Source organism: Hirundo rustica, chromosome 15, assembly GCF_015227805.2.
Source record: "Hirundo rustica isolate bHirRus1 chromosome 15, bHirRus1.pri.v3, whole genome shotgun sequence".
Lineage (NCBI taxonomy): Eukaryota > Metazoa > Chordata > Aves > Passeriformes > Hirundinidae > Hirundo > Hirundo rustica.
Genome location: NC_053464.1, coordinates 2218457 through 2758941, shown reverse-complemented (window position 1 = coordinate 2758941; position 540485 = coordinate 2218457). Strand labels below are relative to the sequence as shown.

Genomic DNA, 540485 nt, shown 5'->3' with positions numbered 1-540485 from the left:
CAGGGACACCGGGAGCGGGGCTGGAGCGGCACGGCCCGTGGGCTGGCAGGGACACCGGGAGCGGGGCTGGAGCGGCACGGCCCTTGGGCTGGCAGGGACACCGGGAGCGGGGCTGGAGCGGCACGGCCCGTGGGCTGGCAGGGACACCGGGAGCGGGGCTGGAGCGGCACGGCCCTTGAGTGGGGCTGGCAGCTGAGCCGCTCTCCCGGTCCGTGCGCTGTTAATCTGAGCAGAGGCCGAGGATCGCAGCGCAGGATTAGTCCCTTCCTGGGAGCAGGGCCCCAGCTGCAGAGGATTATCGCTGCTGCTTACATAAAGGAGAGGGGGGGGCCGATGCCCAGCAGCGCTCAGCCCTGGAGCCCAGCCCTCTCCACACGTACCCACACGGCAGAGCTGGGGACAGCCCCACATGGACAGAGGTGCCATCCCGTATCCCGGCTAACAAACGCCGGGACGCTGGGAACGGCATCCTTCCCTGCGGCAGAGCCTGGCACAGAGCAAGGGGCATTCTCAGCGCCGTGCTGGGCCAGACAGAGCGCCCTGGGGCAGGGGAGGCTGCTGGAGCCTCGGTCACAGCAGGGAGCTTGGGCCCCGGGTGCTGGCAGGCACCGGCAGTGACAGATGGGCCCGCGCTCCAGGAGACAGCGCCTGCCACGCGTCTCCCTCCGGCTTGATCCAAATCCAAACCCCGGCATCAGATTTTCGTGCTGATGGACTGCAGCGGGAATCTGGGGTGTAAAACCAGGTCACAGAGCCCCAGGTGGGGTACAGGGATGGGCTGGCCCAGCCGCGTTATCTAACTCCAGCCTCTCTCCACACGCTCCCTTCTCCCTTTTCCTGGTCCATCACCTCCCCACAGCAGGCAGCACGACAGCTATCAAAGCATCACCAGGACTCCTGGATCCCTCCCAGGGAGCGGGGTTCTGCCTTGGGGAGGTCACTCAAAGGGCTGTCAAAAAAAATCCCAAAGCCTTGCGTAACCTCCAACATCAAAGCAGGGCACCATTTACAAACAATGCAAAAGAGGATTTATTGAAACCATCCCGGTTAGAGCAAGTCCTGTGCGGCACAATTTGCAATAAGTTAAACCACCAAACCAAACAGTCTCAGTGTTAAAAACCACACTAACACATAACACAGTGATATAGCCATTGCCACCCAGCTGAGTTATTGAATCAAGGCACAAAGTCATTCATTAAATACTGAAGAAAAAAAAAAAAAAAAAATTACACAGGAAACAAGCTGGAAAACAGACTGGTTTTGTTAAGAAGGTGCTGGTTTGGCACGGATGCATTTAATTGAGCTGCCATGGCGAAATCTGCGTTTCCCAACTGTCCAGAATCATTACTGGAGAACTTAAAGCCAGAAAAGCTCCCCAAAGCTGAAAATCCAGCTCTCCTAAAGGTACATTCAGTGTGCCTGTGGGAAGGTCAGGTCTGGGTAGGGATCTGAGGAGGGAGAGTGTAGTGAGAATATAGCCCAGGCACCTTGCTCCCAGCCAGGGGAACCTCAGCAGGAAACAATCCACACCCAACACTCAGGCTGGACTAGAGTGCAAGCCTGGGGGTCCCCTGCCCTGTGCCCTGCCCCACTGGCTGAAGGGCAGCCTCAATCCAGCCCTCTTACGGCTGCAACATTGGCACAGGGACCTGGAACACTGTCAGGCCTACAGTCCTGAGCAAAGAGGAAACCCAAGCTGGGGGACACAGCAGGGGAGCCTCCTTGCACTCCTGGACTCCCTCAGAAAACAGCTGGGAAGAGAAGCAGAGGGGCAACCCCACCATTTTGAGCCCAGGGTGCTTTGAAGGTTGTGCAGAGGTTTCCCTGGCTTCCTGCACAGCTGGGACACCCCAGGACTGCCTCCCTTGACTGCCCTGGATGTGGGTCATGGGGCAGAGGGAAATAGGGCACCCTTTAGGTAGCCACTGGCCAGCTGGAAGCAGGAGGAGTCCAGGCAGCCCAGCTCCCTGTGCCGCCAGCCTGGGAGAGCTGGGGCTGTGGTGTGAGCTGGTGACAGCAGCTGCCCAGTGGCACTTTGGGGCTCAGCAGGGGCTGAAGGGAAGAGCTGATGCCTGATGCTGCACATTCAGACCCTACAGTGTTTCTACACAACCCCCAGTGTCAGACTCAGCAAGGGAGGGAGGCACTGGCCAAACCCCCTCCAGCACTGCAGAGCTTGAGAGAGGTTATTTTTAGGCCTATTTTTATTTTCAGGACTGAGCAGCTGGTTCAAATTGTTTTCAAGGCTGTGCACCTTGTTTCTACAGCCTGCACTGGCACCCATCGGGACAGAGCAGAGCAAACACCTCACGGCGCTACACGAGTCTCCAGGAGAAACGTCACCTCCACACAGCAACCTGCCCATCCCCTCGGGACACCAGCCTGGGCAGAGAGAAGAGTGCTCGAGGATCCTCACCCAGCATCACTTCAACTCCAAGGGCAGGGAGGCAGCATGGAGCTCCTGCCCAGCTCCTGGCAGCAGGGACAGCGCTGGGAGAATGCTCCTCAGCAGCTGCAAGGCTGAATGAGCAGGGTGCTGGCACTGCCACTTGGGTACAGGGCTTCCCAGAGCAGCAAGCCCAGCTCCCAGAGAAGGTTAAAGTGCAATTCTACCCAAGCCAGATCCCCTCTGGTTTCTTAAACCTGGAAGAGGTGGTGGTGGTACCTCCAGAGACCAGCCGGCCTGGGCTCAGGGTGGATCTCTCACCACCTATAAGCAGACTGAGGGAAGGGAGGAACATTGATGCATCCATCAGGTGGGAGACCAGCTCCCCCTGGGAGTCACCAACACTGCACAGCCTGGCTGGGAAGGAAGCAGCAGAGGACACAGACACAGGTAGGCTGGTGGCTGCAGAGTAGGACACGTGGGGCTGCTCTTGGGAGAAAAGGCCATCTGCTAAGTAGAACGACGCTTTAACCTGTGCTTTGCTGGCCCAAGTGACACCAGACATGCCACAGCCACGGCTGGGGTCACCACACACCCCCCACCGCTACTGAAGCGGGGCCCAAATCCAGGAGAGGGTAATTGCAAATCAACCTGCAGCCAATCACCTCTCCCCAGCCAGGAGAGCTGACTCAGAAAGGAAATCTAACACCACACAGCGAACTCCACTTCTCAGACATCCCAGGAATCATCAACTCTGGCATCCCAGCAAGCAGATGTTTTCCTCCAGACACACTCCTGAGTCAGCACAGTTCCGCGGGCACACAGGGATGGAGGGGAAAGCCCTCCTTCCCGAGCTGGTGACTCTTCAGTGGTGGCCAAGCACTGAAGTCCCATCAGCTCTGAGGATGGACACTGGCAGCTGACCCCACAGCCTGGGTGGCCCTAGACACTGGGGGGTGCTTCCCTGCCAGCCACGCTTTGGTTTGTGGATCAAGAAAGGAATCCAGGCTCTGGGCTCATTGGGAGCAGGGCTGCAGAGCAGAGGCAGCCTCTCCCCATTCCTTAGCAAGCTCAATCTCGGCTCTGGAATCGCATCCTGTAGAGGCGGTCCCGGACGTGCTGCTCGTTGTCACCATCCGTGCGGCGCAGCCAGATCACCCTGCTCACCGAGACATCCTCCTTCAGCTTCCTCTTCATCAGGGACACGGGGCCTGGCCCCTCGCCGGGCTGCGGGCCCCGCAGCAGCACGTAGCAGGCGTGACGGCTCCGCTCGAACAGCGCCGCTGCAGCACAGAGCGCACGGAGATCCGGCCTCAGCCTTCTGTGCCCGGGCTGGCCACCAGACCCACCGCCACCCACAGGGGACAGGAGGGACCAGGAGGGACCAGGAGGGACCAGGATGGACCAGAAGGGACCAGGAGGGACCAGTGTCCTCCTGCAGCTCCTCGCTGGAGGGCTGCGAGGAGAGGACTTACCAGTGAACGCAATTATTTGGTCTGTGCTGTTGCGGAGCTCCAACAGGACATTGGCGTAGGAAGGATGGAAAAGGTAAAGCTTCTGGAGAGGAGCTCTGTGTATCTGCAACCAACAGGAGATGTCAGGACACAGACTCACACGTTAGCCCAGAGACAACACCGGTACCAGGCTCAGCTATCACTCACACTCGACAGGATACACCAGCCAGACACTGTCCGTGTCAGCACAGCTCATCCTGACCCATGCCATTAGGACAAGTGCTGGGATTTTGCTTGCTGCTCTCCTTCCCACCCCAAGCCTCCTTCAAACAGCTGGCCTGTCTGCTGCAGGCAGGAGACAGATTTCTGCCTCAGGGCTGGCAGAGCAAGCAAGGAAAGCAGAGGAAGCTCAGCTGGTGCTTCAGCAGCCTCTGAGACACGAACTGTCACCAGTGCTGCCTGTCATTGCCCCGAGGGCTCTGCAAGCAGCTGAGCTGTGCACTGAGGCTGCCAGAGGCTGCCTGGGGCACAGAGAGGATATTCACGTGGCCACAGAGATCACTGCATGCACTGCTGCCATGGGAGGCTCCCAGGGAAACAGCAGCAGCTCCAGCAGCACCAGGCCAGAAGCCTCCCCCTCACCTAGAGCGCCACACCAAGGCAGGGCAGCGACCGCTCACACAGCCACCAAGTTCCTTTTCTCTACAGAACCAGGATTAGGGTGACAAAAGCTGCCAGGGCCACCACCACCTGCAGGGACACGGCTGTGGACACCGAGCCCACACCCGGTGCGTGAGGCACTGATAGATGGGAGTATCTGCATTGTGAGAAGGGGGCAACTCCACCCAGTTCTGGCACAAAGCCTGAAGAAGAGCAGCCCTCAGCAGCACCACTCACTGTCTCGTTGCCTGGCTCCTGGTAGTCTCCCCACATGAGGAAGGCAGAGCGGTGATCCGCAGTGGGAAGCATGGCTGGGCCTGGGCTCCCCGCTGCCGAGTTCAGCTTCAGCTCCCACTGGACTGCTCCAGATCCGCTCTCAACAATCATAACCTAGCAGGGAAGAAAGAGATGGAACCCACGACAAACGCATCTAACAAGCCACGAAAGCAGTCAGGTCAGCTGTCTCTCCCCACACTGTCTATGGGAACAAGTCTGTGACACATGGGAAGATGAGGAAATACTTGAAGCAGAGCATCACAGAGCTGTGAGACCTGGGGTTGGCCATGTTAGAGTGAAATCACAAGTTTTGCAGTTACTTCAAGGGGTTCAAAGTTCTGTCATAGAAGCCTCTTGCTGAGAAGAGAATTAAAGTGCCTGAGCTGGCTTCAATAACCTGTTGAAAGAGCCTTTCACAGCTTAAAGCTTCCTAAAATGAGCCAGAGGGATCACATCCTACCAACTGTCCTTGACTCAATTCCTGCTTGAGCTTTGACATACAGAGAAATGGGAAGTTAAAAGGAAGAGATTTCAAACCTTCTTCCTGTTGGGTCCAATTTCACTCTCCAGGACAATACCATGGACATCAGGTTTGTAGTAACCGAGCAGCGGCTCACTGAGGGAGAGAAAGAGCAGGGACAGATCTGAACCCACCCTGATGGTTGAGCATACTTTGCTTTCCCAGTTTCCTCAATCCTCCCACAACTGCCCCAGTAAGAGACTTGACTGCCACAACATTGGGTTGGCCTGTGGTGCCACCCCAACTCTGAGCCCAGCCGCATCACAGCAGGCACAGAATGAGGAATTCAAAGCTTTGTGCTCCTCCGTCCTGAAGCAGCTCCCAGCATTTGACAGAGGACAAAACGCAATAAGCAAGATCAAGATGTGACCCAGGCAAAACAAACAAACAAAACAAAATGGCATCTGCCAGGACACTGCTGCTGCTGGGAACCTGGAAATGCCACACTTAGCCCAGACTGAGAACACTACCTCAAAGCACGGGACACGTTGAGGGTCCACACAGTGTGGAGATCTTTTGTGTTGATCAGCGTGGCCATCTCCGAGCTCAAAACCAAGATGTCGTCGTGTGACTGCACAAGAACTTTTGTCAGGTAGCGAATGTCTCCAAAACTGAACAAGGACAGAGAAATTATTAAGCTTTTTAGACTATGGATGGTTTGGAGTTCTTTCCCTGCACAGTAAATCCAAATAGGAAACCCCAACGTGCTTTCTCTGCTTTTCTGTGAAGCCCTGATGAAGCCACTAGCACCAACGCTTTTCCTGAGCTTTGGATGTGCTCGTAGTCCAAAAGCCACAAAGCCAGGAGAGAACAAAGTCCCACCAGGCCATCCTGTCAGGAACACCAGCACCCCCCACTCCAGCAGCCTGTAAGACATAACCTCACACCTGAGAAGGGATAAGCGGTGCGTGGCAGGGTCAATGTGCTTCTCCCAGTGAGAATCCGGCTGGAAGTTGGGAAATTTAACTTCTGTCCCAACCACTGCACTGCACAGATCTTCCAGGGAATACGCATAGAGAGAGTTCTCTGTGCAAAAATAAATTTAAAAAAAAAAATAAAAAGCAAGAATGAGAGAGATAAGTTATCCTGCCCTTGCTCTGAACTCTATGATTTTCCAGACCTGTCAGACCAACTACATTTTTAGGGTTTGCATCACAGAGTTGTAGTGGCATTTTGAGACTCAAGCCTGCTATTGAATGCTTTTAACATTTTATCTGTTCATAATCCAAGTGTTCCACAGTAATCATTTGCTATAAATGACTGCCTAATCCTTACATGCTTGACATTTGTTAAATAAAATCACTACAGTACATAACAAACGGCAGCTTAAGCAGAACCCCTCCCTTCTCTGGGCCCTGAACAGCTCTTTGACTAGGTGAAAGCTCCGCACAGCTTGTAAGAATGCAAAACACACTCTCAGATGATGTTTACTAACCCTGATCTTGGTTACAATCACTCTTTCAGACTGAATCCCCAAGCAGGGCTGTACCTGTGTAGAAAAGGAAGTAGGAGGAGGAGCGCCGGTTCAGCCTGACGTAGCGAGCGTTGCCATCCACGCTCAGGCTGTCAGTGGAGCCAATCTGCTGGCCAGTTTTTCCTGAACAGATGAAAGTCTTAACCTATGCAGGCAAGGGATTAAAGACAAAAACCAACAAGGTTAAAGCTGGAACCGAACAGCAACTGAACGGGAGCAGCACAGGCTTGGACGGAAAGTCTCTCCTCGGTTTTGGAGGAGAGGGCATGAGTTCGGTGATCCCTCTGCTCTGAATTCTTCTGGAAGTTTGAAAACCACTTCCAGCATAGCCACCTGCTCTGAGAATTTGCTGCCTCAGTCACCCATCCTCCTTACAGGCTGGGACTGTGGAACAGCAGCCCCAGCTCTGTAAGGACAGCAAAGATCCATTCAAGCCTAAAATGGAGATTACCTAATCCCAGCAACAATGCAGCATATGAACATGGGAATCTTGGCTTCTCATGGCAGCTCTGCTAGATGTTTTAAGTGCTCTAATCTACTCCTCCTTATGGTCACGTGAGTCCAGAGAAGATAAAAGAGCTGAAAGGTTTCTTTCTATTCTTTGTGCAGGGTAACGAAATCCACTAAAAACATTTCACCCAGGAGAATAAAAGTTGAAGTCAGGATCAGATTCAAATGTCTGAGCAACAGCCAGAGTCTGGGGAGTGCAATGGACTCTAGGGACAAGTGAAACATCTGACCAAGAGAAACAGCATCCATCAGAGATGCTGAGTCAGGCAGGAACCTGAGAGAGAGGGACTGGGAAAGCAAAGGAAATCTGCTGCTCCCAAAGCAAATCTGGAGAGTCTGGAAGGTGAAAAAGGGATAGAGTTTGCTGGGGAGAGTGAGAACACAACTGGAGAGGGAGAGCAATAAGTCCACCAGCTATTCCCAGCCTCCTGCACTGGGAGGAGACACAGCCGCTCTGGTACATCAGCTGCACCTTTACTGGCAAGCACTGGTCCAGTGGCTGCCCTGGGACAGTGACAGCCAGGGGTATTTACACAGGGAGTGAGAAAACACTGCATTTTCCTCGCTGCACTGCCAATCCCTCCATGCTGCCACAGGAGATGGATCCCAAAACCGGCGCATTTTCCAGGATGTGTTTGTGCTGAAGCTTGCAGCAGGTAGGGGTCGATGGGACTCTGGAAACGCTGCCATCTAACCCCCTGCACACAGACCCTCCACAGACTGCTCACAGCTCTGTCCTTTCAACTGCAGCCCTTGACAGCAACAAAACTCCTCTGCTTGAGTGTTGAATCTCCCTCCTGACCAGCCCTTTCCAAGCTGCAGAGCTCCACTCCAGCTCCTACATTTTGCGTGACTTCTCAAAAAGAACATACTTTTCCTTAAAGTTGGCGGAGTGCTTGCCAAATCCAGAGGGAGGGAGGGATTTCATACCAAGATAGCAAGAGAGCTTAAATGGAAAACATATCAAAAGGCAGTCTTGCAGATCAGAGGCTACATTCAAACTTTTCTTGGCCGCCTAAGAAGTCTTGAGATAACTGGGATAGCAAAAGCAAGGAGGAAAGCAAAGAGAGAGAAGTGTAGGAGGTGGAGAAGATAGAATTTCTGATGACTCTGGCAACAACAATGCCTTGGACAGCAAAACCTTATTTTCTTATGGAGGATATTGGCCAAGAAGGCCAATGACACCTGGCTTGTACCACCATAGGATGGCCAGCAGGGCCAAGGAAGGGCTCCTGCCCTTGTACTGGGCACTGGTGAGTTGAGTGCTGTGTCCAGTTCTGGGCCCCTCAATTCCAAAAGGACACTGAGGTGCTGGAGCAGGTCCAGGGAAGGGAACAGAGCTGAGGGAAGGTCTGGAGCATATGTCCTCTGAGGTGGAACTGAGGGAGCTGGGGGGGCTCAGCCTGGAGAAAAGAAGGCTCAGTGGAGACCTCCTCACTCTCCATAACTCCCTGACAGGAGGAGGCAGCCAGGTGAGGGTCAGGCTCTGCTCCCAGAGAAAAAGGGACAGGACAAGGGGAAACGGCCTCAAGCTGTGCCAGGGGAGGTTCAGGTTGGACACCAAGAATTTCTTCCCAAAAAGGGTTGTTAAATGTTGGAAGAGGCAGCCCAGGGAGGTGGTGGAGTCACCATTGTGGGAGGTGTCCAAGGAAAGCCTGGACGTGGCACTCAGTGCTCTGGGCTGAGTAACAAGGTGGGGATGGGTCACAGGTTGGACCTGATGATCTCAGAGGTCTTTTCCAACTTCAACAATTCCATGACTCAGGTGTGAGGACATGGGGCTCCCACTGCTCCCATCAGACCCACAGGGAGCTGTAACTTGTGTGCTTTGAACAGGACAGGCTGGGCATGCAGACAGCGCTGGGCCACTCCATCATGGATGTAATGTTTTAGCAGAAAAACTGTTCTAGCTACATGACTTTCCCCCTCTCAGAAATGGGAGAGGCAGTATTTGGAGAGAGATACTACAACCAGCAGCTGTTTCACTAAACGAACTCAGATCAGAATTAACCAGCACAGTGACACTGGGAAGAGCAGTGCAAAGCAGACCACAGGCAGAGAGAGGGAAGGGATCAGAAAAGAGCAGTGCTGGTACAAAAGCACTGACTGTCAGCTGTGCTTTGATCTAAGAGCCAAAGCTGTCAGGGTTTGTTCCCTTCCACTTCTCTAAGCAGAGAAGCAGAAAACTGCAAGCTCATCTTGCCCCAGCTCACTCCCTAGACAGCACAGGAACATGAAGTGAGGAGAGCACACTGAAAAGAGGGAAGGATTAGCGCCCAGCTCTTTGATTTATCTCATTTTTTTAAACCATAAAACATCTGTGCTGATTTGGGAGGACATCTCTGGAGAGTGGGAAAGAACCCACCCCAAACCCACAGAAACCAGGGGCCTCTGGACACTTCCTCTGAGAATACAAGGTGGAAATAAACAGCATTCCTGTCATCCCCTGTGGCAGCCACGGGGGTTTGCAGAGCTTCAGGATGATGACATACCTGGCCTTCTTTAGTAATAAAGATTATCAGGTCCTGAACTCCATCATTGTCCACATCTGGAATCACTGACAAAGGAGTCAGCACAGTATAATTAGCTCCAAAGTCCCTGGATTGTCTCCACAGAACTTCCCCTGGAACACAGTGGGAAACAATCATTAAAAGGCATCTTAGGCTGAAAGGTTATAAATGCTCCTGTTCCAGCCCATCAGCACCACAAACCAGCCACATTTATGCTCATCATGAGGCGTTTCCTTGCCATTCTGCATTCCCAGTGAATCCCAGTATCCACAATTTCATCTTACATTGGAAAGCAACCCCAGCTGCCTGCAGGAAGGCACCCAAACAGCCTGGCACAAATAACAGCTTGCTTCCCTTGTGCCTTTGGTTAATAAGCTTCCCGGCATGTTCACGGCATGGAGAATCCTTTGTTGTGATCCAAATCCCTGCTGCTGTGCACTTAAATCTGCACAGACATTTTGAGACCACAAACTGCTGAATTCTGACCAGTGTTGCTGCAACTTGCCTCCTGCAGATGTTCCTGCAGATGTTTCCCCACTGACATGACCACAGCCCAGGCCACATCCCACCTCTCCTTGTCTGAAGAACACACACAGCCCAAAGTTGTCTGTAAACTGAAGGAACAAAGCTTTGCTTTTTAAAAAACGGGGGGTGGTCGGTGTGGGTTTCTCTCCGACAGCTCCAAACCAGTTGAGTGGCTCTATCCATCCACTGCCCAAGGCTGTGGGCCACTTCCCAGTCACTGACCACTGGAATTTGCAGTGGAATCTGGCAGGGAGGACACTGCTGGGGGGGTTTTCTTTCTCATGAACGCTTCAGTGTCTGATTAGGCCCAGGGCAAATGTTTACCCTCCCCATTACCCAGCATCACATACAGCAATTATCATTTCAGGAATGCAAAGTAATCATCTGCTCTTTGTCAGGAAGGCAGCTGGACTGAAAGCCAAGGAATTACTACTTGATGCTGTCTGCAATAATTTAAGGCAGGCTGTATTTCTAGTAGGATTGCTCCAAAGCTTTTACTGCAACGCTGAAAAAAACCACTTGGATTTGTTACTATGACAACAGATGTGAAGTGAAGAGAGCAGATTTCCTGGTTTCCTTAGGAAATCATGGGAAGGCAAAGAATTTTGCCCTCGAAGAAAATAAGCAGGCAGAGGAAGAAGAGAAGTTTTAAATTACCACATTCTAGCTTCAGGACTGCCCAAAGGTACAAGAGTAAGACCAGGCTAATGAAATTCACTTGTCAGTGCAGAAGGCGCTACTCTTTGGTGGTTAGACAGCAGACAGAGTTCGGGAGAAAATATCTTATTCTCTTCAAAGAACAGTTCTGAGTTAAGAGAAACAGGTGACACTGAGCTGGATTCAACACCAAGCACTTGAGAAGGTTTCCATGCTCTAACCCAGTGCACAGAGAGCACAGGAAGCAGCATCCCCTGCTCCATCAGCAGGAGATGGGACTGTCTGTCTGACATCTGCAGTGCCACGGCGCCTCCTCAGAGCCCGGGGTCACAGCACCAGCACAGCAAGAGGAGCCAAGATGGAAATTAGGCAAGTGCCTAGACTGCAAATCTAACCTGGGTGAAAGGGCTGGATTTCTTTGCTCTGGAAGGAATAATAAAATCAGAACTCAGAAGACTGAGTTCAGCTCTCACTTCAAGCAGACTCAAGAGGACACAGAGACTTTTCTCCCTGTCAGACATTCTCCAGGTTGGAGTTCTGGAGTTATTTATTTAGTGATTTCTCACACAGAAGCAGTTCCATCATCTGATCAACATGGTGCCCTTTCTGCCAAATCCCTCAGGAGACCAGAACCACCCACAGGGCTCACAGTTCAGGCTGCTGGAGGATCAGGTGAAGAGAGAAGGTGCAACAAAACTCTTACTCCTGTCCTCTTCCTTGAGACTCTGCCTCAGGCTATGGCAGAGATGGAATAATACACAGCTACAAAGACTTTTGCTTTGACCTGGAACAGTTAATCTTAAGCTCCTACTTAAGTGTCCCAGTTTGCTGGTAAGATAAACATGCAGGAATGTTAGATGTCCCACACAAACAGGAGCATGCACTCCTACTCCTTCCCTTCCTCCCCACTCGGTCACTTCTTGTGGCAATGAAGAAAGCAAGATTTAACCCAGCTTTAACTGATAAAAAACCCACTAACTTTATCAGCATTTAAAGATCAAAACCACATCAGACACGTTCAGATGATAATCTGCCTATCTCTCCTTCAATCTCCCTACAGGCAGGGGCTAGACAGTCTGAGAGCCCTGGAATCTCACCAAATCCTCCACGATGATGAATCATTAACAGCTAAAGATTGTGCTGGCTACTGTTTTTAGCACACTGTGATGTAAGTTAGACTTTGCCTCTTTGAATACATTTAGCCTATTTAAATACATTTTATTCTACTCTGCCCTCCTAACCCCCACTCAACTAAGCTTAGAAATCATTTCTAACCTACTTAATAGCAAAAAGGCATCGAATACATAAACTCCTGGGTTATTCACTTTTCTATTTAATGCATTTTTTCCTCTCTTGCCTTGAAGTTATCTATAGAATGTTTTCTTTGCTGCATTGCTGTGACCTGCAGCTTAGCCTGGCTCCTTCTCTCCACACTTGCCTTTATGGCTGCCTTTAGTTACAAGCCTTTGTCTCCACAGCCAACTTTCTACACTTTGACCTGACAGTAACTACTTCATTAACAGTCTAAAAATAACCTGTGCTAAAGCCTACACGTGAGGGAAATGGTGCTAAGATATCTCTGCTGGTACAGAAACTTTCTAGCTCTGCGTGTATCCACACTTCCAGCCATACACTGGAAATGAAAAGCTACACTAGATTTTCCTCAGATTCCTCAGAGCTGTACCTCTTGCTATTTCTTTTTTCCAGTTTTTGGAAAACAGGGTGTGAGGGGTTCAATACCAGACACAAAGGATGGGATCCTAGGGAGAACATGTATTGTTTAGACCTATGTAACAGTGACCTTCAAAATGGAAATGTATTTTAGGCTTCACCAGCACGGAGGGTTCAAGGTGCAGCAGATGCTCACTGTTTCTAAAGTAGTACAGGCACTCTTTACCCCCACCCACGTTAGGCAAGATGATGATGATGAATTTTTCCACCTCTAAGTTTAGAAAGGAAGAAACCTTTCCAGAGGAACTAGGCAGAATCACAGACTACTGAAACAGACTGGTAAGCAATTCTCCTAAGTGCTCTCCTTGACAACTTTCAAATGGTAAATGCCTACAACTCCCACTCCTCCTGCCGCAGCAGGCACTCCTGGCACGCACACACGAGCAACTGGGAAACGTTGCAGGCGCAGGTTTGTGTCTAACCCTGGAGAGCACAAAGTAACATTCACAGCTAGTGACTGCTCCTCCTGTTTCAAAAGCTGTTGGAACACTGCTCTTACGGAACAGTGGCTGGCACAAACCCCCACCAGAGCCCAGCCTTTGGAACAGTGAGGCTGAGAGCACGTGCTCCTCAACGCCCAGCAAGCGGCTCTGGCAAGGCTTCCAGGATAATAAACACCCAGCGCCCATTGTTCATGTACCAGCCAGTCACGTCCCCCCAGAGGCCACCAGGTGAGGAAAGCAAGGCTTTGTCTCAGTGACAGAGTGTCCAGGGCTCTGCTGGCACTCACCTGTCCGCAGGTCGACTGCTGTAAGGGACAGCGGCTTCTCCACCACGAGGCAGCCCGGGGCCTTCGCCGTGCCCAGCTGCTGGATGCCACACTGCAGCCACTGCACGTCCTCTGCAGCAGGGCCCTCCCAGAGCACGCTGCCGTTCGTGCCAGACACGGCAGCAATGAAGGCACAGGGAGACGGCAGCCCTGGGGAGAAGAGGCATCGGATGGAGCTGTCCCTGTGCACGCCTCTGCTGCCCTGCACCACCAGGAGCTGCGACTCACCCAGCTCCTCTCCCCACCCAGTTTTCTCTCCCAGTTTCACTAACTGGGACTAGAAGAGAAAGGAGAGCCCTCACCAGAAGGTGTTTTTGGATCGGGTACCTTTATCCAGACAGGACGTGTTGAAGCGGCCGCTGCCGTTGCTGGATTTGAAAGCGAACAGCACATCTTGCACTTTGTCTTCATTCACATCTTCCATAGCAAGGAACGGGTAGGGCACTGCAAGAGAGCACAAGCCAAGCTCTGGTGAGGATTTTCTTAGCCCACAGCAGACAAAGTTGGAGCAAAACACAAATTCCTAGAGACCTACTCACTGCCTCCATCCTGGACAGTGTAACATCAGGACAAATTGGCTTTTATATTAAAAAAAGCCATGTACACAAGTACTAAGGACAGGAAGTTAGTGCCAAACAATTTTTTTAATTTGCTATCCCCCAGAGGATTTGTCTTTTTTAAAAGGCAAGCAGCCAGAATTTGAACTATGCTGAACAAAGAACAACTCCGGTCTTGGAGTGGGGTTGCTATTCTCAAAGTATGAAAAAGCCCCACCCAAGCCCCACAAACCCCAGACACTCCATTTTTCTACCAGCTAAAAGCAGCTTTCCTGAGCTCAGAGTAGCAGAACCTGGGATGTCTGCAGCACCACACGCAGCTCAGTCCCTGCTGTGAGCACTATCTCTGCATTTACAGCACATCCAGCACAACCCACTGCACACAAGATTAAAGAAAAGCTCTCCCAGAAGCGACTGCCGAGCCACTGGGGAGCAGGACCCAGGCTAAAGAGCCAACTAAAGCAACCAGAATAAAAATAGCAATAGGAACTATAAAGCAATTTATTAAAAAAAAACAAGATGGAATTATTCTTCTCCCCTTCCTGTTGGCCATGGGGAAAAGGGAGAAAGTCAAAGTGACAGAGGAAAAAATGCCTAACTGCCTCCAACCTCAGCTCGAACTCCAAGGGAACATTTTAAAGAGCAAGCTTCAGCAGAGGTTTATTCCCAAATACCCTTTCTCTTTTTTTAATTTTTTTTTTTTTTTTTTTTGTGAACGAGGCCAGCCTGCTACCTTGTTAGCACTTCAGAGCAGCATCTAATCTCTCCACTAGATCCTGTAAACACCTCCTGGAAGGCCACTCCAATTATGATGGGCCATTGCTTATCCAGGTCAGGTATGCACGGCTCTGGCTCCCAAAGGCTGCAGGGACCACGTTGTGCTTAGGCAGAGGCCCACAACCCAAATCCGTGGCACAGAAAGGAAAAGAACTCTTGGTAAGTATTTGTTCTGCTGCAGCAAGCTCACCTGCATTGTTGTAGTACTGGAACCACGTTCTTTCCGAAACTGGCCTCTCTGGACAGGGAATGATAAAGGAGAAAGCAAACACAATGATCAGGCAGAGGAAGAGGGAGATGAAGAAGGCAGCAGTGCGCCACCGGGACAGCCGGGACAGCCCTGAGGACTTGATAATCCTCCTCTCCACAAAGTTTTCATGGTTCTCCTGAGCTTTTACATCCTCCGTCTTCAGAGGGTGGATCTCAGCTTCTGAGTCCTTGTTATCCATCACAGCTCATTCATCAGTATTCAGACACCCTTCTCCCCTGTCACCTGCAACAATGGAAACAGAAAGTAAAATACATTTTGAAATGTACTTTTAAAATATTCCGTTACTACCTGATATTCAGGGATACATTTAATGAGAGGTGAGCAAACCTGTGTCTTCTCACAGAGCTGGATACAACACCCTGCTGGTGCCAGAGGTCTCCCACACAGAGCAATGGAGAGAGCCCGTGGAATGCAGAACAGCAGCAATTCTTCTCCAGAGGAGGAAATCGACTCTACTAGAGCTGGACAAAGAAGGCTACAGACCCCATGCAGAAAGGACTGACTGGTGTGCAGGTCTCCCCCGAGAAAAACACCCCCAAAGCTCCTTTTGTTGCAAAGGCTTATTGTCACCTCCCGTGTATGTCAGCCTGACTCGCAGCTGGAGAAGTGAAAGGAAACACTTGTGACCTTTATATCCCAACATAAGGCTGTCCTCGGCTGTAATGTGCACTTGAGCTTCCCCAGGAGAGAGAAACAAACACCAGCATATTCTGTATAGCAGCAAAGCAAAGCGATTCAGCACCTTCTTACATGAGAAACCACGGGGTAAGTTCAGCAACCCAGCCCTGCAGAAGGCAAAGGAGTGCTGACTTCCCTCCCTGGAGGAAAAACAAGGCAGGAGTTGAGACTAAAATCAGACAAAATTGATTTCATCAGACTGGAAGAGCTAACAACTGCTATTTCAGCTTCTCCTGCTACAAATCATAACCTTGGGCTACAGCTACAATAAACAGAGGGGTTCTGTACTAATTTGCTATAAAAAGAGGGTGGGAAAAGAGCCCTAGTCAGTTAGAGGAGCCTGTAAGTCATTACCCACAACAACAATAAAAATCCATGTTTTATACAGATTCTCTGATAGTGCTTCTTAAAAAAAATACCTCAAGGGAAGAAATAAAGAATAACAAATTCCAGTAGGCTTGGAAAAAGCTGCTCGACAGTGTTATGAAAAGTTATATCAGAGCAAATAACCAAGACAACCAACCCAATTTTCCATGACTGTGCCCCAGCTGTCACATGTCTTGGTTGTCCACTGCAGCCATTTACTTCCCCAGCAGAAAAAAAAGCTTAAAGTCAGCACCAACACAGAGCAGATAGCCTGGGATTTCAACTCCAACCGCAACAGAGCTCACTGTGTCTCACGTTTCTACCCAAGCTCATTTACAGGTTCTGTGAAACACAAGATGAGTCGCCCTGGGGAGGCTCAGCTTCTTCAGGCAGCTGTGGCCCCCCAGGCTGTCCCTGTCCCACTGCAGACATCTCTTCTCTTCTGGGTACAAATCACAGGGGGACAGATCCCTGGCAAGGCAAACCTGAAGCACAGAATCAGCAGATCAGCCTGGCACTGTCAACCCTTCAACCTCAGAGCCTGCTGGACTTAGGAGCACTCACTCCAACCCGAGCACTCTGGCATTTGTTCTACATCAAGTACAGGATCTCACTCCAGATAATTTAATTCAACCCGCACAATGCCACACAAACAAATCAATAATGCAGAAGTTGTGTCTTATTCCAAAGATCTTACTCCCAGGATCTCATCCGCCCTTCTCATCAGCCCACCAGCCACACCAGGGACACCTACACGAGGCCGGCTGCTCCCACACCAACAGCAGGCACCTGATGAGTAGGAAGGCTCCAGATGGAAGGGGAAACAACAGATCAAGTGGTGCTTTCAGCCTCTGCCCCAGCTGAGCATTGCTCTTTTACTGCACCAGGCCTTGAGCAGGTTCAAGGTACAAGGCCCCAGGCACAGCCCGAGCAAGTGATCTACTGGTGTGGAGCAGCCACAGCCATGGGGACAGCGGCAGGAGTGAGTTATGTCACCTCCCCTGTGCTGGGGCTCATGTGTCCCTGGAGTGCCCATCTCCAGCAGCAAGGAGAGGGGGATCTTCTCAAAACCAGCACCCACAGCAAGGCTGCAACGGGGCTCCAGCACAATCCCACCAGCCTCCCCAGCAGAGCCTCCACAGGCTCCCAGAACGGAGCTGGGAAAGATCCAGGGCACACCAACACCAGTGAGACTTCCCAAAAGGAACCAAACCCAGGTTTGTCCCCTCTCCACCCAAAAGAGACGCCACCTAACACCGCATTGATGGCATATTTTTATGACTCGTTATAAATCTCACCACTCTCATCTACACTGGGATGAGAACAATAAAAAAGCAGTAATTATCCTGACAACCCCAGTAATTCCCCTCTTTTCTGAAGCGATGACCCTACGGAGCCACAAAGTACAAAGAGCCCTCAATGCCTTTAAAGCAATTCTCTCTCTTCTCTTTCAGGGTTTGAATAATGCCCTTTGCACCCCTGCCAGAGCAGAGGCGGTGCCAGAACGAGGATCACGAAGGTCAATGGCAAAGGCTCACACAATGCAGGAAATCCCAGCGCTCGCTGCTGCCAAAGTACACGGCTGGCAGCATGTGGAATGGCCTGAGCTGGGAACAACAAAGAGGGCCGGTAATCAGTTTAATTGAAGACAAGCAGAAAATGATAGCCTGCATCTGAGATGGTTTTACTGTCCTCTAGCAGCCGACATCTTGTCTCCTGCTGGAAGAGGTCACAAAATAATTCAGCTGGGAAGTTAAAAGCATCCAGACACCTTCCGAGGGAGCAGGCAGTGGCAGGATTCTGCACTGCTGCAGTGTAACACACACTACAGGCAGCGGATCTGGGCACGGGAGAAAGCATGGGAGAAAGACCTTACAGAATGAGAAATAATTAGAAAACAAATGCGACAAACCCAAAGTGAACCCACACAGGCCAGGGAGTGTGGCAGCACAGCCGGGATCTGCATCTCAGACTCCAGGGTTCCCAAGCTTTAAAGGCTGCTTCCACCAGCCATGGGATGAGCTGGGAGCAGCCCCAGTCGAAGCTGAGGGGGAACACCCTTTCCTGTACCACAGTAACAAGAGGGACAGGACAAACAGCTTTACTCACCTTCACTGTCCAGTTTCCTGAAGCCACAGTGCAGATTTACAGATCTGATCTGCTTCGCACAGCTAAACCCAAGTGACAAACCGTCAGCAACAGTCAGACAGAACTGCCTGACAAGCACAGAGAACCACAGACAGTCAGGTGGATGGAGACTGGTGACAGAAACCATTTAAGGATCATGCATTGGAAAGGTTTCACTCATTTTCCACTCATAAAACACCAAACCACAGCATCTGGAATGTCACCAGTGACCAGCTCTTCACAGAAAGCAGCAATATACCACAACTTAGATTTGATGTTTAACACGTTTTTATCTTCCACAAAATGATGAAATCAGGTTCTGACTGGACATTTTAGGAACACAAACACAGCATTTGGCTGCTTTGGCTCTGTTTGGTTGGTTACTTTAAGCACCTCAGAGGTTTCCTTCCTGTCAGCCAGAAATTGTTGAAGCCCCAAGCTGCACTCAATAAAGAGAAAACAGCCAGGTTTTGCTCTGAATAAGATGTAACATTCCCATCACAGCCATTTTCCATGAGCAGACTGTTGGGTTTTGATCCCATGCACAGTGTGACACTGCAGCAAATTCACTGGGTAGTCACCTGCTGTGACATTCACCCTCGGGTCATTTGTTCCTTTTTCTGCAGTCCCACTTACATCAGGACAAGAAGAAAAAACATGTAAGATTTCCCAAAATCAGCTTTGCTCTCCCAAAGACACTCAGGCTGCATGCAAGCTTATCATTTTGCTGGGTCATGTGCGGCTCACAGCCCTTTCTTGACATCAGGTCACAGCCAAGGGCTGGCTGGGGACACTGACCCGAGGAGACCATCCCTGTCTGGCACTGGGGCACCTGAGGCACATCCCTAAGGCCTTTCTAAGGACAGTTTGTAATCCAAACCCCACCAATGAGATTAGTGTGGCCCTGGCACAGGGTGCCCAGAGAAGCTGTGGCTGCCTCATCCCTGGAAATGTCCAAGGCCAGGTTGGACAGGGCTTGGAGCAACCCGGGATAGTGGAAGTTGTCCCTGCCCATGGGGAATGAGACGAGCCTTAAGGTCCCTTCCAAACCAAACCATACTGGGATTCTCCTGCTGGAGCTGACCTCAGGTTCTTCTGAAATGGCATTTAACCCTCAAGGGCAGACACAGCACGTGCCACAGAGCACTCACAGCAAGGGAATTAGAAACTCTTCCAGAGCACGACCACCTTGCAATGTGATACATCTGTCATTTGTAGGAGAAAACTCTTATCCAGGGCAGTTTCCACTGCAGACAGGAGTTCAAATACTGAAACTCAAACTGTTTAGGGAAGAGCAAAACAAAACCCAGCACTATTTCCATGAGAGCAATGGGAAGATCAAAAGTCTTAAGACGAAGAACAGCATTAAAGCTGCGTGGAACCGATTACAGGTCAGGGCAGTAATAACAACTGAGCTGCAGAAACACCAATCATTTCTCATCCCTGCGCTCACAAACTCCACTGCGTCCGAGCCACACCCCTTGCCAACTGTTGCAGATCCCTTGTGCCAGCTCCAAGGGTAGCTGTCAGCGGGGTGCTTGAACCTCCCACGTCACTGACAATCCTACCTCACCCTGACACTCCCACCTCACACTGACACCCCCCTCCCCACCACTCCCCTCCTGCCTCAGAAGCACAGTGACATCCCTCACTGTCAGAGAGGGAGTGCACAAGGGACTCCGGAGAGATCTCTGTGCATGAAACCCCCCTGGAAAAGGCTGTGATCATTTCATGTGGGTTTATTCAAAAGAGAGGAAAAAAGCACATTTTTTAGGCAGAGCACTCACTGCACAGGTCAGAATTCCGTGCTGTCTCCTGCACAGCCTAAAGAGATTTATGGCAGCATGAAAGGAGTGTTCAAAGGGCAGGCTGGATGGAGCTTGGAGCAACCTGGTCTAGTAGAAGATGTCCCTGCCCATGGGACAACATGATCTTTACAGTCACTTCTAATCAAACCATTCCACGATTCTATGAAATGGCCTTCCTCCAGATGCCATCATACTTCACAGCCACCTTCAAGGGAAACCACTTTTCTCCTCCCAGAAGTGGAATTTTTCTTTCTGTCACTTACACACACACGCGGCAAAGCTCCCTCACAGGCCACTCCACCCACACACACACATCCCTGGGGAGTCTCTCAGCTCCAGAGGCAGCCCAATCCTGCCCTGCTATCGGGCAGGGCTGGCTGCAGTCCTCCCTGCAGGGCAGGCTGCCCCTAGTGCTCCCAGCCATTACACAAGATGTTTCTGCCTTACAAAATAAGGAGAACAGGCTGGAAATGAGGTGGGAGTTGAACACATTGCCGTATTTTTTTTTCGGCAAGAAACCCTGTAATTCACGTCTACAAACCAGGCTCGTGGGCTCCCGAGGGACAGAGCGACAGGACTTTAACCCTCTCCAGGAAGAGCTCCGAGGCTCGGGGTGTGCTGAGCTCTGCAGAGGCGAGGGGCTCTCCTCGACTGAAGCACAGACCGCAGTCCCAGGTGTTCTGTGAGCAACTCCCCGAGCCCCTCGCAGCCGCCAGCCTCGGGATAAAGGACCTCTGACCAAAGGGAGCAACTCGGGCTTTGGAAAAAAGGATTCAGTTCTTTCCCAGGCTTCTCGCTGTGGTTTGGGGGCACTTCTCGAGCTGCTCAAGGCGGACAGCGAACCCCTCCGTTTTAGCGGGGAAGGCAGCAGGGCTGGAAGCGCTGACAGCCACGGGCTCTCACGGGCCCGGCCCCGCGGCCGCACCAACCCCAGCGCTGCCCCTGCCGGCTCCGTTCCCCGAGCGCCCCCTCACAGCGCGGAGGCGCGGCCCGGGGACGAGGCCGCGGTCTCGGGGCGCAGCCAGGGAGGCGTCAGGAGCCCACCTTCCGCCGGGAACGGCCCAGGGCCCCCCCCATGCCCGCCCGCGTCCCCCCGCGGGCCCGGCCCGGCCCCCGCCCGCCCCGCTCCACACTCACCCCGCGCCGCCGCCGCCGTCACTTCCGCCTCCATCCCCCGACCGCCCGGCGGAAGTGACGTCATCACGCGGGGCGCGCTTCCGCCCGGTGCAGCGGGGCCCGGCCCAGCCCGTCCGGTATCGGCGGCGGCGCGGGCGGAGAACCCGCAAGAAAGAGTCCGGGCAGCAGCGGGAGCCACAAACACAGATCTTTAATGCGCTCAGACCGCGGGAGAACAGCACAGGCACGTACAGGCACCCCGAGCGCGCGCCCGCCGCCCCCCGCGCCCCACACGGAGGTTACAAAAACACGTGAAACCGCGGAATTAATTGTAAAAACCGACAGGGGAGGGGAGCATGCACTAGGGACTGACACCGGGGGAGCACCGCGGCGGAACCGGAGCCGCGCTCGGGGTGAGGGGGAAAGAGAGAATGGAGGGGGGGGGGGAGCGCCGGCCGGACCCCGCCCTTGGGAACGGCAGTTAACGGCGATAATTAACCACCGAGCTAACGAGGCCCGGCCGCTGACAAGGGCTTCGCTCACACCGTTCCCACAAAATGTCGAGCCTTGGGGTCGCGGCTGGGGCTGGCACAGCGGGAAACAAACCCGGCTACAAATCAGCGAGTGACAGCAGGCAGAGGCCTCCCACAGGCGTGGGGACACGGCCGGTGCCTCTCTCCCAGGAGGGCACACACTGGCACGGGCTCCAGCCCGAGTCACCTCTGCCCCGCGGCACGTTCTGCCTGCCCGGCCCTGGAAAACACAGCAGCGCCTTCTCGGCAGGTCAGAAAGCCCCGCGGGTGAGCTGTGACCGCAGAGTGCACAGGAAATAGGCAGAGGAGCTGTGGCTGCGCTTCTCCAGAGAAGAAATCAGCCATGTTTCCCACTGCTTTGCTCACACCAACTATCTGAACTGTAAAGGTAACTAAAACCAGACTCGAGCCCAGCTTAGAAATGTGTTTCAGCTCATTTGCTCATCCTCAATACGAACAGCTTTCAAAATAGATCAGGGCCAAGTTTTGTCTGTTTTGCCTTAGCTGGGCAAGTGAGGCAACTCTCAAGTGCTGGAGACATAAAAATGAGGTGGCTAAGTACTACCAGGAAGGAAAAAAAAAATCTGAATTTTCTTTTAACATATATAAACAGAAAGAAAAAATAGAATTGAGAACGAGTGCTACTGGTGTGCTCACAGAGGGTCAGGTGGGTGTTTTGGAAAGGGCTGAAGCGTTACAAAGGTCAGGGCAGCTCAGGGCTCCAGGCACAGCACAGCCCCGACCGCTGCGCTCGCTGAGTCAGGACAAACACGGGGCATCCACACTGGCCTGGACTGAAAACCATCCATCCAGATTTATTTATTCCTACTAAAACAAAATCCTGTTAAACAGTACGTAACTCTGTGTCTCTACAAACTCACAGCTATCTGCCAAACAATAAAAATCCCAAACTACAAAAGATGAGTTGTATTCAGTAAATATAAATGGGAAATTTAGGCTTTGTGTAGAATGTTTATCGGACTATTTACAGTGCAACACAGATCGTTTGAGTTCAGATCTCGCCAGCTTCTCTCTCTTCTGACCTCTTGGAACGAGATTTGCCATTTGTGCTCTCGTGCCGCCTCTCAGAAGAGCTCTTCTCTTTCCTCTCTCTGTCTCGGGACTTTTCTCTCGAAGATCGATCTCTAGAAGATCTGAAGTACAAAGTAAACCACTGCTATCAGCTTCACACCTAAAAATTGTCAAATACCACCAAGCAACACCTTTCCCTAGCAGGGCTGTGGGATGCGAGGTCCGTGCACGAACGCGCCTGGGTGCTGTGGCACGGGGAGTGGGTCCCTCATGACAGCAACCGTGGGCCCTCTGCAAGGTTCCTGTGAGGGAACGTCGGCTCTGCAGTGCTGAGTGCACGGCACAGCCTTTGTTTCTCCTTCCTCTGAGTGATCCCTTTCAAGCTGTTGCCACAGGGGCTCTCCCAGGTCTTCCCTGTGCCCCTTATTATCTTTCTGGGCCATCCTGAAGTGCCTACAGTTTCCTCCTGATCTCTGACTCAGCTCGGTTCATGGCTTCCAGAGCAGTTTTTCATTATGCCCTAAGCTAGTGGCTTTCTGCTCAACTGCTTTAAATACCAACTGGATTCTCTGCTGGCTCAGCCCTGGGCTTCTGGCTTTGCATCCTGACAAATGCTGGCTTTGGCAGCATCCCAGGTTCAAAGTCAGGATGATAGAGATTTATATTCACAGCCCACAGCACAGGCACATCTTTTCACAGCCACACATTTTCAGCAGCACTTCCCTGTGTCAGCCCACACAGAATTAAACAGGAGGCTTCACATTAGGTCTAATCTGAAAGTTTGTTTCTCGTGTGATTCCTGCCAGCTTAGGGAATAGCAGGATTCAAAAGGAGCCGATCCTGAGTGAGCTCAGCGGAGCCTCCTATATTTTACTCCAAGGCTCAGTACACAGGGGGTTTTTACAGTCACAACAGAAGGTACCTTTAGAGGTTCCACTTTCATTCTTGTTGATTTTAAGGTTTGAAAATGCCGCAAAATTGATATATCAAAACCCAACGGGCATTTCCTTTTCATTAAGCTGTGTCATTCAACATCAGTCTGTCTGCTGACATTAACTCTCTGCCTTTTCCACAACAATGCCTGCTGCATGCAGACCTCCTACCCTGACATCTCCAGATCCTGTGACACTCCATTTCTTTGAGCAAGTCAGACCTCAGATCAGCAGAACCCGAGGGCAGATTTCATTAACTTTCAAGGAGAAAACAGAAGCTCCCCTCTTTCAGGAAACAGGGCTTTGCTGTTTCTTCTCTTGTTTTTGTTAGATTTTCTTAAACTGATCCTGGCCTGTCCCCAGCTCTCAGCAATTTTGTGCAGGTGTGTCAGCTGGCCAATCCCCCTGCAATCTCAATGGGCTGGTTTGGATGTGTTCAAGGGTTCCGAAGTAATCCCTTACCTGCTCTTTAGTAATAGTTATTACAGGATCTTCCTCACTTCCTAATTGTCCAAACTTCTTTTCTTTATTTTTCATGTTCAAGACAGATTTAAAAAAGCACTTTAGTATCTCAGCCATTGGAGAATCAACAGTATTTACACCCCCCCTCAATTATAAACAGATTTATTTTTCAGACCATTATTTCCCTCCCCTTCACCAGGGATCTTGAAAAGAAAAGCTGTTCTCACCCCTTAGCTAAACTGACACAAGACACACAATAGGTTTGTTTCTAGAATTGTACTTGAGTGCTGGTGCCTTATCAGGTGACAGTGCTAAAGCACTCCCCTATTGACCAGGAGTCTTTAAAAAAATCCACATCTACACCTCAGCAAGCACCTGGAGGCAGACTTGCTCCTGGGCTTAGAAGGGCTCTAAGGGAACACAATGATTCCAGTCAATTTTTCTAATACTCTGCACACACTTGCCTCATCCTTCCTCCAACACAGGCTGTTTTGCTCAGTTTCAGAAAAAACTTTAAGCCCTTCTTTGGACTATAGTGCTTCTCCTCAGAGACAGAAGAATGGCATACTCCTCCTGTATTTCTTTTTCAGGAGGAAAAAGTGCTGATTCCTAAAGAATTCTCTCTCTCTCTCAAGCAGCATTCTAACAGAAGACTCCCCTCAGATCTCATAGACTCCTTCCCAATGCCAGCACTGAGAGAAGGAAATCTGGGAAGCAGAAAATAACTACAGAAGTGTAACATCCAAACTGCCTCTCAGGCACTTGGCTTTTACAGGCCCAGGGAAACTCAGCTCAGGGAGGCTTTGTGCTGCTTCCCACCCAAGGAGCATCTCGAGGCTCAGCACTGCAAATCAGGGAACCTGTTCTATCTCCTAGACTCTCCTCTCAGCTGGGATCTTGCTGTACAGCTGCTGCCCTCACGTGAGGCCCCTGGGAAATCCTGCTTTGGCCCAGGAGCTGGCATAGGCCACCACAGCTGCTCTGGAGAGCCCTGCCACACTGACCGACACACAACCCTGCTGGCTCTGCGGGCCTGGGAGGTCGCTGTGAGCCAAGGAGCCCCCTCTGCAGAAGCACTCCTGTCGGGAATACGTACTTGTGTTTTGAGCTCCTGTCTCTGGAGCCCCGGCGGTGGCCTCTGCTGTGGCTGCGGGAGCGGCTCCGGTGGCGCCTGTGTCGGTCCCGGGAGCGCGAGCGAGACTTCCGCCGCTCCCGGGAAGCTGATCTGGAGCGTCTCCGCCTCCGCTCCCGAGACCGTGATCTGCAGGGAACACACACTGTCTCAGTGCCTCGCATCTGCACCCCTGAGCTACCTCTCAGACCCTCCTGAGTAACAAACACAGCCCACCCCCTGACCCCCTCATCCCTGCTGACACCCAGGGCTGATCACCCACACCGTGGGCAGCTGCCTCCTCCTGGGCAGATGCTTTGTGCTACCAATAAAATGCTACTGGGATATTCAGTTTGCTGGAAAGGTTACAGAAAAAGCTCCCACCATTACTGTAAGCACGTGGCAAGGGCCAGAGCAGAGCTTACAACCCTGCATCGCTCACAAGTGGGGCCCTGGTAAGTAGGAGAGAGGCCAAAGGAAGTGATCTGTGAAATTACCATAACCCTATGAAAATCTTCCTTGGGAAAGTCCTGCACTTTAGATTTGTTTCACTCTGCTCTAAAGAAAGATGCCAAAGGAAAGCAGTAGACAGGGAGATCTCCAGGTCCATTATCACAGAGAATGTTGCCATAGCATTAAGGCAAGCTCTTCCCACAGATGTGGGGGTTTTAATCTCAATTCTCTGTATTTTCACATCTGGGGTATTATATATATAACAGATACTTCAGACATTACATCATGGAAGCATATCAGGTATTTAATGAAAGAGGCCTCCAGGATATTCATGGGCTCACACTCTGGAGCACATAGAGCCCATCCTAGCCAGGCTACTGCTATAAACAATTTAAAACTTGGGTGGGAATGAGTAAAAAAAATTTAATTTGAACTCATTAAAAATTATAAAGCAAAGGGGGGAACCCATCCTGGCCAGGCTGCTCAGCACCTGCTCTACAGCCCAACGAGCCACACCAAGCTGAGCAGCACCCCTGAGGTGCCCATACTGCACTTCCCATCTCCTTCAGGGAGCAAAGCAGACACTGAGGCATTGAGTGAACTCCACTGTGAGACCCAGGAAAAACCTCAGGAGCTAGAGAGAAACACAAACAGGCATTTGGGAGAACTGCAGAACTGGGCACTCACCTTCGACGATCTCTATTTCTTGATCCAGACCTAGAAAGAAGAGGAGAGTTAAGTTAGAGAAGTTATGACACAGCCAGTGGGTTTTCAATAGGAAAATTGATCCACCCTGGCAGCTCTTTACAGGAATGATCAATACCTCAAGTGATATATTAGTTAAAAAACAAAACAAAACCAAAACATTTAGTTAGCTTCAATTTTAGGAGCAGGAAGAATTTGTCAAAAACTGGAAAACATTAATCTCTGCACATTGAGCTTCCTGTCACTACAGAAAAGGTCTAGAAACCAGGCACTATTCACAAAGGACCCCAATGAACCTTTCCAACTAATTTTCTGTGCATGTGTGTTACATACTCTTTACTCCCCGCAGTCTAACACCAGCTGGATCAACTCTAACATTTTCAAGAAGTGCCACTCTGCAGTCAGAAACACATCTACCAGTTTTCTGATTTTGGCTCCTTTGAGGCAGTCACATGTCAAAGGAATTTTAATAAAGAAAAAACAGCCTTTTCTCACTCCTTGTATTTGTTTACCAAACATTATTGCATCAATAATTTTTTTTCCATTTTGGGAAAGACAACTAGGAAAAAAGAAGGGACACAGCCACAAGAGAAGAGCTATTACTGACAAGTGACAGATAAAGTGAAAATCCTTAGAAAGCACTTGAGAAGAATAATCCAGGCCTTGCTATCCTTTCTCACATTCCACGAGCTTCAGAGCTCGTGTGTGGCACTCTGAGCTTACTGCTGTCGGCATTAGCTCCTGACAGTGTGTAAATAACAACGGCAGAATTCTTTCAACTTCAGCAACACAATTACTCAGCACCACTTAAAATACCTCTGCAAATGGAAGCTACACCCTCCCTCTGTGGCCACGTTTCAGAGCCAGCTGAACATCACATGCTGTCTGAAGAGTCTTGTTTTGCTTTAATTAACAAGTGGCTCCTCTCCCTGTTTAGTGACTTAGAGACTCACTCCTGTAACTGCTCCTCACTGCACACAGTCTCACACAGAGGTTCCATTTACACCCCACAGAGCAATTCTAGCACCCTGACATGAAAGCTACACACAGACAAGAATTTAGGAAGCAAGAGAGAAGCATCTGTTTTAACAACATCATTTAAAACCACGTCTGGATGAGACAAGATTAAGAAAATCTATGTTATCTGACATTTCTTCACAGTGAAATGGGATTGTTCAGTCATGCTAGAAAGTAAAAAAAGCCCCCAAATTTAGAAAGGAATTCAGATAAGGACTGTAAACAAAGTGGAGGTGAACTTGGAGTCTGCAAATGAAACATGCACTGTGGCAACAACATATGACCAGGTGAAAGAAAAGCTGATAAACCAGGAGAGCGAGGCAGTAACCACACACCTCCATTCCCACGTTAACAGAACCTGACAGAGCAGCAGGACCTCCTGTAGATACCTGGCAGGCAGCTGGATTTTTTTGGTGGTTGTAATTACTCCAAGTTCTTAATGTTCTACTTGCTCCTGATTGCTTTATTCTGAACCACCAGTGCACACATCTACAAAAGCCCTTCCACATCCCCTGAAAAGCCTGGCTGCCCTTCCATGCCTATCATCCGAGCAGGAGTACGCACAAAAACCATCTGATAATCCCTCCCTAGAACCAAACCTGAGAATTCAGGAAGTATCCAACAAAACAGCACTGTCCTTACTAGCCTGAATCATTGGACAGCAGGAGACAAAAGAAGACTGCTGTCCATAGGAGCAAGGGGCTGAGCAGGTCTATTTTATCTATTTATTCCTCTTTCTTTGTCCCTGTACCACAGAGACAGACTTTCTGCTGAGTTTCATAACCTGTTTTTTGTCCAGCTTAACACAAAGGAAATCCATTTGGCACCTCCACCAGACTTGTTTGCTGTTGTACTCTGGAAGCAAACACTGAGGTCTGTACTTCCCAGCATGCCAGTTCTCCACAGAATTCCAGTCTTAAGGGATTGCTGGGTACCCAACAGCCACCAGCAACACCACACAAGACTCGTGTTTACTACCACTAGGGTGGCAATCCAGTTCACTCATTCCTACATGGAACCACAGTTTATTGACAAATTAATTACAGCTGTCAGAGGCAGAGTTTCACAAGGGAATCCACAGGTCTCCAGGGCTGTCACAGTGCCTGTCAGTCACCAAAGACTCCTCAAGTCAATCCGTACTCTTTCTCTTACTGAAGTAACACCATAAAGGTGCTGTATAGGAGGGTATGACAAGAGATCTGAAGGAAATGTTTCCTGTGGTTCCTTAAAGTACCAAGCTCTAGAAAAGAGGCTGTCTGGAAGGTGGTAGAAGTCACCAGTTGGGTTTTGATGGAAAAATGTCTCTGTGAGCACGATGTGCACAACTCCCAGCATGTAAGTGACTGAGAAATCTGGACCCTAACCGCAGTTCTGACACCGAGTGTCCACTGGGAGAACTACTGTCCTCCCTCTGGTCAAGGTTTGGAGCAGCAACTGATTTAACCTCTTCTGTACGGCACTCCTGACTCCTTCTAACAAGTTTTTCTGTGGAGCACACAGGAGCCTCTGCACAAAGCCACAGCAAAGGCCAGCCACAGTCTCTAAGTACTGTCTTATATGGAAACAGCAAGAACTCAGACTTTAGGCCAGCTCCACGCAGTTCTTAAAGCTTTCCTATCTTAAGCCTTCAATAAACACTCAAAAACAGCTTTCAAACTCCCTCATCAGATGCATCCTACCTGTGAACACAAGAAGCTCTTTAGTTCCCAAGAATGGAGGGTTTGGGGTTTTTTTTAAAAAATCACTACAACAAAACCATAGGCACACCACAGGAGGAAGAAAACCAGCATTTTGAGAAGATGTGGATCAACAAAGAGACCCAGAGGGGTCTTCCTGAAGGCAGCTCTGTTGAGCAACTGTCACACAGAAATGACCTCCAGGAAGAGGAGACAAAGTGAGTCCATGTTAGGGAGGGTCCTGCTGTGGGTCTGCCATGAAACAGCTGCATGAGAAGACACTTCTCATTTCACTTCCACATCTCTGACCACAGCAGCAGCAACAGCAGTCCATTTTGATTAACTCCTGCATCATCAGCTGCTTCCAAATCCTGCAGCTCCCAAACTCAGCATTACAGTTGCATGGATAACAGAAAATTGTGAGGCCCTCCATGAAGTGCTATAGTTCAACAGAAAGCTGTAGCATGAACTGCTCTTTCACATCACATCAGGTAATCCCCAGAGAAAACCCACATAAAACACCCAAACTGGAGTTATGCATAAATGCACAAAATAATATGCATAATGAATAACAATCTGGGCTTCACATCTTCATAATACACTAAAATCACCATGCTGCTTCATGCTGGTGTTTGTCAGCAATTCCAGCAATGTACAGCCAGAGCCAGCACCATCTTAGAGCACACTGCAGTTATGAATCTCATATTCCTCAGACAAACTCACTCTACAGCTGACTCTTGAGTTTCAAAAATAACTCTGCACAGGCAGCAATGTTGGGGTCTTTTTGATGCAGAAGTACATGAGGAGAAACACACGAGGTAACCAGGGAGATGCTGTGACAATCAGAACAGCATTCCTACCCAGCCACTTCCTCTGCCTGACCCCTGCAAATAACACCCTCCCCACACCAGGCTGTTTAACTGAGCTGTTTACAAACAAGATACCTCTTCAATTCAAGTACAGAAGAAATTGTTTTTCCAGTTCAGCTGGTGAGATGCAGAAAAGCTTGTCCTGAGAAAACCAATATTCCAGCCCCTCCCACTGCTCAGGAATTACAGACATCTGAGCAGAAGGTGACACACGTAGCTACAACCACCAGAAGCAGCCACTCCCTGGGATCCCTCGGCTTCCTTAGGAAATGCTGCCAAGGCTGTGCCAAAGCACCTCACTTACTGTAGAAAAGTTACAGGCAGTCCACTGTTTGGCTCATGGACACCAGCCTGTTGTCACCTCCAAGCAGTGAGGAGGGCTGTCCAGGGAATTTCTGCATGACTACTGCCTTTTGAGCAAGCCTAGTCCTCACTCTTCTGAAACTTTCCCACTCTCATGCTCTGGATGAGGGTATTTCATCCAGATTGAGATTCCCTAAAACAGGGATTAGACCAATGGTAAGCCTGAAGGCTACAGGGAACTCCCATCTTTCAGACACACAGTGGAGGTATACAATGTATACATGTATAATCACTCTAAGGTGGAAGAGTGGAGGATTTGTGCATTGTTCTCATCTTTTACCAAATCCCAAGATGCTCACACAACATCTGGAGCACATCCAACAGCCACTCCAGAAGCAGCTGCTGAATTCCTGCAGTGCACATGTACAAGGAATCAGATACTTCTAAACTTCACGGGCCAGTTCCCAGGTCCCACTCACCGTCTGCCCATCCTCTCCTCTCGTTCTCTCTCCTCTCTCCGTCTCAGACGATCCTGGTTTCTCTTCTCTTGCTTTTCTGCCACCGTTTTCTAGGGGGAAAACATAAATCCACATCATATTTCAGCCATCCAGTAACAGGTCAGATCTGCACGAAGACCATTCCAATAGCAAGGCAAAGAAACATTTCAGTGCATTTTATGTGCTAAGTTAAGATCCCTATGAAGGTTCTCATTTTTCTCAGTTGAGGCGCTGACCTCAAAGCACTGTGAGTGAGGCACAGGAACCACAACTCTTACTCAGCTAAAGGTCTCTGTTTGCAAGCAAGGCCAGTACCACAAATCATTTCAGAAAACTCCAAATGGCTTCAGCCATTGAACCATGACTTCAAGATCTTTTCACTGACAGAACCATGTGAAACTTCAATTCAAACATTTCATTAAGAGGTTTCAAAGTCAAAAAACCCCAGAGTAACAAATCTCAGTCATGTTAATGGGAATGACTGTACCAAAGCTCCAAGGAATAAATTACAGCAGGGCTCTGGTTTGACTGATTCTGAGGGTACATATTTAGTTACCCAGAAAAGAGAGAACAGTACCCAAGACAAGGCTAAACAAAGCTCCGTTTGATGTTTTAGGGATTCCACAATCGGAAATTTCTGAGCTTTTACAAGCCCTCTGCAAAGAATTCTGTATTAATTTAATGGAACTGTTCAAGGTCTTCAGAACTACAAAGAGAAGGTTTAAAACAGAGAGGATTACCCTCAGCTGATCCAGTTTCTCACGAATCTGAATGAAACCCAAGTGTAATTTTCCTCCAAAGTGGTCAGCAAGACGCCGGTCGTTGTCATGGAGACCCAGATATGCTGAACAGACTTCACACACTCGCAGCTTCTGCTGCTGGAAGCTGGATGCAGGCATTGAATTTCGGTACTCTTCCTACAGGGAGGCAAGAAAACCCACACAAATGTCAGGGAGCCCTTACACAGACACAACCCTCCAGGGAAACCCCTGCAAAGAATTGCTTTGATGAATCAAACCCCACCCTCACACAAAGGAGGTGCCACACAAATGCTTTGTGGGCACAGCTAACCCTACCCCTGGCGAGGGACTGGTGACCAAATATTTCAGAGGACAATGCCTTTCCCACCCCAGTCAGCTCTCTGCACTAGAGAAAAGATTCTAAAAATGTTTTCATCCACCACACTGCCACCTGTTTGCTGGCACATGGCTGGAACTGCAAAAGGAGGTGCTGGCACACAGAACAGAGACAGAAACCACCCAGCCTAGTCCAGGCTCCTGTGGCAACACAGAGGGGGCCAACACTGTACCTCTGCCTCTTTCTTTTTCGCTCGGACTTTCTCCACTTCCATCAGGATCTTTTGAGACTCATCAACATTTCCTTCAGCTCCCAGCTGTTCAGCTTTGGCTAGGAGTTTTCCAATATCTTCATTCAGCTCATGTACTTTCTCTGCCTGAAGAGAATAGTTAGTTTTTAGTAAAACGTGATAAAGCCTGTAGGACAACTTTTCTCTTTAAGAAATACTGTGTAATGAACTCTGCTGTTGGAAGATGACTGACTGTGCATCTCCAAAAGTCCCTAACAAAAGGGACTGGTGGACCAATGTCAATGCAGTCACAGACACGGCAAAGAGAGAAACTGGATGTGAAGCAATTGTGATCTGCCAGTCATTTCTGACTTATAGGTCAGCATAAAGACCACAAAATCAGCTTCAGAAATATCTTGTATTTGCCCAAGTAGGCGAGTTCCCAAAAAGGAAACTCCGTGAGTAACAACTGGTAACAAACTCCATTTGTTAAATGAAAAAACCATGGGATGAATGGACTTACTATTCCAAATTATTATGGTAACATTTCATAGCATGGGGAAGAAACCAATATGCTTTATTTCCATGCTAAAACAATCCCTTTTAGAGTTCATGGTGCTCTTTAAGTTTGTCTCCAGAGTGGCCAGAGCAGCCATTTGAGGAGGATGACTGGAATCCCCAAATTCTCTGGAGCCTAACTTAACAGTATCACTGGTGTCAGAGAAACAGAGCACCAGTGCTCGCACTGAGACTCTCAGAACCAGTGTTTAATGAGAGGCCAATACCTTTGCAGACACTTCAGCACTGATCTCTTCCTGTGTCTCAGCCAGGCGTTTCTTGGCCAATTCTGTTCTCCTGTCACACTCTGCAATGAAGGATTCCAGGTGATCCATTGCCTGCATGATTAGACAAAGAATCATGAATGAAGGTGCTCTCCATGCCAGATGTAGCTTTGACAGCTGGCAGCTGCAATCCTGTACAATGCACAAACAACCTCAAGAACAGATGCTTTGAGAAAAAACCCAAATGACATTCTGCAGAACAAGTTACATTTGCCCCCTGCCCTGTAAACCTGACCCAGTTCCTTTACTCTGACACATCACAGGATGCTCACATCAACACAGCTTTGCACTGGAACTTCCTTCCTATGCAGGACCAACAGGCACAAAGACAAAAGCACTGGGATAACATGAAAAGGAAAGACAGAATTGTGCTTTCCCTTGATCTGTTCCATCACAGAAAGGTGAAATGAAAGCTAAATCTGACAAAAGTTAAAACTACTTGAGAAGGCGGCTTTTAATGTTAAATCTCTTTCTGGGACAGGGCATCAGGTTACAAGAACCTGGTACAGAGCAGCAGGTGTGGGATCTAAGGAATGCCAGGGAGCCTCCCAGCTAGCTGGGCTAATGGGGTGGCAAAGGCCATAATTACTTCTACATTCTCAAGCCAGCAGTCAGGCTGACATTCAGGAAGGGGCTGCACATTCTGGACAGGTAACACATCAAGGAACAAGATGAGCCAAAATGGCCACTGAGTTCTACTGTTTAGCCCAGTAACTTCAAGAAGCAGTTTTCACAAAAGGAACTAAAATTTCTCCATACTTACATCCAGCTCAAAAAACAGATCTCTCTCTTTACTTGCAATCTCATAATCTGCTCGCAGAGCCAAGTCATGGATCTTTGTACATTCTCCCAGGTCCATTCGCTGTTAAAAGAAAAAGGAGAACCCACATAAGAACCCTCAATTACAGCAACAAGCAGCAGGTATCTCTTGTCAACTGCGTCATATCAAAATAAAGTCTTTTCAGGAAAAGCAGCTTCCTCTTAACCTCTCAGTACCAGAACCAGCCAGAAGAACCACATGCTTGCCACAACTCCTTTCCCAGGTGTCCTGGGAACAACATTAAAACAGCCCAAATGCTTTAAGTCTGGTCCTATTCCAGCTCCAAGTCCCAGGACATCATCAGAAATGGCTGAGAGGGAGGTGGATCCCCTTCAACAGGCACCAACTGCAAATGCCTCCTATCCTGGAGCCACAGCGCAGTAAAACATACCTGCACCCCATTTAAAGCTCCTCTGGAAATGCACTTCTGTGTCAGGGTGAGCCCAAGTAACATATGACAAACCAAACTGTAGGATACACACAGAATGCTTCCCATCAACAACAAAAGGACTTAAAAGGATTAAGGGCTACAGCCAGTAGAAATGCACAACCCCACACTCAGCAACAACAGAGTGTTAATTCCACAGCCAGACCCTTCCCACATCCAGCTGCAGCTTGGAATTTGAAAAGCTGCCCAGCAAAGCTAAGTCCTACACATAAGCATGTTTAATGAGAGACTTAAGAGCATCTCCCTTCCCAGAAAGCTGCCCTTTCCCTCCCAATGCACTCCACGCCATTTGAATTTGTTATTTTTTCTCCCACCTAGCAGCCACAGGAACCCAAGTCAGTTATACTCTTAAAACATGGAAGCTGCATTTCAGCATTTTCAATTTTTAACAAAGAACATTTCTCTTGTTCTCAGAATAGAAAAAGAAAGCAGCATTTTGAAAGCCAAAATAATAAAAGCCCTAACTGTGAGCCACTGTAGGAAAGGCAGGGTACATGTCATTGTATGAAGGAACACCCCAACCCACCACCCTCTTCTTTCACTGGCACCACCAGTCCCCAGGAGCCCAAATCTCAACATGCACAACAGGTATCAACTCAGTGCACAGAAGAGAAAGCTGAACTGGGATAACGCTGAATCCCTGTGGAATATCACGGACTAAAGCTGGGGACGCTTACATGAAACAATCCACTCAGACAGCAGTGTTTAGAATGAAGCAAGGCAACTAAAGCAAACTCTACCAGTTTATGCTCAGTTTTTCAGCAGGTGCCTATTACTGGATTTTTACTTCTAGGAAAAAAAAATAAAATAAAATCCAGATGACCTGCCACTATTTAGCCCTCTTCATTTTGCTCAGATTTACCAGAACCCAGAGGCCACAGGCTGCAGAAACAGACACTGCATCCAGAATACTCCCGCTGAGCTCTCTAATGATAGAAATATAATGCCTAACAAAAAAGCACCTTGGTACTTTTAGAGCTTGATCATGCTCAACTTCAGGCAAGCCACTTCAAAGAACGCTGGAGAGTTACCGTTATTTTACCACAAAAATAACTTTCTATGATGTGACACATCTTTCATTCTTCTGGTCATTCCGCTGAGATCACTTTCCAAGATAGGGAGAAAATAATGGGATTGGATGTGACTGTCACACATAAATATTCTTATCTGAGCTCTTCCTGCAAGCTGAGCCACTAACCTCACTTGAGAGACGGGGCTCTAACCACTTTAGAACAGCCAACAGTGCTTGTTCTGAAGCTCCCGACCCCCCCCCGCTTGTTAACACGCAACAGCTCCCTCAACCTTCCTCAGGGAAGAACATTCAGTTCTCACTAGCTTATAAACCTCAAATCTTCCTCCATGTCCTTTGAGATGTTCTAGTGCAAGGAGACTTCCAAAGGAATTGCTCACTCAGGCTAAGACCACCAGCCCTTCTGCCTCAAAGCCTCCTCTGATCCCAAGGAGAGCTGTCAATGAACACTCACCTTTCACAAAGACCATGAGCTGCTCCAGTCAACACTGACTGGTTTAAAACACAGCTATGGGAGACAGGCAACCAGCAGAGCCTGAGCAAAGATTTAACTCCCCACCACACAAAAACTGAAGACATTTAGATGTCACTGATAATTAGCCCTGCTCACATTTGCTGAGAAATCCACACTCTGACATATTTCTTATGATCTCCACTGAACTGGCAAAAACAAATTTCCATAAAGAAGATGCTTTAACAGCGATCAGAAATGGAGAGATTCATCCAAGTGAAAAATGAAAGCACAGACTCCCACTCAACCCACAAGAAACAATTCTAGAACCTATAGATTTCACCTCATATTTCCCAGTAGGGACCACAATTTATTGCCTGGATGTTATTTCCAAGGTATGTTCAACCTGGGCAACTTTGAGGCTCATCTGTCCACCTCTTAGTGGAGCTGAAATTCAAGAGAATTGCCAGCTGATGCCATCTCTCAATCTGCTACAATACTTTCACTAACAGAAATATGCTTACCATGAGCTGCAGAGAGAACTCACAAATGCTGTGGATGACAAGGGCCCTGGTAACAACCCATGGGCTCTCAAAACCAACTCCTGTTCTCCCAGAATGTTCCTCCTTACCCCCAGAGACCAAAGAGAACCACTGCAGGTTATTTGGTGGCAAGTTTAGACAAGTTTCTGGGGCCAAAAAGAGAATAATCACAGAAACAAAACAACTTTAAATGACAGCTCTTACGGTCAGGAACACTGGCGCACCTAAACAAAGCAAACATCAATGGGCTTCCTGCAGCTCTCAGGAATATTCCAGAGCTTTGCTTACAGTCTGGACTCCTTTCCTTACTCTGCACCTGAAGGTCAGTGAGTGAGACTCCATCACATTTCACTGAGCACAGCTCCCCAAGAGATCAGCTTCCTGCTTGCCTTCAATCAGCTTCCACTAAGGAATAGCTGCACACATGGAAGATGCAGCAGTAACAATGCCTTAGGGGAGGACGCAACACAGCAAGCACCAGAAGGCTTGGAGCATCTGTTGGAAGTTTCCAAGAGGTCCAAGGTCCTGATTTCTGCAGTAATACACCCAGAGACGGATTATACCCCACCCAGCTGAGACAGATTCACCCATACAGCTCCTCCTTAGCAGAGCACTAAGGTGCCAGTGAAGCTGCCTGAGATCACGAGGAGGGATTGCACATTCCAGCCAAGTTTCATTCTGTACTGGCAGCAGTGACAGCTGAAATGCTCTTCCTGTTCTGGACATCACATGTTCTTTCAACACAGATCTGCAGCACCAATACTTGCTCTGGCCCTCGGGAACCTGCTGACAGAGGTGTAGAGCTCCCCACCCACTTGAGGGCCACCACACAATCATGTGAGTGAGCCACAAGATCACTTGTGCAGGAGCAGTCTTTATTCCCGCTCCTGCAGTTTCTGAGCACAAACTCCACAGCGAGAGGGAAAGGACAACTCAGTCAGAACAAGTAACAACAGGAGCAGAAGAAACAAATTCCTCAAGCTGCTCCTCTGCCCCAGGAGACTCACAACCCACCAGACTTCCTCCATGCTTTGGCATCAGCTCACACACATCACTTGTGTTGAACTGCCCCTTCAACTCACCATTTACCCTCTTTAAGAAAACCTGCCAGAAGAGGTAGAAGGCAGCCTTCATCTTCAAAACACCCTTTGGACCCCAAAAAACTGTTGTAGAATCTCGTGTCAAAAAACATAGCCTGACCACAGTGACCTATACAAAGGATGGAAGTTTAAAATCCTGAAATGGAGGTGAAGTCATATGGAGGCTGATGGAGCAATTGCTGAAAACCATATCTGAGCTTCAAATGAATTTTTAAAAATAGAGGTACAGAAATTGGTATTCAGCTTTTCCAATCTTATTCTGCAAAGGCAGCACTGAGAAGCTAAAGGCAGCATGGAGTGCTCAGAGCAGAGGCAGCTTTTGCTACAGCTCTTTCTACCAGTGCTGCCACACTCCTGCTATGGCAGTGACACAAGCAGGGGCAGCAGCGCCAGCCCTCCCTTTGCTGGAGACCCACTGTGTCCGGCCAGCTCCCTAAGGAGCAGCAGGATGGGCTATAAATAACCACAGCATCTTTCAACAATCTGGTTAAGTGAACAGACACTGTGAACTGCCACGGTTATTTCATGCAAACAGCGAGGGCGAAGGTGGATTCCAAACGTCCTTATTCACCTCCATCCTGTGACTGGTGCACAGCAATGGCGGCAAAAGACACCGTTTTCTTTCCAAAGTCAGCCTGCAGCTTTTATCTGGGAGCCTCAAATGAACACTTACTTCATGAGAGCTCACTGTTAAAAGCCCACATCACCTTCTGCTGTCAGAGGCAGCACGTGAGCCAAACCTCTGAACGCCGGCCAGCTCTGTTCCCACAGGGAGCAGCGAAGGAGCTGAGACAACTGTCTGAAACCAGTGGGGCAGAGTGACACAACCAACCAAGCAGCTCAAACGGTAACCAACACTCGGCCAGAGATGTGACCTGCCATCATCACCCCAACAACGACAGAAAAGCTGCTCTTCTATCAGGGTTGGGGAGAGGAAACTGAAAATCTCCAAGGATGAGTGCAGCTGCTAAGAAAACACCTGCTAACCTGAAGATGCAGCAGTGAACCAGGGCAGCAGCCTAGCTACAGGCTTGGAACCACCATAGGACAAGCTGCAAGCTCTGATCATCTCAAATTGCTAAAACAGAAATAATTTTGCAACTTCCCATGGGATTGTGAAAGAAAAAGCATTTCAGGTGAATTTTGAGAGCTCCTGGTTTGGGTGTGGGGTGGTTTTTTTTTTGGGGGGGGGGGGGGTGTTTTGTTTGTTTTGGGTTTTTTTTGGTGTTTTTTTTTTTGTTTTTTGGGGGGAGGATTGGTTTGGGGTTTTTTTTTTGAGAAGTGAGAGCAGTTCCATACACAGATCACAGGAAGTGGAATTAGGATTGTGACTGCTCCCTGAGCACAAAAAGCCTGATCTCTCCTAGAAGTGACCCACCCTGCACCAACATCCTCCTCACCAGAATCCCTTATTCCAGAGGACATACTTACTGTTCCAGCCAGGATATCATGGGGACAGCAATCCAGAAGGTGGCTCTTGCACACACGATCATCTGTAAACTTCACCCTTTGTCTGGTTTCATCTCCTGAAATTCATGTGTGGTTTAAATAAGGACACATTAGAACACCAAGAGAACACAGGCATCAGCATGAACATTTCACCTCAAAATGCAGATTAAAATACTTGGTGCTCCTGCTCCCCAAAATTACTCAAAAAAAAAAAAAATCTTAGACGGTAACAGGATATTCTGGAACACTTATAATTGGCAACAAACACTATTTCAGCATTTATTCATCCAGGACACCATGTTAAACACAGTGCTGGCGAGCCAAGCAATGTCCAAGGCCTGTCATCCACATAAAGAAGCAGCACAGCCAGAAGAGAAAAGGAGACAGACAGGCTGGCTCCAAGCCAAAACCTGTTATTTTTTCCAGCCTTTTATTTTTTTACTGTGAGGAAGGGGCAGGAGATACCAAACCCCATGCTATCAGATCACAAAACAGGGCTGTGCTGGGCAAAATTTATAGGCAACTGCTCTTTGCTCAGGTGATAATTGAGCCATCAGTCCGTTTGGTTTGAAACCCCACTGTGCAAGGTGTGCTCTCCCAGGCCCTGCAAGGAAGGAGCTGGCAGGTCCTGGCCTGGATCACACCACGTTCTTCCCACCCACAGCCCACCCTCAGAGGACATTTTACACTCAGGAGCCACTTAAACGACACAATATCACAAAACAAAAAAAAAAAAAAAAAAAAAAAAAAGAAACAAAGTTAGTCAATACACACTGCGAGCTCCAACACATACTATACCCATCTGCATTCTTCAAGACCTCAGCTGCAGAATTTTATGCCCATTGTTGAAAAGTTTTAAAGGAAAAGCTTTCTTGCCCACACCTGCAGTAAGGAAGTCAGGGGAATGATACATAAAAGTAAAGGCAAAGTGGTAATGGTATGTGACAATTTTAAAGCTCATCTGTGCATATGACACAGGTATGTGTAATACTAAAGTATGAATATAGTTTAGGATTCACAAGCATCCAGGAATAATGTCGTGTCTACTGAATTTTTCTTTTTTCTTTCTAAGCTACACTTTTAAAGTTACTTGTGAAAAAAAGCAAACACTTTTTTTTTTTTTTTTTGTTATAACAGCTTTAAAAATTGGTTGTGACTCACGGCTCGATGAACATGAGGCTTTTCTGCAACTCCCTTGCAGATTGATGTAGGCAGGCAAAGATACACTGAACCTTTATAAATAAAATAGAGGGGCCACAATTGTTCAGTTTGTATGAAATAAAAATATGGGAAGCAATTCAATAGCAACTCAATACACAGAGAAAGAAAAGCACTTATTCACTTACGAAACAAAGTGCAAAGTGCCTGGACAGCCCTGTTAACGTGCCAAAGGGAATTTAAGTACCCAGCGAGTCGCAGAAGGGAGACAAAAACAGCAGCGGGACCGTATTTTGCACGGGCTGTCACATTTCTCGTCTCGGACAGCGCCCGGCGCGGCCGGCGCTGCAGGCACACCTACCTACGCGCCTCTGGACGTGCGGGCACGGAGCCGGCCCTAAGCCTGTCCGCGGCAGCCGGGGCCCGGAGCGGCGGGGCTGGGCGGCGCCGGGCGCTCTCTGGGGCCGGGGGCGCGGCGGGATCGCCGCCGGCCAGGCGCGGGCCCTCCCGGGCTCCCTCCGCCCCAAGAGCGGACAGGCCCAGGCCCGCTCCGCCGCTCCGAGACCGGAGCCGGCCGGGCGGGGGCGGATCGCGCCGCAGGTCCGGAGCGGCGGCAGCAGCCGGGCCGGGCCCCGCGCGGTGAGGCGGCCTCCAGGCCGCGGCGTTTCCTGCAGGCCCCGCCCGCCCCTACTCACCGTCCCGGGCCGTGCCCATGAGCTGGTCAAGCAGGGCCCGCATCTGTGCCTGGGCCGACATGGCTGGGCCGGTCCGGAGGCGGCGGCTCCGACCGAGACCGGGACAGGGGCCTGGGGCGGCGGCGGCGGCTCAGAGGCCTCAGCAGCGGCGACGCGCGGCCAGCGCTGAGCGGAAATGACCCCGCCCTGCGCCGCGCTGCATGACGGGAAGGGTAGTCCGCCAGGGGGCGGGGCTGGAGGAGGGGGCGAGCCTGGAGGGCCTGGTCTGAGGGAAGGGTGGTGACGTCATACGGGCGTGACTGGACCGAGAGGGCGCGGTCTGCTCGCCTGGGTTGTGACGTCATGGGGGCGTGGTTGCGCTGAGGGGCGGGGTCCGGTGAAAGGGCGGGACGTCAGGGGGCGTGGCTGGGCCGAGGGGCGTAGCGCAGCCAGGGGCAGCCCCGGCCCCGCCCCGGCCCCGCCGCGGCGGAACGGGCTCCCGGCCCCGCCGCGGCGGAACGGGCTCCCGGCCCCGCCGCGGCGGAACGGGCTCCCGGCCCCGCCGCGGCGGAACGGGCTCCCGGCCCCGCCGCGGCGGAACGGGCTCCCGGCCCCGCCGCGGCGGAACGGGCTCCCGGCCCCGCCGCGGCGGAACGGGCTCCCGGCCCCGCCGCGGCGGAACGGGCTCCCGGCCCCGCCGCGGCGGAACGGGCTCCCGGCCCCGCCGCGGCGGAACGGGACCCCGGCCCCGCCGCGGCGGAACGGGACCCCGGCCCCGCCGCGGCAGCCGTCCCGGGGCTAGCCCGGCGTGGGCACAGTAGCCAGGCCGCAGCGGCGCCCCGGGACAGGCTGGTACCTGGAGCAGCCCGGGCTGTGCTGGCTGCCGGCCCCACCGCACTGTGGCAGCACGGGGCCACCGTGGGGAATGTGGAGAGGGGCAGTGTGGGGCAAGGAAGGCCCCTGCCGAAGCTGGGGGGCTGATAGGACACATGGCCGGGGCAGGCGGAAGCAGGGTGGATGCATGGGCAAGGGATCGAAGCCCCTTGCACACGGGTACAGCCAGGAGAGGACCGAGGCCAGGGCAGTACAGGACTGCACAGTCCGTGGCTGCTCTCCCAGCTGCTGGGGGAGGATGAGGCCGTGGTTTTGCAGGGAGCTTGGGCTGTTGCAGAGCTTTGCCGTGTGCTTCGTTCCCTGCTTTCTGAGCTCCAGCTCTCATCACTCCCATGGATTTTACCTCTTGTCTCCTCACCTGGAGCTCCAGGCCCCAGCTGCCCTATGGATGCTCCCTGTGCTGGAGAAATCTGCCTGCTCTTTTTACTGCCACAGGGCTACAAAGGCAGCCAGGACTAGAGCCAGAGCCTTGGTGCAGGATGCTCCATTTGCCATAGCCATGTCTGGTTTTCCCCCAAACTGAAAACTCCGTTGGCTTTCAGCGAAATGCGGCATGAGCCAGCCCCAGCCAGGGCTGTGTTGCACCATCCCGGGTGAGCAGAATCAGCCCCACCTCAACGTGGGGTCTGTGACCTCCCTGCTTGTCTGCAGGGGTCTCTGCAGACAGGAAACCCCTTCCCTGTGGGACAGGGGCTCCTCATGCCTGGCCCTGGCAAAGTTTGGAGCAGGGATGGCCACCCTGGGCACTCCAAAGGGTGCAAAGCCACATGCCCAAGCCTGCTGCAGGAGCAGTGGCGTTGCCTCTCCCTGCTGCTCATCCTTGGAATGGCTCTGCTGAGCCCTGGGTGTTCCTTAAGTGCATTATTCCATCCCACAGAGTTCAGACACCTCCTCACTCCCAACTCTGGGAGCCAGCAGCCGAGTCATGTGCTCCCCACACCTTGTCCCACACCTGGACCTCCTCGCCAGCATGCCCAGACCCTTCCCACCTGGACAAAGGAATAGTGCAGCCCTTTCCTCTGGCCGGACTGACCTGGAGGCTATGGGAGCTTCCCCATCTCCTGCACCGCAGGAAGAGGGCCTGGGGCGGAGGTGGCCGGGGACACCGGAGGAAGTCGCCTTTCCCTGGGGATCCTGGGGGGTGGGGATCGGGGCGGCTGTCCGGCTCCCGGGGCTGGCTGCATTGCAGCGGAGCCAAGCTGTGCCAATGCCGAGCCGTGCCGGGCGGGTGGGTGACAATGGCGACGTCAGCGAGCAGAGCGGAGGGTGCCCGTGGCTAATCAGCCGTCCGGCAGTGCCTGCCTGGCTGCTGCTCCCGCTCGGCGTTGCCACTGGGAGTGTTTGGAGAGAGGAGAGGGAGCTCTGCGGAGCCGGGGTCGGTGCCCAGCCCTGCCCCTGCAGGGAGCCCCAGCGCTGCCGGCCCGGGGAGCGGGTCCGTGGCAGCCCTGCCCAGGCTGGGACACTCTCCTCGCCAGTGCTGCACCCTGCCAGGAGCTGGGGACCCCATCTCAGCACTGCGGACAACTCAGAACGCGGTGCTCAGGGCAGGGGACGGGGAGGGAAAGACCAGGAGCTGCTGTCACCCCAAAAACAGGAGAGCAGGGCAGCTCTGGAGCAGGACTGTGGCTGTCCCCAAGCCCAGTGGCTGGTGTCCCACTCTCTGAGTGTCCCCAACACCGGTGACAGGGTCTGGGTGCTGTGTCAGACCCCTGCCATCCGGTGCCCTTCAGCTGTCAGTGGCAGGCTGTCCTGTGTCCTGTGGCCGTCCTGCGTCCCTGGTCACCCTGCATCCCCAGCCATCTGTGTCCCCTGGCCCTGTTCTGTGCTGCCCCAGACGACCCCGCTGGCACATCCTGCTGCTAAGGCAGAAACAGCTCCTCTGGCACAGCCTCTCTGGGGCCTGAGCTGATTGTCATTGTCCCTGTCCTCACAGGGGATGTGCTGCGTGGGCCATAGCACAGAGTGAAAATGCTGTCACCCAGATTCGTCCCTGCCAGAGGGCTGGCCCCACACTCTCCACATGGCATGTCCACCTTTGTATCCACAGGTTCCAAAACCCCTCCCAGGGCTGGTCGGGGAGCCCAACATCCATCTCAAAGGGGCACAAGGCTGGATTTGAGTGGTCTGAACCTGCATGAGGGTGCTGCAGCGCCTGGGGGCACCCCACGGGAAGGCTTTGCCCACTGCAGCGGCAGCCCCTGTTTGCAGAGGCATCGCTCGATACGCAGTATGTTCTTCAGAAGATCCCTACTCCAGGAGTCAAAATAGCATGAAATTTAATTTTACGCTTATTTGACAAAGCTTGATTTCGCCTCCAATCAGCAGGGAGATAAGAGCCCTCGGCACAAGTGTGCGGGCAGTTTGGCAGCTGGGGCTGCCGATTTAATAGGTGAATTTACAGGGACAACACTTGAAAATCCCCTGGCTAGTGAACCATTAAGGTGAGCCCTGCCTTCCGTCCCCGCGTCCCTCCCCGCGCCGCTCTCCCGTTGCTGGGTGCTAAAGCAAACCCCAGCTCTGTTTACCGAGTCTACTATTACAATACGGCTACCAAATATTTGCCAGCCGTCAGCTCGCTGCTCCGCTATAAATACTTCAGGCCCAGGTGGAGGGACGGGCAGGGGGAGCGGCGCGGGAGCCTATGCATGGCCGGGCGGCAGCGCCAAGGTGAGTGCGGAGCGCGGCCCGGGCGATGCCCTCCTGCCCCGGGGCTTTCTCGGGCTGAGGGTGGCGGAGGGACAGGCTGCGGTGACCCCGCTCCCCTCTCCCCGCAGCCCGGAGCTTCGTGAGGCTGAGCCCCCCACAACCCACCCAGGGCAGCAGGGAGGCAGCGCCGGGGGTACCGCGGTGGGGACGGCACAAAGAGGGACACACAGAGATGGCAGAGACAATCTCAGGCAGCATGCTTGGTGTGGTAGGAGGAGCAGGTTTGGCTCCCCAGGATTGGTTCCTGCCCTGAGACCCCCTGAGCACGGCCAGGGGCACCCTGCAGCCCGGCAGGGCTGGGGATCCTTCAACACAGGCAGCACGAGCTGCAAAGGGGACACATGCTGCTCAGCAAAACCCAGCTGTGGCCAGAGCCCATCAGGGCAGGGAGGCGGTGGGGACACTCTGTCTCAGGGAAACCTGAGGCCATTGTGTGGGCAGGGCACGGGGCTCTACGGCACTGAGCCCGAGTGGCAGGGAGTGCTGAGCCCCATTCACCTCCATGCACAGCCCCGGGGTGAAGGGGAGCATCCCTCTGCCCCACAGCCTGGAACACATCCCCGCTGCCCTGCACACATCCCACGACTCGCTGTGGACATCCATGTCCCACGGATCAGTGCAAACATCCCTGCAGCCCCACGTCCCACGACTTAGGGGCATTCCCATTGTCCCACACCCCGTGGCTTGACAGGGAGATCCCTGTTTGCTTCATGTCCCAGGGTTCAGTTAGAATATCCCCACTGTCTCATGTCCCGTTGTTTGTAGGGGAATGGCATCTCTGCTTGCTCCATGTCCCACAACTCAGGGTTATGCCCCATATCCCATGTTTTGGTGGGGACCCCCCTGCTGCCTGCTGTCCCAGGGCTGAGTGGGCATGTCCCAGGGAGGATATCCCTTTTGCCCCCTTTGCCATAGCTCGGTGGGGACATCCCCAGGGCCCCACACCCCATTACTTGTGACGGATAATCCTGCTGCTCTGTGGCCCCACCTTGGCCATGGTGTGGCACAACACGGTCCCCCGCTCTCTCAGGGCTGCTGGTGGCGGGTCAGGGTTGCTGCCGGCGTGTGTCACCCTGACCCCGCTGTCCCTGCCCGCAGGGTGACTCCTGGGGGTGCCTCTGAGTGCTGACATGGCTGCGGGTGTCATCCAGCCCCTGGCTGAGCTGCGGCTGCCCTCGCCCTTCCCACACGGCCTCCTGCTGCCCATGCACCCTGAGCCCGACTTCCCCGACCTCTCCGAGGAGGAGGAGGAGGAAGAAGAGGAGGAGGAAGAGGAGGAGGATGTGGAAGCAGTGGAGGAGAGCGTGAGGCCAGAGCTGGCCGGTGTTTCCAGCACCGCCGAGTCCACCCTGCGCCTCCTCAAGTTTTCGGAGCTCATCAGCTGCGACATCCAGCGCTACTTCGGGCGGCGGGGCCGGGAGGAGGCCGGGAGCCGCGCCGTGCCCGAGGACTGCGGCTCGCCCCAGGGCGCTGAGGCCGTGCCCGAGGCGGCGGCCCCGGGAGCCACGCACAGGCTGGGGCCGCTGGCCGAGCTCTTCGAGTACGGCGTGCACCGCTGCCTGCCCGCACGGGCGGCCGGCGGCAAGACGCAGCGGCTGGAGAGGAAATACGGCCACATCACCCCCATGCACCGCAGGAAGCTGCCGCCCTCCTTCTGGAAAGAGCCGGGCCCGGGCCCCGCCAGCCTCCTCCACGCGGGCACCCCTGACTTCAGCGACCTGCTGGCCAACTGGACAGTGGAGCCAGGGCCAGAGCTGCCAGGCACGGGGCGGGAGCCGCCAGGCCGCCCGGGGCTGGAGGCAGAGCCCTTTGCCGGGCTGTGACCCCGCTGCGGCCCCGGGGGCCCCGGTCCTGCCACGTGCCACCCAGTTAATGATAAACCTGGTGGCCCCAGTGCCAGCACCGGGGCGCTGGGAGCCGCCGGCTCGAAGCCGGTGATGGGACGAGTGAATAAATGACTCCCGCCAGGCACCAGCGTGTGCGGTGTCCTTTGCCACCCGCCACCGCGGCGTTCCCTGCTGCCAGAGACAAAGGGCTCGGCATCGCCCTGGGGGCTGCTGCCTGCCCCGGCAGCCGCGGGAAGCGGAGGGAAGCGCGGCGCCGGCAGGAGCCAGCAGCCCGTGTTTACTCTGCGCCCCAAGTCCGTGGATCCCATGCCCTTATCTCGGCCGCGCCGGGGCAAAGGGCGGCGCGGGGCCTCGTAAAGCACCCGGCTGTCAGCGCTGCCCCGGGCACCCACCGTGCCCACAGCTCCCCTGCCCCGTGGCGGGACCCACACGGGAGCGCAGGCCTGGCTCCTCTTCCCCACTACGGCCCGACCTGGCTGTTACCAGGGCCCAGCTGAGGCATCCTCTGCTTTGTGCTGGCTTTGTGTTAGTGTTGAAAGGGAAAAGAAGCCGGGAAGGGGCAGCCAGCCCCTGCCTTAGCCCTGCTGGGGGGCAGTGCCCTCTCTGCCCAGCCTGCGCCCTCCCAGCAGCAGGAGCGGGGACAGGGCTCGGTTCAGCCCCAAGGGGACACCTGAGCCTGGACAGTGGCCCCAAGAGAAGAAGGGAAGCAAGAGCCAGGCAGCACCACAAGAAAAGTACAAACAGACTTTATTTCAGCACAGATCCCGCAGTCAAAACCTCTCCAGGCACGAGGCTGCCTGTGTCCAAGTGAGGAAGGGGCAGGCCCTGGGCAGGGCAGTGCCCAGGAGAGGAACAAAGATGGGGCAGATGGGAGAAGTGAAGGGCCAGGGCTGGTTTTGCTCCCACCTCCAGCCACATCCAGGACTGTGGTGGGGTTTGGGGTACTTGGAAGGGGCCCAGGCTGCTGGAAAGGGCCAGAACAGGCCCCAGGAGTGACTCTGGATCCCAGTGTGGGAGCACTGCAGGAGTGGCAGAGGAGCACAGGCCACAGGAACAACATTGCCCCAGTGCAGGCAGCTCTCCCCTCCCCATCCCTGCCCCAAATCCCAGAGGCATCTCCCCACATTTGGAATGGAGGAGCCAAGAAAGAGCCAGAGGCAGCAGCTGCAGAACCAGGGGAGCCCTTTTATTGCACAGCCAAGCGGGGCACATCCACCGCCTCAGTCCCAAGCAGCAGGGAAGCAACCCCCGAGCTCAGCCCAACCCAGCAAGAAGGAGCACAGGGGAAGGGGGGCCTGGGGGCAGGAGGGAGCCCCATCACGTCCCCTCTGCTCCTCTCACAGGCCCTGCAACCGAAGCCAGAGCAGGGCTAAGTCCCAGACAGCCCAGACTGGGTGGATGAGGCAACAGAGGCCATGTGCCGTGTCAGAGGAGTGTGCCCAGCTCAGTAGGGCAGTCCTGCTCCCCATGGAACACTCCAGCCTTCACCCAACCTTCAAGGAGAGCCTATTCCAGGAGCTAACAGAGCCAAGGGTGAATTCTGATCCCTCAGGGAAGCAGAGGAAGGGGTGACAAGAGGAGGCAGTAGACGTGGGAAGGCAGCAACAGGCAGGAGGGCCAGGGCAGCACGGCCATGCCAGTGCTCCAGGCACTGCGATGCCTGCACGGACTGGCCCAGTCCTCTCCCCACCTCCTGCAAAAGGGGGTCCCCAGCTCCGAGGGGCCGGGGCACGTCGCTGCTGGGCCAGGCTGGCTCACGTCTGTGCCAGCGAGAGCTCCTCCAGGCCCTCCTTCCCCAGCCGGTACCTGGCCAGGTCCTTGCGGGTCACCATTCCCACCACCTGCCAGGAAAGGGACAGGGTACAGCCCAGCGTGGGCACAGCGTGTCCCTGGCCCCTGGAGGAGCCCAGGCTGCCTGGACAAAGCGAGCAGCGACTCACCTCGTTGCGATTGTCCACGACCACCAAGTGCCGCAGGCCCAGGGCTCGGAAGAGCTTGAACACCCGCGGCAGAGACGCCTCCTGCAAGGCAGGACAGGGCTGGGGGGGCTGCAGCACCCCCAGCCAGCCCCTGCTGCCCACCCTGACCCCCCTGGGTGGGTGCAGAGGGCTCCCCGGCCATTACCTGGGGCACGGTGTAGGGCGAGGGGTTCATGAACTCGCTGAGGTCAATCATGCACTCGCGCTCGTCCTGGGAGACGTGGATGGACTGGATGGGGGGGAAGCGGGGGTAGGCATCCCGAAAATCCTTCAGCTTCAGCCGCCGCTGCACCACACTGAGGTTGGCCCTTTCCATAAAAACCTTGTGGGGAAAGAGATGGTTGGGGAGCTCACAGAGCTCACAGGCTCCAAGACAACGCTCGGGGCCAGGGAGGGAGAAGGGTGCAAGTGTGGGACCGATTGGACCACCTGCAGAAGCACAGCCTGTTTCCCACTCACTCAGGGTTTGTGAGCCCAGTGGGGTGCGGGCTGATGCTGGGGTAACCCCAACACCGAATGGCAGCACGCACCACCCCCTGGATGAGCTGAGGGAGGTGACAGGAACCCTCTGCCAGCTCCTCCCGAGCAGGGCCGGCAGCAAGGGGCCTGAGACAGGACTGGGACAGCAGACACAGCTCAGTCTTCCAGGCAGCATCACCCACCTTGTGCTTCAGCAGGACGATGAGCTGGGAACGCAGGATCAGACCCCGCAGCCCGGCCACCTGCAACAGGGCACCGCGTGTGAGGGTCCCCCGCTGCAGCCGGCCCCGGTGTGGCCACCCCGGCTGCCTCCCCGCCCCAGGGGCACCCAGCCGACCTGTGTGGTGTCAGGGTTGCTCTCCACCACGGGGAAGCCGTTGTGGTTGGAGGAGGTGTCGCTGAGGATGTCCACGACCGTGCCCACGCGCTCGATCCTCCGCAGGCAGGTGACAGGAGTGCTCATCACCTCCCTGCAGGGAAAGCTCGGGGTGAAACAGCCCCACGGCAGCACACGCTGAACCGTGCAATCACACTCTGGTTTGGTGGGAAGGGACCTGTGAGCTCATCTCATTCCAAACCCTTTCCATGGGCAGGGACACCTTCCACTAGCCCAGGCTGCTCCAAGCCCCATCCAACCTGGCCTTGGACACTTGGCCAGGAATGGGGCAGCCACAGCTTCTCTGGGCACCCTCACACCCTAAATATCCCCCTCGACACACACTCCTCAGTGCTGATGCCTCCTCTGTCCCCAAAAGCTGCCAGGGAGAGAGGAAGGAGCACACTGCAGATCACATCCCTGCTGGGGAAGAAGCTGAGCTGTGGTACCGGGAGACAGCAGGCTCCTGCAACCAAAAGGTCACCACCTCCACTCCCAGCTCAGGCCAACAGTGTGGTCCAAAGGATGCTGCCACAGCAATGCCCAGCCCACCTACCTGGCTGTGAGGGAGTGGGATGTCACTGGTGCCTCCCAGTGCAGGAAGGGCACACTTTGCAGCTGGATGTGCATGTCGTACAGTCCCTGCAACAAGAGCCAAGCCGTCGGGAGAAGCCTGGTGAGGTGCCAAGGGGCACAGCCAGGCAGCAGCTCCTCCCTCAGAGCGAGCACGTGCCTGTCCTGGCCCCCCATGGCGCCCCAGCCCTGGGGAGCACACCAGCCCTCACCTCCACAAAGTAATCTCCCACAATCTTTGCTGTCATCAGCACCAGCATGATGGGGAAGCCATAGGTGACGTTGCCTGTTGCCTCCATCATGATGACGGTGAGACTCAGCGTCATCCGCACTATCCCACCTGCCAGAGGGGTTTGGGGGTTTAGAAGGGCAAGGAAACGCAGAGTGAGGGCATCACAGAACACCTGAGGGCCCTGAATCTCTCAGTGATCCAGGACTGCCCGCCCAGGGGTGCCCTGGGTGAGCCCAGCCCTCACTGTGCTTGGCAGGGTGATTAGGAAGCTGACAGCCAGGCTGGGCTGGAAGCTGTCAGCACAGCAGGGAGTGCTTTTTCCCATGATATCTTCACTCCAACCAACACTGTGCCGTGGGGAACTCACCCAGCTGTGCAGCAGCTCCCATCAGGGCATACTTCCCAGGATCAGCCCAGATCTGAGCACAGGAGAGAGAAGAAGCCAAATCACCTGCTGGCTCCAGGGCATTCAGAGAGAGTCAGCAGAGTTCCTGGCTCCCAAACCCCCCTCCAAAGTGGGGAGAAGTGCCTGAGGCTGCCTGAAGAACCCAGCTGCTGGCAGGGCTCCACTGGGACGTGGGGTGGCCCAGACCCAGCTCATGAAGACATCAAGGGAGGAGCCAGCTCCAGGCACGCTGCCTGAACACGCCACCAGCCCAGCAGCGAGGCAGCAGGGCTGGGTGCCAGGGCTCCCCAGGCAGCACTCACCGAGCCCTTGGTCAGGTAGGACAGGGAGATGCCAAAGAGCCTCCCCCAGGCCGCCCCGATCAGCAGGGAGGGGATGAAGACCCCTGCAGACACTGTCAGGCCGTAGGTCCAGCAGGCCAGGAAGAAGTACATCAGTGTGAACATGCCCAGCGTCATGGGGTTGTAGGAACCTGGGGTGGGGACAGAACAGAGTCAGTGCTGGTCCCACTGCCCAGGGGACACTGCCCAGGCAGCAGCAGCCCCACAACATGCTTCCAGTAGTGAGAGCCCCTCTTCTTGGGCTGTGCCTCCTGCCCTGGCAGCACAGGCCTTTCAAACCGGCTCTTCAGGTTATTTCTACCCCCTCCAGCACCCCCCACCCAGCCAGTGCCACCCCAAGCCCTCACATCCCATTCCTCCATCTCGTGACTCGTCTCCTCCCAGCCCTGTGGTTCCCAGACTCCCATAATGAACTTCAAAACCCCGAGGGAGGGACGGCCAGGGCTGGAGGACAAGGTTGGGAGGACAGAGGTCCCACTGCCAGCTTTGGGATCAACTGAGCAGGGCAGGCCCTGCACACTCCCTCCCATCTCGCAGCTCTCACAGCGGCTCCAGCCAGTGCCATGCTGTCCCACAGCACAGGCTGTGCCATCCCAGCGAGACCCTGCTGACCCCACAGCCCAGCTAAGTGCTATTTTGGGATTGCTGAGCAGCCCAGTCAAGTTTAAACAAGTACTCTGCAACCCCTCCTTCAGGCAGAAGCCTTGAGCCAGGGAGGAGCCAGCACTGCAGGGAGCAGCCCCAAGACACAGGACGGTCATCTCTCGGTGGCCAAGCTGCACCCTCTGGGCTGGGGATGCCTCTGTTCCCCACCCACGTGCAGCTGGGCACACAACTCAGATTCCACAACAGGCAGAGGAGATGCCGGGGTTACACCAGGTCCAAGGAAAATGGAGCTAGAACCTGGGGACCAAACTGCATTTCTCAAGCAAATCCAAACCCCAAGATCCACCTCCACAACCTGCCCAGAAGGTAAAGTCATTATGGGGCAAGTGGCCCTGCTAATTAAAAAAACATCCCAGCAACATTTCCAGAACAGACTTCAGACAGACAGCAAGGGTCAGACACACTCTCACACAACTCAGAAGCAACACAGCCTGCAAATGGGCATGAACAAAACCAGGTCCTTGGCCCCAGAGCCTGCCAACAGCAGAGCCCTTTGGCCGAGCTCAGAGGTGCCACTGGGCACAGCACCCATCCCTCCTCCTTCCACTGTAGCAGTGTTTTGTGAAGCCCTCATGGGCTGATCATCCTCTGCCTTGTCCCAGGAGTGGTCAAGGAACACCTGGACCCTCTCTGCTCCCGTTCAAGGCCTCGCTGCTGGGTGCACTGACCTGGAGGGTCGTGGAAGAGGTTGACGACGCTCTTCTCGGGGGTGTTGAAGAAGGCAGTGGCCATGGAGTTGTACTCTCCATCAGCACAGAAAAGCTGAAAAGGCAAGATAAGGATGAGTTAGAGGTGGCAGGGAAGGCTGGGGGACATGTGCCAACGAGGAGACAGCTCTGGGCAGAGAGGACACCGACAGCAGCCTTGGGTCTCCAGCTCTGCCTGCAGTGGAGGGCATCGACTGCAAGGTCCAGTGTCCCAAACCCAGCAGGGTCCTGTCTCCCTGCTGAGCCCCTCAGGCTCAGGGTGCCCCCCACCCTGAATGCTGTTCTGCAGCATGTCCTACCTGCAGGGGGTATGCCACGGAGCTCCCCTGGATGGGCTGGCAATCTCTTGAGCAGTAAATCATGACAAATCCCACGGTGGCCGTCACTGCTGCCACCAGCATGGCCTCAACCACCTGGAGGCAGGGCCGGTGGATGTACCTGTGAAGAGAACAGAGGAGTGAGGGTGGCACCCAGGGGCGCAGGCAGGATCAGCCCCAGCCTGGCTGGACATGTCACATCAGGCATGATGTGCTCTGCTCCCTGCCCAGACCCTGCCAGGCTGTCCTGCTGCTTCCAAAGCTGGTGACAGGGATTGGCTGGGCCAGACTGGTCTCAGCTGGTTTTAACAGCTCTGTCCCTTCTCTTTGTCCTCTCAGAGCACATGACAGTCAGGTCTGCAGTGTCTGCACCTCTCTGGGCCCTCCAGTCACTGGAGGGAAGTACTTGGCAGGGTCAGAGCAGTGCTGGGATGCTGTGGGTCACAGCCACAGGCAGCGAGAGGCACGTGGCATCTTTCAGGAACTGCTGCTGCTCACGTTAAGTGAGAGAATACATCCCTGCTCCATCTGGGAACGCCACTTTGAGGGAATGCAGCAGGCACCAGCCAAGCCATGTCAATCCCCTTCACTGCCTGTGAGCTCTTACCTGATCCGGAACATCGTCAACCAGTAATTGAGGGCATTGAACAGGGCTCCGAGGATCCCACCTGAGAATGTGAGAGGGGAAAAGCTCAGCACGCAGGGCCCACAACACAGGGAACCTCTGAAGACCATCCACGACCCATCCAGAGCGTCCAGCAGCCCTGGGACATGCGGATGCTGTCCCTGCAGGCAGCCAGGACCTGTCTGGCACCAGCAGCAGGTGGCCAGGGGCCAACGTCACAGGCAGGCAAAGGACAGGCCAAACCCATGGGGATAAGGGCAGCAAGGGGCTGCACTGACCCTGCTCAACGGGGGTTAAAGGGGCTTGACTTTGCTACTAGGGTTGGGCCAGGATCCAGCTCTCATCTCTGCATAAACCCCACAAGCAGCCTCTGCTCCAGAATTTAATGGATTCCCCATTTTCCCCAGGAAACTGGATGCCAAAGCTTTTTAGACCCAGACAGAGAACAGAGGAAATTATTCAGACTAATCAAATCGAAACAGCAGCATTCTCTTACCAACCACTCCCATAAAGATGAAGATTGGAATTTCCTGGATTGTGTATCCCATTTTCTGCAAGGGAAAGAAGTGGGTTTCAGATCTCCTGGCCCATCTGCAGTCCTACAGTCAGTCACTGACTGCTGGGACAGCACAACTCTGTGCAGGCATGAGGCTTCCAGAGCTGCCCCAAAGTCTCCCCTGAACAGCCCATCAGAAATTCCTTCTGCTGGGGCTGGCGGAGCCGAGATCTGGCCAGACCCCACAGCCTGCTAAGGCAGAGCCTGCCTCAGCCCCTGGGCGAGGTTATCGACCAATTGATGTCCCCAAAGCTGCCAAGGGCAGTTTCTAACCCCTCAGCAGAGCCCCACATGGGGAACACCTGTGCCTACCTCGCTATCAAATCTGCCGAAGTTGATAAGCCCAGGGCTGGAGAGATCCCAGGCATTGCCGTGGTAAACGCTCAGGACAGAGTTCAGCGTGAAGGTGGAGATCATGGAGGCAAAGAACTGGAAGGAGATGCACCCAGAGTCAGTGCCAGATGCCTCCAGCCCCATTTCCTCACCACATGCCCCGTGCACTACCCCAAACCACGCCCCAGGCCCTTGGGCAGGGCTTGGTGCCCACGGTGTGGTGGGGACAGCAGGTCACATTCCCTGTGGCTTATGCTGACCAAGGTCTCGCTTCTCCTTTTGCCTCTTTGCTGCCCAGGGGCACAGCCCAAGGCAGCCCCCTTGGAAAGGAGCTGGCAGCAAGATGGAGCTCAGCCAGGCCCACATTCAGTCCCTGAGGAGCAGGGCACAGGAGGGGAGCTGGGATGCTGCTCCCTGGGATGGGTTACACCCCCGGGTCCTCGCTGGAGCAGGGGTGTCAGGAGCCTGGGCGCTGCAGGGCACCCAGAAAAGGCAATGCCTCACACCAGAACCAGCAGCTCTCCACTGCTTTCCAGCACTTACGATTCTCCACGTCAGGAACTGGTTCCAGAAGGAAGCTCCTTCCTCCAAGCTGAACAGGACACCCCCTGCAAACACAACACACAACACCCTCACAAGGGACACGTGCCACAGCCCCTTGGCTACAGCACCAGCCGAGCACCCACGATTCACCCCAGGCCATGTGCCCACACTGCCCAGACCCTCTCACAGGCAAACCCACCAAGCCAGCAGTGATGTACTGACCACAGCAAAGGCCATTTTCCATCCCAGGGAGGCCACGTTTGGGATCTGAGGCAGTTGAGCTCCTTGCCCCTGGGCAGGGCCAACGCCTGCACGGCACGGCAGGAGAACTTGGAACGGCCCTGCCCAGTGCCCTGTGCAGATCCCAACAGCTGCCTCCCGAGGAAACCCACGTGCAGGCACTGCTCGGTGCCAGAGAGCCGAGACACACACCCACAGGGGCACCGAACGCGGCCGAGACGCCGGCGGCAGCTCCGGCCGACACAAAGTCTCTCTTCTCTGTGTCTCTGCGGAAGTACTCGAAGATCTGAAACAGAGCAAAGGCAGCTTTAGGGCTGGCCACGGGCTGGAGTTTAGGCGAGGGTATGAGGTGGATGATGCCAAGCCACCAGTGGGGACAGCCTGGTCTGGCGCAGAAGGGCACCTGCAGCACGAGCCCTCGGACCTCAACACCAACCTTGAAGTCTCGCTTCAACGACGTGGATCTTCCCTGGGAGATCCCGGCAGCAATCACGGATCCAGAGTGAATCATGGGTCCTTCCTAGGGGCCAGAGAGCAGAGTCAGACTGGGGAAGGAAGAACAGGGATGGCTGAATCCTGCTCACCAGCTCACAGTCCTGAAGCTGGGTGGGAGTGTTCCCCTCAGGGAAATACAGACATTGGTATTTTTCCCCTTCCCACCCTGGAGGTGTTCAAGACCAGGTTGGACAGAACCCTGAGCAATCTGGTCTAGTGAAAGGTGTTTCTGCCCCTGGCGGGGGTTTGGAACAAGATGATTTTTAGGATCTCTTCCAACCCAAACCTTTCCATGGTTTAATGAAATCCTTATTCTAGCACGTGCCTTGCCCACCTCCTGCTCCCACCAGCTGAGGAAACAAGGGTTTCCCTTGCCCGCCTTCAATCCCAGCAAACCAGAAAGGTCCCGATGGCACACCCAAGTCACCCCCATCTACTGTTTGCAGGGACAACCACTGATGGCCAGAGGCTGCTGCCCTCCTGCCCTCAGCCAAGGCACACACAGACTGGCACAGTGCCACCACGTGCCCCAGGGGCTCCCCAAGCTCGGCAGTGCCGCAGTCACCTTGGCCAGCAGACACCAGGGAATAACACTGGGAAGTCACCGCAGGGCCCCCAGCACCCCGTCCCCGGCACAGGACCGGTGACAGGCTGTGACACCAGCGCCAGCAGCAGGGAGCAGCACGTCAGAGAGCTTTGTGCACATCACCTTCCCAACAGCCAGGCCGCCGACCACCGAGAGGATGACCCCGCAGACTTTGATCACCAGGGTCTGCAAAACAGAGAAGGGCACAGCACGTCACAGGGTGGCACGAGAACACGGAGCCACAGGGGACACAGACACAGCGGGCCCTGAGGCATGGGAGGAGTCAACAACCCCGGGGAACTTGTGATTCTCAGCCCCCTGCACTGTGGCAACAGGAATGGTCAATTTTCTTCTTGGCCAGAGCAAAAATCTTCCCAAAGCTGCTCTTCCCAGTGCCAGCTGTTCGTCCCAGGGCAGGAGATTTAACCTCTGGGCACTGGGGGGAACAGCTATGGAGCTGGGAGCTCGTGCCAGCTCCTGCTGTGCCACAGTGTGGGCAGGGACCACACCATGTGCCCAGGCCACCCCACCACCTCCTGCTTCCTACCTTGAGCCGGACAACATGTGGAATCTTCACGCCATTGAGGTAACACTTGATCTGGGGAATGCCACTGCCGGCTGCCACGGGCTGCAGGGAGCAGGGAGAGCTGTCACACACAGGTGGGGACACAGCAGCCACCTCACCCCTGTCTCTCAGCACAGGACACACACAGCACACCCTCAGGGTGGCTCTGAGATGAGGCCAGAGCTTATCAACAGGCTCTGTTGAGATGGGAGATGGAGAGGGGCTTGGGGGAGGCACCCACTTCCTAAGGGCAAATGTGCCAGGGAAAAGGAGCTGGCTGGGCTCTTGGGGACACTCAGCTGTTCCCCCACCCCATCACTGCTGCAGAAAGGTCACACTTGGTGGCCAGAGAGAGCAAGGGCAAAGCCACAGGGAAGACACTGTGGATCAGAGTGATCCATAGGGAGTCCCAGTCTCTGGCTTGTCCTCCAGAGGCTGTCCCTGGGGCACCCAACCAGACCGGTCTCTGCTGCTACTCGGGTACCCAAAACAGGGAGGCTGAGCTAGGGCCAAGGCTTGGGAGAGCTGCACCCCCACGCAAGGCTGGAGCACAGCCTCTGCCCCAGGCTGCCAGCACATCCAGCACTCTGAGAGCCCCACAGAAACCCCACAGCACAGCTGGAGCCAGTGCCAAGGAGCTGGTGTTACCAGGAGCCAAACTGGTAGAAATACATTCACTGTTTACCAAATTTTGTGTGTTTTCTGGAAATGTGACCCTGCTTTGGAGCCCAGAACAGTTCCAAACTCTTACCTCTATGAAGGCAACGATCAGGGAGCCCACCATCACCACGCTGGCATTCAGGGTGGCCCAGAGTAACAGGGAGAAAGAGAGGCCCCCTTTGGCTGTGAACTTGTCAATGTCTGTGGCAGCAGCTCAAGGAAAGGCCAGTATTGCTCGGATACCGTCCCTCCCACCAGAGCATCTCACAGAATCACAGGATGGTTTGGGTTGGATGCCACCTTAAGAACCATCCAGTCCCAACCCCCCGCCATGGGCAGGGATGCCATTCACTAGACCAGGTTGCTCCAAGCCCCCTGTCACTTAGGGCAATTCCAGGGCAGTTGAAATGAACCTCTTCTGTTATGGGAGTGCCCAGCCACAGCTCAGCCCAGCAGAGCAGCTGGGCAGCACAGCCTGTGCCCCCAAACTGGAGCGAGGAAGCGCTGCCCTCTTCCCCCTGACCCCTCTCCCAGGAGATCCCAGAGCTCCCAGCTGGCCAGCAGCCACTGCTCTGTGAGGATACTGTCCTTCACCACGCGGTACTTGAGCCCAGCCAGGTTCTCCACCACGATGTCGATGAAGCAGGCGACGAGGCCGGTGAGGATGCCGATCATGGCGCAGATCACCCAGCGCTTGATCTCCACTGTCCGGAACGCCTGAGGGGCAGACTGCAGTCACAGCCTGCTGCCCTCCAGCCCGGCATCGAGGGGACCCCAGCACACCTGCCACCTTCCCCAGCACAGTCCCAAGCCTGGGAAGCTCTGAGGAGAGCCAGGGAGCACCGATGCTGGCTGACCCGGCCGAGCCTGAACACAGCTTACTGATTTTTAAGCAGTGCTCTTGTACCTCTGTGGGATCCCCAAGGTGATTTTCCAGCTTACCTGCCTCCATTAGGCCCATCCTGTGGGGATTCTTGCTGTGGCACTGATTCCCAAACCCTCCAGGGTAGATGTTTCACATGATTCCAGAAGTCCCCATGTTAGGGATCTGCCCCACACCACCAGGCAGTGCCACCACTTATTAGCTCCCATTAGCACCCAGATTAGCTCCCATTCCAACCACCTCATGCTAGGCCCTTGATGTGGTTTCACAGCTTGTCACAAGCTGGGCAGTGCCCATAAACCCATCCCAGCTCAACCTAGGTTTAAGCACAACCTCCTCTGGTACGAAGAAGCCCCTCCAGCATCCGGGCAGTGGGAACAGCTTCCCTGTTCACCCCACCCGAAATGATCTGTGGGCAGCCCAGCAAGACTCACCGCATGGTTTATCCTCCTCTCCTCCTCCAGGAATAGCTGGTTTTCACTGTTGTCATAGTCCAGGCTCTGGTTTGGGAAAGGGAGATGCTGTTATTGTCTACCAGGTGAAGACACCCCCATGCTGGGGAGTGCTGCCCTCAGCCCCTCACCCAGCTCCTGTTATCATTTTCCTTCCTGGATTCCACTCCTTCCGCACTGAAACCACCCTCACAGGGCAGCTGTGAGCTCATACCTGACCTGCTGCATCCCAGAGGGCAGCAGGGGATGGGGCAGATGGGCACTCACCTCGTACTTGAGCGACAGCAGCTTCTCGTTGTGGGGGATCTCGTTGGGACACTGCCGAGGGACCTCTGTCTCCTGCGGGATGTGAGGCACAGCTTAGGATGGCCAGGTTGGAGTCCACCCTCCCATCCAGGTGCAACTGTCAGTTTAACTCCTTTGGATGCTCAGGAGATGCACAGAGGACTGCAGATGCAAGCTGCCTGGCAGGCAGGGATCGAGATGATGCCCCACCAGTTGGTGGATGTGTGGGACTTAAGGCAGCTGGCCCAGCAGTCAGGGTGCACCCCCAGCAAGCACCCCTCCACCCCCAGGCAGGATGTGTCCCCAGGAGCAGGTGGAGGGTTTGCCCAGCCAGCTACCACGCTGCCACGTTGACCTGGCACTGAATCCAAGCAACTCCATGCCCTGGTGGAGGGTGACCTTTCACATCAGCAGGAAATTCCTTAGGCCAGAAGCAAGGAGCTATTTCAAGCAAACCCATGTTTTTGGGCAGAAACCAAATTCTGTTTCCCAAACGCCTTTGACCGCGCAAGCCGTTCCCAGCTCCGAATTAGGGCATTTACTGAGGATGCCGGAGGGGCCCCTGGGGCAGCAGCAGCTGCCCATGCCACAGAGGTCACCCAGCCCAGGAAGGAGTGCTGGAGTCCTTGTGGAACAAGCTGAATGCGAAGGAAGGAACAGCAGCAGCTGTTCCTGGGACAAGGGAAGGGGTCACGGGCCCCTCTCTGTGCCGCTCACCAGCTCATGGACATCCTCGTTGAGGTCCACATTGCTCAGCTGCCCGATGCGCAGGAAGGAGGAAGGAGTGAGCTGAGGAGGGAAGGGGAAATGAGGTCAACTCCTGAATGCTCCTCAGATCTCTCAGGAGGGAGAGATGCCCGTGCTTTGCCTCCCTTGGCAGAGCTCTGCCGCTGCCAGAGCCCCCCAAAACGCAGCACCCTGCTCTCAGAGGACGCACTGAGGAGCTGGGACCAACACCCTGGAGGGAATCAGATGCAGCAGTGGCTCGCCAGGATTTGGACGAGCTGCTGCAACCTGTCAGCTGGCAGAGCCAGCTCACCTCGGGAGGTGCCAGCCGGGCTCACTGGGGACTCGCCGCCACCAGCCCTGGCACGGAGCCGACAAACCTGTGCTGAGCAGCACGTCCCACACTCCCCTGGGGCTGGGGAGGGACACAGCCCCTGGACAACGCCACCTCCACAGCCACAAGCTCACCACGACGTGCCCTCGGCCGCCAGGCACAGCCAGCAGCAAGGGACAGCTGAGGGCACGCCTGGCTCTGCCATCTGCTCCACAGCAGCGGTTCCCAGCCGGGAGAGGAGCACGTCACCTCAGCCTGTTTGTCACCCCCCGAGCAGCTGGGACCAGAGTGACAGCCAGGCTGGCTGCCAGCCAGGAGACACAGGAGGAAGTGGGCACACTGCTCCTGCACAACCTTGGGGACTCTGGGGTCTCTGAGCCGGCCCCAGTGTGATGCCGTAGCAGCATTTGCATCTCCCTCTGGGGAGCAGGTTCTCCTTTCACTGGTGATCCCTCGGGCTCGGTACTGGCAGCACAGTTGCATGGCACGGGAGGTTTTGGACTGTTTGGGGCACCTCTGTCTGCTGGACAAGGCAGGCACGGGCTCAGGCTGCAGCTGAGCAGTGCCACAAGGGGCCCCAGCTGGAGCAGGCAGGCTGCTGTCAGCCCTCCATCGCTGTGAAACACAGGGATGGATGCACGAGGATCCGAGCGCTGCCCCTAAGCACAGCACAAACACCGCTCCTCAGCACTAAGATCTTCCTCTCCAGAGCCTCACCCCTCCCCAGCTGCCAGGCTAAAGAACTGGAGGATACAAGAGGAATGGTGAGCAGAGCACGTGGGTCTCTCTCTGCTGGCAGGTCCCAGATTGAGCCCCTCGCTGCTCTAATCCCACGATCCCGTCTGGAACATGCAGGCCAGAGCTGCTGGGAGCCCCGCACGTCACTGCAGAGGAAGAATATCCCTTTGTGTTTGCAGCCTGACCTATTTTCCCATTTCTCCCTCTGCTCCACATTCCCCTTCACTCCCTGACCTGCAGATGGGTTCTGTCCCAGCTTCTCAAACCCTCTCTGGTGCCCTTTAGCCCCCAGCAGCCCCAGCCCAAAGTGCTCCATGCTGCCCTTTTCAGACACTGGTTTGGCAAAACCAGCCTGGGCTTTGTTTCTGGTCCATGGTGGCTCCACACTCCCAGTGGAAAGGATCCAGGTGGACCCTTTTCCCAGCAGTCAGAGCAGATCACTGAGGATTTCTACGAGCTGGGCGCACACAAAGCTGTCACCTCCCTGGGTAGGAACTTAGAGTCACAAGACGGACACAGGAACTGCCTGTTCCAGTGCCTGCCAGTGTCCAGCTGCTCTGGTGGCAGCCTGAGGTCCAGCCAGGCCCCCACCATCCTGGGGAAGGGGAAGGACACATTCCTTGCCCTGAAATCTGGAGGGACAAAGCTGACACCTTGCAAAGGAACACACCCCCAGCTGGACTGGGGAAGCACAAGGATTTAAGGCTCCCACACACCTAGCGCAAGATCAAGGCAAGGAGATGGAAAATGTCACTCATGCCATGCCCCTTGTGTAAGACCTCAGCCTTACAGGGAAAATTCTCTTTCTGTCAGCTTTGGGGTCTGCAGGCAGACTGAATGTGAACCAGTGACACCCCCCCTTCCCTGTGGAGAAAGCAGCCAGGGCACAGCAGCTCCATTCCCCATCGATTAAGCACCAGCAGGACACGAGCACAGACGAAGGGTAAGGAGGTGCAGTGGAGCCTGAAGCATTTTTAATATCCTCCCCCCAAGCCCTGGCACCCCTCTAGCAGCTGCAAGCAGAGGCTTGGCTCCTGATCACATGCCAGGAGGGCAGGAAAGAGCCACTTCCAGCAGCACCCAACTATGATAAGAGAAAAAGAAGAGATTGAGGCAGCCTGGAGACAAGAGAAAAGGTTATTTGTGCACAGCTCAAAGATTCACTGAGCAATGCCCTCCTTGGGATGTTTTCAAATTCAGCCAAGGCAGCTGCTGATCCTGGGTACGTGTGATGTTGGTGTGACTGTGCTGTGATTATCTCCACATAAAAACATGCACTGCTGCCAAAATCCAGAGGGCACAGATGGGTTAAAAGCTCTCCTGCCCCAGAAGAGGCTCTGGGACACGCTCAGCCTCACTCTGCCAGTGGCACACGAGCACCCAGCCCTCAGCCCATTTAGGTAGTAAAGTTAATTTCATTCTGAACTCTGCAAAGAGATGTCTGGAGCCTCGGGCTGAATCAAAATAAGTTATCATCAGTGTTAGTGGGCAGGAATGTTGACAGGCAGGGCTGCTCCTCCAAGGGACACCCCCAGGCTGCAGGGAAGCCCCCAAATTCAACAGAGGCAAATACAAAACCCTGCACCTGGGATGGATGAGTCCCAGTGGTCAGAAAGCAACTTAGCTGGAAAAGTCTTGCAGTGACCTGGTGGGCGAGTGAAGAAGTGTCAGTGGCACAGACCCGGAGTGGAGGTGGTCAACCCCCGCCTGGGTGGTGTAAGACCACTGCCAGAAGGTCTGGGGAAGGGATCCCACACCTCCACCTGGCACCTGCACCAGCACACCTGGGACTGGGCATCCAGTTTGGGCTTCCTGGGACAGAAAAGGCACAAAAAGCAAGCTCAGCAAGAGAGTTGGGGGCTGGAACACACAGCAAGACAGACAAGGAGATGTTGGTGCTTCTCAGGGAGTTCATGCCATCTCCAGACACCCAACAAGAGGTTACAGACAGGACAAAGCCAGACTCACCTTGAAGCTTTGCACTGATGGAACAAGAAGCAGTGGATGAACTGCAGTAAGGGAACTTCTGCTTAGGTATCAGAGCCAAACGTTCACTCTGTGGCTGGTGACACACTGAACTTGGGACCAAACTGGGTGCAGAGTAGTTACCCAAAGCTCCTCTGGATGTGTCCCTCAGGGATCTGCTCTTGGCAGGGGCTGGACTAGAGCCTCTAGCTCCCTCAGGGACCCCTGAGGCCCCCTTCCCCTTTGTCATGCTGGCACCCACTCTGAGACCAGCAAGAGCAAATAGAGGATCAACCACAACATGAAAACAATCTAGCAGAAGATCTCAACCACCACCTTCTACCCATGCCCTGAATGCATTATCTCCATGATCCATCCCAGGCTGTGTGCACAGCAACCAAGCTGTGTGCCCCCAACACTGCTCTGGAGAACCATCAATGGGGAATGCCTGACCCTGCTCCATAGCCCATTTCCACAGGGATGAGCCAGTGAGGCTCCTCCCTGCAGGACATGGCCCAGCAGGAGGACACCCTGCTAGGCACTGCCCCTTGCCACCAGCCTGTGCTCTGTAACGAGCTGGCAGCACGTGAGTTTCCATTATCTACAAGATAAAGCCCAGCACAGACCACAGGAGCTGTGGGAGGGAAGGAAGAGGATTTGCAGCCCCAGGGCCTCAGAACACTCTGCCCCTCAAACCAGCCTGGGTGGAAGACTCCAGGCTGTGTCACCAGTGTGTCACCAGCACGAGAACCCTGCAGCAAATGGGGGAGATGAGCTGCAGGGCTTTGGGAACCCCCCCCCTCCTCTGACACAGCCACAGCTGAGACAGGCTTCAAACCAACCCAGCATCACCCTCAAAATGCTTCATTTTGGAAGCAGAGAACGGGGCTCCTCATCTCCTCACAGGTTCATAACAGGACAGGAAAGCACCTGGACTCTCCACGTGGCTGTGTTTTTGCTCCCAGGCTCCTGCTGCTATTCCCAGGGCACAGCTGCTCCTTGACCCTCGCCTCCATGAGGATGGGGAATGCTGTCATTGCCCTGGCCTTTCTCTTGGCACAAGAGCAGCACAAGGGTGAAGCACTGCCACAGTCCCCGATGGCTTGAGCAACCTGCAGAAAACTTCCCGAAGTTCCCGTGCCAGGGGAAGCTCCTGCCACCGCTCGAGAGCAGTGGCTCTCCAGGGCAGTGCCCTCCTGGCTCACAGGAGCAGGGACAAGCAGCCTGTCTGCCAGTAACCTGGGGTGCGCAATCTGCAGCCCATCTGCCAGGAATCAGGGCTCACCCAGCACTCATACTTCCCTTTTTCTGCCTCCTCCCACCAAGATTTCTTGATTGCAGCCTGGACAAGTTTTTGCACCTCATTACTTGAGAATAAAGAAAATGAGACCAGCACCATCCAGATATGCAGAATAAACACACAGGGGCTAAGAAGGACAACCTGCCCAGCAGCAGCCTGGTCTTCATGATGGTGACCCCTTGCTCCAGGAACCCCTTGGAGCAGGAGCATTAAACCAATCCCAAAGTCAAGGCACTTCAGCACAAATATCTTACAGTCTATCTTTGATGGTAACGAAGGAGAAATGTTCTTCGACAAAAAAGGTTTCATGATGGAAATTGGCTGCTCTTAGTAAAATTTTCCACCCACCTCCCAGCCCGAGAACCGACACACATGGCTCGAGAACACAGGAAAGGGACGGCCCACGGCAGGCGTGATGCTCAGAGGTGCAGGCTGCCTTTCACTTCTTGATGTGCTCGAGGCACCAGAAAGCCCTGGTGAGCTCAGCTGGCCCCAAACCAGAGGAGACCTCAGGGACAGCCCTCTCACACCCCCTCTGCAGCCACAGGTGTGTTTAACCGGCCTCTCCTCGCCTCCTGCCCCCCAGAACTCGATCTCAGCCCCTCACGGCTGTCAGCTGAGGAGCTGCAGACCCGTGTTTCCTCTGGTCACCTTAAGATCACTTTCATTTCCATTCAACAACCACGTGAGAAAGGGAAGAAGCTCTGCTAGGGGACACTTTTATTGTATTACCACAACCCAGGTTTAAACCTCCCCTAAGCTAAGCAGCTCCAGCCTCTACTTATTTCTCCACCAAAGCTGTCCTGCCTTCCTGCTTCAACCCACACGACTGAAAGTCAGCTGGGACAAAGGGAGAGGCAGCTGCCCGACACCAAAACACAACCCCAGCCCTACAGTGACAACCCAGCTGCCACTGCCAGGGGCACGTGTGGTCTGGAGCTCCAGTGAGGTACTCCCTCTCCTCCTTGCCAAGGAAAATGCCACCTCACCAGCTGGGACCTGAGCTGCCTGCACTGACTGTGAAGGGACACAGTGACAAGAAATCACATTGGTGGGGCTGGGTGTCCACCTCCAACCGCCCCCTGCTGCAGCAGGCCTCAGGCACTTCTCCCAGAAACCCTTTTTTAATCACTCCCAGCCATGAGATCTGGTTAATCCCCATTCTAACACCCTTCAAACCCGCAGAATTCCCTATGTGCTGTAAATATACAGGGTCCTGTTGCACTGCCAGGGAGAATTACTTTTATTTTCACCCCAGAACAGCTGCCATGGCACAGCTGCCATTCCCTGCTCCCAGAGCACCACACAAAGCTCTTCCAGCCTAACGAGCTCTGCATTTCCCTCTAATTAGCCCGCTGTTCTGACTTGCCCGGGAGCAGGGCAGCACAGAATCGTGCTGGGCGAGACATCCCTGCTAAGAGCTGCCAGGATCCGGCACTGCTCCTCCCTACCTGAGCTCAAGTCTCCCAGAAAACTCTCCACAGGAAATTAAAGGATGCCACCTGGAAGCAACGCCTGTCCCACTTGGTGCTGGCACAAAAGTGCTCCATGGTCCCACGCTGACATCCCATCCACACCACAGCCCAGCAGAGCCCACCCGCCCTCAGCTCCACTCTGGAACGGGTGCTGAGTGCCTCAGCTTTCTTCACTGAGCCGCATGTGGGGGAGAGACCGTCAGGCAGGCAGCCTGAGGGTACACTGGAGAGAAGTTCTCCTCACTTAATTACCCCAAATTAACTCGCCAGAAGGAACTAGCCTCCCTCTGTAACATGGCCCTCCTCGAACCTGCTTTTTGCCAGTGTAGCTCCATGCATCCCACAGGACACCCTCCACCACTCCTGTGTTAGAGGCTCTTGTGTCTGAGCCCTACCTGTTGATCTGGGCAGCAGCAGCATGTCAAGCAACAGGCTCCCAAAGAATAACATTTTTAGCAGAAATTCATTCAGTACAAATTAATTTCTCATGGACAGATACAGACAGAGCAAAGGGGGAATGGCTTCAAGCTAAACAAAAGGAGAATAGATTAGATGTCAGTAAGAAATTCCTCCATATGAGGGTGGTGAGGCCCTGGCACAGGTTTCCCAGAGAGGTGGTGACTGTCCTGTCCCTGGAAATGCTCAAAGCCAAGCCGGACAGGGCTTGGAGCAACCTGTTCTAGTGGAAGGTGTCCCTGCCCACGGCAGGGGGTAGAACAGGATGGGCTTTAAGGTCTCTTCCGACCCAATCCATGCCGTGATCCTCTGAATGAAGACAGCAGCCCCAGCGGGCAGGAGCAGGGCCCTGCTCAGCACAAGGTCCTGCGGAAGGGACCGTCCCACGGCGGCGGAGCAGCGCCCCAGGGCAGCAGCAGAGATGGAGCCGGCCCGCACCGCTGCCGGCTGGGCACTGACTCAGTGCCACGCTCAGTTTTTCCCCCGCCCGTGCCCCGTGCCCCGTGCCCCGGCCATGGCTCCCCCCGGCCCTCCCCGCGCCGGCTCCCCACAGGTTCTGCTTTCCCAGCCCGCGGGAGCCCGCAGCGACCCCGACCGCCCCCGCGCAGCCCCAGGGCAACGAAGGCGGTGAAACGCGGCAGGGGAGGGAGAGAGGGAGGGAGGACGGGGGACACAGACACGAGCCGGCCCCGCGGCCCCAGCACTCCCGGTGCTCCCTCCGGCGCGGAGCCCCCCGCTCCCGGGGGCGGCACCCACCTGCCGGGCGCTGCCCGCCGCCCCCGGGCCGGTTCCGTTGAGCAGCGGGGTGGTTTCGCCCGCACGCCCGTCCTCGTCGTCGTCGCGGCCGGACCAGGACACCTTCTTGGCGACGTTGGCCATGCGGGGCGGCGGCAGCTCCTCCGCCGGGCCTGCCCCGCCGCTCGGTCATGTGATCGCCGTCACGTGCCGTCGGGGCGGCCGGGGGCGCCCCGAGGCACCATGGGAGTTGTAGTTCCGGCGGGGCCCTGCGCCCGGAGCCGCTGCGGGGCGGGACGGGACGGAATAGGATAGGATGGGACGGGCTGAGCGGGACCCCGGTGGCGGCGGCCCGAGAGGTTGCCGAGAGGCTTTTCCAAACCCAGCCGGCAGCACTGCCCCGCCGTCCCCGGGAACACGGGGCTCTGGGAGCACGGGATTCCGGGAACGGCGGGAGCCGACGCTGCTCCAGCTTTCCAGGCACAGAATTCCCCAGAACAGACGTTCGGGAAGGGAGTGTGATTTGCCTGAGCCCCCTGGAGCAGCATAGCTCGGCCCAAAGCCCTGCCCCGCCAAGGAGCCCCGCGGGACCGGCGGCGGCTGCTCTGGCAGCGCCTGCTCACCGCGGTCACGGGCTGTCCCCCCCCCGGTCACGGGCTGTCCCCTCCCGGTCATGGGCTGTCCCGTGCTCCGCTTCCCCTGCTCTGACTCAGGGGCAGGGAACGAGCAGCGTCACCCGCTCCGGCTGCCCGTGCTGAGCAGCTCCCGCTCGGCTGTGAGCGATACCGAGCGTTACAGTGAATGAGCAGGACAGAATTCTGTAAATTAGGTTTCTCTAATGTTCGGAGCATTTTAATAGGAACCATGGGCTGTACATCCTCTGGGAGCAGGCGACCTCTGGCTTTGGTCCCACCTCTGCCGCACTGGCTGCCAAGACCCCTTTCCCCCCCTCCGGCGGTGCCGGTCCTGAGACGCCATCCCTGCTGGGGGTCCCATCACCCTGGGAGAATTCAGCTCATGTCAGGAGCGGCACCATGAGCCAGCCGTGACCATCCCGGCACCGTTCCTGCTGTCAGCCCCGTCAAAGGCAGCGCTGGAGGCAGGGACACGGCACCCTCCGCACCCCGCCCTGCAGGGAGGCATCGGCCAGCGTGAGGAGGGGGCCACGGGGCATCCCCCGCCCGGTCGCCATTCTGGCCACCTCCCCGGGCAGGAGAGCCCGTCTCCAGACAGCGAAGCCAGCCAGGTGACCCACAAAAGCTTCTGCAGTGCCCAAGTCCGTTTTGGGGCCGTCCTGCCGCCAGCCCAGCACCAGCGAGCCACCAGTGGGAATTTCATAGCCCTGCTGGAAGCCGGAGCCGGCAGCCAGCAGCCTCCTGTCCACGTAGAAGCGGTGCTGGCCCCGGGCGGAGGACCAGGTGAGGCACAGGTGGTGCCATTTGCCATCCAGGAGCGGCACTACCGGGAGCTCCCGAAACTGCCCGTCCCCCACGACGAAAAGTGCAGAGCCAGGGCGATCCCCACCGCGGCCGTGCACGGCCAGCTCGCTGTGCCCGTCCTCGGTGGCGTAGGAGAGGAGAGCACCGAGGCGAGGGGCTGGGGTGGCCAGCCAGGCACAGAGGGACATCGCCCGCAGCCCCCGGTGTGGCCCCAGCTCCAGGACGGCCCTGTGCTCGGCGGAGGTGTTGGAGAAGAGCAGGACGGCCCCGGTGCGGCAGGCGGGGGAGGTGGGCACCGGGGCGGGGGGACCGTACCTACCCTCTCCCGGCTGCTGGGGGGCTGGGGGCTGCTCCCGGGGGACCGCGGTGACGGTGGGGAGCGCCGGTGCCGTGGTCCGGGGTCCTGGTGCTGCATCACGAGGGGTCTCCTCATCCTCCCCCGGCGCTCCAGCAGGCCCGGCATCAGCCGGCAGCCAGTGCCCTTCCTCCTGCCGGTGCTGCTGCCACCGCCTCGACTTCGGGCGGCGAGCGCTGGGGCTGCTGCCGACAGCCTTGCCCGGTGGCTGCTGCTCCCGCTGGCTGCCCCGGCTCCGGGCAGTGTCCGGCAGACCGTGCGGTTTGGTGCCAGCCTCCACCAGTGCAGAGGGTGGGTGGGTGAGCAGGCCGTGCGGTGGGCTCAGGGCACCCACCGTCCCCTCCAGCCTCTTCAGCCTGCGGCGCAGCCGCCGGCCAGCGGTGGCCAGGCGGGCCAGCTCGGCACCCAGGGCGGCCCGGGCGGCGTCGGCAGCCTCCGCCTGCTCCGCCAGTGCCTGGAAACGTCCATCGATGTTGTAGGAGATGTTGTAGTTGCTGGCGATGCTCTGGAGATGGTTCAGTGTCACCTCCTGCAGCCGGAGAAACTGCAAGGGAGTGCCATGATGTGGGGTGAACCCACGTCCCCATGCCGGGTCCCCGCCCAACCCAAAATGCCGAGCACGGGCCGGGCAGCACCCCTCCCCGCCCCGGGCACCCACCTGCTCCTCCAGGCGCCGCAGCCGCAGGAGCAGGGGGCCGGGGCGGGCCAGGGGCCCCGGTGCCCGGGTCAGACCGCCCTGCAGGGCGACAGCGAGGATCAGGCAGAGGGGCAGTGCCATCCCCGCCATGCCGCTGCCGGACGCTTTCTGCCTGCACGGCAGCGCCGGCCCTGGCCCCCGCGGTGTCCCCCCGGGCAGCCTCCACCATGATGAGATCCGCAGCCACCGCTGGCACGGGCCAGCGCCGGGGCTCCCAGCGCCCAGGCCCCGGGCCAGAGCTCTGCGGGGGCGGCTGGCACCGGCCCAGAGCTCCCGGGGCGCCGGCGGCAGGGGCCGGGCCGGGGATATTCGGCTGTGAGGTGAGGAAAGGTGTGGGCCTGGGCACATGGGTGGGTGCAGGACAGGGGGAACAGATCGGGCAGCGCAGGCAGGGCAGGGCAGATAAGATGGAGCGGTCAGTGCCGGCAGTTCAGGTAGTATAAGATGGAGCGGGCAGTGCCCCCAAGTTCAGGACAGGACAGGGCAGGGTGGGTCGGTCGGACCGGTCAGTACCCCGAGTTCAGGACAGGGCAGGACAGGGTGGGTCGGTCGGAGCGGTCAGTGCCCCAAGTTCAGGACAGGGCAGGGTGGGTCGGTCGGAGCGGTCAGTACCCCGAGTTCAGGACAGGACAGGACAGGGTGGGTCGGTCGGAGCGGTCAGTACCCCGAGTTCAGGACAGGACAGGACAGGGTGGGTCGGTCGGAGCGGTCAGTACCCCGAGTTCAGGACAGGGCAGGACAGGGTGGGTCGGTCGGAGCGGTCAGTACCCCGAGTTCAGGACAGGACAGGGCAGGGTGGGTCGGTCGGAGCGGTCGGTGCCGGCAGCGCAGGTGGTATAAGATGGAGCGGTCAGTGCCGGCAGCGCAGGGCCGTGCGGCAGGGCCACCACGAGGGGGCAGCACGTGCCCGCCGCAGCGCCGCCGGTGGGCGGGGCTTTAGGGCTCTGGGCGGGGCCCAGCGGGCGCGGCGGGATCCCGCCCTTTCCACAAGCCCCGCCCCAAGGCGCGCTCCGTACCCTTGAGCCGGGCACAAGATGGCGGCTGCCGCTCTCGCCCGCCGGATCGGCCGCTCAGGTGCGCCCGGCCCCTGCCCTGACCGCTCCCTGCGGCGGGCTCGGCGTGTTCCCGAGCCCCCGCTGCCTCTCTATGCCCCTTCCTTATCGCCAAGGTGTTCCACGTGTCCCCCTGCCGCGGGTTGGGGTGTCCCCGTATCCTCCCTGAGTGGGGCAGGGTGTTCCCGTGTCTCGCCCTGGCCCTGCAGAGCGGTTTGAGGGAGCGCACCCCACACCTGTGGGGACTGTGCTCTTCCCGTCCTTACAGTCTGTGTCCCCCAGGTGTGCTGCCCCTGTGCTGCCGGCTCCCGGCGTGGGACAGGGCCACCCGGCCGCCCCCCAGCCCCCTGCAGCCCCCTGGCCTCCCGCTCGCCCCGTGCCGTTCCTTCAGCAACAACAAGATCCAGGTGGAGCTGGACGAGAGCTCAGGTACGGCGGGTGGCACCTCTGCGGTGTCACCTTCAGCCCACGGGCACTGTGGGGCACCGGCAGGGTCCCTTCCACCCCTGTCCCATGGCACGTGTGGCTCTGGGCACGGAAAGTCACCAAAGCCCCGGGTGTTGCAGCTGCAGTTGCTGAGGAGCCTCAGGGAGAAGTGTTTGGGGTTGGGAGTCTCACCTGAATGGGCACTTCAGGTGGTGCTACAGGCAAATCTTGGCTGTCATTGTCCCCTCCCTGTGCATTGTCCCCTCTCTGGGGGTCCCTGGTTTGGGCACCTGGTAGAGTGGCAGTGCTCCATCAGGGAAGATGTTGGGAATGTCTGTGACTTGGCTACCAGGAACAGCTGTCATGAGGCCGTGTGCCTGCACTGAACAAAGGTTCCTCTTCTTGTGGCCTTCAGGTGCCTGGGTGTGTCCTCGTGCTCTTCCCAGCTGGGCATGACTGCAGCACCCAGGCTGAGCACTCAGAGAGGACCTTTTGGGTAGCGTAGGGTAGGGTAGGGTGGGGTAGTGCAGGTTGGGCAGGGACCAGGGCTCAGAGCCCTTCCCGAGGTGCTGACAGGCTCCAGCAGGTGTGTGACCCCCTGGACCCAAGCTGTTTGCTGTGACAGAAGCTGCAGGCTTGACCTTCCCCATGGAGCCCAGAGAGAAGGGAACTGCTGGGCTTTGGGACGTGGGGTGCCACCATTCATGGCCTGGTCTGTGCTCCAGGTCCATCACCTTCTGAGTGACCCTGGCTTGTGGGTGGATCTGGGCAACGACAGGACTTTGCTCTTGGCTCTGCTGCTCTGGAAGCTTTTAATTAGCCATGAGTGCTCTTGAGTGGTGGTGGGAATACACAGCTTGGTGAGGGAGACAGGGAGGTGGGTGAAGCTCCCCTGGGCAGGGCAATGTGAGCTGCTGTGGGAAGGGGTCTGATGTCCCTGTGTTTCACCTGCACAGGCGTTGCCATGATGAAGTTCAAGAGTCCCCCAGTCAACAGCCTGAGCCTGGAGTTCCTCACTGAGTTTTCCATAAGCCTGGAGAAGCTGGAGAACAACCGTGCCTGCAGGGGTGTGATCATCACTTCTGTAAGTGTTTGCTCCTGTTGGGGTCACTGGCACAGGAGGGTCCCCAGGCACCTGGGATTGGCTCTGAGAGGAGGACAGGGGACTCTTGGAAGGGCCATGACCTTTCTTCTGTGCCCTTTTTTAGCAGAAGAATGACAACCAAGTGTTGTTCTTTGTCATGAAAATCAAATCTGCTTATCTGCCAACCTGACACATCCTGTGACTTCTCCTGGTTCACAGGGAGCTGCTGGGAGATGCCAGTGCTTATTTTCAGATGTGGTGTGGGGACAAAGCAGTGCCTGAAACTGGGACAGGACAGGTTTTGTGCTTTGATTGATGTACTCACACAGGGACCCTGACAATGAGACATTGTGTTGCAAACAGAGGTGCAGCACTGCGGGCCATGGTAATGGGATAATCCAGGCTGTGGGAGATATTTTCAGAACCCCAAAAGACCCTGATTTATATCACATCCTCATCACTTTCCCTTCCCTCAAGCTGCCAGGCCGAAAGCCAAAGGGTCCTTCCTTCTCCGTGACTCTCAGTGACATCTGTCTTTTCCCAATTCCAGGCTCTCCCCAAAATATTCTCATCTGGCCTGGACATCACCGAGATGTGTGGGAAGAGCATGGAGCACTACACCGAATTCTGGAGAGCCGTGCAGGAGATGTGGCTCCGGCTCTACGGCTCCAACATGGTGACAGTGGCTGCAGTCAACGTACGTCCTGTGGGCCTGCCTTCCTCGGGCTGGGACTGTCACCTGCTGCGGCTGCTTTGGACTGTGTGGGCAGGGACAACTGAAAAACCAGGCTGAGATTCATCCAGGGGTGTATCTGTTGGGGTGTTTGGGTGAAATTCACGTCTGTCAGTTCTGTGGGCTGGGGGAAGGTTTGGAAGCATGGGATGCTGCAGGCACTGCCTGGTTACGGCAGCATTTCAGCATTTCCAGCAGGTTTTGCTCCTCCAGCCGGGGTTCTTGGCCAGCAGGGAAGTGCTGCTGGAGTCTCCGTGTCCATGGATGGGTCATTACATTTTTGGTGTCTTGTTTTCATTTTCCAGGGCGGTGCTGCCATAGCAGCTCACGGTGGTGTCTGTCCACAGCCCCCCATTGAAGGCACTTGGGTTTTCTCTCAGACATCCTGTGCAGGGCTGAGCAGCACTGAGCCATGGAAAAGATGGTCACAAATGGAAGGGAACTCTTCCCTGTGAAGGGGGGTGAGGCTCTAGAACACGTTGCCCAGAGAAGCTGAGGCTGTTCCATCCCTGGAAGTGTCCAAGGCCAGGCTGGATGGAGCTCTGAGCAACCTGATCTAGTGGATCATGTCCCTGCCTGTAGCAGGGGGCTTGGAATGAAATGGGCTTTAAGGTGCCTTCTAACCCAAACCCTCCTATGAAACCCTGATAAACATCAGAAATCTTCTTTAGGACTGTATCAAATCAGGTGATCAGAAATTTGGGGGACATCTTCTCTGTCTTCTTGGTGTCTTCCATGCTCTGGAGTGATCAGCAAGGCTGTGGGGTGTTGGTAACCATGTCCTGGACTCACTCTGTCCTTCTCTCTGCCAGGGGTCCAGCCCGGCCGGGGGCTGCCTTGTCGCCCTGTCGTGTGACTACAGGATCATGGCAGAGAACCCCAAATTCAGCATCGGCCTGAACGAAGCCCAGCTGGGCATTGTGGCTCCCTTCTGGTAGGCCAGTGCCTCCCACTTCTAGTGTCATGTGTAGGTCTCTGGAAAGAATTCCTCTTCAAGGATGAGCGCCAGTTCAGCTGCTCATGGCGGTGTGGTTTGTGTGTCAGGGGTCAGGCATCTGCAGCTGCAGGAGATGACACCTCCTTTCTGTCCTGTCCTGCACATATCTGAAAAGCTTTCAGGCTGCAGAACGTCCTCACATCCTGCATCAGTTCTGGCCCTGCAATTAACTCCAGAACTAGTGCTGGGAGATCTCATGGGTCAGGCTCAGGCTTTTCTCTGGGTACACGCTGTGTACCTACAAAATCCCGTGGTGTGGAGATCTCTGAAAGCACAGGGGCACTGAGATACTGACACACAGGCCCTCGTTTGCCCTAGGAATGTACCAATGTGCTGTTGGGAAGGAGCTTTCAGTCACAGCAAGTGCGTACCCACAGGCACTGAGAGTAAAAAGAGCAGCTTTTATGCAGAGGAGAGGGAACTCTCTTGGGGTACTACCAAAAATGGCTCTGCTCACGCCATTTTCACACCGTGACTGAGCCCACAGCTGCTGTTCAGAGCACTGAACCCGAGGAGTGGGACCAGGGTGCTGTCAGCTCTTGATGTCTGCTCTGGGTGAGCTGCCCTGAGCGTGGCTTTCCCTCCCGTCTCTTGCAGGTTTAAGGACACGTTTGTGAATGTTGTGGGACACCGAGTTGCTGAACGCTCCCTCCAGCTGGGCTCCCTTCACCCTGCACCTGAAGCCCTCAAGTTGGGCCTCGTGGACGAGCTGGTGCCAGAGGAGAAGCTCATGGAGAAGGCTGCAGCTGTCATGGCACAGTGGCTGGCCCTTCCTGGTAAACCTCTAGCAGAAGCTGAGGGGACCTGGTCTGAGTGGGAAGTGCAGACGCCAGGCTGGTGCCTGGGAGGTCTGTAACAGTTTCCATTAAAAGGGGAGGTTTGGATGCTGGCAGGTAGGAAAGCTCAGCCCAGCAGCCTTGGGCTAACGGAGAGAGACACTGTGCGAACGTTCAGGGCACATGGCTTCAGTTCAGCTCGTCCTGCCAGCCCTGCTGAGTCAGTCTGGAGGTGTCTGAGCTCCTCAGACAAACCCAATCTCTGTCAGTGGAGGTGTTAGCCCAGGAAAGCTGCCATGGAGCTGGGTGAACAGACTGGGTGAGAGCGTCTGGGTGGCTGCCAGGCTGCTTTTGTGGTCTGAATCAACTCTTGGCACTCTGGAAGGCAGTGATGGGGGTGTGGATGAGGACAGGCAGACAGCACAGGCATCGTGTGTTTGGGCTGCTCCGTGACTGCAGCACAAGGTTCCTGGGCTGGGAGAGGGCTCTCCACAGATCTGAGCTGTCCCAGCCCATTCCACCTCTCCTCCCTGCTGTCCTGGTGCTAGAGTGACACCTCACCCCCCAGACTGGGAGCATGTCTCAGCTGTGCCCTCAGGTCCCATGCAGATCCTTCCTCTAAATCAGAATTGTCTGGGTGGAGATGGCTTCAGCACCCGGGTGCTGGAGCAGTTCAGGGTTCAGCAACTCAGTGTGTGCACGGAGGGGGTCAGTCCTCATTGTCACTGAGTGCACGAATAAAACATCTGTGCAGCACGTGTACTGCCACATCACTGCACCTGGCTCTGTGAGGGTGTGAGCAGATGTGTGCTCGAGGCCTCAGTCAGCTCCTCCAGTCCCTGCTGCTCCAGCAGCATCCACATATCCATGTGGAATGGCACAGGCCCAGGGATGAGCTCCAGGGACATCTTGCTGGCTTTCGTACAGCGTGGTTGGCAGGAGCAGACTGTCTTTCAGGGTTTGGTTCAGGAGAGCTTAGAGCCACAGCAGTTTCAAGGAAGGAATTCTGTTTGGTTACTGATGTGTATTGGAGGTGGATATTGGGCTCTGTAGGGCACAGAGAGAAGGAGGAACACAGCTTTTTGTCATCTTTTCAAGCAGATCAGTCATTTCTCCACTGAGCAGTACAACCATAATTTATTGTTTGAGAATTTATCCAGTTCGGCTCCCGGCTGGTGGGGTTTTCTTACCCCTTTCCCTGCTGCTTTGCTGTGTGATCCCTCCCCATTAGACCTGCATTTGGTGGCATTGAGAGCTGGTCAGGGGTGAGGACAGTTCCTCACCCTTGCTGTCCTCTCTGCAGACCACGCCCGCCAGCTCACCAAGACCATGATGAGGAAGGCGGTGTTGGACCGCCTGGTAGCTCACCGGGAGGAAGACATCAAGAACTTCATCACCTTCGTCTCAAAAGAGTCCATCCAGAAGTCCCTTCGCATGTACATGGAGATGCTGAAGAAGAGGAAGAGCTGAAGGTCCAGCTGGTCCCTGGGAGGTTGAGTCACCCTCTGAAACGCTGCAGTAGCTGTTGGTCTCACGGCGAAGCCGCCTGCAGTGCCAGCGATCGGTGACGTGCCACCTGGTCCCACAGCAGCCCCAGCTGCCCCTTCCCTTTGTGCCTGTAGAGTGCCTCACACCACTGCTGCCTTCCCCAAGGGCAGGGAGAGCCCACACAGCCCCCCGAGGAATGGACAGGGACAGGGTCTCAACACGCTGTGGCCTGAGCCTGACGGTCCTTGGATGTCCTCCCTCCTGTCCAACAGTTAATTGTGAAATGAAGTTTGTCAATAAATCTTCAATGAGGAAGGAGATTGATGCTTTGTTCCATGGCTTGTCTGTGGTCACAGTGTCCTGGCTGGTGGCCTGTCCCCAGGCTCTGGTTCATGATGGGCTGGGGGCCTGGGCACAGCCGACTGCCATCCTTCTCCGGACTGGAATGTGGGGCAGCCCGTGCACAGGACTGGTGGATGGGGCTGAGTGGAACACCTTCAGTGGGGATTGGTGGTGGGAGCTGGAGCTGGATCCTGGTCTGTGGCTGCAGGAGGAGCTCAGGCTGCCAGCTTCACCTCGACCGGGTAGTGGTCACTGACTGCCAGGGCCTGGAGGAGGGCGAGAGGTGGGAGATGTTCAGTGAGCCACTCACCCCTCGCTGTGCTGCTGGGGCTGGCAGGGCAGTCAATTGCCCTGCCAGAGCCTTCTGCCTGCTGGAGGGGGCACACCATCCCCAGCCCCAAGACACTTGACACACGAGGATCCAGTTTTGGCACCTCTCAGGGAGAGGTGCCCAGGTGTGGCTTGGGGTGGGCACTGGCAGAGGGACACTTGCCCTCCAAGCCCCATGTCTCATCTGGGGGCTCTGTGCCAGTGTTGAGTGGTTGAAGGTTGGCTTGGTTTATCCCATACCTTTAGTCCTGCCCATGGAAGGCCGTAAAAACCCCTGTGCATCCCTCCTCTTCCCAATAGGGACAGGGAGTGACCCCAAATCCCCTGTCCTGTTTCCACCTTGTCACACTGAACCCCACAAAGAGACAAGGGCAGTCCTGCAGCCTGGGCCAGCTCAGCTTCGGTGCCTGCTAGAGCCCCAGATGTGTGATCCTGGCTCACCTCCTCCTGGTCCAACCGGAAAGCGCGCTGGAAATTGTAGATACCAGCTGAGTTGGACACGATGCTCCTCCTCAGCTTGTTGCCACACACCACGATCCTGCAGGGGAGATGTGGGTACGTGGTGGTTGCCACTCCTGCCCCTGCTGGCAGTGCAGGGGGTGCCAGGGGTGCCAGGGAAGGGTCGGTGGCGCCGTGGTGGCAGCGCTCACCTGTCATAGGCACAGTCTGACTTGCCCACGGTGGTGTCGGCGCTGTCGGGGATCAGCCACTTGAAGACGTCGCTGGTGCGCAGGCGGATGGATGACCAGTCGCTGGGCTGGACGTAGGAGCAGTCGGCATTGAAGTCCCCCAGGAACATCATGTTCTGCAGGGAAGATGGGAGGCTCGTGATGCTGGTGGTGGGCTGTTCCTGCCCCCAGCCCCGCCGTGGGGGTGGCAGGGACCGCCCTGTCACGGGGCAGGAACGGGGTTCCCGCCCCGCCGCTCCTGCTCCGGCTGCGCTCGCTCGAAGCAGGGTCCCAGCGGGGGTCAAACAGTCCCGGGGGCTCAGTGCCCAACCTCGGTGCCCCCCCAGTGCCGGTGACACTCACATCAGTCCCCCACTTGTTGATGATGGCCAGGTAGACGTCGTAGAGTGCATCAATCTCAGCGACAGCGTCATGTGGGGCTGAGTGCAGGGGCACCAGGACAAACTCCTTCACCTCTGCCAGGGGAGAGGGATGTCAGCCCCACGGCCACCCCGTGCCACAACCCGTGGCCACTTGTTACCCCCTTACTGGTGCTGGGTACTGAAACCCTCAGGATGAATGGCTCCCGGCTGAAGACATCCTGGGGGTCCTCATATTGGTAGGTGTCCACCACAGACACGACGTCTGTCCTGGGGGAACGAAAGGACTGTAACCCTGGAGTTTGGCGCAGCCCCTGTGTCCCCTGTGTGGCACTGGTGGCCCTGCAGTGCCATGGCACAGGCAGCAGCACTGCCAGCCCCATTACCTGTAGATAAACAGGTACATCTCCTTGTAGTTCTCCCGTCCCAGGGGACCACTGATCTCGTAGTCGTATGAGGATGTGGATGCGCTGCAGAGACGAAGGCAGGACAGTGGATTGGCTTTGGCATGTCCAGGAGCTGGGTGGCCCCAGGGTTTGCACCAGCTGGTCCTGCTCTACTGTCCCCATGGGTCACCGTGCCCAGGTTGTGGGGTGACATGAGGTATAGCAGCTCTGAAGCCCCCAGTGCCTCCCCCCAGGTGGCTCCTTGGGCGCAGTATGACATGGGGCAGCTCCTGCCACCCTTTCTCTGCAGGGACGTTCCTCACCTCCATTTGCAGCAGAGCTAAATTAGGTCAGTGAGCAGCCTGGGGCTCTGCAGCGCTCAGCGTCACCCTCCCTGCCCTGGCTGCTTTGTGGCCATGCTGGAGGGGACACGGAAGGGGTGAGGACGTGGGCTGGGTCACCTGCTCAGGAGCACTAGCTGCCTTTTGACACGGCAGCAGCGGCTTCCGCGTGGTGCTGAGCCCTGCCCTTTCCTGAAATAGGGTCAGCACCCAGCAGGTGCAGGGGCTGCCACCCTGCTGTGGTCAGCTTTAGCCAACTCCAGCAGCCCCTTTTCCTCCTAGGGTGCCAGAAACACCCCCCTCAAAGCATCATCCACTACTGGGTCCATCCTGGGGTCCCCCTGCCGCTCACAGGGTCTTGGGGTGCAAGACCCTGCCTGTCCCTTCCTCCCCTTCCCTTGCTTCTGCCCTGTCCTGTTGGATTTTGGAGACAGAGCTTGCCAGAGCTGTAGTTCCATTCCATTCTGCATGCTCTGGTGAGCGTACAGCTTTCAGAAAGGATTTTTATCACCTATATCCCCATTCCCTTCACTGGGTTATTCCCAGTGTTGTTTCCAGTGCCTCCTCCTTGCCCCAGCACATTTCTCCTATTCTTCTTTCCAAAAATAAACTCTCTGTTGGTGGACAACTATTTTTAGCTCTTACTGCTCAGGCAGCTTGGCTTTCCCTGCTGGTCTCCTGTACCTGTTGAGCTGCTCCATGAGCTCGGTGACGGCGCTGAGGTCGGAGTCGCGCACCTCCTGCACCAGCACCACGTCGTAGCGGAGCAGGACCTGCGAGCCAAGAGGGGCAGCTCAGGGCCAGTCCCCACCCATCTCCCAGCCAGGCTCATGGTTCTGGCTTCAGCACCACGGGGACTGGCGTGGCCCTTGGTGCCAGGGCAGGTGTCCCCAGGGAGGGCTCAGAGGGACTGTGGGTTGTGCCTGACACCCCGGCGAGCCCAGGCCATCCCAGCGCTGCGATGCCATCCCATCCTCAGCCACATCCCCACGTCTGTGGCACAGGAGCCGTGCTGGGGTCTGTCCCAGCGCACAGCCCATCCCCACGGCGCGCCGGCTGCACTCACGTTGATGATGATCTCTGCCACTTCCTTGTTGGACATCTTCGTGTCACCGAAGGCCTGGATGTTGAAGGCGCCGATGCGCAGCGTGGCAGTGGCAGGGCACAGGAGAGCCACAGCCAGCAGGGACAATCCCAGTGTCACAGTCCCCATTCTTCCAGGACTGATGGTGGGTCGCAGGGATGCAGAGATGGGAGATGAACTTGGAACACTATTTTGGATTTGGGGTAGAGGAAAAAACATGTAGGTCCTTCCAAAGTCCTGGTGTGTGACAGTGTGTCGTGGTGGACGTTGCCCAGAGCAGGCTGCAGAGCTGATGTGGGCAGTCTGCCAGCTCACCAGTCCCAGAAGAAGGTAAATCCTGTCCCACTGCTGTGAGTCTGCCTCTTCCAGCTCCAGGGATCACCCACCTCCACTCCCCCACCAGGATGTCTTCACCACCCACCAGCCCCATCCACCACTGCCAGCATTCCAGGCACCCCAGGCTGTTCCATATCCTTAAAACTTCACCACAGCCCCCACTGCTGGGGAAAGGAGCAGCTCCTCACCCCAGCTCATCCCGGTTCATCCCAGTCCCACCTGGTTGGCAGTTGAAGGCGCTGATCCCGTCTGATCCGTCCTTACCTTGCTGAAAGCGCAGCACCTCTGCCCTCCCGGCAGCAGGATGGGCGGCTTTATTCCCAGCGGAGGTGCCGGCAAAGCAGGATGAGTCGGACACCCCCGTGGGGGTTTTGGCATTACTTTGAGCTCCTTCCCACATTGGGAAACCAAAAATCCCACAGGGCGACAGGGTGGGGCCAGCCCAGCCATCCCTGTGCTGACACAGCAAAGGGCAGGCAGGGAGAATTGGAAATGCTGGGGCATCCCTGTGGGACGGGACGGGTATGTGGGACTTGGGGGGCTGCCATCTAGGGTGGCACCTGGATCACAGAGTGGGCACGGTGGCCGGGCAGGAGGTGAAGGGCGCTGGCGTAATTAGAGGGAAGATGGTGTAATTAGAGGGAAGAGAAGGAAATGGCCGGTGTCTGGGTCAGGCAGGTGAGCGCCACCAGCCACAGCAAGAGGGGATGGCTGCGAACCCCCACAGCAGCCCCAGTGTCACCCAGAACAGCCCCACTGCTGACCCAAAGTAGCCCCAGGAGGGCTGGAATTCCCCGTGCCAGTCCATGGCATCGCCATGGCCCATGGCATCACCCCAGGATGACAGTGGAGCAGCTGGCTCTGACGGCTGCTCGTGCCAGGACTTGCCGGGCTCTCACGTGCACCACCAGGTTTTGCACCCTCACACCCAGTCTCGGGATGAGTCCTGTGTCCCTCGGTGCTGTGTCGGCACCGAAACCCCCTGGGAAGCACCAAGTTCCCCCTGGGAACTGACTCACGTCCTCCCCGCACCCTCGCTGTCAGCGCCCTGTCAGCAGCCCACAGCCGGGCGGGCTCTGTCAGGATGTGAGCACCCTGTGGAAGAGCATCCTGCACCCTGGAAAGCCTGGAGCACCCCGAGCCCTTCCCTCAGTCCTGGCTTTTGCCACCATCAGCTGAGAGGGAAGCAGAGCTCACCACCCCGTGGGTCCAGGTCTCCTGATGGCAGGGGGTCCCCCAGCCTTGGGGACCTCCCTAGCTCTCTGGCATGGGGCTGAGGGGCTGGGGCACCAGGGGCTGCTGGGGGGACCAAAGGGACTTCTCTTCCAGAGCTGCAGAGGCAGGAAAAGGCTCATTTTTAATGGAAGCAGAAAGCGTAACACTTCCACAAGAGCCCAAGAACTCCTTGCGGAGACAGTGGGAAGCTTGGCTGGTGCAAGTGGCACGTGGGTTCCCACGAGGGATGTGTGCTGAGGTGTCCTGGTAGCCGCTGGTGCAGGGACAGGCTCACTGGGCTTTCAGGATCACCTCCACTGGGAAATGGTCGCTGACAGCCAAAGCCTGCGTGTGAGGGAAAGCAAAGTCACCCTGACCAGAGTCAACTCATAAACCCTGAGCTCATCTGGGCCCACTGCCACTGTCACGGCTGGTTGAGACACCAACGCTCCACTCTAACCCCAAAATTTAGACCATACCCTAAAATGCTCAATGTAGAGGGTTGATTCGATACACCAGCTGGGGTCAGGCCGCCCATAGGTGCACCCCTGGGAAGAGGCAGCCCTCCCACACTCCCAGGAGCTATGGTGGAGCAGATCCCAATGCTGGTGGACTCGTGCCCTACCCAGCCCCTCACTCACATCCTTGATCTGGAGGTGGAATTTCTTCTCGAAGTTATTAACAGTGGCGGAGCCAGGTTCAACGTCTCGGCGCAGGGCGGTGCCGCAGGCGACGATGCTGCCGAGGCATCACGGGGGTGTCAGTGCCCGTCACTCCTCCCCACGCCAGCCCCGTGCCAGCCCTGCCTCGGCACCCACCGGTCGTAGGCGCAGTCGGTGGTGTCGGCCACGGTGGTGTCGGCGCTGTCGGGGATGAGCCACTCGCAGGCGCTGAGGGAGCGCAGGCGGATGGACGGCCACTGGGAGCTGGTCACGTAGGAGCAGTCAGCGTTGAAATCCCCCAGAAGGATTATGTCCTGCAGGGCAGAGCGCTGTGTCCCTGCCCATGCACCTTACAGGGCAGGGAGGGCTCTCTAAAATCTTAAGGGGTGGCTACAAACCCCTCCTGAGGTGACCCAGTGTGAGGCAGGAGGGCCATCCACAGCTCCCTGCCTGGAGGCTGCTGGGGTGGCACCTGCTCTGATGGGTACAAGAGGCCTCCCGTGGGACACGTTCACCCCACCTGGCTGTCCTGGGGAGGAGCCAAGTTCCCCAGCGCCGCTTACGTTAGTCCCCCACTTGTTGATGACATCGTTGTAGACGTCGTAGAGCGCATCGATCTCCTGTGCTGCGTGGCTGGGCTCGGAATGCAGGGGCACCAACACGAACTCCTGTACCTCTGCCGGACAGCTGACCATCAGCCCCTGAGCGGGGAACGGGAACCCCGGGAAACCACCCCGGGCCAAGCCGCAGCTGCTGGCCAGGAGAAGCAGTTGAAGGGAAAGGGTATGTTGAGTTTGGTGCTCTGCCTGTCCCTCAGACTGGAAATTCCAGTGGGGAGCTGCATGCCTTTGTGCATTGTTCGGGGTTTGCTGCCTGTTTCCCACAAGCATTTCCAAGCCAATATGGTTTGGGGCGGGAGATGGGATCGTGTGTGTGCCCTGAGGAGGTTCTCAGGAGGTGGAGGCGGTGGCATGGGGTAGGCAGGGGAACAAAGTGGGAAATGGGACATGATGGGAGACAGAAGGGACGGGGGATGACAGGAGATAGGAGATGGTGCATGATGGGAGGTGGCCCCCAGCCAGAGGAAGCAGATGGTGGGATACGGCACAAGATGGGAGGTGCACATAACGGGATGTAGGATGGGAAGCAGCTGGAGATGTGAGATGGCACACAACCGGAGAGAACTCACGGTGGGAGATGACAGGTGATGGGAGGTGATTGGTAGGAGATGGCACATGGACAGCAGGCACTGCTGGCCATGCTGGGCAGGGACATAGCACCCCTGGGTATCCATGGGTGGCACCCTGGGGGAGGCTTGCAACCCCCCTGTGTCTGGCAGGCACAGAGCACAGATCTGGGCTCAGCCCTGCGTGGAGCGGACCCCGTGCCAGGCCTGGGCATCCCTGGGCTCTGCTCACGTGTGGTGGGTGAGGAGAACTTCACAATGAAGGGCTCCCTGCTGAAGGTGTCGGTCCCACAGGCTTCACAGCCGTCATCGTAGTAGTAGCTTCCCAGCACGGAGACCATGTCTGACCTGAGGGAGGAGAGCAGGGCAGCCCCCAGCACTGCTCCTGCCACAGCCAGGGCCCCCAAAGGTACCCATCCCCTCTGGGGGCTGCTGGGGAGGGCAGCAGGTGATGCCTGGCAGCATCCCTTACCTGTAGATGTAGAGGTACTGCTCCTTGTAGCTGGTCCGACCCAGGGGGATGCTGGCCAAAAAGCTGTATGGGTGCCCCCCAGCACTGGGAGCAAGTGGTGGAGAGGGTGAGAGGAGGCTCCTGGTGCTTCCCAGCATCCATCAGGCTCTCTCCAGCTGAGCCAGAGGTGTCCTGGCACGGCTGGAATCCATGACCACATCCCCTTTGCGGTCACTCCCACACCAAGCCATTGGGGTCACCTGTTGAGCTGGTCCATGAGGTTATTCACAGCACTCAGGTCGGCGTCCCGGACCTCCTGCACCAGAATGATGTCGTACTCTGACAGGATCTGGGGGGACAAGCTCAGAGCTGCTCTCCCCTGGGCAGGAGCCGCTCTGGGGGGCACCCCTGATTGCCTGTTCTGGGCTGCAAAAGCTCCCAGGCTGGCACTGGGAGGGCAGCAGGGACCGCAGGGCCACGGAGGGGACTCCTGGCTTGGAGGGGTCCTGTCTGTCCAGCACCCACCGACCCAGCAGCTGCTCCAGGGGAGGAACCTGGGTAAGAGCAAACATCACCCAGCCTTGACTGGGGACCAGCAAGAGTGGAGATGGCCTGAGGTGGGAGATGGTGATGGGGGAAGAACAGATGGGGGGGTAGATGAGGGCTTGGATGGATGGATGGATGGATGGATGGATGGCTGGATGGATGGATGGACGGATGGATGGATGGATGGATGGATGGATGGATGGATGGATGGACGGATGGATGAAAGGATGGACAGATGGATAAAGATATGTATGAAAGGAGGCATAGTTGGATGGACAGGTGGATGGATGACTGAGGGGATGGGCAGATGGCTGGTTGTGTGGAGGGATGGAGGCATAGGTGTTGCATGAGGAGATGTGGACAGGTGGACTGGTGGTGTGGGTGTATGGATGAACACTTGGGTGGATGGAACGGACGGATGGATGGATGGATGGATGGATGGATGGATGGATGGATGGATGGATGGACGGATGGGTGGACGGAGGGATGGATGGATGGACGGATGGGTGGATGGACGGATGGGTGGACGGAGGGATGGATGGATGGACGGATGGGTGGATGGACGGATGGGTGGATGGATGGATGGATGAGAAAGCAGGTGTCCCACTGCCCAAGCTGACTGCATCCCAAAGATCAGAGCACGTCCAGGCCTGCTCCTCTCCCCCCCACTCACAGAGACGATGATATTTGCGACGGTCTGGTTGGACATCTTGGTGTCCCCAAACGCTTTGATGTTGAAGGCGCCGACCTTCAGCGTGGTGGCCACGTGCAGCAGCAGAGCTGCCACCAGCAGCGACAACACAAGCCTCGAGGCTGCCATCCTGTGCAGAGGTGCAAGAGGGGCTCAGCCCTCCTGGCTGGGAGAGGGATTCGGGACAGAACAGGGATGACCAGGGTGTTCCCACTGGCCATACTGGTTTCACTGGGAGGCGTCTGTTTCCTGGTGAACCACCAGGATCCAGGGATTGTACACCTCTGTTGCATGGGGCCTCATCCTACCTGTCCCTCCTGGAAAGAGGCCAAATCACGCACGAGGCTGGAGTGGAAAATTCCCTGGCAAACAAGTAAATGCCATTTCATGGTGACACAGAGCAGTCACTTCCTCGTTCCCCATGAGGAAGAGCTCAGCCTGGACACCTCTTCTGGCCTGGGGCTGGTGGCAGTGGCTGGGGACCCTAAAATCCCTTGGCTTGTGCCTCTCCTACCTTTCCCTGGATCAGCGCCAGAGACCCCCAAGACCCCACAGCAGCTGTGCTGGTACAAGAGCAAGGGATGGATCCTCTGTGACACCCCTCCCCACCTTCCTCACTGCCTGGACCATCCTCACCTGGGGTAACCTGCCCCTCCCTTGCCCTCCGTCCCCCAGCAATGCCCCTGTCCCATCCTCACCTAGGCTGGCTCCCTCAGGACCCTCGGCAAAGGCAGTGCTGCAGCTCCCACCCACGGGGAAAGGCATTTGGGAAGTATTTCCCGTGGCACTCAGCTGCCTGGGGTAATATTTCACCAGCGTGTGGGATCTGAGCCCTGCCCAAGGCTGGGTTCCTGAATGCCCGAACTCACCCAGAGCCTGATAAACGGGCTGAGAGGACAAGCAAATACTCCAGCTTTGGGCACACCAAATCTCAGCCTGAGGAAGAATTTGCTGGCCCCAGGCTCACTTTTCTTTCTGGGGCAGCTGCTCTGGTTAAATCCTCACTTTTCCCACTTGCACACTTGCTGCTAACCTCCCTCTAACACCACAGTCCTTTCAGCTGATAACGCAGTGATTTGGCAATGCCATGATTTGGTATGCCAAAAATTGCCCAAAACCCTGTAAATCCTCCCCACTCCTGGAGAGCACAGCAGCCTCTGGACCTCCCAGGCAGAGGCACCTACAAGGGGCAGATCCATCCCTGAGCTGCACCCAGGTTTGGCCCAGGAGAGCATTGTGGTAAAACTGAGCTGCAGGAGGTGACGCTGTCAAGGGGAGCTCCTGGGGGGTGCAGGATGAGAGAGGAGCAGGACCTACCTTTGATGTCGTCCAGGGACTCTGGAAGGGGAAGGATCTGCACCTGCATTTATGGAGAGGGACACTCTCTCCTTGCCAAGTGGTTGCCCAGCCAAGGATCATGTGAGGCCGCAGGCTCCATATGGCATTTTTCACGGAAGCAAAGGTCTGCTCAGTGAAAAAGGAACCCTTTCAACCTCTGCCAATGCTTCCCATCACAGGTAAGGCCGAGAAGGGATTAAAATGCCAACAAGAGCTCTGCAAGGTGAACCGAATCCTGGAGACCTTCTGTGGGGATCAACATCTTCCCAATACGTGGCATGGGCGGCACGCAATCATCATCAGATACAAATATTTTTAAAAAGTGTTTATTTCACCAACACGAATCATTCCCATCCAGCACCCCACATTTCCAACAAGCTGTGAGTGTGCAGGGGGCCAGCAGGAGCCATCCCAGCATGGTCTTTTGGTGCGAAGCCAAAAGTCCCAAAAGAACGACAAATCCCTGCCACGGTGCCCATCCCCAGACCCAGCCCAGGAGGTCACCTGGCTCAGGCCCGTCCCTGGGAGGGCCATGGGGTGCTGGGGGGTGGCAGCCCTCCACTGCCCCCACTCCCACAGCTCCCACAGCCCTGTCCCAGCGGCCTTGGCTGATGTCCGGGCGCTCCAAAGGCAGCTGCCGTGTTTCCCAGGAGAGCCTCTGCAGCGTGCAGGGATCCTTAGGGGCCATGCCAGCCCCTCCCCTGGAGACAAGCACCCTCCAGAGAAGGGGTGCTCCCCACTGTGGGATCAGGGCTGGGCCTAGACGCCCCCAAAAGGCTTCCCAGGTTGGACCCAGGGGCAGGTTTCCCCAGCCAAGACCCTCCATGGTCAATCCCTCTTCAGATCAGGAACCCCCCCCAGGGGCCAGACCCAGGACCAAGACCCTCCTGAGCCAAGGTCCCCCCAGTTCCTGTCCCACCCAGGCTAAGACCCCCTCAGGATAGAGTCCCAGGGCTTAGCACCACTTCTGGGCCAAGACCCCACACAGACCAGCCCCCTTTCATGCCAAGACCCCCAGGGCTGGACCACCCTCAGGGCCAATACTCCGCCCAGGGCTAAGCCCCAAGACCACCGCAGGGCCAGCTGTCCCCCGAGTCAAGAGCCCCCGAGTCAGCCCAAGGACCGGCCCCCAGGGCCGATATCCCCCCGCATCCAGACCCCTCCAGGCTGACACCCCTTGACTCAACCCCGGCACCAGCCCCTGGGGCCAAGATCTCTCCAGAACCAAGACCCCCTCAGGGCCAGGCTCCTCCCGAGGCTGAGCCCCCCTGTCTCAGTCCCTCAGGACAAGCTCCCCGCCATGTCCAGGTCCCCCAGCCCAAGCCCCTCTGCCCGTCCCCGCTTCCCTCCCGGCCGAACCCCCCTCAGCCCCACAGGCCGGCCCGCCAGGGGGCGCTGCCGGCGGCGGCAGCGCCTGACCGTTTTTGTCCTGGCCGAGCCGCCGTAGCGCCCGCCCGTCCGCGCCGCCGAGGGGAGGCCGCGCCGAGCGGGGCCGGGGCCGGGGCCGGGAGCGGGCCGGGCCGGGCCGGGGCCATGAGCGACATCCGGCACTCGCTGCTGCGGCGGGACGCGCTGAGCGCCGCCAAGGAGGTGCTCTACCACCTGGACATCTACTTCAGCAGCCAGCTGCAGAACTCGCCGCTGCCGCTCGTGGACAAGGGCCCCACCGATCTGCTGGAGGAGTTCCTGTTCCAGGTCCCCAAGGAGCGCGGCGCGCCGCCCAAGGTGCGGCACGGACACCCCGGGAGCAGCGGGACGGGCCCGGGAGGCGGGGGGGGACACAGCCCCGGCGAGTGGGGACGGAGGGCAGGCCCCAGGAGCTCAGGGCAGCATCCCTGCTGGAGCCTGAGGCCTCAGAACAGGACAGGCTCCCTCCGGCGCGGGCTGCTGCTGGAGGCTGAGGCCTTAGATGTGCAGGATCGGGTCCCTGAGGCTCTGCTGCTGGAGGCTGAGGCCCCAAGACAAGAGCACGGGATCCCTGGGGTGCTGGTGACAGGTTTTTTGGCAGGGAGGGGGCTGGTGGCAATCCCTGGATTCAGGGCCCCGAGGAGGTGTGGTGGATTTCGAGGCGCTGGGGCCTGCCCACAGCCCTCGAGTGCTGCAGCTGGGCCCTGCCAGGGTTTTTGGGGGGCTCAGAGAGGAGCAGCCAGAAAACACAGCTGTTGGTGACTTTTGGGGTACGTGGGCCTGCAGCCCTCAGTGCTGCTGAGTCCAGCTCTGCCTCCACAGCTGCCCAGCAGTGCCCTCAGTGTTGTGATTTGCAGAGGGAGGAGATATTTCCCCTCATCCAGCAGTCAGTCTCATCTCTAAGTTGGTGGGCAGCCCTTGCAGTTGCAGCAAGCACCAGCTCTAGGTATCCAGGTGTTCACATGAAACCTGGAGCTTTTCAGTGTCACCAGATAAGTGCACACTTGAATATGTGTGCTGTGCATAACGATTGAGTCCCTCAGCCCAAAGGGAAGCTGTGAGCTTTCACTGTTCCTGTCTTTTCACTTGGTTCATGGTCCTTCAAGAGGCTCAGTGCGTTTTACAGCTTTGCTTTTGTTTTCTTGCAGAGACTGACCCCACTTCAGGAACTTCAGCTCCTTGAGATCATGTGCAATTATTTCCAAGAGCAGACCAAGGATTCGGTCCGGCAGGTCATCTTTTCATCTCTCTTCAGCCCCCAAGGGAACAAAGCAGATGACAGCAGGATGGCTTTGCTGGGGAAGCTGGTTTCCATGGCAGTGGCTGTGTGCAGGGTTCCTGTGCTGGAGTGTGCTGCCTTCTGGCTGCAGGTACAGCTCCTGTGCAGGCAGGGATGGCTTGGGAAGGGCTCAGGGGGTGCTCCAGGGTGGGCACAGGGAGCTGGGGCACAGCTGGTCACAGTCAGCTGCTCCTCCCTGACAGTTTCAGCTGCCCCCACGTCTGCTCATGTTCATTCCTGTGCTCTGCCAATCCATTCATGTGCTGCACTGGAAGAAAAAAATTCTTTGGGTGTTTTTTTTACTGTCAGTGAAAGTTTCAATAATCCCCCCCAAAACCTGCATATTGAAAGGGGTCATTGAGGTGTTTGACCAACACAGGGAACAAACCTTGGCAGTTTTGGTCACATTGCCTGAAGAGTTTGGGAAATAAACCCTTCCCGATGTGCAGGTTTGTGTGTGCAAGAGGCAAACCCCTGTCTTGAAATCTGGGCACAAAATACCTGTGTCTGTCTTCTATGAATGCAGTAGGTTGGGGCTCTCCTCTGTTTCTCCTTTCCCACTGAGGTTCCCCACTGAGGGCTTTGGGAAGTGCAGCTTTGTTGCTGCTGCCCTTGTGGGGTGTGCAGAGGTCACAGCTGACACAGGGGCAGGAGCAGGAAGGGCTGCAGGAGCAGGAAGGGCTGTGCTGGGAGGGAAGCTGGGAGGAGGCAGACCAGCCCTGTGTCCTTGGGGTCCCTTTTCCGCCACATGGAGAGCCCTTGGGAGGGCAGGACGGGATGTAACCTGGGTAGCAGGAGAAGATGTGTTTTTATTTCAGATGGCAGCTTTTAAATGACGTGAGGATTCCACAGAATATTTTCCATATTAAAAAAAATCAGGCATGGCAGCTGAACCAATTGCACTGCAGACCTGTGTTAGAATCATGGAATCCCAGAATGGTTTGTGATGGAAGAGACCTTGAAGGTTATTCCATTCCACCCCCTGCCATGGGCAGGGTCACCTTCCACTGTCCCAGGCTGCTCTAAGCCCAGTGTGGCCTTGAACACTTCCAGGCCAGGTTGGAGAAGCCACAGCTTCTCTGGGCAGCTTCTGTCAGGGCCTCACTGCCCTCACAGGGAAGAAATGTTGCTGAAATGTTGCTGAAGTAGTGAAAAAAATAATAAATCTCTAAATCAAAATATTGATCTAAAAGGTTTCAATTTTCAGCCACAGATACCATAAACTCAAAATATCCCCATCTATTTTAATAATGCAATAGAGTGATTTTCTTTCTGTGAGAGTGGGTGTTTGATGTGCTGAGAGAGAGCAGCCACAGTGCCATGTGGGGAGGGGACACAGCCCTTAAAGCAGCCTGTGACAGGAGTAACCTGGTGTCCCCTGTGTGCTGTCCCTGCAGCGCACCCCGGCTGTGTTCTGTGTGAGGCTGGCCCGAGCCCTGGTCGATGATTACTGCAACCTGGTGCCAGGCTCCATCCAGACCCTGAAGCAGATCTTCACTGCCAGCCCTCGCTTCTGCTGCCAGTTCATTACATCAGTCACAGCTCTCTACGACCTCTCTTCAGGTGAGTGTGTTCTGGCTGTGTCTTTTCAAGGAAGAGGTGCAGTGTAATGCACCATGAATTAACTGTTGCAAGAGGTTTAACTGCTGGAATCCTAAAGAGGTGTTGCCGTGTAATTATTGCCAGAAGCAGCTCAGGGGTGTGGCTGTTGCCTCATCTGGCACTGGGATGAGAATAAAAATAACCACTCTGGCTGATTTAGAATTGCAGCGTGGTTTGGGCTGGAATGGACCTCAAAGCTCATCTTCTTTCAACCCCCTGCCATGTCCAGGGACACCTTCCACTATCCCAGGTTGCTCCAAGCCCTGTCCAGCCTGGCCTTGGACACTGCCAGGGATTTGGAGTCCACAGCCTCTCTGGGAAACGAGGGAGAGTCTTTGCTGGAGAAGCAGCCAGGAACATCTGACACAAAGGGTGTTGTCCTCCACAGAGGGCAAAGGACACGGGACCTTGTTGACTGAGCAGCTCTGGGAGTGAAAGTTGATCTGTCTGGGCTCAGTCAGCCCTGAGGGAGACTCAGGGCTGCCTGTCAGTCTGATCCCTTCCAAAAAGGAGAGAAACAAGTTCTGAAGGCTGGCAAGCTGGAGCAGGATTTCTGTGGAGCAGTGGCGACAAACACAATCAACAACATCACTCCAGTGCACTCTTCAGCTGTGTGTGTGACCTGCCAGTGGTACAACCTGTCTCAGGCTGTTTCTCAGACACTTGTAGGTGACTAAAATAAGATGGATTCAGCTCTACTCAGCCACAGAAAGCTCATGGTAGACCAGAGAACAACCACAGACTAAATACCAATACCACCTATAATCCAGGAAAGCAAATGCTGTTATTGATAAAGGAAACGCTTTGCACGCTCTTCTCCAGATAAACAGCTTGGCATTGCTGAGAGTGACAGAGAGGTTCAGGCTTAGCCTTAATGTTGTTTTTACAAAGTATTTGGTAGAGCTCAGAGCATATTTTATAGCCCATCATCATGTCAGAAAACATGTCAGAAAGGAAATAACTTGAGTCATAGGAAGTGATTTTTTAATTCCTTAGTTTATTTGAGATGTTTTTGGTGACACAAGAAAAGGGAGCTTGCTCTTCCAATCCAGCATTCCACCTGTGACAGGATGATGTCTCACGGTTTCTCTTGTCTGTAGTCAAGTTCGTGATCATCTTTCACTTCTCACCTGAGGCTTTACATAATCTTACAATCCTTTACCTGTCATGTGATTGTGTTGTTGCATTGTGTTTTTCCACAAGACGTGTTTGTTTAGGTAAGTGAGTATTAAAAGAAATGAGTTAAATTATTGGCATTTCCTTCTCTTCACCCAACGAGTTTTTCGTATTTCCCTCGCCCATTGTACTTCCTGTGGCAAGGGATAAGTGGAGCCTGAAATTAGGGAAAAAATGAGCAGATGATGGGTGGCAGAGAAGAAAATGACAAAAGAAGCTTTGCTGGGAAAGGGAATAAATATCAATGTTTGGTGGTGTCTTTGGAATAGGTGGGGAAGGTGAAGGTGACAGGAGCATAATTGTGTCTTCCCTGGAACACAGACTACCTTTGGTGTCTTGGGGAAAGCAGCAGAACTGGGGAGGTTCTGGAATGGTAATTGGGCCAGTATAGGATGGGTGTGTGAGAGAGACTAATTAGAGCCTAAATTAAAGCCCTGTGCTCAGCTTACCCAACCATAACTTTCCTATCTCCAGATGACCTCATCCCTCCCTCGGATCTGCTCGAGCTGATCGTCTCCTGGATCTTTGAAGACCCTCGCTTGATCCTCATCACGTTCCTGAACACTCCCATTGCAGCCAACCTGCCCATAGGGTTTCTGGAGCTCACCCCGCTGACCGGGCTGATCCGCTGGTGCGTCAAGGCTCCCCTGGCCTACAAGAGGAAGAAGAAAGCCTCTCTGTCCAATGGACACGCTCCCAACAAAATTGCCAAGGACTCGACCTCAGGAGAAGACAGGGATTGCCACCAGCTGTATTCCAAGCTGCATCTGAGCGTCCTGCAGGTTCTTATGATGCTCCAGGGGCATTTAACAGAGAAAAACCTTTATGGGCGCCTGGGGCTGGTGCCTTTTGACCACGTGGTTCCTCTGGTGGAGGACATCAACAGACTGTCTGATGAACTCAATCCTCTCAATGCGTCCAAAGAGATTGAACTTGCTCTGGACAGGCTGGCTCAGGCTTTGCAGGTGGCCATGGCATCAGGAGCTCTCCTGTGCACCAGAGGTGAGTTGTTTGTGGGGCTGGCAGTGACCTGGCGTGGGATTCTTCTCCTCTGGGGTGCAGAAGTTGTAAGAGGCAGTTCTGGGGTGAGGGGAGTAAAGATCAAGGTGTTCACAGCATAATTAGTAGTTTGCACCTCTTAGAAAGTGATGGTACACAAATAGTTGAGGAGAAATATCTGGATGGAGAATAAGAGAAGAGAGATCACTACTGTAGGTGGGTCAGGCATTGCTCTGCAGAGCTGGGGCTGATCCACAGCCCCGCACTGTGCACCAGGGGTTCTCTCTGGGTGTCTGGCATGGAGACAATTTGTTCCCCTCAGAGTTGCCTATAGCTATTTAAAAAGCACTGTTTGATTTTGCTTCAGTTTAAGTTCTCTGAGTTTGCCTGCTGGAGGAGACCCTGGGTGGGTGTGCTAGACAAATAATTTGAAAAGCAAATAATACCTCTTCAACTGAAACTTCTGGGACTTCAGCTCACCTATAATGAGACCTCATTACAGCATGTCCAAATTCAGTTAAACACACCAAAAAAAGGGCTGCTAACTTGGCTTTTGTCTGGCTTTCCTGTCTCCAAAGCCAGTTCTTTCCAAAGACATGCAGAGAGATAAAAGGGAAATGGCCCAACACAGGGCAGGGTCAGACTCTTTTCTTGTTATAGTCTCTTGCAAACAGGCAATTTTAGGTTATACCAGAAAGCTTGAAGCTCTCCAACAGCTGGGACATTTAGTGCAGACCACAGCTGCAGAGAGTGGCCTCTGCCTAAGCAGGGATCGGATGCTTTTGTCCTCACTAAACCAGTGCTGCTGGTCAGATTTCAATGTTCTTCTTCCTAGTCGTTTATAAAGTAACTCTGAGTGTTATAAGAACAAGCAGAAATAGGAGGTTTTTGATCTTGAGGGCTGATTTCAGCTGTGTTTGTTCTTAGCTGGAACATTCTGAGAACTTGCTCTTGTAATTCAGTGTAAGGGGTTGCTGAAATATCAGATATTTCAGTGTTTTGGGGTTGTGTTTGTCTACAAAGGCAGGACTTTGTTCTCAAGCTGTTCCTGAAAACGCTTTATCAGTGGGATATGTTCTTAAATTCCTCAGTTCTAGCTGTCTGCTTTAGCAGGAGTTTGGAGATGGTAAAAAATGTGCAATTTCTAGTTGATAGGTTCCAGCAAAAGAACCCTCAACCCATTCTTTACAGTAGGGTCACACCTTGTACTTCCTGTATCTCAGTTACTTCTTGTTGATGTGTTGGTACTGCACAATCCATCCTAAGGCTTGTCTGTCTTAAATGTCAAACTTACAATAAAGGGGATGGTGGGGAAAGTTGGTGAAATGGAGAAACATCTTCTCTCCTGTGAAGGTTTTGGGCCTGGGAGAGGGATTCTGGATCTCTTGCTGATGATGGTGACAGATTACTGATCATTCACTAAACAGTAATTATTCACTAAACTTACTGATTATTCAGTAATCTGACCTTCCTAGAAAGGAGAGCAGAGAGGAAAACCACTCTAATTCCTGCTTTATCCTTATTGTTAATCTTGTGTCCTCTTTCAGATGACTTGAGGACCGTGTGCTCCAGGCTGCCACATAACAAGTAAGAGACTTTTTGTAGCTTTGTTGGCTTTCATGCATGTTCCAAGACACTCGAGGGCTGCTGAGACAAAATCTCCTCTAAAAATCTCTTTGTGGCATTTGGTCTTTATTCGTGTGCACTTTAGCACAAGGTTGAAGGTGACACAGTGCTGGCTGCTGCTTCTCTGGATTCCTGACAGAAAGGGGCTTCAATGCTCCCACCTGTAGGTGATCTTGCCCAGCCTGTGTTATAACAAGGGCACAGGAAAGGGAAATTAAATTCCAGCAAGGAACCTGCCCCTAAATTGTCCCATCTCTAATTCCCCGCTGGTTTTACCTGACTCTAAGCTCAGTTGCTTCTTGCCTTTTTGCAAAAAGAGCAGAGCTTAAAAAGAAAAAGGGAGGAAAAGGAGAAAAAAAAGTCTTCTGGAAGCTGTAAAGAGCATAATTGTGTCACTGTTCTCTCGGCTCTCAGCTGTGAGTTGGGTGTGAATTTTCCTTAGAGCCTCGACAAAAGCTCCTCTAATAACCTCCCTCCTGTCTGAATTTCTTTCCACAGCCTGCTCCAGCTGGTGATTTCAGGTCCGGTGCAGCAGCCGACCCACGGGGCTCTGCCCCCAGGATTCTACCCCCACATCCACACCCCTCCCCTGGGGTACCCCGCGCACCCGGCGCTGCCCGCGCACCCCGCGCTCCCGGCTCACCCCGTGCAGACCTTCATCCCGGGAATGACATTCCCGTACCGGCCTATCCGCTAGCCCGCAGAGTGCCCCGGCTTCCCTGACTGCGAGGGGCCTCGCAGACGCACACCGAACGCCTGGGAGCCGCCTTTTCCTCTTCGGAGCCAAGCTGAGCTCCGCCCGCGCCAGGGGTGGGCCCTCGGGCGGCGCGGGGGGCTGCGGTGGCTTTGGATGTGGGATGCGGATGCTAGAGCAGATGACAGGGACAAAAGGAGGGGATGGGAATAGCCAAGGTCAATTCCAGACCTCTGCAGCGCGTGGGAATTGTTTTGCTCCGGGGTGTGATGTTCCTCAGTGGTGTTTTGCGGCAGCCCGGAGCTGTTTCTGGCTGCTCTGGCTGTGGGAGGACCAGAAGCGAAGGCCTTGTGTGATTTTTTTTTTCCATGCTATTCCACTCCAGCCTGCTTGTTTCTTTGTAAATGTTTGTATCTATAGCTACAGAGTATGTGTACACTGTATATTTTTGGAAGGCAAACGTTTGTTTCGGAAGCACAAGGTAGAGTAAAGCAGCACTTCCTATTAAAGGAAACAATTTAAGAAGCATAAAACAAATCTGCTGCTTTCTTTTTTTAGAAGAGTTAGAACAATTTCAAACAATTGGATTATTCTCTTTCCAGTGATTAGAAGGTCCAGCTTGTCAGGCCTGTGCTGGGGTGGGAACAAAGCCCATCTGTGGCTGCAGTGACCCATCGACCTCCCTGCTGGGGAGACCTCACCTCAGTCGGTGCTTCTTGGAAATTTGGGGTGAGATCTGGGGTGTTTTGTTAATACTGGCTGGAAACCTGGCCAAAGGCTGGCAGTGCAGTGCTGTGCTGAGCTCACAGTGCAGCACGGGAATGCATGGAATCATCCTGGGAAGGACAGCAGAGCTTGGCAGAGGGGATGTCCAGCCCCTTTCTTGCTGTGCTTCTCCGAGCCCCCCTCTGCAGGATGAAAAAGCAGGAAAAAAGGGTTCTTCAAGCACTTCAGGGATGGTGACAAACACCTCTGCTGCTGCTGTGTGAGGAGATGTGGCACCTGCGGTTCCACACTGGCTGCAAAAAAAAAGGGCAAATTAGCTGGAAGGTGGTAAAATCTGATCTGAATGGAACAGCTGGCAAGAAAGCTGTGGAAATGGAAGGTTAATAATAATCATGGAATGGTTAGTGTTGGAAAGGACCTCTGGAGATCACCTAGTCCAACCTCCAGCTTATCTAGTTGAACCCATAATAAAAATAGTATCTTCAACTTTTGGTCAGGTAGTTGGACTAGGCAATTGTTGTAGGTGCTTTCCGACTGAAATATCCAGCTTCATCTCACTTTTTAGAGCTTCAACAACAAGGAAAAACCCTTAAGATCTTCTAATTCCAGGATAAGAACCATCAATGGCATCAAGTCCTTGTATGTCACTTCTGCCTCCTATTCCTTTGAAGGACTGAGGGAAACTTCCGGCCAGGTGACCCAGGGGCGTGACCAGCCCCATCTCCTGTTTCCCAAGCGCCTGCGCTCAAGGACACTCCTTTAATTACCGCTCCCTTAATTACGGAGCGCGGTCCCCGCTCGGTGCCGCCCACGTGGCCTCAGAGGACCGGCGCGTCTCCGTGCGCATGCGCTGCGCTCGCGGTCACGTGTCCCGCCGCCAGCCAATGGGAAGGCGCGTTACTGCGCGGTGCCCCGGTTGAGGAAGTGCTGCCGGTGTCGGTGCCCGGCGCTTCTCTGTCCGGTTCCGCCTCCCGGGATGTGCTGAGGGCGCGTCCGCCGCCCCTCCCAGGTGAGCGGGGAGGAGTTTGGGGTAGGGGGTCTCTGCGATGGGTAAGGGGGCCGGCGTTGCCGTGGCGATTTCGTCCGGGACGGGCCCGGCGCAGTCGCCATGGCAACCCCGGCTCCCCCCGCCCTTAGCGGCTCCGGGGCCTTCAGGACGCGCTCCTGTCCTTCCCCAAAACCGGAGAATTCCGTGCCGCTGTTGTCGCCTGCGTCCGTTTCCTGCTCCGCGGGCGAGTTCCCCGCGGGAGGGCCGGGCTGTGTCGCGGGTGGCCGGATCCGGCTGCTCCCCCGCGGCGAGAGCCGAGTTGCTCGCGTTTGCTCGGGTTCGTTTGTTGACGCCTGGGCGTTTCTGAGGGCTGTGTTGAGGCCACCGGCATTGCTGTATCCACCCAGGAGCTAAAACGCATCTTGGACAATCCATTCTTGATTACAGGCATCAGATTGTTGTCGTATCCCACTGCAAGCTGTCTAAATGTGTTACCTGTGTTGAGTTTGAACTCGACCTGCTCTGTACCTGTGGGTTTATCCCGATTTTGTTGTGCTACAGCAGCTCCCAGCCCTTCCTGGGTGAGCTCCTGAACCTCGGCCGCGCTTCCTTCCCCTCGGGCGTTTCATTGAGACACACGGAAGCGTTAAATATCAAACCAGACTCTTTAGAGATGGGTCTTTTCTCCTCTGTTCTGACAATTCCCTGTGCCCTCCTTTGCTTCTGGGCCACAAATGTGCTCAGGGAACTCACTGAGAGCGTGGATGCTTTTCCCCCTTGCAGTGGTCAACGCAAATTGGAAATGTTTGCATTCCTTCGAGCTGCGTCCTTTTTTTTTTTTTTTAATCTACCAGCTTTTACAGTTTTACTTGGCTTTTGCCATTGTGGGAGCTTTCTGCAGCTGCCAATAACTTTAGATTTTACCATCCTGGGAATCTGTGCCCTGTACCAAAGGATCATCAGCCAGTTTTGTTGTGTGTCTATTCCTCTCTTCTCCCATCTAGTTATTATCAACCTGCTGAATGGACTCTCTTTTCACTGGGATTCATCCTAGATGATTTTAGTCTAATTAATTTTGTAATTAGTTTCTTCTAATCTGCCACAGCCTCTCCTTTGTCCAGGTGAGTATCCCCAGAAGTCTTTATGGAGGACACTTGCTGGGAGCATTCTGGGAGCACTAGAGCATGGTGTGTTTTCAGCTTATCCAAAATAGTCTGTTGGAATAAACTCTAGCAAGGTGTCTCACAAGTGAGGTGGAAAAAGCAAACCAAAAAAACCCCCAGAACCCCAACTGCTGTGTCTGTCCCGGTGCGTGATAATTAACGTGTGAGCTCATTTACGAGACAAACCTGAGCAGCCTCCCTCCCTCAGAAGCAGTGACAGGGGTCAGGCCTTTAAAGCACAAGGTTTTCTCTTGCAGGTTACAAAGCAGTTCTGTTAAACTGCTCTAATTAGTGTTTGCACACCTGGTGGCAGAGGAAGAAGCATCCAGAGGATGTTTTGCTCTCTGAAGTTGCTGCTGTTTCTCTCAGCAGGTTGTTTGATGTGCTTAAGGTAAATTGACTTCTCGTGTCCGACCAGTTGGAAAGTGGCTGTCCTGTAAATGCCTCTTAAAACCTCTGGCATTCTTAATTTTCACTTCTTTTCTAAACCAATATCAATCATCCAGACTCCTGGTATCCAGACTGGAGCTGGATGTGATGAAACATTGTGGGAACTGCAGTAGAATTCAAAAAAAAAGGTCTTTAGCCAAAGAGCCTTTGACAGAGCGTGTGCATTTCTTTTTATTTACAAAGTCTGGTGCTTCTCTCATATCTGGAGTTATTTCTTTCCCACTGAGGATGATCTTTATTTGCATGTGGGGATGAGGTTTTTTGGGGGGTGTTATGAGTACAGGGTTGGGCCAGTGTGGTTTGAGTCAGAGCCTGTCAGCTGATGGGAGCTGGTCCTGCCACCCCAAAAGCCACTCTCTCATTTCCTGCCTATTTTCCACCTTCCTGGCTCCCACCCCAGCCCCTCCCAGTGTCATTTATGGAGTGAGCAGGTGAAACTGTGGTTGCAAAGTCTGACGCTGGGTGCCAGTGCTGCTGTAAATACCTGTGGAATTACAGGTGCAGGGATTACAGCTCCTGGCAGAGCTGATTCAGAATTCCTGCTAGCTCTGCCTTCCTGCTGATCACACACTGCTGGGCTGGAGGCAGCCCCGGATCACGGACAGGGATTCCCTTCAGTGACGTGGTCAGGGGCTTTTAAAGAACCAGTTTGGCTTCAGCTGTTCAGAGTGACAGCAGAAAAAGATCTGCCTTGGCTGAGCACCTCATCTACAAACTTGGAAGCCAAGTGCTATCCAAAATCGTTCTCAGAGTGTGATCACTCCCACCTTCCTGGTTTTTAACCAGTCACAGCATGTCTGGTGGCTTAATGCAGAGCGTTGCAAAAAGACTTTGAGCTTCACGTCTTGCTCTGTGTTCCCCCAGCCACTTTCTTCCCTGCAGAGAGGTGGGAACAGGAGCTGCTCCGTTTTCCAACATTAGCTTTTAATTAAGTTTTTTATTTCTGCTTCTCAACTTATTGCTGTGGCTGTCAGAGCAGACACCTAATCCTAGAATCCATTTTAAATTTTATTAGTTTAAAACAGCAGCAGTGGAGTTTTTGAGTTGAACCCAAGTGTCTCATGCTTGGAAAACTGCTGAAAAAGGAAAAGGAGCCATTTTGGCTCAAATTTTAAAGTGGGGATCTTGGAGAGGTGTTAAGTTTGGGGCACTTGTCTGACCAGAGAGGAAGGAATGTTCTTTTCAAGCTTTTTCAAAATTTAGTTTATTTATTTATTTATTTGTTATTGTTTGCAGTAACCTCAGAAAAGTTGTGCTGGTGTCTTCTGTGAGGGTGCAGGTGGAGGGGCTGGGTTTTGTCAGTGCTGCTCCATAATGAGGACAGAGTGTAGGAAATGGAGGCAGCCTCAAATTCCCTTCTCCAGGGGCTTGTAGGATGCATTTCTGGCTGGTTTTTTCAGTCACTACACACATTTCCTGTGTGGCTGTTTATTCTAATTCAGAGAGGGCAGCAGACCTGCAGGTATGATGGATTGTTAGGAGTTTTTTTGTTTGTTTCCTGGAGGAAGCGGTGCCTGTTGGAAACTTGCTGTGTATTAAATCTCCCCTCCAGCGAGGAGCTTGTTGCCAGTGTGCCTCTTCTCTGACCCTTGGGTTTGAGCTCCCCACAGTGCCACTGTCACAAAGCAGATTTTCCCTTCCTCATCTTAACAAGAAAAGATTTAACAGCAAAACCCTCTTAGAGATTCTTGTTTGCCATTCCCCTGAGGAATTGCTGTATCTGGGGCAGCAGGAAGCCAGGCCTTGTGCAGTGTGCTTTAAAGACACTTTATTTGGGGGCTGGCTCCTGTGAAATCCACAGCTCCAGTAATGTTTCCAGAGCTGTAAGGTGAAACAACAGCCCAGAAAGTGACCCACATGCAAAACATTCATGTTTTCTGCTGCTGGGAGTCTGAAGAGTCCAACTCGGAGTGTGAGGAAGATCAGGCGTACGAGTTTAAAAGGATTTTCACTGACAGTAAGTGTTCTTTATTTCTAACAAATAACCACTGCTTGCTACACAGGCAGAACTGCATTTTGCCTTCTCACTTCTTACTGTCCTTTTGTGGACTGTTTCAAATCCTGATCCTTCTTGGCAGGAGGCCAAAGTGTTAATGACAGTGATTCTGGGTGTTTGGCTTGGAGGCTTTCGGTGCTGTGGTGTGCACACCTCGATGCAGGGAGAGTAGAAAATTGTGTGGAGCTGGAGACAAGGCACAAATGTGCTCTTAGAGCAACGTTTTCAGAATTTCAGAGCTGAGGAAAAATACTCTGAGCTGTCTGGTGTGAGCCTTTGGGAGGAGGGCTGATTGCCAGGATGGTTTATGACAGTGCTGCCTCCCTGGCTGTCAGAGATCAAGGTGCTCTGGCCAAGCTCCTGTAGCTGTTCCACACGAGGAGGGTGTAATACCCAATGTACTATCCAACTGACTTGTTTGGTGTATTTGGTGTTAGGTGAGAGTCTGATTTAGCAGGGTGATAATGCTGAAATCCCAGCAGAAGCTTAACACAGTGATGGCAGTGTATGGTTGGATCCAAATCCAGGTGGTGCCTGTTCCTGGTCTCTGTGTGCTCACTGTCAGGGTGCTCAGGAAGGAGTACACAGCTTGAAGCCTGCTTTGCTTCCTTCAAAATTTACTTTTAATTGTCCAGTTTTTATACTTTGGTCTCAGCTGTGTGTATGTTCCTCCCACGTTGGTGTGGTTCTCAGGAAGATGTGATTCTTTATTAATTGGCTCAGGGCACCTGACCATTCACCAGTGCAGATGTCTTATCTCAACCCAAGGTTACCCTCCAGCCTCCCCGGGGCTGAGATGAATTCAGCTTTCTTTACAACACAAGAAAAACTTCCTTTTCCTCAAGCTCACTGGGTTTAGCCCTTCTCCACTGTGGGGTGCTAGTCAAGCACACTGCCCTGCGTGGATTTACTGGACAAGAAAGTCCGGGCACTGACAAACTCCTTTCTCCAGAGTGATGTCCTCGAGAGAATCCCATTAGTGCTTGTGCTGTCTTTGGGGGCAGATGGGATCCACATGGCAGGGCTGGATTAACCTGGTGTGCTCCCCGTGTGGCAGCCTGGGTGCCAGGGTGGGGGCTTGGGGACGGCAGTTTTCTGCACAGAAAGAAGCTGCTATTGAAGGAAGTTAAATATTGAGGAGCTCCAAGTCTTGAGCTGCTGCACACCCCTGAGTGACCTGTGGTCCACGAGGGGCTTTGAGGCTCAGTGCTTTTGATTCTGGTAGAAAAGGCAGAAAAATGTGGATCAAAAGGTGTTCTGGGCCGTTGTAGAGTCACGTAATCGGAGCCTGCTTCCACCCACAGTAATTGTGGTTTTTTCAGACCAAGGCACGGAGTCAGTCATTTTGTCCTAGATTTCTCATTAAGAATCTCACTCATTCCAAGCCTCTGCTCGTGTAGGGAATTAAGTGCTGGCAGTTTTGGGCAGCGCTCCTGTGGGATGTGATGGGTGTACAGGGGTGGAGGTGAGACCGTCACCGAGCAGCGTTCAGCTGTGACCATGAGCTCCAGGCTCTCAGTTTGCATTACAAAGTGGCACTGAGGGGAGCTGTACCTCCTGTACAGCTTTGTGTGCTGCCTGTCCCAGATGAACTCGTGTGGCATTCCTCGAAGCTGCAGGAGCATTGCATGGATAAACAGAGTGCAACAAACGCCCTGTCAGCTGTGCTTGCATTGCACACAGGCAGAGCTGGGGGTGTTGGTGCAGGCAGCACATTTGATGCCCCAGCTTCCTTTAGATCCAAAGGGAACTGGTCTAATTCCACGCAGGGTGAAGAGATTTGCTCCTCACTGATGTTATATGGGCCTAAGCAACCGGATCTAAGTTGGGTTAAACCCAAAGGGTCTTTCCAATCTATATTTTTTCATTATTATTCTATGACCATCCTTGAAGTAGTACCAAGGAGCTGTCAAGCAAAATATTTAAATATCTTAGAAAATTTGGCTTCTGTTGCCTGGATAATGTTGCCCTAAGTCCTGGAAGCACCTCTTTGAGATTCTCAGTAATGAATTCACTGTATTTTGAAATCCAGTTGCACTTTCATTGTATTCAGTGAAAGGAGCTCGGTGACAGAGGTGTCTGTGTGGAACATTCCCTGTGAGACCAGTAACCTGAAAATTAAATGCAGCAGGGAAATCTTTACTGCTTTGTGGAATTAAACTGGTTCAGACTGAATGGTTTAATGTAAATCAAATCCCCAGTCCCAGATGGCACAAGGTAGAGAGACTTATAGCTGTGAAAATTCCTGTTCGTGTTCTGGAAGATAATAGCAGACTTCGTGGCTGTTTTGGGTACTGTGGTACACAGTCACAGCTAAAATCCTGCATTTTGGTAGCTTTAATATTCTCTCTGGGCTTTGTTTGATCCTGTTTACCTACAAGTGAGAGAGGATGCCAAATGTTATTAATTTTTCTTTCCTGGAAATCTTGTGTTACTGCGATCTGAGGAGTGGCCAGATTGCCACTGGAGTTGCAAATGAAGATCTGGTGGTGACACTGGAGCAGCACCTCTAGTGTGAGGGTACCAGGCACAAGGAAATCCCTCTGTGTCCCTGTGTGCAGATCCCCCAGGGAGTGTCTGTCAAGTGAAATGGAGCCACTGTCCTGTCCTGCAGTGCTGGGCAGGAGCTGCCAGGACAGGGACAGCCCCTTCCTGGTGTGTCCTCGGGAGTCATCTGCAGGAACTTAATCTTTTCCTTCTGTGGAAGGAGAGCAGATAATCCTTAATAATCCAGCAGGAGTGTGCTCAAAGTGAACACTCAGAATTCCTGAGGTGAAAATCTTCACCCTGAGTGTTTGAGGAGCTGCCCTGTTTAATGCTGGAGCTGTTGGGACACCAGGCTGCCTGAATTATGGGATCCAGTTATGAACACCCACAGCCTGCCAGGCCTTCTCTTTATTCTTCCCTGCAGCTCTGCTGCTTTCTGTAGGATGAATTGATCTCAATTAGCTTTAAAGTAAAGTAAAAGGTATTGATGAACTTCGATCCAGCTTTGTTTCTGCAAGTGAAGAAGATTCCTTCATGTTGGTTTTTGTGTGAACACTAAATTTGAAGTCAGTACATCCCTTACTGGGAATTAGAGTTGTAAACAATCCTAGTTACTATTTGTATGACTTGAGTCTTAGATTACTTTAGAGAGGCTTTTATTTAGCTAGGAAATTCAGTGATATTTGTTGCTAGATGATAGATTTTTTATTTGGGAATTTAATGAGCTTATCAGCATGGAAGCTAAAGTCAAAGTTAATGACATCTTGTTCACTGGTGAAATCCAACTCATTTTTGCAGGCTGCACAAGGCAGAAACATTGTTAAAACATGTCTAAGGGTGCTAAACAAGGGAAATCTCAACTTGTAGAACCACTTGGCCAGGTTTTTGTAGGTATGGAAGTGCTCAAGAGATTTTCGAACACGCTTAAGCAGCTGCCTGCCAAAGCATCAGGCTTTTTCCTGCATTTGAACATCCTGCTGAATTAAAAGTGCTGGTTCTGTATGGCTGCTTGTCTCTAGAAATGGGATCTTATGTAGATTTTATTTTGATTTTTTGTTTTTTTTTTTTTTTAATACAAGACCTCTAAGAGGGAATGAAAACCTCCTTGAGAAAAGCTTGAGCTGAGGTGTCTTAGCTGTGTAATGTAAATAAACCATTCCTGCACCTGGCTCTAAACAGAACTGCTCCTTCTCGATAGGACCTGGCAGTGCTGGTGGTGGGAATGTCAGTGCCTGTACTCGGCTCCATCATCTGAGTGAGCAGGGACAATTCCTGGAGGCCCAGCCATGGCTTGGGCCAGTGCTGGAGCCAAAGGCTCTGCTGCCTTTTAGACAGAGCTGTGAAATGCTGTTCTTTAACTCGTTATAGCTAGACCTTATCGATGCCAAAGATTTATGACATCATTTATAAACAGGAAGTTCAGGCCTCACAATGTACTTTAATTTAAAATTATGTGTCAAGTTGGCTTATTTAGTAATGCATTTACTATTTCTTTTCATCCAACTTCCATTACTGCTAAATATTTGTCATAAGAATTTCACTGGTTCCTCTGAACTACCCAATACACTTAAGGCCAAAACATTTTGCTAGATTTCAAGAGAGCAAGGCAGAAAACTAGTAAAAATGCTTAAAACCTTTATGCTTTCCTGTCTTTTTGAAATGAATTTCTTATGCATTAACATCTGCAGGTTTTAGGTAAGAAAGGGAATTAAATGCTCAGTTTCTAGTTCTACTTGCTCCTGACTGCAGTATTTTGTAAGAGGATGTCCTCGGAGCTTTTACAAATGTTTATCTGCGCTATCCCTTCATAAGCATGAAATGTTACATAAAATATGAGATGTTGGCTCATTTTCTAATCCTCCTGAGCAAGTGCTTCCTGTTTTGACAGAAGGGTGAGGTCACTGTGCCCCCTGGGAGGGGAGGCAGTGGGCGATGTTGGCCATGTCACCATGTGAACCAAAGGCTGACACCTGAGAAAAAGATATTAAGAGAAATAAGATAACTTCACTTTGGTTTCCCAAAGTGGCCTTGAATTAACCACACGTTCTTGGAGCCTGCATTTGGCTTCACAGTAGCCACCATTTGGTCTCAGAAGTCAGAACTTGTGTTGTCAGAGTTGCTGCCTCTAAACCCTGAAGGCCCTTTTAACTTCCAGGGTTTTGTTTTACACTGATACTGTTTTTGTTTTATTTTGTGCTTTGAAACATGTATCTTGTCCTCTTAAGTTGACTTTAAAAGTGATTCTTCAGTCACTGTGTTGGCTGAGGCTTGAGTTCAGGGCTTTGGCTGTGCTACGGAGCGCATTGCCATGGGCTGTGCCCAAGGCCAGGACCTGTTCTTGGGTGTTCTTCCAGGAATCTCAGAAGACCCAGAGGCTGTCACCTGGGTATGAAGGGAATTGATTTGAGAGATTTCTTCTCTCTTGGTCATAGCAGCCACTTAGCACAGCTCCTCCAGCAGCAGCGATGCCTGGCCAGGGAGGAAGGGGCACAGATCTGCTCTCCTAAACCCCTGTGGCAGGACACGGTGCCCCATGGGTGTCCCAAATGTCCTTTAAATGTGCTGGAGCATCTGGATTGGATCATGTGATGGATGGAGTGAGTCCCTGCAAACGCAACCAGCCGTGGGTGTCTGAATTTCAGGGGAGGGGGATTATCCTGTTCAACTAAACAGTCATGGATTACTGTTTTGAGGCTGGCTCCAGCGACAGGATAATGCGTAATGCTTGCCCAGCTCTGTGAGAATATGGTGTTAAATACACATGGACTAATCCTCACAGGAATGTGTTCTGTGCTGGCTCTGCCTCTCCTGCTGTGCCTGCCCTGCCTTTTCTACTCATTAGCAAAACCATGGCTCCGGCGTGGTGGTTTCGTTTCTCTCTGATTTATTAATGCTGAGAACGGATATTGCCTTACAGGAGCATTGCAACTTTGCAAGAAAAATGATCCTGTGGTGTGGCACAGCTCTGAAATAGCACAGGGCTCAGCAGGGCTGGGCGTGGGACTGGGGTCCACAGCATCCAGAACCAGTGGCGTGGATCAGATGAGCCTCAGCCAGCCAATGTTTGCCTTCAGGGTCCCATGGGGTGAAGCTGAGGCTTCTTAAAAGGTCACCAGCGGCTGGGGGTGGGGAGTGCACTGCCGTGACAGGGAGCAGATTCCAAATCTGGCCTCTGAGGGCTTGAGCCAGTTCTGGGAGTGTAAAAGAAGTTTGAAAGGCAGCAAGGAGTGCAGGCTTTGTAGGTGTTTAATTGTTTTGAAACTGGCAGCTGGACTGTGAGTGCTGTGGGCTGCTCAGTAAACATGCAGCCACAGTCCTAGAACAGGCTGGGAAATAGCTGTGATGCTTTTTAAGGAATTCTTTGGAAAGGAATAAGTGATCCAGTTCAGCACAGTGAATGTAACTGGCAGAGTAGAATCCGACTATGCTGAAGGGAAGGGACCCATCAGGATCAGTGAGTCCGAGTCCTGACCCTGCACAGGATGGGGGAGGAAACCTACCATGTGCTTGAGAGCTTGTCCAAGCAAGTTGAGTAACTTAATAATTTATAATTAATTGCTACATGGTAAGTTTGGCAACTTAAAATTCCCCTAACTGGCAATTGTAACTCCGCCAGTTACAATTTTTGTGTTGAAGCTGCTCAAATGGCATATGCAGTCCAATGAGGAGTGTGTTTAAATGTGTTCCTCCTTGAGCTCTGAGCTTTAAATCAAGAACACTGGAGAGCTGAGCATCCCTTTTCACAGGAGGGCATAGACAAACATTGCTCTGTGCAGCTTTTCCCTTATAACTTAGTGCTTTGAAACCAAGACTTGAAACTCTTAAAACTGGGAAAAGAAAGTAAAAATTGTAAGTCATTTGTTTTTGTTAAGGGCGGTGGTTTTGGTTTTTTTAATTTGCATCCTGGTTTGGTTCTTTTACCTGGGAGGGTCAGAGTGAGAGAGATGAAGGAAACGACTCCTTCTGTCCCCACTAATCTTGTCTGTCCCACGTGGGGCTTTGTCCTGCCTAAAATGTGTTCTCCGGTCATCCATCAGTGCTACAAATGCTTTTACAACCGCTTTAGCTATCACTTCTTCTTTCCCTCTGGTGCTTGTTAAAAAAGGCTGAAGACATTGCAGCAAGTATTCTTTTTGTGCTTAGCAGATCGTGGCAGGGCTATGCAGAAAAGGTGTCCTGGGATTTCTGTATCTGAGCGCTCTGTGCTGGCGGGGAGGAGCTGTGGCACACAGGAATGAGGGGAAGTGAAACTAGATCTCATTTCACCAGCACAGCTTAAACAAAATGGACACATTAAAGAGGTGGAATCCTCTGCATGTACTCACTGGAGATGGCAGGGTTGTGCCAGAGGACTTTCTAAATGTTCCTCTATCAGTGCTTCCTTTTTAAGCTGTTTGTTCAGTTTTGTTTTAACAAAACGTTGGTGCTGCACAGACATTTGAAGAGCTGCGTGTAACATAAGGTACACTTGGCACACTGTTGGCTCATTTAATGGCCTTTTTGGAAGGGCTGGTGGTCACATGCTTCTTGCACACAGAGTCTGTGCTCCCAGGGGTCAGGATGGGGCTGGATGTGGGGATGGGTCAGGCTGAGCCGTGGGCTGGGCTTGCCCCGTGGCCAACACAGCTTTGAGCCCCTTCTCAGGTTAATGTTGGCATGTTTTGCTCCATCTCCTGCAAACTCACTTTCCTGGGAAAAGCAGCTTTATCCATAGCAAGGCCCTGGTGGTGCTGTTGGATGAGACCCCATGTTCCATCATCCTCTCGTGCTTCCTTCCCTTGCAGGCGTGAATGACAGAGGAGGTGCCGCCGAGCGCACTGACGGATGTGAACCTGCGCCTGCTCTGCCACGATGACATAGACACGGTGAAACAGCTCTGCGGAGACTGGTTCCCGATAGAGTACGTGACTGCTGCGGGGTGGCAGCTGGGCACCGTGGGACAAACGGGCTCAGCCTGCACTGCTCCAACTCTGTGCAGCCTCGGGGCTGCTGCCAGGACAGCAGCAGGGTGGGAATCGGTGCGCTGTGGTGGTGGTGTTAAAGGTCCTCTGCTGCCTGTCCTGCAGCGTTACCGGAGTCATCAGAAAGCTCCTGTGTGCGGGTTTTGGCAGGGGAATGGGCTGTGTCAATGAAGGCTGGATCAGCTTCTTGAGAAAGACTGAATGAGATGGGGAAAGGAGGACACCTCCAGGAAAAAGGACAGCATCCCTGTGCCTGTGAAAGGAAGTTGTGTCCTGGAGCGTGGTGCTGGGCCAGCACCCTCAGAACTGGCCTGGAGCTGTAACTGAGGGGCTGCTCTGAATGTCCCAGGGGAACTGAGCAGGACTTCCTTCCAGGATCGCTGCTCCTCCTGTAGGCTGGCTTAAAGCTGATCTCAGCCTGGCCCAGGCCAGCTCCCCACACCCACATTTGGTAAATGCCCGTGACTGCACAAGCACAGGAGCTTTTCTGGGGGACACTGACAGATTTCTGGCCTAAAACATCCAGGGAAACCACAGCTGTAGACTTCATGGGTTTTTAACTTTAGCTTCACAGGAAAGGTTTATAGAGGGTTCTAGCAGATTATAATTAAGACTGAATAAAACATAACAAATCAGCAAAAGCATTCATAATATTTTGAGTTTGTAGATTTCTTTTAAAAGCAAAACGTGCTGAACTCTCACTTGGAAATAAATGAACATATATTAGTTTCCCTTTAGTAGCTGCAGAAGGAGGAGGAAGCTGGAGGCTGGTGGTGTAGGTTTTTTTTTTTCCCTGTCAATATGCAGCACTTTTTTACATGTGTATCAAATTAATGAGATCCTTACTCTCTTAGATGAGGGCAGATGGATCTTGCATTTAAAAATAACTTGCTAAAAATGGATGTGAAACCTCTGAGCAAAGACTATAAAATGAAAAAGTGATTCTCTTAGCAAGGCAGGAGGCCATTACATGATTGAAATGGGGTGCAACAGCTGTTTCCAGTTGAGGAGCATCTCATGCCTGTCCCATGGGCTTTGCATCCACAGACATTCCTGTTTCTGGTTCCTCCCCAGGTACCCTGACTCATGGTACCGAGATATCACTTCCAACAAGAAGTTCTTTTCCCTGGCAGCCACGTACAGAGGCTCCATCGTGGGGATGATAGTGGCAGAGATCAAGAGCAGGACCAAGGTGCACAAAGAGGTGTGTGACTCCCTGGGCTTCAGAGGGACAGAATCCACATCCACCCCCTGCCCTGGGGAATGGGAATGTTTGGGGTGGGGTTTTTCCCTCCCCTATTCAGACATTTGATCCTGAGTTGATGTGAGGAATGAGGCACTTGCTGATTTCCAGCCAATGGAGCAGGGGTGGGTGTGTGGTACCACAGAGGCTCTTCCTGCTGGGGCACGGTTCCATGGGGAGCTGAGGGATCAGATCCTGCAGGCTAATCCCTGGCCAAGGCTGGTATAGGAGCACAAACCTGTGCTGGGTGAGTCACTCTGGTGACTTCTGCAGAAACTTCCCTTTGCACAGTCCCTGTCCGAGCCCTGAGGGGAGATAACCTGTCTGCAGAGAGCTTGGACTTCAGAGATAACAGAGCTTGGAGGCCAGGGGAGACAATCCAGTGCAGCAGGGAGAGAAAGAAGAGATGGTCAGTGAAGACAGCATGGGAGAAGAGCACTAAGAAAAAGCAGGGGCAGTGCAGGGAGTGCTTAATTCAGCTCCTGGAAGGCCCTTGGTGTTGAGGTTAAACAATAATCCCAACATGCACAGGAGCTGAGAGCACAGAGTAGCACATGAGTCTCTTCACCTCAGCTGTCTGGCGTAATCTCAGAGCTCATCAAAGTCAGAAGCTGCATCTTCAGCAACTTCTACAAAAGGCTCTTGTTCCAGCCAAGCTGAAAGCCTAGGATTTCAGGCACTGCTGTGGGCAGTTGGGCCTGTGGAACGTGCTCTTTGTCCTCCCCTGCAGTGCAGGGATCTCCAGCTGACACAGCTCAGGTGCAGCCTGCTGGGTTGATCTAAACACTGCTGGTGACTCCAGAACTGGCACTTTGAATCCTTCTGCTAAAGAAAGCAACCATGTTCTGTCCCTAAGCCCACAAATAATGTACAGAGGTAGGAAATTGCATGGTTCTGCCTCTGGGAGGATGATGTGAAAATAGGAATAGTCCCATGCTTGGATATTTTAACTTCTGTTCCAAAAGCTTCAGCTAAGACTCTTCAGTGAAGAGAAGTTTCCTGCTTTAGCCTTGTTTTTGGGTTCTTGCTTTCTCCTGTGCCTCCCCAAGTACCCTGTTAAATAACCTGTCCTGTCTCTACTCAGGATGGAGATATCCTAGCTTCCAATTTTCCTGTGGACACTCAAGTTGCTTACATCCTAAGTCTTGGAGTGGTGAAGGAGTTCAGAAAACATGGAATAGGTAAGATGCTGCTAAGTGCCAGCTGTTGGGTGTGACTGAAGGAGCTGCAGTATGCCCCTGCAGTATCCCTGTGGGAAAGGCTTACCAAGACTGCTTCCAGCAGCTGGGATAGTGCAGGTGCACTGGGAGGTTTTTACTGGTGTGGGCACAACACAATGCACAAATATTTCCAAAGAGCACAGACCTTTGTCAAACACCAAGAACTCACACTACTGCTGCTGAGAGTGTCTGAAAGTGTAAGAACTTCACCCAGAAGCAGGGTTTGAAATTATTTTCTTTCTGGGTATCAGCAGTCTGACCTCTGAGGCAGAAAACAGAGCTGCTTTTAATCTTTCGGCTTCAACAGATAGAACGAACTGTGAGAAACCCACAAAGGGAACTGGAAAACAGCGTAACTTGTGCCTGAGCAGATCTCAAATGCCCAAGTCAGCTCTGATTGTCTGCTGCCACATGCAGCATTCCTGGAAACCCTGGAGTCAGAAGGGCTTTCCCTCTGTGTAGAGCAGTTGTGTTCTGTCACCAAGTGCTGCCCTTGTGCTGCCGTTTCATGCAAGATGTGGATCCTTGGTCTGCAGAAGGGAATGGGCCGGGTTTGGCAGCGTGAGCCAGGGGTGCACACCTGGAGTCTCTTCAGTGGGTATAACTCAGCACCTCCAAGTCCTCCCTTTTCCCCAGGCATGTTTGGACAGGTATAAACTTAGAGGACACATAAAGAAATGACCAAAGAGTCCTTGGTGAGAGCAGTGTTTAAACTTTCCGTTAGAATGTCACTGCAGAGAATTTTCTGTACAAAAAAGAAAGTGGTAGCACAGAATGATGTTCACAGAGGGTGGTAAAAGAGGTCTTTCTGTAAAATTATGGTGGTTTTCAGTATCCTCTTAATTACCCATCCTAATTTTTTTTTTCCCAGTTCCATCTTGCTGGAATTTTTTCCTTTCAGAGTCAGTATTTCTTGTATCCATTCCATCTGCACAGCATGTTGCCGTGCTCTCTCAAAAACTTTGAGCTTGCACCTGTAGCAACACAACCTAAAAAAAGCAGCTGCTGCTTTTTCTGAGACCTTTCTCTTGAGTTTTTCTGGTGGTGTTTGAAGCTGTAGCCTTTCATGCAGGAGGCTCTTCACTCCAGCCATGCTTCTGAGCACTAAAGCTGTGATTTTCCTCTGATTTTTGTAAAAGGGTTTGGTTTCTCTAGTTCTCTGCTGTTGAACCACAGGACAGCTGGATTTCTGTGAGATAAAAGACTGGAATATCTCATAACAAAATTGAACTGCTCTGTTGTCGATGTCTCAGTGGTTTTTTGGTCTTGGCTGATACAGATTCTCTAAGTGTCAAGAGAACATGAAGTCAGTGCTGTTGACTTCTGCTCTGCAATCCTGTGCGTCCTCCAGGGAGTCCTCCAGCCCTGGGGATTGTGAAACAGCAGCAGCCATCTCCCCCGTGAGTTAGGCTGATTCTTTAGCCTGGTGTTACCACACCTGTGGGGAGAAGTTCCCGTGCAGGTTCTGCTGGGTCCTTCATGCCACATTGAGGTGGTGTGGATGAACTCCCAGCTCTTGTCTCTTGGGGCTGGAGTATCCTCTGACCCTTCTCTGGTTTCTCCTGCTGGCTGCAGCAAATCCAGATTGGATGAGGCTGTCTCCACTCCTCCTTAGAGGGCCTCTTAAAATCCCAGCAGTTCTTAGATTTAGATTCAGGTTCAGCAGACACGATACAATAACCTGCATGAAGTCCTGTTTTGACACTCTACTGTATCAAATGGCTTTAAAAATAAACAAATGTGTGGAGTGGAACTGGTATCATTGAAAATGAGTCACCGACCATCCCCAAAGCCACGAGCTGCTCTGCTGGGGATGGGCGGGCAGTATTGTCAAAGTTCTGCCTCATCCTTGTGATTATTGAGTCAGAGGTTTGTGTCTGTAAAATCTCAGGGTTTGGAAGCTGTGCTCATAGGTGAGCCCATGTATGAACACCATGTAGAAGGTCCTGTGAGAACTGGGTGGGATTTGGGGTCTCCAGGTGTGTGCAGCAATCCCTGGTGCAGGAGGGCTCAGCTGGGCCCCACACACCCTCACACCGAGATCCTGCTGCTTTCCCTTCAACAGGTTCCCTCTTGCTTGAGAGTCTGAAAGATCACATCTCCACCACTGCCCAGGACCACTGCAAAGCCATCTACCTGCACGTGCTCACCACCAACAACACAGCAATAAACTTCTATGAAAACAGAGACTTTAAACAGCACCACTATCTCCCCTATTACTATTCCATCCGAGGGGTCCTCAAAGATGGCTTCACCTACGTCCTGTACATCAACGGCGGGCACCCACCCTGGACAATCTTATATCCTTTCCCTGCAGGCTGCTGAGCAGAGGCCAAACCCTGTTTTGGGTTAACAACAGCAAAGTGTGGGTAGATGTGGGAACTGAAAGCTGCTCAGATGTGGGTTTACTCTGAAATCAGAAGGCAGGTGATAGAGTTATTTGATGCAGGATGGTTGGAGCAAGTTAGATGCCAGTGAGAGTGAGTGCTGCTGTGAGGCCAGAGTGCTGGGTGTGCTTTGGCTTGGAGGGTGCAGGATTTGGCCACCAAGAGGGCAGAGAAACCCTTGGTCTTGCTTCCTGTGGCCTGGGATCCCTTGTGAGTTTGGGCTGGCCTGGATCTCAGCAGGCTGCTCCCACACTGACTTAGGGGGTTTGTTTCAGGTCAAAGGATCATGGAGAAGAAACTTGATCCTTCCTGAGTGTAGCTGGTCAGTTCCAACCTCCCTGGGCAGGTGGATGGGTTGCTATCCTCACAGGATCTTCCGTGGCGTGCAAAGGGAACTGGCAGCTGCTTAGAGGAGGTATTTCCCACACAAGCTGGAGCTGCCATTCCCAAATTGCCATCCTTTACAGGGCAGAGCAGACCTGCTTTTGATAGAAAGGTGGAGGCAGTGATTGCAAGGGGCAGATCTGACTGAGCCCAGCAGCTTCCACTGTGCCAGGGGTCCCTGCAGGCAGGGCGGGTCCAGGAGTGATTTACGTTCTTTGCTAAGTTGCAGTGGAAGTGTTGCTGTCCTTAACAGGTGGCCACTGACTACCTACAGCACATTGGCTCCACACTGGCCAGCCTGAGCCCGTGCTCCATTCCCCAGAGGATCTACAGACAAGCCCAGAGCCTCCTCTGCAGCCTCCTGCCCTGGTCTGGCATTTCTGCCAAGAGCAGCATCGAGTACAGCCGGACAATGTGACAGACTGGGGGTGCACAGGAAGCACAGGTGGGTGCTGGGACAGCTCCCTTCCCTTCCCTGCCACGGCCACTGTTCTGCGACAGCGATGCTGCAGTGAGCTCGTCCTGCTGCTCTGGAAGGTGTCTGGGCATGGTGCTCCAGCCAGCAGCTCAACTCCTGGTTTCACTTGAAGGGAAATTAGTCTCTGACCTTGTTTAGTTGGGTTCCTTGGGAGCCCAAACCCCAACAGCAAGGGAAATGTGCTGTCCCTTTTCCCAGCTGCTGGAGCAGGGTGCAGCACTCCCAGTGCCTGAGCCACAGGAACTGGAAGCCCCATTTGCTGCCAGTGTCTGACATTTCCAGGACAGTGGCTCCCCAGCACACTTTCCCTAAGTGATCCCCTAACACATCTGCCTTCTTTTCTTTCCTTAGGATTGTTTCTCCTTCCACCTGATACCTGGCTCTGCACTGGTTCCAGTGCCCCAGCCCCCGGATGGGACTCCCCGTTCCGCAGGGACTGACCCTCGGTACAGCCTCCCCCTGGGCCCGCGGCCCCGGCTCCCCGCGCGGGCTGGGCGGGCCCGGCTGTGCCACCCCGGTCACCGCTCCGTGCATGTTGCACCGTCCCCTCGCTCCTCCCCACGCTGCGGGGTTCAGCTGCTGCTCCTGCTCCATCCGCAGCTGCTGAGAGCAGCTGAGGGAGGTTCATGGATCTGCACTGAGGAACCATTTACATGAATTGGGAGAGCCTCAGCAGGCCCCGGCTGCCACGACAGTCAGTCTGCCCTTGTTGCTGGGGAAGGGGGGAATGTGAATCATGTTTAGGTCCTGCCACAGCAGCTAGCTGCTGGTGCGTCCTGTGGGTAACTTCCAGGGAGAGCAACTGCCTCGCATGAGAAACTACCCAGCCCCACTAGCCCCCTGGAGTGATGGAAAAAGAAGCATAAAATTCAGGATGCATAAAGTAGAAGGCAGGGAATGAAATTGCTATTTCATAGTGAAATATATATGTATTATACTGTATAGATCTTTCTGCCTTTGTCCAGGATGGAATGTAGCAGGGGAGGGGAGCTGGGAGTGTAGAATCTGGTCCAGAGCCCTTCTTGGCTCCAGGCTGGATTTTGCAGGATCTTGAGGGATGGGATACGTGCAGAGATCACAGCAGCTTTTGCTTGCTGAGGATCCTCCAGCTGCTCAGTGTCGTGCCTTGGGCTGTGGTCTGGGCACCTCTGGGCTGTGCTGGGCAGTCTCTCCTTGGCTGCCCGTGTCCTGGCACTGAGTAGCTCGTGTGCAGCCAGGCCAGGGGCAGCCAAGGATTCCCACGGCAAATCCCCTTTCCCTGGCCAAGGCTCTTCCCCTGCTCGGCACCACATTCCTTTTTCCCACCTCATTTTTAAACTGGGAATGGAGCAGACGGATCCATGCCAGAGCAGGGCCTGGAGGGGCTGGCACTGCCAGCTCTGGCAGGAGCTGGGGGTGACACATGGCTCAGGCTGGGCCTTGGAAGAGCCAAGGAGCACAATCTGACCTTGCAGGGCACAGAAAGCCCTGTCAGTGCCCAAGCCCCTGGGTGGGAGTTCACCAATAAAAGGATGCAGGAGCTGAGCTGCTGTGACTAGTGCCAGGCTGGAGAGCAGGCAGCCTCAGGGACGGGCAGGTTTGGTGTCTGGGAGCAGCACCAGGCCCTTCTGGGAGGTGCTGGTCCTTCTGGGCCTCAAAGACATGGTAAGGAGGTGTTTATGCGGGGTCAAACAGGGCACTGAGGGAAAGCCCAGCCAGGGCTGCCCTCAGAGTGGGCCTCTTCCATCCCGCACGATGCCTTTGGCTCCCCTCTAGTTCAGCAGTGCCAGTGGCACGGGGCAGGCAGCTCCTCTCCCAGCCCCACTGCTTCCTCAGGGCCCCTGACACCCTTCCAGCCTCAGCTGTTACCTCAGTTTGGGGTATTTTTGCTTATCCACTTAACACAGCTGTTGGTTGACAGTTTCTTTAGCAGCCCAAGCCCATTTTTTCTCAGCACTTGCTTTCTCTGGACCAGAATGAAGCTCTTCTCTCCCGCTTGCCTGGGGCTGATGTGTGTCTGTGTCACCAGCTGCTCTCCTGCCCCTTACACAACCCAACTCCACTACTTGAGCACATCCCAAGGGAGCTGTGACTGGTCTGTGTGTCCTCCTACCACACTGTCCTGAGGTGTCAGCCCTGTCCTCACCATAGCCCGTTATTTATTGAAGAACCTCTTGCTAAACATCTTCAATTAAACCAAACCTCTTTTTTGAGTTGTCTGTCCCTGCAGAGAATCCGCCTCTGAGCAGCTGCTTGTGCTTTGCCCCAGGTGAGGTGACCACAGACCCTTTTCAGTGGGGCTGGGGGGGGATCCTGGGGGCACTGCTGCTGCTCCAAGCCAGGGATGAGCCTGGAGCAGGCAGAGGGGGTACAGGGAAGGGGCAGCAGCTCCTCCAGGGCTGAGCCTGCCCTTCCAGCAGGACTGCAGGATGGGCAGATGTTCCTAAGGATGGGGCTTTGCGCAGCTGCAGCGCAGGGCTCCTGCCTGGCTGTCCCCACTTCAGCAAGCACCAAGGCCCCTCCTGCATCTGGGACAAGCTGCTCCCAGCCCCTGCCTGGAGCCCTGGGGAGCACAAGCCATTCTGGAGCAACCCAAACTCTCAAGGGCTCTAGTGGAACAGCACCTGAGCCAGCCCACACCTCTCCTGCCACTAACAGCTCCAGCCCTTTGGCCTGTGTGCTCCCGCAGCGTGCACCTCCCCAGCTCTGGGTCAGCACCGGCTCTGCACCAGCCCTCAAGAACAATCCCAAGAGTTAAACTTTCAGCAAAGCCATTTATTCCACGTTCCTGTTCCCACAGATCTCCAGGTAGGGACCTACATGAGCATCCCCAACGCCCCAGAGGGAATTCATGGCACGGCTGCCCCATTGTGCCAGCAGGCCGAGCAGGAGCCCGGCCACTAACATGGGCAGAGGTGCTTGACCAGAAGCCCCAGGCCTCAGCTGTGCCCAGTGCCAACACAGCCGCGTCCATGTCAAGACAGGGCATTTAAAAAATTAGATGTTTCGTTCCTTACGAATGAAAAGGGGACCTGACAGCAGCAGTGCGTCCCTGAAATCAAAGCATAATTCTAAGGCTCTGGCGTCCTCACATAAGCACATGAACTCTCTGCAGGGGCTGTGCAGGTTGATCTGGGAAGCTCGCTAGGAGTTTAATGGCCATAAAAATAAAATCGCTTTTCCCTGCTTTAGACAAACCCAACCCCTCCCAGCTGGGCAGTGGGATCGCGTGGGCAGCCACTGCAGCCAGCCACGGGTCGGAAAGTTAGAAGTCTCTCGGCTCACCCACTTTTAATTGAGCGCCAACACGGCGGCGTCACTCCATCACATCAGCCACCGCCTGCTCCACCACGGCATCCGCGCCCAGCCCCACCGACTGCTCCAGCACCTCGGCCCCCGCCAGCTGCTCTGCCAGGACCTGGCCCTCCAGCCCCACCAGCTGATGCTCGGCCCCCGCGTGCACCATGCCCGGGTGCTCGGCCCTCTCTCCCAGCTCGTTGCCCGCTTTAGCCAGCTCGTTGCCCGCCTTGTGGGCAGACAGGTGTCCTGCTGCCCCTCCAGCGTGGTCGATGGCTGTTTTCTTCGGCCTCTGTGTGGCGGCCACCGCCTCAGCCAGCTTCTCCTCCGGCACCATGTTCAGGATCTTCAGGGCAAACAGGAGCTGGAACTTGGCAGTTCCCACGAAGGAGTTGGCCAGGAAGTTGGGCAGCCCGCCCATGCGATCCTTCTGGGTGTAGAGGGGGACACGGACCATGCCCATCACCTGCAACAGCACGGGCACAGCTCAGCAGGGGCCACGGCAGCACCAGCCCCCCGCCCCGCACCCCCTCTGCCCCACACCCTCACCCGGTGCCCGCCAGCCCTTGGCCCAGGCTCGCCCTGCCCCTGTGCCAGGTCCTGCCCCTCCCTCCCACACCGGCCCCTGCCCTTGCCTGCCCTCAGCCCCACTGAACCCCTTCACTGGCCCTTCCCAAATTCCCCCAGGCCCCTGCTCTCCCTTGCCCAGCCCGGCCCTGGCTCTGCTCCCCCTTCTGCCCTTTTTCAGGGATCCCGCTGCCCCAGGCCGCTATGGGGAGTCCCACTTTCCCCTCCAGCCCTGCCCTGCATGGGGACACCATGGCTGACCCACGAGCCCCCCTGAACCAGGCCACAACCCAGAGCCCGCTGCCTCTGCTCACACGGCTGCTGACACCCACCGAGCGCCCCGTGGGCGCGCGGGAGGCCCCGGCTCTCGCGCTCTGCCCCGGCCATCAGCCAGACTCGGCTGCCCGGGAGCAGGAAGGTGCCTCCCGCATGGGAGGAACTCGGGTCACTGCGACATCACCACACCGAGGTCACGGTCCAGTCCGGGGCACTCAGCCCGGGGCAGGGGGAAATCCCCCCCAAGCTGCAAACGGCCCTCGCCCGCATCCTGAGGCCGAGCGGTAACACGGGGCTCATCCCTGCGCGGGTGGACACCGGGAAAAGCTGAAGCTCAAGCTTGCTACGCTCTGGAGCCTGCAGCACGACCCCAGCCACGGTTCCTAACGCCGATGCCACGGGCGGTGCGGGCACCTGCCGCCGGCAGCTCTACCTGCGGTGCATTCCCCGGCCGGGCTGGCCAGGGCAGCCCGGCAGACCCAGGAGGGAAGCGGCGCCTTCCCTGGGCTAACTGAGAGCTCGCACACCCCTCCCGGGTGTCCCACCTCCATCCCGTGGTCTCGGGAATGCACCGCGCTGATCTCGATGGTGTGCAGCTCCTCCAGGGTGAGCTGCCTGGCGTAGAAGTGTGCCACCACGCGATGTGGCCCCTCTGTCAGGTGCGAGCACAGATAGTCAGCTTCCGTCAGGCGCACACAGCCTAAACCCAAGCCCAGCACCCGATTCAGACCGTCCTCCAGGGACCAGTAACGGCGATCCACGAACCCCCCGGGAAAGCCCAGCAGTCCGTCAAATCGCATCTGCATCTGGAATAGAGGCGCAGGGTGTTAATGGGGCACGGCGCGGCCCCCGGCGGGGGGGCGAGGGGGCGTCACGGAGGCCTCCGGAGGAGCCGGAGGAGCGCGGGAGGCGTCGCGGCCGCTCCGTCGCGGCCCTACCAGCTCCGGCGCATCCAGGACCGTTCACCGACAGCGGCCCGGCCGCGGGGGCTTCCCCGCCCCGGCCGGACGAGCCCGCGGGCCCAGGGGCTCCCCCCCCGGGCTCGGGCCCAGCCTGATCCTACCGCCCTGCACGGGAACTACCGCGGAGCCACCGCCCCTCAGCCCGCCGCCCCCAGAGCCCGCGGCCCGACCCAGCCCAGTCCGCCCCGATCCAGCCCGAGGGCCCGCCCGCCGCCGCCCGGGTCCCAGCTCCGACCCCGCGCGGCCTCACCCGCCCCTCACCAGCACGGCGTAGCGCAGCGGGATGCGGCCGAACAGCATGCCCGGGTTGGGCGCGTACAGCATGGCGTGGCACGAGTGGCTCCAGCCGGGGCCGAGCCGCATCGCCTCGTACCGCGTGAGCGGCTTCAGCTCGGGCACGCCGGGCACGCCGAGCGTGGGCAGAGGCGGCAGCGCGCCCATGGCGGGCAGCGGGCCCGTGGCCGCCATCATCCCCACGGCCGCCATCGCCTCGCGCCACCGCCGCCCGCTCCGCGCAGGCGCCGCGCCCACGACGCCGAGGAGGCGGGACCGCCGCCTGCCTCGGCCAATGGGAGCGCGCCGCGCGCCGCAGGGCCAATGGGCTCTCGGCCGCTCCCGCCAATCCCCGCGCGCGCCGGAGGCGGGGCAGCTCGCGGGCGGTCAATGAGGGGAGGGCGCGCTGCGCGCGCCGCTCGCCTTATTAGGGCAGCGGCGCGCGCGGGGGCCGGCGGCGCGCGCGGCCAATCACAGCGAAGCGCGGGGGGAGGAGGGGCGCCGAAGAGCACGCCGGGAAGGAGGCGGGGGCGGGAGCGAACGAGCCCGCCCCGCTCCGCCCCGCCGCGGCCACGCCCCTCCGCGCCAAAGCTCACCCCATCGGCTTGGCCCCGCCTCCCGCGCATTAGCCCCGCCCCTCACCCGGCCCCGCTCGCGGCCCTCAGGCCATGGCCCCGCCCCTCCACCCTGGCCCCGCCCCCCGCCCCGGTCCCGCCCAGCGTGGTCGCGGCCGCAGCCCCCGGCTCCCCCCGGTGCACTCGGACTCGCCTGGCTGCTCCACGGGTTTATTACTACAAACATAGACGGGGAGGCGGGGGGGATGTGCCCCGGGACCCCCCGCAGAAGCAGAACAAGGCACACGGCGTGGGCAGCGCCGGGCTCTGCGGGAACGAGGGGCGCGGGGGTCACCCCGAACGGGCTGGGACCGGGCTGATCTCCGTGTCCGCCCCTGCCTCGGGGTGGGCCGGGGCTGACCCCCGCACTCCCCCGCTCCCGCGGAGCCCCGCGCCCCGGCAAGGCAGGGAGGGCCACAGCTATGTACAGGGGCAGTGACAGCAAAGGGCTGTGCTCGGTAAGTACAAAATATACATCGGTAGTGTCCTTCATCTGCCGACTCGAACCCCGAACGCCCCGCCCCGGCCCCCACAGACACGTCCCAGGTAAAAACACGACACCAGCCCCTACCCACCGCCAGGAAACATGCACAGGGCTGTGCCGAAACCGCGTCGGTGCGGGGCCCCGGGAGAGCCCGGCGGGCTCCGGCGGCACGGGCAGGGTCCGGCCCCGCTCACGAAAGGCTCTGCTCGTCCTCCAGGTGCAGACGGGTCTGCTCGAAGAGAAGGGGCTGCGTGGGGCTACCGGTGCCGCGGACGGGGAGCGTCTTGGTGAAGTCAGACGAGCCTGGGTGAGGAGAGGCAGTTCAACCTCAGTGCGGGGAGCCCTGGGGTCAAGGAGCCCTGGCAGGGTGCACAGCCATCCCTCCTACCCTGGACTGACCACAGGAGGTGGGTCTGGAGCCAACCTGTCATCCCCTCAGATGCAGGACACCGAGGTGGGACAGTATCTGCCACAGCCTGGGAGAACCAGCGGGGGATGGATGCTCGTGGTGCCCGGGAGGCAGCAGAGCCCACACTAGCAGAAGGCAGTGGGGAGGCGTTTCTGCTGCCCTGCCTGGCGTCCTGGCACTCAGGGGCAGCAGGGATGCTGTGCCAGGAACGGGAAGGGACTGAGGACAGAGCCAGCCGTGCAACCTGGCGGGTTTGCTGCCCCTCCTTCCCTGCCCCAATGGCCAGGACCGGCCCCATCCCCGCTCTCTGCCAGCATTCCCAGGAGGGCCCTGCTGCCCCACACAACAGGGGTGCGTAAGAAGAACAAGAAGACATACCAGCTTACTCCTCTATACCAACAGAGCAGGAATCAGGACCCAGTGCTGCCCAAGACAGGAGGGAGGAAGGCAGACAGAGAGGGAAGGAGACATTAGAGAGGTAACTCAGAACAGACTGCGACTCTACGGAAGAAAACAGGCTGCAACGACAACAGTCAGAGGTGAGGACGGCGCAGTGTCCCCCAGGCGTGCTCAGAGCACGGCACACCGGCACCATCCCCGCAGTGACAACACTGCCCCAGTCCCCCAGCTGCTGGCCCAGATGGTTCCCTTCCCTCACCCAAAAGCAGGAGCGCATTTGGGAGCACATAGGAGGCCTCTGTCACACAGAACTGTGCCAGGGAGTGGCTGCGGCCCAGAGAAGAAAGGAGGGGAAGGACAGAGACACAAGGGTGAGGGAGGAGGAGAGAGAAGGGGGCCGAGTTCCCTCTGTTCTGTATGCCCTCCCTGCCCAGCACTCACTCTGCCCACTGGGAGAAACGTGAGCCCATGCACCGGGCAGGAACGTTCCAGTTCCATCCTAGGGCTGTGGGACACAGCTCCACAGACGGCCCTGGAGCCACGGTGCAGCTCCGGCCCCAACAGCGCGGCTGTTACCTGGCAGGAAGACGTCGACCGGGGGGTCACTCTCGGAGCGCGTCAGGCTCCGGCTCTCGCCGCAGCCGCCGTCCTGCAGCACATCCTCCACCGAGGGCGGGCGGCTCCCTGGAACAGCCCAGAGCGCGGCCCCTCAGCCCCAGCACGGACCGCGGGCGCTCACGGCCCGGGTGGGGCGAGGTCTTCCGTGTGAGGAAGCTCCCGGGGAACCCCAGCCCCAGCGATGTCCCAGCAGCGCCGCTCAGACTGGCCCGGGTCACAGCGCCGAAGGGCCATCTCTTCATCTGCAGCCTCGTGGCCCAAAACGTGCCCATCGCTCCTGTCTCACCCCATCCTTGTCCCCTCTGGGTGCTGAGTGAGCACCAGAGACCCATCCCAAAGACCCAGAGAGCCATTCTGTGTGCCCAGGCCTGTGGGTGTGCTCTCACCAGGGCCCCAGTGCTGTCCTCACTGGTGCAAGGAGAGCTCATAGCACGGAAGGCTCTACTTGAGTATAGCTCACAGCAAGGTGAGCTGCTTGGCAAATAAACCAGGGAGACCTGTGGATTTTGCTCCCTCACCTCCAAGGAAAGACTCTGGCACTTTCCCTGGTGAAGAGCAGAGCCTCAGAGATGGATTTAGGGGCCTGGATGTTTCTGAGCTCAATTTGTTCATTCCCCAGTTGTCCCTGTCCCACCACAACAGCCCTGAACACCGAGCCGAGGCCTGGCTGCACCCACACCTACCCTGCTGCACCGAAGAGGCCTCCTCCATCTCTTCCCCTGCCACGCTCTGTAAGGAGGGACAGCACAGGTTACTTCTGCAGCTGGAGGCCTTTGCTGTGCCATTCTCCTCCTCTGGCTTTCTCCAGGGAGCTGTGCTCGGGGCTAGGGCTTGTTCCAGGGCAGGGGCAGGGCTACCCCAGGGCTGTAGCACCACAGGCTGGGATGGAGGGGTCCAGCAGTGAGAACTGGAAGGTCCTAAGGCCCAGCTCCCACCCCAAACTCTACTGGGCTTGCCCAGGATGCTGGGGAAGGTCAGTTCTGTCATGGCTCCAGCCGAGTGCTTTTCCCCTCCCAAAGAGGTGTCAGGAGCATGGGGAGTGGCTACATCCTTCCCCATGGAGCCCTAGGGGTAAATAAAACAGCCAAGACTCTTGGCTCTGGGCAATGGCCCTTCAGGAGGCACTTCCCATGTCCCAGAAGCACCCCCAGAAGAGCTCTGGTTCAGAAGCCTCCCCAGCAGAGCACACACTTACCTCTGGAGAGCTGGTCTCCCTCAGGACCAGCTCACCCCCACTCAGCACCGCCTGCGAGTCAGAGTCCTCGGAGAGCTTCTCCTCATCCTCCTCATGGATTGGGGATGAGGGAGACCGTAGTGTGCTGCAGCAAGAGAAACTCCATTTGCAGGGAGCTGCCAGCACCCCGGGGCCTGGAGGACTTGGGGGCAGCACAAGCCAACTCTCATGAGCAGGAGCTCACACTGGGGAGCCAAATTCACCAGGGCCTCTGGTATCGGCCACGTGGAGAACAGCAGCAGGGTGGGACAGAGCCAGGTGGTGCCAAACTTCAGCACGACAACGAGAGGCCCGGGTCCCACGCTGCTCCTGATGCTTTCAGGGCTCTGCCCAGGTGAAAATCTGGGCTGAAGCGCAGTGAGGAGTGCCAGGAACAAACCCAGTGTGATCTGATCTGAACAGCCCCATATCCTCACCTAAACCCTCCATCACAGGGCCAACAGAGGAGCCTTCAGACAAGAACTACAGGATCTCAATTCAGCACTTTGTGCTCTGAAATCCAGATCACTCCTCTCCCCATTCCTTTGCTTCTGAGGAGCTCCATGGAAAGCTGAAATCCAGTAAGGTTTGGACATGAAATGGAAATTCTAGGACTAATTTCATTGGGAAGGAAACATCTCCATCTGAAGTCTTCACTGTAAGGTGGTGAGGCCCTGGCACAGGGTGCCCAGAGCAGCTGTGGCTGTCCCTGGATCCCTGGAAGTGTCCAAGGCCAGGCTGGACAGGGCTTGGAGCAACCTGGGATAGTGGAAGGTGTCTGCCCACAGCGGGGGGTTGCAATGAGATGATCTTTATGGCCCTTTCCAACACAAACCATCCTGTGATTCTGTGATTAAATCCTCCTTGTTAAAAATCCTCTTTCTTTTGGTGACAGAGCCAGCCCTTAGGAGACACAAGAGCTATAACCTCAGGCTGAACACAGGGACATTATCCCCGTTCTCTCCCTGGCACAAGTACCTGCTGACCTCCTAGAATTCTGAGTCAGCTGTGCTAGCAGGGATGGGACCAGCCAGAGCCCTATCCTGGCTCTCAGGGCTTGCAAGAGGAGTGAACCCCATGCCCTGCTGACCTGTCTGGAGACTTGCTGCACTTGCCCTTTTGGTGGCCGCCCTCCAGGGCTCTGTCCATGCCCACGAGCGGGCGGCTGGCGGGAGGAATCCCGTCCACCACCCCGGAGTAGCTGATCTCGTCGTACAGAGGGGCCGAGGGGATGGAGGGCGACACGGAGCGAAGGCCGTTCAGCGCTTCCAGCAGCGAGATGGGCTCGTAGCCTGGGGGGATGTTGTCAGAGCTCTGCGGGTGAGAAAGAGGGGGGATGTTAGGCAAATATCACCAGGCTGGAAGCCCCCTGCCCCCCAGGCAGCCCAACCCCACAGCCATCTCTCCAGGACTCCTTGGCTCCTTCCCTGGCAACAGCCACACACTCCCCTCAGGGCTGCAACGCTGGTGATGCTCCAGGCAAGTTTCCAGAGCAGTGCTTGGGAGACTGGGCATCCCCCTGATGTGCTATCACAAGCTGGGCAAGGAGGGTGAGAAGGCAGGCTCCTGAAAAGCTGCTATAAAACACGTTTGGATTTTTTTTCCCCTGAAAGCTCCTCCAGTGGTTCAGAGACCCTTCCAGCTCAATGAACATCCTACTTGTGCTGCCAGCCACGGAACATGCAGCTGCTTCAGAGCACCACCAGTGTCACCGAGGCCAGCTGAAGGAGGGGAGCATGTGTGCACCAGCTGAGAGGTGGCTCTTGAGGCCTACCCCAATTCCACTTCTCCCATGTCCTCTCAGCTGCTAACACTGGCTCCATGCACAGTCACCTCTGCTAAAAGGCAGGAAAGGGATCACAGAACCACTGACCTCGTAAGGAGGAAGGAAAACCACACTAATTCCCATTCCCTCCGTAAATCACAAAGCTGACAGTCAAAGGGACCCTTGCAAAGCCATCAAATCAACACTGGTTTAACCCCAAAAATCCTCCTGATCATAAAGAGCCTGTGGACACAGAGACAAATGGGGCTTATGCTGCAACCCAGGAGGCCACAGGCAGCTCAGCCCAGCCTGATGCAAATCAAGAGGCGACACTCCCACAGTTCAGGCTACATTAAATTGAGATGTTTCAGCCCTGTGTCCTCAAGGAGGTGGTTCTAACTTGTACAGAGGATGGCACAGTGCTGCTAAGCCTGGCCGTGAACCTCCACAGCTTCTGTGTGCCCCACGTCCCACTCACACCTGCAGGTGAACCTGCTCAGCAGTCTGATTCAACACAGCCCCATATCTGGTGTGAGCTGAGTGCTGAACTGACTCACCTGTGGTCACAGGAGTTGGGTCTGATGGGCAGGGATGTCTGGGGTCAGTCACCAACCCACATGCCACTATTGGACCTGTGAGGGTTATGAGCTTTGAAGATAAACAGCTCAGCTAAACAAGGAATGGGTTCCCAGCTGCTGCCAGCTCTAGGTGGTGGGGCCAAAAGCCATCTCCAAAAAACTCTTCATCTGCAGACTGCAGCTCAGCTGCACTATTCTGGGTACAGAAAAGTCAGGGAGACAAACCCCCCTTGCATTCCTGTTTGGGACTTTTTCTCCTGGCTGTGCAAAGCAGGCCCTGAGGGTTCAAAGGCTGCCCATTGCTGTGGTGACAGCTCAGGTTGCATGGCACAGCTCAGAGGCTGGAGGAGGATTTCCCAGCTGATGGCTATGACACCCTCAGAGTCACCACTCCCTTCTGGGACACTCACACCACACCCCAGGAACACCGCCAGTCCCTGTGGGAGGCCTGCAGAGAGCCAGGTCATGCCAGAATGGCTTCAAACCTGAACCAGCACAGGGTTTTCTCCTGACCTGACAAGCCCAGCAAGCCATGTTCTTACAAGGCCGAGCATCTGAGCTTGCTTGAGCAAAAAAAAAAAACTGTGACCTCCTTGACAGAGATGACAGCCACAGCTGCCTTTGATGGGAATAAACAAAGAGGGCACAAACAGCCTTCCTGCCCTGGGGCCTCCCTCACCTCTGCCCTTCCCAGCTCCTGGACCCCCACAATTGCCATTCATGCTGTCCCCAGCACAGCACTCCCATTACACAGTCCCAAACCAACTCAGAGGGTCCCAGCCAAGACAAGCTCCATCCTTCCTGTTCCTGTAAAAGCAAACCAGCCAGTGCTCCTGAATGCAAGACCAGCTCCAGCTGCACCTCTACATCCCAGCACCACAAACCACACTGAGATGTGCCCACACCAAACTGCCAAGGGGATGAGGTAAGTGCAAGGAAGCTCTTGGGTGAGCTGTAGGGACTGCAGCTTGCCCACAGTCATATGAAGCTGTGAAAACATCTTGGCCAGGAACCATAAATCAGCCAGGGGACAGTCCCTGAGAGTCAGCATCACACCCCTGTGCCAAGCTGCTTCCTTCTTGCTTGTTCCTGCACAGGCAAACCAGGGATGTCAGTGATCATCTGTGCGGGGTGTGAGCATCTCACTGCCAGTGTGAAGGACGTGGAGTGTCAGAGCCTGGCAGGGGCACAGGCCAAACCCAGCGTGTCAGCAAGCCCTCGTGTGTAACACTGCCACGTGCAGGTGACGCTGCTGGCACACAGCCGCCAGGTGCAACCAGCAGAGTCCACTTACTGTTCTTACTTCCCTCCTAGGCTTCCTGCTGGGCAGGGAGACAGAGCTCACCTTAAGGGGTTTAAAGGGGCGCTGTCAAGAGAAAACCATGTTTTAAAGAAACTGTTTCTTGAGGTTAGTGACAGGAAGAGACACAGAGCATCTCCTCACCTCGCTGCAGGTGACAGCATGTGCGTCCTCCACACACCATGCTCTGCTTCACAACAACCCTTGGGGCTTCTCCCCCACCCTACTCCTCAGCCCCAGCTGAAGGCAGCAGAGGGCAGATGGATAAACCCAGCCTTTTTCTGTGACCATATCTGTTCCCATGAAAGTCTGTAGGATTATCTAGCTGCAGCTGTCCTTCTCATTTTAATCTCGGTGTCTCACCAGCTGTGCAACAGCACTGCTCAGGCAATGAGCTGCTTCCCTTTACCACGCTGGGGCTGGGGACGTGCAACTGGGCCCTGAGGCCACCAGCACAACACTTCCCATCCCACATTCCCTCAGATGCATGCCAGGACACCCAGGGAAGCTGCCACAAGGAGGCCTTTCTACTCCCCTGCTGGGAACCCCAGTGCCAAGGGCATTTCATCCATGTGCTGCCACAGAGATGTGTGTGAAGGTCAAAGCGGAACCCCTCTGCCCTGTATTCACAGCTCCCACTCTGTCGTGCCCAGAGTCTGCCACTTTTCTATTGGGCAACAACTGGGCAACAAGAAGCCTTCTCATCCTGAGATTTCTGTGGATTTGTTTCCTCCAATCCAGTTGTGTTGCTAATCCAGCAGGTTGATAAGAAAAGGCAGCACCGCTTGGGAAGCCCTCGGTGGAGGGTCTGACCAAACCTCCTGAGGCCCCAGGGCCACCAGCCATCAGTGCAAACAGCTCAAGCACCCACCAGCTGCTTGCTCGGGCTGAGAGCAGTGGCCAGGCTTTGCACAGGGCTCTCCAGGTACTTACAGAGTGCTCATCATGGTCCACGCTCTGTGCCAGGACAGGGCTGAACGACACCGGCGACAGAGCCCCCGGCTTCTTCCTCACCGCCCGGATCTGCAGCAGGGCACGGAAGGCTGCGAGAGAACAGGAGGTGGTGACTGCCCAGCCCAGCAGGGCCAGGCCCTGCCAGAGCTCCTGGCCTTGCCACAGACACACTGCTGGCACGAGGGAGCTCCCCTGTGCACGGGGAGCGGGGCCATGATGGGGTCTGGCTTCCAGTCCATTGATCTCCACAGGGAAGGGATCTGCTGGCTGAAAAAGTCTGGGTGCACAGAGCCCTCGTGGAGAACAGGCACTGCCTGCCCCAGTACAGTCATGGACAGGGTACTTCAGCTACTGTACAAGTGCAGGGGCCCAGGAAAGTTCCCCTTAAGGGTCGGTCACAACAACACAGTACAAAAAACACGAGCTCGGCCTCAGGGGTGCACTGCATGCTGCAGGTTGGGTGGGGGACTCACTAAAACCCCTCTGGGTTCCTTCAGACCCCACAAACCTCAGCCTTGGGGTCCAGCTGTGGTGGTGAAAGGCTCCAGCTGATGTGTTAGTGGCTGTACTCCTGCCTCCAGCACAGCCACCCCTCAGTCCTCCCACCACCACAGCTTTGATCTCCACTCCCTGCAGATCTCTTCTATCTGCAGATCTTTAATATTGCCTGCTCCTCTGTGCCAAGGGCACATACAAATGAGCCAGACATCTGTTCTGATGCAGCTGGGAGAACTTGCCAGGCATCTCCCTAGTTTTTGTTGCACCCAGTCCCTTCAAGATCAGCCTAGAGCCAGAGAACAGAGGTACAAATTTATCCCTGCTGCCTCTGCACTGCCCAGAAGCAGATTCCCAGGAAGTCTGAGATGGGGGCGTTTTCCAAACAAATACAACCTACTCCCCTACAGCCTGCAGATGAGACAATGCTGTTCCTGTGTTTTCTGATGTGTTACTTATGGTCAAAGCTGTCTGGCACTTCCTCTGGTGAGATCTTGCTTTTGGTCACTCTTCTTTGCCATGTTTGAACTGTTTAGACCTAATTTCTCAGGCCAAACATCTGTCTTAGCCTCTTTATTTCTTTCCCTGAGAACTGTCAGTTAGAAACAATCAAATATCTCAGAGACCAGGGGGTAAAACACACACTCTGCCCCTTCCACAAATTTCTCAAGGGCCTCCTGTGCCTCTGTGCTTTTGAGAAAAGACACAGAATTCAGCAAATGCTGCCTGAGTGTCAAAACACGTATTTAAATTTTTAGATCTTTTGGGAGCTGAACAATCCAGAGGTTAAGCACATCGTCATAACTCCTGGCAAAGCAAAAGACTCCAAACTGACTGTTTCACCCTGCCTCCTGGTGAAATCTAGGTAATGTTGTCAGAAGATTTGAAAAAATCGTGCTAGGTACTTGGACAGCCCTCCAGTGGTGCTGGCTGCTCTCTCAGCCAGATACCCTCAGGGTAAAGCCCCTCCATCCCTTCCTTTGGGGGGTTTTCCATCATCTTCACCAAAACACAAGGACTGCCGACATGGCACGGCCCAGAGCACCTTCAGCTCCACCCCAGGGAGGGGGTGAGTGGCCAGGGAGGCGCTGGGCAGAGAGCCATTCTCCTCTCCTGCCTGAGGACATTTATTCGTGGTGCGGGGAATCTCCAGCCGCCAGCGAGGGCAGCAGCAGCGCGATGCTGAGCCTTGGGGCGGGGTGAAAGAGGCTGCTGAGGCTCTGAGCCCCTCCAGGAGCCGGGGCACTCACGGAGCCGGCAGATGGGGCAGTTGTTGGCCTGGTAGCGCAGGGTGTCGGCGCACGAGTTGCAGAGGCAGAGGTGGCGGCAGGGCAGGATCAGGGTGTCCCGCAGGTCCGACAGGCAAACCACGCACTCGTTGCTGTTGTCGCTGTTCTCGTCGTCTGAAGGCTGCAAGGAGAGGCAAGGGGTTGGCGTGGGAGTGCTGGGGGCTGTGCCAAGCTGCCGAGGGACGGGAGCCTGGGGGAGTTTCCCCACCCAAAAGTCTGGAAATTGTCTTTTTGTAGCTTTCAGCAGGGGTTCCTCAAGGAGAGCAAACGGTAGCCCACGCAGCCCTGCTCACACTCCTTCCTCTCAGGCCGCTGCACTGTGAATTCACGGCAGAGCTGTCCTTCCCCAGAGCCATGTTCCATTCAGAGGGGACTCATTTTGGGGCAGGGATCCCCTTGACGGAGGCTGACCAGGAACAAGCTCCTGCCTCCCATCCTGGTGGCTCAAGGGTCAATAGGGAAGCGAACTCTTTGGCACTCTGGCCTTTCTTCCCCACAGACAGAGCAGCCCCAAAAGGAGTTGTGTGCTGCCTGTCATTCCAGCCATGTCTAGCCCAGCTTCCACAGGTCCCCTGAGCAAGTGAGTGGTTCTCCTGCATCCCCTTGCTGGCACAAGCTCTGATGCAGCTGCAGGAGAAGCAGCCCAGGGCATTCACCTGCCCACAGCTACCCTGGTAAAAGTGTGCACCCATTCAACATGAACGTGCTCCACACCCATCCTTCTCAGAGCCCTGCAAATTGGATCACAGCCACTGAATGAGCTGGGAGAGAAACTCACTCTCCAGCCACAAGACCGGCACCAGAAAACTCCACAGTCTCCCCGGTGATGTCCCAGGAGCTGTGCCAGAGCTGACCCAGGATGGTTACCCTCCACCTTCACCTGGGGCTCCTTTGGTCACCATGGCTAACACGTGCCAGACCATGGGCAGCCTCGGTGTAAACAGTAATTGTGCCGCTGCCACATGCTCACCCAGCCTTTTTTTGGAGGAAGAGCAGGCTCTCTGCTGTCCCACTCACACAGTTTGCTGAATAAAGAAGAACAAAAATGGCCCCAGGCCACTTGTCTGATGGGCCAGGAACATGGATTGCTGGATCACGAGAATCATCACAAGACCCTGGAAGGCCCAAAAAGAAGCCCTCAATCCTGTTAATTCCCTCCCTCAGTCCTGTGCAAGAAAAAGCTTGGAAAAGACTTCTCGCTCCTGCCTCTTCAGGTGCTACCTGTTGGCACAGGCAGAGAGGGATCACAGGATGCTGTGGGCAGTGCTCTGAAGAGGAAATCCTGCTTGCCTTGCTCTGGGGCTACTCCACTGTGTGCAAATCATGGACTCCACACCCCGGAGCGGTGTGAGCCCAAGGCCAGCACTGGGTGCTCTCCACAGCCCAGGTGGCAGCAAAAGGCAGCTCTACAAAGGCTAAAGGAGGAATAAAGCAGTCACACAAGCTGTGCAGCAGGCTGGGACCCAGCAGCAGCTCCTGCCTCCAGATAGGAAACGTTTCTGGTTATGGTATTTGCATATACATCCCTTAGGGGTGCTGTGCTCCCTCCTGCTGGGGAATGCAAGAGGAATGTCTCTGGACACTCGCAAACCCCAGAGAGCTCACTTCTCTGAAACACTACAGGGACGTGCAGAACTCCCAACCAGAACATGAAGGAGCCACAAGAGCAAAGCACAGACACCAGGCACGACTGCCTTAACTGCAGAGACAGCAGCACTGGCTCTCTACAAGCCCTAAAACCCAGTACTCTAACACACCCCTGGGGCACTGCTGCCCTTCTCTCCTAGCAATCCCAGCCACAGGGAACATCCTCAAGAGCCTCACTTAGCTGCCTAAAATTACCTCAGCACAACTCCACTGACTGTTTGGGCCTGACACCAGGGATGATCTGTCATCCTTGGGCTTCTTGGGTGCCTGCAGGAATGACACAGACTTGACTCTGGGAAGCACCTCCACATTGCCCTGACAATCCCCATCCTCAAAAGCAGAAGGTGCAGGCTGGAAACCCCCGGCTGAGGGAGCCTCCTGGGCACTTTTACCTTGGTCTCCTGGTTGTTTTTGTTCTCGATGCCGTAGATCTCCTGAAGCAGGTAGCTCACCCGGTCAACCTAGGGGAGAACACCACAGCTGGAGTGACAGCTGCTCTGTCCTTACTGGTTTATAACCACCTTCCCTCCCTCCCTGTGTCAGAATTAACACCCACAGCTCCCCTACAGTGACATGAAAAAGGTAACAGAAACAAAAGAAAGGACAGCTGCAAGAATGAGTCTCTCCTTGCTCAAAAGGCAGAGCCTATCCTGCCTGGTCTGAGCAGAGAGTAATAAAAGTGGCTAGCTGGGCTATCAAAAACATCTAAAAACAAGCACTCTGCTTGTCCAAGACATCAGGAACACACACCCACAGCTCAAATAATCCAGAGGCAATCAGCCTGCTACAGTCCTCTCCTCTGTGAGGTCCTGCTTAACTTCAACCAAGATGAACTTCCACCCATTTTTGCAACCTCAGAGGACGGGCTGTGCCAACAGCTCCTTACTGGCACACCAGTGGCAGCACATCACCTCCCTGTTCACCCCCTGGCAGAATAAGGTTAAGCTACTGAGGACAGACAAACCGTGTCCCTTAGCATGAGAAGCACTCAAGGAATAACTCTGTTAGGGCAGTGTCATTTATTGCCATCCCCAGGCCCTTGGTGGCATCTCTAAATTGGGGGTGTGGTGGCAGAAGGTGCTTGAGGCACAGGTGGAAGTTGCTCAGAGCCCCAGCCTGGGATAACTCCAAGCCATGACTTCTGCACACCAAGCAGGTGAATTACAGCACTGAGGGAGTCAAGATTCAGTCCTGTCAAACATCTTTACTGATGATCTGGATGAGGGGACCAAATGTACCCTCAGTAAATTCACAGACAACGCTAAGTTTGGTGGGAGTGTTTATCTGCTGGGTGGTAGGAAGGCTCTGCAGAAGGATCTGTAACACCAGGGGAGGCTCAGGCTGGACAGCAGGAGGAATTGCTTCACAGAAAGTGTTGTTAAACATTGGAAGGGGCTGCCCAGGGAGGTGGTGGAGTCACCATCCCTGGAGGTGTTCAAGGAACGACTGGGCTGGGTGGCATGGTGGTGATCAGTCACAGGTTGGATTCGATGATCTTGCAGCTCTTTCCCTAAATGATTCTGTGATCTGGTGCTACAGCAGCCTCCCCAGGGAAGGATGTGTCCCTCCACAGAAACCCTCACGACAGGTAAAAGGTGAGGGGGTTGCAAGGTACCAAACAGGCACATCTCACAAAAGTGGGAGGAAACACTTTCCTGCCATCTGCAGTAGGTGCCCAGCTCCCAACATGCAGTGAAGCCAAGCCACCAGCACCCCAGTGCTAAAAAGAGCTCGTCAGTCCCAGGGCCTCTGTAATTTCCGTGTCAAACTGGCCTCTCCTCTCCTCTTGTCACCACTCTGTAGAGCAGTGCCTTTGCCATGGCATTCCAGTGCTGCAGAAGATGACACACGGCAAGGTGGGGGCAGGAGCTGGCTGTACCCAGCCCATTTGCCAGTTCAGAAATGCCCTGAGCTGGGACACAGCAGTGATAACAAACTAATTCCAGAGCCTGTCCCCCTGTGTAACTCAGTGTGCAGCTCACAGACAATCTGTTCTCAGCCTGCATTTCATGGCAATGAGATCAGCTGTTGGGCTGCTGAGCAAAACCCTCTGCAGCGGCTCACAACTCACCCAGGAAGTTCAGGAACAGTTATGTGGGAGATGTTCTTTTGTAACTTGGCATTTCAAAGAGAGCCTTGTTCAGCATCCTGACTCCTCAGAGGACCATGATGAGCGACTGTGAGTGCAGAAGTTGTCAGCTCAAAGCACAGAAGAGGTCAGGAAGAAAGAGGCCCAAGTCTCTGCAGGAGTCTGCGTTCCTTTTGACTTCTTCCCTCTCAAAATCCTGAGGAGTTTCTGTCCCAGCAGGGAAAGGGTGAGCAGTCCAAAAAACTCTTCCTGGGAAGAACTCTAGCTTTTCAGAGTGGGAGTAACTCAGAAGGAGCAGGTGGTTGTACACAATGCTTCACCTTCATGCTTCTCCAACCCATCCCACAGCACGTCACCCTTCCAAAGGCTTCTGCTGCTATTTACAGCCTCAGCAGATGCACACGGAGCCCCTGGCCAAGTCCAGGTCATGGTTTTCTGCTGATCCATCTGTTTGTATTCATCCATGCTGACTTTCTTCAGACAGGTTGGTGCTTACACTACAACTGATCTCAGCGCAGAGCAGTTCAGCTCATGCACTGCTGCTTCCTGATCAATGCCCAAAAAGATACCCTGGCAATGGCAGGGAGGGGAAGGCAAAAGAAAAGCAGGGATGATAAAGAATCTACAATGTTCTACAGATGGTTTACTCCAGACTTAGACTCTACACCTCTGCTCTCCTAAGGGTGCAGATGCTATCTCAGTTTCGGTGGTGCTGTGTGTTTTTCCAAATGCCATCTTGAGCTATGATTACTGACAGTGCTTGTAGCTCTTTTCTGACACAGGGACTGGAATAACATCTTAGAGCAAAGAGTGTCTTGTTAAGGCACTTAATGACCTTCTTGGTAGCAAAAGGTACTTAAATCAGAAATCCCTAGCTATCAAGTAAGCAGATGAAGTGAAACTCATTTAAAGCTAAAACACAGAACACAGCTGAAGTTGAAAGGGTCGACCATCAAAATTTCATCTCTTTCTTGAAGACACTTCAAGCTGATCCTTGCAGCAGATTCACTACCACATTTCTTTTCAGAAGCTGAAATTCTTGGCAATCTTAGCAGTTTGCAGTTGCTTATGTATTTCTGGCTATGCAGGACTGGATGCAACTTCAATCTTGCTAAGACACTATCCAGCTTCTGCACACCAGGATGGGGGACAAAACGGCAAAATTAAGGGTTTCCAGCACCTCTCTGCCTTTGCTTTCGATATCTGAGCTAAGAAGGTGAGATCTCAGGCTCTCAGTGAACACCAAACCTTCCCACTGGGTACCTCCAGGCACCTGTGGGACACCAGCAAGTCTTTACCAAGAGTAGAAAGGAAACAGGTACTTACAATCTGCTTCTGTTTTAGAGGTTTCACGGAAAAACTGCCATCAACGTGCTAGCAGGAAAAAAAATGACATGAAAGCATTAAATAGCTGCAGTGTACAAATCAGAACAGGCTCATTTTAGAGCTGGTTAAGGGGAGAGTGGGGTGTGTATTAGCAGGACGGTCCCTCCCAGGAGAGATAGTGGAACAGGGTATTGGAGAGCTACTGGTCTGCTCCAGTGCAGAGCCAGGTGGACTTGGCTCAAGTTAAACTGGGCTGAAGTGGGTCAGAGCCCACACACGGGATGCTTTCAGGTTGCAAGCAGTCCAACAGGGTGCAGACACTTCCTCAGCCAGTGCAGCAAGACTTGGCAGGGGATATTTGTTCACACCCTAAATAACACAGAGGGACAGAGTCACTCGAGGCCAGAGCCCTGACAGAGCAAGGGGCTGCCATGAGGCTGAGAACGAGGTTTGTCCACTGGATGGAGTCAGAAACAAGTCCCATGTGCTCACATCCTCCGAGCTGAGAGCCTTTCATTTGCTCAGCGGCAGCAGGCACAGCTGGAACAACTCTGGCACCTGGTGCCAGAATTAGTGATGGGAGCAGCGTGCCAGTTCTGCTTTCCCCATCACCCACAAGGGCCACTAAGCTGAAAGAAACCAACTCCCCTGCCACAGCCTAGAGAGCAGCAAAGGAGACTCAGGGGATGCTCCAGCAGGTGCTGTGAACAGCTGCAGATCTGCATCTGTTTGCTGAAGGAGTCTCAGAAGGAAGGGACAACATCGCACCACAGACAAAACAGGCCTGTTCTCAGGCAAACAAGTTTCTGCCTTTGGAGGAGCTGCAAGGTCAGACTACACACAGGATCAAGGTTATTCTTCTGATCTTAAAGATACATACAAATAGCAAGTTACAGAGTCCTGCTGGTCTGTTTTTCCTCTGAACAAGCTCTGGGGATCAGCAGTGCTCATTTATCAAGGACCTCCCCTGGATTTATGGACCTACACTTCAAAAGCTGCAATTACTTTAAGGATGGGAGAATATATTTTAACCAAACAGGGAGGATGAGGAACTCAACATGTACTTTGCCTTGTGACTGTTCATTAAAAGGGAGATTTTAATCTTGTTTGAAGCATTCAGTGGAAGATGAGAGGTAAGAAGTGGCTGAACTATGACTGAAGGACTCCAGTGTGTTGTTTTTTCATATCAGCCAGAGGAAACTCCAATAACATTCCTGCCCTGGTCCTAGGGGTGTCGCAGCTGACTCCAACTCATTTCTGACAGATGCCCAATTGCCAGGAGTAAAGCTACCCACAAAGCCAGTGCTCCGAACAGCCTTCCTAAAAGGGGAAAACTCGCTTTCTTCACAGACCAAGTCCAACAAAAAAAGCAACCTAGAACACTTAGAGCATCTTCCAGCCATATGCTTCCTTAGGACTGACTGTGCTTGCCATGCCCTCTGACTCAGCTTGTCACCATCCCCACTATCCACCTCGAAGGAGCAGAATTAGCACCTGGCAGGAACCAGGCAGATTGAGACACAGCAGTCAGCCACCTGCCAGCTGGGAAGTGGGGAATTTCCAACAGCACAGCACTGATGCTGCTCCCTTTTACATTTCCAGCTCTGCTCCAGCACCTCTTGCCTCACCTCAGCATGTCACTACACGTATCACCTGCCCAGAAAATGTGTCTGCAGTACCACCACAATCAGACACAACAGGGTTATGCTATGGATGGGTCCAGCTATGGATATTGGAACTGTTTTCAGGGTCCAGCCACCAAGGGAAGAGAGTTTGTTATCAAGGCTTGTGCACATGGCTTGGCGTTACCATGCAGGCAGGGTCAGTTACATCAAACACACCGCTCAAAAGCGGTGGAACTCAGCCTTTACACAGGATGCATCCCAATCCCTCCAAGAGGGTTTGGTCCTGTGTGTAAACTCAGGCCTAATAATGGTGCAACAGGGTCTGCACACAGCAGATCCAGCTCTGCAAAAATCATGAAGGCCTGGGAAACTGCATGGCAACAGCCACGGCCAACACCTTCCACGCTCTCCACACACAGGAAACACCCCTGCTGTTCCCTGAGTGAGCAGCTCAGGTACAAATGATAATTACAGGCTGCACAGGAGCTGCTGCAAATCATTCTCTGTACTACAGCAGCACCCAGGAGCCCCAGTCACAGGCCAGGACTCTGCTGCGCCAAGTGTTATATAAATACAAACTAATGACCTGTGGAAATGTTTACATACACAAGAACAGGGACAGAGGAATTAAAACAAACCCTCATTTACCTTTTCAAATGCAGCCAGAAGAACATGGGCATGACCAGTGACCTCAACCACCACTGCAAAAAGAAAAAGGGCAGAACTGGTTAAACCTCTCAAGCAGCACAAGCATTAAAGTACTCTGAGTTGAATTTTAGTCCATTTACAATTTCTGATTTTACAATCTGTTCTATTTTCACCTTCTCCTGAATTTAGAACTTTTCTTATATTGTCATCAGGTTGGTTCAGAACAGAGCAAGAGCAAAACCCTACTGGGCTCTGTGGTGGGCCCTACAAAACCGTGCCTTCATTGTCCTGGGTGCTCCAAACTATCCCACTTTGTTAGCAGAGGTTGGAAAGGAACAGTAAAACAAAGCCCTCAGTGGGATTCTCCTGTCCCCTGAAATTCCTGGGCTCAATTACGTGAATTTATCACAGACCTATCTGGTTTAACCAATTGGCTGCATTTCCAGCCCTGTTATGTGTAATTTTATTTCACTCTAGTCAGACATGCTTATAAAACCTTTACTTCTCATAGCGACTTCAGACACTTCAGAAACATCTCTGTCCAGCTTTCCCCAAAGACAAGCATTTTCCCTCTTCCAAACTTGAGGGTTCCCTCTTAATCCCACAGCAATGGGAAGGGGCTGTCAGAGGTTTCAGGTCTGCATTCCTGGCTCCTTCAGCAGACAGAGAGAAGAGGAGCCGAGGTACAATCCCAGCCTCTCACTCAGGACTCTCAGGGTCTGTTCAGCTCCAGCTGGTTGGATCCTTTTCCTGAATCCTGTTCAGACACATCATGTGGAAATGGGAGACTGTGATCGCCACACGCAAAGCACACGGAGACGAGAGATTGGCAGGGCAGAGAGTTCCTCCGAGAGAGCCCAAGGCTGAGCCAAGGCCGAGAGCCCCTCTGCCTGTTTATTTCTTACTTTTTATACATTTGGGGGTCTGGCTGTGGATTGGCTTCTGGAGTTCTCACCTCCCAGCCGAATGGCCAGACCAGCTGTCAGTTATGATTGTTTTCAGGTTAGAAATATGCAAACAAAGGACAGGGAATGAAAAACAAAGGATTTGTTTATGTTACACGTGTGAGAAAAGGCAAAAACTGCTCCTAATATTGTACAGAAGCTAAAAAGACTGACTCCATCTTATGAACAATCAAAGGACTTTAAAAAACTCAGAAAAACAAGGTGACAGGAGACAAGAGTTTGTGAAGGAGTCATAGAGGGAAGGGAAGGGAAGGGAAGGGAAGGGAAGGGAAGGGAAGGGAAGGGAAGGGAAGGGAAGGGAAGGGAAGGGAAGGGAAGGGAAGGGAAGGGAAGGGAAGGGAAGGGAAGGGAAGGGAAGGGAAGGGAAGGGAAGGGAAGGGAAGGGAAGGGAAGGGAAGGGAAGGGAAGGGAAGGGAAGGGAAGGGAAGGGAAGGGAAGGGAAGGGAAGGGAAGGGAAGGGAAGGGAAGGGAAGGGAAGGGAAGGGAAGGGAAGGGAAGGGAAGGGAAGGGAAGGGAAGGGAAGGGAAGGGAAGGGAAGGGAAGGGAAGGGAAGGGAAGCTTCCTGTGGGCTCCCAGAACAGCAGAGACAACAGAGGAACCGTTCCCTGGACTACAGCACACAGAGCATGTTTGGAAACAGCTGTATGTGAGAGGGGAGATTTGCCTGCAGATTTGCTGGGTAACTCAGGCTGGTCATGGCAATTTGGGTGGAATCAGGAACACAGCGAAATGCAGAAAAGGGGGTTCAAACTGAGAATTCATCTGTTTGCTCCTCTCACTGCCAGCCAAGAGCAAGGCTGCCCTGTCTCTCAGGCTAAACAAAATTCAGGTCCTTTCCCTCTGAACGGACAGGGAAGAGGAAACAATTCCTATCCTCTGTGCATTCCAGGAGTGTGTGTGTGGCCAGAGTGGTGTGACCTGCTCTGTGCAGCACCTTTCCTTCCTGTGCTGTGCCTCTCCCTGGGAACAATCCCACTGGCAGCAGCGGGGCAGGGCTAACACTGCAAGCCATGGCAGAGTTCAGTCCAAACCAGCATCTCCCTGACTGCTATTTTAATTTACATTCAACCTTATTTAACACAAGTGGCTCCAGGCCAGCTGTAATTTTCCAGGTGCTGCAAACACACCATGCCAGCTCCCTGCAGTCCCATTAGTTAAAAAAAAAAAAAAAGAACCAAAATACACAATTTCCTCAAATCTCGCTCAAATGTCACACATTTTTGTGCTGAAATTCTTTCCAGGAGAGGATTTAAAAGCAGTCGGTTTTCTAGGTTATTAAAATAGATGGGAGTACATTATTGGCTAAGACTGGGCACGGTATGTGCATAAATGTATGCTTCCCATACTGCCTCCTGTTCTATTTTTGATCCTTCTAGACATGCCCAACATTAGAGAGTATAAACACCTTGCCAAAAGTTCCATAAACAGAGGAAGCTGGTTTATATTTATGGTCAAGAAATACACATATATGTCGATTTTACTAATGGTGCCTGAAATCGCTAAAAATAGACACACTTTAGAAGTAATTTCCTTTATGTTGCACTGTGCTTTGTTAGTCACACTTTAAATTGGCTTATTCAGTTCTATTTCTGTCTGCTTGGAAGGCTGTAAAATAATGTAATGAGTTTCTGGGCTTTTTCACATCTACAACGCAAAAAACTGAGCAAGCGACTGACCTGAACAATGTGATCAACAATGGATTTTTTCTTTTCCAATTATCTCAAATTTTTGTACAGAAAGTTACAGAAATGAAATGCTGGTGCTGCTGACTATAAAAGTCCCCAGTTTCAAAGAAAATGTTACTTTCTTGTGCCCTGTTCATTGCTGACACTCCAGATGAGCCCCAAAGCACACATCCCCAAAGGGAAATACCATGTAAGGTGAGTAATAATCTAAAAATTCACTAGACTACCCTCTCCAAAACAGCAGTGTGCTTTAAAAATAATAAAAAATTAATCATAATTACAAATTATGATTAGTTATTATTTTTAAATAATCAACAATTATTTCTCCTGAAAGGTTATGCTCTTTTATTATAACCATTCAACATCCTCAGAAAAAGCATAATTTCAAACTGCTGAATGAAGCTGCAGTTGGCTGAAGAGTGACCTGAGTATTTTAATGCCACCTCCTTTTCTCTGCCCATTTCTAGGTTTTTAGGAAGACAGCTGACCCTTCCAAAAGGGAGAGAAGCCCAGCTCCACCCTCCTTGGGTGACCTATCAACTGCAAATGCAAAACCCAACAAACAAGGATGGAATTTGCTCTAACTTGTGCCTGACACTGGTGGCAGAGCCAGGAGCTTTCCTAAACACTATTCCAACACTAAATACCTGGCCATTTTTCCTGTAAAAAAAGGAAGACTATTTTTGAAAGCATGTTTTTTATGTGGCTAGCTTGGCCCTTTTAATAAAGGGAAGTTATGGTGAACTCCTGAAATATTTTTATCCTGGAAAGGCTCCCCAAGGAGGCCAGTCCTGAAAAGGGTCACATAAGCTCAGGGAGAGCCAGGAGAAGACCATGGGAACAGAACATCAATTCTTACCATCCCCTTCATCCACCACTGCCCGGATGACCACAGGGAACACGCCACGGTCCAAGTCAAAGTTCAGCTGAGGGAAAGAAATGAGCTGAGGTTACACAATTCACACCAGACTTGCCTGAAGACAACACTGGAGATCATGGTAGCTCAGTGAAGGACCCTTCTGACAGACCCCCAGCTCCTGGTCTCAAAAGGACACGACAGAGCAGGAGGATTTAAAATTCCAGGCACCAACTTGAAAAGGGAATCAACTACAACATACACACACTGGCATTGAACACCAGCCAGGCAAGGCAAAGGATCTCTGTTCGAATTCCAAATGGTATTTAATTCTAATTAATTCACGTGTCCTCAAAGCCTTCTGAGTGATTTGTAGTAGGACGAGTTTCTCAAAATACATCCAGTGCCACAATTTTGCCTACATAGGACAGGATATATTGGCTTTAGCACAGCAGCACATTGTGCTCCCAACACCACAAAGTGACCCTGGCTCTGGTATGAAGTTCCTGAAGCCATCAGAGGAAAATCTGCAAAACTTCAAGCTCACACAACACTTTAAGGAAACACCGGACTGATTTTCATCTCTCGGCACGTTATGAAATGCAGGTCCTTGAGCTTCTAATTGGTGAGAGTGAAAACTGGAGTGCAAAGGAAACAGTCTCAGTTTCCCCCTTTGCCCTACACTTCATTAAAGCACATCAAAAGCCCCGTGTCATCCCAGAAATACAAGGAAAGGCAACCTTACAAACACTGTCCTAAGCCAGGAATGGAAGTGGCTCAGGGACTGGATTTCTGTTATTTTTTGTTAATTACCAACTTGGATGTTCTGTCTCATCTCTTGCCAAGACTGAAAAAAGAGATGTTATTAATCCCTGGTGCTCCAGGTAATCTGTTTTCAGTTTCTCCAGGAAAACTGAGCCCCAGTTGCAGGTGCTGCAGCAGCATTCAGACGGAGCTTTGGGGCTTCCACCACTTTGCCACAACTCCAACATCATTTGCAGCCTGACTTGCTCCAGACCCTCAAAAGATAAACCATGTGAAGGGAAAGTCACATCACAGAACTGAGGCTGCTTTACCATATAAACTCCAGGGCTCTCGAACAAAAGGCCTCTTTAAGGCACCATTTCACATTTCCATTTTTAGGGCCCTGAACACAACTCACTCGACACAAGCCACTCCATCATTTCCAAGCAAATCAGTAAATGAAGAAGATAAAATAAACTTTTATAAAGCTTTTCACAGAGCAACCCAACATAACATCAGCTTCCCTTCTTCCCCAGTCAAGACCTACGTCATATCCGAGTACTACACTCAGCAAAAATATGAAATAAATCTGGGGGTTTTGAACAACACCAATAACAAAGCTGGAGAGAAGTCTGAAACGTCAGTTGTACACAGCTAAGACACTGCCAGCTGTCTCAGATAAAAGTGCTGCATTTTGGTGGCCAGTTAGGAAGATTTAGGAAATGGACCAGTATGTAACACAGAGCTGACATGGGAGGGGAAACTCTTTGGAATCACAGAGCTTGTTCCACATTTTTTCCAGCTCCCAGTAACACCAATGGAAAAAAGAGGAGACAGAGGATGCAGCAGAACAAGCAAAAAGAGCTGGAAGGTCACTTTTCCTTTAAGCTGTCAAAGGGATATGACTTTAGTACTTGAGTTAAAACCTTGCTGACAGGAACAAAAGTGAAAATTAAGCTTCTCAATTCTTTAAGAAGAAAGAGAACTGAGCTCTCAGACAACAGAAGGGATTGAAAAGCAGCTCTTCCAGGCTTTTGTAGGCTGAACTTGTGAAATCATCTATTGGCAGAGAAGCCAAGACATCAGGAGACCAGACTCTGCAGGCTCTTGGTAACCACCACGGCATTTGTTAAGGCACGGGACTGATTATAGTTTAACTGTCACTTCAGGACAATAGCTATTCAATCTTTCAAATACATGAAAGATTACTTCCCCCCCCGCCTTTTTTCCTTCTTTTCTATTTCTCTTTTTTAATAGGTAGAGTTACCTACCAAGGTTCACATACACAATACACTTTCACAGGCTTTGGTCAAGAAATGAACACCATTATCAGTGTGCACTTCCTGGGAGAGGGGTCCATAGAAATAAATATATCAGCAGCAGCTACAGAACAACTACTCTGCCTTTGAAATCTCTTACCACAATTCTCCACAAGGCTTTCCTTCCCTATGCCATGTGCAGGGGAAGCCCTTGGGCCAAAGTTTTAAGGCTCAGAAACTGAAGACTTACTGCCCATGTTGGAATTTTGCAGATACCAAAGATACCAAAATTAACAGGACTCCACAAATCTTGGTATGTAGAAAAGCCACAAAGCTTAATTAAAACCAAGCCTTGGTCTATTTGCAGTTATGGGTTAAATTAAGAAGAGGAAAATCTTCCCTTATTCAGCATTGATGCCCAGAAGGAGAATACCCCTTCACAACACTGCACTGCTACAGATAACAGGGCAGGATGTGGCCCTTTAACAGAACAGGACTCTTCCAGAGCAGTGGTCTCCTGACTATTCTGACTATCCATCCCATCAGTAATGTGTTTTGAGCACATATTCCCAATACACGTGTGTTTATCATCTGTGGGTTATGCACATGTATTTCTGAAGTCCTTGCCACACCTCGATGAATTGTATTGCATGCACCTCACTTTGGAGACCATTGTTTTAAAGGAGCACCCAAAAAACCCCCAAAATCTTAAAACTAAAACCCACAGAAACAGAGATCATGACAGACATTTGTTCCCACAAGTTCTTTGGCTGGCAGGGAGAGGAAGGCCAAGGAAAGCAGGTTTCCCAGGAAAAGCTCCAGAGTCAATCTCTGCAGCCTCCCTCCGAAATCAGCTGATCAGTGATATCAAAAGTCCCTTCTCCTGATTTCCTCCCAGCTGGCCTGACCTGCCTGCCAAGTTCCCATACTGCTCCTCCCAGGGCAGCACCTACAAAACACACCGGAGGAGCTGGGAGAAAGTGTCATCAAGCCACAACTTCATGGCACTGAACAGAGGCCTCTGGGACAACAGGGTGCGGAAAGAAGGGGACACTGAGCAGACACTTACCTCATCGTCCTTCCACTCGGAGAAATCAATCTTGAAGGAAGGCAGGGAGAACTGCTGGCTTACCCCTCGCTTGTAATGAACCGTCTCGGACTGCAGAGAGGGATTCTTTGTGCTGTAGCTGAAGGAAGGGGGAAAAGAAAACTGGCTGTAACAAATGGCTGCTCCCTGCTCGGCTCTCGCTCGCTCCCGCCCGTCGGCCTTTCAGGAATCACAAGTGGCAGCTCTAAGGGCAGAGCTGGCAGGGGCTGGCAGCCATTCAGTGGGGACACAAAGAGGGAAGGGAAAGGTCAAAGCAAGAAGGTGAGCACAGGAAAGAGAAAGCAGCGCAGACAGGCAAGGTCTGATTGTGTCCATACTGACCTGCCTGGTGTTGGAGTACAGGGGGGTGCAGCAGCTTGGCAAAGGCCTGCTCCCTAATTCCATGGCCTAGGCAACGCTGGCTATAAGCCCAGCACAGTCCTGACTTCTGCAGGAAACCCTGGAAGAACGAGCTATGACCTAACACTGGGAACGGACAACCCAGCATGGTTCCAAAAGCTCTCCTGTGCCTCCGTGGGACAGCTCCACAGTGGGAAACCCTGCTTGGCTTCCACCATCCTGCTAAGCCATTCCAATCCTCTCCTCAATCCCTCCTGTGCTTCCCCAGCGGTGTTCCAGGGCTACCAACACCGCCCCAGCAGCCAGAGAAGAGCCACTGTCCCAAAGCTTGTCACTGAAACACCAGCACTGCCAGGCTGGGATAAACCTCTGCAATGGGACCACAGCTGCATCCACCACCTTCTGCACCCTGAGCCCACCTGCTGCTGTCCTCCCCAGGAGACATTTCCCTGCCCACTCCCCGCTTCTAGAGAGTGATGTCTTGAGCTGGATGTGCACAGCTTCTCCCAATTCTGGCACAGGAGAGGAGGCAGTGAACCCCAAAGCAGGGTGGGAACCGCTGAAGCTGCCTTTACCACCAAAGCCTTTCTTGTCAAATTACCAACTGCGTTCAGAGCACACTGACAAACTGGAGAGAAGGTGAGAGAAGCCCTGCCCAAGAGACACTGCAGCAACATCTTCCCTCAGCACAGCGACAAGACAGGCTCCAGTTCTACAGGAAAATCCTCTGCCTTTCTCTGGAAAGCTACAACAGCTCCTGCACCCTCTGAGGATCCAGAAGGTCAAGGGTCACAAGATCCACGTTAAATGCTGGAAGGTCATGACAAAGGGCAGGTTCACCAAGCGCACTCTGCTCCTCCTGTCAAGGCAGGTGCATTAAGATATTTATGACAATACCCCCAGAGCCCATTCTGTACCATGCTGAAATTGTGCTGCTTTACTAGAAGGTCTCACTCCATCCTTTGCATTTCAAGCATGGTGTGGGGGAGATCAGAATGACAGGTCTTTTATATGTGAATTACAGAGCGAGCAATTGAGTGAAGTTTTATTTACTGAGTTGTCAAGCACAATGAATAGAGCAAGCCTGTATCTAGCTCCTTTTGTGGCACTCTCAAAGCTTCCCAGCTCTGCAGAGAGGCACAATTCTCCCTCCACAGCTGGGAAAGCAGGGGATGGAAGAGTGACTTATCTGAGGTGACAGCAAGTCAGGAACTTACTGGAAATAAAGTGCAGAGGAGAGAGTGGAGGCGGGAAAGGGGTGTAAACATGATGCCGCTGAGTGCCAGGAATGCTGGAGGACCTGCATTTACAGCACCAGAAACCCAAACTAGTCTGCAACAGAAAAACAAATACCATTCTTCCAAGGAGGACAGGGCAGAATAATACTCACATTGACTTGCTGCTCTCACCGTCCCTGGGAAAAGAAATAAACCAGGCACATAGATTTTCTGAGCTGAAGAGTAGGACAAAATTATTAAAGAGGCTTCCCCAAGCGAGCTTTATGCCTCGGACTGTGTGACTGCCTGGCCCCCGCTGCCAAAACACGTCAGACTTGGATCTGAACACCCAGATAACTCTGAACACCTCCAGCCAGTGGGCTGGTGAGTTCTCTGGAAGTCTGATGACCCCTGACTGACTCACAGAAATGGATCACCCTTCCAATGTGATGCAAAGGCTCTGCACAAGCCAACACTCCCTGCACTACACAGGAGGGAAACCTGACAAGCTGTTTCACAGCAGATCTCCTGCATATCAGGGCCTAAGGGGCTCTACCCCTCCCCTGCCCCTTTGGCTGGCATCTGCTGTATTCAGTCATCCACTCCCTGCCCCTGCTGCTGCGGGCTCACAGCAAACAAGAGCAGGGAAGCTCTGTAGAGCTGTGCAGATGTGTTACAGAAAAGGAGAGCACATATCAAAAAAATAAAGGACAGCAGAGAAGCAACACGCTGCCTCCCTCTGCATGGAGTATGAAAGCTGAATGTTTGGGCTGCTGTTGCTCAGACTGCTCTGGGCCAGGCTCCATCCACAGGAGGACAAAACCACCTTGTGACCACGGGCAGCTCAGGAAGGTGGAGGAGTGAGAGGGGTCTGTCCTATAAGGTCAGGATCAAACAGAAATCCTCGGTCACATTATTTTAAACCTGTTTGTTTGCTCAGGTAGCCCTAGCAGCATGAGAATCACAAGCAAGCCAAGGCACCCCACTGCTGGCTGCAGCAGCAGCCCCCAGCTCTGTCCTCAGGGTTCATGCAGCCCACGTTCTCCTGTGAGCTCCGTGACACACCTTTACTCACAGAAAGCAAACTACACTCTGCATTGACTCCTTCTTCCCTCACGTCAAACCCTTCTACCTCCAAAGACAGTTGTGCAACGGAGAACCAGGAGATGAGAGGCCCTGTGACTACTGCAGTGATTTCTGACAGAACAGGAACAAACTACAATTATTGCCCAGTCTCACTCTTCCTGTGTCAGCTGAGAAGCACTCAGTGCCTGCACGGAGAAACTTGGACTGTGGCACCTGCAGACCCTAAGCAGCTCCACAGACAAAAGTTCCAGGCTAGAGTTTGCCTAAGGAGAGTTCAAATTCTGTTGCTGTCCCAGCTCCTGCAGATCTCTTCACTGCTGTGCTCCCACTCAGCTGTGCCTGGCACTGGGCTGTCTCAGGCAGTCAAAGGTTCCTGTTCCCACAGGCACACTGGGACCTCTGACTGAGAAATGCCACATGAGGATCCTTGCCAGGCTGCCTGACTTACACAGAACACTGTCCAGACACCATTCCTCAGGAAAAGCAGGATGCATAGAGCATAGAGCAACACTTTTTTGACTAGAAATGGCTGAGAGAATCTGTGCTTTGAATAGCCTGTAGACAAAACAAGAGTCCTCTTTCTTTAGTAGCAGCTAAACATGTTTCACGGCAATCTGTAGTGAACCAAGGACAAGGAGAGCTTCAGAGGGTACTCAGGAAACAATTCTGCCACTGCCACAGGCTGTGACTACATGGCAGCTCCATGTCCTCTCACAGGTGATGAGGAAGGAGTCAGTCAAGTTCTGCTGGTGTCCAAAGGGGACAGGAGGTGATGTGGAACAAGCATCCTCTCCTCCTCTCTCTCCCACCTGCTCATTCCCCTTTCATTCCGAGGCAGGATCCCACAGATCAGCTTTTGGGGAAGAGGGAAGCTGGGCAAATGTTTCAACTCTAAGTGGCTACTGATCAAAGAAACACCACCAAACTATAGGAAGGCCACAGCCCTGGGTCTCAGTCAGAATTAGACAAGATCCACCCCAGAGAGGCTCCCACAAGGAGCTTGGAGGTTACCCAGGTGCTAAGGCATTGCACTGCAAACTCTGAGAGTCTTCTCCTTCCCTCCTGCTTCCTTCAGGACCGAGTTTGCACTCCAAGCCAGGCACAGACAACCCCCTCCCCATGCTGAAAGCCCAGTGCCCACGTTCCCCTGCAGAGCTCTGTCTCCAGCTGCTGGGAGCACCACGCTCCCAGCTCCAGCCAGGCTTCAAAGCTCACACAACAGCTACACAGAGAGGCACAAAGGCCACAACTCTTAAGACAGACAGAGGGTTTGTCTGCTTGCTGAAATCTATAGAATTTGGCTCTCCAGCCTGTGAACCCTGCACACTCGAGTGTTCCCTTGGGGACTGGTGTGTGCCTGGATCAAAGCCATAAAGGCTTGTTCCTAGCAAAACCCAGCATTTGCCTCTGATTTCTTCACACAGAAGACATCTTTGCACAAAGAATTCATATTAATTACCACAGCCAAAAGCAGCAAGAGCACCTTTCAGAGGCCCTGAACAGACAGAGGCCAAGAAATACCCAAAGGAATATCTGAGTGCCTCTGTCCCCCACACGAGCTTGAATGAAAGCAGCCCTGTGCTGAGCTACCCATTGGACTTCATTTTGTGACCCAGCTCTTCAAACTTCCACACACGGACAGAGCAGGGAATCCTTGCAGTGTCATGTCCCCCATCAGCTCAGAAGGCTGTGGGAGGACGTTTGGGATGAGTTTAGCAGGCATTGCAAAACAAACAAGGAAATGGGGTTTATTTTTTTAATAAATCCGTTTGCACATCAGCAACACTAACAGCACAGGGCCGGAAATGGCAAGGATTGCAGAGCTAGACTGACCTATTTTCATTCTGTTTTCTCTTTATATTGAGAAAATAGAACTTGGCAACGGCACTGGGATATGGGAGAGAATCGTTTCTGTCCAAAAAGGAAGATATTTTTCATAAGAATGGGCTGCAAGACTCAAACCTCTCACGTCATATTTATCATGAGTTCCTGATCTTCCTGGATTGCTCATGCCTTCAGATCTGGCTCTTTTAAGTGCTTCCAGCTACAGGCTTGGTTTGACTTCTTCCCCTGAGGAAAGAACCGCTGCTGTCATGTTTGAACTGTGCAATCCTTCCTGCTAGTCAGCAGGACACCTACAGCTGGAAAAGTCCCAGGGGCCCTCCCAGGAGCAGGCTAATGGTGTGCACATCCAGGATTTTGCCAGACAAGGCAGGGATGCATTCACAGGCAGCGGAGCACTCAGAAAAAGAGAATACAAATGTCTGCAGCCTGCTCCAAAAACACACTTGGCTCCCAAACCAAGGGTATCTAAGGTACAAACACATGAACCAGTTACTGCAGGAGAAGGCAGGCTACAACTGGGAGTCTTTTAACTATTCTCTATGAGCTGCTGCCAGCCCCACAATAGAAGTGCAATGCAGAGCACCCTCTCCTTTATCTGGAGGGAAATTACACTATGGGCAATCACTAGTGAGTAGCTGAGGTACAGCTCACGCATCTCCATGTTTCTCCCGATTTCCAAAAGTAAAAAAAATGGACACAGCCAGAAAAAGAAATAAAACTGAAGATACTGGGGGTCTTGAGCTGTTCAGAAGCAGGTCAGTGCAAATTCCTTGGCACTAAAGAGACTTGGGCATAGACAGATCTCTGTTACCCTTGGGGTCATGCACTAGCTCATCCTCTGGGAACTGGTGTGTTTAACCTTTAGAGTGAATTCTCACCACAAAGTAACTAGGCAAAAGACATTTCAAAGGTGAGAGGAGCAGTCCCCTCCAGATTTAGACTAATTTCTGTTTCATCCAAAAGGCTTCCACAGATATCTGCACTAGCACCAGAAAGCACAGGGTACCTTCCCCTGGGCATGGGGCTGCAGAGGTGAACACACCTTTATAATCACCAACACAATCACCTTCACCAGACCTTGCTGGTCATCTGTGGCCCCACAAAAGTGATGACACAGCTCCCCATGAGTTCAACAGCTCAGGACAAGAGGCAAGCAGCTGCTGGGAGCTACATGTTCCCAGGATCTTGGCTAGGAAACATTGCAGATGAGCCTATCTCCCAGCACAGTTACCTGGGAAAGTCTGCTGAACACACTTTGAGACAGGTTAGGACAGGACTGACAAAGCCACCAGCTTTCTAAATGGAGCCCAAAGAACTCCAGGAGGGAGCTCCCTGGCTTGCAGAAAGGCTTCCCCTTGGTCATGGAAACCAGCTAATCCAAGGCCAGGCCCAAGACACAGCGCTGTGGCTCTCAGGTGAGCAGAGGCTCCACAACGAGCAAAGCCACTGCTCAGGGAGAGCCACCTTCCCTTCCTTCCCTTCCCTCCCTCCTCTCACCCCCAGCTGCATGACCATAACCAGGCTCCCGGCAGGAGTTTTGCAGGAGGGCTGATACCATCGGGATCAGTGGCTGTTCCAGCAGAGAAGCAGGAATAACTTGTTTAGCGCTTCTAAGGAGCCATGCTGCAGGCTGAGAGCTGGGAGAAAATTCCTGCTTTTCACAGGGGGCCAGAAAGTTTCTCCCATTTTAGGGTTCAGCGTTGATTCAGGAGAGTGGAAAAAAAAAAAAAGAAAAAAAGGTGTTTTGTTTTAAAGAGCATTTTAAAGAGCATCTTCATCCCAATCAGTTGCAATAGAAGAAGTTTTGGATTTATGCACAGGACAGCTTTTGCACATGCTTGTTCCATGAATGCAGCTGTTAGCACCAAAAGAGATTGAGGAAAAGGAAAATCCACCAGCCCAGGCAAGGGAAAGCTGCATTCCTGTTAGTGCACTGAAAATGCACTCGCTCCACTCAGAGCTCTAAGAATGCAGCCCAGATTTTTTTTTTCCACTAGAATTTGAAAAGAATAAATCAAAGTAATTACAGCACTACCCTTACAGAATTGCTTTGCAAAGCTGAAATCAGAGCTTCAAAAGGTTTTTACTAGCAGCCAGCAAATCCAGAGAAGCAGAGATGCCTACTTGGGCAGCTGCACTGGCCCCAAGACGTGCTGCAGGAGCCACTTCCACATGGGAAAATAGCCTGGGTTGAATTAAAGCAGCTTATAAAGTCTATATTTATATCTGACTTCCCCCCTACACATCTGCACGAAATCAGGACCATGCCTTCCAAAAAGTTCCCTGGCTTCTGGTGCAGCCCCTGCACCCACATTTACATAACATTTATTGTTCAAGCACCCCAGAGCAGAAACGGGCAGTTCATCATTCCTGTATTACGGAGAAATGAAAATGTGATTTATTAAATGAAAGGCCAGAAGTGGAAGGAAGAGCTGAACATGGGTGCTCTGACCTTTTAGAAGGTTTAGTGCACCAGGGACTGCTGCCACACCAGCAAGACAGCACAGAACCACTGGCTGATTTTTCATTAGTGGGGAAATCACTGCTGATCCTGGTTTCATGCAGAGGGTTCATGAACACAGGCTTCAGCTCTGCCCTCTAACAGAGATCCCTCTCTCACTGAACTATGGACAGGGTGGATTAAAAAAAGTCACATTAAAAAAAATTCTTTGAAGTTGATAGCTCTGTTTGTGTTCAGAAACTCTACCTAGGAATTGTTCAAATTTAATTTAAAAGCCATTGGGTTGTTCATGTTTGCTGCACAAGTTTCAAAGGACAGATAACAGCACTGGTGACAGTCACTGGCTCAGTGCATGGCACTGAATTTCAGAAAGCAGGTGTTCTTAAGTGAACCAAAACCTGTGTTTTCTTCCTCCAACCAACCAACCAACCAAGAGGAGAGCTACAGAGCGCTCAAAACTCTCTGTCCAGAAACAGTTGGTTATATTTGGTAACTAAAGCAAATCTATTAAGCAATTATTCTTCAAGGCACAGCTTGACGAGAGAGTCTTTTGAGAACCCAACGTGAGCAGTTTAACCAACAAGAACAAACATTGCTGGTTTTGGTACAATTCCAGGTACAATTCTCAGGTACAATTCCAGCCCAACAGCCAGGTTCAAGATGTGGGCTAAAAAAAAAATAAAAATTAAATGTTTCTTTTTAGAATAACTTTGGGTTATTGTCATTTTGGCATAAAATGCAAAAGTGGGAGTCTGAAAAGTAGATTTTAAACTAAGTGGATATTCTTTACAGACCGTGGCATAGAAAATACAGCACAAGGTTTGATATGAAGCTCACTGTGCTGTAGATGCAGATGTTTCATTGCTACCGACCAGTGACAATGAAACTCTCCTTCAGGGTAAACCAACAGGGGAAAACAAGATTAAAATCAATGATTTAAACCAAGCCTTACTGATTTAAGCCACGGCTTAAGTCTGGCAATGTAAATACATCCACCCTGGCCATAGAGGCCCTCAGCTCTCCCCATTAGCCCAGGGATGGTTTCCTCCTTAGGTCAAAACCCAAGAGCACTGCAGGGCAGCACAAGGGACACTGGCCACCTCTCCACGTTGTACCTGTGATAGGGAAAGAGGACTTCAATCTCCAAGGCTGCCATTCCAACACCTTCACTAGCACTAAATTCACGGGAAACCTAAGGACCTAAGAGACAGAACACGGAAACTTTATCAGGATTTCTATGGCATCCCGCTGCATTCAGCTCTGCTCAGCAAAAGCTGGAGCTAAACAGAAAGTGTATTCAGAGTTTGTTGAGAGATAATTTTCAAGCACTTTAAAAAGGAGCTCATTTATTACCTCCCCAAAATAAAGGCAGCCATAGGCTTCAACAGAAGAAGGGAAAGGGGCCTAAACAAAAATTCTGGATCAGGATGTCCTCCAGTTTGAAGGAATGCATAACTAGATTGGAGAATTGAGCCATTCTCATTTCCAAAAATACACTATTCATTGATCATCAGTGGGATGTTTATACTTTGCATAAAACAAATAAGCCCTGTTATGGTTTGTCAGAGATATTTCTCTCTGCTGAAGCCTCTGCAGGTCCTTTCAACCAAAGTAAAGTTTAGCCCCAGCTCCAGAGCATCACTGCAGAAGCCATCAGCACTATGTCCAGGAGCCTCTGGTCAGCCAAAAGCCTCTACTAGAGGAAGCCAAGAGCTTCTGCAGCCTGAATCTTCCTTTACCCCTGGAGCCAAAGGAATTCTTTGGCCCATGGCCATTGGAAGTGCACCATGCCATACCAGCAGCTCACCTGTACCCAACTCACACCAGCTACCCTTGCTCTGAACAGAGAGGAATTTTTTCATAGCCTTTTGGGATACTGTGTTGACTGGAATGGTTCAAATGTGCTGATTTAGATAAAAAGGTTTTAAAACCTGGAGGGATGTACTATCAGGATATGAGAAGGTTCCCGCAGATGACATTTTGGTCATTCTTTCCACAGCTAACCAAAGACTAATGTGTGCATGGCAGGAAACACAGACAGGGTTTCAGGAAGTAAATCCTCTCCCATCTACCAACAGCCAGTGCTGAGCTGGGCATTTATCTCAAAATGGGCTTTGGGTGGGCCCCAGTTTCACAGACTGGCTCTGTTAATGTCAGACTGAACTTTACTTTGGTGGCCCATATGCTCCTGTCACAGAGAACACAGAAATGCAGAGAATTGGGTGATCTGGGGAAAAAAAAATAGGTAGTATTTGAAGGGAAGGGTGGTTGGTTCTTTTAATTTCACAGAACACATCGTTGACAAAACATACAGCTGTGAGTTCCTCTCCTGTGTTGCACACAGAATGGTTTCCCTACACCCTGAAACCAAACCAAAAAGGGAACAAGAGAAGATATTGGCTATGTGAAGGAATTGAAAGTAATATTCAAGTTATCAGTAAAAAAAAGAAATTTCCCACTCTACCACGTGTGGCAGCACTGCCTCAGGGGTGATTAATGAGAGGTGTTTGACAGCTCATCATCCCAGCTCCTGCGCCCTCCACGTGCCCACAAGCCCAGGACTTACACGGCCATGCCACCAACAAACTCCTCTGTAGCCTGGCAGTAGATTGTGATGGCAACACGGGCATCTGCATCAAAGGTGAACTCCAGGCTGTACAGCACCTTCTGCTTCCCATTCTCCTCAGTAGGGCTGTCAACATCATCTTTATACCTGAAAGACAAGGCCAGAGGATGAGAACATATCTTATGAGATATCAACAAGATCACTCTGGAAATAAAGACATGAGTACTCCAGCCTTGGTGTTCTGGGCAGGCAAAGCAGCTTTGGGCTTCCCAGATTTCCATTCTTCCTGAGGAAGGTTCTTCCAAGATCTGACTGAAGTTATTAAAGCGAATTAACGATGGTGCTGCGGGATCTCACCCAGCCTTACAGTGCCAGGACACAGAATGAGACAAGAAAGGGAGATCCTGAACGTCAAATGCTCAGGAGAAGAAACATTCTTCCTTTTAAATCTTCACATTAGGCTCAGTATTTGGGCTAAAGAAACCCTGCACGGACTTGAGAAATCCAAAGTGTAATTCTTTTCACTCTGCAATGAAATGGTGCGTGACAGGCAAAAAAAAAAGCAAAGCTTCTGTAACACAAAGAACTCCTGAAGCTCAACAGGAGGTACCTCCAGTGTCACACAGAAGATATTTAGCTCAGAAAGCATCCAGACATAGGAACTTCAAACACCTTTAAATGTACAAATGATCAACTGAACCTCTGGTGCTGTGAGGGACTGGAGCCTGCAAGCATTTATTGTATGAACAAAAATTATCACATCCAACTGCAAACAGACACATGATAACCAATAGAATGAGCTTGGAAGTAATTTCAATTAATGTAAAAGTGAGCCCTAATTTGGCTATTTGCACAGCTGGATCCCACTGTAATCACCACTGCCAGAGTTACTCCTTTTCCCTACTGCAGGAAAAAGCACAGATCCAGTGAAGACGTATGAAGCCAGCTCTGGGGCAGTGAGCTATGGCCATGGGGATTTACAGTGTGCCAGGAGGGGCCACAGAAACCAGCAGATCTTGGAACAAGCGGCCAAGACAACACACCACAAGGAAATTACAGAATGACCGAATATCCTGAGTGGGAATAGACCCACAAGGATCATCGAGTCCAGCTCCTGACCCTGCACAGACACCCCAACAATCCCACCCTGTGCCTGGACATTGTCCAAGTGCTCCTGGAGCTCTGGCAGCCTCGGGGCCGTGCCCATTCCCTGGGGGGCCTGGGCAGTGCCAGCACCCTCTGGGGAAGAACCTTTTCCAGCTATCCAACCTAAACCTCCCCTGACAGAGCTCCAGCCATTCCCTGGTCCTGTCCCTGTCACAGAGAGCAGAGACTGGAGCTGCCCCTCGGAAGGAGCTGCAGCCCCTGCTGAGCTCTGCCCTATCTCCTCTTCTCCTGAACTGACCAAGCCCTCCCTGCCTTGAAGAGTAAAGTGACAGAACAAATGGATGTGATTCACTGGCAGGGCAGCAGCAGGTTCTCCATAAATTCAAATCCCAGGACCACAGGTACCACTGTGAGCTCAGGCACTGTGTCGGAATGGTGAGGGCACCAAGGCTGCCTTTGAGAGGTGTAAGAGCACTGACCTGTCACCCAGCTCCAGCCTCACTTGTTTATCAGTAATACCTTAATTGCCATGGTGGCTGGGTCACAGCCAAGCAGCTGAACTATTCAGGAAAAGCTTGGCAACGTCTCTGCCTTCACAGCATCAGCCTCTCCCCTCACTAAACAGCCTTGATGAATATGCTCTACTGTCAAAAATAATCAGAAATGGGTCAGACATACCTCCATAATTCAATCTAAAAATTGTCAAGGGAATCCTTATTTACCAGCTTCACTGATATACAACTGCTGCCTAATTAAGAGGGCTCCAGCATGAATCTTATTTAACACCACACCGAACAAGTATGAAATGTTCAGTTCCAGTAACTTAATACAGAAGGTGCAAAATAACATTTAAGAGTAGTATAATCAAATACCTAACACATGTACTTGTACTAATGTAACCCCAGTGAGCCACTACAGCACACACCCGCATTCCTGTCTGAAGGGCTTGGAGAGGCTTTTGCCAGAGGTTCACCTCGGTCAGAGCAGCAAATCAAGCTAAAAACACCCAACATGCAAGTATGAAAAAAAACAAATCCCAAGAACTGGAGTCTTAACATCTGCAGAAGCCTGGACACAATATTCAGCACAGAGCGAGATGGTAATTTCATACAAGCTATCTGCATTCAAAGTGAAAATCATGGCACTTGAAGGCTGTAAAGAAGAAGCACTGGGCAGAAGGGCAGGTTTGCCTAAAGAACATGGGAACCATCAGCATTTTGTGCTGGACTGACCCAAGAACACAGATGGCAACAATCCACTCAAAATTGTCGTGTGTGTCCATGAGAGAAGCAGCACAAGTCACCTCTTGCTGTGCTGCATTCTGTGGATCCGAGGAAATAAAGGGTCCAGGCTATGACAGACTTGCCACTTCTTCCAAAAACAGCAGGGTGGGAGAACCAGCACCTCTAGAGGCTCCTTCAGGCTCACCTCATGCACAGGTAGGTATTAAATAGAGATGCCCAGCACATGTGAGAGCTGCAGCACGGACTGAGACACCTGGGACAGTACCAAGTAACAACAGGGACGCCTGGGCTGGGGCAGCTCACACGCAAACATGTCACTGGCACAACCACTGCCTGCTCTGCCTTCTCAGGGAGGCCACAAAAAGCACCCCAGATCACCCTCCTGCTCCCAGCTTCACCCTGCACCTCTGCCAGCACTCAGAATGTGCTTCCACGCTTCCAAGGAGATAAGGGGTTAAAGCTAGGCTAGACTAGATCTGTTGCCCCGGGAAACCACTGAGGGGCCACTGCAGTGCCTGGAGGGAATGCATCTGCGGGGGAGGAGGAGAGGCTGAGCCTGGAGCCTGGAACAGCACCACTGGAGCAGAGGACAAGGTACAAGTGCCTGAATGGTAACAGCCACAGCAAGGCTGTGCCCTCCTGCTGTAACATCCCTGCTGCTGGAGGCACAGAAAATCAGTCACAACCTTCCAGGACCTGAACGGTATAAAAAGATGTAGAGACTATGTAAAAGAGCCTGAAGTGACAGGACAAGGGGGAATGGCTTCACACTGACAGAGGGCAGGGTTAGATGGGATATTGGGAAGGAATTCTTCCCTGTGAGAGCAGGGAGGCCCTGGCACAGGGTGCCCAGAGCAGCTGTGGCTGCCCCTGGATCCCTGGCAGTGTCCAAGGCCAGGTTGGACAGGGTTTGGAGCAGCCTGGGACAGTGGAAGGTGTCCCTGCCCACGGCAGGGGGTGGAACAGGATGAGTTTTGAGGTCCCTTCCAACCCAAACTAATCTGGGATTCTATGATCTGCTACAGAGCCAAGACTTCAGGTGAAAAAAGCCTGCACAGATGGTAGCTGGTCCAAGGAACAAGCAAAGATTACTTTGATGCATACTCTGAGAGGCAGAGACATCTCATGTCCCTCCTTAAGGTGTAGGAATGGTGGGAAGTAACATCAGGGAAGTAACGAGACAAAAATCACACATTTTGCATTCCTCTGTCTTTGAAGGGGACATGGCAGACAAGGAGGTGGTTCAGGAGTGGTTCAGGTGCTTCAAGAGCTCGTCTGTCTCCACCTGAACTTGATTTTTACAGTGCCCATTTAGCCAAGCCCTACAGACAGTGTCCATGTGGGGGTGGCCACAGATGCATGCACAAATTTGGGAACCAGTGACTTTGCTGGGTGTGCTTTTGGGTCATGCACAGAGGTGCATCACAGAGCCTTCACAATCACAGGTACAGAGGAAAAAGACTGACCACCTTTGAGAACAAAGCTGATCCAACGTTTTGATGCAAAAGGCAAACCAAGGGAGCTGAGGCCACCTGGTCTGACATCACTGCTGGATAAAACAATGGAAAGGCTGGAGCTTTTTATTGTCTGTTAAAGAATTAAAAGATAAAAATATAATTAACACTAGCCATGACAGTTTTATAGAACAAGGTTGAGCCAAACCCAATTTCATCCTTTGAGGAGATTCAAAAGTCTGATGAATACAGTAGTTAAGTATCCCTTGACTGAGTGCTGTGAGATCTGTATTTACCCAGTGTTTGAGCAGGCAGTAAATGAGAGCAGAATTAGTAACACCTCTGTCAGCACTGACTTTCACAAGGGAGAACATCACCAAACACAGGGGTTCTGCTGCGTTCGGGGTTTCTGCAAAGATCTGTCCAGTTTAACACCATCCAGGGCTGCAGAGCAGGCAGGCCCAGCCCCTCACCACCTCCACCACAGGACAAATAGATCCAAGGACCAAGGTCAGGCCCCTGTGCTGGAGAGGGAAGAGAAGGGATTTCCTTTCTCTCACTCCCTGCAACTCACCTGTCTCTCCTCAGCCCCCACCCTCCACCTCCCTCAGACCCTTATCCAAAACACTCAGGGGTATGATACTCCTGATGCTTCAGACACATTCCTGAACCACCACAGCTGCTGATTCCTTCAATGCTTTTGTTCCATGATGCTATCCAAAGCCCAGAAGCCGAAGCAGAGAAGCTGTCACAGGGTGCAACAACAGACATTGTCTCCTGAGCTGGTCTTCCTCCTGGCAGGGTTAGATGGGATATTGGGAAGAAATTCTTCACTGTGAGAGCAGGAAGGTCCTGGCACAGGGTGCCCAGAACAGCTGTGGCTTCCCCTGGATCCCTGGCAGTGTCCAAGGCCAGGCTGGACATTGGGGCTTGGAGCAACTGGGGTGGTGAAAGTTGTCCCTGTCCATGGCAGTGGGTTGAACAAGATGGGCTTTAAGGTCCCTTCCTACCTAATCCAGTCTGGGATTCTATGAAAAACAAAAAGCTTGTGCGGGTGTTACCATCAGAACATACACTTAGAACTTTACACCTGGACACTTGGCTCAGTATCCAGTGTATTTGGTGGAGGATGTGGTAAATTGACCAGTTCTGGAAAGAATGTGCAAACCTCAAGCACTGGTTGTGAATAAGCCAGGCTGGAGAGGGCACAAAGTGTCCTTTACGTGCACACAGGGAGGAAGACAAAGCCTCTGGGTCAGAAAAGTAGAAAAGCACAAGACAGAATGTACCCTTGGGGACTGCCAATTAAAAACTCATTTTGGGTCTGCATCAGTGCAAAATTCAATAGAATCATGTTGGCAGTATTGTCGTCAGCACTGACACAGCAGAAGCAGCACAAGAGCCTGTGAGAGCTCATGAGGCAGAAAAAGAACTGCTAGTACCAGGAATTAGATGGATGAAAACCTAGACACTGTCAAGGTGCATGGACACCACATTCCAAATAGCCCAGAGCTGCAGCTCTGCTTGGGGAAATGGGACGTGCGACCACAGGAAGCAGAATGACAGAACTATATGTACTAAACAACACCAACTGCTCCACTCACAGCCAGGCCTCTCCCAGGCAAAAAGCCACATCCCATTTGGCTTATGCTCCCTCTCTTTTTTCCTAGAGAAGTACTTCACCCTTATGCTGAAAAACCAAAGTGCTTTCAGAGCAGTTTACCAATGGTCACTTATTTGGAAGCTCAATCAGCTTTGAAACCACGGGTTTTGCTCATTTAAAAAGAAAACACAAAACAAAGCAAAAAAACAAAAACAAAACAAACAAACAAAAAAATCCACGTCTGTTTTCACATAAAAACAAACGGAGGGTTTTTGGTTATGACTCAAAGTGCTCACGTTACACCACACTCTCAGAGCCACCTTGGCTGGGAGCTGCAGCTGGACCCCTGCCAGCGCTCCAGCCCCGAGACGCACGATCCGGAGCGACTCCAGCCAGGATCGTTGGGAAATGCTCTGCCTGGACATCTGCCCAGTGCTCAGACCCAAACACAGCACTGAATGCTGGGCCCTGTACCTCAGCCATCTGTTGGAAAGGGGACAGCTGCAGGTCTGAGTGTGAGCCAGTGCTTTAATCCAGTTCTGCTGGTTCAGATCTCAGCATGGAGCAGTGAAAGGTAACATCTCCATGACTGTCCTTCCCCCACACGTGGGACACAAGCCATCTAAGCAAATGCATAACACTAGGACCAAAGTTTATCTTGGCAGCAGGAGAAACCCGAGGAATCAGTTCCACTCAAGACCCATCAGTCTTCCTGGTCCATGACTCGCACCAGCATCAACTCCTTTCTGGCTTCTCCTTGCACAGGAATGCAGGAAGGAATCTGTCTGTAAAGTTTATTGACCTGACTAATATCTTCCGCTCATGTTAATGATTTCATGGCTTTGTTTACCACTCCAGCCTGTCCTGCAGAAACAGACACATCACTGGTCCTGTTTGGAAACACAGATTGTTTGGATAAGGAGCGTATAAACCACTTGAAAGCTCAAAAGGAAACACAAAAAGCTCTGGACATATCTAGCAACAAGGATCTGGATCTCAGCCATTCTCCAAAACCTTACCAGTACAGTTTGGCTCTGGCTGACAGATCACTGCGTTGGGTAAAATGAAAGGTTCAGGTAATGGCAGTACCTCACAAGTCGGAGAGAGTCTTTGCGGATGTTCACCAAACTCCTCAGTGTCTTCACTGGCTCGTGTGGAGCTGGAGTTATATAGGGAAACTGGAACAAAGAGGCAAGTAATTCTTCTGTTATTACACCATAAAAGGTAGCAGGATGTCTCCTAGCATGCAATTTACCCAAATCAAGAAGCATGTCGCTTTCAGGGTACTCAGTATGGCAGCCACAAGGAACAGCAATAGCAAATTTTATTTACAGATAAATCAAGCATGTTTCCGGGTGAAAATCCTGCCCTGGCCCAGCAACAGCTCATACTGGAAATATACACTTTAAGGAAGGCATTTTCACGAGGTCTTTCTCTCCACACTGAACTCTCAGCCAGGAAGAAAGCTTGCTCTCCCAAGCTTTTATTTCCACTAAAGAAACCACCTCCAGCTCGAGCAGAAGAAATGCAGCTCTTTCATGTGTATTACAGCATGCAAGCAGTGATCTGACTGCTAATCGGCATGCTGAAACCCCGGATTATGGGGGAAACTCTTTTTATTCTGAAACAATGGGGCAAATGTTCTGGGAAAGAAAAGAGACAGGGAGAGGGGGCCTCATTCTATTCTACAGTCAAGAAACCTTCTCTCACAGATTGTCCTTTAAATAGGGACAATAATGCTTCAGACTGCAATTCTCTTTAGTGGGCACAGGATCTCCAGTGAGAAATGCAAAGGAAACTGCTCATTGTGGTGATCACAAGCTGTACAGCTGCAGACCTGCCTGCTGGGCACCAGGGACCACCAGCACACGCTTCCTGAGAAATGAGGCAAGGCCTCAGTTACTCCAAAGCAAGAACTGGACCCATGTCCAGAAAACAGTGCTGCTGCTCTGTGTTTGAGTGTTTTGTTGTTTTGGTTTTTTTTTTTACCTTGAAGATTAATCAGCGCTGACAAAGGGCTTTAACTTTACATAGGCAAACTATATTCCACAACAGCCTCCTTCTCTTAAACCTACTTGGCAAATGTCCCACGGTGTTAATGGCCTCTCACCCACTCCCCTCCGGAGAAATGATGAAACCCAGTGCTGGGATGTCAGCAAGGAAACCCAGGCTGAGACATGCAGGTAATTTCACTCTGCCAGGTCAGCCCCTACAGGGAGGGCCCTGTCTGCAGATGTGGCACAGGGGATGTGGTGAAGCACCCCTGGGCCTGCCCAGCACTGACACAACCACAAATTCCCAGCTCAAGTCCCTCCTTCCTAATTCTGTTGCCCAACTGCACTTCCTGCTTAAACAAAGACTTTCCAGATTCCTCCTTGTCCATCCTGTGAATTGAGTGTGGTTCTGAAATGACCAATGGCACAGCCTGAGGAGAAATTCAGAAAGCAGAACGTGCCTGCAAATGTTCCAATTCCAACTTGCCTCAGTTTCCCCCACCTGTAAAACCAGGGTGATCCCAAAGTGGCACCAAGCACCATAAACATGAATTAATTAATGGTCACAGCTTTTCTGATTAAGAGAATCACGACTTCTAGCTCTCATTTTCATGATTGGAAGAAACAACTAGGAAAACAGTGAATAAAGCAAGCATCTCCCCCCTTTCCTCTCCAGCACTCAGAAAACATTTCCAAATGGCTTCTACTTTGTTACCTTTTGGTTCTTTTTAAGCAGTTCTGAGATGCAAGAGAAATCCAAAACATAATATTAGCATTAAATTCCTGTTTTCCCTCAAAACATCATTATTCCCTTTTCAAAAAGAAGCCAATCACTTGGGCAAGTAGCTTTTCAGTGTCTCACAGACACCTGTGGGCCCAAAATTACAATTATGTACCAGTTAGGAAAAGAGGAGGGACTTTCTGAGCAGCACACCTAGGCATAAAACCCACAAAACGCCAAGGTGTGTTTAACACTGCCCTACACCCGGTCAGGCCACTCATACACAGAAAACAGCACGTGTTGAGCACTGGCTGGAAGTCATCCAACATGCCCAGCAGCCTTGGGAAGTTCAGGCTCTGCTTCTCAGCCTTCTCTGCAGCATGTTTTACACTTGCTCAGGCAGGCAGGCAGAATTAGTCCCAAATTCTGTGCTCCTGAATCCCTGTTCTTCTTCCCCCACCACCAATTCCTTCTGTCCTGAGTGAAAATAAGCCTCCAAGGTGAATTCATGTTCTCAGGAAAATTCAGTTTGTATCTGAACAGGCTGGAATGACATTCCCCAAGCAGTGAGGACCTCTTAGGTCTGTGCCACTATCCTCTGCAAACCCTACACAAGATTTTCCAAAACAGGCAAGAAACAAGAAAGAATAAAACAGACAGAACATAGGAACTTGCCTGAACTGGTCTATTCCCAAGGAAGTTTAAGTCCATGTTTTCACCAAAAAGGTAACCCTCGGGGTGAGGGGTGTCAAACTTCTCACCTCCCATAAAGAAGTGACTTGCAAAGTAGTTTCCTAGAAACAAAAAACACGAGAGAATGAAAAAACCCTCAAAATGAGTGCTTCCGGGAGAAGTCTGTGCAGTTTGAAATTCACAAATATAGAAGAGCCACAAGACACAGAAAATACTTGCTTATTCACCTCTTCCTGTAGTACTGAGGGCCACTGCCAACAGTAGGAGAAGAGAGGAAACAAACAAACAAAAACAAAAACCTGGAATAAATATTACAGTGGAGATAATTCCATTTCAACTTTTTTTCCAGAGAAGGGACAGGGAGCAGGAAAAGTCAGCTCTTTCCAATATTGCTACATTCTGGTCAATTCTTCCTGTTTTCTCCACCTCCCAATGTGAAACCCAGTCCCACAAATGGGCCTGCTCAGAGAAGGGAGAGGCTTCCTCCCACTGCAAAGTTCAGCACAGCCAGAGGGTCTCCTGTTAGGCAAAGTTTGCCTTTCATCCCCTCTTTCACTCCCATATCCCACACAAGAACCTCCCCAAACCTTTACTGGGAGTGCTGGAGACTGTACACCTTGATGCTGATTTAATTAATAACTCTGATGGTTCTAAATGCAGAAACACAGATGTCTGGGAGAGAAAACAGGGACTGACAAAGTGAACATCAGCTCTGAAAGTTTCACCATGAATTTGTTTCATTCATCTTTAAGGAGACAGATGACAGTGCAAATTCAGGACACAAAGCATGGTCACTGGGATTCTGGAGCATGGAACTGACAGTAAAATGAACAGAATTAATACAGGGGTGTGAGAGCAGCACAAACATAGCTCCCTCCTAGAAAGACTTCAGGAAAACACTCTCCAATGTGAACTTCACAGAGTTACAGTGCTAGAGAAATAAGTATCAGGACAGAGCTAAAACAAAAGGCTCCATCCAAGCCACTTCCCCTCAAGTTTCAGAGTGGAGGATGAGAGGACTGAGCCAAATGTACATTTGCTTCCCGGGGTGCAGTGCATAGACAGCATAAATTTATGTTAAAATGAGTCACTCCAGAAGCAGCAACTCATCATCTGAAAGGCTGTGGAGGCATTCTGGAGGGATCTGCAGTCCCTCTAGCTAAGAGCAAGCAGGATTTACTCTGAAATGGAAGGGGTTTCGTGAATGGCCCTGTTTTTTCCATTAAGGCTTTTTCCCTTTATGCTTCAAGAAAGGCTCTTTTCACTCTGTACAGATGGCAGTGCCTTAATGATGACGGTAGGGCTCAGCTATTGCTGAGCTCAGCTTACAAGCACCCAGATGTTTGTAGTACTGAAATACATCCTTCTTTCCAGATACAACAATCATCTTCAGCACAGGTCCAGCATCTACTTAGAATCTGTCCTACAGAATCAGAATAACAAAATTGCAGAATCATTTAGGTTGGAAAATCCCTCCAAGATCAAGTCCAACCTGTGACCTATCATCACCACCTTGTCAACCAGATCAGAGCACTGACTGCCACATCCAGTCATTTCCTGGACACAAATGTAGGTGCCCCAAATGACAGGGAACCTTTTCCCACTCCTCCCAGGAGCAACAAATTAAAAAACTAATCTGTACATAAACTCCAAGCACAGCCAGCCTGACAATGCCTCTCCACCAGAGACACACCACAGTGGTTTGTGTTTGCACTGAGCTTCAGAAAACCATGATGAACGCTGGAGTTTAGGAACAAATTTCATATTTTATGTGGGTCAAAGTAGGATGATGTTTTGGAACATTTTATTTGATCAACTGTGAAGACAATGCTTGTTCAGGACGTCTCAGTACCACAGCAGCTGGTTATCTGATATCAGAGTCAGAGAATTGCCTCTTATCCAGTAACTGAGACAAAATTACAGAACCATAGAATTTCCTGGGCTGGAAGGGACCTTGGAGATCACATAGTTCCAACTCCCTGCCATGGACACTTTCCACAACACCAAGTTGCTCCAAGCTCTGTCCAGCCTAGCCTTGGACACTCCCAGGGATCCAGGGGCAGCCAAAACTTCTCTGGGCACCCTGTGCCAGGGCCTCAGCACCCTTGCAGGGAAGCATTTCTTCCTAATATCCAATCTAGCCCTACTCTCTGTCAGTTTGAAGCCATTCCCCCTTGTCCTGTCACTCCTGGTCCTTGTAAAACATCTTGCCCCATCTTTCCTCTAAGCTCCCTCCAGATACTGGAAGGCCACACTGAGGTCATCCCAAAGCTTCTCTTTTCCAGGCTAACAATCCCAACTCTCCCAGCCTTTCCTCCCAGCAGAGCTGCTCCATCCCCCTGATCCCCCTGGTGCCTCCTCTGGCCTCTCTCCAGCAGCTCCAGATCCTTCCTGTGCTGGGCCCTGGGCTGGAGGTGGGGGGACTCACCTGACAGGGACAGAACCTCCCCCTCTCCTGCTGCCCACGCTGCGGGATCAGCCCAGGACATGGTTTGACAGCATCTCCAGAGATGAAAAGGGTCTCTCTTCCTCAACTGGAACAACACCCAGACACAAAACCAGCACCTTCAAGGCACCTGCCACACTGTCACCATTCCACTAAGGACTACTTTTGGCATCTCTACCAAGTTGTTGGGATTTCTCACAAATACAGGAGCTGGAATCACAGCTTCAGTTCCACATTCAGACTGAACTCTCTCCATCTTCCTGCTAAGTCACTCCTGCAATGTGAAGGAGAGGGGCTTTTTTCCCCCTAGGCACTTTCTTCAGAAGCAAACAAGAAACGCAGTGCCAGGCACGAGAAGCACGGGCAAAATCACTCTGAGGTGCTCAGAGGGGATCGCACTGGAGAGCAGAACAATCCCCCAGGCTCTGCCACTGCTGCTGCACACACAAAAGCTGCCACACACACGAGATCTCGACAGACAAACAAACGAGAATGGCAGCAAATTGTCTCCACAAATTTATAACACAGTTTTCAGCAGCTAAAAAAAGATACTGGGTTGCAAGCTTTCAGAAACTACTTGCTACAATGACACCCGAAGTTCAGAGCTCTCAAGGTAAGACCAAAGTTATTCATTAATCCTCGCAACCACTATCACAACTACCTCAGAGCTGGCCCAAGCTGGAGGCAGAACATTTTAAGAAAGCATTTCTTAAATATCACACCAAGGACTAAAACTAAAAGGAAACTTCCAGATGGAAAATATGAGGCATCTTCTTTTGCAGTCTCTGTGACATTTAGGATTTTTAGTGTCTCTAACAGGCGTGCATATATTTTCTATGCATTAGAATCCAAGGTTCCATTTCCAAATCCATTACAAAGACAGCTGTAGGATTTCAGCCAGGCTATTGTGCCTCTTGAATCCTGTTCCCTTTGTCCCTCCAGCCTATAAAACCACCTTAAGCAGGTGTTCCAAGGCCAGCTTCACACAGAGCTCTGTAGCTATGGGCACAAGGAGGATGCCAAGTGCCATCCTCTTTGGCAGGAAAAAGGAAAAGCAGAAAAATCTTTGGATTAATCCTCCACAGAACTGCTACTAACAGAAACCCTCCAGGAAAATGCAGTCACACGCTGACCAGGAAAGAATCACACATAAAAAAAAAAAAGGATGGAACAGGATAAAAATGGCAGAGCAAAGAAAAGCTGTGGCTTTACTTCCCCAGAGCATTCAGCACAAAGCACAGAGGAGCATGAGATACAAGAGAACATGACCAAGCGACACTGCTGAGGTAGATGAAGCCCAAGCAGTGGTTTTAAGAGAAATTGTTGTGGCGGAAAACTTTAGAGTGGCTGGAAAAACTGGGACCTCTGGGACACCCAGAACAGCCAAGCCTGAGTCATTTGTTTGTCCCATGCAAAACCAAACTGGATCCCAAGACTCCTCCAAGGCATCAAATGACACCAAAATACTTTATATTTAGTACAACAAAGTGATGGGGGTTTATTATCGTAATTGTACCAGCATTAAGCACCAGACTGCTCCAGTCATAATTACCTCTCCCTAAGCCAGCATCCTAATCCCATATCCATGCCACACATGGATGCGATGCACAAGAGACACAACCTACAAGAGGCAGGAGCACAACTGTAATCCCATCAAAACATGGGCTGTGCCGTACAACGTTCATTAACAGAAAGCAATTAGGTGTCCATTTAGGCTTCTCACCATTAATACAATTAACAGTGAAGTGACAGAAATTGAGTTCTCTTTAATTACTTAGCCAGACAGCCACCACCACCACAGCAGACTGACAGCACAGTCCCAGGCACAGCCTGAACCAGCAGCAGTGTGTGAAACTGTCATGGCACACAGCAACACAGAGATGGACTGGGTGTGACTCTGGATACTCTTCTCCTATTTAAAACTGCTCTTTGTTTGATTAAAGCCTTATTCCCAAACAACAAAACAGTTCAGCTTTGGAGAGGAGCAATCCACTTCCTCTTTTTCCTCCCAGGGAATTCTCTTCCAAGAGCCTACTCCAGAGGAGGACAGCCACCCCAAGGGCACATGCTCTGAGCTGCAGAGGAGCTCACGGAACAGGAGCAGAGTTGTGGGAAGCACTGTGGTGTTACTCACTGGTTCTAAAGCAATAGGGACATGGGAGACCCTTTCACTGCTCTAAGCACTGATGCACCACAGAGATCACAACTGTTCCCTGCTAAACAGGGGAAAAATACCCATTTTTAGCCTGTTTCACAGAGGCACTTACTCTTCCGTACAAACTGAGCCTTCCCAACCAGTCAGGCAGGCACAACTCCAGCACAAGCTCCATAAAGCAAGAAATTTTGGTTAAAAGGTACCAGCTAAGAGGGGTCAGAGAAGGGAATTGGGTACCACCTTACAGCAACTTCAGTCATCCAAATGCAGGAGGAAAAACGTAGACGTATCCACCCAGAGCCTTGGAGGAATAAGCAGGGCATTTTCAGAGGATTTTTGACTACAAAACTGCACGCAATTTCCAACAAAGCTGTTAAACAACCTGCTTCACTGAGGACTGGCTCATGCAGACCAAGGTGGATTCCACAGCAATCTGCTCCATCCTCCCCAGCGCACGTGACTGACCCAGCAACAACCACATCAAAAGCCAATAAAGGAGAAGTGAATATTCACCTCTGCCTTTGCAACCAGCTGTGACTCAACAAGGCACAGTGCCAGTGTCCCTCTCCACAGGCAGGTTGACACGCAGCTGAAATCACAGCCAGAATACCCGTATTTAGGGTTTATTTCCTGGCACAACGTGTCCTTGTGAGGGGGTATTTACTCCCCCATCAAACACAAGCCCTCATCCCTCAAACTGATACCAACCATGGGCAGCAGCTGAGCAGACGTTTGTAGCAAGTCAAGATCTGTTGAAAGCAAGGACAAGGAGGGATGGAATGGAAAAGAAGGACAGCCCTCGGTGCAGCACACAGGATGGGTGAGCTCAGGTAATGCTCCCTCACCGCTCATTCCAGTCTTTCAGGGGTAATCTCGGAGCCAGGAGTGTGTGTCAGGCTCACTCTCCAGCACACACTCACACACCCAACAGAGCCCATGGAAAAGCAGCTTCTTCCAGTCAGGGCTCACAGCAGCAGTGTTGAGTTAGAAATAATTAACCATCATTTGGCCCAAGAACATTTTGTACTACTTCCAGCTTGCTTCCTGAAATCAAACCCGTACTCATTCACTCCCAGTCATCCTCACTGTCAGGTTTGGTACCAACCTTTCCATCTCCAAGGCAATCACTCTGAAGGTGGCAGGACCTCAAAGGACGCTGTCCCTCTGAACATGCTCCACCTGAAGGAGGGAGGGGAGCTGCCACCCTAACAGCCCTCACTGTTCTGGGCTTTGAACCTCCACCTCACAGGTGTTCACCACCTCTTCTGCCTAGAGCTTGAACAGCTCTTCTCTCTCCACAAAGTCAAGAGGACCCTTGTTAGATAAACCCAAAGAACACGAAGAGAAAGCCCTGGCTTAACACCAGCTTCCAGAAAGAGCACAAGAAAATGCCACAGAGAAATAATTAATAAGCCTCTAATTGCATCCAGAGCCTTTGTAGGAAATACAAATATTTTTATTTAACCAGCTGCTTGAAAGCATTGGATCTTCAGTTCTACAGGGGAGGTATCACACATGGAACACTCTTTGGTAGCGTTATCATAGAGACCTCCTTCCAGGGAGCATGGAAACACACAAACCCAACCTCGGGTGTGTGATGGGGTTACCTTGACAAGCCCAAAACCCAGCACACCATTAACCTCCAGTTCGACAGCACAGGAACAACAGGATGATGATGTGAAAGAAGTCTAATGTCCATTACATATGGTGGTGTTCATTAATCCACTCCTTATCCAAAATGCTTTCACGCACAGATCCTGCTGCAGCCAAGCTGTGACACTTGCCTTTCCCAGCTGCCCAAAAAACTAGCTCCAACCCCCTAAAAAAAAGCAGGTTATATTTTCTAAGAGAGCAAACACAGCTGTTGGATTTTTCTAGGCGGGATTCACCCTTCCACTTTCTCCATACCACCATTCCTGCTGAAGGCCAACCTGCAACAAGACAAGGTGTAATGATGACAGGGCTCTATTTGAGATGATCCTCCAAAATAAACAGGGGTCCTGGCCCCCTCCATCACACATCCCCAAGGATGTCACAGGCAGCAGGTCACGGACATACACAGGACTTGAATCTATGTATCTGAGAGTGAGGAGACCCAAACTGCTGCTCTACAAATTCTTCAGCCTGCTTGAAAAAGCCCTGACAGAACTGAAACCTAGAAAAAATTGTAAGCAAATGGATATTGCAGGGGAAAAGAGTACCTGAATTTCCCTGACCACTTGTTTTCTCAGAAGGATAAGTAAAACACTTTGAACGACCAACAACTTGCTGAGGCTACATTTCCATCGTGGGGAGCGCTCCTCGTGCACCCTCAGTGCCCCCAGGGACCACGGGCGGTGCCAGCGCCGGGCGGGCACGGACAGCGGGACAGCTGAGCCCTGGATCGAGGGCACGGAGACACCCGCACCCCTGAGCCCCCGGGCAGACCCGGCCCTGTGCCACCGCTGTGCCCACGGGTATCCGTCCACGGCCTCTCCGCCAGCGCGGGCACGCTGGGCCGCGGGCAGAGTCGGAGCTGGAGCCAGCCCAGGCCGGTGACCGGCAGTCCCGCAGCCTCTTCCCCGGCGGCCCCCCTCGGCCCGGGGGACACCAGGCCCGGCACGGCCTGTCCCCCTCCCCGGTCCCCGCGGCCCTCACCGGACTTGGGCGGGTAGCGGTAGGCAGAGTTGGCCTGGATGTCAATGTCCTCCACGCCCGCGATGCGCCGGCTGAGCAGGGAGCCCATGGCGGCCGCGGACAGGGCGGGCGGCCCGGGGGCGCAGAGCGGCGGCGGCGGCACCGGCACCGGGACCCGCACCCACGGCGGCGGCGCGGGGCACGCCGGGACAGCGAGTCCGCCCACCCCGGGACTACAACTCCCGGCAGACACCGCGGCGGCGCCTACCAACGGCAGGGCGGGGAGGCGCCGGCACCTACCAATGGCGGGGCGGCGGGGGGGGGCGGCACCTACCAACGGCGTCCCACGGCCTCCCCCGGGGCGCGGCGTGAGCTCCGCCGGCAGAAGGCGCTGCGGCAGGAACGGGGATGGGAACGGGGATGGGAACGGGGATGGGGATGGGGACGGGGATGGGGACGGGGATGGGGACGGGGATGGGGACGGGAACAAGGATCGGAACAGGAGTGGGCATAGGGCACTGCATGGGAGGGACCCAGGCATGGACATGGAGATCACCAGGGGCACCCCTTAGATGGAGAAGCCCTTGGGAGCTCACCCAGGGATGCACAGGGAGGATGCTCGAGGACATATTCTGTACAGGGGAGCACAGGGAGGATGGATGCACAGGGACACACCTTGCACAGGGATGCACAAGGAGAATGCCCAAGGTCGTGCTCGACACAGGGATGCACAGTGGGGATTCCCAGGGACACATCTAGCACAGGGAGGCACAGGGGAGATATCCAGAGAGACAGAGCCTGCACAGGGCTGACCAGGGACACATCGTATGCAGGGATGCCCAGGGAGAATTATCCAGAGGTGGGACCTTCTACTGGCTGAGGCTCAAAGCCAGCAGGAAAGGTGATCAGCCTCCCATGGGGAAGCCTCTCCTTTCTGGGTTCCTCCCCTCACAGGTAATCCACACATGAAAGCAAATGGAGATGCCTGAGGGATGTGAGAACAGCCACGGGCTGCCTCACATGTGGGACACAACAGCTGGAAGGATGGTGTGGGGGAAGAGGTGCAAAAAAGCCACCAATGTCCCAAGACTGAGCCCTGTCTCCTCTGGCACCAAGGAACAGAGAAAGCTTTTCTGTGATGGGAAGTACCTTCCTGCATATATGCTGCAAAGGAACTGGGGACCCAAATTCCCAGCAGTGGAGTTGGGAATCACTGGGAGACATGAAGGAGCTGAGGTGGCACTGAGGTGAAATCCCTTAAATTGGCCTTGGGAGCAGGGAAGAGGGCTAGGTTTCAGGGAAATGGGATGGAGCAGGGAGCAGAGCCTGCCAGCACAGAAGGGTTTTGTGATAGCAAGTGAGCAGGCAGTGGGTGGAATTTGCTGGCTGTAAACACAAACTAAAACACACCCAGCGGGAATAAGCAAACAGTACTGAGGAGAAACGTGCTTCCGGACAATTATTGTCCTTGCAGCTGTTGTGGCCACACGAACACAGCCAGAGGGGCTGTAAGAGGCACGGGAAGCAGGGGAACATGTGCTGGGGGTGAGGACAGAGCAGGAGCAGACCTTGCCCTTCTGCATCCCACTGTGCAGCAGGGCTGGGAAGGAGGACAGGGAAAAAATACGGAACAAGCAACAAGTCCTGCTGGCCAGCTATGAGAGTTAGTGAAGCCCCAGGCTCTATCTGGCAGTGCCTTGGCAGTAACCATGTCTGGGAACTCTCTGCTGGGTCCCCCAGGATCCTCCTGGCACCTGGAGTGACAGTGCCTCTTGCTCAAGCAGCCTCTCCCTGCAAGGGTTTCTCATAACAGAAGTTGCATGGACAGGGAGGGCTGGAGTCTGCTGACCATCACTGTGACAGGGATGGAGTCTGCTGACCATCACAGTGACACATGCACCGGCCCTGAGCCTGTCCAGGGCTCCCTGCCTGCACAGCCATAGGAACAAGCTCTGGGCAGTGCCCTGGCAGCAGCAGGGTGATGTGAACAGCTCCTCGTGTGCCACCAGCAGCCCCAAACTGGGCAGGGTGAGTCCACACACCCCGAGGCCTCACTCTGCAGGCCAGCAGCCGATTTGGGGCTCAGCGCTGGAGCAGACTGGGCACAGCAAGGATCAGTGGGTCCATCTCCCTGTGCCATCCTGAGAACTAGTGGCCAGCTGGCCACAGCCTGGGGCAAAGCAGAGCAGCGTTCGCACCATGAGGCAGGCAAGGAGGGGAATTTGCATACGGACAGAAGATGAGAGTCCCTCCCCCTTTCCTCCCACAACCTGAGCACCAAGAGCATCCTGCCCTTCTCCAGCTCAAAAAGGCACCCAGCGGTAACTGCCCCAGAGCTGTTCCCCGAGCTTTTTTGGGGACTGAATTATGAAATCCTAGAATAGTTTGGGTTGAAAGGGACCTTAAGGATCATCTCTCTCCAAAGCCCCATTCCCCGGGCAGCGGCCCGCGCTGCTCACCGGGAGCTCGGTGCCACGCGGGTTAAGCGGGGAGAGCCAGGTCCCGCAGCCGCGGGGTGTTGGCTCTGCCCAGGAAGCTGCGGCAGGAGGTCTTTTGTTCGTGCAAAACCTCCTCCAGCGGGAAGGTCCCTCCCGCGCCGCCCGGCTCTCCGGAGCGCTCAGAGGAAGCCGTCGGGCCCCATGAGGGTTGTTGCCATCTGGGAGGGCAGGGGCTTTTGCTGGAGAGAATCTGTCCCGGAGGGCCCTGCTCCGTGAGCAGACAGCGACAATAGCAGCAGCGTTCCGTGGCCGGGCTCAGCCCTTCCGCCCCAAACCCCAGGGCCCGGAGCGAGCGGAGCTGAAGGGCAGCAGCTCCTTTGCAGGCTGGCACGCACAAAGGCAGGATATTGCACCACGGCCTCCTCCATCCCACCAAGGGCCGCTGCCAGCAGTATGGGGAAGGAGAGTGGATGGCTCAGGGCAGGGAGCGGGGCTGCCCTGCCAGCCCACGCCAGGGTCCCACAGCTCCTCGGGTGGGTCCCGTGGGCTGGAGGAACAGCACTGCCCCCAGCCCGGGGTGCTGTGGCAGCTGCAAGAAGCCCCACACACTCTGGTGGTGCCACCTGAGTGGGTTTTGCACCTTTACCTCTGGCTTCCCTGAGATGTATTTGTCCCCATTTTGGTGCTGCCAGCCCCAGGGTCTGCTTGCACCTTGAGGGAGGAAAGCCACAGACAGGAAGTCTTCTGTGAGACAGGGATGAAAACACTTCCACAAGTGGAACCTGAGACCCTGAGTGCCATCATGGTGTGTGGTGAGAGTGGTCAAACTGGGGAGGACCAGGGTGAAACTCGACCAGGGTTCCTGCCACCAGGAGCCTGCAGAGGAGTGCTGAGGAGCTTCTGCACTGCCTTCCAGCTTGGCAAAACCCATCCAGGAAAAGATGATCCTGGAGCCATTCTCCGGCACAATGTGGAGAAGAGCAGCAGTAAAGAGGAAGGATCCTTTTGGACCCCAGGAAGAAGAATCCAGAGCTGCAGCCTGGAGGAGGCAGAGGGGCCAGAGGGACACCCACCCTCCCACTGCCACGTTTCTCCAGCCACCCCCAGCTGCCCTTCAGGAGTCTCCTTGGACGTCTGCTAGGGAGGCAGCTACGAGCACACCTGTGTAAACAAGGAAATATGTTTCCCTGCAAAGTTCCCAGTCACCAGAGCAGCTCATCCAAAGTCCAGCTGCTTGCGGGTTTATTACCCAGTGAGGCAAGTTGCTTTGTCTCAGCTGTTCCCACTGCCACTCACTGTGTTTGTCTGGTACTTGTAGAACAACAAGGTTCAGGAGCCCTGGAGACAACACACGGGGTTACAGCTCACCAGGAGTGGTGAGCCCATGAACTTTGCCTCCCTTAAACACTGCCCTTCTCTAGAGGGCTTACAACCCTTCCCGAAAACCCTGCCAGGGCAGGCCCAACCCTTCCCCCTCCAAACACCAAACTGCAAGGTTTCTAAATATGCCTGGCTCTCTCTGATTAATGTAATTATTCGGGAGATTTTTTTTTTCCAGCTGTATTTATGTATTTGTGGATATTATATCCCTGTGCCACTTCTCTCTGGGGGTTGTCTTGACCATGTAAGAAATGAGAGGTCACCTTTTGATACGTCCCACTGCCACAATACAGCTGCACTCTCACTTGGATTTAGGCAGTGAGATACATAGAACAAGAAGGAAAACCCCTTGGCCCTGAAATTCTCCAAGGCTTGGAGAGGCAGAATGGTTGTGTAACTCCAGAATGGTCACTAAAGAACATGTGGAAAATGGTGACTAGCTTTGGACAATACCAGAGCAATCCCTGTCCAGGCAGCGGAGGCTGCAAACCCCACAGATCAAGTGCATTACCTGCCTGAGCTTCAGCCATTTAATCCTCACGGCTCAGAAACACCTGCAAAATCCCAGCCAGGGTCAGAGGTGTTAGTGAACAATCCACCCACGACCAGGCCAAACCCCTCCAAACTGCAGGAAACAGCCCAGAAACACGGCTCAGGAAAGGTGGAGGCGGCTGGAGCCGGCAGATCCCTTCATCTTTTCCCTGGTGTTATTACCCCGGCCACTCAACCGCGTGTTCGTGCCTGCTTATCCTTAGCAACACCACTGTCTGCTCTCCCGGGCCCTGCAGCGCCTGCCTGGCCGTGAGCTTTCATCTGCTGTGGCAATGCCGCGCTCTCAAAGGAGCCTTTCACAGCGCCGGGAGCCCCCCGGCACCTTCCAGAACCTTCCCTCTCCGCCGCCTCTCCCTTCAGCTCCTGCCAGCGATGGACGGACACGCTGTGGCTGAGGGAAAAACGGCACCAGGAAGGGGTGGGCAACCCGCCCATGGTTTATTAGCGCCGGTGGAGGGCGGGGGCCCAAGGGGCTTCTGCTCCACCGCCCCTCGGGCTGCGGAGCTGTACGGCAGCTACGAGTTTGGTGTACACCAAACCTCCGCAGGCTGCAGGAAGGTAACGGCAGAGCCTGCGAGGTTTTACGGCGTGAAGGGCGGCGGTTCGGTTCGGTTCGGTTCGGTGCGGTTCGGCTCGGCCCAGCCCCGCCACTCCCTCACGTCAACAGGAAACCGCACGCGGCCGACTGTAAACACCGCCCGCGCCCACGTGACCGCGCGGCCCGGCCCCGCCCCGCTCGCGGCCCGCCCCCGCCGCCCTCCCATTGGGGGCCGCGCCGTTGTTGACCATATACGGTCAGGTACTACCGAGCCGCGGGCGGCGGTTGGTCGGCCCCGCGCGTCGCTCAACGCGCGCCGAGCTCTCCGCAAACAAAGCGGGGCCTCCTGGGAGTTGTGGTCCAGGCGGTGGCATGACGACGGGACGGCGTGGTGAGCGAGAACTACAAGTCCCAGCGGCGCCGCGCGGGCCGGGCCGCGCCGCCCCGCCCCGCGCGGCCGTGGGCGGGGCTGGGCGGGCGCCGTGAGTCAGTGCCCGGTAAACATTGGCGTGAGCCGCCGGCCCCGCCGTGCTGGCGGCGCCCTGAGGGCGGCGGGGGCCGGGGCCGGGGCCATGGACGAGCTCAAGCACCAGGTGATGATCAACCAGTTCGTGCTGGCGGCCGGATGCGCCGCCGACCAGGCCAAGCAGTTGCTGCAGGCGGCCCACTGGCAGTTCGAGGTGAGGCCGCCGCCCCGGTAACGGCCGCGGGCTGGTCCCCGCGTGGGGGCATCCGGGAGGGCTTCGGGCAGCGTGGATCGGTGCCCGGCCCTGCAGACGCGCCGCTGCCCCTCCGCCCGCCCACATCGGCGGCGGCGGTGGCGGGGCGCGGGCCGGGCCCCCGGGGGTGCCCGAGGGAGCGTGGGCGCCACGCGGGGCGGGGGATCGGGAGGCCACGTTGCGCGGGGGGTGCGCGGAGAGGGGCTCGCAGCCTGCCGGGGCCCCACGCCGGACCACGGCCGGGCCGGGGCCGCCGAAGCCGCCGAACCCTCCTCCCGTTCCCCCCCGCCCCAGCCCTCCCGCGTGGCCGTGGGCTGGAAAGCCCCAGCGCAGCCTTTCCCACCGCCCTGCCCCGGGGAGTTTGAGTTCTTGGGCAGCCGTGGGAGAGCAAACTTTGTAGGTCAAAGCTTTTCTGGCTCTAGAAGCCTTTTCCTCTCGCTCGCGGGCGGGGTACTCCGTGACATTGACAGGGGTTAACGCCGCGCGTGGGGCGGGGGCTGCCGGGGGAGCTCCCCGGTGCCTTTCAGGGCGCTCCGCTCCTCCGGAGATTCCCGGACCTGAGGTGCAGGGAGCAAAGAGCAGTGCGGTGGCTGTCGCCAGTAAATTGCTGTCTAAATAAGGGGTTTTTTTCCTTCCCTTCTGCAGCTCCCTAGGCCGGAGCTGATGGATTTGACGCTAATGGCACCTCTGTAATTGAAGTGCCTGTGCTGTGCTGTGTTGCGGGAGCAGGTCTGAGCCGGGCCCCGGGAGCAGGAGGCTCCGTTTGTGCCTCCTCCGTGGCCGGGGCACCTCTCCTCCCGCCGGGCTGTCCCGGGGCCGTTCCGTAACGGAACAGCGGCCGGATGGACTCGGCACGGACTCCGTCCATCGCCGTGCGGGCACAGTATTCCCAGATGCTCTATCACAGGCCAGGAGGCATCCCAAACCGAGCCGTGCGTGGCCGGGGAACGCGGGGTGGGCTCGCAGGGATGTGCGGAACACCGGGCCGGCGATCCCCCCCGCCGTCCCCGGTGAACGGGAGCACCGCTGGCGTGGGATGGATTGCGTGTGTAACGTGCTCCGGCGTTTGTTTACTAACACAGCCTGACAGTGGCCCTCTGGGACAGGCGGGATCCTCTTCCACCACCTCCATGCGTGTCGCAAAAGAGCCGGGGAGGGATGACAGGAGTTTTAACGTGTCTCTTCAAAAGGCTTTTTTTGCAGAACTTTGCCACCGTTTGGCGAGTTGCACAAGTACAAACAGCCGTCTCCTGCCGGCTGGGCACTCACATGACTCAGAGGAAGCTGGGCTGTAAACAAACGCTGCCGTTACCATGTTCCCACTCACTTTTGGTGCAACGGTCAGATAATTCCCTTTGCAAAATGGCCGCTGGGCACGGCTCCTTCTGGGAGCCACGCTGGGGAGGGATCACCTCCCCATCACTCCAGCCCGCTCTCACCTCTTTTCTGGGATACTCCCGAGGCTTTTGTTATTCCAGTGCAGCACCCCTTTGCTGGCTGGTCTGCATCTGCAGTATCAATCGAGGGAGTTCAGGCAAGTTCAGTACGAGCGAAGGCAGCATAAATTAACCATCCCTTGGAGTAAAGGCGCTGCTCCAGGGGCACGGCGTGAATTCCATCAGCGTGCTTGTACATGAGGATTCTGCTCCTGCCTGTAAGACCACCACGGGGAGAGGTGTTCTGCACAGGGGAGCCAGGCTAGCTCAGTGGCCCAGTGACACACAGCAGGAATTGGGTTGTCCCAGCTCTGTGCCTCTATCCTAGCCAGGGCACTCCTGGCATCCATCTGCTCTGCCCAGGACCTTTCCTTTGTGGGCAAGTGTCCCACTTGCTGCCTGTGACAGCTCCTGGGGTGTTCGTCACCAGCAGGAGGGACAGGGAGGCTGCTGTGAAACACGGACAGCTTTGGGATGCTGGTGTTTTGGGACCTCTTCCCTGGGCTTGGGTTGCTGCTCAGGGTATGTAGGAAGATGAAGTGAGGGCTGCAGAGCTGGTTTGCTCTCTGTGTGTCTTTCCAGCCCAGCTAGACCTGGAATTTTTCCGTGCCGGAAGGAATGTGAACCAGGACAGTGAGCAGGGTGGGAGGTCAGCAAAACATTTGGGATACAGTCACGTTTGGCTGTGGTGTGAGCTGATCATAGTCTGTCCCATACTCAGGGGGTTGTCTAAGGTGGCATTTTTTTTTCCATCCCATCCATCCCTGGGGAACAGGGCAGTTCATGGCTAGGGTGTGGATTGCCTCTCCCACTTGCTATGACTCCCCTCCTGTTTCCTAGGGACCCTGGGCAGGCTTTCTTTTGTTGTGCCCAGTTTAGTTTGCAGCTCTCGCAGCTCTGTGGGCCCTTCCATGCTTCCAGCGACGGCTACTGTGGGTGCCAGCTGAAATGGTACTGCCAGCCCAGCCCTCCAGCAGCTGGAACAGTGCCATGGCTGATCCCAGGGGGAAGTTTACAGGCCCAAGAAAGCAGCTTGGAGTGTCTCTGGGTGAAGGCTGGCACTCGGCCTCCAGGGCCTGGCTTTTTGGGAGAAGCCAGGGAGAGCAGCTCCTCCATGGCTGGAACCCAGCAGGTTACCAGGCAGACATTTCAGAGTTTGCAGAGTCTCCCACAGGGCTGGGCAGTGGATCAGGCTCCTTCTCTGGTGGGAAGATATTATTTGGCTTTATGTGCTCATTGCCCTTGGGGCCATTTGGAAAGGATAAGAAGAAACTGCTTCTAAAAAAATCCACCCGTTCCTTCCTTTTCCTGGTGCTAAGAGCCTACATTCAGTGTAGAGAGCTTGTGTGAAGGGAACAAGAGGAGGAGCAGGTGTCCGGCTTTGCTCGCTGTACCCATGGCTGGGTTTCATTTCCTCTAATGTATTTATGTTTCATGAAGCCCCTTCCTTGGTGGTTCAAGGACAGGGTGCCCCCAGAGTTGCCCCTGCTGCTGGGTGCCCCACGCTGGCAGGGCTCACACCTCCAGCCATCCTCTCTCTGACTGGGTCACCACAGGTGCCTCTTGGTGCCCTGGCAGAGTCCCTGTGTGATCCCTCTCCTGTGAAGCTCCTGGTTTTGCATCCTGGGAGAGGGCACGGTGGCCAGGTCACCTGCTGAGCATGGCCAGGCCGTGGGTGTGGGGCTGCCCTGCTCCCTGGCACACCAGGGTGACACAGGCAATGGGGCCTTTGCTCCAGGGTCAGAGCTGAGCTGGGCTCAGGCTCCTCCAGCAGAGGAGCCTTAATTTGCTTTGCTGTTGCACCAGTCACCGTGGCACTTGTGACGCTGTCTGGAGACCAGGTGGCATCAGTGGCTTTGGCTACGTGGGTGTCCCTGGCCCCCTGTGGCAGCCAGGGGAGCATGGGGCCCTCGCTCACCGGGCTGGGGCTCTGCAGGTCCCTTGGGTCGTGGGCTTTGTGCTGGGCACAGGGGCTGTTTCTGCCCTGCTTGGAAAGGGGCAGATGGAGGGAAAGAGACACTGTTTTAGGCAGAGGGGCCTGCACTGGCAGAGTGCTTCCTCTGCCCAGTCACAGCTTTCATCCCAGTGCTGGCAGGGATTGGTGGGCAGCTCAGGGGGACAGCATGGACCTTCTCTGTCCCTGTCTGCCAGTGGCACAGTCCCAGATATGAGGCCGCCTGGAAAACAGGAGCACAGAGCAGATTTAATCAGCTTATGGTATCTGGCTGTGCACACCCCTCTGCCTGTGTTTCCCGTTTGGTGTTACCCCTCTCTTATCAGATCTGTCAGCGATAGGGCCTGTGGGTGCTGACGTCCGACCTCACCCAGGACGAAGGGTAGCATGACGGTGGGGTGTCACTGCCTCAGAAGTGTCTGTGTCTCTGTGGGACATTTCCTTAATTCACAGCTGTGTGCTGTCATGTCCAGAGCTCTCTCCAGGGCCACAGACCCTATTCCTGCTGCATGTCTGTCTCTGGGATCTGGTGGGTCCTGCCTGCAGGAGCTGAGGGCTCTGAGCTCGCAGTGTGGCTGGGTGCAGAGTTCAGGTGCTGTGTTATTAAATGCAGCTATTGCAGGGCCTTGCCAGCCCAGCTATTGCACACTCCCCCTGAGGTCTGGGAGCTGCCAGACTCTGCAGCAGGAATTGCTTCCCCCACCCAGGTCTGGATCATTGTTTGCAGACATTGCTCTGGCTGCCACCTGGTTGTACCAATAGTTTTCTGCTGTTTAGCCGGGAAACCATAAACCCCTTCGCCTTCCCAGGACCTGCCAGCCTGGATATTTGGGACAAAATTAGTTTTCCCATTGGATGGGCTGAGCTGACTTGCTGTCATTCATCCTGGCCCTGGGAATGACACAGGACACTGGGATGGGGAGCATGTGTGGTGGCAGGACTGTGGCAGCTGCAGTTGGGCAGGGTTTGGTACAACCTCCCTGTGCTTTTTCCAGGTTTTTCTGCCTTTTTTTTTCCCCAGCAGCTTGAGTAATCCAAATCCCTGACTTTCAGGAAGGGAACAGAGTCTCAGGTAGTGTGGCAGCACCTGGCCACAGCCCCGTACCTCACACCCTGGAGTGGAGACCTGAAGGCCCTGGGGAGAGGCCTGAATGGAACTGAAGGGGGCTTTTCCATCAACCAGAACTGAACCAAAACCAGTTCTCTTACATTTCTATCAAGTCTCATCTACAACTGAATCAAAACATTGTTTTCTAGCCCTGACTCCGTTGAAGCCTGGCACAGAACAGTGGTCACCATCATGGAATCACAGAATGGTTTGGGTTGGAAGGGACCTTGAAGGTCACCTCTTTCTATCCCCCTGCCATGGACAGGGACACCTTCCACTATCCCAGGTTGCTCCAAGCCCCATCTAACCTGGCCTTGGACACTTCAGGGATGGGGCAGCCACAGCTTCTCTGGGCACCAGGGCCTCATCACCCTCTCAATAAAGAACTTTCCACCATTCTGGCATCAGCTCAGTGCTGTGCACCCCCAAACCTCCTGCTACCTCTGCTCCTCCCAGACCTGGGCTGGGTGTGTGCCCTCCTGACCATCCTGGTACCCTGACCTCCCCCACCTGCAGCCCTTCTTGTCCTCTCACATGGCTGTGGCATGTGACATTTACCAGACTATTACTGGTTTTGACTGGAAGCTACAAAACAATGTCAGTCCTCATTGTGCTCTGTCTGCAACTGAATTGGAAATGTTCTGGCATATGGGGTGGTCACCTGCTGCAGCCCCTGCCCTGGGGATCTCCTGGTGGGAATATGGGAACTGTGGAGGACACGCCTTTAACTGGTTCCTGCTCGGGTTAGATTTGGTTTCCTTTGTTTCCCGGCACACGATGTTGTGAAGCACCTGCTGGGCTCTGCCCCAGCAGTAGCTGCTTCTTGCAAGGATGCTGGTCCCAAATACACATGGTTCCCACCTGCCCTGGTGTGAGCAGATGGCAGGCGCAGGTCCCTGCTTGGGGACAGGGAGCAGCTGTGCCCTCAAGGCCCCCCAGGGCATGTTTTGGATCATCTTTAGGGTCTAGTAGTGTGCAGGGGTGAGGTGGGTGCCTGGTTTGGATGCTGCTGGGTGCCCACTTTGGATGAGGGTAGTAACATCATCTTTCCCTTTTTTTTTTTCCTTCCTTTCAGACTGCTCTCAGTGCTTTTTTCCAAGAAACAAACATCCCCTACAGCCACCACCATCAGATGGTAAGTGCTTTTCCAGCTCCCCAGCGCTCTCCCAGGGCAGAGCACCAGCTGGCGGGTGCTTCAGGCTGGTGCTCACGTCCAGCTCGCTGCTTCCCAACTCCAGGAGTACAGGCAGGGAGGTCTGGGCACTGCCAGAGCTGCCTGCCAAGGAAGGTTTTCCTGGAGAGCAGCTGGTGGCATAGCCTGCCCTATGCAGTGGGACAGCAGAACCCTGCAGATGGTTTGGGGCTGCTCTTCCAAAAGGGATAGTCTGAGGGAGGACGTTTTGGGCATTGTGGTCCCCACCAGCCCGGCGTGGCAGAGCGAGCCTGGAGGAGCCTGAAGCACTGACCTGTGTAAACACACTCACAGATACGTGGTGCTTCCCATCCTGCAGCAGCCACACACATGGGTCCTTGTGCGCTCGCTGGAGCGAGCAAATTCCTGGAGCACTGCTGGAGCGTGGCTCTGGTGCGGCGTGCAGAGCATCTGGAGGTGTGTAAACACCCACACGTGGGTGCTGCTGCCTCTGCTCTCTTCCAGCTGTCCCCACACACGGTCCCTTAATGCTCATGCCCCGGCAGCCCGTAATCTGCTTGGGCAGATGTGTCTTAAGGATTTACTGGCTGCTGCGGCCTTGTTTGACTCTCTGGGACAACTGGGGATTTGGAGCATGCAAAGCAAGTGCCCAGCAGGGCTGGAGCGTGCCCAGTCTCCTGGGGGGTGGGAGCTGAGCCTGAGCCTTGTGCCCACAGAGCCAGAAAGCTGCAGGCCCAGGGTGGCACCGGTGGGTTGTGGAACGGAGGAGGTGCCTGACTTGGCTGGGCACAGGGGTCCTGTCTGGGCCATCTGCTCATTACCACAGCATGAGCCTTCAGACCCTTAAACAGAGCTGCTCGTGGGCAGCACAGTCAGCAGCGCGCGGGTCTGGGGGCAGAGGGGTCTCGTGCCACGCCCTGGTGAGAAGCAGAAGGTGGGGACTCCCCTGACCTCGTGTCTCCTTCCCACAGATGTGCACTCCCGCCAACACGCCGGCCACGCCGCCCAACTTCCCCGACGCCCTCACCATGTTCTCCCGCCTCAAGGCTTCCGAAAGCTTCAACAGCAGTAGCCCCGTGGCCTCCATGGCGACTTCCCCGCCGCCCCCGGCCCCGCCGCTGCCCCAGCACGGGGCCTTCAACCCCGCCTGGCCCACGGCTTCGCCGCCCGGGCAGCAGCAGAGCATGTGGACTCCGGCCGCGCCGGCGCAGCCCGCGGGCTGGCCGGCCGCCGTCTCCCAGCAGGCCAGCGCGGAACAGAAGGCCAACGTGACCATGGAGGCAGAGAGATGAGGCCGCGGCGGAGAGTGGATGCGGCGGGGACCCCTGCGTATAAAATATATATATTTTTTTTTCTCCCCCCCTCCCCAAAGAGGAGAGGAACTCCGCTGCCAAGGGCGTCTGGCAGCCGCCGAGACACATGAGCAAATAGCTGCCTTGCATGGGTTTGGTTTGAAGTAGTTTTTACTTGTTCTCGAGCTGAATGGAGCTCCCCAGAGACAGCGGGAGGCTGCGTGGGACCGGTGCCGGCCTCTGCCTGGGACCCTGATGCTGCCAGACTCTTGGGGAGGGAGCGCCCCCTCCTCTCTTGGGACACCGGAGTTTGCATGCCAGTGACATTTACAGAGGAGGTCCCTTCCTCATGGTCCCCTGGGCCACCCCACCAGGCAGAGTGGGTTGTGCCTGAGTGTTTCCCCTGCCCCATCCCTTGGCCCCGATCAACTGGGTGAGGGGCAGACACCCCATGAGGCTTGTTTTTTGTAAGGGGTGGACAGAGCAAGGGCTGTTCCTGTGCCACCACAGCCTCCACCCCACACACACTGTCCTCGCTGGTGAGCAGGGCTGAGGGACACAGGCCCTTGGGGAGGCGTCTGGCCCCTCGTGGAGCCCCGGATGGGGAGCAGGGGCTGAGCACTGGTGGTCCGGCTGGGCCAGCACACCCTCCCCTCAACCTCCCTGGATGGGGCTTGCCCCGGGGCTGTTTTGCATGACACAGTGTAACCCTAGAGACTGGGATCGTTTTTAACCCCTCTGTTCTTTTCTCCCGGCGGCTGGAAGTCTCTCCGGATGCACCGCAGCCGCTTGCAATACACGCTCTTCTGCTTTGAACCCGTGTCTTTGCTTGGTTTGCAGCAGCGGCGGGACGCAGGAAAACACTGAGCCTGGAGTGTTTCAGGATCCCCTCTCCCAGTGGCTCAGTGCATCCCAGGAGGGCTGGCTGCATCTCTGGCTGCACCAACACCCCGATGCAGCCATGCAGTGACTGCCAGCTGCTTTTGGCTGGGTGCATCCAGGGCTCAGCCGCAGAAGCCCAGCTCTGCCCGTCAGCTGTGGTGTGAGACCCCAGCAAAGCAGGGCTGGCTGAGTCCTCAGGATCCTCTGTGACATCCATAGGTCCTGGGTGTTTTGCTGTGACCTGGCTCCTATCCCTTCTTCTCCAGGTCCCCTGGAGGTTGCTGTCCCTGCCAGACCCTTTCCCAGCGAGGCTGTGCCCCTGCTCTCCCCAGTCAATAATTAATTTCAGTCTCTTATTTGTGTTGCTAAAATAAACAATGTAGGAGGGATGGTTTCACCCGGGGTGCCTCTTGGACAGCCTGGGCAGGGCCTGGGAGCAAGGGCTGGAGCTGGGGCTGGCCCTTGTGAGCTTCTCTGCATGAAGCTGTGCTGGAGCTGCCGTCTTCAGTCCTGCCCCACTGAGATGAAATGAGCCAAGCTGGTGGGCCCTGGAAGGCTGTGCACCTTCTGTCCCAGCTGTGGTGGGCACATCTGGGCCAGTGTGGAGTTCTGCTGGGAGCGGGGGTGGTCTGTGAGGTGTGGGGGGCAGCACAGAGCCACCCAAGGCACACAGAGAAGGGATTTGTCCCCAGCCTTGAAGAGAGACAACTGCCTGAGAAACGAGGTGAAGCCACACTGAGACCTGGGTGGTGAGGAGGAGAACCTGCCTTCGACTGTCCCAGGGCTGCCAGGAACCACAGGACTGGAAAATCATGTGCCAGACTACAGACCTGTTCATCTTATCTGGTCAGAGAGCTGATGGAGGTGTGGCATAGCCCAAAAGTGTTGCATTCTGGATGACCTGTATGTCCTCAGGAGCTCAGGGACTGTGCAGGTGAGGCAACAGAGGAGGGAGCATCTGGCCTGCAGTGTTCCCTACCCCGCTGCGATGAATGGGTGCCAGGGCAGTGTGACCCCAGCTCCACCAGTCCCCCGAGGCCAAGAAGCACAGCCTTGGTGCACGTGCCCCTCCCCAGCCCCCCGTGCCATTTCACAGCCCGCTGGCCAGCCTGGACACCTGTGAGCTTAGCACCAGCCCCACAGGAGCCTGGCTTTGTCACCTGTACCTGCAGTGCACAAGGACAAACAGCCTTGTGTGGGATATGACACCCTCAGCAGCCCCCTGGGGAGCGCTCAGCAGCAGCACTGCCCACGTGGCAGGGCCGGTGGCCCAGGGGACACTCAGGACAGGCACCTGCGTGAGTACTTGGGGTGCAGCACATCCCTGTGGTGTGTCGGGAGCTGGGAGGATCTTCATTGCTGAAGGGGGAGAAGCAGAAACAGTACAGGGGACAGCCATCCCCTGCAGACCCCTGCCCTGCCGCCACCCCAGTGCCGGTGTTTGTTCACAACACCCAAGCCCTGCTCCATCAGCACCTTGTTCATACCTGTGAGCTTTGCCATCCCCTGACCTCCCCTCAGCCTCCTCCGTTTGTCCCCAGCTCCAGCAGCATGGCATGGCAACAAAATCCTGGCACCCTGAGCTGCTTCTGAGCAGGGATGTGCCAAGTCAGGGCAATACTGTACCCAGCCTGGTTCATGCACCAGCCATGGCACAGGTGGCTCCTGAGCTGTGCCCAGAGCCTGTCCTCTCCTGGGTGTCCTTGGTGTTACCCCACAGCTGCTCTGCAGCTTCCTGCAGCCTCATGCACTGCTCCTGCAACTGGCCCAGCACCTCCCTGCCAAAACCCAGCCCCTGGGGAGGACGTGTCAGCCTGGGTGGCTGCAGGGAGATGTGTTTATGGTAGGTGCAGAGAGAGGCTAGGGAGCACATCCTGAGAGATGTCCCAATGTGTTCCTGGTGAATGGAATGTGGAGTTGCAGCCCCCAGGCCTTTGGGCAGCACCTCCTGAGACGATGGGCAGTTGGGCACCTTCTACATCCTGCAGCTGCTTTATCTCACCCAGCACCTTCTCCAGACGGGCAGCCACATCCTCCGGGTCTCCGGGCTGGCTGGGAACAGACACCAAAGCTTTGCTCTGGGCAGTGCCAGCTCCTGCAGGCCCCCAGCAAAGCAACATCCCAAACCTGGCCGGACTTACAGTAGTGACCCCCTGGCTCTGCTGCCAGGCCCTGGGCATGGCCAACACTGGGGTGCCACAGAGGACAGTGACCATGTGCCCCCGGCCATATCAGTGCATGAGGCAGAGGGACAAGGGGGCTGCAACGACCTGGGGACTCTGATGGGCTGAGTGTGGCCCTGCCATTCACCTGGCGAAGGTCTGGTGGCACAATCTGGCACAATGGCCTGGCATGACAGAGGTGTCACTGCCCACGGAGCTCTCGTGGCTGACAGGTCCCTGTGGCCTCATGCTGCTCCAGCAGTCAGCCCAGCCTGGGTGGGGCTTTGTGGGCCAGCACTGCAAGGCCTCAGGACTGAGCTCCCAGCCAGAGCTTCTGAAACCAAACAGCCCCTGAGGTTCTGGGGAGAGAGAAGAGCCCCAGCCAAGCTGGAGCCAAGGGCCATTGCCAGCAAAGGAGCCTGGCACCTGAGAGCCTGCAGCACCTTACCTTACCTCACAGAGAGAGCTCTGGTACAGCTCCTGAGACACCTCCTCTGTGACCAGGAGAGAAATCAGCCCTTCCACCCTGCTCCAGGAGGGGAGAGCCTGGGCAGCCCCTGGGATGGGGCAGGAGACTCCAAACCTTGACACCACCCCCAGTACCATCCCACCCCCAGTACCATCCCATCCCCACCCCTGTGGGTCTCCCAGGACATCAAAATTGTAGAGGGTAAAATCCTCCTGGCACTGCAGGAGGGACAAGAGCAGTGGAGGTGGCCAGGACACTGGCAGACCAGGGATGGGTGGCTACTCCAGTGGCTGTGAGGGTGACATGGACCCAGGCAGGTCACTGCAGCCAGGGCAGCCTTTAGAAGGCTTCAGTGCATTTTCCATAAGGATTTGTGAAAATTGTCATCCCAGCCACCCCATGCACCTGTGCCATCCATGCAGGTCCCTGGGGAGCCCAAGCTCTCTGCAAAGAGCTCTCCAGTAATGGACCCAGCTCTGCTGCGTGCACCTCCTGGAAATCTGTTGCAGCTGGGAGCCCTCAGCAGTGGTTTCCAGGGAGCAGATGGTGGTGATCATCTCCTGCAGCATGTCTGTGACCTGAGGAACATGGGTTTGACTGCTGGTACCAGGTCCCCACAGGCATGGGGACATGGAAAGAAGGGAAGCTAAGAAATGTGTGGAGGAGACCAGGCCTTGGGAATGTTTCTCAGGGACCCACAGCATCAGCCAGATCCCATAGTGGTGCCCGTGGAGTTCCCCCAAACTGAAGTGAAAGATGTCCAAAGGGGACAAATGTCCCAGCTTCAGCTTTGTCTCGCTGGCAAAATGCTGTCGCTTTTCCCCTTTGCTCTGTGGTTGTGCTGAAAGCCAAGGTCACAACATGGGAGGTGGGACTGGCCTGGGGCTGCCAAGTGCCAAAATTGCTGCAGGCCAGCCCTGTGCTGCCTGTGGAGAAGACAGGAGGGCACAAGGCCACCACAACACATTCCTGTGCTGCAAGGTGTGAGCGAGGCAGGTGTTTCTGATGTTACGTACAGCATTTCCCACTCAGAGTCTAAACCTGAACTTGGTGCTGTGGCAGTGTCTCCCATTAGAATGTGCCTTGACGTGGGGACAGCCTGCCTGTCCTGCTGTCACCTGCAGCTTGGCCACTCACTGTGACACAGGGAAGAGGGAAGAGGAGCCTGCAAGGCATGCAGCTGTTGCTGCCTGGGAAGTGGGAGCTGTGTGCTCCAGCCCAGAGTGACCCCAGGCAGAGCTGCCAGGGCAGGATGGGACCCAGCACACCCAAATCTCAGAGCAAGTATCTCTGGAACCCTAGGGGCAGGTGAGAAGTGAGTGAAAGCACCTGTGGCTGTGTTAGAATACTGCTCTTTTAATTAGTCCCTGCAGTGCAGCTAAGACCCCTGGAGCCAGGAAAGTGCCGTTGTGGTTCCACAGGCTGCCTGGTCCCGGGGCAGCCAGGATCCATGGCATGGGCATGTCACCGTGTGGGGCAGGACATCGGCCAGAGCAGGGCATCATGGTAGGGAAGGCACCATGTGCAGGACAGGGAAGAGATGGCTACAGGGAGACCTCAGAGCCCCTTCCAGCACCTACAGGGGCTCCAGAAGAGCTGGAAAGGGACTTTGGGCAAGGACATTGAGTGACAGAACAAGGGGGATGGCTTCAAACTCCAAGACGGGAAGTTAAGGTTAGCTATACGGAAGAAACTCTCCCCTGTGTGGGTGGTGAGGCCCTGGCACAGAGTACCCAGAGAAACTGTGGCTGCCCCTGGATCCCCGGCAACGTCCAAGGCCAGGTTGGACGGGGCTTGGAGCAGCCTGGGATAGTGGAAGGTGTCCCTGCCATTGCAGGGGGTGGGACGGGATGATGTTTAAGGTCCCTTCCAGCCCAAACCGCGCTGTGATTCCCTGAGCCTGCGGCTTCCCGGAACTGCCCAGTGCGGCGGGAGCAGGCCCGGCCCGGCCCCCGGCTGGCCCAGCACGGCCCAGGCCCGCCCAGCCGCGGCACCGCCCGCCCAGTCCGGCCCGCCCCGCCCGCCGCCGCCAGGTGCCGGAGCCGCCGCCGCGAGCCGGTAGGTGCCTGTGGGCGGTGGGGAGCGGGACCCGGGGGCCGCGGGCCGGGGGCCGCGGGGGGAAGGCGGCACGGGCCCCTCAGACCCGGACAGGCCGCGGCGGCCTCCCGGCAGCGGGGCCGGCTGGACACACCGGAGCGAGACACCGAGCACCGGGGGGGACACCGTGCATGGGGGACACTGAGAACCGGAGGCGGGATACCGAGCTCGGGAGGACACTCGGCACTGGGGGGACGCTGAGCGCTGACGGGGATACAGGCAGGAGAAGAGCAGCGCTACACTCTTGGGAAGAAAAGGGATGGAAATCAACCCCTGGTTAACTCTGTGGGGAGGAACTAGGCCGAGGGAAGGGCTCGGTGCTCGGCCGTGGCTGCAGCGTTCGCTGCGGAGCCGGGGACGTACGGCTGGATGGGGACATGGGCCGGGAGAGGGGCGGGAGGCAGCCCTGGCCTCGGACGGGCCTTTAACGCTGACAAAGTGTCGCAGGGTACTGCTAACATTTTACAAGGCTTTAGCTCTGTGTCCTCAGCAGTGCCAGGAAGGGTTGGGACGGGAGGGTTGGGATGAAATTTAATCTGGTGGAAAGCGAGGTCGTGTACTTGGGAAAAGACTTCCCGGTGTAAGGCGAGCGCTGCTGCCCGGCCGAGGTCATGAGCTGGCGGGGGCTGCAGGGAGGGCACAGCTGGGAGAGGAGCAAATGTGATCCACACAGATCCCGGGAGAGCAGGGAAGCAGGCCTAGGAACGAAGGCGTGCGTTTCCAGTTATCCCTGCTCCGGAGAGACTAGCTCGCCCAGGGATCAGGGATGATGAACACATTTTAGAGGAGCCGGAAGAAGCTGAGATGTCCTGACGAACAGGAAGAGAAATGGGTGAGGATGATATTGGCACATTGGCAGTGTGAAATGAGGAGAGCTCCTTCAGTTAGTGCACAGCAACAAACACCAAGGAATAAATATTAGTGTGAAGTTGTGGGGGTTTTAACCATTAGAATGGTGAGATCTGGGTTCCCCCTCCCAAGGGGACTGGAGAGGCAAAGGGTAGCTGTAAGGCAGTGTTCGGTGTCCTTAGGAAAAGCACGGTGGGGGTGATTGCTGCTAAACAGAGGAATGAGGTTGGGATCCTGGGGAAAGCTCCAGGGCTATGTAGAGGAGTGGGAACATGCAGGCAGAGATGGACACTGCTGTGCCAGTGTGCTCTGGATCCTCCACATGAGCCATGCTCAAGGTTAAACTTCTCCAGGTCCCTACAAGTGTAGGTTTGTGCCCCTTGGCCCAAGGAAAAGCTGCTCTGAGGTGGTCTCCTTGCACCAGTGAGAACTGTGGAGAGGGCTGGCAGTTGTCACATTCTGGGCTGAGCCTAAAATATCAGGTGGTAGAGATGAGATCAGGTACAATGATTTTAAGTAGAAATGTTTTAAATTATAATTCCAGTGAGTTTGGGCTGTATGTAGAACTCTCTGAGAAGCTCTTTGGGAGTATGCACAAGAGCCTTCTGTTTGTTCCCTTCACCCAAAGTACTTAAACGGGGCTTTAATTTCTGCTGATCTCAGAGTGTGACCAGAGTAGGCAGCAGGGAAAACTACAGTGAGTATTACATAGACAGAGTGTGGTATATAACCACAGTATGTCATCCATTCATGTTCAGGAGCTAAACAAACCCATGTGGAAAGCACAGGCTGAAAACTTCCCTCTCCCAAAGGCTTCTCTGTCTCAATGTTGTGGTGACATCCATGTGCCCCAGGAAATCCCTGGAAGTGTTTAGCCATGCTCCTGCTCTGTTCTCCTTAGGTGTTACGTGAGGAACTAATTCCAGCTCGGAGGTAGGCAGGCAGTGACTTCATGTCTGTAACAAGGGCAGGGGGATGGAGCAGTGTCCCCAGATGTCCCCAGGCAATGCCAAGTGGAGCAAACGTGCTCGGTCCTGCCCCGCTGCCCTTGCAGGGGTGGTGGAGCTGCGGTGGCCGTGTGTGCTCAGGGCTGACTCGGGCTGGTGCTGGGAATGTGGATGTGTGTGTTCCTACCGTGTACCAAAACATCCTGCCATGGGTGTCGCAGGGACAGCTAACACCGAGGGAGCTTCTCTGATTTCAGAACCCTTCCTGATAAGGTGGGAGAGCGTGCTGAGCTGCCTGTGTTCCCTCAACAGGTCTTGCACCTCAAATTCAGTTCTGAAACTCACTTCCTTGTGTTCCTGTTCTGCTCTGTCTCAGCTGCAGATCTGAAGGGAGGGAGAACGTCTCCCTCAGCACCTGCTGTTGGATTATGGCATGTTTTTGAAGGTCACTTCCAAATCAGCTCTTTCTGTCCTGGGAAGCCTCAATAGGCACTGTTTTCCTTCTGGATGAAGCACAGGTTGCCAAATGTGTCCTGAGAGCACAGCTAAGGTGCTCCTGTAGCAAGGGATGTTCAGGCAGGGGCCAGACTAAAGCCTGTCCACAACTTCTGTATGTTTTGGGGGGAGTTTGGGTCCTTGTCATGGTGTTGGCACCTGAAGAAATGTTGCCATTGCCAGTCTTACTCATTAACACAGCCAAAGAAGGGATGAAAGTAATTTTATAATGTAAAAGAATATATTTTTTCCCTTTCAGATGTGAGTTTACCAGCTAAATGCATGTGTTTAAAGGATGTTTTTGATCGTCCAGTATGAGGATGAGTGGTTTTGGAAGGAAATACACAAACTTGTTATTATCTGGTCTGATCCAAGACTTGTTTGCTGCTCGTGGGTAAAGAGAAGCATGAAATTCAGTGTTCTGTGTCTGTTTGGGGTACATTGTAAAGCCCTACATTTGATTTCTTATGATTGCTTAAATCAGGAGAGAATACCCTGGATTGAAAGAAGCTAATTTTTTTTTAACTAGTGGGTTTTGTGGTGTCTGCAGTGGGGCCGGTGCTTCGCTCTTGCCACTATTAGCAGGGCTCTGTACCATGTAACAGCTTTCCTGTACCTTTCCAGGAAAGGCTGATGGCTGCCAGGTGAGCTAGAGAGGCAATACATAGCATTTACATAATATGGAGATTAAAATAATGGCAAAGGCAGCAGGACTGAATCTGTCTGAGCTTCTAGACAGGTGTGCCAGCTTCTCAGAAGGTGTTCTCCCAGAGTGAGCCATGCAAAGCTGCTGAACACAGGGTGGGCAGGAGAGTCAGGAAACAACAAATAAATGCTGATATGCCTGGTGGCTCTTAGCTGCACTCAGTGATGTCTTAAAAGGAATTGTGCACTACTGTTCCCTTTTCCCTGATACAAGAACAGTAATGGTTTGTAGTGGGAACTTTAGTATTTCTGCAAGATGCTGGAGGTTTTTGGTTGGTTTTGCTTCCAGGACCTGATTTTGCAGCCCTTATGCAGACAAAGGACTCTGGCCTGGAGCAAATCAGCTCTCCTGAAGGTTTCACAGCAAGACACCTGCACACACAAGTGTGCAAACACAGAGGTCTGTGTACGCTCTTTCCTTCAGAAAACACACAATGAGCAACTTCTGCCTTGGGTTGTGATGTTCACCTTGCTATTTCCCTGCTGTTCCCAAACAGCACTGGGTATCCATCTCACGGCTGGAGAGAAGCAGTGCCACTTTCATGAGCAGTGTCAGATCTTTACCTGCTCTGCATAGGACCTGTCTGCTCCTCTGATCAAAGGGAATGCAATTGGAGCAGCTGCTGTAGGAAACCACGATCCATTTTCTCACCCGAATAAAGTCTCTGAGGCAGGAGGAGCTCAGATTTTATTTCCGGCGCGAAACGCTCAGGGAGACTCTTGGCTGCTGTTACAGTTTTGCTTTGGGCCCATTCGTTCTGAGCTGCCTTGTGGCTGCAGTCTTAAATTTGTGTGTTTGTGGTGGTAAGAAACAGCTGTTCGAAAGCAGCCCTGTTCTGGTCATTGACTTGGGTGGAGGATGAGGCAGGAGCAAAGTACTTCATGCTGCACGTCTCCACGTGAGGCACTTCAGTGCAGCTGTCTTTAATCTGGGCTCTCTTAGCAGGCCTGTGTTTAGGGTGAGAAAATAAAATAAACAGCCCCAAAAGATGGCAATGTGATTAACATCTTAGGAACCGTGCAGAGCAGCTGCTGGCAGTGCACGTTTGACTTTGTACCACTTGGCATGATGGACACTGAGATGATCAGAGAATGAAGAGCTGAGCTGGAGCTTTCTGTGCAAATTAAGGAATATATTTCATTGTTACTGTGGTTAGTAAGGTCACTGTGCATTACTATCCTTTGCCCCCTTTATACATAAGAAAATGGAATATTACCCAGTTGTCCTGTCGATTTTAGGATAAAGCATTTGTGCTGAGATGGGGGTCCCACTGCCCCAAACTGTCTCTCCTGTGTATGTTCCTGAACCTTCTTTGGTACCTAGTCTCTGCATTTAGAAGGAAACCCTTCCTTACCTTGCCCTAACAGCCTGGTTCCCTATGAACAGTTTTGGAAGATGTTTTTGGAAGAAGTATTCTGCTTTAAGGTTACACATTTACTGTTCCATCCTGCATTCTGTCTTTCAATCCTAAATTCCATCCATCACCCCTTGCTGTGATGCATGCATATGAGCCCATGCTGTAGCTGTAGTTCATCTTTATTTGCTCCTTGCATTGCGTGGTTGCAGGGGAAAGGACTTTTACTCATGATTTGAACCATGAGAGCCTGTTTGCTTTGGGACAGTTTCCTTGAGCTGTCATTCTGCAGTTAGTGTCAAGGTTGGGTCTCCATATGGAGGGCTTGTGGTTTTCCCAGCCATTCCCAGAGCTGGGAGGAGGTGAGCACTTACACCTGAGCACAGGGGATCTGTCACAGTCTGGGGACAGCAGGCTTTGTCTTGACCCACTCCCACAGGCAGCAGCTCTGAGGGGCTTCCCCCTTCCTCCCTTTGCATCTTCCATCTGACAGTACCTCACGGGGCAAGATAAAATTAATTAAAAGGTGTTTTTCCAGATATGTTTAGAAGCATAGCTGTTTGACTGAAAAGACAGACACTCCCCCCCTTCCCTGATTTGTGAGGGATCATCAAAGAATTGTGTGGAAAATAAGCCCCTCATTGCTCAGAAGTCTCTTCCTCCCAGAGCCCCACAGCTGGAGAGCAGGTGTGATCTCTCAGATGATGGGTGAGTGAGCAAGATTACTGTCTTGGGGAGAATTATTGTACAATTGATTTCATTTAGGTCACAGAACAAAGACTGTCATGTGGGAGGACTTTTGCTGGGGGCCAGACTGGCAGTGCTGAGGCTGGATGTGAGCTGGGAGCCCTTGGCTTTGGCTCATCTGTTCAGTCTGTTCACAGAGTTGTGGGAAGCCCATCCAAGTCATGTTTTACTTCGTGCCCTTCCACTGTGGGGAAGGGAAGTGGCTCCTCACGCTCTGCTAATAGCATCCCCGAGATGGATGTGCTTTTCCGAAGGGATAGCACTTGCCCAGCCTGTAAACCTTTGGGATGTCTGGATGCTAATGCTGCAGAGGAACAAAAATCAGGGCACAAACTGGGAGTTGTTTGTGTCCTGGCAGCTGTGCGTGGCCGAGGGGGTGTTGCAGCCAGGGGCTGGTGCTGGGAAGCACCAGCAACTTTTCCTGGTACAACAATTTGCTTCCCACAAGTAAGAGGGAGGGTCAGCTGCATTTTATGGCAGTATAATTTGTTTGCAGAGCTTTTGAAAATAAAGATTGACTAATATTTTCTGGGTTGACTTGTTCATATCTCCAAGACCCAGAACAGCTCTTGTCCCATGTTTTTTCTCCTTCCCTTTTGGACGGGTTTGTTGTGGGTTATTTCTTCTTTTTTTTCCAAATGGCCATGACTCAGCCCTTCCCCGCTGCTCTCTGAGTTTCCTGGTTTCTGAATAGACTATTCTTGGGACAGCAATTCCTGACAGATAGGAACAAGGGGAGTCTTGTGTTGTTTTCTTCTCAGTTTCTTCTGTGGCCTGCGTAAATGCTCTGCTTCCCTCTGATTTTTGCCTTTTTCCCACATTACTGAATCGTCCTAAATTGCTGGATGTCATCTGGGGCGTGTTTTTGCCCTTGTAGCAAAGGAGCCCTCTCAGATATGATCCAGGCTTGCACAGCAGCAGCTTTTCTTTCCCAGCAGGATGGTGGTGACAATCCTGAGCATGGATGGTTAGACTGCTCCAGCTCTGTCTATTGTAAAGCTCAAATCTGCTTTTCTGTAGCCCCTCTGACCCCAGGGAGCTGTGCTTGGCTCTCCAGTGATCTCCTGGGCAAGGGGCAGATGGATCCAGGTGAGGACCAGCACGTGGTGCCATGTCCATGGAGGATCAGGTGGCTCAGACTGGCTGTGGGTACACGCTGCCTTTGTGTGTAGTGTCACAAGTAAAGGGAAAATACCACCTAGAGTTTAAAAACAATGGAAAAAACTTTCTGATGGCTTATTTATTGCCCCTCTGCAGATGGCAGAGACTGGGAAGCTGAAGGATGCTCCAAGACACTTCATGGTGTAGTCACCCAGCCTTTTTTAAACAAAAAGCTTTTGGATTAGCCCTGAAGTTTATTCCTCTGTAGTGTGGAAGGTCACCTGCTGTGGCAGGGAGCACTCCCAGGCCAGGTGTGCTGGCTGCTGCTCTTGATGTGCAGTTGGAAGTGAATGAGTTGTCTAATATTGAACAACCTTTGCTGGATTTTACTTTTATTAAGAACTCAGCTATTTCTGTCAAGACACAGTTGTATGTGGGGGGAAATAGCCTAAATTGTTGTGTATTTTGCCTTGAAAATACAGTTGGCTTTTTGAAAAACCAGAGGGACTCTATGTTTTCTCAAAGCCTGTAGTTACCAAGAGAAATTTCTCAGACTAGAGGGCTCAAAACACAGGGGCAGTGTTCTTCCTTAGCATCCCTCCACGTTTTTGGATATGCTGTATTGTTGTTAAGCCAACCAAGAGAAAAGCCGCTCTGTGTGAGGAGGCTTTGAGAACATTCAATGCCAGATTAAATTAGCCTTTCTGAGAATAAATTAGTCGTTGTGATGCAGGCAGCCTCGCTCTCTACGGCTGTAAAATCTGCGTGTGCTGGTACCCGCAGCAGATAAATGATGTGTTCAGGGCTGTGCTGTTAACAGGAGATTAGATTTCTGGCTGGGGATGAATGAAAAGCAGCCTGTTAGATTTTATTGATTATTTCTCCAAATGAGAAGCAGGGCACCCTTTTAAAGGAGGGAAAGGAACCCGTAGGATTCAGTGCAGCTCCATTTTGGGAGGAAATCATGGACTAGAGCCAAAGCTGTACCCCTGCTGCAGTGACTCCAACCTGGGATGCTTTTGAGGTCCTCAGGGGTCCCAGTCACCCAGCTCATGGCAGAAGGGGAGCTGGATCCGTGTGTTGGAGGGGAGGATAAAGCCTGGGATATGGAGTAGAGGAGTGCAGTGGGGTTGGGGTTCTGGCTGCTGCCCACTCTTCTGGGCTTGTGTTTTTAGCTGAGCACTGGATAAAAAGCTGCTGCTGGTGTGTGCATGCTGCCCTTTTCTTAGAGGCATCTTTGGTGTGTCTCCTAATTAACTTAACGCCTTCATTCTGCTTTGTGCTATATCAGGAATTGTGTGCAGGAGGCTGGGCCTGTGCTGAAGCCCCAGCTTGTCCTTCCCACCTGCGCTGCTGGGACTGCTCAGCTCCTCCAAAATCTTCACGTGGTCTTGGAGCAAGCGGGGACCAGGCACCCTTTCCACTGGTGTAAAATATCAGCGCTTTCCCTGGGCTTGTTGCAGGTCTGCCACAGGGATGTCATCTGCAGCCTATTTGTGTTTTGGGAGCAGAGGTTTCCCCCAGAGTTCGCGGCTGTCGCAGGGGGTGTAATTTAGCCTTTCAGTCTCTCCTTGCCATGACTCAGGATGGTTTATCGTGGTGGGAGCTCAGTTTGGAGCTGCCTGCTGGGCTGCTCTGATGTGAGAGAATTCAGTTCCCAGCCGGTTTAGTGTCGTAACTGTGGCAGCTGCCGCATTTTCCTGGGGCTCAGGAGAGGATTTGAGCAGCTGAGCTATTTACCTGCCCTGAGGGCATCCTGCTATTACAGGCTTGAATCTTCCCTGTCCCATCCTGTGCTGTGGGAGCAGTGACCCGGCCCCGGGACTGTTCCAAACCCTCTGACCAGCGATGCTCTTCATGGAGCAGCAAAGCAGAGAGGTGTTGCTGTGACAGAGAAAGGGTTTGGAAGAGCCCAGAGCAGGGACCTGGAGAGGGGTGTTCTGTGTTTTGGGGCTGCTTGGAGTCCAGCTCTGTCCTACATTTTCAGTAGGAGCTTTGGGGAGGAGGATATGAAGGAGCTGGCAGGAACTGGTGCTGCAAATTGAAACCACAGTCATGCCTGGAGTGAAAATGACTATTGGACCTGGAAGTCAATGTGTAGCCAAGTCTGGTGGGAACTGGAGGAAGAATTGGGGATGGCAGGAGCTCTGTAACTTGGGGGTGCCCAGCACTGGGCACACTCAGGGGCTGTTGATTAATCCAAGGGTTGTCCCCTCTCGGGCATCATCATCTGTCTTTGAGCAGCCCAAATGAGTTGGGCTTGGGAGCAGGGCAGTGCCAGGTACCCTCCTCCTGTCCAAATGCCATGGGACAATCCAGCCCCATGCTGGTGGCCCATGGCAGCTCCAAGAGAGGTCCCAGTCTGGAACTGGGAAGTTCTGTGGAAGCAAGAAAGCGAGTGTGGTAACACGGCCTCAGCATGGAAACGTTCCTCTGGTGCCCATCTTGGCATATGTGTGGGTCCTCCTTGCTGGCACTGGGGCTCAGGAGAAATCTCAGACCTTACACACGAGATCCTGCTGAGCCCCAAACCACACTGCTTTGCAGAGCGAGCCTTGGCCTTACATAAAATTGAGTGACACAGAGCACTTCACACTAATCCTCAAAAAAAAGTGCAAGGTGACATTGTACCGGTTCAATGTGAATGTCAGCAGCTTCTCTGGCGCCGAGGCAGGGGGATCTGTGAGCGTGGGAAATGCTAATGCTGGAGACTGGAGCCAGTCCTAGCAAGCTGGTGCTCTCCTCGGGTAAGGAAACATCAGTGCCGTGGCATATGTTTTGTACAGCGCTTGAAAATGGATCTGGAATCACCACCAGTGTATTCCAAATGATTTCATTGTGTTGCAAAATCTGCAAGGGAATTCTGAATACGCTCTTGGGCTCTGATTAATTCTGAAATTGAAATGCAAAAGTGCTGATCATCTCTGATTCTAATTTCTTCCTCCCTTGGAGCTCGCTGTGTCATTTAATGGACGTCACACACGTACTCAGTTTGATTCAGCAATGATGTAGCTGTGTAATTTCACTTTTCTCTAAAAAATTCTATAGAAGGAGGAAGAAATGAAAGAGTGAGTGCTTAAAGAAATAAAATATTTTTAATTTGGCATTGGAAAGGGAATCTATAAACCCCTGGGCTTTGCTGTGAGACATAGTGGGTACTCATTGTATATTCACCTTCTCTGTGCTGCTGTCCCCCAGATGAGAGGCAGCAGATGCTGACAGCAGCAGATGCTTTGTTGTGTAGGTCACTGAAGAGCAGTACTTGGTGACTGGGAATAACCTGGGGTGCTCCATGGAGAACCTCCAGGCTGCCCAGTCTCCAAAGCCATGACTGCTGGGAGTGGGAGGGACTGACAGTTCTGCCTTTGATCCCTTCCTAACCCATCCTTAAGCCTCTGTTCTGGGCTGCCGTCAGAGGTGAGCTCGGATCTGTGGCTGTGCTTAAGAGCTGTAGAGCTTCTCCCCACCTCCTGAGGCTTCTGCTTGCTGTTAAGCTTCTTGAGCTGGGGTATTTTTGTTTGCTTGTTTAAATGAACAGCTATTCTTGTGGCACGGCTGTGTTTGGTGCTACGTTAAAACAGTGTTGCGTTTAATTGCTTGAGATTCTGGCAGGTTGTGTTATCACCATTATTAACAGATATCAAAGGGATGATGTAATGCAGGATGTATCCTCTCTGGGGGAAAATTAAGTAGATATAGAGCACTGGAGGCAACAGCTGCTGCTATCACTGGATGCTTTCCCATGGATGTTATCAAGTGTTAGCGTGGATTCTTTGTGAACAGCAGTGAAAGTCTCATGGAAAAGCTCTCTGCTTCCCCAGGGATTTGGCTTGCAGCACCCTCCTTTTCTCATCTCTCTGGAGCACACTGGTAGGGTGCAGAGGAGCTCAGCGTTATCTTTAATGTTATTTTAATCACATCCATGAGCACACCTGGTGTTTTGCGGCCTGTGCAGCCAGGACACCTGCTGGAAAGGGCTGAACAGTGAGCACATCCTGAGTGGGCGAGTGGGTTTCCCAGGGCCGGTGGCAGCCTGTGGGGCAGCCTGGCTGCAATGTGTCCCTGCTTGCTCCGTGTTCAGAAAACTGGCTTTTGGGGGCCGAATTCAGCTGCCCTGGTGGTGCAGAGTGCTCTGTGTACACCTCAACTTTCCCCAGCAACATGGAAGGGCTGGGGTCCAGTTTTGGAGTGTAGGGTTGTGACCCCTCCTCCCTTTCATCCCCTCCTGGCTCCTGGGTGTCACCGTGAGCTCTGCTAGCACGTGATGCTTCCCACAGCTCTGTGCCACATCCTGGGAGCCAACAGCAGACAGAACGACCTACCTCAGTTTGTTCTTTTCATTTTGGCTGGTTTGTCTTTAAAGATTCAGGTTAAGCAGGTCCTGGCAAGGCTGTTTTCTGCAGCCCCAGTGTGAAGAGCCAAGAGCGCTTGGTCAGCCCATCCTGAGGCAATAGCACTGGAGAGAATCCCAGAGGCGGCAGCAGGTCCTGCAGGAGCTCCTCCCGCACGTAACCCTTTGTGGGTGTTGCAGATAAAGCCTCCTTCTCTTAAGCAGGGAGGATTTTGTGTGTGGTTTTCCTGACATCCGTGCGGAGGAGCTGCTGGAAGCGGCAGTTTGAATCTCTGGCCAAGGACAGCTGAGCCGGGGCTGCGCTTGGAGATTATCTGATTGTGCCTTGGATTTAATGCCCTGGGAAATCTTGCTTTGGATACAGCACCTGGCTGCCGGCGAGGATCCTGCTCTGAGGTGATTTGTCTGCTGGGTGATGGTGGCACACAGAAGGTCAAACGATACGTCCAAGGTCCCCAAGTAAACGACAGCAATGGGGAAGCTCCTCCAGAGATTCGCATTCTGGAGAGCAGAGCAGGGAGCTTTGGCTGTCTGACATACCTGGTTCAAATGATGAAAAACCTTTTTCTCCGGCATTCCTTTGTTTTAAAGGAGGGCTGCTGGCCTGCCTTGCCAGCTGAGCTTTCTGTGCTGGCACTGAAGGAACAGCCTGACCCTTCTGGAAGAAGCAGTTTTCTGCAGCTGAAATCTTAGTGCAGAAGTGTGGAAGAAATCTGCTGTTCTGGGAGCAGCCTGGCTATCCCTGAACAGTGGGTTTATGCTCCCTGGCAGTGACTTAGACTTAGGAAAACACAGCTGAGTTGCTCAGAGAAAGAACAGACCTTTCCTTCAGTCCTTCACTTGGGTTTCCGTTTCCATCGGTGCCTTGCAGAGCGTTGCAGGCATGCGCCCTCTTGCTGCCTTGTCCAAGACCAGGATGAGGAGTTGAGGAGGTGCTGCCAAGGGTAACAGCGGGTAAAGGAGCGGGTACATGGTCAAGAGCTGCCAGCACATCCTTCTCTCTGAAGGAGGCTGAAGCACTCTGTGCTGTTTCTTCCTCCCTCCCGGTTCTGGGGAGGTGGTGTGCAGGCTGGGGGCAGCAAATGCGCATGGGAAGAGCAAAGCTGAGGGGGAGCTTCGGCTCGTTTGCAGGGAAAACATCTTTTTGTTGTTCTGCATAAAAACCGGGCAGAAATAACCACTGATCCTGCTTGTTCAGCAGAGATTTATGCTGTCTTTCCTTTGGAGGTAAGAGCTGGCCGGTGGGATTGCGCGTGGTGGGAGCTGAGCCGCATCCCTGCAAACCGTGCGAGCGGGCATGCGCACGGAGAGGGCAAAGCCCTGCGAGCCCCGGGCACGGCACGGGCAGGGGGAACATCCCGGTGAGCTCCAGGCACAGCTGTGACCCAGGGAACGTGGGGAGCACAGGGAACATGCAGCTCCAGGCTGGCTTTGGAGGTGCCCTTCACAAGTGCCATTGTGGAGGAGAGCGATTGGGATTGGGATTGCCAGAGTTGGGGTATGACTCCGTCCTCCTCAGCACACCCTGCTCGGTTTAGGTTCTCACTCCTTGCTGCCCCTAAAGCTCCTTTTGAAGAGTAACAGACTTTGGCTCAAATGAGATTTTGCCAGCGTCTGATGGGCCTTTTGTGCCCACACCCTTCCTAGTCTCAGTATTTCCCAGTTTCTGGAGCACGTAGCCTGTGGCACACAGGTATCTTTCCTGGGATGGTGTTGGCCACAATCCTATTTCTAAAGGAAAGGTGCTGGGCTCAGTAAGGGCCCAGTGTCTTCAGGACTCTTAGCTTTTAAAGCTGTATTTCCAAAAGCCTGCAAGCTGGAATCTGCATCTCTTTGATGTGTGGTGGAGCTAAAAGTGCTCATATATTTTCCCTTGTTTATTAATTGAATTTTAGTGTGTTTTTTTATTTTTTCAAATATCAGAAGGTTTTTTTTTTAATGGAGGAAGAGTCCAAAAATGAGCAGCAGCAGTTTCTGAAGTGTCAGTGTCACTGAACATGGTTGAGTATGAACAAATGCCGCTTCCTGTCTCAGTGGCTGGAGCCACCGCTCCCATGGAGGAAACAAAGCTGAATTGCTGTGCATCTCCGTTATGAGTGCAGCAGGAGCAAGGACGGCACAGGCTGTGGGATGGATCTCAGTGGTGCTGTGAGACTGACTCAGCTGCCGGGGCCAGCGCTGCACCATCAGGGCTGGCACGTGAGCTGGACCTGCCAGCATCTGCTCTGCCCTTGCCAGGTTTGTCTCACCCGTGGAGATTTTCTCACCCAGGAGGAAGCAGCTTGAAGCACACAGACAGTTGCTGCCAGGGAAGAATGGCATTAGCAGACCAAATCTGAATTATCTGTGTCCATGCTCTTCATGGCATTATCTGTTTAATGGTGTTAGGACCTGTTCAGGTGGGACAATATTCCCTGGTCCCACTGCACACCAGTTGTTTTTGATGAGTGGTGCCCTCCTTGCCTGTTGGAAAGCAGGGGGATGTGCAGACCTTTTCTCATGCCGTATGTGAATCCCAAACTGTTTCTGCAGTGATGTAACAGAGGGAAATAGAGCCAGCATGGGACACTGGACCCTGACGCATCAGCTCCTCTCATCACTGCTGGGAGTTGCATTGTATCAGTTTTGAACATGTCAGTAATGGGAACCAGGGGCTCTGAGGTATTGATCTGGACAAGGGCCTTGAATAACAGGACACGGGGAAATGGCTTCCACTGCCAGAGGGCAGGGTTGGATGGAAGATTGGGCAGGAATTGTTCCCTGGGAGGGTGGGCAGGCCCTGGCACAGGGTGCCCAGAGCAGCTGTGGCTGCCCCTGGATCCCTGGCAGTGCCCAGGGCCAGGTTGGACAGGGCTTGGACCCAGGGATGGTGGAAGGTGTCCCTGCCCATGGCAGGGGGTGTTGTAATGAGATGGGCTTTAAGGTCCTTTCAAACCCTTCTAGGATTGTCCAATCCCTCATTAACTGGATTGGGAGCTGCTGAGCACAGGAAGGAGGCGGATTAGAAAGCATTGTGTTTCCACAGGCAGGGCTGAGTGCTGCCCACGACACTTTGGCTGTGCTCGCTGTGTGAGAGGCCTCAGACAGACCTCTTGGGGCTGAGAGTTACACCTCTGATCTGAACAGGGCACCTAGAAATCTTCTCACCCAGAGCTGCCTGGAATGAGATCAGGGAGCACAGAGCCAGGGGAGGATTGAGGCCATAGCCAGGGTGGGCCAAGCCCTTTCTGCTGGGAGGCTGTGATGGAGCTGTGCTGTCCTGGTTGTATCTGTCACGCTACTGTGCCCCAGCAGGTTAATAAGAATATTTTCTTTTTTGTTTTCTTTAGCAAATATCAATTCCTTGGGGGCGTGGGGGTCCTTTGCCTCTCTTCTGTGTTTAACTGAAGGAATTAATGCTTGTGATGATTCTGCTTCCATAGTGGATTTATCCTCTGTAGTTTGCAGAGGAAACCAGTAGAAGCTGATCTTCCAGTTGAGAAGAGCTAATCTGCATTTGTAGCTGGAAATAGCATCGCCTCTCTCCATCCTTCTACAATAACCAGATCCTTTTGAGTCTTAGGATCTTGCAGTGTGTCCTTGTTCTGAAGGACCTGCACAAGACATTGGTGATTCCATCAGATCTTGAACTTAAACCTGGTAATTCTGGAATACTGCAGGGCTGTCAGTGCCAGGGTGGTGGGCGATGCCCTGGGGCAGCTCCTGCCCAGTGCCCTCTGGTTTCCCACGGAGCTCTCCGTCAGAAATGGGCCAGGTTTTGTGCTGCTCACATGGAGATGAAAGAAAGCACAGGAGAGAAACAGCTTCTAAGAGGCTTAAAAGCAACAGGCTTTCTTTTCCTCCTGGGAAGGGCACACAGCCAACATCTTACTCTTTACAGATCTCTTTTAATAAGCAGAATATTGCATTAGGAGCAACTGAGCCTGCCAAGTAGGAACAGAACAGCCCTGCATCCCACAGCTTCCTGCATCCCATGCACGTGTGGCTCTGGGAGCCGTGGGCTGTCACCCTGGTGGCTGTCACTCCCTCCTGGCCAGGGTGGCAGCATTGGTGGCCAGCTCACCCCAGGGCTCTGCTTCATCTGATGGGTGTTGGTGGAGCAGCACCCACCTGCATTTACTTCCCAGCTGCTTTGATGGGGGGAGTGAGGCTGGGGAGTGTTGAAAGATTATTACGGGAAAGCAGCATCTGAGCAGGAATGGGAGGAGATGTTTTATGTTAGGAAAGCTGTGGGCACAGTTGGCCTGTGAGGGCAAGGAAAGCTCCCTGGCAGGCTGGTGTCCCCAAGTGAGGATTCTGGGATGCTCCAGTTGGGCTAGGCTCATCCAGAACCCCTGCAGGCATGGGGACAGGAAGGTCTGAGGCTCCTGGATGTGCAGGGTTGGCTGCTGTGAAAAGAATAAATCCTCCTTTTCTTCACATCCCCACTGAGCTAAAAGGAGCACGGCCCAGTTTGTGGCTTTGTAGGTCACTGAAGGAGAAGGCAGCTCTGCTGTGTGCCTGGAAATGCTCTGTGCCATGGCAACTCTGCTTCCCTGGGCTCTTAAGGAGGAAGACGACCCCCAGCTGCCCTGGTGTTACCCTTTGAAGCTGTGTAGCTGCAACACTGTTTCAGACCTTGGGGGAGGAATTCTAGTCAGGAAGTATGGACAATCTGGGGGAGACCCCGTGTCTGTCAGGAATCTGCTCAGCTCCTGGGGGGATCAGTGTGCTTCTCCGTGAGCAGCAACAGCTGATGGTGCTCCTCCAGGGACTGATTAAATTTCCTGCTACCTTGCAGGAGGCTGCTCAGTTGCAGGGAGCGTGAACTAGGAAAAAAAGAGTAAGGTAAAGCAAAGCCATGCAGATGAGGGAGGGATGGGTCTTCCTGCCTTGCTTGCCAAGTCTTAGGCTCTGCTTGACCCGCTGGAGGTGGTTGAGCCCCACAGGCACCTCTGGGCACACCTGCAATGCAGGGCTGGGGCAGCACTGGCTGCCTGGCCTGGTGCCTGTGCAGGCTGTGCCCTGCTGGGGAGGTTGGTGTGCTCTGGGCTGGCTGCCCAGCACGTGGCACTGGTGCCAGCAAATGGGACAAGGAGGGTCAGGTTTGCTCCTGGCCCGCTGGGGTGAAGCATGGAGCTCCCAGCACTGCTCCCTGGGCTCTGACAGCAGTGTCACCGTGTCCCATGCCTGATGGCAGCTGTCCCAAGCACGGAGTGAGCAGCCTCTCACTTGTATTTCCCAAGTTCGTCAGCTATAACTGAGCCAGTGGAAATGGGGAAATCAGGTTTCTCGATGTTGTGGCACTTCCTTGGATCTCAGAGAGTGTCAGTGGGGCTTTGCCATGTGCCAAGGACACAGAGCCTCATGCCTGCCATTGAGGGGGCACATGGGGAGGCTCCTGCCCAGGGAAGAGAAGGGGTTTGGTGTGGCATCCAGGACAGTGCTGCAGCTGTGACTCCTCTCTATTTCTGTAATTCACTTGCTGTCTCCTTTTACAGAGATCCAGTGGAAGAAGCCGCCTTCCAAACTACGCTGCTCAGAGGAGCTGCTTCTCTCAGCTGTCAGGGCCTCTGAGCTGTTGCTGCAGGGAAGAGGACAGGTAAATTCTACCCCATCCAAAATAACAGCTCCAGCTGTTAAATTGAGTCTTACCTTAACTCACTGGATTTATTTAGAGACGCTCTGTGGGTTTGCACCCTCTGTACCGGGGTTTGCACTTCAGGCTCAGGGCAGAGGTCCTGCCATCCCTCAGGGCACAGCACTGTCACTGAGGGTGGAGGTGGGGGGCTGTGGGCAGCTCTTCCCCACCTTTGGTACCCCAAGGGTGCAGCCAAGGCTCTTGGCACTGCATGTTCCAGCCCAGCACTGCCCTGGAATATGGCCATGCAGACCAGAGCTGCCCCGATGAGCTGCTGTGCACCAGGTGGCCTTTACAGGGAAGCCCCATGGAGCTGGCAGGAAGATTTTACACCTTGGAGCTGCTGCCTGGTCACATCCAGTCCAGCTTTGGGGCCATACCCCTGCCAGTCCAGCTTTGGGGGCATACCCCTGGTCCTGCTCTGGGGGCGGAAGCTGAGGCTGGTGCAGTGGTGGCACCAGCCCCGGCCTCCTCTGTTACCTTTCACCTCCATCCCCAAGCACCATGCCAGCTCCTTGTGGTGTCACCTAAAGGCTTCTGTCCCTGCAGGGCTGCCTGGAGCCATGTCCAATGACCCACCCCCACCGTACCCGGGGGGCCCCTCGGCGCCGCTGATAGAAGAGAAGCACGGCCCACCCTCTGCACCAGGTACTGGGGCTGTCCCAGCTGCTCAGGGGGGACACTGCCAAACAGACAGGACCCACAGAAGGGGGGGTTCTCTGGGACTGGCCTCTCCTCCACAGCCTGGGGAGGGTGGTGCAATGCCTGGCTCCATCTGTCCCATGTCACCCTTGGGGGAGGCAGGAGTGTCCTTGGAGCAGTGATGAGCAGGAAGCACTCCCAGCTCAAAGCCTGGGACTGCTCCCCGCTGTAGGGTGAATTTGGGTTTCTTGTGGCTCAGAAGATTCAGCTTAAGGGGGTACCCCCACTTCTTGTCCCTCTTCCCTCTTGGGGTTGACACCCTGAGCACACACCCCATCTTCCCCTCAGTTCTACTGCCTCCTTGGCTGCTGACTGTTTCCTTCCAGAGGGGGTGACCCCAGTGGTGGGACAGCCCCAGGGGGTTCCCATTCCCCCTCCTGAGTTCGGACCCCCCCCGTATGAGCCGCCCTCGCAGCCGGGGTTCGTGCCCCCGCACATGCCCACGGATGGCTCTGGGCCCTACGTGCCACCAGGTGAGTCCTGCAGGGAGCTGGGGTTGGCAGCAGCACAAACAGCACCAGTTTCCTGGTGCCCTGGGGAGTGGGGGGGCACAAGAGGGGGTTGGGGCCATCTGGAGCTTGCAGCGAGGTTCCTTGGGATGGGCTGGGGGCACAGTGCCTGTAGCAGGGCTGGCCCCAATTCTGTGCTCCAAGGCTGGGGCTGCAGCAGGGTCGGGGCCTCCCCAGTAAGGATCTGGCCTCTCCTGCCATGTCCGAAGGTGCTCACTTGTTTGTTTCTCATTCACAGCGGGATATTACCCACCCCCAGGCCCCCACCCCCCCATGGGCTACTACCCTGCCCCAGGCCCCTACCCCTCTCCTGCTGGACACACAGCCACAGTGCTCGTCCCACCGGGAGCTGCCACCACAGTGACAGTGCTGCAGGGAGAGATCTTCCAGGGTGCCCCCGTGCAGACCGTGTGTCCCCACTGCCAGCAAGCCATCACCACCAAGATCTCCTACGAGATTGGGCTCATGAGCTTCCTTCTTGGCTTCTTCTGCTGCTTCGTGGGGTAGGTGCTGCAGGCAGAGCTGGGGCCTCGTTTTGGGTGTGCAGCGTGGTCCTGCGTGGCCCCAGTGCCGGTGGCCTTGGCTGAGCTGTCGGGCAAGGTGGGGACCTTGGCACAGAGGTGGCACTGGAGCAGCAGAGGGGTTCCTGGGGTGACAGCCCCTACAATTACTCACATCTCTTGCCCATGGCCCAGAGTGAACCCCACGCCCAGGGGCTGCCCCAGCTGAGCATCTGCCTCTCCCTGTGCTCCAGGTGTGATCTCTGCTGCTGCCTGATCCCCTGCCTGTTCGATGACTTCAAGGACGTGACGCACACGTGTCCCAACTGCAAGGCCTACATCTACACGTACAAGCGCATGTGCTAACGCACCCGGGAGCCACTGGAATGCACCGGCCCCGCCCCGCTCCGTCCGTCTCCGCGTGTGCATCGCTCCTCGCTTCCCCCGCCGGTGGTGTGTATGTGTTATCCCCGGCTCCCTCCCGCAGAGCTGCCACCACCTGCCCCCAGCTCTGCTCCTCACCGGGAATAGTTGGATTGGTGACGCTGGTGCACAGGGGAGGCAGGCCAAGGCCCCAGACGCTACGTGGGGGCTGCCCTGCAGTGCGCAGGAGTGGGGGGCATCACTCTGCACCCCGTTACGCTCCAGGGTGTGAGCGAGGCCCCTCTCACCTGGAGCAGCCCTGGCAAGAGCAGCAGCTGCTGGAGGTGCCCACCCCAGTCCCAGAGTGCAAGGGGTGCCCGGCTGCAGGGATGTGCTGGGATGGGAGCCCAGGAAGGGACCCAAGCAGCCCCTGGTGCCCTCAGGGGATGCAGCACAGCCTTTGTGGCACTTTCCGGAAGGGGCTCAGTGACAAAGAACAGGGCAGTGCCACACACCGGGTTTCCGTGTGGTTCAGAGCGCCCCCCCCGGCCCCGAGGGGAGGCAGAGCTGCCTGTAAGCAGGGAGAGGGGCCCGGCAGCAGCACCGCACCCTTATCAGCACCTCCGTCCTGCCCGGTGGCCACTCCAGCTGCATGCGCCTCCCCCCAGCCCCGCCGTGGCTCTGGGGGCACGGACAGCCCCAAGCAGCCCTCGCCCCCACGGCAACCCCAGAGCCAAAACCACACCCGGCATGTCCTGGCTGCCCGGCACGTAGAGTAGAGGCGTTTGTCACCAGGCCGCAGCTCCGGAGCTGCCCTGGGCCCGGCGGGGGCTGTGGGGTTCTCCTTGCATGTGGTGTAGGGGGTATTTTTAGCTCACTCATGGGGGGCAAAAGGAAGGGGCAAGCAGGCAGCGACAGGAGCTGCCAGCAGCACTCCCACAGCAGGGGCGAGAGGAGCTGGGAGCCAAGTTCAGCCTCTCGGGGCTGCTCCTCCCTCCCCTGCCCCTGCAGCTCCCAGAGCAAAGTGGGGGGTGTCTCTCAGCACACAGGTCTGCAAACACAGCCCTGCACAGGCAGCTGCTGTTTGCCCGGGGTGGAACTGTGGCACTAGTCAGTGTTTTTATGTAAATAAATAACAGACCCTGAACTCGTGTGCATCTTTTCTTCTCTCCTGCCTGCAGGGGAGCCAAGGATGAGGGCAGGATGGGGGGACAGCAGTACGAAGCATGGGAGGAAGAGCAGCAGCTTCCCTACCCTACCAGGAAGCCCCTCAGCACAGGAGAGCCCCAAGCCCTGACAGCACCTGGTTGTGTCCTCTGAGCAGGGCAACGAGCTTCCCTGTGTGGAAACCCCAGGGGAAATAGCAGGGACAGTGGGGTGCTAGGGCAGGAGATTCTCAGGGACTGCACGAGTCAGAGACAAGTGAAACAGTGTGGGACTGCACTCCCTTTCTCCCCCTCAACCCCCTCCTGAGCCTCCCCCTTTTCACAATGACGTGCTTTGGGCTTGCCCCCGCTTACGGCATCGCAACTTTTTATTTCAGTCAAGGCTTCAGGGAAAATAACCAACCAACCAACCCTCAACCCCAAAGTTGCACAATATACATCTGTCACCTCCATACCCCACCCTGGTCCTGCTCCCAGCCCCAGGGAGCTCCCTCCAACAGGAGTCAGACTTGGTTCTTAGGACGTTGCACCAAACAGGACACTGCTCTGAGCTAACAGCCCCATGGCACAGCCTCAGCTTCTCAGGGTAGGAAAGCAAGTGCCCGCTGTTTGAAAGGCTGATTACATTCTGTGGATGCCACACAGGGCAGGAAACCCCCTCCAGACACTGCCTCTGTGATGGGGATGAAAAGCCAAGCATGTGAAGCCTTTGCCAGGACAGGACATCTCTAGCCTTAAAAGCTGCCCCAGCCTGGGCAGGGCAGCGCTGCAGTGGAGTCCTCACCCCCTGGCACCAACCAGTCCCGTGCACTAGTCAGCTAAAGACATTGTGTTACAGCGGTGTGCAAGGAGGCTGGGACAGTCCCGCAGGATTCCTGTTTATTTCCTTACTCCCACTCTGCAGCCAACTCACCACCAGCAAGGGAAAGGTCAGAAAACGGGCAGGGCACATCTCTCCCCTTGCCCCCAGGCAGAGCCACGCTGTGCCCGTCACAGGATGTACCAGGCTGCAGCTCCCGCTGCCACGGCCATGCAGGCTGCCAGCACCAGCTGCACCAGGGGCTGCCTGGCCAGGCCCACAGCAGCGTGGAAGGGGCAGCCGGGGCTTGCCGTGCCTGCAGGACACAGAAAGCACCGTTAGCACTGCCACTCCTGTGCCACACGCCCACGGCAGCCCGCCCATTGCCACCACCTACCCAGTTTGTCTGCATAGTAAGGGCATTTGCGGATGTCTCCTTTTCCGTCGTGGACTGGAAAGCCGCCATCTTGGGCTGCTTCTGGCAGCGACCTGCCGATCTTGTCCAGCTCGTCAAACACCTGCAAGTGGTCACAGTGAGCATGTGAAGCAGGCAAAGCCAGGCAGCTCTCAGCCAGACCCCTGGAATCATTGGGGAACAGGCAAGCACCACTCCTGTCCTGCCTTCCTGTCCCCAGACGCCTTTTGGGGCATCCACTGCAGAGCTGTGGTGACACCTGGCACACGTTGCAGCTCCAGGAATGCAGAGCCCATCCCGAGAGCGTTCGGTCAGAGCCAGGAGCAAGGCAGCACCACCCTGCTGTGGGTGGGAGTGTGGGGCAACAGGCCCTCCCCTCCCTGCTGCAGAGCCGGGGAGGATCCCAGCTCCTGCAGTGGTCAGGCAGCCTCTCCCGCTGCCTTGGGATTCCATAAGGATCCTGACAAATGAGCCAGCCACACCTCACCCTGTTTCTGGCCAGTTTAAATCACACTGACCTGCTACAGACACAAGATTAAAACTTCCATCCAGTAGCTAAATCTATGTTCATCCCCTGGGGCAAACAGCAGCTCAGTCAGGTTTGATGAGAGGCAAATGCTATGGGAGGAACAGGAGGCTCCAGACATTTTTGACCATAGGGCAACAAGTCAGACAGGAGACCAGGGTGGTGCAGCACGCTCAAACTGAGGCTGTCTTGGCACAAGAGCTCTGCTCTCCTCACTGCTTCATAGCCACAAAGCCTATGGGAATCTTGAAGTCATATTAATTTTGCCTTAATCAAAGGGCTTGGCTGTCGTGTTGGAGCATGGGAGGAATCCCAGCCTGGCACCAGCGCCAGAAGCTCGTGAAAGAGCTAGTTCAACTAGAATCCAACTCCCTCAAGGAGGGGCTGTGGTGGTCTGAGCCCCAGACGACTGCCTGGGTGAGTGGTGTGGCTGAATTAACCTGGGCCAGACCTAAAAGCTGCAGCACCTACATATACAGGAGATCAAGGGATTTGTTTAGTACCTGCATGTTAAATCTGAAGGCTTTGTTGGCCTCTTCCACGATCCTTTCCTTGGTGTTCTTGTCCAAGTCCAGAGCATTCATTCTTGCTCTGTAAAGCTGCTTGAACTGTTGTGCGTTGGAAACGTTGTCAAAGACGTAAAACTGGATCCCCTCCTCAGTACTGGGCAACTTCAGGGCCCTCTGGGCTACCTTCTTCAGCACCTGGCCACCTGAGAGGTCCCCCATGTAGCGTGTGTAAGCATGAGCCACCAGCAGCTCTGGCTCGTGTTGTCCCACATGATGGATTCTGTCCACATACTGCTGAGTTGCCTCTGAACACTGGATCTTTTCTTTCCAGTCTTCCCCATAGAAATATTTGAGGTCCTTGGCCAAAGCTTCTCTCCGGTGAAGCTCTACGGGGAAATACAGAGGAGCAAAGACTGGGTTGTCCTTGTTGCGATCCATCTCCTCTTCCAGAGCAGAGTAGGTGAAGTAAAGGGCCACGGTGGCCAGCTACGGACAGAGCACAGCTCACGTGAGAAGCTGCTCACTGCATGGGCACAACTCATCATGACTACTCCCACCTACATGGAACTGGGGTAAACACGGGGAAAGCCCCAGGCCTGGCACAAAACCAGCCTGGAGAGCCTGTACCAGGCAGGCACTGCTTGGAGGAGCAAAGGCTCTGCTCTATCTACCACCATAGCGCACCCAGGGCTGTGGGGCTCTGCCTTGGAGTCTGCATCAGTCACTGGGCGCATCAAAGAGATGAGGAGCAGAGCAACACTCACCTTGAAGAGCTCCTTCTTGATGCGGCCCTTCAGGAAGTCCTTGACAAACTGGGTGTTCTCCGCACGGTCGTGCGATTCCTTCGTCCCCTCCTTCAGCAGCTCCGAAAGGTCCATGGGGCTGCAGGCAAACAGGAGAGCTCCTTTCACCCCACTGCCTCATGCAGCAATGAGCTTGTGCCTGCAGCGTTTGGAGGGATCCCCCACTGGTTTAGCTGGTGCCTGGAGGAAGCAGCAGGGTGGCAGCAGCCCGTGTCTCAACCAGACTTGCCGCTTACCAGGGGCTCTGGCCCAGGGTGCTGAAGCAACAGCCAAGGATCTGCTGATCCCTGCACCATGACTTTTGCTTCTCCTCCATGTGAGCCCAACAACAGCACACAGGGAAGCCTTGAGCATATGGGGAGCAACACTCAGGGCAGGCTAAAGGGCATGGGGGCCTTGGTGGTATCTTCTGCTGGAGAAGAAAAAAGGCTCAGGTAGGTCCCCAGCTTTCCCAGTTGGATATCCACTGTTGGAGAAATGAGAGCTGAATGGCAAAACAGGGCAAGAACACCCTTGAAAAGTTTATTTTTCCTGAATTACACTGGTTTTTAAAGTTTCCACAAGGTGTCTTGTTTTTAAAAAGACCCAAAACATTAAAATCTATGATTTTAGGCTACAGTCACTGCATTTACCTGGACACAGAATCACAGAATGAACTAGGCTGGAAAAGACCTTTGAGATCATCAAGTCCAACCTATGACCCAACACCTCCTCATCAACTAAACCATGGCACTGAGTGCCATGTCCAGGCTTTTTTAAACACGTCCAGGGAGGGTGACTCCACCACCTCCCTGGGCAGACAATTCCAGCCCACAGTCACTCTTCCAGTGAAGAATTTTTTTTCTGTCATCTAACCTAAACTTCCCCTGGTGCAGCTTAAGGCTGTGTCCTCTCATTCTGTCAGTGGTTGCCTGGAAGAAGAGACCAACCCTCACCTGGCTACAGCCACTTTCAGGTACAGGATCAGGACACTGATACCAACACATACTCACTCAAATCATGCCAAAGTGCACCTTAGTTTTTATCACTAGTTGGCTACAGCTAACACATTCATGTTAGCACAAAGAGAGACCCTGAACACTCCAGACTCACTGAGTGTGCCAGCAGACATTAATTTCTCATGAAGCTGAGCTTGTCAAGTTGAAGAAGTCGACCAGCCTGTCTAGGTCTTCTAGGAAGCACCTAGTCACCCTTCCTGTTTTCCAAGTCTGAAGCCTTGGCTTTTAGAATACGTGTGTGAATTTGTTTTCTAAAGTAACCTCCTAGAAAATGTCCTTGACTAGACCTGGGTATTCTGCAAAGGCAAGAGCTCAGCAGAGCGGAGTTTACGTCTAGAGTCAATTTTCAAAACAAGAAGCCTGCCCAGCAAGCCATGGAAAACTGGCTCCCCTTGGCCAGGAAGACACAAACACAGCTGCCAAGTAGTCAAAGTGTTTCTGAAATGTGACTTTCATAGCAGAGACTTAAAAAACAACTTGTTTGTCAGCCCCGCCAGATCACTCTTTCCCATCCCTTCCACCCTTACAGTACAGTTTGACTGAAGAGATTTCACAGCACATGTATTTGATTAATCACTTATTGGGGTCCCTCACTTCTTTCAGATGAGAAGGATCACTCCTTTACCTGGAAGACCTCTTGCCTTGCCCAAGGCTGTGTCTGTGCCATTGTGTGGCACAGAACTCACCTGACAGCGTTATCTTCCATTTCCTCATAGCGCAAGATGTCCTCCTCTCCCCCCTCCAGGCTCTCCAGGGCTGATGGCATTGTGGTCACTGCTGGCAATCAGTCTGAAAAGCAAAATCAGAGAGGGGTTTTCAGGGGAAGCTGCCTTAGCAAAGGGATGGGTGTGAAATGAACAGTCCAGCAAGGAGCTCACTGAGCAGCTCTACCAGGCAGGGCAGTGAGGAGCAGCCTCTGGCTGTTTCCACCTCACACCAGGCACTTCCAAGGACGCAGATTTGCCTGTTCAGTTCAGCTACCTCAGGTGAAGCTCAACACTGACACCCACTTCAGAAAACATTAACCTCTGAGGAGTCCTACAACACAGCAGACTGCATTCAGCATCCCCAGGATGGCTCCTGGCTGGAGATGAGATCTCCGTGTTGGGAATCTGCACCAGTCTTGTGAGCAGGCTGCTGTCCCCTGGTGCTACCAAATATTTCCCCCAGTCACACTCTGAGCAGGGTAACTGGAAAGCGAAGTCCCTCTCCTTCACTCAGGAGGAAAAAACAAGCTACATTTCCACACCACTACAAAGCTTCCCTGGAAAAAAGCAGTGGTGAATTAGGCCAGCTGAGCTCTGAAGCCAGGCAGCTCACAGTGGAAACAAGAACATTCCCTGTGACACAACAGAGGAACTCCCGAAGCAAAGGCAGATTTCACTGCTCTGCCTTTCCTGGACCACTCTCCCAGCAGAGCGAGCTGCAGACAGTTCCTGCTCCCACTCACACCCTCCTCTCCTGCCTGGCAGAATTTACTTCAAATCCCATAAGTAACTGAGTCCCCCTCACTCGCAAAAGGAAATAAAAACTTGATGTAACAGGATGCACAAGCCTTACCCAGGAGCAGGAACAAAGCACACCTGGATTACATCGGCTGAACACAGAAATCCAGGCACCTCATTTATAAAATGGACCTGTAATCAGCTTTGTGCAGAGCAACACCACCACCACCTTTCAGGCATCTCCTTTGGGAGAGGAGCAAGGGGCTAAGCTGATGCTAGCTCTTCAGAAAAAAGCACTCACCAAGAGAACCATCCTTGTGCTCCCCTTCAGGTCAGCCCCCCTTGCTGGGCTGCATCCATGGATTCACTGCTCAGCCCACGGCTGGGCACTGGGAGAACCAACAAGCAGCTGCCTCGAGCTGGTCAGCACAGGGCCAGCACTCCAGTTCCTCACCCCAGAGTTTGTAAGCCCTGTTTCACAGCTACCCTCAGTGCTCTCCACACTCCAACCAGGAGCCGGGGCTGAGCCCCACCCGCAGGTGCAGCACAAGGCTCCCCCCAGCTCAGGCACAGCTTTGGGACTCATCATGAGGCTGTGGGACTCATCACCAGGTGAAGGTTTCCCCTGTGATCACAAAGTCTTTGCATTCCCCGGGACAGAGCCTTCTCCAGGGGAAGACTGACCAAATGCATTATTTTGTGATGCCAGGAGCCCAGGGCTGGGACAGAAGTCTTTAAGGGTCACATGAGGTGCTACATTCTCACTACCCCTCCCCTGACATGGCACGGTGCAGCCTCCCCACCCCAGGATAAAGGTCTTCAGGTGCTGTGCTGTCTATGTGATCACTCGCTAGGCAGCTCAACACAGGGACCCATCCTCACTCCTCACACAGCTTCAGACATTGGGAAATGCCCACTGTGGGGAACGGACACCAAAGCACAAAGGCAAATGAGCCACCTGACTGAGCCAGGAGCGTGTGGCACTGGAGGAACAGTGCACTCGCTGCCTGCCAGTGCAGATCAGCTCTGTGACACCCTGCCTGCTCTGCTCAGGCAGCCCAGGACTCCTCAGGAGATGCAGGTTCCAAAATGAAACTAGACAAACTAGTCCCAATTTATCTCATACTCCCAGAAAGCCAGAGTCCTGGAGATGAGGTGTGCTGTCTCCACATGCCTGCAACAGCCACCGGTACAAAGCAGCAGGTGAGAGCAGAGCTAGAGAGCATTTGAGCTGCATTCATCCCTTGGGAGAGGCCTGACATCAAATCCAGTCCAAAGAACACACCAGGTCAGGCCTCAAAAATTAGTGATCAACAGCAGCAATGGCTCAAGGTTCCCAATGGCCAGACAAAGATGACCCTGAGATCATCACACTCATCAGAGCCTCCACACCCTGAGCATGCTCGTGTTCCCACAGGAACTTGGTTCTCCGTGTCACACAGAGAACTTAGTGGGGTCCCAGCAGCCTTCGCCCAACCCTGCTACCAGTGTTGTAGAAGCACAACTAATGGGAATGGTGAGTGACTGCCCCAGGAGCACAGTCTGCTGTTGGGAGCTGGAGTTATCATGCAAAAAGTCATTGAAGGCCTTTGGTGCATTCTCAGACTTGGATTTCCCCTGGCAGGTTCGCAGGGCTCAGCCTGACAAGTTCTGGCAGTGGCAGTGAGCAGGGGTAACACCAGTCCCTGTAGCCCCAGGTGAGGGCAGAACTCAAGCAGGAAAACGTGGAAACTGAGATTTTTCCCGATACAGTCTCTAGCACTGACACCTCCCCAACAAGACAAGTCAGCACAAACCAACCCCATCGTTCCCTGTGCTGGGTTAATGCAGAACTGGGAGGAAAGGCAGTCCGAGACACTGTGTCTCATACCAACACACACCACTGCTTTGACTCAGAAACTGGCAACTGCAAGCCCCAGTTTGTGATCACAGTCCTGGTTTCTCTGCTCCTCAGAAAGGGGGCACCTCCCACATGCCAAGGAGGAGGCTCAGGCAGTGCCACCTCCTCTGCAGAGGCTGGAATGTCATTTCATCTGCTGCAGGGAGCTCTGCTCAGCCAGGACCTGGCTGATGTTCAGGGTACCTCCCAGTGCACAGAGCCTGCCTGGGAGCAATCCAACAGCTACCAGTTGGGACAGCAGGGACAGAGCATGGGGAGGAGGTTTGGAACAGGACACCTCAGCATTCCAAACATTTCCTCCCCAATGACAGGGGCTGGGTGTTCAAACCCAGCGAGAAAACACCTCTGCCTCATCTAGATGCGTACAGTCTGTCCCTACCCTATCTCCTCACCAAGCTGTACACCCCAGACGCACAGCTGTTCTTCTCAGGGTTGGAAGACATTCAGTACCAATAATCCGAAGCCTTTTGAAGGAAGAAGATACTGCTGCTGCAGGGAAGGAGGACTGGAAGCCCTAGATTTGCTTGAGCACTCTGGGAGAAGTTCAGTAACTCACAAACACCCAGGCAGTACAGAGTTCCTATCCTGCTGTTTATCTTACATGCAACTTCAAAGCATTTCCCCACACACAGCTCAGAGTGTGGCTGGACCTACCAGCACTGCAGCGGAAACAAACCTCAGAACCCCAGGCCTAGAGGCTTGAAGAATCATCCCAGAGGTTACCTGGCAATCCCAGCAGGAGAGATTCTCATTTCCATCTCCTTCTGGGGAGGGATTTGACACTGGCTCCTGCTGGAAATGGAGCCTCATGGACTAAATTACCACATTACATGATCCCAGGTAGGTTGAAGATTTCACCTGCCTAAATTGAGGCAGTAATTCAAGCTCCAGACACTTCCAGCAATGCCCACACAAACGATACTTCTGTCTTCTAGATGTGCAGCCCTGCACCTCAACAAACCAACCAAAGGAAGCCCCTGGTGAGCTCAAAGACCTTGGCCAGTTCTGCCCTTTGGTGGTGGCCCTTGTATCAGGCAGCCCATCAAGAACCTATTTTCTTACCCTGGCCATGGGAACAGTCAAGAGGAAAGTCAGGGCTGGCTCTGGGCTGAGAAAGAGCACGTTGTGACAAACACACAGTTATACCAAGCAGCCTTTGTTCAGCAGAGAGCCAGTGCTTGCCCTGTCAGCTGTCAGACGTGCCTGGGACGCACCAAGCAGGGCCAGTGATAGGCACTTAGGGCTGATATGTGCAATGTAGTGCTGCGTGTACGCGTTGAGGCACGAACAGAACAGTTACCAATAACGGAAAAGGAGAAACAGCAGGAGACCTTCGTTCTCCAAGTGCTGCTCTGCGGGGCCAAGGAAAGCCAGGCGGCCCCGTCGCCACCGGGAGCAGGCAGCGCAGGGCTCCGGTCCCCGAAGCCCTAGGCGTCGCTCAAGAGCAGCCGTGCAAAGTCACTGCGGGGCTGAGCACCCAGCGCTGGCACACGCCGCGGGCCGCCGGGCAGGCGCTCGCCTGTGGGGACACACGGCAGGGTCACGGAGGGCTCAGAACGGCCGGCCCGGCGGGCGGGCAGCGCCCGGCCTCGCACGGGCACACGGCTCGCGGGCGGGCGCATCGGCCGCGACAGCCCCGGCGGGCAGGGACACAGGGCTCTGCGGCGGTCCGGGAGCGGGCAGAGCCCCGCGGTGAGAGCCCCGAGGGAGGGGAAGGCCCGCGGGCTGAGGCCCGGCCGCGTTGCCATGGGGACGCGCCGCGCACTCACCGCTGCTGCCGCCACGCTCGGCCCCGGCGCGAGACAAAGGCCGCGCACGGCCGGCCCGGCTTTATGGCCCAGGGGTCACCGCGCGGCCAATCGGGAGCCGCGCACGGCACGCGCCGCCGATTGGCGAAGGCGGCCGAGACGCCGCGCGAGGGCCCCGCCCCCCTCCCCCGCGGAGGCCGTCGGCGCGCGAGGCCGCGCACGCGCAGAAGCCGCCGATGGGCTGTGTGTTCGGGAGTCACGTGATTGTAATGGCCACGCCCCCGCTCACCTGTCCGGCACGGCCCAAAGCCCCGCCCCGGGAGGAGAGCAAAGCCGCGCATGCGCAGCACCGCCGCGCCGCAGCAACTCCGAACGGCGGCCGAGAAGGAAACATGGCGGCAGCGCTGCGGTATCGGCGGCTTTATTGGCGGCTGCAGCAACGGCACCCAGCGCAGCTGCCGCCCCACCGCCCCTGCAGGGCCGCGGGGACACACGGGTAGCCAGCGCAGGGGGCCGAAGGCACCAGGCCTTGGGCTTCTGTGGGCTGAGGGAGGGAGCTCAGCGCCTCTGAACACAAATCAGGAGCCTTTGTTGACCGAGTGTTGCAGTCTCCAAGATGGTCCGTGTGCTTTACTGTGTTAATTGTCTACATGTGGGCACAGAGTCATTACCTTCCTCTGAAATACACGAAGCGCATTCCAGCCTTTCCAAAGCACTTCCTTTCTCTCCCGAGAGCTTTCCCTCTGAACGCCACCAACTGCCCCTGCTGTGTCCACGCTCCTCTCCAGACCTGCAGCTCTCCGCTCTGACTCTCCCCTGTTTGCATCTCCGTCCTTTAGGAGCCGCTCTCCTAAAACAAAGTGCCTTCCCCCTCGGTGAGCCGGGCAGTCCCTGGAGAGCACGGGATCCGAGCCTAGGGCTGCCCCGCCCTGTGGACGCGCCGGTGCCGCAGCAGCGCGGAGCTCACGGCGAAGCGCCTCCCGCAGTCGGCACAGGCGTAGGGCCGCTCTCCGGTGTGGGTGCGGCGGTGCTGGCTGAGGTGTGCGCTCTGCCTGAAGCTGTCCCCGCAGTCGGTACAGGCGTAGGGCCGCTCCCCGCTGTGCACCCGCCGGTGCCGCAGCAGGGCCGACCTCCACAGGAAGCTCTTCCCGCATTCGGTGCACTGGAACGGACGCTCCCCGGTGTGGAAGCGGCGGTGCTGGATGAGGTGGGAGCTCACCGTGAAGCTCTTCCCGCACTCGGAGCACACGTACGGGCGCTCGCCCGTGTGTAACCGGCGGTGCTGGATGAGGGCCGAACTCACGGTGAAGCTCTTCCCACACTCGGAGCACTTGTACGGCTTCTCCCCGGTGTGCACCCGCCGGTGCTTCGTGAGCTCGGAGCTCTGGCCGAAGCTCTTCCCGCACTCGGCGCAGCCGTAGGGCTTCTCCCCGGTGTGGACGCGCCGGTGCCGCGCCAGGGCCGAGCCCACGCTGAAGCTCCTCCCGCAGCTGCCGCACGTGTAGGGCCTCTCCCCGGTGTGCACCCGCCGGTGCTGCACCAGTTGGGAGTTCCCGGAGAAGCTCTTCCCGCACTCGGCACACCTGAAGGGCTTCTCCCCGGTGTGGGTCACCTGGTGCCGCAGCAGCTTCGAGCTCACGCTGAAGCTCTTCCCGCACTCGGAGCACTCGTAGGGCCTCTCCCCCGTGTGGATCCTCTGGTGCTGGGTGAGATGGGACCGCTGCCGGAAACGCTCCCCACACTCGGTGCAGGAGAAGGGTTTCTCTCCAGTGTGGATTCTCCGATGCTGGGCGAGGTTGGAGCTCACATGGAAGCTCTTCCCGCAGTCCCCACATATCATCAGTCTCCCCACAGAAGAATTTCTCTGCTGGATAACATCTGGCAGCTTCCTGAAACTTTTCCCATGCAGCATCACTCGGCTTTGCCTCTTCTCCAGAGGTCTCTGAACTTTTTCTGACCTCTTTGGGATGACTGGGTCCTGTGCAGGACTCTGGGAATTGTTCTCCTTGGAGAGTCCTGAGAGTAAAACCTCAGGCTCTGCTGGCCCAGAGATGCCTTGGTGGGGATTCTTCTCTTTTTTGCTCACAATCCCATCTTCGGCTGCAATAAAATGAGAATCTGGATAGAAGTCACAGACAGGAAACTTTAGACAAGAGAAATCAAAAGGGATCAAATTCTGAAGATTCATCAGATTGACTCTTATAAAAAGTTCTGATATTTCAAACTACACAGTGGATTTCTTGGTATGTTCACAGGAACAAACCCTGGGAACAGCCCCGTGTGCTCTGACAGAACCTGAATACACTGAAATTACTGGCGTATTAAAGGTAAAAGTTTAGCGCTTGAACAGGAAAGATGTCTGCTCTTCTAGGATATCTGAAAAGTTATTAAAAGCTGAATTGAGAGTCCTGGAAGTGCCACGAAGAACTGTCCTAGTCAGCAGAACAAATGCAACATCCCTGATCTGCTGCTGCTGGTGCTGCAGAGAGAGGCACTCCCAAAGGAGGCACTAAGGGATGAAATCAGGCACCTCAAACATGGCTTATGCCAGTCTCAGAGACAGGAGAACGTCAACTTTATGCTCCCATGGATGCATGGGAGAGCATGCAGAACTGGGATGAGGAAGGGCTGTCCTGGAGCAGGAGAGGCACTGCACAACTAAGAAAGGAAGGAGAGTCCAGAATTACAGCCCAGATGATATCTGATCTTCCTCCTTCTGGGCAATGTAAGAAAACATCACAATGTGATTTCACAGTGAACTCCTGAGATGCCTTTTACAGTAGCTTGGCATGACACTGACACTTGATATAGTTTTCCTTAAAATTGTTCCATGAGAGCAACAGAAACTGGAACTTTGGTAGCCATGTGTCTGCAGCTACTCCATCCAGGTGGGAGGAGAAGAGAAGAGGGACATCCAAAGACAGGATAAGGTCATTTGTGGCAGCCCAGCATGAAGCCCTTGCCCTGTGGGTCAGATTTACTGAGCAGACAGTGGAGCTTGGGAAGTTGCTCTGTTGCTGTTGTCTGTAAAGGGTTTGGTCAAACTCATGACAGGACCTCACTGTTAGCGTTTTAAGTGAAAGGAGAATAAGTTCACAATACTCAGGAATTCATATTGGAAGTATAAGACTGAACTGGCAAAAAAATGAATAAGCAAGCAAGAAAGGAAAAGTGTGGCTCTTCCTCAGCTCATGCCAATTTGGTTGACCTCAAGCCTCTGATATGCCAGTGCTAAGATCCGAGTCAAGCTCCAGGTAAGCAGAGGAAGTGCAGACACTGGGAAAAAACCTAAATATCACCTTAAATGTACCCTTGGATCTCTTTCTCAACAGAATCCACCTGGAGTTCTTCAGAGATGTCACCAGTTTTAGCAAGAGGAAGATCTGCAGTCCAAAGGCATTCTCAGAGACATTATTCCTTCACCAAAACTGGTAAGGAAATCCAGCTGCCATGGGATGAATGACCCTCATGAGGTGGGAAGGAAGGGAGAGGGGAGGTGCTTATGATTCTGTTATTCAGACACCAAGGCTGACTACAAACTGTGTCAGAGCCTTATGATACTGACCAACCAGGTGACAGGGGAATGGCAAATGATATTCACTGCAGGTAAACGAAGTGCAGAGGGGAACAGGAGCTGGTATAGAGGGCTCCTCTGTGAATGGGCCTAGGATGTTCTTGATATCATTCTGGAATAGCCCCTTGGAGCAGATGGATGAAAACTGCAGCTCCCAGGCAGACAAAACAGCTGATCAAATGTTAAGGATTGCTAGGGAAAAAGAGAGAATGAACAGAATGTAATTGTGCCCTTGCAGCTCAAACCCTACACTTGACTGTGTGCAAGGGCAGGGATGGATCCTCCATTTCAGAGAAATTCCAATAGAGCTGAGGGAGATACAGAGCATGACATGAATAATAGAAGGCACAGAACAGTTTCTGCATTGAAGATAAATGGTACAGCTGACAGGGGTATTGCAGAGGACTATGAAACCACAAGTGGGGTAGGTGGGGATCCCTTCTGCATCACCTGCTCTGAATTAAGAACAACTGACATGAAGTGAGCTATTAGAAAGCAGCTTCAAAGCAAACTAAAGAAGGCAGCAACTCACAAAGCAGCTGAATATGCTATGGAACTACTGGCTGCAAGCTGTCGTGGATGCTGAAACATGCACAACTTCAGACAGCAAGAAAATACAGAGAGAGCTGTGAGATACTGAGACATTGCATGTCTGCTTAGTACTTTTCTAAGTCACAGAAACTGGGGGCCTGGGAAAGCATCCAGGAACACTCCACTGCCTGTCTGCCTTCTCTGGGACCCAGCACTGGCTGCTGCTAGGGACCTCTGGAAGGACCACGGTCCATCCTGGTATCCCCAATCCTATGCATTCTGGTAGGGTCTGGGAATCCTGGAGCAGTTTTTCTCGCCAACAAGTTGACAGATGTGCTGGGTTAATGGTCAGACTCCATGATCTTAGTGAGCGTTTACCAACCTTACTGATTGTATGACTGTACCATCCCCTTACCTGCACAAGTGCTGCTCAGCACTGTCTCGGACTTCCCTCGGTAGACGCGGAGGTGGGAAAACCACAGTTCCTCTTTCTGATCCATGTGGGAGATCATTTCCAGCTTCTTTCAAGGGACCTGCTCCGGGGGGAAGGACACGGGCCGGGATTTACCCGACGGAGCAGGGGTGGCTCTGCGGGGGTGCACCAGGCCCCTGAACCGCTGCGGACCCGCGGCAGCTGCGGGGCTGGGGGTCTGCCCACGTGAGGGGCTGCCAGCCGCGCCCGTGTCCTGTCCAGGCCCACCAGGGGTCCCGCCCCAACCCTCTGGTGTCCCCTATCCAGCCCCGCCGGTATCCCCGGTCCAGCCCCGCCGGTGTTCCCCATACAGTCCCGCCGGTATCCCCGGTCCAGTCCCGCGGGTGTCCCCGATCCAGTCCCGCGGGTGTCCCCGATCCACCCCCGCCGGTGTCCCCGATCCAGCCCCGCGGGTGTCCCCAGTCCCAGTCCCGCCGGTGTTCCCGATTCAGCCCCGCCGGTGTTCCCGATTCAGCCCCGCCGGTGCTCCCATCCCAGTCCCGCCGGTGTCCCCGATTCAGCCCCGCCGGTGTCCCCGATTCAGCCCCGCCGGTGTTCCCGATTCAGCCCCGCCGGTGTCCCCGATTCAGCCCCGCCGGTGTTCCCATCCCCGTCCCGCCGGTGCTCCCATCCCAGTCCCGCGGGTGTCCCCGATCCAGCCCCGCGGGTGTCCCCAGTCCCAGCCCCGCCGGTGCTCCCATCCCAGCCCCGCCGGTGTCCCCGGTTCAGCCCCGCCGGTGTCCCCGATTCAGCCCCGCCGGTGCTCCCATCCCAGTCCCGCCGGTGCTCCCATCCCAGTCCCGCCGGTGTCCCCGATTCAGCCCCGCCGGTGTCCCCAGTCCCAGCCCCGCCGGTGTCCCCGGTTCCCAGTCCCGCCGGTGCTCCCATCCCAGTCCCGCCGGTGTTCCCATCCCAGCCCCGCCGGTGTCCCCGGTTCCCAGCCCCTCACTCGCGCTCGGCTCCGCTCTGTGGCTCGGCGGCCGCGGAGGCGCGGTCACGTGAGGGCCAATGGCGGCACGCCGGCGCTGAGGGCGGCCCGGGATGGCGGCGGCGGCGCTGAGGTGGTGACGGTCTCGGCCCCCCTGAGGGCTCGGTAGCCGTCACCCGCTGCCCGCTCCGTCCCGAGCCTTTCTCCCGTGTGCTGGGCGAGCCGCCACGGCCGCCGGGTTTCCCTTAGCAGGGCTTCAGGCGGGAAGGGAATGCCTGCCCCGGGGGAACACGGAGCCTTCGCTGCAGAGGCTCAGGGAACAAGACGCGATGGCAGCTAGCGCTTTCAGAGGGAAGAGAATTTCCAGATGACACCAAAGCAGAACTCTGGAGATCTGTATGGGGGCTCCATGTCCTTCCAGGACATGGGTGCCCAACCTCGGTACTGTCAGGGGCTGGAGCCACCCTGGTCTCAAAAGTACTGTGAAGGGAGCAGTGGGATTGTGCTGACCTTGGGCATGAATCTAAATTCTTAGCAATCACACATGGTTTGGGTTGGAAGGGACCTTAAAACCCGTCCTATTCAAACCCCTGCCATGGGCAGGGACACCTTCTACCATCCCAAGTTGCTCCAAGCTCCATCCAGCCTGACCTTGGACATTTGCAGGGATTTGGAGTCCACATCTTCCCTGGGTAATCACAGGGATGGCTCTGCCAAAGGCCGCATCACCTCTCCCAGGCACTTTGTGTTCCATTAGACATCTGACATAAAATACCTCCAGAAATAATTTTATACTGGAACGATGTGGAAGGCAAACCAGCACATTTGAAATGCATTTTCTGAGCAGCTCCAAGTCCCCTTGAAGAATGGTAGGAAGGATCGTTCTCGGATTTATCCCTTCCATATCTATCCACTGGCACCATAAGTGCGGATCTGTTGCCCCAGTACAAGGGAGAGGCACTGCAGACACCGCTCTGGGCTTTACAGCATTCTCATTTTTTTAGCTCGACTGGGCCCTCCAAGGGTCTTGACCACAAGTGAGGGATCCCAGCCACTCATGAAGTGCCATTAAACAGGGTGACTGTACACACAGAGCTGCCCCTGTGTCAGAAAACAGCTCTTTTCTCACATGCAGAATTATTTCATAGGCATCTGCAGCACGGCCTTTCAGAATAAACCTATTTGGGCTGTTTTTTTCAGGCAGGAAATGTGACAGCACAACAACTATTATGGAGTATCCCAAATCAATCCCACTGCTCATTTGATTGTCACAGCAAATTCAGAAGTTCACATGGTGCTCACATAAGACAGAAACTTTGTGCAATGACAAAAACATTTCTTTAATTGAAAACAACAAATACTTTAGTTGGTGTTTTTTTGTTTTTTTTTTTTTTTTTTGCAGCACTGAAAGTGCTAAAAGCAACAGAAGCATAAAACTAGTTTTGGTAACTTACTACACAGTTGGAAATTAAAAAAAAAAATGACAGTGTATCTTCCAAGACAAAGGAGCATGCTTTAGGAAGGTAAAACCCAGGGAAATATCTACAAATTGAATTGTTTGGCAATGTATTAACCCTGGCAGATGGCAACACCAGTGTTAACTCAGGGAGGCCCACTTTGCTCAGGGATTAGTGAAGCAGGAGAATGAGATAGGATTCAGATAATTTGCAGTGTATTTGAGGGGTATCCTTGTGGTCTTGAAGGCTTCAAAAGATTTTAAATCCTTTTCTCGTAATCTAAGAAAACTTTTAGAATTACATTTTGTCAACTTCAGCAACGAGGAGGCATCAAGGCAAGCATCTACAAAGTAGTCGGTTCCAAGCCCTGACAGCAAAGATGTGGCATTAAAATTCAATGTTTTTTTCCTACTTAGTAAAGTGTTTTGACATGATGTGATTTGAATGATTATAATTTATATCCACTGAACTGGGATGCTGCCTCTAGTGAAAGTAAAAATGTAATAATCAATCACAAAATCTTTGAGTGTGGATATAAGTCTTACCTAAAACTGGAACAAAAATACTGGGAAGGGATATTTATATTCCCATATTAAGACTGGTTGGTAAGACTGAAGCTTTTCCACTTGTGAGGTGTGTACTTGAGAGAAATACAGGTACACTGAGGGAACGGCATCAACTGGAAGGCCAGTTAAGGAAAGCCCTGTCCTTCTCAAAACAGTCATTTCTTGCAGCCCTTGGTGAGGAAGATGGGAGAGGAAAAGTTCCATTTCCCCTCCCCAGCATCCCAACCATCCAAGGGCAGCTGGACTGTACTCCACAGGCCCTCCAGACCAGCGCCAGTGGAGGTTTAGACTGGACACTAGAAAGGATTTCTACCCAGGAAGAGTGATTAGATATTGGAATGGGCTGCCCTGGGGGTGGAGGAGTCACCAGTGTGGGAGGTATTTTAGGACAGACTGGATGTGATGCTCAGTGACAAGGTCCCTGTGGCTACTACAGGGCCACTGTGGTCATTGGGGTTGCCATGGTGGTGATGGGTAACAGGTGGGACTCAGTGAGCCCACAGGGCCCTGTTCTGCAGCTGTTTCAGAAACACAGATTTGGGAATGTTAGTAGCAATTGCAAAGTGAACCAAGTTAAAACCAAAGGCCTTGTATGTATTTCCAAAATATTCCCTGCCTTAAAAATCAGCAGGACAAGCTGTACTGCAGAACTGAAGATAGAAGTGATAGGGGTGTAAATAGGCACTGCTTGAGAGAGTGGATTGAACCCAGGAAGGAGATGGGTGAAGGATTTCAAAGCCCAAAATGAGGGGAGGTTTGGGTTGGACATTAGGAAGAATTTCTAACAATAAAGAGTGATGAGATAATGGAATGGGCTGCCCACGTGGGTGGTAGAATAATTGTGGCAGGACGTGTTCAAGCAAAGCTTGGTGAGGCACTGAAAGCTCTGGTCTGGTTGCCACAGTGGAGCTGGGTCCCAGGTTGGACTTGGTGATCTCACAGTCCTCTTCCAGCTGCATTGATTCCACGATTCTGTGACCTCACAGCCTTTGGGGCCAGCACGGTGGCTGATGAGTGTCCCCAGCCCGTTGCCGTGCCCAGAGCCCAGGCAGACGTCGGCTGGCAAGGACGGGCAGAGCCCACTGAGCTTGGCCTTCAGCAGCACCATGTTCAGCCAGGGGCTCTGGCGGCTGCTGCCGCTGTCAGGGCTGCTGCTGCCGCTGTCAGGGCTGCTGCTGCCGCTGTCAGGGCTGCTGCTGCCGCTGTCAGGGCTGCTGCTGCCGCTGTCAGGGCTGCTGCTGCCGCTGTCAGGGCTGCTGCTGCCGCTGTCAGGGCTGCTGCTCTTGGTGCAGCCTCTGGAGCCTTCCAGCCCCGCTGCTGGGGACGCAGGGACCTGGGACGCGCCTGCCGAGGCCCTGGAGGAGCAGGACGTGGCACCACTGAGGGCCACCATGCTGGTCCTGGAGGCGCTGCCGTGGATCTGCACGGCGCTGGCCCTGCTTCTCAAGGGCCTTCGCCTGTGCTGGGTCCTCGGCAAAGGGCTCAGGAGGCGCTGGGGAGAGGTGAGGGAGGGGCTCTCGGTGCTGCAGCCGTGCCCGGGGCAGCCGCGCCGGGCCCCGGGCTCTCTGCGCAGGAGGGGCCCAAGGCAGCGGCAGAGGCTCAGCCCCCTGAGGCCCCCGTGCCCCTGCCATGGGGCTCCCTGTGCTCTGTGCCGCAGGACAAGAGCCGGAGCGCCTCGGCCTCTGCCCGCCCGTGCTGCCGGGGCCACGGCTGCTCCCGGGAGCTGCTGCCGCTGCTGCTGGAGAACCGGGCCCTGATGAGGCGCTGCCTGCGCCACAGCTCCCGGCAGAGGCCGGCGCCCAGAGGGAAGAGGCCAAGGCGGCCTGGCACTCGGATGAGGAGGAGACTCCGCTTCTCACCTCTGCTCTGACTCTCCGGCCTCAGCTCGGCTCTGGCCTTGCTGCACATGGCAGGGAATGTATGACCAGTGCCGAGCCCGGGCACTGGGACATTCCCGCCCATAGGTGTTAGGAACCCCTTGTTTTATTAGGAAATTAGGTTTCCCCAAAGTCTTTTCTTCCCCCAGTTGAAGTTTTTCCAAGAGTTGAAGTTTAGGTGTTTTAGTTATAGGCTTCCCAGTCATGTTCTCACCTCCTAGTTGAAGCTGGGAAGAGAAGTCTAGTTCAATAAAGTTCATGTTTTCTGTACAATCCTCTGTTTGTTTACTGTTCCATATGAGAATGGACAGGATTTAAATTCTTTATTGTATATAATGTAAATCAAAACAAATTCTGTATTAAAAAAAATAAAATTTATATCCAACATTCACAAAGATATCTAGAAATCTGCCTTGTTTTTGTGCCTTTCCCTGTTTTTCTGTGAGCACACTCAGAACTGCCAGAACAGACAGGAATCAGAAGTTGCTGAAAAGATCAGTGTATAGAATAGGACAGTTTAGGGTCCAAGACTTCTCCCAGACACTTTACACCTGGGACCAGTCCAGGCTGGCAATGGGACTGATCCAAGCAGTGGGTTTAGCTCAAGCTCTGAGAAGTGCTGAAAAGGTCCAGTGCTCACTTAAATATTTTCTTTATGACATCTCTTCTGGAGGCTTTCCCTTGACCTTGGGTGTCAGGGGCACTTTTGGGAGGTGTCACAAAGGGAATAGAACAAACCCCTGCCCTGTTCTGCAGCCATTTCAGAAACACAGATTTAGGAGTTTTAGTAGAGATTGCCAAGTGGAGCAAGAAAAAAAATACTTCTATGTATTTCCACAGCATTCCCTGCCTTAAAAATCAGCAATGCAAACTGTGCTAAGAAGTGAAGATGGAAGTCACAGGAGTGTAAACAGGCAGTGCTTGACAGAGTGGATTGAATCCTGGAATGTGAAGGGTGAAGCATTTCACAGCCCAAACCCAGGGAATAGGTGCTGGCACATGTCACTGAGGGAAGCACCAGCACAAAGAAAAGCTGGGGACCTAAAAGCTGTTAGAAAAATGGAAAGAAAAGGCACAAGAGTCAAACTGGGTGAAAAGAGGTTGCAGGTGAGCTGTGTGCTGAAGGCAGGGCAGCCATGGGGCGTTTGTGCAATCGGAGCAGAGGGCCGGCACTGGGAGTGCGGCTCAGGCCCGTTCTCCGGGATGTCACCTGGGATCAGGCCACAAGGAGCAGCAGCGCTCCACCCATCGCCTGCTGCTGGAGCACCAGCTGGGAACGGGCTTTGCAGCTTGGCAGCAAGGCCTCCACCTACGGAATTTTCAGCGGGTAGGAGCGGGCTTCACTCGGTACCGCCTTCTCTGTTTTCTGCTCTCCTTCCTTTTCTGTTCCTGCTCTTTCCGGGCTCTGGCCATGGTAGATGTGATGCACTGAGAATCCAGGAAGTTCAGCAGCTTTGCCTTGGAAATTTTAATGCCATTCTGTTTGAGCTCTGCATGCAGATCAGCCAGCTCGATGGGCTCGTAGAAGAGAATCCTGTTGTACAGGGCCGTGTTTGAGCGGATGTAGCACCTCACTGCCTCCAGCTTTTCCTCTTCCCGAGCTGCTGCTTGAGATGCTGGATATTCCTCTTCCTCCTCCTCAGATGCAAAAGCACAGGTTTCAAATCCATTCACAAAGGAACTAAAAGCAGGACAAAACAGACCAGAGGTCACAGAAAGAACAGGCCAACAAGGACAGGACCAAAGCTCCCCAAATCCCTGATAGTGAAGCCCTACGACTTCCCTCTGTGGGATCACAGACCCTGCACTACCAGCACCCACAAAATGAATGAGACAGAACATGGCAGGGCTTCTGCAAACTTCCCATCCCAGGCAGGACAGCGCTGGTCCAATTCACCCAGTGCGGAGCTGTATGGAATTTCTGGCTCCTGGCCCTTCCCTCCTGGCAGGTTCTGCCAAGGGGTGCTGTGCTGTCCTCTCCCAACTCCAGCTGCAGGTTCTCAGGCAGCACAGAGTGCTCTGTGTCACTGACCTGCAGACCAGGCATACCAGATTTGGGCCTTGCTCATAAGCAATCCTTTTATGTTCTGAGAACAGTCCAGTGGGAATTAGACTGAATATCCAAAGCCTGTTTCTTCTGTAGGAGTGTGCTGACCTGCACGTGACACACTCAAGGTGACAGGGCCACTGTAGACCTCAGGGACACTCATCTCTGTTTGCCTCATTCCTACCTCTTCTCTGTCCTGCACGCCTGAGTGTTTTGTCTAGGATTTCACTGCCTCACCTCTGTGAACCAAAGGAGATGTCACTTCCATCCACCGAAGAACCTGCTGACTCCTGGGATGCCGGGAGCTCCTTGCCATCAGCTGCCAGCGACACAGTTGGCCTTTCCTGCTCTTTGGCTCCTTCTGGGTGATGTCTGGGTGCGGCACCGCCTGTTCCATGGGAAGCACCATCAGCCACATCCCTAGGGAGCACTGCAGGAGCCTTGGCAAGCTGCTTCCTCTTGCCCACAGCCCTCGGGGCGCCGGCGCGATTCCCGCCCGCGGCTGCCTTCGGCTGCCTCCGTCGCTTGGCCGGGGACTTCTGTGGGAGGGGCTGGGAATAGGGGATTTCATCCTCAAAGTCAGAGTCCCCATCCCGGTGAGTGTACTGGAATATCTCCTTCAGCTTCAACACCATCTGGCGTTTTGGGAGAGCACGGACGCCGAACCTGAAAGAGAAGGCGGGAGTTAAGGTTACAACAGCGCTGCACCTTCCACTGGCACAGCTCAGCAAGAGGAAGTGCAGCTGGAAAAGTGTGATGTGACCTCAGAAAGCACTGCCTGGAGCGTCACCGTGGTTTTCCTTCTTTCACACTACCTGCCAGCAGGTTTCTTTTGTGAAGAGCCATCCTGGGGGAGGTAATGCTCACCTGCTCAGCTCCTTCTTCAGCTGCGGGGTCTCCATGATGGAATAAGCTGGCATGGGTGTCACTGGAGTGCTGGGGGATCTGCTGTTCTCCTGAAAGGAAGGTTCTGCAGCAGAATGAAATCACTATGATGAGAATCACTACAGAAAGGACTTAAAATGGCTGGTAACTTCTCCTCTTAGTGGTAGAAATTTAATATTATCTAATAATTGTTTAATAGCAACTACTTCCTTTATAAGCAGCTTTAGTTATTACTCAGCTTTATATTGGATAGAATAGTCAGCACTTTTCCCCCACCCCTTAATTAGGATACTTGGTTACTTGGTTTTCATTGACTTTACATCAGAAAACAGTTTAAACTGGGACATATGTCACATCTGAAAATGAGGCCATTCAGGGCTTTGTTAGAACAGGCAACTTTTAGAAAAAAGCAGTTAAAACCATGTTCACTGAATTCTGTGCAGTGGTCCTTCTCCCAGGGAGGGAATTTCGTAACAGAGACTTAATGCATAAAAAATTGAGCAAATCAAGCGACTGGGGTCTGGAGTTAGATATTGATTTAATGATACCAGTTTACTGACACTGTGAAACACAGCCAGTCTCACACATCGTGTTCTAATCACCCCTTAAACAAATTATTTAGTTAGATACTGCAACATCAATTACATCAATCCACTGGCAAGGAGGCTGGAGTCTGTGTTTTGTTCTGTTTTGGCTGGGTTTTTTTCTCTATCCATGAACCCACAGCTTCTGCAAGGAGTATGGTCACTACCAAAGGACTGGTGACAATGAAACACGCATGGCTACACTCCAGGAATCCCACATTTACTCAGGCTCTTTCCCACAGCAAATGCCTGCACCTTCTTTGTGTCTGGCCCTGCCAACTACTTTGCATCAGAAAGCCCAAAGACCATTCAGTGTGTCAAGTGCATCACAGGTAAGATAATCACTAAAATAAAAGCTAAATAAAAGCTAATAAAATCACTAAAATAACCTAGCCCAATAAATCTAGTATTAATAGAAGCTCTCACCAGGAGTCTTGACAGCATCTGTCTGACCAGCCCTGGCTGCAGCTGCCAACCTCTGAGACAGAGGAAGAATCTCTGGAAGTTCATCTTCTTTCTCTTCTCCATTCCAGTCATCCCAGATTTTGGAGTCCAGGTAACTGGCTCTGCTGCCCACTGATGAACATGGCTCAATAGGGCTCTTGTCAGGGCAGTGCAAAGTTATTCTCCTGCCAGCAGGACTTCCTTGGAGAGGGGTGCTGCCCTTAATTCCCTGCACCTGGACTGGGCTCTCCCCCTGCTGCTGCCAAGAGCCAGGGCTGGGGCTGCTGGCCGTGCTGGCCTTTGCACGGCTGAGCTGGCCGGAGTTGTGGCCGTCACCTCTGGCTGGTGACAGATACTGAACGTGCCAGCAGTCATCAGCAGGGATTGGGGGCTCCTCACACAGCAGGACACTGCTGCCCAGAGAAGGCAGACTTACTTCCCTGTCACTGTCCTCCAGCTCAACCACACTGATGTTGATTTTATCTTCCAGGGGCTGCTCCTGGCATAGAGGCACTGGTGTGGGTAAACCTGAGAGATCGGCACATTTGCTTTCCACGTTGGTGTGGCCAGGGGAGAGGAGAACTGGATCTACTGGAGAAACTGGAAGGGGGTTCTCGGAAAAGGATTCTGCTGCTGGGCTGCTGGGTGGGTTCTTTCCACTGGGTGAGTTCTCCATAGGCAAATGTTTGTCTGACAACCTTGTTTCATGAGCTTTTATTAAATTTCCAGTCATTTTATTACTACTATTACCTGCTGCTAAGTTTTTTGTGCTGAGTTGACATCCTGGACTCTTTAAAGAATTAATACTTGTGACCTGAGTCTGTGTTGAGAAGCTTCTGCCTTTGCTCAGAAATGGTGTTCCTGGCACAAGCCAGGAGCTGTCTGTGCCTGGAGACATTTCATTACTGAGCCTTTTCCCAGGGCTCGGGTTTGGACTCGCTGTGATCTCTGTACAAGCATCTGTTTGTCTGCTGAGAGGAAATTCAGGGGACACCTTTACCTCACCACGTACACACACAGTGTCTGTACTGCCACAGGAGACCTGGGCTGATCTCTGCTGTGTTTCAGGGACTGATGAGTTATGGTCAGGTTTTGGTATCTCAGGACCTTGTTCCACGTCTGTACACTTCACATGCCCAGCGATTTCCATCTTCTTCAGAGCAGAGTCAGACTCTGGCAACTTCTTGCCTTGTAACTCCATTTCATCATCATCAGAAGATAAAACAATAACACCACCCTCCTTGATCTCCTGAGCTGCAGCATCCTGAGTCCTGCCGGGTGATGGCAACACTGGGACGTGTGTGTGCTTGTTTGATTCACTGTGAGGAAGCTCTGCTGGAGAAACTGTGATCTTGTTTCTCGATGCAGCACCCGGCTCCTTGGATTTCTGGGAGTGTATTTCATCAGATGGGAATGATTTTTTCGTTTTGCTTCGCTTTGGTGTTGATACATGTTCCCTGGCAAACTTTTCCTCTGATTTTGGAGATGCAGGTGAAGAGCCAAGAGCAGGAAAAAGGGACGCATAAGGCTGGGGAGTTGGACTCCCACAAAATCCATTCTTACAGGGAGAGCAGGCTTTTTGTGACTTGCTGAACAAAAGTGAATCATTAAGACCAACATGTTTTTCACTAGAGGACTTTCCTGATTCTTTGGAAACTTCTTTCACTGGGGAAGGCTCACGATGATCCCCCTGAGAGGCAGCAAACAAACGTTCATAGCTGTCATTTATATCAGTATCACCCTGGAAACCAGGAAACTGCTCTTCACAGTGATCTGCCTTGTCATGTGAGACCTGAGATGACCTGCAATCCTTCACATCCTCACATCCCCCAACAGCCCCTCCTTCATTAGCACCATGGGATGTTTCATCCCATTTCTGAGGCTCACTGTGGTGAGGCACAACAGTGGTCTGTGGATCTTTCATGCTCTTGCACCTATTTATATTCTGCATCTTCTCTTCTTGTGCAGACAAGTCACATTTAGATCTTTCCACACCATTGCCATCCCTCAGATCTTTGAGGCTGTTGCTTACTGAAGCAGATTCAGGTCTCTTTACCTCTTCCTGCTCAGTTTGCTGGTTTGTACCTTGGACTGCCTCGGTGTCGCTGCAGATGCTGCAGCATACTCCCTCGCTCACCTCTCTTTCACCCTGAGCCATCTTTCTCTGAGTTGCAGCAAACTCATAGATTTCCTCCAGCTCTTGCTCTCCCACCTCACTGTCATCCTCCTTCTGACACTCAGGGCTCAGCAGAGCAACTTCTTCCTCATCTTCACCCACCCACACGGACTTCAAGAGGTCTTGGAAGTTCTCAGCTCTGTCCTCACAATCTTCATCATCCCTCACAGAGATAAGATCATCTTCTGAATCCACTCCAGAGGACACCTGGCTCTCTCCAGTGCTGTTTTCACACTCTGCCATCAGTTCCTTCATACCAAACCTGCAAGGATACATTAGTAACTTTAGTATTTCCTCCTCCAGTATTTCTTCTCCATTTGGCCGTCAGATCACTTTTGTGAGCTTTGTAAGGAATTTACATGAGGATGTTGAGTTTCCTGAGATGTAAAAGATCCAGTGTACTCCTAAAATTCCAAATACCCTCTTCCAGGTGCCACTCCCATGAAAGTATCAGGCATATTCTTCCTCTTCTGTATTTGAGACTGACTACCCTAAATCCTCTTGGCAATGGGCAAGTCCCATGGAATGGCTGGGGCTGGATAATATCTGCCATGTGCAAGACTCTTGGCTTTTTAGAGTGACAGGGCACCTCTCTATATACATTTGGCAAGCCCCAACGTGTCCCACCCATTCCTCAGCAACTGCTCCTGTTTCAAGCTCTTAGGGCGTGCCTAGGGCCACGACTGAGAGCATGGCTGACACAACACATTAAAGCCTGAGCATCCAATACATTCTACAAATGTTGCTCAGATGAAGTGAGAATCACACACAGAAGTTGTGCTCATCATCTTCAACATCAGCTGCCAACAGACATCCTGAGACAAAACTCAGCCGAAGTCTGCTGAGCATATACTGAACACAGAAACTCTCATACAGGTGGAAAAGCTGAGGGCTGGATGTCCTCACGTGCAAGTTTCGTTTAGGATGTAGCCAAGGACCACGGAATTTGTAAACCGCTAAAACTGCAGCGGAAGATCTCAAACTGGGGTCTGTGTGGCTGAAAGCCTGAGGGGGTCCAAAACATGCTCAGGGCACACACCTGGCAGCCAGAGCCCGCAGCTGGGGCTGCAGCCCGGCAGGGAAGTTGGTGTCAGCAGCGTAGAGGTACCGCAGGAAGGCAGCCACAGCCTCGGCCGACACGTCACTCAGCAGCACCCGGTGCGCCGGCGCCGCCCCGTCCTCCTCCACCACCAAGCCCTCGCTGTGCACCTGGGGCACAGAAAGCAAAGTCTGCTAGTGAAGCAACACAACACCTACATTCATCCTTGTTCCCATCAGCTCCTTCCATTCACTGACGCCCAGCCTCAGGACCGGGATGCCAAGGCGGGGCAGTTACGCAGAGCTCCCTGTGGAACAAGCCTTGTCCTTCCTGACCCTGTGAGTTAACTCTCTTTAACTACTTGCCTTAGTCACACATATAAAAGGTGGTCTTAGAGTTCTCCACTTAGTTTTGCAATCAAATTATTTCCCAGCCCAATTTTCATCTACACCTCTCTGTCTGAGCTTCATCTGGTCTGTTTTAAATTTACCTGGAAACTGCACAGGAGCAGGCTGGGAGCTATTCAGCCTAAAATGCTCTGGGAGCATAAGAACTCCTTCACTAGCCTTGCAAAAAGCCCAGCCAGCGCAGGCACCTCCAAAGCAAAAGTGATAAAACCTCTGTGTAGATTATTTTAAAGTATTTCCCAGAAACTTCCTATTCCCTGCTCACACTTCCCAGACTGGCTGACAGGCAGGACACACCAAGGACAAGGCAATCTGTGCTTGCACAGGGACAAAAAGGCAAGGGCAAGAAGCACTTTGAAAGCTCTCTTCATTGCTCATGGGTGGAATGCAAGGATCCCTGACTCCCCATAGCCACCCTGAATAGGATAAAATAGCACATCTTTCACCACTTTGTTAGGATTTATTCTGGTTTCCTAAGCTGAAAAACCACTGCAGGTCCCGAGGCAGTTGCCATTAAGCCCAGCAGCGCTCTGTGCTGCTGTGGGGCACTGGCTGGCTGTGGGAGGGGCAGTCTGGCCTCTCCTAGGCAGGGGCAGAAGGAATGGCAGCAGCACTCACAGCCTGAGCCGCCGCCGGACACCGCGCGTACAACACGAACAGGTGGGCGTAGAGAACGTCCCCGCTGTCCACCTGGAACTGGACATCACTCAGGTGGGGGTTGTTGACCATGGCACCGAAATCTTGAGCCAGCAGCCCGAGAGAGGACTAGGACACAGAAGGAACACAAAGACAGGTGTTAGGTTAGAGCTGTCAAACACTTTCCTGGAAAAATAAGGGAGTAATGCAGTTTATCAGCAGTGCTGTGCTGTGGGCCCAGCCTGGACACACCACCTCTGCCCCCTGAGGATAATCATCAGCTTTGTGAACTTCAGGTCTTCCACAGGACAAGCAGACATTCATGCTTTGTTTTCCTCTACTTTTTCACTGCCTGCCCATGGTGGAGAAAGGGCAGTTGTGCTGTATTCTGCTGTATTTGTGTCACAGCACATTATCACCCTCAGATCTGACCACAAGTTTCCTGCTGTGGTCTAGCCACAGCCTATAGCTGGCCTCTTGATCGACTGCCTCCCACCACAATTTTAGGAAACTGTAACTTCAACAGATTTGAACTCAATTCACTATAATCAGGGTAAGAGGAAGACTCAGGAGGGGGTAATGAGCCTTTCTTCTCTCCTTTCACTGTCTGGCAATGACAGCTGAGAAGAGCAGCCATGCAACAAGGGGCCTCCACAGAATAAAACTAACGCAGCATCCAGTTCAAAGGAATTTATGAGCATCCTACTGAAACCTCCTTTGTAAATTCCAATCCATTTCAAAAAAAGAAACACAACTTTTATTATAATTCCATAATCCCTGGCTAGAATTTTGGGGATGGCTGAGTTACCTGTGGCTGGTTATGGTGACGGCAAGGTCAGGCTTGGGGTATGCTGCCAAGGACAGCAAGGATGGCAAGACAGCTCCTTTGGAGCTGTTCCCAGGCATTCTCCTGAAGTCTCAAACCCCTCCTAGTGCTGCAGCTCTGGAGGTGGCCCTGGAGTGCTTCAGAGAAGTGTGAAACACCCTCAGATCCCAGCCGGGTTGAGGAACAGCCTGACTGACTGCACGTGGAAACCAGTTTATGGTTAACACCCTAATTGACCTTGTGCTTTTCAAACCTACTGCAGAGCTGAGGAACTGCAAGTTTTATTCCAGGGAACATCTGCAGGAGATGCAGTTCCACCTGGAACAACACAGCTCTTCCATTTTCTTAGCAGGTTTCCACATTAGCAGCAGGCTGCGGAAAGCCAACCTTTCAACTCGCTCCAAGCAGCAGGAATTAGCAGCACACACTGGAGCGCTTCTCCCAGCCTTCCTAGGTGGGCTAGGGAACATTCTGCATGTCGTGGCAGTGCTGTGGACTGATCTCCAAAGGGAAGAGAGGAAACTCGGTTTGGAAACTAACCTGACTGTCGTTGCTTTCTTATTCTTGGCAGGTGGGATACCTGTGAGGCTGCGCTGGGGCCGCCAGCAAACACAGGCTCCCGAGGCAACGTTCCAGGCAGCGAGCCCAGAACAGTTTTCCTGCTGGTGCTAAAATTATCAATCAAAAGTGGGGAAATTAAACAAGGCCAGAAACCTCCTGGCTGCTCCGTTCTCTGTGCAAGGCAAAGAAACTGGCCAGAAGACAGCTGTGCGCAGGTATGAGCTGTGTGTTGGAGAACACTCCAGAACATTCTCTCCTGCTGAGGAGGTCACTGGGACTGGACCCCACTGATGTGCCCAAGGGTGTTACCAATGCAGTGAGCGCATTTGCTCTAATGGTTACACTGTTTGTGCTCATATAAAGCACAAATTGCTCCCACTGGCAATCCAGCTCTTCATTTGCTCAGGAAAACTATAATGGAAACAGACTCTGAAAAAATCAACTATACTGGTTTTGCTGGGAGCAACTGAGTTTCAACAACAGTGTGTGAACAGTTTCTGTATTGCTAAAGGCCTCTGGTTTAATAGAGAAACAAAACAAAACAAAACCTTTTCCTGCTAAGGATAATTTTTTTTAATACCCTCAAAGAATATCTAGACTTTCTGTACCAAGTACAGAAGTAGCTGGGATGCTCAAATTTAATACCAATTCTCACCTCAAGGAATTGCCTCCTTTTAGAAGTATCTTAATCTTTTAAGCACAATATGAAAGTATGTTGTCAGAGCATCAAAATTTATCTAGCACCAAAATGTACTTCCTTTCAGGGCATGACTATTTATTATCAAACAAAAGATAGTAAGTTTTATCAGATAAGGTGGATGACCTCGAAAGAAAATGGATTAGTTTTATGTTGTATGAACTTCAATTGAATAAAATTGATTATACATTCATGGAAAATTACACATCCTCTGGTGCATGTGGGATAAGATGACATCTACGGAACACCACAGGCTTGGTAAAAAAAATCATCTCTCACTTACTAGGCTGTGTTTCTCACTCAGTCACCATGGAGCACACACTGATTTTCAAACTAGATCCTCTGTGTTCCCACAATTGAGGGTTTTCTACACCAAACCCTTTAAAAGCTCAATTAGCAGCAAAAACTGCTCATCTTCCATGGCCCTCACAACATTCCGTCACCTACCAGGCTTTTATGCCAGGATTTAGTACAAGTCAGCCAGTCCTTGCAAGAATTCCCCCTCCCACTGCAGGACACAGCAGGGGAAGGAAGCACCAGAGGAGGAAGGAGCTCCATCAGAACCACCCAGAGCTGGGTGTGTGAGCCCAGAGAGAGCAGCAGCAGCAGCTCTGTCTCTCCTGGACTGCTGCCAGTTTTCTCCTGGATACCCTGGGCATTAAAGCAGTGTATTTAATTAATACATTAATGCTGCAGCTGCATCCCAGCTTCCTACTCCCAAACACTCAGTGCTGCAACACAACTCTCTAACCTGCAGAGCCTGGCCTTCTGCTCCCTGGCACTTAAATCATCTCTCATCAGGCAGGACAAGTGCTGAAAAATCCCCAGACTCCTGTGGGCTTCGATGGAACACCCCAGGTGTGCTGATCTCACTGTGCCCACGATGAATCCCCAGGCACTGTGGACCTTAAGCACCACTTTGTTTCCACAGAAAGAAATGGGAAATATTCCACACTTCTTTGAATTGCACAAATGCAACAGCTTTTTAAAAACTGTTATAGGTGAATATATAAAGAGTGGGGAAAAAAAAAGTTTTCCTTACTCTTTTACTGCTGCTCCTGAGGAGGCTCTTCTCCTTGGATGGGGGCACAAAGCCACTGTGTGGAGGATCACTGGGAGTCAGTTCTTCTCCTCAGGGAAGAAAATGCACATCACAAATCACATACAACTTCCTTGTGAGACACAATGACCTAAGAACTCCTATGAGGATCCCTGCTGTGACAGCTGCTGTGACCAGGCTGGCTGGCCCCGAGGCTCAGCCTTTCCCTCTTGCCTTTTTACAGAGTTTGGCTCTGGGTTGTGACAGGCTGAGGGTACCTAAGCACCATTCCACTGTTATTTATACACATTAAAGGGCCAGGGACTATTTGCTGCAGGTTAGCAGGGGGAGTGAGGAGTATTATATCCAAGTGCAAATGCAGACAGATGAGCTCAGGAACTGTGTTCTCTTTCACAGATGGACAGGAGACACAACAGATTCTGCTGAAGAGCCAGAGCACTTTAAGGGGTACCACTGCCTTTGAAATGTGCAGTTGTGCACCACATGCACCTGTGACTGGGGACATTAGAGAGTTGCCCACAGAGGAATTCCACGTGTTGCATTTTTTTCAACCCTGAGTAGGCACAGAAAAACTTCAGGTTTGTGTAAACGATGTCCAACACAAAATCATCCCTCCTGTGCATCTCTCTCATCCAACTGTCTCAAGACCTGAAAAGACAGTGCACAGAACAGAAAGGCTGTCCAGGCAGAATCATGGAATCCCAGACTGGTTTGGGTTGGAAGGGACTTTAAAGCCCATCCATTTCCACCCCTGCCATGAACAGGGACCCTTCCACCACCCCAGTGTGCTCCAAGCCCTGTCCAACCTGGCCTTGGACACTTCCAGGGATCCAGGGGCAGCCTTAGCTTCTCTGGGCACCCTGTGCCAAGGTCTCCCCACCCTCGCAAGGAAAAATTTCTTCCCAGTATCTAATCTAAATATAAGCTCCTTCAGTTTGAAGCCAGTCCCCCTTGTCCTGTATGTCCTTGTGAAAAATCCCTCTCCAGCTCTCTTGTATGCCCAAGATAAGCAGGAATGAAGACTTTGTTCCAGCTGTCGAACACATCCAGGCTCCCTCCTGGCAGAAAATACTTTGATATCTTTAATTTTAAAATAATATTTAGTATCTGCTGTCCAGGAATTCTCTTAAAAACTGGGATTTATGAATCATTTCAGAAATAGCAGGTTGTTTCTATCTACATCTTCCTGCAAGAAAATGTGCGCCCACAGTAACACCTCTTGGATCAACACCAACAACCTGTGGGTGCTGCCACGGCTCTCTGACTGAGCCCAGCACAGTCTGCTCTGTGGAGCTGAAGGAACCAGGGCCAGGGCTCACAAAGGTGCCACAACTCACCTGGCTGCTCTGCTGCCTGAACATGGCCAGTGTCAAGGTTCCACTGGGTAAGGGTGAGTCCTTCCCTGGCCAACTCCACCAGGTCCTGCAGGATCTGAATGTCCTTCTGGCTCGGGGATAAAAGCTGCCCATGTCCTTCGGGGCCTGGCTTGGATTCATCAGAAGTTTGGCCTCCAACCTTTGTGCAAGTGGGTTCCTGAGAACTGAGGTCAGGCTGAGTTTGCTGGGATACTTCTGGCTGATGAGATCCCACCGATGGCTGAAGGTTCTCTGGCTCATTCTGATCAAGTGAGGAGGAAAAAAAGACACCAACAAATTAGGTCTTGTTTTATGGATTTGCAGAGCAGTGTCTACTTCATAGTCCTGAAACAACTATGAAGGATCACAGAGCATTGCTCAGGTACAGGAGATTCTGAGGAACAGCTCTCTGCAGTTCTGTGAAGGACTCTCCAGGGATAAGACAGCTCTGAACAGAAGAAAGAAAACTACAATGGAGAATGCAGAAAAGTTGGTTCTTCCAGGAGCATGTCTGTGCAGGCAACTGCCAAACAGGGAGAAAGGATGGAGGAAATGCTCCCAATTCAACATCTAAATATTTCATTATAGCTGGAGCTCCTGGCAAAACTCACAGCTGAAGCTCTCCAGGTGCTTCTGTTCTGAGTTCTGAAATGCTTCTGCAGTTACATGTAACTAAATCAAACTTTCACTTTGGAGCGGGTATTTTCCAGGTTTGGTCTTCATTTCCCAAAAAATAATTTTGCTTGTTTATTTCTAAGTAAAAATAGTTCAGCCATTTCTGTGAATGGAAAGAATCAAAGGAAAAATACACTCTGGCCATGATTTTAAAGACATTTCTGCTTTTTATTTTTAAACTTCTCTGGCAGTTTTTGGCTTGAATGAAAGGTCAAAACTTCCTAGAACAGAGTCCCTCCTCTCCAGTCTCAACCTGCAACAAGCCAGAGAAACATTGGGCTTTGACTAGGGAAGAAGTATTAAATAAAGCACCTAAATATGCACAGTAGATTTTGAACAAGAGCACCAAATACTTTTTCAAGAGATGAAAGAGGGAAGAAAGAGAAGTGATATCCTTCTTGGAGAAGAGAGACTGAAAGAGCTTTGTCTGTTTCTGTGGGCACTTTTTATAAAAATACAGAGCACTGGAAGAGGCAGATCCAGGTGGAACCAAAATGAAAGAGTGGAACTGAGATCTGGATCAAAGCTCACATGCACAGGTGGCAGTGGGATGCACAGGGAAAGCCTGAGGGCAAATGCTTTGCTGGACAACTCCAGGCATTCCCCCCTTCTCTGTGCTAGCAAGTATCAGGTTTCAGTTTAAACTTTTCTCCCCAATCCTAGCTGAGTGCAACATGGGCAAAGTTCACGCTAGAAATGACCAGAAAGAAGTACAAAAACAGGAGTCAGGCTCCTGTAAATACGGACAAACTAATGGCACAATGAACAGGATGGGGTCCCTTTACCTAATATTCTCTGTTACCATCCCTTTTATTTTCTGAAAGCTCAAAAACCATGGTAACATGAGCCTTGTTCTCCTCTCCAAAAGGCAGAAATTAAAGCTCAAGATCCTCAAACCTGACTGTGTAAGACCAGGGGAGAACAGGTCACAGGCAGCAAGTGCGCAGCGAGAGGGGATCACTGGTTTACATTCCAAATGAGGAAACAGAAGGGATACAGGGCAAGTAAAAAGAACTAGGGCACACACATATCAGAACAAGGACAACAGAGCCCCACCTGCACAGGCTTCCAGGGTACAATTGGAGGGGTTAAGGCTGCAGTGTAGAATGATTCAGGGTCACAGGGTCCTGTCAGAGCACTGATCTTCCACAAAAAGCATTTCTTGGCTTCACACAATGGCATGAGCCAGGCTGCTTTTCCAGATTCATCCTCCAGAATCCTACTAATGGGCAGCTGAGGGGTGGGAGGGAATTCCACCTCTTGTGTCAGCATCATAGCTACTCTCTCCTGGATCCTCTTCTGGGCCTTCTCCGGGCCCTGGAGCAGCAGTGGTGGGGTGGCACTGGTACCTTTTCTACGCCTTTTTTTCTCTTTAAAAAGAAAAGGAACCAAACGTAAGTAAACAGCTGAACACACAGGGCAGAGGAGATCAGCACAGCAGCTTCTTTGGTGCTGTAATCAGTGACAACCAAAAGGCATGGGAACACAACTCCTAAGACTGTGCAGGTAGTCCAAAACCTCACACAGCCCTATGGGAGAAATGAACTCCACCAACAGACCATGAAGGACTCCTTTTCTTGTGTTCTGGTCATGGGAGATAGCAAACCACAGGGCAGATTTCATTTGGAAATCCTGTGTCTTATGACCTTTGCCTTACTAGTGCCCAACCCCAAATCCAGCTGGGAGTACCTATGGGCAGGAGCAGGGCTGTGAAGAGTGAAGTCTCTCATTTGTAAAGCTCTCAACCCTCTCCCCTGGCAGTTGTCTGCCTTTCCAAACCCTTCTGCACTCTGAGATGGTGAGACCCTGCTCAGCAGCATGTACTGGACACACATGGCCCTGCAGAAAGGACAAATGATATAACACTGGAAAAGCTGTATTAATCCAGGCTGCAGCAGGAGCAATAGGAAAAGAATCTACTACACGAGAAATAACAATCCTATTTTCGAGATATTTCTGCTCACTTCCACAGTTTACAAGAAACAACAGTTTAAGATTATTTTACAGATTCAAAACAACAAATCAGATTCCTGAAAGCCATGGACATCCTGCAGTCGTTCTTGGATTTGGATAGTGCATATTGCTGAAGCTCTGACAGCCTAAACAAACCAGAAACAGGGCTGTCATCCCTCCTGTACCCAACAGGGAAGTTTTGGTGGAGAGCAGGCAGGTTACTCCTGCAATAACACGGCCTCAGACACTAACTCGCTGTAACACATACCTGATCCTGGCTTCCATTTGATTGGGAAAGCAGCCACCGGTTTCACATTTGTAACTGATTTTGCTTGTTCCTGCTTTTCTTGCTCCAACAGAGAGCGTGACATTGCCATGGCAACCTGCAAATCTTCATCCTTAGGCTCCATTTTGGCCTTCTTCTGTGTTTTCCTCGAGTCCTCACTGGAGGGGCCTTTCCGCTTCGCCCTGCTGGGCTGATTGCTGAAATCCAAGCATGCAGCAGGAAGCCCCAGTTAATGTGACTGGATCAGAGACAACAAACACTGAGCACTCCAGAGCAGCTGCTCCATTTGCTCAGAGAGATTCCCATGTCAAGCATAATAAAAACCATTCAGTATTTTCTTTTCTAGTAGAGAGCAAAGGATTTCTTTTCATTCATGGAATTTAGAGCAATTTAGAGAAGTCTTATTTTGGGATGTAAGCATGTGCTATCTCTGCCTTGAATGACTTTTTCTGCCAAAGGGGAACAGGCAAATTGAAGCAGGGAGAAAAGCAGATCAGCAGAGAATGCTTTCCCACCCCTCTGCTTCCACAGGGAACAGGCAATGGTCCTTCCTTGGCACAACGGGATTTATGAGCCCCTGCACAAATTCACTCAGGCCCCACTTGGTGCACTCTGAAGATTCTGCTCAAATCCAAGTGAGCAGCTCTGTACCAAGCACATTCCAAAACATCACATCTGCATCTTCCTTGGCTCAGGGTGAAAGGATGTTCCCAGGACAGCCATGAGCTGGGGCACTGGCACCACAGATCTCAGGAACTCTGTGTTTTGCTCAATAAGCTCAAACACACCATTCAGCTTTACTGGGCAACTGCCTCACAGAGCACAAGTCATCCTGACAAACCACTGGAAGGTTATTTACTCCCCATTTTGCTCCTCCCTGCTGGCTTTTAAAGTCATCCACCACCTGAACTCTTCTGAGGGAAATTAAGATGATGTCTCCAAAGGACTGCCACATCCTCCTCACCTGGTACTGGGTCATGGCTCTACTTGCCCTGCTCTGGGCTCAGGGTTTGCCCGGTGTGTGTGCCAGCCTCGCATTTACTGTTCCTCCCGACCTCAGCACCTTTCTGGCCAAAGGAAGCAACCAACATCTTTTTTTTTTTTTTTCCTACCAGCTTACCTGGGACACTGAAGAGCTGTATCCCCAAGTGAGGCCAGCTGCAACTGCACTGCCTGAAGAAGCAGATTAGGAGGCACATCCATCTCCACAGCACAGCGTTTCAGGTGACTGACTCGACTCTGCAGGGTTTGGAACTGCTTCCCACAGATGGGACACTCAGGGACCACTGGTTTGCTGGAGGATGACATCTGTGCTTCTTCCATCTCATCCAGGCACCTGGGAGACAATGGCAAGCTTACCTATTGAGACTTTAGAAGGGCCCATGCTAAGATGGAAGCCATTCATATATTAATATTAGTATTGATGCCTTAAGTTTTAGCTTTCATAATTTTCAGATTCTATTAGTATTCAGATTGTATTAGTATAGAACTCTGAATTTCATATAAAGTGTTAGCAAGTTTAGTCTGACAAAATAATCCTTTTCCAGCCTGAGAGCCAAGAACACCAATGCAGCTTCAGGCCCAAAAAGTGCAAACAACAGCAAATTGAGGAGAGCAGTCTGGGAGGATGGGACTGCATCACCTGAAGCTGTAACTGGACAACTAACCCCAATATGTAAATGCACCAAAACTTATAAAAGTATGAAAACTCGTGACCCATCATCCATCTTGGGTGTAGCCTCAGCTGGGCTCTTGTACTGCCCAAGGTGTATCTTTTGAAGGCCTTTCAATAAATACCTACTTTATTCCTTTAACACTGTCCAGCCTCTGTTCTAGGAAGCCTGTCAAGGCATCAGTATTAATATTAATATTGATATTATTAATAGAAAGCACAGTCACTTCTAATACGGGTAACAGCCATGAACATCCACTAAAGAAACAAGAACTATGTGCCCACCGCTGTGATGAACACGACATGGGACAGTTACATGGAGATAATGGACTCAGAGGCATATTAAAAACACACTGCTCGAAGGCAAATGCAGTGAATAACTTTAGAACCATAGAATCCCACAATGGTTTGGCTTGGAAGGGACCTTAAAGGACACCTTTATCCACCCTTCTGCCAGGGGCAGGGACACCTTCCACTAGAACAGGTAACTCCAGCCTTGCCTTGAACACCTCTATGAATGAGGAGTCCACAGCCTCTGAACAACACACTTCAGCTAATCCCTCTTCCTGCACTCATTCTAACATTCCAGCTCATTTATGAACCTCTGATAACAGAAAAGGGAGCAGCTGAATTGACACCACGCTCCAGAGTGTGGCATGATGAACTTCAAATAATTTCTGGCAGGCCAACACTATGTAAGAATTTGTACTTGTTCTTTTTCTGCTCTTTCCAAAGAGATTCGGGGTGTGAAGTCCTGGATTTGCAGGACTATTATGAAAGTCACTCCCTGATTAGGTAATGACACACATAGGGCTGTGCTAAGAGACCATTCAGCACTGGTGATCGCTGGTGTCTCAGTGCATCTGTCCATCTACAGCTTCACTCTTGGGATGAAGGCTGCTATCCAAAAATCCCTGGCTAATATAACCTTGTAATCTCAACATACGATTACATGTTAATAGTTCAGAAAGCCTGCCTTTCCAAAAAACATATCTAGCCCATTGTCACTGTTTTACAGCTTTTGTCCTCTCAAGCAGCACAAAATGTCTGAAAACAGAAACAAAAGTAACACCTAGAAAGCTGCAGGTGCAAACAAGCCTGATCAATGAGAGCCACTCACGATGTAGGACTGGACAATTTACATCACTCCTGCTTTCTGGAAGTGCTTGAATTAAGAAATTACAATCATTCAAATGTGTTCTTTCTGATACTCTGTCAACAGAAAAGCACAGTCTCAATTTCCAAAGAGTTGCCTGTACATAATATATTTTTATCACTAAGGAAATTGTCACATGAAGGGCAGTAATTTCAATTGAGCCATCTCTCTGAGTAGCATCACATTTCCCTCAGCAAACAGCTCAGGTACAGTGGCATGCCAGATATCCTTAGATGAGTTTTAGCAAAACAGAGCAAATACAACTTCGTTGGCTAAAATCAGTAGATCTCAAAATTTGTATTAGGGAGTCATCACTAATGGAATCAGTAAGGTTGCAAAAGACCTTTAAGATCACCAAGTTATGGGTGATGGCAGCTCCTCTGCCACACCACTAATGAAAGCGGATTTGGCCTGGCCACACACATGCAGAAGCCCTGCAGGGCAAGGTAACCAGTCTCTGCTTCCACATCAAAATGACTCTTAATTCAAGCGTTAACGGTAAATACTGTTATGCAGAGTCCCTGCTCCCGTGTTTGTCCAAGACTGAGGAGTCTGTGGGGGGCTGGATGGAAAGGACAGGTCCTGCTGGTGTCTGACCTGTTGACGTGCTGCTCTCGTCGCAGGGTGTTCATGGCTGTGAGATCCTTCTGGCAGATCTGACAGAAGAACAAGCCTGCATCCTCCAGGCTCGCCAGGGCTTCCTCCTTGGATTCCTGTTGAAGAGCCAAAGCCAGGGCACTGTCATGTTCCACAGATGGGAGATGGTGGGCATCTGGCAAAGAAGGCAGAGATGATATAAGATGGAAAACTAAATCCTGTGTGGAAGGTGAGGAACTGTTACTCCTGTCATTATTACTTCATTAAACTAGACACACAAAAATTTCACTGCAATTTTTCTCTTGCAGCTTCACACCTGATCTCTCACCAGGAAAGGTACAACCTGCTCCTTCCCACACTCCAAGACTGGACCAGCCCAGGAGCAGGAGGTGACAATTTGCTCACAGTGCATCACATGTCAGAGACAATGAAGGGACAGTTTTGGCTGAAGTTTCTGGGGAGAATAATGGAATTTTATACATCAAATGTATAATACAGCAGATTTTCATGTCCATGCAGAACCAGTAAGGGCTTGATCTATAAAGAACCAAGGAGAGTGAATTCAATTTATCAACACAGAACATATCACCTTAGACAGTGCCTGCAGATGTACCAAAGATGGGACAACCTAGAAACTGCCTAACACTGTCCCAAGGGAAGGATGACCAAGTTCACTGATCCTGTTGGGATTTCAATCTGTTTCCAGGAAGACAATTATTCCTCTAGAATTTACATGAGGTTAATCCAGCCTTAGAGAAGAGCTTGGGGAAAAAAAAGTGTGGCTAATCCTTTAATAAAGTTTTCTCAGGGATCTGGAGTGATTTGCACACCAAGCCACTACGCCAGCCAGGCCCAAAGGCCCGGGATCCAGGACTGCTCCTCAGGTAAGCATCCACACATTCTGCACACACCAGAGCCAAGAGGAGACACGTACCATCCCCAGGAGGGTTCTGCTCCTGGCTCCTGGCAGGGAAATCCCCGCTGGCCGCAGCCTTTGGCCCGCTCCCGTCCGAGCTGTGTTTCAGCTGCTCGGGTGCCACCCTCTTGAACTGCTGCATCCTCTCCACCACCAGCTCTGCCACCCGCACCTTCAGGGTGGGTGAGGAGCAAATTCCTGCAGGAGTAGCAGGAAGGAAGGGTAAGGTAGTCTGGGAACAGCCACTCGGAGAATTTACTAGAGGGGGAGAAAAAAACACCAGTTTTACCAGGCAGTTTTAAACACACACTGAGAGCTGCTGGGAGGCTCTTCCCTGACAGCAGCTTGGGGCAGGCTCAGTTCTGCAACAGCCATTCTTGGAGAAGTGAACAATTTGTGTAGCCACAACAGCAACATCAGGATTCTGTGCTACAGGGGCGTTTACAGACCTTTGAATCCTTTCTACAGGCAGGAATATTAAAGAAGCTTTGCATAAAGATCTCCAGCAAGGAGTCCCACAGCCCTGCTCTCCCAGCATTCCCACCAGGCTATGTCTCATTCCTGACTCATCTAATTTATCACTTTAAGGACTTCCACCAATGGTGACTGCATTCTGGCCATCAGGACTAAGCCTTTATGAATTAATCCAATGCCTTTCCTAACTCATTCATGTTTTCGCTCTTGACAACATCCAGTGACAATATATCACCATACAATGAAGCACTGAGTGAAAATCCACCACAATATACTCTAAGCTTACTTCTAGATGATCTGAGAGTATTTTTCTCAGTTCTGATGCTGCAAAAAACAGTGAATAATGACTGGCCAACAAATCACTTTGTACCAAGGCTTCACCTTACTGAGGGACATCTGCCTGCAGCACAGAACACGCTCCTAGGTTAAACCTGTGTAAGGAACAAGCCTGCTTCCAACAGTGCTACTGAGTCCTCTCCACATGGATTTCTCAAAACCCTCACTGAGCTACAGGGTCCTTCCAGTCCTTGCCTATCTTCTGTTTGAACAATTTCAGGTCACTCACCTGCCAGAGGCCTCTGGCTACACTCAGTGGTCCCTGTGCTCAGCTGGCTGGTAGGGAGAGGACTTCTTGTTCCATCCTCCTGTGTCTCACCACTACAGGCTGCAGCATCACCGTCCTCCTCAGGCACCAGCATTCGCTCCTTTGGACCCAAATCTTGAGGCAAGTTTGTCTCCTTCACTGCTGGTAAATGATGATGGGTTTGGCTCTCAGCAGCAGCTTTGCCTCTTCTTAATTTGCTTCGTGCTGTGGTGCTCTTTGGCCTGTTCTGAACCTTTTTTGTTGCCTCAGCATCCCCAGCCTTTTTCTTTGCCCTACTCAAAATATTTGCCCACAACTCTTTAAAATCATTGTCCTGTTCATCCATCGGCTTTCCAGTATCACTGTGGCCTACAAACACTGTGAGGACTGGAGGGCAGGGGGAAACACCAGAATCGGTTCAGATTTGCATCTGCCCTTCCAGCACCTCAGAGATGTCCATTCTCCAGACTCCAGTGAGGTCACCAGACAGAGTGGGCATTTCCAACAGTTCATTCTTCCACACTTAATTCACATTCAGCAGAGCACGGTTTGTCTCCAAGGTCCTCACCTGCTTTCACAAGCTGAAGACTCTGGACCATAAGTTAGGCACCTCAGTTTGTGCAGGGCATGTGCAGGATCATCATGGTAAGCTACAGAGCTTCAGAGAGACACTTCTGAAAGCCCTTAAACAGAGAAACAAAAGCAGGTGGTCATGCACGATGGTACAGGCAGATGCACTGTGGGACAAAGTGTAAATTGCTGAAGGCGAAGAGAATTTGCATGAAATACTAAGATTAGAAACAGCACATACTGACCCCAAACAGTGTCCCTATAATTGCACTACAGACATGCCCAAACCACATCAGCAAAGGAGAGGAGAGATTTTAGAACAGGTATCTGATATGGGGTAGGTTTTTGTTCTAAAGTTCTGGGTTTGGACTGTCCTTTTGTTATATGTTCCTGCTTACATTCATATAGCACAAAACCAGAGAATGCAGCAGGAAAAACCCACATCCTGCAGCTCAAGCAGTGGTTTTAGAGTGTTAAACTCTGCTTTGGGACACTACAGTTCCAGAGAGGAGAGCCCAACCTCACTTGGAAATGTAAATAATTGGATTTTCTGTCATTTCAGAAGGGGTTTTAGGACAAGTCAGAGAATGACTCCATTAAACACGTTTGCCTTTTCTCTCCTCTTACTTCCACAGTTGCTCACTTAGGATTAGCTCTCCTGCTCCTGCTGAATTCTTCCCCTGAGTACTCAATAAACCACGGCACTGACCATGTTTCACAAACTGCTGTCACCTACACGAGGTAAACAGACTAAATAAATGGTATTTTTAAATTATTTTCTTAATCTTTTCAGCTACAGCAAGAACAGCAGTACTAGGCAGGGATTACCTGGAACAGTGTCCAGATGGAAATGCCATCAACTCCTAGGCAACATTAAAACAAGAGCTCTATTCTTACATATCTTCATTGTCTCCTTCTTCCTAGTCCTGAGTTCATGATGGTTCTGGATATTTTACCAGGGGTTTTATATTGCTCCCAAACCCCATTTCTTTCAAACCTAAACCAGAGTGTTTCACTTGGAATGCCAGCAGCTGTGGTCCAGTTACTCCAGGAAAGCTCTGGGCGCAGAAAAACTCAGCAGGAAAAACACATGGGAGATTGTTTGCTCAAACGGCTTGGCTGCAGACATGAGAGGCTGAGGAATGCTGGTTACACACTCCCATGGGCCAGCCTTTCCTATAAGCAATTACAGATGTTAATGGATTTATTTATTTTAAACTCAGGCTCCCAGACCTGCAGAGGATTTTGCTGTGAATCTTGGAGTAATTTTCTGTTAGAGAGAAATAACAGTTTTATGTAGCCAGTTCATAAATTTACTTTGTCTGGACAGAGTACTGGTGTAGTTATAACTGTAAATTGACCATCCTCTTCTAAGGAGGAGACAGCATGTGGAGAAGTCCCAAATCTCACATCCTACATGGCTTTAAATACCTCAGACACATCTGTACTGCTGGATTATTTATGGTGAGTTCCTGATACTGAACTTTGAAACAGATCAGCACTTTGGCATCTGCTATCCATGTTCAGTGTCCCAGGCAGATCAGATCAGATCAGACACACCTATGATGCAAAACTAAGAATTTATCTGTCTGACTCCTCCCTTTCCAGACCCACATTTACAGGTTCCTGCTCTGTTCAATATCTCAGTATTTCTAAAGCTGCTGCTACTGCTGCCCCTAACAACCAGTTTTGGCACCAGTTTCTTGAGCTCAAAAAGCAATGGCTTTGAAAGTAATTTCTTTCAGTATAATCAATTCATTTTGGAAAATTTTAGGACTCAACAAATTACAAATAAAATAATGACCAACACTTACTTTTTGGTTGAGATGCCAAATCTACAGCCCAGCTGTGCCCTTCAAGTAAACATGGATCAGCAAAATGGTAGAAAGCAGGACCAGTGAGAATGAAAGATAGAACCTGGAAAACGGAGGGAAAAGGATTTAGTGTATTTTGAAATGACTGCTCTTGATGATCATTTGGACCATTTCAATAGGTACCTGATGGGAGCCTACAAAAAAGATGGAGAGGGACTTTGGACAAGGGCCTGGAGTGACAGTCCAAGGGGCAATGGCTTCCCACTGCCAGGGAATAGGACTAGATGGGATATGGAAGAAAAAAATCTTCCCTGTGAGGGTGGTGAGGCTCTGGCACAGGTTTCCCCACCCCTGGAAGTGTTCCAGGCCAGGCTGGACAGGGCTTGGAGCAATCTGGAATAGTGGAAGGTGTCCCTGCCCACGGCAAGGGGGTGGAACTGGATGATCTTTAAAGTCCCTTCCAACTCAAATTATTCTGTAATTCTATGATTTAAAAGTATGCACCTATTACATGCCCTCAATTTACTGCCTTGTAATTACTTAGTTAAATCATAAAACCCTTAAAAAACCTCAAACAACTAAAACATCTGTTACCCTCCTACTTTTCAGAGCAGCCTCTCTTTTAACCCCTGAAAACGTTTTTCCACCAGCAGAATTTGACACGCTCTCAAGCACACAACATTTGGGCCTGTTCACTTGCTGCTTTACACTGTCTGTCTGTTCCAGGAACAATTCTCCTGCCATTTCAGTCTCCAAGAACATGTCATCACCGTGGCTACCACAGTCCATCAGTGCTAGGCAGGCCTCCACAGCTTGCACACAGCAGATACCTTCTCCCCTCCCAAGCACCAGTGGTGCCTCCTCAATACCTCATCTTGAAAGAAAAATTCATTTTATACTTCCAAAACCGGGAAAGCGCCTTGGAAGCAATCTCTTGTATTTCACAAGAAATGCTAAGGGAAATGGGATTATTTAACATTAGAAAGTGGGGCAAACCCAAAAGCTGAATTATTGTCCCCAGCAGAGGAGAGACATGGACCTGCTGGAGTCCAGAGGAAGCCACCTTTCTCCCTCATTCCTCCCTCCAGCTTCACCTCAGTCTTCAGAAATCAGCTAACTGCCAGGACCTGGATGATCCTGGGCCGTTAATTAAGGAGTGCTGGCAGCAGCAGGATGATGGGATGTACCATGTTGGGTTGGCACTGGAAGTTTCACCACCTTCTTCTCCTTTTGTGGAAGCTGCAGCCAAAATCTGAGGGTTAGTGATAAAACTTCCAGCCAAGCCAGACCAAATAATGCAAAAGGGAAGAATTTCTGCAGTGTTTTTTTCTCGCAACCACACCAGAAGGAGGTCTCTAGGGATTCTTCCAGATCAAACCTTGTATCAAAAAAATCTTTCTACCAGTTCCTGATGGAGAAGAACCTACATGTCAACAGTGTGACTTCTGAAAAAGCACAGTATCTTCCATCCTTTTAGAGATTCTCCACTAGAGCCTGTTCTCTGCAGGTTCCTGCACTAACCAACACCTTTATCACTACTTTATAAACACATATGAGATGACACAGTGTGTCATATAGATGACACTGCCTCTGTACAGTGCAGCGTCTCTGCATTGCAAAAGTGCAAAAAATTTAACACTGAGGACAACAGGGCTTCTTCTGTGAGGAGAGAACAAATGTAAGTGCAAAATAGGAATCCAAAGAGGGTACAACTCTCTCGTCCTGGTCTCTGCCAGCTTCCCTGTGCCAGAAAAGGGTAACAAAACCAGATGCAGAAATGAGAAATTAATTAAAGTCTCTACAGACAAAGAAATGCTGGGTAGGAAAATCATACTGAAATTCCAAGGGGGAACCTTAGCAGGGATCAGCATCAGTGTCATCTGGCAGCACCCACTTCTGTATCTGATATCCCTTCGGTCCTCACATTTCTGTTCAGGGCCACACCTCCCCCTGTTCACATGGCAAAGCAGTTCACAGTCACTAAAAATCATCACATTCTAGACAAAATTTTAAATCATTACTTACACAACGAAGTGTCCCTCAACCAACACGTCCCCAGAATAGAAAATTCACTTTATACCTCCTCTGGAAGGACAAAGGGGAAGTGAAAAGAAAAATCAAAACTAACGGTCACTCAGGTGCAAATGCTCCTGGTTGTATGCAAACAAGTAGCACATAAATGACAAACAGGAGCAGCTGGTGATGCAAAAATCAAATTGGTTTGACTGAAAACAACAAATTATCCATTTTAAGAGAATAATACAATTGATTTTAAGGACTGAATAAAAACACTTCAGTAGAGGCTCCAAAAATCAATAAAGAGAACAACACTTGATAAAAACTCACTTGGTTTTCAGAGAAAGCAAAGTAATCAGAGTGATAATAAAAACAAAGATGTAAAATAATATCATGGTGATGGAATTGGATCTGAACATAAACAAAGAATATAAACAATGCAATGTATTAAAACCAGGAGGTAAAATTACCTTGTCAGAAAAAGTTAAGGATTTTCAAAAAAAGACCTTTTTTGGTGCACATGAAAACCAAGAAGAAAAACCTACTGGGGCCACTACATCAAACTGTGCAGTTGTTAATCCTGCAAATACTAAATATTTCCACAATATCCATCCCCTGGTGGTGCTGAAAGCAGCCTATTTTAGGAGCAATCCAAAGCACGCTGAAAAGCAGCTGCTGAAGGTGTTTCTGTCAACAGAATGGGATCATCTGCAAGCAGAAGTCACTGTGATTTTTCAGAGAGGACAATTAGGGAAGTAAACACCCATCTTGCAGACTGAGCTCAACACCAGGCTGATAAAGGAAGGGCTTAGATGGGAATTGATGAATAAAGAGGGATAATAAAATTAAGCCAAATCAACACGGTTTATAAAAATCCAGACCTACATTCAGCAAATAATGAAAGCTCTCTCTATTATCAGAGGGGTAATTCTTCTATAAACCACTAAAGGCATATCAAGGGATAAAATGATTAATTAAAATCCAACAAAATCAATACAAGGCACTCAAAATTATTAAAATGCAGTGAGATAAGTTTCAAAATGCAGCTACAAACAGCTGTCATCGAGCACTTACGTTTCTAGTGCCACCCCACCAAGATTAACTCTCTGTCTCTCCTGTTTTTCTGTTCTTTACCTTAGGAAATGAGTTGGGAGAGACCCCAACCACCAGGATCAAGCTGTCAGAAAAGGGAACCATTGGACAGCCCATCATTCCTCCAATCCACAGTGTGACCTCGTCCCGGGTTCTGACTCCACCCCACAGGGATAACTGTGACCATGTCAACCAATTCTGTTATTCTGTAGATCAAGAATGGGGCAGTGATATTTGTGGCATGAAGATGAACTGGATAATTAATGAAAAAGTGAAAATGGAGAGAAGTAAGAACACTCCCCTGTTAAACATTCAAGCCATTCCTTTCCAAGAAGGTGGTTATTCTGAAGCAAAATTCACTTAAAACAAGGTCAGTTTTGCTGATTTTTTTCCCAAAAGTCATGTCTTCTGATTTGTGATTATGTTGAAGCCAAATATTAAGTGAAATTAAACAGAGTATCTTGATTTCTCTACAACAGGAGGATGTTTTCTTTGAAAAGGTGACCAAACTCATCCTGGATTTCTTCATATGACCTGATAATGCATCTTTTACACTAACACTTCATTTGTAAATGAATAACTTGCTCTCTTCTCAGCTAAAATCACACCCAAGAGCTACACTGAACCCTTCAACATCCTGCATGTAATGAAAATTGACCCAGTGGGAGAAGCAAAGACTCAAAAGAACTCGAGGTCCATCTTCTTCCAAATGTAAAGCGTATGGTAACAATTCTTGCACTTTCTGTTTCCAGTTTGCCTCTGACACACCCGTCCAGATTAACTGTTCTAATCCAAGCACCAAAAAATCAAAGGGAAAAGAAGGGACCAGGACAAGAAGACCAGTATTTAAACAGATAAAAAAGCCAAGCATGTAAGGGCCTTTTTTTGTAGACAAAATCAGATTTGTGATTTTTGAGATTTCACACAGAGCCAACAGACTGAGCAACAGCCAATGTCACTGTGTTTAAGCTTTACTGGAGTCAAACTGGTAATTTTGGCTTTATCTAAAAGCTCCATGGTTAAAATAAACACCTGGGTGTCTGCAGGTTCAGGGACCAAGTGCTGTCAGTAAAGCAGCTGAGACTGCCTCCCTTCAAGGCACATCACAGAATGATGGAATGGCTGGGGCTGGAAGACACCTTAATGCTCATCCCATCCCCACCCCCTGCCATGGGCAGGGGCACCTTCCACCATCCCAGGCAGCTCCAAGCCCCATCCAGCCTGGCCTTGGACTCTTACAAGGATGGGGCAGCTGCAGCTTCTCTGGGCACCCTGTGCCAGGGCCTGCCCACCCTCAGAGCGACCCATTTCTCCTCAACATCCCATCTAACCCTGCCCTCGGGCAGTGGTGAGCCATCCCCACCTTGTGCTGGGCTCCAGGCTCTTGTCCAGCGTCCCTCTTCACCCTTCTGAATATGCTGTTCCTTGTGCCCCTGAGCCTGGAAAGATAAAATTCCAGGTTGCTTCATGAAGCACTGACAAATGCATCAGAATTGCTTTCCCTGGTAACACTGGTAGAAAGACGTTTGCTTTGAAGCTGGACACGTTAAAGGTCTTCAGCGAACCCTACGGGCTGTGGAACAGCTGCTGGGCACCTGACGCCCTCGCCTCCTTACCCTGAACAGCTCTGCCCCTGCTTTATGCCCGAATTTCTGCCTTTGATGCCGCGCTAACACCGAGGATGGAGCTCATCCTCCAGCACCATTTGTCCCCGGTGCTGCCCCGGGGCTGAGCTCCAGCCGTGGCCTGGGCTCCCCTCAGCCCCACACAGGGACCGCTCTGTGCCCGCCGGGATGACGTCACCGATGACGTAGCGCCGCTGACGCCACAGCAGTGAGGTAATGCCTGGGACGAGGCCAGCCCCAGTTCCAACATCACCCCCTCCCAGCCACCAGGTGGCGCTGCGTCACGCCGAAAGAGCCGCCGTCATGACGTCACTCACCCCCGCCCGCCGCCGCCGTTGTGAGCGCTCACCTCCCGCCGGCCCGCCCCAGCCCGGGCAGGGCCCGCCGCCGCCGCGGCCCCGCCGCCCACCCACCTGTCCACCGGGGCCCGGGCTGGCGGCGCTGCCCGCGCCCCACCGCCACGGCGGGGAGCCCCGGAGCGCGGCCGGAGCGCATGCGCGGGGCACCGGCCGTGTCGCTCGGCTCGCTGCGGGCGTGGCGCGCATGCGCAGGCCCGGCCGGCGGGACCCTGACAGGGCTGTCACGGTATCCGCGCATGCGCACGGGCTTCCCGCCACCGGTTGTCATAGAGACCGTTCCCCCCCGTCCCCACCTCCCCATTCCCCTCATGGCCTCGGGGAGCTCCTCCCGTCCCGTCGGCGGGGCTGAGGGCTGCGGGGCGTTGCCGCTCCTCGCCCCGGGAACACAACCTGAGCCTCTGTTCGGCCGGGTTGCGGCGTCTGCTGATGTGAATCCAGCACGAACTCGGCGGGCCGCGGCGGAGGAAGCCCGGCCACCACGTCCTGCCTCACGGCCCCAGCGAGCCCGGGCCCGGCCGTGGGTGGGGACTTAAAGTAAGAACAGGGAGGGCGTTTGATCAAGTCCGTGTTACCGCCTGTCACTGAGGCGAATGGCCAGAACACCACCGGAAGGGGAGAGCGTATGGTACAGCACGGCTCGTTCGTATTTTTAAGGGGTTCCAATACAGAGAAATCAATATATTTATCTATAAAAATATAAACTTTAAGTAGAGAGATAAATACACACCACCTGCTTCTTAGCACGGAACTGCCATTTAAAATAACTCCTCTCCACCTTAAAACCTCGGGCACACTTGTACCGGCTGTGCAGCTGCAGCCCATTACAATTGCAATGTTTTGGCGTTGTAATCAATGCTGTGCTGCTCATCTGGAAGTTAATTCAAACACTGAAATTCCATGGTGAGCAGTGGCATAGCTCAAGCTTTTCCTAAGCTTTTCTGAGTTTTGCCTTTTTATTTTATGCTTTTTTTTCTGCCTGGAGTTGAGCAGAAAAACAAGTGCTCTTTTCCCACTATGCTCAGGATCCTCACAAGTATCACCTTGGAGTCAGGAGTCATCAATAATTCCTTCCAAATCATTAGCTGATTGTGGCTAAAGGTCTGCAGGTGTAAAATCACCTGAGATGTGGTGGGAGGGTTCATACACTGGATCTGCATTTTGAATGCGTGATTGAAATGACAATTTCAGGGTTGAAATCAGAACTTCTTTCTCAGTGCTTAGTCTGGCTGTGGCAAGAACCAAAATTGCTCCTGAGCAACGCTTCGTAACAGGCCAAGAGGCAGAGGAAGGAGGTTTAGTGCTACACAGAGCACACTGGAGCTTCAAAAACATCAAGACAGGCACTTCACTAATAACTACAAATAGTTCTAATGGTGAACAATAAGATGTCTCCTTTACACATAACACTGTCCCATAATTACATCTTACTCCATTATTTGACATCAGTAAAAGAACCTGAGGCTGTTAGGGCATTGCCTGTTTGGAAACCCTAAGAAAAAAGAATAAACTACAATTCTTAGAATTAAATAAGCTCTTGAGGCACTGTGAGTTTTCACTTCCAGCAAAGCAATTTAATTATTAATCTGTGCAAACAATTTTAGCTGGAAACCCTTGAGTTTTAAGCAAAGAATGGTTATTTTGGCAGAACCGAGGGGTGTATTTTCTGCAGTGAATCTCCCTCGGAGATGCAACATGCCCCTGACAGTGCAAAACTGATGTGAAGATGTGGAGAAATCCCCTTTGGTTTGTGTCTTTCAACACATCTGTTGGTTTATTCAACTTCTTGCTCAAGCTGCTACACTGATGGGAATTGGGAGCCCTCCAAAGAAAATCCTGCAAGAACTTGCAAGTGCCCATTGCACAAACAGACTGAAAATACTCCAGTTCCAAACCAAGACACAGGAACAATGCCCTGAACTGAACTCAAAAGCACTGGAGAAGTGCTTTTACAGTGAAGATGTATCCAAAAGCACAGGACTTAATGGTCCATCTTGGCTACCAAATGGGCATCTCTTTCACAGGACATTTCAAGGCCATTCCTAATCTCTGGTCACTATTTGTACCCAACATCAGCTGCAGGATGCAGCCACAGTGACAGGTACAGTGAGGAGAAGCAGCTCTCCCAAAATCAAGCCTCTGATCTGAGGCAGACTGGACTTGCACTCCCAATTTTTAAATAATTCACTTTTCCTCCCCACCCAGGGAACTGCTCTGTATCAGATACGGCTCAGGGCTCCAGAATGAAAATTCTGGCTTCATTTAATGTGTGTTCACCCCTGAATTACAACTGTGTAGATGCAGGCACGTCCCTGAAATAGCAGCACTTGGGATGCACGCTGTGAGAGGCAGGATATTTACTGTCACAGCATGGCTTTGGGTTGTTTCTGCAGAAAACAACGACTACAGGACTTGTGAACATTATTGCTGATGTGAAAAGTAACTGCTAGCATTCGCTGTGCAATGGGATTTATAGTAAACATGATTATCTACGTATCTGTGAATACACAAATTACATCTTATACAGAATGTACATATTCATTCCCAGTCTGCTGCTGTCAGCGTTGCTCAAAATTTCTGTTTCACTTTCTGCTCAGTTTAAGAGCACACCCCCTGCTTTCTGTAAAGACTTGTAACACTGGTGGCTCTTTGGCATATTCAGATTAACTTTTTTAAGCTTTCCATACAAATCAGGTCAGCAGTGATCAGAGAAGCAGTCACTGAGGCCAATTCCAATGAGGAAAGTTTGGGTTTGCCTCGTTTTATTGTGTTAATCTCCCTTCTGGGTGACATGGCTCAGTGTAAACTCAGCACAGAGTCTTGAAAGGGCCAAACAAAGAAAAATGCAGCATTTTCCTCAAGAGCAGCTTGGTTTGTTTTCCTCTCAAGTGTGAATTTTGGGATGGTACAGGCTACTGTACCCATCTCCTCTTGTAAGCCTGCCAGGAAAACAAGCATGTTTCCATTCAGTAACTCACATGGCACGAGTTGGAGTGGTAAAAACTAAAATTCGTCTGGTTCTCCTGGGAAGTGAAATGAATTATCACTTCTAAGAAGAATCACCATCATTCAGCCAGGACACTGGGCATTAAAGAACCTCTAAATACATTAAAAATATAGTTCCCAACTGAAAAAAACTAATTCCTGTCCTTTGATTTCCTGAAGCAATTTGCAAGATAACATTGAACACTTGTTTTTTACACTGCCTGCTGAAGTACTTGGGACAGAACAACTCCAGAGATTGAGAGGCATCAGTGAAACAAAACTGCAGCTGAATCTCGCTCTGCCCCCTGCCTCAGCTCTGATTTCCCATGTTTCAAAGGATTTAGTGTGGCACTGTTCCACGAAGGACTGGGTTATTGATCTAGTTCTGGGCTGGGTTTTAATCCTGGTTAGCCCTCGTTTACTTGGGCTGCAGAGGGAGAACAAGCTCTGCCTGACTCCTCAGACTGCTTCTGGATTAACTGACCCCAAATCCCCTGCAGACCCTATCGTGACACTTGGAATGACATTGGTTGGGTGTTTAATGGACAGCTCATTACAATGCCTTTTGCCATGTGGATTTAAAAGGAGGAGGAAACTCTGCTTCTTCCCCTAATTTTTCATCTTTCCTGCTGCTGTAAATAGATTTAACATTGAGACCATCAGGAGTCTTTACAAATTGAAGTACTTACTGAAGCCTTTGGTCCCTGTGCTCCTGCCAGCTCTTCCATTTCAGCCAAGACTTAGGGCAGACTTTACTTATTCCCACTTGTTTGCACATCAAACCAGTTCCAGGAGGGGTGTGATGGGAAAGGACCTTGTGAGTTTAGATTAAATTTTTGGTAGAAGGAGCTCCAGCACCAAGGAACACTGTTTATCCTGGGAGAATGGGGAAATGAGTGTCCAGGCAGAGAAAATCCTCTCCTGGCCAGGGTTGCATCAAACCACAACATCAGCCACAAAGTGCTCCAGGGAAGATGCAGGTGAAGTGTAAAGAGGGAGATAACAGAGAAACAAAAAAATTATGCTGAGAAGAGAGGGAGAATGAATGACCTTTTTTTTTCTTTTTCCAGGAAGAAAACCTTCCTCCTGATGAAAGAAGAGGAAAACCCATGTTTCACTCACTCCAGGAGGTGAGCAGTTCTGGGTATAGAGAAGAAGACAGATTTTAGCATCCTTTTCTTTCCAAACGATAGGCAAGACAACCAGCTGGAAAGGACTTAGTACAGGATAATTCTAATAAGCAGCTAAGCTTCCAGAGATTCTCTGAAATCCCAGGAATTTTTGAATCCAGGAGTTAATGGGAAACCACATGATCTCAATGTAAGGTTTGGGCAGACCTAGAACTGCCCTGGGAAGAACTTTCAACTGAGCAGGGTATTGGGCAGAGCCTCTTGAAGGTGCTGTAAGTTTGTGTTTACTGCCTAACCCAATCCAGCAGCTACTTTTTCTCATGTCTCTGGATGTTGGAGGGGTCTGTTTCACTTAGTGCTGGGATTCTGGAGTCCTGTGCTGTGTCCTTAATGCAGATAGACTGTGTCTCTTAAGGAAATCTATTTAACCTCCATGCAGACCTTATTTGTACAGTAAAAATAATTCTGACTCAATTCACAACAAGAGCAGGAGGATTAATTAATAACTGCAGAAGTGCTAAACATTATTAATGGCTCCCAAGTTTTCTTCTCTTGGAAACAGTGGCCATTTCTTCCCATAATGTTTTAAACAGTTGCTGCTCAAGGAGCTGAGATTGCAGATTCCTGGCTTGCGGTTTGTCCATAAATCGCAGCCCTGGAGCCGACCCAAGACACTCTCGATGGTCTCGGCAGAAAGTCTGGACAAGAGAAAACTGTTCTCAGTCTGGCCCCGTGAACCACTTTATGGCCAGTCCAGTTTCAATGTCCCGTGCCAGACATGAGAGGGATTCTGTCCAAGTTTAAAAGCACGAGGTCTCCAGAATGTCCTTTCAAACTGGATTTCACTCCCCATAAATATTTTCCATCTTCTGCCCTGGAGAATACAGGTTTGACTTCACAGCTGATCAGCCTGGGCAGGGCAGAAGAGGAAGCCACGCTGTTTATCACCAATGGCTTTTCAAGCACGCAGAGTTTAACTTGTAGAGAAAAAATTAACAACCTCCCCACAAACCCCCTCCTAACACAAAGGCAGCTGTAAATAAAATCCAGAAAAAAAAATCAAATCCAGTAGATCCATTTTCTGGACAAAGCAGCATTGCTTACAGCCAACAAACTATTTACCAAAGAGCTGTTGCCTTTTCAGACACAGAATCATTATCCAGACACTAGCTTGAAGAACAATTGCTTGTGTTCCTATCAGCTCTTCAGGTCTGTGTTCATCAACGTGATGCCATACATCCACCTTTTCCCACTAGGACCTGCTCTGTTAGCCAGCAATATCGTCCTCACACACCAGCATTCCCTGCAGGTGTTTGCAAAATAAAAGGGAAAGCTGAGTCCCAGAGGTGAGGATCCAGTGGCCCAGACAAAGCAGTGTGATAGAATGTGAGATCTGGGCCAGAGCACCCTCCTCATCCTGCTGCTGTCAGTCCTCCTGCATCCCAGGACCATCACCAACCTCTCACTGCTTTTGATGGGCACAGGGACACAGGTGTGCCAGTAACAGACATCTTATTGGGCCTTTTGGTCACAAATCCCTCATGGTAAAATTGAGCACCTCAAGGGCTGTTGGGATTCCTGGAGGATTCTCAGGGTGAGGAGGTTAAAGATGTGTCAGGCAGTTCATGGCCAGCTCCCTCCAAGCACGCTCTGCTTCTCAGTGCAGCAAAGGTCACAAACCAGCATCCAGCCTCAGCGCAGGCACTGCATCAACACTGCCGGTTTTAGGCACTTTTTCAGGTGTGCAGCTTGCAGGATACCACACTCACCTGCTGTGCTGCTTGCAGCACAAATCACCAAAGGTTTTGCTTCAGTCCGTGTTACAATCACAGAATCATTTGGGTTGGAAAAAATCCTCAAGTCTAACCATTAAAGTAGCACTAGCCCATGTCCCAAGTGCCACATCCACATGTCTTTGAGTCTCTGCAGGGATGGTGACTCTGCCCCTGCCCTAGGCAGCTCTGCCAGTGTCTCACCACCCTGTCAGTGAAGAAATTTTCCCAATATCCAGTCTGAACCTGTCTTGGCACAACTTGAGGCTGTTTCCTTCATCCTGTCCCTGTTCCTGGGAGCAGAGCCCAACCCCCCCGGCTGTCCCCTCCTGTCAGGGAGCTGTGCAGAGCCACCAGGGCCCCCTGAGCTTCCTTTTCTCCAGGCTGAGCCCCTTTCCCAGCTCCCTCAGCCTCTCCTGGTGCTCCAGCCCCTTCCCCAGCTCCGTTCTTTTCCCTGGACATGCTCCAGCCCCTCAGTGTCTGTCTTGTTGTGAGGGACGTCCCCCAGGACTGGAGGTGCCCCAGCAATGACCAGCACAGGGGGACAGTGACTGCCCTGGTCCTGCTGGCCACAATGTTCCTGACAGGATGTATCACCAGCGCTGCAGGATGGAGGTGACTCCATGATCATCTCAGCACCCTCTAAACTATCACCCTTTTTTTCCTCTTCTGCATATGAATAAAAACAAAATGTTAGGTGATGTTAATAAAACTTCTCAAATGACCCCCCAAGCAGCAGGAATTTTTCATTCTGTGCACAGACAGGCATCCTGTAGCTTAAAGAGATGGAGGCTGTCCTGTCCAGCACAGCATGCAAGGAGTTAACCAAACCCAGTCCCAGCATCTTAATCTGCCAATTTAAAGATAAGCTAAACAAATACCAGGGCTGCTCAGAGCCCCACTGAGTAGGAGAAAGGATTCTTATAAACCATTTGCATAGTGTAAAGCAGACACACAGAGGGAATCTAGCATGGCATTTATGTCTGAACCACCACTGCTCCTTCCTTCAAACCAAGGGCTACATCCCATTTCCAGAGACAAAACTATCATAGTTAGAGATTCTCCTGCTTTCCCTCTACACTCTCTATTGTTTTTACAGCTCTCTTGCCACCATGTCCAGTGCTCGATGCCCTGAAGAACTACATACCAGCTGGAAGACACAAAGACCAACGAAATGAAGAGGACAGTGAAATGGGGGACATGCCTGAAAAATAAGAACTGTTTATTTTTCATAAATACTGATCAGCTAGGCGTGCAGTTTATCCCACAGACTCTCCAGAAAGCCACACAGTGGAAATCTGCCTCAGTTAATTCCCTTTTTCCACAAGACCAGGATGAACTCGCTTATCCAGCAGCTCAGTGATCTTTTCTGCCATGGGATTGCACTGACACGTTCCACCAAGAGTATCTGTGTCTGCCAAAGGCAGCAAGCTGTCTCCATGCCAGCAAACTCCTTCTGCCTGGTCAGACTTGGAGGTTTCTTAACTAATTAATTAATTCCAGTGCTTGTTCAGAGCACAAAGGAGCACAAGGATTTTGTGGATGGCAGGGGGTGCATTCACAGACCTAATTGAGAATCTTGCTGCCAACATCTGTTCTGAGAAAAGGCCATTTTTATAAACAGTATGAAATGAGGCTCTTCAGGCTCATGTCAGAAATTTGGGCACATTATTTAAGCAACAGTTTCTGGATTTTGTCCCCAGTAAGAGCACTGCCCTTTGAACAAGCTGATGGTGTGGGATCTGATCATTATAGGTGGTTCCTCCCTGTGCAGGGTGGGCTGGATGTCCCCAGCATTGTCCCTGCCCTCTGCCCATGAACCTGTGCTGGGCCTTGCCTGCAAGCACCTGCTGAGAGTGGCTGTGCCTGAGGCAAGAGATCAGCACAGAGTTCATCCTTCAGTCCTTGGGGCTCAGTTCTTCTCCAGGATTCTGGTGAGGAGCTCGTTCAGCCGGTTCACCATTGGCCTGGGATCCTCATTCAGTCCTGCTGCAATCATGGCATTCTCATAAATCTGAGAAAGAGAAGAAGGCACTAAATAAGCACCAAAGCAAGCTGTCTGAGGGAGGAAGGGAATGTCACTGCCCAGGACCTGCATGCTGAGACCAAGAATGCCTTCTAGGGCACCACAAGTCCCAGAAATACCCAGGGACCACAGAAGGATGTGACTCTTGCCCACTGTAATGGTTCACCCTGTTTTCTGCCATGCACGGTCTGCAGGCTGGTTCTGGGAAGGATGGTGCTGCTTCTGGAGAAGGTCTGGCTCTCACCTGGTCAAGCAACATCTGGGCCAGATCAGGCTGACTGTCCTTCAGCTCGCTGAGCTTCTTAATCAGAGCATGCCTGTAAGAGAGAGATCAACACTGAGACTTGTGATTTAGGACACAGTCAGAGATTTATTTCCAGAATGAGCAGCTAAGTCCCAGTGGGTCACCAAAGTCAACTTCCTTACTCCTGTTCTGGGGTCTTCTCTGTTCTCTCCCATCTGTCCCTATAGCCCCCATGGTCCCCAGAGGGCTGGACATTGTGTGGGGGGCTCATGTCAGAGGCGCCACACAACCTCAGATTAAGGCTCTGTGGCACCAACTGCACTTTCTGGGGAGGACTCTGCTAACTGGCAGCCTTACACTTCCTCCTCTCTGCCTCCACTTCCTAGAGGCTGCTGTGTCCCAGGCCCAGTGCTGGTGCAGTCCCCCCTTACCCCGTGTTGATCTCCAGGGTGGGCTGCAGGAGCTGGGCTCGCTCCTCCTGGGTCTTGGCCAGCTGCTGCATGCGCAGGAAGTGGCGGGCAGCGCCCATCTCGAGCACGGTGATCATGGCAGGGTGGGTGTCCAGCCGCGTGGTCACCTGTGGCACAAGCACCAGTCAGGGCTGCCGTGGACAACGCACGTCTTGGAGGTGGGGAAGGTCTGAGCACTTGGAGTCTCCTCAGCACAGATCCACACCGAGCCTCCACATGACTCATTCCCATCCCACAGGAGCTGCCTAAACCAGCAGGAAACATGGGGGCCCAAATGGCCCTGCAGTCAACAGGCAGTGGGCTGCAGCTGCACCCAAAGCATTCCTTGCAAAAACACCTTTCTAAGCAAGCAAGAAAAGTCACCAGCCTGTGCTGGTAACCTGGGCAACAACTGCAATATGGGCTTTGCTCAATACACATTGAGGTGCGATTCTTCTGCTGCCACGCTGACCATCCAATGACAAATGCCAGCATCCACACCATTTACACACAGGAGGCAGAGAAGAATGACTTCCCACAGGGTCCAAAGAAAAATCTTTGTCAGCAGATCCCCAACCACCTCTCTTTTTAATTCTTGCCCCTTGATCATTACCTCTGTGGATCTCCTGTACTCAGTTACCCAGACACAGAATGCCCACCTTTACTCCAGTGACTCGAGAGCCCAAGGCATTCCTCATCCAGGCCATCAGATCCTCAGCCTCCTTCTCTGTCAGACGTTCTCCAGCTGGCAGGGAAAGAGGGCACATCTGAGCATGCATCTACTGTGTGCAATGGACAGTGAGCTGAGTTTCCACACTTCCATTTCACACTTCCATTTATCAGTTCTCTTGTGGGAATGCGAGTGCAGCACCATTCAGCACACCTACGTATCCTTATCCCAGACTGTGCCATACTCAGAGAGGGCAGGCTCATGCCTTGCTAGGGGCTCTCTGCCTCTGTCTGGGTACCAGATGTATGCATGGGGTTGAAATAAAGTCATGGCAACTCCACACATGACATTCCATTTAACTTTGATCATGTGACATGAATCTGCAAAATCTCTAAGTTGCCTCAGACCATGAGAATGGGAGGGTGGAAGGCTCTTGCTCGGGAGCTGCAAGAGCAGGGGAGGAGGGTGTCCCCTCACTGGTTGCTTGGGGTAGCAGGATGGGCCAGGGGAGCCTCACGGTACCTGGGCGGCTCTCCTCAAACTTCTCTTCCTTATAGTGATCAACAACAATGTCTGTCTCCACAGAGATCAGCTTCTTCTTGTCAAACTCGCGGAGATGTAAGAGTGTCAGCTCATCAAACTGCTCATAGCAGAACAGCACCTGTGCCAGCAAAGGGACAGTAACACATTGGGATGTAACAGCATTCCCTCCTTCCCAAGGCAGCCCTGTACCAAATAGCAGAACATCACACAGGAAACTCACAGGTTCAACCCCACAGTGACTATCACTCAGGGCCTGACATGAAAACAAACCCTTGGAGGGATTTGTTACCACGGGTGGCAGGTCTGCAGCTGAACAAGTCCTGCTGCCCATGGAAAGTGAGAACCAGCACTGACTCCAGTCCTGAGAAGGTCACCTGCCCACTGAGGACAGCTGTAACACCATTACAGCCCTGCATAGCAGCTCCCAAGCTCTTGCTTTGGCGTCCAGCAAAGGTAAGAAACAGATAGAAAAACCAGGTGTCTGTACAAGTACTAAATCACAGAATATGCTGAGTTACAGGGGACCCATCAGGATCATTGTGTCCCAACTCTTGTCCCTGCAGGGCACACCCCAACAATCCCACCCTGTGCCTGAGAGCATTGTCCAAATGCTTCTTGAACTCAGCCAGGCTTGGTGCTGTGAGCCCATCCTTTCCTGGGGAGCCTGTCCCAGTGCCTAGTATCTCTGGGTGAAAAGTGATGTTAGGCACTCTTGATACCCACCCTAAACCTCCCCTGACTCAGCTCCAGCCATTCCCTTGGGTCCTGCCACTAGTCATGAGAGTGAAGAGATCCAATACTCTGCTACCCCATGTCAAGATGTTGAAGACCACAGTGAGGTCTGTCCTCAATCTCCTTTTCTCCAGCTGAACAGACCAAGTGCCTTTGGCTGTTCCTCATACGGCTTCTCCTCCAGGCCCTTCATCATTCTCACAGCCCTCCTTTGGACACTCCTAACAGCTGAATGGCTTTTTTTTAAATGTTGTTAAGAGAGTGTCACAGGTTCCTCCTGGCCTCATGCCACAGTCTGAGCAGAGGCACGGGGGGCAGGCAAAGGCGCCGCGCTGGCAGGGCTCTATCAGGCCTCACTGCCCCGCTCAGCCCTGAGAGCCAGCCCCAACCACTGCTGCAGCAGCTCAGGGCCTTCCCCTGGCTATGGCACAACTGCTCACCCACCTCCATGTCCTTCTTCTTCATGGCCTCGAAGTAGGGGGAGTGCTCGGCCAGGTGCCGGTTGGGGGCACACAGGTAGTAGATGTTCCTGCTGCCGGCCTTCATGCGCGAGCTGTAGTCGGTCAGGCTGGTCAGCTGCCCCGCGGGCAGCGCCGACGACTCGTAACGCAGCAGCTTTGCTATATCCTCCTGCAAGAAACGTGCTCCTGTGAGCTCAGGGCCCGTCACTGAGCTCCACCCGACCCCTCCCAGCCCCAAGGATTCCTGTGCCTCTTGGCAACCCTGCAAAAAGGCTCAGGGGATCCCGAATCCTTCCCTTCCTGCTCCAGATATTAGAGGCAGAAAAGTAACCTGGATAGGATGTAGGTCAAGCTCTCCTGGAAATGGGAATTAGGCAGAAGACAGCAGGAGGGGAAAGCCCATTTTATTGCCTGTTGTAGATGACATTGCACCAGGGAGGGCTGACAACAGTGTGGGTACAGAGACTCTGCACTCTCAAAATAAATGGGAAGCAGCACCAGTCAGAAAGAGTGAAAGTTTAGGCACTAGAGAACCCATAGGTCTTGGCAGAACCAGGAACACAAGTTCTGGGTGTGCAAGTTCCATGGGGAAGTAGCAGTCTCCCTCATCCCAGCTCATGGTAATCTTCCCCATCAGCTGCAGTGTTTGAAGACTCCAGGTACCTTGACATCCTGTTCTGCTATCGTGACAATGCCCTCTCTCATGAATACCCCGTACTCCTCAAAAAATTTGGCATATTTCTCAGGGTCCTTCTTGCTCTGGTCAATGAAGAACTTGATCAACCTCTTCTGCAAAACATCACGGAGCTTCCTGCAAGAGAAACAAGCCTTTGTCAAGACAGCTGCTAAAGCAAGACAAGACATCTTAGGTGAACATCTCTCTGTGAGGGTTGTAGTGAGTCCACTGTCCCCTTTCCCTCATGGCTTTACATCTTTTCCTTGTATCTCAGTCCAGAGATACTCTTGCTTACCTGATCAGGGCACTCTCCTGCAGCAGTTCCCTGCTGAGATTCAGGGGGATATCCTCACTGTCCACAACACCTGGAACACAGAGCAACCCTTGAACAGTGATGCAAACACAAGTGCCAGGCTCAGGAGGGCAGCCCTTGCCTTATCCCTGTGGAAGCAATCATCCACAACCTGCTACTCCTGGTCCCACACACACCTCTAAGGAAGCGCAGCCACTTAGGCAGGATGTCTGCAGCTTTGGTTTGGATGAGGATTTTGCGGCTGTAGAGGGCAACGCTGGAGCCCATTTCCCTGCTGATGTCAAACATGGATGGTTTCTGCAGGAAAAGAGGCAGGAAGTAACACCAGCACTGTGCAGGGTGCCCATGTCACACTGTGATCTTCCCTACAACACTGAACCCAAAAAGAGCTGAAATCTTGGCTCTCCTCCCTAGGGACCTACCTGAGCCATCCCCCGGCTCCTGTGGTGGCTCAGTATCCCAACCACCCTACAGCACCCGGCCCACTGCCGAGACGCCACACTGGACGTTCCTCCCTGCAGCCATTTCTGCCTCCTTTCCCTAAGGAGGTCTCCCATCCTCCCCTTTCAGAGCAGCTGGACAGATGTCCCACGTTCCCAGGACAGGACACGTACTTGCTCGGGCACGTAGAAGATGCTGCGGATGTTGAGGGGAGCGTCGGTCTTGTAGTGCAGGATGTAGCGGGGTTTGTCGTAAGCCTGCGCTATGAAGCGGTAAAACTCCTCGTGCTGCCACTCGCCGATGTCCTTGGGGTCCAGCATCCACAGAGCCTGTGGAGCAGCAGGGAGAACAGCTCTCATCAGCTCTGTGGCCTCCAGGATGCCGGAGCAGGGAAACAGAACCTTTCAAACAGACTCCTCTGCACAGCCTGGGAGTGAGATGTGGCTCAGACACATTATCACGGACTAACAAACTACTGCCTCTCATCGGGCCACCCCTCAGAGGTAACTCTTGCCCTGCAACATATACAGAGCAGCTTTGTTTAGCCCAAAACAAAAGAGTTTTGGCTAACTTCCTTTGCCTCACATTTCCTGGGCAGATCCCACAGCTCAACTGACTGGCAGTACTGGTCAAGTTCTTAAGGCCTGACCAGCAAGCAAAGGAAAACCAAGAGTTTCAGTGAACCTTTTGCAACCAACCTGCCTCTCTGATGGAGGTCACTGTCTCAGCTGAGAGCTTGTGAAGCAGCTCCTGCAGTGCCTGTTTTCTACTGATTTGTTCAGCAGCTTGGGAGATGTGAACCCCTGCAGGGTCACTGCTCCAGCACTGCTTCCCACATGAACACATGCACTGGAGCCATGAGCTCTAGCTTCCACCTGCTGCTGTTCTGACCCCCAGTGCTTTCTGAAGCACTCAGCCCATGCTCACAGCGTGTTTCAGTTTTCAGTATGTCAGCGAAAGTCTTGCATCTAGCAGAGATGTGGGACTCAACACAGAACTGTGTTTCCAGCTGAGTGAAGCCCATCTCAGTCACTGCCTCTCTTTGCCGCTCAAGCCCAAATGAGTGAAGGATTGATTTCTGGGGACAACACAAACATCAAGCCCAGGTCCCTGGCAGCCCTGAAGTCATTAAGGATTCCTCTGCCTCAGAGCCTTGTTCCACAGGTGGCTTCCCCTCATTTCCAGCACACACAAGTGTCCTGGAGGGTTTGCAGGATCACAGGTAGCATTATGGACTCACTGGGGGCTAAGGTGTTCTACAGCAGCTGTGTTAGGGAAAGTGCTGCATTCTCAGGGGCTCACTTGTTGCTAACAGTTATCCCAGTCAGACCAGAGAAGGCCCCAGCTCCATGCTGTGAGCATTCAGGAGCTCATCGAGGAGAAACCCCACCAGGGAACCAACTGTGGCTGTTTGCAGTGAACTGATGCTGATGTGTGGAAAAACACAAAGCCAAGATCCTGGATAAAGAAAAGGCATGAAGTGGGAGCATAATGAGAATAAAGCTGTTGCTGTAAGCCAAGGGAAAACAGACTTTCTGATAAGAATATAAAAGTCCATGACTCTATTAAGGGCTTTTCACCTCTTGCTCCACTACTGCTCTTCTCCAGGGAGCCTGTTATATTGATTGCCAGGCAGAGAGAGCAAACAGCTGTCTAAAGCTATTTCTGGTTTTGTAATTTAAGGGGCACAGCTAGAAAGCCTTTGGAACAGAAACACTACTATGCAGGAATCCAAATAAATAATCAGTGACTAATAACACCAATTACAGAACCTTAGATAAATTAACACGATAAAATGTTTAAGTACAGTCTTGAAAGTCTGTGCAGTCAGTGCCATATTCCAGGAAACAAAAAAGCCACACACATGCTCTCTACCTGCTCTCTTAGGTAAGAAAGCTTTAAACAATCAGAAGAGGAGATGCTGGAGGAAAATGATTCATAGATTTCTGGTTTAAAGATAATTAACTTCTCCCAAGTGATGCCTGCAATTGGGCCAAGAACATCTGAGTAAAATGGATCTGGCTGCAGTATAATGCCAGTGGTCAGAAAATGCCAGCATGAAGCATTAGGAGCTGGGAATAAATCAGGCTGTGAGCTGAGCTGCTAAAAAACCTCAACCACTCCCTGGCAGTGGCTATTCCATGTAAGGGGCAGAAAGAACTGCAGTGAGAGGTGTCTGCACACCAGCAACATGAGCAATCCCTACAGCACTAACATGTCACATGGCTTGAACAGAATAAGCATTACAAAGCACTGAAATAATAATTCAGGATAAGGGAAGATACAGATCTTGCTGATCTCCACAACTTTTCCACAATAAATGCAAACAAGCTGTTGCAGGTATGACTTCAGCTGGATTGTCTCCTTTTGTTCTAATTAACTGATCACTACAAGGTCTGTGATACCCTGGACAATCCTCCCCTGATTTCCAGCTTTATGCTGTTTCCTGTCTCTGGTGGAGCATTATAGTGGTTCATCCCCATGAGTGACCTGCCCGTGGCCTCCACCTCACCTGTAACGTGTTAATTCTTCTCCCATTGAGGTACAGGGGGAAGCTGATGAAGTTGCTGTATTTTGTCACCACCTCTGGAATGGAAAGAAGACACAGAAGGGTCACCTTTGTGGAAACAACACAGCAGGAATTCCCTCAGTAAGAGCAGGTGAAAGGAGTTGCAGGAGAGGAAAAAACCTGTAAATTCACCTCCCATCTGTGGACACCAAGAGACTTCACAGAGCCCTGGGGGTAACAGCAATCCCCTCCTCTACTCACCCTTGACTCGATCTTCATTTGCAAACTCTTTGCAGTCTTCTTTGAGGTGTATAATAATCTTAGTCCCAGCTCTGACCCCAGATGCTTCTGCAATCTCAAACATCCCTGAACTAGGATTGGAAACAAACACTGTGTCAGTTTGTGCCTCAGGTACCCCCATGACAGGACAGAGAAATTGTTTGTTCAACTAAGATTACACACAACACTTCAAGGCCAAGAGGAAAAGGCAGAAAAAGTCTTGAATGCCTGAATGCTCCTTGTGCCTCTGAGAAACCCCAAAAACCAGGTGGCTGTTTTTCCTACAGAGACTCCAGACCCAGGACACACTGCTCTGCAGAGATACTAGCTGCTGAAAACCCAAACCAGGCAGGTGTCTCAGTTTTCTCAAGAATTTAAATAATGTAGTAAATGCTTTATTCTGAGGAAATTTTAAGGGGATGCTGAGCTTGTCACCCTCAGAAGCTCCAATTCTGACATGTCTAGCAGCCCACAGCTTTGCCATCACAGATGTTTGGAACTTCAAGCAAAGGATGTGCACACAGCTGTGACCCACAGAGATGTGCCTGCAGACCCCAGCGCTGCACAAGCTCTGCTCTCTGTGGGTGCCTCGAGCCAAACCTCAGAGGATGATCAGACCAAAGAGGTTCAGTTTGCCTCTGTGGTGTGGGGCCCCTGCCTGCCAGCAGGGATGGAACAGGAGAGACAGCTTCTCTGTCCACAGCACGCCTGCTCTGACAAACCAACTCTGTCCTTGCAGTTTCCACACTGGCACATTTGGCCACGCTTTGTTACTGTGTACCACTTAGCAGGGCCTAAAACAGTCAGCCAGGTCCTGAAAGAACACACAAGCCCTGTCTTTGCACAGCTTTCAGGCCGTGCCTGGTCTGGACACAGCCCCCCGTGGTGCCACCCCACTCTGCAGCCTCACCCATCAGATGACCAGTGATAGCCCGGGCTGCCCGGCTCTGCTGACTGTGAGAACACCTCCACTTTATCAGCCACCATGAAGGCTGAATAGAAACCCACTCCAAACTGGCCGATGATTTTACTGCTGGCTTCAGCTTGGCTCTGCAGAGCTTCTAGAAAAGCCTGCGGGAACAAAGGAGACACAAAGCAGCACAAAGTGACTTCAGGTATTGCTGGAGGTTGTGATCAGTCCCCAGCTGGGTTCCTCAAGCATTGCAGCCTGGCAGTCCAGCACCCTCACCCCATGCTCCTGCATCAGTGCTCTGAGGAAGGTTCCCAAGGAAAAGGGTTTTTCCACAGGGAGACTGCACCTCTGGGAAAGGGGAGCACTGCTTAGAGCAGTAAAAGGGAAACTAGCGAGAGCTCGGTCAATCAGGAGCAGGAAACCCCTTAAAATGGTGCCTCCAGAGGTGAAAACAAAAATCAGGTACACATGTCCAACACCTTGCTGTGGGGACAGAGCTGTGCTTCCCCTGGACATGGGGTAAATGCCAGGTGGGTGTGTGCACCTCTATAAGGATGGCTGGGCAGGAGGGTGTTTGGAGTGAGGGCAGTGGGTGCAGCAGTGCTACACACAGGGCCCATCAGCACTGCCTGGGCTCCCTGGGCCTCCCACAGCACAGCAGAGACCACTGAAAGCCAGAAGACCCCACAGGTAAGTTTCACCTTCCAGGAGGGGTGTAATTTCACAGCTGGGCTGAGGGCCAAGGGACAAAACAATGAAAAATGACTGGGAGAACAAAAGTGATTGTAATTGGAGAAGAGTTTTCTAAGGGAGGGAGAAGGGTTCTCATCCCGTTACCTTTGAGCCTGATCGAGCAATGGTACCAAGGTTAGAAACCAGCTCCTCTTGGGTCATCCCAATACCTGTGTCCTGAAAAGAAACAACAATTGCAGATGAAGTTTCAGTATCAGGAGGGAATCATTGCTCCAGCAAACAGCACCCAAGCAACTTCTGCCTCCAGCTCCCACTCTGTCCTTCCCCTCTGAGCAGTAAATCCAACAGCAGCCTTCCAGCTGTGACTGCAACTGCCCAAGGCCAGAACACAGACTCAGAGGGCACCGAGCTCCAGGGACAGCCACAGCTGCCTACAAACCACAGAAAGCTCAGAGACTCTGGCCATTTCTCAAGGCAAGACAAAACCGTGCCAGGACAGGCTGGATTCTACATCCCTCTAAAAAGCACAGGATGGCAGTGCAGGAAAGAGATGCCAACCCAGCTGTGATCCCACAGTCCAGATGTCATGCACAGCGACACCCTCCATTCCCAAACTGGTGTGAGGGGGAGTTGAGGAGCAGTGAGAAGCAGCTTATTTGCAATCTGCAGATGTGGAAGCGATGCACCAACACTGGGAATCGGCGGCGGAGTGGCGAATCCCTTAACTCTCAGGTAACGCAGATCCTTGTCTGCAAGCACCACACGAACTGATCTCCATCTGCTCTGCCTTTCCCCGCTTCTTCTCCTCCTCACCCTGTGCTCCATGATGTGAGTGTGAAGCTGTCAATGTCCAGGAGAGCTTGGGATTGCATTCCCCTGGGAACAGCCTAAGCCCAGCCAAAATACAATGCACCAGCTACACTTTGTGATGCTCTGCCAAAGCTTCAGAGGCACAAAGCTCCTTGTGATCCCCAGGTTATTACAGAATTGCACTGCTGCATGCAGATAAACATCTCCCTGCAGCTCACACAGCTCAGGCAGCAGAGCCTGCAGCAGCACCACCCAGAAAAGGCTGCAGTAAGTCTCAAACCTGGCTGCAACTTCAATCTGCATGACACCCCAAGGCAACAAAGGTAACAGCAAACCCCAGCTAGAAATGGCCACCCTCTCACATGGGACCCCAGCAAAAATCTTTTCCGTTCTGTTGTCCAGTGTGTTTTCAGACTTGCTCCACACACATCTTCCACAGGAACAAAGGCTACTGCCCTCCAGGATGCCACTCCTAAGAAAAAAGTGCCATTCCCTCTCCCAAATCCCAGCAGCTTCTCTACCTGATACAAGCATCCCAAGAAGCCACTGTTACTGTTCTCGGAGCCATTCTCGGAGGTGAAAAGTTGCCAAGTGAGATGTGATTCTCATTCCCATGATGGATTTAGCTCTACTGGAGTACCTGTGAGCATGGCTATCGCGGCTGACAGCAGCTGGCACATCCAGAGTGGGCTCACACATTCCCAGTGCCTTAGGAGGGGTGGGATTTGGTGTGCAGGGTCAGCAAAATCAGCTGCAACAGAGCTGGCAGCTGCTAGGTGCCTCGGAGGTGAGGTGCCACCATGGAGCATTCACTGGGCTTATTTCTACCAAAGTAAGTTAATGTCAGTACGTATTTCTTAATGTAGTGTTTAACTGCACTAAGGTTTGAACTGTTCAGCTTGTGGGGTGCCATGTGGGTAAGACATCTTCCTGCACCCCCACAAGTCATGGCACAGCAATCCCTTTCCCTTGGTTAAATACAGTAAGGCCAGTCAGCCCACTTGGCTGAGAAGAGGGATGATGCCCAGTAAGATCTCAACAGCGAGAGATCAAAAGCCAAGAAAAACAAACAGCGTATGGCAAAATCTCAGGAATCTGACATGGTCCCTTCCCCCAGGGAAGAAAAAGCCAGAAAGAACAGTTTTCAGCATCTGGTTCAGTTTTTCTTCATGCCAGACCCTGAACAGAACTCTGATCCACTTCTATTTATAGCACAGCATGTCATTCCCAAATTCCTATGTGTTAAAAAAAATACATCCTTACTCCATAAATTTATTTGGCCATTGAATTCCTAATGCCCTGCCAAACTTACTGCAGAATGCTTAATGACAATTCCTGGAGACTGCTTTGATGAGGGTGAATCTCATGAACAAAGAAAGCAGGGTTCAGAACAGCCGGGATGCTGACAGGGAGAGCGGAAAGCAAAGATCCTGGCAAAGCAGACATTCCCTACTGCAGGAAAACACCTGGGGGGATTAGGATGAAGACACCATCAAGATTCAAGCCATCCTTGCCATGTCCACATTTTCTGCAGCTGCCTTTTGGCTCCCTTCACCACATGGAGCTGCTCGGGGGAGCGGGAATAAAGCGGCAGCAGAGGAGAGATGGGAGCTGAGCTCTGCAGAGCAGGAACTCTGCAAGTCACAGGAAGCACCTGAACCTGCCTGTGAGCAGCCCACCTCAGGCTGGGCCCACACAAATGCTGGCAGCTCCAGGTCCATGAAATCCAAGAAAACAGCTGGTGGAACTTCTACTGCTCTTCTCACACCGCTCTGTGCTGCAGCAGCTGCTGCTCGGCATCTTCACCAGGAACCACCAGGGCATCACACAACCCCTGCAAACACCTTCTGCCCACCACCATCCAGCCTTCGCTCCACCATCAGAATTACAACCTTTCTTCCCCTTCACACGGTTCTAGCCCTCCCTTCAGCCTGCAAGAAAAGCTTTATCAGGCTGACCACAGCCACAGCAGAGCTATTTGTAACAGCACAAAGCAAATTGTACGTGGGGCTTCTCAAATTACAGAATATGAGGAATATGCTCATGTGCCAAATGTTTCTCTACAGCTTGGAGAGACCAAGACACAGAGTTCAGTGTGCTGACCCTTCATTAACAGAAGGTTAAATACAGAAGACCTGCTGTTACTCCGCAAAACCACCACCTCCTCACCTGGGTGAATTTCTCCTCTGGTATTTCTCAGGGCCCAGAGTAAAAATCCTCCCCCAAACCACTCCCTGTAAAAGACAACTAAGAGGCTGCAGACCTCTGGACTATGAAGGGCTGGTGGCCACAAATGGTGAGCTAGATTCACTAACATTTACCCCAAAGAGACATCAGCTGAACGTTGTTTTTAGCACCTTTTTCTGTGTGGAGACCTCCAAAGTACCAAAGCTGTTGCTGACCTGCACCTTTGTGCGTTCTGTGCCCTTAGTTCTAACCCTGTGGTGAGGGTGCTGGATGTTTGCAGAGACCTGCTGTGTAAGTTTATTTAGGCTTTGCTCATTACCTGAGTCCAATTTAAAGTATTGCAGAGCTTCCTTACACCTAACAACCCATTAAGCAGCCATTAACTGCTGCCTCTGCCATGACTGCATCGGAAGGAATGCTCCCAGCTAGAGGTACCTGGCTGAACTATTGTGTCTTTCACTTTGCTTTGTTGCAAAACAAACACTTGAAACATTTATTTCAGTGTAAAACCTCAACGGGGTATCAGAAGAACACTGACTATATTATAAAGACATGCTGCTTTCACCGGCTGATAAAATCCAAAAATGTCTGATTAGCAAATGTGCCCACTGTTATTTAAATACCTTGATTAAAGACTTAAAATTCACAAGACCAGGACAGCAGCTGCACTAGAGCAACGTTCTGGTTTAGAATCATTAAAACATCTGCAGCAGCAGCAACCAGCAGAATAAAACTGATGCCTGTGAACATGAGGTAATCTTGGCCTAGTACATGGAAGTTGTCCAAAGCAGAGAGCCTGAGCTTTCCTTTGCAAAACCACAGGCTCAGCTTGCACCCATGCAGGTTTAAATACTTGCTGCCTAGAAAACTACTGCCCTTCATCCACTTTGAATTTCCCATTTTTATACAGGATATGCTTATTCTGCCACGAAGAGAACTGAAAGATTGTGCACTTCCTTCCTTGGGCCACAGATTATTTGAGATGTGTTTATATTTCTGGGTTCTGGGCTTATTTGTTAAAGATGATGCAACCACTGGAAGCTGTAATCCCTGCAATCTGTGGCACATTTCTGTAGTTTTAATTACACCTAAGGCTTGCTGAAGTACAGCCAGATTTACCCCTCTGTCTCCACCTGTCCATCTCCTGCTTCCTCAAGCCCAAGTGATACACAGATGCTGCAGTGCAGGTCACCTCTGCTGCAGCCCGGTCCCACAGGGGAGGGGGACCTGCTCCCCACCTGCCCCAAGCTTTGTGGGACACAGGGGTGCATCCATCTGCACCGACTGCTACAGCCCAAACAGCCCAGTCCTCACTGGAGCCCCGGCACAGCCTGATCCAGGCTGTTTGGTGAGGCAGGAGAGATCTGCTCAGTGATACAGGGAGCTGTTGCAGGGAGGAGCGGTGTTTGCAGTCATTTTAACTCCTCCCAAACAGCAAACTGGTGATTTTGTGGCTTCGCAGACACTGATTTTGGATGACGGCAACAGAGAGATGAAAGCCCAGCAAAGGGAACTGAGCAGCCCAAGCTCTGGCAGCGACTCTGCTGCTTTCCCATGCTAGAACAGCAAGCACGCTCCCTCCCCCAGCAGAAGCAGCCATCAGCTCTGTAAACATTTCAAACCATTTCCTCTAAACTGTCCTAGCCCTAAATTCAGCACCAGCAAGGAGCAGGGCTGCAGCCCCGAGCTCACACATCCCCACGGCAGAACTGCACCGCTCCAACAGCAGCACAGCACAGCCAAGCGCCTGTGTCACCTGCCTGTCACCTGCTGCAGGTGCTGAAGGTGAGCTCTGTGCTCACAGAGCCTGTGGTCTCCGTTCCCACCTCAAAGGCTCCAAACCCACGTTGGTAAAGCCTCAGCACGCGCAACTGCAGAGCTCTGCAGAGCTGTTCTCATTGGAAACACACCCCGCACATTTCCAAATGGATTTTCTTAAGCACTCTGACCTTGCAGGCTGTGGCTGCTACAGATGGAGCTGTCCTAGAAACACAAGGCAGTTTTCAAAGGGATGGAGGAAATTTGCTAAAACAACAGGACTTTGGTGAAGGAAGCGAGGTGGTGGAATTCAGTCAGCACGTCCCTCTTAGCAGATACTACACTGCAATGCTTGGGTGGAATATTCCTGAATGAAAACATCCTATCAGAATTCCGAGTTCTGCTGTGCTTATGACTGGAATTCAGTCCTAGCAGAGAACAAGGAGAACTGCAGGCACTGAACAGAGATGAGTGTAGTCCTATACCAGATCTACATAATCCCCCAGGAATGTGCCTCTAATGGCCATCACACAGTAGAGACCTGCCTTTTCTCAGCTCAGTGAGACACAAAGAGATGCTTGGAAGAGGGGGGGAGAGATTCAGCAGATCCGGAGGCACAGAGCAGCATGAAGATCTGAGGTGAAGGATCCAGGGGTCAGAGTGAGACAATGGGACCTTTCTAGGAATAAAAAAGGGGGGACTGTTGCTACAAGTCATGTATGAGGGACCTGCTGTCTCTTTTTTGGTAGGTCCTAGTGAGTACAGAAAACAAAACAGTGTCTAAGGCAAGATCCGTCTCTGCCTCAATGACAGCAGCAAGCTTTCTTTCACCTTTGCATTCCTGAAAGGCATAGAAATGTTCTGAATGATGCTTGTTCACAGTAATCATTATATGCAGTTTGCTTCTTCAGGAAGTTATAAATAACCCCCTGACTGGAGGTAAGGAGCTTTTGGCACTCTGGAGAAGGCAAAGCTATTAAAGAGATTGGAGCAGCGTTGTTCTCGCTGCTCCCCACAGCCCAGGACTGCTGCAGTTAAAAGCTTCCTAGTTAAGACTCATTTAATGGCATTAGAGAGGCACTGACAGCCAGGCAGGGGGTTATAAAAAGCCCAATCCCTAACCCATCTAACTGGGATGGCATCAGAGGCACCCTGCGAGGTGAGCAAACAGCTCTCCAACCAAACTGCCAAACGAGGGGGGAGCTTCCACAGGGACAGGGCATGAGAGGTAACAGTGGCTTGATGGATTCAGATGCTTCGTGTCCACTATAATCTCAAAAGGGAAAGGTGAGAGGCAGGAATGACCCTCCCTGCCTGGGGCTAAGCCAGGGCTCCTTAAACAACTGGTGTTACACAGAGTCAGTGTGACAGGAATAGCAAAGCCCCTGCACCATGGTCTGAGAATCTCTGCTCGGTGATTGTGTTGCCCACTGACAAGCACTAACTTCCCCATGGCAACTGCAGCACTTGTTCTTCAGAGGAACAGAAATGTAAAATAACTGTGCAGCCTCCAACAGCCCCCTGTGCTTTTGTCCCATGTGAAAAGTATCAGCCTGTCTGTGCCACATCTGCCCTGGACCTGCCATGGTCACTCAGGGCTGCCTGCTTCATCCTCCTCCTTCCCTACTCTCTGAGGAATGTCCACAGCTATGCTCATGGCTGACACAGCCCCACAAGGAGAGCCTTCTTAACATTAGGAACTCTGCCAAGAAAACACCGAAACTGAGGCTCAGCCTCCCACCCTGGACAAGAGCCACGAGCGAGATCAAAGTACAGAGAGAAAGCCCAGCTCCACTTCCCTCCCCACGCTGAGGCCCACAGGTGACTGCTCTCACAGACTGTGTCCCTCCCAGTCAGCATTTTGTCACCAGCAGGGACAACCAAAACCTGGGCCCAGGGAAGTGCTGTGCTACTGCCCAAATCTACAGTCCCAGCTGGGCCTGAGGGCACAACCTCAGCATCAGCTGGACTCAGCCTGTCCTGGAGCAGGAGCAGATAGAGACAGACAGGAATGGGAAGTTGTTCTCACTAGCCTGGCATTTCCCCTCTCACCCAGGGGAGAGAGAAGGTCTGCAAGCAACCGTGTAACACCTCAGACTTAAGGAGATGCATGAAAACCACCCCAAAGGTCAGGAGGAAACCAGATTCACCACTTACCCACTAGTGAGAAACTCACACAACCTGGGAAGTGCACTAGGCAGGAGAACTGGGAGAAGAGCTACAGGTAATTCCCAGTAGGGAAAGAAGGAGCAGCAAATTTTCCCATGGCTACAAGTGGGGAGCAGATAACATTGCTGGTTTCTCATCAAATCCTGAGGTTACAGCCTCATGAACCAGAGCCCAGCTGAGGACAAGGACATTCTTTGGGCAGCCTTGGGGCCTGTGCTGCTGATCAGCTTCCAGTGACTCTTCATAGGACAAAGGCCAGTGATGAGAGCAGCAGGGAATAACACAGCTGTTACCTGGATGGTGATGGTTCCCTTTCCACTGTCTGTCTGCAGGTGGATCTCCAGCTCTGGCAAAGCCTTTCCTTCTGTCATCAGCCGGTGTCGCAGCTTCTCCAGAGCATCGCTGCCATTGGAGATCAGCTCCCGGATGAACACCTGGGGACGAGACACAGCCTGACCCTGCAGCCTGGCCCTGCCCCCTGCACAGCACTCCCACAGTCCTGGGAGCTCACTGGCTCCCACAAACTAATTCCCAGCTCCCCAAACTGTGTTTCCCCATTATCTGCCAGGAGAACTGTTTGTCCAAACTCAGCGTGAAACTGCAGAGGCTCAAGGCTCACAGTCACTTGGCTATACTACAAATTGGTTCCAAAACATATTTTCAAGGTGTATTAAGAAAACATCATTCAGGAAAGCCTGACATGAAAGCTCAGGACTCACTGGGAACTGAACAGTTATTCTTCCAGCTCAATCATTTTGGATGTATCCCTTGACAGAGACAGGGTTTTGCCAACAGAAAACCTCCCAGCAAGTCGTGGGTGTCTTACCTCTTTCTCTGAGTACAGGGAACGGGCAACAATGTCCAGCAGTTTCTTTGTTTCAGCCTGGAACTCATGTTTAGAGGCAGCACCTGGAAAAAATGTTAGGGTTGGGGTAGTTCAGCTTGGAAAAGAGAAAGCTCAGGGAGGACTTAAGAGCCCCTTCCAGTGCCTAAAGGGGCTCCAGGAGAGCTGGAGAGAGACTCTGAACAAGGGCCTGAAGTGACAGGACAAGGGGGAACAGCTTTACACTGCCAGAGGGCAGGGTTAGATGGGATATTGGGAAAAAAATTCTCCCCTGTGAAGGTGCTGAGGCCCTGGCACAGGGTGCTCAGAGCAGCTGTGGCTGCCCCTGGATCCCTGGAAGTGTCCAAGGCCAGGCTGGATGAACACATCCATACAGCCACCCTTGCAGGAAGGGAGCTGTGCACACGAAGAGAAATCTCTCCCCAGCTGAAAGACCATCCTTGGCCTTTTAAAAATAGCAAGAGGCATTAGAGAACTCATTTTTCCTGCAAGAGGCATTAGAAAACTCTGGGAAAACACGGGGGAAAGCCACAGGTCCCACATCACTTCTGCCATGCCTTGCTGGGGAGGACATACATCCCCCAGAGATGGGGTTGAGCCAGAGTGAGGGCAGCCAGCACATCAACCCCACCAGAGACTTCACAGCCTGGCAGTCTCAAAGTTACCTCCCAGAAAAATCACAGAGGCACAGAGTTAAGCTGTTATTACTGTGCTGGAATAACTCATTGCTCAGACTGCTTTAGAGCACCTCTCCCCGAGGCTGTGCAAAGCAATTCATTCTAGCTAAAGGGCTGACACCAGGACTCTCTCATCACACCTCCACGATCCACAGCAATGACCTGGGCAGACACAGCTTGCTTCTGGGACAGAAAATTCTTTTCAGCCAATTCCAGTGCCTGTGGAGCCTCCACACACACACACATGACCATCAACTGCCTGGCTAAGCCCATGGATGCAGTCTTGATGTCCTTGTTTCTCAGTAAAGCCCATTCTGACCTGCACAGCCACGTTTTGGGAGGAGATGGTGCAACACAGATTGAAAGGATGTGGTGACCAATACCTGCACATCCTCCAGAGGCAGCAGCACTGCTGAGGAGGGCTCACCTGCACCACACCTTGACCCAGGTGCACCCCAAGAGCGTCCCCACAAGACATGTGTGCCCAGGCCCACCTTTCACGTTCTCTGTGTTGCTGATGATGGTGTGCAGGGGCTCTTCCTCCTTGCTCTCTGCTGTTTGTGTGCTGTACATCCGGACAGCAGGGATGCTGGAGGCAGGAATGTTGTGCTGGAGGCTCCAGCAGTGGAGTATTTGTCTTTGCAGACATGCTGCTCCTTTTGCTAAAGACACAAGTGAAGATGTTTCAGTGCACATCACAAGTCCCGCACCAAGAGGAGCAATCCTCAGAGGTCCCACCTAGGTAATTCCATGGCAGTTACACTGTCTGGACAGTTCCCTCACCATCCAACACCCACCATTCCCCTCCAGAATTGCCTTCACTGCACGAAAAGGGCAAGTTGCACTTTGGCTCTTCTGAATTAAAATTTTATCCAGAAGATGACAATTAGCAGCTTTTCCACTGAATTAACCAGTCAGGAAGAGGCAGTCTGCAGCTTTCACTGCTGTTACCTGGCTAAGCAGAAGAAAACTCCCACATCACTGCCTGTGAAAATATAAATTAGTAATAAATATTTGGCCCTTGACTGTCCAATCACAGGGATTACATCCCCCAACAACGCTGGGTCCAGAGCAAGCAGCACATGCAGCAGCAGCAGCAAGGCCACCAGTCACAAAATCAGTGGGGAAAACGAGACCAGTCAGGAAATGGCACAGGCCCCCTTAAGGTCAGGCATTCCCAATTCTCCTCCTTTCAGTATGTCCAGGTGAACCCAACAGTCTTCTCCCTGTTGGGGGATGAATCAAAGCCAAAGATCATTGCAGCACTACAGACCTCTGTCCAAAGCCTGTTCCATGGAGTGATTTCTGAATTGTTGGGAGAATGGCCTGTGCCAGAGCAGGATCCCAGGGGGTGCAGACCTGAACCTGTAGCTGCCCTGGGGAAGGCAGCATCTCGGCCTCCCCCACTCCTACAGTGAACAGAAACAGACTGGGCTGATGTGGGAAGCAGAGGTGGGACCAGGACAGCCTGGGCAGAGCCAGGAGAACGTGGATAAGCAGCACAAGTGGCTGGAAGCAGTGACAAGCTCAGGTTTTCCTTACAGCTCCCTCTGTGCCTGTTGGCTGTTTCATCCAGCAAGGGAAGGAGACAAACCCTACAGCTGACATTTTCAAGGGGTCCTTTCTTTAGATGACTGGGTACAAAAACACCCAAAGACTGAACTGAAGCCCATTAGTATGGTAAGACTCCCAAAGCACATCTGTGGCCTCCTTGGAAACAGCTTCCATGGCCATCTCCTGCCCTCCAGGCCAGCTGACATGGGGGACCTCAGCTCCCTCCTGAACCTTCCTCCACTTTGCCACAGCTTTTGAGTGAACTCAGCATTCCAGCCTTTTCACCAACATCCCTCATCCTCTAGCTCAGGCTCACTTCACAAGTGCTCTGCAAACCTCCTGCCCCATAGCAGGCCCTCAGTGGGGTCATCAACAACAGGGCTTGCTGCTCCACACCATCATGCTGGGCTCTCCCTTGCTCCAGACCAGGTGAACATGAACCCCTGAGCTTTAACACACTGCTGGCTCCTGCACCTCATCCTCAAGAGCTGACAGAGGAGGCTGTCAGTCCTCGTTCTTCCTCCTCCTCCTCCTCCTCACAGAAATCTTTGAATCAAGATCCACTTCTCCAGCCAGAAGCTTGAATGACTCCCCAGTCATTCTGCCCTTAAAGAAAAGAGCCCACAAATAGTTCTAAATGCATCTGAACACCTCCCACACACATAACTGTGCTCTCTGCGTCACCAACAGTTCTGCCGCATTATCGCAGGACACGTTCTGAACTTCCCTTCCACTGCCTGTGCTGTGCTGGGATCGTCTGGGAAAGTGGCAAGGAAAACAACCCGGGTGCCTGAGGTGGAAAGCAGCAGAGCACTCACTCTCCAGCCCCTCAAGCTTCAGAGGGGAAGGGCCTGCAGCTCAGGGTTTATATTTTTTAATTATGTACTTACATCTTTTTATACTCATTTTATGCTGGGTGCTGTAGGATAACTGCATTGTACGTAAGCACACACACATCGCGTTTCCCAAACAGCAGAAATAAAAAAGACAATTTTGCTTTCTTCCTAACTCCAGGATCCAAAAAAGACACAGATCTGCAGCAGCTTAAAACCTTAAGGCCACTTCTATCATCAGATGTCCAGGCAGCAAAGCCCCAGAGCTCCCACACAGGTCACCCCCCAGCCCATGAACACCAGCTGACTCTAGAAACTACAGCTATTTATAATTTTATTTCTGGCTATTTATAATTGTTGATGTATTCCCATTTTTTGCCTCCCTACCTCCAAAGCACAATAATAAATCACCACCCATCAATTCGGAAGTTGCTGTCGGATTTGTGCAATGTTTGGTCTTATCATCCTTAATTAACAGCCTGTCCCATGCCAGGGAGAGACACAGCTCATTAAACACAAGCTGCAGCATCTTCAGCCCATTTGCCTCTCCAGAGTCTTTGCCTGGAGCAAGGGAGCAGAAAAGGCTCCTGGCTATTCTGGGTATAAAACCACAATTATCAGCACACAAGAGCTGTTGAGAAGCACCTGCTGAGGTAACAGGTTATGTGCTACTCATAATGAGCCTCAGAAACAAATTCTTAAGCCTGGCTGACAGAGAAGGAATGGCTCTTGCCCCATATAAGCACTGTGATATGCTGGGGCAAATCAGGACTTTTGATATTGAGTTAATCAAATGTGGAGCTCTGCCACAGCCCACACCCCTTCCTATTCCCATCACTCACTGTGAGAGATGGAAAAAGCCACATTACTACCTGAATTCCACTTCTCTGTGATCCCAAGTGATCCTGAGCCTATGGCCACAAACCTGCCTCGCACACTCACAGCAAAAACAAGGACCCTCAGGGGCTGCTTTCAATCCAGACACCAGGAAGCCTCAGTGACCCCCCGGCCAGTCCCCCAGGAAACAGCCTCTTCTGGAAAAACCACTGCAGTGAGCAGAGCCGAGCACCAGCCAGAGATTTAGGGTGGGAAACCCTGCATAAAGCAGTCTGTGGCTCAAAACAAAAGAGAAGAATTTGGGTCAGCAGGAATTACCATACCAGCTCCAGGCCGGGCAGCTGGGAGCTTCGGGAGCTGCAGGGAAGAGCTGCAGCAATTAACACTCCCAGCTCAGAGCTCCTTACACACAAGGGCTCTCTGGCTGGGCAGCAGATCCCTGAGAATCTGGGGAGAGGAGATTCCCTGACTGACCCACCCACACCAACATATCTCCCAAAAAGCTCTCCAACAGCTCCAGCCTCTGAAGTCGTGAGAGCAGAGAGGAAATGCTGCCCGATGAGGGAAGGGTCGGCTGCCCCTGCAGTCTGGATCATAGGAAAGGAAAACGCCTCCTGCCCCTCCCTCTTTATCCTCACCCCACACAGCTTCTGCTCACTACTTTTTCCCTGAGGGAACCTGAATGACAGGTTAAGGAATAAAACTCTGGCTCTGCTGGAGTATGTCTAATCCACCAGAGGCAGCAGCTTTGTTCTCAGACATGGATGCTAACAAGTCTCTGGGGATTTCTGTGGAGGAAGAGCTGGATTGCCCAGAAACACACAAGTGGCACTCTGTGACACAATAAATCTGACAACCCGACCCTGAAAGTGACCCTATTTGTCACACAATATCCTCTGTCACATTTTCTCTTTGTAACCTGCAGGGAAACCACAGACCACACCAACACACAGATCTGTCAATTAGGGGCCACGCAACAGATAAGGAAACAAGGAGCAGAGCACGGGCTGCTGGCAGGACACAGGCAGGACTCTCCTCACCATGCTTCGCTTAACGGCAACTCACAGGCACACTTCCAGGCCACGAGGGCCTTGGTAAGGGAGCACATCCCATAACTGAGGCCTCAGAGTTTGGATTTTCTTAGCACTCACTCCTGTCAGCTGTCTGAGCTGAAACTTCAAGTGCACCCCTGGGAAATGCAAACCCTTCAAGCTCATCTGTAAAGTCCCCTGGTACTGACACGGAGAGAACAGCACTGCTGCTGCCTTCTGCTCTCATGCAGGTACCTGGGCTGTTCACCCTGTGTGAGCTGGGACATGCACTGGGACATGATCTGAATGTGCTGCACAGCCCTTAGGAGCCGGCAGGTACTCCTGGATGTCCTGTACACCTTATATAGGCCAGGAGATGAACTGGGAGTGCTGCATGAACCTGGACATGAACATGGATATGGAATATATCCCTACACGAGGGAACCTCATCACGCTACACGATCTGAGCACGCTGTACACCCCGCATGAGGCAGGACATGACCCAGGAGCCGCTGGTTGCCCTGAACGCGCTCTCTGCCAGACAGGAGCCCGCGCTGTTCCCTGCACAGGCCCAAAATAACTCGCCCCTCGCAGGAAGGAGCGTCGGGCGTTCTCGGGTCACTTCACCGGGCGCTGTGCGCGCTGCTCCCGCGCTGCCGGGCCGGCGCCCGTTCCGACTCTGCCGAGCGGCCACGGCCAGCACCGGCCGAGAGCGACGGGGGACACGGACCCTCCGCACCTCCAGAGGACGCACACGGCCGAGCGCAACTCCGGGCAGGCGCGGCCGTCCGGGCCGAGCCATGGAAGCCCGGCCGCCTCCTCAGCCCGGGGGCCCGCGCCCCTCACGCCGCCCGTCCCCCCCTCACCTGCGGGCGGGCGCAGCCGGGGCGCGGCCCCGGAGCGCCGCAGGGCCGCCAGGAGATACCGCCCGCCCCGCGCCGCCGCCATGCCCGCGCTGCCCTCCCGCGGCGCCCGCTGATGACGTCACGGGGCGGGGGCGCGCGGAGTCCCCCGCGCGCGAGCTGTGCGTGACGCGCGCACGGTGACGTCAGGCTGCCCCTCAGCCCGCGCGCGCTGCTGCTCTCAGGGCTCCTCCTGGCTCCCCTCACGGCCCCGACCGACCGTGCTCAGGGAGCGCCGGGGCTCGCTCCCCTCACACGGCTCCGGCCGAGTCCCCTCACGGCCCCGACCGACCGTGCTCAGGGAGCGCCGGGGCTCGCTCCCCTCACACGGCTCCGGCCGAGTCCCCTCACGGCCGCGACCGACCGTGCTCAGGGAGCGCCGGGGCTCGCTCCCCTCACACGGCTCCGGCCGAGTCTCCTCACGGCCCCGACCGACCGTGCTCAGGGAGCGCCGGGGCTCGCTCCCCTCACACGGCTCCGGCCGAGTCCCTTCACGGCCGCGACCGACCGTGCTCAGGGAGCGCCGGGGCTCGCTCCCCTCACACGGCTCCGGCCGAGTCCCCTCACGGCCGCGACCGACCGTGCTCAGGGGGAGCCGAGGCTCGCTCCCCTCACGGCTGCGGCCGAGTCCCCTCACTGCCCCGCCTGGTTCCCCTCACGGGGCCGTTTCCAGAGCTCTGCCCGGAGGTCGGACGCCAAGCTCAGGACACCGTTTCCAAACGGCTTCTGTTAACGGCGGTTAAAATCCCGTTCTCGTTTCTGAGGACTTGTCAGGAAAGGGAGTCAGACACAGCTTACAAACCCACCGTCCTCTCCCTGTGGAGACACCCCTGCGGGTATCTCACAATGAATAGCCTCGGGAGCCCATTCCACGGGACGGGCTGTGGCAGGACCTCGGCAATCGCAGCTGGCGGAGCTCGGTGCACCGTGGCTCTCCCCGTTTCCCCACAGAGGGGGCTGAGGGCGGAAGCAAGGCTCCTGGGAGCAGCCCCTCAGGGAGCCCCTGCGTGCCGCACCTTGGCCGGGCACCCTGCTCGACGCTGGGCCAATTGCTTAACATCTCATTTTTCCATTTCTCTGAAGCTCCTCATCCCCCGGGGCTATTTTAGCGTACATCATCGAGATCTAAGCGGCCGAGGTACTGGAGAAAGGCTTTGGATGGGATGCGGATGAGCGAGGAAATGAACCACTCTGCCGAGAGCCGAATTTGGAACGTGCGTGAGAGCAGAGTCTGGCCTCGATGAGCCGCACAACCAAAAATAAAAGATGGAGCAGATCTCTTTCGGTGAGCACTAACCACTTCCAGACCGAGGAGCTTTCAGGAGGGAACCGTGCCCACTGAACAGAGCCAGCTTTGTTAATCCCAGGCCCGGGGGAGCTCGCTGGAAAGCTCTGTGTGCAATTCACTCGTGCTTGCAGCTGATCTTCTGGGACTACACGGAGCCGAGTGTTGTTTTGGAGGTTCAGATCTAAGAAACACCCACATGGAGTGGGGTTTGTGGGGCACTCGATGTTATGGATTAGGTGCAACAAAACCAGCACGGGTCTTTGCATCACTCCGACACCCTTCTGCTGGCTGCATTTCCACCTGGAACCAACTCCAGCCCTTCATCGAGATTCCCTTGCTGCAGCCAAAACCAAAATGACTTCTGAGCCGGCTGCAAACACTTCCCTCCTCTCGTTGTGCTCACTGCTACCTCCCGCTGACCCCACGGCACTCCTGCGAGCGACGCTGTGCCAGAGCTCTTGTACCTGCTGTGAAACACCTGAATCCTCCTCCTGCCTCTCCCTGGGTGTGCTTTGACCATTAGCCACGACATGAGCTCCTGCAGGGATCGCAGGGGATCTGATACAGAGCCTCCCCTCTGTCCGGGCTCCTTTCAGTTATCCGGGGGTTGGCTCCGGCTTGCTTCAATCACTGCCCTGGCAGCGTCCTGCTCTGCAATTTAAATTCCCGACTGTGGCGAAGCGCAGGGAAACACAGATTGCCCGGCACAGCAACCTCTGCGGTGCTCCTCCAAGTGCAGGGTGGCTGCTCCATCTTCCCTGCACTGGAAGAACCACGGGCTAAAATTTGCCCTGTAAGCCGTGAACTGCTGTCACTTACTGCTGTCCACTGCTACCGGCTAGAAGGGACAACATCTACTGCTGCCTTTAACAGGGACCGAGGGGAACCGTCCCAGCCTGTTTGGCAAGAGGGCTCCTCTTCCTCCCCGCTTTGTTCTAACGCATCCGGAGGCAGACGGAGCGGGAGCACTCACACGGGTGCTACGGGCAGATTTGTGTCCCGCAGGGACAGGGATGAGCATGAGAGGAAGCCCAGCTGTGCGGGCAGCGAGAGGGAGAGCTCCCGGCCTGCGGCAGCAGTGGCGGGAGGCAGGAGCAGAGCGGAGCAGTGTGGGCAGCTCGGGAAGAGAGCAGAGAACCATCGCTGCAGCTCGACGTTCAGATTTAAGCACCTTCTTCTGCTCCAAAATTCAGTGAGGGGAAGGTCTTACCCAGCCTCTTCCTTGGTAAAGCTCCTGCACCAAGCTCCAGTGCACTCTCACCTAATAAATTCCCATGTTTCTAGGATGCTCCCCAGCAAACAGACAGGGACTTGGAAAAGCCAGGCCCATCCAGGCTTCAGATATGCTGAATTTCCTACCAACACTCACAGGAGACTGGACTCAACCCCCCCCGAGGCTGCACCCCCAGCCCCTCCTCAGGTTTGATTTCAGCTCTGCATTTCCCTTCTCTGCCTGGTAAAACGTCTGCTCTTACCTAACACACCTGGGTATCGCACCTACATCGATCCCTTGGCGCTGTGATCTCGCCACACTTCAGGTTGTACTTAAAAATTATTCCAGCATTTGCTTCCCATCCGTTGTTTTCCTCCACTCTTCCCCGGGAATGGGCACCCAAGCGAGCTGCAGCCTGGGCCGCACCAGCTCTGTGCTCCAAGGAGGACTCAGCTTATCCAAATCCGGCAGCGGCGCCGATGCCTTTAAAATGGAGGCTACTTAGAGGAATTAGAGAGATTGAGCGCAGTTATCCCAACCTCGGGCGTCAGGCTCCGCTGATCCTCGCGGGCACCAGCCAAGTGGAACCATCCTTCAATCCAAGCAGTTTTACCAGCTTTTATTAGAAACACCAGCACATTTCAAGTTTCCTCTTTTTGATCACAAATATAGTATTTTTCCTCTTTTTAAGTACACAGCATGAGACACAGCATCAGGGCTTTCCATCTTTTTTTTTTTTTTTTTCTGTTTGGTATTTTTTTTTTTTTTTTACAGCAATTTCTTTTGGACAAGCTTTGGGTTTAGCGTTCGCTGACCTCACCCCAGCCCCAAATTTTGACATCTTGAATTGCTGAAGACAATTGCGTGGGCAGATGAATCCAATGGTAGTGAAAAAGGACAATAGTTAAAAATTTGCAAGTAAAAGTTGAAGCAGAGACCCTCTCCAGTTAAAAAGGATGAAGTGGTGCCGCAGCACACGATTTTCACGGTACGGGGACAAAAGCTGAGATCAAGATTTGCTCTTTTCCCCCCGTTCTCCCCCACCAGTGTCCCGATAAAAACGTTAATGCTGGAGGAAGCGCTGCTGGATGTGGAAAGCCGCGAGTGCCCGGAGCTCCCGGGACACCGCACAGCCCACGGGCAACGCGGGGCCGAGGCGCCTCGAGCTCCGAGGGACGGCTCGTCGTGGTTGGAGCTCGCACCTACGCTGGGAAATACCCCCTGGACTTTTTAACTCCGAGAAAGCAATTCACTGAGGGGAGGAGGAGTGAGTATCCCAGGGACATGAGGGCGTGGTGACAGGATATTAAAGGGAACATGTACATGATTTGTTATTTTTTATTCCACAGAAAACCCTCAAATCTAGACTCAGAGTTAACAGCAGAAAAATAGTGTTAAAGTCAATAGGTTCATATTTTACTGTAGACTAAATAAATTAGCCTAGAATTAACTCAATACTCTCTATTTTCCTTTCATTGGTGATCCTTCTCTAAATTAATGCAGTTTTTAAAAAGCGACGGCTATTAATAATTTATTCCAGTTAACCCTTATGGATGAACACCTGCAAAGAGTCGATGTCTGGGAACCATTCCCCTCTGCTCTCCCTCCCCGAAAAGGAAACAATCGCTAAGGGTGCCGTAAAACAGACATGCTAGCTACAATATCCATGGATCGTGCCTCTCCTACCGCTGCCTCTGGCTGCTCCGGGTCATGAGTGAATCGTCATAGCTATGTCTTACAAAGAACATGATCGAAAAAAATATATAAATAAATAAAAACCTTAAACATTCTTACATGGATTTTTAAAGAACAGAATACATGTTAAAAACTTCAGTAATTTATATCAATTTTAAGCAATACTTTATATACAATGGAAAAAAGACATGCATAGTCCAAATACAATGTTGAAAACAGCATTTTCATAACAAAAAACCCAAACACTAAGTGTTAATACCATGTACATGGATTCAAGAAGGACCACCCTTTTTGTCTGTTGCACACAGTTTATTTAACAATATGATATTATAAGTAAGAAATGAGTTTTTTTTTCTTTTTACCATTCTATACAGTGATTGAATCTTCTTGGATTTTCTTATTTATAGTAATTATAGCGCTTGCATGATTTACACTAGAATTGCTTTCCTCGTTTCAAGTTTCACACAGAAGAAAGAAAGAAAAGAATGTTTCTTCTCTATCCAGATCAGCACGGCCTAAGAGTGATCATCCCTATTTTCATCTAAGACCAGTTTTATCAGAGAAACAAAGCAACAATTTCTACATCTGCAAGACAAGGATTTTGGCGTTGGCCAATGTGTGCAAGAGTCAATTCCTATCTTCCCAGGGGTAATACTTCAAACGCCTGCAGAGTTCACTATAGAAAACAAAAATCTTCCCGCCATGTGTCAAAGTTACCGGGATACGCTATAATGTTGCATTATTTCAGGAAACAGTTTCTGAATATTATTTTTTTTTTTCTTCTTTTAAACGCAAATGTTTAAAGTCTTGAAAATACAAATAAAAAATATGAATATAATGAACTTGTTTTCCCCGTTAAAAAAAAGGTATGAGTCAACAGCAACAAAAAAATAAAAACCAAAAAAACCCACAAAAGAGACCAGATATTTTAACCGCCTGGCTTTAACAAAAAAATATATTCTTTGTATTGTTTTTTTTTTTTTCTTTTTATTTTTAAACAGCAATTAATTCTTCCATCTGTAGGAAGCAGCAGTTCCATCTAGGATTCAAAACAACCCAGATGTCTGAATTTTTCAGTACAAAATATCCAAGAACACGAAAGGAAAGAAGAAACAAAAGTGATGCTCCCATAATGCTACAAACCCTCCACAAATTTCTCTAATGTGTCCCCGGTGGTGTCACCGACCAGAGACAATTCGTTAGACAACGCACTGCGGTTGGGGGTGTTTAGTTGGGGAAGCATTGCACTCTGTTCTGGGTTGCCCAAGTGTCCCTGATCCATGGAGCTAGCCATAGTGACTGCGAGTCCTGGGTGGGGGGAACCAGTCTGGGGAGAGACGTGGTGCGGTGACGGTTGGGGCTGTATCCTGGGTGACGGGCTGGAATGTGGCGGCTGGGACTGGGGACGGGGAGACTGAACGGGCGCTGGGGACCGCACCTGGTTGCTGAGGGAGGTGGCGATCTGCTGGCCGGGGAGATGAGACGCCTGCGGTTGTCCTGAGAGCATGTGCTGCTGTGGGCTCATGGGGTTGGGCTGCCCGGGGGACCCTATCTGCTGCTTCATCTGCTGCTGCTGCAGGATGCGCTGCTGCAGGGCCTGCTGGATGTTGGGAGCGCCGTCGGCCCCCAGGCCGGGCTGGCCCATCTGGTTCAGCTGTCCCATCTGAGCCATCTGTCCCATGGAACTCCCCTGTATGGATAGGTGCTGCTGCATCCGCTGCTGCTGCATGGCTTGGGGGTAACCTCCCGGGCCTTGGGGCTGCTGGAACTGGTTGTGTGCTGCCATCCCTCCTGCCATGCCGGCCCCTCCCTGCTGCTGCTGCTGCTGCTGTTGCTGCAGTAGCTGCCGCCTCAGGATCTCGCGGTACTGCGGGCTCATGTTGGCCATGCTGGGGTTGTGGCCGGGGTTCATGATGTTGATCGCTTGTCCCTGGGGGTTCATAGCTCCGATCCCTTGCTGCTGCGGGGGCACGCTCGGTCTCTGCACTCCGGCTTGCATCGTGTTCATGTTCTGCAGTCCCGCCTGCGCGTGCATGCCCGGCTGTTGCATGCCGGTCTGCGGCTGCTGCATCCCGGGCTGGGGCTGTATCCCCGCTTGCGGCTGCATCCCGGGCTGGTTCGCCACGTATTTGGCCGTTCTTTGCTTTATAAAAGCTGCCATAAGCTGAGGGTTGGATTTAAGGATATTAAGAACCTGCTGCTGCTGCTGCGGAGAACTCGGTGATTTCAAGGTCCTCAGCAAGTCCTGAAGTGCATTGGGGGTGATGCTCCGCGGCGGCTGCTGCACGCCCGGCATCCTGGGCCCGGCCACGGCTTGCGGCGTCGCCATCGGCATCACCGGTCTGGCCATTCCCGGCTGCATCGGCTGCTGCTGCGGCATCGGCGGCGACTGCCACTGCCCGGGCTGCATGTTGGACATGACGGGGCCGCTCACGGGGCTGGGCCGGGGTACATTCATGCTGACTTGCGGCATCTGGTTCACCGAGCCCACCGCGGGGTTCACCAGTCCCGGGCGGCCGGGCGGCAAACCGTTGTTCATGTTGTTGACCCTGTAGAGCTGCTGCTGCTGCTGCTGGGCGGCCTCTCTCTCGATCTGCCGAGCCGCTTCCACGGCGGCCGGCGGCGGCTGAGCCGGAGGCGGCGGCGCCGAGACCGGGTTTGCGGGTTTTCCCGTCGAGACGGTGGTGGGGGGCTGGGTCCTGGACACGCTGGGGAAGCCGGCCGGTGACATACTTACGGGGGAGGGCTGGGGCTGGGGAGCAGGCTGCGGCGTCTGCGGTGTACTCGGCTGCTGCGTAGGGGTACCAGGCGTTGCTGAGGTAGGAGAAGGCAAACTTTGCTGAGGCACGTTTCGGGTGTTCATGGTAGCCATCCTTCTGCGCATGAGCTGAGCCTGCTGCAGGCGGTGCTGGATCTGCTGCTGTCGGAGCTTGTGTTTGATATTGAGACAGAATGGCACGGGGCATTTGTTCTCTTGGCAGTGTTTGGCATGGTAGCAGCAAAGAGCTATGAGCTGTTTGCACACCGGACAGCCGCCGTTGGTCTTGCGCTTGCAGCCCTTGGTGTGCTGGACAACCCGTTTCATCTTCTGGCAGGACGGCAGAGAGCAGTTTGCGTTGCGGCACTGGCAGGCGTGGACGAGGGACTGGATGCAGCGCTGGATGCTCAGCCGTCGCGACTCCTGGGGGCTCTTGGACTGCTGCTCGCCTTGGTTGTTGCTCTCATCATCCAGACCCAGGCCCCACTTAACCATCTTGTGGTCATGGCTCTTAGTGTTGTAGCAGTTGATGCAGAGGTCGTAGTCCTGCAAGAAAAGAAAAGCCGGAGCTCAGGCGCTGACAGGGCACGAACCGCACGGGCAGAGAGCGGCGCGGTGCCAGCGGAGCAGCACCAGCCCCTGCGCGGGCACGGCCCGGGTGCTCGTGGGTGCAACCACGCAGAGCACGGGCAGGGTGACAGCCACACACTGCCGACAGCTGCCACCGCACTTCACACCTGCCCTCAGCCAGGGAAGTGGCTGCACAGCCTGTCCAGGCAGGGAGGGCAGCAGCCCCAGCAAAGCCGGCCTGCAATCACAGCTCTTCACTGTGGCAGGTAACAATGCCGTCAGGGCTATCACTGTGTCAGTCTGTTACATGAAAAAGTCTTGCAGAACTTCCTTCTTCAATTTTTCCCTTTTGATGACATGAACTGTTTATTTCTTCTGTGATGCCTACTGGGGTGCCAACACCTCCAACTAGTAAGATAAATCTATGGTAAATCACTCCTAAAAAGTAGGGTCTGGCTCTCCATTTATTTATCCTTAGTGTAATTACTGACTAATAATTATCCCTTAAGTATGTATTTTTAAAAATTTCTGAACAGGAGCAAGTTTCATGCAAAGACAGACACTTACCTGAAAGCCCTCCCATTTCTGCTGCCCGGTCCCTGCTTTGGCTGGAGGAAGGGCACTCCCTTACACAGAGGTACCCGGGGCAGCCTAAAGGCCCTCCCTCCTTCCACCACCTAACTCATCCTAACGTCCAATCCACGTCCTGCAGCCTCGCCTCAAGAAGCTCTGCTCAGTGCTTTCCTCAGAGGGATTAATTAAGACTCTTCCCCCACAGACCTAGCAATAACTCGCAGTGTAAAAAGGAGGCTGCACTTATTCAAACCTCTTTTGTTCAGCTACGGCCAGAGGTCAACACAAGCCCTCCAAGAAGCCTCAAGAGTAGCAGTACAGCCCCATGGATAAGTTCTCTCTAACACAGGTCCTAAAATTTAAGCAATCTGGGGTAGTGGAAGGTGTCCCTGCCCATGGCAGAGGGGTGAAACAAGATGATCTTTGAGGTGCCTTCCAACTTACACAATTCTAAGATCCACAATTCTTTAAAATTAAGTTAAAAACTTGTCTGTGCAGAGGAGCAGTAGCAGAACAGACTATGCAGCAGGTGCTGTTCCAGAGCATTGGTGTTGAGCAACTAAAGTCACTTATTCTAGAAGAGGCACCCGCCTGGCAGTCACCTCACCTCAAGGCTTAGCAGCCCTTTACCGGGATGGGCTTAACTTGGAGGAACTTTGGGCAATATCTAAAAAACCCCATCAAACTCAGCTGCAGGGCAAGAGAGGGGCTGAGTTCTGAGGTGCCCCACATGTACGTCACAGTGCCACCGTCCCTGAGTGACAGCGCAGTGCCACCGTCCCTGAGTGACAGCGCAGTGCCACCATCCCTCAGTGACACTGCAGTGCCACCGTCCCTGAGTCACAGTGCAGTGCCACCGTCCCTGAGTGACAGCGCAGTGCCACCATCCCTCAGTGACAGGGCAGTGCCACCATCCCTAAGTGACACTGCAGTGCCACCACCCCTGAGTGACAGCATAGTGCCACCATCGCTCAGTGACAGCGCAGTGCCACCATCCCTCAGTGACAGCGCAGTGCCACCGTCCCTAAGTGACACTGCAGTGCCACCGTCCCTCAGTGACAGCGCAGTGCCACCATCCCTCAGTGACAGCGCAGTGCCACCATCCCTCAGTGACACTGCAGTGCCACCGTCCCTGAGTGACAGCGCAGTGCCACCGTCCCTGAGTGACAGTGCAGTGCCACCGTCCCTCAGTGACACTGCAGTGCCACCGTCCCTCAGTGACAGCGCAGTGCCACCGTCCCTCAGTGACAGCGCAGTGCCACCGTCCCTGAGTGACAGCGCAGTGCCACCGTCCCTCAGTGACAGCGCAGTGCCACCGTCCCTCAGTGACAGCGCAGTGCCACGTGCCCACACGTACCTCGCAGACAGTGCAGTGCCACCTGGTCTCCACGTGGTGCTTGCACTCGTTGCAGGTGTAGACGAAGCGATCCTGCCCCTGGGTGTGCAGCTCCACCAGCATGCACAGCGTCGACCACTTGGATCGGCGCAGGGACGAGAATTCCCAGTGCTTGTCTCTGGCCAGGGTGAGGAAGGCGTCTCGCCCGTCCATCAGGTCACAGCTCAGCAGCGGGTCCGGGTCCACGATGGGGTGCAGGGTGTTAATCACGGGCCCGGCGTGTAAATGAATCACGAAAAACACCTGCAGGTAAACGGGGAAGAAACAAAAGGCAAAGAGGTCAGGTAATGTTGCAGGAAGGAGCTCGTGTTCTCCGCAGTGAGAACTTTATCTAATTATCTTCGTTTAGGCTAATCTCTTCCAACACGTCGTTACGCAACAGAAACGTTCCCAGCCCAACCACAGGGTTTATTCCTCCTGATTTTTCACTTCTGAATATCACCATGCCTGCATTTACAGGAAGAAACCTTTCTCTTTTTACAGCACATTTCCACAGTACCTCTTTATGCTTCTCCATGGTGGCGTAGAGCTTCTGAGACAGGTCATTGGACACGTTTGGCATGCTGGGCTTCTTCTTGTTAGCTCTGCTGATGCTGCTCTTATTCTTGTTGGTTTTTTTGTTGTTCTTTTTCTTGGCATTCTTGCTGTCGCCCTGGCTCCCCTGCAATAAAGGCACGGGAAAGATGTTACACTTTGGAGAGCTCTCTCCCATTCACTGGGCTCACAGTGACACACTTCTGCTGACAGGAATAGAACTTTGTTCCAATGCCTGCAAATCAGCCCTCCTGTGTTAAATATATCCTATCTTCCAGGAAAAATCAAAAGCCAAACTGGCAGGCAAACAAATCCAAACACTGTCTAAAAATAGACTTTTAAAGAATGTATACATTAAAAAAATTCCCATTTTACACTGATTATTTTTCCTTCTCCAACATCATACTTCAGCTTCCACTGCTTTAGATCTTGCAGCTGATGATAAAATGACACAAATAATATGAACTTAAAATTCCAGGGGTGCAGTACTTTGCTTTGCTGTGCATTTGGTGTGTCGCATACTTGCTTGAGATCTGATTTAATGCTTGTTTTTACTGAACAGATTTAGGGCTAGGACACGGATAAGAACATGCAAGATTTGAACTGAAACCAAAAAACCACATTATTCTCCATCCTGCAGACTTCCAGCTGCACGTGCAGCTCCCAAAAAAAAAATAATCTCCAAAACCTCCACTTGTGCCCAAGTTACAACACAGACCACAGTGGCCATACACTGAATGTCAGATGGAAGTAAAGAGAGTGAAAAATAGCAGGTGATGCTATTTACATGACTTGGGAAAACAGAAATATCTTTTAGAGTTCTCATGTCCTTAAAAAAAAATCAAGCCCCAAGCCCTCAGAAGGGTGGGCTCAGGAAAAACCCCTCTCCTACTTCTAGAATGTTGGTCATCATAAAATTAAAAATAAGCTACTGAAATACTTGGATATATAAATATAAATATACACACATGGACAGTATGTACAGGCAAACACTGGGTTTATCCACAGGCTTATTTATTCCAGGAAAACAAAAATATTCCAGCTGCAGAAAGCAATTCTATTTATAGCCTGCTGCCAGCCTTCCAGTCCATTAATTAGCCTTGGACAGGAATTCCCTGTCCACTCCTGGGCTCTCTCGAACTAGTTTTGTGGATTTTCTGACCCAACCTGTTTGGAAATTAAAATGAGACTATTTTATGGGAAACCAGACTGAGCTCTAAGTCACTTGAAGGGATTCAGAAGTGACCTGTTTTATGTTCCCACCCTGACTGCCCCCAAGTTTCCTCCCACTGGTGGAACTGGAGCCCGTCCTCCTTTGCCTCCACATCCTAAAGCACCGAGATCTTAAAATTTAAACACCAAAAGGAAGAACAGACTGAAACTTATCAAACGAGCCAAGTCTTAAGTTTCCTTTCTACTCCACCTTTAGCAAGTTTGTATTTGGCAAACTGTACAAAGTATTCCAAGCTGTTTTAAGCAGTTGTAGGGCTGTGTTTGTACCTTTCAATTCTGGCATTCAGCCAGAGCTGCTGAGGGACGGTTCCTGGGGGAGCCTCACCCCTTCAGAACCTTTGCCAAGAACTCTGAATATTTACCACCTCTTTAGACTCCCTTTGATACCTGCAGCACATGCTCACTTGCAGGAAGCTCTCTCTTCACACAGACAAAATTTAGGAAGAAGAACTGAAGACAGCTTCTGTGCCATTTCAGTACCAAGGTCCACGTGGTGCTCGTACCCACGGAGATCCCCACTGCTGGGCAGTTTCCTCCATGAAGTGATCCACTGTAGGTGCCTGCACTTCTCACACCTTTAAATTTGCTCCTTTTCCTGAGTCAAGTGGCAAAGACCCCAGCGTGCCAGGCCTGGATGGCACCTCGGCAGGCTGGGTGCAGGCTGTGCCCCCTGCTGCCCCAGGCATTCAGGGGGGGCACAGGGATGTTCCCAGCCAAGGCTGCATCAGCTCATTTTAGCCCAAGACTCGTCTGAGCTCACAGTGAACTGTTCTGGGCTTTTTCAAACACCTTTTCCCCCCTCCTAGATGCAGACTAAACACTCATAGCACTGTTTTCCCTGATTTTCTGAAGTGATTCTGTTAGCAAGAGAGGGCTGCAGCCCAATTCCATGCCTTGGCCTCCATTTCTTTTTACACAGCAATGTTTGCTGAACCATCTCAATATTCAAAGTCACATTCAGAAGGAACAAAGTGAAAGCTGTTAACTTTGTGGTTCCATAAACACATACCCAAAAACTGTATTAACTTTGAAAGAGCTGCTAAGGTTTAACAGAAGGAACTTCCTGACATCACAAAGGTGATGGACTGAGGTCCATCCCCCACATCAATCCCATGTACACAGACTGAAGGCAGTCACAGCACCTACCCTTAAAGGGGGCTTTCCCCAGGTAAAGCTTTTGGTTCTGCCTCAATCTTATTGGACTTCAAATTTTTCTACACCATTTATTTTTCAAAACATCTTGCTGCAAATCCCAGGTAAAAGGGACAGGATAAAAGTGCTGAGACCATTTGGTTGCAGATAAAATCAAGACAGAAATAAAAATGAATGATGACCTTCTGGCCAGAAAAACTTGGTTGTTGGGTTTCTTTGGGTTTTTTTTTGGTTTGGTTGGTTTTTCTAGACAAAGAGAGAATGTCGGTGAAGGAACAGCACCATCAGGATCAACATTTCCCACCAAGCAAAGCCTGCAATAAACACTTTTAAATTTCAGCCCTTCGCTGTTGCAAATGACTACAAGTACCTGTGCTTAAAAACCAGCCACGTTTTCATTCAGCTCTGAAAAATCCAGCACCTTTCAAAATGCTGGAGGTGCTTTGCAAAGGTGTGAACCAGAAGCTCAGCCAAATGACTGTAAGCAAATGTACCGTGGCAAAAGCAGTTTAACACATTTCTCTGACAAGAGAGATGCTGAACTGACATAAGTGACTTCTGAGTCTGTTAAAAAAACCCAAACCAAGCCATCAGTAGGTTTGTTAACCAAGGAGAAAATCAGAAATGCAGTTAAAGGGGCCCCTGATTTCACGTCTGCTGTAAATGATCTTCTCTAGTTTATCTGATGTGACCTCTCTATATCAAAGCATTAATTTCCAGATCTGTGAGCTAAGGGAAAATATGGCACATAAAGCTGACCCACCTCTGTTGTTTCACTAGCTGCAGTGCTCTCTTCCTTCTTCCTCTCCTCCTCCTCCTGCTCCAACTCCTTAATGCTTTCCTCCAGCACGTTGGGCCAGAAATCACCCTCAAAGTAAGGCAGCTCCTTGGCACTGGTCAGCCTGTCCTCGGTGGCTTGTTTGAAGATGTCCTGTCGAGCACATCACACCAGAGGGGGATGAGTAACTGAGGATCACTTAGGAGAGGGAGAGGGGAACCAGAGGCACGGCCCAGAGCTGCACTGAACAGCTGGGCCTCACCCACAGCCGTGAGCTGCTCCTGCCTGGGCTCCTCTTCTGGGGCAGCTCCAGATCCAGCCTGGCAGCCCTGGCACAGCCCCGCTCCCTGCTCCACCTGAGGATCAGTGCTGAGGCTTTCCTGACCCCCATCATGCCATCAGTTCATGTTCCTGACATGACGGGAGACACCAAGACACCCCTGGAAAATGCAACTGACGCCTCCCTGGTTTCAAAACCCCCCTTATCAGGAGACCCAGGTTCCCCAGCTCTCTGCTACGCCCATGACAAGGCTCGTTAGAGGCTGTTCCTACTCCACCCATTTAGGAACTGTCATTTGCCCATCAAAACATCATTTTTTTCCAGCACTGGCGCTACCATTAAGGAATTCTTGTAAATTTTCACATGGAAGGAGTGGCAAATGCTCCCTTTGCCACCTTCCACTTATTTCCTTGGGTACATGTGTGATCCTCCCCAGTTACAAAAATCATTTGTGTCATAAGGAGCTCTTTTATTTCACACTAGTGGGGTCCAGCATTCCACCTGCTCCTCCAGAATCACCACAAACAGCTCCTACAAACCTTGACAAGCTCCACATTTCCTTGCCTAGAAAATGCAGTGAAAGAAAAACACACAAAAGCAGGTTCTTGAAGAAGATTTCCCTTCGAGCAGACACCAAACCTAAAGGATTTTCAGCCTGAAAGGCAGAACCTCAAGAAAATCTAAAAAAATGAAGCCACTGGCTGAGAATAAACCCCTTGTACAACATTACTCCACTTTTCAGGTTATTGTTATGAACCAATAGTAGCTCCCTTCAAATGAAAACACTATAAATCAGAAATCAAACAGTAACAAACCTTGTAGTCGTGAATGATTCTCTCGGCAAATGCCTTGTCCAGCATCTTCTTATACCATTCTTGCAAACGTTTGGGTTTGGGTATTTTCTGGTCAGGTGGGTGGCAATGGAAGATGTAATCATCTCCTTCACTGGGGGGACAGGCCCAGATGTGCCCAGTCACGTACCTGTGTCACACACAACAAACATCTGTGACTCCCAGCAGAAGACCAACTCAAACCCAGCTATAAATGCAGAACCTCCGGCTTCCTTTTTGAAATTTTAAAAATTCTTCTCTTCGTCGCGAAGATGCTGAGGCAATAACCCGGATCTCGACAAGGGAGAAGGTCAGGGACGTAACAACGAAGCTCAAACATCGAGCGAACCTCTGACCAGACGAATGACGTGCTGCCAGTTTGGGAATCCCGGCGATAAAAACCGCCTCAGCCACAAAACCCCCGTTCCTCTCCCCAGCGCAGAAGAGGCGTCGGCTCCACACGTCTCAGCGAGGTGAGGAGGGAACAGGGAGCGCCCCAAGCGAAGGAAACACCGCAGCCCCCATCTCCCTCCTGCCCCAGCTCTCACTCACCCCAGCTTCTTCACGTACTCCAGGTAGCCGATGAGGATCTCGTGGTACACGGCCGTGCGGAGGCAGCGCGGCCGGAAGAAGTGAATACTGTCAAGGTAGGAGATGTACACGCGCCTGCAGGGAGAGAGGGGGCACGCTCAGTCAGGGCTGCTCTGCCTTCTACTGCTGCCTTCTACAGCACACACACGTGCAGAGACACTGATTAACGCTGATGGCATTTTAATGCGTGTTGAAGCGTCTTAACCTGGGCTAAACAGTCCTCAGAAGCAAAAGAGGGGCAGCGTTTTTTTTTTTTTTAGACAGCAAGAATATACATTGAGAGGCAAAATTAAAAGCAGAAAAATGCAATGTTTTTTGTTGTGATATTTGTCATTCCCTTCAAGGCCGTCTGCAGTCCTACAGCAGGACGGATTTGTGCTCCAGAACTGAAATGCATGTCCCAAATGCTGCCACTGACTGCCCAGAGGGTCTGGGAGGATGCCCAGGGGGGTTTGGGAGGATGCCCAGGGGGGTCTGGAGGATGCCCAGGGGGGTCTGGAGGATGCTCAGGGGGTCTGGGAGGATGCTCAGGGGGGTTTGGGAGGATGCCCAGGGGGTCTGGAGGATGCTCAGGGGGGTTTGGGAGGATGCCCAGGGGGTCTGGAGGATGCCCAGGGGGTCTGGAGGATGCCCAGGGGGTCTGTGAGGATGCCCAGGGGGTCTGTGAGGATGCTCAGGGGGTCTGGAGGATGCTCAGGGGGGTCTGGAGGATGCTCAGGGGCGTTTGGAGGATGCTCAGGGGGTCTGGAGGATGCTCAGGGGGGTCTGGAGGATGCCCAGGGGGTCTGTGAGGATGCCCAGGGGGTCTGGAGGATGCCCAGGGGGTCTGGAGGATGCCCAGCGGGTACCTGGTGTTTGGAGGGGGGCAGTCCGAGCCGTACTCCTGCACGTGCATCCCAAAGAAACACACATCCACCCCGTCGATCTCCTCGAACGCAAACAGAGCTTTGGTACGGTAAGGGAAGGACTCTGACATCTCACCAGAGTCCACAAATCTGCAGGAAAGGGCAACAGGAGGGGAAAAAAAAAACCCAAACAAAATGCCAATTATTAAAGCAACGTCCTAGCAGAATGATGGGATTATTTTCAACTTTATTTTTAACTCCTTAGGAACATTTTAATGCAGGAGTTAAATGGGGTCAGATCAGAGCTATAGTAAATCAGGGAGTCCTGTTCCTGTAAATTCATGGCAAGACTGTTTCCATATAGAACACAGGACTGAACAGGCCAGCACTGAGTACACGAATATCCTCAGAGACCACAAGCCGTTAAACAGGTTACAGAGCAGAAAATGTGATGCATTAGGATGAAGTGATGTCACATAAACACGGTTTTTATGAATTTAACCCAAAATACTTCGCAGACCAAAGCTTTTAAGCTTTTTGTTTATAGTGAAGCAAATTAAAAATCACTCCTGAAAGATGAAGTGTTTATAAAAATACAACACAATGAAGGAAGAATAAGGAAGAGAACCTCAGCAGCTGCTCCAGAGCAAACTGCGAATTCTGTAACCAAAATGTGGTCCCTCTCAAGATGCAGTGGCACAAAGTCCCAGCATTATAAGCAAGGATGTCCCCACCGCCCCCAAAACAGTCACTTCCTCTACATTTTTTAACCTTTCATAATCCTAAACATGCCCGAATTACCAAAACGTGCAAAGGCATTAAGGTGCAAACTGGCACAATTTTACAACAGCCCCGTAAGGAGGCTTCAAACTGAAACAAATAAAAAGGATTGCATTCATTATAATTAACAGGACCAACCTGGATTTCATCCCTGGTTTAACTTCTACCGTCTTATCTGAACTCGCTACCACTCTGACAAAGACCTCTCCAGCCTCAGGATGGTTCTGACGCCGCAGGAATTTGTTCACTCTGTCCTCCAAATGGTTCCCTAAACGTGTGGTCTGCAGCCCTGGAGGGAAGGGAAGGGGAGAACACGACCAAGGAAACGTTAATGTTGGAGCAGTCACTGTTCAGCTCAGGCTGGTACTGTGCTCCACAGCTCTTTCAGCTTCCTCCTCTGCATGGAATTAGGGGTTTTTTTTCCCTTTTATTCTACCTCTGTATGAAAATTGGATGGTTTTATTTACACCGTCAAAATGAAGAGAAGCAAACCCATCCTTGCTTTTCCCCTAAAAGCAAACCCCACCCCGCTGGAGTGGCACAATTACCCAGTAAGTGAACTGACAAAGGCAGCTCTACATTGCATTTTTCAATTTCAGGCTTATTTTATGAACCCTGCAAATGTTTTCTCCTCCCAGCCCCACTCTGGCTGGTTGACAGAGATTACATCACTTTACAGATCTGGCTCCATGCCACACCTTTTCAAGCGAAGCAAAGCAAATCAACAGAAATGAAAAGCCTTTTGACTTCAATGGAGATTTCATTGCTTTTGCTTTTCTTTTCAAGAGAGCTTTTGGACCGTAGTTGCAGCAATCTGCACATCAAGGTTAAATAGTTCCTGCCCAGAGATGGAGGTCTTGGGGAGTTCAAGCCCACAGATTGTCCAGATGCCCTCACTCCATCTTTACATCCACAACTGGCTTTTGTGGGGAGAGCTGGGCTTGTGGTCTTACAGGATGTGATGGTTTTCAAATAAATCCACAACAAATTACAGAAACCGTGAGGATTTGGGGTTAAACTAAGAAAGCAGAAGGACCCCACTGTTTGGACACGAAGATTTATGACTACTTCTCTTATTCTGCTGTATTTCTTTTACCAGTCATATTTCTACTTCACTTTATGGTCAATCTGCTATCTTTTCCAAAGCAATGGTGTAATCTACAGATGCTCATTTTAATAAAATACATTTAATTTTCTGCTCTCTGTTACTTCATTTTTCAGTTGACATTTGGCTCCTGACACAAGGCCCTCGGCTCTTCCCCGACTCCTGAGCTTGCACACAGAATTCTGCAGTGAATTATCTGTGCTAAAAATTATTTGGGCTCCAATACTGGGGGGAAGAACTCACATATACTCAGAGGACTCACTTTCTAAGGGATTTATACACTTAAAATTTTATTTTATAGAATCATGGAATGGTTTGGTTTGGAAGGGCCCTTAAAGCTCATCCCACTCCACCTCTGCCACGTGCAGGGACACTCCACTGTCCCAGGCTGCTCCAAGCCCCAGTGTCCAGCCTGGCCTTGGGCACTGCCAGGGATCCAGGTGCAGCCACAGCTGCTCTGGGCACCCTGTGCCAGGGCCTGCCCACCCTGCCAGGGAACAATTCCTGCCCAATCTCCCATCCAGCCCTGCCCTCTGGCAGTTCAATTGCGATCAGTTTACAGAAATTGCCAAGGGCAGCAATCTTCATTTACATCTTTTCGCTTGGCCCCTTGTCCAGTGAGACCCTGTGGTCACAACCAGCACAACACAGTCTAAATATCATTTACCTGAGAGTAATTAATAACTTGAATTAAAATAAATGAAATTTAAAGGCAGGTTGAAGTAAAAACACCGTGCCCTTCACCAGTTCCAACACACCGAGCCTTTCCCAGGATTGCCCATCCCAATACACTGTATTGGCCTTTCCATACGTTAAAGGAAATTCACCAATACTTCATGAGGACATTGTTTTGTTCTGTTGATTTCTCTGAAGACAAACAGAAAAAGAAGAAAGGCTTCCATTTCAGCTGAGGAGTGGGAACATTTTTAGAAAGCCACTGGAGTTAACTCTACTGTGTTGTTGTGTTTTCATCTTGTCATCTTCCCAATGCTAAGCAACCAAGGGATGTCTGCTTCCCTCCTTATGCTGCAATGCATTAAAGCTTGGAAACAAACAAACCCAAAAAGACCAGATAAGGAGATAAAAGAAATAGGCAGCATTAAAATTACATGTACTGTAAGGAAAGGATCTAACAGTTGCATTTTTTGATCTATTCGAACTTGAAAGTTGTTCTAGAAAGCAGTTGGATTTTGGTTCTTGGACAGTTCTCACATATCCACCTCTAATCAAAGCTGAAAGCTCCATGAAAACTGCAGTGCAAATCTGAAAAAAGGCACCCAAACTGCTGAGGAGAAACCTCCAGCAAAGGTCTGACTGCAGCAATGGCCAGACCTTTGTTAGAGGATGAGTAATTGGACAGAGAGGAAGAAAGTTCAACTCCTGGGCTACTGTGACTTCTTGTCAGGAAACTGCTTTGGGTGACTTATTTGTCAGGGTATCTTTTGTCTTTGAACCTCTCTGCATTGGCTGCTGGTGAGGTGATACTTGTAGATTTTCTTAGCAAAAGAAATACTTCAGAAGTTCAGGGTTTCCCAGCAGAACCCAGCTGCACACTGGTTGTGTTTGGCAGGCTATCAGTTAAAGTAAGTGATTTTACTCACTATACATTAGGAATATGAATGATCCATAAGAGCTGAGGGATGTGCTGGCTTGGTTATCAGCAGTTGTGCCATCATGCTTGAGAGAGTGGAGAAATATTGATGGCAACCTGGGCAGTAAGTGGTTTTTTTTAAGAAGAGGGAACATGTTCATGTTTCAAACTTCACTGCTTAGGTTTGTTTTCAGGTCAGCAGCAAGACCAAGGTTCTGATGACAAGAGCAGACTTTCCTTTCCCTTCCCTGCTCTTGCATTCCACCAGAGCACTGTTAAAGAAAGCTGATCTCCAGAGCTGAGCCCACCAGTGGGTTACAGCTGGCAGCAGGACTCAAATCCTCAGGGGAGAAAGACAAGACAGCCAAACAGCGGGGAAAGGAGAGGGACAAGGAGGAAAGGGGAAAAAAAGCACCATTATTTCCCTGTCCAGAGCCTTGAACTAAACAGCTGTGTACTCAAACTTTAACCAGAGCCACCGAACAACTGCAGATATCCAGGAATCGCACACTTATGGTAAGGAAATTTACATCAATACACGCTGCAAAATCAGCACAGAAGAGACATCCATTTAAAATGGATCCAACCCACAGTTGGATTTCGTCATTTTATTAATGTTCTCCTCCAATTTTAATCTGTCTTTAATGAGACTAATTTAGGCCTCTTTCACAAAACTCTCTTGAGTGCATCACATTACTCCTGAGTCTGTTCTGATGACTGGAACCCCCCACGCCTCACACAACGTCATCACCTGCAAACTGCCCCCTTCACATCCCTTGCTACACACACAAAGTTATCAAGAAGTCACATTTTTAATGCAAATCCTTGCCTTTATCCCACCTTGGAAGATTCAGGCTTGTGCAGACACATCACCCAATAACGCCCAGAACTTCCAAGGATCAAGGAGCACAAGAGGGGAATGAAGTGACCCTGCAAATTCTGCTTGTTGAAGTGCCCTTGGTGTCTACACTCACTTTATTTTTCTGCTCTCTGCACTGACTCTGCATTCCCAACACCAGCCCCTCCTCTTCCTCCACCTAACCTGCGTGAATAAAATCGGCCCCGTTACGTTCCCTGGTGTCAGCCGCCTGCAGAGAGCCCTGTGTGAGGGCTCTGAGCCTGGCACCACCTGAGCTGGCATCTCCTGGCCCTCTCCTCAGCGCCCACTTCTACAAGACCACGGCAGTGGTTACTGCCAAGAGCACCCAGTGAAGGAGTGACTCGGCTCCTGCCCCACCACCCGCTCTGGAGGCAAGAAAAGCTCTGCCACCCTTTGGTGCTTGGCAGCAGCACCTGAACGCAGCACAGCTGGTCCCTAGGGGCTCTTGGAAGGGCACAGAGGTGACAATCACATCACAGCTCCAGCACTACGTGGGAACCTGCCTGAATGGAGCCAGTGAAGCACACACTGCCCCATGCTCCTTCTGCTCTATCTGTCCCCCTTTTTGCCTTTTAACCCTAGGAGAACAAGGACCAAGATGTCAAACACACCGAGCAGCAAAAAGACTGACCACAAACGCAGACAGCAGGGCTGGAAAATGCTGATTAAAATTCTAACAGCCTCGGGCTCTGCTGCTCCCCATTTTGCAAATGTTCCTGTGCTGTCTGTCGTGACAACGCAAGGTCTCAATCAAAAACCCATTAGGGGTGGCGGGGAGAAGATGAAGATAAAAACCAGAAACACCAAACTCACTTTTAGCACTGAATTTGTTTTCTTTGCGTGTTCTACCAGTTTTCTTCAGACAATTATCACAGACAAACCTATTGAGGAAAAAAAAAAAAAAAAAAAAGCCCAAAATTTAGCATAAACCCATTATTGGTGAGCTTAAACCCAATGTTTGAACATGTAATTTAAATGTCAGACTACAATATATTTTTCTCTGGCTTTGAACAGCTTATTTCACTCCATTTTTGAGGGATTTAAAGCTTTTATGAGCTGGTTTAACTCTGCCAAGCAGTTACACCTGCATTTGTGCTCTGTGCACACAAACTCCCCTCCAGCCACCCGCCCTTGGTTAAGAGTTAGAAAGAAACCATCTGTGTGGATGAATATACACATTTTCACCTGAATATACTGAAATAAGACCCCAAACACACAAAAGGATTTTATTTAAAAACGCTTTGTCCCTTTGCACCCAGTTCTTTGAGAGGCTGTGGTAACATATTAAAGAACAAAGGCAGAAAGTCTTTAATTATATAAACTGCATCGGTCTCATTATACAAGGGGTGAAAAACGAACAAACATCTCTTACCCTGAAGGCCAAATAATATCATAATGGAGCACACAAATCTGGTGCATCTTCCGACCACATTCTTTGCAGTCAACAAACCTGAGAGAAAAAACCAACAGCAAATTACTTTTGGTGTCAGGTAAGTAATTTCCTTTCATGAATTTCCAGAATTCAGCATGAAAGAAGGACTTGCCAATCCTCTGCTAAGAACTGAATCAGCTTCACCAGGTCCAATTTCCATCTAAGTTTAAAAAAGACACTCAGAAGAGATTCAGATGTACATCTATCAATCCACATGCAGGTTATATTTATACATCTATACCTATATATAAATTGCAAAATGTGCTGGTTTAAAGAACTGAAGTGGGCTGTCATGCACAACTTTTTCTGGATCTTTTCTATCCTTTTCTAAGCAGAGTCCCAGTTTCACAGAATCTTCAACAATACCTCCACAGATTTAATTCTGAATTGCTGCAACAACCACGAGCTGAATAAATGGTTGCTCAACTCACTGTAAATGTAAGAACTAGTCATTCATGAAGCACCCTGCCAAAAAAACACGCATTAACTTGTCTTTGCCTGCATGGCTCTGCTGTAGTCTTTGTTTTTATCATTTGTTTTCTGGTCAAAAAAATACCTCAGAATTCTTTTTTTTTGATGGGAAAACAGTTAGAGGTTTTCCCAGTCCAGAGTGCAGAGGAGGTTAAGAAGCCAAAAGCACTGGGGACTATCTCAGTCCACCCTTCCAGGCATGGGGAGGGCTCTGTTTAGAATTTGCAAAGATTAGCAAAGGAATCAAAATGTGTTGTGCCTCAAACCGCCGGAGAACATGGAGCAGGATGATGAAGTCCCACAGCAAGGAAAGCAACCCCCTGCTCCTGAGGAGTTCAGCTGGGCTTCCCCTGAACCTCCCAAGGGTGACACAGGGAACCTCGGCCTTTGGGTGGGCTCAGCACCCAGTGGAGAGAAAAGTGCGATTTAGAAGAAATCACAAGAGGAAAATGCAGAAGTGGCCCAGGAGCGCAGAGCCCGGGGTGAAAGGCTCGGGAGGAGGAAGGGCAATTCCCAGCCCCGTGCAGAGCCTGGCAGGGCAGGCACAGCCCTGGGATCACCCAAGGAACAGAACAGGAACTGCCACCCCTGGGATCACCCAAGGAACAGAAAAGGAACTGCCACCCCTGGGATCACCCAAGGAACAGAACAGGAACTGCCACCCTTGGGATCACCCAAAGAACAGAACAGGAACTGTCACCCTTGGGATCACCCAAGGAACAGAACAGGAACTGCCACCCCTGGGATCACCCAAAGAACAGAACAGGAACTGTCACCCCTAAAATCACCCAAAGAACAGAACAGGAACTGTCACCCCTGGGATCACCCAAGGAACAGAACAGGAACTGCCACCCCTGGGATCACCCAAAGAACAGAACAGGAACTGTCACCCCTAAAATCACCCAAAGAACAGAACAGGAACTGTCACCCCTGGGATCACCCAAGGAACAGAACAGGAACTGCCACCCCTGGGATCACCCAAAGAACAGAACAGGAACTGTCACCCCTGGGATCACCCAAGGAACAGAACAGGAACTGCCACCCCTGGGATCACCCAAAGAACAGAACAGGAACTGTCACCCCTGGGATCACCCAAGGAACAGAACAGGAACTGCCACCCCTGGGATCACCCAAAGAACAGAACAGGAACTGCCACCCTTGGGATCACCCAAGGAACAGAACAGGAACTGCCACCCCTGGGATCACCCAAAGAACAGAACAGGAACTGCCACCCCTGGGATCACCCAAGGAACAGAACAGGAACTGTCACCCTTGAGATCACCCAAGGAACAGAACAGGAACTGCCACCCCTGGAATCACCCAAGGAACAGAACAGGAGTTTCTGTGGAACAGGCTCCCGTGTTCCTCTGGGGTATCAAATCAGACATCACCTCTGGGTGTTGTGCCATGAATTTTAGGGAAAGAGATTCTGCAGTCTGTTTGGGCAGGGATGGGGGAACAGAAGGGTTCTTTACTCCCTGCCCCATTCTGCCCTGCTGGCTCAAGGACAAGTGGAAGCAGAGAGATTTTGGGAAGGAAAACAACGGCCTGGTACTTACGGCTCCGGATCCAGGGTATCGTTTTTCTTCTTTTCAAACTGATCCTTAGAGATGGTTCTAGAGACAAAGAGTTAATATGAAAACTCAGTAGCACCCTCACATCAGAGGCTCAGACAACATCATGCTCTGCTGAATTGCAGCAAACCTCGAGTCTGATGAAAGCACCTCAGTATTTAATTTCTGGTCAGAGCAAGCAATTCGGTACATTGTATTTTAAGCTACAGAAAATATTTCTCCCATTTCACTTTCTGTGTAAATTAAAAGCAAGAGATACCCAAGTCTACACATGAAATTAAAATCAGGAAGAACTAGGGAAGGTACTGTCAGTAAAGCAGCCACCTTCCAAACCAGCTCGTGTGCCTCAAATCTGATTTTTCTGGCCAGGTTAGAGGCAAGCTTTTGGTTTTAGAAACATAAGCTGTGCTTCCAAAGGTGAGATATCAGAATTAGATGGAAGTTCTCCATTATTAAAGGTGATGGATTAGTGACATTTATTGACACAGCTTCCACTGCTCCCCTCCAAACACATCATCCAGGGTCTGCTACCCCGGGAATGAGCAGCTCAGCTGGGCACAGGCAGCAGTGCTGGGCAGAGAAACAGACCCCACACAGCAACAGCTCTTAATCCTGTCCCTATAAATCTCCTGTTAGCTAGGAACAAAACATTTCCCTCCAAACACCAGCACAGGGGTTCGGGTTTCACCCCCAAAACCAGGACGCCCTCCCCCCCGCCCCGTCCCGAAACTCAGGATGCAGAGGAAAGGAAGAGACTTACGTTTGAGGCTGGGAAGGGTCATCACCCAGGGTGACATTCTCCCCCTGGATTTCAGTGAAACACTTCTCACAGAAGTGATACCTGTCAGCAAGAAGGCCATATTTGGGTGAGCTGGTCCAGCACAAACACAGCCACCCAAGCACGGAGCCACCAACCAGGGCAGGGCAGATCACCAGGAGCACGACGGAAGGGGGGACGTTGTTGGTTGATTGATGGGTCAGTGTGGACAATGAGGAGGCACAGAGGGAGGGGAGGGCAGGATTAGAGAACAGGGGAGGGAACAAACAGCACAGACGTAAGAGGTAAGACGCAAACACCGAGACAACACAGAGCAGAAAGCCAAGGCAAAGCACAGATTAGCATTCGGTCTCATTTCGCACGTCGTAATTCCGAATTTGGGGGGGATTCCTGGAGCAGCCACCAAAGAGCTACCTTTGTACAGGCTTCAGATTTAAGAATTTGGATTTGATTTGCATCGCTCGGGGGGGAAAAAAAAAAATATCCTTTGATTCCAGGTTTGAGAATGACGGAGATTCCTTCGGGTAAAAAGGAGCCTGTCAACAAGCTCTAAGGACACATTTTTTACAGATTTAAGTAATTAGGAAATATGCTGAAAGCATTTACTGATTGTGAGTGAAAACTGCAAAAGCAGAAACACTTGATATTGGGAAAAAAAATATAAAAACACTAAATTGAAAATTTGACTGTAAGATTAAATGTGACCAATTGCTCAGCTAATATTCTTTCATATAAATGAAACCAAATCCATACTCTAGACAAACATTTAACAGAAATGCAATTATGGGTCAGAGTTTCCAGCCACTTATCTATACAAATACAATATATGTATATATGTGAACAACATGAAATATTGTACATACATACCATATATTTATCAGGTACATTAAAGATGTGGAATCAATTAAGCTTTATAAATTGAATAGAAGGCTAGGTACAATTTTTGGTCACCAGACCAAGAGCCAATCCAAGCCATACTCAGCCAAAACAATTCTGCAGTTTACCAAACCAAGCTGAGTAAATTGGAATACAACTCTACGAAAATAACAATCTGCATTTGAAAAAATAAAATAAAATCAAAGTTACACGGACTGGGTTGGGGGGGAGGGTTGGTGGGTTTTTTGTTTCGGGCTTTTTTTGGTCGTTTGTTTCAGATGAACTGGAACCAAAGCTGTCAGGGTCACCAAAATAAAAGAAAATAAAATAAGGAGGCTAAATGTTTGGAGAGGTTATGAATTCACACATGAACAAAGGAACAGAGAGGCCACAGCTGTAAAACGCAGGAAGGCCACAAAGGATCATCCAACTAAAGGAGCTTTATGGAGAGTGAGAGAGCGGAGGCAGCGATGGCAGCACAGAACAAGGCAGGTTGAGCACTCAGACACCGGAGCCGTGGGGATGAGGAGTGTCACAGGCACCAGGGAGACTCGGTGGCACAGAGAACCAACAAATCAAGGGGGGAGACTGATCAGTGGCAGCTCTGCCCCTCGCACACACCCCGACACCTCAGCTGTGCCATCCCCCAGAGCTCCCGGCTGCGCTGCCCTGAGACAACAGCAGGCACGATGGAATGGGATGGATCAGAATTCCTGCTGGGACACATCCTGGCCAGGGAAGATGCTCCCTGAGCCCTCCTGAGTCCCCTGAGCACGGCTGAGGAGCCTGGAAGCTGGTGCAGGTGCTCCAGGAGCACAGCTGCCAGTCCATCCGAGCCCCTGGGCGTGCCAGCACAGCCAGGCTGAGCCCGCTCCACCTGCACCCAGCTCCTCCCAGGGCAGCTCCACTGCCACAAAACACAGCACCCTCCGAGGAAAACCCGGCTCTGGGAGCTGGGAGTGCAACACAGCCAGGCCAGGAGGAAAACAAACGCATTCCGTGCATTTGTTAGCGTTGGGGGTGAGAGATACACTGTGGTTATCAGAGAGGAGCGTTCAGGGCTGGGTACAGACACTGCACATCTCATTTCCACTGACTTCCCTCGCCCCTCACACCCCAGCCCTACACTGAAAACACAGTAGCTAATGATTTCTTTAAAAACCCAAACACTAGAGCTTCAGAATTTTATATCCTTTTATACATAGTGCATTTATTTTTTCCTACAATGTGCTGCTTTAGATTTTTCTTAAATTCAAGTCCCCCACCAGTATTTTCCTTACTAACACAGTAGCTCATCGTTCTAAGAGTCAGACTGGGAAGGACTGAAAGTCAGGAGGACCCAAGTACAGGAGAGTGAAGCCAGAAAAATCCATGGCCAAGGCTCCTATTAATAATTTGCTACGTTTAAGCAGTCCCAGAAAAGGTTAATTCTGATCCATTTTCAGAATAATTTATGGGCTTTCAAAGCACTCTAAGCTTTAATCCATGATATTAAAATGAGGAAATAAAAACTGAAGTACGGTGAAAATGAATCACCTAAAGATCATGAACGTTTGTCCATAAAACAACCAAGGTGAAGCAATAGCTGTAACTTCTTATGGATGTGGACCCTCCGAAACAGAGACCTGTCTTTTGCATGTCACCACAAATATTCAACAAAACCCACAAAAAACACACAATATTCCAGTGACAGCAGCCATAGAAACCCCCGGGAATGTAATTATTGCAACGCATCGAACATGAAAAGCTTTTCAAATGCAGACTGTTCAGGTGACTTCCACTGAATAAAGAGCAACATTATGGTTCAAGACCAAAGTCCAGAAAATGCTCAATCTCGGCATTAACAGGTGAATTCCCAACTGTAATTAAGTGCAAAGGCAATGCTAAATTCATAACTGGCTGGCAGTACTGACAGGAAACACCGCTCGGATTTCTCAACTGGATATTCACACATGCAGCACATTTTCTGAACGCTTTAACCTAAATTTCTGCCTTATTATGGCATCTAAACGGCTCTACACCAAATAATTAACTTCAAGATCGAACTGTAGTGCCTGAGTTCATGTATTCAACGGTGCCTCAACATTCTCAGCTGTAATTTAGTCATGTGATAAAGTGGACTTTAAGTGCATCCAATTTTGCCTGCTCTGTACACAGAAAATTCAAGAATGTTTGACCAATTAAAGATCTGCTGGAAGTCATGGAATTTGTTTTTCACTTATTTATTACTTGCTTAAGAACATCTAAGATTTGAAGATCACTGTCACAGGAAATTTGAGTCAGTTTAGGGCTTTCTATGCAAAATGGACTATTACTTAACATTATGGTGATTAATCTTTAGAAATATCATTTTTAAAGCCCCATTCATTCATCCTGCATTTAGTGGGCCTGAAACAAAAAACCTCACACTCCCCCTGAACTCAAGCCCACCCTAAATCACAAACCCCTACCTCCTTCTCAAGGCATGACTTATATGGACTTTCATGTTTATACCTGGCAGAAAGTGGAATATTACAGCGCAGAGGAACCCTCTGCTGCACCCACCCTGCACCTCTTGCTAGTGACCAATATTGCCTTCCATGGAATAATCCCAATGATTTAACACAGACTTTAATTGGGAAGGCAGTTTTGAAAGAAGAACGAGCCCTTCTTCAATTCAGTTCGAAGTTACCAGTATTCTTTCCAAATACAGAACGCGTAACACGAAAAGTATTTTAAATTTTACCAACATTTAAGGGTATGGGTTATTTTTCCCCAATGCCAGTACTGAGCTGTCTCTTTAAATATAAATTTAATTCCTTTAATTCTCATCAGCCTGACTTTTCCGAGTCCACAGTGGCTGTATAAAACCTTTTATGACAGCTCATGAATTTATTCCTGCCTGTCAATACTTTCTGCCTCTCAAAGGCCACCCAAGGCCCCCACACAAGTTGGGATGACACATTTTCCTCTCCCCCACTGTGCTGCTCCAGCGTGGGGCTCAACAGGCTGGGAACTTCTCAAGAGCACGTTTGGAGAGAAGGGATGGCCCAAAAAGATGAAATACAAGTGTTGGAAGTCTGAATTGGTTCTGTGACTTCACAGCTGGCAAGGCTTCGAGGCTGCCAAGCCTCTGGAAAGCAATTCATAACTTCCTTTTCCCTGTTTAAAACAAAGCTTTTGTCTCAGCCCACTTGTATTGTGCATTTTATTTGGAGGGGGAAGACACACATCATCTAAGAAATCAAAATTAAAAGCCAAGTTTTAAGTTTGCTTTGTGATTTTAACAGTGGTGATTGAAGAATTGAATGGAAAAATCAATCTAACAATTGTTTGTTAATAAAAATAGAAACACCGGGTCCTAATTTTAATTAAAAAATAAAGAGAAATCTTAATTTTCACAGCTTCTCACGGAGTCTCTGGGTAGTTTTTAATGCTATTTCCAAGCTAATTTAAATATAATCAAGCACTGACTAGGAAGGGGAAACCTAAGTCTTGCAATCAATCACTGCACTCCTTACTTGGCAAATTCTGGCACTAACTTGTAAACAAACCTGCATATTCTCACGATTCCCCCAGAGCAAAGTAAGAGGACTTCCCAGTGCCTTTCTGCAGTTCTGCCCTTGTCCCTCCAGCAAGCCCTGCTCCTCATTTCATGGCAAACACGGCCAACCTGAGCTGCACTGAAGCACTGCATGGGGCAGCCTGGCTAAGAGCAAGCACTAAGGAACAGTGTGCCCCACACTGCAGCACAGAAAAACCAACAGTCACCTGCAAAAGGACAGCAGAAAAAATAACTTCTCCCTGACTTAGCTGAGAAAGGAAAGTAGAAGTGAAAAATCCTCCTCATCCTCTGTACGTGTAGAACTCAAAAGAGATCTCACTTCCCGCATAAGGGAGAGAACCTGGATTCAAGGATTTACCTGTTCTGGTAGCTGTAGTAGGCAGCGTCCCGGGGAATGGTACACAGCTGCTTGCCATAGCAGCACAAGGTCTGGGGAGAGAACTCATACTGCAAAACAAGGGAGAAAAGCAGCTTTACAACGGGGGACTGCTCAGCAGGGGTCTGTAAAGCAAACCTGGGGCTGGTGGCTGTCAGAGGACACTACCGTGGCCATCACACTTTTCCAGCTGCTGTGAATGTACCAGCACAGCCCTCTCAATGTGGTGACAATCATTAACTCTAAAAGCAGCTGACTCTGCTTTATGGACACGGGAAACCAGGCAAGAATTTGAATACTTCCTATAACTAAACAAGGTGTCCTCCGAGGGAGAAAAACACAACAAAAACCAAAGAGCAGAGCTGCTCTCGACCTTTTCAACTCTGAGCGTATTTACAATAAAGCCAAACTTTTAGCAGCCCTTCCATTCGATATTTCCATTTTAAAACAAGACTACCCAAAGCTGAAGCTTTGCCTGCTGACTCCAGCTGGGCTGTTGGGAAGAAACCCCCGGCACAGCGGGACACCCACCTTGCGGCCGCAGCAGTAGCCCAGGGACTGCATGACCGGGTCGATCTCTTGCTCAAACACCTCGGCCAGTTTAGTGCAAAACTTATACACCCGGGAAGTCTTGCGGTTGTAGAGCCAGGCGTTGTTGAACATCAGCCACACATCATCCACGTACTGCCAGGGCTCCTGGTACTGCCCCGTGTCCAGCTTGCGCTTGATGGTCGACAGATCCATGGGATTCTTCACGATGTCGAAATAATCCTGAAAGACACGCAAAACCCCGCGTCTCTAAGAGGTTTCCCATGCGCCGAATAGAAAAGGCAAGATGTTTATGTGAGCAAAGATGAAACAGGAGAATATTTTGGAGGGTTTTTGGGGTTTTTTTTTTTAATGCCAACTCACCGGAATCCCTAAAAGCTGGGGATCCACAGGTTGTCTGAAAGGAAGGGACTCGGGGTCCTGCCGGTACAAAGCTTCCAGGGTGGGCATGAGAGCTTGGCGCAGCTCCTCGGGCTTGAAAACTGGTAATGGAAGTCAGAGAGGTTACAAAATTGCCCTCCACATTTCCAAATCTCTTGACTCCCCTTAAAAAACCCCAAAGAAATACGCTAACTAAAACTCTGCAAAGGGTTTTCCTGATCAGAGGCAAAACCTCACTCAGAAGAGGCAAACACAGCCTTGTGTTTACTCAGATCACAGCAGGTGATATTCCCAAAACAGGGAGATGGAAACAACTCTAGCCCATAATGATACACACTCCAGAGCATCAAAAAAAACCCCTCAAAACTTACACAGAATCAAATTAAATCAATTCTTTCAACACGAATGAACCTTTTCTCCTCAAAGAACAGACTGAGCATAATTTTCCCTCCCTCCCTTCTAACCTTGCTCGCTATTTCCAAGCCAAGATTCTTCCAGCAAACCCCACTGCAGCGGGCAGGGAGGAAGAGCCAGCTCTTCAGAGAGTGACCAGATGTCCTGAGAGCTGGCACAGGAATTTTCCTGGCCACAGTGTACAAACAGTCCTGGTCTGATGGATCGTTAATTGATTTTGAAAGTGTTAATACCTCCAGATTTCTGTGCCACCACTTGGCAACAGTGGCATGGCAACAGCCATGATTCTTTCAGGAGTGGCTGACAAGGACAAAAAAAGGCAATACATTTTCTGAAAAATAATGATAACTTGGAGAGCTCTTTGAGCATCTCAGCAGTGTAATTACATTTATTTCCTTAGGAACAGCGTCTTTAAATAGGGAAGAATGCCTATCATTGAGAAAAGAAGACAACTCAGGAAAGCAGGATGGCATCTCCTATTTATCTACCTGGATGAAATGAGAACGATACGCATAAAATGAAGCAATTAATTCTGCTAAAAGCACTTGAATCAACAGGGCTCAGCGACCCCTTTGAGGCTGATCATTGCTTTTCTCACTCAAACAGTATTTCGGTGTGATATAAATTGCTTTTTGGGACATCTAGATCAAAATCTATGATTTTAAAGAGTACACACAAAAAAAAAAACCCAGGAAAACAAATTAAGCTGACACTACTCCATTGCCTGTACGATCATTTCAGCTGTTGCCACAAACTCAGTCCCAACAAAATGGCAATTCTCCTCCATATTTATCAATACCATATACGCAGGCACTTTTCCCTACTATAGACTCCCAAAGTTTTATAAACAACTCTTACACATTATATTATGGGACGCTCAAGAACAGAAACAAATATTAAATTCCATTAATGAGGAACAGTATGCTCTGATTCAGATAGTTCATAATGTGATAATCTGACTTATTTCATGTAATGAAATGTAAAGGTCAAAAAGTACCTTTTAATACTCTTTTCTGACTACCTGCTTGACACTGCTTTTAGAATTTTGTCCTAAAATAACATATCACTAAGCTACAGTATCTTTCAAAGTGAATCCAATCTTATTCTAAACTCAGAGATCCAGCGTGACTTTTGCCAAGTTCCTTAAAGACTAATTATCTTTACTGATAAAGTTTATAGGCCACTTTCATTTTGAAGTTTGAGAAGAAATCAAAATGAAAATCCAGTTGCTATTTCAATTTATTACTTTACCTAAAACCATAAAGAAAAGTTGCCTTCATCCTCAGCTTGCTCTGCCTCTAAGGACTATGACCAACACCAGCACATTTGATCATAGCATCCCCCTGTACGTGGATTTTACAAGAAAGTTTTGTTTTTCCCTCTCTCCTTTTTCCAAAATTAAATGCTCTCAGTTCTCCTCCGGTAGCTCGAAGACCTTTGTAAGGAGCTGGCATCCAGTTACCCCATTTTGTCTTGGATGTGTGGGCAGTAAAAAGAAAATGGGATCTTTGCCTGACTCACCATGACGTATAACCTACCAAAGAAAAGTACAATGCTACCTTTTTAATTTATTTTTGCCTTTTTCAAACAGAGGCAAGGCTGCTGATGATTACTAAGGAGAAAATTCATAAAGGAAGATAAGACATTTTCAAAACTACAAGGACAACACACACAAATACACCTCAAACCCAAGCTCTTGCAAGTTTTCCATTATGTCTTACAAAGAAGTGAAGAAACCAACAAAAACTCATCTTCAAGGTGAAACTAAAGCTGCCACCTAGAAGGAGACAGGAGCTGCCCAAATGAATATTACAGTGGGTTTTTTGAGACTGCAAAGAAAGGAACCACAGCCTTCCTTTCTTGCTCCGATTTGCCAAAAAAAAAAAGGCAAAATAAGGCTCTGCTTGCTAAGTTATAGCACACAGTCCATGGCACGTCCCCTTAGTGCCGCTGTGTCCCAGCTTAGGGTGGGATGGCCCTCAGGAATCTGCCTGCATGGGAAGGAGGAAGAATCCCCAGGACTTCTGCAACCCATGCAAAACTCCTAATCGGTCTCTCCAGCAGTTTTAAAATATCACTTATCCCTTCAGCACACTCGGCAGTAATTACTTTCCAATACCTCTTGGTTTATTCAGCATTTTTAATACCAATGCTCGATTACCACCGAACAAACTCCTGGGTGAGGAAATGTCACCGTTTCAGCTCGTGGCTGTGGCTGTACCTGCAAACTTAGAGGGTGACAAAACTTCCAAGATGAAATTGTGTCACCGAGAGAGGAACTGGAATATGTGGTGACCCAGCGTGAACCGACCCTGCAAGAACCATCCCCTGTGCAAGCGCATTCCTAGCAGGCAGCAGTGATTCCTTCCACTGGGAATATCACTGGCTCAGAAATGCTAATAAAGCTTTCCAGTCCCCGTGTTACATTTGGGTTGGAAAAAGCTCTGCCAGTTGGTTCGGCAGAGTGCTCTCGTTTGGGTGCCCCCCGTGCTGCCAGCTGGAAACATCAACCCGCAGGAAAATGTGTTTTAGAGATTTATCACAAAAAGATTATGGTTAGTAACCAAATGCAACCCAAAGCACATCAAGGAGATGGAGATTTTTTAGACGTTCGCAGCATGTTGAAAGCTTCTCTTTGGTTGGAAACGAAAAACTAACCACAGAAAACATCACTTCGATACAGCAGATGCCAAAAGACAGACGTCTCAAAACTGCTAAGGTTTTTGAGTCCAAAACCTTATCTTGCAGCCTGCCACAAAGCCTGCACTGCAAGCAGAGAAATGTATTTCTGCTTTAATAATCTTATTTATTTCTTACTAACACAAGGCACTCAAACATTTATATAACCTGCAACACCATGAAGTTTCCTTGAGTACAGATGCAGTCACACCTCAATCTGTGCTGACACTGCAGCTTAATTTAAGAGACTGCTGAGCAAATGAACACTACACTGAAAACTTTCAAGTGCTGCAAACACGGGACTCTAAAATAAATGTTAAGCCTCTTGCAGCAGTCCAGCCTTGGAGGAACACAGGTTCAGGAGAGTTCAAGTGCCTGATTCTCAGAAAAGTGACTGACAAAACGCAGGATAAAGGTGGTGTGTGCAGCCTCTTAACAGGAAAAGGAAAGTGATGGATATCCTTGGTTACTGAAAGCACTTTTATCTGCGCTGGGCTCTCCTCAAAGAGCACCAAGATGCACAGGGAGGGATTTATGTATTTAATTCCTCCAGCAATCACTGCCTTACTGCCTTGGCCCTCCTGGGCAGGCACTGCTGAGATCAAGAGCACAGTGACTTGCTTTTCTCACCTGATTCATGTAACATTAAAGGAATCCTACTTTCAAAATTAAGTTACAGACTATTGATCTCCCAGAGCTCCACGTGCTGGAAACACAAGTGCAAAACAGACCTCCCAGCAGGAGCTGAGACCGTGGAAAACAAATGTGAGTGAAAGCAAAGCACACAAGGGAACTCGGTTTCACACACGTACTTTTCTTGCGGGGCTGAGACGGTGACGTGGATTGTGAAGTGGCACTCTCCTCTTCCTCTTTAACCTCTGCTTTCATCTCAGGCTTCTTTTCCTCAATTTCCATTGGCTCCTGCTTCAGTTCTGTTCCATCTGTTTCCTCTTTTATTTGTGAAGATCCTTGTAAATCCTCCTCCACCTTAAGAAAGGACGCAACGAGAGGTACTGTTACATCTACGACCCAAACTCCAGCCATCAAAAATTTAGTCTGAGACTGTTGAAGCACTTTCCATCCATGGCTTTCCTCAGGAGTTACTTTGCAGTAACGACCCTCCTCTCGCCCCTTAGCTCACCGAGTCAGACACATCATTAAGTGCTTTTATATCTACCACTGCTTTCAGTTAAGCTGTAGAGAATCTCATTTACCTCAGTCTTAGCTTCCACTTGTGTCTCACTAGTCTCTGGCTCAGTTTCTTCAGTTTTAACTTCTGATTTGCTTTCTAGCATTGGTGCATCTGGTCCTAGTTGCTGGGAATTCGTATCAGCACTAGCAACTGAGGCAGGGGTGGGGACCCTGTTATCAATACTAGCTGCTGCCTGGGATAGCTGTTGTAAAAACAGTACAAAAGAAAGACACTGCATATATAGAAATATTTTCCTTTACTAAAAATGAACAGCACAAAAGAGACATGAGATGATATTCTACAACAGTGCAGAACATGGATACAGGTCACTGTAGCCAAGTTTTGATATTACACATTTAATAACTCTGCTTTACAGAGGAGAAGCCAGGGAAGAAGAATTCTGCCCCAAAGAGGCTTCTTTTACAGAGAAAACACCTGCCCAGTAAAACACTGTACATTCCTCGAAACGTGCATTTGCCCTGGCTGTATCTTAAAAGGAAAAAAAAAAAAACCAAACCAACTACGCAAATCTCAGGATCAGCAAAGATTCTGATCATGGCCAAACGGAGTAGTAGGCCCGTTACACCTCACCCTTCTGCACACCGCCGCCCATTTCACATCGAGCAGTTCCGCCACCCAACCCCCGCTCCTTCCCGCAACGCCGACCGCACGTGAACACGCGCGCTCTCCACGTCTCCAACCAACCCCCTGGCCCGAGGCGGAGGCCGCTACGGACAGCCGCGGGCTCGACGCGTTCGGGACACGGCGCGACACACAGGGACGCTCGCGGGACGTCGCGACGCCGGGCACGGGGCGCCGCCCGCTGCTTACCGGAGTGCCGGGCGGCTGCGCCTGCACCGACGTCGGCTGCTGCTGGGCCGGCTGCGGGGTCGGCACCGACTGGGGCTGGGCAGGGGTCTGCGGCTGCGGCGTCACCTGCGCCTGGGCTGCCGTCTGCCCCGTGGGGGTGCTCTGGCTCTGCGTGGCCGTGGGCACGGAACCCGGCGTCGGCGTGGGAGTTTGTCCCGAGGACGAGACCGGCGTCGACGGCTGGGCGGGCGCCGCCGGCTGCGGAGGAGTCATCCCCGGGGGGGTCTGGTGCTGCATCGGCGCCATCCCCGCGGCGCTGGACGCGGGGGGCGCGGGCTGGTGCAGCGGGGGCTGCGTCACCGGGGGACACGGCAGCTGCCCGCCCTGCGGTCCCAGCATGTTCATGGAGTTGGGAAGAGCAGCACTGGGAACCTGCCCCTGCTAGGGAGAGAGAGAGAGAGAGAGAGTCTCACAGAGCCTGGAATCACACTTATCCTTTCAATCACAGCCCCGAAGCCCTCTCTGACAGGACGCTGTCAGTGCAAGCAGATCAGCCACAAAGGATGCTGCTGCAAGTGACTGCTCCCATCTTTGTCATCGCTGCCATCGGCTCCCAAGGACCTTTCTCCCAGATCGAGTCGTGCCATGCACATCTTGCGTGAATTCCGCTGGCATACAGAGGGAATCCTCGCAATCCCAGTAACACAGAAACCCACAGGCAGCCTCTAAATTGTGCCATTAGCTGGGCAAAGGTCAGGCTTTGACACAAAATGGTTTTGAGCAAATACCCGTTTTTAGGCCAGGACTCTGAGGCAGCTCTGCTTTAGAGGCAGGTCAACACATTTAATGCTGTTGTTGCATAGAGCGAGACTTAAGAAGAGTCTTTTTGTTTTCTTTTTAATTCTAATTAAACTGTTCGAGGTGCTTCAGAAAACCTGGGATTTGTTTTTCAGAGCAGCAACAATAAAGTACTCTGGATGTACTTAAACCTTTAAGTGATACATTTTACCGAAGGCTGCATCAGATAAATGGTGATAAAAAAGAATACTCCGTCCTCAAATGTAACTGTTACTCTTAGAAACACAAATCAGTTAATTTCCTGCAGATGAGGTTTCAAATTTAAAACACACTTCTATATTGTCTTTACAGAGGCAGTTTTATGGAACTAAGTGCATTGGGAAAAAAATATTCACCACAAAGGCAGTCAAACAACTGAGCCAGGGCCCATGAAACTGTAGATATTCCATCCTGAAAATATTCCAAATCTGACTCGACAGAGCCCTTCATAACCTGATCTAAGTAATCTCTCTGGAGAACTCTGGAGGTTTTAACTAGCCTAAATTACTTGGGCTGAGAGTTGAACAACAAGCCTTTCCCTCTGCAAAAGCAGATACTTTGGCATCACAAGAACAGCTGCTACTTCACTGACCACTACTGCAACAGAAAACTGTTACAGGAAAAAACCCAACAATTTCTCTTCAGAAGCAAAGTTAAAAAAAATTTTAGAAGATCTTGCCCAACCACTTCATTATAATCCTAGCTTTAAAGTTAGCTACTCCGGTCCACACAGAGACAAAAAATATGTTCACAGGCATCCCATAAACCAATTTCTGATATTTCCCCTCAAACTCTCGTCAGCCTGCATTTTTAAGGGATTTAAATCAGGAGCTGCAGGCGTTGCGCCCCCATTAACAGATGTCGGTAAGTTGTGTAAGAGCTCCCGAAGAAGGCAGATGTCACCCAGGATCCCCCAAAGCTGGGGTGACTACATCAAACAATGGATACAGAAATACAAATCAACAAATATAAGTAAATAAGTCAGAGCAAAATAATTAGGAGCCAATAAATCTTAGAGAATTCATCTCACCTGTGCCACCCCGGCCTGGGCTGTTGACTGACCCATGCCCACATTGTTCACATTCATAGCTCCAGTGGATGCTGGGAACTGGTTTTGGGGCAGGAATTGGTTCTGGGTAGGAGCCTGACCCATCATGTTGCTGGAATGAGCTGCCATCATGTTCTGTGGCTGAGACATTCGGGAAGGAGACATTGCCATCTGAAAATTAACACCCAGATGAACTAATTACCATTTAGCATCATGGAGCCGTACAAAGGAAAATACACTGAAATAATCAAAAGATAGGACAAAAAAATAAAAGGAAAACTGGCTTAATTACACTAACTGGAAGTGGGCATATGCCTATAACTTCAGCATTTGTTCCACAGCATTCATTATTTTGAACAGGTAACACGCAGAGCGTTAACTCTGTTTCGTTCTCCGGGGTGAAAGACAGAATCCGGGGAAACGAAAAATATTTTTGTTTTTCTAAAGAATAAACCCATGTTTTCATGTAAGAACAAAGGTTTCTATCCTGCAAAGACAGTAGATGCTCTTCCACAGATAGCTGGGGATTACTGCACCTGTGGCACGCGCCCCCGTAAAGGTCTGCTCGGTGCTTTTGGAACACGTAAATACTGCAAACAAACGCCTCGGTAAAAGCCTGCCATGAACTTCCCCCCCAATCTGCAGCAGTGCTGTGGAGGTTTGGCCCTTTCAGAGGGGGTGAGGTGTGGGGTGAGGGGGGTACGAACCGCGGGCACGGCGCCCATGTTGTTCATCTGCACCGGGTGGTTCATCGGAGACGCCGCCCGCGGTCCCAGCGGCGCTTGGGGCATCTGTACATTCCCTATGGACATGGGGTTAAACTGATTCACTCCTGCAAATGCACCCCCAAAACAACTCATTAGGAACAAGTCAGCAGAATTGATGGATCTATATTCTACTGTAAAATTAACGGTTATTTTGACTGCAATTCGAGTGCCCCGCTCTTTTATCTGTTAGTTACTCGACTTAACAGACAAATCAGGATGCAAGAAGTGTTTAGAGCACTACTAGTTAGGGTGAAATACAATTTTTGGTGTCTTAAAAAACTAAAATTAAATGCAAAAGATGAAGAGTAGATGATCTGCAGAGACAGGATGCTATTTATAAATAATACCTTGGGATGGTTTCTTAAAATCAGGCATTTGCCTTGAAACAGCAATGTCTTATTCGGGGCTTATTGAAATGGTTGAAGTAAATATGATAAAAATACATATGGGATGTATGAAGGCAACTCCAAGCCCCAAATCAGGATGAAAGCTGGCAAAATGCTTTAACAGGGCTTGTGCTTTTCATACAAAACATTGACTCCCTCCAAAAAACTTGTCTAAAGCTCTAATTACGGAGCTATACTTGTTATCAACTTGTTCTCTCATTTAAATGAATTTAAAATGTATTTCATTTCTCAAGGACATTTCAACACAAATTTTGACTTAGTTCTAACTCTGAACCAAGACACAAAATAGCTGAGGACACTTTTTTGAAGGAAGTTAAAGCACCTAAAAGTCATGGGTTTGTTTTTTGGAAAAAAACCACCCATGAGCTCACAGCAGCCTCAGTGAGTAAGGATAAATGCTGTGAACAAGCTCCAAGGCTTTTTTAGATGCACTTTTCATCAGAAACCAAGAAAGGCCATCATTAGTTACACGGATTTTAGGACTAACGTGCTGTGTTTCCAGCTACAGGTGTATTTTTGGCTAATCAACCGATGAAAACACGCCAACATCCGTCCCCCTTTGCAGTGTTCTAAATGAGATTATCCACACTATTCTTGCTTGAGCTGGCCTCTCTTTGGAAGCCCTGAATTAATTCCCAAACCCCAGCAAAGTGCTGGATCCGTGTTGTTAACACTGCACTGACACACGGAGCAACCCCAAAGAACGGAGCTGGAAAAAAGGCAGCCCCAGCAGCTCCTCCCTCCCAACACCTAAAAACCCCAACAGAAGGTCAGCTTTTCCACCCCCAACGATTATTCTGAACCCACAAATGGCAATTAGAGAGGAAAACAGATACCTTGAGAAACCTGCATACGACTGATAGGCACGGTTGGCATGGACATAGGCCCATCTGCAACACAACACGAGGACGGTCAGCAAAACCGGGTTTAAACGCAACCTCGGGATTAACTGGAGTCCAAAGCCTCCTGGGAAGCAGAGGCAGCTCCAGCAGCACTTACTGGGTGGCCTGACGGGCTGTGCCTGGCCCATGGCAGCAGCCACCTGGGGAATCCCTGGGGGCTGGGGCCCGGGGGTCTGTAAGGCTGCTTGGTTCCCCAGCATCCCTTGTTTGTGGAGACGAGACCTCCGCTTCTCTTCGAGCTCCTTTTGTATCTTATAGATCTTCTCTGCTAATAAATGATAGTATTCATCCTAAAAGGGAAAAGTAAAGGGTAATCAGCAGCAGCAAAACTCATGCAGTCTACCTGAATACCATCATCTGGGTTTTTTTGTTTTTTTTTTTTTTTTTCAATGTACACACCTGCATAACTGAAAAAGAAATATTTGTTTTGAGAATCCTGTAAATTAAGACAGCCTTTTCTGCTTTGATGCAGGAAAGGAAAGAAAAAGCTTCCAGAAATCACACTTGCTTTATGGCTACCCTGCATACCTACTCCGAGTAAATTAGCAGACAAAGGAGAAGGGTGGAGGTTCTCTGTTGCTTCAGCAAAACCCAGGAAGCTGTGATTTCGTTTCTAAGTGTTAATGATTTTTAAGTGTTATTTTCATAATAAACATTTCCACTAATCCACAGACAAAAGAAAAACATATTCCCAGCGCACTGTTACGTGAATAAACTTTCAGGAGACAGATGTTAAGGACAGATCAATTTTTACATAAAGAAAGGAACTGCTCTTTTCCTTAAGAGTTTATCAACAATCATGGCAAGGGATAAACAAAACCAGACAAAGCCTCAAAGGAATGGAGAAAATTCAGTGAAAAATAGTCCACAGGCAGAGACAAGTAAACACTACATCTGTACAAGATGAAAAATCCATTTTACTCAACCCACACTGACAACAGATCCAATAAGACAGTCACAGTGCACACCACGTAGACAATTTTGCTTGTCAGGAACTGCTGGACACGCATCTGCCAAGTGCATGAGATTATGCACCTGTTAAAGGGGAAAAAAAACCCCACAAACCCTCAAGGCTACATTTCTTTTGTGGGGTCACCAGGGTTACATAGAGCACAGGTTGAGTGATGCTTGCCCACAGTGGTTTTGTTTTTATTTAATATTCATCAAAACCAGAACTTGTTATTACAGCAGGATTGAATTAATGTCCAAAAGCTTAATATGAGATATGTATTCCCCAGCAGCCTTGTTAAGGAAGTCCAGTCATGCAATATAAAGCTTTGTTTTTCAGGTCACTTCTCAGAGTTTCTCAGAAGTCAGTGCAGACACCTTCTGCTGCCCAGTTTAAAAGCTTTACAGCCCCTCCCCTTCTCCTGCTCAAACCACTTCAGTTCTAGGTTCCTATTTGTAAATTTAATATCGTGCTGTTTTCCCACTGCAAAGATTCCTGCAAAGGCTGTGTTCACAAGGAGCACACAATGCTAGAACAGCATTAAATGCCTTACAATGATGCCTCAGTGTCAAAGTAGAACTCAAAAAGAAGGATGTAATTCCTCATGGCATCGTTAACACATTCTGAATTACTCCCTCCTTCCTGCTGCTTGGAGCCAAATACATGAGATAGATTCCAATAACAGAAACTTCTGGCCATGAGGCTCTGACAGCTGTTTTGAGGGGTGAGGAGAAGATATTTCTGGGTGTTTGTCTGTCAGAAGGCATTTAATTTTACAATCAGGAGTTTGCTATGCTCATCCTCACTGAGGATGTATTTAGACACCCAGGTGTGACCAGGAAATCCTCCTTCTATCTAAAACTGGTCTCTAAAGCCGCCAGGGTAACCAGGGCTGAGCACACCCAAGTCTTCCCTGTAAACAACCTCTTGGTAGCTACAAGGAGGATACAATGTGGTTACTGCCCACCACTGACACAGCAGCAGCTAACACTGCCTATTAACCTCTAGGAAATACAGCCTGCATTTCCATCTCCAGCTCTTCTGGCTGAGAGGGGCAGAAGTGTCTGACTGGATCATCTGATATCACCTGAAATGCCACTAACTACTCTCTTTCCATGCTCCTCCCTTGCTGAAGAAAGGATCTCAAGTTTCTGATCGGGTAGGATCTTGCTGGCTGTTACTACTGGCATTAATATTGCTGTCTTTTCCCAATGAAAACTTTCAGGGAGTGGTTCCTTTAGGGTAGAATTACCACCAGGTCATATCCTCAGCCTGTCAATCAATAAGGGTTTGCTCCCTTCAAGTAAGAGAGATTTGAACTGACATCTCCGTGCAGACAGAGCAAAAATCATCAACAACAGGACTTCTGGGTTTTTTTCCTATCCACAAAGCAGCCAAACTGATTTCTTATGTCTTAGCACAACTACTCTTGGTGCTGCAGAGTAGAGGAGAATTAATTCCATCAGTACAGGTGGAAGGTGAGCAGTGGAACAGCACTGGGTCCCAGAAAAAAACCTCCAGTGGTAAAGGGACATTAAGGAAAATGTAAAATTACTGCTTACACAGACTTCCAAAAAGAGAGGAAGTCAGTAAGGGAAACATCAAGAATTGCAATCTGTGCTCCAAGCTCCCTGCATTTCAATCACACCTTCAGGAGGATGCAAGCAGGGATGGATGTGCTGGTGCCTAGAGCTGAGGGGTGAATTAGCTTGGAGTGACAATCACACGGCTTGGGGCTACACGGACACTGCCACAGACTGAAAACACCACTTCGCTCATGAAGAGGGCAGCGAAATGATTCTCTGTGGTTTTCTTTACACTTCCAAGATTTGTCATGTTACTGTTCTTCCACGTGTTGGACTGAAGCAACATACCCTGCTATTAGCAGACTCATACATGTCTCCTTCCACTTTCCTGGCATAAGCCACCAAGTTCTCCATGCGGCGATCCTTCAGTGCGGCTGGATCAGGAGTGGGGAAGATGGCTTGGACACTGCGAGGACAGAGGAACAATAACAGAAAAAGATCTTCAGAAAAAAACCATCCCAAATCAATACAGCTTTATGATAACCACCCTGGATGTCGCCTCACACACCAGACATGTAAAAGCATATCAAAACGGTTAAAAAACAGTATTTTACTACTTCTCACAAGACTAAAACAAATCAAATGATGACAATAAGGTGAGGCTTAACAGTCTGGAGTCTAAATAACTGTTCATCACAGCAGAACAAATTTACTAGCAACAGAAACTACTTCCATGCCCACCCCTTAATGAGCACAAAGAACGAACCGAAGAGGAGGATTAAAGGTACCAACTCATTCTGAGTGGCCCAGCACCTGAGAACCACTACTGAGAACTTTCTTTTTAGCTTAACAGCAGAACTACTGTATTGAAATTCTTGAAAAACATTGAGGAGAAAGGCAGCCTTGGTGGATACTTACAGTTTATGCACTAAATGATTGCGCAGGTCCTGAGTGACATGTTCATGCCATGCTTTCCTTACCCCGGTACTCGAAGGAGGTGCAGCCGTTGGCATTGAGCTGAGGTTTCCAACATTGCCAGAGTTTGTGCCATCATTCATTAGTGGGCTAAAATTAAAAAAAAAAAATAAAAGGGATTATTAGAGTAGCAGAATGCAGAGTTTTGTCGTAGGTTTGATGCCTGAAGTAATTTTTGAGTTGCCGCTTTCATTGCTTTTAGCTATTGCGTCAAACATTCTCTTAATTGAAATTTTGGCATCAACAAACTGCAACCCCTGAAGCAGCAAAGCTCAGGAGTTTACAAGGCACATTCACAGCGTGAATGGTAAAGAATCACAACTATGAACTTAAAAATATAAAATATCCTTCCTTTGGGATTTCATTTAACAGCAATAAATATTGTGGGGCTCTCAGGAGGCACAAAGTGGCAGCTCTGGAAGTGAAACAGGAAAGAGAGCAGAGCTGTACACATCACCAACCATCTCCATGCCAATACAATCAGTTTTTAAGGCATGCTCTTTATTTACGTTCATAAGCATGCAAATAAATGTTTAATTGAGCAAGAATGAAAATATGTGCATTACTTATTTGTCCCAAGGGATGTTGGAAGAGCAGTTTCAGAAATTAGACCCGGTTGCTGGTCTGTTGTTATTCCTCCTGTGGGAAGGTTCATCTGGTTGGCTCCTTTGGGACAAAATTAAACATCATTGGTACACAGTTCACAATTTTGACAATAATATGACAAAACTACACTTTACTGACCCAACTGGCTAAAGGAAGAAGCAATTTATCAGGTTAAGTATTTTTGTAACAATACCTGCTGTGCTGCACATACGTGGCTATCTATGGAACCAAGTGAGTTTCAGTCTGAACTACAAAAATGAGTCTATTAAAATTTTAAATTCATAAACTCTTAAGATTAGATCAATAAGCAATAAAGAAGGTAGTACTAGCAATTAAGATGCCAAAAAAAGAGAGGTATTTGAGACAGAATTGTCTGTTAGAACAGGGGACAATTGTTAAACCAAAATCCTTCAGAAATTCTGTCTCATTGCCTCAGAGAATGAGCTACGGGCTATATTTTATAAGAAACTAAAACTCCAGCTATTTGGCAAAAGCACTACACTCAAAGCTTTCTAACGTTCAAACGTAAATGAATGGCAGTGGATATAAATAGAGCATTCTTAAACCTCCTAAACGACATGAACAGTCACTACTCCGACCAAACAAAATACCAGACTATCCTAAAAAAAATCAACATCAGTCATTTAAACATTTTTTTCCTTTCTTTCTTTTTTTCTTTTTTCCTTGGTCTTTTCTCCACTTACCCAGTGCATTAATGGTCCTCATTTGCTGGTGAGCCTGAGGCTGTGCTGGCTGCTGGCCTTGGACCTGGGGCTGCAGCTGTGTTTGGGGCTGGTTGCCGTAGGGCAGCCCCAGGGCAGCGTAGGCTCGTTGCATGGAGCTGGGGTCAATCGGATTGGGATTGCTTAGCGAAGGAGTGCTCTGCTGGCCCGTGCCAACAGAACCGATGGAATTCTGGATCCCACCAGCTGGAGACCCTAAAAGGGCTAGAGGAAAGAGAAAGGAGAAAGTTAAAACTGGATGAGGGTAAGGAGTAAAGGCAGTCATGCCAAGAGTCACCAGAACATGCACATATTCTATGGCGCGGGTATTTTTCTGCCGGGGGACAGAACAACACCCGAGACGCCAAGTGGGAAAACTCAGCCTATGATTCTACAGGACAGAACCCACCCTGGCTATTAATCCATGCAGTCTAAAGAGAAGTGCTGTAAATTTCAGGCAGATAAGCCCATAATTACTTGTAACAGATATATAGTCCAGGCTCCTATGTAAGGCTAAGTAGGATTTTCATGCTTGGGGACAGTAAACTAAGGGAGAAAAAAATTTAATTCCTCTACTTCCCTCTTTCCCATCAATCCCATTTTAGGTCAAAATATTTGGCTCCCGAACAGAGATCCTGAGTTCAGCAGAAACACTGTGTCCTTGGACACAAAGGTAATACTGAAGATCTGTTGGTAGAAATTTTCATTGCGAGCAGTCACCAGATGAATCTTCTGAAGGCCAAATTACCTTAAAGCCCGAGTTACTCAGAGATATGAAAAACCCTGATGAGTCTTAGATTGTACTGGCAAAATCTAAAATAGTTGGAGACTCAGAAAGGGGTTGAACCCTGGTAAATAATTTAGATGATGTTTAGGTATTCATTAACCTATATGGCTACCACAACCAACCAACCTCTCCCACCATACAGATGTATGGAAGGGTCATTTTCATTGTAGACAGGAAATGGAAACAACAGGGAAAAGTAGCATTTACTTAATCCAGAAGAGAGCAAAATTATGCTTTCAGGTTCTCATTTTAGCTGCCATTCTAAGCAATGCCACGTTCCCTTGCGAATGACCCATGGAGTACAACCTTCAGCACAGAGATACTGCATTCTGATAATCAGCACTCTGGTAGGAGTAACACTTCCTTCACATTTCCCCCCTCAAGTAATTAAATACGTAATGTGCATTACAAATCTGCGAACTAAACTTAGCAACAGTAATGGCCCTTAATATAGGCAACAATAACTGTTTTATTGAAATGTTAGTAGGGGCACGTGGTTAGAGAAAAGAAGTCATGAAAACAAGCCTTCTGAGACATTAACAGCATTAGCCAGGCTTTCTTAAATCCTTACCCTCTGTGGAAACTGAATCACTGAAAAGAAATACACAGGCTTCCAGCTTCCACCCAAGAGAAAACACACACGTTGCAGAGTCCAGACTTTTCCCTCTCCAGATGAGAAATCAATTTGATCTCATTTACCAAAGAACTACAAATAAATATACTCAGATATCTCCCTCTCCTGAATAAGCAGCTCTACAAAAAACATCCTTTTCCCCCCCAAAGGACAATCCACAGTATTTTAAATGCTGGGATTACCATGGAAATTAAGGCTTATACATACTTACACTCTGTAGACACACAATAACTTTTGAACTCAATGATCACTTCCAAGAGAATTTGAAAACAAAGACAGAAGCTGATTAAGATTCTATCAGCTTAATTAGAACAAAAAAGACATAATAAAGAGCAACTACATGAATTCCTCATTGGCCTGGCATGTAGTACTCTGGACTCACACAATCTGGGAGAAAGATGCCTTTACGCTACTGCAAGCCAAGGAATAGGAAGGTTAAATAGCACAAAAGTTGTGGCACCCTGGAATTCAAAAGGCTTCAGAGGCAGCTGCGACAGCACAGATTAATTCAGGAGCTAACCAGAATTCCAGCTTGTTAGATGATGATATTCCACCAGAAAAATTAGGACAACCTCCCCCCAACGTGCTTTCAGCGCTGGAAGTGTGGAGATGGCAGAACGGCCACAGGTGACGGCGACGTTTGGGAACCAGGGAAAGGCTCCTTCACCCCATCGAGGAGAGCCCAGCCTTCCACCATCCCTCACGTGCTCCTGGGGAAAAACTCTGCTTGTCTGACACTGCAAACCTGGCTTGAAGCTCACCTGGACAAGTCCAGCACCTCCAGCCCACGGCTCTGGGCTGAGCTCTGGCAGCAGCATTGGCCACAACAGAGCACAAGGTCAGTCCTTGCGTTAGAGCAGTTTTAGACTATTCGGCCTCAGCTTTTCTACAAAACTCAGTAAGATCCTGATCTGAGTATTTCCCAAGATCAGGAATCTGTTTTTGAAGGAGTTGTTTTTGTCTGTTTGCTCATTGGTTTTATATGAAGGCATGGCATTATGTGTCCAACAAGAAGATGGAGGCAGAGAGTATTAAATTTCCACTCTGGAGAGACCCAAGTGCAAATGCTGTTTCTTCTGTGGCAGATACTGCAGGAAATAAAGTCAACTGAAACAGATACAACCCTGGAACAAACACATTAGGCCACTGCTATGTGAAGAAATGTCCACTGCAATTTACTTTTCTTAACTGATGTTTCAGACATTGAGGAGCCCATGACAGCAGTTACAAGCGTGAAGTGAGCTCTGTAATTCACATTGCAAATGCTCTAAGGACAACTGGTTCCGTGTGTCCCAGTGTCACTTGTGTTTATGAACCTGAGGAGGGAAGGTTCAAACCAGCACAAGTTAAGCAGCCCCAGAACTTCCTGGGCAGCTCCAGTGACATCCCAATGCCCCAGAAGGCATCAAAAGCATCAAAGAGCAGCTCACCTGCAGGATTCCTCTCTCAAGTAGTGCTGTTTAATGACATTGCACCCATGCCTTCTACAGGGGAACCCCTCCAGCTAATTAAAATTTATTTTAAACACAGATCCCTAATGCTATTATAAGTAGGAATGCCCAGCACTTCTCTAACCTGACCACTCCAGTGAACATGTTAAACCATCCTTGAGAATTTTAAATTCCTAAACTCTAAGGATCAGATCAATAAGCTAGAAAGAAGGTAATATTAACAATTAAGATGCAAAAAGGAAGTAGCATTTGAGACAGAATTGTCTATTAGAACAGCTGGCAATTGTTAAACCAAAATTCTTCAGCAACTCCATCTCACCACCTCAGACAACAAGCTATGAGCTGATTCAAATTTAGCCACACTGCCTGTCCTGCACTCAGAATTAGGCAGGCCCATGGAGGTAAATGCACACAATCATTTAATCAAAGGATTTATCTTGAATCAAATCATGGGGTATCATCATGGGGTAAAATCAAGGTTTTACGAGGAACTTGAAGCAGGAAGTGTCAGTTTTAAACTTCACCGCCAGTGCCATTTTAATTTTTGTTTAAGTGAAGCATTAAATCAGAAGCCTTCGGTACAGCATTGGATCAGTCAATCAGTGGAATTCCTTAATCCATGGACTATCATCCCTCCTGTGGCTCCATGGGATAACTGATGGGTCACCATTATATGATTTCCAGCAATTGAAAAAAGAAGAGACATCTTTTGTTTGTAGATCTTACAGTTACTGCCAGCAAGACTTGAACAAGCTGGATTTCATTTTGTTTGCACGGGGAAAAGACTCCACTGAAGAAGCTGCTGCCTCCTCCTCCTGGACACATCTCCCTGTGCATGGATGCACTCAATCCTTCCCTCTCTGCAAAGGATTGGTTCCCAAATGCTCCACATCCAGGTTCTCTTCCATTTTCTGCCTGTACTCAATAATCTGCTACTTCAGCCAGCTAGATCACAGTCCCTGCTTCCATTTCCCTCATCAGACTCCTGCTCTTTCATCCCTGACTTCACATACACCAGAATTTCTGTCTCTGTCTTCTCTAAAATCACACTTTTAGGTGAAGATTAGTTATCTCAAGTTTAATCTTCCTTAATCCAGCTTTCTCCTTACTGCATTTTAATTAAAATTTTCCTACAAGGAAAAGTTACAGAGGAGACCAGCTCCAAGTTCAAGACTCCACTTTCCAGTGTCCCTCATGTGAGTGTGGATCCCAGGGGTTTTCCAGTGTCCCCTGACCATCCTGGAATGATGCACACCAAGAGCTGCATGGGGATGGCCCAGGACATGACAAATGGGAGCAGATCCACAGGCCAGGGATGGAAGAATTACGGAGTTCAAGCATGCACATGACAAGATGAATCTTCAATAAAATAACTGACACAGTTCCAAAACTAGGAAATATATCAACAACTGTTTGCAAAAGGTTGTAACTCGTATCGTGTTGGGCCCAGCAGGGAGCAAGAAGTACTTCCTAACAAAAACAAGCCTTCAACCCCAAAGTATTTCAACCAAATTTCAAGCCATTACTTCAGGATTCACCTGCTTATTCAAAAGACAAGCTTAATGTTTTACCATGTGCAAAGTAATATTTTTTTTCCAGGTCCCCTCAGGGATACATGGGCACACAATAAGAACCATGCGGAACAGAAAGAATTTTAAATTTGTCCCAATATGTCCTATTAGCAAGTCAGGTCACTATCAACTATTACAGTAAAATCATAGTAAAATATAGTTCAAGAGTGCTTTAAAATAAATAAAAAAGGCAATACAAAGGAAACCTCGCACAATGTTCCTCGCAAAAAAATCCCAGCACTAAAAGACCTGTACAGAAACATCTCCATGGCAATAACCTAAACCTCAGGACTTTCCAGGACTTGCAGATCCCCACGGAGTAGGAACAGAAAGCTACAGAAGCACAGGAATGACTGTGCATGAAGTGAGGCACCACCGCGCAATGGCTCAGCAGTGCTCAGCTGCAGAATGCTCTCGAAAGTGGGCAACCCCTGGAAGCAGCTTCTTGAAAGCCCAGCGTGGCCACACCATGAAATAACAGCAAACAGGGGTGGGCTCAGGAAGGAGGGATCTGGACTCTCTGTAAGGAAGGCAGCCCGACAGCAGAAGGAGGATCACCGCACTTCTCATTCCCTTTTCCCTTCCTGAATGGTCTCTGGATTCTGCCAAATGCAGACTCCTTTCTCCTCCCAATTTAGTAGAAGCTGCTAAGGTTTAGTGTTAAGAAAGACAACATTTTCTTCCAGTCGAAAACTAACCCAACGCTGCTTAGTCGCCACCTGATCAAGCACAGCATTTTAAAATGCACACACCAATGTAAATCATTTCACAAACCTCCCTGAATGCCCAAAAAGGGCATTTTATGATACAGCTCAACAAGTACTTTCAGTGTTCCTCTTTTACCTCCCAACAAACCATGAGGTGTTACGTGTATGGCTCAGAGACATAATCCAGGACAAAGAACCCTGCACCACTGGATTATTGATTAACTGAACAGGAGGTGATTTCATATTTATCTCTCTCCAGATGCACAAAAGAGACAAATTCTACACTTATCCACTGTAATTCTGTTGCAGTCAGACAATATCCTATTTGATCCCATAGCAAAATTATTTTTAAAGATTGTTGACGTTCCAGTTTTTGTTCTCTTCTGATCAGCTGTACGAGCAACAAAACAAATAGTGCACAAACTACTTTTCTCCAGCAGCTTGTACTGAAAAATACAATTCTGTTCTGGTAGATGTTGTTAGCACTTTGATAAGAACTGCGTAATAACGATGTTAAGCACAAATGGACTATGTCATATTAAAAAAGCAAGGCTTTCAACACATTTTTCGAGGGCCAAACCAGTAATCACTTGCAACAAATTACTATTTTCAAAGCTCAAGATTCATCTTGTTTACCAAAGAGAAGCTTGGTAAAATGAAAACAAAATCCTGACCTCCAAGTAGCTCTATAGTTGTAATTTTTTTCAGTTTTGGAGAAGGAAAACCCCTCCTTAAACCATAAAGAGAACAAGCTCAATGGATAATTTTGGTATTTTTAGCAGCTACTCTGCCCCTTGCCTTAATCCCACCTAACCTAGGAGCAATTCTCCATCCTCCAAGGTTTGCTGGTGTTCCCCACTGCAGTCTCAGCTTAGCTGGAAATTAGCAGAATGCCTCCAATCCAATTCCAACGTACAAGCTCTGCAAGTCCTGCAGCTATTTTCCACTTCCTAACCCTTATTTAAATATACTTAGGCATAACATTACTTAAAACTTCTAGAACTTTACATCGATGCTGTAAAATGTTCCACCCTGGCATCTTTTCAAAGGACTTGATGAGAAGCAAACCCACCAACATAAGTTCAGAATTTTCTTTTCCAGAGCAAGAGGAAGAAGAAATAAACTACAAATGGACCAGCCCCAAGGATCAGTAACAGCTCAGCTATTATAAAAACCAGGCATGATTTGCAGAACGACAGCTAATCTATACCAGTGTAAAATACACTTGATTAAGACACCTAGACCTTTTTACACGAGAGAATTATTTTTTCCGACATTTTTGATTATTTTAAATCATTATCATGTTGACTTACGTTGTTTCTAGCAGCAAGAAACACAATCAAGTAGCTTATCTCCTCCCCAAGCCCCTACCTGCATCCAAAACTGCTTCATAACTGGAATCTATTGACCTGCCTCACAATGAAACACCAGCTAGAAGTTGCCACATCCTTTAAAAAAGATGTGTGCTTGAGCTCAGGCTTTCCCAATTATTGTGTATTTAAGGAATAAATTGCATTCAACGATCAGAAATGGAAATCCATTGGTGTATTTATCCTTGTACAGGATTGTTAACAGCTACTAAGTTTGTTGGGACACTGTCAAGAGTTTACTCCTCTATTGCACACGTGATCAGCTTTGGTTTAACAGTTTTAATGGTGACAGCAGTAAGAGAAGCACTCACGTTGTTGGTTTCTTTTGTCACTGGCATTTTTCAGAGGAAGGCACACGGGACAGTCGTGCCGAGTACAATTCTTCCAGTGGGAGATGATTTGTCTCGAAGATGCACAATGAGCAACTGCAGCAAGGGAAAGCAAGGGTTAAGAGTCACTCCTCGGTTAATTGGTTTTGAATTATTTCATTTTTTAGAGTTACTCTATTCTTTCTCCTTCACAAGCAATACTAAAACAGCAAACAAGTAAATCTTCTTGTGATCCACCAGCAAATGAAGGAAAATACTCCTAAAATTTAAGACAAAGACATGGTGGACATTATACCCTCCTTATAAAACAGAGATGAAAAGGATGATTGCAAGGCTACACTGCTACCATCCTACTTCCAAAAGGCAAATATTGCTAAACTAAACACAACTGAAATGTCTTATGATCCAAGTGCAAACGAAGAAAACTAGTACTGAAATTTAAGACAAAGACATGCTGGATATCACACTTAATATTGATGCCTTAAGTTTTAGCTTTCATATTTTCCAGATTCTATACTGTATTAGTACAGAACTCTGAACTTCATATAAAGTTTAGTCAGACAAAATAATCCTTTTCCAGCCTGAGAACCAAGGACACCAATGCAGCTCTGGGCCCAAAAAGCGCAAACAACAGCAAATTGAGGAGAGCAAATTGGAAGATGAGAATTCATAACCTGAAGCTGTAATTAGACAATTAACCCCAATAAGTAAATAGACCAAAACTTATAAAAGTGTGAAAACTCATGACCAACTGCCCATCTTGAGTAGAGCCACAGCCAAACTCTTGGAGTGCCCAAGGTACATCCTTTAAAAACCTTTCTTTTTAATAAATACCTACTTCATTCCTTTAACACTGCCTAGCCTCTATTCCAGCTAGCCTCTCAAAGCATCAGTACAGCAGAGGAGATGAAGAAGATGCTTGCAAGGCCACACTGGTACCACCCTACCCGAGGAGGGCCAACGCTGCACTCAGTTTAAACAGGCAGCTGCGGAGACGAGAGCTGGGAGCAGCTTAACCCCCGAGCCAGGCAGGGCCCTGAGGAGCGTGGCTGGCGACAGGGAGAGCAGAGAGGGCTCACCTTGGCAGGCTTTGCCAGCCTGGCAGTGCGTCATGTGGTTGAGGACGTTCTTCATGGTGCGGCAGTGCGGGAGGGCGCAGGCGCGCACCTCGCCGTTGGCCTGCTCGCGCCGCTGACACTTGTGAGCGTGGAGCAGCAAGACCAGCTGCTGCTGGATCAGTTTGCGCTTCTCGGGGTCTGCCGTGGGCCCCGTGGCCATGGCCTGCGTCGGGACGATTCCCACTTGCTGGACTTGGGTTTGCATCTGGGACTGAGAGAAAAACGGAGAGGTCAGCGCCGTGCCTGCGAGCAGCGGTTCCGATCTTCGTGAGCTGCGAGGATTGGAGCAGCACACAACCGGTCACTGAGCCGCAAGGGTTATTGCAACGCATCCCGTGGCGTTACCGAACTTTTCTAATGCTAAAACAGCATCCGTGTATCGAGAGGTTCCTCTGGTAAAACATTTAAGGAGTTTAAATAACAAACCATTCAAAATACTGTTTATTAGAGAAGCCATCATTCCAACAGCAATGAGCTCTGATCACACTCAGAGGTGGAATTCTTTAAGGTCCCTTCCAACCCACACCATTCTATGAGTCTGTGAATTCAAGCTTTTTTAGGATTATATTTTCATACTCTAGGTCAGATTTTCATATTATAGGTTCTATACACATCAATCGAGTTCCTTGTCCCTAACAAAAAGAGAAGTCCAATGGGAGAAGACAGTCAAAATTCTACGATTGTCCCCATGGATTACAGCAAAAGGCAGAGCTGATTTACCAAGCCTAAGTTAGTCCTTTTTCTCTCCAAGTGATATTCCTTCCACAGAGAAAATTCCCAGGACAAACTGTATATCGTTTTCTCCTTGCAAAGGCCACCTAAATCCGGGTTGCATTATGGCTACTGAAGAGAGCTAGAGTTACCACAGGGTGACACTGGGTTCTATCAGCTATAAAATCCAATGTTTTACTTCCAGCATCCACTCTTTATGGAAACACTTCTGCACCAAGGCCTGAGCTCTGGCTGACAGCTGCAAACCCACAGAGATCTTCAGTCTAAAGCACATAACAGTGCAGAAGAGAAACAGCCTCTTTAACATGTCAATTATTCAGCACAGATTAGGCAGCTTTTCTACCTTCCTGGACAAATGCAGCAACTTGGCTTTCAAAATTAAACATATCCACAGCCTGCAATGAGTCCCTTAGCAGGAACAGATACAGGACTGCAAAAGTGCTGAAATCCCTGTGATTTGCAGCCTGAATTAATCTTATGGACAAACAAGCAGCTGTCCCAAGAATCACTTTGATTATGTTCCAGGTTACCACAGGAAGGCTCACCAAATTCCAAGCTACCTAAGGAAAACCAGCCATGAACAACACTTTTAAATAGAATATAGGAGAATTAGGATTATGCTGGGGAGGTAACAGAGGAAACAGTTCAGTGCTGCCTGCAGAACTACTAACCACAGCCAGTGCTCCACATTTAAGGTAAATTAGGTTTAAGTGTCAGCATACACCACTTGTAGCCCAGTCTACTTCTGACCTTTGAGGATTCCCCAGGAAATTCCATAGCCTACAAAATCCTAATTTTCTCAGACCAACAAAAAGTTCTCTGCACAAGTTCTTCCTACTCCAAGCAGCAAGTTTTGCCCCCACACATCGAGTTTTGAAGCTTGCTTTTCTTCTGGGGAGTGTAGCACACAAGACCAAGTAGAAAACACCATGTCTGGTATTTGATGGAGGAAATAGGGACTCTGCCACTAGATAATGATTATAGTAAATCTTAGACAGAGAGGAATCACTCAATCTGTTTGTCTTGGACTTTCAAGAGAAAGAACAATAAAAGGAATAAAGGGGTGAATGAAGGAAACCCATGAACATCTGCTGCTACTGCATGCAGCTGAAATTCAGTCTTCCATTCCTCCTGTGAACAAATCCATAGAGCAGAGAGGTTTTGCTGAAACAATTCTTGGGTCACAAATAGGAAACAATTAGTTCAGCTAATCTGCAGAAAAATACAGGGATCATGCCAAAGAAAATCTTGTTGGAAGCGATGCTTTCATCCCAGTCAAAGAATTGTTTCCCAAGCCAAGTCCTCCTTTTGTTACTACCCTTGCAGTTAACAGACACAACTGCAGCTGTATCAGCACAGATGCCCTGAACCTGAAGGGTTTCTTGAAGACTGAGGAACGAAAAAGCAGAATTGCAGAGTATCAGTGGTGTGAAGAACAAAGCAGTCTCAGCACAGATCAGTGTGTCTGCAGATAGGCACAAATCCCCACAGAATATAAAGCTTCTTGTTGCTTCACCTGACTGACTGACAATCAGTCAGGAAGTTCAGGCACTTCTGGACCCACAATTAAAATAAATCATTCAATAGTCACATAAACAAAGCAAAAAAGATATTTTTGTTTCTCTTGCCACTTGCTTCACCATCAACAGAGCAAACGGATCAGGGGTTGGAAAGCTGCTAAAACCTCTGACAGAGATGGGAATGTCAATAATCAGTTTTCTAGAAACGGAGTTATACACACTTCTATAGGGTAAGGCAGCTATTAATACAATTTAAAATTATGGAAACTCATTCACAGAGGAAGATGGTTCTGTCCTGTCCCTATCCTGAAGGGCAAAAGCTTTCTGCACATCCGGGCAGCACAGATGCACAGGTATCTCACTGCTGCGGACTTGGATGGACTCAAAGTTTCCTGGTGGTCTTACTTAACTGAGGTGACCAGCAATTCTCAATGTTTTTATGTATTTATATTCAAAACCACTCAACATTGTCAAGATGGAACACTATGTACCTTTTCTTATAAAAGCAGGCAGCAATCTCAGCAGCAGTGGCAATCTTACAGCAGGTAAACAATGCAATACAGAACTCTGCCTCAGCTCCACTCTATAGAGCATTATGGTTCTAAAATACTTTTCTTCTTCTGTAATTTCTGTTTATTTCCGTGGGTTTTTTCCATCTCCCTGATAGAAGAATGTGACTTTCACTGTATAAGGACAAATCCTGCATTTAAAAAATGTCTTTTAGTTCTATAAGAGAGGTTTGAAATCAACAGCAGATCTTAGTGGGGTTATTAAGAATCCACTGCCACAAATCCCACACATGGGTACATTAAGGTGAAACACCCCCAAACTTCTTCAGTTCACTTCCAACCACAGGTTTGAAGTGTGATCCTGAGGGGCCCTTCCAGAGAAGGGACCTGGGCACAAAGTGAATACACACAGGAACTGTAAATCTCAAAGATCTTCTAATCAGCAACATTTCTATCTGAATTAAGTGTTCACAGTGTGACCAACTCCAATAATGAGTATCCCTATACATTTCCAGTAAGACTCAAAAAAGCCCTTCCTGCCCATAGGATTTGCAGGAATGCTTTAGTAAGTGCTGAAGCAGCTCTGAACAGCCCAAGGAGCATCATTCTGTCCCAAAACTGAGGGAGAGCTCAAGCAGCAGCTACTGGGTGGCACCAAGGCCAAAGGCATTCCCAGTGCAGGTGCTTGAAGACCAGAGCTCCACTGGGAAAGCGACACAGAACCAGTTGACACTTCCTGCAATTCACAGAGATGGTGGTTTCCCTGGTTCCACCAGTTACTCTCAACAGGCATGGAACGAGCAGCCTGGTCCTGTCCAAACGGGAGGGATCCTTCTGAGCCCAGAACACCAGGATCTGCTTTGGCCCCAGAGGCTGGAGGGGCCGTGCACAAACGGGCTGGGACAAGCACCACAAACACTTGCATTTGTGCCCCAAAACCCTGAGGTGCTGCATTTCCTCACCCAAGGAGCAGGAGGAACCAGAATCTGAGTCTGAATGGTGACCAGAAGACTCCACAGGAGAGGAAAAGAGGCTTCCTGAACTGGACACAACCTCAGAAGGCCATCCTGCTGTCTGGAGAGAGGTAAAGGATGTCAGCCTGTAGCACCAACCTGAGCACTGGCAGTGCTCTAGGAAATGAGGAGAGGCAGGAAGATATTCAGCTCCTGAATACAGAGCCAACATAATCACAGAATAACAGAACCATTTAGCTTGGAAGAGCCCCCTGAGATCATCAAGTCCAACCTGTGTCCAATCCCCACCTTGTCACCAGCCCAGAGCACTGAGTGCAATGTCCAGGCTTTCCTTGGACACCTCCAGGGATGGGGACTCCAAACCTCCCTGGGCAGCCTGACAACCTTTTTTGGGAAGTAATTCCTCCTGATGTCCAACCTGAACCTCCCCTGGAGCAGCTTGAGGCTGTGTTCTTAACACAAAGAACATATTTAGAGCTCAAGATTTCTTTCAAAGCTTTGGCACTGACATGGATAAAGGCAGAGTTTTCACGTCAAGGGTAAACAGGAATATTTTCAACTTCCCATTTCCACCCCTTAGGGTGGTGAATGAACCTGCAAACCCATGACAACCTCAAAGGTGAGAAGGCTCCTATGGTCAGGCCACAGAAAGAACCTTTGCTGTTGGTCAGTGCACTTAGCTTTTAATTGCTAAAGGAATTTTGTTTTAAAACCAGCAAAGGTCTCAATTCTACGCCATTGAGTTTGCCAGACATCAAGACTGGATCAGCAGCTTTCTTAAGGATACACTTGTGGAGTTTTATCTCCCCATCTTTCTGATTTGCAGGACCAGCAAATGCCTAGAAACATACTGAAGAAGTGGTTCAAAGTACAAAAACGGGACAAAATACAGGAAAAGGTGCAGACAGATTCCAGCTCTTACATAAAGGAAACTACCTGAGCAAAATATTGAGGGGTTATATATACATAAACCTCAGTATTTTAGTGGGGGACAAAACAGCCTGAGGAATGAGGAACATTAAAAATGCCAGCTAGCAAATCCTGAATAGAAAAAAGGGTAAAGCACAAACGAGAAGTCAGTAAGGGAAGGAAAGCCATGCTGCTGGAGTGCTGGCTATGGAGCACCTCCGCTGCTGGAATGGAGCACAGCAATGGATACTCTCCACCCCTTGTGTTTGCATATGGGGGAAGGGAGAGTGGAACACGGGCCAGAGCATCGGGAAAAGATTAATTCCTCTTTGTCAGCTTTTGCCAGCCTGGCACTGTATTTACAGATGATGCAAAAACTAAAATATTCCACCATTCAAAGCAATCCACGTCCCCAGGATGAACTCCTGCCCTAAGGCGAGACAGAGATGCTCTGCTCCCAACAAAACAACGTCCTTTCCCTGGCACTGAACACTATCTCCTGGGTTTGTTTCCAGGTTATTAAGATCTTCTCCTCTAGACCTAAGTAGAGCCTTTTCCCAGCTGCTCACTGCTGTAAACCAGGTGGGATTTTCTTGAGGAAGGGAAGGAGTGAGCTTGCCTGTGAACAAGAAACCGAATTTCAGAGTGGAGGTCAGGGCAGGCACAGGGAAGGTGAGCACAGCCCACAGCAAGCCCAGCAGAGACTGGGAGAAAGCTGAAGAGAGCAGCAAGCAGACACTCAGCATGCTGCCAGTGCAACAGCCACAGACCTTTCCACAGGGAAAGAGGAGAGTGGCTGTTCTGCAAGAGAGGAAAAAACCACAGAAAGGGTCAGGACACAGGCCTTCCTCCCCAGAAGGGCACAAGAGTTAAGTGATTCTTCATAAAGCCTTTTCTTTCTGGTCTCTAGAAAAAAATACCAGTTGTCTATTTTAAGTAGCTACAGTTCTACTTGCTCTAATTAAAGCTGGCCTCTCAGTTTAAAAGCTTTCTTCCTCTCCCTCAGAGGTCTGCAGCAAGGCACACCTGAGACATTCTCACCCCCCAGTCACTTCTTCTGTCTTCTGATCAAAATCTGTTATTACAGAAATCCATAGGACATAAAAAGAAACAAAGAACACAACAGAGAGTTCCTGACGCAGTCTAGCAAGAGATGGGGGGGGGAAAAAAAGCACAGGAGAAGATGTGCTGCTCCAATTCTAAGTCAAGAATTAAAGAAAAACCATTTCCTTCTCTTCCAAAAAGCAATATTCTCTCAACTCCATCTGCTGGTCACAGGGATAACTGTGAAACCATGCTGGTGTCTGGAAGCCAAACTTCCCCCATTGTGGCTCCTAACCCATGCAGAAATACCAGATTTACTGGTAACTCCACGAAGGAACCATCCACCACCACCCTTGGAACAGGCAGCACTGCAGGGAGTGCAAAGCTCCAGTGAGCTCAGTGGAAAAGCCTCACAGGGCTGCCCCCACAGCAGCTCCTCCTGGAGCCTGTGCACTCCAAAACCAGAGGCTGCTGCCTCCCAGACTGGCTGCACCCCACGCTGAGAGCCCCAGAGCAGAGCGTGGCTCGTTTCCACAGCCCAGGGATTGTGCATGATCTCAGCCCAGCACAGCACAGCCCGTCCTCCATCAGAACCATTTCAGCAGCACTGAAGCTCAGTAATGTGCCACCAAAACTTCCAACCTCAGAAGAAACGTTTTTCTTTTGGAAACAAACCTTTCACTCAAGTTTTCAAGCTGCCTGCTCTTGTAAAGGGAACTGGTTCTGTAGCAGGCTACAGAATTCTGTAGTATCAGAATTCAGAGTTATGATTCAGTATCAGTATCAGGATTATGCAGAATTCTGTAGTAGCCCCACAAAGCAGGAGCTAACATGCTGCTGGAATCACCGTTAAAGAAAACAAACAAAATCAATCCATCCTGCTGGCACTGAAAATTAATACCTTAATGCTGACCTCTTAATCATTTTAATACCATAAGGTTTGTTCTTCTTTTCTAATTAAAGAGATTAATCCAAACTTGCTTCTCAGGGTGTAGTGTAAGGTCATGCCTGGAACATGGGCTGCAGTGAACTAACAATTCAGAGACCCATTTACTGGGCAGGCAGGGGGGGGACGGGAGAGTGCTGCTCTCAGGAGAGTGGTAGCCTGAATTTGGATCAAAAAATCCAAATCCACAGCTGCAGCACATTTGTCCTGGCTGCCAGGGTTATGCCTGGCAGTGGGAAAAGCCCTGGTTACTGCTGGGAGACAGGGGTGACACACAGTAATGATTAGAATAATGTGCGTTACGAATCATCTTTTTACTCTTTTGCAGCACACATATAAGGTGTAAGGCTGAAGACTGAAAGCAAAATTTAAAAGTACTTCAGTTTTCAGGACTTAGGGGTCCTCAGACAGTGGCTGCACCTTTCTGCTTCCTCTTCTCTTGTTGAAATACCCTTTGTGGTAACCACAGTGTTCAGTGCCATGCTGCAATCTCATTTCCTGCCTCAGACAGGCCACACACCACCAGTGTCTTCATTCACGTGGGGTTGTCTCTCACATGGAACAGTACTTTGGGGGCCCTTTTAAGATAAGGATAGTATAGAGGGCTGGTTTAGCAAGATATGTGGTTGCACTCATCCCACAAAGGACCCTGAATGGGGGGTTTTTTTGGTTTTGGTTCGTTCTTTTTTTTTTTCAATAGGCAGTTGTCTTTCACTTGCTGTAGCGATGGAGTCTGAACTGATCCTCCACGGGTTCATTTTTGGTCAATGTTAACACAATACCCTTTTCCACATCACTGCTGCCTCCCTCAGGGAACAGGACAGGCCGTGTCTCCAGGCCAAGCACATTAAATAAACCATCATCTCCAGGGACCCAAAGCATCCCAGGACACAGAAATGGCAACGGGATTGCAGCAAGAATGCACGGCAGGACTGCTCAAACGCTGCAGCTCTGCTCTGGGGACCTGCCTCTGTCACCAGCTGCTTTTCACAAGAGCCACTTGGGTCACGTTTTGGTTGCCCAATGTGAGTGACAGATGTCACTCAGATGTCTGTTTCTGTAACTCATGGAACTGCTGGGGATGTTGTTTTATCCCTAGGCAATGCCTTAACATATGAAGTAAGGTTTAGCAAGCCAGAGCCTACAAACCTCAAGTGCTGAGTCAGCAGATTCTGCCAGTCTTACTCTACTTGTGCCTCTGTGCTTAAAACTGGGGCAACACATCTTTATCTCAGAGAGGTGCTGTGAAAATGAACTAATCCAAAGTACGTGCGTGCTCCAGTGCTGCTGCCACAGGAAAGAGCGTTTGGAAATGACCAAGTGAGATACATCACAACACACAGCCAGCAATGCCCACAGCTACACACCCAGCTGCAAAAACAGAACTAAATGTCGACTGTGTGCTCTTTCCAGGGCCTCTGCTCATATTGTTCACTGAATAAAGCAAAGTCCCTGTGGAAGGAATAACATATGGCCATGGATGTGCTATTACCAAATAATTACGCTGTCTTACCCACTGTTGCCAAATAAAGGTTAAATTCTAACAAGTGTGACATTTCTTATAAAGTTCTTGGCTTTGCAATAGAAATGTTTAGATGGAAAATTCAGTTTTTGAAGTTACACCCCTGTCAGGACCACCACACCTCTAATCCCCACGTGAGCTGAGACCTTTGGGCTCCACAGTACCAATGTCTGCTGGCTGAAACGCCCATTACTCTCTGTGTTGGGGTGAGGAAAAAGAAGATATATTGCACATGCAAAGCTTTTGACCCCTGAGAAACAAAGACAGACGGTTCTGATTGTTCTCTCAGTTGGTATTTTTGACATTTTAAAACTGCAATTGATACTACTGGGAAAGTTTCCTTTACTTTCCTCTTTCTCTTGGACAGGATGGGAGAAAGAAATCAGTTTTTATTTCTCTCCCATCACTTGACAAGCCTTGATGGCAAATGACTTTTTTATTCCACCTGACTACATCCTATACTAGTAAGTGACTATATTAAGATTCAGACTTTCCCAAACCTGACCTTTAAATGAGCACAAAATTAGGCTTCAAGACCACTCAGCCCCTGAGATGAATACAGCATTCTGGGGAGACCTGCAGGTTCTCTGCAGGATCAGGACAATAATTCACTTGCTTTACACCTCATCCAAAGACTTAATAAACACAATTAGAGTAGTCATGCAGCAAATTGTCTTTTACAAACATTCTGCATGACTGCAACTGGTGTTCTGAACATGGTATTAATCCAGTCACAAGCTCCTTTCCATAAACAGTAAATGACAGATGATATTAAAGAAAGATTTCACAGCGTAACCAGAGGAAGATTAGGAAGCGATTCTCTAAAATCAGGAGAAAAGAGGAAGTTCATTGCATCCTCTCGCCTCTCATACAGAGCCTATTAGTGACAGGCAGGTAGCAAACGCATTGATGGAAGAGCACGCATTGGTTGTGCCAAAAAATAGCTTTTTCAAAAATTTAAATTAAAAAATAAGCAATTTGCATCTTATGGAAGGTCTTACAAGTTTCTATAGTAACTGCTATCATGTATAAGAATATAAAATGCAACAAGCTGGAGTTTCCATAGAAACAACACAAGCAGTTTGATTAATACGCAATATCCCGAGACAAACGGGAATATTTAATTTAACTTCATAAAGAGAACTCTGGTAAACATCATACTATAAACTTGCAAGGCATCCGAATTAGAACTGCTCTTGCAAGCTTGTGACATGCAAGTCATGCACAGGATAAAGTGAGAAGCACCTGGGGTGTTTACCACATCAGTTTCAAAGGATATGAGGTTTCAGGAAGGTGGTGATGTACCCAACTCATTCTAATTGACACACAGAACTTAAAGAAGACATTTTAATCTGGTTCAGAACTAAACATACCAGCCAAAATGAAAGGGTGCAATGCAGTTTTTATAACTGTGATTCTTCAGAAAGTACAATCACCGCATTAAAACGTACACAAGTTTTACATACACACTGCAGAGTGGAAGCGAGGCACCACGGGACAACCCTGATGCTTAAATGACCGTGGAGAAGTAATTTGGTAACGTTGCAGAAGCTGGATCACCCAAGAATTTAGAAAGCACTAGGAAGAGGTACAGAATGCTGGGAGCAGCAGTCCAACTCACCATGTTTGGCACACTGGTGACGGGAGTACTCTTGATGTCGGCAGGGAAGGGAGACAGACTATTGGCCAGGCCTGGCTTGTTCGGCAACTGAGGATTCACCCCTGCAGCTCCCATCTGCTGCCCTCCAGTCTGACTGAAAGGCTGCCCAAAGGGAGTAGTGTTACCTGTCATTCCCAGCTGCAAGAGAATGAATGAATGAAATGATTAGAATTTTCGTGATTCCGAAGGGAGATTAAAAAAAAACCAAAAAACAAACAAAACCAAAACATATGTCAAATATCCATCTTTGCATTCGCAGAGACAGAATTCCAGTTTAAGTTTCTCAGTATTAATTTCTCGGTATTAAATTCGCAATTTCCCAACTTCTACCAAGTTAAAATATAACCTAAAGAGATGATTTACAAATGTATACAGCTGTGTGGGGCTGAAGTCTTGCAATTCAATTCACAAAATCAAAGGAAAACACACCATCATCCTTCTCGATCCACGCTAACAGAAATTACTTTTTCCAACACTACAGGAACCTTGGAAGACCAAACAAACTTCAAATCCTGTGATACTTTGTGCATTCTGAGCACAAAGCATGACTTTGCACACAGACAGATGGGAAGGGAGGGGAATGTATGGAGGCATCGTGCAAATGGTTATCAACTTATGTTTTGGTACTTGAGGAGAAGTGTCTGAGCAGAAAGATGTCTAAGACTGACAGCTCTAACAAATGACACCCCGAGAACTCCCCAAGACTAGGAAACAGAAACACAACTCCCCAAGTGACTGGAGAGAACATTGTGCATCCAAAGAGCCACTTGGCCTGCAGGATGTCCCCGTGGTGAAACCTCCTCTACTGGAACCACAGAATCACCGAAACTGGAAAAGATCTCCACGACCATCGAGTCCCACCTGGGACCCATCACACCTTGTCACCCAGCCCAGAGCCCTGAGTGCCACGTCCAAGTTCTCCTTGGACTCCTCTGGGGATGGGGATCCCACCACCTCCCTGGGCAGCCCCTTCCAATGCCTGACCCCCCTTTGTGGGAAGAAATTCCTCCCATGTCCAACCTGAACCTCCCCTGGCACAGCTTGAGGCTGTTCCCTCACCCTGCCCCCTGTTCTGTGGGAACAGAGCCCAGCCCCCGCGGTGCCCACCCTCCTGTCAGGGAGCTGCAGAGTGAGAAGGTGCCCCCGAGCCTTCTCCAGACTGAGCCCCCTCAGCTCCATCAGGACCTCCCACAGAAGCTACTTAACAGATCAATCCCATTTGTTCACCCCCCTGCCTCACCCTGGGAGAATTTCTAGGTGACTTTACGACCTGGTCCTAAATATTAATCCAACCACTGAGAAAAGTCTTTATTTGAAAACAGTAAATTCTATTTTCCTCTTCCCTTTACCTCTCCAGCCATTCCTTCCTCAACACACAGTGGTGTCCTGGTCTCTCCCCTTCCCCTGGGATTCAGGGGGACTGTTCCCAGAGCTGGAGAAGGCCTGTTCACATCAGCTTATCACTGAACAGCCTCATAATGAGCCATTATTCAGGGGTTGCTTTTTATGCTTACAGGAATGGGGCTGAACGAGCAGTTGAGGAAGCAGCAGTTACAGCAAATTACAGCGGGGCAGGGTCCAATAAACACAATTTGCCTGGGCCTTGTCCTCTGTGTCCCTGTACTTTGTACCCTCTGCTTCAGACAGCTGGCCCTGCCACTCTCCAAGCAGTTTCATGTTAGGAAAAGCTCCCTTTCGCTGCATCCTGCCCAGTGACAGGCCCAAATCTGGCAACATTCTTCACTGTACAAGACGTTCTATCTTTACACATTTAAAAAATCCCAAAAGCTGTTACTTTGCAAAATATGAGGTTATCAAATATGTGCTGTGTCCCAGAGTAAAGCTGAATAATTCAAATAAGTAATACCAAAAATTAGCATCTAAAGTTTAAGCCCAAGATCGCCTTTAAAGAGAAGTGGTGTTAGCAACTATCACACTGCACGAATAGCAAGAATTTAATTTTCTGTATTTCTGTTTGTTTTGCAGACCGCATGTTCAGAAAAAAAATTAGTTTAATTATTATTTATTACAGCACAGATTTTGGCAGTCTTCTCTGAAGAATTAATAGAAAGTATTTAATAAAATTACCCACTCAACCCACTATTTCAGACAAGGTGTAAGAAAGTGTCATCTGATAATGACAGCTGTTCATTAATGCTATAAGGGTCTATCAGATCAACAGCGAAGAAAATTTCTGAAACCAAAAGTGAGATTCTGAGAAAGCTTAGGAGAACTACCGAAACCTTTCAGAAGCCAGAAATAGGAACATTAATTCTGGGGCTGTTAGTTAGTTTCCTCATGTCTAATTCCCAACTACAAACTTCCTTGTTGGAACGACTTTGCCCTTCGAGTCTTCCCTGAACTTGCTTGAAAGTTTGGAGGAGTTTTTTTTTTGAAAGAGCAGAAGAGAGATTTTCTTTGGGCAATGAGCAAATTTTACCTCAAATTTAAGTTCTTGCTCCAAAAGAAACAGAGAGGTGTTCTCACCTCATTATCAGGAAATATTAACACTTTTTTATTAAAGGAAGAATGTTTAAAAATAGATCTTTAGGAAAAATATGAGAAATATGAGGCTCTGCAATCCTAACAGGTACCACCACGTGGTTGCTTCATTTTATTTTAACATTTCTTTTCCAAGAGATCTTGTTATTACATAGATCACAACTCTGTACAACAACAAAGCAACCTTTCAAATCTTCCCAGCTGAGTGCTTAATAGGATGAGGATAATTCTTCCTACTCTAGGTGGTCATTAAGTAATAAATACTTGATTGAAATTTTAAGAAATGCTTGGCTGTTCTTCGAAATCAGCTGGAAGCAGAGTAGCTTCCAGCTGAAACCTTGTATTTTGGCTATCCTGCTCTCTGCCACATTGTATTTCAATGTTGAAAGCTGGGGGGGGGGCAAAAAAAAAAGAAAGAAAAAAAAAGCAGCAGCATAATTTAGTAACATTGTAAAACATTAGACATGCCTTTTTAACCTACACTTCGTTTGAATAGTCTGAATAAGTGGAAATACCTTCCTTAGGTAGCAACCCCTGAAGTAAATACGGAAACAAAAATTAGGAGGTGTCATCCACAAGACGAGTTCATTAAAACTGATAGATGTTTGTGGTTTCAGGGGGGTTTAAACTCATTTTTTTTTTCTAGGAAGCATACAAATTAACAGGACTGTGATATCCAGAGAGTAAGAGCACATGTGAGATGTGAGAGCTGCTCGAACAACTCTTACCCATTTTTAAAAGTTTCCAACCAAGCCTGGGGTCAGCAAGGAGTTTCAGCGGCAGAACAACCCGCTGCCAAACAGCATTAGGACCCACAGAGCCCCAGAGCTGCTCCTGCTTCCCTGAGGAGCAGCTCGGAATTGCTTCCAAACACAGCCAGGTAGGGACTCCAGCAAAGCCAACCACTGCCAGCTCCTCCCTGGTGGGAAGGCAGCAAACAGGAGGTGGAAGGAAAGGAAGAATCGGGCAGATCCCAGAGTATCGCACGCTGAAAGACGCCCCAGAGAGCGAGGCATAAACTGCAGCTCCTGGGTAATCATCTGAATGCTGAGCCCAGTGATTTCTGTGGGACTTTAAACCATGGCTGACTGAGATCTCAAAAAACAACTGGTAAATATATGCACAAGACAGAGCCTACACCTTGTAAAGACTTTATCCTGCTTGCTTATTCTGCAAATGGAAGCTGGAGGCTCTGAGCAAAGGACTCGGAAGGCTTGAACACCCCAACTCCCGCCCCTGCTTCCAGGTTTCTGCCAGGCAGGTAAGGGAAGGCAGATACTCAGAAGACCTTTGTTTTTCATATTTCTGAAACAGAACTCTGATCCCAAACCAGCTCGTTCAGGGGAAGATTACCAGGCAATTAAAAGCCACCAAAGAAGATAAACCAGCAAGAACGCTGGAGTTTACAACCTGGTAAGAATGGTCATTTTCATAGGGAACTCTGAGCCATCACAAAGATTTGTATTTGGCTTAAAGCTTGTTAAATTTACTTTTCTAAAAAGAAGGAAAGCAAAGCGCAATCCAGTGTGAGTTGTTTCTTTTTCCACCTGCATGGAGCAGGCATGGATGTGCATCACAGGGCTGCTCCACCTTCCATCCAGTGCCTCTGTTACACCAAAAGCTGAAAGCTTCTCTCTGACAACCTGGGTTATGTCGTTCACTCCCATTTTGTTCTAAGCTCATGGATGTTCCCTACATGTTGCCTTTGCTCCCCTCCATCATTTAATCTCCTTTTTCTTCCTGCCACCATTTTCAGCAGCCTGTTCCCTGCACTCCATCCCATGGTGGCTCCTTTCATCCCACCTCATCCTCTGCAATTCACATCTCGTACTTGTTTCTGTGCCTCAATTTTGGGCAATCCTGCTTCTTTTGCCTGGCTCTTTGTGGTCACAGCTGCATGAATGCTGATGGAGTAGAGCAGACTTTCCCAAAAAAAGGTGTTGCTCTGTTCCACCAGCTGCAGTGGGAGAGATAAAGGGGTGTATCCCAAATTCGAGTTAAGGCTAGAGGCGCCTCAAGAAGGAACACGATTAATGCAGGACGCCACCTTAAGCACATTATTTCTGCTCTGAAACAGTTCTCAGAAATATGATAATGACACTCTCCTTTAATGGAAAAGAAGCATTTAATTTAATAATTCTGCTATCCCAGGAAGACAAGTAGATTCTGTTCCCTTTTTTATCACTATGGCAACTCTCTAAGATACTGGAATCTATTACCAAGTGTGGATAGGAAATAGGGTATTTCACTCTACTCTCATAAGCCAAGGAACGTACAAACTTCCAAGCTGAAAAACCCCCCCCAGCACTTAAAACCTTTGTTCAGCTGCCTTGGACTACACAGGAGCCATCACACTGCAGTGCTCTGAGCAGCAGCTGTGGGAGGTGCTTCTCCTGTTTTGCTTCTTAGTTCTCTTCAAAGCAGAACAGCAATTCCATTTCCTCTAGTTCCTGGAGTTTCCTAGATTTATAGAGGAAGCCTGTGACCAAACCTACAAACCTCACCTGAGGGTACAACTCAGAGGTGACTTGACACAAGTGAGAAGTTCACTAATCTAATCCTGAAGACATCTTTCGGAGCAGACTGGATCTCCACACTGTGCTGTTCCTTCTGCTTTTAAAGCTTTCTTTTTGCCTCCTGCTTTTAGCAACACTGGCACACCACAGCGTTCCTTCCTCCAGCCCAGCATCAAGGAGATGGGTTATGCTCCCTCTTGTACACCAGATGTTCAGGCTGGAAATAAACTCTACCCTTCCCTCCTCTCCTTTGAGTTTTTACCAAGTGTGCCCTCACCTCCACCACCCCAGCTCTCACTCCTGCAGTCCAGGGTACTCCATCACTGCATTTCTCCAGGGCTCCCAGGACATGCAACCGACACAAAAGGCTGCAAACCCCACTCCTGTTACAAGCACATCATTTCCTACTCCCTTTTTTAGCTTCCTCTCCAACACACTGTCAGAAATCTCACAAGTGCATGCAGCTATGCTGCCTGCAATCCCCTTTTCCTTTGGGAGATTCTGCTCTCTTCTGTTGCCCCAGCTCACTTTTCACTCCAGAGTTTCCAAATTTAATAAAAGGTCTGCCAGGACAGACTGAGTTCAGCCTCAATTTTCCTGAGAGAGAAAGCACCTGCATTTATAAGCACGTGCTAAGTGTTCCTGGGTTTGTATCTTATACCACCACTACATACCTAAAATTAATGCCATAACTTTTTTTTTTTTTTAATTAGCTGGTCCAGATAAATTAGTCAAAAAAACCCCCCAAAACTACCCAAACAAAAAACCCAAAGCAACAAACTTCTCTCCAAGTTAAATGTTGATTTTCATTAAATTTTGAAGCACTGACTCAGTACAAAAATGGAAGAAGGCTACTCTGGCCAAGTATTTAAAACCAAAACAATATCATGAGATTGGACTGAGCTGACAACAGAAAAAATACTGAAAGGTTGATACGAGAATCAAAGAACTCAGAGCAGCATGGTCTCAGTGGAAAATAAGCCTGGCTGAAGTAATCTGATTATGATCCAATCCTATAAACTAAAAATAGTTATTGTTAATATTCAATTCAGTATCTGCTGGATTTTTTTTTTTTTTTTTTTGACTAAAAAACAGCCTGGAAAGAAAGGAAGCAAACGAGACAAGCTTGGCCAGACTTCGAAAGCCATGAATCTGCAAAATGCTTGAAGAAGAACAAATGTGAGCTCTCAATATGCCAACGGGAGGGACGAAAAGACAATTGGATAAGTGGAAAGTGCCATCGTTATGTGTCTGGAGCGATGGGAACGCTGCTGCAACGACGACCAACACGCTGTAGCAATTCAGGAATGACAGGTAAAAATGACAGAGTCCAGAGAGGCCTCAAGCAGCGTTCAAAGGACTAATGGGCATGGCCAAAGACAGGCTAATTGCAGTCTAATAGCCTAATTTATTTAGCTTACTATTTAAGCTTATTAATTTGCTTATCTTATTAAGGCAAGGACTGAAGTGATTCTAAAGTACTGATTTTGGGAATAAAAAGGTGACAACACAAATATTTTCTGTTTAGCAAAGACACATCAACAGGTAGGAGCTGAAGCTTCAAAGCCAAAATCAGAAAAAAATGGGACTAAATACCACTGAAATTGTTAAGATTATACTAATGTTTTATTTAAATAGTATGTGCTTCTACTCATCAACAGGAGTTAGTTCACAAAAATCATAAGGCATCTAAACAGGGGTATCCTGTCTTTGTACCACTGTTATTTTCATACGCTTTAGTCTTTATAAAATGGAACCTTATAATTGAAAGGTAGTTACAAATTCTCTGCTTGTCCAGAAACAACACAGAAAGATGAGAAGAAAAAAACTCTCTGGAAGCAAAAATAATCTGAGACCTTGACTAAAGTCCATTAACCAAAGCCAGGGACCAAAGTTCAGGAAGGCAGCGGTGCAGAACAGAAGCCAAAAAAAAATGAATCAAACTGTTGCACCCTCCTCTGCACCCCAGCACTGTGAGCATGGCTGAGTGCAGCTCCAGGTGATGGCTCTTGTAAAGACATGAGATCACAGGCAGGATGGACTGCAGCACAGAATTCCATCCACTCACTCAATCCTGCAGCAATTAAGTCGCCTTTTCAGACCGACATTGATTGCAGGATCACAAACTGGTTATATTGTTAGTTAGGCATCCTAGGGAAACTGCACATCTCCTCCCCTCCCTCGGATCAATTTTTCTCTAATCACTTTGGAAATCACTGGTCAATTTGACCCATTTTTCTTAATGGCCTCACAGATAATTAAGTTTCCAAGACTGCTGAGCAGAGAGATGGACAGGTAGATTATGACACAGCCCTGGTTCTGACCAGGACAGATATATTTCTGCAGTAGCTGGGAGGGGGCACGTCCAGGACACAGGGGTTATTCTGTACCACCGCCCATCACTGCTGAGGGCAGGAGAATCTCTTCCAGGGAGAAAAGGGGTGTTCTGAGCATTTTGCACGTGAATCATTCGCCTCTCTGTTTGTTTCCTTATCTCAGCGCTGTTTCTCGCTCCTATCTCAACCCGTGATCTCTGCCTTTGTGCCTCTGGAGCCCAGCGCAGGGGGAGGGGGTCAGGGAGAGGCTGAGCCGCGAGCACCAAACCGGGGAACACCACTCTGAAACCACAGCAGCCTTCCCCGGCACCCAGCGCGGGGCTCCAGGGGCTCAGATAACAACACATCTGCCCAGGTGGGTCGGAACAAACGGATCCGAGCGCCTGCCCTTAGGAAGGGAGCCGCTGGTCACAGGGTTGCTTTGTCTGCGCGTGTGGGTGTGGTGCTTAACCTGTCTCCTTCAGTGCCCATCACAGCACCCCTTTCCAGAGCAAGGGAGAGGGAGCGGGACGGGTTTGTGGCCGTGCTGTGGGATATCAGTTCATGAGACAATAACATCGAGAGCAATGAGGGTCATTTGGATGGGTGTTCAGTGCTGCTCTCCTGCCCTCACCTCGGAACTACCTTTGGGAATCCATTAATAATCGTACACAGACTGTGGAGGGAACAGAAGAGAATTATTTTCCCCAGCTTTCCACCCCCATTTCCTCCTTCAGGCCTGTTACAACAGTTTCTGAGGACTTTTATTTTCCCTCGGATGTTAAGTACGCAATCCACGTGGCAGAAGTTTGCATGGAGTGCGCCACAACCATAGGCCAACTCACCGGCAATGATGTCAATGAAATGAGAACAGACTCCTTAACTCTGGCAATACGAAGATCATCTTTTTTCCTCCCTACCAACCTGTGGAAGGACTGACCAAGACTGTGGACAAATCAGATTGAGCAAACTAGAAAGCAAAAGTCCCATGCGGACACCAGCACAGACCAGAACCTCTGCTACTGGGAACAAGCTGCCCCCAGCTTGAGAGGGGACACACCACAAGGTAACATCTGGTTTTACCAGAGTGCATGGTCACTGAGAGGACATGAAGAAATGGGATGAAAATCCCTCCTCTGCTCTGGCAGCACGAGCACAAGAGCTGAGAGGAAGTACCACCACCACAGAAAATTCTTGGAGGATAAATGCCCCTCCAGTTTACTGGGGGCATGTTCTCAGACAGAATGAAAGGCTGATGTTATTTCACATCCTGTTGAAAAGACCTCTGGTTCATATTAGCAAGGAGAGAGAAATAAGTACCATGATCAGAACTAGAGGGGCCCTGCCCCCAGCCAGGAGGAGAAAAGGGACTGTTGGATCTCTTGGACTGTGTGAATCCATGGCACATCGGATGCACAAGGACATAAGGACACAACGTCCCCCGATGCCGTTGGGATCTGTAGAGGCAGAATCCATCTCTGTTTCTGGGGTGGCAAGGGGGTCCCAACAGCTGATTGTACTGAAAGCTGACGTGAGCCTGACTGGGAATAAATGGCAGAACACCCCATTGTGACTGGTCCAGAGGCCGAAGCAATCCTTGGCATGGATCACCTCAGGAGAGGGTATTTCAAGGTCCCAAAAGGGATCATTGGGCTTTAAGAAGAGCTGCTATGGAGAAGGAGGATTCAACAGCTGAACTCCTTCTCTGGTCTCTCAGAGGACCCTTCTGCTGTGACACTGATGAGCGATGAAGAACAAGTACTGATCACTACCACAACAGTGCCCTGTTGGCAACACAGCACCAGCCAGCCCTGTGGGACCCCACCCATGGGATGGGCTGTGGATTGGAGAGCTGGGAGTGCTCAGCAAGACCTGCTCACCTTTTAACAGCCCTACACAACCAGAGTGCCAGTCCAATGGGAAGTGCAGAGTGACAGTGGACTATGGTGGCCTGAATGAAGTCACCCCATTACTGAGGGCTGGACTTGCCCCAGGGGTAGAAACACAGCTCCACTGCTTGTCATGGACTGATCCAGACGGCACTGGAAAAGGATGAGGCTCCAGAACATTTACAGCACATTGAAAACATCACTGCATGGGACAACAGGGCAGAGGAAGTTTTTTGAAAAAGGGGAGAAGATAATTCAAATCTGCCAGGATTTGCTTTGCGATAAAGCGAAGTGGGGTTAAAGGGCCTTGCTGTAGGTTTTTGGAGGATGCACATCCCAGAGTACAGTCAAATTGTCAGCTCTTTTCATCTTGTGACATGCAAGAAAAATGATTCCAAGTGGAGCCCTAAACAGCAACAAGCCTTGAACAGATCAAACAAGAGGTTGTTGAAGCAGTAGCCCTGGGTCAGTCAGGACAGGACAGGATGTAAAAAACATGCTCTACAGTCCAGGAGAATGGTCCTTCCTGAGCGATCTGGTAAAAAGTACCTGGGCACACTTGAGGATGACCCCTGGGGTCAGGAGTAAGGGATACAAAGGATCCAAGGCCTGTTAGACCCAAACTGAAAAAGAGATCCTGGCAGCCTATGAAGAGATTCAAGCTGCTTCCAAAATGACTGGCACTGAAACACAGCTTCTCCTGGAACCCTGACTACCAGTGCTGGGCTGGATGTTCAAAGGGAAAGTGCCTTTCACACATCATGCCCTGTCAGCTCCTGATGCAGTTTGCAACCACCCAACAGCACACCAGCCCTGGAAGACATCTAGGACTGACAGAACCCACAGCCACAGACAAATGAACTCAACAAATACCATGGAGGGACAGCAAATGACACCCGTGCTTGTTGGAGATGTGTGTGTGTATATATATATATATGTAAAAATATAAATACAAATGTATGTACCTAGGTGGAAGGTGTAAGAATTGGACATGAGTACATGGTATAGAATAAGGGGTAATGTCCTGGTCCAGCCAGGACAGGGTTAATTTTTTACATGGCCAGGACACTGAGTTTATTCTGTACTACCTCATGCCATTGCCAAAAAAAAAAAAAAAAAGGAGTCTCTTCTGGGGAGAAGGAGTCCTGGAGGGAATGGGGGGCAACGATGTTCTGAGCATTTTACATGTGAACCACTTGCCTCCCTCATACACTTTCGTTATTAATATTACTGCTGTTCCTGTTTCTTATCTCATTGCTGCTTCCAGTAAATTGTTCTTATCTCAGCCTGTGATCTCTGCCTTTTCTGCCTCCAATTCTTCTCTCCATCCCACTGCAGGGGAAGTGGGGCCGAGAGAGTGGCAGAACCATTTGGAGACTCTCAGTGGGAGCACTAAATTCAGGAATCCCACCCCTAAACCATGGCAGACTCACAGACTGGCATCTCCATGAAGGAGGGCCGAGACCTCTGCCATCACCCCCTGCACTCAGCAGCAGACACCTTACCCTGGGCTCTCAAGGAGCCACCACCATTGCCAGCATTGTCCTGTCAGCACCTCAGAGATTATCTGAGGACACGGGAGGGAGCTGAAAACTCGACAGGAAACTCTTTAGAAGACCCCCGTGGTGGGGGTGCTGTAAAGAACTGCAGCTTCGACAGCGGCAGTGTGAGGACACACAGCCAACCCACTGGGTGTGCTACTCTGATCTGTTCTGACAACAGAAAAACAGGAAGGTCAGAACCACCTTTTTTTCTCACCAAACTCTTCCCACAGCTCTGAACCTGACAAAATAGCTGTAGGAGGAAGTCACAAAGCCTTTTAGTGCACCGCCACTATCCCTGTATTATTCTGGACTTAGTCTATGGTATAAAAGCTAAAACCCAATTCAAGTCCCAGATTAATAATTGAAATTATTTCAGAGAACAGAACATGCCTGTCATAATTAAGGATGAGAGAGAGCAGAGGCATCCTAGATGTGATCTGTTTTGATAAGAGGCCAGATCTTCACAAACTAACAGCAGTGTTGAAGAGTTGCATACGTGAGAGCTTGGCTGTTCAACAGTGTAAATTGCTCTAGTAAAACACATCTGCCACTCACTACTGCCTTCTTCTAAATCCCTGGATTTGCGAGGAAGGATGTTCTCCCTTCTTCCTCCTGCTGTACCACTGACACAGCAGCGTGTGATATAAAATGCTAAGGGCTGAGGAGTCAGTAACTATTTCCACCCTTCAAGAGCTGCTGCAAACTCTGATGCTGTTTTCTCTGAATGCCTGAGATGGAACTTTAGGGTTCCACATCATCAATAGCCTGAGAGCCTGTGCACAAACACTCCAACCCTTGCAGAGCCACAGCTACTCAGCATCTCTCATGCTTCACCCAAAATGCCCAGTTACATCACTGAGATGTTAGGGACACTTTTCTTCTCTCTCTCTCGTTTTTATTTTAGAAAATAGAGCAAGTTGGCACAAAATGGGAATTCTGCACTTCCCACTATGACCTATACATCCAAGGAGAATCCTTTGGGTTCAGCATGAAGAGAATGACTGGCTACAGACCCAGTACCCTTCTCCTGCCTCCAGGCAGTCGCTACAGGACAGGGATGACTCAGAATTTCCAGACATGCCATCTCAAACACCCTTCACTTCCCTCTTTTATGGGCCTCACCAAAATCACCCACTTCATACTCCATTATTAGATTAAGCCTTTAAATCCTTTGCCGTCAAATTACCACACCTACCTCAAATCTGGGCTTTCAACACACGAGTTGGTTACAATGCTCAGCATTTTGTTCCCCTTTCCTCTCTTCCCATCCACCGAAATGTTTTTATGAGCAGCACGTCACCTTGTTTGGCTTAAAAAGTTCTAACTTTCTTCCTTTGGATCTTTATTCTCTCTCTCAAGACAAGGAAATCAAACGGTTGGGTGTTTCAGACGCTCAGAAGTTACGAACTGAAGTCTATAAAGTACTGTGAACGAAGGAGTCAATCTGCTCTAGGTAATGGAAGACCTAAGAAATTCAGACTGACAGGCAATTCAGCTGCTTTTAATGCTGTTAGTGATTGTGAAAGAGGACAGGGCTGCTTTCGTAACGCTTACTTCTACTTCCCAGAGAGGTAACACAGAGACAGGGACCTGTGCCTTGCCATGTGCACACTTCACCAGCGGATCCCAGGTGAGCAGAACACACACGAGCTCCGGAGCTGCTATGATCTGGCATCAATCCTCCAGAGTTAATCCCTCCTCAGCCCTGTGTGCTGCTGCCACGACTCCCAGCAGCGCTTTGCTCACAGACTCAGCACCAAAGAGCAGCTTTCCAGCGGGCACAGGCCGAGGACTTCGCTCTTTGGACTCTTATCTCCCTCCGGAATGAGGCCCAAGCCTCCAGCACGAAGCAAGGTCCACCTCAGCGATTACGGCTTCCGGAGAAGCGCAGAAGACAGGTCCAGGAGGAACTCGTGTTCGTTTGTGAAGGGGAAAGACAGGCTTTCTTTACTACACTGGCATCATCTTGCATCTGTTTACTGACAAAAAAACCCCCTAAGTCTCTACTAATTGCTGTTTCATCCTATAGTAATGTGTTCCAAAAGAAAGTCACCATGGCGCTTGGAATGTATATTGCCAGAGGGACAGATGGAGAGGCAAGGAAAAGATTAATCATTTTATGGAAGAAAGCCAGTGGTGTCACCAAAAAACAAAAAAAAAATTAATTCAGTCTCAGTGCAAGAATGGTGGCAATGATGTTATCTGAGCTGAGGTGAGAGCGCTCATCTAAACCAACCTGCAGGTTTGGCAGCCTGACAAAACATTCAGTTAAAAATACCCGCTTTTAAGTCAGTAACAAGAAAGCCTTAAAATGTAACATTTCAACAATCAGCTTTGAGAATTAAATCATGATCTGGCTACCACTGTTCAGAGGAGGCCAAGCTCCAAGTCTCCCATCACTTTAAGCTAATTGCTATAACCAAGGCCTACCACAACAGATTCATGAAGCAATTACTGCCTTGCTCTTCAGCAGTAAATTAACTCAAATTAAAATACTCAAATGTCCAGGAATAACTGTAATTTACTTCATCCTTTATTACTAAAATTTGGTAAAAGTAGAAATAAAATTCTTAAAATCCCATTAAAAAGAAGCCAGGTGTTTTATTACCGCTTGTAATAAGATGTGAAATTCTCTTCCGAGGGTTTCACAGAGGCCAAAGAAGAACTTCAGTACACCAAGACCTTTAAAAAAATGAACCCATGTTTCCCCACAATTACTGAAATAGGAAAGACAAAATTTAATGGGAAAACTTTCTTTACAAATGCCTGGATATATAGAGAACAGATTCTTAATACACTTAACTAGAAATCAACTTTTCTCAGGAAAAGAAAATCAAATGATCATATGCTAACACTGTGTACATGACTGAAGAAAGAAAATGTCTCCAAAATTCTGCACAAGCCTGAGTACAAACACAATGTAATCTACTACAATTTCTGCACTCAGCATCACTGTTGTACTTATGAATCAAAATAAAGCTTAGAAGGTTTACTTTGTAATGAATGTCACCTCTGCAAACAACAACTTCAAAGCTCTAATGGATAATTAGCCACAATTGATCAATGCATTCCAATTGCTTCAAGAGCTTTTGTAAGTGCCAAGCAGAGCAAGTGGCTTTCTTCAGATAAACAAGAATTGTTCTTAGTATACAAGAACAGAAACTTAACCAGAACCACAAAATTAACTGTAGATGTTTCAAAGGATTGTTTCACCAAGAAAATCTGGTTTGGACATGAAGAATAATTCAATAATACTTAAGAAGAGAATTTTGAAAGGCTGAAATTCACTGAAGATATGCCCCAACAGATACCCAATTGTATAATCACAAACCAAAATTTTTATGAGTTAATTCCAGAAGAAGCTTCAGTGTGTACTAAAACACGTTTATGGTTACACCCAAACAGCTTTCTAATGCAGGTTCCCAACTGAGTATCCCTGTCCTCCCCTAGTTCCTGCACTTCATCATCATTAAGCTAAATTAAAGTTCAGGAACAGTAGTGATAGGCAAGGGGCAGTGTCTTCAAACTGAAAGAGGGGAATTTTCCATTAGACATTGGAAAGAAATTCTCCCCTGGGAGGGTGGGCAGGCCCTGGCACAGGGCGCCCAGAGAAGCTGTGGCTGCCCCTGGATCCCTGGCAGTGTCCAAGGCCGGACAGGATTTGGAGCAGCCTGGGATGGTGGAAGGTGTCCCTGCCCATGGCAGAGAGTGGCACTGGATAAGCTTTAAGGTCCTTCCAACCCAAACTATTCCATCATTTGTGATTCTATAAATGTAGATTTCTGAATCAAATTCAACCCCATTTCTGCACTCCTTCCTTTATTTCCTGCCCTGTGGATATCAACCTTTCAGCCTGTGCCCAACAGGCCAGAATTGCCAGCTGTGTGTGCCAGCACCTCAGCGGTTCAGAAGTGCCTATAGCGGGCTGGAGACAGCCAAGGAAAGGGAGAGCACGTCATGCTCCAAAAATTGAGCATTATAAGGAATAAGCTGTTTTGGTAAAAGAAAACAGTAGCAATATTTAAGAAGTTCTTTTCCCATTTATCTCCCAGCAGCTGGCCAAGGATACATTATCAAGCAGCCCATGGAATATGGTATTCCACAGAGGTGGCAGAAAAGGCAACAGTAGCTCTGAGGAGAAACAGCAATGGGAAAAAGTATCTCCAAAATATAATGAAGAGAGATATTCTGTGTCCTTCCTTTACACTGTACACTATCCTTGACAGACACGACTCCGAAATGAAAAGGGGAAACACTGAAGGGAGAGGCTGTGACTCTAAAAGCAACTATTCTTTTTCAATGCAGACCAGGGAGAAAAATCAAATAGGCAAGAAACAAACTCACACTACAGGTTACACTAAATACATGAAAAGAAACAAAAATCAATATTGCTTACTCCAAACAACTACTTAGCACAAATATCACAGCCTGACATTAACCATGGAGAAATGTAACTATTAATAATTTATACTGTTAAAATAATTTAAAAATTACTTTAAGAGCCAAATATATTCGTTTTGAAACACCACGGTGACTTTACACACTACTGTGACATTTCCAGTCCTTCTATAAAACACGCTCTCCTTGAAGATTTAACAATACCCATGAAGCCAGTGAAACAATTCTGACCAGGCTTTTAAGCAAAGAAACATCTGATGGTTGTCTTTAAACAGGATTAAAGTCGAGCAGTTTAACAAACCAGGCCTGTACACACATTCTCCCCTGACAGCAGCTGCACAGAGGATGATCCAGAAATGTTTTTTAACCCAAGATGCCCCATATCAGACTAAGGGAGCCACCACTGTTTGTTCCAAGAGAGAAATCTCATCTTCAACTGGTGGTGTTCCAACACTCGTCCATTACCAGGGTACAAAGATCCTCCCGTCCTAAAGGCAGTTATTTAATTAAGCCAATTTGCCAAAAGCTTCAAAGGGCATTTGTTTTGTTTCCAAAACTCCCCCTGACAAGCAGAGCAGCCATGCAGCCAGGACAGCATTGTGCTGCAGTCAGTCAGAGAACATGAATCCTTTCCATCCAAAACAGCAGCAGAGCACTAAAAAAACTATTTATTACTCTCTTCAAAAAATCTGTTTCATTTCTTTTGGCAAGGATGGTCCTATAATTAACATGCTGCATTTTCATTATGATTCATTCTAAAACAAAGGCACTGTTGAACCCTTTTTAGGGCACGGGACACTTATTTCCCAAACCTAAATAGGATTTGTACATAGATACCAAAGAACACATCCATCGCTTTGGGATTTGAGCATCTTCAGAACATGCAAGCACAGACATTTCCAGGTGCTACTTACAGGTAGTTTTTGTAGCACCAGGAGTTCAAAAATCATCTAAATCTCAATTCTGCAAAGTATTCCTGGCCTTAGAATTAAAGCCATTGCTTGGATTACACACAAACAGTTAAAACACAAGCAAGCTTAGTGTGCCACTTCACAGTCACAGTAATTTCTGGAGTAAATAAAAATACTCTTTACTGTAATAGCAAGAAGGAGGAGGATGAGAAGGAGAACTGAGCACCTACTATTTACAGCCCATGGACACAGTCACAGCAAACTGAAGACACACACAAATGGATTTCAGGTTCCAAACAAAACCAACACGTATTTTCTCCAAACATTCACAAGAAGAAAGGAAAATGCCATTATATTCTGCCATTCCTTATACTCAGCCTTGCAGAATAAACTAGCAATTGTGCTAGTTTGAATTCAGAATTATTTTTTGACATATGGAGGACAAAAGTGTATAGAAACAGATTTTCTAGTTTAAATGTTAATCAAGGTGAAGAATAATTTGACCATTACAAAGTAGATTTGGGCATGCTTTGTGTAGCCTCTTGCATTGAAATTTTAACCCCCTACGGAAATGAGTGAATTTCAAAATTCCCAAATGTGACTTTCCAACAAAATCTTATCTTTTGCCTGATGGTTGGAGCATCCTGGTTTCTTTCAACAAAGTGTTTTTCCCTTGTGGAAGCTGCAGAAGAATTGTCTCCTCTCACTGCTTCCACTCCTGATCCATTTCTCATGAAGGCTGACACAGTTTATCAGGCTCTACGTAATCTTCCAAGTTTCCTGCACTGCCTTTTTTCTAAAGAAACAGACCACCAGCATTTAGTTTCCAGAGCAGAACCCTGCCTGCTTTGACACATTTCTGTATGTCCTTCCAATTACAGGATTCCCAATATAATCACAGCTCGCTGTCAAGCATAAATATTAAGTTTATCTTTTGAGTAAGGGCAAGCTTTGAGGCCTGCAAAAAAGTCTTTTCAGCAGAAAGGCTCCTGTGAACATGCATGATCGGAGTCTATTAAAAAAATTACTGTGACAGAGACATTTCCTTCTGACTGACTGAAGGAAACAGGCATTTCGTAACTTCTACACACCAACATTTCAGTTGGCAGGATTTCCTCCCTCCCAACATCTGAGTCATTTTTTACCTGGGTATTAAAAACCCCAAACTACAAACAGCAGCAGGAAGACACGTGAAAGCAGTCTGAAAATTAGAAAGACGTCATCTCAGTTACATCTATCAGTAAGGACCTGGGAGTTTCTGTCATTCTGACTAACCTGAAACAACACTAAATCTTGTTTTTAATCAATGGAATCCAAAGGAACTGGTGGATCTGTTAGTTTCACACCCAAAACCTTTCAGATAAACTTCTTAGAAATAAACTCCACTCTAACAACAAAAACTGAAGAATTACAAGACTTTAACCAATATCACAGAATCACAGAATAATGAGGTTGGAAGAGACCTCTAAGATCATCAAATCCAACATATGCCTTAACACCTCAACTAGACTATAGCACTAAGTGCCATGTCCAGTCGTTTTTTAAACACATCCAGAGATGGTGACTCCACCACCTCCCTGGGAAGACAATTCCAGTGCTTTATTATTCTTTCAGTGAAAATTTTTTTCCTAATATCTAATATAATTTACCGTTAGTGAAAAAAAGCTTAATTTTCATGGTGTGTTATCACAGTAGAAGATAATGGCACAATTCTGCTCTGAAGGGATCCCATAACACTTAATTTTTGTCAGCTGGCTGATAATCCAGTGCAAGTGCACAGAGAGGCTTTGGGATGTGAAGCAGGAGGAGAGGAGACTGAGCTGTGGTTTGTCCCCACCAAGGCTCTGTTTCTTGCAGCCCTGCAGCCAAACTGAACCTTGATACCTGCATAAACCCCAGCCAAGCGACTATCGCTGCAAAGATCTTCAATGACATTGCACAACTGCAAACAAGACTTAACTCATGTACTAGAAACAGGAAACAACTCAATTTCAGGTGCCAGGAGTAAGAGTTGTGGCAAGAGAGCTTTTTAAGTCACTAAATCTCTTTGACGTATCAGCAAACTCATCTGTGGAGCACCAATTTCCACGGTCATGTTTCAAAACAAAACTGCCTCGGAGACTTTCATTTTACTACGAGTCAGTGAGTTTTGCTATTATGTGTTTCTCTGTATTTACAGCTTTCTTGTGTTGTATTATTACAAAAACACGTACGTCTCTCCTTAGTAAAAATACTGTTTTGGTGCTCCTTATTCATCAGAGAATGGAGCAGCTATGGTTGAGTCTGTAACGTTATTAGGAGTCTCCTGGAAGTGGGAACCAGCCCTGTCTGGAATATGATTTGGACTGGCTACTGGTGTTTGCCAGAGGCATGGTCTGCTAGGAGACAGGCAGCTTGGCAGCCAAGCACGGACAACTCCGTGGATGAGAAGCAAATTAACTGCAAGTCATGTTAAAACAATTCAGGCAGAATTCAGACAGATTGAGAGCCACCACAGAAACAAACAGCACCAGCAGTTTGCTAAAACACACAGAGCTGCAAAGGAATGAGAACATCTTCAGCTGACTTAATTCACAATCAGCAAGCGTATCTAAATCTGGTACTCAGCAAGAGCAACTGGGGGATCTGTTTAAATAAATAGTTGGCTTCATTTTTTTCTCATCGCAATTTTTCCTTACCACAGTTTCCTCACAACACCGAGACAAGTAACGTAACCACATACACTACGTAAGTCTTGCTCTTTAACACAGCTCATTATCGTATTTAATTTACTCAAGATTAATTTCCCACATCAAAATGCCACTCAGTGAACAGCACAGGGAGCAAAAGTGTGAATGTACTTGTCCAAGTCACACGTATTAGACAGACACCCTGCCTGGAAACAACAGTGACAGAATTCACTTCTTTTATAGTTCAACACTAAAAAGTCCCAAGACAACAGGTTATTCTCTTGGTAGAAGTTAAAAATGGTTTTACTGTTTCACTTCTGGTAAGAGTTCCTCCTCCTCTTTAATGGGAGCCTACTCTTACCGAAGCATACATTGCCATGTGGCTATTCTGGCTGAAATAAAGTTGAAAACATGCACTGTCCAAACAAATTAGGCTAATACCATTTAGAGGAAAAAAACTGTTCTGCACTCATAGGCAAAAATCCAGCAGAACAGATCTGGTTTTGCACAGTTAGTGATTGTTTTGAGCCTGTTCAGGTTTTGATGCCAATCCCACTGCTGGTACCAACTCCCAGTGGGGCTTAAACACATACACAGAGGTAAGGAAAACTCATCACCTGCACACAACACTTGGAACTCTGTATCTAAACTCCCTGCTACCTCCTGGAATACTACACTGGCAGCCAGATCAGCTTTTCCGTCAGTTTCTCCCTACATGCAGATTCCATTTCATATCAATGTGAGTATTTTCCTTCAGAGTTTTCAAAATAGTTAGACTGATGTTACTCAGAATCTTCAGTCTTCAAAAAGACATCCCCAAAAACCCCCAACCAACCATTAATGTTGCAAAGCTCATAACAAGGTATTAAAATAAGCAACCATTTCCTTCTCATCTCTTTATAGATTCAGTATGACTGAACAACTTAATCTTTTTCTGAGGCATACAGAGCCCAATAATGTTTGATTAAACTGTGCCTGCCTTTCAGAAGCAAAGCTGAACTTGGGGTAGGTTTAATGGTTATATAAAGAAAACTACTTTGAAAGGAGCCCCCAGCAAACTGCATCTTCACTGCAGCTTAACAATACCTTCTGCACATTATCAGCCAAGCACAAATCCAGATTTTTTTCCTTAATTTCTACTGCTGGGTACCAGAATATTCTTTTTGGAGTGACAGGACTCTGAAGTTACTGAAGAAAAGGTGATTCCTTTAACAGAATTGTGTGAGATAGCATTATAGCCTGGAAACACATGGAAAAGGAAACTCTCAAGAGTCCCCCCATCTGAATGGGATGTTACCCCTTCTTAAGGGAAAGAACAGAAGCACCAGTTGGGGGAATCACTGTCCAAAACTCTTAGCACAGGGCAAAGAGGAAGCCTGAGCACCATACAAAATAACTGGGAACTTCCCAACATTTTCTTCTAACTTTCCACAGGCTTTGACAGCCGTACTAGGACACGGAGAATGCGTCTCAGCAAGAGACTCTAACAACTCATCGAAAGAAACACAACCACGAAGAACAACAGGAAGGTTTCATCTCCACTTGGAAAAGATGAGCTCCCACAGCAACAGGAGAGTGTTAGGCATGAGCATGTCCCCAGTGAAGTGCTCATTCCTGAGGAAGCATTGACCATCTGTGAGCTTTGCTACTGCTTATCACATCCAACAACCTTAAAAAAACCCAAACCTCTAACAAGATGTTCTAGATGGTTTGAACACAATTTCTTAATGGACTCAACAAAAAACATGGTACAACACAAAAGGGCAATTCATTACTGCTGGAAATGACTGACAAGATGATCCACTCTTCGACTCACATCAAGTAATAATTGTTCAAAGACAAATCCTTTCCTCCTTAAAGCTGATTTCATAAAGAACTTCAACCCTGTCTGTCATGGGTTAACAGTTTGTTTTTTAGTTAAAGAGGAATACTGCCCTGTATGGAATACTGTCCATTACAGAGCCCAATAAAAATTCTCCTTGTAGTGTCATCCAAGGAAACAGGGCCACAACGCCACAACTGCAAGCAAAATTGTTAAAAGAAAGGAGGCTGCCAGTGAAGGGAACAGAGATATATACACAGTATCATGGAAGAGAAGGTTCCTCAGAGGTTTCCAGGTATCTCAGCCAGTCAAAAATCACCCTTTTTTGGGAGCATCATGTGAAATCTATGAAATCTTTGCTTACTCATGAGGAAGTATTTTGCTTTAATCTCTCCCTGCCAATGGAAGAATAATTGTCTTGACATCAGCACCTTCTTGCCCTCTGACACTGGGAATTAGCTGTTTTCCACTCCTGTTTGAATAGGTTAGGAGTAAAGTTTATCCCCACCTTTGGTTCATGCAAGCACAGGAACATGAGCTTCAGTCACCCTGCTCAGTTCTGCCTTAAAACAGCCAACTCCAGACCAAAATTAACAATCATGGCTGACAATGATCCAGATGAAATGAACTGAATTGCAGTTTCTGAGATCAGGTGAAGGGACCAGATTCTGGATATTTTTCCTTCCTTTTCTCTTAGTAGAAAGAATGCTTATATAAACACACCACAAGAAACTAAACCAGCAAGAGGAATGGATTGATTAGTCACATACTAAAAAGGGATTAGGACCAACCACCACAGAAGCAAGGTCTTGCCCAACAAAACTGGTCCCAAACCATAAAGGGTCACAAGTTCCCCATACTGCATATAAACACACTGAATTGAGAAAAATGGGCTACTGAGCTGTACTTGAACAAGGTTAGTCAGAGATGCACATCACTTATTCTTAACGTAATTAGATGATCTTGCTTTTAAAAGTTCTTCTGGGTATTTTTTCTGCATTCGTATTTCACAGCTCTTTCTTTCCCTTAGGATGATGTTGCTACAGTCATCACCTAGAGAATTTCCTTCCAGCCTTGATACAGTTTTTCAAGCAGGATGGCCGCTACATTTTAAGCCCTTGAGTCAAATTGGGCACGTTCAGTATCAGGTAGATCAGCTGCCTCACCACTTTTATTACAGCTCTTTAAAGCTTTTAAGCTGTACACATTAAGTGGTAAACACCAGGGAATCAGGAGGTAAAAAAACAAACTAACCCACATTTCCCTTCAGCAGAAATTTCAGTTTCAGAAGAACAGACAACCTAACTGAAGTGTTTCTTTACTTTTCTTAAAAGCTTTCCTGAAGTATCAATAAGAAAAAGCTAACACACAATCATGGCTGATAATCCTGTTAGGACAATAAACTGAGGGATGGGGAGAGACTGGAAAAGGACACCAGTCCTCAAATGCTGACTAACGAAAATGGCAAAAATAAAGAATGCTGCTGCTTGGCACAAGAAAATTCAGGGAGCAAGTATTTGTTCCAAACTGAAAACACAAATTCTTTGTGTAAAACACTGAGCTCACACGCTCTCTTTACTAAGAGAAAAATAAGATGTACATAAAGCAAAACTTTTTAAAAGAAACATGCTTTTAAACTTCATCTTATTCAACAAGAGATGGAGCCCTGGAAAACACCACTTTTCTCATTTTACTTGGCCAAGTTTTAAAAATTATTTTCTTTTAAGTGTACCTTCAAAGAAGCACCATTTTATCACTTATGCTCTGTCATCAAACAGTCCTTTCACTATTCTTTTCCGAAGTATTGCTCAAACCAGCTTTACTGTGCTTCTTGCACATTTGCAAACTGAGGCAGTCCCCTTCTCCTGAGCTGGTGAATCCATTTGCAGGTGGCAACAAGCTAAGCCGGGAGTCCCTGAAATCTGGAATTTGTCTGAGATCTGGCCTGTTCTTTACCAGATTTGTTTAAAATAAATCAAGACCTGACAGAACCTCCCCCACCCATCTCACACAGACTCTGTCAGCAAGTCCTTTGCTTTGGGGTAATTCTATTTCAGTTAGTTCACATAGAAAAATCAGAAGTTTCACACAAAACTGAGTAGTGACTAGGAAAAATCCACTCCCAAGAACTTAGGTATCTGTAAGTTCACAGAAATAAACCAGATAAATAGAATTCCTCACTCTTCCCACAAATTTCAAAGGAAAACAAAAGAAAGATAAGCTAACTCTCTTCAGTGCAGACCAATCAGCTTCCACACAACAAATTAGCTGTCTCCAGCCTCCAAAACAGTTATGTCAACTTTCAGATGCTCTGACCTTCACTCATAACACAAGTATCTCTTCCTTAAGCAGAAGCATCTCTTCAGTGCAGAGAATGCTTTTTATGGTTTTCATTTAAAAAAAAGAAAGAAAGAAAAAAAAAATATATATATAAAAACTATAGAGTACTCCACAGTGATTTCAGAGTACAGGACACATGCTTTCATGTCAGACAACGCAAGTTTTTCCACAATTACTAACACATCAATGAATTAACATTTACATGTTAATAAACTACAGTGATACAGTGACAACAGCTACTGATGAAGGAATAGATAAAATATCAGAGATAAAAATTGACCTTTTTCTACATATCAGAACACGGTGGGTTTGCCATCAAAGTTTCATGAAGGAACTGTACTGAAACAACCCAGACAAGATAAGGCACAGTGCAGGAGGAGCAGCAGTCAAAACACTGCTCTAAGCTCACACCTGGAAAACAAAGAACTAAAAACCAGTAACTGTATCAAACAGGGAGCCAGAGCAGTGCCCTGTGACAGAGGCAGGTACTTCCAGGTATATATTCCCTGCCCTGATCCTCAAAGGCCACCAAATTAGGCTCTTTCCCTTGCCTTTCACAGTTTGCATTAGCTTGGCAATCTATGTGAGATTTGATGTTTCCAGATCAGTTCCTCCATATTTAAAAAACATTCACTGCACAGCTGCTGACAGTGGTCCTTGACAAGAGGAGCAATTGCTGCACCTCTCCCTTCAGTCTCCAAGTGTTCACATTGCTTTACAAGATGGCGTTGTCTGGCAGCTAAACTGAGATCCTGCACACGAGAAATCATCTGCTTCCTTTCTGCAGGATTATGCTACTCTTTTCTAATTCACCCTGCTAAGATATTCTCCAACTTTTAGCTTCAAGGATGTCTTTTTCAACAAGTGCTTTCATTTTTGATTACATGAGAAGTACTGCTTCAATTATCTCCTTTTCACAATACCACCGGTGCCTGAAATGGGTAACTACAGACTCAAGAAAGCACATCCTTTAGTTCTGTCCCAGAAAAGGATCTACTGCGTTTTCTAAACACCTGTAGGGAGGAAAACAAGTGTAACAAATAGAACACAGTAAATGGCATGTACATACTTTAGTAATTGCTCCTGTCTGTGCTGTGTTCAGCCCGGTGTGCCCAGCCATCTGTGGAGATACTTGGGTTAAAGTCTCTGCCAGCACACTGCCTGCATTCCCCTGCATGGCAGGGGCAGAATATTGCATTCCTGCTCCCCTTCCTCTTCCAGCTGCCCCAAGAGATCCATTCATTACCTGCCCTTGTCCTTGCTGAGGCTGATTCATTAAATTGTGACCAGAATTACTGTTGAGAAGGCTCTGGTGTGTCTGACTGAAATTAGTATTCATACATATCCCAGGTCCAGTCTGTGATGTTGCAGGGCTGCTCGTCACCATTCCCACTTGTTTTTGTGCTTGAGAGTTCAGAGTTTGGGATGCAGGTGTGGTAGGACCAGAGGTGCTGGCTGCTTGCTTGGCCAGGCCCGGAGCAGAGGAGTCTCCTGGGTTCAGCGGGCTCTTCCCCATGGCACCCAGATTGCCGATGTTCGCGCTGTTCGGCTGCCCTTGGACCTGACCACCAACTCCCTGCTGCACGGGGCTGCTCGAGTTCACATTGCCAATTCCTGGGTTTAAGGAAGGGCCGCTGCTTCCCCTCAGAAGTTCAGAAAGTTGCTTGTGTTTGGAAGCCGCATCTGGAACGAGGTTCCCGCCGCTGTTTAAAAGGCCCAACTCGCCATTGGGGATCAGCTCATCAGGAAGATCATTTTCCAAGTCAAACAAAGATCCAAAATCTACAAGTTAAAACAGAAACACGGGTGAGAAAACATGACAAACGAGTAGCTAAAATATTTACCTTTGCTACTTTGTACCAGCGTTAACAATGACAGGCATTCAGGATGTCTTTACCCAAGACTGAGAAGTGAGTGAGGGTCCCCCTGAAAAGAGCTCCAGAGCCTTTCAGAGCACACTCAACTATGCAGGGTACAGCACTGGGCAATAAACAGGTTTTCTGGCAAGAATTTTGACAAAACAAAGCTTAAGAAAACTAAGGTGGCATGAATACAATGATCTAATCTAATGCTTAAATCTCCCTTGTTCTGGCTAAAAGATGAAGGCAGAAATAACATCAGATTTTTTTCCTCCTGATTTACTCTCCCAAAAGAGCAATTACATCACCTTTTCCAACCTCCTCTGTAATCCTGAGCCACCGCATTTCACCCAGCAATTCTACCTCAACCCTGTCATTTATGTGCCAAAGAACATCTTCCAGCACTGCTTCAAAACTTCACCAAAGAGCAGCAGTGATTTCCTCAGCAGTCTCACATATAAAGACATTTAAAATCAGTTTCTAGTCATTGATTTGTACCATGATCTGCTGCCTCAGAAGATCCCGAAAGACACTCAGCATCTTCTCCTTGTAATGCCTCTTGAATCGAGTCACTGCTCGATTCCTGAACAGCTCAAATAATTCAAATTGCTCTGTAAGTGCCCAGCCCTCATTTATCATGCCCAATATTGACAGAGGTAATCCACACACTCTCCAGATGAGCAAAATAAATCAATCAAATCTTCATTAAGCCACTTGAAGGAACAGCTCTGCCTGGCTGCAACATCCAGACTAATAAAAAAATGGTGGGGCTTTTTTTTTTCCTTTTAAGGGACCAACTCAGGTTCACTAAAGTATTTTATTGCATATCATAAGCAGCATCTATGTAACAAGGTTGTTACTTCACTGCATATAGGTACTTCCATGTGAAAATGAAAGTTACATATTTGAAGACATAAGGACAGGCACATACAGCAATATTTATAAACATCTAAGCAGACCAGCCTCAATACACCAGAATAGCTGTTCAAACACACAACATGTCTTGGAAGAATTTTCCAGTCCAAGGATGTGAACTAAAACAATCACTTCTCACTGTAACATAAATGTGTGGAAACTTTATTTTGCCCCCCAAGCCAGCCCTGACAAACCCCAGTCTTTTCACCGAGCAACAAACAACATTTTTTCCAGGTTAGAGCAAAGAAAAGTTCTTTACTAAAGAAGGACATTCCAAAAGCTTCATTGTTTTAAAGTTTAATTCACTCTTCAACCACAAAAAGTTGGTGCAAGACCCAGGCTGCAAAAATTATGTAAGATGGTACACTGAAAAGAAACAACAAACCTCAAGCAACACATAAACTGTATCACAAAGCACAGATCCATCACCAAGTACACTTTAATACCATGCATTTCATCAGCACGTGCATTTCCAATTCAACCTAACTGAAGAAAAATTAATAAAAATGGTCACATTGCAGACTTGCAATGACTAGTGAATTACACAAACAGGCACAGTAAACAAAGACAAAACCATTAAATTCTGGCTGTTTTGAGGTGCTCAAAGCACCACGTCCTTCAGGGGCCCCCACCCTGCCATCATCACCTACTGAGTCAATAATCCTTCCAGGACTGCACGATATACACCCCGCTCAGAACAGAGCCCCTGCTCCCTTCCAAGCAGGCAAGGACCAAGCTAACATTTCATTGAGCAAGATTCATTAAAGTAGTTTTAATTTCTCTTACTTGTTGCCTTTCCTTTCAGGTCTTTAGTTCACCTTTCCTGCTTGTCTTATAGAAAAATTCCTGGTGTACCTTTGACTCTGCCATCGCTTCATCTCTCCTCTTCTTTCCCACACAACCACTCCACACTGACCATGCTGCAGTCTGCCACTTCCTGTGCACTTTGGTTCTACTTTCCCTCTTCCAAGATTTCCCTATTTCAGCCCAAAATAATGGGAGGCTCTGCCACTGGTGGTGGCTGCAGCTGGAGCCTGACCAAAGCCATCTGCCTGTGCATCACCGGGGGTGGGACACGGGGCCAGGGCCGAGGCTTCGCCTTGGTTCAACTGCTCTCCCCAAGTTCAAGGTTTACAGTTCAAGGTTTACTTGTTCACACAACTTCTGTAAATCCCACAGAAAGGTGCTCTTCCAAGCTGCTGCACCAAAATTAACATTTCGTGGACAATAGACTTGTGAGTGCAAGAATAGAAGAGACAAAACACAAGGGGGGAAATGTTGCTGTGGCTTAAAGAGTAGTTTTTTCCAGCTCTGTTTCAAAATGGGATGCTGGAGTATAAATGCTCAATTTGGTTTTTTTTTGCTTGGCTGGCTGGACTCTCAGTCTTGCCAGAGCCAAGAACTGGAAATGTTTCTGCAGTTTACAAAAAAGGGTGAAGAAAGCATTTGGGAATACTGCCACTTAAAACCTGAAATAATCTACCACTCCTAAGCTCCTGTAAGAAGGCTGTACATTAAGGTTAGACGTGGAAATGTACAGCTCTGCCAGCAGGAAAATAAAAAGCAGGTAAACAACTTAACACAATGGTCCCGTAAAAATTCACCAAGAATTCAATTGTTCATGCAATGATTAATCATCTTCTTTTATATTTCATCAGAGTCATGCACATTAAAAACAGCAACACAAGGCACATTTTACAACGGTTATAAAATACAACAGAAAACAGAAATCTACTTGAGCATGTCTGCAACAAATCCATAAAGATAAGAGATTGTCTTGGCAGTTATAAAAAGAATAAATATATTTACACACACATAAAAATCTGCCATAATAAGAACACGGTCCATTTTCTACTGACAGAGAAATGAAAAGCAACTGCAGTCCCTCCATCCTCACAGGAAGAACAGAATTGATCCCATTCCCAATGCTTCAACTGCTTCTCAAAGGCAGCTACCAAGAGGCTAAAAACTGAGGGATGCCTTTGCCTTTACACGCAGTTACCTGAAGCAATGGTCAGGGAACAACTTTGCTGAGAAGTCCCACCGAGCTTTAAGCTGCTCCACCTTCAAACCTGCCATGCACCCAGCACACGTCAGAGCAGGAAAAGGGGTCTGGATTTTAAAGGAGAACAGATTCCCTAGGCCTGTAAGGCACATACCTCTAATTCAGGGCTCAGGAAGCAGCAGAGCTGACTAAGGCTGCGTCGTGTCCTGTCTCTAACGTGGCACTTCTGATCCTAAACCTCATTCCTTTCATTACCTCTGTCACATAAACCCAAACGTCCACTTAACAGCACAGCACCAAAAAACCAGAGATTACGTTTTCTGGAAGGCATGGACAAGCACCAGGCCAGCACCACACCCCCACTCTTTCCAAAGGGCTCCTTTTCCAATTTGAGCATTGTGCATTCTTTGAGCAGCTATTTTCACACATAGAGGATAATCACACTTGAGACACTTTCTCACCTAATTTCAGTCTTATGAGCTTAAATGTCACAGTTTTCTGTCTGGACAACACTTTCAGTGACCAGAATTTAAAAAAACAAAAATATGTTCTGTTTCCTTCTAGGCCTTCTCAGAAGAAAAAAGCCCAAAACTAGGCTGCATCCTGAAGGCAGAACATTCTAATCTATACAACTGCTTGTGACTGTTACCATGAGACTTTCCTAATATACATATTCAATCAATTAACTTGTTTCAATGTCACCATTTTTTCCCCTTTAGCTCAGCCTGGAGAGGTGACAAACATCCTAAGGTGTTTCATTATGTGACTTATTATCTCAAATGTATCTCACAGCAAGCAGGAGGAGAACCATCAAACTCAGTTTCATTTTTTTACAGCGTAATCTTTGCTTGAGACGTGACTGGGAGTTTTCCTGTCACAAACTGACTGCTGGTGGCATAGAGCAGACACCGAAGTCCAGCACACAAGCAGTATTTTCACCGTGCCTTTCTTTCATGCCAACATAGCTGTTACATTTCACTGAGCCCAATTTTGTTTTGTAAGGCTTCTTTCAATCATGCCAGACCCCAGAAGACAAAGCCTCAACAGTTCAGAGCTCCAGCCGTTCCCTAAAATTCACTGTCAGGTAGCTCCCCTCAATAGCCACACTGTGTGGCACAGCCAGCAATTACCACATCCATTCCAACTTCCTTTCAAGGTTTGAGGATTCTGTAATTTATTGTTTCACAAAAGACAATTATTGCATTTTAGAACGATTAAACAACGCAATCATGGGAAATGTAAAATTTACAGTAAGGAAACTTGAGATTTGTGTCTTTCCCTAACAGGACACGGAAAGCCTGGGAACTGACACGCATCTGACCTTGACTTTCAGCAGAGCAGCATCACTTCTTCCAAACACCATGTTTAACAACCAGGTTGAGAATGATGAGGGACCCAGCTGGGTTAATGAGACCCTGATGGCTGGGTGGAGAGCGGTGAGAAGGAATGAGATCCGACACAGAGGATCTGGATAAGTCTCAACAATTTATGGCTTGAATAATAAGAGATCGAATATTTAACAAGATTTCTACCTGCATGATCATTTAAACTACTTACACTTGGGATGAGAAAGGAATACAGTCTGGCTTGCTCATTCCTAAGTCACTGGACTGGTGAAAACTCAAATATGTTGATATGAACGTCACCTTTTGGAATTCCTTGGGATTTGTCTCCAGAAAATTCATTGGAATCATCATCATGGCTCTCTCCTGTTGACAGGCCCTCAGTCACTCAGGATGGAAGGGACATCAGGTGCAGCCCAGCCCTCCACCTCCTCTCAAAGGGCGCATGCTCCAGCCCCCAATCTCCTGAGCAGCCTTTCACTGAACTCATTCCAGCTTCTCCACGATCTTCCCCGTGATGGATAGGAGGCTGAACAGTCTCTAGCTGACTGTATTTTTTAACCCTTTTTGAAAATGGGTTTAACACTCGCCTTCTCTTGCTTTCCTGTGGCTGGGATTTTAGAGACAGCTCCTAGTATCCCTCGCAGTCCATTTTGGTGAGACTTCAGCAACTAAGTGACTTTTTAAAACTGAAGCTTGTTACACAAACAAACAATGAAACTAATGAAAAAAATCTGTTCTCTTCTAACCTCTACTGCAATACTACCTGCATTCCTGACTCAGCTCCACCAGCAGACACATGAGCCAGGAGGGAGAAGATGCACATATCTACATCCTTTATACCACCACTGAGGTGTGATAACTGCCACCTGATACAGGAATAGCCACCTGTTCTGTCCCTGTCCTCCTCCTCACCTCCATGAAAAGAGCGTAGTATAAACTGAGATCCTTCCCTGGTCACACCAGCTTTAGTCCCCAGCCTCTCTCTCCATTTCCATGTTTTGTATCACGATGTCATAACCTCAAGGTTCTCCCTGCTGTACTTGTCCAGGTGGTCTCCACCAGCTCTCTTTTGCTGTGTTCATAGTGACAACACCACCTGTGTTAAAAATCTAGAAAAACCTGAGACACTGGTTTATTTCAGAAATAATTAGTAGGTTTGGGGATTATTCTACCCTTTCATAAAAATAAATCACAGATTACTTGAATGTTTCCCTATCAATTAGGAAGTAGTATATGAGAGCACATTAAATGGCCCTTGCACCTGGCACTAAGGTTTATATAAAGAAGCAAATATGAAAAATATCCAGATAAGAAGCTAGTATTTAATCTCTCCCCACAGGCCTGAGGTAAATAAAGCCAAGGTAACCCCAAAATGTTCTGCAGAAGCAGCCTAAGAAGAGTGCTCACACTGGTCTGCTCTTAAAAGCATCAGATGGCAAATGATGGATTGCCTTTGCCTTCCTCTGCCCCTCTCCAAAACCATTCTTCGTCTTAATTGTTTACCAAGGTAATTTTCCACTATTTTGACACAGTTGCCATGTCTGCTCTTGTGAATAAATAAATTCCACCCAGCAGCATCCACAAGACACTCATGGCTACCGTGCCAGTGCACATGGCTACCAGGCTAACCCTCTAACAGACCAGAAGGCTTCAGTAAATTTATTTACCAAAAGAAGAGAAACCTGGACAGAAGGAAGAGGAGGCAATCTGCCTATGGACTGGGAGACACCACACCGGGAACATCAGCTTCTCATTCACAAGATCATCCTGATGAAGAAATACTTTAAGGTTCTTGGAGCACATTAACATTAATAGAAGCGAGCCTGCCTTCTCATCCTATCACAAACACACATCATGCCTCTCGCCCAAATTTAACAGCTGACAGAACATTTAAGTTCAGAATGACCCTTTTAAAAGGAATCGTCTGAGAGTCTGGTCGTTAATAGTGGCCACTTGCTTAAGTCAGCATGAAATGCACAGTCTGTACCAAGCCAGTGTCTGCTTGTGCCTGCCCTGAGCTGGCTCCCACAGCTGCCAGACCCACAGCCTCCCTTATGGCTGTGCCACCCTCACTGCCCACCTGGAAAGGGAATCAGCACATAACCCGCAAGGACACGAATCACCTTGACAAACAAACTTTAGCTGTGACATTCCCTGGCCAGAGACTTCTTAGCGAATATATTGTCAGCACAGGTGGTTCAGGTTGTTTCTTATGTTCCCCACAATGACTGACAGTGTCAGTGGTGAGAACTTGAGCTCAGTTCTTGCTCAGGAGCTCCTTTCAGCTACACGAGTCCTTCTATGAAAATTCTCACCTTAACACAGCTTCTCCAACAGAACCACAGAACAGGCCTATTCTGGGAGGAGTGAAATATATAAATACGTACTTGAAGTAATATTATGAAACAAGGGGAAAAAAACAACATTACTACGAAACAGGCAAGTCTGGGGTGTCCTCTGTGATGTATAAAAGCTGCAGAAAGTACATATTCCATTCTTTTTAATGCCACTTTTTCCTCCCTGTTTCTGATCCCAAATTTAAACGAACTGTCTTCGCTTGGCAACTCAAATTCAGCTGTGCAAAGACATACAACGCAAAACAAATGAAACATACGTGAGGAAGCAAGAGCAGACATACACTTAGAACTAACGATTTTTGTAAATTTTAAATCACTGATTTCAGTGAGATGAGGCTGTTCTGAACCATTGTCATTAATACTTTCTTTCAGGAAGTTTATGAACTTAGGAAAATATACTTGACAGCTATTCCAAACCAGACTCATACTCAATACTTACTCAACTCAAGCCTCTGGGTAATTTCCCCATCTCTTTTCTCCATGAGATGACACTACGCAAGAGATGACACAGAGTGATGTCATGAGCAACACCCACTACCTCAGCTACCGAAGTGGCAAAGCTGGGCAGAGCAAGAGAGCAGCTCGTGCTCCCCTGGTGACACACGCACGGACAGGGGCTGCAGTCTGATGTCCCATTTTACTCTTCACTCTGCAGCAGGAAAACAACACATGCCCAGGAGATGGGGAGGAACAGTCACACAGGGAAGAACAACTCCTTTTCCTAATGCTGTCTTCCCAAGGAAGCTTTCACAGCCCTAAAGGTGACCAGCAGGGAAGTGGGGAATTATTTTAGAGACGTATAAATAAAATTATATCCCTGAACAAACTGCAAACCAAAGATACTGTATTTATTCAGTGTCATAAATAAGATCCTTTTTTCTCAATGGTGGCAAATAAGAAAGCAGGAAAGGAAGAGGATGTTAAGAGATTTAGATTACGAATTATAATTATCACTGCTAATAGAAATTGCAGTTTTCTTTTAATTCGCACTTATCATTCTGCAAAATACTTAATAGTATTTGTTGAAGCATCTTTATTAAAGAGTTTTCCAAATAAACAATTCAGGTTCTCTCTGTATCTTAGACATCTGAGAAGACAGATGGAAAACATAACATATGTTAAAAGGAAGATTTACAAAGCAAAAATTCTTGAAAGTGTAAACCAAATTAGGGTGGAAGTGTCAGATTTCTAAGTTATCCCTCATGCTTTCTCACTGCATAAGAACGAACCCCAGAATTTTTCAAATAGGGTTCTTCAACTAACCCCTCCAACCCCATTTCACATTAACCTGCAGTATTTTGTCAACAGGGTGAGGGGATTTTTTTCATATTCTTCTTTCTTAGCAGGTAGCAACAGTAAGTAAAATACCTAATAAAGGTAAACCCTAAGAATATGTGGGGGTTTTTAATATGAAGCTGCAGGTATAATAAAAAAACACAGCATGTCGCTGCAGAAATAATTACTGGCTCTGGACAATGACTCCAAGTAATGTCCAGTCAAAACAGAAAGTGAATAATCTGCACCAAAAAACTGGGAATCATTTCACAAGCTACCAAGAGATCTCTGGAGTACAGCAAAGACACACAGTCTCTACTCCTGCCTGCTGCTGGCAGGGCTTCTCCAGGAGCTCAATGCCACAGCACAAGACAGCATTCTCCTAGTTAACTTTAAGTCACTGAGGGGGAATAAGTTTGAAGTCCCCAGTACATGTACAACTATCAAAGTAAGAATTTCAAAAAATAAAGGAATGGAGAAAAAATGGCTAGAACTGTGGACTGTCACATATGATCAGGCTGGCAGATCATCTGCTCAACTTTTCATCCCACACAGATGTGAGTGTCAAACTCCTTGGGAAAACCTGTAAAAGCCCAAAACATTGAGAGAGTACACAACACCCTGCTATCAGCAATGCCTCAGAAACTGGTAAGAATGAGCTGTGCTAGACTCTATCAATGAGCCCATTTCTAATCTCACAAATCTCCTGCCCCAGATCACAAACGCTGGCATCAAGCTATGCAGGTCAGTCACTTCAGGTGGAAAAAAAAATCCAGTTTGTATCAAGCTTCTAGCTAAAAGTAAACATCTTACTTGGCATCATCCTCTCTCATCTACTACCCTCATGGTTCCATGAGTCTTAAACAATATAACCACGAAGCATTCCACAAGAAACAATATAGCCATGAAATATCCCACCTCGTTTTTCCCATCCCAGATAGGGCACAAGTACAACAAAACAAACAACAAAAACAAACAAAAGTAAACAAACAAAAAGGACATTCCCGTGGAATAATTACAACTACGCACACTCCTTCACCTACAGCTTTTCAGAAAACGCATTTGTTCCCTAAATTTTCTGCTTGTAAATGAGAGTGTGTTCACTTAATGAAATTATCCTTTTCCTTGTTCCAGGGAGAGAATAAGCACGTGTGTAACTGATTCTTACTGCCACAGCACACACATAACACTCAAGTTTTGCAGGTGTCATACAAAACAAGAGCAGACCGATTACACAGGCTTCCATGCAGCTTTTCAGCCACTCAGGAATGAAACCTTTAAAACATCCATACTAATGCTTTCACATGCCCAAATAAAATCTGGGTTTAGATTACCAAGACGTCACTCCATCTGAAGTCTCTGCTAAGAATGTGAACGCAATCTTAGAAAACCACGCTGTCTTTCCTTAAGCTACTTTGCTTTTTGTCCACCTCTTTTCAAACTAAAACCTAAATCCACTGTAATACACCTATCTGTTTTTTGGCAGGAGAGCAGGATCAAATCAGGCTGCGCATCGACATGAACTCCCTTCTGTGAAGTTCTGTGGCTGGCTGGGAGTCAGCCAGAGATCTACTTATCTCTGCACGTAGGGAGGCACGTGCAACAGGGCCAGCCCAGTGTAAAATCCGGGCCCTGGATGCCAACACATGGGCCAGGAAGAGAACTGGAGTTATTGGGGGAGCTTGCCCCACAGCTTTTGCAGCAGCAGCCACGCAGCTTAATCTGCGCAGGATTGGAAGTTATGGAGGAGAAAAGAATTGAAAAATCGACAAAATGCCTTACACAAGGAAGTGTGAAGTGAAAACCTAGCTCTAATGGACTTTGGAAGCTGCTCATCTCACCTTCTTCCCAAGTTCACCTACTTTAGGAATTTGTTAACTCCGTCAGGGACACCCTCTGCTCTGGCCCAGATTACGCTGTGTTGTTTCTGGAACTGCTGCAGCACCACAGCAGCAGAAGCTGCAGGGAACACAATGAATTCAGACAGAACCATGACTTTAGTGAAACCCAGACCGTCACTAAGCTACCTGCAGAAGGGACCACAGTCCAGGGGCCCCTGAACACCTCCAGCTGTGCTACTGCTCCGTTCAGGCACGTTCTTTCCAACCAGCCAGAGACCAGCTCGAGAACGCCGCCAGGTCTCTGTATATTCCGCTGAAGGACCAATGCCAGCAATATACAAAACAATCACAACGCTCAGCACTGAAATAAGCAAAGTTACTGTAATTCTACTTTTTGTAGGAGTCCCTTGTTTATTCTGCGGCGCTGGATGAGAGCATCTCACAACAGCCACAGAGGAGACAAATGTTCAGGTATGAAAATGCCTGTGTATCCAATAAAGCAGTAATTAGACAAAAGCACTACTCCTACCTGGCTAGACAAGGAAAAATCTTTCCCACGGACATTTTACCACAGGAGTCAGCTCGTTCAATACGGCACGGTAATGGCAAGCGAAGTTAACAGCCAGGAGCCTTAACCTTCCTTATTGATACAAAGAGCAGCAGGGCAACTGCAAAATGGGACTATCATGAAACTTAACGATGGTCACAGCACCCACTTCTGTTATCCTTTCATCTCTGCACCCTTCTGCAAGATTAGACACTGGATTTAGCTGCTTAGGTTTAGCAGAAAAGGCCACATTTTCAGAAGGTAAGCAGACCAATTTCAGTGGCACAAACTTTGCCCCGGTAAGCTTAGGAGCTATTTTTATCAGAAAGATTAAAGGCAGCTAAAACTTACCCTGACAAAAGGAGTTGCTTAACATCACCGCATCAAAAGAAATATAAACAAGGAGGAGAACAGTTGCTTTCTGCCCAGTGTTCAGGCCTGCCTTCAGAGCCTCGGGTGTGAGCATTTGCAGGCTCGAGCTGAACTGTTCAGCCGGGCCCAAGGCGGCGGCTGTGGAAGCACGTCCGTCTCACGGCAGCCACAGCACGCACCAGCGTGAGGCCACCACTGCAATTACAATTCTGTTCAACAGAACAGAGTTCTGTTCTACTCACTGCTCATCCAGGGCAAAAGCCTCAGACCCACCTCCCCAGGCTCCCCGGATCACAAAGGCCACTTTCCAGGTCACAACAGAACTTTTCCATTTAAGCCCCAGCACCAGGGAGCAGCCTGCTTTAGTTCCAGGAGCAGGCATTTGACAGCAATCACTACTCAAACTATTTGTATCACCTGCCACAATGCACAGAAACCTGCAGTGATCCTTCAACAACCAGCATTAACTGCTGGCAACAAACCTAGAAGTGCTTTTCCTAAAAACAACCCTCTCTTGAAGCGCACAAACACTACCCGCACCCTTGGCAGAGGTACTTTTGCCTATGGAACACCAAGACGAATACAGAACTCCACGGACACACTTATTCAGAATACAACTTGGGATTTGCCATCCCAGTGCCCCCAGGCCCTCTGAGCCCTGCAGAACTTTCTGCAGATGCTGGAGTTCACACATCCAGCACCACACGGAGCTCCCCGAGACACACGAGAACTTGCTGAACAGGACGTAATTAAGACTGAAGCATTCCAGAACAGCCCAAGTGAACTTCAAAAAAGAAAGAAGAAAGGGAAAAAAAACACCAAAAAACACAACACCCAACCAAAAAACAAAACCCAAGACACTGGCTACCAGGAGAGTCCAAAATGTCTCACTGAATAATTAAAACTGTAACCTGTATTTGTCTGAGTTACAAAGAGCATTTTGCAGCAACTTCACAGATACAATGTTGTGTATCAGCCTTCCATAAATGCTGGTGCTTCCACACAACGCCTCAACAGGGCTCAATCACAAGACCTCACCAAGATATTCCCTGAAAATTCTTATTTGATACTGTTTCTTTCTCCCTTGTTTCATTTATTTGTAGGCTGAGAAGAAAACGTTTCTACAAAAAAAAATTCCCAAAAAAAAAAACCAAACACAACCCAAAAAACCCCAAAACCTAAAGGACCCAAGCATCTGTAAACTGCTGCCAAATGCAGACTGAGCTAGACTGAAAAAACCACAGAATTTATCAGCTCAATTATAGTAATATTTTTTTTTCAGTCTATGAAAACACAGCAGGCATAGCATGATTAACTTATCACTATCCCTTCCACAAGATTCATTAATCTGTGAAAGAAGAAATTCAATTCCAACAGACTTTGTGTTCTTCTGAACCCACTCTTACAGGGATTGAAACAGTCAGAACACCGTGAGAGGCCAGTCCAGGCACACATGCTCTTGTGCACACACGTGTGTATTTACAACGAGCACACGCTGGCTGGAAAAGAGACATTTTGATGTGTTTTGTTATCTACAAACCCATCACAATTGAAGAAAAAGGCACGCCAGAGACATTACACGACACAGACAAGCCGCAGTGACTGCCAGGCTGCCGGGCATTTCGGCACCCGAGCAACCCCGCAACTTTAATTATTATCTCCAAATTGTTTGGGGTTTAAAGGAAAAATGCTTGAAACAGTTTAAGCCAAACGCCTTAAAACCTCGGTCGCAGGTTGGGAGGTAAAAAAAAAAAAAGCACAAAGTATTAGCTGGAGGGTAGAACTAGATGGTCTTCAAGGCCCTTTCCAACCCAAATCATTCTATGACTAAGAAGCTATTAAGGAGTTTTTATTCCGTAGTGTGTCACACACAGGGGCACAGCGAAAAAGCCTATATAGGGCTATTAGTTGTGGGTAATCTGTGGGGTGTAAGGAGTAGATAGAAACCACAACTACCCTTCCAAGAAGGCACCTTCGGCTTTAAGCTGAAGGAGGGTAGATTTAGGTTCGGTATCGAGGAGAAATTCCTTCCTTTGACGGTATTGAGGCCCTGGCATAGAGTGCTGAAAGAAGCTGTGGCTGCCCTATCCCTGGAAGCGTCCAAGGCCAGGCTGGACGGAGCTGGGAGCAACCTGGGATAGTGGAAGGTGTTTCCCATGGCAGGAGATGGAACAAGACGGGCTTTAAGTACCTTCAAACCCGAACCATTCCACGACTGTACAATAAGCAGGATGGCCGGTGCTTCCCATGCCTGGCTCTTCTCCTTCCCTACTCGCACCCCACTCACCTGCGCACCCCCATCACCCAAACCGAGGCACTAAAAACGAAGATGATGGAAGAAAAGAAGGGAAACTAAACTCAAAAACCGTCTCTTTCCAACCGCTATTTATAGCCGGGACGGTACTTGGCGTACGGGTCCCGCCCGGTAACTTCGACTGCAGGAGGCCCAACCCACCCCCGCCAGGAACCGCGGCAGGGCGGGCGGTCCCCCCAGGCCCCCCCTCCGCCGGGGCGGTAGTACGGGCGGGGGGGGTGTGGGGGGAGAACCGCCGTAGAGCCCCGCCCGAGCCACCCCCGCGGCCTTACCTGTGCTATCGCTGGCGGAGAAGCCCGGCGAGTTGAGCTTTGCTCGCTTGGGGTTGGGCGGCCCGTCGAGTAAGTTCTCCGCCATGGTGGCCGAAGCGGCGGAGCCGGTGATCGTTGTCGGAGGGTGCTCGGGGGGGACCGAGCTCGCCGTCCCCGCTCCTCCGCCGCACGGGAACCCAACAGCGCCGCTCAGTGCCCGGCCGGCCGCCCCCGCTCCCCCATGCCGGGCCGCCGCAGGCCGCAGGGAGGAGGGCTCGGGGCGGGGAGCGAAGGGCCCAGCGCCCCCTCCCTGCCGGCCGCGCTCCTCCCGGGCGCTCCCCCCGCCGCGGTGCCCGGATGGCGGCTCAGGCCGTCACTCGGGGCGCATTCCGCCCCCCCACACGCTCCCCTCGCCTCGCCCCGTCCCCTCCCCTCCGCGGCGGCGGCTTCGCCCCGGCCCCCGCCCGCCGCCCGCCCGCGGCCGAGGTAGGGGAGGGAGGAGGAGGGGGGGAGGAGAAGAGAAGGGAGCGGGGGGGGGGGGGGGGGGGGGGGCGCAAAAATTAAAAAAAAGGAAAAAAAATCACCAAAAGGCGGAAAAACGCGCCGACCCCCCAAAAACGCCCCAAAACAATGAGCGCGGCGCGGCGGCGGCGGCGGCTCCCGGTGGCGGCGGCGGCGGTCGGTTGGCTCCGGGCGGCTGCGCCCCGCTGGCTCGAGCCCCCTGTGCGCGTCGGCGGCGCTCGGCGCGGCTGCCCCGTGCGGCGGCGGGGCGGCCCCGCTGCCCCGGCCCGGCCCGGCCCGGCCCGCTCCGCCCGCGCCGCGCTCCGGCTCCGCGACAAGATGGCGGCTGTTGATTCCTCAATTAAAAAAAAAAGTTTTTTTTTCTCTTCTCTTTTCCAGAGCCCTCGGGGGCGGGGCGGGGGCGGGGCCTGCGCGCTGCGTCACCGCGCTCGCGGCCCGGCCCCGCCCTGCCGGAAAGGCGCGCGCGGCGCCGGAAGCGCCCGGCGCCGTCCTCAGTTGCTCCGCTGAGGGGCTCGGGGACGGTGGGGGGGGGGTGGGTCGGGCGGCGACCCCGCCCCACACACCGTGCCTGGGCTGCCGTGCGCTCGCTGTCCGCCGCCGTGCCCCGCCTCGCTGCGCTCCGTTACCACCTCGGTCTCCCCTGTTTGCTTCGGTCGCAGCACTCTCCCTCACAGCGTCCCCTCTCCGTCTCCCCTCAGATGTCTCAGGTGTCTCCTCCCGGTGGCCCCTCATAGTCTCCCTTCAGTCCCCTCAGAGTGCACTTCTTCCCCCCTCTCCCCCCACCGCCCCAAGTCCTCGCCTCGGTCTCTTCTGTTTGCTCCTGTCGGGGCTCCCCCTCAGGACCCCAGAGTTGTCCTCTCACAATGTTCCGGCTCCTCATCATACGTGTGTTCCCCGCTCACAGCGTCCCCCGCAGTCTCCTCTCAGTCCCTTCAGTGTTCTCACAGCGACCCCTCCAAGTTTCCCCGCAGTCCCCCTTTCTGCTCAGTCCCCTCATAGTGACCCTCACAATTTCCCCTCACAGTCCCGCCATGGATGGCTCATTGGCCCTTCAGAGTCTCCTCTCAGTCCCTCAGAGCCCTCGCTTCAGTCGTTCGCCAGTCTCCCCCCAGTCCCCTCTCTGACTCCCCTCAGATGCTGCAGTGCCCTCCTCACGGTGTCCCCTCCAAATCTCCCCGTGATTCCCCCCTTCCCCTCTCAGTCCTTTCAGTCACCCCCACAATCTCCCCCTTCAGTTCTCACCACGGATGGCTCAATGCCCCCTCACAGTCTTTTCTCCCCTCATACTCCTCAGAGCCCCCACCCCAATCTCTCCTCTCAGTTGTCCTCACTTTTCACTCTCAGACTCCATCAGTCCCCCACAGTAACATTTCCAGTCTGCCTTCTCAGTCTCACCACGGATGTCCCCTCTCAGTGGCCCCCTCACAGCCATCCCCCTCACACTCTCCCTTCTCACTTTCCCCTCAGTCACCTCTCAACTTCCCCCATTTTCCCCCATTTTCCCCCAAGCCCTCAGGGTAGCCACACACGAGGGCAAGTGTCCCATCGGAGCTGACCCACTCTCAGGCGCCAGCATCAAACCCAGCCTCACTTTACAAACACTTTCTGCTCTGTCTAGACAGACTTCCCCAGCCCAAAACAGGTTTAGAAGACTAGAGCTCACATACTTCCCTGGATTTCCATACTGGTTCCCAACCTGAGAATCAGGTCGTATAAGCCCCGGTGACGTGTGTGGCAGCAGAGCTCCTTGTACCCAAACTGGTTGCCTGGGGCTGTTTTCATCGCCTTTGTGTTGGAATGTGCTCCAAGGACAGCCACAATGGGAGGAGAGGCTGGAGAAGGGCTGGACACAAGTCTAAGGATATGTTGATGAACTGAGATGGATTCAACAGCAATAATTTATTGGTTTAAAGGAGATCTATAATGACAGATTCCTTTGCAAAGAGTAAGTCTGCCTTTTGTTTACTGCAAATCTTGAATTCATTACATTTACTCCTACATTTACATGAATTTTATTACATTTACTTGCAAATTCTGTATTTATTTACATGGTGCCTGTCCTTGCTGAGGTCTGGCTGTAATCACGTGGAGGTCTCTGACAGGCCTCTGCTTCTATCACTGTATTTATTACTCATTAGTTACACAAGTAAGGACTCTCTGGTTATGCCTGCTTTGATTTCCTTCAGAAGCAGTGAGTTCCCATCTGTTCCAGGATGTTTCAGTGTGGGACAGGGTTCAGTGTCTCACAGTGCCTCTAGATGTAAAAGCAGCAGCTCTTATACAGCAGCATTTTACTGTGGTATAAAGCATTTATCCCAGTTTAGGTTAAAGGAAAATGTTCTGGTGTTGGAGGTGAGGGGTGGGAGTCAAGTCAGACTCCAAGGCACTGCTGAGGACAGCAGTGTCTTTTTCTGGCTCCTGCTTCAACTTGTTACCAAGTTTGGTTGGTGTATTTTGAACTGCATCTTGGATCACTCTTTATGCTTTCCTTGGCCATTACAGCCTGGGCAACCTGAGCTAGTGAAAGGTGTGCCTGCCTATGGCAGGGAGGTGGAACAAGCTGGTGTTTAAAGTCCCTCAAACCCAAACGAGTCTGGTCCTACAATTACATCACTTATGGATAAGCTGGAGTGGCAGGCACCAGGAGCCCTTCATAGCACCTTGCTCCCCTCATGACCCCCTTCCCTGCTGCTGCAGTCACTCCGCAGCTCTGGGATAAAGTCAGGATAGAGATTTACCACTGAGGACAGATCCTAAGTTGTCCCACAGCTACTGCCCATCTCCAGAGGATGTTCATGCTGCCTGGTGCTGGGCAGCACACCTTGTTACACCAGTACAGGAGCCCTGAGCACGCAGCCGCTGAGCCGGGGCCCTGAGAGCCCCCGGGCTGTGACAGGAGCTGCTGTGTCGGTGCCTCTGAGGGAAATGCCATTGCCCACTCTTGGGAATGGGGAGAAAAGCAGAGGATGGATGGAGGCCATGATTAGCTGGGACAGCTCCTCTCTCTTTACAGCAAGTGCCAGGCTTGCCACATGGGTGAAGTCAGAGCGGGGCTGCAAGTCCCAGGAACAGAGTGGGAGGGAAAGGAGGTGCTTTGGAGGAAGGGAATCCTTTACCCCAGGCAGCAGGAGCAGAGGAGGATGATCTACTGCCGCTGTGTCCTGCAGCTTCGCTGTGCTGCAGTGTCCCCTTAGGATGGCCCCAGCTGCCCCTGACATGGGATCTGGCCCAGAACAGCACTGGGCTAATGGCAGGAGAGAGAGGAAGACCTTGGCTGTTATCCACTGCCCCTGAAGAGAGGGCAGTGATTAAATACCCTGAAGGCCTAGGAGCAGGCTGGGGTACCACAGCCCTTTGGAATCAGTATTGCAAGACTTGGATGGCCTCACCCACTGGTAATGCCAAACATGGAACAAGCTCAAGCAAAGTAGGAGGATTTAATGAAGAGAAACTCTTTGAAAGACAGTAATATATCAAATACACCAATATTCCCAGCCTGGACCCCAGTGCATGGCTCCCTGCTTCCCAGCTGATGGGTAAGCCCTTGAAAGGATTCCTGAGGCCTTCATCTGTGGTGCTCAGGAGGGAGGGTGAAGCAGGTGCTTAATGGATAACTCCTTTATTCAGGGACTAGTTCCAACAGAAATTGCATAATAAAATCTGCACTGCTGCAGCCCATCACCAGACTTCCTGTCTCCAGAACTAAGCTGCTTAAAGACACAGTTCCTGAGATCCTACCTTCCTCCCCCGCCCAAAACATGGAAGTATCATTTCTATAGCTTGTGACCTCAAAACCTTACAGCCAAACAATTAGCAGTGTTTGAATAACTTCTGAGGAGCTCTGCCCTGTAACTTGTAGTCACTGTGGCACCATCAGAGGAGTTCTCATTGGGAATGGGAGTCTGTTTTTCCTAGTAGGGTTATGTCCCAGCACCTGGTGCCTTACCACCCTCTTGTGCTGCCAAAGCTATTCCAGGACAGAAGAAAAGCCCAGAGCCTGTTGCCTCCTCTCCTCCTGGCCACTGCAGAAGGTGCTGCCTATTCTTTCTCCAGGCACGTCTGGTTACCCACACCCTGCACTCATGGGATTGTGGAGCAATTTTATGTGAAATAACTGTTGTTTCTGGCTTCTGATTTTCATTGTGTGTGTGAATTCTGTGGTGTTCAGGAAGTGGTGGTAGCCCAGGGACCGCAATCACAGCACTGTTTTGTGTTTAGCTGTGTGTCTGAACTTCTGCAAACGCTTGGCTCCTTGGGCTACAGAGCCTGACATACGCCACAATGGGTCTCCTTGCTTCATTTCATGCAGAAAGAGTACTTGCAGGTGGCTAAACATGTTCTGTGGGTGATATCACACAAGCAGCAGTCAGATCTGATTCTGCTCTCCTTTTCAGTAAGTATTCATTAATATAAAGCCATTTCCTACCTACTTGTTGAATAGAGCCTAGTGGTGACTAGATACAGACTTGGATTTTTCTGCAAATTGCTCAAAATCCTGCCCATCAGGACCATCTAACCCTAACATGGAGGAATCCCCCAAATAATGGATAAAGCTATTTCACCAAAGTGAGAGTAGCAGTTCAGGAAAAACAGAGTCTTCTGTCATCAGCATAATTGAATCTGTCACTCTGAGGGGTCCTTCTTTCTTAAGTCCCAAATGGGAAGCCTTTTTGCTGGAGTTGTCTGTAACTTTCCTATGCCTGATAAACTATTAAGAAAAATCTGTCTAAATCTCTGTGCTCTCACTCTGGGTTGTTGCTTGACAAAACTCAGACTTTGTCTGAGAGACAACAGTCCATTTGCTTTATTTTTAAAGTCAACTGCCACAAAAAAGTCTGTCTTAGGGCTCTGCTATATTATGGTTTCTTATCTCTCTGACACCAGCTTGCAACCTGCCCCACAGTCAGTTTGAAAATCATATTTCTACCCATAAAATAGTAATCTGGGTAATCTGGGCAAGTTTCATGTCTTCCAGCTCCCTTTTAGCAGTTGCAATTAGTGGTTTATGGGTGGTTTCAGCCAACATGGGCCAAAATAAAGACACAGAACATTTTTTCCCTTGCAGATTATGGTGAAAGATCCTTTCCCTGAACACAGAGAAAGGCAGGATGCCCACCAATACACTCTGGCCACTTGAGATGGGAAGATTTCAGTGTTTCCCACCTCTGTGCCTTGTCCCCCAGTTAAAGATGTGGCCTTCCCATGGCACCATCAGTAGGAGAGGGCTGACTCCCAGATGCACAGTCCGAGCTTGGGTGCTGAGCTGTGAGCTCACACTCCCCTCCGCCAAACTCACCACAGGCTCCACCTCCTGCCTGAACCCGTATCTCGGAGCAAGACCTCATCCTTCCCTCAAGGGCTGGTTCTCCCTCCATTCATTCTGTTCCCTCCACACAGCTCAGAGCAGTGGCCTCTCAGCATCTTCAGACCTGAGGGGTTGGGTGATTCCTCATCCCTTGAAAGGTGTTTCCAGATTTCTCCCATCCCATTTCTGTCCTCTGCTCATTCTATGATGGCATTACAGAGACAAGATCTTCCAGTACCTACAGGGAACTGAAGGGAAGGAGAGGGCAAGACTATTTACAAGAGCATTTAGTGACAGGACAAGGGGGAATGGTTTCAAATTGAAAGTAGGTTTGGCTTACATATTAGGAAAAAATTCTTCCCTGTGAGAGGAGCGAGGCGCTGGCACAGGGTGCCCAGAGCAGCTGTGGCTGCCCCTGGATCCCTGGCAGTGTCCAAGGCCAGGTTGGATGGGGCTTGGAGCAGCCTGGGATGGTGGAAGGTGTTCCTGCCCATGGCAGAGGGGTAGAATGAAATAAGGTTTAAGGTCCCTTCCAAACAACCCTATCCTATGATTCTGTAATCAGGTGCTCAGCACTTTTGACCACACTAAGCATTGCTCCTTTCATTTCAATGCCTTCCAAGCATTTATTAACCTACTTGGACACACTGCATATGTCTTTTGTGAAAGTAATTCATTATTATAAATCTCATAGGGTTTTTTTGTTTGTTTGGGGTTTTTTTCTTTTTTTTTTTTCTTTTTTTTTTCTTTTTTCACTGTCTCTACATGTAGTTTGCATTTTTTTCTAATCAGTAGCAATGCCCAGAGCAATGCAGCGACTTCACACAAGTGTCACACATTTGGAAATGCCCTCCTTGTGTTCTGGCTGACAGCCCTTATTTTTTGCTGCAGCAAAATCTGGTGTTCCCAAGAAGACTCTGGCCAAGCTCACAGTCTCATCACCATCCTGTTAGTCACCTGTGTGCAAAACTCTGCTGAGCCACTGTCAAGCCAGGCCATGGGGACACTCGGTATTTTCCCTGCTCTGCCACGGTCCTGGTTGGTGGAGGCAGCCACAACAGTATGGCTCTGCAATTCCTCCTGTTCCGCTCAGCCTTGCCTGTCCCTCTGCCTCTTCTCTTCTTGCTATCAGGCACAGCTTTAGGTTATCTCAAGGAGCTTCATTCCTGGCAAATTCTCTGTACCTTCTCAGTCTTAATCCTGGCTCCCACACCAGCCTTTAAGCTTTTTGCTGTGGACTCAATGCCTCACAACTCTTGAAAGATTGTATTTTTCATCAGAGATTCTGCTGAACTCCCATAGTCATCCAGAGAGCAACCCCAAGCTCTTCTGCAGAGTCAGCCTCTCTTTCTCTGCTGAGTTAAAAGCCAGCTGTGAAATGTTTTGGATTTATGTGGCTGACAGGTCCCTCACCCTCTGCATTAGGCTCCAAGAGTTAACTCTGCTCAGGTTCTGGGAGAATGGTACAGACCCAGGTGGCTGCACTGTCCTTGCTCTGGCACTGCCATGGGCACTCAGGGAATCATGGAATGGTTTGGGTGGGAAGGGATCTTAAAGCCCCTTTGTTCCAACCCTGGTGCCATGTGCAGGGACACCTCCCACTGTCCCAGGCTGCTCCAAGCCCTGTCCAGCCTGGCCTTGGGCACTGCCAGGGATCCAGGGGCAGCCACAGCTGCTCTGGGCACCCTGTGCCAGGGCCTTCCCACCCTCCCAGGGAAGAATTTCTTCCTGCAGACTGTGCACTCCTCCCATAGAGGAAAGGGCCCCCAGCGGTGACCAGGAAGCCTTTCTGGGCTGGGTCTTGGAAAACTGTCCTGCTGAACCAGTTCCAATTTGTATGAAATTCTTCAATATTCATCAGGGCAGGGAGGGCATTGAGCTGGGTTGACAAGGGGAATACATTAACTGCCTGTTTGTGCCTTCAGCCTCACTCTTCCCCTACCACGAGAGTTCTCTCCTTGTTTGGGGTAAAAAAAAGAGTGACTTCCACAGGAGCTTGAAGCTCAATGCTCGCTGGTTTGGTACCAGTAGAAAGTGGGACTGGCCCAGCCCCACATTGCCCCACAAGTTGGATGGCAATGACTCTTTTCACCCTTTTTCTATCAGATAAGACGTTTGTGGAAAACTTTGCCTTCTGCAGGTAACTGCGGTGTGTTCAGGGCTTCAGTAAGTACTCAGAAAACCCCCCAAAGTTTCAGCTTTCAGAATCTGGAAAGCACTGAAACCTTCTGATTTATTAATTGACAGTGAAAACACCTAATTTCCCTGCTGTGTGAGTAAGACTTTAAAAACAGCTTTTACCTCCAAAACTGGGAAAATAAAAGGAGTAAGAAAGGACAAAATGACTAAAACACATCAATCCATTCACATTCCCCTTGGCAAATTTTTCATGTTTGATTCAAACCAAATTCTTTATTTTTCTTATTATGGCAACAACCATTTCAAAGGCTCCACTATTTCTCCAGACCCGTGGTTCTCTCAGGCAGCTTCTTGGGCAGCCTGGCTCTCACGCACCCCAGCTGGATGCACCTTGCATCCCTCCTATCACCTCGTTTTGGCTGCCTGAATCATACCTGGAACTTCTTGGGTGCCCAGCACAGAGCCAAACCCAAACCTTTCCTGGTGACTCAGTCCAGAGTTTCTCCCAAATACAACATGAGGGCTTTAGCTGGAAAACCTTTTTTTCAGCACTAATCACCTTTCACTTTAAGTTTGCACAAGCTCCTAAATAATGGGCTCAGGTGAAAGTAGAACTAATTATTGTCATTATGGCTTCTAGCTCATAGAAATATGGAATGACAGACTGGTTTGGAAGGGACTTTGAAGTCCACCCTGTTCCAGCCCCTGCCATGGCAGGGACACCTTCCACTATCCCAGGCTGCCCCAAGCACCATCCAGCCTGGCCTTGGACACTGCCAGGGATCCAGGGGCAGCCACAGCTGCTCTGGGCACCCTGTTCAGATTAAGGGGATCACAGCAGGGCAGCAAAGTGACTGAAGTGGTGGTGATAAGCACAGGAAAAACTGGGACCATTTCCTCTGGAAAACCTGTGAGAGAATGATTCCAATGAGGTGATCTACTCTGTTGCTTTCAAGGTTATCAAAGCAATGATCAACCCCCCCAGCTGTGGTGTCCCATTCTGTGACATTAATGGCAAGAATTTCTTGGCACAGGATGTAATTTGCCTGGGGAAATTTAGTTTCAAAAAGGACCAGAAAGTTAAATACTATTGCAGAGCTTAAATGAAGGCAAATAATTTTATAGCCAAAATAATATTTTTCTATGATAAATTATGTAGAAGGCAGGAGTAATAAAATGTGGTGCTCCAGGGAATAAAACAATCCCTGTAAAGGTCAGCAAGCTCTTTTAACATACCTGCACATCAGTCCAGATGCATTTTAATTTGGGTTTTGTGTCCTTGGTTGGACACGGCTGTCGATGTGCTCTGTGCTTCCATCTTAGATCAGCTGACGTTGCTGGTTCTCCTGTCTTAAGTGAACAGCACATTAGGTGTTAAGATGAGAAATACCCTTTTCCCCTGCTTTTCTTCCACCCCATATCAGTTTATCCCAGCCTTGTGCTTACCAGGGAAGTGGAGCCAGATCAGCTCTCAGTCACCCAGCCTGGAGATCCCATCATTGCCATCCACGAGCAGGGCCTGACAAACTGCTGCATCTTATCCCAATCCAGCCCCTCCACATCCAGTGTGTGCTCACATCCATTAAATCAGCACATTTGGCCCCTCTGCCAGGTCAGCTCCACTCCCCATGGCCCAAGCCCACCTCTTCCTGCTTGCCCAAAGGCTTCTCAGCTGCATTCCAGGTTCCTCTGTCATCCACACGAGATGACACCTGGTGCTCATTTAGGGCAATTTACCAGGCTGGTTTGAATATGAGAGCTCTGAAATTTATTTCACACTTGTGAAACAAACCCAGACCCAACTTTTTCACAACGGCTGTCAGTGATGTTCACAGCATCCTGAAATGCTCGAGTGGAATTTGCTCGTGAGCTTTGTAGAATTATCCTCTGGGAGAGAGCAAAAATGGGAGAATTTGAGCTAGGAAATACAATTTACATTATTGAAGCATTAAAACATGACAGAGCTGTTACCTCAAATCTGTATTATAAAAGCACCCAAAGACTTGGGTATATATCCTATATATATTATTGTTATATATATTTTTTCATATATATATATATATATATGAAAATACAGGATTTTCATAAAATCCCAGACTGCTTTGGGTTGGAAGAGATCTTGAATCCCATTCTGTTCTATTCCCTGCCATGTGCAGGGACACCTCCCACTGTCCCAGGCTGCTCCAAGCCCCATCCAGCCTGGCCTTGGACACTGCCAGGGATCCAGGGGCAGCCACAGCTTCTCTGGGCACCCTGTGCCAGGCCCTGCCCACCCTCCCAGGGAACAATTCCTTCTCAATATCCCATCCAGCCCTGCCCTCTGGCAGTGGGAAGCCTTGTCCTGTCACTCCTGGCCCTCATCTAAAGTCCCTCTCCAGCTCTCTTGGAGCCCCTTGAGGCACTGAAAGGTGCATAATATAGATCATAACACACAATACAGATCCCTGAGACGCCTTCAAAGAAGCACCCAGTAATCACTGCAGTCATTACATGGTCCTGGTCTCCCCCCAGCCTTTGATCAGAAATGTTTAGAGTGATCTCTGCCGCTTGCAGAACAAAGGCAGCTCCATCTCCTCCTTGCCCAGCTCTCCTGGAGGAAGCAGTGACCCTCTGCACTCCCACACCAGCGAGACTTCCCACCACAACACTGGGACATCGCGGCTTTGGTTACAACTTTGCACCATTGGCTGAGCTCAAACTAACAAAAAAACACCCCCAAACTGTCTGGCTTTGTATTTTCCTGGAGTTTAAGTCCAGATGAAGTAATTAGATCATCGTCTCTGCATTTTTGGATGTCACAAGTCACTCATTTCAGCTGAACATTGAGCTCCGTCACTCAGGCCAGATGAAAACCCAGCAACCCTGGGGAGAGCAGAGCTGCTGTGGGCTGACATGGGAAGTGACGGGGTGCCAGCATGGGCCCGGCACTGCCAGGGAGGGTTTGACGGTTCCCAGCAGAAGCCTGGTGCTCCAGCCCGATGAAAGGAGGACGATCCAGGCACCCTGAGCCCTCTCCCTCCCCAGCTGGCACAGGACACTGAGCTTTCAGACTGGATGATCTCAAAGCACTCGGACAAGGCAAGAAATCCTCATGGCTTTACCTCCCAGCTCCCTGCTTGCAGGCTGAGCCCTTCCTCCCAGTCGTTGAATTAAAACCGTGTGGTTGAAATGAGCTAATTTTGCTTGAAAGGCTGCAAGCCCCGGTGCAGGCACCGCTCCCCTCGCATGCTGTCACAGTACGCAGCCACCGTTGCTGCAAGAGAGCTGCGGCTCATTTCAAGGTTGAATTTGTCCAGCTTCAGTCCCTAGGATATTTACATCTCTGGAAATTATCTGGGGATGCTGCAGTCCGTTATAGCGGAGCTGTTGCTTCCCTTGGTCAGATTTCTGGGCAAGTGCTTGGATTTTAACACTCCGATGTCCCTGCATACACCCTTCTCTGTATTCTGCATTTTTTTTAAGATTAAGGAAAACATATTTTATTTTCAAGCTTTTCTTTGCAATTGCAAGGACCAGATACTCTTTTTAAATGACAAGAGATGAGAATCTTGTGCATTCGCATGACCCCAATGGCTTCAAAATCTCCTTTAACGAAACCATTGCCCAGATTTTACCAAAGACACGTGGGGCTGATGTACGTGAGGGCCACTGACACCCAGCACGGAACACATGAGCCCTGAAGTACCTAAAATTATCTCATGTTGGCTTTTGAAGATAAGTCTCCACCCTCCATTCAGAATGACAACTTTTGGCAACAACAAGAAAACAGAAATGACAGATGGTAACAAAATCTGGTACACAAACATGACAGTAGGCAATATAATGAACATTTCACCCACTCCTTCATTTATGCTAATCGGTGCTTTTGAGCAACCGGAATTGTTCTGCCAGACAGCCGCGGATCTGAAGCACGGCACAGCAAATCTCAGAGGGCCACTAACCTGAAACCAGGGTAAAACCCCACCAGGCCACTCACTGTGAATGAAATTAAGGTATCACTAAACTCCAACCCTGAGAAAATCCCCTCACTCCTAGAAAGCACATCGACCTCTCCTCCTGCCTGAAATTCCTGCCCTGAAAACACCACATCCACAAAACAGAGGCAGTTCAGTTTGCCTGCTACTCAAAGCTTCACCAAAATTCAGAGGAACCAGCAGAAATGAGAAGCAGCAGCCTTGCAGCCAATGTGAATTGCGCTAAATAAACATATTTGTTCCGGGGACAAAAATTTCCTTCAAAAAGCGCTTTTCGCCCAGACTCAGCTCTCCGGGATGGACTCCGTCCCTGCGGGAAAATGGTTACTCTTCCCTTTGAAGCCCACTTATCTCAGGCTGACATTCTCAGCGGAAGGTGCTATGTCACCCACAAACCTCCTTTTATTTCCTATAAAAATGTAAATCAGCCTATTTTTTCCCCCCAACAACCTTATGTAATGAGCAGTGTCCTCGCTCAATCATTTTGAAGATGTGCTTTAGCCTCTATTTTATGCAGGAATCTGTAAGACTGAAACCATTCTTCCCCTTCCTTCCCTGATATTTCAGTGCTTGCTCCTTTGCCTGCTGATGCAAAGCTCTGTGGCCATTCCTGGTGTGGACAGGACCTAAAAACATCTGAGAGGGCAACAGCAACACCCTTATATTCTCCCAAGGATATAAGATAAGTTTTCCCACAAGTTAATTGCCATTGCTTTCAGGAAAAAAAAAGGGGCAACCTTGAGCCCTTGCCCTCAGAGCCAGCTGGGATGTGTAATTGTACAAATCTGTGCACATTTTGTAATTATAAATGAGGCTGGTCTTCCATGATGAAGATTTCAAGACACTGCCCTTTACAGGACCCAATTTTCCTTTGCTTACAGCACTGTCACACATTACCCACAGCACATGAAATGCTCTCTTCTGGGGGCAGAATCAGAGTGAAAACACAGGAAAAATAGGGAATTTTGGTCAAAACATTTCTGTTGCTTTTGAGGAAAAAAAAAAAACAAACCATAGTCTTGTTGGGTTTCCAGTAACCAGGTCTGCAAATCCTACACCTGGCCCCAGGAGAAGGGGCTGGAGATTATCTTTGTGTCAGCAATTCATCTCATAGAACCAGAAATCTCCCACTGTCCTCATGAAGATCCACCCAGACTTCTCTGGCCTGGGGAAAACTTCACTCTTCCTGCTTTCTGTCATATCCACTTGTCATTTCCTGCCCTGGATGAAGCATCCCAGTATGTTTAGTTCTTCTTTGGGTGGAAACGAATCCATTTCACAGAATCACAGAATGTCTAGGTTCAAAGAGACCTTCAAGATCATCGAGTCCAATCCATGCCCTAACACCTCAACTAGATCATGGCATCGAGTGCCACATCCAATCTTTTTTAAACGTATCCAGTGATGGTGACTCCATCACCTCCCTGGGCAGATCATTCCAGTACTTTATCACTCTTTCAGTGAAAAACTTTTTCCTAATATCCAATCTATATTTCCCTTGATGCAGCCTGAGACTCTGTCCTGTTGTTCTGTCAGTTGCTGCCTCAAGAAACAGACCAACCCCAGCTGTCTACAACCACCCTTCAGGAAGTTGTAGAGAGTGATAAGGGCAACTCTGAGTGTCCTTCTCTCCAGGCTGAACAACCTCAGCTCCCTCAGTTGTTCCTCACATGGCTTGTTTTCCAAGTCCTTCACCAGCCTCGTTGCCCTCCTCTGGACACGCTCGAGCATCTCAATGTCCTTCCTAAACTGAGGGGCCCAGAACTGGACACAATACTCAAGGTATTTAATTGTCCTTGATGCCCACCTCCCCTTCTTCTAGACCTTCTGTGCAAAGCCATGTAGCAATTTTGAGTCAAGGGGATCTCAGCACATGGAGCAGTTGGAGCAGAATCCCACCATGGATGGAGCCATAGCAGACCAGGGTTTCCTGTTCTCCTCTCTGCTTCAGTCTCAATCATTTCTAAAAATAATGGCCCAACCAACATCCAGACTTGAAATGCTGGAGAAGCATTGACCAGTAGGTCTGGGGTCTTCCAGAGACCCCCACACTGCAGTTCCTGGGTGCTTTCATAGCCTTTTTATAGGATAATTTGGGCTGGAAGGGACCTTAAAGCTCATCTTGTTCCACCCCTGCCATGGGCAAGGACACCTCCCAATATCCCAGGTTGCTCCAGCCTGGCCTTGGACACTGCCAGGGATCCAGGGGCAGCCACAGCTGCTCTGGGCACCCTGTGCCAGGGCCTGCCCACCCTCCCAGGGAACAATTCCTGCCCAATCTCCCATCCAGCCCTGCCCTCTGGCACTGGAAGCCATTCCCTGTGTCCTGTCCCTCCATCCCTTGTCCCCAGCCCCTCTGCAGCTCTCCTGGAGCCCCTTTAGGCCCTGGCAGGGGCTCTGAGCTCTCCCTGGAGCCTTCTCCTCTCCAGGTGAGCACTCCCAGCTCTCCCAGCCTGGCTCCAGAGCAGAGGGGCTCCAGCCCTTGGAGCAGCTCTGTGGCCTCCTCTGGACTCTTTCCAGCAGCTCCACATCCTTCTGATCCTGGTGAACTGGAGGCAGCTCTGCGGGTGGGATCTCCCCTGAATCCCTCCCTCACCTGCTGCCCATGCTGTAGGATGAGCCCAGGATAACACTGGCTTTCTGGGCTGCACCTTCAATCCACAGGTACTGAATGTCACCTTCTAAAAGATTAACAAATCCTTTTTTGTTTTGTTTTGGTTTTGGGTCTTTTTTAAGGCTTTACACACAAAAGCTTTCCACCCCTTACCACCCATACTCTCCCTTTCCTCTGCCTAATTTCAGAGTAAGGAAGCCACACAAGAATTTTTCTCTCCAGGACACGGTGAACTGGCTGGCAGGTTGTCTGATGAGAAGGAATCTGTCCCAGGACAACGTGAAGAGGTGGGACCTTCTGCCTGTTGTCATGGAAAAGGGAAGATGCCTGCATTTGGCTGCTACTGAAACCAGGAGTGCCAGCTCAAAACCTGCAACATCAGCTTGGGAGGATGTTGCTCTGATGCTGCTGTGACTGAAGGAGGCTCGACCCCATGTCCTCGGCCACCCAGGTGCGTTCACAGGGGTCCCTGGTGCCCCAGAGCTGCCTGTTTATGGGGTGTGTGGGGCACAGGGGGCCGGGATGTGCTGCTGGATGGTCTGGGTTACTTTGCTGAAGCCTGGGCCAGGACCCCGACAGCCTCCAGCTCTGCCGGGGCCGTCCCCACGTCCCCATCGGGTTTTGCCCGCTCGCTGGACACGCTCAAAGTTCACGGTGCTATAAATACCCTGGCACAGGGCTGCCAGCGGGGCCGGCCGGCGCGGGGGGGCTGCTGAAACCCAACGGGCTTTCGCTGCAATTAACCCTGTGCGTGCATGAGTCCCCTCTGTGCTGTTTGAAAAAGGGGAACCCTCCAATTGGAAATGTCTAAAGCCAGAAGAGAGCAGCAAACTCCTTCAGTGGGCTGATTCCTGCTGGGAACAGCCCTGGGAGTGGTACCAGGACTGGAACAGCACGGGGCACTGGAGGATGTTGCAGTGGATGGGTGTTTTGTGGTCAGGCACATCCACAGCTGCTGTGTGACCCTCCAGCTTGGGCAGGTCCTTGTGTTGGGGATGCAGTGATGTGGATCCAGCATGGCTTGGGTCCCCCCATAAAGCGGAGGCTGCCTGTGCATCCCACATTCCCCACAGAGCCTGGCCTCATGATACACGGCCCCACGCCCTGCCCCACATGGCCCCACAGAGCAGAGCCCCACACCCTGCCCTGTAGGAGCCATGCACCACAGCCCTGTGCCCCGCAGCCTGCCCCGCGTCCCCTGCACCACGTGCAGGACTCGTTCCCAGCAGAAGAGCTGGAATGTATCAAAAATCTTGGAGGACAACAGAAACGCACTAAATCAGTACAGACTCCAATCCCGGCTTGGGGACAAGCCCAAAACGTGGAGTCCCCAGTGCTGCCAGGTCACCCGAGGCAGAGCACAGCACATCACCTGCAGCAGCGTGTGAAGCGGCTCCCTGGGGAGCTCAAACCGGGGAGACGCCTGTGACCCCACCCGCAGCTGTACAGAGCCCTTTTGTGGTGCCAAACGTTATTTTTTTAACCATTTCCCTCCCACACCTTACCCTGCCGGGCTGAGGGGAGAGCCAGTCTCCGAGGAAGAGCCTCTTGCCCCTTTTGCCTGTTGAAGCCACGGGCGATGGGCAGCTGGGAGGGAACAGAGGACAAGCTGGCAGAGCAGAGCCTCAGGGCTGTGCGCTACCCCCAGCTCCTGCTGAGGCTGCACACAGCTCAGTGCACACATGGCTCAGGGACAATGGCTCAGGACTGAGCAAGGTCCTGGTGACCAGAGGTGATCTCCAGCTCCACCCGGGCAGGCTGCCTCGAGTACGGGGCCACACATCCCTCTGTCCCCTGCCCTCGGGAATGTCGCAGCTGCAAGGGACCCTCGGCCTTGCTCAGGTTACAGCGCCACCAGAACAACCTCATTTCAGCCTTGGAAATGTCACCTTTTGGGTCCTTTCAGGCCAAGCAAAGGTTACTCGGGTTACTCGGGTCATCGCTCCTGTGGCTGACAGGGTTCTGCCCCACAGCAGTGCCCTGTCCCGTTCCCCACATTCCCTGTGCTGCTCTGGGATGTGGCTGCCCCAGGGCTGGTCCCCTCGAGCCCCAGGGCCGCTGTGAGTGGCACTGCCGGACTCCGCACGGAGCAAAGGAGCCTGGCGGGTGGCACTAGGGGGAGATAAAGGCCGGGACATGCCGGGCCCTGTGCCCTTCCTTGCCAGCCCGTCCTGTCCCCTTGTCCCCAGGGCCACCCTGGCCCCGGCTGCTGGCGGGGACAAAGGGGAGAACTGCAGGTTCCCACCTATCACAGTCCTGTTGCTCTGTAGGGTCTTTCCTGGCATCTTCAGTCTTTGGGAAGCATCTTTGGCAATGAGGGGCCTTACAGCATTTACACCTTTATGCAGCAGGTATAAAAGCAAGAAACTACCTTCTCCCATGTGCAGGTAGCACATGGACACCCCCAAACTCATCCAGAAAGGAGCAGAACAGCTGTAATGCCCAGAATGGGGGTCAGCAGGGAAGGATGAGTCTGGGGACATGGCCTGGAAGCAGGGAGTGACACATGCTGCAAGACCTCAGCTGCGGGCTCAGCCTGTCACGTCTGACTACCCTTTCCTAATGCCCCTAGGTGCACTTGGCATCAGCACAGCTGTGACAGCCTTTACAGGAGCCTACCACCAGCAAACCGGGCACCTTCAGCGCTAAAAACCATTTCAGGGCACCTCTGGGACAAGGTACCATCCCAGTATCACACCAGCTCCTCTGTTCCCGTGGATGTTCCCTTCTCCACAGGCTCCCTGTGAGCCCTCTCAGCAGAGATGAGATGAGTTCACTAGGCAGAGTTTGGGAGACAAGGAGCTAAACCAAGAGGACCTGTCTCCAGCAGAGCTGTTCATGTCCAGCTGGATCACAGGGATCACAGTGGCACCCATGGGTGCAGCCGTGGTTCCTGTGGTGTGAATCAGTGCTGGATGCTGGGGCAGGCACTGTGCAATGGCAGCTCTGCAGGCAGGGGACACACAGAGGGGAGCACTTTCCCCTTGTATTTTCTGTTAATGAGAAGGAAAAGTTAAATGGTTTCCTTTCTCCAGGAGGAGAGATTCAGAGTGTGGCTGGCACAGTTATCAAAAAATGCTTCTAATACAGGTTTGTACATCACTCGCAACGCCATCAAACCACAGTGCCCCAGGGGCCTGGGCTCACTGGGAACATGCCTGAGCTCCCCCACAAAAACCCACACAATCTCCACACAAAAAACACCCCAAACCACCAACCCACTGCAAAGTTGTGTTTTCTCTTTCACTGCCCAGTTTGGTCACAACCACAGCACACAGAAGCAACGCTTGCCCTGCAGCCACATCTCTGGTTTGCTCATATCTACAATTATTTAGAGCTCCTGCTCCAGAGTTTCCAACATTCTCTCTCCTAAACTTCATGCCTGCCATCGCCGGAGGGGAATGGGGCTGGTAACGTGATAGGGGTGTTGGCCTCGGACCAGGAGGCTGGATGCAGAGGGTGGAAGGCAGAGGGGTGCCCAGGCTGGCGTGTTATCCAAGCCCCTGCAGGAACAAGGTGTCTCTGGCTTGATGTGAGCTGGCAAGAGCAAGAGGAGGGAAGGAGAGCCTTCGTCAGCACTTTGCTATGCACTGTGCTCCCTGCTCTCCGCTTCTGGACACACAGACTCACTGCTGCTGTGGTGGCAGGACAGCCCTTCCCAGGACTGCTCACCCCGGGTCCTTTCTCCCTCTCAGGCCTGCAAAATTCCATGTTCTGCTTCAGCTTGGTTCCAAGCACGTGCCCAAAAAGCAGAAACCAACACAACATCACTGCTTTTCCCACACCATGAACTGAGCGAGGCACACGCAGCAGCACCTGATGGGGCACCCCCATGTCTGAGTGTCCACTGCCAGAGGTGGCTCCAACAGCATGCTGTTGTATAAAAGAGCTGACAGTCTGTGCCCACACCCTGCCACAGCCCCCAAACCCCCACGGGGCTCTGGCACAAGTCTGGGGTTTGCATTGTCCCTTACCAGACAGATCCATGGGTTTGCAAATCAACCTGGAAGTAAAGGCTCTTTTTTTTTTTTTGCTATTTTTCAGTAACATTAAATAAGGACAGAAGCATTCCCTGAGGTTGCCCAAGGCACCCAGTGCTGTGGCTGCAGCACAGCTTCCCCCCCTGTGAAATGCATCTTGTGCCACCATGGAATGCCAGTCCAGGATCTTGGGCTGCAAATGGACAGGGATTGGGGTTTGTTTCAATTGTTTCCATGCTGGTTCTTTGCTTTGAACAGATCATTCCTAAGATTGTGCCATTCTGCCACATGTTCTACACATCACTTCCCATCTCCCAGCTTGGACACAGCCTTTGAAAAAGGACATTTCACCTCCAGTGTGCCCCTGGCACTAACACAGCCTCTCTGCAGGCAGAGCTGGGCTCTTCCCAAAGGTTCCTGCTCTCAGGCACCTCGTGCCAAGCCCAACATGGTCACTTTGTCATCGAGTGTCAAGTACAAAGCATATGCAAGACAGATGGGTATGAGGTTCATAAGATAATTAAGCATGTTAATGAAGTTCATTTGCATCTAGTGCTTAAATTCCCATAAACTCTGCGAGGCTGGGAAATGAGAACTGCTGCCTGACGTCGCAAATCAACACAAGTTTAGTTACCAAAAGCAAAACAGCGATTAACGAGTGAGACCCAGGCTGAGCACAGCCCTGCAGATCCCCCTGACACAAGATGTCCCCCACGCCACTGCAGAGGCCACAGCCATTAATACAAACTCCTGTGGGCTCTGCTGGACTGAAATGTCAAGGAACCAGAGAGATTATGGGGAAATCATTGCTCCAAAGAAAGGTTAGACCCAGAGAAGAAGGGAAAGCTCTTTGATGTGAAAAGGAAAGTTGGTGGCTGGTGCGGGAAGCCAGGTGAGAGCACCCTCTCCATGAGCTGCCCCTGAAGCAGGACCAGGGCAGAGTCCTTTGATGGAGTCATGGTGATGGCACAGCAGAGAGAGGCAGCTGGGCAGAGATGGAGTCCAGGGCTGTGACCCAGACAGAGCTGGAGCAGCCCCAGGAAGGCAAGGGAAGACTTTGGATTGGAGATCCCCAGGAAACCCCCAAGGATACCCCAGGGGAACCAGGGCAGGAGCTGGCAGATGTGCTCCACACCCACCCCCCAGAGTGCCAGAGCTAGGAGGGCACTGGGGTCCTAACGTTTGGCCGCCAATCCTGGGCCAGAGGTCACCTGCAAGTTCTCACCTCCACAGGAAAGCTGAAATATCACCTCTGGTTAAGCAAGGAGGGCAAAGGCTGGGCAGCTTCCAGCCACCCACTGATCACAGACTGGGAGATGGCTCCAGGTGCTGCAGCATCTCTCCATTACCCCCAAGGTGATGGTGGTTCCTCGGAAGCGGAAACCCCGAATGGCACAGCCAGGCAGTGCAGAACCTGGGAGCACTCCACACCAAAAACCTCTGGGGTGGGGTATCACTCACCTTCCCTGCACCCAGGGCAATCCTGGAGCCTCCTTCTTCCAGAGGAGGAAGAAGCCAGTGGGTCCCAGAGATCCCACTCTGCAGCATGCCTGAAGTGCCAGATCCCTGGCAGCACCTGTAGATGGGAGACAAGAACAGCCTCTGGGCCCTGCTGTCCCCCACTGTCCACTTGTGCCAAGCACACCATGGCAGCAGGCCAAGCACTCAAGGCTCACGGTGGACAAACACAGCCCAGACTTTCTGGAACTCCTGTGAAACATCTCCCTGAGAGATCTTTGGGCTTTCTTGTTAAACAGTCCCCACATGAACTAACCATGCACAGGCTGGCTCTTTCAATATACCCAACATCAGTGAATGACATGTCCTGACCACAAACCAAGGCACAGAGAGAAAAACTTTAACATGGGCTTACCCAGGACAAGACAAACTGAAAACAGCAAGACTGGATTCATTTGAAATACCTTGACCAGATTTATTAAAAAATATCCCTTGGCAGTTGACAGTCACCATGATCCACAATCAGAACCTGACGGGACAACATTGGAACACTTTTCACCTACGGCAGAAGGTGAATACCTGGGAACAGCCCAGCAAGGCCTGCACACCCCTACTGGCATTAAACACTGGGCTGGCACCGAGGAGCCCAGGGCCAACGCTGGCTGTGGTGCCAGCTGCACCACAGGTGTTACCGTGTGCTCTCATACTTACCTGCTCTGTGGGAAAAAAGCAAACGTTCCAGATATGGGGAAAAGGATCAGTCAGGACCCAGACAAATGGGATACCACTTCTCTTTGATTCCAGCAGCTCTTGCTCTGCTGCAGCCGAGGGAGAGTAGGAAAAGGGAAGCTGGACAGTGTGGTTGGATCCATTCAGGTGCTGTGGCTGCCTGGTGAGGAGGGTTTGGTGCTGCAGGACACAGTGGTGGTGGGTCCAGAGGAATCCTTAACATCTGCCAGGTCAAACCCTGACTGGGAAGGGCTCTGCGCTTTGTTAGGGGTTTCATTCCCCAGTGAAACCCAGTGAACACACACTGGGATGCTGACAAGAAACCCCAAGAGAGGTGGGGGGTGTGGGAGAGACAGACAGACATGGGGTTTGCTCTTTGGGCCAGATTCCGGTCGTGGAAGTATCAAGGCTCCTCTTCTTACCCTGCCACTGCCGCTCAGCCAGTCCTTGCTCTGTGGACACTCACTCCAGAAAAACTGCCTCACTCCCCTTTCCAAGCAAATTAAGGGGATCTGAATAAGGCACTGGAATTCCAGAGTAAACCATCAATGCTCTCTGTCAAAGAGAAAAATAACTATTTAAACTTCATCCCCAGTTTTGACCAACACAAGCTCCCTGTGGGGAAAAGCTCTGCCCAGCAGTGACCTAAGGTGGCCGCAGAGGTGCTGCCAGTGGCAGCTGTACGGCCCCTTCCCAACGCTTCAGAGCTGGATTAAAAGGAGGAAAAATTAGGAAGGAGTCATCTTCTCACCCCAGGCACTGGGAACAGGAAGGTCATTCACTGCCAACACATCCAAGTGCAGCGTGTCTATGTGACAAATCCCTTCTGTGTTTAAGATGCCTTCTAAATATGCACCTAATCAAAAATTAACTTGGTGGCTTTACAGTTATCAAAGAAACATTGTTAAAAGCCAGATCCAAAACAAAGGGCTGAAAAACCTATTCCAAACCTATTCTTCCAGATCATGTGTCAAGGGCTGCGGCTGAAGCGGGGCTGGAGCAAAAATACGAAAGCAAAAACGATTTGGAGTCGACACAGTGTATTGTGAATTACTTCTCAGCTTTTCTACATCTAAGAGAGCATGAAATGATTGGCCGTACAGTGGAGCACTTTAATATACAATTGATTACAGAGCCGCAGATAACACGCGTTGGATCTATATACACACACAGAGCTTAATATTTCACAGATACAACTTTTTGCCATCTCGGTTTGTCCACGAAGCATTGGCAGAGTATTTACAGTGAGGCTGCTGCGAGGAAGCCCCGTCCCCCCGCACAGCCCCGGGCGAGGCCGCCCCAGCAGGGCGTGTAAACAGAGCGGTTCTCTCTTTCTGCAAGGGAGGGAGAAGGTGGGAACACGGGCTGCGCTGGGCAGGAGGGAAAGGAACCAGAGATACCAGGAAATATAATGTCCAGCTAACCTGGAGACTTCAAAACACTTGAATTTGCTTTTTAAAAATATTTTAACTGATAACTGTCCTCAATTTATTTTCAGTTTGTAATTCAATAATGTTTCAATGGCATTTTCAGTTAACGCTTTCTATCCATCTGCATTTCTATCCATCCCCACCTGTGCTTGTGCAAGGACAGGGAGTGCTGAAGCCCTGGGTCAGTGCTGAGGGAGCTTCTCCAGGAAGCAGGGGATGCTCGGGGGCCTGTGCTGCCTCCCAGGCCCACTCCTTGCCCTCAGCAAATCAAAGCCAACCCTGGTTTCACTCCAAGAATAATCTCTCTCGGGCTGTTTGTAATCAGGTCCCACCACCCTGGATGTCCAGCGATGGCTTTTACAGGGGGATCACTGTGTGGGTGTCGTTGTGTGGGCAGAGGCAGGGCAGATCCAACCCCAAACCCCAACCCCAGCCCTTATCCCCAGCCCCAGCCGGTCGTGGTCAGGCACAGCGCTCTGATTCCTAATGCGGGCCTTCAGTAGCCAGCCAAAATCTGCCCCGTGAGAAAAGCAAAGCACCAGGCAGGAGGGAAGGTGCATTTACCAAGGTGTCCGTGGCCTGGCTGCACGGAGCAGGCAGCAGGACACTGCCCAGGAGCAAACCTCCCCAGAGCCTGGGGACAGCTCGGCTGCTGGAGCCGCTGCTCCCAGGCACCACTACGGGTCCTACAGGGCAGCTCCTGCGCTGGGGCTGGCCCCAGGGGCACACCCAGCTCCTTCCCAACCAACCCCCCCTTCCCATCGTTTACATCCCTGCCTTGTCCCCCTCAGTGCTGAAAGGACCAAAGGGCGAGAAAGGAGGAATCCAGCCCCTGCCACCAGCAAAGACAACATTCTATAAGTCAAGAATACTGTTCCACGGAAAGAAGGAGCTTTCCTGAGCACTTCAACACCTAAAGCCATCCAGCTGGCACCGGGCAGTGAGGTGACTCTATTGAGCGCACGGCGGGAGCTGTTTACCTGTTCCTGGGGAACTGGGTGAGGGTGGCCAAGGTCCTTGTCATCTTTGGATACTGCTGCTGCCTCCCTGCAAACCAGGGACACCTGTGCCATCGAGCAGGAAAAATTCCCAAATATTCAGCGCGACCTCGGAGCTGTGTTTCTTGTCTCAGCAGGTGTCGGAGTTGTTAAGGCTCTTGGCTTTAAAGAGTTTATTACTTTGGAAGTTTAAAGCTGTGCTTGCAGTAGGGTGTAACAGGTCTCTGTCTCAGCATACGTTATCAGCATCTCTGTATCTAAGCACAGGCTCTGAAACCAGAACCAATTAAACTGGGGAGAGGGTCACTGGTAACTGTGGGCTCCTGGAACATCTGCTGGTGCCAGTGGGACCGTGCCAGTACCTGTGCAGTGACCAAACCTGGCTGAGGCAGTGACACAGAGCAGAGCTGGCAGTGCTGCCACCCCTCCTTTGGACATGATGGAGTGGCACACCCAGTACTGGAAATAAACCTAAACACAGCTCTGGCTCACCTGGAAAAGGAAAAGCTTCAGAGTCACTGAAAAGGCAATTCCCCTTGGGAACACCCACAGATGGACCACACGCTCTGTGTCCTTCCCTGCCCTGAGCTGTATCTCTCAGCACGAATGGACACAAACCATCTGCAATTCCAAGGATGGAGCTGATGCACTAAGGCAGAAACAAGTGAAGACTTGAGTAACTGAGGGAAGAAAAGAAGGAAAACCTTGAGAAAGTCACCTTGACTTGAGGATTTGAGAAATGATGGCCAAATCAGTGACACACAAGTGGTGGCACTGGCTTACACCACACATCCAGCAATGAGCTGGATGACAAATTGGTCAGAGCATCACCAATGAGAGTGGGAACTTAAACTTGTACCAACTGTTCCCAGCCATGACCTCTTCTGCAGTTCTTCAATTCAGTGAATGCTGCAATTTCTGGACATTAAAATCCATTACGGGCACGGAGCTGCTCCAAGGGCTGGAGCCCCTCTGCTCTGGAGCCAGGCTGGGAGAGCTGGGTGTGCTCACCTGGAGAGGAGAAGGCTCCAGGGAGAGCTCAGAGCCCCTGCCAGGGCCTAAAGGGGCTCCAGGAGAGCTGCAGAGGGACTGGGGACAAGGGATGGAGGGACAGGACACAGGGAATGGCTTCCACTGGCAGAGGGCAGGGCTGGATGGGAGATTGGGCAGGAATTGTTCCCTGGAGGGTGGGCAGGGCCTGGCACAGGGTGCCCAGAGCAGCTGTGGCTGCCCCTGGATCCCTGGCAGTGCCCAAGGCCAGGTTGGACACTGGGGCTTGGAGCAGGCTGGGATGGTGGAAGGTGTCCCTGCACATGGCATGGGGGTGGAACAAGATGAGCTTTAAGGTCCTTTCCAACCCAGACTGTTCTGGGATTCTGTGCAATTGTTGCAGTGAGCCAGAAAACAGGGAGAATGGAGCAAACATCTCCAAGGCTGAGACAGGAGATGGCAGCAGCGGCCTCGGGGCCAATCCTGAAGTGTAAAACACCAAGGGCTGCTGCCTCAGACACCCGTGTGCAGTGTGGAGACTGGGCACAGCTCCTGAGGACAATGCTGAACTCCAGCCCTGGAGCAGCTGTGTGGGAAGACGCTGGGCACCTGCCTCCAGCTCCTGGCCAGCCTCGGCCTGGGCAGCAAATGGTTAACGGCTACAGTAAGGGACCAGGAAAAAAAACCAAAAAACCACCACCAACAAACTACCAAAGCTTTAAATATCTCCCACCAATCTGTTTTGTCCAAACTAATCCTCTCTCTCCCAAGCCAAAATTGACTCCCAAAGGCAAGGAGCAAACAGTTCTGTATGTGTTGTACAGCCCAGCCCTGATAAAGGGCTGAGAAGTTCAGTTCATACCAGAAAGACCTGAAAGAGATTTTATACAAAATATTTGTATTTTTTTTTTCTACCAGAGCTTTACCTGGTGTCTGCAAAACTTCCTTCCCACGGCACCCTCAAACTGCACTGCTGTCAAGACAAGACACATTCCATCCCTGTTTTACTTTCTCCTTCAACCTCTACCGAGGCTGATGTTTCATTTTGAACAAACTCTTCAAATAAGACGAAGGCAGTAAGCTCTTGGTGTCTGACTTTCACCAACAAAACTCCCTGGGCGGAGTTCAGAGGGTGGTGTTAATGCAGATTTTGATAAAATCAGCCCATTTTAAGGCTCTCTGGTCCCAGGAAACAGGAACAGCTTGGGAAGCCGAGGCTCTGCCTCACACCTGACACAGCTTCCTGTACAGCACTCTGGACACACAGATCAGCCCTTGAAACCACCCAGCAGCTCCTTCCACATCCCCTTCTCCTCATCTCCCCACTTCCACACCTGGAAGCACGTTACCACGTGGAGCTGTGACACTGTGTCCTGCCTACAGCTCTGAGCTGAGACACCCTCCGACCATGGCAGCACGCAGACAGCTCCAGGGCCTGCAGGAATTGGTGAGTAATGGTTACCAGATCCAAATTTTTTATTCTGCAGAATCCCACTGGCACTGCCTGCATGGCTCAGTCTTAGCAACAGCGAAGAGCAATTCAAGTTTTACCCCAGGAAACAAACCAAGGACTGCTACAGCCTGCAGAGAGAACTCAAAAGGAAAAAAACATTGGAGCGAACGACTTTCCTGCCCAAACTGATGTTCCACGAGCAACCAGTCAAGTCTCAGCTTTACTCAGAGACTTCAGCTGGCATTTCACAGCCGCCTGGGCATTGAGATGGCAGTGCCATGGCACTGGGTCACCCCTGCACCTCCACCTTGACTGTTCCCACATGCAAATCATTCTGTACTTACAGTCAAACCTCCCCTCTGGCATTTCCAGCAAACTGGAAAAACCGCATCAATAAACAGCAACTGCACTGGTAAATTTAATTCTTAAATTTAACTGCGGGGACGTGCCTCTTCTGTATCTTCTGTCACCACCACGAGGAGGAAGCTGCAGCTGTGAGCAGGCAAAATGGACCAAACATGAAAGCAAACCCCCTCTCCCCTTTCCTCAGGACACAGGGAGGCACCAGCAGCGGCAGCAGCACCGGGAGCCGTGCCCTCAGCTCAGCTGCTGCCGTGCAATGAGGAAGACACAGGTTCCCAAAGGTGAGGAGCAGGGAGGCAACAACCACCTGTGTGCCCCATCCAGATGGAGCAAATGAGACCACAGCAGGGAAGGAGGGAGAAAGCAGGGTCTTTAAATTTGGCAAAATGCCCTGCCAAGCCAAGGTGCAGATTTAAACAGCCAAAGGCATCACAGCCAACCTCAGGCACCTTCAGCCTCTTGAGATGTGACATGAATTAACTGCTTCCTTGCAACACCTTTTGCTGTATTCAGAGTGGAAGTTTTAGAAACAGGTCAGAATGAGCAATTTTAAAATGCCAGAAGCCCTAAAAACTGGGCCTTTTTCTCAGGAATAAACTCCTCTTTAGCTAAAGCTGCTATGGGTACAGGGAGCTCCCTTCAGTTCTGCTCTGGGCACCTCCTTTCTGTGTTTTAGCCCTAAAAGAAGAGTATCCAAATACTTATTGTTTTGTGTAAAGCCCTTGGGGAATCCACCCTGTCCTCCCCTCATTTTGTCACTCCTGGGACACAGCAGAGGCTGCAGCCAGACCGTGGCACTGTCCCGCTCTGCTCACAGTGCTCACGTTACCTGCAGCAAAGGGGAGTGGCCCCAAATCCTGGGAAGTAACAGGCAAATCCGCCCTCCTCCAAATCCTAATGCCAGAAGTGAATCAAAGGGAATGCATTTACCTGCTTCTCACTGAGAAAATCCCTCACGGGAGCAGCAGGGAGGAAAAAGCATTTTGGTGTGTTAGCAGCAGATTAAGACCTCACTGCCCACAATATTCTGTGCACTCCTTGTCACTCTGCACCCTGGAGCAGGTGCTGCGAGTGGCAGAAGGCAACATGGGGCACACAAACACCCAGCAATCTCCCCAGCTGCCTTTTCTGGATCATTTTAAAATCGCTGCCATTAAACCACCCTAAAGACTGGAGGCGCAGCCACGCAGGGATTGTCTGTGTGGAATAAACCCCCGGGGACCCGGCCAAGCCCCCCATTCACGGACTGCACTGCTGGCACCAGCAGCACACACACCACAGGCATTTTAATGAAGTGAACTTTGCCTGTGGCCTCCCACCAGCACACGTGTCAGGAATTCTGCAGCAGAGCCACACAACACTGCTAGAAACGCCTCCGGAGTCATTTTTGTGTCAGGATAAATCTTCAAAAGCGCAAGGGGAGGTGTGAAGGTTCAGCTCACACCGGTTTACAACACCAACAGGTATCTCCTTGCACCTGGAAAACCTCCCCCTCCATCGAGAACTGAACTTCTTGATTTGGTTGCTACACTGCATGGAGATTTAACCCCTGGCAGCCCTGCAGCCCCAGCTGTGGGGTTCTTGCTGCTGTCCTGGCAATGAGCAAATGGGGCACCACTGGTCACCCATCAGGAGTCTTGTCCCAACCCAGAGTTAAGGCAGAGTACCACCACTGGCAGTTCCCAGAGCAGACAACAGCCCTTGATTTCTGAGTCCACCAGTGCTGCTGCCCTCAGTGCCTTTATTTGCTAAGGGCCAACAAAGGGAGGTCCTGGTGGGTTTGGGGTTTGGTATTCGGATGTTCCCATAAACGCAAGGATAAAACCCACAGCCCCACACCACAGCAGCACGGGAGCCCTGTGAACTTTATCGGCTGGAGGAGAAGGATTTTGCATCCTGAAGTGCTTTAACAATGAGGAGGAAGGTGCTTTGGGTCTGGGGTCCCATTCCAGCACCTTTTCCTTCTGGGTTTAACCACGGGCTGCCAACCTCTCCCTGGGGCTGGGCTGGGGCTGGTGGAGGTTTGGTTATTGTGCAGTGTCCCAAGGAGCCAGCGCACCCCGACTGAGCTCTGCCCTGGCACACAGCTGAGCAGGGAGAGAGCAAGGATGGGCAGGGTCTATAAAACTGGGAGAAAGAAGTGACAGGGAGAAGGGCTGGAACGACTCTGAGACAACGTAACACTAGAAGGCATGTAAACAATTCTGGATTGTGTTAGCTCCTTGGCTGTAGGAAAAGGAATACTGACACACCTTAACTGAACCAAGAGCCCTAACAATGGTTTCAGGAATACATTCTTCAGATGCAAGAGGTATTTGCAGAAATACTACCTGAAAGTTGGAGTGCAACCCACTATGGGGAGGGGGAAGTTGTAACCCAGGGAGAAGGAAGCTGCTGGAAAACTGTGCCCTCAAAACCACCTGACATTGCTGCTCATCAGGAACAGCCTCCAAACAGGCAACAGCATCTGTGGCACAGGGATCTGGGGGTGAGGATCCCCTGGTTTGTTGTGTGCTGGCAGATTGAGCGAAGAAGATGAATTCTGAACAGCTTTCCTATCAAATGGGATGCTGACATGCATAAAGAGCAGCTTTGCAGGACCTGTGTGCAGAGTTCTGTTTAACTGCGATCCAGAAATCCCACAGACTCACATCTGATAAAGGCTTCATGGGCTCTGTGGTGACTGTGGAGTGGAGATTATCTCCACCAGCTGAACAGCAACCCCACGATGGATATATTTATTACTCATACCCCAAAATCACATGGGGATAAGAGGAAGAAGCAATACATTCTGACTCGAGCTCGGATGGAAAGAGCCCCCAGCACCACACAGTCAGTGCTGCACTGCCTTTCCCCAGCTCTTCCCTGGCTGATCAGCTTGTTTTGGGAATAGAAATCCTTTCACTTTATTTGGTGTCAGAGGGAGTTGGCTGAACTAGAGTAGTTGAATGGCCAACATGATCCTCAGCAGGACATGAAATGCCGAGAGGGAGGTGGTGGAAGCATGCAGAGGACAGAGTGGCACAGCCTAAGCCCTCAGTTCCCTCTGTGCAAGCAGCTCCTGGGCTCCCAGGCCTCTGCTCCCAGGGACCTGCACGGAGCCGTTCGCAGGACTGGGAAATGATTGTGCTTCTCAACTCACTACAAGGACTCTTCTCCCTATCCCTGCTTTCAGCAGCAGCAAGGGAGCATTCTGTTCTCTTCCCTGCTGCAAAAGCACTGTGTGTGTGTGTGTGTGTGTGTGTGTGTGTGTGTGTGTGTGTAAAAATCCTGAAAAATACTGTGCAGCACCATTGGTTCAGTCCAGAGGGAAGCTGGGATACTCAACGGCGTTTGGTGGCTTCCGAAGTGTCACCAGCTCGGAAACAAATATTGCCTAAGGTAACATCCTCACAGTGGTTGGTAGTTCACAGAGGCTCAAACACTGTCTTATTAAACCCACGAACAATTCATCTCTCCCGGTCCCTTCTGCACGCGAAAATTCCCAAACAAATTTAAAAAAAAAACAAACCAAGAAAACCAAACAGGAATAAAGTAAATAAATAAATAAAGGCATTCCCAAAACATTTATTTTGCTTCTCTCTTTCTCTCTCTCCAATCAGCTCAGAGACACCGATGTCACCTACCTTCGCCCCGAGCTGCACACGGAGCCGGGAGCCCTGAACTGCAGCACTCCCGTGGTCTCTCGGCTGCTTCTGGAAAGTTGTCCCCAGAGCTGGCACTGTCCCAACCCTCCTTCCACTCCCACGGATCAGTAACTCATTGGCTATATGGAAAGAAGTCTATCCAAAGCACACGATGGCACATGGAGGCTGCAGGAAGCATCGGGAAAGGAGAACGGAACGACAGCAGCTGCTCCTCCCGCCCTAACTAAAAGCTGAGGCACGGCACAACTCCCCCTCCAGCCCGACCCAAAGCCTGTCACCCCTCGCCCAGACATTCTTGTGGTGCATTACTGGCACTTTATAGCAGTCTCATATGGTAGATACATGCACATGTCTGTGTGTTACATACAAAAGGTCTGATAACAGTAAAACATTGTTCCGAGAGATATAAAAAACCCAAGGAGTTGCATTAGCCAAAAAAAGTGTTTTGTGAGAAACAACAATAAAAATGATATAACCACAGCTTTTCTTTTCTTTAAAATTAGATAAATACCCAAAGCTATGATTTCACTTGGGGCCTCTGTACCTTGACAGGGAGTCCAATGGAGTATATCTGAAGGCACTTAATATCCTCTACTCAGCTGTAAGATGGCTGCACAGGGAGCTGGGGAGCTTGGGATGTGACTTGGGGCATGGAGGAGAGAGATGGATGAAAACAAGCCCTGAAGAGCCATGATCCACACAGCCCCAGGTGCCGAAACGAACACAAACGTACAACCCAGGTGTGGAGAAGGTCTCTCTTGAAAAAGAAAACTGCCAATTGCAAAAGTCCGTGTGTTTCTATGGACAGAGCACTTCATGCAACTCTGACAGTTCATCATACACTCTTAGAGATATTTAGCTTTGTCAGTTCATCGACCTCCTCAGTCCCCGCTTCCTCACAGTCATCCTTCTCCACGGCTTTGCCAAACCTGCACCTCTCCTCTGCCTTCGCCGCGTCTTTCTGGAGCTTCTTGGCGGAAGGAAGGATGTCCTTGGCTTCTGAGTTTTCTGTGCCATGGGCTATCTTATCAGAATTCTGTACAGAAGGCACCAGGTTGGCGATCTCGTCCGTCGGAGACCGCCCGATGCTGCCATCCACTTGAACCCGAATGTCTGGAGATATGGACAACTGGTGGTGCGGCACGATGCCGTTGTCCATGCACTTGGGGTAAAGGTAGGTCTTCATCTGACCCTTCCCCTTCACGTTGACCGTCCCCCTGTAGTCAAAGTCATACCCCATCTTGCTGAGGATGCGGTAGCTCTCCTCACTCACCTGGATGCGGCACTCGACGCCGGTGGTGTCCATCCTGCTGGCGATGTTCACCGTGTCCCCCCAGATGTCATACAACAGCTTGGTGGTGCCGATGACCCCGGCCGTGAGCGGGCCGTGGTTGAAGCCGATCCGGAGCTTGAAGTTAAACCACAGCATGTTGTTGTTGAAGTCGTCCACCACCCGCATCATTTCTTTGGCAAATTCAAAAAGGGTCTGCAGGTGCCCGTGGGGATGGCTGCTGTCCTGGCACTGCGAGGTGTTCAGCCCCGACGCCGCCATGTAGGTGGCCCCGATGGTTTTGATTTTCTCGATGCTGCTGTAGTGGGGTTTGCTCAGCAGCTCGTCGAAGTCCCCGATGAGCTCGTTGAGGACTCGGTAACACTCCTTGCCGCCCTCGTAGTTCTCCTCGTAGAACTCGCTGAAGTTGACGATGCTGGCAAAGATCACCCCGCCGCTGTCGTGGTTTTTGGAATAGCTCTGGGACACCTTCAGCTGCTCGGCCACGTGGTAGGGGATGATGTTCCTCAGCAGCCAGTCGGCCTGATCCCTCATGCTCTGGATCTTGGTGCGGTGCAGGTCGGCCTCCACGTCCCCGTGGTAGTGCAGGCGGTAACTGACCTCGAACTCGCGGTTCAGGAACCAGACCAGCAGGAGCAGCAGGAAGGACACCAGAATTACCTCCTGGCCGATGAGCTCCGCCGGCCGCCTCGCCTCGCTCGGCACCGAGCTGTTGCACGGGCTCTTTCTGGAGCTGCACAAAGGGGAGAACACACAGGGGCGTTTTAAGTTAGGGCACTGCCATCCCTGCTCCACAGTTAGAAATCCTCTGCTGGAAAAGGAAGTGTGGGAAGTACAGTTACATACTGAATGAGAAAACAGGAGTTGAGAACTTCATCTGCTGTTAAGAAAACGCCAAAGAATTAATTCAGTTCTTAAACGCACCGAGTACTTCCTTAAACCCACCAAGTATTTCTTTATCATCACGTTCAGCAGCACAGCCCAATCCTTCCACCAAGGAAAGAGTTATCATTATATCTAAATATATAACCGAAAGCACTGCATGTAAATATGTACCTGTGTGTGTGTTTAGGTATCTGAGTACACTGAATGTCTGTACGTGAGGGTGTCTGTGGGGTTTGTGGAATTTACCTGGTTTTGCATTTTTTGTTTCCTCCAATATTCAGAACCAGCTGCTTCACCCTCCTGTGCCTTTCCCTTGTGTCCTCACCAAGGACCAGGAACCTTTGCCACGTGCCTTTAATGCTACACACGAAGGGTTTGGGAGAAGATAACCCTGTAAAAGACAGGTCATGGAGAACCCCCGTGGCAGGGGCTGGAAATGGATGGGCTTTAAGATCTTTCTGACCCAACCCAGCCTGTGGTTCTATGAACTGCATGGAAGTGGGGAGCATGGCTGTGCTGACATCTCTTCTACGATAAAACCCCTTCAGCTCTTCACGGCGGAGACAGAAAGTTTCTCCAAGTGCCAAGATTACATAAAATAATCAAAAATTCCTGTCTGCCATAGACTGGGAGCAGTATTTCAGATCCTTTCGACAGTTCACTGCCTGCCTGTGCAGATTATGAGGCGCTGATGGAGCATCTGCCAGTGCCAAACCACCCTGAACGAGGAGACATCTGCACTCTCCAATCTCGACTTTCTGCAGAGATGCAAAGACACAAACTGAAGCTGAGAAGGCCCCACCTATGCAATCCCAGAAGCGAAGGCTAAACGCAGACAGCTTGGCACGCAGTCATTTCTGCAGGGATCCAACTGCATTTTTTGGATAAAATTATGCCAAAGCTTGAGATGTGATATGAGCAGACACGCACTGAAGTTTTTCAAGTTAAGAGATGGTTTGAAAAGGGAAAGCATCACATCAACCTTTCTCCTGGACAGCCAGAGAGGAATCCACACCCAGCACCTGCCTGCATTTCTCTGGAAGGCAGGAAGGAATTAAAACTCAGAACAACTGGAGCAACAGCCCAAGCAGAGGAGGCTCCATTTGTTACTGAAACATAGGAAAACACTCCTGAGTTAATTTTGTTGCTTCATGTCCATGGGGGACGGGCTTCCACTTTGGATATATTTCAGAACTGAACTTTTTTACAGGCACAGTTTCTTTTTCTGAGTTTCATTCTGGAATACTTGATTGACAGACAATTGTGATGAAACAAAACCACAGCACAGCTGTGAGACAGATGAACGTGCCCCATATCCAAAAACGTTTCTCTGTGCCACAGTCTTTGTACCTATTCACTTTTTTACAGAAATCCTACGGGGAAATAAGTTTCCAGCAAGTGCAATATTTACAATTCAGAGCGTGCAGTTTGAATTTCAGATGAAAGATAGGACAGATTACACTGGAAATTACTTCTTTTGTTTTCTACCATAAATACACTTCTCCCAGGAGAAGTGAAGGTGTCTTCATTTTATTCCCTCTTCCCAAGGGGACCATGAAAGGAGGAGATGTCCCAACTCAAAGTAGGGCCCCACCATCAGCTTCCTGTAATTGCTGCACCAAGACATTCCTTCCTCCCTGACTGTCAACAGAACCTCTGTTATGAACCTGTTTCTGTCCCCCCTGAAAGACAAATCAGAGACAAAGACATAGACATGGTTTAGTGGTGGCCTTGGCTGGATTAATGGCTGGACTCGATGATCCTCACTGGTCCCTTTCAACTCAGGATATTCTAGGATTCCCTGATCTTGGAGGGATCATTTTTTCCAACCTAAGTGATTCCATAATTAATGACTAGATGGGAGCAATTCCTGAAATACAATCCTTGCTACCTATTTTGGAGGTGACAAAATGTCCTCCCAGCTTGATGGGCTTCTAAAACAAAATGAGGGGATGGCAGGTAAGAGAAAAGTTCTTGGAAAACAAAAAGAGGTGGGGAAAAGCGAAGAAGGAATCTGGATTAAGGAGCACAACTCAGGTTCTTCTCTGAATCTGAGTTCATTATTTCCCACATCTTGTGGGCAGAGATCTGTGAAAGGATCTCAGCAATGACTCTGTTACTGCTCTGAGAGTATGAGTTTGATCTATATAATCCCCTCTAATATCAGACATTCCTGCCACAGGGCTTTACTTAAGTCATTAAAGGCTTTTTATTTGCAGTTTGCTGTACAGAACACTCCTCAAGGTACTTTAACTCCTCTCCAGTGAATGAGGTGAGCACCACAAACGCTCTGTCAGGCACAGTGCAAGGCAGGATCTGCCTCTGGGGAAGGAGCTGCTGCCTCCCGTTCCCCATTCCTGGGAGCTCTCCATGATCTGCTCAGCCTCACTGACCTCGCTGGCCACGAGGGCTCCAGCCCTGAGATCTGCACGTGCAGGGAGCGGCTGGCTGTGCACTGAGCTCCCTCCATCAATGGGGATTGGGGTGGGACCCAAAGAGAAGCTGCAGAGGCTTCTCCAGCGTGGGGGCTCTGATCCCCATGTGCATCAGTGTGGAAAGCCCTGATTCCAGCCAGAAGAAGTGACTGCATCATCCTCACTTGGAAATCCAGCCTGTGGATGTTGCAGTGACCAGGATACAGCACCTACGGGGCCGCAAATCGCCTCCCCCAGGCAGCAGCCATGACCTGGAGCCACCCTTGGGAAAGAAAAGAAGAAAAATTCCCCCAGGCCTCCAGCAGAAAGGAACAACCCCCTTGCCCAATCTTTCTCAATTCTACTTTTTATGAGGTGCCGCAGCAGAAAACTGATTCTAAAAATCCTTCAAATTGAAATCTTGAGCTGACAATGTTTCTTTAACTCGAACTGGTGAAATGCTGCCTGGCACAGCCCCCTCACTATTAACTTGGCACCTCCATCCAGGCTGTGAACATGGAACAAGTGAGACTCTGGAGATAGAATCTCCTTTGGCTTGATCACAAATCATGAAGATAATGGCTTTCCACTCAGAGAGCTTTCTGGAAAGCCAGTTTGCTTCTGAGCCAGTAACCCGTTTGGACTTGGATATCTTGCTACATGGAAAGAGGATGCCTCTGCCTGCTAAATCTGAGAGAAGAAAGCAAGGGAGGAAAGGTGTGGAAAAGAGAATCAAACTGCTGCTTTCCATGGAAAACGTGCAGAGGATGCCCATAAACCCTTCCCTACCACAAGGGGATTTCAGTCTCCACTCAAGTGAGACATTGCTGCTCCCCCTTGAGCAGCCACACTGGAAAGTGGCACATCCCACTGCCCTGAGGAGAGGAAGGAATGAAAATGAGAAATATTTCCTGCTTAAAAGACAAAGTTCATGGTTGTATCCTTTGAGCTGCCTGGAAATCAAGGCAAACTCCACGTTTTTATTCACAGACATCCAGAGATGAACTCTGTGCTAAGGCTTCATTACCATTACTACTGTCTCTCTTCCCAGGCAACATTAATATTATCTCTATTCTTGATCAAGGAAAGGGAACAACCTCATTAAAGGCAACACACAAGCTTGTCTAGCCCTCTTAGAACACAGGCAAACTTTGGTGCTGAGTGGGGTAAGCGAGGAACCTGATTTATTTAATTCTGGCAGAAAGGTGCAGCAAAAATTTTTGTTAGGCTAAGAGAGTTTCATCTTTTATTAGTCCATTACCAGAAAAAAGGGGAAATTCTGTACTCTAGAAATGTAGTGTACAATACATAGCATAAGAGCCCTGAAAAAAGAAGCCAAATTCTGTTTAATGGCAGAAACAGAACAGGATTAACTCCCAGTCCTCTCTTCTAACTTCCAATCCTCGTGAATGTCCAAGTTTGGGCAGGGTCAGGCCAGGGGAGCTGGACTGAAGGCCAGTGCTGAGCAGAATTAGCACATGGGTCTCTTCCTCAGCTGAAGGAGCACACACAACATCCCAATAAAAAGCTAAAAATGAAGTTTAGAAACATTTAAGGGGTGACATATTTTGGTTCCAGCCTTACTTGGCCCTTAGATCACAAGCCAAACCTTGTAAAGGAGGCAAAGCCTCACTCCACAGCTGCTACAGCAGACACCTCCATGGTTTGGACCTCTCACCTTCACCTGTCATGAGTTAGAAGTTACATATTTATGGAAGTGAAATATCTGCAGGAAAACAATGCTTGACAGGTGACCTTCTCCCAGATTTCTGTCCCTGAGGGGATGACCCAGTGGTCAATGATTTGAGGCAGGATGAATTATTGGTCAGTGATTAGCAGCTGGCCAGGAGCCTGCTGAGCTGCTGGGGAAGAGGTTTGTAATTCTGAGCAGCACCAAAGAAACGAAACAAAAATTTTCACGAATGAAAAATAAGGATCCAAACCCTAAGGATCCAAATTAAGGCTGATCCTAAGACACTACTGGAGTGATCAGCACACTGTTTACCGAAAAAGAAAAAACATCCCCGCTACTCTTTCGGCTTTAAATTTCCATTCTGGATTCAATGAAGTGGAAATCCGTTACAAAAAAGAACTTTCATGAATCAAAACCAGGAAAAAGGAAAACTCAACACTGCAGTAAGTGCCGAGTCCTTGGTGAAGAAACACCCAAAGAAACACTGTTCTCATCCCTCTGTACCAAACCCCACGTGTTTTCTAAACCCCACAGCATTTGTGGACATCAGAGGTATTAAAAAGGAACTTTGTTTTGATACATCCCCCCAGGACAAGCAACGTGCTCCTGAAAACCCCTTTAGACGCATTACCAAAGTCACACCTCCACAGTTCAATCAAACCCAAATACTGCCCCCAAATTTGCAATGAGCAAACACAGATTTGTCCAATATCAAAGAGCAGTAAAAACACCTCAAAGTGGTATTGCAAAAACATGCAATAAACCCATGAGAAACTCAACACTGCAATCACCAGAGTGAATCTTTAACAAGCTTTTTTTAAGGGGCCATTAATAAGCCAGGAAGGGATTTTTGTTTGCTTTGAAAGGCTGGGGGCTAAAATTTCCTTTGCTCTCAGTTTTATGACTCCCTGTTCTGCCCAGGGGAGGTGACAGCCAGGCCCAGACTGTCACATCCCACCCTGGGAATGCAGCTGCACATCCAGCTTTTCCAGAGGAAGCTCCTCTACACCAGGGAATTCTCACCTGCCCAGCTGTGAGAGCATCCAACTCACACTGCTCCTGAATGCTGCAAATCAGGCAAGGAAATCAAATAAACAGCTCGTGGTGGACAGAAAATGCTCTAAAAACTGCTGCTACTGGAAAAAACAGATGCTGTTTTAAAGAGCTCCTCCACAGTTCTATTTCCTAGAAATCCAATTTAAGGAGAAAAGATCATTATACAAGTCTGTGAGTGCAGCACCAGCCCTGATGAGTTTTGGTCATATCCAAGTCATCTGTCAAGAAAATTACACAAGGAGCTTAAACACAACTTGCTGAACCAATTTGTTGAATTCCCAAGTTATTACTGTGGATGCAAAGTTGTGCTACATGTAATTCACTGAAAATGTTTCTATCCCTAAATATAAAGATGGTAATTTTATATAAAGCTTACCTAAAGTTCTGTGCCAAATCTAGATGAGGAGCTTCCACGGAGCTGAAATGAAAAAAGCACTGATTTCAGAGGGAAAGTTAAAGCAATAAACAGACCATCCTGCAGCATTCCAGACAGAATTTTCAACTCCTCTTCTGCACAGACCAATAACTGCACTGCAGACCTGATCAGCTGCACACGAACTTTGTCTGAACATGACTTATCTGCTTGGAAGAAGGAACCAGCCAAAGATGCAAATCCCTGTAAAGGGAAGCTGGAACTTCAAGATACCTGGAACAAGTAACTGTTAAACAATCCCATCTTACCTGGAAAATAGGGAAAAGCAATCCCAGAACTCTAACACTCTGTTATGCCTTCCTCTTATGTGAGAACACAGCAGAAAGATTGTAAAAATAAAACACAAAGAGACAAACCCCAACATCTCCAAACCGAAACCAAAACCAAAAACCCCCCAAATCAACAAAGCAAACAAACCAACCAACCAAACCACCCAAACCCAAGAATCCCCCAAATCCCCAGCACAGGACCCACTTTTGAAGATGCCACTAGTGAAAATTCGTAGTTCCAGCACTTTTCTCATTGTATCACAGTGCCTCTACTGCAATTAAGTAGCAAGAGAGCATCAAACTCTCAGGATTAGTTACAACTGGAAAAAGAAATAAAACAAAATGGATTTGTCTGCAGTGCAGACAGGGCTGCAATTGTCACTGTGACAAAAAAATATTAACAGAATCATGGTAAGAGATGAACAAAAGATGACCCTTAACAAACTGAAGTAATGGGTTTCACTAACTAAACCTGTGTGACTTTTGTTGAGGATCAATTCTGTCAATCTCCTTTTCAGACCTGCAGCTGACCAGCTCTATTACTCGAAATATTTCTTTTTGAGGGAAGCAGTAACAACATAGTCCATGATTTCTGAACCTTGCCCATTAATGGTCACTGCTGTTCACACCACAGGTGGAAATTCACCATCATTAGTAATATTTATTAAGATAATGGGATTTCTTAACGTTCACACAGCCTCTCTAGCATTCGGCCAAGAGCTGATGCTGTCACCTGACACAACAGCAAGGTCTCCACCTCTCAGCTTTGGAAGAGCCATTCCCAGTCCCTTAATGAAGTTGACGAGCAGGGAAAATCCCCAGTTGTGTGTCTTTCTCTCTGGACAAGGCACAGAGCTTGCCCAGGAGTGTATTCCACCCTCCCGCTGACCAGGCTCTGCCAGGAACCCCCAGGGAGCTCCGTGCAGACACAGCCGCACTGGGGAGAGAAGGAGCTCCAGGAACTCCTGCTGGGGGAATTAGGGAAGAGCAACCAGGGAATCAAAAACGGCATCAAGGGTTTGCTCTCCACGAATTCCCCCGGAAAACCAAACCTGGGGTTGAGTTTGGAGCCAGCTGGGGGTCGGGCTCTGCTCCCAAGGAACAAGTGACAGCACAAGAGGCCTCAGGTTGTGCCAGGGGAGGTTCTAATGGATATCAGGGGAAAAAAAAAGGTCTTAAGCAAAAGCCCCGGCACAGCTGCTCAGGGCAGTGCTGGAGTCCCCATCCCTGGGGGATTTGGAAGTCCGGTGGATGTGGCACTTGGGGACGTGGGTCAGTGGTGGCCTTGGCAGTGCTGGGGGAACTCCAAGGTCTCACAGGGCTTTCCCAACCTCACAGACTCTGTGACTCTCAGTGAAGCTGTGGCTGGCCACTGAAAGCACCAGTGCTACAAAGGGAAAAGCCACGGGGGAAAGTCTCTGTGGCTGGGAGAGGGCCACTCAGTGCTGGGGGACACCTGGTGTCCACTGGGATCCTGAACCCCATGGCACAAATCCATGGAGACAAGGGAGGCCTCAGAACCAAACACTCCTTCTCTGCACTGAAGCTGGACAGAACTCCCTGCCCTCCTTGTCCAAGTCCTTTGCAGACAGACAAGAAAGAGATTTTTTTCTGTAGTCAATATGATCTAGAAATAATTTATCAACTGACTCCAGCTCCAGGGTATTTTCTTCCCAGGACTTTCTCTCTCCCTTCAACCCTTACAGTCACCTCAAATCACAGAAGGGAACAGGCAAAAGAGGTTCTCCCTTTCCTTTTATTCTCCCTTTCTTTTAAATATAAAATTGATCAAGATTAAAAGAGATGACTGAAGACACTTGAAGAGGCAATTAAAGCTAAATACTAACTAAAATATGTATCTGCAAACTCTTTTCTGTTTGTTTGGGGTTCTTTTCATGCTTTTCACCTTACGATTCAGCAGCTCTCTGAAGCAGAGGAACTGAATGAGGAGAAGACTTTGCTAAGTCCATCCCAAGGGAGGGTCTTTAGCCACTGAGAAGTGCAAGTGGATTATAAAATTTTGCCAACAGGAGCAGAAGGCTGGAAGGACCCCCTTGACTCTCTTGGCAAGAAAACAGCAGGAGAATATTGCAAACAAATTCTCCTTGCAGAAAATCATTTATCAGAGGAAAACTGGAAAAATTTAAGGTTATTACACAGAAACTGCATTATCTTGATTCCTCTGGTTACTGTTCTGCAGAGTCCTCTGAAAAGGCAGGAAACTGAGAATGGAACTGGGTATTAGATCCCATTAAACCTAAGCTCCTGCCTTCCACACTGGAAAATGCATTGAGGAAGGACGTGGAAGAAGAATACGTTGTTCCTAAGGGCAAAAGTAAATCCAGAGAGGTGTTGGGGAGCAGTTGGGCATTCTGGCACCACCAAACACCTGGGAAATTCCTTAATAAAACAGATTTTCAAACTAGTGGTGAAAGGCAACTCTGTGGGTCTGTAACTGTGTCCTAGAAACAGATCGGGAAGTGTCACACAGAAGAGGGCCCCTTGAAATCCTTAAAAAAAAAAAAAACCAAAAAAACCACAAAGAAATAAAACCATTAAAGTTGAGATGCTGGAGAAAAGTCATGGCAGGCAGCAAAAGCAGCCCCTGTCTCCCTGGGAGAAGCCCAGCTGTGTATCAGGCTCACCTGGTGGGGCACAAGGAGACGTAGAGCAGGATGAGCAGCACTGCTCCCACCACGGTCGCCAGCAGGGATCTCATCCAGGAGCTGAGCTGGCAGAAGTTACAGTACTGCACAATGGTGATGAGAATGGCACAACACATGAACATGGTGTACTGCAACAGAGAGAGACAGGGCGTTAGCAGCTGCCCAGGGCCCTGCCACGCATCCACACCGGCAGGGAAAGGGGCATGGGGAGGAGGGGATAATTCCGCCCGGATGATGGGCACAGGGAGTTGATCCCACGTGAAGATGGACATCTTCCCTTCCAGGAGCGAGGAAACCTTTAGCATTGGTGGTTTGTCACCTCTTCTCCTAGATGGGTTTTTTTTATCACAGCCCCGTTATTTCGGCGATGTCCAGAGCCTCCAGCTTACCTCGGCTAAAAGCTCAGTGCCTCTTCTCATTCAAAAAAAGGGAAAAAAAAAGAAGGTGAAAATTCGTGGCAAGCCCCTCTCCACTGCTGGAGTTAGACCCTGCCTGCTTTACACTGAATATCAAAATTCCACTGCATTGGAAATGCAGAGTGCAATTTCACCCACCTGCCTGCTTTTAAAAACACTTCTCAGAGGACATTCTCACACTGCCCTGTAACAGCTGAACCCAGGGAAGGAGAGCTCTGCCCCGGCACCTAAAGGCAGCTTCAGTCACCGCCAACTCACACCTGGAAACACGACCACTTGGGGCAGCTTGAAAGGACAAGTTCACGTTCTCTCTTCCAAATGCCTCACCTCAAAACCCCTTTAGCTCTGCACAACTTTACTGGATAAAGGAAAGGAAGTGCAGGGCAGATGCACCGCCCAGAGCACCCACATTTCCCAGGTACAACCTTACAGCGCTCAAAACTCTCAAGTGTGCCAACGATGCGCCAATTCTGGTTTCCCAAGAATATTCACGACCATCCAAGCTAAGCCAGACTCCACGCTTGGATTAAGGAGCTCTGGTCTAGCTTTATGCTGTGTTTTACAGCATGAAACGATCATTCTCTCCCCTTCTCTCTCCCTTTAGGTGTGGTGTGCAGCTGAAGCGCAGACTCTGCAGCCTGGCAGTCCTGTGGCATAACAAACAAGCATGTGATTGAGAGCAGACACAGCAAATGGGAAAAATCCTTACATAATTCACCATTTTTAAACCACAATCAACAATTGTTGGGTTTTTAAAATGACTTAAAAACTGAAAAAAAGGAATTTCAGGCTTGTCCATTAAAAACCATACTTATTTTCCCCCCATTTCAGGTCTCCTAAAGTGGCAGAGCACTGGTTCTCACTCCAAGTGATGCCCCAGCCTGAAGCCAGCCTATAGAGGGTCAGGATGTGCTGGATTTTACTATGGATGCATGGCTTTGGAAAGTTTTTTTTTCTTTTTTTTTTTTTAATGGCTGTTTTTGTTAATTTTCGTTTTAATTATTTTATATCCAGGGAGGCTATAAAATGCTATGAATAAAAAAAAAACTTTGCAAAACCATGTCATAGTAAAGGAGGACACTTACCTGACCCTCTATAGATTGACTCCATTTCCTAGAGCTCCACGAGTGTGGAAACATTGAGTACAAGCTGAGTTGGGACATCTCTTGAAGAGTGAGCTCACAGCCCCATGACTCTGGAGCACCTGCAAGAGGAAAGAAAGCAAAGCTCATTCTCAGTTTGGTGATGAAAATCCCCATTTTACTACTGCTGCCTGAAGGGATTCGACTCAACCTGACCTGCTGTATTGAGAACACACTCATAAAGTGGTTCCAAATCTGAAATATTTGGAGAGATGATCAAGGATGGTGATGAATGGGATGGTATCAAAATCAATTTGACAGATTTGAGAGATTTGACGGTTTCCAGCTCCCTTCCCTCGAGGAAAGAATTCCTATGGTTAGTTTACTGATAATCATGCAAGGGAGAGACCATCATTAGACTGAATGAACAAACAAATCAATTTACAGCTTAAAAATTCTTAACTAAAGTTCCAACAGGTAGAGGCTGCAGAATGATCTTCAGCATGGGACGGAACAGAGTGTCAGCCACACCCTCCTGTGACTGTGATAACCACGGCATGTGTGTTTAAATCGGCAAGGACCAAAAAATGTGTGGTGACAAGTTCCCAGGGAACAAACATTCCCCAGCAGCCAGGAATAAGCTGTGATAGGAAGAGAAGAGGATCTGGTCATTACCTACATCCAGGGCCCTGAAATAGCAAGAGCTCTGTGAAACAGAATTCCCTGAAGACTCTGGAAAGGAAGGATTGCACTGTGCTGCCTATGAGAAATCTGCAGAGAAACAATCTTTCATCTCCAGCTTGAGGCCATTTTATTCACAGTTTTTAAGCCTTGATTTTATGCTACAGTTGGCTTTTAAATTAAACTGTTCTTCCCCCTCCTCACTGCTGCCCATGGCAGGGGGCTGGAACAAGAGGTGCCTTCCAACCCAAACCATTTCTGTTTAACCCCTTGTTCTCTCCTTCTGAGTGCTCTGAATAACAGAGACACCAAATTCCCTATGGATCTCTGTGTCTGGGTTAAATATGCCAATTTCTTTCCATTCCTTTGCAGAAGGCAGTTACTGCACTCCTTTAACCATTCCCACAGGCCCTGCAATGGCCATTTCTAGGTTCCTTCATCTCACTCTGCAAAGCCAAAACACCCCTCACTAATCCTGTTTTCACTGTTAAGGTTCACTGATAGAGCTTCTCTGACTCCAAACTCCAAATCCAGCCCAGGACGATAATCCTGAGATAAAGACTTGCATTATCTCAAAAAAAAAAAAAAACCATCCTGCAGAAGTGCTTGGTCTAAGAGCAAAAAAGTATGCAAGCAGCAGGAATTTCTAGGTATCCTCTCCTCTTTTGTCTGAGAGTTTTCACCGTGGCAGTGTTTACATAACAGACTAGGAATTCCATCATCCACAAAGCCCCATCCCTCCGAGGGATCTGTATCAAACAGATGTAAAGCAGGAGGGAGGTGGAGGGAGGCAGGCAAGCACCAAGCTTTGCTAGCTCCAAAGCGTCACATTACGGAAGGGAATTCAACAACTTACATGTATATTTGTTTCAAAATCAGAGGTGAAGTGTGAAAAAACTGCAAGAGCTGGGAGAGAAACCAGGATTGCACCGAAGAAGTGTCGAGGCAGCCAGCCAGATATCAGCTCCAGGAGACGCTTGGTGCAAGTCATCACCTCCTCCAGGAAGAACGCCATCCTGGAACACAGCAAAGCAGCGATCCGGGCATTAATGGCAGCACATCGCCTTGTACCTCTCACTTAGCTGTAATAACACAGCTTCAAAGCCAGCACTTAGGCTCTGTGAGCAACCAAGGTGCCACAGCACCTGCTGCTGATTGCAGGGGACAATCCAGCCTGGCCGCCAGTGTCTGCTCCGGTGAGGAGGGGCAGCAAAGGGAGAGAGGGAGAGCCTTGGCACGGTGGCTTTGAGGAAGCCAACTGGAAGCCAAACTTCACTTCCTTGGAAGGTTAAGCAGAGGGAAGGCTTCTCTCCATTCGTAAATAAAGCAGGCACGGAGAGAGGAAAACTTTTCCAAGTTAAAGTTACCGAAAATAACACCAGGAACGTTCGAGGAGCGGGGCAGCTGCGGCACCCATCACGCTGCAACCCAAACCAGTTCACCCGGTCGCAACCAGGCGGTCTGCAGGCAGCTCCGTTCCCTGTCATTAGGGAAGGGGAAGGGGAGCGTGGGCTGGCAGCCTGGCAGGAGCTGAGCTGAGCTGAGCTGAGCTGGAGGAGCTGAGCCCCGGGAGGCCAGCTGGCACCCGCCCGCTCCTCGCGGCACCGCGCGCCCGGCTGGATCCCACCAGCCGCGGGAAGGAACGGCTCTCGCCTCGAGCTGCCGAGAAAACCGCGGCCCCAACCTGTGAAGAGCTGAAGGAGCCAAGTGGGAGAGCTCTGGAGAGCAGCTTACCGGAGATGCCTCTCAAATGAGAGCAGCTCTAATTGCGAAAATGAATAAGGGAAGGTAAAAGGATGCTCAATGCTCCAGGGCATTGCATAGAAAACTAGTATTTATCCACAGAAATAAATCCTTGGGATAACTTCCTTCTCAAAGCTCAACATTAGTCACTTGAGAAAAATTGCAACTGCTGTTCAAGTGCCTAATTATTTTTAAGAAGACTTAAAAAGGTGGTGTAGCACAGTTAGCTGCATCCAGAGCCATTAATGGCATTGTGAGGAGTTATCAGACTCAGGCCTGGCAGGTAATTCTGGACTACAGAACCCAAAAAGTACAGAATCACACTGTTTATTTGGACAGAGACGCTCAGAACCAAACCCCCCCCCAAAAAACACACACTAAATGTGACATTCCCAGTCTCCAAAGTCACATGAATTACCCCATATCACCTATATCTCTAAAAAGAGAAAAGATTCACCCATTTTTAACCCTGTTGTCTGAAATACAAGGTTTTATATCGGATGAAAGCCTGACACGGACCGAGGTGAATTTAAATTTCTTTATGCCAGTTTGACACTCATTCCACACCTTTAAATATAACTTGTTTGTGAATGAGATTTTAATTTTCTGGTCTGGAATTCTGTGACTTGCAACCACCGGTATTTTGTGAAGCATAAAGAACTCTTCTCTAATTGCACGTGTTAAAATCTGTAAATTATACTTAAATTCATGGAAGAAGAGGAATTTGGGAGGATGGAATACCTTGTAATTCATCGGGAGCCCACGAGAGGGTGCTCACAGATCTGCCAGCTCCCAGTTTAATGGCCTTCCATTCACACCAAAAATTTAACTGTATTCCATCAGAATACAGAATTTCCAGCAAAGCACTGAAATTGAAAAACTGGATATAAAGTCAAAAAAAAAAAAAAAAAATCTTTCTAGAGTAGGGACTGGGCTTTCTGAAGGGTTACAGACTGTCAGAACTGTCCCTGTGCTCGGTGGCAGCCCCGTTGTCCAGCGCTGAGTACGTCTGAAACCACCACCCAACTCCGCACCTCTGAAAATTTTATTCTCCCCATTCTCCCAGAGCCGATGGATTGGGCTTGGCATCTCCACGGCTGAGCTGAGAGCAGGAAGGGGGAAAGGATGCCAGGCCGAGGGCTCCCTGGTGCCACCTGTGCCCACGCCCCGGCGGCTGTGCGCGCCTCCCACCCCGCCTGGCACGGACCCGGGTGTGTGGCACACGCCCAGTGCAGCTCATGTCTCTCACCCCAACCCACACACCAGGGACTCCACGGTTTGCACTTTCCTTTCTGCCAAGCCTCCGTGCCAGGACAAATTCCTGTGGGAGCTATAGCAACAAATCCACGGGCGAACCCGGTGGGTTAATCCCGCCGTGAGGACGCTGCTTTATTTGGGCAGCCGCGCGTCTCACAAAGGCAGGGGCAAGCTCCAGGGCAATGCCACGTTCCTCCTGATGATCTTCACCTCCTTGCATTGACATTTTCAGGATGGGATTTATCGTGGGGCTCCGCGCTCCGGAATTAAATGCTGGAATTCTCCTCCTTGACAGTGGATCCAGCACAGGAAGTCAGGGGTGCATTAAATCCAGACAAGAGTGAGAGCTGCAGACAGATTTAATGGCTACAGGGCAGTATCAGTAAATAATGCAGTGTCAGTGGGCAGCTCAACAGGGCTTAAATGCTAAAGCATCTGAGCTGTTTACACAAGCTGGAGTTCAAATTAGTAACTTTGACATAAATGATTAATGGGCTAATGTAGACTGTTACCATCATTTCTGTATTTACTGGCAGTTTAAAATCAATTCCCAGAGTTCCAATCAAAAGCTTTTGGCATAGCAGCAATTTGGTGGGATATTAAATACCAGATGTTAGAAATAAATAAAGGCAAACAGACTACATTGTTTTCCCCAGCATCAATACTCTGTATCAGTCGTGTTAACAGATCTGCTTCATTAAGCTCGAGGGGCAGAAAGCAATTTCTGCTCCTGGTCATGAGGAATTTAGGAAGATCCCAGGTTGGCCACAGGTCTTGGCTGAGGACAGACAAGGGGTGATACCTCAGCAAGGCTGGGAAGGCGAAGCACCAGGAAAAGGGCAGTTCTCTGGCCAGACAACAGCACAATTTCCCTTCTACTGTTGGATTGCACTTGCTTTCTTCATCTAGATGATGAATCTAGACGATTCTTTTTTGCTGTCTAGAAAGGTCCTTTGAAATTCATGAATCAACTGAAAGTGCTCCCTCCTCTCACTCTCCTGAACAGGGCTGAACACCCATTCTTCTGCCCTCAACCCTTCACCCACCATTCCCTGAAGCACGCTACCAAAAGCAACGCATTTTTGGTAAACAAACTTATTTATGAGCAGTTTTACTCGAGAACAAGATGTCAAAATTATCTAGTGAACAAAACTTCTATATTTACACTAAATACTGGGCAGCTGTTGGGCAGAATCTCTAACCCCTATTCCTGCAGAGCCACTCCTCAGACTCCCAAGTGGAATCTCACATGTTGTTGTACATTTAATGACAACAATTTTTTTAAAAAATCAGAATTTTAGGATCTTTTACAGTTCATCTGAGCTCGTCAAAGTAGCTACGTTTCAAGTGGGCAGAAGGACATTGTTCAGAGAACATTTACAGAGGAGATGACATCTTCCACGTGCTCACAAATGAAGCACCAATTTTTGCGTGCAGCTTTATACAATTAATTTTTGAGTGGCTCTTGTGCTAACAGTGGGATCCTCATCTATAGGTACTCCAATAATTTACTATCAGACACTTCAGAGGAATCAAAACATCCCTCTCCCTCGTAAGCTTTGCTCCATGAGGACTTTTGCTGTTGCAGAATTCACGTTTGAAGTCGTTTCTCAGTGCCTGAGCTGTGACAGCGCTGTGCTCTCCTCTTCCCTCCCACAGCCGGACTGAGGGCTGAGCCACGAGAGCCAAGGGAGCCCTTGCTAGGCTGAGTCCTGGATTTAATTACAATTTAGCTGATTTAAAGGCAGGGTGTTCAGCATCATGATAATGAAAATACAATGTGAAACTTAGGCAAGAATTTTCTGGTCTTAAAATAATCCCTTTTCCTGAAATTCTGGGATTGTGCCCAGCATTGTAGTCCAGTCTCCTCCCCAAAGATATCTCAGTGGTATTCTGTGATTGTCATTTGGGATGACATTTCTGCACAGGAAGTTCTGCACTGTTTCTGTGCATAATGAGCAGTCAGAGGGAGCAGCCCTCACTTGGAAGAGGATTTGAAGAGGAAGAAGATGATTTTCACCTCCCTGCCCAAAGGAACTGTAAGGAGTGTGTGCCTCAGGTTATGGAGACTGGGCTGGCCCTGAAGTGTATTTTAGGCATTTACTATAAAGCAAACGCACTAAATTCCAAACATCCCTGCTGGTTTGAAGGAGAGGAAGGGAAAGGCAGTGATTACTTACCCCATCCAGCCATTCCTGGTTCCCAAGGCAACCAGGACAACGGGAGGGGTCCTGAGATCCCTGGTCAGGTTGACAGCCCAGAGCTGCAGTGAAGCCAAACCCCTGCACAGCCACTCACAAACAAAACCACTTTGCCAGCTCTTGACTACATAAGCTGAAAACAATTTTTCTTCTCCTTAAGGAACCCATAAAGCACCAATTATAGAGCAGGACTGCAATAAAACCTTATGTATCTACCTATAAATATTTCTAAGATTATAGCAATGATTTTCATAAATGTACAAGAATAAGGCAAAAGCAATGTCCTGCGGGGAAAACAAGCGGGGAAATGAATGAATCGAAAAATACTAAAATGAAGTAAGAATTCACCTATAAAGTGAGCGAACATGAATTTCCTTCAAATACACCTGGACAGCAGAAAGCAGCACATCTGGAAACTGTTGGTTGAGCTGTTCCCAGCTGAACAAATTCATGGCCACCAAACCAGACCACCTGAAAGAGCTGCCTGGGCACATTAACCTCCCTTAAAAACTTCTGCCCCACCCAAACTAGAGTGCAGAAACTTCTGCAAAGGGAAAGATGCATTTCTGATGCAAGAGAAAGGAACAATTAACAGTTTAAAATGACAACCATCTCCCAGCACAGCTTTCAACTCTCTGAATTTCTAGATTTTCTAAAAACTATTCAAATTGCAACCACCCAAAACCCCTGCTAAGAAATGCTATCTTTAAAAACATTTCATGGATGGCTTCTCTCTACTGCACATGCCAGCTCTGATGTAAATCCACTTGCACACCTTTATATGCCCAGTAAGATACAAACTTCCTTCAGTGACTAAAGCATTAATTCAGTATTTTTTACCTTGACCCTGCAAAGCCAAAATAAGAGTGTGAACTGCAATCTCTTGTTTCTTTTGAAACAGCAGCAGCAATTGCTTCCAGCTCGTAATTACAAAAGCATTTTGACTGACACATTCCTGACAGATCTGCAGAACTCCAGGAGAGGACACCCGTTTGCACACACCACCCTGATCCGGCTGCTGTGTCAGGGAAGTGCAGGAACGTGGGGATGAGCAGGGCACAGTGAACTCACTCCAGACAAACAAACAGCTCATTAACAGCCCCATCACCTGGGTTAATGACAGCTTACACGGCTATCTGTGCCGATCACACAGCACACCCAGGACAGCAGGAGCTGCGCTGAACGAAGTGTGAGCCTGTGAGTAACCCGGCCATGGAGGAGTTACCACAGCAGGCTCCTGGAAGATCACAACGCCCCAGCACTGGGGGGGACTGGGCACAAGTGGGGAACGAGGAGCTGCTGGTAAAAAGCAGGCACCTGCAGCCAAGTCTGCTGAGGGCACAGGAGAGGCTGAGGGGCAGGGCAGGGGGTCAGGTGTGGGCCTGGCACCTCTGAGCACGGCCCTGACAAGTGCCACCCCTTCTGCAGAGACAAAACAGTGCCCCTTCCCTGCTGGGGAAACGCTGCACTCCTGCTACGTGTCAGCCACAGAACACATGAGCTATCTCAATGTTAACCCATGTAAACCCATTATTTTATAAAAAATAATTCTGGACAGACACCATGTGCCTTTAGCAGTTTCTCTTCTTTCTTTCTCTGAGGGCAGCACTGCTCTTTGCAGCTCTGGTACATGATGTCAGCTTTAACCCCCGAACTCTGTACTTTTATCTTGGACTTTAAAGGAGCCGTTTTTGGGTGGGTTTGTTTGCAGGACAGATAAACGTTTTCTGTTTGAATTCTGACGGTCCTGCGAGGACAGAAGACACACAGCAGCATGTGGCATCCCAGGGAACAGCAGGAGGGGCAGGGATGGGGCGCAGATTCCATTTCCCTAAATGATCTCTATCAGTTCTGCTGCAATTCCTGCAGCCAGAGCTCTCTGTGCACAAGATGTGCCTTGGCTGCACTGACTCCGTCCTTCAAGCCTTACAGCCCGTCCAAGCGAGCTCCTGAGCTGTCAAACAGAATGTTCCCGAGGCAGGCAGCACTGCAGCTCTCCCTGCTATCTGCAGGCTCTGTGACACTTCCCTTACCTGATGGACACGACCAGGGACAGCACTTCCAGCAGGATGGCGATGACGAACACCACGACGGCCGCAGGCGGCGGAGGGGACGCGACCATGCCGTGCTTCAGGAAACACGTGATGGAGAGGATGAGGAAGACTGTGGTGGACAGGAACACGTCCAGGAGAGAGCTGAAGGTTGCGCTGGCAAAGGTCTTCACCGGAGCATTCCTTATAACCTGGGTGGAACACAGGGATTGAGGGAAGGGGTGAAAAGGAATAAATGCTGCTTTGCTGAATTCAACTGGATGATGAGCGGCAGCTCCTAACAAATAAAGGAATGAAGACATTTTGGCCACTTCAGTAATTCAGGGTAAGCACTGGTTGGAAACAAGAAGAAGAAGAGGTGGTTTGATGGCTGTCACCGCTCCCTGAGCAGACTGTGTTGACAAGAAGTACTGGTGGCACAGCCCCAGGCCTGGGGCGATTTTTATACACTATTATGATACAGAAATAAAACAACATGAAAACTGACTATTCTGTGCAAAGAAACATGAATACACTAAGTTTAGAAGATAGACTATGGGATATTTTCTTCTATTATTTTAATTTAAAATAATAACAGATTTTACTACAACCTCTTCAGCAGTGATGGTTAAGAAAACCCTCCTGACACCACTCCACAGACACAGCTCCTGTGGCAGAGTTCACATCTCCCTTTCAGACCAGATTAAAAGCTGTGTAATCCAAATTGATCAGAGCCCAGGACAACCAGTTCTGCTCTTCCATAACCCCTCACCACACACTCCCATCCCATCCTGGCCTGGCCCAGTGCTTGTGCAGCTGTGCTTTGTGCTGCCGTGGCAAGTCCTGCTGAAAACCAGATCATGAGCTCCACATCCTGGCTTACGAAGGTGAGTTCAGTCCTAGGAGTGTTTCTATCTGCCTAAGAGACCACAGAAAGCAAGATCCAAAGAAAACCAGAAGTGATGTTATCAATGTCACCATGAAGGCATCCAGTTGGAGCGCTCTGGTTTCATTTGGAAGTTTTTGTTCCTCACAACACCTCCCATGCTCAGCAATACCGGGAGACAAACCTGTTCCTCAGCTGTACCTCTCTGCAACCTAATAAATCCATCCAGCACCACTTCAGTGCCAAAATTACCTTTTAACCTGAAGGGGTAGCAGGATCCTGTTCTACCACACTCGAAGTCCCATCAGTTGAAGGAAGGGAAGCAGCGCTGTATCCCCAAGTGACAGAGTTAAAGATGCTCTCACAGTGCTAAGTAGCGCCTTCATTTCCAAATGAGGACAGATGAAGGCTCTTGGGAAGCAGAGCTGATTCCAGAGAGGGATCACAACCTGAGCTGTATGCAGCTGGCACTGTATAATCAGAGGTGAATTCAGGGGTGCTGGAAGTCACTTTCAGCAGCATTGGCTGTCAGGCCATTACAGAACCTGGACTGTTGTCAAATCTTTTCATTTTCCTAAAGAAGATTTCATTGTTGTTTTGAACCAGAACTCTGCTAACCTTAAAGCTTTAACAAGTTCTTGTCCCAGTGCTGCAGAGTTACTATTAGAGAGTAAAAATTCACACTTTCAAGGAGGTTTATGTAATAATTTTCTAACTATTAGCTTGCCACTAACAAAATGCAAAGGCCACATTCCTACTCTTTCTAGGAATTTCCTACATAGACACATTCATAGATCCATCTGTACATGCTTTACAATCTCTGCTTTGCTTCTCTTTCCAATCTTTCCACTGGGAACTACTTGATTTACTATTTTCAGTACAGTTTGCAAATTTTGCAGGCTGTAACCCCCCGGAAGTTTCTCCCTGTTGTTGCTACAGGAACTTCACGCAGAGAGATACCACTGAACTACAACGCTGCAGGATGAGCAGGAAGCTCCTGACCAAAGTGAAGAGACTGAACTGCAGCACACCTGGGCTTTCCTTTGGTAAAATAAAATAAATTATGTTAGGTCTCACCTGGAAATATCGGAAAACAAGCAAATAGGGACATCTGCTAAAGAGAATGTGACAACACTGCCCAGAACTGAAAGCAACAAGCAGCAGAAGCAGAAATCCCACTGCCCTCAGATGCAGGACATACTGGGAAGAAAAGAAACCCATACTTAATTTATCCTGATGCAGTTCTGCAGATGGACCACCCAAACCAACAGCTCAGTGCTGCTGGAAGGGAAGGGCCCATTCCCCTTCCTGCTGCCGGACGCTTTCCTCATGCTGGCTCTGGCACTTGCCAACCTCTCCAGAGCTGCTGCTGCCTCAACACAGCACAAAACAGCCCGAGACGGAAGGAGAAAGAGCCCCAAACAGAAAAACAAACCATGAATATTTCATGCTAGGCCAGTAAATGAACTGCTCCCAGCAGGGAGGGCTGAGAAGGACCAGAGCCATTCGAAGATGCAGAGAGGAGGAGGAACAAGAAGGGCAGAGCAATTGCCTTTTCTTGGCAGGAATTTTTCAGCTACTGGTGGAAATGCAGACTCAGTTCTAACTGACACCTAATGTCACTCTAGGTAAATTTAAACTATCTTGTGAGTTCCTATCAGTCAGGCAGGGAAATCCAGTGCTGTGGAAAGCCTGTGATATTATTAGCCCCTAAGGGAATTAAGGAGTTTTTAGACTCAGTGCAGAATCCTGAAGAAAACACCGAGTTCCTTACAATTTACTGCTCCTTACAATTCCAGTGGGTTGAGAGGCCTGTATCTGAATGCAGCACACTTAAGGAATCAGGACATCTGAATTCAGCACAGATTTGAATTCCACAGGGATAACGATGCAACTGTGACTAAACAAGAATCAAACTCCAAGTAACCATTCTCAAAGTTAGAATATTTGGTGAGAAGACAAGCAGCAGTTGGCCCTTTACTTTGGTAAGTGATCATCCTTATCATCTCAGCATGGTTCTCTGGCCACCCTAAAGACCTAAAACATTAACCTGAACAGAGAAAAGACAGGTGAGAAGCAATCAGTGTACCTCAGATTTCCAGCCCAAACACTGGACTAGACTCAGGGCACGGCAATAGATGCTCCAAGGGCTGGAATGTCAGGCTTGGAATGCTGGGGGTGCTCAGCCTGGAGAAGAGAAGGCTCCAGGGACACCTTAGAGCCCTGCCAGGGCCTAAAGGGGCTCCAGGAGAGCTGCAGAGGGACTTTGGATGATGGCTTGGGGTAACAGGACACAGGGAATGGCTTCCTACTGCCAGAGGGCAGGGCTGGATGGGATATTGAGAAGGAATTGTTCCCTGGGAGGGTGGGCAGGGCCTGGCACAGGGTGCCCAGAGCAGCTGTGGCTGCCCCTGGATCCCTGGCAGTGTCCAAGGCCAGGCTGGACACTGGGGCTTGGAGCAGCCTGGGATGGTGGAAGGTGTCCCTGCACATGGCAGGGGTGGGATGGGCTGGGCTTTATGGTCCTTTCCACCCCAAACCATTCCATAATTCTATAATAAACTGAAAGGAGACTGTTCTCCGAGTCAGCAATACCAAGCAGCAAATCACAATAGACATTTCATGACCCTTGTCATGAAACAGCTGCAACAAAATGTGTTAAAAACCCCAAGGACAGACAGTGGCTTAGAGAGATTACAGACAGAAACCAACGCCAGTAGAAACTCACCTCCTCCTGATAGCTCGTCCTGTAGGCCATCTCCAAATCCTGATCCAAGAAGTTGAGGCTCAGCTTATTAATAGGTGGTTTAAAGAAGTAATCTTTCATGAGGCTGAAGAGAGAAGACAGAAATCAACATCAGTTTGTTCAGCTGCGCCTCCTTCAGCCCCCCCAGTCTGTGGCTGCTGTTTCTAGGGATGCTGGCACTTGGCTTTGAAGTTCCTGTGGTTCTTCTTCTTTCTTCATCACCAAAGTATCCTCTTACCCACAGCACTTGCTCAGTCAAAGGAAATATTCCACAAAAAAAAAAGTGAACTTTTCTACTTCCAGGAAGAATCTAACAAGACCTTCCAGAAATGCAACAGATCTAACTGATGAGTACAGATAATTGTAACATAAGCCAGCAAAGAATAAAGGTTAATTGCTGCTACAGACACACAACCTCTGGAGACACGTGGCTGCGGGATATTTGTGTCTTGGGTGGAATTCTATGGCTCAAAGCAAGCCAAGGATGACAAAGGTGACAAATTGTTATGGGGGGGAAAGAAACCATTGCCCATTTTAGAAAACAGCAGTTTCTTGTTATTTCAGACACTAAAATAACTCAGTAACTCAACTGGGAACATTCCCTTAATGATCCAGGCTGCAGAGAAGAGATGGAGAGCTGAGATTTACTTCTGAAATGAGAGACTTGGAATGACCAGCACCATCAACAAAGGCAGTGACAACTAATGCCATCAGGGCTAAGGAACCCAGAGGCACCATCTACCAGCGGGTGTTTGTGCCCTCCTTCACCTTCATCTTTTCCACAGAAGGTGAAAAAAACCCACAACAACATGAAAGAGGCTTCAATCATTAAAAAGCTGGGTTTATTTCCCATCCTTTTTAAGAGAAATAAAACCCTTTTGAGTTTTGCATCAGCAGTACGAGGTTTCTGAATGAAGTTTCCTGATGACATTTGATCTGCAAACCTGAAGCTGAAGGGACTCGAGAGCACCGAGTGCCGAGTGCCCAGGGTGGCAGAGCAAGGTCACACCTGCTTGTGGCATTTGTGGCTGGGCCAGCCCATACCCCTGCTCTGTGCAGCTTTCAACACACCTCCCCTGCCTGTGAACCTCCTCTCCTTTTCAAGCAAATGTTATTTACAGGGAATTGTTTCTAAAATCCCTCCAAATCTAAACTGGGGTGGCTCTTTCCCAGTGCCATTCCCACTCTGGGAACTGCAGCACCCGAGGCACAGTCACAGTGGGCGATTTCCAAGCTGGTGGCTCTAAGCAAAAACCAGAGATCCACATGAGGTCAAATTCCAAGCAGATGAAGAAGCTGAAAGAAAGATCCTACAGAGCTTGTCTGTGCCTGAATTCTTTTTTTAAGGGGGCTTGGTTTCAGGGTTATTTTCTGTTTATTTTTGTGTAACTCTTGCCTAAGAGGTTTTCTTGGAAGCTCCCAGCACAAGATGGCATGTGGGAAGCAATTTTGTTTTTCTAATTGAGATGCAAGATCAACCAAACACACATTCCTAGACTGATGCTAGAGAAGACAAAGGAGTCTAAGCATTAATATGGCTGATACTTGGTAACCTTTAAACGTTCTGGCCTTGGCCAATACATTAAAAATATCAGGATACTCTGAAGGAATGACAGAATACATTCACTCGAGTCACTCCTCTCTCTTTCACTCTTCCTCGTCTTCATTCCTCACCTTTCTTAGCCATTTCTAAGAGCATCTTATAACAAAAATTTTGAAAGATTTGTTTTTTTAAGTACTGCTGAATGGCCTCTCTTCCTGCAGGGCAGCTCAGCGGAGGTGGTGATGGTGCTGCTGTGTTGGTTAAGGATGTAGGAGGAACAGCCCAACTCCAGTGCAGCACGAAACGGAAGGTGGAACACGATGGACCCAGGGTGAAGGCAGCACTCCCGGGGCCTTCCCAGCTCCCTGTCAGCTCATTCTGTCTCCAAAAGGAAGATCCCACTTGATGGAACAGTCAAGTACATAATCTGCTTCCCAGGAGGCTGCTGCCTCCCAGCACAGGGTGTTCCCCGGATCAAGCAAAGCTGGGAAGTGGGAAGCGAAAGAAACAAACGAATTTAAAAATAATGAAAAAGTATTTAGACAAGAAACTGCCCCAAGGAGGGGATGAAGGGCTGCACAGAACCCAGTTCTGGGGGAGATTCATCCATCCCTGAGATTCTGCTCTGGGAGTCTGAGGAGATCATAGCGAGTACTGCCCTGGTCAGCACAGCTCCTTGTACTTCAGAAGGGTTATATCCTAAAGAATACCTAATTTTTCCTGGAAACAAAATCCCCAAAACAAGAATCTTTTGAGGGTATTCCCAGTGAAATGAAGTTCAAGCATTCTACACTCTCACACTACAGTTTTCTCTTAAAGAACACAGTACAATGAACAAAGCACAGGACTTTTACAGAGGCAGAGCCAGACTCAAAGCTGAAAGTATTCACAGTTTGTCAAATATAGAGAATCAAGTGGTAAGAACTGGTAAATTTCATGAAAGGATTCTCTTGTACTGTACTAATACAAACATGCCACACTAATACTGTCTTTATTAATATTATTTTTAAAGAACACTGGAATTGTGCCGAGGTATCAGCTCCAAGGTGAAACCTTGGCATGGAACAAACTCTCAGCCACACAGGCGAGCTCAATATCCCCAGCATCCAGCATTTCCTCCCAGGCAGCTTCCTAACAGAGTGCACAGGCTCCTGAATCCCCCCAGGGATATGTTTAACCCTTCCCAGCTCTGCAGGAAACATGTGGGATTAATTTATGCACTTTACCACCATATCTAGGTTAAGTATTTTCTGTTAATAGGAATTTACATCCAAGTTCCCTGCACTGGAAATCACTGCTCAGCACTCAGGGAAGATAAGATCACTTGGCTTTGCAACAGCATCAAACCAGCAATACTCAGTGAAAATGGGGATTCCTGTAAAATGATCATGAGGAACTTTGGTCCCCTCAAATTCCCTGTTCAAAGATCCTCAAAGATACTGGATTCATCAAGACCAACAATTATGTTTTACAAAAGGGGACCAAGAACATTTTCAACATGGCTTATTCCATATAATTTCTCATTGAGAAATGTTGGAAAAAAAAAAAAAATCAGTGTAAACTGGTAGGCTTAAAGCATTTTGCATAGATCTAATTAATCAGAAGATTATTTTTGGAAAGTTATGTTTACATGAACTGAACTCAGCAGAGAAGTTTCCCTGGCAACAAGAAATGGCCCACTTAATATGGTAATGATGATATTTAATTGGGACCAAAAAAGAGCCAGGCTTTGACTGATCTCAAATCATGGTACTCCTTCTTCCAAATCAGAAAAAATTACCCGTTTTGGGAGTGGAGGAGGAAAGCACCAGAACACAAGAACTTGAGCGAGTTATCTTCAGCAGACCAACTGCATAAATTAGGCTACTTCTATAACTTACAGTTTGCAGAGTGCTGGTTACATTTTAAACAATATTTCTATTTCTTCTAGTTGATTTCTGCCAACATTTGGACATTTCCCAACGCATCTACTTTCTAATATTTGGAAATATCAGCTAAAACTCCATTCTCAGCCCCTAATGACAGACCACACACTGAGAAAAACAATAAAGAACCCTAAATTTTGACTCAAGTTGGCAACAGCAGAAAGATAAAGTGAGAAAATCTACGTAAGAGACTGGAGAGGGACTCCTGTCCCTCCCTGTCACCTCTCCCTGCCCCAGTCATGTTTCCATAAAGGTGATGGTGTCTCAGTTCCAAACAGCCAAGTCCCTAAGAGAACACAGTTTCAAGGATATTTAGATAAAATACTCCCAATCCGAGTGGAAGCAATGAAACAAAAAATAAAAATAGCCATAAATAATAACAAACTCAAGCAATCTGTTTATCTGCTCCAGTCAAGTCACTGCCATAATGGAGGTTGTGTGTTGATAAAAATCCCACACTACTAAATTTTGAAGAATATCTCCTCTGCCCAAAATAAGCTTTTTTTTTGTTTGAAACAGAGAGAGAAACTAATTTTACAATATCTAAGTAGATAGCAAGTCCATGAGAATTCACCCCTGTTAATTCTGCTTCCAAGCCCAGTAGGATTTCATGATTAGTCATGTTATCAGACATTTTTCTTTTACTGTAAAAACAATCCAGGTTTTGTGGCTCAGATTTCATGCTGCACCTTAAATTGCAGAGGAAGGTGCACACTACATGCATTAAGAGGACTCTGGATTACAAAATGGAGTTCAACTTCGTGACAAGTGATTTAAAGAGCAATTTCCCTTTCGAAGACTCGACTGAAGGAGGACTGACAGGAGGACTGTTCACCACGGAAGCAATCAAAACTGGTTTTACTTATTTGAAACAGAAAGTTTCTGAGATCAAGTTTCTCCTGTAGTTTAAGCAGAATAAAGACTAAAATCAGAAAACTTGTAACGTGTTATATGTTGCCAATGTTATATGTTTGTCTGAAATCAGGCCAAAAGCACACAAATACTAAAGATAAAGTAGTGCCCTCTCACCTTTACAGGATTTTACACTGCACAGCTCCCTGTTCCTTACCTGTCCTCTTTAATCACATCCACGAAGTGGGCGTCTGTCTTTTCTCGGATGTTTTTGAACCTCAGCGGGAGCAGAGCTGACTGATCCAGGCTCACTCCGCCCCAGCGCCCTTTCTCCTGCAGCATTTCGTACAGCGACGTCTGGCTGTTGCTGAGCTTCTCCTCCTGGGGAGGACTCAGAAGTCCGTTCTGAGTCTTCGGACTGTGTCCTCCTGCAGCCTGGACAACGGGGAGCAAAACACACCCAGGGAATGTCAGCGGTTAAGAACAGACAGGAGAGGTTGCAAGGAGCAAAAACTGAGAGAAGCTCTTCCCTCAGTGCCCTGAGCTCTGCCCTGAGCACAAAGACCAAACTCCCCCTGCCTCGACTCCATCCCCGTTTCCTCTGGATGTATCTCCCACACCTCCCATGTGCCTGTTCAGGTGCCACCTTTGTGCTTTTTATGAACCAACCCCGCGAGGAGCAGAAAACAAAGCACACTTTCACACACTCAGTGACAACCAACTAGAACCCCAAATTTCGTTCACTCATCTTACAGTTAAGGTTCTTCTAAAAAGAAAAGCTTTTAAAATATACATTTAATCAATGCTGACTCTCCTTGATCATGAGACAGCTCACTCTGCCAGCCCTTGCTGATCCCTCCCCTGACCACTATGGGCGTGCTGCTTTCCCAGAGGTTCCCCCCTCTCCCTCGCCTGTGGGAACAGCCCTTTTGCACACCTCATCCTACAACAAAAACTCTGCAAATTGAACTGCATTTCCTTCGCTAAGACATACTTCTTTTGCCTGGTTTTCTTTTGCCTTTGTATTAGTTAAGACAGCTTTAATTCTGACAACAGCTTGCAACATGGCTTAGGTACACAGTATCACCAATGCTGCTGTCATTGGAGAACACAAATTACTTTTAAACAAAAATCATTCTATTTTCGTGGAGCCTCAAGTTCCCTCTTTTACATTTTGTTTGACCTAGACCAATATGTACTGAAGCAATTCCAAAAGGATTAGACAGCTAAGTGTGGTTAGAATGAAAATGAACTGCAGTTAGTCAGGATCATTTTCAAACGCAAACAGAGAGCAAACTTGGCATATTTGAGCGTTCATCTACCCCCCTCCATATCTTATCACTTATCATGTAGCAGTTATCCTCATCCTGAAGCCCACTCACGACAGAAGTTTCTCCATTCCTGCTTGTACAGAAGTGACAAGCTCCTCCAGAAGACTATTCTTGGATGCCACCACAGTGACCATAAATAAATACCATAAATATCATCACCACCCCAACCACGTGCTGCAATATGTTACTGACACTGTAAAATCAACTTAGTTAAAGTTAAAAAATATCTGCTTTCTGGCTGCCCATGCAAGATCAATTCCATTTCCCTGTGTGATCTGTCCTGTGAAGCAAAGGAGGCTCGTGAACACAGACAGGTGGAGGGAAAGGTTCAGATACAGCCAAGGAGGATACAAGACTAAGGGGACAGCAGGAGAACCCTGCACAGGGAAGTGTCAGGAAGCGCTTGGGCTTGGCTCCTGTCACAGCCAAGACCTCCAGAGCTAAAGCCATAACAAGGTGTGCTGGAACAGTTCCCTGGAGCTACAGGAAAAGCAGGAGGGAGGTGGGTTGTGCTTCCCCTTCCTCCCTCCCTCCCGGGGGGATGCGGGATCGCTGCCCTCTGGGCTGCCCCGACAGAGGTGTGAGCCCAGGAGCCACGTGCTGGGAGCCAGGAGATGGAAGGATTCCCAGTCTGGTCCCTTGCAGCCCTCACAACAGTTGTTTTGGCAGCTTGCAGGTGCTCCCAGCACGGCGACAGCAGCTGAGGAAGGAATAGGAAATGGGGTGGTTTCCTTGGTGTGTTGCCAGTGCTTTGCTGCAGACCGTAATCAGCGGAAGGGAAAGGGGATTTCAGATCCCAGCAGGGGCACACCAAGAGTCTCGGGACAGAAGGACACTTCTGTAAGGCAGAAGCACAATAAAAGGTCACCAGGTTCTTTTCTAAGAGAAAACATTGAGCAGCTCCTGAGCAAATCCTCCCACATCTCTGCCAGGTTATCCAGCCTGCCCAGAGGGAACAGGGCTACAGAGCATCCTGCAGAGCCAGGGCAAACCCCTCTGGTTTTGAGGTGAGGAGGACTAGCAAAGGGGAACCAAATAAACTCACCAACCAGCTCTTAGTGAAGAGCCTTCATTGTTTGCTGGGTCGGTTTTTTATAAATTATGCTAAAGATTGTATCTGGTCAGAGCACTTCCCAGAACAACCTGAGGCCTAAAGAAAAACTGAAAGTCACAGTTACCATCTTCTTTTTTTTTTTTTTCCCTATGAAACAATCTTTCTCCTCTTCCTTACCACTCCAGCCCCTTGTTACTTGAAAAGCAGTAACCAAGAACCCACAGTTTTTGCTATGATCAGATCAAAAAAAAAGATTTGGACTCCTATGCACTGTCTGCTTTCCCTGCTATTCCTCAAGATCATCTGAAAAATGCAGTGAAAATTTCTCTCTTTCAAAGAAGGTCAGCATGGACTTTCTCTTTAGCTCCTTGGCAAAGGCTCAAATCCCCAAGAAAATTCTTCCTTTCAGTCAGCTCAAGGTTTCTCTGTGCTCTGTTAATCTTAACAGGCAGGGATTAGAGTATGAAACTGTTTGTGTAGGAGAAAATCCCTATTTATTAAATGTTGTTAGCTCCAATGTTCCTGGGACTTCTGAAGGCAACAGGCTGTAGGGTTTCCCTGAGAACTTGGGAGGCCTGGTGTGGAGTTTCCTCTCATCACGAGACAAGGAAGCTCCAGAGGCTCTTGGGAGCCACGCAAGTCCGAGGATATGATTAAACATCATTAACATTCCCAACAGACAGGGGACATGAGTGCAGCATGTGGTGTGGGAAGGGAACAGAGATGGGTAGAGGCAGCTTACAGCTCTTCCTCCCAAGAGAGCTGAGGCTGTAAAGAAGTCTTGGGAATCAAATGCCACAGCAGCTTTGTGCATTTTGGCTGTTCTTGGAGCTTCCAGTTTAACAGGCATCCCAGACTTACTGATAGCCGTGACACAGCTCTCATTTTTGGCTGAGCAATAACCGAACCAAACCCAAGAGGGACGTGCGATTTGGGCTCCACTGGAATTCCTCCAGTGGAATTACAGGCCTCTTCCTCAACTCTGTATACAAATCTCCTCCAGGGAAGGTCAGATGACTTGCTGATTCACACACACGAAGCCAGTGCAGCTACAGTAGGAAGCAGCTCAAACCAGGCAGTTGGTACCTAAGGACAATCCCTCTTCTCTCGGTTCTTGGAGATCCCTGCACATGGGCAGAGGCCACCTGGGGAAGAAGCATCTCCTGCCTGCCATCTTGGCAGCCCAGGCAGATCTCCCACATGTTCTCTGTCTTAGAGATCTCAAGCTGGTTTGAGACAAGTCCCTGCTGACACCTCCCTCAGGGCTCAAGGATCATGATTTTATTCTTTTCTTAGGCTGTTTCCTGGAACTCTGGCACAGAGCTGCTTTGTAACACACCCTGTAAGGCAGGCCCTGCTTCTGAGCTTGCAGTTTAAGCATGAGACAACAGGTCAAGTACAGACAGAGAGGGACAAACACAGATTAGTGCAGTGGCTCAGCAGTGGTAACAGAGCTGGCAAGTTTTTCCATCAGCTTTACAGGAAAGAAGAGCTGTAAGACGGACGTGAAGAACAAGATCACTGTCTTGTCTACAAAGTGATTCTCCCCAAGGAGGGAAAACATTGAATTTATTTGAATATGTAACACCCAGGTAATGAGCATGGGTCCTCAGTCTGCATTTAGCTCCACATCCAGGGAGCAGCGAGAGGCGAAGGCAGAGCAGAGAGGCTGCAAAGGCCACGAACAGGACGACAAACGGGCCGGGGAGCCCGGTGTGGCAGGGAAGGAGGTGGTTTCAGTCAGAATATCTAAGCAACAGGCAAGGCAAGCAAGCGTGGCAGCAGCACAAGGAATATGAAAGAGGCTGTTTCTGTCGGTCAGGAAAGGATGCAAGCTGACTTAAAGCGGGGAATTTCGTGCAGGAACAGGAACAAGCTCGTCTTAGAGTGGTGATGCAGGAGATACTGGCAAGACGCAGAACTCGTGGTGAGGTGACACAGCCTGCTGGTGTGAGGATGGAGAGCGTGGCAGTGCCCACTGGGCCCCTCTCTTTGGGTACCATCAGCATAGTTTAAAGAGTCCAAATTTTAGGTCTTTCTCAGGATCAAGCTGAGCCCACAAAATTGACAATTGGGACAGGGGGACTCAACTAAATTTTCAAACGTGAATCAAAAATCAAAATCAGTTCTGCGGTTTAAGAGCTTGGATAAAGGAATAGTGGTGCAAAAATAAGAAAGCTGAAGGAAGCAGAGAAATAAGTGAAAGAGGGAAGTGAGAAATACAAATTACCTTTGTACTGTTTTTATGCTCATCCTGACAACCATTTTGGATAGCTCCTTCATCTATGCTGACATCGCAGTGGGGAGCAAGGGTGGTACTACATGAAGGGCAAGGCTGAAATGAGACAAAAGAATTTTAGCCAGGAATGTTCTGGTGTCCTTGTAGTATGATGCAATTTGTAATTCAGTCCACTTGTATACTTGCAGCACGGTTCAAAGATAAACAAAGCTTCAGAATGGGAGGCAGGGAGCAAAATTTGACTGGAACAGAACGCACCATTTCAAAAATAAATCACAGATTTGCTGTTTGCTGAAGCTAAATCTAATCCAGGAAAGCTTCACTAGTGTAAGATCACAGATACACTGTAATCATTGTGCACAGGCAAAGGACCTCCCCAAGAGGAATAAAACACTCTTTACTAGGAGAAGTGCAATTTTCCTGTGTGAAACCTGCCAGCAAAGGGATCTGAATGCCATTAGGAGAGAAGACAGCACAAAATGCAGCAAAATCCGGAAAAAGCATGAAACACCATGATGCATTATGAACAGTCCACGGAAATGGAAAGCAACAAATCTGAAATGAAGAAAGGAAAATGCAAAAAGCATGAAACACCATGATGCATTATGAACAGTCCACGGAAATGGAAAGCAACAAATCTGAAATGAAGAAAGGAAAATGCTTTTTCATACAGAGCCCTAAGACAGAGGAGGGGAGCTCAGGCTATCATACATTGTTGGAGCCAAACACCCAGCAAATGTCACAGGGAACAAGGAAAGCAAAACCATCACGATTTGTACTAGTTCCACGTTCTGCATTTTGGAAGCAACCTAAAACGCTGCACTTGAGCTTTCAAAACAAGCTGATTCCTTCAAGTCCAAATGCGATCTTCTTTAGGGGAATTACCCCTGGAATTGTATCTTCCAAGTTCCTCACTCTTTTCTCCAGTGCTGGCAGTGCTCAGGCAGGATCCTGCTCAGTGGGACCCAAAGCCTGAGCCCTCTTGGCAGATGTTCACTGTGACCAGGCTCACCAAAGTCTGCTACTAAACATCACAGCAAGTTTTCCAGCAAGAACTTGAACCTTTTGTCGCAAACTCAACGTCCCATGTTAATTTTGGCTGTTTGTTCTGGACGTGTTCAAGCCTCTCTAGTCCAAACCCACAACCTCTGCCTTCAGGTTCACTCCCCATTTCAGAGACCAGCATGTTAAGTCTTTTCAGTATTAACTTTTCACCTAATGCTCCTTTTCCACCTTTGATGTCCCCCCTGAAAACACCCAGCATGTTTAATTTTCAGATGTTTCTCCCAGCCCACTCTCCCTGTCACATCTAACCACTCAGCAATGCCTCTCAAAGGCTTTCATGTAGGACCTTGAGCCTCCCAAGCAGCCAGCAGACCATCCTGTCTGCTGTTCCTCAGGGACACAGCCCAGGCTGGACACTGAAATTACTCTGAGTTTCCTAACCTGGCATCAGATAAGCAATTTAGATCCAGTTCTGAACCTGCGCAGTCTGAACAAATACCAACACAGCTGAAGAAACCATGGAGATGATTCTCAAATGGTTTTGTTTAAAAATAATTTCTGACCATCACAAATGTCTTGGCCACTTGGAAGTCATTACTAGATGGCCTAAAAAATAAATTGGCAGTGAGCTAACAAGGCTTACTAACTAACTAACCCTCTAGGAGCTAAATTTAGATTTATCCACGCCAAAAGTCAGGTAACGGTGACAAACCCCAAATACCTCTAACAAAAAATGAAGAAGCCTCTCCCTGTTTGATCCTGCTAATAAATCAGCAAGACCACCTCCAACACTCGGCTCCTGGGGTTAAACCAGCAGACAAAGGGCTTGGAAAAGCAGCCTGACCTTTGAGAAGAGGCAGAAGTTGCTCTGACTTTCCCCATGTGTTCAAGTCAACATCATTAACTTCCTTCTCTATTGCAGGCATTCACAGGCTCCGTGCGCTGTGACCTCAGTGCCATGAATAAAACATTAATGCACTTCCAGCAAACCAAGACAAGCAAAGGACTTTCTGTTTTCATACCAAGCAATCATTAAAACATTTTTACAACAGCTTATGATTCCCTGTCAAGTGAGGCGTGTCATAAAAGATGATAGGGAAGATAAACTGATACCAAAACCACTTAGGCAGGGTAGAGTGTTTTCATTCAAAAAACCACCTGCTGTTATAGATTTACTCAGTTCTTACCCTCTGCGTTCACTATTTTATTAATGTAAACACATCTTATTGACATTCCAACTGCAACAAGGTTTGCAGTTAAATGAACTACAGAGACACCAGAGGAGGAAATACAATTCCTTTCATGGATCAATTACTGTCGCACTCTCCCTCCTGACTTTCCTTTACAGATCCTGTCCTCTAGAACATCCGCTGAAGCCCAAATGTGAAAGTCATCCAATACAGCCACTTATTCCCTTTAAAATAAAAATATTTCAACTTGCCTGTAATTTTGCCTCTCCTACTTAAGTCTCTTTTGCAGAGCTCGAGTCATCTCCTCCTACACTGACACCATTTACAGCTTTGTATTTAAAACAGTCGGCATGTAAGTCATGATTCTTTTGCAAATTATTATCTCCAGACCCTACCAACAAGCTGCAGGCTTTAAAAAAACCCTCACGAAGAACTCCAAAGCTGTAAAAAAGAAACCCACTCCTTCTCAAAAATTGTGCATGATCTGTGATCAAACTGCAGTCGTACCTTGTGTGGGTTTTTTAATATACATATACACTGAAAGCAAAAGGGGGGCAATTTAGATTCGATATAAGGAAGAAAATTTTTACACTGGGAGTGGTGAAACATTGACACAAGTTTGCCCAATGAAGCAGTGGTTTCCCCATCTCTGGAAGTGTCCAAAGCCAGGCTGGATGGGGCTTGGAGCAACCTGGGTTAGTGGAAGGTATCTCAGCCTGTGGCAGGAGGTGGAACCAGATGGGCTTTAATGTCCTTCCAACCCAAACTATCCCAGGATTCTGTGATTCTCCCCAGCAGAGAGAAGGCTGGGGCACATTACCCTGAAGAGCACGCTGTGGAGTCAGGAATCCATGGACCTGGCTGTGCTGGGAGAGGTGAAGATGCTCCTCACTGCCATGCTGCCACTACAGCCACAGAAGAGGTTTTTAAGGCAGTGCTCACACCACTGCTCCGTGATCCCCACTCATGGGATCTCAGGGAAACCTGGGGCTGGGCTCCTCCAGAATTCACCAGGGCAAGGCAGGCTCAGGAATCACAGCTGTGAGGCCACTTGGGAAACCCCTGGCCAGAGCTGCAGCGCTGGGATGATGAGTAAAACCAGGCACCCCTAGATACCAACTCTGCAGTAGCTGTAGCACAACAGGGTATCCAAGGCAGCTGAATCTGAGCTGGCTGCTTGTCCAAGATGCTCCTCTGAGCAGCTTCTTTTAGTTTCTCCTCCTCTCACTCACGGCCATGCTGGTACTTTTGCCCTCTACAGACTTTCACTCAGCAATTAAACATTTCAAGGGCCAGGAGCTGGACTGTGATGATCCTTATGAATCCCTTCCACTCAGGATATTCTAAATAACAACACCCAGCAACAGTCCCAGAGCAGAACACCAGGAACAAAGCAATGTGTTCCACATCACGTCCCAGCTGCTCAGGGAGAGTGATGCAGCTGTACCTGCAAGGTAAACCACCCCACACTTTAGAAAACACGTAACAGAGCTGATCCCTAACCACTGACTTCACTGTGCCCCTGGGTCATTTTGACAAGTACCACCCCAAGCTTGTACATAACAACGTCATCAGGCCCCAGCTGCAGGTGGGTCAGTCCCATCCTTCTCTGCAGTTCCAGCCCTCAGTCACAGCCTCCTCTGCTGTCTGACATTCCCAAGGCATCCTCACTGTCTCTCAGAACAGCAGCCACAGCTTCACTGCTTGGCTCCATCCCTCCTCTCTCCCTTCTGCTCCACACAGGCAGCTCAGCAATCCTGCTCCACTTGGCACAGTCTTCTTCCTTCACTGCCTGAAATGAAGGAATTTCTGTCACTGCCACACCTGGACCTCTGCACAACCACACCCTGGGCAGCACTCACAGGTTTATCTGTACAGCTCTCCCCAATTCTAAAATGTATTTTCCTGCCTTATTTGCCATTGCCTTCACTGAAAGGCAAGAGGGAGCTGGAAAGCTGGTGCCAGCAGGATGCCAAATATATGCTTTCTTGTACAGGAGAAGGAATAGAAACATATCACCAGAAACTTGGATGCTGTCAAGCCACACTCAGTGCATATTTTAGGGAGGGATAAAGATGGCTACAGCTCCCTTCTGTAGTTAAACAGGCCTGGCCTGCTCTCTAGGGAGCTCACTCGACTTTGGACCACCTCTCTGGGTCAGCCCTACAGCTGATCTCACCCATAATCCAGTGGTTTTACTTCAAATCTTTAAACTGGGAGCAAACTCATGCTCTCCTAATCCAGAAAAAAATGAGAAGCAGTAAAAATGAAGTAGCACGAAAATTATCCCCACATCAACTCTGTCAGCTGAGTCTCAAACCTGTGCTGAATAGATCCAGCCAGGACTGACCACACTGAAGTGTAAAGACAGGGACCTGCAGATGCCCCCCTGGCTCTGACATTTGTGCCCACCTCAGACAGCCCAGGAGAAGGAATTCTTAGCACAAATGAAAAGAGAGAATAGACATCTGTTGTTTGGGAAATCTGTTCTGAGATGGAAGATGGAGAGTAACAGCAAAGCTCTGAAGCAATACACATTGTTTCACAGATTTCCTTGTCAAGAGATCTTGTGAGAGGTGTGAACATAACAAAGTGTCATCATTCCTCCAAGCTGAATTCATATAAATCGTTGCCCTCAGCTCCAGATATAGGTTTCTAGAGCAGGCAGATAAACCCATCTTGCAGCCCACCAGAACATTTTCTCCCATCACAAAAACAATCCAGTTATCTTTTGCAGGGATGTCGGTTAAATCCTCATGAAAAGGCTCACAGGTACATGACCTTCACAACAGAGGAACGGCAGAAGCAGCAAAAGCAGAAAATCACAGAAGTTACAGTAGCTGCAAAAATCCTATTCTTCCTCCCTCACAAAATCCAGACCACTAAAAAAGCGTCACTGACCTCTTAGTCCTGAAATATAAATAGAAATAATTTATTTGAAACCCCCTTTAAAAAGTGCTCACCTTATTTTATGGACTGTTTGCCAAATGGGGAGCGAGGCATTTGACTTGGTAATTTTTTCCTCCCTCCAACTCTGTTTTGTCACTGTATGTATACACACCCATACATATGTAAATATGTAAAGCAGTGCATAAGCAAGCCCAGAAGGTTTCCCCATCCCTGCTTAGAGATCCTTGCTGCTGGGCTTTGAGAGGACAGCTCACCTTGGGTTTTTCCACCGCTTTGGTTGTCTTGGTCGGGTCACTGGAGCTCTCGGCTGACGACGTTCCCGGTGTCCTGGCTCCGTCTGCAGACTCCAAGCCAGGAAGCAACGCTTGAGAACAGCTGCACTGGGGCTCCTTCACCTTCTGACCTGAGATCAGATAGGTCTTTAAACCTACAGGAAATAGAAATGACCAGTCAGAGCTACAGAAAGACAGAGAGAACACTCCTTTGGGCTTCTCAGACAAGGTGACTACCACAGCACTGCCAAGACTCGGAGATGCAGCACACAAAAAAGACACTGGCTGGGGAAAACAACCAGGAATACGAATATGTTCTGTGCAAAGTGGTGGCAAAGAGGGTTACCCAAATCTGCTGCTCCAGACACAAGCGTGACTCTGACACACAGCAACATGTACTCTCCTTATTCCATTTTCACTCATGTACTTCTGAAAAACACGGCTAAGACCTTATGTATTTTGCTTCTAAGTCGTAATTTGAGCTTTCACATTAACTCTTTACTTCTGGAAAGGATCTGCAGCCTGGTTTTCACTGATATCTGTATTAATATTCTACTTCTGAAAAAGCAGCATGTACTCCTTTCACTTGCCAGAGAGATGTTGTGAACATTACTTAGTGCTGGTAGCACATTGAGAAAGGAAATGGCATTTAAGTGCTAGAAATTCTGATGGGTTTTCATAGTTAGTGCAGACTTCACATTTTTAAAGAACAAAATCAATCTCCCTCTCTCGCACGTACACCCACACACGCCCTCTGCAACTGGTGTATGAATTGAAGCATAATTGGAAAGCAGATCCAATATTAAAGGCCAGGCTGGTAAATAGCAGGTTGTATCAAGCTGAGCTGTATCAAAAAACCTGCTCAAAAAATGAAAGATTGGAATTTCATTAAACATATCACTTTTTTTACTTCTTTCAACTTTGCACTGTAGTGTTCTGGGCTATTTCTAGACACAAAGCCTGAGAAGGAGCTCTTAATCACTGCTTTCTGAATTCACAGGAGTTCATCTGATTGCCACTGGACGGGCAATGTCCTGCTCAGCAGTGAGAGCCACCCATGTCCCCCAAAAAGGGTGGAGGGCACCGGCGTGCAGAAGGGCAAAGCGCTCCTCTTCCTGTGGCGCCAGAGCTTACATTCCCAGGGGATGCTGCCCCAAACCCTTCCTGCCCCAGGCTCCTGGGATGGCTGCTGGGTCCCATCTGGGTCAGCTCTGCATCCCCTCCCTGCGCCGACACTTGGCTCCCAGTGCAGCCAGACACGGCTGTCACTGCCATCGACCCTGCAATTGGCTCCATCCACAGCCCCAGCGCTGGAAATAAATGTGTCAAGTTGCAGCCTGTGGAAGAGGGCAGGCTCCTGCTCCCTGTGATAAGGTCACACTCTCTCATAACCTCCTTCACAGACAGAAAATCCTATTCCATAAACCTTGCTTTAGGTCTGTAACACACAGCACAGACTGTACGTGGCCAAAACCTCTCCAATAAAAATAATTCAGGCACACTAAGAACAACTTTGCAGTTTCCCTCTTTATTCCACTCGTAGCTTCAGCTCCTGAACACTACAAGCAGCACAGAAAGCCACAGCCCTGCCCAGCACGTCCCCCTCGGGCTCCAAAGCTGCTGGGAAAGCTCTGCTGCTCTCACACAGAGCTCCAAACCCGGGCTGGCATCTTGGGGACGTTACGCCATAGCCAATCTTTCTTTTTATATCGTTTATAGTAGTGCTCGGATTTTATTTGGCAGTGCTGCTTAATAAAATCCTGACTGCTGCTGGCTTCCAGATGTCGGGCTCTCTCCTTCAGACTTCTGCTGATGGGGGCTGTTTGAGGAATTCACCACAATCAGCTCACAATTATATGTTTACTGTGGTAAAGGCTGAAGCATTAACTGACTATTCCTATTTTTAAAAGCTACCTTGAAGCAACAGGAGTGATTTCCCCACTCCTATTATTCCTCTTTTTTTTTCTTCCCCTAAACAAACGTATTTTCTCTGTTTATTGCACTTTTGAAAAGGCACTTTTTATGTCTTACTGCGCTGTGCATCAAAATTATTTTGTCAATCCTGTTGCACGCAGTAAAATTATCTCCAGTTTGAGCTCCAAACGCAGGAAAAGGGGGCAAGGCAACGGCACACCAGACATTGCAAATGGATTTGGGAAAGCAGACCCCACTCCCCACCTTGTCCTCTCCATCCCTAGAGCAAACCCACAGCACACCAACAGCATCTACTCTGTCCCCCCAGCTTTAAAGCTGGCTAAAATGCTTGGTTGTTGGCCCCAAGGACTCTAAAAATTTCTTTATTCCCTCCCTGTGCTCCCCAGCCCCACCACATCCCTGCATAAGGAGCGTTACTCAAAGGGGTAATTTGAACTGGGACAGAGAAAAACCAATATCCTGCACATGGAGCCAACAGGAGAGCAAGAAGGAGAAAAGGGTTATTTTTGTAAAGTTTTGGAAAGCTTTACTTTGAAGAGGTGTAAAAACCTTCCATCTTTACAAAGCTTTACCAACATGGTCTAGCTAATACTTTGTTATTAAATCCTTATGATGGGAAAACTCCATTTGCTTCAGTATTCCTTGGAACTCTGCGACACTTCACAAAGCACCTCCTAGGCTGAGTCTGAGAGATTTTGGTATAAAAAAGAGTCATTAATTGAGTAGAACTGTACTGGTGAAACTAAAATGCATCAGTTGAGAACAGTGTTCTTCCTCCCTCGACATCTCCAGGGAATTAGTACAACCAACACCGTCATTTTCCACACAAGCAGTGCAGGGAGTGAAAAACATTCACAACAGCACATTCAAATCAATTAAGTAACATGACAAAAAGGAATGAATAAATAGGGGAGCTGCTATTTTATGTGAAAATGCAATTTTTGGTGTGTGTTGCTGCGCAACGAAGTAACTCAAGACACGGCAATGCAGAAAGTGATATGAGGTGCTTGTAGTGCTATTTATAAAGGCCAAGATCAATCTTGTACTCACTTCCTTCCCCAAAATTTATCCAAAATAAATGCTGAAGCACAACCTCAAAGTGCCTGATAGCAAATCTGTCCTCTGGCAAGCTTTAACCTGCAATTCTGCTTTTTCCAGAGGTGGCTCTTGGAAGCAAAGACAGGGAACAGGCTGCAACAACCCCAATAAACCAACTTAACAGAGTAGTATTTTTTGCCTTGGCAAAAAAAAAAAAAACCCAAAAAAATGAGCTCTCTTGTGTTTCTCTGAGGAACACAAACCATTCCCTTCACTGCTCTTCAAGGTCTGAAATTCTGTAAGCGTTACAAAGAATAACAGCTCCTGAAAACTGAGCCAAAACACTCATTGCCTGAATTCATCTACTTTGAATATTGACATGGCAGTGTTTGTCAAGTGTATTTTTGACAAAATAATAACAGATGAGATCTTCATAGAACAACTGTGGGTTTCTTAGTCCTACTGCTGTGGAATTTTAGAAGCATTAGTGACTCTCTGTACTTGGCTCCTTTCTTCAGATGGCCTTTCTTTGATGTGTGGCATTTCTCCGAGCTTATAAAAACAGAAAACCACCCCAACCACTAAAAAACACTCCTAACAACAACAAAAAAATCATATGCATGTGCTCACACACAAGCTACTTTCCCTACGCACAAAAATAAACAAGAGTTATTATAAATAAGGCTGTGTATAAACATCCCAGGCTTCCCCCAGGTTCTGGTGGCGTGAGAAAAGCCGGTGCCTGCGGAGCAAAGGGAAATTCAGGAGCACGGGGAGAGGCTGGAGTCCCCCCTGCCCATCCCCAGATGAGCCCCTGGAGTGAATCCCCAGCCCCAGCGCTTCCTGCGGAGGAAAAGCAATCCAGGTAAATTGTGGGAAGTTACTTGCTGGGGAGGAACAGGGAAAGGGAGAGGAAAGATGTTCCGATCCTTCAAGTCCTTAATTCAGTCAGTAATTCCTTCCTTTCAGCTCATTTAGCCTCACGACTTCAGGTCCGAAGTTGCTGTTGTTCCAATCTAATTTGGTTTTTATATTAGGAGAGGAACATGCCTCCATGCATCTCTTAAGGACAGGATGTCTTTTCCTACAGGAGGTGAGGGATTAAAACAAATACTGGTATGGAATTCTCTAACAAAATATTCAAGTTTCAATTTTTGATGCTTCACCCGTCTGGAACTGAAACTTTTTACTCCTCTGTTGATAGGAGACAGGAGAACTTCTTTCTCCCTAGGAAACTTCTTTATACTTCCCATGTCTCTGTGCAAGGACATTCAAATTCTTTTGAAACCCTTCTCAGCACCGATTTGAAAAAACACCAATAAACAATAGCAATATTTCAGTCACAGCCTTATAGATTCACTTAATCAAAATATAATCTCACTTTTCTTACATATCCCTGTTCTTCCCTCCATGGATCACTTCACCTTTTTAGCTGCAGTATGGGCACTTTAACAGGTGAGCATCCCTTCTGATTAAGTGTTTGCCAGTACACAGCCCTCGATGCTGGGAGACAGCAATACTCCTTATATTGATGTAATAAAACCCAAACTGTATTGATTACAACCCCTTTTGCCAAATAGCTTTATATTAATGCTGCTCTTTCACTGTTTAACTTTCCATCATTTCCCCTGCAGTCTCCATGCTTTAACCATTTAATCATATCTCAGGCCTGGTCTGAGCTCCTTTCTGAACTGATGGGTAACTCATTTCTGGGTGGTGCTTCTCTGCAATCCATCAGCATTTTGCTTTCTCTCTTTAGAAAGACAATAAAAAGTTTTCTCCAAGCCTTTTAAAGACATCTTTGCACTTTACCAAAAACCTGGGAGTGAAAATACTGATATTCAGGCATTGCTACTCTAGGGAAAGGAAACACAGACCTATGGTGAGGTTGCCTCACACAATAAAAGGTGCTGCTAAACAATTTCATTAGACTGACTTGTTCTGTAAAATAATTACCGTGATTTCTGGAATGTAACATGATTGGCAAACAGTAAGTCAAAAAATCCCACCAATGTATTTACTTCTAATTGCAGTCTTTTTTTTGGCATCTCACTTTTCTCTGCTGTTTTGGTTTTTTTCTTGTCAAAGCTCAAATGATTTTTCAGCACTAACCTAATGTCCATGCAAGAAATAATATAGCACATACCACCAGTCCAGGAGCTTTAGTATCCTTTGGGTCCAAGCTGCTGCTGAATCTAGAGGTGATTTTCAGATATTCTCCCTCATTCTTAAAAGTTCAACAGTTGCCAAATCTGTGTTTATGGGGACTGTTTTCTCACTTTATTAGAGCCACTTGCACAGGGAGTTCACACAAACGTCTTCCTTCCTCCCAGCACAACGCTCATCTACTGAACTGGAAACTGGGATTTTACACCACAACAAAAACCTGCTGTCTTGTCACTACTCAAGGTTTAGTTTGGGAATTAGGGAAATTTTTTTCAGAGAATGGGTTGTCAGGCCCTTGGGAGGGTGGTGGAGTCACCACCCCCAGATATTTCAAGAAACGACTGGACACGGCATTCAGCGTGTGGCTGACAAGAGGGATGGTCACAGATTGACTTGATGACCTTGGAGGGTTATTCCAACCGAACTGATTCTGTGATTCTGTCAATTGCTCCTCTCTTCATGTTCACTGCAGGCCCAAGGAGCAGCCCCAGAGCCCAGAGTGCTCCCCCACAGCTGGCCTGATGCTCAGAGCCAGCAGGAGCGGCCGGGGCTGCAGGGCTGGATGGTCATTGACAGAGGGCACCGAGAGCCCTGTCCTGCCCTGCTCGGTCCCTTGGGCTGGATGGTCACTGACAGAGGGCACCGAGAGCCCTGTCCTGCCCTGCTCGGTCCCTTGGGTGGATGGTCACTGACAGAGGGCACCGGGAGCCCTGTCCTGCCCTGCTCGGTCCCTTGGGCTGGATGGTCACTCACAGAGGGCACCGGGAGCCCTGTCCTGCCCTGCTCGGTCCCTTGGGCTGGATGGTCACTGACAGAGGGCACTGGGAGCCCTGTCCTGCCCTGCTTGGTCCCTTGGGTGGACGGTCACTGACAGAGGGCACCGAGAGCCCTGTCCTGCCCTGCTCGGTCCCTTGGGCTGGATGGTCACTGACAGAGGGCACCGGGAGCCCTGTCCTGCCCTGCTTGGTCCCTTGGGCTGGATGGTCACTGACAGAGGGCACCGGGAGCCCTGTCCTGCCCTGCTCGGTCCCTTGGCCCGGGACAGTCACTGACAGAGGGCACCGGGAGCCCTGTCCTGCCCTGCTCGGTCCCTTCTCCTTGTCCTCCTCATGCTTAAAGCTGGGCCCTGCCAGCCAAAGGCAGCTGCTTTCTTCACACACAATTAATGAAGTTTTTATGTTAATTCTTATAACTCCTTAAAATGCTTGCCTATTTCTACTCCTGCACAATGTATGGGGTGTGTTAACATCATACACAGCCATTTGCTGAACACTTCATCAAATACACCCTAAGGACCCCAACATCATCATATCAATTCTTGAAAAAGCACCAGTATAGGAAAACACAATGCATCCAACTGCTTTGATAAAGGCTGTGCAGAATGACATGGAAAAAAAAAAATAAGGTTTTTTGTTTGGCTTTTTCTTTTTTTTTTTTTCAATTTTAAAGCCCTAAAAATACTCCTAAGGATCGCATGTGAATTCCAGCTTTTTATCTTCATACATTTCAGTGATAAAGCTGGAAGCCAGAATCACCCTACTGTCTTTTATACCAACAGGCTTTGTGTAGCTCGCACTGCAGGACTGTACAAAAGGACACTGATGACCCTATAAAAATTAAATTTATTTTCACCCAACCTGCAAAGCAATGAAACAAGTCGCACCCTCTAAGCCACAGAAACCACTTCCAGCTCAGTGCAAACAAAAGCACGTAACCCCAAAACACCTGGAATCCAAACAAGCCTACCTGGAAAAGTACTTTGTATGGAATACCACTTCCTGTGGCTAAAATGAGAAAGAGAATTTCTGAGCCAACTTGCTATCTTAGGTCTCTGGAAAGCAGAAACAATGATAATAAGAAACAGAACTTTACAGACTGAAAAGACAAAAGAAACTCAAAAAACCAAAACCCCAAACCTATCCTCATAATCTCCAAGGAAGAACTGCAAAGAGCCAGAGAAACCAGAGGCATCTTCTGTATTATGGAAAACTGCTGTTTTCCTTATGCCTCCTTTGTTTAGTAAAATACTTATTTTTGATCTTTTGATCATCTAACAGACAACAGTGGGCTTGGAAAACGCTGATCAACAACACGTGTTATTTTGGTATTCAACATCTGCCAGCTTTAAGTGGGGAACCCTGGACCCAAACCCACAATTTACATTCATAACTAAGCTGCAGAAAGGAAGTTGCAGGCTGGTGGTCTATCCTTCTTCAATCTCTTTTATCTTCTTCTCACCTGGGTGAGAGAAAATAACCCAGCCAAAGAAAAAACACAGGAGAAAAAGGCCTGGGCAAACCCAGCACAAACACAGCTCAAACACACCAGTCCAGCTGCCACTGCTGGCTCAGAAATATATATATAAACTCTCCTGGCAGATGAAAGACAGGCTGAAGAGAGGCTGATCCCTACACTGGGCTTTACAACTGCTCTGATTTACGTTCAGCTATACTCATGCTGCTAGTGCCCAGGCGCCTCTGACCTGAGAGCCAACAGCAGATGAGCCTGTTCTCCGCAATGACTGTGGGTTTTTAATTCATTTTTTCACCTCAGTACAGCTCACAGCTTGTCACCTTAATAGCAGAGAAAAGCAGGTTTGAGGAAAGGTAAGTCTGGGATTTTGCAGCCTTGCCAGGGGCAACAGTGTGTTCCGCAAGGGAAGCTTGAAGTCCAGCAAATTTACTAACATGCTGCAGAGAAGAGTTTCTCTCTATCCTAAGGGTCACAAAACCTAGGAGATATAAGATGTTCCTACATTTAAAGCTAAAAAGAGGCCCTAATTCCAGGTCTAGGATATTGGGGATTAACTGGTAAAGATAATTAACTGGTAACTGGCTTTTACTGACAGTGCTCCTCAGCTCTCCTGTAAACTCTCCTGCAGTCTTGGTCACGAAAACAAATTCCGTGATGCAATCCCATGCCTGAAAAGGCATCTGCTATTATTTTACTGACATTATTTTTCACATTTATTGACAACCCCTTGGTCCTCTGTGTTAATTTTAACACCTGGAAAGGAATAAGCATGGTAAGAGAAATGTTTGAACAATGCAGGTGCCAAAGCACGAGTCACCCAAGCACATGAGGGCACGGCACTTGCAGGGGGTTCCAAACACTTCAAAAATTATTATATCCCTCCCACAGAATGCCTTTCCTGGAAATAAAAATAATAATGAATTAAAAACCGAATCTAATAAAGATATAGCCCCTTCAGAAGTCATCATTTTCTTCACTGCTGGAATGAGGTGCCAGGGGGGAGGAGACTGCAGAGGTGGAAGAGCAGAAGCAAAGGAGCAGCAGGGACGGAGACCGAGAGCCTCAGCCCCAGTGCAGCCACCCTCCAGCACTGCCCAGCTCCCTGCTGCACCCACTGCAAACTGGGAGCCTGTGGGTGTGGCTGCAGTGATGTAAAGCAGATGTAAATACACTTTACACACACAACATGCCTGTTTTGGCAGGCTCAGGACTCTGTGCTTCAAGGAAAATTATACGGTCACAACACTGTGAAGTCTTTTGAAGACATTAGAGTCTTCTGCTTCCAGTTTCTTGTTCAGGATGTAAATGTGGGTTTGGAGTTTTTTCTCCCCTCTCATCACTGACAGGAAGGTACCTCAGAGTCCAAAACCAGACAGCCAAGGCTATAACCAACCCCAACAGCTCCACGATGTCAAACACAGGGCCAAGATCAGCCCCCGGAGCTCCTCCATGACACAAATCCATCCATCCATCCCTGTCCTTACATGGAATTCCTGCTGCATAGTAACGGCACGAAAGGCAGCAGGATGACAGAGGAATATTCCTCTGGGAATAGCTCCCCGTACTGCCCCTTCAATCCAAGCTTTTGGGCAGGATCTATGTTTCCCTGGTGAATCTGCACAAGTGGGAAGTTCTGACGTTCCACATCGCCCAAAGAGTGCAGCAATCCTTTGGGATACGTAGAATACACTTTCAGAACTTCCTTTTATTATAAACAAAAAAGCATTTCCAACTTAAAACTACTGTGGGAGGGAAACAAGCAATCTGAACACAGCACAGGAGATATCTCCAAGGCAAGGACTTCAAACAGTCTATTTAAACAGCAGTGTTATAAACCAGAGATCTATGGACAGATACGGATTTCTCAACAAAAATTCCACTGCTCTAGACAGGACAATTATACAAAGCCACAAACATCCCAGAAAGACATCATATATATTACATTTTCTTCCCACACAGTAGCTGGCATACCTCAGGAACTATGGATGGCTGCACCAGCCTCTGCTACACACAGGCAGAATTAAAAAGAAATCAAAGAGAGGCTCTAGGTACAAGTTTTCTTAGCTCCAGGCTCTCAAGAACGGGAATTTATTCATTTTAAACAAAAAAAGGCGAGGCTAGAGTGAAAGCAGTTAGAAGCTTATTAGAAATCCCACCCAGGAAAATTCCACTTCAGACCACAGGATGCCACCTATCTTTTTGACTGGTATTTTAGAATTGATGAATAACAAACGTGCAGGGTGGAAGAGAGGATTCCAATAAAAAACAATAGACTGATGCAACCACAGCCTGCTCGGCCCATGGTAACCGAGTGAGCTATTGTGGCCCTCCGGACCAACACTTTTTAATAGAATCCAGATTCAATTTAAACAAGACCTTAGAAGCCTGTTTTGTTATACTGCTGCAATCTCTTTGTGTTGACAGGACTAGGATCAGGCGAATTCTTTCCCTCTTGCATAATGCAGGTAGCTGGATGTGACACGCTAAATCAGCGTTTTATCGGGACCAGGGCAATCCCACGGGATGGCACTGCCCTTGTGCTCCAGGGACTCGCAGGGAAGTAAAACACAAATCAGTTCAAATCCATGTGCAAAGCTGGTGGGCTCTGCATGGGGCACACAAGTGCCTTCCATGCTGTTACCCTGGACAACAATTCATTAGCTTGATTAGCCTTAAGACATATTCAGAGAACATAAAAGGTTTGCCCTTAAGGGATCAAATTAAAAGATGTTAATCTGCGTATCTTAGATAATTCCTGCATTAAAAAATAGAGGGTTTTTTAAAAGCGTGAATATATCTGTGTATCAGTGTTCAAAGTAAAGAAAAAGGTCTACCAGCACAGGAAGGATGTTCACCTGTGGGGAGTGAGTCCTGAGGAGGTCACCAAGGTGATCAAAGGGATGAGCAGCTCTCTTTGAGGAAAGCCTGGGGGAATGGGCATTGTTTTGCCTGGAGAAGAAAACCTTTTGGGTGACCTAAATGTGGCCTTCCAGGAGCTGAAGGGAACCTGTAAGGAAGATGAGAGAGACTCCGGACAAGGGCCTGGAGCGACAGGACAAGAGGGAATGGCCTCCCACTGTCACAGAAGGGCAGGGTCAGATGGGATATTGGGAAGGAATTGTTCCCTGGGAGGGTGAGGAGGCACTGGCTGTGGCTGCCCCTGGATGCCTGGAAGTGTCCAAGGCCAGGACAGGGCTTGGAGCAGCCTGGGATAGTGGCAGGCATCCCTGCCCATGGCATATACAGAGAACAAGATGAGCTTTAAGGTCCCTTGCAACCCAAACCATTCCACAACTCTACAACTATTTTTTCCACCTGCTGTCAGAGCCTACCAGCACAGTTTGAAGAGTTAATGTTTGTATCAAATGCTTGTTCAATACAATTTATTATTAGATCAGTTAATAATGGTGTTTCTTCCCCCTCTTTGGACTGAGAACTGATGAGTTACCCAGTGAGCAAGCACAGCTTTGACAGAGCCTGCAAAAAAATGTTGCTCATCACACGGGCTGGAGCCGAGCACGCATATTCCAACATTTGGGAAGCCAGCAATGCCCCCCCAGGACCGCCGGCTGCAGGAATCATGTGAGCACCAGGGTATTTATTCAAATTGGCTGCAAGAACCCAGACAAACAGAAATAATGTTGCAGTAGTGAATTCAGTCATTTCACAACTCCCCCGGCGCTGAGCCTTGTGCAATCCAAACAGGCAGTTGTAATTCCAGGTAAGTTGTTATTCATAACTTACGCACCGCTTGTTTACATGTGGTTGACAGCTTTAAATGGTTACTAATTCAGTACTGAAAAATAAAGCTAATGCAAATAAAACTGCTGCAGGAGGCACTTCAGAATAACAATATCTCACAGTGGTATAAACACCGGTGAGGTGGTGAAGAAGAAACTCCCAAGAGCAGCCACCACCTAAGTATGTATCACTACACAGCTCTATTTTAACTGGCAAGCTTCAGCCACTGAGTACTTGCAGTGTTTCTAGCTCAAAGTAAGATTTATTTCAGAGCCACTGCTCTTTTCAGAACAGCTACTGAGTGTTGTGTCTTCCCTAAGCAGAGGATCAGCTTTTCAGTTTATCCCCCTCCTTAGGTAAAACTGTAAACAAGTAATAATTCCCCAAAATAAAAACCATTTGAAAGTCCAAAAACAAGGTTAAAAAGGAAATATTGCCAGAACTATGTTTATTCACACAGTCAAAACGTTTCTGACATTCCTTCCATTTCCTCAGAGTACAACACCGAGGCGACCTCCAGTCCTGAGCGGCCGCATTTGAACGTCCCTGTTTGCACGGCAGCCGCGGTTTCAGGCGCCAGGTCGGATCCACAGCACGGATCTCTTTCACCCAGATGGCACTAAAGCCATCCTGGAGATGGATCCCGTGTTGCTACACATGGAGCAGGCGCTCAAGGCCATGGGGCTGCCGCGATGGCTGGCTGCAGGACAGCCCTGCCACCCGGTGAAAAGGACACTGAGCTCTTGGCTGGGGCAGCGTGATGGGAAAGACACGACCAGCTCTTTACTGGAAGAGTCTTGTCCAACAGCTGATTCCATCTCCAGGGGTTTCCAGCTCGTGCTCCTCAGGCTCTGGCCTCTAAGTGTGCCGAAGCACCCAAACTCCAAGGAGTCAGGAAAGCACCGCAACGAAGAATCACAGAAACGTGGAATAGTTTGGGTTGGAAGGCACCTTAAAACCCATCTAGTTCCAATAGCCTCCCTGTCATGAGCAGGGACACCTTCACTAGACCAGTTCCAATATGCTCTTGATCTTCTAGGACATCTACTGCTCTCTCCTGCTGGATCACTGCCTAATGGAGTTCACAGCATCTCTAATTTCTGGAAAACAACACGACGGGCAAAAAGGGTGATGACATCCCCCACCTCGCAAAACTGCAAGGACAGAAAACAAATTCTCTGTCATACAAGTAAGGTGTTGAGGGGTTTCAGCCCATCCCTCAAAGGTGCCAACATAGAGGAGCCAAACACCTGGGGCAGGAGTCATCAGAGCTAACACAGATATCTCCTGCCAAGCTGCAAACCATGTGTGGTGACCACAGGTAAACCTGCAGCAGCATGTACTTCACCAAATAACATAGCATGATGGATTATAACGTGATTCATGCCCATAAAGCACATAACATAGGTAATGAATTCTTTCATGCATCCAAATGAACACCCAATGACACAGATACAGAGATTTGTCACTTGCTACCCAACAGACTTGGCTGATCACCATTATAACATGTCACTAAATCTATCCAGTGGGAATGACATTAAATAACATGCAGTTAAAGAAACATTCTCCAAATGCACATCCATTGAAACGTTCTATTGGCTCTTCTGAAATTAGTCCACCCCGACACTCCCAGCAGCAAATCTGCCCAGTGCTGATACTCAAACCTATTTTCAAGGGTGAAGGAGATACCAGCACCACCAGACAAGCAAGTAAAAGTCCTTCAAGTGACATAAACCAGACACAGGTAAAATCAGCATTTCTGTTTCTCCAAGGTTTGAATAATCTATAAATCATCTATTATTATTCTCTGCACTTGGACCAGCCCTGGCAGCCTCCTTCATACCAGAGCAAGCCCCCAACAACCAACTCCTCTGTCAGCTCATGGCCCAGATTTGATTTCTTCATCCTTTGCAAAAACATTCTCAGACTTTGTACTAATAACTAGCTGATTACATTTCAAACCCTCGGGCTAGAAGTTATTACTGGGGAGTGCAGGAATGTATCTGGAATGCAAAAACAACGGGGGTGAAAAATCAGTGGGCTCTGAGCTGGTATAAATAGATAGTTCACTGAGGAAACTCATCTCCTCTCAAAAAACCAAGTGACCCCCTATCTGCTCCAGTCAATCTTCCTGGAGAACTGACTCAGCCATCTCCCAGACCTTAGGAAAAGGCATCTCCTATCTACACAAATACAATATAAATAATGTTTCTGCTGTGCTTGCATGCGATATAGAGAACCACCCTGCGTAATCTGTTGATAAACTCACATAAGAGACAGTAGTTTTGTGATACGCCGAATACTTCACATCTTGGAAAGAAATGGGGGAAAAAATTATTCTTAGGGAAGCTTTCTCTACGGTTGAACGATATCGGGTTTATTGACAGAAAGTTTCTGGTATGCAAACTTACTTTGGTCCAAGCAAATTCCTGCATCACCCTCCACCTGGAAGTTCAAGCTGAGAATTAAACCAAGAGATCATCACAGAGGTCTGGTTTCTCTTGCCAGCCCCTGCAAAGGGGGTTACAGCACTCAGCAAGAGAGCAGCCCTGCAAGGGCAATAAACAGGATTTATGGGATCCATGGAAATTAGGGATCAGTCCCCCCAGCTTGATTTTTGGGGCTTTGTGCTCCCCCTGTGTAACTTACATCCCTTCTCATTGAGATGTGGAGTTATTCTAAACCACTTTGAGGTATAGAAGGCACTGGGCAAAGTAAAGATTACAGGTCTCCAGAAGAAGACTGTTGTGAAAACAACCTATTTATTTGCAGCCTTTAGGAAAAAAAAAAAAAAAACAACAAGAAAAAAACCCACACAAAAAACCAACCAACCAACAACAGCAACAAAAAAACCCACACCAAAAAAACCCCACCAACCAACCTAAAGACTGAATATCAAGAGAAAGCACAGAAACAAAGGAAATGCCCCCTTCCCCATCAAACAAAAAAAAGCTCTTGGCTGTACTTAGCAAAACTGAAAGAAATCCAACAAAGTCTAAATATTTCTTTAACCTCTGCATTTGCCTCTCTCATACCGTTGCCATTTGCTGCCACAACTCTGCCAGAATTGGAAGAGACAACTCCATAGCCCAATTCCTTTGTACTTCCACAGAATCACTTGCCTAACAAAGTCTTTCACAGCTTATTTGAAGATTTAAGCATTCAAAAACAAAATTCCTCAATGAAGAATGAAGTACTTTGTGGGATTACTCTCTCCCTGAGGTTAGGGATCAAGGTTTCTCATAAACACGATGAATCACAGTGGTTTTAGCTTACTCATCTTAAAAAGTGTGGGTTTTTTAATCTGATAACAAGCAATTCTTTTTTTCAAAAGTATTTGAGACAACTTGTTTGAATGAGAAACAGAATAAACTTTTTGTTGCCCTCACACTTGTGTAAACTATTTTATGTAAAGGGTGGATTTTATAACCAACTTTTGACATTTCTCAGCATGACCATGAGCTAACCAGTATGAGCTCTTGCTGGTTTAGAAGCAACAATTTATCTAGTGTACAGCAAGGCAGCTGCACACCTCAGAGGTGCAAAGTAAAAAAGCAGAAAAAAATTACAGTGCTAAAATCCCCATTTGATTTGCAATGTCTTCCCTCAAGGAAACTGAAATTAAAGACACCGATATCACGGAATGGTTTTAAACAGAGGGCATGATTTACAGGTGAGCTCACAGCTTGGACACTCCATCCCTGTTACCAACACCAAAATCCAGTCTAAGTTTTCACATCACTTTTGTGTACAATGAGATCTCTGCTCCTTATGGACATTTTGCCCTCCTGAGTGGATTTCTAACTTCATTTCACTTGTCCTGTTGCTCTTGCACACTTTCCTTCCTTAACCACCACAGACAAATAGACAAATTATAGATTAATTTGATGTCAAAATAAAAAGTACCATCCCAAACAATTAAGTTTAAAAAGTTTGATTTACAAACTTGTTTAACACTTTTCAACAAGTGAAGAAACACGTTGTAAAAAAGAATTTTTAATATAAAGGAAGACACATCAGTGCTGCGGGTATCATAAGCAAGAGATTCTTCTCCCTTAAAAAGCATCATCATAAGGTATCTCAGAAACACCAGGAAAATCAGAACGGGAAGTATATTATGATACACACAAACATGGAAATACACATTGTTAATACAATGGGGTTTGCTCCACTTTGGATACTTCCCTAGGCTGGAAACCTCTGCTCATGGCTCTCAGGAAAAAGAAGCTTCAAAATGAAGAGCATTATCTTCCTTCAGAGCACAAAACCCAACCTATACCAAATTTCTTTGTGCTAAACTTGTCATTTAATGTCTTTTTTTCCAGTTAGCTTCCTAGATGTCCAAGAAAGGACATTTTAATTTCTCATTGATCCGTGCCACTGGAATTTCAACTGAGACTTTGCCTGGGAAACTGGAATGGAACTGTATAAACTTTAAAGTGAGAAAGGAAATACTTTTCTAATAGTTACTGGAGGGCTCCACAAAGTCACAGCCATTTACCCAAGGCACTACAAAACAGCTGGGTGTCCTCTGCAGAATACACAGAATATACAGAAAATAGAATTTGTACAGTATTTCCTAGAAAGAATTTCTCATACAAAGCCTATACAGTAGTTTTAATTTTCCTTTTTTATTTATAAAGCTGCCACAGTGTTAAGGAGCAAGGTCTGGTTTTAAAAGGAGGTATGCTTTTCATCTTTCCTGTCAGAAGCATAGAAGTTGTTTACTTTAGAGGAAAACTGATTATTTGAAGTCTGCTCTCCCATTAGCACCACAGCACAAGCAAAGCATTTGTCTTTTCTGCTGGACCTGGATCGTGCACACATTCAGGGAAGCTGCACTTTCTCTCCCAGGCAAACCAGCAAGCACAGAAGCCTGGGGGTAAAAAAGATAATTAAAAAAACCCCCCAAAGTTGTGCTCACTGAAGCCTGAACCTGTTATTTTGGTGTGAAACCTGTGCTGCTCCTGGACTCTCTCAATGGATGGTATCTCCTTGGGCACCCAGGGATGTGCCCAGCTGAGGAACACACATCCTGCTGGGCCTCCCACAGGAACCCCCTGGCTAGAAGTAAAAACAAAAGATGCTCCTTTCCCTCCCTCTCTCTACTTTTGTGTGTAACCAGATGGATCCTCTGCACATCTCTGTCTCTGCAAGTTTTTATTCCCTCTGTTTCATTCCAACGAGAAGAGATGGAATCCATCTTGTAGTTACATTTTGAAATGTTTCTCCTGAAAAAGAGGGACTAAACTATAATCTATGCCAAGGAAGAGCCCAAGTCTTCCCAAAGCAGCTAAAATCCTCAGTGCAATCTGTGGGAAGGAGGCTGATTTTCTCCCTCAGCCTCTCCCACTGTGTTTGCCTTCACACAGATGAGCCTCAGTGGTTCTGGAGAAACAGATCCTCTCCCCTTGTGAAGGAGAAAGCAAGGTCTAAGAGCAAGGTTTGGCACTCTCCCCCCTCGTTCTGCTGTGCTTTAGAAACGTTTGTTTGCTTGAAGCTGATGAGGTGCTGGGGTCTCTCAGGTGGAGTTTTCGTCACCGAGTGCTGCACACAGGTTTGTTCTGGCTCTTCGCCACACAGAGTGACAGCTCCTCGGTTTGCAGATCTCAGGCTGAGTAAGATGACAACTTGATGTCACTACTGAGTGCACAGCCAATACCAAACTGAGGGGGACAGGACACCATGACAAACTGCGTCACCAGCCCAACAGACCATGCTGCTCTTCAGAGACCTCAGCACTGAGAGATCCCAGTGAGCACTCAGAACAGCGCTGGAAAGCCACCTCCAGCTCTGGGCTCCCCAGAGATGCAGCTGATGCACTGGGGTGACACCAGAGAGGACCCTCATGATGATCAGGGGGCTGAAACACTCGATGTGTGAGGACAGAGATGGGTTTTGGGAGCTTTGAGAGGAGAAAGCTACAACCACCTAACAGGGCAGGAGGAGAGCCAGGCTCTCCACAGAGGAGCACAGCACCAGGACAGGATATGATGACAAGTTACTGTGGGAGAGATGACAAAAACCCAGCTCTGAACCTCTTTTGGGCCCAAGCTCAGGCAAGACACCTTCAGAGGTCCCTCAACAACCTGCATCATGCTGTTTAAACAAACCAAATGGAAATCAAATGGCTGCCACACACAAAACTACAGGAAAAGTTTGATTTGTCTCCAAGATCTGCTGCGTGCCTGTCTGGTTTACACTGTCACCGATGCAGCAGAACACATAGGCAGAAGAAGTTTTCCAAGTTTTTGTCACACTTGATTTTAAAACTCCATTTCATGCTCAAATTTTCACAGAGAAAAGTCATATTAGGTGAATTTTTTGAATTCAGGTAAATATGAATTTTTTTCAGTTGAGATTTCAACCTTTTCAACATTTTTTCTTCAACTTTCTTATTGCTATTTCTTCAGAAACAAATAGGTTAGACATTAGAAATTCATGCTCTGTTATGAGGAATTTCCAACCATAACCTCACATGGCCTTGGAAAACACTGACCACATATACTGAGATTGCATTTATGCACCATCAGTGAGATGCCTGTGTGGGGCAAGACCTCCTGATCCACCGTGGTAAATCCAATTTTCAGGTTCTGTTGTTGAAAGGAGAAATACTCAAGAGGTGAACTGGTTCACCTGACTCAAAGCATGAAGGTTACAGCTGAAAAGTACCCATGTGAAATGCCAAAGGAGTTATTTTTATCCTTCCCTCTCATTTAAATTTAAAGCAGGACAGCAGTTCTGATACTGTGAGGTGCTAATGTTGTTGAAATGGAATGGGCATCAATAGCTTTTCCAGGAAAAGAGAGCTTGGAAAAGAGATGAGCAGTTTAAAGTCTGCTTCACCTCTGCCAGCAGCAGCTCCAGCCACCTCCTGGATACTCAAATCCCAAATTATCTCCAACACCTCACATCTGCCAAACACACTAATTTTTCTCTCATCATCTAACAAGTCCTTACCTTGCACACTCTCAACAGCTCTTCCGAGTTAACATAATGAACAAAAAATATGCAGCATACTGAATTTAAAAAAAAAAAAAAAAAAAAAAAAAAAAAAAAAAAAAAAAAAAAAAAAAAAAAAAAAAATCTGGGAACAGCTCTGCCAGCTCTGGCTCTGCCAGCTCTGGCTCTGCCATGCAGATTTGATCCCTCCTGCACAGGAGGCAGAGCGTACTCACACAGCCACCCACCTCCCAGCTCAGGAGAACACAAAGCTCTTACCAAGTGTTGCGCTCCACGTTTCCAGGCTGGAGGAGAGGCCAGACCACAATTTAATGAAACGTGGTTCCGATTCTCACTCTCCATACGTGCCCCTGCAAACTTCCCACTAGGGCTGTACATCACAGCTTTTTTTTTTTTTGGAGTGAGCAAATTAATTATTGTGTTGGAATTGGCTTCCTTTAGAAAGCTGCAAAATTGTTGTGCGTTGGGGGAGAAAAAATAAAAAAAAAAGGAAGGAGAAAATGCAAACAGCAAAGTCACATAAAGCTTCCACGGCAAAATCCTTTTGAATTCCAATTCAATTATACATAGCAGCCTCAGAATATGATGGTTCTAAACCACAAACAAGCAAGGGAATGTTTAGTAACCCCAAGCAAAAATCCCCTGGCCTCTGCAGCAGCACAGCTCAAGCCTGCAGCTCTCCATCTATTTATAGACCTGGGGCACATATCACTACAATAGCTGATTGTGCTTTGCAGCTGTTTTGTATATCTAGAAGGGCAGGAAAGAACAGACTGCACTTTGATCTTGCCCTTTTTTGGAGCAAAAACAACAACAAAAAAAAGGCCATTAGGAAGGACTCAATATTTTGGAATCACAAGGGTCCATGCTCCCAAAGCCACAGCTTACACTTGGCATGGAGGGCTCCCAGCACATGTCCAATTGTTTACTGGGATTATAAATCCAGGCTGCAGTCAATATTTATTCTAGAAGCATGCAAACTATTTCACCTCGCATGAAAACATATGTCAAACCTAATTATAGGAGTCTTAATTCCCCAGAGCATCTGTTAAGTGATACACACACGAAATTAAGATTTAACCTGAATGCAACTGCATCATAAATTAGCACTTCGCGTTTCTGGGGAGATTAAAGAAATTAAATATTTGCTCAAGATAACACTGTGTGATAAGAATCAACTACATACAACCTGTACAACATTGGGATTAAAGCTTTATAAACTGTACAAATGTATTGGAGGTAATGCTGCTAAAGACAGAAATATGTATGATTTACAGAAGTCAAATCAGTAATCCCTACCTCAGGAGGAGAGCTGGTCCTTCCTGAGCTCTGAGATTAGGGAGGAACTCTCACCTCCAGCATTCAAACACTTGGATGATGAGCAGTACTATGAGGAGAAAAAAAAAAAAAATCTAGCTTTTTTGGAACTGAAAAGGGAATAAACCTAAAGCAAACACCCTAAATACCTGACTGTACCATATCCGGAATACCTGAAGAGTATTTCGGATCCGTTACTGATGGATTTACAAACTGCAATAAAATGTGAACTGGGATTTAAAAGTGCTGCTTACAGCTACTACCTAAATGAGTTTTGAGTAGTTTGTTTCCAAACAGCCACGTGGACCAAAGTATGTGAATATGCTTAAAACACAGCAAGTGAGTCTGCAGAAGAGATCTAAAAAAGCACCATTAGAAAAAAATAGAAGGTAAAAAGTGCTTGTGGTGAGTCTTGTGGTGGGCTAAGAGAAGCAAAAGGCTGAGAGGACAGGGATTGTTCGGTCTGGAGAAGAGAAAGCTCTTGAGTGATGTAATTGCCCCTTCCAGTTCCTGAAGGGAACCTGCAAGGAAGATGAGAGAGACTTTGGACAAGGACCTGGAGTGCCAGGACACAGGGAATGGCTTCCAGTGCCAGAGGGCAGGGCTGGATGGGATACTGGGCAGGAATTGTTCCCTGGAGGGTGGGCAGGGCCTGGCACAGGGTGCCCAGAGCAGCTGTGGCTGCCCCTGGATCCCTGGCAGTGTCCAAGGCCAGGCTGGACGGGGTTTGGAGCAGCCTGGGATGGTGGAAGGGGTGGAAGGAGATGAGCTCTGAGGTCCCTTCCAACCCAACCACTGCACGATTCTGTGATTCTAGGATGATCAGTCCTGGGTATCTCCCTGCTGCGCAGCAGCTGCAGGACAGCCTTGCTCTTCCACAGCCCCCAAATGCTGATTCTGGAATGTCACGGAGAGCAAATAAATTACAGAACTGGGGAGATGGAAAAACAGCAGTAGGCTGCAAGAAATGCAGCTGATCAAATGAGGAGACAACAAATCTAAGAGAAAAGTTGGCAAGATTGGCCTTTTGTTAAGTGCTAAACAGCCTCTGAATTATCTGTATTGCATCATCAGCACAGCACATTTGATCATTCTGAACAAAGCTTTTAGACTTTTAAGTATCTAAGATTGGACATTAAATAGTACTCTCTAAAATTTCACTTTGAAAGAAAAAATTAAGTATATTCCTATTCTGAATACTGATTAATTTCTGCTGTGGGCTGTATCTCTCTATCTTGTTTATTAAAACTGGAATTCACAGATATGAAGAGTTTTTTGCTTCAATTTTAGAGCACTTGGGACAACGTTCTTGATTTTCATTACCACTATTGTATAATTATATATTAGATTTGAAACTAATATATAAATGAATAACTTACTAAATTTTTTTTTTCTATTGAGGTCGTAACAAAAATGTTACTATTTCACCCTGAGCAGGGGTAGGGGAGTGCAAAAGCAACTCTATTGCTAAAGGCATAGGCATGTTCCACATAAATTACAAAAACCAATAAATTAAATAAAAACCAACAAGAGAAAGCATGAGCTGACAAAGACAGCAGGGGTGTCTATGGGGCTGTGATAATGAGATTTAGAACCACTGACAAAGTTATTAACCTGACCCAAGCAAACTACATTTCAGAAAAGGAATACTCTGAAAGGTTCCAGTGTGTTCACATCCTACAGGGCAATCCAAGATTGAATTTTTGCATTTCAAACTTATTAAGAACTGGAAAAGCTGAAATTTGGAAGATCACTCACATTATTCTCTTCCAGAAAACTTCTGGTAAAAACCTGCTTTCCATACAAAATATAAGCTGATTTAGCTACAATTACCAGCAGGATCATTGACACCTGTTACCACAGTAATTCTCTACAGAGGGATGCCTTCCTGTAACATCATTTCTACAGTAAAACACGTTAAACATTAAGTTCAAACGTCAGGTTGGCTCAGCCTGAGCTAAACTTTAGCTCTGAGTAGTTTACAGCTCTTGTGCAATGTCACAGCACTAAAAGCCTCCATTTGTGTGCCCACGTGGAAGCCACCCAGCCCTCCTGACACAGAGCACGGACAGGAGAGTTGTTCATTACTGCAGAACACAACAGCTGAGCTAAAACACCACTGGTGCCTTCCCTGAATCCGTAAGAATGGGAATTCTAGAGGAGAGTCCCTCGACTGAGGCCGTGGGACAAGGCACCCCAAGACACAAGGCAGGATAAATACCCAGCTCTTGCAAAACACAAATGCTAAAGATCAAGTTCCAAAGAGAAGAAGAACCAAACTCCACTTGTCGAGTGAGATGCCTGAGATAAGTTAATTCCAGTATCTCTGAGGGGCTACACACACATCCCCCCAAAGCAGCTTCCCAGGGAATGCTGCTCGTGCCAGAGCCCGGCAGAAACCCTGGACCTCAAATGACTCAGCTGGATTTGACAAAGCCAGCTCCCATTACCTGACCTTATTCCTCATTTTTTTATTAGGCAGCACCAAATGCAGCCTGGAAGATAGGGATAAACCTCCAAGAATGGTAAACTTCACCACCCATCAACTTGTGCTGCTCGGACCCTATCTAGGGCTGAGTGACAAACACGTAAGGGATCCGTGTCAGAGACGTATTTGCGACCACTTTGGGATCTACTTTCCAAAACAGAAATCCAGCTTTTAGAAAACATTCCCATTTTAACAAGCAATGGTGCACACTAATAGAGCCCTAGAAATAGTTTTACAATTGAAACATTACACACAGTAACCGCTATTTATACTTCAATATGTCAGCCTTAAATATTTACTTTTCCACTCACTCAGTTTACATGTTGTGCCAGCAGAGCACTTTCTTGCATCATTTAAAGAGCTTATAGAAAATTAAAACTATCAGAGCAATAAGGAGAAGTATCATGAAATAAATTAAATGATAAGGCAAAACGCATTTGCTACTTTTTATGCAAAAATTAATTTCAAGCAGAGATGCACCATTTCTGCAAGTAATTAGGTACTTCACAATATTTGGTCTGATTAAAAAAAAAAAACAACCTTTTTTTTGAAAAGCAAATGGTTTTGAACTTTAAACTCTATCCAGGCTTTCCATTGCTACATGGAGACCATTCCTGAGCTGGAAATATTCTGTAATTCCCCTGCCACATGGGCTCTGAGAAGCCAACAAGTAAGTTCGGAGTAAGTGTTTCTAGCTGGAGCTGCACATCACACAGCTGTACCAGCAGTTACTGGACATTTTTCCCAGAAAGCAAACGGGCTGGGCAGCTGTATTTTGACAAGAAAAGTAGTTTCCTTTTATGGCCCAGAGTCGGTGGCTGTGGTCTGGGGTGGGCAAGCACCCCGTGCTTCATCCAACAGCTCTGTCATCCCTGGTCCAGCTGTTCTTCCCAGAGCCATCCTGATGATTCCCTTCTAGCACTCACTTATTTTCAAGTGCAGAAGAGACACTCCAGATAGGATATTGTATTATTTACTTTCCCTTTTGCTCTATTTTAGGCCCCATAAACCCAGAGTTTAAACAAAGGACTCAGACTGAAAACCGTTTATGGCCACTTCCTAGCCCACCGGATTTGAGCTCCTCTCCTGCAAAGGAACTGAGACAGGCTCAGCTGTTTGCCACTTTTCCATTTGTATATTTAAAATTTTGGGCCATTTAAAACCAGCTAAAATGGATTTTGAAGAACAAATGGCCTGGAAATTCACTGCCCATTCATCAACACTGAGATTGCACAATGTCCCATGCCGTGGCCCATATAAAATTAAAAGGATGACTGTGACCGTTTCCAATCAAGTTGTTGGCCCTTTCTTTGGGAATTCTGAACTGGTGGCCACTTAAGCTGGAACAACTGCAAGGAAGAAAGCAAGAGAGCAGCAGAGGAAGTGGGAAAGCCCTGCAGCAGATGAGCTGCAGATAGATGAGGAACACCAGTCCAGGAGCAGAACTGCTGAGCAGGTTCCCAACCAGCCTCCCTGGCTACTTACTCTCATTCCTTCATTTATTCCCTTTGCTTCAACCTCTTCACTCTCCACTTGTATCAAACACTGAACCAGCCCTTTTTCGTGGCTTTAATCTCAGAGTGGAAACCTGGAAGGAAAGACTGGAAGGAAGGAAAGGGCAATGGGGAAAAGTAAGACACTGGAGGCATGGAAGAAAAACATTTCTAGAAGGAAGATAAAACAAATTTTCCAAAGGGTAGTTGGAAATTCAACAATTCTAATTTACATGGAAAGTGGAAGGCCAAGAAATCAGGGCTGAACATTCTCTGCATTGTATTACAAACAGCAAAGCATAATTACCTCCCCTACTTAAAAATCCTTATCTAACTTCTGCTCTTTTCTAAAACAAAGCAAAACTGACATTTTGACGGAGGCAAACTCCAAGCAGCATTCACAGCCACTGCACCAGCAGAGAAGAACCAGCCTCTCAAACTGAATGCGCTTTCCCATGTGGTTCCTTACTTCAACTTTAGTAAAAGTTACACTAATGAGAAGGGAGAGGGAGAACCGGCAAAGAAAGGGGAAAAAAACCAGAGTGCAAGCGAGCAGCAGGAATGGAGGGACACAGCCTGAGGGGCATTACTGAGCCTGCAGGCCGAGCTGTAGGGATGTAGCTTTGCTGGTCAGTTATTTGCATAAGCTTTACAGGCATGGGAAAACTGCTAAGGTTGTCAGGAAACACAAAACCTTCTGTGATGGAAAATCCTGCAGAGAAACACATCCTGGTCACTGCCTGAGCCCCAGCCTGGTTGGGCTTCTCTGCTCCTCCAGCAAACAATGCGCAACTGCAGCAATTCTGAAAAAAACCTGAGCTTGGAAACTGAATGGAGAAATTAAAAACTCATCTCTTTTCCATCAAAAGCACTGGCACAGGGTGCCCAGAGAAGTTGTGGCTGCCCCTGGATCCCTGGAGTGTTCAAGGCCAGGTTGGACATTGGGGCTTGGAGAAACTTGGGACAGTGCAAGATGTCCCTGTCTGTGACAGGGGGTGGCACTGGATGAGTTTTAACATCCCTCCAACCCAAAGCAGTCTGGGATTCCATGATTCTGTGAGAAGGAGGGATTTAGATTATTGGAGTAAATCTCAGTTCTATTCAAATTACACTGATCCCACAGGAGTAGGAGACTGGAGAAACAGGCCACCAGTTCTCCCCATTGTTTCTTGGGATTGTGCTGTATCATAACAAGGGCTTCAAATGAGTGAAATATATTTATATCTTGCTTTTCTTCCCCAATCCATGTTTAAAACTCAGTTTCCACAACCTGCAGATAGAGAGATCAAAATGAGCTAGGGACACAACTCCCACTGTAATTTGAAATTAAAGGCAATTAAAGGCAAGGCATAGCCTGGAGAAGCTCAGGGTTTGTGAAAGTTCCGTGTTGTAGAAACTGTTTAAATTATAAGAAGGTTATAATGGGAAATTTAAATAATTAGATCTGGCACTATTATATTAGACTTGAACAAAACCAAATAAAAGATTCAAGTTTCAAACTTGGAGAGAGAACAAATTAGTGAGGAAACTGGATACAAACATACACTGCCAGCCTTTTGTAAGAAACATGGCCCTGTACAGTTTAACAAGAAAATTAAAGAGGTATCAAAATTAATAAAACAGATGCAAAGAAATCCTTACGTAAAAACTCTGATAAAACTTAATCTAAAAAATTCAATTCCCTAAAACTTGCTGTGTCCCTTAAAAATTAAAGCTTCAAGGCAATAATTTTCCCAATTATGAAAAGAAATAAGAATTCATAAAAAAAAATCCTAAAACAAAAAAAGCCCTAAAAAACAAATAAAACCACCAATAAAAGGCACCATAAAACACCAAACTGCGGGAGGGAGAGGGAAGAGAGTCTCAAGTTTTCAGTACCTAAAAACAGCCCTTGAAGTGCTCCTCCCCTAAGGATATTTAGATCTAAGTCACATGGGTTTTTAAGGTATTTTTATTTAGTCTCCCTGTAGATAACAGCAAGGAGAGAGCTGCTAACACGATATTAAATTAATGATTTGATGGCTGCCCTCATGGCTCAGTGAGGATTTAAGTCTGAAATATTACCAACAAATCATTAGGGCTCGGCAATCCCGGAGAACACTCACAGACGCACACACTGCTTCCATCACACTTGCCAACTTTGTCTCAATCAAGAAATCAAATTCATATTCTTATTCTTTGATACTTACCTGCTTATTGATAAGCCTATATAATTGTACAGGTAGATAAGGAGAAATGAAAATAAGAAGAGAAAATATTTGAGAATGTCTTAGGATACACAAGTGCTCTTGTTTGCACAAGGAGGAAATGGATCTTTTCCTACTGTGTGTGGTTCCTATTTTCACCCAAATCACCTATTTTTCATTTTCATCTGACCATTCACAACATAATTTTGGAAAATATACAGAAAGGACAGCTCACACAAAAACTTTTCCAGATAGCTACATCTGGTTTGTTTTTTAAGTTTAGACAGCATGAGCGAAGTTTCCAGTTAAACGGACTTGGAAATGCAAGAACTCCAGAGCGGGACGGAATAAATTCCAACAACAAACACATTTGTAATCACAAAAACTTATCACACAAGTGTACCCACAACAAAAGCACCTTCAGAGCAGGGATCAGCAGCTCTGCAAAGCAAGGCCTGGCTCAGAGCACTGGGATTGGACTCGGCTGGCCAAGGAAACGTGGATAAACAGGCACAGAGAAGACACAACAGGCAGATTTGCTCCGGCACAGTCGCCGCTGCCCTGGGCTGTCACATCCACCTGCCAGGGTCATGGGCTGCTCCTGCAGCACCAGCACCAAGGCTGGCAAGAGACATCCAGCCTCTGCCTTGGCATCTGGAAACGCTGCAGCATCCAAAGGTTTTCACATCAAAAGCAAAACAACCCCCAAACGTTCCTTTGCAATGTGGTTTTTTCGGTTCTGAACTAACTGAATTGATGGATTTATTTATATACTTATACATGTGCCTAAAAAGACAAAAATTAGTATCACTGGGTGTTGGATTTCTACCAATAGGAAAAACTTTGGTAATGAGAAGCAGAGACTGATTAAACACTAAAATAGAAAAGAAGAAAAAGAGACAGTAACCCTCTGAAGCCCCTTGCTCTGCTCAGCCAGCTGTCATGAGGGGTAGGGCAAGAGGAATCTGTTCCACATCACATTTCCCTTCCAGAAATGGGTACCACAATATCAACATGCAGCTTGCACTGTGCGGGCAAGGCTGGATCTGTGCACCCCTGAGCTCCTCAGGGCCAACAAACCACTGGGATGGGCCACCTCCATCCCAGTGGTGAGGAAAGGCACAGCTCCAGCTTACATTGCTGCTCAATGTGGCTTTTGATGACTGCAAAGATCATCTCCATCTACTTTGAGTGGAGCAATTCTCTTTCATTCCACGTCCTGGACAAGCCAGACAGTTCACAACACACAAAAACCCCCAAAACAACAACCTCAGTAAATCAGCAACAGCTCTATGCCAAATTATTCAAATTATTCAGAAAGAGGATTAAAATTCTTGCAATGCCATCTTGCTGAAACACTGTGTGGTTATTCCCAGTGGCACAGCAGCGATCCATCCCTATAATCCAGCTTTCTGATGCCTCCTGGGAGGTGCTGAGTTACCTTCTCACCACTCCAGGCCTCACCTGCCCCAAGGCCACAGCCCAAAGCTGCTCCCACAGAGCTCCTGAACCCCTGCTGGAGGTGTTGGTGTTCCCACACATGGCAGTGCTCTTGCAGCAGTTTAAGGACAGGGCTCCTGCTCCAGCTCCTTCCCCTCCACAGGTGACCCCTTCCTTGTCTGGAGAACGTGGCCATCTCTCCCATCAGGAGCTTCTTCCTCCAGACTAGCACAATCACAGTTCCTTGCTCTCTTCTGGACATCCATCCGTCCATCCATCCATCCATCCATCCATCCATCCATCCATCCCACCTAACTGCTCTTACAGGCTTCTCTTCGTTTGATTCACATCTCTTTAACTGATGTTTCTTCTACTATTGAAAGAACTTCTGAGATTTAAGGACTAAACAAAAAACACCCTCCCAAAAGTGCTTCAGATTAGTTCCGTGCAGATTTCAACTTCTTACAATCTCTTCCCTCACACTGTAACCCACCGTGCCTTTGGCACCCATTTCCCCACTGTCTTCCAGTTTTTACAAATACCATCACAAAATTCCTCTCTAATTTACTTCTCAGAAGATACAATCTAATGGGTAATTAAAAATATAAAAGAAAATTTAGGAATAAGTATTTTCCCTTAACAGCTTCCATCCCATTAAAATATTTTGCTGTCATAATGCCTAGGGGGATTATCTTCAGTTGCAAGAGAACAATGAAAACAAACACTTAAAAATTATCTAAAAAAGCCACAATATTTTGAGAAACGCTGCCGTGGTGCTATTGGACCTTGGAAACTTGCACCAAAATATGTGAGATATTGCTCAGAGGTCAGTTTTTGGCTAGAAACCATAGTAGTACTAATATGTGCAAATCCCACCTTTCCTATTTCATATCAGCAAATTGCATTGGGAACACTATTACAACTTCCAGCACAAAATCCACCACTACCTCCACTTGTTTATGCTTTTGAATTATTGGCAAACAAATATGAAAGGACAATGAAGCAAATAAAAAGAGGGGAATAAACAACCAACATACAACCAACTACATGAAACTTAAATAAAAATATGGAGTACTTTTTATGGAGGGGACAAGGGCTGCGAAGTTTGTTTATAAAGGAGTCTGGTTCTCTTCCAAGTTTCACGTTGCAGCCTGAAAATAACTTCTTAAAACAGCTGTCAGGTTTTTCTGGGAGGAGGAAGAATGATCTACCAGCAAATATGACCTTTCTTTAGAGCACATGGGTTATCATGGGTTGTGCTTCACTGAGAAAATTCATCTCCTGTGTGGCCCCTAAAATCAAGAATCAAGGACATGGAAGAGCATCCAGAAGGAAAACCCAGCCTCCATGGAGAGCTCATGAAATAGAGAAGTACCACGCTCTCAGTGCTCAGGAGACCATGGGAATTAATCATCCCCCACTGGGCCAAAAAACAGCTGTTAAGCTTCCTTTCACTTAGATTCTTTTAAAACTTTTTTTTTTTCACCAATTAACATCTCATTTAAGTAGATTTTAAAAAGTAAAATAAAAAATGGCAATATATTTTAAAATTAGGCAATTAAAGCTTCAAATCACGTAACAGTATATTTAAAACATGTAGAAATTCTACAACTTACTGACTGTGCTGTTAACATCACTTTAGTGATGACCTTTCAGATTTTCATGGTTTATATACATTTGCTCTCTGCTGTCTCGGCTGATACAACAGCAGCTAAAGGCATGTAAACTTCTTTGTACAATGTACACTGATAGTTCCAAAACTCCCAGTTTCTCCACACATGGAGACACGTTCACAACAGAAGTACTTACATAAACAGTTGTGCTAAGTAGTCACTGTATCCAAAACAAAATTATTAGCTGGATATATTTACTGAATTAGTCACTTCCACATCTGGCACAGGTGGGGGCTCCTCCGTGTTTTAAAGGTCCTGGAATTTTCTTTGAGAAGCATAAAATAACAAAAATCATCTTGGATATATAGCTGCTGCTGCAGCATGTTCTTTCTATCTCCATCATCCAAAAAATTAAATTTTGGTTCAGGAAACAGCAGGAATTGCCCCAGATGCAAAGCAGCATCAGAAAACTTTAGACCATTAAAGAATCACTTCCTTCCTCCCAAAAAAGTGTCACTTAAAACCCCTCTGTCTTCTAGAGCCAGTGTGACATTGCAAAAGAAAGAGAAATTATTACCTGCTTTGTAATACAGCCAAACAAACAAATTAAAAAAAAAAAAAAAAAAAAAAAAAAAAAAAAAAAAATTCAAATGCTGCTGTGCTGAACCTGCAATCCTTTATCCCATTTTTGGAATGACAGTGCCTGGTACCCCTACAGTCCCCCATCCCTTTTCATTCTAATATCCAAATGCAGATTTGACTTTTTAAGACCTCCAACTATTTTATGAAGGATTTATACTGCCACAAAGTACAATTCTCCCCTTTATTCCCCCTTCAACGTGTGAACAAAAATGCAGTAGGCTGAAAATGTGTGCGACTGCGATATGAGAAAATAAAAAGAGTGAGACACCCTGTGTCCCATGGAACAATAATACTAATTTTAGCTATTCGCTATTCATTATTTAGTCTATTTAACCGTGCTCCAGTAACAAGCACCTGGATTTCTGGACAAACCTCAAATTTTGGGAACCACTGTCACCAAAACATTAGCACAGCTTCTTATGAATAAATGAGCCCATGTTCCTGTCTCAGTACAGACCAGCACTTCTCATGAACCACAGGCAGAGTTTAAAAGTAAAACCTGGTATGACTGCTTGGGATTTAAACCTGGGTTTAAGATGCCCACAGCAGAATGTACAGTAGAAATCTCAAGCAAGGCAACGCTTCATCACCACATCTTCAGGGTGCGTCTCGTGTCACATTAAAAATTCCTCACATTGGCAACAATTACACTTCACGGAACAGGAACTGAAGCAGGGTTTTCTAGAAGTTTGTAAGAGCAAGCAGGAACAGCCCGAGACACCCAACAAAAGCTTGGAGTTGGATCGAGGACCCACCTCCTCTGTCAGGTTACTGAATGGGCATGGCCAAAAATGATACACTCAGACAGTCAAATGTCTAGACAAGGGGCTTTTAGGAACACGCTCCACAGCTACAAATGAGGAGCTGATGCATTAGGAAAATTAAAGGACTCTCTAGTTTCCAAACCAGGCACTTGACCCACCCTCCTTTACCGCAATATCCATGCACAAGTAACACACCTTTAATCCACACCAGTTACTCAAATACCTAGTGATCTTTCCAGCGCCTGTACTGTGACAATGTGGGAGATTTTTAACCCCTGACAAAGGAAAGAGTAAATACTAGAAAGTAAAACTTCATCCCCATTTATCACAGTTCAGCTATATATTAATATAGAACTAACCAAATGTATACAAATCAAAACATTTATTTTAGGCTTTCTTGAAAGTAAAGCGTGATTTCCTTCAATTTAGGAGACAGGGCTAAGTCACACCAGAAAAAGAAACAGCTCAGAAAATGAGAACTATTTCTTTGTCCTGCAAGGTTCTAACAGAGCCATGACCAGCTCCAGCACAGGGATGGGATCCTTGCTGGATTTGATTGTGGCCCAGCCACGAATTCAGGCAGCCTCATCTTCTTTCCTTCCTTGATTATGCACAGCCCCCCAGCCGTGTGGAGCAGGACAGCACACACAGAGTGGGTTATTGGGGTGAACACTAACCTCACTGGGGCTCAGCCCCACTGCTCCTCAGCACTGAGCCCAGGTAGCAGCCCAGGCTTCATTAGTTTAATACTGCTCCTTGCCTGAGAGGTGCCTCAGTCTACAACTAAAGATGCAAGGATGAACCCTTTCAATGCCCATCTAACAGCAGCTACCCCTCACTGGCTCATTCTCCCTAAGACTGTCCTCCAACAGTCATTAAAGCTGGGGTGTCACCTTATGTATGGATTAGAAGGGCAATAAAAACTCTCATAAATACTGGAAGCCATCCTTGTTCTGACCCCAAAAATCTGTGTTTAAAGGGTAACTCTCTGTTTGCTGCCCAGAGAAGCTGCGGATGCCCCCATTCCTGGAAGTGCCCAAGACCAGGTTGGATGGGGCTTGGAGCAACCTGGAACTGTGGAAGGGGTCCCTGCCCATGGCAGGAGGTGGAGATGGATAAGGTCCCTTCCAACCCAAGCCATGCTGTGATTCTCTGATTTTACACTGAATCACCTAAATACAGCAGCAAACACTTTTGGAGCAACATTTTGCTTTACTTATATCAGTGAGTCATAGGCTACATTTAAAGCTGCGTTATTTAGTCAAGCTATAGGCATGCTCAATGTATATTAGATGCAGTTCCTGAATTGTGTTATGTATTTCCCTCACACAGGCTGTTGTGTTACCATAACATCCCAAAGATGACATTTAACACACACAATCACATTATTTCCACAAATCGATAATTCTGCTGTTAAAACCAACCGGCTCCTCTTTGAAGTGACACAATTCTAACCCTAAACTTCAACAAGTGCCATTTGAATTTGGAGGATTTGGTGTTTCAAAAGCTGCCCCAAACACTGGTGGGGCACAGTCTAATTCCTGCACTTACTAAGCAGCACAAGAATTAACAAATCCTTTGCTCCAAATGAGGAGTAGACAAATAACGCCCCGTCAGCACAATCCCGCTCCATTACAGCAGCAGCAGCAGCACAGCTCACAGTAATTTATGACCCTCTTGGCTGCACACTTGGCTGTGGCTGATATTAGGATCATACAACTCCCATCACAACCTAAATCCCAAAATACATAACTAATACCGTTTCTTTAAGTGCTCCACAAATTCACTGCTTCAAAGAAGCACTGGAGAAGGTGGAAGCTGAGCAGGCAAACCCCCTAACTCGGAAAAACAAAATTTTAATCTGAATTTTAAGACAAATTCCAACTTTGTCACCTCCTGAAATCTTGGAAAGAATTAAATGCATAACAGATGTACTCCATTTTAAATATAGCCGCATCACGCACGCGTTTTTTAGAACACACAGAAAACACTGTGCCTGACAAAAATGCCTCCCGTATGGTCTGATTCACTTTCAGTACCCCGTTATGGACACAAAATCATTCCTGACTCCTGATCAGCAAACAGCCGTGGCCAAACTGGCCCTGTCTCTGAACAGGGATAAGCAACAATGCAAAAGGATCACCCCAGTGCTTCATCAAGGCTCAGAAACCACCACCTTCCTGTCAGGATCCTCTGCCTTCACACTCAGAAAATGGCATTCTTGAAGCTCCCACCTTCAGCTACCAACAGCTAAGTTCCAGGATGCTCCCTATTAAACAGAGCCAAGCAAAAGTTTTAGCAAGAAGTGTCACTCAGTTCATTAACATGCAGCCATTGGTGCTACAAGAATTAAACACGTTTTTCAAGCTGACTGAACAGGATTCAAGCATCTGATTATGGAGAAATAACAGACTGCAGCAACAACTCAGATCATTTTCACATGAAAAACATGCTAAGGGTGCACATAGTTACTGAAATGCTATATATACACATACACATGGGGAAAGAGAGAGTATGGTGTGCCAGGAGAAGGGGGAATGGCTTCCCACTGCCAGAGGGCAGGGCTGGATGGGAGATTGGGCAGGAATTGTTCCCTGGGAGGGTGGGCAGGCCCTGGCACAGGGTGCCCAGAGCAGCTGTGGCTGCCCCTGGATCCCTGGCAGTGCCCAAGGCCAGGTTGGACGGGGCTTGGAGCAGCCTGGGACGGTGGAAGGTGTCCCTGCCCAAGGTAGGGAGGCAGAACTGTGTGGAGGTGGATGAGCATTGGATGATCTTCAAGGTCCCTTCCTACTCAAACCATTCCACAATTCTTTGAACTCAGCAGCTTTACGGAATTTGAGATTTTTGGACTTATTTGTGGAAAGTTATCATCAAATATCAAATTAAAGTATCTGACACAGGTAAGAAAATGTGACTTCAGTGAAGTTTAGCAGACCTTTTGTTTATCTTTGTATCCACAGCAAATTCCAGCAGCAGCAAAGTTTCATAATCAAAGACGTATATGTTACTTCAACATTCTCAGCAGAAAAATTTAGTTGCTGATCATTAAGGATTCCAGAACCGCGGGTGAGGCACGGGGTGTGTAAGTTTCTCTTAAATGGTTTATTGGAATTATGAAACAACTTATAATAAATTTTCTCATCCTCACGTGGTATTTTTAAGAACACACTCTGCTTCTAGATGATGCCACATTGCCAAGCAGCAAGTAAAACATTAAACACTATTCATATTGTCTCATTAGTAACTTCTACGTGCATGAGAGAGAATCTCTTTCATAACATGGATCTTACTAGAAAGGTCAGTCCCAAATAAGGAGTCAGACAGACGCAAACGGTTTCCCAGAATCACGGAATTATTTAGGTTGGAAGGACCTAAAAGCCCATCCAGTGCCACCCCTGCCATGGGCAGGGACACTTTCCACTATCCCAGGCTGCTCCAAGCCCTGTCCAACCTGGCCTTGGACATTTCCAGGGATCCAGGGGCAGCCACAGCTTGTCTGGGCACCCTGTGCCAGGGCCTCCCCACCTTCACAGGGGGGACATCTTCCCAATATCCCATCTCTCCCTGCCCTCTGGCAGCAGGAAGCCGCTGCCCCTTGGCTTGTCCCTCCAGGCCCTTGTAAGTGGCCTCTCCTCATGTTTCTTGTCCTTCAGGTACTGTAAGGCCACAGCTAGGTCACCTCAAAGCCTTCTCTTCTCCAGACTGAACATTCCCCACTCCCTCAGTGTTTCCTTATAGGAGAGGTGCTCCATCCCTCTAATCATCTTAGTGGCCTCCTCTGGACGCACTCCAAAATAAGAGACAAGTTTTAAAAACTGGGAATAGATGGGAAAAGCTAGAAAAGCCTTGGATCAAAGCCTGCTGATCTGCTGGTTCACAGTCACTGTGTGTGACACCACAGGCTCCATCCCTGCCCTGGCAGCCTGCGGCCACTCCTCCGAGCACAGGCCAAACTCAGACCTGCTGGAAACAGCTCTTCCCAAGCATCACGCTGTCTAAACAAAGGAAATTTGGAGCTGATGTTGTACCTGGTCTCTTTGCAAATAATGCCCTTATACAGGACCATTTCCTCATTACATCCTGCCTGTAGCACCACTCCTGTCAGGCCCTGAGCAATTCCAAAAGATTTATCTGCTGGACACTCATCCAAGTCGGCCAGAGGTTAGAGACACTCGGTACCTACAGGACACACTTCAAGCGTCCACTAAACACGAGTTAAAGAAGGCAAGAATTTGGTTCCAAGAACTACTGGATGGAAACACCTAAGGAAAAGACCTTCCCAGGAAGGTCTTCTGAAAACAGCAAAACCAAAAATTAACTTCTACTCCATCTCTCAGGTACATGCATCTGAGTCAAACAGCAAAGCCGCACACTTAAACACTGAAAAGATCCCATTTCTGATTCAAACATTCTCATTTATCTAATGAGCTTAAAGAATTAATCATCCAATATCAGAAGAAGTTTTCATGCACTTCCTGTGGTCTATGCCAATGTTTCATAGCATGTTTTATTTCAATTATAGTTTTTACTTTTTTTTAATGAGGTGGGTTTTGTTGAGGTTTTTTTGTGTTTTTTTAGCTTATTGTGCAGTTAAACACAGTCAAACTACAACCATTTTATCCCTTCAAGCATACAAATAATTGTTAGTATCAGTGGTATTGTTTATCAGTTCGTTTTGGTGGCCATTTTCCCCCCTCTGCTTTGAGGGCCTTTCCATCAAGGCCTAAAAATTAATAACAGTGGAAGGAAATTAAGTTTTCATAAACACAGACAGCTGAATTTAGGTGCTTTTGGGCTCTTTTCTGCACAGCTCCTCTGCCCCCATTGCAGTGGCAGGACCTCTGGTTTATGGAATCATGTACCCAGCAGGAGCTCTGGGAATTCTTGCCTGTGACGACACCACACAAACAGATTTGAGTTCACTTCAGCTGAAGGGAAAAAAAAAAAAAAACAACAAAAGGAAGCAAACTGCTCTTTCATGAGCAGATGATCAAGACGATACTTTTCCTTTGTTTGCATGTTCCCACACATGTTAAGCAGCAGGCAGAAGGAAAGATCCCATCACCAAGCCAGTGGACTTTATTCAGCCAGTTCTTCTGGACTGTGCCAATTTTGGAGATTATTGTAAGCAATGCCATTTTACGACAGCAACACGATTTCTAAATTTATCAAGTCAAGTTGAAGCAACAGTTTAAGACGTGCAACAAGAGGAACAGTAAGTGCTATCAGTGAAATAAAGACTTGCAATATAATCATTATCTAGGTGGTTTGCCAAGAATTCCCACAGTAAGTTACTGTAGCAAATACAAACTCAAAAAATTTATTTACAGGCAGTTGAGAGAGAGATTTTGATCCTGAGGGATGCTAGCTGAAGGAATATATCTAGAACATTTTGTTCCTCCACAAAGAAATTTCAGAACCATGAAAAAATACCAATCCCTCAAGCCATATATCTAGTAGGCTTTTTGCTCAAGGTTAAAACATGGAGGGGGGGGGGGAAATGAAAGATAATATTAATTTGGTGTAAACAATTTGGCTTGAAAGGGTAGTAAAGATTTCTGGTGTAGTCCAATACAGAGTAATGCCCTGCCAGAACCACCTCACCAGCCAAATCTGTCCTGCTGCCTAAGACAGAAGCCATGCCCAAACGTGATCTCTGAGGAAAGAACGAGCTCTAATTCCATGGTACACCCTCAGTTTAGGCTTCTTTTCCAACTACCACTTTATATTTTCACAAATTATTACTTGGAAGTAAGCAGCTACACTTTCAAACCCTGCATGGTTCTTCTTTAAATTGAGTTCCAACAATTCCCTCCAAACCTATGAAAGAGCCATCACAATAATGCAAACTTACATAACAGAACCTGATAAAATGTGTTAATGGAGCTATATTGACTAGCTGGCTTCTCTGCAAAAGCAACTCCCACTGGAAGTTAAAAATTTAAAGGCTAGGAATTTTTTTTTCTTTCTTTCTTTTCAAAGGACAGAAACGAGATTGAAAATCATCTAAAAATAGCTGAGAATTTTCAAGTGTCAGCTGTAACGGAAAGAGGAATGGGTGTCTCTCCTTACAGAGCCAGGATGGATGGAGTGAGCTTGTGATTCAGGATCGAAGGAGAGAGCCTACACACTAACTGTAGATGGTAGGAAATAATTCTAATTTCCTCATTTTAATAATATTCCAGGACAATCTACAGCAAATTGAAATCCAGTGAAACTGTACTTTAAAAGTGGAGAATGTAAATTCTTATATTCTTTGCCTGCCAGCAGAAGTGAAGTACATATTGTAAAATAAATGCAAAAAGAGTTTTAAACAACCCATTCAAATCATGCATCCTCCTCACGACAGAAGATGAATATAAATTACATGTCTTTGACTTTGTTTTGTCTTTTCCATCAATCTTTTCCCCCAAAAAGCACCATGTCAAGGCTTTTATTTAAAGAAGACGATCTCTTGCATTTAAGCAGTTCCCTACCTCTTAAGATTTTCTGATGTAAACAGGAGAAGGAAGCTCAGATTTGCAGTTTGTAGGGTACCTGTGTACATCATGCACGCAGATTCGGGGTAGCCAAAGACAGAAATACAGGTCAAAGACTCTGCAGATAACGATCACAGAATGCAGAGAAGCCATGGTGTCCCTCCAGTATCACAGGACCCGAGATTTCAGCCCTCACCCTTCCCATATTCTGGAATGAAGCTCCACTGTGGCCATGCTCACTTGAGCTCCTGCAGGATGTAAATGTTTTTCAAGGTCTGTTGAAACTGTACCTTCACTCCACAGTGCTCATACTTGAACAGGCAGAGCTGCAACACTTGACAATCAGACCCTCAGTACTGCTTTGATTTATTTATTAATTAGTGTCAGGACATGAGAAATTGAAACCAGAGGCCATGTTGTTAAACAAAGTGTATGGTTAGGGCCAGGCTCCATCCCCTTCAAAGTGAAGAACCTTACACGAGTTCCAACTACGCTTAAAAATTATTTTTCACTGTGTCCAGTCAAGTTAGCCTGTAAACAAGTATCAAAACTCAAAGCCTCAAATGCCAACATCCAAGTTGCCCTTAAATAATAAAAGCAGCTGAAGTGTGAATATTTTTAATGGAGAGATTTTTCTAGTTAGTTTTGCACAAATAAAACTATGAGCAACTCAAAAAATCCTCCTAAAAATTTGGAGAAACTGTGACCTTCCTGTCCAGGTCTGGCAGCAATCTGAGCAGTATCTGCACACAGACTCAGGTTTACTTAAGAGAAAAAGCTATGTCATTTTATCAAGTCATATTTGGAAAGATCAATATTCACTAGGTTTTCCTACCGAGCTCTTTCTTTTGTTTATAGCAATGAAAAACATCTTCACAGAGTGAAGATTTGACAAGAACCAGGCTGAGCAACTGCATTCACTATTTATTTCCTTTTCTTTACGCTATTACATGGTAAAATTACAGGTCATGTCAAAATGTTAAATCAACGTAGAATTTGCTTCTCCCTGGCAATATGCCTTTGTGCAAATTACCTCTAATTAGTATTCTTTATCTGTCACTGAACACTTTCCATTTTTGAAATACGGGAGTGAAGTAAACCTGTGCATGATATTTTATTTTCATTGTCACACATAAGATCATGAACCGCTACCTCAACATCAGTTAATAGGTCAGATTATGTAAAAGTGATAAATTGATTAGTCACTACAATAGTCAGCACCCAAAATTCTCTTTGTGGGAAAGTGGAAATACATACACATGCTTACTTAATTACCACTTAAAAAAAAAAAATGGACATTTGCTCTGTCTATTTTTGCCTGATCATCAGATCAGTATCAGAACACATGAAATCCAGAATCGAAGTGTGTCACAAGTCAGTTCAATAACTATAAAAAGCCTGCATCTAAAGACTTACATTGATGGAACATGATGAAACAGAAGTTGAACAGAAAGATCTGCACAGCAGCTGGCAAGACACGAGACAAGCACCTTAACTCCCCTCACTGACTCTAAAACCCTCACTCGTTAAAGACCAAAGCTGCCCTTAGCCCCACAGCAAAGCTGAATCTGCAGAGCTCACTGCAGAGCCATCCTGCTGGCACGAGCACAAGCCTTCTAGATTTACACTGTGCCCAGCAGGCTGGGCTCCAAAAGCCAAGGGAAACTTTCATCTGATCTTTCATCTACCTCTGAACTTCCACAAGCACATGACAGCTACAGGTCCTCTGTGCACAGCGCTGGTAAAGGACAGGGAGTCAGGGCAGGTAGGGCGGACCCTGCTCTCCCCTGACCGGCCACAGAGGGGAGGAAGGGAAGAAAAATTCAATGATTTATCTCTTCATAACCTGGCCCAAGATCTTTGTCTTTCAGAAACACCCGTGCCATGTTCCCCGCATCCCAAACGTGAAGCAGCAGTGGAGTATCAATTCACCAAGCAGGGCTGCATCCCACCTTCCATGGGAAAAGCATCCCCTGGGTCACAGCTTGTCACCCTGCAAAGAGCCAGGCTATTCATGGACTCAAAGGTTTCACCATTGAGCAAAATGGTGACTTTCATAACCCATTTACTTATTACTAAAGAAACATTTAAATTATTAGCAGATATTTAAAAAAAAACCAAGCAGAGAAAACAGTGAAAGCAGCACATCAACTGGAGATCTTTGATAAGCTTTATCAGGAACAGCCACTGCTGGCCACAGGTGATCTGGTGGGTGCTCCTGCAGTAAGTGCTGTGAAAGCCAACCTTCCCCGTGCCACTCAGCCAGGTGACAGAGAGCACCAGAATCCCTTAGCATCTTCTCCACGATGAAATAAGCGTCAGAATCAGAGAGAAAAGCATGGCTGTATTGTCAAGAGCTTCTAACAGGAATACAGCAATAAGGCCATTCCTTGAGGTAAACTTAACAAGAAGATGTCTGGCTGCAGAAAGTTCGGGAATTATTTTGGGTATCAGTCCACACAGAGAGGCCCCAAATGAAATCATGGTTCTGCTGTGCTATGCCCTGTAAACACAGAGAAAGCATTCTTGCCCCAACATGCTTACGTATTTTGAGCACTCCAAAAACAAGATGCCGGTGACCCTGGTATTTCTGGAAGGGTTGCTGGCTGGTAAATAGCAATATTGTGACCTCCCAAGTAACAAGAAAGAGAAATGCAAACAACCAAGAAGAACAGAGCAAAACAAAAATATTTCCATAAGCAGAACATTTTATATCCCAAGAGATCTCTGCCTCCGGAGCTGGAAAGGGACACATTAACCTGTGCTCTGTGACTCTCAGTATCTCAATCTTCAATACATTTATTTGCTAGGAAGCTCCACAAGAAAACAGAAAAAGTGAATTGTCTCAAATCCTACAAGAAAATTATTTTGGAAGACATAATTGAACTGATGGCTGGGGTTTATCTGCAGACTTCAAAAATTCACGGCAACACTGCTCTGCTGCATTCCCTTCGCATCCAAGGGGATAAGGTACTGTGAAAACAGGGGGTCTAGGGAATCTTAAAACACAGAGCAGTCAGAAATAAGGAAAAATATTGCAAGGCATCACTGGCAAGCTCTCCTTGTTGGTTTCTTTTAAACACCAGCCATTTAATCCCAAAGTGAGAAACAGTAAGGAACGTACCAGGGCCCTACTGCTTGCACTAAGGAGCCAAGAAAGCAAAGGAGGAAGAAAAGATAATTCTCATCCAAAGATTCCAGTGAACCATAAAACAGAAAGAAATTTAGTTTTGCCTCATCTCCAAAAACCAGGAAGAGCAGCACTAGGACAACTTGGGATACATGAACCTGAGTATTTCAAATGGAATGGGCAGCAGAGTTGGAAGCAGTTTGCCCAAGTGACTCCTCCACACCCTGCTTAGGTGCACACTGGAGAGCCGTACCTGGATTCCTTCAGGGTGAAGCGAGCCAAAGGACTGGCTCCAGGAGCACGCCTGACGGGCTCCAGACACAGAAGTACTTTTGTTCCAAGACCTGCTCCAAGAGCAGCACTAGGTAGAAGTCCTGAAGTAAGTGGAACGTGGACGCTGTGTGCTCAGCACCTCCTATTTTGCTCTCTGAAGAGTTTACTTGCTCCTGTGGACTCAGCCTCAATGATAGCTACAACTGCTGCAGCTCGGACAATTAAGAGATAATATACGAGACACACAGCATAAAAAATAGGATATAATTAAGATATCAAAGGTTGAAAGGAAGCTGAGAATTGAAGCACTGGTAGGGAAACAAAGCTTATGTCCGTTATCTGTACAGCACTTCTATGACGAGAGTATGAGGTATGACATAATTAAACAACCACTACAAACTTCCTCTTCTCTATCGCTACTATCAACGGATTCTCAGGGAAAATAGCAAAGCAAAGCCTCCTAACAGCACCTCCATTCACCAAACTGAGCAGGTGCTTGGCAGAGACTAATTAATTAAGAGGTGAAATCTCAGTTTCCCTTATTAAATCTCAGAGCTGCTCCCTAATAAAGCCCTCCCCTGCAGCAGATCCTACACACCAGCCCGTGGCACTGCTGTTTGATGACTTTTATCATTGGCTTTGATGTATTTTTTTCCCCTGATGGCATTTACCTATCAGCTGAGTAATCTGGCTGCAGAACAAAGTTCTGAGGAAACAGGAAAAAATGGGCAGCTCTGAAGCACCCACTATTCTGCTCCCTCCCTGAAGGTCTGTGCATGGGAGGGAATAGAGTAAGTGTGCTACAAACCTGTGGCTAAGGGCAGACACGGCAAAGGTCTGCTCGGCTTAGAAGTACACACAGCCTCTGATTTCTATAACTGCCCACGACGTTGGTAAGAAATGGCAGCTGATTACAACCCTACAAAAAATACAGAAGGGAAATGGGAAAAAAGCAAAGCCCAACCCATATTCCTTGTTAAAGTAATTCTTACCACATGCTCCAGCTACATGTCAGGGTAAAAAGAAACCATTAAATATCAGTTCACAAAGCAAATTTCATCTTATCTAGACTGCGTATCAGTTTGTTCATCTGTAGTACCCTGGCTGAAGCAGGAGTTGTGAAAGGCATTCAAAGCTGCAAAATCCAAACCTCTGTACTGAGGAGGCAGAGCAGCCTGTGCCCTCTCATGGTAAATGCAACCAAGGACAGAACAGAAGTCTGAGAAAGACCATGAAAAACCCACTGCTGGCATGTGGCATAATTGCTCTACACAGTGCTCTTGTGATCTCCCAGAAAATATAAACAAATAAATAAGAATATTTAGCAGCAGTACCATTAGTCTCCACAACTAAGTTCATGTCAGCTGGGGACTAATAGTGAGAACGAATATAAATGCAGCAAAACCACTGAATTTTATTTGTTGCCACAACACAGCCTTCACACTGCATTTGGCCGTAAAGGTACACGGAAGAGGGAAATATCACAGGGATGTTTCTCTACAACCTATTCAATTTATTTCCATTAGAACAGCAAAATTCATCTCAGAGTAACTACGAGGTTACATCTGATGCTGTTTTCTTGAAAGCACACTCCCACTGCAATACATCAGTGTCAACACTTTTCAAAGAAATTAACTGAGTTTGTATTTTTAGAAGCTAAACAGAAAGCCAAAGCCCAGGGACACACATCTGCTTCAGCCCTGTGGCTCCCAGGCACCAATGTCACAGCCGATGTCGTAGCTCGCCGTAAGGCTCCCGCTGCAGCCCCGCTGCCGTATGCATGCGGACAGCTCGCTCACCAAAAATAAGTTTTTGTGTCACATCAAAACAAGCACCTGCCAGGGGCAAGTGGCTGCCACTGCCACCACTGCTCTGCAGTGCTGTCCCCACGTCCTTACTCACTGACCTTTCTACCACCATCCTGGCCACCTTTTGTGTTTGTTGCCACAAATATCTCCTTTCTCCATCACAGTGCCAGTTTATGACTCCTTCAGGTTCTTCCACTCAGTCTTCCAGTTTAATTCATCAAATTGGTACTTTTATAAGCAGGAGGAATAAACTCACGGAGCATAATGGGGTTTGTTACATATTCCACTCCCATTTTGATCCATCTGCTCCCCACCTTGGACTACGAGCACTGCGGACAACAATCTCTCTGTGAGACAAAGGCACGGCACTGAAGAGACACAGCTTTGACAAAAGAGACAATTAAATCCTCAGCCCCTACAATCCTCCCGCATGCGCCTCTAAGTGCTGCCAGAAAGCAGCCAAGAGTTTCATTTCAAAATGAACACGGTAAAAACTTTAAAATCAGACTCTTAACCAAGGGGAACTGAAGGATCCTTCATTTTCTTCTCCAAAAGACAAATTTGCCGTTTCATCCCCAGATCCTTCGAGCTGCAGAAATGAGAGCATCTGCCAGCTCACTGAGCCACCTGAGTAACTTTTTCCAGCCTAACTCCAAACTGCAACAACTTGCCATATCAAACTGCCAAATCTACAGCGCTCATTTCTTTCTGTGAATCCAGCTGTCATTTTTCCCAAATGCCTTCATAGTCCCAACTCTCCCGGTGCCAAAAAAACCTTTTCACAGATATACATAATTTTGCAAAACACATATGCTCTCTGTATGGCACATGAAGTCAATTAACAAGTTTACTTACTGAATTAAAGGATGACACACAACAGTAAAACAAAAACCTCTTGCAGACAGCAAACACATGAACCTTCTCCTCCCTGCAAGGCAACACTCTCAGAAGAGCACTGAGTTTTAAAGCCCATTTTGAGTACCACTGATGATCTTTCACGCTTATCTCCGCAGCATCTTTTATCCTGTAATTGCCCTGGGTGTTTGTGATCATCAGCATACCGAATTAAATGTAAAACACGGTCAGCAAGCACAAAGCAGGCACTGGGGCAACTCTGTTCCCTCACAAAAGAAAAACAGGCACAAAATAAAAGCACGTACCTTTTAACTGGTCGGCTACCACGCTCTGACCGACGCGCTCAACCACCTTTCCATCCTCCATTTCGTAACGATCATCCAAATATTTGGCAGTAGCTTCCGAAATATGGACCTTCCCAGCCACCCCGAGCTGCTCCATCAGATTGGCCAAATTGACATCGTTGGACCACACATCGAACTTGAACCTCCTCATTCCCAAAATGCCACACAGGACCGTCCCAGTGTGAACACCGACCCTCATGTTCACCATTTCTTTCTTCTCCTGGCAGAACTGCTCGATGGCTTTGATCATCCCCAAGCCCATCTCGATGCAGCAGTAGGCATGATCCGCCCGGGGCTCGGGGCAGCCAGCCACGCAGTAGTAACAGTCTCCCAAAGTGCTGATCTTCTCACATTTAGTGTCCTCACACAGACGGTCAAAGCGTCCAAAGAGGTCGTTCAGGAGTCCCACCAGGGCATGGGCTGATTTGTTGGCACTCATTTTAGTGAAGCCAACAATATCTGCGAACAAAATGCTCACTTGCTCTATCTGCTGCATTTTAAAAGGACGGAATATTATGGGGGTTTTCTGTATGGAGGGCTTCTTCTTCCTGTTTTTGGGGCTTGAGGTGGAATGACGTTTGATGGAGTTTTCACTTTCATCATCCCCCTGCTTCATTAAGTCATCAGCTATTATTCTTGGCATAACAGAATGAATCATCCTCTCTTTCAGGGCTTTTTCCACTTCCAAGTCTTTTCCATGCATGATGGATTGCCCCACTTTCAGGAATGTGCTTCTTGATCTGACTTCGGACATGATAAATAAATGAATACCGATGGCGTGGATGCAGATGTGCAGGAAGGCTTTACTCAACAGCTCCCAGTAAACCGCACCAGCTCCCAGAGGTGTGAAACAGTTCTCGTCACGGAAGTGATAACCAAAGGTCTCAAAGAGGACCGAGTACGACAGTCCCAGAAACAAGCTTAAATACAGGGGTAAGTGCATCACCGTGTAAAGCAACAAGAGCACTTCAATACACATAGAAAAACTGCCCACTTGAGAAAGACAAGTGTCCGTGGGATCTGCCGGCCGAGTCCGGTTGGACGTGTCACCACTTCCTGAGACAGGCTTCAGAGCCTGGAACTGCGGAGCGAGGGTCAGAGCAAACACCAGGAGGGTGAGTATCAGCGAAGTCCATACGTAATGGCGGGCATAAGTCTTAGTGAAAGTGAACACAAAAAAAGCTACACATACCAGGAGGAAGCACAGAGCCGGCACCATGAAAACAATCTGTTTCTCTCTCATGTGTATGCCGAAGTAGATGCCCCAGAGCAGACAGGCCACGCCAATGTAGAAGAGGGCATAGCGAAACCTGCGCTGGGTCTGCGGGAAGCATCTCTCCATGCAAGCCTCCTCCAGGTTGTTGGAGTCGAACTTGGGGTTCCACCACTTGGAAGAGGCCCTCTCGAAGAGCTGCGGCAGCTTCTTCTGCCGGCGGAGGCCGGAGCCGCTGCCGCCCGCTACGCCGGCTCGGCGGGTGCCCCCTGACTCCCCCGAGCTGCAGCTGGAGGAGATGCTGTACTTGCAGTGCTTGGAAGAGGTGCAGCCCTGGTGCTGCTTGGGGTTGATTTTCACCGTCACGCTGTTGCTGTCCCCGCTGGAGTCGCAGCTCACCTCGGTGCTGTGGTGATGCAGCAGCTGCTGGTGCGGTGGGGAAGCCATGTTGTCAATTCCTCCTCAAGAGCCCGCGCCGGACTTGGGTCTCTGGGGCTGCCGATGCCACCGGGCGCCTCGCAGAGTCGCCTCTAGTCTCCTCCGGTCCACGCCGCGTAGGGGCGGCCGGGCAGCGCCGCGGCGATCGGCCGCTCGCCGGGCTCCGCACACAGCGCGCCGGGGCAGCCCCGCATAGTCCCCTCGCCTGGGCCGAGCCGGGCCGGGGCTGCCGCCGCCCGCCGCTGGCCCCGCTCCCCCGCAGTCCTCCCGAGGCGCGGGGCGGGCGGGCCGCTGGCTCAGCCCCGCGGGGGGGACGCCGGGCCCCCGCCGGGAGGGGACCGCTCCTCCATGTCGGCTGCAGCTGCCCGCCGCTTCCTCCCCGCACGGCCGCCGCCGAGGGGCCGCCTCCCGCCCTCAGCCGCCCGCCCAGCCGGGACGGCAGCGACAGCCGCTCCCCGGCGCTCCGCCCGTCCGCCCGCCCGTCTGAGGGGAGGAAGGGGAGCGCGGGGACGCGCTCAAGCGGCCGCCACCATCTTCCTCACGGCGCGGGGGGGGCTCTGGGGGGCTGCGGGAGCGCGCCCCCGCTGGCCAATTGGGCGCGGCGGCGCGGCGGGAGCGCGCCCCCCCCCCCACACACAAACACACACTTCCCGCCTCAGAGCGAGGGGCGCGGGCGGCAGTGGGGACGCTCCCCTCGGAGAGGGATGGGCGCGATGTTGCTGACACGCTCCGTGAGGCGGGGACGGGACAGCGAGGGGTGGCGGGAGCCGGGCGGCCCCTCAGCGGGGACAGTGCTCGGGGTCGGGTGCCGGGGTTCCCGGGCTGTCCCCGCCACCGCCCTCCCCACCGGCTGACATTTGCCATGCGCAGACAGCACGCACTTCACCAAACAATTCAGCCCGAGCCCCGCTGCAAACTCGCTGGGTTATTTTTCTCCTCGTTCTCCGCTTGTTTATGGCTGACGCTATCTCGCCTGCACCGCTCCCTCGGTTTCATTATCTCTTCTCACAGATGGACCGTGGCTTTCCTTCTTCACAGGGCTTCTCTCTGCTGGTGCTATAGCTCCCTCTCCCCAGCTCTGCATCCCTCACCCTTGCTCACAGGTGATGTTCCCAAATTGGTCTCACCTCATCCTTCTCAGCCCCTCAGCTCTAGCCGCAGTTCTTCCTGCTGTGGCTTCTCCTTCTCTGAATCCCATTTACTTTGTTCCAGGTGAGCCTTTCCCAGTGAAGCACTTCACTCCAGCCGTCCTTCCTCCTGCAATCCCTTCTGCTCTAAAGACCACACCATCCCATAAATTAAAGCCAACGGCACCAATGTAATAATAGTAATATTGAGGCCAGAGGGACCGGGGCAGTGACCATCCCCTGTGCTGGGGCACCTCAAATCCCGGGGTAAAGTTTTCAGCCCCTCAAGACAAGACAGACATTGAGGGGCTGGAGAGTGTCCTGGAAAGGGGTTGGAGCACCAGGAGAGGCTGAGGGAGCTGGGAAAGGGGCTCAGCCTGGAGAAAAGGAGGCTCAGGGGGCCCCTGTGGCTCTGCACAGCTCCCTGACAGGAGGGGACAGCCGGGGGGGTTGGGCTCTGCTCCCAGGGAACAGGGACAGGACAAGGGGAAATGGCCTCAAGTTGTGCCAAGACATCTTCAGATCAGATATTGGGAAATTTTTTTCACTGGAAAGGTGGTCAGATGCTGGCACAGGGTGCTCACAGCAGTGGTGGAGTCACCATGCCTGGAAGTGTTCAAAAAACAAGTGGACATGGTGCTTCACAATATGGTTTAGTGTGCATGGTACTATTGGGTCAAAGGTTGGACTCAATGGCCTTGGAGATCTTTTCCAGTCATAATGATCTATGACTCTCTATACTCTTTTTCAAAAATAGTAATAGAAAATCTGTGGCCACGCAGTTACTGAAATTGAAACCTGTCCTATTTTCCATTTCTTTTGTAAAGATGTCCTGTAACCGTGCTGTAACATGTGTTTCTAATATTATTATTTAGAAGAAATGTGTATTTCCTGACATGTTCAAATATCAAAATAATCTCTAAAAAATTCCAGTCAATAGCAATAATTGTTCTGGTTTTGCTGTGACATAGTTGTCTCTTGAATTCCAGCTAATGGCTCAGCTAATCAATATTTTATAGCGAGTGCTGCTTACCATGCAGCTCTTACATAAACACTGTTGGGAAGAGAGAAATCCCTAAGCTGACAGAGCAGAAAGGCAGGATGGCCTACTGGGCTTGGCTATTAATTGATAAATTTGCTAAAACTTCTTTCCAACCTTATTATTGATTCGTCTAAATATACTTGAAGTTACATTTTTACTTCATACAGGATGATGAATTTATTTAATCTGCAGGATTAAAGAAGTGCAACAGCTTCCAAGGATTCAAAGGCGTAGTCAGAAAAGGAAAATAGTTTTTTACCTCATTGGCAGAGAATTTAAGGTAAAATTACCTGTGTTTATATATATTTATATATATATATATATATATATATATATATATATATAAATTTTTTATTTTTTTTTTTTAATGTAAACCTCTAAGATTTATGTTGGGTGGTTTGAACTTCGAGATTTAAGAGGTACTGAAATTCCGGCATAGATTTTTTTGTCTCGTTCCCCTGCGCTCCATAAAGTGGGACTTTGTATGTTCTTAGAATAAACAGAATCACATCAAAGATACTGGCTACATCACAAGTTTTCACTGAGTGACCCACATGATGCCAAATTTTGTCTGGCTACTGGTCAGAGACAGCTTTTGATCTCCGTTAATAAAATAGTTCCTCTTTCCCCGCTTTTGTTTATGCATTCGAAGGAGGGAGATGGGACGGAAGGAGACATCTGACTTGTCAGATCCTCCTTTGGTAAGCTTCACGTGGGGATTTCAAGGTTGTGCAGAATCCTCGCTCCCCCAAGGAGCTCCCATTGGACTTTTAACCTGCAGACTCCCATCCTGCTCCTCCGCTTGATCTTTTGGGTGGAACAGTCGCCCAACACTCACCGACCCAGCCATTCCCCACCTTCCCCTGTTATCAAGTTCCATGGAAACACCCTGCATGTTCAAGGAACAGTTCTCTTCACTTTCATTAGCTCTGTTCTGGCTGGGACAGACCTCATGCTGTCTCCTGAAACACTGAATTCTTAATTTCACTTTGCTTTTATTTTGCAAATTTTTTCTCTGTTGAATTCAAGCAGCAGATTAAATACATGAAGCAGAAAACCACAAACACCAGTGATGCTTGGATTCATTTTAAGTGTGACTGAGATTTGGTTTAGAGAGCAAGAAGTGGTTTGAGGTTGTATTTGTTATTTCCTCACCACCACCACCTTCTGATTTGTTTTTATCCAGGACGGGGGTAACAGCCAGTGCGTCCCTGAGTGGGTTGTGTCTGTGACATCCTTTAATGAAGATGCTTCCTCTGGATCACTTTCTTAGCAACCACAGTGAGCCATCCTGGTAGAGCTGGGAGCCTCCATGCAGTCTGGGTGTTGAGTCCTGGGTTCATTCTGGACTTGGTTGTGCTGATTCCCTGTGGAGAACAATGACCACCCTTCCAAAATACTCTGACATGTTTCCTTTCTCAGAGTTAGAGGAAATATTTCACAGAGCAACAGCTGGGCAAATGCAAACCCTCCTTGCAGAGTTCTTTGAACTTCAAGCCACTAAATATATTCATTTAGTTTATGGAACTGAATTTACTTCCCCTCTCAGAGGAACAAGCTTTGTGAGCTGTAATGATGAGCTGTTGTTTGACGCTCATAATATTGTACTTCACTGCTTATCTGATGGAGCCACGCAAAGCTATTTGGGGGGTTCTGAAATGTGACAGCCCACATGATACTTTTTTAGACTTCACAAACCGCCTTCATGAGGCAGGGGAATATGACATGGGAATGGCTGGCTGGAACAACGGCGTGCCTTAATGCCAGCAGGGTTGCTGTAGCTGGGGAGGAGGAATGCTCTTTGGAAGTTTGCAGCTCTTGTTGTGTGCTGTCAAAGGAAGAACTTGCAGCCTGGAAGAACAGGCATCATGGATGCTGTGGGTGGGGACTGTGGGGATTATTGATCCTGTCTGGAAACAGCATAAAGATGAAGGCAAATATGTTAAAATCTGTTTGGACCATCCACAGACAGAAGGGGGCTCAAGGGAGACAGCTCAGATGACCCATTTCATGTTATCTTGCCTTAATAAACAGAAATATCTCACTGTCTGACAAACTTCTGCATCTTCATCCTTGCTGGCATGTGGAGCATTTATTGCAAGCTTTGTTTTGAATCCTGGAATCCTCCAGGTGAAAGAACTCATTTCGGAAAACCAAAACTCAACAAACCTTCTGGCTTCTGTTCGCAGACTAACAGGTAAACATTGGCAAATATTGTGAAAGACTGTTACTCCTCTATGGTTTTAAAAATTATAAAGTATCATGATGTTTATTTCATTTTTCCACAGCAGAAGAGCACAAGGGTTACCTTTGACATCTGTTCCATATCAACCCACGGAAGCTGAGTAAATGGGTGGTGCGTTCTCACTTCCTTGCAGTGGCCAGGTTGGTTTTGTGTTCTGTATTTTCATCCTTCTGAAATTGCTATTCAATTTATTCATATCACTGAGAGGATTTCATATCCCAGATGAGATGCACAGATTAAATAAGCAAGTAAGCAGTAGAAGATCTTTTTATGTGACTCAAAAGGGAAGATAAATCCCAGTCTGGATGAGTGGGAATCTCTGACTCCCCTGGGACCAGGATTTTACTTGCAAGCTTTATGGTTGTCTCATTGGAGTGGTCTTTTTGCCAAAAGCAATGCAGAATATTCCACTTATCTGACAAAATGTCTGCCACCATGAGGTGGCTTCACTCAAATATACATTTCTTTAAGATGAAGACAAACTTAAATTTATTGTTCATTCCATTCATAACCAGAAGTTCTCCTGGCTTGCCAAACTGCTGAATCAGCTGGGGTACCTCACCCTTGAGTCAGCACAGCCCAAAATAGAAACTTGCTCCATTTCCGAAGAGGGGAAGTACCACTGTTGTCTGCAAATATAGCCACATCTGACATGCTTTTATGGCTACAAACACTCAGTGCAGGGACTTGCATGGCACTCTGCTGCTTAAAAAAGGAACAAAGGTAGTAAAAGGCACTTTCTTATTCAAAACAGGAGTGTTAGGGTTGCTATGAGTGGGACTGTGTGGATGTGGAAGTCCCAAGGTATAAAGAGCAAGAGAAGGACTTTTTACAAGCGGCAGTCATTGATGTCACCTAGCCTAGCCCAGCATCAAGCTCCCACTCCATCTGCTTGCAGTTTCTCAGGACGTACAAATTAGGGAGACAAGGGACGGGCTGTAACCAAACTGAAACAAAGTCTTAAACCATTAGGAAACAATGGCAAAAAAACGTGGTAGAAGTTCTAAAACACTGACTGGAGATCAGCTACCAGCATTCCCAAGGCAGAGCTGAGTCAGTCGTGCTGCCATGAGGTAACTCCTCTTTATAGCACAGCACAAAACAGCAAAAACCTGGGGAAATGACCAAGAGCAGCAGTCAGATAGTGGGAAGAGACCCTAAAGTCATCAGCAGGGCTTCATGAGTAGGTGGAAGGCAGTGAAAAGGCACATGAGAGCAGTCCTGTGTGATACAAATGAGGGAGAACTTTCTGTGGCTCCAAGTCAGGACAAGAAGTAGAAGAATGAGGATAATGTGAATTCACTCGATCTGCCCTTCTCAAGCTCTGCAGCTTTTCTCTTGCAAATGGGCATCTGTGATTTCTGGCATCCTACAAGAGGACCCTCATTGTCAAGCAGCACTGGGGTGCCCCCTTCTCACGGGTGCTCCTGGTTTTCCTTTCCTGCATGCTGCAGGATGGTGTCATGTTCTGCCTGGTCCAAGCACACTCCTGTTTCTGGTGCTTCCATTAAATGTGTCTGAAATGGCTCTATTTACCACAAGGAAAGGCCATTCCAACGGGCAGACAAAAATCAGTAACCGCTTTCACACCGTGGGCAGATGAGATGTGATCCTTGGCACAGGATTTTCCTGCAGTACTATGGAGGAAACTGTAGATATTTTAAAAAATTGTAATTTCTGCAACAGGTGTGAAGGTTTCAACACGCAGTTTTACCATTTTTGGATTTTTGCAACAATGCAGTTGCAACTTGAAACATGGTTTATATTTAGTGTTTTGGATTATTCAGTTGAAAAGAGATGGGTGTGAGGATTTATGGGTGTAATTACAGGATTGTGCAATTACCTCATGCACACACTGCAGGTTTGGGAGGAATACCTGCTGCAAATCCATAGAAAGCCCCAGGTAAGGAATTGCATGTGCCACAAGCAATTACACAACATAAAACTTCGTGAAACATTTGCTATGTGAGCACCAGGCCCTTTTTAAATTTAGATTTCTGGGAAGAAGAGAATTGCTGGGGCATTTCTGTGACCTGATCCCTCGTCTTGGTTGATCCGTGATGGAAAGGTGACCCCGAGCGCGGCTGAGCTGGGAATGGATCTGGTGAGAGCCATCGCTGCCCGAGCCAAGCAGAGTGTTCCCAGCTGCATCCCTGAATAGATTCACTTGCTCTTTCCCTGGCTCTATTTTAGCCACAAATCTGTTATTCTGCCCTGTGGGTGCCAATGTTTTTTTAAAAATAACCAAACTCAGTAATACTGGATTTCTGGTGTGTTCTTTCACCCCTTAAAAGGATTGAACATTCTTCTCACCTATACCTAGGACTTCATCTGTGTGGCTGCAACTCTGGTGACATCCAGAAAGATACATGACCCTCACTCCTTCAGTGGAGCAGATATATCTTAGCAACTTAGCAATGATGTGACAAGTATGAAGTGGAAGGCATTGAAAAACTATTATATCAGCTTTTTAGTTTGTATTTAAGACAAGTTCTACACTCTTTTGCGTAGAAAACAGCTTGTAGCTTGTTCTCAAGCTTGGAAAAAGTTCACTTCTGTCTACAAACACAAGAACCAGTCGTTACTTCAATTTGTTGTGGTGGTGGTAGGATTGAGACTTGGATGAAACAAGAAAAAAATCATACAGGGCAATTTATAGAATCAGACAATCATGGAATGGTTTGGCTCAGAATGGACTTTAAAGATCATCTCATTCCAACTCCCTGCTGTGGCAGGGACACCTTCCACTAGACTAGGTTGAATGTGAAAGCAAACACCTTCCAAAAACATGTTTAAAGCTGAGCATGAATGCAGGTTTGTGCCATGTGCCTTGTTCTGTTTCCAGAGGAAACAAAATGGGAAGAAAATGTCGCTGAGAACACTAAACCGTAACACTTTGGCAGAGGTGGTTATCACATCCTCCAGGCATTTTTACCTGTGGTGCTGCCCTGACAGTTGCAGTGTATTGTGGAAATAAAGTGGGAAGTCACTCAGGACTGGGTCCTGCTGGTTGTGGCAAGTACATAAACACCCTTTGGCAGAGGTAAGAGGGAATGCTTGTGTCCACAGGGGAAGGGGAACAGTGGTTCTGAGGACTGAAAACACAGGAAATGTTTGTTAAAAGAGGGAGCTGGGGAGCAGGACAAGGTGGAACATAGAACACACTGAAAGGTCATAGAGGGAGAAATGCTACAATCCAGCATTTATTGGCTAAATGTTACCAGGATTTAGGAATGGGCCCTTAATCCTTTTGTAAACCGGGAATCTCCTTGAGCTGGGTGGATGGGAGAACCGGCAGTCACCGGCAATAAGCAAAAATCACACCCCTGTGCTTTGTGGCACACGTTAAACTCAGTGGAACAGGCAGGGAAAATCCCATGACAGGCTTTCCAGCACTTTCCCACCAAAGGCTTCCTCCAGACTGCAGCTTCCAGAAGCTCTGAATGATTTGTATCTGTGAGAACTGCTCAGAGGTTGCTTGGTAGATTCAGAGAGATGAGTTCACCAAAGGGAACTTGGTACAGACCATGCTAATATGTGTGATCTCATGCCTAAAACTGTCCCGCATCTTGTCTATTTATTTGGGAAATTAATTTCTAGAACACTTGGAAAACAAAAGCAGGAGTTGAAATTGCCTCTCAAGATTTCTTCAGTCCAAACAAAAAACCAACCAAACAAGCCGATTGCGTGACTAGCGTGTTCAGTCAAAACATCTCAGTTATTAATGTTAAATTTCTGGGTAGCTGGAGAACCTGTTCCTGAATAAACTACAAAGCTGAAGCCTGGCTGAAAAATATTAAAGTAAAGTATCCCTCCGTCTCCAGCTGAAGGATTTTCCACACTTCTGCAGTGATTTCGGGAGGCAGAGACATGTGGCCAGAGAAAGAGAAAAGGCTCCAGCCATGCACCAGGGAAGTGGGGGCTGAGAAGCAGATTGATTGTGCTAAGTGGCTTTTTCCTGTCTGCTCATTTATCCTTTTACCATCCGTGTTTCCATTCCTTCCTCAGCTTTGTCTCTGTTGAAAAGCAGGGAAAATACTCTATTCCCTTTCACAGTTGTAACACATATTCATTGTCTCATTATATTATAACTCAAATAACTATTGCCATGTTTGGGGTTTTTTTATTTGGACCATTTAAGCTCTTAATGAAGAATTTACCTTTCATCTGGATCTCTTGCTTCCTTTTCTCATTGCATTCAGTTCACAGTCGAGTCCCATGGGCTGCTTTAGAGACACTTTGAGCAGAGGTGTATGGACTTCTACCCAATTTTTCCTCCTGCCCTTTCTCACCCCTCCAGTTATGCTGCTCAGACCAGGAGGCACCAAGTCCATCACTTTGCTACAGCCTCAAACTCCTTCTTCCGAGCCAGAAATGTGGGCAGGGCTCTTGGAGAGATTATCATCTTCCTAACCTCAGCCCGAGTGCAAACCAGCCCACAGCCCACCTCTGTCCCTAGAGGAGCAGTTGTGCTTCTCTAACCACGGAAACTTCAGCAGCACAGAGTCGCTGCCTTCATTTTTCCCCAAAAAGGCAGTGACAGCTTAGTGAGAGGATGTTTCTTTCTCCAACAGAACAGTGCTTCAGGTGGCCACTGCCTGGAGCCCACCACCTCTTTAGTGCTCAGGATGCAGATGTAAAATTTTTGGGCTGAGGTCTTATTTTAAATGTATATTAGGCTGAAAAGTGAATGCACAGGAATGAAAGATGCTCCCAGCTCCTGTGGGTGCTGCAGCAGCATGGGGCTGACAGCAGGGATGGTCTGGGCTGCTCCATCCTCCTCCTGCATCTCGAGGCAAAGATGTGGCAAACACCATGGACTGAAGGAAGTCCCTTTTATAGCCCTCAGATCTTACAGAAAATAAAGAGATACAGGGGTGAAGAAACCTCTTAGGCGGGAAATGTATTCAGTGTTTCTGCTGAATAGGGAGAGCACAAAGTTTTACTTACCAAAAGCAGCCAAATCTACTGGACTATGGGGTTGGAAGAATTTTATGTCTAGCAAGTAATAACTGTCTTTAATTAGCTTTGTTTACATGATAGATGTCAATGTCAAGCTCTCTCAGTGAAAAGGGCAGAATGTCCTTAGTGGGAAATGTGATTTTTGAAGCCTGACAACATAAAACCAGCAGGAAGGTTTGTGCTCAGACTGCTGGGGAGAATAATCACCTTTGGCTCAACAAAACAGGAAGGATTTCAAGCCCACAGCAGAAGTTTTTCAAGAAACTAATGAAAATGGAGGATTATAGTTTAAACTGTTTTGCAATCGCTGGCCTCAGTCCTGCAGACACTTTTCACACACACTCAACTTTATATCTGTGGTTGGTTTTGCTGACCCTCATGGGATTATTGACACCTGGAGATAGAAATGAAGGCCAGACTGTTTACAGTGCAGAGTTCAAACTATAGCATTTTAATCAAAAAAATGACATTATATCAAGGTCTGCATAATCGGCTCACTGGGATCTTTTATGTTTGAAAAAAAAACCCTGAGAAATTCAGGAATTAAGATTCATGAGGTGGTCTCAGATCTGCTCCCTTGTGTGAATCGGACCTTTTGTTATGCTGGATCACAGCACTGGGCCACAAAACTTATTCAGCAAATATTAAAAAAACCCGTAACACCTACCTTCATAAAAATTGAATCTATGGCTCACATGTAAATACTGTCTGCATTTCTTTCCTCTCTAAAAAAAGTATATATTTGGCCACTATCTGAGACTGAAAGGTTTCCTCTCATCACTAGAGAACAACTAATTGGGAAAAATACCCCCTGTTTTACAGCTTTTTTTAAAATTTTTTTTTTCTTTTCTATCGTGGGAATATATTGTACCTGACATGAAACAACTTCTTGAAACCCCTGGAACAGGAATAAATCCCCTCTGCAAGCTCTGGTTCCCCCGTTTATCAGGCTGTTGGTGCAGGAGCCAAACTGCCATTGGGCTGACTCACATTTTGGCATTTTGTGTTTATGTACATGATGACGATGTTTGCAAGCAACTGGGGAAAAAACCCCTGTGTTCATCAGCACCATGATCCCAGCAAAACCTTTCCCTCCTCAGCTGCATCAGCAGAGCCTGGGGATGTGGCCAGAGCCACAGTCTGCTGTGGGCACTGTTGTCACTGCTCTTTGCCACTCAGCACCCACAATCCTCACGTTGCATCCCAGACCTCCAGCTGGCCGGGCCCTGCGGCTGTCAGAGCCCCCGATCTGCCCAAAGGTCGGCACAGCCGGTGTCCCTCTGCCCTGCCCACCCATCCTGAGCCTCTGTGATTCTGCCAGCATCCTTCGTGGCTCTGGGAAGCCAGCTTTGGCACTCAGGACACCTTTCACGTGATCTTTGTTCCCCCAGGTCCAAAGTTTTCAGAGGTGTATTCCTGGCACTGGTATCGCACTTGACATCAGATTTATTTTTATCTCGCTGCCCCTTTTTATCTCCAACTCCCTTGCCTTAAGTCTTGTCTTGTTTTTTTGGAGGCTTTAAGGACCTGATGGGGCCTCTGGCCACACAATGACCTGGCAGACCTGGCAGACCTGGCTGTATGTGGCTGTCAGTCCCACCTGCCTCTCCTGGCATTCCCTGAACTTTAACCGCAACTTCTGGCTGCATCACAGTCCTGTTGGTCACTGGGGAGAGGCAGAAGAGGTTGTCCCTTCAGGACCTGTCACCACAGTTCCTCTCGGTGTGCTCTGGCTCAGGGTGACCCATCACCACCTGCCCCATGTCCCACCTCTGACATCCTGCCTCATCCTTTCCCAGGTGAAGAACCACAGCTGGAGTAAACCATGGGGACAATGCCATGGGAAAACCCTGTCCTGGGATGCAATAACCCTCCAGTCTGTTCAGCTTTGCCACATGGTTGTGCTTGTTGGCACAGCTCTGCCCCAGAGCTCGGGCTGTGCCGGGCCCTGCAGGTCTGGAGGCTGGGCTGGCTCTCCTGGAGCATTTGGCTGAGTCTGTCATCATTGACCTAAGCAGGAGCAGATCCCATCCAGATCTGCTGCAAAGTGGAAATAATTTGTTAAATTCTTTATATTGGGGCAGTAGCATCCTTTCCTCTTGCAGAAGTATTTGGATTTCTGCCCATGGAGAGGACCAAAGAGAGCATCAGGATCCAACTAGGTGAGCAGATACCCAGAGCACAGCCTTGATTTTGGCTGGGGCTGGGGCTGCAGCTGCAGCTGACACAAACTTTCCACTGGTGGCAATGGGTCAGAGGTAACTGGGGCTCCTTTCCTCCCCTCTCCAGCCCTCGCCTTTGGGAGCTATGGGCAGGATTAAGGAGAAAAAGCAATATATGGGTCATGGGAATAGAGAAAACAGAAGCAGCTTGGCCAGCCGAAGAGGAAACGGGGGACACAGATGTCTGTGGAAAGCTGTAGCCACTTACAGAGGATGCGTTTACTTGTATTTCCTTCCAGTAGGGCTTAATTGCAATGTTTTTTAATGACAGGTAGGATGGGAGCTGGGTTTCTGCCTAAGCACTTCTACGTCCTGCATAAAAGTGCTGAATTTAATATTAACAACAATTAATCACAGCTACCGGGAAGCAGCCGGCAACATTCCCTGCCCTGGGAGTGCTCAGTTTGCATGCTCAGCCCCACCAACTCCCATCCCCAGGCCAATGGCACTGGAAAGTCACCAGCTAACAAGGGCCTTCCCTGTGCTGCTGAATTTTGATCTGGAGCTGAAGTGGCGGTGGCACCAGCACCCCCTTCCCATTCCCTCCAACACTCTTTGATGGGAATGTAGGTAGGACACCTCTTGTCTCTCCCATGGGTAGGAATTGGCCACTTGCCACCGTCTCACCCACATTCCATTTTCCCTCCTTCTGCCCCAAAAGGCTACCGGGATAATTCCAGATCAGAGCAGTCCATGTGGGTTAGGGTGGATTGCAGGTTTGCTGGGTTGCTGATGGACGTCTCCTGTTGTGGATATCGTGACTCCCTCTCTCATTAGCAGCACTAATTGCTCATTGCATGTTTTGCACAGGTACATGAGGATTTTGGAACAGCTCATCTTTGCATCCTGTAATTAAATGACCACTAATGAATGTGTTAGACAAGGAGCAGCTGAATGCCCCAGCCATGCTGGGCATCCATAGAATAACTGCTGGGAATTCACTGTGATGTGGCACCAAGTTGCTGCCTGGGCTGCAGCAGCTCCTGGCCAGGGACAGCAGCAGCATGTGAGCACCCTGTCATCCCTCCAGCCTCTTAGAGGTACCCCCAGGCCCTGGCCCACCACCCCCCAAATTTTCAGGGGTAACATTTGCTGGACACCTCATGGAGTGAAAATCCCCTTCCTAGGACTCCAGGCTGCCCTGGCTTCTCTGATGCTTGCCCTGAATATGATGTAGGTGTACTAATGCAAGTGATGATCCCTTGGAACCAATATCCAGGCTTTTCCCATCTCCCTCAAGCAGACAGTCCTTTTGGACATTCCTTTTCCCAAGGCAGACAGCTCCAGAAGCGGATTTGCTCCCCTTCCTTTACCCTGTCTCCTCCAGGAAGCACCAGTGCTACATGCAAACCCCAGTTCTGGGTCTGAACCCCTTTGCAGCCTGCAAGTCCTCCTCCCATGGAGATGTGGGGATGTGGCACTTGAGGACATGGTTTGGTGGTGGCCTTGGCAGTTTAGGATTAACAGCTGGATTTGATAACTTTCGATGGCATCTCCAACCTGTGATTCCATTGGTGTCAGCCGAGGGAAGTGCTCCCAAAGCCCCTGCACGTCCTTCAGAACATGGCTTTACTTGCCCTCCTGGTTCAGTGTCCTGCACATCTTGGGCAAAATGTATTGATTTTGGGGCCCTCCACAGACACAAACTGACTGCAGCACTCTGGTTTGAGGTGAGGCATCTGTCCAACATGTCCTGAATCCACACACTGCACATCCACACTTAATGTTGAAACTCTTCCAACTTCAATCCTGAGTCTAGACCCTGTCCTGGGAGGGATGCCAGAGGGCTGGGGTCTTTGCAAACCAGGGTGCTCTTGGAGCTGCATGGGGTTCCACAGACCCAAAAAGGAGAGACTTACATGGAAGGGCTGTTTTGTTTGCTCCAGGAGCTGCAAATGGCAGCTTGAACCAGTCAGGCATCTGCTGCCAGCAGGGAGAGCCGCAGCTCTGTGGGGAACAGCCAGGTGGGCAGATTTTTGGGACCACCTGGGCAGGGAGTGTGTGGCCTCATAAACATGTCACAGCCACTGGGGTATTGCAATTGCAGCGCAGGGAGTTTTGGGGGGCAAGGTTTGGAAGGAGTTTGACCCTAGTATTGGATGCATGGGAAGAGCAGAAAACAGACGGGGTGGGGACCTCCACCATGCAGCAGGCAGAGCACCAGGGCTCCCCCCAGCTCCCAGCAGACCTTTCCAAGAGCTTTTATTCTTTTTCTGATGATTGGATGCGGGATATTTTCATGCCTGCAAGAGATGCCGCTGAGGGGCTGAGGTGGTGGAGGACAACCAAAAGGGACTGGAAAGCCCTTGGCTGGTGTTTGAGGAACTTCAGGAGACCTTCGGAAAACTTGGTGGGAGCACCCTGGGCGCTGGCAGGATCCGGCCGCCGCCAGGCTCTCGGCAGCACCGGCAGCTCTTCTCCAGCAATGTCACTATGATAAATGTTTGTCTTTTCCGTCCAAGAGATACAGCAGAGCCGCTGCCAGCACCATGTCTCAGTGGAATTGGGGTTCACACTGCCAGGAGCGTTACCGGCTCATGATTCACGTCTTTACAGCAGCTTTGGAAGGAAAATGTGCTTCTCTCCAGGCAGACCTTCATGCACGTCGAGATGCCACAGTTTTTCCAGACTTTCCAAAGGAAGCCACAGCCAAATGAGACATTCCTTCTCTTCTTCCAGCTTTCTTGGAACAATCTTCTTTGATTAGTGAGTGAGACAGATAGTTGGAAAGAAAGACAGACAGACAGGCCGGGAACAGGGTTATAATGAGCAGTTTGCATGAGCCCCAGTCGCCGGTGGGAGGGTACCTCCATCCGCCCCTCGCTGGGTGGCTGTTGAGAGCCACTGATGTATGCTGTGGTCCCCCACCCCTTTGTCCTCCTCCGTGGTCCCCAGCCCCTGTCCTCCTCTATGGTACTCCTCTCCTGCCCTCCTCCATGTCCCCAGATCCCTGCCCTCCTCCATGGTCCCCAACCCCTACAAACCCCCCTCTTTCCTTCATTGTCCCTGACCCCCTGCCCTGTGCTGGGATCCCAACCCCCCCATCCACCTCCATGCTCCTCCTGCATGCTCCATGCTCCTCAAATCCCCGCCTTCCTCTATGATCCCAAACCCCCTGCCCTTTGCTGTGATCCCCAGTCCTGGGTTCTCCTCCGTGGTCCCTGACTCCTACCTCCTGTCATGGTGCCCAGACAGCATCTGCTGAGGCAGGTGGGATCTGTCTCACCAGAGAGGACCACACTGCCCTGAGGCACAAAGCAAAGGAGTTGGGGTTTGCTTTGCCTGTCAGGCCTATGGCACAAGGAGACAGGTTGGGAAAGCAGCGAAATGATTCAGGCATGGCTGGCAGGTCCTGTGCAAGGGACAGAGGCCAAAGCTGGGGTGCAGGGAAGGAGATGGGAGTTCCTGCCTTGCTCCCTGCAGCTGCACCCCCTCAGCCACCCCAGTCCCAGCACTCTCTCCCACACCAGGAGAAGAAACAAAACAAGCATCTCCAGGGAGTGTGTTTGGAAAATACCAGGTTTTATTAGACAGGCTGATGTTCAAGCTGACAGTTTTATCCCAATGCACATGATCACAGGCATCTACAGGGCCTGTGTCCCAGCTCCCTCCCTCCCACAAAGCTCCTGGGCTAAATGTTCACCCCCCAAATGCTGGGGGGTTGGGGCTTCTCAGCAGAATGAAAACATCTCCCTGTTCCCCATTTTTCCACTCCCAGATTCCCAGAGGCCTCCTAAGAAAGCTCAGTGAGAACTGGGCTGGGAGCTGCAATCCTCTTGAGGCTGACAGCCACTTGGATCCGTGGGAGAGGAGGCATCCCAGGGGCGGCATCTCCCTGAGGCAGCACGGAGCTGGGTCAGTGTGTGTCACAGGGAGCAGGGAACAGACCACCAGTGCCATGGCTTTGGGAGGAGATCCCAAATAAACCATATAGAGGGGAAAAGGGCTTTGGCTGTCATGGGGGAGCCCCATCCAGCACACAGGCGCCAAGGCTTTGCACAGGGCGTGCAGGTGCTGCAGGGCAGAGGAAGGGAGGAGAAGAGGCGATGAGGGCTGGAAAATAAAGCAAGATAAAAGGAAACCAGAGAAAGGGTGAGGAGATTGATGGGAGTGGCCTGAGAGCAGAGTAACTGTGCCTTCAAGGTCAATACTCGTTGTGGGACAGGGGCCTTTCCCTGGGTACCCCATGGGCTTTAGGGGGACAGAGGAACAAGGAAAGAGATGGTGCAATACAGTGCTTGCAAACAGAAATGTTTAAAGGCCTTTGCTTTCCGTGACAGTGACACACAGTGTGACAGCAGAACAGCGACAACATCAGCCAGTTTCTGTTGGTGATTCTATTCCATTAGCTCTTAAAAAACCATGCAGACCAGTCCAACAGAGGAGAGTGAACGAGAGATGGAGAAGAAAACCGATGAGCAATGGGATCATGGACAAGAAAGAAGGAACGACAGTGGAGGGGCAGCAGCACTAGGGCAGGTTTGAGACCTCACAATACTCACAAGCACATCCCTTCTCTCCAGCTCTGGCTGCTGCTCTCTGACACTGCTGACCTTCCCTTGCACCTCTGCTCCCTCTGCAGTGCAGGCAAAATCCCTCTTCCTGAATCATGCCCTGCCCTGTGCTTGCACGTAGATTTCCGTCTCAGTTTCATTAGTTCAAATTTCAAGTCCTACCTTGAAGCAGAGGCCAGGAACATTGAAGTCCCTGCATTAGCATCCCCTCAAACTCACCTGGACTCAAGGGGACCTCTTCATTGCAGCACCTGGGGGACATGGAGCTCTCCCAGGCCTCCTGCCATAGCTCACATCCTGTTGCACATGTGGAGATGCCCTTCACACCCTCCCCATCACAACACAGCCTTCCATTCCCAGCTTTTCTTTCTCTCTTTCATTCCTTTTGCCTTTTTCTTGCTTTAGCCAGCACCTCCATGTCCGCTTGCTACTGTAAAAGGTAAGTCCCTTCTCTCCAGAGGCTTCCCGTAGAGCAGCGCTTGCTGTGGGTGTTTGGCAGGAGGAAGGCCTTCCAGTGGATCCTTGGTGGGCTTGAAGGTGCCAGTTTTCCATCCAGGACAACATCCGTCTCCTGGTTGGTTTGGGCTCAGCTTGGCAGACAGTGTTGCTGTCCATGAGGGCCAAGTTTCAAAGTCAGCTGTCCATGGGGAATCTCACCCTGCTCGGGTGCTTCCAAAGAAATACTCCTTCAGGACTGAGCACCGATGCTCAGAGACGAGCCAACAAATGGCTAAAAAGGGAGGAGTTTGGAAAGCAAGCCCCAGAAACCTGCCTGGACTATCCTGGGGAGGACAGATCAGCAGGTGGGCAAAAGGGATGCGACCTTTTTAACTTCACAGCTAATGACCCCCCTTCCTGCCTCCCTCCACAGAGTGCAAAAACACAGAGGGCTGACTGAGAAAAGAGAAACATGGACTTGAACAAAGACAAACTGCCAAACCCTCACCCTCGGAGCCCTGCTGGTCCACAGACAAGACTTTCTAGCATGGGTTTTGAGGTTAATGACACATGTAGGCATGAAGTGCCTTCTTCTGTGCTGGTCCAGGGAAGGAAAACCCGCTCACAATCTCCTTGTGGGGTGCTGGCCCTCCTCCTCCAACACAGCTCAGCCAGTGCTGGCTGCTCCTTTCCACCCCATTTCTTCCTCTTCCATGGACTTGCAAATCCCATCACAGCTGCCCGTCTGGAGCTACAAACGCTCCTGCAAATGCTCCTTCTTAAGTCAAACACCCACATAAAGGCTGCAGAAGATGAACTGAGCTGTCTAGTGAAAACAGAACTCACCAGGTGACCTAGAAGTCTTGGAAATAAAAAGATCAATATTTGCTGAGATTTGTAGCAGGTTTGTGCCTGAAAACAACAGCTGGGACATGGCCTCTCTTTCCTTGACCAGGGCTCCCGGTGATGCCTGGGTTAGTGTGTCTCTGCTCTCCCCTGTGCTGTCACGCTGTGCCCTTGTTCTCACTCCCTCATGGCTTCGGGGATGCAGAGGTTGAAATTCCTCTTCATGCACTCTTGGCACCAGTGGAAAAGCAGCTGCAGTCCTGCCCATGCATTGCTCATACTTACAGCTTAAACATTGCCTTCTACTCGAAAGAACAAAGATAAAATGTCAGGAATTCACAGTTTTTATTCTCTTCCTTATGCCCACCCATCTTCCCCTGCCATCGATGTCAATGACTCAAAGTCCTCATCGTATGGTAGCCTTTGCCAGCGCGGCACTCAAAGGGTTAACAAACCACGGCTTCTTGGACAGATAAGACATAAGCTCATTCACCAGTAGGAACATGTGGACAGTTGGGTTGTGGATCACCTTAGGGTTTCCTGTAGCGATTCTTTGGGGTTTCGCCACAGCCAGTGACGTCGCAGGAGAGGACATTGGGCTTCTTCCCCAAGCCGATGCTTCCCAAGAGATCGGGAAGCTCACGGGTGATGGCCTTCTCGATCTTCTCTAGGAAACACCCTCCCATGTAGGAACACTGCTGAGATAGCAGCTTAAAACTGGTGATGGGGTTGATGCCAAAGAAGTCCTTGTAAGCCTCGCGGTTGGGGAGGTCAAATTTGCTGACATTGGTCTTTGCCAGAATGGACTTAAAGATAAAGAACCTGTCAGGATCTTCCACAATGTCCCTGAACACCAGTTCTCCATCGCTAAAGAAGGTCATTTTGTCCTTGTAGGTCTGTAGATAGCGATCGACCAGCAGGGCGTGGATGCGCACCCGGATGGCGTGCTGGCGGATGAAGGCAATCTTGTTTTCCATCCTGTTCTCAATCACCTGGTTGAGATCTTCCAGGAGCGATATCTCTTCTTTGAGGAACAGGTCTCTGTGGGTATCCGGATGGTAGTCATGGGGCCAGAAGGAGCTGACGTACACCCTGGGCGGCTCTGTGACATTGATGAGAGGAGCCAGGCTCCAGAACAAGGCACCGTAAACTCTCATCAGCTCCTGGGTAGCCAGGCTATCAGCTTTGTTCAGGATGATTCGGATCTGAGACTCGCGGCCCTTCAGCTGACGAAACAGCATCTCCAGCTCCAAGCCCACATCCAGCTTCGTGGGGTCAAAGACAACAAAGATGAGATCGGCTCTGTCAATGAACCACTGGCACACATCGTTGAATGGGTAACCTTGAGGAGAGGAAAGAGGGAAATCCAATGCAGGATGAGTCCCTTCCTCAAGGGATTGATAAACCATGAGCCTGCTGTGCCCCAGTCCCCATTTGGGTTGCATGCGTTGTGAGGCACAGTGGACTTCCCCTGAAGCCTGGAACCTCTTTCTCACATGCTAAAAGCACTTTGGAGCTTCTTGGCAGGAAAAGCCCTTCCTGGGTGTCCGGGCCTGTGACTGCCTGTCTCTCTCACCCTTATCTCCAGACCTTCCTCCTCCCTGATGCTGACCACAGGTTCTTGCTGCTCCTGTGAGCAGATATCAAATCACAGGATCAGAGAATCATTATGGTTGGGAAAGCCCTCTAAGATCATTGAGTCCAATCATTCCCCCAGCACTGCCATGGCCACCAGTAAACCATGTCCCCAAGCGCCACACCCACACATCTTTTAAATCCCCCTAAGGGATGGTGACTCAACCACTGTCCTGGGCAGCCTGTGTCGTGTCAGGACTCTTCTCCATTGTGCTTCAGCCACCTTTGTCACCTCAGAGCATCATGGCATCTTTTTGGGGTCCCTTAGATGAACCCAGTGAACTCCTACCTCTTTCTTGCTGCTTGCGGTTCTCAATGATGCCCGGCGTGTCCACGAAGGTGACTCGCTCCAGCAGTTTGTGGGGGACCTCAATGCCTATCAGTTTCTCTAAGAAGTTCTGCCCAAACTTCTCCAGGGGTGAGAAGGAGCGGGCGCTGTCAGCAGCCATCACGATGCCCTCGATGGTCTTCAGCTTGGGGCCGTGCATGATGACAGTGAACTCGGAGGTGGTGGGTTCTGCCCCTGCGCAGCAATGAGAGGAGCAGCAGAGGCATGAAATCCATGCCAGGCTATGGACACAACAGGGCTGGCCTGAGACTGGGAGGATTGGGAGCGTCGCGTGCTGCTAAAAAGGTGCAGGGGCATGGCAAGCAGCATGAAATTCCTGCCCAGACTTCTTGAGAAGATGTCAGTGGGGTTGTTTTCTGTGGGGACTGGTTTCTCTGGAAGTGGCCTGACTGCACACGGTGTCATGGAGAACCATCTCCTGGGAGCCCTCATTACCACAGCACTGATCTGGCCATGGACATCAGCCCTTAGCTGTGAGATGACATCCGTGGGAGCAGGGTGGAGGGAAGGGGAATGGCTTTTGTCCTGGGAGGGTGAATTAGCTGTCTGCATGTGAGGAGGGAGGGGGAGAAGAGAAAGGTGAGTTGCCCTTTTGACATGACTGCTGCTCATGGGGTTGGGAGTTGTGAGCCCTGTGCTTCAGGATGAGGATGTTGTGGGAGAGATGCTCTCCTCCACCTCTGGAAGGATGGACAGGCTGTGATGGGGAACCTCTCCCTCCACATGGCACCGCAGCCAGGTGGCACCGAGCAGATCCCAACCTCCTGCTGTAATGAGGGCCGGGAATCGCTGACTGCAAGGATGCGGAAATGCAGGTGTCAGCACCCCCTCGGCAAAGCAGTGAGTGTGGTACCTGTGTAGAGCTGGTAGGGAGTGTTGTCCAGCCCCAGGAGGTAGTTTATCATGGAGGATTTGCCGACGCTCCACGGTCCCAGGAATAGCACCATAGGCTTGGAAGTGATCTCCCCATCTGCGGAGAGGGGAAATAACAAGAGGAAGTGAAGGAACAATAGCCGTCGCCGCCACTCAATTAACTCCCGGCTGTAACGAGCATCCCATCTGAGCGGCGCGGTGATGCTGCCGGGGCAACAGCCGCCCTTCGGGGGCCACCAGCCATTCGCCAGCCAAGGCAGCGCCCCGCGGGCTGCGGCAGCGGGACCCCGTGCTCTGCGGCAGAGCCCACCTCGCTGCCTGACCTTCTCCGAGGTTCGGCCCTTTTTACACCACGGAGGACTGGAAGGTCTTTTAAGCCTTGTCTCGGTTTGTTTCTGGTTTAGCCGGGTGAGTTTGGGGCTGGCTGCGGGGTGGGGGTGTGTTGTTTGAAGGCAGCCGCCGCAAAGCACGGGACACGCCAAGGAGGAGGCCATGCGGCTGCCGGGAGGGCAGAGGGAGCTGCCGTGGGTTCGGGAGCACGCTGTGGCACAGGGCTTGGTAAGCGCGGTGCGAGCCTCGAGCCAGCCGCCTGCAAGCCTTTCCAACATGCCCAGGCAGGGACCTACCCCCAGGCTGTGCCTCCCGGCCCTCCGGCCAGCAGGAGGTCACTGCCTGGGTGTGAGCTGCGTGTGAGGCTCCGGCTGGATGTGAGGAGGGCCAACAGCCCCTCTTTGGGCTTGGGGAAAGGCAAGAGGAGAGTGAACTATAGTCCCCATCCTGCATTCTCCAAGTCACACAGTTTTCTCCATGAGGATGGTGACCTGTCCCCATGACATCAGTCCAGGAGCAGAGAAGGCCCTGGACACACGCAGCCAGCACCCCCAGGAGCAATCCCTGCTCAAACAGAGCTCATGCAATCAGCTTGTGCCCACATTGCTCAAATCCCCAGCCCCCAGGACCCCAGGCAGGCAGCCGGTGGAGCCAGAAGATCCCAGGGCCTAATGCCAGCCCTCAAGCTGTGCCCAGGACACAAGGGAGCCTGTGAGTCCAAAACAGGACAAGAATGGAAGTAAAACTGGGTGAGTTCCCACTGGTGAAAACCAACCCCGTCCTATGTTCAGGGTGGGAGAGGGTCCATCCCGTCGCTGTTAGCAGGAGTTCAGCCAGGGGATAGATGGCACCAGAGGAGCTGGGAGCTGCCATCTCAGCTGGAGCAGAGCCTTCCCCCATGGCCCAAGGCAAGGAGATGCCCTGGGCAAGCTGTGCTGCCCTCAGCACCCTCTCTTCCTCCCCATGCCTAAGGCAGAACTATTTTCCACGAGGTAGCTGAGAGCCTCTGGTGCTCCATGGCTGCCACCCACGCAGGAGCCAGCAGCTTTCCAGCAGGCCAGGGATCCATCTCTAAGGTGGGGGAAGCCACAAAGCCCTCACAGGGCTGAGCTCCTGCCCCGAGGGTGCTGGAGGGCACCACATGGCAGCTTCACACTGAACCCATCTGGCGCTGGGAGCGGGAGCTGGGGAGAACATTCCAGCCTCCTCCTGCTGTGTTTGCCCGTCACAGGCTCACCATGTCACCTTTGGGGAAGGGAATGGGCTGGGGACATCTGTCCGTGAGGCAGTGCTGCATCCACACAGCTCAGCCCTCCCTCACAAAGCAGGGCAGCACTTCTGAAGCAGGGGTTGCATGGCTCTTCCTGCACCCCACTCCGTGCCTGGCAGCTGCAGGAATCCAGCCTTATCTTCTCACATGGGACCAAAACAAGTGTTGAAACCTTGGACTCTCATTATTAATCATTCCTCTGCCGCTCTGTCGCCGCTGCTCTGCTCTCTTGCCAGCTTTAATTAGGTTATGGATGGTTGTTATTATTACCATTATCCCTGTGATGTTGTGCCAGAGGTTTGGGGTGTGTCCCTGTGCGCTCTTTCGTAACGCATCCCTGGCCAGGTGTGACTGTGAATGTGGGCACCGGTGAGTTCCGGCTCTGCTGCACATCCCCCTCTCTGCTCCACGGAGCCAAGGTGGGCAGCGACGCGGGCAGCCCCCCTGCCTGGTCACCCACAGCCCCTCGAGCAGCTCTCTGCCCCCCACGGGCCGTGCGGGCACTGCCAGGCACTTGCAACTCCGCGGGAAGAGCGGCAGCTCCAAGGACGTGAGGCCGGGTATGGATTCCCTGCTGCTTGCCCAGAGGCTGGGAGAGAGGGAGCATCTCCCACCTGGGACGGTGCTGGCCTGGCATCTGTCCCTGCTATGTCCCCGTGCCATGTCAGACAGCAGCAATTCGGCTCAGCCGGATGGTCCGGGGAGAGGAAAAGAGCCGGAGCTCGCCGGCGGCCGGGCGGGGATGGCGGCAGCTCCATCACAGCGGCTCTCTCCAGCCACCCTGTGGCTGCTCGCTCCCAGCTCAAGCTCAAACGAGCCTCGAGCTCATCCCTCCGCGGAGCCTGGCTCTGCTTGGGCTGCTCAGCTCCGGGCACAGGAGCAGTTTGGATGCCCAAGTAGTTCTCTTTCCTAGAGCAGTGGCTTTCTGTGAGGTTTTTCCACGTGGCAGTGCCAGACTGGCCTTGATTAGAGGCACTGCTGCTCTGGGGTGGAGAAGAGACAGCTCTGGGGAGAACTTGGAGTCCATTCCAGTTAGAAAAAGAGATCCAAGAGAGCAGGAGAGGGACTTTGGATGGGGGTCTGGAGTGACAAGACACAGGGGAATGGCCTTACACTGAGAGAGGGCAGGGTTACATGGGATTTAGAAAGAAATTTTTCCCTGTGTGGGTGGGCAGGCCCTGGCACAGGGTGCCCAGAGAAGCTGTGGCTGCCCCTGGATCCCTGGAAGTGTCCAAGGCCAGCAACCTGGGATAGTGGAAGGTGTCCTTGCCATGGCAGGGGGTGAAACTGGGTGGGCTTTAAGGTCCTTTTCAACCCAAATCATTCCATGATTGTATGATTAATCCTGGGCAGGGGCTTGTCCCCCCTTGACCTCAAGCCCTGCACAAGTGCCTGGTGTGGCCTCTCCCCCAGAGTGCAAGTCTGCCCTGAGGATACTGAGCAAATCAGAGGACCTAGAAAAACCTCCTTCCTCTCCTGTTTCCAACCGAGCCACAGGCACAAAGGTCTTCTTTGTCCTCAAGCCACCCAGGAAGACTGGAACACCTGGGGAGACTCTCAGCAACACCCAGACTTCTGTCCCAGCCCTGCGCCACAAACACCAGCGGCCACGTGCCCATGGCATGGATCCAACAACCCTGGGAGGGCGCCCCTTGCTCCCAAAGCTTCCAAATCCATGAGTATCCTCACAACACGCGTGCCCACGGAGAGAGGGACAAGCCCACGTGGCTGCAGATGGCCTGCGCCTCCCCCGTGTGCCCCCCGTGCCTGCTCCTACCCCGCAGCACGTGTGCGAGCGCCTGAACCCGAGATGAGATAAGACAGCTATCGGAATATGCTATAAATACACACGGCCCTCTCCAGTGCTGGCACGCTGGCACGGCAGAGAGCCAGGGGCTCTCCAGGCACCGGCAGGGCTCTGCTGGTGCCGTGCAAAGGAGCCTGGTTTGGCAGGGTCTGGCAGCATGGCCGTGGGGCAGGACGGGAGGGACAGGAGATGGGATTTCCCTGCAGGAGCACGGTTCCCGTGGCTGAGCACCGGGCCCAGGGGAAGGGCTGGGTGTTGGCTGGCATTTCTTGGACTGTCTCCCATCTCCTGATCCTCTGGGGGGACCTGGCAGCACACCCTGAGCAGGATAGGTAGGGAGAGGAGCCAGCTCGGGCTTCTGAGGGGGCTGAGGCTGCTGGGCAGGGGCCAGCCCGTGTTACTGGGACAGCTGCTGTGGGATCAAGGGGGCACATTCAGGAAAGTTTCTGCAGATAGGAGACTGAAGGGTGGGAGGAGATCCCCTCTACAGGGTGAGCTGTCAGCTGGGCTCCTCCAGTTCGTGCTGAGGGCGAGAGATCAACCTAAAGTTTCAACACATACAGTCACGGAATTGTTTAGGTTGGAAAAGCCCTTTAAGATCACCAATTCTAAATGCTCCTGCAGCACTGCCAAGGCCACCATGAACTGACATCCCCAAGTGCCATATCCACAGGGCTTTTAAATCCCCCCGAGGCTTAGGAGCTCCACCACTGCCCTCGGCAGCTGTGCCAGGGCCAGACAGCCAAAATATTGGATATTTTCCCAATATCCAATCCAAGCTTCCTCAGGTAAAACCTGAGGCCATTTCTCCTTGTCCTGTCCCCTGTTCCATGGGAGCGGGCTGGGGCCCTACCTGGCTGCACCCTCCTGTCAGGGAGTTGAGAGTGAGAAGATCCCCCCGAGCCTCCTTTGCTCCAGCCTGAGCCCCCATCTCCCTCAGCCGCTCTCCCAGGGCCGCCAGAAACACCTCGGAACCCTGGCCAGAGGAATATGCTGCCTCTCAGTCCCAAGCCAAGAGGGAAAGGTGTCAGAGCCGGGGCGAGGTGAGGATTGCAGGGAAGGACGGGCTGTCGGGACGCACAGACTGGGAGGAGCGCGGGCTCTGGAGGGGCTGGGGACGCTGTCCCGGCGGGGATGGCTCTGCTCGGTGCCTTGGGCCGGGAGCCGGGGAGAGGCGGAGCGCAGCGCAGAGCGGAGGCAGCGCCGGCAGCATGCAGGGAGCGGGCGGCGATACCAACCTGTGGCCGAGGAGCCCAGGGTGCGTCCGGGGTAAGCTGTTAGCCAGGGACACGGGGAGAGAGAAAAGGAACCGTGAGTCCGAGGAGGGATGCGACAGCCCGGGTGTGGTCCAGGACAAGGAGGGAACTGATGGCCACATTCCCAGCAGGGGACAAGGGGTTACAGCCTGGGAGCCACCCGCAGCTCCCAGGGCAAGCGCTGAACCCCTGCGTGCCCTGCAGGGCGGGGATGTGGCTCGAGTGCCCTGCATCCCAATCCCTGCTCTGCGGGGTTGTTGCCTCCCCTGGCATCACCCAGCGGGCGCACGGAGCCCCACAAGCCAGGGTTAGACAGCTACCGACCCAGCAGATGTCCTGACAACCCCAGTGACAGGGTCACCCGGACCCAGCCCCTGTGCCCGGTGATGGCATCTGGGAGGTCATTCCCTACACAGGGACACTTGCTAATTAGCGTGCATCAGTAATTAGGGTCACCGGCATGCACCAGAACCTGGTGTGACCTCACAGCAAGCTTCCTGTGGCTGGACTGGGAGAATCCCTCACCCTCAGCTGGGGATAGTCCCTCCAAGCACAGAGTTGGACCCAGCCAGAGCGTGTCTGCATCCACGTGGGATGGCAGAGCAGAGAGGCGGGAGGGTGGCAGGCAGGGAGGAGGAAATGGCATCTGCCAGGCTTAAGCAGAGGGTGTGTGGGAGCTTTCTGAGATGCACCCTAACAAGTCAGGATTGATGGTGACAGCCACAGCTCCCGCAGGACTCCACAGGAGTTTTCACATGTTGTGGGGAGCTGAGGAACTCTTTGGATTACACTTCAGGAGAGGAGAGGGAGACAAAATGGAAGGCTGCCACGTAATGGAGGGGCAAGGGTGCTTGCCACAGCACCCCTCTATATTGGTTTACACCTCCAAAGGTCACACAGATTCCATGACAGGCCTGCCCCAAAGCTCTCCCAGCTGTCCTGCTCCTCCCAGCCAGCTCTGTGCCCTCCATCCTCCCCCCACCACGGAGAGGGGGCACAGGGGGATCTGGGAGCACCTCCCAGCCTGCAGGGACACCGCTGGTGGAATGAACCCGCTCGGGACTGGGGCACTGTGCAGGGGAAGTGTTGAGATGGCTCCCTGAGCTCCACTGTGTCCTCACCTGCCCTCCAAGGTCAAGAGAGTTCCCTGGGTCAACCCTGTAACTAATGTGCAGGTTTCTCTGATTACATTGCTAATGAGGGACTGGGAAAAGCTGGATCTGTGGGTATGAAAGGCAAACTGCTGAGCTGTAGGTTTCCAGAGGGGGTTGTGTGTGCCAGGGTACGGCTGGGCTGTCAGAGATCATTCAAGAAGTTTGGTGTCTGCAGAAATCTTTTGGAGGGGAAGGTGGCCAGGGTGTCTCACAGCTGAGACAAGGACTGCAGCATCACTGTGCTCTTCCCTGGGGGCCAGGAGGGGGCTGTGGGTGGCCAGCTCCAGGGTGACAGCACCGTGAGGGTGCCCTGTAGGACACAGCAGGGTCCTGGCCTGGGGACTGTCAGCCTGAGGGGTGGCTGTTCCTCACAGTGAGGTGGAACAGACCATGGAGCCTTGAGCTGAGGCCAGGAGGAACACCAGGAGCTGCTGTCCGAGGAGAGTCCTGCTCAGGAGCTGGGTTTGAGGGAAGCTGGGAGAACACCAGGGTTAATGGTTGTTTCCTCAGGAGCTGGGAGGGAGGAAGCCAGCAGGAGCCCGGGGAACACTTGAACACTTGTTTCCTCCCAAAAAGGGAGCAGGGAGGTGGCTGCTTGGCCATGGGATGGATTAAGGGTAGGGTAGGACGTCCCAAGGGCTGGAAACTGAGGCCGGGGGCTGCATCCTCTGGCTGTGAACAGCAAAGTTGGGGTTAGAGCCCACCAGCTTCCCCTGTAACCCCAGACATCCTCCTAAACTGTGCCCCAAGTTGAGCTGACAGCAAACAACACCAATACAGCCCAGAGCAGCTTGGAGAGGAAGCTGGGGTGTTGCCAGGGGACAGGCCAGCAGCCATGGGGTGACAGTCAGGACATGCTGTTGTCACCCTCAGTTACTTTCCCACGGGTAACTTCCCTGTGCTCTACACTGGAGATGGCTGGGTAGGGAGATGTCCAAGCCTGCTTACAGAATGTCTGACCCACACTTTGGAGCTGCAGGGGGGATGCCTGGAAAGCAGGAGTTCTGCTCTGCAGGGATGTGCCCCTGTACATTGCCCAGCTGAGTGCTGGTGGAGCAAGGCCAGCTGTAAAAAAAGATCCCAGTCCTGCCTCTCCAGGAGGGAGGCCATGGCTCCAGGGGAGTGGGCCTGGACACATGGGGAGGAGGCAGAGCTGCAGGACAAGGAGGACAACTTCAGGACCTTGGCAGGAGGCTGACATGGGCACGAAGTCCTGGGACACCGGCAGCAGGGGCTCCAGCATCCCCTGGATACTCAGGAGACATCTGGCCCAGGCTCCTGTGCTGGAATCGATACTCAGAGAAGAATTACTCCAGTGAACAAAGAAGTTGGACTTGGGTTTGAGCCACCTGTGCTTGGAAAATGCGGATCGTTGTGTTTCCTGGGTGACAAGAACTTCCTGTATCTTGTGAGCATCTTGGGACAGGGCTGCACTTTCCTCTTCTGGAGGGACACGTGTGTGATCTGGCTCAGCCCACACCCATGCCAGGGGCCACGGGGACCTGCTCACCCCATCCAACGTGTCTGAGATTGCCAATGGCCGGAAACTCCAACTCTCAGGATGAGTGAAGGCTGTGGAGCTTGAGGGATACCCTGCCCACATGGCTGTGTCCTGTACCCAGCAGGAAGGATGCCAGCTCCAGCCACCCCCAGGGAGCTCATCCCCAGCCTTGAGAGGTCCTGAGCTTCCTTGCCAAGCCCGTTTCATTGGGCCATGATCTCTGCTTGGCAGGGGTACAGGGCATTGATGTTGAGCAGGTGGGAGACCCGAGGCAGGCAGGGCTCAATGCTCAGCCCACACAGATGGCCCTGACAGCAGCTGGGCCGAGGCAGAGGCAGGGATTCCTGCTGCTGGGTTCACTAGGGCATGGCCTCTGAGCCCAGCGTGTTCATGGACTCCCTGGGAAGCCACAAAGGAAGACACGCTATCCAAGGCTGTCCATGGTCTGCCCTCTGTGCTGTTATCTGCATCCCAAGGACCCGGTGGTGCCGGAGACCCCAGTGCCCGTGGCATTACCTGTGATCTCGTGCTGCCTCAGCTCGTTGTATCTGTAGGAGTGTTCCAGGGGCTTGATGGAGGAGTGGTAGATCTTCCTCAGCCGCTGCAATACTCCTGGGGGGCAAAGCATGAGGGCAGGTGAGAGGCAAACCCCACCAGGCTGGCTGAGACCCTCCTGGTCCCTGCAGGTCCTGAGGGTGGCCCAGCCATGGATCCGGGGACTTGGCTTACGGCTGAAATCTTGGTCAAACTGACCCCAGTCACACATTTTGCCCAGAGGGGTTGTGATTGCCCCATTCCTGGAAGCGTCCAAGGCCAGGTTGGACAGGGCTTGGAGCAGCCTGGTCTGTGGAAGGTGTCCTGCTCATGGCAGAGGGGTGGGATGAGGTGGTCTTCACCCTCTGTCCCAACCCAAGCTGTTCTAGGATTTTGATGCGTCTCCCCTGCTAATGTTTCCCACTGGGCGCTGTCCCCATCTGCTCCCAGCAGCTGATGGGAGGAGCAGCCTTGCTAAGTGCTGCTCAGCACTCAACACCCACGATCCCAAAGAGCCCTCCACCACGGTGCCAGGGCCCCCTGGCATGGCCCCTGAGCTGCTTGCTAGAAAAAAGGAGGAGTTTTTTCCACAGTACCTCTTATCACTGCCTTTCCAGCCCAAACTGCCAGCGGGGCCAGCAGAAGCAAACCTTAGGGTAGCAAAACCCGGTATATGATTGGAATATAAATCCCAACCCTTTGTTAGAAGTTGCTCCAGGTTTCTTTGAGCAGGGGTGTGCCTGATTCACCATCTGCATCTTCCAGCCTCTATACCCTCCTAATTCTTGTATGCCCTCGGGAATGTCCTTAAAATACCTAAAATATGTAAACCCAAGAGCAGCCAAAGGGCTGTTATTGAAGATCTGGCGTTACTAGACCTGCAGGAAGCAAGGCTAAAAATCCAAACACAAGAGAAGGCAAATCCTGTCCATGGTCTTAGTGCAGGGCACGCGTGGCCTCCTCACCCGAGACATCATCGGCAGGTTTTTCCTCATTCAGCTTGAGGGTGCTCTCCAAGTGGGACCGGTCGCGCTTGGTCGGCTCGCTGGCATCTTCAACCTCTTCTGGAGGAGAGAACAAGGAGCCCTGTTACTGCTGGAGGGGGGAACCCACACAGGAGCTCACACAAGCCAGGGGGAGGGCACGGGGAGCACGCACACCCCGAGCCTGCGGGCGCGCCGTGCCCACGGCAGCCGCCGTCAGCCTTGGCATGCCGCGTGCTTTCCCTTTAGCACGGGCTCCTGGAGGCTGCCAGGGCCGTGGCTGCCGGGGGAAGCGTCACGGGCAACTGCTTGGCTCCGAGGAGGGGCTGGCTGCTCGTGGGGAATGCGAAGGATGCGCCTGGAAGGGGCTCCCGGGGCTGGGATGTAGCACGATTGGAGCGCGCACGGCAGCTGCTGCCCGGCGGGGCCCTGGTGCTTCCCCCGGCAGCTGCGGCTCCGCGGGGCTCGGCCTCGGCTGCGGGCTCTGTGCTGCTGCCTCTCTGTCTGCCCGCTCCCCCAAAAAGCTCCACGGTGAGCTGGAGACGTGGGTGCCGAGGCTGGGGCTGCCTCCAGCTCCTTGGGGACAGCCCGTCCTGGCTGCCCCGCCTTTGCCAGCGGGGCTGTTCCCTCCCGGTTCTCCCACCGCTGTCTCCATGGGCCCCTGGAGCCCCTGCACAGCGCCCTGTTCCTCATGGCTCCGTGCCAGGCGTGGGGAGCATGAGGCAGCCGCCTCCACTGGGGAAGGCACCCCACTGTCCCCAAAACACGGAGACAGAGGTGTCCTTGCCGTGGAGGTGCTGGCACACCGGGAGCTTCCAAGGGCGTTTTGATAAGGGTAGCTGGGTTGGATGTTAGCAGGGGTTTGGGGACACCAGGATCAAGCAGGGCACCACTAAGCCCAGAGACTGTTGAGAATCTGCTGGGTGTTGGGCTGAGGAAGGCCTTTTGACTTGCCAAGTGAAGACACGGAGACCAAACTGGGTTTGCCTTTTGGGAAAAAAATGGGAGGCTTTTTGAGCTGGGACGTTACAGATGAAAACAACAAAAACACTGATCTAGGGTCCAAAGGTCACTGCCCAACCTGTGGGCCAAAGTCTACAAATAGTTCTAGGAAATCATGGTGGAGGGTGTCCCTTTCCCCTAGTTAGCCTTTCACTGATTGAGCGGGGCCGGTGCCTCAGCAGCTCATTGGCCTGGGTTAGTTCTTCACACCTTCCCTATGAGCCAAGAACTGGTGGAGAGGAGCCCCACAATCCCGGGAGCCCCACCAACCTAGGAGCATCCTGCCCCTGCACAAGCCAAGGGCCCGGAGGACTCTGCAGGTTGTGGATAAAGAGTCTTTAAGAGATCTGCGAGTGCTGAATGGTTAAAAATGTTATCCATGTCCACACCCCTGAGGAGAAATCATGGACTTGGAGTGGAGAGAGGGGAGCACCAGTCAGTTTTGGCACCACTGCGATGAGTGCATCCTGCTGCGGCCTCGCTGCCCACGGCCGAGCGCTGTTAGGGGCGGGCGGGGAAGCACAAGCGTTAGGAGAGGGCCATGCACTAGGCGAGGTTTAACGTGCCAAGCTCAGCTCCGCCGGGTTGATGGGAGGTCACTTGCTGCTACAGCACACCCGCAAGAAAAGACTCCAACCTATCTGGCTGTGCCGGGGCTCGGCGGCAGCAGGGGAGGTGCTGGGGACCTCTGTTCCTGCCAGTGGGGTCTTCTCTGCGGGGGGGTCTGCTGCTGCTGGAGGGTCTTCCGCTGCTGTTGGTGGGTCTTCTGTTACTGCTGGATCTTCTTTTGCTGGTGGATCTTCCACCATTGGTGAGTTTTCCACTGCTGTTGGTGGGTGTTCTGCTGGTGGTGGGTCTTCTGCTGCATCCCCACAGGGTGGGTGATGGCAGCTGGCAGGGCCGCCCTTGGCTTCTCCTGTGCCAGCAGCTGCTGGTTTGCTGTGGCTCTTTGTGTTGGAAGTGCCGGCTGTTTCCTTGTCATTCTCTTCAGCTTCATTCTCTGGCCCGTCACCATCTTCGTCAGACTCTTTCTCCTCCTCGGACTCTTCCTCTTCAGACTCTTCCTCGCCTCCATCTGCCTCAGACTCCTCATGTTCATCCTCCTCGGACTCTCCTTGCTCGTCGTCTTCCTCTGAGCTCTGCTCGTCCCTTTCCCCCTCTCCCTCGGGAGCAGGTGCTGCTCTTGGCTCCTCTCTTTGCTCTTCCCCTGGCTGCCTTTCCTCCTCAGAGCCTCCTTTCTCTGTGCCGGGCTCCTCATCCTCCCGGGCACGGGTATCACCTTCTGTACCAGGCCCACGGTTCCCTCCATGATGAGCTGCCACGGAATCCTCCCCCGAGCTCTGCTCTTCCTGGCCCTGCTCTTTGCTGCTCTCCTCTGCCCGGCTGTCCCCTGGCCTCAGGCCACCCGTCGTCTCTTTCTCCCCCTCTCCATGTCCCTCCTCAGTGACGCCGGGCAAGGAGGCCCTGGCACTGTCTTGTTCCTCCTCGGGGCTTCCATCGGCCGCCTCCTCCTGCAGCTGGGGCTCGGTGGCTGGCGGGGGGCTCCGGGCAGCCCCATCCCCGTGGCCCGTGCCGGGGGCGCGCGGCTCTAAACGATGAGAACAGCTCGGTCAGTCCCACCCGTGCGGCCACCGGGGCACCCGCCAGCGCCCGGAGGGACGAGCCGCGGCCGGTACCAAGAGGTTTAAACTCTTCCCTAAGCCTTCTCCAGCTCCAGCTCCAGCTCAATTTTCTGTCCCTGTTGCAAGAAGTTGGGTGCAAAGATGTGTTTGTGGGGGGCGAAGCGGAGCTGGCAGGGGCTCTATGGCTCCACCGGCCCTGGCTGCCTGGCACTGGGGCTGCTGCCCGCCCCGAAGCGCTGCAGGAAGGCGGCAAAGCTGCCCTAAAATCGGGGAAGAGAGTAAAACGGCAAATTTTGAGGGGCTGTGGCACTTGGCAGGTTAAAAGGGTCCTTCCCCAGCCCTGATTTGAAAAAGCATCACACCAGCCAAGGTGGGAGGTGAAGTGAGGGGGAGGAGGGGGAGGAAGGGGCTTCCTGGCATGAGGGGCTGCCCAGCACGGGGTCCTGCCTTCCACAGGCGGGGCCTAACCCTGGCCACGGGGCTCGGGAGCTATTTATTGCGAGTGTCCCTTCACTAGGAAAGCACGCGCCGCGCCGTGCGGCTGCTGGGGACACAATGAGTGCGTTCTGTGGCCCAGGAGAATCCATCCCTATTTTCCATAGGCTCCAACTGCAATTTAACATCAGTCAGCGGGTGCCAAAAATAAAAGATCACGGCTATACTGTCTCCGTTACAAACAGTTGCTGCTAGTCTAAATAATCCCCCCCAAACGTCTCCTGCCAGGGGAGCGTTTCAGAGGAAAAAAATTCCTTTGTACTCCAGCTGGCAAGCAGAAAAAAAAGGCCACCTCCACCCAGGCTGCGGGAGGAGAGCGGGCACGGCCGTGCCTGCGCAGGAGCCACGGGGCTGTGCCCAGCAGGACCTTGGCAAAGCTGGGCCTCCCTGGGCTTGGCCACAGGGCCTGTGGTGGCCGGGCACAGGAGGAGCTGGGCTGGGCTCAGCGTGGTGCCAGCCCCACACCCCTCAGCCCAGTTTGCCGTGTCCCAGTGGGGCTGGTGGGGCTGTGAGCCGGGGCCAGGCTGCATTGGGAGGCTCGTGCCATGCCAGCAGCAGGCACGGGGAAGGACGGGCTGCTCCCCAGCCTGCCCTCGTTCCCAGTGGCTCTTGGTTCCCGGGCACAGCAGAGCTGCAGGCGCTGTCACAGCTCCTCACCCTGCCCAGGCCGGCTGCACAGGGCACCCTTGCTCTGCCCTCGCTGCCCTCCCTGGCACACGGCTCACAGGTGCCTCCAGGTGCCCAGTTCAGCTCCCAGATGGAAGGAGATAGTGGTGGGCAACTGCCACCCCTCTCCCTTCCACCCCTCAGGTCACCTTCCTGCAAGACCCCTGGGACCCTGCAGGAGCCTCCTGAATGGGAATATCCATATTTGACCTGCAAAGCCCTCAGTGGCTGGGACCAACATGGCCTGGTCCTGGTGGCCTGGGAACTAGCCTGAGTCAGCAGAGACTCCCCTCAACTGATGGGAGCAGAGATATTCTCAGTTTGGCCCCAAAATAGCTGGGGACCGGGAGGGCTGGGAGAGGAGTGAGGGTCAAAGCAGAGCAGGAGGGCAGGACCAGGCAGAGGAGCCCCTGAGAGTCCCCAGGGCACTGTCTGGGGTCTGTGTGCCCCCTCTGACCAGAGGGGACATCACCCACCACGGCCAGGCACAACAGCAATGCCAGCAATGCCCACCTCGAGCCATCCCTCGAGGAAAAAGGGAAACATCCCCCAGGGGCTCAGATGGGGATGTCCCTGCCTGCGTGCTGGTCACGGGCTTCATTTCCTGTGACCTTCAAGGTCTCACATAAAGTCCCCGTCCCCTCTCCACCTCCTTCTCCCTGTTTCCCCTACATGGTCTCCCGATCCACGGCGAATTGTGCTGACCTGCACACGGCCGGCCGATGAGCGCGAAATGGGCCGAAGGTTACGGGCTTAACACCCTCCGGAGGCTAAAAATACGGCGCGGCAACTGTACGGGGCACCGGGAGGAGCAGCCCCGGCGCAGCCCCGCGGCCGCTGGCCCCAGCCCCTCGCCCCGCTGCCAGCAAAGGCTGACGTCCGCACCTGGGGGCCCCCGTGGGCTCCGGGAGGGGACAGCCACGGTGTAAGGTGACACCGGGGCTCCCCGTGTTCGCACCTTGCATTGTGCCAAGCAGAACGGTGGCGTCGGGGAGGAGACCTCGCCCTTTTCCCCTCGGGGTCCTGACCTCCCTGCCCCTGCCACCCCTTTCTCGTGCTGGGACTTTTAAGAGCTGCCAGGGGACGCTTTTTCAGGCGGTGACGGCGGGGGTGGAGACCCCACGGCGCGGTTCTGGGTGCCACGGGACGCCGTGGCTGGTTTGCACCCGGGAACATCGCGGCGTCCCCTCCATCCCTGCGCGGGGACCCAGAGAACAGCGACGACGGCAGAACGGCTCCTCCAGGAGGGCGGTGAGAAGGGACAGATGGGCACAGGTGGTCCTGGAGGGACACTCTCCCCCTCCGGCAGAAATCGGAGCCCTGAGCGTGGGGCCGGGGATGGCAGGGCTGCGGGGATGGCTTTTCACACGCCCCCTTCCCCTGCCCAGATCCCAATCCCCGCTTCCCTGGGGGTATTAACCACTGGCTCCTGCAAGTCCTGTGCTCCCCGTGTCCTTCCAGGGGGGTCTTGGATATTTGTATGCCAGATATCCAACCCTGCCTTTATTCGGGCAAAGCCCTTTAAACCTCATGGAAACTGACTGGACACAAAGAAGCTGTCGGGGAGTTCCTGGGATTTTCCCGCTGGACCTGCTGCAGACCCCGCCTGTCCTGTGAGACCCCTTTTCGTGGGGATGTCCCTTCCCTCCAGGCTCTGTGGGCCCCATGGCCCTCGCTCAGGGCTGTCCCCCCAGTGCTCCTGCAGCTCGTGGCCCTGCCAGCCCAGGACTCAGAGCAGGGGGAGCCCGGCTCCAGCTCCAGTTTGGGGTCAGCTGGGCCAACACCTTCAGAGGGAAATGTCCCACAAGGTTCAAGCAGCCCAGAGGACACGAGCACATGGATGGGGCAGGGTCTCCAGACCCTTGTGTTCCTCAAAACCCAGGATCCCCAGACACATCATCACGTCCCAGAAGCTCCATGATCCCAAAGCACCCACATAAAGCAAATATATTCCTGGTTTTCAATGCAGAGGGAGGTCTAGGAAACAGTTTTATCAAACCAACTTGGCCTCATTTGTACAGAAAATTTTAAGTTTAGTTTTAAAAGCTATGAAGTGATTTGATTTCTAGAAATGGGTGGATAGAACCATATGATACTTCTATTAATATATGGTAAAGAAACCTCACCAGGATCTACCAAAGGGATTAAAACCAGGCCTGGAGCTTTTTAAATAGTGATGAAAATAGGGAATCACTGCTGCAGGGTGTTTCTTCCACTGTCTCCCCACCCTCAGGGTACGTAAGGAACCCTGACTTGCAGAAGACACGAAGATGAGGAAGGTGGGAGATGAAGCACCTGCTGCTTCCTGGCTGAGGAGATCTGGGTCCGTCAGTGAGCAGATGGCCAGGAAACGTCAGGTATTTTGGCACAGGCGGATGTCACACTGTACATCGAGGAACATCCACCTGCAGTGTCCCCTGCAGCTTGGGGGAATCCCTTGGGGGACCCGAGGGACATGCTGTGGCATGGCTGGAGCTGGAAGAGCCCCTTCTTCCAGAGCAAGGATGTCCAAGAGGTCCCACTGTCCCCTGGCCCCCAGCCATGGAAGGCTTCACCAACCCACCCCAGGGATGTCTCCTGAGGGACATCCTCTGTTCATTCAGGGCAAGACTTCCCGGCTCCCCATCCCTCCTCGGGTCACCCCAAGCATTCCTGGTCACCCAGTCACCCCTTGGACTTGCCAGCCTGGATTCTGACGCCCAATGTCCCACAAGATCCTCAGATGCGTGGGACTGTGGGGGCAGAGCCTGCCTGAGCGGGGGGACCCGGCCCCGGGGTCAGGGCTGGCAGCACTGCGGACACAGCACACGGACAGGGCCACACGGCTCCCGGCCCTTCTCCAGTGTCCCCGGGGCTGTGTGACCCCACGGGCTGAGCCACGTGCCCGGCTGGCACTGCCAACACCCCATCCAGGCTTGGGGTGCCTGTCCAGAGCCCCCCCTGCCCCTCCTGCAGCTCCCCCCCGGCACAGGAGCTCACGGCTCCCTCCAGCTGTCACTTACAAGGGAAATGTCCCCCCGGGGCTGGAAATAGCTCAGTGGAGCCCTGCACGGCCCCGGGGCTGCTGCTATTCCTGCAGAACTCAGGGGACAGGCAACTTCAGACGTGATCTGGTCACCCTGACCCAATGGCCGGGCTGGGATTTCACCAGCTCGGCGAGTGGGACGCGGTGGGAACACGGGAAGAGTCGTCCTTGGGCATGGCAGAGCCCTCCCAGCCTGGAGCCAGCCCACAGAGACCTGCTGGCACCTCTGTGCCACCGGGGCCATGCACAGATGAGGTCTCCTGGCCCTCCTGCCCAGCTGGATGTCACCTACACGCCGGGACAAGGATGGCTGATGGAGAGGGAGTTGCAGCAGGGCCAACCTGCCCAGCATCTGCCTTGCTTCCCTCAGCCAACACCTTGGGAGTAAGAAGGGGCACGCAGGGACCAGGGCCTCCTTGGGATGGGGCACCAGGGGTGTGACAGGGATGTAGGTGGCACAAGCACCCAACGCACCCGAGGCCCCTTGTCTCACGCACACCCAATGGCAGTGGTGCCGTGGTTGTGCTGGTGCTGGAGGGTGGAACAGGTCCAGGGACACAGGGACACAGAGGTCCCCACCTCTGGGGAGGCTGGTTACCGTGGGGACCATTGGCCTGGGATGGTCAGGGTGCTGTGCCCAGGGCCCTGGGCCCACACAAGGTGTCACTGCAGACTCCCACTGTCCCTGTCCCGCTCCCAAGATGTTCTGACCTGGGAGGTGGAGCCCACCCTGAAGGGACACATTCCAAAGTGACACACCCTGTGTGAAGGGGGACACCCCAAGATGCCAGGAGAACCTGGTGATGGAGCTCATCCTGAGGTGCCACCTTCCAGGACAAGGACACGCAGAAGCCGAGGCTGGCACAGACCCCTCCCAGTGACAGCAGGAGGGGTCTGTGCCAGCCCTGCAGCACCCTGCAGAAGGACACCGCTGTGCCTGGGCTTCCCCAGGTCCTCTCTCAGCTCAGAGGCGGTGATGGCATGGCCTGGAATTGCCCTCCCACTCAAATCCATGATGACTGCAGGGCCAAGGGATCCCCGGGGCACTGTGCTGAGCATGTCTGGGCACTGCCCTGCCAGCATCCTCGTGGCCCACTGCTGGTGGCCACGGGGGTCACCCAGCCTGGAAGGGATGACTGGGCTCTGCCTGAGGTGTGAGTGTGTTCCCCTGAGCAGGAGCGGGTGGAGTATCGGGTGAATGCCCTCTCCATGAGCCACTGCCCAGCCCCACGGCGGGCGCTGGTCCCCTCCCCAGGGAGCTTTGCCAGCCCCGGCCACGTGTGCAGTGAGCTGCCTCGGCAGGGGCTGCAGGAGCTCAGGCACAGGGCAATTCCCAGCCCCTGGAATGGTGGCAGGGTCCTGGCAGCCCCAGGTGCCACTGAACCCAAAGGACCATGCCTCGCCATGATGTTCCAGTGAAGCCCCTGGCTCTCCACAGGACTTTCACCCCTTCTCTTCCCACAGGCACCTGCAGCCCCACAGCCCCGTGGGATCCCCACAGACCCAGCAGGGGTTGAGTGAGAAAACAAGTCCCAAAAATGGAAAAAACACCCCCTCCAAGCCACTTCCTGCACCCCAAAGGAGCCGTGTCTGAGAGTTCAGCTTGGCACCCAAGGAAAAGCAAAACTCATCCTGCAGATCCCACTGGTCTCTGAGGAGCAGAAGCATGGGCAGGAGGCATGCCACTGCTTGGAGCTTTTTTGGAAACTTACGGTACTGGGGTGAAATGCGTGACCCTCAATAAACAGGTGGGGACTTGGGGCACCCCTCAGAGCCCCATGTGCCTCCTGGCCCCAGAGCCTCCTCTGAGATGGGGGATCCCGGTGCTGCGCCGCGCCAGCCTCAGCCAAACCCAGACGTGGACTGGCGGTCATACACCACGGAGACGAGCTTCTGCCGTCCCGCAAGGCCACCAGCCCCGCTCGGAGCTTCTGCCGTCCCGCAAGGCCACCAGCCCCGCTCGGAGCTTCTGCCGTCCCGCAAGGCCACCAGCCCCGCTCGGAGCGGCACCGGCCGCCAGCCGTGCCCGCAGAACACCTTCCCAACCCCTTCCACAGTCCGCAGCCGCAGCCGCACGGAGGTCACCCCACCTCTGTGGGGGTGTGTCGCGGGTCCCCAAACCCATTCATTCCCGAGAACGGCCCAAGATGCCCTTAAAAGGCCAAAACTCGGCGGGGCCGGGGGTGCCGGGCGCTGGCAGCTGCGGGTGCCCGCGCGGGGCCGCGGCGGAGCGGGGCGGGGGGGCGGCGGCCGGGGGGGCTGCCGGGCCACAGTGTCCCCTTACACGGCTGTTTCCATACTTAGCCGCCCCCCTCCCGGCCGCGCGGCCGCCGGAGTCCGGCCAGGCGCAGAACCGGCCCAAATTAACTCAAGGGCAAGCAAGGGTACCGGCGATGCCGCCCCGGGGACACCCGGCCGGGCGGCGGGGCGCGAAGCGCGGATGGGGCAGCTCCGGGAGGGGGATCCGGGGTCCTCAGAGATCCCCGGCGCCCCGGCAGCCCCGGCTCACGGTCCAAAATCGAGCCACCACGGCAGCCACAGGTGACACTGCCCCAAGGCATGTCAGCGGCGGCACGGCCCCTGCGCCCCAAGTGACTCCGCAAGAGGGACCCCAATCTGCACCTGCCGCCGTCCCCTCCTGTCCGCAGCCCCCCAACACGTTTCCCTGCACATTTTGGGGTGACTCTGCAGCCTCGGGAAAGCTGTTGGGGAGCCCGGACCGCCGTACCCCGGCCACCCTGTCCTGCTCCAAGGGTGGGCTCACTGGGCACCCCGGAGCCTCTCCTGTGCTCTCAGTCCCACAGGAGCCCACGGTTCCATCTGCAGCCCTGCAGGGCCCCCACAGACACCCACAGACCGACAGGTACCTGCAGCCCTACGGGCACCCCGAGTCCCAAAGGTGCTCACAGCCCACAGGCACCCGTGGCCCCACAGGCACCCCCTCTGGGTACCCACAGCCCCATAGGCGCCTGCTGCCCCATAGACACGCACGGGCACCCGCAGCCCTACAGGGACCCCACAGCCCCTTGGGGTTCCCACAGCCCTGTAGGACCCCCCAGCCCTATGGAGACACCCAGCTCTGTGGGGACCCCCAGCCCCGCGGGGATCCCATAAACCTGGGCGCCCCCAGAGACGCCCACGGTCCCGCAGAGTCCCCCCAGCCCCAAGGGCACCCCCAGCCCCGTGGGGACCCCACAGCCCCGCCAGCAGCCACAGCCCTCGGGCACCCCCAGCCCCCCGGGGTGCCCCCAACCCCCGGGAGCCCCGGCCCGGCGTGTGGCCGTACCTGCGGTGCCGAGGAGCAGGAGCGAGGCCACGCAGCAGCAGAGCAGGTTGAGGCCCTTCATGGTGGCTGCCAGGAGCTCCCTGCCGCTCGCTGCCTCTATTTATACGGCGTCGGCGCGGGGCAGGGCAGGCAGCGCAGGCAGCTGCCCGCACAGATGCTGCTGCTGCTGCTGCCGCTCTTCCCCTCCCGGGGGCCCTGGGGATGGGGACGGAGATGGGACACGGCGACAGCGCTGGGAATGGCTCGCGTCAGGGACGCGAGGGCACCGGGCACCTCCGGGCGCGGGGGCGCTGGGCTGGCACTGCTCATTGCGGGGTCACGGCCCCCGTGCCAGCGATAGGAGAAATGGGGCCTCTCTGCCTTAATCGAATGAATTCGTGCAGGGCTCCTCGGGACAGAGTCCTGCCGCTGTGGGGTAGTGGGGGGCCCCGGGCTGCCTCAGCTCCTGCAGCTCCTTTTGGGCTGGAGCAGGACAGGGAGACAGGGACAGGGAGAGCTGAGCGTCACCGCGCTGCAGCGTCCTCCTCTGTCCCCAAAGGTGGATGTCCCCACGCATCGCGTCCTGGCTGATCCGATGTCCCCTCCAGCCACCACGGGTCACTAACCCCAGGTAATGCCGTACCCCCCAAAGGAAACGGGGCCATGGTCCTTCCACCCTGAGGGTGTCCCCACTGTCACTGCACTGGCAGCGTGGCGCAGGGCACAATGTCGCCAGTGCCTGGCACCCTTGCTAGCACAGAGCAGCCTCCCAGCGCTGTCCCCAAAGCCTGGCCATGGCAGAGCGACCGCTGGGCTCCAGCAGTGCAGGAGCCGTTCTGGGGGGGGACTGTGACCCAGCTCAGTCGGGGAACTGGGCAAACAACAACAGCTCCCCACGAGTGGGAGCAGGGGGAGCCCCTGAACCAAGATGGGGGGTGGGAAGGGGGCAGCGGCTCGGAGCAGGCAGGAGCCACCCCTTGGCTGAACACCACGGCGGGCCACGGAGCAGAGGGGCAGTGGGAGGGACCCACAGCCACGGGAGGATGCTGAGATGGGAGGGGGCTCCATGGGAAAAGAGGGGTGCCTCCCCCCAAAAACATGGAGAGATGAGTGCCCCCACCCCGAGTCATGGGTCAGCTCCATGGAGAAGAGATGGATACCCCCACTCCTGGGGAAGGGGGACACAAAGTCTGACCCCAGTCCCCCCCCTCAGCTGTGTGGCCTCATTAAAACCAGCCCGGACGTTCCCCCACCTCCATCTCAGCACTGAGCTGAGCCCTGATGTTCTCATCACCTGTGGGCAGCACTGGCAGGGCTGAGCCTTTAAATCCAGCCCGGCTGCCCAGCAGGAACCACGCCAGGGCCAGCATCCTCTGCTTTTGCCCCCTGCCGTGATTCCCAGCGCAGGCAGCACTCCCTGCCCCGCCACGAACCCCCAGAGGGAGCAGAGGGATCCATCCCTGTCCCCACAAACATTAACACCGGGACAGAGCTTCTAAAAAACCAAGTACAAACTTTATTTTGTTTCTTTACAAAGGCACGAGCCTCTTTTTTTTTTTTCAACTTTCTTAACAAAATAGAATAGCTTCTCAATCAACACAAAGACCTGAAAATTGTAAAAAAAATACAAAAAAAAAAAAAAAAAAAATCAACCAAAAAAAAAAAAACCCAAAACAAAACAAAACAAAAGGGGAAAGGAACCGAGAAACAGCTGCAGCTGGGGGGGAACCTACTGAATACCACCGAGGCTCTACACACGACTGGCCTAAAACCCTACAGCCGGGTGGGGGGCAGCGGGGCGAGGGGGGGACGCACAAAACGGGGAGCCCCCACCCGCCACGACAGACCCAAGCGACACAATCACAAAATAGAAAAGCTCTTCGGAGATGACAGACCCCACAAACCAGGTTAAGTGCTTAAAGGAGGGATGGGAACGGGGTGGGGGGGACAGGAATGGGCACAGGGACAGGGGTGGGGTGTAAAAATCAGCCCCCAAGCTGCCATCCCTGTGCCAAGGAGGTGGGTGTTGGAAATGCCAGGGAGGGATGGCATATGCCAGCCCTCCTACGGTGCTCCAATGGCATCATCCCAGGATTATTTTACTCTCCAAGGGGGTTTTCCCTGCCCCACATAGGGTGCAGGAGCCATGGTGGTACCCTGAAGTCAGGGATCCCTGTCCTGCCTTTGCTGCCATGTCACTTGGCATCTCCCCCCTGCTTAAAAACGAACATTTAATTAAAAGAAAAATAAAAAAACACAAGAGAAGGAAAAAAAAAAAAGACTAACAAATTAAGATCCCAACCAAAGGCCCTGTCCCAAGGGAACACCATCAGGAACAGCGGGGCTGCTGCCAGCTTGGCAGGATTCCCTGCGGGTTGGCGGGTGGGGGGTGATAAACCAGGGTGGGGGGCTGTGACCCCCGTCCCCAACGCCCCCCACCACGCCCCGAGCCCCCCGTGCCCCACTGCGGCCACCCCCGGGCCCCCGCCCCCCGAGAGCTGAAGGGTGACCTTTGCCCGCCTCTAACGCTCTGCTTTACAGTATTGGAAAAAGGTCATAAAAGAGACCCAAATCGCGATGTATTTTTTAAAAATTTCAGCATATTCTCTGACGTTCCCCCCCTCCCCGCCCCGGCTCCCCTCCCCGGCTGCCGGCCAGGGGGTGTCAGGGCAGCTCCCCGTCCCCCGAGGGCTCCTCTTTGCTCTGGTCCATGGAGTCACTGTCGTTGCCCTCGGTGTCGGAGGCGGTGTCGGAGGCGGAGGGCTCGGGGCAGGCGCGCGCCGGCGTTACGATGACGGCGCGTCTCTGCTCCTCTTCCTGCAGCTGCTTCTCCTGCGTCCCCTCGATGTGCTGGATCGCCTGCCCAGGGCACACGGCGGCTGTCAGGACATCTCTGGGGTCCCCTCTGACACACCCCGGGGGTTAGGGACCCCCCCTGCCCCACCCCGAGCCCCCCCGCTGCCGAACCCCCAGCTCACCTGGACGATGGTGTCCAGGTTTTGCCGGGACGTGGAGACCGTGTTGATGACCGAGGACGGGCCCATGGTGACCACGGTGACATGATGGGAGGGAGGCGGCGCTGGAACGATCACGGTGGGGTGGTGGGTGGGCGCTGGGGGAGCGTGTGATGGCAGGAGCTGGGGACAGAAGGGAAAGCCTCGGTGAGCAGGGCCCGAGGCATCGCCCTCGTTCACAGAGCCCAAGCTCCAGAAAAGCTGAAGCATCACTCGGCTGCTCCAGTTCTCCGTCCCAGTGGATGACGGAGGATGAAAGCTGCTGCCACCTCAGCTTTGCAGAGCGGAACAGGAAGGATTCCCCGCATCCCAAAGGGCAATGATTTGGGCTTTGAAGCCAGGAGAGGCAAGTGCCAGCCCCTGTGTGGCCAGGAATTCCCCACACCCCTCAGAGATCCTTGTTTGAGCAGCGGATGGGAAGATCCACCCTAGCAGGAGGCTACGGAGAGTTCACCTAAAAATAGGCTGAACTTCCCCGGGAGGCAGCCAGTGGGGACCCTGCTGCAGGGACAGGGCTCTGCAGAAGCCCAAGGAATGGGGAAGAAGCTGCTGTTCCTCCCTTTGAAGCTCCCAGAGCGGCGAGGCCCCGGGCTGAGCTCGAGGGTGGCAGCGCACAGGGACCGGTGCCGGCACAGCGCTCTCCTCCTCCCTGCACCGCTGGCAAATCCAGCAGTCTCAGGGGAAAGGTTGAAGGTTCCCATCCCCAGCGCCCGCCAGCTCGACACTCCCCTTTCCCAGCCTGCTGGGCGGCAGGGAGTGGTTTGGGGATCCCTGAAATTCAGTGAGAGCCACCCAGAGACAGGTGAAGCCCCCTGAGATGAAACCCTGTCCGGCAGCAAGTGACCGTCCCTGTGCAAAGCCCTGTGCCAGGGAACGGAGCCACCGTGGGGTGGGCAAGCCACAGTCCCTCCCTGAAGCACAGCATGCCCACAAGCACAGCCCCAAGCTGTGGGGGGCTTTGGGCCACCCCCTTCCCGAGTCACTAAGGGCCAGAGCTCTGCTGGGACATCGGTGCCCGCAGGAGGTGCCAAGTCCATCACCGCCCCCGCCTTTCAGTACCTGGGGTGTCTGGGGCGCGCTCACCTGCGTCCGGATCTGCTGCTCGCGCTCCAGCTTCTCCTGGTGCAGCAACCTCACCTGTTCCTGCTGCTGCTGGAGCTGCACCTGCTGAGCAATCACCTTCAGCTTCTCGGGGTACATGTGAGCCTCCAGGGAGCGAACCTGCGGGCCAGGGAACCCCGACATCAGTGGGGAGCCTGGCACGGCCCCTCCGAACCCCAGCTGTCCCCTCAGTGGGAGCCCCAGACAAGCATGGAGAAGCAGCGCTCAAAGCAGGTGCTGGGTGTCCCCACAGCACTGCTGGTGTCCCTGGGGTTCAGCGGGGACATGGCAGAGGCTGAGAGAGGGCACCCGGCCTCACCTGCTCCTCCAGCATCATGCGGACCGAGCGCTCCTTGTCCAGCTGCTGCCGGAGCTCGATCATCTCCCGACGCAGATCCTCGGCTTTCTCATCTTCCCAGATGTCTGGCGAGCCGATCCCCTCGTCTTTGTCCTCTGCCCGTCGCCGTTTCGGGGAGGAGCCGCTGAATTCCTGCCGTGGGAATGTGGCGTCAGGGCAAGGGGGCCAGCATGGGCGCTCTCCCTGCCATCCAGACACCCGGGTGATGCCGCTCCCCAGCACGGCTCCATGCAGGAAAGGGTCTCCCTGGGGCTGTGCTTGATGCCTGGGGACAGATGGGCTCCTGGCTGTGTCCCCCATCCTGGTTCTCATCCCCGCAGCCTTGTGCTGATTCTCACACTGTGACACCCAGGGCAGCTCAACCAGGGCACCCCAGCACCAGAACTGCCACCAGGCCATCCCCGACCCCCCAAATGGGTGGAAACAATGGAAAACGGGACCCCAACCCTTCTCCCCCTGCCAGGAGAACAGAAACATCTCCACTGTCTGGCTAAGCGGGGTAGAGGGTCCCACCCTGAGCCCAAGGAACTGCCATGACAGCCCCGCCCTGGCCAGCCAGGATTGTCCCACCCCTCCTGTCCCATCCCTGGGGCAGTACCTGGATGAACCGCTTGAGCTGGGTGTTCTGCTGCAGTAGCCGAGTCTTTTCCTGCTCCAGGGAGAAGATGTACTCGGCCGTCTGCTGGAGGATGGCTGCCTGTGGGGGAGCCAGGAGGGGCGTGCTGAGCCAGGAGACCCCAGTGTCCTCCCCCAGACCTCCTCCTGATGAGCTCTGCTCCTCGCCTGTCCCTGGTGTCTCCTCCCAGAGTCTGCTTCTCCCCAGGTTCCCCCTGGGATTTCCATCATGGTGAAACCATCCAATTCACCCACCTCAGGAACCCAGCTGCCTCCTCACCCCACTCCCCTCTGCAGTGGGGTCCCCTCCTCAGCCAGGAACGTGTCACCCTGCCCCCAGGGCACTGGGGGCTGTCACACACTCCCAGCCCACTCCAGGACACCGGGCTGGGGATGCACACCCACTCCTGCTGGGAAACCTCCCCAGGAGAGAGCTCCATCACTGAAATAACACCCAAATATGCCCAACTCCGCTTTCAGCTCCTCCATGTGCACCCTGCTCACCTTGCTGAGCTTCTCCCCATCCGTGTGTGGGATGAGGGTTTTCAGGGACTGGAAGCCAGCATTGATGCTCTGCATCCGCCGTCTCTCGTTGCTGTTGGCGATTTCCCTGCGTATCCGCCGCTCCTGGTCCCGCTGGGTCTCCGGAGTCAACGGGATGTTGGCCAAGCTGTGAGAGAGACCCGGGGTTATGGAGGAGGGGGCTGCACCCCTGCTGCCAGCTCACTGCATCCCCTCTTGCTTTGCAATGGTGGTTCCAAGGCACCAAAGGGTGGGTAACACGGAGGGGACGATGGCTGCGCTGCTGGAATCACCGAAGCAGGTGGGTGGGTTTCTCCAGCCCTGAGTCCAAAGCTTTGGGGGACGCGTTGGCCAAACAGCGGCGCTGCCGCAGGCCCCTGGTTCCACTGGGCTCAGACACGCTGCCCAGCGCCAAGCCTGGCCGAGGGGAGCTGGGGACCCCCAGGTGGGCGAGGGAGGCTGCGGGCCGGCCGGCTGTGTCCCCGCGGGGCCGGCCGGCGTGTGTGGCCCCGGGAAGGCGGCTCCCTCCCTCCCGCCCCGCTGATGGCTTCCAGATGACAGCTCCCAGCAGAGAAGCCCCCGTCCCACCCCAAGCCGCAGCTCCTGCCTGCTTCCTGCCGCTGCCTCCTCGCCCCCCACGCCCTTGCCCCGCAGATGGGCCGGGAAATGCCTCCTGGAGCCGGCACGGAGGGTGAGGGTTCCGGGCAGCCAACACCCACAGGTCCAGAGCACCAGACCTGAGCGAAGCCTGCTGCCGTGGGGTCCGGCTTCACCCACGCCTCGCTTCTTCCCCGAGGGAAGCAGGGCAGAGGTTTTGGATCACACCATGCCAACTCTCCCCAGAGTGCGGGCACCCAGCACCCTGGCGCCGGGGATGCTGCGAGGCACCAAAGACTAAACACAGGAGCCGGGCGGCCGGTGCGAGGCGAGATAAGACGGGCTCCAGCCGCCCGTCCAGGTGCCCGGTGGCTCTGGGACAGGGAGACGGGAACCTTCCACCCGGAGCCTTGCCAAAGCCAGGCTGGGAAGCAGAGCCCAGCATCCTGCCCTCACTGCCCTCCTGGTGAGGCCACGGAGGAACCACGGAGGTTTGGGAGCGCAGGGATCTAAGGGATGCGTGCGGCACCTCCGTGTGCCCAGGGACTGACCGGAGACTCTCGGGCCACTCATCACTGCCTGCTGCAACTGGGGAATGCACAACTCCTCCAGGATACACAGCGATGGGGAAAGACCCAGCTCATCCCAGAGGGATGGGAAAGGATCCTCGCTCAGCCTAGGAAGGGGATGGATTCCAGCTCTGTCCAAGGGCACGGGGAAGGACCCCAGCTGTGCCCAGCAAGACAGAGAACCACCACAGCTCATCCCAAGGATCCCAGACTACCCTAGAGCGATGGGGAAAGATCCCAG

General features: G+C 50.5%; 22 protein-coding genes and 1 long non-coding RNA gene across 54 annotated transcripts in view; 6 read left to right on the top strand and 17 right to left on the bottom strand.

Moving 5' to 3' along the window:
- Positions 1-1005: 1005 nt before the first annotated feature.
- Positions 1006-21236, bottom strand: FAM234A (family with sequence similarity 234 member A). 3 transcript variants are annotated; one of them, XM_040078811.2, is made up of 12 exons: positions 21194-21236; positions 14997-15299; positions 13800-13916; positions 13434-13622; positions 9773-9903; positions 6786-6915; positions 6184-6322; positions 5767-5907; positions 5314-5392; positions 4738-4890; positions 3862-3964; positions 1006-3669 (listed from the first exon to the last, which is right to left on the bottom strand). In XM_040078811.2, the coding sequence occupies exons 2-12, from the start codon at positions 15253-15255 to the stop codon at positions 3458-3460; spliced, it is 1653 nt and encodes a 550-aa protein (XP_039934745.1). In that variant the 5' UTR covers positions 15256-15299; positions 21194-21236; the 3' UTR covers positions 1006-3457. The 3 variants fall into 3 exon arrangements, with proteins under 3 accessions (XP_039934745.1, XP_039934746.1, XP_039934744.1); XM_040078812.2 differs by lacking the exon at positions 21194-21236 and adding an exon at positions 20598-20914; XM_040078810.1 differs by lacking the exon at positions 21194-21236 and adding an exon at positions 15405-19809.
- Positions 21237-21366: 130 nt separating this feature from the next.
- Positions 21367-40760, bottom strand: LUC7L (LUC7 like). Of its 7 annotated transcripts, none has more exons than XM_058422552.1 (11): positions 40604-40742; positions 39912-39982; positions 38733-39632; positions 33674-33772; positions 32854-32964; positions 32072-32215; positions 31503-31679; positions 30745-30833; positions 26383-26412; positions 25228-25392; positions 21367-22859 (listed from the first exon to the last, which is right to left on the bottom strand). In XM_058422552.1, the coding sequence occupies exons 4-11, from the start codon at positions 33767-33769 to the stop codon at positions 22718-22720; spliced, it is 954 nt and encodes a 317-aa protein (XP_058278535.1). In that variant the 5' UTR covers positions 33770-33772; positions 38733-39632; positions 39912-39982; positions 40604-40742; the 3' UTR covers positions 21367-22717. The 7 variants fall into 7 exon arrangements, with proteins under 7 accessions (XP_058278535.1, XP_058278536.1, XP_039934757.1 ...); XM_058422553.1 differs by lacking the exon at positions 40604-40742 and having other exon boundaries at positions 38733-38827; positions 39544-39632; positions 39912-40289; XM_040078824.2 differs by lacking the exon at positions 39912-39982 and adding an exon at positions 24132-24193 and having other exon boundaries at positions 22723-22859; positions 38733-38827; positions 40604-40760.
- Positions 40761-44020: 3260 nt separating this feature from the next.
- On the top strand, positions 44021-46005 carry PERCC1 (proline and glutamate rich with coiled coil 1). The gene is made up of 2 exons (XM_040078842.1): positions 44021-44143; positions 45281-46005. The coding sequence occupies exon 2, from the start codon at positions 45313-45315 to the stop codon at positions 46003-46005; it is 693 nt and encodes a 230-aa protein (XP_039934776.1). The 5' UTR covers positions 44021-44143; positions 45281-45312.
- Positions 46006-47194: 1189 nt separating this feature from the next.
- Positions 47195-66255, bottom strand: CLCN7 (chloride voltage-gated channel 7). Its single transcript, XM_040078803.2, has 25 exons — positions 66080-66255; positions 59047-59118; positions 58312-58383; positions 58027-58092; positions 57294-57426; positions 56801-56910; positions 56032-56112; positions 55608-55670; positions 54840-54923; positions 54596-54689; positions 54164-54228; positions 53600-53716; positions 53228-53282; positions 52714-52774; positions 52089-52227; positions 51751-51844; positions 50378-50547; positions 50037-50088; positions 49650-49777; positions 49421-49506; positions 48826-48958; positions 48671-48730; positions 48154-48330; positions 47970-48050; positions 47195-47870 (listed from the first exon to the last, which is right to left on the bottom strand). The coding sequence occupies exons 1-25, from the start codon at positions 66200-66202 to the stop codon at positions 47784-47786; spliced, it is 2403 nt and encodes an 800-aa protein (XP_039934737.1). The 5' UTR covers positions 66203-66255; the 3' UTR covers positions 47195-47783.
- A 637-nt stretch (positions 66256-66892) lies between these two features.
- On the bottom strand, positions 66893-68639 carry PTX4 (pentraxin 4). Its single transcript, XM_040079412.2, has 2 exons — positions 68511-68639; positions 66893-68396 (listed from the first exon to the last, which is right to left on the bottom strand). The coding sequence occupies exons 1-2, from the start codon at positions 68637-68639 to the stop codon at positions 67140-67142; spliced, it is 1386 nt and encodes a 461-aa protein (XP_039935346.2). The 3' UTR covers positions 66893-67139.
- A 909-nt stretch (positions 68640-69548) lies between these two features.
- Positions 69549-75425, top strand: ECI1 (enoyl-CoA delta isomerase 1). The gene is made up of 7 exons (XM_040078832.2): positions 69549-69623; positions 69884-70030; positions 70984-71111; positions 71662-71808; positions 72657-72778; positions 73439-73617; positions 74921-75425. Exons 1-7 carry the CDS (start codon positions 69584-69586, stop codon positions 75085-75087), a joined length of 930 nt encoding a protein of 309 aa, XP_039934766.1. The 5' UTR covers positions 69549-69583; the 3' UTR covers positions 75088-75425.
- A 237-nt stretch (positions 75426-75662) lies between these two features.
- LOC120759509 (deoxyribonuclease-1-like 2) lies at positions 75663-78765 on the bottom strand. The gene is made up of 8 exons (XM_040078837.1): positions 78619-78765; positions 78237-78325; positions 77212-77295; positions 76995-77095; positions 76809-76921; positions 76428-76582; positions 76219-76315; positions 75663-75713 (listed from the first exon to the last, which is right to left on the bottom strand). Exons 1-8 carry the CDS (start codon positions 78763-78765, stop codon positions 75663-75665), a joined length of 837 nt encoding a protein of 278 aa, XP_039934771.1.
- A 1713-nt stretch (positions 78766-80478) lies between these two features.
- LOC120759511 (deoxyribonuclease-1-like) lies at positions 80479-83852 on the bottom strand. The gene is made up of 8 exons (XM_040078839.2): positions 83706-83852; positions 82747-82835; positions 82508-82591; positions 82268-82383; positions 81413-81525; positions 81006-81163; positions 80829-80925; positions 80479-80532 (listed from the first exon to the last, which is right to left on the bottom strand). Exons 1-8 carry the CDS (start codon positions 83850-83852, stop codon positions 80479-80481), a joined length of 858 nt encoding a protein of 285 aa, XP_039934773.1.
- A 2716-nt stretch (positions 83853-86568) lies between these two features.
- INTS15 (integrator complex subunit 15) lies at positions 86569-94381 on the top strand. Its single transcript, XM_040078818.1, has 6 exons — positions 86569-86786; positions 87617-87838; positions 89145-89310; positions 91000-91527; positions 93072-93111; positions 93649-94381. Exons 1-6 carry the CDS (start codon positions 86595-86597, stop codon positions 93845-93847), a joined length of 1347 nt encoding a protein of 448 aa, XP_039934752.1. The 5' UTR covers positions 86569-86594; the 3' UTR covers positions 93848-94381.
- A 1011-nt stretch (positions 94382-95392) lies between these two features.
- NAA60 (N-alpha-acetyltransferase 60, NatF catalytic subunit) lies at positions 95393-113269 on the top strand. 2 transcript variants are annotated; one of them, XM_058422555.1, is made up of 6 exons: positions 95393-95579; positions 106439-106554; positions 107690-107819; positions 108943-109039; positions 111144-112294; positions 112679-113269. In XM_058422555.1, exons 2-5 carry the CDS (start codon positions 106445-106447, stop codon positions 111401-111403), a joined length of 597 nt encoding a protein of 198 aa, XP_058278538.1. In that variant the 5' UTR covers positions 95393-95579; positions 106439-106444; the 3' UTR covers positions 111404-112294; positions 112679-113269. The 2 variants fall into 2 exon arrangements, with proteins under 2 accessions (XP_058278538.1, XP_058278539.1); XM_058422556.1 differs by lacking the exon at positions 95393-95579 and adding an exon at positions 96986-97112.
- Positions 113270-115060: 1791 nt separating this feature from the next.
- NUDT16L1 (nudix hydrolase 16 like 1) lies at positions 115061-117911 on the bottom strand. 2 transcript variants are annotated; one of them, XM_040078830.2, is made up of 3 exons: positions 117670-117911; positions 116992-117252; positions 115061-116069 (listed from the first exon to the last, which is right to left on the bottom strand). In XM_040078830.2, the coding sequence occupies exons 1-3, from the start codon at positions 117892-117894 to the stop codon at positions 115623-115625; spliced, it is 933 nt and encodes a 310-aa protein (XP_039934764.1). In that variant the 5' UTR covers positions 117895-117911; the 3' UTR covers positions 115061-115622. The 2 variants fall into 2 exon arrangements, with proteins under 2 accessions (XP_039934764.1, XP_039934765.1); XM_040078831.1 differs by lacking the exon at positions 116992-117252 and having other exon boundaries at positions 117670-117909.
- Positions 117912-118452: 541 nt separating this feature from the next.
- MGRN1 (mahogunin ring finger 1) lies at positions 118453-167459 on the bottom strand. 4 transcript variants are annotated; one of them, XM_040078808.2, is made up of 18 exons: positions 167320-167459; positions 160064-160182; positions 157763-157851; positions 151266-151412; positions 141713-141830; positions 138644-138710; positions 135135-135187; positions 132862-132909; positions 129839-129907; positions 127761-127920; positions 125995-126104; positions 125056-125127; positions 122509-122732; positions 121401-121524; positions 120889-120934; positions 120164-120271; positions 119567-119611; positions 118453-119082 (listed from the first exon to the last, which is right to left on the bottom strand). In XM_040078808.2, the coding sequence occupies exons 1-17, from the start codon at positions 167405-167407 to the stop codon at positions 119571-119573; spliced, it is 1683 nt and encodes a 560-aa protein (XP_039934742.1). In that variant the 5' UTR covers positions 167408-167459; the 3' UTR covers positions 118453-119082; positions 119567-119570. The 4 variants fall into 4 exon arrangements, with proteins under 4 accessions (XP_039934742.1, XP_039934739.1, XP_039934743.1 ...); XM_040078805.2 differs by lacking the exon at positions 119567-119611; XM_040078809.2 differs by lacking the exon at positions 125056-125127.
- Positions 167460-172693: 5234 nt separating this feature from the next.
- Positions 172694-180684, top strand: UBALD1 (UBA like domain containing 1). The gene is made up of 3 exons (XM_040078848.2): positions 172694-172886; positions 178499-178558; positions 179548-180684. The coding sequence occupies exons 1-3, from the start codon at positions 172779-172781 to the stop codon at positions 179866-179868; spliced, it is 489 nt and encodes a 162-aa protein (XP_039934782.1). The 5' UTR covers positions 172694-172778; the 3' UTR covers positions 179869-180684.
- A 4701-nt stretch (positions 180685-185385) lies between these two features.
- Positions 185386-204869, top strand: CDIP1 (cell death inducing p53 target 1). Of its 3 annotated transcripts, none has more exons than XM_040078843.2 (6): positions 185386-185439; positions 201509-201609; positions 202198-202296; positions 202677-202823; positions 203098-203362; positions 203614-204869. In XM_040078843.2, exons 3-6 carry the CDS (start codon positions 202212-202214, stop codon positions 203723-203725), a joined length of 609 nt encoding a protein of 202 aa, XP_039934777.1. In that variant the 5' UTR covers positions 185386-185439; positions 201509-201609; positions 202198-202211; the 3' UTR covers positions 203726-204869. The 3 variants fall into 3 exon arrangements, with proteins under 3 accessions (XP_039934777.1, XP_039934779.1, XP_039934778.1); XM_040078845.2 differs by lacking the exon at positions 185386-185439 and adding an exon at positions 196248-196424; XM_040078844.2 differs by lacking the exon at positions 185386-185439 and adding an exon at positions 196941-197255.
- A 349-nt stretch (positions 204870-205218) lies between these two features.
- Positions 205219-214166, bottom strand: HMOX2 (heme oxygenase 2). Its single transcript, XM_040078829.2, has 6 exons — positions 214053-214166; positions 209625-209727; positions 207902-208019; positions 207132-207623; positions 206085-206205; positions 205219-206003 (listed from the first exon to the last, which is right to left on the bottom strand). The coding sequence occupies exons 2-6, from the start codon at positions 209702-209704 to the stop codon at positions 205879-205881; spliced, it is 936 nt and encodes a 311-aa protein (XP_039934763.1). The 5' UTR covers positions 209705-209727; positions 214053-214166; the 3' UTR covers positions 205219-205878.
- Positions 214167-214388: 222 nt separating this feature from the next.
- Positions 214389-219600, bottom strand: LOC120759503 (zinc finger protein 501-like). 3 transcript variants are annotated; one of them, XM_040078820.2, is made up of 3 exons: positions 219558-219600; positions 218552-218669; positions 214389-216149 (listed from the first exon to the last, which is right to left on the bottom strand). In XM_040078820.2, the coding sequence occupies exons 2-3, from the start codon at positions 218646-218648 to the stop codon at positions 214945-214947; spliced, it is 1302 nt and encodes a 433-aa protein (XP_039934754.1). In that variant the 5' UTR covers positions 218649-218669; positions 219558-219600; the 3' UTR covers positions 214389-214944. The 3 variants fall into 3 exon arrangements, with proteins under 3 accessions (XP_039934754.1, XP_039934756.1, XP_039934755.1); XM_040078822.2 differs by having other exon boundaries at positions 214392-216131; XM_040078821.2 differs by lacking the exon at positions 219558-219600 and having other exon boundaries at positions 214393-216131; positions 218552-218921.
- A 4116-nt stretch (positions 219601-223716) lies between these two features.
- On the bottom strand, positions 223717-252441 carry SLX4 (SLX4 structure-specific endonuclease subunit). 8 transcript variants are annotated; one of them, XM_040079261.1, is made up of 17 exons: positions 252332-252441; positions 251321-251396; positions 246850-246952; positions 244448-245148; positions 243427-243666; positions 242493-242667; positions 240188-240403; positions 239050-239264; positions 237885-238198; positions 236136-236415; positions 234781-234869; positions 231637-231783; positions 230612-230781; positions 227379-229834; positions 226351-226453; positions 225721-226149; positions 223717-225117 (listed from the first exon to the last, which is right to left on the bottom strand). In XM_040079261.1, the coding sequence occupies exons 4-17, from the start codon at positions 244809-244811 to the stop codon at positions 224757-224759; spliced, it is 5559 nt and encodes a 1852-aa protein (XP_039935195.1). In that variant the 5' UTR covers positions 244812-245148; positions 246850-246952; positions 251321-251396; positions 252332-252441; the 3' UTR covers positions 223717-224756. The 8 variants fall into 8 exon arrangements, with proteins under 8 accessions (XP_039935195.1, XP_039935190.1, XP_039935191.1 ...); XM_040079256.2 differs by lacking the exon at positions 252332-252441 and adding an exon at positions 251900-251952; XM_040079257.2 differs by lacking the exons at positions 251321-251396; positions 252332-252441 and adding exons at positions 247977-248088; positions 248875-248902.
- A 6585-nt stretch (positions 252442-259026) lies between these two features.
- TRAP1 (TNF receptor associated protein 1) lies at positions 259027-282422 on the bottom strand. The gene is made up of 18 exons (XM_040079247.2): positions 282341-282422; positions 277714-277881; positions 276525-276607; positions 275992-276132; positions 268919-268990; positions 268079-268239; positions 267151-267260; positions 266893-266966; positions 264554-264709; positions 264116-264236; positions 263922-263991; positions 263614-263761; positions 262934-263119; positions 261737-261875; positions 261204-261289; positions 260527-260672; positions 260096-260168; positions 259027-259839 (listed from the first exon to the last, which is right to left on the bottom strand). The coding sequence occupies exons 1-18, from the start codon at positions 282420-282422 to the stop codon at positions 259738-259740; spliced, it is 2118 nt and encodes a 705-aa protein (XP_039935181.1). The 3' UTR covers positions 259027-259737.
- A 4289-nt stretch (positions 282423-286711) lies between these two features.
- On the bottom strand, positions 286712-382266 carry CREBBP (CREB binding protein). 4 transcript variants are annotated; one of them, XM_040078714.2, is made up of 32 exons: positions 382076-382266; positions 368219-368754; positions 368042-368092; positions 344028-344204; positions 334212-334461; positions 333115-333228; positions 326266-326508; positions 325522-325621; positions 324899-325045; positions 324329-324446; positions 321603-321795; positions 321440-321493; positions 320137-320261; positions 319412-319600; positions 317566-317985; positions 316757-316936; positions 316355-316529; positions 312432-312550; positions 312051-312290; positions 311502-311590; positions 306706-306786; positions 305931-305987; positions 303841-303918; positions 303282-303349; positions 299031-299181; positions 298116-298262; positions 297229-297342; positions 296662-296827; positions 295552-295719; positions 292369-292530; positions 291831-292112; positions 286712-289876 (listed from the first exon to the last, which is right to left on the bottom strand). In XM_040078714.2, the coding sequence occupies exons 1-32, from the start codon at positions 382158-382160 to the stop codon at positions 287708-287710; spliced, it is 7248 nt and encodes a 2415-aa protein (XP_039934648.1). In that variant the 5' UTR covers positions 382161-382266; the 3' UTR covers positions 286712-287707. The 4 variants fall into 4 exon arrangements, with proteins under 4 accessions (XP_039934648.1, XP_039934646.1, XP_039934647.1 ...); XM_040078712.2 differs by having other exon boundaries at positions 368042-368754; XM_040078713.2 differs by having other exon boundaries at positions 320137-320231; positions 368042-368754.
- A 7490-nt stretch (positions 382267-389756) lies between these two features.
- Positions 389757-391758, bottom strand: LOC131378662 (uncharacterized). Its single transcript, XR_009208348.1, has 3 exons — positions 391467-391758; positions 391257-391370; positions 389757-390928 (listed from the first exon to the last, which is right to left on the bottom strand). It is a non-coding gene; the product is annotated as an uncharacterized LOC131378662 (long non-coding RNA).
- A 12040-nt stretch (positions 391759-403798) lies between these two features.
- On the bottom strand, positions 403799-494458 carry ADCY9 (adenylate cyclase 9). Of its 2 annotated transcripts, XM_040078716.2 has the most exons (10): positions 492616-494458; positions 449709-449881; positions 444341-444445; positions 439943-440160; positions 435388-435490; positions 431777-431985; positions 425399-425558; positions 422343-422491; positions 419372-419413; positions 403799-413680 (listed from the first exon to the last, which is right to left on the bottom strand). In XM_040078716.2, exons 1-10 carry the CDS (start codon positions 494312-494314, stop codon positions 412492-412494), a joined length of 4047 nt encoding a protein of 1348 aa, XP_039934650.1. In that variant the 5' UTR covers positions 494315-494458; the 3' UTR covers positions 403799-412491. The 2 variants fall into 2 exon arrangements, with proteins under 2 accessions (XP_039934650.1, XP_039934651.1); XM_040078717.2 differs by lacking the exon at positions 444341-444445.
- Positions 494459-509425: 14967 nt separating this feature from the next.
- On the bottom strand, positions 509426-533650 carry SRL (sarcalumenin). 4 transcript variants are annotated; one of them, XM_040078983.2, is made up of 8 exons: positions 533490-533650; positions 525033-525983; positions 523376-523474; positions 522393-522488; positions 519204-519239; positions 514539-514655; positions 513626-513859; positions 509426-513043 (listed from the first exon to the last, which is right to left on the bottom strand). In XM_040078983.2, exons 1-8 carry the CDS (start codon positions 533548-533550, stop codon positions 512232-512234), a joined length of 2406 nt encoding a protein of 801 aa, XP_039934917.1. In that variant the 5' UTR covers positions 533551-533650; the 3' UTR covers positions 509426-512231. The 4 variants fall into 4 exon arrangements, with proteins under 4 accessions (XP_039934917.1, XP_039934918.1, XP_058278560.1 ...); XM_040078984.2 differs by lacking the exon at positions 519204-519239; XM_058422577.1 differs by lacking the exon at positions 525033-525983 and having other exon boundaries at positions 533490-533622.
- Positions 533651-536083: 2433 nt separating this feature from the next.
- TFAP4 (transcription factor AP-4) overlaps positions 536084-540485 on the bottom strand; it is a 6810-nt gene continuing 2408 nt past the window's right edge. Inside the window, exons 2-7 of the mRNA XM_040079183.2 lie at positions 539061-539226; positions 538540-538638; positions 537903-538073; positions 537566-537703; positions 536447-536605; positions 536084-536327 (exon numbers count right to left, since the gene is read on the bottom strand). Of these exons, the coding sequence (XP_039935117.1) occupies positions 536133-536327; positions 536447-536605; positions 537566-537703; positions 537903-538073; positions 538540-538638; positions 539061-539226 (928 nt within the window). The 3' untranslated portion in view covers positions 536084-536132. The remainder of the gene's footprint in view (positions 536328-536446; positions 536606-537565; positions 537704-537902; positions 538074-538539; positions 538639-539060; positions 539227-540485) is intronic.

Excerpts from the sequence above, each read along its gene's own strand:
- FAM234A (XM_040078811.2), bottom strand. The coding sequence starts at position 15,255 with ATGGATAACAAGGACTCAGAAGCTGAGATCCACCCTCTGAAGACGGAG. Across the intron at positions 6,916-9,772 it reads TTATTACTAAAGAAGGCCAG|GTTAAGACTTTCATCTGTTC; the intron begins GTATGTCATCAT and ends TTGCCTGCATAG. Across the intron at positions 6,323-6,785 it reads CTACTTCCTTTTCTACACAG|AGAACTCTCTCTATGCGTAT; the intron begins GTACAGCCCTGC and ends ATTTTTGCACAG.
- ECI1 (XM_040078832.2), top strand. The coding sequence starts at position 69,584 with ATGGCGGCTGCCGCTCTCGCCCGCCGGATCGGCCGCTCAG. Across the intron at positions 70,031-70,983 it reads GGAGCTGGACGAGAGCTCAG|GCGTTGCCATGATGAAGTTC; the intron begins GTACGGCGGGTG and ends TCACCTGCACAG. Across the intron at positions 71,809-72,656 it reads TGACAGTGGCTGCAGTCAAC|GGGTCCAGCCCGGCCGGGGG; the intron begins GTACGTCCTGTG and ends TCTCTCTGCCAG.
- TRAP1 (XM_040079247.2), bottom strand. The coding sequence starts at position 282,422 with ATGGCGGCGGCGCGGGGCGGGCGGTATCTCCTGGCGGCCCTGCGGCGC. Across the intron at positions 276,133-276,524 it reads CCCTGTACTCAGAGAAAGAG|GTGTTCATCCGGGAGCTGAT; the intron begins GTAAGACACCCA and ends TCTCGTCCCCAG. Across the intron at positions 264,710-266,892 it reads GAAGAATTAACACGTTACAG|GCTCTGTGGATGCTGGACCC; the intron begins GTGAGGTGGAGG and ends GCTGCTCCACAG.
- CDIP1 (XM_040078843.2), top strand. The coding sequence starts at position 202,212 with ATGTCCAATGACCCACCCCCACCGTACCCGGGGGGCCCCTCGGCGCCG. Across the intron at positions 202,824-203,097 it reads TGGGCCCTACGTGCCACCAG|CGGGATATTACCCACCCCCA; the intron begins GTGAGTCCTGCA and ends TCTCATTCACAG. Across the intron at positions 203,363-203,613 it reads TTCTTCTGCTGCTTCGTGGG|GTGTGATCTCTGCTGCTGCC; the intron begins GTAGGTGCTGCA and ends CCTGTGCTCCAG.
- LOC120759511 (XM_040078839.2), bottom strand. The coding sequence starts at position 83,852 with ATGGCAGCCTCGAGGCTTGTGTTGTCGCTGCTGGTGGCAGCTCTGCTG. Across the intron at positions 81,164-81,412 it reads TCAACAAGTGGGGGACTAAC|GACATAATCCTTCTGGGGGA; the intron begins GTAAGCGGCGCT and ends TCTGCCCTGCAG. Across the intron at positions 80,533-80,828 it reads TCCACCTCCAGATCAAGGAT|GCTTTGGCTGTCAGCGACCA; the intron begins GTGAGTGAGGGG and ends CCTCACACGCAG.
- SRL (XM_040078983.2), bottom strand. The coding sequence starts at position 533,550 with ATGAAGGGCCTCAACCTGCTCTGCTGCTGCGTGGCCTCGCTCCTGCTC. Across the intron at positions 522,489-523,375 it reads ACCTGCCGATGATGTCTCGG|GAGTATTGCAGCGGCTGAGG; the intron begins GTGAGGAGGCCA and ends TTTGCCCCCCAG. Across the intron at positions 513,044-513,625 it reads CCGCAAGCAGCAAGAAAGAG|GTTACCCATTCAACGATGTG; the intron begins GTAGGAGTTCAC and ends CCTCTCCTCAAG.
- PTX4 (XM_040079412.2), bottom strand. The coding sequence starts at position 68,639 with ATGGCGGGGATGGCACTGCCCCTCTGCCTGATCCTCGCTGTCGCCCTG. Across the intron at positions 68,397-68,510 it reads TGCGGCGCCTGGAGGAGCAG|TTTCTCCGGCTGCAGGAGGT; the intron begins GTGGGTGCCCGG and ends ACTCCCTTGCAG.
- INTS15 (XM_040078818.1), top strand. The coding sequence starts at position 86,595 with ATGAGCGACATCCGGCACTCGCTGCTGCGGCGGGACGCGCTGAGCGCC. Across the intron at positions 86,787-87,616 it reads AGCGCGGCGCGCCGCCCAAG|AGACTGACCCCACTTCAGGA; the intron begins GTGCGGCACGGA and ends GTTTTCTTGCAG. Across the intron at positions 87,839-89,144 it reads GTGCTGCCTTCTGGCTGCAG|CGCACCCCGGCTGTGTTCTG; the intron begins GTACAGCTCCTG and ends CTGTCCCTGCAG.
- LOC120759509 (XM_040078837.1), bottom strand. The coding sequence starts at position 78,765 with ATGGGGACTGTGACACTGGGATTGTCCCTGCTGGCTGTGGCTCTCCTG. Across the intron at positions 78,326-78,618 it reads TGGCAGAGATCATCATCAAC|GTCCTGCTCCGCTACGACGT; the intron begins GTGAGTGCAGCC and ends CTTGGCTCGCAG. Across the intron at positions 76,316-76,427 it reads TCAGACTGTGCCTATGACAG|GATCGTGGTGTGTGGCAACA; the intron begins GTGAGCGCTGCC and ends TCTCCCCTGCAG.
- LUC7L (XM_040078823.2), bottom strand. The coding sequence starts at position 40,664 with ATGTCGGCCCAGGCACAGATGCGGGCCCTGCTTGACCAGCTCATGGGC. Across the intron at positions 33,773-38,732 it reads ATGATATCCTGGCTGGAACA|CGAATGGACCTGGGAGAATG; the intron begins GTAAGTATGTCC and ends TTCTTTTAACAG. Across the intron at positions 31,680-32,071 it reads CGAAAAAGAAAGAGGCAGAG|GAAGAGTACCGAAATTCAAT; the intron begins GTACAGTGTTGG and ends GCCTCCCTGTAG.
- UBALD1 (XM_040078848.2), top strand. The coding sequence starts at position 172,779 with ATGGACGAGCTCAAGCACCAGGTGATGATCAACCAGTTCGTGCTGGCG. Across the intron at positions 172,887-178,498 it reads CGGCCCACTGGCAGTTCGAG|ACTGCTCTCAGTGCTTTTTT; the intron begins GTGAGGCCGCCG and ends CCTTCCTTTCAG. Across the intron at positions 178,559-179,547 it reads ACAGCCACCACCATCAGATG|ATGTGCACTCCCGCCAACAC; the intron begins GTAAGTGCTTTT and ends TCCTTCCCACAG.
- SLX4 (XM_040079261.1), bottom strand. The coding sequence starts at position 244,811 with ATGGATGAACAGGACAATGATTTTAAAGAGTTGTGGGCAAATATTTTG. Across the intron at positions 243,667-244,447 it reads TAGCCAGAGGCCTCTGGCAG|TAAATTCTCCGAGTGGCTGT; the intron begins GTGAGTGACCTG and ends CTCCCCCTCTAG. Across the intron at positions 226,454-227,378 it reads AGATGCTGTCAAGACTCCTG|AACCTTCCTTTCAGGAGAAC; the intron begins GTGAGAGCTTCT and ends ATTCTGCTGCAG.
- NUDT16L1 (XM_040078830.2), bottom strand. The coding sequence starts at position 117,894 with ATGGCGGCCGTGGGGATGATGGCGGCCACGGGCCCGCTGCCCGCCATG. Across the intron at positions 117,253-117,669 it reads CGCTGCGCTACGCCGTGCTG|ATGCAGATGCGATTTGACGG; the intron begins GTGAGGGGCGGG and ends CCTCTATTCCAG. Across the intron at positions 116,070-116,991 it reads CCCGAGACCACGGGATGGAG|GTGATGGGCATGGTCCGTGT; the intron begins GTGGGACACCCG and ends GTGCTGTTGCAG.
- CLCN7 (XM_040078803.2), bottom strand. The coding sequence starts at position 66,202 with ATGGCCAACGTCGCCAAGAAGGTGTCCTGGTCCGGCCGCGACGACGAC. Across the intron at positions 59,119-66,079 it reads CGGCGGGCAGCGCCCGGCAG|CTCACTCCTTCCTCCTTCCT; the intron begins GTGGGTGCCGCC and ends TTCCCTCCTCAG. Across the intron at positions 48,959-49,420 it reads TCCCACTCCCTCACAGCCAG|GGAGGTGATGAGCACTCCTG; the intron begins GTAGGTGGGCTG and ends CTTTCCCTGCAG.
- LOC120759503 (XM_040078820.2), bottom strand. The coding sequence starts at position 218,648 with ATGATCTCCCACATGGATCAGAAAGAGGAACTGTGGTTTTCCCACCTC. Across the intron at positions 216,150-218,551 it reads GCTGAGCAGCACTTGTGCAG|ATTCTCATTTTATTGCAGCC; the intron begins GTAAGGGGATGG and ends ACTTCTATCCAG.
- HMOX2 (XM_040078829.2), bottom strand. The coding sequence starts at position 209,704 with ATGCCATCAGCCCTGGAGAGCCTGGAGGGGGGAGAGGAGGACATCTTG. Across the intron at positions 207,624-207,901 it reads TCAAGAAGGAGCTCTTCAAG|CTGGCCACCGTGGCCCTTTA; the intron begins GTGAGTGTTGCT and ends CTCTGTCCGTAG. Across the intron at positions 206,004-206,084 it reads TTACTATGCAGACAAACTGG|GCACGGCAAGCCCCGGCTGC; the intron begins GTAGGTGGTGGC and ends TGTGTCCTGCAG.
- PERCC1 (XM_040078842.1), top strand. The coding sequence starts at position 45,313 with ATGGCTGCGGGTGTCATCCAGCCCCTGGCTGAGCTGCGGCTGCCCTCG.
- MGRN1 (XM_040078805.2), bottom strand. The coding sequence starts at position 167,407 with ATGGGCTCCCTGCTCAGCCGGCGCATCGCGGGCGTGGAGGACATTGAC. Across the intron at positions 129,908-132,861 it reads CTCTAAAACAGAAGCAGATT|GTTGACCGGGTGAGCTACCT; the intron begins GTAAGTACCTGT and ends GTTCTCCCCTAG. Across the intron at positions 125,128-125,994 it reads TGGACCATGATGAGCACTCT|CGCCCCTTTAAACCCCTTAA; the intron begins GTAAGTACCTGG and ends TTCTCTTGACAG.
- NAA60 (XM_058422555.1), top strand. The coding sequence starts at position 106,445 with ATGACAGAGGAGGTGCCGCCGAGCGCACTGACGGATGTGAACCTGCGC. Across the intron at positions 106,555-107,689 it reads GGAGACTGGTTCCCGATAGA|GTACCCTGACTCATGGTACC; the intron begins GTACGTGACTGC and ends GTTCCTCCCCAG. Across the intron at positions 107,820-108,942 it reads GGACCAAGGTGCACAAAGAG|GATGGAGATATCCTAGCTTC; the intron begins GTGTGTGACTCC and ends GTCTCTACTCAG.
- CREBBP (XM_040078712.2), bottom strand. The coding sequence starts at position 382,160 with ATGGCGGAGAACTTACTCGACGGGCCGCCCAACCCCAAGCGAGCAAAG. Across the intron at positions 303,350-303,840 it reads GATATTATTTGGCCTTCAGG|GTTTGTCTGTGATAATTGTC; the intron begins GTAAGAGATGTT and ends TTTCCTCAATAG. Across the intron at positions 292,531-295,551 it reads CAGCTAGTGAAACAACAGAG|GGGAGCCAGGGCGACAGCAA; the intron begins GTGGGTCAGCTT and ends CCTTTATTGCAG.
- ADCY9 (XM_040078716.2), bottom strand. The coding sequence starts at position 494,314 with ATGGCTTCCCCACCGCACCAGCAGCTGCTGCATCACCACAGCACCGAG. Across the intron at positions 444,446-449,708 it reads AAGCGGTGGAAAAACCCAAG|CCTTGCCCTTCATGTAGTAC; the intron begins GTGAGCTGTCCT and ends GTCTCATTTCAG. Across the intron at positions 419,414-422,342 it reads GTCTCCTTGTGCCCCACCAG|CTCCGTGGAAGCTCCTCATC; the intron begins GTGAGCCTGATA and ends TTTTCATTTCAG.